We start from the raw sequence: 531,419 nt of genomic DNA, 5'->3' as shown, positions 1-531,419 counted from the left end.
CAAGTTTCGACCATAAAATATGATCAGGTTTTGGAACTTGTCCACTTTTGTGTCGGGATTGGCTGCAGACGGACTTGGCAGAGATGGCTGCCATCTTGTTTTTACATCCATCCATCCATCCATCCATCCATTTCCATTCGCTTATTCGGTGCCGGGTCGTGGGGGCAGCAGGCCGAGCAAAGCACCCCAGACGTCCCTCTCCCCAGCAGAACTTTCCAGCTCCTCCTGGGGGACCCCAAGGTGTTGAGATATGTAATCCCTCCAGTGTGTTCTGGGTCTGCCCGGGGCCTCCTACCAGTGGGACGTGCCCGGAACACTTAAAGTGAGAGGTGCCCAGGAGGATCCTGATCAGATGCCTGAACCACCTCAACTGACCCCTTTGGACATGAAGGAGCAGCAGCTCTACTCCGAGCTCCCTCCGGATGTCCAAGCTCCTCACCCAATCTCTAAGGCTGAGCCCAGCCACCCCACAGAGGAAACTCATTTCAGCCGCTTGTATCTGCGACCTCATTCTTTCGGTCACTACCCAGAGCTCATGACCATAGGTGAGGGTTGGGATGTAGATGGACTAGTAAATCAATAGCTCACCTTCCAGCTCAACTCCCTCTTCGGTGCAGCGCCCACATCACTGCACTGCTTTTTACATGTATTGTGTTGTGCTCTTACTACCACTAGATGGCACAAAAAAGTGCCCACAAACAAGGACAATAGGTCTCAGTTAAGTAGAGTGAAGTATGAGGCCCTGTTAACCCCAAATCTCCTCAGGAGGATATTTCCACTGATGGCCCAAACTGAAGTTGATTTATGGACATTCAGGAAGGATCGAATTGCTCTATGATGCACTTTGTTACAACTTGTATGTTCTCAGAAGCCCCAAACACCACAAGTGTAGTCAGACACAGGACACACACACACACACACACACGATGTATAGAGTGGTGTATAAGTATGGGACCCTGCATTATTGTTTAACTAAGGTCAGTACAGATCCTATCGCCCTACCCTTTGACCACGCTACAACACTGACAGCTTCTTTAAAGGACATGTGGTGGTGCAGCATCAAGCAGGTGAGTACATCTGTGAAGTGAAGTGAATCTTGCCAGTGACCCAGCATCATGTCATACCCACAGTATCCACTGGAGGACTCTGTGACCCAGTTCATGTAATCCTGAGTGTTGCCTCAGCAGAGTCCAAAGTTCAGGATCACATCTCAGACAGTTTGGCCTCTGGGCTTTTAATGACTTGCACAACGTGCACGTAAGTCCAACAGTATTATTGCTTCTGTCTTCTTATGTGAGAATAAAAGCAAGTTATGTGTGAAAACTGGGACTGGAAAGAAAGACCGTTACCACGGGCACTGCTCGGAACATGTTTCTAAAATCGTAAATTGAATTACTTGTATTTGGGTGAAAAGAAAACCTGTTATATATTTTCCTTAACTGCTAAAATGTTATGTTATGTAATGGTACGTCTTATGTTGGTTACTGATTGTGTCTGCAGGGTGTTCCAGTTTGTTTTCTTACTTATATGATTCATTTTTATTTATTTTGCATGTTCAAAAAAATCTAAACAATCCACTTAATTTAATATCAGGTGGTGATAAAATCCCAAATAGCTATAAATAACAAGCAAAACTACTGCACATCTTGCACATTTTAGTACTTAATTTAGTTCTCATCTTGGCCAGAGCTGGACAGTTGTTCATTTCAAACCCAGATAAAGATGAATACAATTTATTCTCACAAGGAGAAAACTCAAAACCTACTCAATAAATGTGAGGGAACAATTTGCATGTTAGATTTTATCTCATGTTTTGAATAAAGAGTACCTAAATTTAACTACTGTGACACACTAAAACTTATTGGGTAAAGAATACCTAACATTTTTTCAACACATTAAACAAGTTAAGTCTTTACCACCTTGCCGCTCATAGACTATACTGATCGTGTCAGTTTTTTAAATTGACCAACTGACTATACACAGTGCTCAGTTTATTAGTTTGTGTCTTCTGAGAAACAGCAGCCCAAGAGAAGTGCACATTGTTTGTCCTGTATCTTTCAGAATTGATTTTAAAGTTGCTTTACTTGTTTATAAAGCTTTAAATGACCTTGCCTCTCTATCATTTTATGTCCAGCCAATATCACTAAGGTCCACCCCTGCTTTACTTAAATGAGAGCGCTTTCTGTTTTTAAACTGTGGACTTCACTACCTCTGGATATTAGAATAGCAAACTCTCTCGGTATTTTTAAACATAAATTAAAGACCTATATTTTTTAATCTGGCTTTTAATGTGAAGTAACATTACAACCTTGATTTTTAAGTTTTAACTATTGATTTTTGCTATTTTTATTCTGTTTTATTTATTTATTTACTCTATTTTTATTCTTTGGAGTTTTCATTATCTTTTTGTTAGTTTTTTGCTGTTTTAGTCAATTTGGTTTTTTAATATTTCATTGTCTTGCCATGGGAGGCACTTTGGGCTGCATGTTAGTGTGAAAGTTAAGTTGAAAGCAGCTCAACACTCTCCAGCCCCACAAATGAACCTGACTCTGGCCTTGCTGCATGGGCACTGGCACACGGATTTTACAATAACTTGGAGTATATTTTATGATGTTTTTGCAGTTTTTACTGTTAACACACAGGTAGAATAGATCCAATGTACTCATTATTAATCATATCTACTAATATACTTAATTAAAATTTAAATAATATGATGAGCTGGCAAGGATAGCCTCTTTGGAGCAGCTTATCCACAAAGTTAATAACTGTGTAAAGGTTTTCAGAAGTATTTTTTTTAGGACCCTGTCTGGGGATGTTTGATGTAAAGATGATTAATAAAGTGATGATTAACTTTAAAGTGTTTATGCTAACTGGAAGAACATAACACGCAATATGATACAACACTACACTTCTTTTTTTAAGTTTAAGTCTGTTCTAATGCTGAGAAAGCAAATTAAAAAATAAATCATACAATTTTTTTTAAATAATATTTATGGGTTTGATTTACCACCCTGCAAAACCCAGAATCAAAAAGGCATAAAATATATAAAAGAAAGGGAATTTTAGGAATATAATGACATGTTTCATTACACTTTTTCAGCTTCCACATGTGGTTAAAAGTTAAAATGGTTGCCAGGTGGCAAATAATAAAACGGATTTTCTCCAATTGTAAATGAAACATCACAAAGCTTTTTTACAAAGTACTTTTATTCAGTGTGCAGTGTGTAAGATCCTTGTCACCTACTGTGCTGTGTGCACACATGATAACTACGTCATTATAAAGAAGTTGGTGCTTTCTGGTAACCATGACGTCATGTGTGTTCCCCCTCCTCCTAAAGGCTGTGGCTTTTACAGTATTTTTTTTTTATTCTTGATATTTCCTTTGCACTCCCCCTCCTCTCCTCTCTCCTCTCCTCTCACCACCCTTTCCTCTGCTTTCCTTTCCTCCTCCTCCTCTCCACCCCTCCGTCATTACGTGTTGACCGGTCAGACCTGCCTCCCTTCACCTCCCCTCCCCTCACCTCCCCTCCTTCTCTCCCTTGGTCTTTTTCTCTGGCTTTTTCCAGGCTTCATGTCATACCACGGCTAATTCCTGAAATTCCTGCCCTCCTCTCGCTTCAAACAAACGGCTCCAGGAAGGAGACGAGGCAGCACAAAACAAAAGGGGACAAAAACAAAAAAAGACAAACCTGACAGAGTTACTCTTCTTTTTTTTAAAATAATATATAATATTGCAGCAGCTGCCTGCCTGCGTGCCCGCTCAGAGTCCCGCCAGGTAAGCTCCTACAAGTGTTTTATAATATTTAAAGTCTTGCTGTCATGTTGAGATTCAAAGTGCGTCTTCAGTCCGAGTGTAACTTAGTTGGATATTGTGGATGTCCAGTCAGTGTTTGACACCGCTTTCTCTCTCTCACTGTCGGAGATAACATTCCTCAAATATCTCACATTTCTTCGCTCAAATTCCTCCATTTTTTTTCTTTTAATTCCAGCACTGGAGTGTGAGTGTGAGTGTGTGTGTGGGTGTGTGTGTGTGTGTGTGTGTGTGTGTGTGTGGACTTCCTGTGCCTGTGAACTTTTTCTTGTCTTTTGAGGGAATAACGTCACAGCCGTGCAGTCAAACATTAGCGTGTGTCTGGTGAAGTTTGACACCGGGAAACTCGCATCATTTAAACTGTGTATTTATTAACTCGCAGCTTTAATTCAGGAGGTTTGTTTCCCTCCTCTGTCAACAAGTGTGAGCACACTGAGGCGGGTTGTCGCAGCAAACAGCAGCGGTGTTGCCGCTCTGGTTGCCTTTATATTTCTCAATATGTGCCAGGATTGAATTGTCTTTTTAGGTCATTAAAGTCACCTGCGTTTCAGTAGTCAGATCCTTTACTTCAGTGTAAAATACCACCATGTGAAAACACTCTTGTGCTGTCAAACATGCACTCCAGTAAAAGTACACAGTGGTGGGAGAAGTGTTGAAGCTTTTAAACAATGACTGCATCATGACAATTTGCTGCATTTGATTTTTTATACACTTATCTTTTAGCGTTTAATGTTATTTATTTATTTATTTATTTATCTTTATGTGTTTCCTGTTGCTACTTTGGGTATATTGTCTATTGTCTCTTTACTATATGTTGTATGAGTGTAGAGCCCAAGACAAATTTCCAAGTTAATCTTGACTCTATTCAGGTCCTTTACTTAAATGAAAGTGAAGCAGTATCAGCAACATGTACTTTAGGCGTCAAAGGACTCACTATGCATGCAGATGGTCTATGTCAGAGTTGTATTATTATTATATTAGGCTATTTAATTATCATATTGGATGCATTAACATCCAAGCAGCGTTCTGATGTTGCAGCTCCCCAAGGTGGAGCTGATTCACGCTGTCTTTATCATGTATTAATTAAATTTTTTAAATTAACTTAAATTAAAAGTGTTCTTCACTCGTGTAACTCTAACTCCTTTCCTGACTAATTGTGTGTATGGAAGTGTATGTGTTTGCAGCCCCTTGTGTCTATGAATGTATGCTAACAGGTACATATGTGTATGCTCATGTTCTATTAGTATCACTTTTGTATTTTCTGCACCTTGGAAAGCATGTTGTGCGTACAGCTCAAAAAGTGCTTTACAAATTAAGTTATTATTATTATTATGTTGTAATATAGTGGGGTAGAAGTACACCGAAGCAGCAGGTAAAATATTAAAATATAAGTGCAAGCAGTTGGGAAGCGTAGCTGAAGATATAATGTGTGTCATCAGCAAAATAAAGCGTCAAAAGTAAAAGCACTCCTTCCTTAATGTTATGCATTCAATTAAGTGTAAGCAGCATTATCACATTTTGTAAATTGATCCCTCGATTTGTTTTCAATAATCTAAATCTGCAAAATAACTAACTGTCAAATAGTATATGTATAAATATTGCAGTGAAAACTTACATTTTATTGCATCTGTCAGTAAGTGCACTGAACTGAAATCGTGTTCAGGTGCTCAGAGGTTTTGTTTTGAATTTTTTCAGAGGTAACTGTGCAGTAGTGTTTTAATTTTATGGCACACCTCTCCACAACATGTCAGAGGGAAATATTATAGTTTTTACCTCACTGCATTTATTTGAGACCCATGGTGACAAGTTACTCTGCAGATAACGTATGACGTATGGGATCAGTTTATAAAATATGATTTGATGTTATCCATTAACACATCAAAATGATAGAAAGTAGTCAAAACTAGCACCTCAGCCAACGACATTATCAAGATTCTGCTTCAACAATAATCACTTTTTATATCGTACAGTAATGTAACACCGACTGGAGTCATTCTGCTGCGTAATGAGTACCTCTTATAACACGTCTGTGCTTTCACCTCAGTAAGATTCAGAAAGCAGGACTTAACTTGTGGCAGAGTATTTCTACTTTGTGTTGCTGCTACTTGTACTTTAATAAATAATGGAATTGAGACATATGTAATGATATAAGAAGTTCATGCACGTGTCTCCAAAAGCAGCATTAGAATTTAAGTAACGCCATGACTGCAAGAGTAATGTTTAAATGCTGCTTCATCCTGGTGATACACACGTGAATAAAACTTGTTAGTGAAGGTTTTCAGCTTTGATGAACCTGTTGGTAGTGCTTTAATTAAAATGAGCAACATCTCAAACGTCACTGTATTTCATAGCTCGCAGAGTGATGTGGTTAACCCGATGATCCACACACTCCTTTTAAATGAATTCACAATACCATCTTGTGCACTGGTCTATAAAATGTCAGGAAATAGTGAAAAAAATGGCCGTCACAAGCTCCAAACTCAAGGTGGTGTATTTAAATACCAGTTTTTGTACGACCATCTGTCCAGAATCCAAATATACTCAATTTATTATCATAGAAGACAAAGAAAAGCAGCAAACGTTCACATGTGAGAAGCTGAATCCAGTGGATTTTTGGCTTTTTTTCACTTAAGAAAATGACTTTTAGATCCTGTGATGGACTCGACATGTTATACTCAACTTGCGCTTCTCTAAATGAATTCAAAAATCCATCTCGTGCATTGTGTAGATACCGTACATCTGTGTGTGACAGTATCATACTACTGTGTACGACTGCGGAGCTGAAAAGGCAGTGTGTGAGTGAATATTTTCAGTCAGGGTCCGAGATGACTAACGCAGGGTTTGCCGGGTTGTGTGTTCGTGCATTGTGTGTGTTATGGTGTCCCACAGGGCAGCTGAGAAGAGTGTGTTTTCCAGAGGGGCAACAGGTGGATTGGAGCATGTTGACAGTGTGACGAGGGGAAGGGGGGAGGGGGGGGTAAAAAACACACCTGTCAAAGCCTCCTCTGAAGTGTCTGACAGCCAGAGGAGTTTGGGTTTTTTCCAGGCCTTGGCCCTTTTGTTTTCAAGGCTTTGTGCTCAGACAGATGAGTTATATGGTCATGTGAACTCTAAGGTTGCATTGCTTTCACTGCAGTAGCATTTGTGTGTGTGTGTGCATCTGTTTGTGTGTGGGTGGATGTGACTGGGCCTAGAGGTGAATGGGTATGTTTGTGTGGGTGAATGAGTGGAGCAAGCAAGAAGGGAGGTAAAATGAAAGTATGAAAAGGTGTGTGAGCAATGAGCTGGGCAATGAGCTGGGAAATTTTTGTGTGTGTTTGTGTGTGTGTCGTTGCCCTGAGACAGGTCCTCTCCACAGCGGAGGAGTTTTTTTTTTTTTTTTTTTTCTGCTGTGCTCATCCCACATAGCGATCATTCCTCCTCCGCTCGCACGAGAGAAACGAATAATGCCTCAGATATGAGCCTTGTAGAACAAAGACTTTCTGCACCCCCCCTCTCCTTCTCTACCAACAGCGCTCTGCACCCACAGCTCTGTGCAGAGTGTGTGACTGTGTTGTCCATTGATTCCAGCCTGTCTGATGGATCTTTCTGTTGGATTATCTGAGGCTGATCTGATGGACCCTCTGTCCTCTTTGGCTCCGACTCTTTTGTCAATGACATGTAGAGAGGGCAGAGGGTCAAGACTCGCCTGACACATTAGATGGGGAGTTGAAGCTGCAGTGGAATTACACAAATTGCAGCTTGTATCATTTTTAGAAGCTGCATTTTTGAACTGATTTTTTTGGCCACTTGGTGGCAGCAGAAACAAGCTGTAAAACCAACATGGCCATATTAACTTTACAAGGTGATAATATGTCAAACTTGTTAGCGCCATTTTACACATCCAGCAGGTACGGAGTAACATGAGCATCCATTTGAAGTTGTTTCTGGCCACCCAAAGAATGTGAGTCCAACATTCACTCTGCTTTTTAGCTCTGTTTTGGTCATCACCAATCCCTGAGAGAAATATCTGCCTCTTTAAATACTCCACTATGTTCACGAGTTGACTAGGGCTGCAACTAAGGATTATTTTCGTTATTGATTAATTTGCCAATCATTAATTGTTAAGTTGGGCGGTATGGTGATACACTGGTTAGCATTGTCGTCTCACAGCAAGAGGGTTCCCGATTCGAACCCTGTGGTACTCCGGCTTCCTCCCACAGTCCAAAGACATGCAGGTTAATTGGCGACTTTAAATTGCCCATAGGTGTGAATGTGAGTGTGAATGGTTGTCTGTCTCTATCAGGGCTGCCACTAACAAGTATTTTCATTGTCGACTAATCTGTCGATTATTTCTTCAATTAGTCGACTAATCATTTCATCAAAAAATGTGTTAAAATGTTGAAAAATGTCGGTCTGTCTCGCCCAAACCCCAAAATTACGTCATATAATGTCTTGTTTCATACTCACGCCAAAGGGTTTTAGTTCACTGTCACGGGAGAGTGTGTAAAGCTGCCAATATCTGAACATAAGCAGCTGCAGTAAGAGTATTTTGGGGTACTTTTATAGAACTTTTCTATGAAAAATGACTCAAATCGATTAGTCGACTACTAAAACAGTCACCGATTATTTTAATAGTTGATTAGTCATGGATTAGTCGACTAATCGTGGCAGCCCTAGTCTCTATGTGTCAGCCCTGTGATAGTCTGGTGACCTGTCCAGGGTGTACCTCGCCTCTCGCCCAGTGTTAGCTAGGATAGGCTCCAGCCCCCCGCGACCTCTAACAGGATAAGCAGTTACGGTAAATGATTCTTTGTCTGACCAACAGTTAAAAAACAGAGAACAGATATATTTTTACATTTCTGCTCAAAAAAAGGATTAATCGATCAACAAAATATTTGCTGATTGCCAGAAAAATAAGATATAAAAATAGAATATAGAAATCATCAATTAGCTAACTTTTGGTGCCGTTTGGTGCTGAGCATATTGTATGTTAATGCAAACCATGGATATGTTGGTGAAGATTCTCAGTCTCAGACCTGAAGAAGCCTTTTGAGAACTCAAGCAAGTATAAGCAAGTGCTGACGGTATAGCACTTAAGAAAACCATGTATATGTTACATTAACATTTCATACATGTATTACATATTTCTTTCCTCATAAACACTGTTTTAATAGCCTTGCACTTTCGCGATGCACATTTAATTATTCACTCTCAACATTTCATACATATGACATAGTTCAGACTACATGTACTGTGTATGAGCTCAGTGCTCTGATGGTGAGACAGCGAGACGGCTGCTAAACAGCAGGTTTGTGGCTTCCAACCCGTGTATTTTAAGCCAAACATGATGTTTTCCTGACCATATCCAAGTGGGGTTTGTGCCTAAACCTACCCAGGGATGTGACAACATGAAATTGAAAATCGAACAATAAAGAAACAAAAACTTTTAACATATCTGTGATTTGCAGAAATGAACGGCAACATTTATTCTGGTGATAGGGTTGTTTTTGGAGCTTTCTGGCTGAGAACAGCGCCCTGCTGCTGCCGAAAATGAGACTAATGAGAGTTAACCAAAACAGCTGGCATGATAAATGGAGGAGAAAAAGAAGTGGCAGCTCTTTTGATAATTGATTTAAATAAAATCAAGGTTCCCAGCTACTCTATGGTGATAACTCTCTGCTTTTCTTTTTCCCATATGATTATAAATTGAACGTCTTTCGGATTTGGACTGTTATTTGGACAAATCTAAGGAAACTCAGGAAAGTGTGATAGGAGTTAATTAATATTTTTAACATTTTATTGACCGATTATTGATAAAGTAGTTGTGCTGTAGTGTTTGTGTTTAATGTATAATATATATCAGAGTGTGCATGTGTGTGTTTTAAGGAGGTGTTTGCTCCCTGTATGTTCACATGAACATGAATCTGTAACATCTAAACTTTGTTGTATATGCGTATGGCGATGCATGTGTGTGTTAGTACATGCAGGGTGTGTGTGTGTGTAGTGTTCAGAGCTTGGAGACTCCCACTGGTGCAGCCCAGTGGGACTCGGTGCCAGAGAACATGTGCTCTCAGCAAAAACCCAACAAAACAAACCCGTTTGTCTCTGCCGGCTCTCACTGCGACTTTCCATGGCATAGCCTGATCCTCAGACTGTGTTTCCTGCCTTTACATTCCCGGCCTGATTAGTGGAGATTGTGACCAGTTGAGTACACACACACACACACACACACACACACCCACACTTACCAAACACACACAAACATACACCCAGACATACATGCAGACATGCAGTGCATGAGTGGGAGCAGAGTTCAGAGTTTTCTGGAGTTTTTGAACAAAAGCACAGACAAACACAAACTTATATAAATCATTCAGGTTTTGTTCACCCTTCAGTTTTTTATGTTCTTACTTTAATATTGATCTGCACTGTGTTATGCTCTGACCTTTGCACTCCTTCATATTGATTGGCGATGATGATTAAATACCAGCAAGACAAAGAGTTTACATTGCAGCCATACCAGCCAAACTTTGAGTCTATGTTAAGGCACTGTTGTGCTTTGAGCGAAGTCCTAATGTCAAGATGCTAACATTGTCCTAGTTATAATGCCAGCATAGCATAATATTCACCATTACCAAAGTCAATGTGACGCCATGAGATCGCCACCGTTTTTGTCTGGGGGAAAGGGGTGTGTATTCTCCAGTCTGTACACTGCAAATTTTTGCATGAGCTTCGTTTTTTCATTCTTCCTGGTTAATTTCAAAACCTTGAGTTACATTTTGATTGAAAAATAACGAAGCCAACATGGCATTCGACTATTTTGAAGTCATTTCTGGTGACTGTAAGGTGAGATATGAGAGAAAACTTGCTCTTGTCTGGTTTTACAGTACATGACACCAATATAGCTGAAATAGTAGCCTACAAGTATGAGTAAAGTACTTTAAATTTCCCAACTGGCCAATAATGACCGCCAAAATGTAAGACCAAACACACACAGGCTTACTTTTGCACCATTATTATGACTTATACGTGTGAGATTTCTTTAATATTCTCACCTGTTATGAAACAGTTAGAGCAGACATAAGTGTGATTTGACTTGGGGGACCGGGTGTGTACATGAGCCCTCTTAAAGGCCACCAGCCATTTCATCCTTCGTAAGTCCTCAACACCGGTGTAAAACTTAGACTTAGATTTCTAGTCTCGTTACTTGCACAACCAGTCACACAGCAGCTCTTCAGCGTGTTGGTGTGTTGATGTCAAGAAGAAAACAGCCTTAATTTGCTGCTTGAGCAGTTCTGAGCAGTTCCCTGCACTGCAACAAACTGAACTTGAAGTTATCTTTCCCCCGTAAAAGTATAATAATAACTACATACCAGACCCAAAGATGGCGCCTACCAGTTGCCTGGTACATATGGCGGGTTTACTTCTGCGGTATGCGGCTCACTGAATATGCACAGTAGCGTTTCTCCTGCTGGCCTCATCTGTAAGATCCCGCTCAGCTCATAGACGTTACATTGTGATGACATCACAGATTTCTAAATAGTTTTTCTTGACTTGAGGAAAGTTTTACAAATACAAAACATAATTTGAACAAAACAGATCGAGGTGTCCTCAACATCTCTTCTATAATGGTGGTCTGTGGGGAAAATGCTTTTTTCGCTGCAATACCATGACTGGCCACTGGGGAAAAATTGGAATCAAGGCTGAGGAGCTTTACTGGAGGCTTGGATCAACCACTTTTCCTTCAGTGCCATCAGCAGGTTCATATTTGAGATTCTGGGTGAAATGTTTCATAAACTGACTTACTGTTGGGCAGCATCACTTAATAAAATCGCCAGACTGCGTCAGTTTGTAATGCCAGCAGACAACATAGTGATTTAAGGATGTGAAGTGTCCTTATAGGGTGGGCGGGACAGGTGGTGGAGGGTCCAACAACACTGGACTTTCACCCAGGAGGCCGATGTTCACTTCCCTTGTGAATGTCAAGCCAACCCATGATGTTTTATTCTAAACCTAACCATGTGCATTTGTTGCACAATGAAATACATTTAAATATGCAGTGTTTTAACAATGTTGACGAAAGACTGGATGCATTTGCACGCCATCCCAGTACGCCAACAACAGATGCACCCAGGATACCTAGCGCGTAATATGTCGATGTGAAAGTCCGCTGTCTAAGCAGCGCTATGGGAGGAGTTGGGAGTGAGAATGCGTTGTGTTACTAGTACTCGTAGGCTACCTAGTTATTATTATACATCTATGGGTGGACCAAATGACCGGTCGTCATTGCTGTCCATAGGCCATGCTAAAAATACCAAAAAATATAAAATGCACTCAGTGCCCTCGTGTAGCTGAGCTGCCCTCCCACCTGGCTGGCAAGGGTCCAGGCTGAAGGTGAACAGAGGCTCAGCTACCTGCAGCGTCAGTGGTCTTTGGCTCTGTGTTGGTTTGTGTGTGTGTTGAGCTCAAGGCTTTATTGTTTGTTCGCCACAGTGTGTGTGTGTGTGTGTGTGTGTGTGTGTGTGTGTGTGATGTCTGTCAGCGTTGCATATGAACTGGATAGTTTCAGTGAGTGTGTGTTTAAGCATCTGTGACTCATGTCATGTGTGATGTGCATGTGTGGGCTCCTCTTTGTTCAAGTGTTGTTTTCCTCATAATTTGATGCCATGAGTGCGTTTGTCTCAATTGGTCAGTGTGTGCACATGTGTGTGTGCAGTTGTGTCAAGGGGTGGGGGGCAGTTTGGGGGGTTACGTGGCCCCCTGACCACAGCACCAGCTGGGGGATTATCCCGTTGAGCGGATCCAGGGAAGAGGGGCCTCGCTGTGGGTGGATGAGGGGAGGCAGAGGAGGGGTTGATGGTGGAGTAGGTGGAGGGGGGCTGTTTAAAGGCATGGCTTAGGTTAATTAACCTCCTGGACACTTTGACGGAGGCACAGAGCAGCACATTAATGGTTTATGGCCTCCACAGATCTCACAGTGACCTGCAGTGGCCCTGAGCTGGAGCTGCAGTTACAAAAAAATCAGTTAAAAAATCAGTGGAAATGTCAGATTTGAGTCATGGTTTATAATTTACTGCAGAGAATTTTGTTTTGTTGTTATTTTTAATGAAGGCACCGGCTTACAGTGGAGTGGCTGGTCGGCTCGTGATCAAGATTAGGGCTTATTGGATTGTGCAACAGAGAGATTAACTAATTTGAGTTTTTATGTTTGTGTTTTAATTCAGATTAGTTGTATTTATATTAGTTTAGCTCTGCTTTCATTACAGGTGAGAATCCCAGCCCTGACGTAGCTCTAATTGCAGGAATATCTCCTATTTAAATAATAATGATATATTTAGGGGGATATAAAATACACAGCAACAAATTAGCATAATGGGGAAAACTGTTAGATGTAGTCTTTATTTTAATTAGTCAGGTTGTGATTTAAGTCATTTGCTTTGGTTCTCTAATGAGCTTTTTTATGTCAGTGATTTTGTTGCGTTTCTTAAAGGCAGATGCCTCAGTATGCAAAAAACCTATTGAATATTTACAGTAACATTACAGTTGCTGCTGAAAGTTTTTCAACATAAGCTGTAAAAGCCGTCAGTTACTAAAATCTTCACAGCATCTCCAGAGTAGAACTGTTAACTAGTTCATTACGAACAATGTCACACTCACTTTAGTGGTGTCTGACTGTCAGTGCAGATTTTATTTTAGGGTTCCACTGAGTTCAAAGGTCAGACTGTTGTTTTCGTATTGTGTACCAGGTCATGGAAAATATTTCTGGGGCTGCAACTAGTGATTATTTTCATTTTTGATAAGTGTGTCAGTGTTTGAGAATACTGAAAAATGTCACAATTTCTCTGTTGAAAAGTCTTCAGTTCCACTGTTTTGTCTGAACCAATGGGCCAAGCAATACCCCATAAATATTTGGTTGTTGATCAACTGATTGATTACGTAATTAATCGTTCCAGGTCTTAATATTTTAATTTTGTAAAAGACTGAGAGTAGTGAGCTTCTTTAGTTAAGGGCCACAACTAAAAAATAGATCTGACAAACTCAACAGCAGTGTCTCTTTCTAGAAATCATGATCCGGTTAGTCAAGATAATCCACAGACCTTGTTGTGAACAATTAAATGTAGAACTATTTTCTTTGTCGTGAACTACACCCACCAACAACGTCACCACTCAGAAGGAAGTATGCATCTACACGCATGGACGAGAGGCTCCTGCTCCCGACAGCACGAGATGTAAACATTAATGGCGTCCTCCTTGGCTGAGCTGCAAAGTTAGCTAGCTTAGTGGTGCTAGGTGAGCTAGCAGTAGATGCACTCTTCCTTCTGCATGGTGATATGGTTGGTGGGTGTAATTTGGTGGAAAAAAAAGTTCCTAAAAATGGTCGATCATTCCTAGTTCCTAAAAGGGGTATCCTTAGAGGTATGAAATAGTTCCTCTGGTTCAAAAACACTTCTTGTTGTGAGCAGTTTCATGTAGGAACTGTTTTTCTTCTGACTGAACTACAACCACCAACTGTATCACTGTGCAGGAGGAAATGTGCATCTACTGCTAGCTCACCTGGTATGACTGCGCTAGCTAGCATTACAGCTCAGCCAAAGAGAACGCCACTTATATTGACATCTCGCACTGTCACAAGCACAAGCATATTGTCGATATCCGATCTCCAACACTCGGCAACTCATACCAAAACAACTTATAGCACAACAGGTAAGGAGAAAACTATTGATTTGGGGGTGAACTGTCCCTTTAATTTACAGTTATGTAAAACAAAAAAGCAGCAGATCCTCACATTTTGGGAAAATAAAACTAGCAAATATTTGGCCTGTGGATATTCTCATTCATCCAGGTCATAGTTATCTCAAGGCAATAGAATCGAACGCAACTGGAAAACCAAGTCCAGTTGCATTCGATTCAGTTGCCTTGAGATAGCAAATATTTGGCATTTTAGCTTGATGAAGAAGTGATTTATTGATCCATTTGTTGATCGACAAATGTTACTTGTTTCAGTCCAGTGATTGTTTACTATGAACACTGTTAGATGTGACTTGAATTCCCCCAACTTGTAGTAGTAACGACACTCAAAGTTATGGCTTGTGATAAAGTATTTAAACTAAATTTTCTGTTGAACTCCCTGACTCTTACCCTTTTCAACTGGACAGGAATACATTTCTGGGGGAAAACAGTTGAATTGAATTATGTATCAGCAGGGAATATATCATAAGACTGTCAAAAACAATTCTGTGTATATGTGTGTGAAGACTGTGCGGTCAATGCAGCTTTGAGTTTGTCCAGTCTGCTCTCCGAAAGTCTTTCTGAGTATTGGTGTTTTGTTTGTGTGGGCATGTGCTTATTTTATCACTGTGTGCTTCTGTGTCTACATCTGAATACAGTATGTGTGTGTGCGTGTTTGTGTGTGTGTGTGTGTCAGAGAGAGAGAAAGAGATGGGGAGAACGGCTGACTGGCCGGACGCTTTACAGGAAGCGTTGTGGAACATCAGGGGTCTCAGAGGAAGAGCAAGGAGGGAACAGAGCTGGCTGGAGAGTCTTACTCACTCCATACAACACACTGAGTCACTCACCAGATCGTTACGACTGTAGCCTCAGAGTTGTAGACCCCTGTGCTACCTTCACACGTAACACATGCACTCATGTTTGGGATTATAATTGACGTAGTGGTCACTGCTTTTCTTTTTGTTGCCCTAAAATGGACATGGAGGTCAAGCGGTTTCACAGTAGCAGGAAAATGACAAACACAAAGCTCTGCTTGTGTTGACTCATGAGTTTGGGTTCTTTTCTTCAACATGTCCGTCCATCCCGCATGTCCGCTGAGAGGAAGAGGTGGAGGCGACGTCTGTCTTATTCTCTCCTCCCAAATGTATAAGCACTGTGTGCACATCCTAAACAAAGTGGCGCGTAGAGAAAACAGGATGTGACTCTGCTGTTGGACATGTTGCAAGTCAAACGTTTCTGTCATAAGGAGCCAAAGGAATGTCAAGTTAATCCTTTTAATTAGTCAGCTGGTTATTGTAATACCCCCACACCCTAAACAACGCACAAACACATTGATTAGAATCTCCGCTGAGGATCTCTAAGTTTAATAATACAGTCCACTGCAGTACTGATGAAGAAATGAGCAACCCAAAAAGCCTCCTGGCCTTAATATCCTGGTATGATCCTCCATGGCATCTGTGTCTAAGTGTGTCTGAGGACGGTGATCCCACTTTAATGTGTCTCCTCATTTGTTGACTTTAGGCCCCTGCTGCACCCCCCCCTCCTTCTCCTCCTGCTGTTGTCTCAACACTAGGTGCCACTTTATTTGTTTTCACTAACCTGATTAATGATCTGAGGCGCTTCTTCCAAATCAGGGTGAACAGCTGTGGGGCTGATGTGATCATGTACTGTGTGATATGACTGCCTTAATGTATCAGCAGGGTGTCACCTGTTATCAGCAACATTTATTTAACCAACCATGTAGTGCTGACCAATATGGAGAAAATGAAATATCACGATACATTTGACCAAATACCTCAATATCAATATTGCATAATATTGCAGAGTTGAGTAAGTAAAAAAATGTTTAATTACTCCTCTATGATAGATAGGTTAACTGAATATCTTTCTCTCAGTAAACATTGGGAAATACAATCAAATTGCTTAGGTGAACCCGTATGAATATTACTTGTTTAAAAAATTAGGCTTCGAATAACATATCTCTCATGTGTTATGTTACGCAAGGTGTTTCACGGCACCTGAGGATAACACCACTTTATTCCGTTAAAACAATATTCACAACTTGGAATAATTTTTATAAATACACTTTTGATTCCTTTGATCGGTGGATCCTTACGGACTAAAGGAACATAAATAACTTATAAGGTATTGAGGAATGGACACATATTCTCTTAAGTCACCACTTTTTATTTGTCATGCTGGTAAATCTGAATGAATTACTGTTTATCTCTGGTGCTCATGGTTTTGGTAAAATGAAATAAACCGAGCTAAAGATATGTAGCATCTCTATATTGACAAAAGTTTAAAATATATTTTTACGTGCGATCTAAACCGCTAACTAATGTTAGCTCAAGTGGGTAGTCAACAATCTGCTTTTATATATCCAGACAACTTCTATAAAAATGAACTGCTTAACAACCAGAGCCGGCGTCTAATTGACCTATGGCTAAGCCACGCCCCCTCCACACACTCGGACAAACTATCAACATTCAGTGACCGGTGCTATGGCAGGTGTCACAGTACACGGCATTTCACAGGAGGAAACTGATGATTTTTGGGGACAGAACGATCAGATGTCATTGAGAAGTAACCAAAAGGGCCTAAACTACGCATTGGAGGGATATATTCATCATTTTATTGTTGAGAAGGTCGATGAAAAGCTTAAATTACAAGCCAAAATTTACAGGTCACAGTGTACGCTTGTGAACCGCATCTCGTTGCCGTCGCCATCAAAGACAACAAGTTAAAGTGCCACTGAAGTTAAGGTTTTTGGCTCAGAATATGAGAAAAGGATAACGGCCTTTTTACCATCTTTACCAAGAGTGTCTCTCCGTTAGTTTGGTGCTACAGTATTTACACTGAATCATTCAGCATAACGTTTGCCAACCTTTGTTATCTCTGCCATTACAGATAAGTTAATGAAGCTAAGCTCCAGAAGTTAACATTAGCTTAACTAGAGCCCTTTGGACAACAGCTAACAATGATGTACGATCACCAAAGTACAAAACTAGAACAAAATAGGCTAATGAACTCCCAGCAAACAAGGTGACATGATGAACAACGCAGCTAGGAGCTAATGTTAGCTAGGCTAACTTTAGCTAACGTTAGCTAGAGATGTTAAAGATAACTTTATATTTCTTTCCAGCAAAGTGACAATATGTTGCCTCAAACACGATGTTGACTTACCTTAAAACAGATGTAGACATCATTGTTAATCTTATTCACGTTGAGTTGATGTTGTGGTCTAACGTTACCACACAACTTTATCCAAAGGAGACACTTTTCTCAGTTGAGATGTGGTTTAAAGTGTAAAAAATACACTTCGTCACCCAGCCTCTCAGGATACCTTGTGTCAGAGTTGCATGTACCCCATGCACACCGTTTGACCATTTTTAAACTTCAAATCTCTGAAAAAGCTCATAAAACCGAACAAAACTGACTTTCTGTAATGCATTTCAATGGACGTCCAGGCAGAGAATGTCCGAGTGTATGGGAATGGCTATACGCACTGTGATTGGCTCATTGCGTTTGAGGGCGGGGCTTAGCCATAGGTCTAACTGTCAAGGCCTAGGCTTTTAACTGAAGTTTTACTGTAAATATAATGTCCAAGTGAGTAAAGGTAAATAATAGAGCAGCTAGACCAGTTCGGCAAGGTCAGAAAATTTCATCACTTCTTCTGTAACGCAGCCTTTAGAATAATGAAAAAACAAACACACAACACACTCAGATCGATTGATATATAGATCAAAACTAATTGTTGTTTATTGATTAATCATCTGAGGTTTCCAGCTTATTTATTGTGAGAATGTACTTCACTTCTGGTGTACGTTATTGTTAATTAAATGTCCTTGGGTTTTGGACTGTTGGTCACACAACACACGCAATTTGAAGACATCACCTCGGGTTTCAGGAAATTTTATAGCTTAAACAATTTATTGATTGATCAAAAATATGAAGAGATTAAGTGATAATGACCACTAAGTGTTAGTTGTAGTCTTCTTTATTACTTTAAAATGTTATGTGTTTGTGGTTTCTTTGTGTTGTAACTTTTGCTTTGTGAAAGTGTTGATGCTCAATACATCAGAGCATGAATTGCTATTCAAACTATAAATTACATTGAACATTTGCAAGCACATATGATATGCATTAGTAAGACAGAAAGTAGAACAAATATGTGGAGAAGAACCAATAACATAATTGTGGAACGTTCCCAGGATAAATCAGGAGTTTCTCTTTGAACAGCATTGTGTCAATTTCATCCTCCTTCTCTTGTCTTCCCAGGACTGCTCTGCCACATCCCAACCATCATCATCATCATCATCATCACCTCTGTGGATTCCATACAGGCAGTCCTGCTGGTCTCTCCCTTTATCCCATCATCTCCCCCCACCCAGACCCTCCACCCCCTGCTCCGTGGTCCCCTTCCCATCATCCCACCACGTCTGCAGAGTGGGTGCCGGCTCCCTCCCCAAGGGGTGGGAGTGAGGAGCTGGGGGACGGGCTCGACAAACCCCTGGAGAATGATGCGGAGGGCGTGTGGAGCCCCGATATCGAGCAGAGCTTCCAGGAGGCCCTGGCCATCTACCCACCCTGTGGCCGCAGGAAGATCATCCTCTCTGATGAGGGCAAGATGTACGGTACGCCCACCCCTATCGTCATACTATCATGAAACCTTTTTCCTCTCAAACAGGATGATAAACACAAAACCTGAATGGGACGACAACATGCAGAACAGTCAGCTAAGAAATTACAAATGATTGTAATTGTGTCACAGGTTCACTGATCATGTTGTTTTTTAATATTACAAAAATTAATGCATCTATTATTTACTACACTAACTTCTTTAAATGTTAAAATGGCATTACATTTGGTGTAGGGTGCATAATGGCTTGCCTGGAACACAATACACCAATTTTAGGACTTGGACTTAACTTGGGACAGACAATACGACTTGACTCACAATATAACAAGCAAAACTTGAGACTTACTTGTGATTTGGGAAACAATGAAGATGAAGGAATCTCCATGCTTCAGCTGTGGGCAGGATCTGGCGTGATGAAATCTTACAGTAGATTTGTTACAGTAATTGTTTTTTAATAAGCTCCAGGGGCCTGAACACACTGCAAAAAATAATTGCAAATTTTGTGGCGTAATAAATTCATTCAATAAATAATATTATTAACAACAGTTCTATCATGGAGGAAGCTGTCGTAGCTTATTAGCTTTTTTGCAACATTAACTTTTATTTAACCTCCTCTGATGGTGTGAAAACTGTTCCACAAAAGATCAGTAGTTTGCAGACAGTTATGATAAGACCACCACAGCCATACTATAATAAGAGCGTGTTAATAGACCCTTTTATGGCTGACATTATCTACAGTATGCACGCACATGTTGGTAGTGGAAGCAGTGTTGTCCCCCAGCCGTCCAGATGAGCTAGCAAGCTTTAAACATTGAATTAAAACTGTTACCAGCATCAAAATGTCTGGTTGTTGCATGTTCGGCAACTGTGCTTCGGTTTAATGAGTGACTGTGTTAACTGGTGATTGTTTGTATTGACAACAGCTGTTGAAAATATGAACATGACATTTAGGGGCCCCTGTAAAAACTTTCAATTTCCCTTTAATCAATTTTAAATACGTACTCATCCGTGTTTATTATCTACACCAAGCATGTCCAAAGTCTGGCCCGGGGGCCAATTGTGGCCCGCAGACCAATTTTAATTGGCCCTCGGCTTGACTTTCAAAATATATCATATGTGGCCCTTAACACAATAATGGTTAATCGAGCAAGATCACTTTGCATTTTTACCTTTCACCTCACAATGATAGGACTATCATACAGTTTGTAGACAGGCATCAAGTAGTAAAAAATCATTAAAAGATAAAAAATGGTTGCATTTGTCTCACTTTTTTTCTGGCCCCCATTCAAAAAAGTTTGGACAACCCTGATCTACAACAACTGTTTAGGTAAGGTACGATGAGCAACCATAGACGCATTTGGCTGAAAGTCACCAGTTAACACTGTGGTCACTCGTTACAACAAAACACTGGCTGCATTTATATTTTCAACTGTCCTAATTGGGATTTTTAAGGACAGATAATGTGTTACAAAGACAGCAATATGAATGCCACACAAAGGCAAGATAGAAAGTGGAAAAAAAAGCTCACCCCATGGCAACCAAAATGTCACAACAACGAGGATGTGATGCACCATGGATAGGCCCGAGTCACCTAACGTTAAGAACATAAGCTATGAGTCAATTCACTTCTGCTGTGTTGAAGACCATTTGTTGGGAAGTGTTTTCCAGATTTTCAGGAAGATGTTGACGAGTTTATATCAAAGGCCTTCCACATGAATCATGTCAGCTCCCTCAGCCATTGGTAGAAAGAGGGCTGGACACTGGCTGCATTTAAGATAATTAAGGTGTTGACTGTCACAGGACTGAGAACATGATGAAAAATTCTCGTGTAACAGTCAAACAGAAGCAGAGTGATGTTTGCATAACAACTTTATCATCGAGCTCTGAACTATGCTAGCTAGAGAGCCGACACAAAATTCAGGAACTATTCCCTGTTAGGATGAAACGTTAGTTTTCTGTTTCTTAAATTAAAACCTAAGTCTCACAGATAGGGTTGTGTCCTTGTCTTTCATTGGAAGGATTTTCTGATATCAAGACTAGGGCTGCAATGATGAGTCGACTAATCCATGACTAATCGACTATTAAAATAACCGGTGACTATTTTAGTAGTCGACTAATCGGTTTTAGTCATTTTTCATAGACAAGTACAATAAAAGTACCCCAAAATACTCTTACTGCAGCTTCTTACATTCAAATATTGGCAGCTTTACACACTCTCCCATGATGGTGAACTAAAACCCTTTGGCGTGAGTATGAAACAAGACATTAGATTAGTTTGGGAGAGACAGACCGACATTTTTCAACATTTCAACACATTTTTCGATAAAATGATTAGTCGACAATGAAAATAATCATTAGTTGCAGCCCTAATCAAGACACGAAACTCTAAGTCTGTGCGGGTATTTGACTCTCTGTACATGACCACAGATAACAAAATGTTAAGGCCCATTTATGCTCCCTTTACGTACGAAAATGTATACGTCCGTTTCAAACGATGTTACCATCACTGCCCACATACTTCCATGCGTCCTTTACGTTGGCATGGATGTTAACAAATATATCCACCAGGGGGCAGCCCAGCGTCAAAAGTTTATGACAAAAACAAACTCAAAAACAAACATGGCGACTGTGGAGGAGATATTGATAATGTACCTCTTGCATGAAAGACAAAAACAAAGGCAGCGTTGTAGGAGGCGGTGGTCGGTGAGGCCATTAAATACATCGCAACTGGAGGACGGAGAATTCCTTTCCTCAAAAAGTTCCGCCATTGTTATTTCTTCTTCGTGTCTCACTAGAGCTACGTATCGGGTAGTGACAGCAACACTGCCCCCACGGTTCCCGGTGGTACTGCTCCATTTGGCCTGTATCCGTAAGCTTTATGGAAACGTGCAGAAATACGGACGAAATGAACACAGAGCACGGACAGAAGGCTCCGTCCGTATCCGTATCCGTATTTAACGTTGAGCATAAATGGACCTTTAGCCATAAGCATCTAATGTTAGTGACTTGTATGCTTGAAATTTCTCACTGGTCTACAGACTAGGTTTAAATCTAAATCTAATTTTAGATTAAAAAGATCTTACTGAAACTGTACATTCCAGATGTCATCATTCCTGATTTTGCCAAACACTTACTTTTTCCAGCCTCAGGTATTTATGCCATTATCTCTTAGTCATTGTTTTCTCACTGTACTTGCTTTGCTGTAGAATAACATTAGTGAAATACTGAAGTTAGTGTCATCATTGGCAACAAAAAAAATATATTGTTTTACGCTTAACAGCTTAGTAAGCATGAAGAAATGGTGATAAATAGTCTTTCCTAAGCTGTTGTTAAATGTCTGTTAAGCTATTTCACTGACATTACAGTCACAGGCTGTAAAACACTACTGTACATAAACCCACAGTGCAACACACATCTGCAGCGTCGTGGGGCACGAACAGACAAATATTCGCTTCCACACAGTTCCCACTGTAAACTGCTCTTCATGTGGACGTACAATTTGTTTCACATGCTCTCTCCCACACACTCACCCGTTCACCACCACTCCTCGTGTTCATGTTTCACATCACTCCTGTTTCCTGCACAGCTGTCAGCTTCACTTGGTCCCATAGTGTACAGTATGATGGCATGATGTGTCAGAAACAGGCGCACACACTCAAACCACTCATTCTTCTACATGTGCGTACACAGCATGCCTCTTACGCAGACTTCAATTTCTTCATCTATCAGAAACCATGGTGTTTACAGTGAATAAAAATGATGACCTGACATATTCAGAAAAATGTTTTCTCCCAACAAAGCAAAGTTGCATTTCTATCCAAGCCTTCAGGATCTATAACAATGACAAATAAAGCATTAAAGTGTGATTGTCAGCCTCGTGAACACACACAGTTGTTTGGGCCAGACCTTTGTCTCATTGTATTTCTGGCAGTGATAGCTGAGAGCACTTTACAGTATTCCTGCTGCCAAAATTAGCTCCAAATCCCTAACCCCAAACGGGTTCAGAGGAACGGGGGATAATTTTCACTTCCTTCCCAGTTGTGATTACACGGCGTGGATGCTAACTTTGTGTGTTGTCGCCTCATGTAATCTATCAGATATTCTCCCGGGGATTTCCGCACTAAATTCAGCTTGATGAGATATCACATTGTTCATGGTGTTAAACCACAGATCACTGATTCTTTGTTGTTGTTTGTTGACCGCCCTGAGATATTTTCTTTCCTTTTACTCAACACTAAAAATGATTTGAGATTTGGAGCAGCAACATGACTTCACTGTAGGTCTTTCCTTGTTGAATCTTTGGCTAATGTCATTTCCAAACAGGTGTTGGGAAGGTGAGGTGACATTCCTCTGCGACATCTTGCTGAAAGATGTTTAGGAACAGATGGCTCAGCCATCGTGTGTCGTCCTGCCTGCCTGACTGTTTGATAGTGGATCTGCTCGGTGGAAAACGGGCGGACGGAGGTAGCGGCGCTATCAGACAGCCTCTGTCATCGCCTTGTTTTGTCATTGTGCCAGACAGCTCCTTTAACTGTTGGCTTTGCCTAGCCTAGCTTAGCCACCCATTGAGGTCATGGCCATCCTCTGATCAACGCTTAAATCCTTATAAAGCCTGTAATAATAGTTGGAGGGGGGCAGGGGAGAGCGGGGCAGGTGGCTCATTCTGTGTCACAGGGATGAGGGGGGCCATTGGATGGGGGAAAGGTGGTGATGGTGGGGTTTTTGGCAAGGCGGGCACTGAGGTGCCCCTTCCTCCCTGTGGAGGTCAGGGGCAGGTGATGCGCGCCAGGGAGTGCGTTGGCCCGCCAGGAATGGCATGTGCGCTTGGGAGCCCGGGGGTTCAAGGCAGCTCGGCTGTAACCCTAAACCAGAATAGACGTTTACCCTTTGAGCGCCTGGAGGGGAGGAGGACGGGTGGACAAATAAACACCAAGGTGGGCAGTGGTGTCTTGCATGGCCTCAGGGCCCGGCAGAACTCTCACACACCTGTCCCTCGTGTGTGTATGTGTGTTAGTGTGTGTGTATGTGTGTGTGTTTCGGAGTGAGAAAGGTAAAGGTTGTGCGTACCAGCTATTTCTGTGATTTACCTCCCTCATATCTCTTTGTTTCAGACACCATGTCTCTCTTTGTCCTTTGTGAACAACCTCTTCTCCCTCCTGTCAGTCTGTCAGTTGGTCCGTCTGCCTTTCAGTTCACCTCCAGCTGCTCTCTGAGTTCAACCTGACAGCCTTGCGGCAAATCCAGATTTATGACTTGAGAAATGAGGCAACAGCGAGCCCGTGCGTGGCCCACTGTGCCCCCATAACAGCCCCACCAGCCCATCCCTTACAGCCCCTGCAGCTCCCCTGTCCTCCCCTTTTATCACCATCCGCAGGGTCACAAGTGGCCAACAACTCAAGTCATTCAAGCAACCACAATCAATGCAAAGCCACTTTGAAGGTCTTTAGTGTTGTTAATGCTGTTAGAGCGCTGATAGGTGGTCTTAAATCAGGTAGCCAAATCAAATATCAGCTGAGAATATCTTTAAAGGCATACATGAAATGGTGAAGCGATGACTTGATGGTTTTTAGGTGTTACTTTGTCTTCTTGTATGGGCTAAATATGGACACATAGACAAAACAAACTTCCAGCAAAATAACTGAGTGCGCTGGCCGAGAGCGGCATACTCCGAATTTTAGGTTGAATTCCCCTCTGAGGAATGAATGCCATTCTCTGCTAAACAATATGATATTGAGTCTCCGAGCAGTGAAACAGAGGGAATGTGTGCTTCTATCCATTGTAAATTCCTCAATTGAATGGAATGTTTTTTAGCCCATATTCCGCGTACATTCATCACATTTCTTTCCCATAATGCCGTGCATAGCGCTGGCCCTCGCGCCCATTACTCAACAGACCTATTAGCTCGCTTATTAGGGACGGTGTCACGGATATTGTGGCGGTTATGTGCTCCAGCGGTAATTCGACATGCATCTGCCAAGGAAAACATTTCCTGCCTTGTGTGGCTCTCAGCGAGAGACGTGCCCTGTGGTCTGACCGAAGGCCTCATGCTGCAATAATGGAAAAACAGTCCCAAACTTGTAGTGCAGTGGAAACCAATGTGCTGACAGCTCTCACTAGAAGAATGTGGCACTGGAAATGTGATTATCTACCCTTTTTATTTACTGCCATATAACTGCTATATTAATTTATGTGCCGCTTTTGCAATTGCAATTTCATTTTATGATGTCTTCAGACTAATTTTTTTATTTGGCAGCATTAAATCTTGCATCACATGTTTTATGCAGCTGTTATGGTTTCGTCACACTTGATTTCCTAACATCTGTGAGAGGAGCACTTTTCTCACATTTTGATGGGCTCTGCTTCCTGTAAAAAACAATATTTATAACTTGTGTTAGTGCAGTGGATAAAGACAACAATGTTCCCCTCAGTAGTGGCATATTTTTCTGTCAGTGCAGAACAAAGAATACCCACACCATGAATCATGCGCCCACTGAGCTTTGCTTGTGCAATATTGTCGGTTTTTGTCGGGGCGACGGGGATATGTTTTCGTCTCAACTCATTCTCATTAAGAATGTGATGTAAAGGTCAGTGGAAAGTAACAGCGAGTCCTCACCCGGGCACAAGCTTTGGCAGTAAAGTGAGAGATTCACCAGTCACCTTGACCTGCTGACCTTTGAAGAAGCCTCTGGGGCATGTGTTTTCAAGTGGTTTCCCTTTATGACCATGCCTCAGTTCCCTGCTTGAAGAAATATACGTCTGCATTATGTGTAGCTAATGGAGGGCAGGGCTATGTGATGACATTAGTAGGGACAGAGGATTATAATGTTCAGTATGTCTTATAACTGTTTATTTGTGTATCGTAAAGTGGAATCAACACCTCTGTAAAACAGCTTCAACAAAAACTGAATATTATAACCTTCATGAAGGATTTACTGCTGGACTGTTGTGTTAAGGCCCAGTAACACCACACCGACTCCATATAACTAGTGCTGATGACCGCCAACTGTTGCGTTGCCTCACATCAGCTGTGTCTCGGCCAGAAAGTTGCACTTAAACACTCCAGTCAGTTTGAACATTCTGCACCTGCGTGAGAAGAAATAAATCCCCAGGGATGATGTTTTCTTGTGGGCTTGTAGACGTAGAAGTTAGTTGCCGAAAATAAAGTCTGCAGCAAACAAATGTTTATGATGCTTCAGCAAAATAATCCTCACAAATGAACACCACTTTTATGATTTTTGAAGAGTAAATGCAATTGCTGGAAGTAAAAAGCATCTGTAAACAAACTACACTGCAGTCTCATGACATAACGCCGCCACCGCAATGACGTTCTGTCGTCTCATTTGTTAGCAACCACCTTTTTTAAGACACCTAAAAGCATAAAACTTCATGAGAGGAGTATTTTCTGACGTATTTTATATGTTAGAACAAAATGTGGAAGTTTGTCAAGCTTGTGCTCCCCTCAGACTTTATTTCAGGTATCTAACAAAAAACAGACATTGATCTTGAAACAAGGGAGCTGAGAGCTAACTAGCTAGTTAGCTAAAATGCTAACTAATTTCCTGGTTTTAGGACTCATTCCTGCAGCTCTTCAAACGAGCAGGTGGTGATAGTTTGTATTTGTTGTTCAAAAAGGGACAACGGAAAACGGATGGGACAGATTCAGGACGCTAAGTTAGTCAGTTAGCACATTAGCAACACAACCTGATGTGTACTAGCGAACATTAAGGCAAACAGTTTTGAGCGATTCTGCTAAAGAGCCGAATGGCTGAAAAAAAATCCTCTGACCCTGAAAAATTAGTCTCAATTTTACGCCCTCTTGACTTAAGGTTTTTGTTTGGTTTCCTCACTTTAGTTTCTCTTCGCTTTCACTGAGCTGAACTGCTATAGACTAGCCTATTAGTTTTACCTTGGTGTACCAAATAAACTGGAAACTGAGTGTTTATTCTGCATTAGCTTGCTTCAACTCTTAATTGAAGCTCTATGATCTTTACTCATGAGGAAATGTTTAAACCATGGTTGTTATTGCTGCTCTATTCTGTCGGATGGAAATATTCTCGATGTCTTGTGCATCATTCTATACCCATGCTTTCGAGCATATCTTTTTTTTCATTGGCATGGCAGACAAGTGGTTTGTGTTACACTGGTGGGGGACACCCGAGCCTCACATGAACCGCAGGATGAACCTGAACCTCCAACCATTTAGTCCTGACGCTGACTTTCAGGCTCTCATGGGATTTGATGCTCTCCGGAGGGTATTCGAGGGAAACCCCCTGCTGACGGTGTCCTCCCGGGAATCTCCGCTCCCATGCTCCATCCATCTCACTCATTCTCTGTCTGTACCTCTCTTCTCTAAATCTCCCAGTGTAACCAATAGGACACGGTGAGCAGTGACAGCCATGTAACAGAGATGTCGCTGTCACTTTAGACAGACAGGACAGCAAGGTGAAAGGTAAAAGGATCCTAACGGGTCGTACATCTGTCGATCTGTCTATGAGATTAAAATACGTTGAGCCTCGCGCAAACTGCCTACACATAAATCTCTGTAATTGCACAGACACTCGTGGCTGGTTGTGTTAATATAACATGACATCTGTTAAATTTACTCCTCTGCTCGAAATATTATACTTTGTCAGAAATCAAGAGCAAACTTTTGGATTTGGCTCAGACAGCAGTGTAACTGGTTGCTATGCAGATGAGTGCAGGACCACAGCTGCTTCTCATACCGAGAAACCAGCTAATGAGACAAAATAGGTGAGGGAAACACTTAATGGTTTGAGTTCAGGGTCTGAGAAAGAATAGTATCAGTAACACTGTTAACACTGTGCTACATTACAGAGAAATACAAACCGTACTAATGAACCTTCATTAATATAGGCCTATATTTTATCTCCAAGTGCACGTCACACACTGAGCGAGCCGCCTGTTAATGACGCTGTGGGCTAATGGGCATGTAGCTACTTCCATGTTTCAGATGATACGTCACGTTTGTAGTCGACCAATGAAGATGAGTTTACATATCACCTTGGGTTCGTCCTTCACCTTCTCAAAATGATCCCACACTTTGGATTTCCTGCCCGACATGTTATTACCTAGCCTGTGGAATAACCGCAGGTACCAGCCCTGGAAATTAACCTGACTCCTGTCTGACTGCTGAGCGTGGCCTCTTCAAATTAAATTGCCATATGGTCCAGTCATATAGGTTTTGATTTATATTGACAAGGAGCAGCTCCTAACATATCTTGCCGACTAGTGAGTTTTCTAGTCGACTTAAGTGTGGTTGACATTAGGGGGCAGCCCTTGTAGATATGCTGAATTGTTTGCCTGTGGACAAATTTCACATTTTTATTATTATTTTATTATTTTTATCATTTATATTTTATTTTTCATTTTTATTTGTATTTTTCATTTTTATTTCAGCTGCTGTCTACTGACTAAAGCACTTGAGGACATGCTAACCATGCAGTTGAAATGAATTGATTACTTAATTGGTAGTGAACCAACTGAAAACTGTGTCTCCCAAATCGGATACTTCTTTCCAGAAAACTCAAAAAAAAATCTTAACAGATAACAGACCTGACTTCAAAAATACTTACATTTGTGGATATTAACTGGTCAATTATTGGTGAAGAGTTGGGTTAATGTTTGAGGGTTTTTGTTTCAAGGTTTTGGTTGGGGTAAAAATAACGTGCATAAGCTGCGCAGCGATGGGTCGGGTCCGTGCATTTTTAGGCAATTCGGAGCAACAAGCAGAAGACATTTAGCAACACAATCTGCCTTTTGCATCAGCTGAGGCTTGACCTCACAACATCTGAGACTAAGAATCAATTTCTATCTCACTGAGCTAATTAGTCAGTGACAATTCATGTGTAGCTTCACAAATTGACTAAGCCAGACGTGCAGGTTTAGCAGCCGTCCATGCATGGAAAAGCAGATTTCAAACCACTGTAAAAAATTCAGTTATCGAAACAAAAATCTGAAAATACACATATTGCATCTAGACAGCATGGAGATGTTGGTAATTTGTTTGTAACAATGATTGATTTGCTCCATAAGTGAAAAACTGATGTTTAAAATTGCCATTTTTACATTGACTCCAATTGTTCACATTAGAACAAAATTCAAAATGCTGTCAAAAATTCAGTTTTTGAGATAAAACTCTGAAATTTGCCACACATCATCTACCATGACTCTAGAATTTTGTCATTTTGTTTCATGAACATTGAAGATTTATTTAGCAAGAATTTGCATGTATATGTTTACAGTACCGTTTACAGTCAAACATTTTGATGTACTGTAGGCTCAATTTTCGATACATCAAAAATCTGAGAAACGTAGTTTTTGTAGGACAGTCTGAAGATGCTCTGTAGCAAGTTTGGTGTCAATTGATTAAAAATTGTGGGAGGAGATAGGTTTAAGAAGTTTTACAGTTTTTGAAAAAAAAACAGAGTGATGAACTTCATAATTTTTAATAAGTTTAAATGTACAAAAGTTTCTTCAGTATTGGGGCTACAGTTTGATGAAAGTTGTGAAGTTGTAGCACGTATGGTTGATTTGTTATGAATTTTCAAAGTTTTGAACTCCCCAAATGAAAGAATAGATATATAGAAGAGTATCGCTGGTGTTTGAGATGCATCTGCATCTTTTTGAGTCTCTCTGGCTTCAAACTGCTGCTTGTCTCTTATAATGTCTCCACACATCCTGTCATGATGAGGTAAAACATTTCCTTTTCACTGAAAAAAGCACCAAGCAGCAGCAAAGTGCGGCTCGCTGCAATGATACATTTTTCTGTGGCTGGGAGGCCTGTTCATGTGTTAGTGAAGATTCTCAGTCAACCAGGTCATGTTAATCTTAAGTGCAGGAATCGTAGGCAACTGGAGTTGCTTGAGTTTCTTGAAGACGTTTCATCTCTCATCTAAGAGACCTCTTCAGTTCATGTGTGTTAAGCGGGAAGAAATTCTTTGTAACATAGGTCAACATGTCACAGGAGTCACAGGACTCCACTTACTGATTGGCTGCGGGTATTTTCTGGCCACAATGAGCAACTAAATGTTAAACTGTCCTCAAATTTGTTGGCTATACTTCGGTGTGGAGTCAAACAGCCGCAGCATAGCAATTGCATGGCATCTTGCCGCAGGCCGCACCTCACCACAGCTTGGTGTTTTTTTTGGCGTTATTATAAAAGTTCCACATTATTATATTCACACAGTCATTGTGTGTTGTGTGCTTTTATTTGGCTTTATTAGATAGGACAGTCTAAGCTGAGAGAGAGGGGATGATGTGCAGCAAAAGGCTGTAGACTGGAAACGAACCTGTGGCCACTGCGGCAAGGACATTGCCTTCGTACATGGAGCGCCTGCTCTACCCACTAATTCACCAGGCGCCCCAATTGTGTGTTTAATATATTGAGAGAAGGGGAAGACTCTCTTTATTGATTTGTGAAAGAAAAAGAAAGCAATTCAATATACTACGACAAAACTATGATGAAATATATGCTCGGCTTTGATGCCAGTATCTAATTTTTGAGATATACCAGGTCTGCTTAGTGTCTCTTTTTATGCTGGAACAGCAAAGCTGTTGCATCACTGACTCTATACTGTCGTAGTTCTTGAGTTATTGCTGATATGGAGGCCTGATAGAGGTCTTTTCAGAGCTCAGTGGGCTCTTTCGGAGGGGAAATAACACCCAGCCAAGACATTCCTGCAGCCTAAATGTGACCTTTGTTTTCCAGAGCAGACACAGTGGGGCATATGTGCTGTTGAGGAAAAACGTATGGCTGGCAGATGTGTCTTCAGACAGGATGGCAGTTTGTACAGACATGCAGGCACAAATGTACACATGCACACAGTGGCCAAATTTTAATTATAGTTTAAACTGTGTAAACATTGTAGCTTAAATACAGCCACACACACACAAGGAGCAGGGTTGTTCTACAGAGATGGCTTTATGATTTAAGGTTTTAATTACTTTTGAGATTAATCATTTTAATATATAATAATAATTATTAAACAATTTAAGACTTCATTTTTTAAAGTATGGAATAGGGTGATAAACTGATGACTTCCTGTGATATATAGCAGTCCACAGGATGTGCTTATGTACGTAACGGGTGCTGTTGTACACACACACAAACAGGACATGGGCTGATGTCGGAGCAACAGATGCAGGACCCGCTGCGGACCAGTCAGTATATAGGAATGTCAGGAATGCACTGGGCTGAGATGGAGACACTGAAAAGACGAGAGAGGGAGAGAGAGAGAGAGATCAGACCAGGCCAGTGATGACCGCAGCCCCGTTGGGGAAGGGCAGATTTATGACCAGCCAGGCCCCAGGGTTGACTTTGGAAAGGATACTATAGAACGCCTTCACTAACCCCGTCCACCTCTCCCTGACCTTCACAAACAGGCCTGAGGAAGAGGAGGAAGAGAGGCAGAGGGAAAACTGGTGAAACAGTGTTTGTAAGGACATTTAGGATCATCACAACTCCAGGGATCAAAACTTTATTATGTTTTGACATTTTTGATTGCAGGATGCAGTATTCATTTGTGACCAAAGTAATTAGCAATGAAAAGTTGTTTTAATATGCAACAAAATTAATTTCTAGTCAATTCATTACTCTCAGAGGGTCTTTAAGGGACAGTTCAACTCAATGTCAAAAATACATATTGTTCCTCTTACCTGCAGTGCTGTTTATCAGTCTAGATTGTTTTGGTGTGAGTTGCTGTGTGTGGCGATATCGTCCATAGAGATGTCTGCCTTCTCTCAAATATGATGGAACTAGATGGCACTTGGCATGTGGTGCTCTAAGCACCAACAAATTACATATGAAAAACTCAACAGCAACATCTCTTTCCAGAGGTCATGACCCGGTTACTCAAGATAATCCACAGACCTTGTTGTGAGCAGTTTCATAGAGGAACTATTTTCTTTCTACAATCACCAACCTCATCACCGCTCAGAAGGAAGCGCACATCTACTGCTAGCTCACCTAGCATCACTGAGCTAGCTAACGTTATAGCTCACCCGAGAAGGACGCTATTAACCAGCACGAGCCTCTTGTTCATGAGTAGTGATACGGTTGGTGGAGTTCGGTAGAAAGACGTAATTCCTATGTGAAACTACTCAGAACAAAGTCTGTAGATTATCTTCAGTAACCAGGTCATGATGTCTGGAAAGAGATATTGCTGTTTGAGTTTTTAAAATTGTGAGCACCACAAGCCCAGTGCCATGTAGTTCCACTATATTTGAGAGGAGGCAGACCAATATCTCCAACACACTGCCACTCCCACCAAACGGGGGCGGCTGTGGCTTGAAGGTAGAGTGGGTCATCCACTAATCGGGTGATCAGTGGTCTACTGAACCCCAAATTGCTGCTGAAGGCTGCTCCATCAGTGTGTGAGTGCGTGTGAATGGTTACTGAGTAGCAGGTGGCACCATGTATGGTAGCCTCACCCACCTGTGTGTGAATGTGTGGGTGAATGGGTGAATGTGACATGTAGTATGAAAGTGTTTTAAGTGGTAGGAAGACCAGAAAGGCGCTCTACAGTCCATTTACTATTTACCAAAACATTCTAGATAGATAAACAGCACTACAGGTAAGAGGACAAAAATGTGCTGTCCCTTTAAAGGGAAATTTCGGTTTATTTCAACCTGTCTCCTGTCGTCCTAAATTTGTTTCAAGTGACTAATGACATAAAAATAATAGTTAGCATGTTAGCCGTTAGCCTAGATACAGCCGGGGCGCATAGTAGCGTCAGACCTGTTAAAACGTAAGTGAACGGGCATACTTCAAGTGCAAAGTTAGTCCACTAAACAAGCTTTTTTTCCACAAAGACTGCCTCATATCATTAGGATAAATGTCAGAGAACATATAGAAAACAACATGTAAACGTGTTGTCTTACCTTACCAGTGTGCTGCCATGTTTGTTTACCATTTAGCTCTGCTTTCCAAAGTGCAGCCAAAATATCGCGAGAACAAGCAGCGATCTCATACCGTGCCTGAAATCTCGCAAGCTCTAGATAAAGCCCAGCTGGATACTACTCCAGGTGGAGGTGTCTCGTCCTCGGTCACATCCAGACCTTGAAAATAAGGCTGCAACCAGTCCCATTCCTTGCAACAGAGGCATTCCTCTTCTGTGGGCACTGGGGCACAGCATCCACAGGTACACCACCAATCTCCAGAGCTACGCAGCCTTGCAGCAGCCATTCCTCCTCTCTCGTCCTCTACCTGTTGTGCCTCTCTCTCTCTCTCTCCTCCATTCTTCAATTTCACGAAGCTCTACGTCAGTGTGTTCTGGCTCAAATAAATAAGGGTGGCCATCAAACTCTGCAAAATCAAATTCCTCCTCCACAAAGTCGAAGTCTGGCAAAAAGTCAGCCATTATTCTATAAATCTTTCATAAAATAAATGAATGAACTTTTCAGGCTACTGTCCAGTTCTGCCTTCCAGCTGTTGCTGCTTGTTCTCGTGGGATTTCAGGCACGGTATGAGATCGCTGCTTGTTCTCGCGATATTTCGGCTGCACTTTGGAAAGCAGAGCTAAATGGTAAACAAACATGGCAGCACACCGGTAAGGTAAGACAACACGTTTACATGTCGTTTTCTATATGTTCTCTAACATTTATCCTAACGATATGAGGCGGTCTTTGTGGAAAAAAAGCTTGTTTAGTGGACTAACTTTGCACTTGAAGAATGCCCGTTCACTTACGTTTTAACAGGTCTGATGCTACTATGCGCCCTGGCTGTATCTAGGCTAACGGCTAACATGCTAACGATTATTTTTATGTCACTAGTCACTTGTGAACAAATTTAGGACGACAGGAGACAGGTTGAAATAAACTGAAATTTCCCTTTAAGGCTTGAACGTGTTCTGTATGTAAGCAAACATGCAGACACTTTTGTCATACCTATTTTGTATAATGTGAACATATTGAGTTCCAGTGTTTAGTTGTGAACTCCCCTCCCCAACAGGAAGTTTAAAAACCAATCAGTTTATTTGATGGGCAGGGCTGCACATGAGGGAGATGTGTGCTTCAGCTCCTTGGTTGCCCAAAATAAACTTCTCTACAGAGATCTGCAGAAACAATTATGTGCATCTTTACAGAAGTACACTGATGAAATTACTGGTCTGTGTTTGACCAATGGTTAATATTAAATAGCATTAAGTATTTCTTTGTATCTGACATTTCTCCATCAGTTTGCAGAGCCTGAAGGTTCCTGGTGTTACTGTTACAATGTTTTAGATGTGCATTTCAGTGGCTTTTTAAGCCCCGAGGAAGATTTGATGCCTTTTTCGAGGAGTCCTGTGACTTTATTAAATGGTGGCCTAAGACAAAATGCTTTTTGGGAAGTCCTGCTGTATGCCATTAGGATAAATTGCTGACCTGCAACAGAAATATTCCCTTTAAACTCCCCATAAACTAAAAATTAGAATGTTTTCTAAGTTGCACAATCCCGTGAACTCTGGCTCACTCCGACTTTGCTGCGGCTGCGGTAGGTCACTTTTCATGCCCTTAAGAAATGTTTCCAGAATCAGATTTCCCCAAGACAAGTCCGTGACTGCAGGCAGTGTGATAAACAACATCAAACTGTGGACCAGTGGGTGATGGTATAATGTTCCTACTGACTTTCCTGCAGCCTTGGCTGGCACTTGCTCCCCATCTGTGCTACTCCCATTGGATATCATGATCTCATCGCTGTGTGACTGAGTCCCCTCTCTGATCTCATGGGTGTGTTGGAGGGTATTTTTGCTGGGGCCCTTCCCCAGGCACTCGCACTAGGAGTGGCTGGGCATCTGATACAAGCACATGAAGCGAAGCCCCTTTGACAGCCCATTAATGAAGCTGTTTACATGCTTGCGATACATACCTGGCTAATTTTGAATGGGGATACCGTCCTATTGATAAAGCAGTGTGTCCTGTCCTTTGCTCTGTTGGTGGTATAAAACATTTCTCTAATCATCATTCCTGTTTCATTTTAATGTAGGAATCTATTAATCCTGTCCGACACGTGTGTTTGCATTTTCACAGAAGAATTTCACACCTTTCATTTCAGTGTATTTCCTGGTTTTACTTGACAAATACCTGGTTTTCGGGTTAATGAAGTTTGGGCCCAGGAAAGGCTTCAAAAGTTTTGACTGTCTGGCCACCGAAAGTGAAAAGATGGTCTGTTTTTTCTGAATTCATGAACGCTTTTATTCATCTGTAGAGACATGCTCACGCATCTGTGTCTGCTACTTTGAAAATCCCTATTAGATTGGATACACAATGTACATCTCACTGTACACTGAGTAAAGTTTCCCGCAGATAAATTGGTGGGAACTGGAAGAACTTGCCGCTGTAACGTGAGGAACTCGATAGAGGCAACTTAATGTTCATTTGAGGTCAAGTACTGTGAGGACTTTGACAAAGCTCTCTGTTCGTCTTTTCAAGAGTTTTGATTGCGAGGAAATGTGGAACACTTTCTTAATCCCTGGGGAATTAAAGAAATATGCATTTAGGGGCTCAAACAATCGGCCAGCGAGTGCACCTCCCGATAAACACTAAACGGTTGAGGAGTTACAGCCCTGAAAGGAAAATAAGATTGAGACGGAATGAATGCCGCGACTCGGGCTGAAGTGTGTGTGAGTTTATGTCTACGGTGTGTGTGCGACTGTGTGTATAAACTGGAGTAGACGGCATTTGAGAGAAGGGTTTAGTCCACAAAAGCCTCACACAAAGGCAGTTCTACAGCTGGGTAATATGTGCGTGTGTTTGTGTGTGTATGTGTGCGCATGTTTCTGTGTGTGTGCCTGGAACTTCACAATGACTTAGATCGACCACTTTCTCCCCTTCTGCTCTCCAAACCTGCTGCTTCATTCACTGATTCACAGATAAAATCACCTCACTGTGTACTGTAAGCATGTTTAATTTACCATATGTTGCTGACAGCACTCTGCGCATGACAGAGTCCAGTTTGGTCTTAGTTTGAGAGAGAGATACTCTGTGTGTACATGGTGGCAGGCATATGAAAACTAAATCCATTCATGCACTGCTGTCCCTTCCTGTCGTCATGTGCGTATGACGTTGCTTCCTGTGCGTACCATACTCGAACACACTTGAATCGTGTTTGTCGTAGGCCCACAGTACCTGAGGTTTCACACGGACTTGTCCGACTGTGAAGTCCAAAACTGAGTGCTTCTTCAAGGGCCTCCATGCTTGAAAATCCGCAATAAAACGCTTGTAAACAGATTATGATGAAATATCTACACACATATTTACTGCTGGTCTCTTCACACGGGATTACAGAAGGTAAAAGTCGCGGTAATCTTTACTGACATCGTGGGGTAATGGTTACTGACATGGCACATTTGGACGGGACTAAAATCTCTGGTAATTATTACTTTACCCCACGTACCTATGTAAAACTAATGCTGTCCGAATAGGGCTTAAGTCTGGGGCACGTCGTGTATTAATGATACTCGTTACCTGGAGAGGTTGGAAAAAGATATATGTTTCTTCCCTGTTCCAAAACTAAAATCAAACCCTTTAAAGTGTAGGGTTAGCTAGCTAGCTACTGAAGATATAGCCTACTGAATGTATACACATGCTGCTTTTGCTTTTTGATGATTATAACAGTGAAACAAAGAGCGACCCTGCTGTACAGGAACCAGTGAAGGGAAGCAGGGAAACTTTGCTGATATTCAACCAGCTGTGTGTCATCACAGTGTGTGCAAAAGAGCAGAACAGTGCTTGTTCCCCGACAGTCTGGCAGTGGAGGTCTGACCACTGGACAAACACCGTTCATCTGCACACACTGCGATGCCACACAGCTGGTTCAATATCAGCAAAGTTTCCCTTTATATTCATTGTCTTGTGTGGCGATCAGCAGTGATGTGGTGGTTCACTTTTACACTGTGATCTGTAGCCTATAGTTCGGCTTTAGCTTCTAACTATCTTTGTCTTTTTAACCTGTTGTTGCTGCTGAGTCAGTTTGACATCCTGGATATATCCTTCAAACGCAGACTGTAGACCCCTCTGTCTGCTTCTCTCTGGAATCACTCTTTCATTTTTCCAAAATATGATTATATTTCTTCAGGGAGTGCAGTTAGGTACAGTGTGGGCTCCACTCTGACAGCTTGTCAGACCATGACAAAGGGGCGGGGCTTAGCGAAGGGTCAATGTGTAGTTTGAGCAACAGCTCTAGAGCCAGCGAAGATCAATTTTTGCTGGCAGATGAGCAGGGAGATCTGGGAACTGGTAAGATGGAGGGAAATTTACCACAGTTCATTTACACATACTAGTCACATTGTTATGATGCAAAGCCGGTTGAAAATCAGCGAAGTATCCCTTTAAATGATCATGGTTTAATATTTTAGACATGGTGACCTTGAATAAGTTTAAAACCCCAGTGAAATCAGTTGAGTCCAGGCTGTCTGTGTGCAACTGTTTCATCTAATCATGTTACTGAAATCTGTGTGCTTTTATGTATATCTTATTTGTTATTGAGTATGAACATAATATGAAAGCAAAACTAATGTAATAAAGTTTTTTGAGACAGGAATGTCATCCACAACTCATGCCGATCAGCCTTAGTGCTTTCAATAATCACGTGCATTATATTTGGGAAACCCGTCTCTGTTTTTCTTATAGCCTTGAAAAGTTGTACCCAACATTTTATAGAGGCAGATGTCTGGCTGATAGACTTCCCCCCGCTGGGTACATGAGCTGACAGCCTGAGGCACTTCTCTAATGACTCAGCAACAAAACTCAAATGCTTTCAAAAAGCATTAAGTGGAAATTCATGTCTGAGCAAACTGCGGTGCATATGATCACCGGGAGGAGACGGTGTCTCGCATTCCACGCAAAATCTGATCACTTTTATTGGCTGATGAAATCTTCAGCCAAGCGTCAGGTTTCCTCATTTCACCATTTGGGGTCACTCGATTGGTTGGTTTATGAAGCAGTGTGAGGTCTGACCCAAGCGTCACTATGTAAGGGAAAATCTGACGGGTTTGTACCAGGTTGTGTGTCGTGACTGATGTGTGTGTTAATTCACATGGAGATGTGGTGCCAAGGGAAAAATGACCGTGTTTAAGAGGTGGTGCAAAGTCTAGCAAACTCTTGTATGACTGTGTGTGTGTTTGATGTGTGTGTGTGTGTGTGTGTGTGTGTGTGTGTGTGTGAGCATGAGAAATCTCCTTAGAGTGCAAGAGTTGAGTGTGATTCACTCTGTAACTGATCGTTTGCCTGCTTTTAAAGGTGCTGTTCTTTAGATAACAAGCAGCTATTCACATTATTGATAATCTATTATTATTTACTTTTTTATTTTGGACTCCTAAATGTCCAAAAAGTGTGAACAGGGTGGCTTTAAGTATCTTAAATTTAGATTTAATAGGTCTTAAATGTTTTCAGTCATATTTTCTGGGGTTTGCCCAACAGGCAACAGCATTTTAACAGATGGGAAACACTATTTGACGGGGGAACAAACTTTGACACAACACCCGTATGCATGCAGTACCTCTGTGTTTGCCCCCCTATGCATTTAGATCATGCAAAGAGTCTGCACCTTCAAGTACGGCCCTGCAAACCAGCCTGCTCCCCAGTTTATTTTTTCTGAGTGGTAAGCAAAGAGAGTATCATCAGTTTAATTTTACCTTACCATTCATTGTGTGACAAATGCCCACAACAATTTTCCTAGAGCACAGTGTGCTTGTTTTGTCCAAACAACAGTTAAATTCTCTCTGATCACTAATGAATTTATAATCAATCAGAATTATAGAGTGTTTATATATGCTGATGACACAGCCTTAGTTGGTCTTTTACAGAAGCTGCCTTCCTGGCCCACATTAAGGCCCTTCAAACATGGTGTTGCTTCAGCAAATTAGAAATAATTACGGCCAAGACTAAAGATTTGATTAATTGCACGAAACAAGGACTGAAGACGAGCCAGTTTCACTCCATGACCAACGTGTTGAAACAGTGTAAAGTTTTAAATACCTTGGTATGGTTCAGGACTCCCTCGTTAGCTTCTCTGGAAATACTGAGTATAGTGTCAAGAGATGCTCACAATGACTTTATCTTCGTAGGAAACTCAGCGGGCTTGGTGTTAGTCAGCAGGTTTTAGAATTAGTGTACGAAACTATGGTTGAGAGCGTTTTAACTTTTCACCTTCCTGTGTGGTAAGGTCAGGGCTGCCCCTGACCAAATTGGGGCCCTAAGCGAAATTTTATTTGGAGGCCCCCATCCCAAATGTATCATAGGTACAAAATGACCGTACAACAACTTGCCATTTAACTTGACAACCTTTACTGGCAATAACAAATGTACTGTAGACACAGTAGTTTGGCTGTATGAGTCAAATAAAATAAAAAAAATTCAAACTGAAATAAATAAATATTAAATAAAAATAACTTCAAACTGAAATAAATAAATAAACAAATCTGAGTCACAAATAGCCAACACTTACTCATCAAAAGAAAGTAACTGCCACCACCTCAATCCCCCACCCTTGATTAAACACTGAAAATAAAATAAAAGAGGGAGACATGTTTTTCCTATTTAATCTTATTTTGTTATATTTCTCCCTCTCCCCTCTCTGAAGGCGTCCGATCTCCCTCAGCCCTCCGCCTCTCCCACCTTAATTAAACATTGAAAACAGAAATAAAATACAGAGACATTCTTTTCTATTTTCATCTAATTTAACTATATTTCTCCCTCTCCCCTCTCTGGGAGCATCCGACCTCCCGGCCCCGCACATACCCCCGAGGCTCGGGTCTCCCCCTTCGCGGAGCCCGCCCTCCCTCCCAACCCCGCACATACTCCTGAGGCTCTTTTGGACGACATGTCGACAACTCTTCACCTGCTGCAGCTCTGCAAGTGCCTGCCAGCACACCCCTCTGATTGTTCAGATGTGGTTTGCTGTCAATCATTGCAGCAACGCATGGGCGGTCAGGTCTCTTCTCTCCTTCCTCGAGCTGATTCTACGCGCGCCTCACGGTAGCGCATGTGCGCATCCATTGCGCATATGCGCAAATGCGTCCTCTTGCGCAAAATGTGGCCCCCCATGGAAGATGAGGCCCTATGCACAGCACGTGTTCTGCGTTTAGGCAGCCCTGGGTAAGGTCACCCTAACTGTACATCAGAGAATAAAATCTCTAGGATTTTAACAATGGCATGTAAAACAGTTGAAAAGCCCTTGAGCCAACTCTTGGCAGGTAGCTCCCATCCTCTCTTCAACCAGTTTGAACTCTTGAGCTCCAGGCGATGCTATAGAGTCCCTCTGGCAACTAAAAATGTGTTTAAGAAGTCCTACATCCTAAGTGCCGTTAATATCCTTAACGCAACAAAGTAACTGATGAGTTTTAAACCACAGACAGACCATGAGCTGATTTAATCTATGTAAGTGTTTTGTAATGACTTTATATGCTTGTCTTATTGACTATTTGTCCACTTTTTACAATGTTGTCTTTTGTGTCTGGTGAGCCGCAGACAAATTCCAACCATGGTGAATAATAAAGCTATATTCTATTCTAAACCCAAAGATGTCCAAATGCTAATTATATAAAACGAAGAAAAACAGCAAAAAGCAGCTCTAGCTGCAACCAAGTCATTGTTTCGCAAGTCCCAATTAAGTCTTGCATTCAAGTCACAATGCCCTTTTTCAAAAAAATATAATGCCATTTTAACAGCAGCGTGTTAAGGTTAGCTTAGTCTCTACAGACTCTACATTCAGTGAATGTAGAGTCTGTAGGCAAACCCCGGAGATCTTGCTTCCGGAAGAAGAGTGGAAGAGCCCTGGTTTCCGGTTGTAGGCTGTTTGTAGTCCGTGTGATATTGACCAATCGCATTTGAGCCGGCTGCAGTTGTTGCCAGGTTAAATGGTCCGTGCGGTGAACTAATGAGGAACATAATCGCCGTCGCTGCAAACTCTGAATCCATCGCAGTGGTTCAGCATATTTACTTTACTATATAAACGGAAGTCGGAAACGGACATTCGCCTCCTCTGCCCAAATCAAAACGGAATGCTAAACAATCAGGGGTCTGCCCCCAGAGGCTGTATCGCCGTCTGCCGGAAGTCAGACACCGAATACAGCCGATGGGTTCAGAGAATGGCTAAGCAGTAGCTCACTATGTTAATATTAGCCTTGACTTTCCATTCTTTGTGCAATTTATAATTTCAAATGAAGTTGAAAGTTGTGTCTCCGTCTGTGATTTTTGAACCTCATGTTTTGCAAGCACAAGTGAAGTCACAAGTCATTGGTGCTAAAGTCCAAATCTCTCAAGTCTTTTTTGACTTTGTCATGTCGGTATGATGGTGCAGTGGTTATCATTGTCCTCTCACAGTAAGAGGATTCCTTCCCATTGGTAAACGATTTGGAAACCTATGGTGGGGGAGCCCTTCAGTGTTGAGTTTGCATGTTCCTTCCGTGTCAGCGTGGGTTTTTTCCGGGTACTCCGGCTTCCTCCCACAGTCCAAAGACATGCAGGTTTATTCGTGACTCTAAATGTGAGCGTGAATGGTTGTCTGTCTCTGTGTGTCAGCCCTGTGATAGTCTGGTGACCTGTCCAGGATGAACCCTGCCTCTCATCCAATGTCAGCTGGGATAGGCTCCAGCTCCCCCGCGACCTCCAACAGTATAAGCGATTACGGAAAATGAATGAATGAACGTTTTGCAAGCCCAAGTGAAGTCACAAGTCGGTGTTAAAGTTCACATTAAGTTGCAAGTCTTTAATGATTTTGTCAAGTTGAGTCTAAAATCATCAAATTTGTGACTCGAGACTGAGTCGACAGTGCAAAGACTTGCATGGCAGTAGTACAGAGCCCCCAAACCACGTTGTTTCCTCTCTACAACTACATTAACAACAGACACTTAAAATATCCTCCTGAATCACACTCCAACTTCTCCAAAAACTGTACCTCTGTAATTGAATCTATTTGTGAGTTTTTATTCAATCTTTCAACTGGAGGTTTAGTTTTGGAGAAGAGGGTGAAAGAAGCCACATGACCGTTGCCCTCCGCTGTAACCGGAGACTCTGGGTGGGGGGGGGGGGAACAAGCCCAAGATTTACTGCGGGCGTAAAGGCATATTCCATAAACATTGACACACACACCAGCTGCCTGGCTGCCTCACCAGACTGGGCCCCCTTTGGTCACTGGCCTGTAGTGGTGTCTGACCTGAGTCCGGTCTGAGGATCGCATGGCTGTAGCCTCCACCTGCTCTGCCAATGTGACCTGTCTGTCAGCAGCGGCAGCGCGCAGACACACGGTCACTGTAGAGATCTGAGCTCAGTGTACACTCAGGGGGTCAGACTGATGCAAGCTCTCACACAGACAGATGTATGTACTTAAGGATATACTTACACTTGCAGTTTTCAGCGTTGACACACTTGACAGCCTCGACTCTTGCTCTGGGCACGTGTGTTTGCATGTCATCTTTACGTGCATGCATGCGAACTCTCCCAGATATGTGCGCACACAGACATGAATAGCAGTTAATTTGCTTAATTATACGGCGTCTTCAGTGACTGCAGCACACAAGTATTTGGATAAATATGTGGACAGAAATATACAGTGCGTCTACATTTCCTCAGTCTGCCCTCAGACATGCGGAGCAGGCTCACTGATGATGAATTAATAGTCAGCTTCGGTAAACATTTTAATCCCTTCACACCAAGAACATGCTCCTCATTAGCCTCTCTATTTCAGTTCAACTTCAACAGACCAGACAATCAGACTTTATTATGTTTCTCCAGTTTTTGTTTTGTAATTTAGATTGTTTTTATGATTTATTTTAGGCGAGGGAGTGGGATGAAGCAGATAAAAGCAAACAGTATACAAATGTTATGCTAACAAAAAATGTTTCAAAGCATAGATACATATATTGATGTTCTAAAAACATTAGAGAAGCAAATTCAAAGATGCTCCACACAATATAAATGTTTAAAAAAAAATCAATTTTAGTCAAACTCAGTCACAAGGTAAGAGTAATTTGTGTACAAATACACAATATACAGTAATAATGCTTATTTTACTTCTTCAATGTGTACTTTTTCTGCTCCACATTAAAACTACTTGTCTTTTACTCAGTAACTGTCACTTTTTAACACTTACTGTAAATATCTATGTAACATAAGACAGGTGGAATCTACAGAATTGCACGTTGTGTAATTTTCTTCTCCTTTAACCTTTTAATTTTTGACAAATTACTGTTCTTGTGTCCCTAATTTTAAGGAAAACCTGCAGTACAAAAATGATACTAAATACTAAAACGATGTTTTCTCGTCCCTCACAGGACGAAACGAGTTAATTGCACGGTACATCAAACTCCGCACGGGGAAGACGCGGACCAGGAAGCAGGTGAGTTCCTCTGCGAATGCCATTTAAAGCAGCCCCTATTTTTGAACGCCTCCAGAAAAAGTCCTCCCTTGTTGAGTGATGCCCCAACACCATGGGTACACCCCCTCCCACCCCAACCCCTCAATTTCTCACTCCATCTCACTTGGGGGGGCTGGACATGACGATTGATTTAGGGCCAGGGCCCAATGCACAGATGCTATAGGATCATGTGTCGGTGTTGTTTCTTCACCACCTCATGGATCTGGTGCTTGTTAGAAGGGGAAAGAAGCTGGGGAATATGGTGATCTGGATGGGAGACTGAGGCGGGACGGGCGAGGGATTTGGAACTCTATCCTCACTACGGCATCTGATATGGAAGGACTGATGTATGGGCAGTGATGGATGTGGAGAGAAAGGGTCCCTGCTAAGTCATCTGGCAGACTCAGTGTGGGAATGACAAGAGATGAGTGGAGATGAGAGGAGGAAGGGTGGCGGGGGGGCAGCGAGGGATCAGAGATGGATGGTGGGACAGGTCGGAGGGATAGAGGGACACCTGCTGGTCCAACAGCAGTGAACTGGCAGACTGCTGTGTTGCAGTTCAGCTTCTTAAGAAAGTTTCTTTTACAGGAACAGAAAAGGTTACCGACAAAGACAGAGCAACAAAACCATTTCATGTATTTGTAATACATACTCAATCCACATCACAATATAGATTGTGAGATGGGACTAGGCAGACTGAAAATAACAACAGTGTTTCATAAAATAAAAACAGTTCAGCTAGTATAATATTTTAATTGTTATATCTCAAACCAGTGTATCAAAGGTGTGACCCACAAACAAAAATGGTGCTAAACAGGTGCTATGAGGCACATAGTTGCTATAGATTAGAATAGATAAACTTTATGTACATATAAAATGTTCGATAAAAAGGTTCAGAATCCTGGACTAAATGCGTACTGAGAAATACGTTACCTTTTCAGATCTGGAATATTTTTCTTTTTGAAAAAAACAACACTTGTTTAATGTGTTATCCTCTGGAAGAACACTTTTTGTATTTGTATTTGTTTATGCTTATTTATTTATTTATTTATTTAGGCTATTTGTAGGCTTTTCGTGTAACGTTTTCCATTCTTTTTCCTGGTAAACTAAACTAAGATAAGCTGAAGAACCAGCAAAAGGTTCTCTACTGGTTCTTTGGTTTGGTTTAGTTGAGTTGAGCTGAGCATAGCATAGCATAGCATAGCATAGCATAGCTTAGCATAGCTTAGCTTAGTTTAGTTTAGTTGAATTTACTGGGGAAAGAACCAGTAGAGAATCTCTTAAGAACCATAGATACCCCTTTTCCATCAAATTAGCTGGTTCTTGAACTGGTTTGTTCATGATTCCTGGAGCCTTGGTAGCCTGGAAATCCAGACCCAAATCTAGAAGGATTTAGGGTCTGGCTATGAGTAATGCAAATGGCCCGAGGGGCGACACCAAGCATGCATTTGTATATATCACTGCACGCAATTGGATAACACTACGACCAATCAGAACAATACACAGGGTGACATATCCAGAGCTTAGCTACCAGCGGAGCTAACTGGTAGATTAAACTCTTGCCGTATCCGGTCGGCAAAACAGCAAAAACGTCCTTCTTGCAAAGTAAAGATTTGAGCGTCGTCTTCTGTTCCTCTTTTAGAGAAAAAGCCAAGTCTAACTCGTTCATTGTAGTGGCCAAAGCCGTTTCAAACAGCTGGTGTTCATCCGTAGCCATCTTGCAATGTTTACTGACTGATTCCGGACCTCTTCGTCGCAGCGCTGTCGTCATCTGTTTAGCTTGCCTCTGGCCCGCCTATATCAGATACACCGATGTGATTGGTGCAGCTCGGCTCCAACAGCATGGGTAATGAGCATCATTACTGATTGCCACAGTGACTCGCTGAGCAAATTCAAATTGTGCTCTCGCGAGAACTCTGGATTTCCAGGGTAGAGCCTTGGTACTATCACCACCAGTTTTGATCAGCTTCATTATAATTAAGGACCTGTCGTCAATGGAGGGCGGGGCAAAACGCACAACAGAAGTAAACGATAGCAGCAAAATCGTGAATTACATTGTTTACCTGCGTACTTTTGTTCTCTTGGTACAGATATTTGTTTTTACCTAAAAACAGGCCTTTGATGATTTCTCACTTGACTTCTCCATCCTCTCTTTCCAACTAGTGGAATATGACATGCCCACTGATGTCTTCGCTGTTCACACTTTAGGTCAAGGAAAACCTGCTAATTTTTTTTGGTTCCAGCTGAGAACCAACTCTTTGGGTTCGGAACCAATTTATGTTTGACCAAAAGGCTCTGAAAGGTTCAAAATTAGGTGCGGGAGCTGAAATGGAACCGGGTTTATGATGGTAGAATAGGGGAAACAGAGGCTTAAAAGGTTTTCCACTGGTTCTTGAGTTGTGTTGAGTTGAGTTGAGTTGACAAACCATGTCATTGAAAAAAAAAATCTGTGTGCATATTGGCTGAAGTAGCTGCCTTAACCCAAAAGAAACCAAACTGTTCATTAAAAATGATTTGTGTTTTGTACAGATTTCAGACTGTATATTTTTTTGCTTAGTAAGGTTATTTCAAAAATGTTCTTCACCCTGTTTTATTCTCCCTGTAAAATGGAGAATTTCAAAAGTGAACTGCAGAATTGAAAATGTATACAGTTTACAAAAAGACATACCCATAAAACTTCAGTTAGTAGCCCAGGCTATTATTTGCTTAAATCACTGAAATCAACAGGCCTATATTTGGGACAGGCCTCTACATGGGACAGGCCTTTATACATCCGAAGAACTTCTATAAAAATAAACAAGAACTGCTTGGCAACAAGACCAGGTGTCTTACTGAGACAGGCCTTTATTTGTCTTAATGTGTAGCCACAGCGGGCTAGTAAAAAGGACTGGGCGTTTAATTGGGACTAGGCTTTTAATTGAAGTTTCTGGGTATTCTTTTATTTGGCTTTTATTGTATCGAGCCAAGCATAAAAGTTTTCGTCCTCCATCATCTGATAGAAGTGAATGGAATTTCGTTTCTGATTCTCAAAGCATTGAAAAGTAAGATTTCTTTCCAAATCCCGCTTTTGAGTTAAATTAATGCCCTGTGAGCATTCTTCAGTCCATTCTCTAAACCTGCTCATCCCCTGCACGTTCACTGGAGGCCAGTGTGCTCTGGTTGAGAGGCAGGTTACCCCGCAGTCAGGTTTTCACACAAACATATTCACACTCACACCTTAAGCCAATTAAAACTGTCAATTCACCTGCATGATTTTGAACTGTGGGAGGGAACGTGAATACACATGGTTAAAGGGTGGGTCAGGTTTGAACCCAGGACGTTGTCACTGTGAGGCAACAGCGTTAACCACCAAGTCATCCATTTTAGCTAACAGTACAGTCCAATTAATACAATGCTGTGTTGTCTGTTTTCTGTTTTTCAGGTATCTAGTCACATCCAGGTTCTCGCCCGACGGAAAGCCAGAGAGATCCAGGTGAAGCTGAAGGTACGCTACGTGAGTCAACCCCTTTCTGCTCTTTTATATTCACTAAATGTTTTTGAAAAATCCGTATGTGTTGCTCATTTTAATGCACATACGAGAAAACAAAGGAAAAAACAAGGAGATGTGGATTTAATCAGATCGATAATTGCAAATCTGCATGTGTCCTACTGCACAGATTCACCTGAGCGCACCACCAGAGAGGAAAATAGCCATAGATGTGTTAAGGGCGTGATTAGTATGTTGCATTTCTTTTTTATTTGAGTTTAATCAAGTTGAGCAGCAGCAGATGAAAAGAAGGTGAAAACATTATTACCCTATATTATTCTCTCTTATAATGAAGTTTCATGATTTGTTAAAGGTATGTCAACATCCATGGCTCCTGCGCTGCCATAAATTCACATCCCATCAACACAAAGGCACAAACGATTGGATATTTTAATTGCACCCTCTAATTGATGCTGGTTTTAAATGGGATGCTGACACATTTCGATGAAATGTGAACATATTTCAGGAGGCCTGAGGCTCAGTGTGCACGATTATGAGCAAGATGAACCAAACGCAATTGTCAGGAAACAAATTAATCCCTGCATTATTCCTTCCAGGTATTACATCAAGTGTACCTCAATAAAAGTTTTCCTGTGTGCTACGCTGAGAGCTTACACATCCCTGTCCCCCGAGTACTTTCTCAGTTTACATTTCTCATCCACGTACGCCCACATACTCGCAGCCGCAGCAGGCAACAGGACTCTTCCCTCACCTTGGACGGCAGCCATGAGGGTTCAGCTGGCAGGGCCCGGGAGCGGTCACAGGGTTGGCCCCTGTGACCGGCCCTTTTAAATGCGTCTTTGCTGTAACTGAGATCCCTACCACATGTACCCCCCATATTTCAGCTATGCCCTTGTGTTAGCCAGTTCTGGGAAGAAGAATGCACCGTGTGGCCTTGCCCATTAGGGCTGGGCGGCAAGTGCTTGTAGTCCTCTGTGGTTTGGAAACTGCTGAAGGAGTGGATTCAAAGACAAGAGGTGTATCACTTTTCAGTATAGGACAGGAAAGACAATTTGTTGCTATCTTGCTATTTTAAACTCAGTGGCATTAGCATTTAGCGGTTTCGATGCAGTTATTAGCATATTAGCTTGTTGCCTGGCCGGTCTTCCAGTATGACCTCCAACAGAAGCTGGTTGTCATCACTGGCTTGCCCGTGCCAAAGCAATAAACTTAACTCTTGACCCAAAGGTCCTTGACGGTAATATCGCCTTCTCTTCAGCTCTCTGCCTGGCAGGGATTCACCGATGATGCAAGCTGGCCTCAGCCCTTCATTTCCCTTTTTAGGGCCCTGCTTGTGTTACCAGTGAAGTGGGGCGCCGACTTAAATGGAGTCTGTTGAGTGCTCACCCTTTTGCGTTAACTGTCTGTTTGTCTCGCTCCTCTGTCCCTCTCCATAGGATCAGGCTGCCAAAGACAAGGCCCTGCAGAGTATGGCCACCATGTCCTCAGCCCAGATTATCTCACCCACGGCTTTCCAGAACAAGATGGCTCTCCAGGGTCTGTCTAGGCCAGCTTATCCCACTACTGGTGGGGTGAGTCACTGACATGTGTCCTCTATGCACTCTTATTCACATTAACCCAAAAGGCTGAGCAGTAGGATTTGGCAGCATCTAACTGTGAGTTTGCAGAACTTAAATTTTTCCTGTGTGTCAAGCGTGTAGGAGAATTACTGTATGGTGGATGACATGCATCAGCAAAAACAGGAATGGCCTGATTTAGAGTCACAGTTTGCTTTGTCCATTCTGGGCTACTGTGGAACAACATGGCGGACTCCTTGGAATAGGACCTGCTCTGTTTATGAATATAAATGGCTCATTCTAAGGTCATGAAAACACAACAATTCTCATTTTTAGATGATTATAAATTAATGAAAACACACCTATGTATGTTATGTACCAATAGATGCCTCTAATTCCTAAACACTGGACCTTTAAAGGTATACTACGCAGTAATTGTTGATTACTATTTATTAACAGTATCGCCAGCAAAAATGAAAGCTAACCCCAGATTCACTCGTGTCATGGAACGAGCTTAGTTCACTTGCTGTTTCGCCTTGGTATTTTTGCTTTTTTTTTTTTCAGCACTGCGTCTGTGATTTTTGTAGCTTCCTCTCGGATGTGTGCTGCTTACAGTTTGGCACCTGGTCGCCACCTTTTTATAAAGTCCCAACCTCACCTGTGCACTCTGCCCAGGAACGTCCCGAACACAGGAGAATAAGAGGAAAATAATAAAATACAAGCAGAGGGCAGGGTCTCTGCAGAAAAATACACTGCTGCACACTTATAAGTTATGATTGTGAGGGATTACTTTGGTTGTCTATAGATCTTTGAACTTGTTGTTTAGCCACGGATGATTTGACCTCTTTAGAACTTTTATGAAGTTAATTCAGAGTTAAATTAATTTTTCTTTTTCATCAGAAGTATTTCATTAATCATGTGTGTGTGTGTGTGTGTGTGTGTGTGTCTCAAAAATACGTTAAACTTTGAGAGCAATATTTTCGTCTTTTTGATTTGATATATTTGAGCTTGATGGTTGTGTTTTTACTAAGAAGCCCCTCTCAGCTCTGTGCCTCTATTTAAAAAAGCAGAATATTATGTAAGAATTAGTGTCAGCGTGGAACTGTGTAATATAGTTTGCACTCTTTTCTTCCCAGTTTTGGCACGGGGCACTTCCAGGTCAGCCAGGAGGCCATGAAGAGTGAGTAACTTTTATTTTTTTCCTGCTCTCTAGTGCCACATCAGTCATTCCTCATGTGATCAGCTTAATAACCATCAGATAAATTTCAGTCAGGGACTGAATCTTAGAACAAATTAAAACATATCAGTGCAATTATAAAGAAAAGTCTTCAGCTGTCTGACATTCAGCATACCACTCTGCCCCCTGCGTCTTTAGAGGTCACGTAGTCCAATTAGTACGTGAGATGGGGTCATAAAGGCCGGGACGGTGCATAACATGCCTCTCCCTCTCTTGTCTGTCTCGTCTCTCCAGCATTAAGCCCTTCTCCCAGCAGAGTTACGCCATGCAAGCGTCCGGCCCGACCCCTATAACAGGTGGGTGCTCTTTCTCCACCCTGCTGTGTTGACAGAGGGCTCTCATGCCGTCAAAGTGATGAGACAGCCCAGCTCGTGATGAAGTGCATGCACAAAGCTCAGAGAAATAGCTACAGTATCGCTGCATTTTCTTTGAAGGTTTTTAACATTGTCACACTTACACAGCACACTTAACGCACTCACTGCCCTCTCGTCTGCAGGTTATGAAAGCACAGCGGGACTGTCAATGTCTCCCGGTGCCCCCCCTTGGCAGGGTAGAAGTATTGCCAGCTCCAAGCTGCGAATGCTGGAGTTCTCCGCCTTCCTGGAGCAACCTCAGGACCCAGAGAATGTGAGTAGACAAGACAGGAGATAGCTTTGTCTCATCTATACTGCAAAAGGGTTTTTATTCCCCACACAAATTTTTGATTATCTATTTATTTGCTATTACTGCAAAGTATTTGCCCACCAGGAAGTTTAACTGACAGGGGCATCAGATTCCTTAGATATGGTGCTTTTTACTATCTTTTCGATAAATTATTCTATTTTCTCAAAACTGCTTTTTCACCTGCAAAAAAAAGATTTCCTTCAACACAAGTCTTTCATACGTGCTTGTATTAGTGTTTTGTTGTCCTCTATGGCTGATTAAAATTGTATATTTCCATTTATTGGTGTGGAAATATTTTACCATAGACTGCATAAAATAATGGACGTAACTACTGTGACATCACCCATTGGTTTGTGGTCGGGCATTCTGGTCACCATCTTGGTTTTTTGGAGTCAGAAGTGACCATATTTGAGCAAGAGGCTGGTGCTGTGGAGGAGCGAGGACACTGTCCACAGACAGCCTGTCACTCAAAGCAGCCCCACCCTTAATTATGCATACGATTAAGCCTTTATAAAAATATAAATGGGTGCGTTATATAAAAATACGCCCCCTCTACAGTTGTCATGAATGTCAAAATTAGCGATAAAGACCAAAATCATGTTTCATACCAGGCTGTAAACATGTTTATTTCTGCTGTAAAGTTGGGTCTTTCAACATGGGAGTCTTTCTCAAGAAAAGAAAGGTCTGACTGGGCCGACTCTCACTTTAAGATTGGAGAAAAAAACTCCCCGGCTGCTTGTATTTCTTTCAACCAATCACAATTGTTCTTGGCGGTGCCACAGCAACGGTGCGCTTGCAAAAGCATTGCTGGGGGGAAACAGGTTTTGGTGTAACACGCCCACAAAAATATCGCATGGCAGAAAAATGGCTACATCTCTGCAAGATCAAACACCGCAAAAGTTAGTAAAGGACGTGTTGAAAACGGTTGAAAACTGCTACACAACCAGAGGTGGTAGGGCGGGACTTCTGCGGATGGCTCGTTCCGCCCAATGAGAGGCTGATCTATGCAGTGAACTTCCACCCACTCAGACTAATGGGGGTAAACTTGCTCTTGGAGCCAGCCTCAAGTGGCCGCTCAAAGAACTGCAGTTTTCGGCACTTATGTGTTGGCATTATTTCTCAGCCCCAAAGGTTGCTGCTTTTCTTTTACACATGCTTTTCTAAACCCTCATTGCTGGATAGTCTTTTCAGGGAAAAACTACTCTGGCTCCGAGCTGTCTGAAATAAAACAGATGAAGAACCTAGTTAGCATGAGCGGTGATTCAGGTGCTAAAAATTTAGAGATTCAAAATTTTTTTCTAATACATGGAGAACAATTTGCACTACACAGTAGAGTAATGGCCAGCAACCATACAATCAAAAAATGACATTATTTAACTGAAAATAAACAAAAAAAGGACAAAGATGTCTTGGTGAAGACTGGATATTGTTGTTAAATACTTGGGTATTTTGGTGTGTCACGGTATGACAGCAACCCACAAAGACCACAAGATAATGTGTATTAACACATTAAGAAAATACACACCAGCACAACACATGATCATGAATGGTGCAAGCGGGAAGAAAAGGGTGGGACCTCTGAGACAGGTGATGGGACATTACAAAAAACATGACTCAGTGGAACAGCAGGCGCAGTGTGACAGATGTCCTGGAGCGCCTTACAGTGAATGCACTTGGCATTAATGGCAATTTAGCAAACTGGACACTTGTCATTTTTTGGCTCCGTTCATGTCCTGTTATGCACTTTTGTCTCTCCAGTTCAACAAGCACCTGTTTGTGCACATCGGCCAGTCCAACCCGAGCTACAGCGACGCCTATCTGGAGTCTGTGGACATCAGACAGATCTACGACAAGTTCCCGGAGAAGAAAGGAGGCCTGAAGGAGCTGTTCGACAAAGGGCCGCACAACGCTTTCTTTCTCGTCAAGTTCTGGGTAAAAACATTATCGTACTTTATTTAGAAAATCTTCCGTCAAGTTCCTCTAAATTCAGTTGAACCTTTTTTAAATAATTTCAACAGATAAATCACTAACTTCAACTAAAACCCACTTTTATTTAAGTTAAGCTCAGTCTAATACTCTGTCTTTCATACCTCAGAGCATATAAGCCTACTCAAGTCATGAAGGTGAAGTGAGAGTACAGTGAATACCCTCGTTAATGTTTTGTAGCACCTGTCGGCTGTTAATGGCCTAGCGGTGTTAACTGTGTTGAGATAGCTTAAGCATTGGAGTTAAAGGAACTTAAGTGCGATTGAAAGCCAGAATGAATGGAAAGTCATTGCTCCTGTGACCTGACTGCTGGTTTATATGCCGGCAAAGAAGGCATTGCCGTGCAGCAGGCATTAGGCGTGGGCGTATTTGTATATGTCTGTGATGTGTGTGTGTGTGTTTGTGTGTGTGATTGTGTGTGACAGCAGCCTTGGGGAGAGTGGCAGGCCTGATCTTTCACCAGGGGAAATGTGAGCCCAGCCACCTGTCTTGGCGCTATTAGACTGAGTCCAACCCTCATGCCCCCCCTCCCCTCCATATACTTATTTATAGATAAGCCCCCCAAAACACACACGCACACACACAGACAAACACACAACGCCCCCCAGCTCACCATTACCCACTGAGAGAGATGAGAGAGTTGAGCATGATCACAAAGTCGTCTTAAGCTGCAGGTCAAGGAATGAAGACAGGTGGAGGAGAATGTGTGATATCACTGAAAACAGGGGAAATATGCAAACTGACAAAAGAGATCAAAGACAGGAGGGGAGTACGAGAGTGTTATTGGGCACGTCCATTTTGTTCATTGCTGATCTGGCCACTTGCCTTATACCTCAGGACAAGACCTTTGGTATTTGACTCATGCACAACACGTCCACACTTTCAAAACCCACTCTGTTCTTTACCTCAGGGTACCTCGCTCCACACATACATTCACTATTTATTAAAGTGGATTTTAAAGGCCAGTTCTGCTACTTTTTATATTGTGGGCATGTTGGTTTTACAGCAGAGGACAGTAAGCGCGATAAAGGGAAGCGAAAGTACATGTACTTCAGAAACTCTTGTTAAAATCAGTGTGCTGTGATTGCACAGCAATGTTGTCACAATGAATGTCAGAGAAGCATTGAACTAACTGAAATTCATGCACCGACTCACTGTACAATTTTTTCAATGTTATGTATAAAGCCCAAGATCACAAAACACAATTTACCTCAGAGGGATTTACAGCATTTGACATTCCTCTGTCCTTGGACCCTCAAAGTGGATAAAGAAAAACTACCCCCCAAAAAATGATAGAAACCTCAGGATGAGCAGCTGAGGAGGGATCCCTCTTCCAGCACGGACAGACATGCAATAGATGTCGTGTGTGCAGAACAGATTAACATGATAAATATACAGTGATCCATGTGAGAAAATAATAATACATTAAGAGAAAGTGAGACAGAGAGAGATGCACTGCAAACATAGTAGCTAAAATAGCGATAGTATATGTATGTGACAATAATAATCATATGTGTATAATAATAATAATAGCAGTAGTAGTAGATCAGGCAGGCCCACGGCAGCAGTGCAACCTCGACCCACAATCCAAGCGTAGCAGCTTCTACTGTTAGAGAATTGCTTAAGGACTTCCTGTTATATGAAGAGCTGAGTTGGAGAATGTCTTATATGAACACCATATAAATACTTGATGGATAGCATCCTTAGTGATAGTCCCTTCACTCTACAATAAGGATACCAATAATAGAAAATACAAGGCAACAGATGTCACAGATGACTATTCATCACTAAAGGAGGAAAACAAAGGGCTGTTAATGAAAATAAAACCTGTGCGTACATTTTATTGAGCCAATGGAGGGAAAATATATTACTCACATTTTTGATTTTGTGGCCTGTACTTCAACAAATGCGTCCACAACCTTTTCTTGTGGTTTTAAAAAGTCTCATCTGTATTAAAGTAATAATGGCATTTCGTCATTCAAAATAAAAACATACGATTTAGATCTTTTCCACACCATCAAGACTTATAATTGAAAGATTAAAAAAAGTATTTAAAACACTCTGTTTAATTACATAAGCATAGATTTGGGTGATACCGATGTGTATTTCAAAATAACTAGTTTCTGCTTGTTAAATGTATACAGTCTCTTTCCAAAATAAATTTAGAATGCAGGTAAAAAAAACTTAGCCTCTAGGTTTCCTTCCTCAAGTTTAGACAACAAAAGCATGTGGTTAGGTTTAGGAAAAATGTAATGCCTTGGCTTAAAATAAGTACTTTAACTTGGTGGAACAATACGTCATATAGGTGTCATACGTCACTGGTGTAGTATGCAACACACACTAGCACACTACATTGCTGTTTTGATTTCATATTGGACGTCGTCCGTGGTCTGCCTGGATGAAAGTTTGGATTTTGTTTGATCCATCCATCTCGCCTCCCACACACCCTATGCAGACGATCTTGCTCTTTACACGACAGTTGTCTGGTGCGTCTCATACTGCGGCTACATAGTGCCTAGGTACATCGGTATCTGACTCTAAGGGCCACTGACAAAGCGTCACCAAGATATTTTCAGGGCTTTTTTGCCTTTAATCAATAGGACAGTTGTTTTAGCGTGAAGGGGTGAGAAAGAAGGGCTATGACACGCAGCAAAGGGCCATAAGCTAGAATCAAGCCCGCGGCCACTGTGGCATGGACAAAGCCTTTGTACACGTGGCACCTGCTCTACCAAGTGGGCTAATGGGCGCCCCTCACCTATGTTTCCTCTATTTATAAGCAATGTGGGCAGCAACAGCAAACAACATTTCACTCATGCTAAATTCATCCTGAGCACAGCCCTAGGGGAAAGGACCCAAACACATCCACCAGCAGGTAGAACTGGATGTCTTGGCAGAGTGTTGACTACAGCTCTGCTGCACAAATCTCCTCCGAATATGTTCCATTAAACAACCTGCCATATTTATTTCTGAGTGCACAGAAGGAGTCAACGCACAGTCTCTGGAACCATCTTATATGGGGACCTGCCAGCACACACACACGGGGCACAGTGTGAATTTTTCTTTAACATATGGGGGGAGGTTAGACTGCACCGACCTGAACGTAACTGAGCCTAAATAAACTCCCAATGTTTTGATCTATAAAGGACATGTGCGGTCACGAGAGCTGTGAGAGGTTGTGTTAGGTTAGGCATCATGCCTACCATGCTCTCGGTCTATGATAACCTCCCTCAATACTGGGTGCTGTTTCAGTGGCACCTGAATCATGTACGGCAGAGCTGCTGTGCATACCAGGTGACCCAAAAACATCCAGCCCAAGGGATGAGCTTTTGGCACCAGAGAAACCACAGGGAACAGTGTCTGTCTTCAGCATCAACATGCACCTGCCACAACAGAGTCTGATACACAACGCTGGGGAGCAGTCTCAACATATCCCATGAGGGATTACCTTTAGACTTGAACTCAGCCACAGTGTTTTGCGAGTCTTACATATATGGCGCCCTGAAGGAGAAGTTGTTTAGGTTCTCTGCAACCTTCAGAAGTTGCGTGGATCCTTTGTGGTTTGGTGCAAGTCTGGAGATGCTGATGGTGAAGGGCCTTGATGTCGCCTCAGTGCAGAATGTCCAACCATCATCACTACCAACACCACTATTAAGCGTGGTCAAACTTGATTGCCATCATCCTCTGATCCACTTTGTCAAAAATGTGGTGACTTGCAAAGCAGATGTGTAATATAACTTTTAACTACTGCGGTTCAGAGTGCCAAAGACTGAATGTCAAGTTCAAAGTGCCGCCTTGCAATCTCATGCCACCAGATGGCTTTGTATATATGACATTATCCTTCTCACATGTTTGACTGCCACGTTATTTATTGTGGACAGATAAAAGACATTGGTGAGTGACACCTTTTTGGAAGTAGTCTTCTCCGATCCTCGGAAAGAGCAGCTGGTCAAGCCGTGGCATTTGATTCAGGGCGGAGGGGAAGGAGGGGATGAGTAGCCCCGTCGTATATCATAAAGAAAAGGGGAGCAAGACAGTAATAAACGGAAACAGATAGAAATAGGGACACAAGAGATAGGGCTGGCAGGAGAAACAGCGGCTGCCATGTGAGCAACAAGTCATTCATCATTGAAATATTACTCTCTTGATTCATGTCACAGCCCCGTGGAGTCAACAGTTATGACATATGCAACTCCCCGCTAGAGGAAAACAAGCTCATAACACTGTCCCCTCTCAGTCTGTTCATCTTATTGTATCCCAAGGGGGTCCTCCAATTCTCAAGGCATCCATGACAAAACACAGAAATGCTACAAAACAGCTGGACATTTCAACGCCTGTACCGCGGAAAAAATGCTCTTGGCCATGAAAATAAGCAAAATGAAATCCTCAACACGTCTGAAAATACGATAACTTTATTTACGCTGTTGTAAAAGAGGGGAAGAGCCGATCTGATGTCGCCGCAGTGGTACAGCCACGTGGTAGGTCATGACTTGGGGGTGTGCTGAGGCGAAGGTTGGCATGGTGACGGTGACAGGCGGCTGGCCCACCTCCAAAGCTATGGCATTCTAGATTGAATTTCCAGCAAACCCCCCTGTCGGCCGCTGGCTGCCCTGCCCCGCTCCCCACCTTCCTCCTCACCCTCTCAGCGCCCGTGGCCCTGTCCTAACGGATTGTCTCACGCCTTTGAAGTGCCGAGGGAATCCGATTTGAGCTCGCTCTGCTAAATTGTTACACAGCCAGCCTGCCCACCATGATCTAATCAGCCAATTGCATGCTGCTGATTGTAATTGGATGAATTCCCTCGCAGGCTGTTAGGGAAGCAGGGAATGGCGGTTCGGGGAGGGTCACTAGGCCCCAGGGATGAAGACAAATAGAGGAATTACATGAGCCAGGGATGAAGATGAACGGGGCGATGAAGAGATGAGAGGAGGCTGAGCGGTGTCTCAATGGCCCATTAGGAGACAAGAGCCCGACAGGGGAAAAGGTAAAACAGCCCAGCTGTCTGACGGAGGAGACGACACCTCAGTCTGATCCAAAATCAGATTAGACTTGCCTCAATTCAGACTTGAACTAGTGGGAGGATCAGAGAAGGTGAATCTGCATCCACATGAGGATGAAGAAACTTGACTCGGCCGTTAAATTGAACTGTGAGGTCATATTTTTGCAAAGTTGAGTACATAAATGTTTGGCATTTGATTAGTTTTAGTTGTTGCTAGGCAACTGACAACAAAATAGATGTCGCCTTGTTTTCTTTTTGCAAAAATGGTAAAGAAACTTTCTTTTCTGTGTTTGAATATTAGGAAGTCATTTAGGAATTTGAATTTATTATATACGTGTAAAAAGTAATTTGGGCTCTTCTGAGTGTGAGCTCTCAGAATAATTTGGCCAAAGGGGAGCACAGTTGTTGGCCCCCTCTCATACAGCTAGCAAATTGTCTTTAGTTTTTTAATGGGTCCAGTGAGCTCCTCCAGAGTTAAAGTATAGTCAGGCTTCACCTTCAGGGTGTCGATTATCAAATTTTATTTGTCTTTTTTATCAAGACTTCTGTGATTGGTTTAAAGCAGTGGTTTTTAAATGGTGTGCCGTGATGCCAGTCCAGGTGTGCGTGGGACTCTGTGATAACCACATATTATTATTGCAATATTCAACTGGGCCTATACAAAAAGTTATGAATGAATTTTTAATTGACTGTATCAGTATGTGGTGCGCACTCATATCCTAATAAAGAGGCAAAAAATGTTATTTAATTGAATTGAATTGAATTTGATTTAATTTAATTTAATTTAATTGTAAAAACCTTCAGGGGAAACCGATTTGTCACTGTTTGCACATGGAAATTATAAGTGTGTGACACATCAAAAGCCCTGATTGGCAGCTAGATTGAGGGATGATAATTTAAAATGAGAAAGCCTTGAGTGGGACAATGGATCACTTTATTGTATGTAGCAAATTACAGCAAAGCACCATCGAAGACGACCTACCACTGAAAGAAAAGAAAGAAAGTAGACAGTTTTTTTTTTTGTCTTTTTTTTCTCTGTGTGTGTGTGTGTGGTGGGGGGGTGTTATTGGGTTCAACGACGAATCGCATTGGTGATTTATTGCATCACGGATATTGTAACGTGGACCCAGAATAGACTCCGCAGATATGAAGTTTGGTGTAGCCATAGCAACAGCCTTTATAAACAACAAGTAGTGATGTGACGTTTGCGAACGAGCCGAGTCTTTGAACCTGCTCTTTGAAGTGAACGGGTGAGCGGCTGCACTGTCTTTCTCCCTCACAAACTAGTCTCTCTCAACTTGTTCCGGATCAAATAATCTGAAATTAATGGATACAGAGTAAATTAAAGCAAAAAACAAAGAAATTAGGAACTGGCTCGTTCACTCTAAAGAGCCGGTTCAAAGACTCGGCTTGTTCGCGAACGTCACATCACTAATTTTTATTGTGATAAGAGTGATAACACATGTTACAGAAGCTATTGTGCACAGGTGTGCCATGAGATTCTGGCTTGATCAAAAACAAGCCAGACCATTTTTACCCCCTAAAGCTGAAACATAACCTGTGATTCAATTTTCTATCACTGACACAGTGCTGTGGAGAAAGGTCTTAACCTTGCAAGACTATGAATCGCCTAACATGCATGGATACATAACACATTAAAACAGGATTGTTGTGGAACGCAAAATGTTAACTGTGTCTGTATTGGTCTATCTACATCAGATAATAAGTAATTTTAAAAACCAAAGAATATCAGTATACGATTTCTTAACTCTACATATTGACAACGTTTTCAACTAGCCTATGTACTTGAACAGCTTAATGGAATTCCAGAAATTCAGTCATTGCTTTTGGTTTTCATGTGCCACCCCAAGATTTTCAGTGTCCCCATCTGGCCGCCCCTAAGAAAAAAGCACAACACTTGAATGCACCATAGGTCAAAGATCAAAATCTTCCACTGTATTATCGCCTTACAACAAAACAGACGCGCACACACACACACACAAAGAGATACACAGCACCTTGGGAATCTTGAGGCTGGATTTGACAGCGTTACACCGGGTCAACAAGGTTCTGGCCAGTGAATGCCTCTTGGCTTTACAGAGAGACACTGAGAAGCTTTGTTGAGCTGTAGCACCCTGGGTGATGTGTCTTTGTCAGACTGTCAAATGTGCTCCTTGAGATCTTTATCTGCGAGCAGGAAAGTAGACGTTGATATTGTGTTGTAGATTATGGATCTAGTGCTGTATATCCTCGAGGTTTTAGATGCTTAGTGTGGTGCAGTGTGTGGTGTAGCACACATGTGTCCTCATACATGCTCAAACACCACTGGGCTGTTTTTTCTTGGGTCTGACTGACAGGTGTGTTTTGATATTAGTTGATCCTGACATGTTATCTGTTTCCTCTTCTGTAGGCGGACCTGAGCATAAACCTGCAGGATGACAGCAGCTTCTTCTATGGTGTTTCCAGTCAGTATGAGAGCTCTGAGAACATGATTATCACCTCATCCACCAAAGTCTGCTCCTTTGGCAAGCAGGTGGTGGAGAAAGTGGAGGTAAGGATACCGAGGGTTATGATTAATATTGTATTTATAGGTAAACTTAATCTGGAGTATGCTGGTAGTCATACACTTGCTCATTAATTATGAAACATTACTCATTTTCCTGGAAGGTTACATGTATTTCAACACAGTTTCCCAGCTCTCCAGCTATTTCTCATAATTTCTGACACTGAAAAGGGAGCAAACCTTAAAATAATTAAGCAGTCTTACTTGTATTTGCAGCTAGTTCACAGTGGTTACAGTGGTCTATTCTGTGAAGTCATCATAATCCAGTGAAGCTTTAGATATGCTCATTCCTGTCACCTTGTTATTGTTTGTGCCATATATTCCCTGGGTTTTGCTTTTAAAGATTAACACTAGATTCTCCACTGGCAGAAAAGGCACTTTGATCTCTGTAGATTAAAAGATATTAATTAATTTAAGACTTTAAGACCTTTTAAGACTTGCTTGTTTGGACTGTATCATGAATATTTTAAGAGAACTGGTGTTCCATGATGGCGCCCTATTCACTCCAAGTTGCTTAACCAAAATTATTTTTTGTCTGGCTTTAGCAGGCCTCCACATTTTAGGGCACAAAAAGTTTTACAAAGGCCTGCACATCTAGACGATAGATACAAGGTGCTATCAGAAGGACGTGGAGGATGGAAAGACAGAGTCAGCACACTATTTAATGCTCCCTTTAATATTTTTTAAACTTAACCACTGAGGTGACATTTCAGAGGTCAAGCTTGAATATGTATTTACATGTATGTGTGTATTAGTCTTATGGGGGGCAGTAGGACCAGGTGAGGCATTTATGGGAGCATTAACTAGTGTGTGGACTCTTTTGTCCGTCTCCAAGTTTTGGGCCCCAGAGTAATTCATTTTTATTGAATGTAAAGGATCAAATTCCCATATTATGAGGAAGCCCCAAGACTTTTTGTGACACCCAGAAAAATGTTTCATTATGTTACAGTTGTCGAAATGATAATGTAAGAGTAAAGGTATTTTATCTGCAATTCTGACAGTGGCCATTGGGCCTCATTGGCCTCACAGCAGACAGGAAGCTCCGCAGATGCTACCCAGAATTATGAAAAATGTTCAATGTCCTCCTCTACATGTTTTTATACCTCCACAGTGATGATAGCCGAGGCCAGAGGCATCATCTTTTCAGGTTCTACATCTGTCCGTCCTATTATCTTGAATGCCTCAAGGGAATTTCTTCAAAATTTGGCACAAACGTCCAGTTGGACTCATCAATGACGTGCTTAGAATTTGGTGGTCAAAGGTCACTGTGACCTCACAAAACATGTTTTTGGCCAAAACTCAATAATTCATACACTAATTATGACAAAAATGACAGGATAAAATGATGACAATTAAAGGTGCCGTATATAAGAATGTGGCCAAAACGGTTACTGCACACAAATTCAAAATACTGCTGTGAGTCATGTCCGCCCCCCCTCCCCTACAGCGGCACGCTGGAGACTGATTTGTTTGCCCACGGGCAGCTGCCGTGGCAGGGCCGCATTGCCGCGTCCTTGATTTTCGGTTTTCCAGTGGACCATTCGAGCAAGTCCAGCTTCTCTGCCGGTAACGCTGCTGCCGGGATACAGCGGAGGAGGAGCCAGCTGCTAATGCTATGTACCAGTACACTGCTAATGCTGCTTGCCGTGCTGCTAACATTTGTTTCTCAAAAAAAATCATTCGGGTCGATGACCCACCTGCACATGGGCTACAATGTATGATCGAAAATGAATAACAGTTGAAAGTATTCGAAATGTCCATCCCCGTCTAGCTATGATGCTAGTTAGCCAACTTTGGCTAAAGCTTACCTGTCGAGGAGAAGAGTAGCCACTTCGACATCCGATTTCAAATTCTTCTCCGCTTTCAACCGTCTCCACCGTTCAAAAGCATCTCCTATACAGATCCTCACTTTGCCTTGAGTTTTGTCTTGGTGTTTTTGGGAAACATAACGAGGTCGTTTGGGTTTAGTCGCACCGGCGTCAGCCATTGTAGCTCAGTCGTAACTGTAACTGATGCTGAGACTCTACTGACTGCATGACTGGTAGGCGGTGGTGGGTGGCGCAACAGGCCAAAACACAAATTCAAAACATAAACATGATTTGCAGACTGTAATTTTTTTTAAAAATGTGAATATTCTGGCTGTACTATTGTTTTATTTTTTTTATATTATTCCTTAGTCTCTGTGACATATTAGGATGATTTTACGACTATTTGCTTTAGATTTCTTACATGCAGCTCCTTTAATATCCAAAAGGTCAAAGGTCAACTTCACTGTGACAACCCAGTGTTCTGCAAAAACACTTTTTTTTGGCCATTATTTAATGCCATATCTCAGTAACAGAAGGGGATACTGAATCGGGGACACTAATCTTGGATGTCCACCTTGAAACTGTGCTGATTGTATAGATCTGCTGTGCTGCCACGTTGAAGATGTGTGTGAAGCATTTCTTTTTTAGAGTACTTAGTTTCTTTGCACCAGCAAAGCAAGTTTCTGAAGCATTGTCAACTGTCATGGCTACATATGAGTCTGGACGTAAACTGCAATTTGACTGGTTTGCATGAGCATACAACAACAAGGCTGTAATTCTAGTTTTGGTAAAAAACATCTATTTTTGTTTAGTTAATAGTTTGTAACTGTAATATTATTCTGAAAAAAATTAAACTACAAAGCTATGGCAGTAACAGACTCTTGATACAAGGATTGATTTTTGCTTGGTTTTTTTTTGTGGTGTTAAATAAAAAGTTCAGTGGGATTAAGATATTATATTTACAGACATTTACACAGAATATCTTATTCTTTTATTAGACTATTGTTATTATTATTATTGAAGGCAGCGACCAAGTCCATTATAACGTGTTAGTTGCCTATAAATTCAGTAAATGGCTTTTTTTTAAATGTTTTTTTTCTTTGAAACCATGCCTTTGTGTGCTTCACATTTTAAGGAAAACCCCTAATTTCTGTAACAGCACAGTTCCTAGTGAACACAGTTCAAGAGGTTTGCATCACTGATTGCTCAATATCTTTGTGACATTTCAACATTAAGAGGTCAAAATCACTACTATCACCCAGAGGAGTGAATGACTGCTACTGGTGGAGATGGATTCCAGTCAATTACCACTGATCTGTGGTCAGGGAACTGACGTGATTAACAAATCTCCCCAGCATGACTAACTGTTATGCTTCCCGTTAACTAGACAGAATAGCTGCCCTGCCCCCACCTGCTGCTGATGGATTGTACAATATAAACACATACACACACACATCCCTAGGTAGAGCCATCTGCCTCAGTCGACCACATGATGATATTTAATGGCTTCATCATTTGATTACTGTTGTCACGAGAAATATGTTTATTGTCATATCTGGCATGCCATATGCTGCATTAGGTATATTATGTTACACATATTACAGCTTATCACATAGATGCTCACGTCTAATGCGTCCAATTGAGCTTCAGTGGAATATGTATCCCCATTGTTTTTACAATAGATTTCACATTTCATCCTTTAATATGTTTTAAATCCTCTTAACACAATGGTATATGTTCTCATATATTGAACCGTGTGCTTTTATTGTGTATCTGTTTTCCCTAGACGGAGTATGCACGTTTTGAGAATGGGCGCTACGTGTTTCGAATCCATCGTTCCCCTTTATGTGAATACATGATCAACTTCATCCACAAGCTTAAACACCTGCCGGAGAAGTACATGATGAACAGTGTACTGGAGAACTTCACTATCCTACAGGTAACCATAGCTATCAGAGATACACAGTACATGTGTGTAGAGGCTGGGGATTTCAGTGCTTCAGTCTGTTTGCGTGCATATTATACTTGTAGTATTGTAAAAGTCATTCAGGTATTAAATACTAAATATTAAAAAAAAGTGTGATAGTTTGGAAAAAATGCCTATTTTCATTGCTGAAAGTTAGAACTCAAGCAAAATATAAAGCTATAGTTGGTTACCTTAGCTTAACATAAAGGCTGGAAACAAGGGAAACAGCTAGCTTTGCCCTGTCGAAAGCAAAAAAAAAAAAAAAAATCCACCTACCAGCATCTCTGAGGTTCACCAGTACGTCATGTCATGTCACGTCACATTCAATATGTTGAATCCTTACAAAAACCAAAGGGGGCTTTGTGCCTGACAAGACACTTTTGAGCAGGGGCGGCCTTAAGCATCTGGGGGCCTGTTTCAAGAGCTAATGTGGGACTCTTACAGGACTGGCAGTCGCTCATTAAGACAGTGGCACTGGCATGGAGATTTTAGGGGTGACAGAAATAAATACTGTATATGCTGATTTAATCCCAAGCAATCACATATATCAATATTTGCTTGGAAATGCCCCACACTGAGCGTAGCGTTAGTTCAGGCAGAACACAGTGTCAAGCTCAGCTCACATCCCAGCTACACCAGCTGATCTCAAACAGCCCAGTAAACTGATGGAGCAGCTGACTGATGGAAGGGAGTCAGCTGATAGACCACATGATTCCTTTCTATGCAACAAATTGGTGAATCTCATTTAAACTGCTCTGGCCTGCCTACTGTTGCTGCTTCCTCTGCAAGCCGCTTTGCAACCTGCCTCCACCCCAGCTCCTCCTTTTCATGCTGTGTCTGACTTATCAATATCATTTCTGCTTGTCATTGATGCTGCTCTGTTCTGTTCCCGGGGGGTGTTTGCTGCTGCTCTCCCTGCCTTAGGCTCTCCACATAGGCATGCGAGTGCTGAGAGGTGTGCTCTCTCTGCCTTAGGCTTTCCACATAGGCGCGTGGAAGGGCGCCTTATGCTTTCCACGTAGGGGTGTGGAAGGGCAGAGAGGTGTGCTCTCTCTGCCTTAAAGCTTTCCACGTAGACACGTGGAAGGCTGGAAGGGTAATGAATGAATGTATTGAGGCATCAGATTGTGCCACAATGCATTGCAACCAGGTAGCCCTCAAATAACAGTGTTTTGTTCTGGCTTCTGATTGGCCAACATGGCTGTAGGGTCAGGATCATTTCATCACCTGCTGGTTTGGCGAGCTCTTCACAGCACCTCAGCTGTGTTTTGCGTTTTCATTTACTCAGATGTTTTTTAAAACCTTGCTTGTGTGACAGGATTTGTTTCAGATTAAAGGAGGAAAAACACTTTCTTCATGCACATTTGGACAAGACACTAAAATGAATTTGTCTGCAACACCTCCATGCATTGAAACACACTCATCGTCCTTCATCATTCATGTAGTTCCATTCATACCATTATAAAGTGATGAAGCATACAGGGCTATATGGAGGCTCAAAATGTGTACTTTCTTTGGGTTTCAACATGCCATAAAGGGTGTGAAACAGGAAACTGTTCCATCTCTAAATAAAAATGCTTCGACGTGATATTTTCTATGAACAACCTTGACAGACCATTAACAGCTGGTAGCAATTTTTCACTGGCAATGAACAGCATTTTTTATGGTTTCTTGCAGAGTTGAAACATTTCGTCCACTTTACAGTAAGTTGGACTTTTCTGAATGAGCCGGTGTGCTCCTCAGAGAGCAGACACAGAGAGGGGAGTGAATAGAGTAGAGTGTATCACCATAGCAACAAAGTGGTCCTCAACACCAGGGTTCAAAGACATTGGTGTCCCTTCCATTGGCGGCTGCATTCCTACTGGCCAAGAGACAATGACCATATTGAGCCCACACTGACGACTACATGGCAGCATGTCATTAGGTTTCTCAATGGGCTGATTTAGCTCGTATTAACCATGACCAGCTCCTAAACAGATGTGCACACGCACGGGCACAGATGTACACTCGCATATAGACAACAGATGGGTGCACTCACAGATTCCACGTTGCAAGGCTGAGCACAATGGATCGATATGTCTCATGTAACAAGTGCTGTGTTCAATGCAACACATAACCAGCTTATGAAGTTGTGTGCTTGTTGTGTGCTTGTTGCATTGTCACACTCCTCCCCGCTGTGTTTGCAGATATAGTTGAGTCTAACACATGGAATAACAACATTTTGACCAGAGAGATCATGTTTCATTTATATATTATTTATCATTATTTGTATTTGTTATGTAGTTTTCGAGACTAGACAATTCTGTCTACTGAATCACAGTTACTTTACTGTTAGTCATAGATTTCAGAAAGCCCAGTATGGTCATATACATATATGGTAAAGGAGGATGTCACAGTATGATCATAAAATTATTGTTTGCGATGCATGTTCTCCCCGTGTCAGCGTGGGTTTTCTCTGGGTGCTCCAGCTTCCTCCCACAATCCAAAGACATGCAGGTTGATTGGTGACTCTAAATTGTTCATAGGTGTGAATGCGAGCGTGAATGGTTGTCTGTCTCTATGTGTCAGCCCTGGTGACCTGTCCAGGGTGTACAGGAGCCTATCCCAGCTCCCTCGCGAGGCAGAAATGGAATATAATATAATGATTATATTTCCTGGAATCACCAAAAAATGAGAATTGCTGTGTTTCATTATCTTACAATCAGCCATTTATACCTACATAGAGAATGGGTCCCCATCCTCAGAGTTGTTGCCCTGCCACGTTTCTAGAGTAGCCCAGAAAGGACAAACTAAACACTGGCTGTAGATAGGGCCATTTGCATTTCCGTGTTGCCCATCATAGTTAGCAGCCCCACTGCAACCAATGAAAAAAATGTTGTTTTTTGTTGTTTTGGTTTTTTTTAAACTGCTTTTTTCAGTGTTTTTAACGGTTTAATTCACCTTTTCCATTTGTTTTGGAGAGGAAAAAACCTCTGCTTCTAGTATTGGGCTCCTGGTAAACACGTCCTCAATGTCTGGATCTTAAGTTATCAGAGACAAAAGGTGATCAAGCTTTAGCAGGTGCTGGGCTAGCAGCCTGTCTCCAACATGCCGGACAGCATAGAAAAAACACTGATTTGTAACGTGAAACTGCTTGAATGAAAGTAATGCGACTCCCAGTAAAAACCTCCTGAACAGTAAACACTTAAGAAATATTAACTAGGAGTTCATGCTTGGCACTTGGGAGAAGTTTCAGCTGGTTGCAATCTGCAGTCCTCACTGCTAGATGCCACTTAACTTTCACAATGCTCCTTTAAGGGGAAAAATGATCTTAATGGTAATGAATCATGCTGTAAAAGGTGACTGAATTTAAAGTGCTGCTTTTAAAGAAGTAGCTGAATTATGATTGAGAGCAAAGAAACTGAATCATATAATGTCAGTAAATTTTAATTAAATTTATATAATACATTTGCTTTATTCACATTGCTTTTTTTTTTTTTTTTTTTTTTACATTTGAATACAATTTAAAGGCATGTACAACATAGTGTATAAACAGGCGTCATAGTAAAAAAGGTTAAGAACTTTCACAGAAATTTTACACTTTGATACAATACTGGTTTTAAAAATAGATATTCATTATGTCTTCTGACATCATGACAAAAAGAAAAAAGTCCAAGGCTTTTGTTAACAGCCTGCACAAAGTGTTGGTACAGAAAAGGTCACTAAACACCTACCAACAGATTTATAATAATGTTTATAACAAATAAAGCTTGGGTTAAAAATTTGGGGCCGGTTGTACAAAACACCTCAAGTTAAGATTTTCGTTAAGTCCTAGGTAAGATTTCCTCAAAATAAAATTGGTTGCATAAAACACTCGTGAGTCTTCTTAAAAAATTTCCTTAAAATGTTGACTTAAGATTTTATGGTTTTTCTCCTTGTCTTGGTCTTATACTTAAGGAATCCCTAGACTGCACAAAAGATCTTAGCAACCAAAGCAAGGTAAAAAACACTTAAGGTACCTCTGACTCTGTCTCTGCAACATGACTGAGATTATGGTGAAAATAAAAACACTCTGAGAGGAGTGTTCTGCGACCAGGAGAACCAAATAGATACGCTTCTGATTTGACACTTTAGATTTGACTGAATTAATTTTCGTTGCAGTTTCTTCCTGCAATCATTTTCCTTTTTCTGGCATAAGGGGATCGAATTTACTTTGCAGTTTGTGCTTTCTATAATTGTATTCCTCCAGACGTATAATCTTTTCCTCCTCTGACCAATATGGTTTCCCTGTCTTCCTATCTTCTGCCATTTTTTCACTACCTAAATATTGGCCAACTTTGTGAGGCGAAAACAGGCATCGTGAGCCGGAGTCCAAGCAAACAAACAGTCTCCATGGAAACTTCTTCGCTGTTAAATCTCTTTCAATGCAGTAAATGAGTTAATATTTAGGAAATCTTTTAAGGGATTCTGTGCAACTGTAAAAGTCCCTCAGCTAAGGAGGAATTAAGCCCTAATGCCATACTTAAGGAGAAATCTTAAGGTGTTTTGTGCAGCCGGTCCCTGTTTTTTATAGCTTCTGTACTTTTAATACTATAGGATGTAAAATTAATGGAGATAGTGTTGATTTAAACATGTAGTATCAAAAGTATCGATATTCTCTTGTGTAGTCCTGTGAACTGCTTATTAACTAATTTAAATAAGTTAAAAAATCACCTTAATACAAACCAACATGTTGTGCTAATATTAGGATTTTAATTGATACCAGATATTGGTCAATCATGTCGTCCACTGCCTCTGTGATGGAGGTCAATTCTGGACAAGACCTATAGAAAAGTAGTATTGATTGTTTAGTGTATTCATTTTTTAAACTGTCAGTGGGTCCCACTTGAGTTTTTAAGGATTTTAATAGAGTTTTATAATTGATTGTATATTGTCAAAGGCTCCTCCGCTCTTCAAACGATTGCAAATTTCTCTCCAAACCGGACAAATGTTACTAGATTGAATATTAGCAGTAAAAACATGAGTAACTAAGGTTTAATTGGTTTTTAAATCCCACAGTTTGACTGATCAGGACCCTCTGTGTTTGTCCACAGGTGGTGACTAACAGGGACACACTGGAAACCCTCCTGTGCATAGCCTACGTCTTCGAGGTGTCCACCAGTGAGCACGGCGCACAGCATCATATTTACAGGCTAGTCAAAGACTGACACAGATGGAACTCACCTGCTCTAGACCCATTGTAGCACCTCAGTGAGCAACAACACTAAACAATGAACTACTTCCTCCGTAAGCTTAAAGCTGAAACCATACAACTCGGTCAGACGCCCAGAGAAAAGCTGGCTCTGTCAGCATGCCCAGGAACACTACTACTGCTGAGGAAGAGGTGGATTTGGGATTGTGGAAGCTGAAACAGCCTTTGTGTGAAAAGTGGCAAGGAAAAAAAAGAAGAAGAAGAGGACCATGATGCGCTGTGGTCTCTATACCAAAGGAGCCAAACCTAGCCAACAAGACCTGCATGAGAAAGTTGTAATTGGTGGTGTTTTTCATCTCATTTTACTAGTGCTTGTTTTTGATTTAGATTCTTTTACACACATGCATGTGCAGGGGATGTTTGAGGAGGAGTTTGACTGCCTCAGGGTGCCACCTAGTGACTTAAATATGAAATACAATGGGAAGAGATGATAATAAAAGTAGACTGAGAATCCCTCCTTTGCACATCCATAAAATATCACTGTTTTTGGTGCCAATCGTTTGTGTTATTTGAGTAATTATGTACAGTGCCACATCCATCTCCTCTACACAGAGTTACGAAGATAAAGAGGCTAAAATGATTTAAAAGAGCTATTGTATTCACTTTGTTTGATGTTTAATGTTAAATGTTTCTCGTATTGTCTCACTGTTTTTGATTGAAAATGATCTGACTACAACAAAAGGCACATAATAACACTGCTAACTTGAACCAGATTTAGATCTGTAAGCTGATTACAGAGGTTGACTGTAACCATAACTTGCCCTGAAGTGTCAGATGAAAATACAAGTGTTTTACATAACTCCTCTGTCGCTGAGTTTTTTTGCCATCTGTTCAACTGACTGCAATATGTAGCACACTTATAACAGTATGTACATGATGGGCAGGGTTAGATTTGTGTCTTTATTACATGCGAGAAAATAAATGATATGAGAGGAAAAAAAATATTTGAGAGAAAAAGTTTTCACACTGACAGCAAAAAAAAAAAATATTTGGCCAAACAAAATTTTTGAGATAAAGTATTTTGTCATAGAATATAAAAAAAATAATTTGAGATTTAAAAAATTATTTCTGAGAAAAAAACCTCTCTCAAAAACTTTTTTTACTCTCAAATATTATTTTTTGCTATCAGTGTGAAAATATTTTCTCTCAAAAAAATTGTTTCTCTCAAAACATTTTTCTTCTCTCTCTCAAAACCCAAGTCTTTGCTCTCGTGTCAGGATTTTACTTAATGTCATGGGCGGGGCCACGTTCCTATTGGCCAGTCTGAATCGAATTGACAGCTGGGTGAGGATCGTCTTGGGAGTCGAATTCAACTGAATCATTCATCATCTGTGTCATCATCTTACCCAAACATTGGAGTCTCCGCTCCCAAATAACGCAGCGCATCTATGCCGGTGAATCGACCATGGTGGATGAATGATTCAGTCGAATTCGACTCCCAAGATGATCCTCACTTAGCTGTCAATTCGATTGAAACTGGCCAATAGAAGAGAGCAAAGACTTGGGTTTTGAGAGAGAGAAGAAAAATGTTTTGAGAGAAACAATTTTTTTGAGAGAAAATGTTTTCACACTGATAGCAAAAAAATAATATTTGAGAGTAAAAAAAAGTTTTTTGAGAGAGTTTTTTTTCTCGGAAATCATTTTTTAAATCTCAAACCATTTTTTTTTTAATGCAAAAAAAAAAGTCAATTTATTTAGAACAACCATGCACGAAAAGAGGGGTGCTCAAAGTGCAGAAATTAATACAAAGTGATTAAAACAGCAGCAAATGTTGAAGTCCTTGACTATCATCAGTGCACTTTATATTGTATTGCTGTGTGGGTGTTTCCTCTGCTGTCCTTTCTTGGTTGTCCATCACACGGACACACCCAAAATAAACTTTTTTGTTGCCCTAAGTAGGCGCAGTTTAAGACTTTGCAGGGTTTTGTCATCAAATTGGATCATGTTAGCGCTGTCCTAATTTCACACTAGCTACATACTAATGGTAAGCAGGTTTTTTAAGAGGTGACAAAAGTAAATATATTTCAAGATTTCATTATGTATACTGAATCTGCTCAATTGTTGAGTGTGCTGTTGATTGTCCCACAATGCAATGCACACAAAGGAAGTGAAGGCTTCCAGCTGCAAGACATTAAATCTGATTGCAGATGGAGGCACTACAGCTCCAAGAAGATGTCAGAAAACAAAAAGGTAAGCATACAGAACTGCAACTTACAGTTATTTTCAGTATTAGTTGATGTGTTGATTAATCTTGTCAAATTGTTAGACTATACAATGTCAAAAAAATAGTAAAGAAATCCCAAGATCCCAGAGCTTAAGGAGATGTCTTTTGTTTGCTCATTTCGTTTGAACAAAGTTAAAGGTATTCCGGTATGAATAGCAAATCCTTAGAGAGTGGAGAAAGCTTTATAAATGACTGTTACGATTAATTGATACCATTAATGGAACAGTTGGTGAATCAGTTTCTGTCAGTCTCAGCTAAGCCTGTCAGAAAGTCCCTCTTTGTGATGTTTAATTGGCAGTATTGTTCCAGAGTTTGATATTATTATGTTAGCACAAAAATATATTGATATTTTGAATTGAATTTTAATGTGTGAAAAAAAAACCCCACTAAGTGTATGGTACATATTGTGAACTGTTAGTGGGACTCAGCTACTGTTTAATGGAGGTGAACACTGCCATCTGGTGGTGCTGAGACATTACTACTCTTTTCCTGTCGACATCAACTTTGCAATTTTGATGATGAAACTTTAGACTGGGTTGATGATGCGCTGATTCTCAGGCTGGTTACTTGAGTTTAACATTCATGACACTCTTTCTTTGAGGCCATGCTGGTATAATTCAATATAATATACAATCCACCAATGTTTGTTCCAAACCAAATGAGTTTTGGTGTAAGGTTTACACTGTCTTTACTCTTCAGTCTAAGTCACTATACTGATATTTGTGGGATGTGTCATCTTTTAGACATTTTTTGTTCATACAAATGAGAGAAAATCAAACTACCGAAAATATGGACTCTGATTAAAAGCATATCTGTCCATTTGAGTATGAATGATTTCTATTTGAATCTATTTCCACAGAATAGTTTACCCTTAAATCATATCCTACACACTCTTCACTCCATAAGCTGTTTACTCAGAAAGGTGCTTTCAGCTCCCAGGTGCAAACTGAGAACGTGGCACGGTGACGGAGAGACAGGCTCACAAAAGGTGAGACAAACAGCCTAACAGGTGTAACAAATCCCAAACCAAGGAGCTGAAGGCTTATTCTGATAATCCCAATTGAAAGAATTCAGTCAGATTGTTCCAGTTATGGCAATCCACTCTCAGGTGTCTGACCTCGCTGGAAACAGATTGTCTGTTTTTTCACAGAGAGAAGAGTTACAGCCTGGTTCCTGAGCGAGAATTACTTTACAGTGACTCACTGTGTGGTTCAGTAATACCTGCATCCAAACCCATTGACAGGAATATTCACAGGCCTAATGAAAGAGTGAGACTTTGTCCTACATGCTTCAGAGGGTCAGCAGTCTAGAGGTCTTGCCTTGTTATGCCCAAAATGCACACACACACAGGAGTGGACAGAATTACAGGAACATCTTCCTGTATTTTAATTTCACAACACCAAAACTCTTTTTCCAGAAAGAAGAGAGACAAGTCATTGAGGATGTTAACATTACACACCTCCTCCCTCCCCTGCCTTCAGATGTATGTGAGTTAGTTAGTGTGAGTGATTTGGGGAGTTCTTCCTTATCCACTGTGACGGTCCGAGGACAGAGGGATGTCATATACTGTAAAGCAAAGAATATACTGTATTGGGCTTTATAAATAAAATTGAATGAAGACATCACATTTTGGGTTTACATGACCTTATATGTCATTCTACTTCACTTAGACTTGTTGTCTTCGTTCGTGGACACTTTGTGCCGTCCAGTGGTAGCAAGAGCACAGCACACTAATACATGTAAAAACAAGATGGCAGCCATCTCTGCCAAGTCGGTCTGCACAAAACACAACAGCACTACACAAAAGTGGACAAAATGCGATCAGATTTTATGGTTTAATCTTGTTTATTTATGAGTGATAATGTTTGTAGTTTGACATGGCAACCAATTTGACCAATGTTAGCAACAGTAACAAGATAAGAAGCTGTTAATTAGGAAGTACTCCTTTTACATTAGGACTTAATTATCATCTCATTTGGGGACATTGGGACTTTATTGTTATCTCGTTTGAAGACACTGGGACTTAATTATCATTGACAATATTTAGTTTTTTATACTTATAAGGTCATACTGCTGCCAGATAGCTAGGAATCTCAAGGCAATTGAATCAAACGCAACTGGACTTAGTTTTGTCTTAGAAGACGTTTCACCTCTTATCCAAGAGGCTTCATCAGTTCATGCTTGTCTGACTAGGCTGGAACTAGTCTGACAAACTGGTGTGGAAGCACCCAGGTATTTAGCCTCTGAGGAGGTCTTCACAAGGCCAATGATGTCACTGGTTCGTCAGTGCTCCAATGGTGTGTCAACGACAGTCGTTGAAACTCCTGCTGCAACGGTGGTCGATGGAGTCGTTAGAGTCACATGAGGCCATTTGTGAACAACCATTGTTTTTAGAGGTTAAGCTGTTAAATCTCCTGGGCAAGGATGAAAGGACAGCATGATAGGTGGGGGATAGGTGGTGTCGCAGACCTCCTCCTCTATTGAGAGATGGTTTTTCCAATTTCAAAAAATCTGTCAAAAATGTGCACACTGCTGTCTTCAAAGGAGTGTACTTTCTCCTACACCACTCATCCAGGAGGTTCAACGACTGTCACTGACACAGCATTGGAGCACTAACGAACCAATGACATCATTGGCCTTGTGAAGACCTCCTCAGAGGTTAAATACCTGGGTGCTTCCACACCAGTTTGTCAGACTAGTTCCAGCCTAGTCAGACAAGTATGAACTGATGAAGCCTCTTGGATAAGAGGTGAAACGTCTTCTAAGACAAAACTAAGTCCAGTTGCATTTGATTCAGTTGCCTTGAGATAACTATGACCTGGATAAATGAGAATATCCACAGGCAAATAGCTAGGAATTTTAAAAATGCATACTTAACAAAAGTTCAGGTCTCAGGAGGGTATACAGGGGTGGAACACAAAACAGTAACACCTTTAGTAGGCTATAATAAAGTCAAACATCTGGAAGTTCATTCCTGACCTTATACAATTAAATTGTGTTTGAAAAATATGACAAATGTTAAAAAGCTAGTCTTTTTGTCGACTGATGTTTTCCAAGTCAAGAATGAACTTCCAGTCTCAGTTGTTAAGCCAACAAGGAAACAAGTCCTTATAGGGATAGTGCACCCAAAAATGAAAATTCAGCCAATATCTACTCACCCATATGCCGAGGGAGGCTCTGGTTAAGTTTCAGGGTCCTCACAACACATGCGGAGATCCCAGGGGAGAGTGGGTAGCAACACAACTCCACCTAATGGAGGCTGACGGCGTCCCAGATTCAAACGTCCAAAAACACATAACTGAAACCACAAAATATCTCCATACTGCTCGTCCGTAGTGATCCAAGTGTCCTGAAGCCCCGACATAAAAAGTTGTTTGGAAAGAGCTACAGGCTACAATGAGGCTAAAAACAGAGTTCAAATGACGTTTTTCCAAACAACTTTTTATGTCGGGGCTTCAGGACACTTGGATCACTACGGACGAGCAGTATGGAGATATTTTGTGGTTTCAGTTATGTGTTTTTGGACGTTTGAATCTGTGGTGCTGTCAGCCTCCATTAGGTGGAGTTGTGCTGCTACCCACTCTCCCCTGGGATCTCCGCAAGTGATGTGAGGACTCTAAAACTTCACCTGAGCCTCCATCGGCATATGGGTGAGTAGATAATGGCTGAATTTGCATTTTAGGGTGCACTATCCTTTTAAGTGCTCAGAATAAAATAAAAATGGAAAGTTTTCATGACAGGTCACTTCCACCTGCTGAGGACGATTGTGTGATATGATCAACTTCAGAAGGAGATTATATTCTGAGAGATATTTGACTTTATTATAGCCTACTAAAGGTGTTACCGTTTTGTGTCCCACCCATGTATAATCCTATGATAGTCCTACATTTGTATGATATGAGGCAGATTTGTTGTGCTGTTTGTTATAGACATAAAATTTGACTAATTATTAAACATCCTACAGTAGTTGGTGCCTTTCTGTCAGAGAGACAGCCTGATCTGTTGCCGTGGCTGAGCTTTACGCGCAACACCGGTCTCCTCCTCCTCCAGGTGCGTAGCTGTGACACACCTGAAGAGAGACTGGCACCAGTAAAACCAGACCACTTGCTCCACTTCATGCCTGTCACCTCCAAGCAATCAGCCCCACAGATATGTCGATGCTTTGCCCAGATTGTAATTTAACATGGTCTGATTTCCATCACGCGCGATGAATGTCACATGGGGTTTGCTGACGGTTTTGAGTCTGGTGTGCCACACTGAGTCGAGGTGCTCACCGACCTCGTATTATAAGAACTGCTGGATCCGACGCTTTCCCGGGATTTTCATCGATATCGAGGAGTCTCAGCGGAGAGGAGCTCAGCTTCTCAAGTATTACCAGGAGGAGACGGCGCTGAAATGCAGCCGCACCTGTTGCCTCACGAGGAACTGTGAGTCCTGCTTCTTTAATTAATCAGTCATAAATATTCAACTGTGTGGTATTCACTGTGACTTCTCTCCCAGTTTCCTGTAATCTGGCCATATTTCACTACGATACCACTCAAGAAAACGCCAACTGTTTCCACCTGCACTGCCCAACACTGGAGAGCTGCATTCTCAGCCACAGAGGAAACGTTGTTCTGTACAATGTCACAAAGGGTAAGTAAAGTACATGGTTTAATACTGAACGTTCCTCTTTGGCTATTTTAGTCTGCCTGTATGCATATAGACCACAACCAGGGCCTAGTACATTGTCAGAAAAATGTAAATGTTCTCAAGAGACATGATGCACCACTGCAACCACACCTATGAGTTATTAAAAGTAAGTTACACATTTACTCGAGTACTTAAGGTACATTTTTTTGTACTGTTTTTGCTCAAGTATTCCTATTTTCTGCCACTTTTTACTTCTTTTATGAGAAATATTGAACATATTTCTCCACTACATTTATCTGAAAGCACCAGTTACTGTGCAAATTCAAACTTATGCATAAAAAACATGTGATCCTCTCATAAAACAGTTGTTACTGTAATTCTAGCAGTTAAAATTATCACCACCTTGATGAGCTACAATGTGATAATCCTGGTTACACACAAGCATCAGTAATAATAAACCAGCATTCATAGGGACAGCTACTTTTACTTCTGATATATTAAGTACATTTTTCTACTAAGATAAATTAACCCCTCGAGACCCCTCAGATCACTACTGAACTTGGTAAATAAGCTTTTAGTTTTTTCGCACTAAATAAATGCAACAAGTTACAAGAGTTTTTAATTTAGACAGGTATGTGTTGATAGATCATATTAAGTGGTGTTTTACAGTGTTTGTGCTTTGGTTAGTTGAATGCGTCTTTAACAGACTCTTATTATTATTTAACTTTTTAATATTTTTACTGATTGTTTTTTTCATTGCTGTTTATAATACTTGATAGACATTGCTGCTACTTATTAGTTCTTATGGACTTTATTGTGATCACTATTATATATTTGTGTCCTGCTACCCCATTGAATGTGAACTCAGGGCATTGCTGTGAAAGACCTTAATGCTCAGTCCTGAATAAACAATGGTCGATTGATTGACTGATTGATTGATCCCACATGTTACAGCAGCACAAGAGTCAGAAGCAAAAGAAAAGAGAAAAATAATTTAAAAAGTGAGTGATTAATTATTAAAATAAAAATGAGCCAAGATTAAAAAAAAGACAAAAATACAAAAAAGATAGATAAAATAATTATTACAAAATAATGAATAATACCAAAACTAGTGCACTTTTACAAGTATTATTTGTATCAGTGAGACCTACTACTAATAATAATGGTAAAATGTATTATTTATTTATTAACCTTTATTTAACCAGGAAGAGATTAACATTGAGATTAACAACCTCTTTTTCAAGGAGACCTGGCCAAGATAGGCAGCAGCAAGTACGAAACACAGTTGCAAATTACACAGATAAAACACAAACAAATAAAAGAAAAAAGTATTGAATTTACAAGCAGATTATGAAAAACAAGTACATGTAGTGGAGTCGGCCTCAAGTATTCTTTGTTTGGATTTAAAGGCGCTCAAAGAAATTAACCCTGTTAGTGTCCAGTCATTTTGCGACAAATTCCATGCTGAAGGTGCAGAGTAGACAAAAGCCTTTTTACCCAATTCAGTACGGGCATATGGAACAGAAAGCGACAAGTAGTCTTGCGAACGAAAGGAGTAAGGACCAGCACTTGTCTGCGCATTTAAGGAACGAATGTAGGAAGGCAGTAGACCAAGTAATGCCTTATGTATAAAAGTATGCCAATGACTGAGCCTTCAGGTGGCCAGAGCAGCCCATCCAACCCAAGAGTATAACTCACAGTGGTGTGTCAATGGTTTACAATTAGTAATGAACCTCAGAGAAGTGTGATAGACAGTGTCAACCATATGAAGACATTTAGCAGACGCATTCATATATAAAAGATCTCCATAATCCAACACTGGTAAAAAGGTAGCAGCAATTAGTCGCTTTTTTGCATTAAAAGAAAAACATAGCTTATTTCAAAAGTAAAAACCCAGTTTTATCCTCAGCTTCTTCACTAGTTTCTCTATATGCGGCTTGAAAGTGAGGGAGACATCAATCAAAAGACCCAGGTATTTACACTCATGAACCACCTCTGTTTCATTTCCCTCGAGACTGGTCACTGGGGGGATAATTTGTGGCCTCTTCCTAGAATTTGAGAATAGCATAAGCTTAGTCTTGTCTGCATTGAGAACAAGTTTCAGCTGAAGTAATGCGTGCTGGACAGCAACAAAGGCTTTCTGCAGGGATTCAGTGGCCTGAACAAGAGCTGATCCACAGCAGTAAAGAACTGTGTCATCAACACAATACAGAAATACAAATTAGCATTTGTCACATTTATACCCAAATCATTGATATAAATAATCAGTAAGAGGGGACCAAATACAGAACCCTGCGGCACCCCCTTGTGGACAGTAACAATATCAGAACACAGGCCATCATATTTAATGCACTGAGTCCCATTACTGAGATCGTTGGTGAACCAAGTAACTGCTTGCTCCGGGAGTCCTGATTGCAAGAGTCTAAATGTTAAAATATCATGGTCAACTGTGTCAAATGCTTTTGACAAATCAATGAGAAGAGATGCACAATGTTGTTTCTTGTCAAGTGCAACATAAATGTCATTTATCACCTTCATTGCAGCTGTGATGGTACTATGTTTTTTCCTGAAGCCTGATTGTAAAATGTATTTTAATAAAGTAATTTAATTCTTTTATTTTATTTCATTTAACCTTTATTTAACCAGGAACTGAGATTGAAAATCTCTTTCACAAGAGAGACCTGGCTGAGGTAGCAGCCAATAAAAAACACATTTAACATGCAACAAATACAACATATAGTACAAAAATCCACAGTAAAACAACTATTCAAACACAGTGGCTTCTCAAGGAAAACAAGCACATGTCTGTATCAGCACATTCTTTATGATGCCCTTAAATTCATCAATGGACAGATTTTTTTTAAACATATATATATATATATATATATATATATATATATATATACAGTACAGGCCAAAAGTTTGGACACACCTTCTCATTCAATGCGTTTTCTTTATTTTCATGACTATTTACATTGTAGATTCTCACTGAAGGCATCAAAACTATGAATGAACACATGTGGAGTTATGTACTTAACAAAAAAAGGTGAAATAACTGAAAACATGTTTTATATTCTAGTTTCTTCAAAATAGCCACCCTTTGCTCTGATTACTGCTTTGCACACTCTTGGCATTCTCTCCATGAGCTTCAAGAGGTAGTCACCTGAAATGGTTTTCCAACAGTCTTGAAGGAGTTCCCAGAGGTGTTTAGCACTTGTTGGCCCCTTTGCCTTCACTCTGCGGTCCAGCTCACCCCAAACCATCTCGATTGGGTTCAGGTCCGGTGACTGTGGAGGCCAGGTCATCTGCCGCAGCACTCCATCACTCTCCTTCTTGGTCAAATAGCCCTTACACAGCCTGGAGGTGTGTTTGGGGTCATTGTCCTGTTGAAAAATAAATGATCGCCCAACTAAACGCAAACCGGATGGGATGGCATGTCGCTGCAGGATGCTGTGGTAGCCATGCTGGTTCAGTGTGCCTTCAATTTTGAATAAATCCCCAACAGTGTCACCAGCAAAACACCCCCCCACCATCACACCTCCTCCTCCATGCTTCACAGTGGGAACCAGGCATGTGGAATCCATCCGTTCACCTTTTCTGCGCCTCACAAAGACACGGCGGTTGGAACCAAAGATCTCAAATTTGGACTCATCAGACCAAAGCACAGATTTCCACTGGTCTAATGTCCATTCCTTGTGTTTCTTGGCCCAAACAAATCTCTTCTGCTTGTTGCCTCTCCTTAGCAGTGGTTTCCTAGCAGCTATTTGACCATGAAGGCCTGATTCGCAGTCTCCTCTTAACAGTTGTTCTAGAGATGGGTCTGCTGCTAGAACTCTGTGCGGCATTCATTTGGTCTCTGATCTGAGCTGCTGTTAACTTGCGATTTCTGAGGCTGGTGACTCGGATGAACTTATCCTCAGAAGCAGAGGTGACTCTTGGTCTTCCTTTCCTGGGTCGGTCCTCATGTGTGCCAGTTTCGTTGTAGCGCTTGATGGTTTTTGCGACTCCACTTGGGGACACATTTAAAGTTTTTGCAATTTTCCGGACTGACTGACCTTCATTTCTTAAAGTAATGATGGCCACTGGTTTTTCTTTAGTTAGCTGATTGGTTCTTGCCATAATATGAATTTTAACAGTTGTCCAATAGGGCTGTCGGCTGTGTATTAACCTGACTTCTGCACAACACAACTGATGGTCCCAACCCCATTGATAAAGCAAGAAATTCCACTAATTAACCCTGATAAGGCACACCTGTGAAGTGGAAACCATTTCAGGTGACTACCTCTTGAAGCTCATGGAGAGAATGCCAAGAGTGTGCAAAGCAGTAATCAGAGCAAAGGGTGGCTATTTTGAAGAAACTAGAATATAAAACATGTTTTCAGTTATTTCACCTTTTTTTGTTAAGTACATAACTCCACATGTGTTCATTCATAGTTTTGATGCCTTCAGTGAGAATCTACAATGTAAATAGTCATGAAAATAAAGAAAACGCATTGAATGAGAAGGTGTGTCCAAACTTTTGGCCTGTACTGTGTATGTGTGTATATATATATATATATATATATATATATATATATATATATATATATATATATATATATATATATATATATATATATATATATATATATATATATATATTACACACACAATATAAGACACCTTTTTAAAGATATTTTTGGGGCATTTTTAGCATTTATTTGATAGGACAGACAAGTGTGAAGGGGGGAGAGAGAGGGGGAGTGACATGCAGCAAAGGGCCACAAACTGGAGTCGAACCTGGGCCGCTACAGCAACAGCCCTACACATGGGGCGCCAGCTCCACAACCAAGCCACCGATGCACCTATAAGACACATTCTTAATCAATTATGTTGTTTGTCAGCAAAAAGTGTAAAACACAACAAAAAGCCTATAGATGAGTTGTGACAGCCATGTCTTTGTCTCCCAGGTGTGGATCCTGACCTGTTGGTGTTTGGAAAATACTTCACCTCCAACGTACGTGTGTTGCCCCACTACTACAGCAGAGGCAACGCCTCAGAGCCGCTGCCCTCAGACAAACGCCAGTTCATTCATCCACCTCCACCTGCTGCTCTGCCTCTGACTTCAGCACCCACAGTTAAACCCCTCACCACCACCACAACCACTACTGACACCAGTACCACTATGCTGCAGAGCACCAGTCAGCCTTCAACAGTTCCCACTGCTACAGATAACTTATCCTCCACTCCAGAGACTCCACAAGCTTCAGGGAGTGAAGCAGAAACAGCCCTGACCACCTCCACTATTTCTTTTGCACCCAGCTTTACTATGCCTCCTTCATCCACCCTCAGTGCTTACGATCCCCAGATGACTCCTGTCTTCTCTACCACAACTGCACAGCCCCCCACGTCTCCCACCCATCATCACGCCACCAGCCCTCCAACTTCAACAGCCTTTATAGGCATCATACAGAGCAGCCAGCAATATCCCAATGACACCAAGGGCAGCCTGGGGAGGAACCACACTGCAGGCAGTGAGGCAGGCCAGGGTGTCAGCGGGGAAGACACCCTCGGGAGTTTGGGACCTGGGTGGCACGTAGCTGCTCACACTTTGCTGGTAGCAGTGGCCATTTGTATCACAGTGCTGCTGAGCTGCTGTTGCTCTATTCTGCTGGTGGTGAGCTGGAGGGGTCAGAGGAAGAGGATGGGACGATACAGAACATCGTGGAGAGGGAAAAGAGGCTCCATGCGTCTGATTAAATATGTGCTGGTCAGAGAAAACACCTGAAAGTAGGGTCAAGAAAAAAAGAGGCTGGAACTGACTTTTCTTTTTTGTTTACAGCAAAGTTTATAATGAGGGAATCCAGGATGAAGACAGACATCTGACATACATTTCTAGTTATATTTTTGTAAAATAATACTGAATTATTTTAATAGCAAGGACACAGCTATGGCTTTACTTTGAGGAAATAGAGATGAAAATATGGTTACTGTCAACTGCTGCATTGAGGTTACAATTCTGTACATTGAAAGTGAACAAGCAAAGGTATTTTGTGGCTTAGATAAGATCACCAAACATGTAGTTACCATGATTTTGGTTTCACTTGTGAAGCAATGACTCAACAGAAGAGCCAAATTAGGCTCATGCATTTGGGCACTGCAATTTATCTGAAGAAAGACAACATGATGTCTATTTAGCTGACCAAAATGTTGATATACAATGAGTTTAAAGGGACAGTTCACCTGAAAACATAAACACACATTTTTCCTTTTACCTGTAGTACAGTTTACCAGTCTTGATTGTTTTGGTGTGGGAGATATCGGCCATAGAGATGTCTACCTTCTCTTGAATGTAATGGAAGTAGACGGCTCTCCATGACCACGAAATTACTTTTAAAAAACTCAACATTAATGTCTCTTTCTAGAAATCATGACCCGATTACACAAGATAATCCACAGATCTTGTTGTGAGCAGTTTCATTTAGCAACTTTTTTCTTTTTATTGATCTACACCCACCGAGCGTATCACAGCACAGAAGGAAGCGTGCATCTACTCATGGACCAGAGGCTTGTGCTCGTGTAAGCGCGAGATGTAAATATTAATGGTGTTCCCCTTGGTTGAGCTGTAACGTTAGCTAGCAGTCGATGCATGCTTCCTTCTGCACGGTGATATGAGCCCTTTTTACAAAGGAATTGTACAAATTTGCACCAAATCAGTCTTGGTTCAGCATTGGCAGTATAAAAACAAAATCGGGGAGTGCAGCAAAATGCCGCCTGCCTACTTTTGTTCATACACAATGTGCCTTTTTTGGGGCAATGGGGGGCGTGAGCAAGTAACAAAACGTGTAGCTGTGGCTGTGACGTAAACAGTGACGTACTCCGAGGGAAGCCGCGGCTGGTCAGTCCTTCAGTGATTCTCTCAAGTTGGCCTGTCCTTCACCGTCATTTGCCGGTTAATGGCCTCTTCGTTCGCGAGGGCAAGGAGGGTGTGCAATTCCTTGTCTCCCTAGTTGCTCATCTTTACAGTGTCTTTCAGGTTTGCCTTTCCCTCTTCCTACTAGTTGCTCATTCCTGCTATCAGCTGTTTCCTGTTAGTCCACCGCCAGTGGGTCGCATGTACAACATCATCAACAGCCAAAAAGGTTCTGCTAATATGTCTGCCCTACGAGGTGGAAAACTGGGCTCCAATCCGGCTCTGTGTGTCTAAACGCTCGCAGCTGGCCTGAAAACGGCCCAACATTCGCCGAAACAAGCTTGAGTGCCATCTAGTTCCATCATATTTGAAAGAAGGCAGAAATCTGTACGGCCAATATCTCCCACACTTGGTAACTCACACCAAAAAAATCTAGACTGACAAATAGCACTACAGGTGAGAGGAAGAATATGTATTTTTGATTTGGGGGTGAACTGTCCCTTTAAATGAACAGGCAAAGGTATTTTGTGGCTTTGAGATTACTGAATATGTAGTTGCCATGATTTCACTTGTGATGCAGTGACTTTCAAAAGAAGAGCTGAACTCGGCCAAATGCATTTTACCGCAGCGATTTCCCCCCAAGAAAGACGATATGATGTCCATGTGGCTGACCTACATTTTGACATGCAATGAGTTTAAATTTACGTAGATGCCAAACCTCAAGGACTTTGGCCAGCTGTCTACGCAGGTCTTAAGTGGGACTTGATGGGTGCTTCCAAGAGAAAAAGATGGACTGGGGTTTTTGCCCTGTGGCCTTCAGTGTTTAACCCTCCATCAGTCCAGCACGTCTCCTCAGTGCATTGGGTTTCCTCTGACCTAAAAGTGCACGGACCACAGACCAAAACTCCGTAAGAAGGGTGAGGTACGTTTCATCGACTTGCTGCTGAAAGCATCCTTTCACTGGGGGCGCCACTCCTCGACCTGACAGTGACGATAGTGGGATGGGAGCTGAAGCTGACTGAATGGGGCTTTCATTATATAAAAGCTTTCACCGTCATGCACACGAACTTCACACAACTTCAAAGACAGAACATTTAACAGCACACTTTTATTTTTGTATTAAAGACTGCATCATACACCTCTTTATGTTTTGGAAAATAAATACATTAGTTGAGACCCTTGAGGCTGTAATATCCTCATGTATATTGAACAGTAATCTACAGAAATCTTTTGTGTTACTGGAACGTAGATGGAGTCCAAAATGAGGCCACAAGTATTTAAAGATGCTTTTATGGACCCTGTTAGAGGTCCCTGCTGCTCTTGGTCGTCGTCTTCATGTAAATACATTTGTACATTAAGTTGCATTACAAGTTGAGTACTTTCTTGACAGCTTCTTTGTACTGCAGCATGGTGCTCTCACTCTCTCCTTCATTCTTCAACCTCGTGACACAGTCCTTATACTCCTGAACCTCTTGTCTTCCCAGCAGCTGCTCTCGCACCTCCTCGCCCTCTCCTTCCCCAGCCACTTTCATGCGTACTAGCATATTCAAGATGTTCTTTTGGGATGGGCTGTCCTCCCAGCTGTACTCCTCCATGTCTGCAACAGTCTTGTCAGCCTCCCAGGCCTCTGTTTTCTGGAGAATGAGAAAAACAGAACACAGTTGTTAACTTTAAGGGTACGGACACACCAAGCCAACGGTCGGCTGTTGGTCAATGTTTGTTGCCCTACAGATGCAAAATATGGGGGTCCTTGGTCCCCCCTCACCCTTTCTTTGATGCTCCTCTCACAGAGATAGTATTTCTCCATATGTAGCGCTCCATCCGCTGCCTGTCTAGCTGTCATCACATTCCCCCTGAGAACAATACAGCCCATTGTGTGGCGGCTTAAAGCAGGGCAGCGACGGAGACTCGGCTCTGCTGTTCTCCAGGTGTTTGAGGTTAATGACCATCATTACCGCTATACATATCTGATCCGCATAACATCCCGTCTGAAACAAGGCCAGGCCCAAGTGCGGAGGAGCACCAGATAGTTGGGAATAGATCAGTGGCTTCCTTTGAAATAACAAACGCCTACCAAACAGTAGTATTAGCTTTAGATCAGAACACTGTCTGCAGTTTGACTCGCTGCAACAACGAAGGATCTGCAGATTATCCTCACATGTTATGTGTTACTGGCAAATGTTAACCTTCTTCCAGATGTTTGTGTAGGTTTATACAATATGCAGAATTCATTTTAAGTGTTGATAGTGACACCGTGTTGGTCCTGGTGTCCATCACTGAGTGATTTGGTCACAATAACTTGCCAGAAGACAAAATGGCCACCTGTTTTTCTTATCAACTTCATGCACCTGCCAAATAACATTTAGACTTTCTGTTAGGGGAAACGACAGGTGCTGCGCATGAAGGCACAAATGGATATACTGCCTCTAGAGGTGAGCCTTGAGCAGTCAGCCCCAGCGCTGGCCTGGATTAGCACAAACTGGAATTAACAGGCAAGGTCCGTGTCTCTGAGTGGGGAGATAAAATCACCTCAGCGGCTGTTAACAATCGGCCTCTTTGTGGGCTAGCGTTACAACCTGAACGCTACGCCACTCTCACAGCTTCCACAAGCCTGCTGGACAAGCACTGTGCCTTCCATTGTGTGTCCAAAAGGGCAGAAGACAGTGTTCTGCTTCCTGGCTCGGACACCTTTCCCAGCGGAGAGATTTTTTTTTTTAAATGTGACTAAGCCATGACGGGAAAAGCTCCTGAACGCGAAGGTTGCACAATAAGGGGAGTCATTTTCTTTTCATGTGGCTGGCTGCAAATTCATGCGAACAGTGCCTGGGCTAATGACCCGGTGGCAGACTTCTCTGATGTGGCATGACTGGCTTAATGTGAATTAAGAGTATCAGGGTCAACACCTGATAGGCGAGCCTGTTTCCCCCCAATCTGTGGAGAAATGTCAACTGGACAATGCTGCTGTTTGCCATCCCTCTGCCCATTCAAGTCTGATACCTCCCTAATGGGCTCAGTTGCTCAGATCGCAGAGCAAGATGGACAAGAATTCCCCTGGTAAAAGCTACTGAGCCATGTCGCTAGCCATAGGTAGATATGCGTCACCAAAGACGCAAATGTAGAAATAAATATCTAAACACTTACTTAATCTTATTGCACACCATTGTGCATGTTTAATGCCTTTCCAGTGGCACTTCAGCTCAACACCAACCGATAAATTTAAGGCTTAAACCATTAAATTCAATCCAAATTTTGATCACCCCTGCAAGAGTAATTGTTTGCACCCAAATTAACAGATACACACAAAAAATAAGGGACAAAAATGTTTTATTAAAAAATAAAAACAGAGTCTATAAGCTTAAAAATGTGCAACTGGTAATAAATACATTAATAAATATAAATCTAAAAATACTAGAACCTGTGGGCACAAAACTAGTCTCCTTGCTAATTATACCACTGTTATAAATGTATGGTTTTGACTTCTTCATAAAACTTACATGTTTAGTTTAAGTATGTTGTATAATGTCTGTGAAAAGTGCTATTAAAATTTAATTTTACATCTGTAGTAACTTTTCTAACAGTAGCTTTATGCTGATTAATCATAACAACAATAATAATGTAAATACCTTACACTTACATAGCACTTTTTGGAGTCCACAACGATGCTTTACATAAAGTAGGATTTACAAAAGACTTCTTTATTCTTTATTAAAGTCGATAAAATAAAAGACTAAAATTGAGTAGAGTCAACTGGGGAAACTGGGGGGTATAGCCAGGGTTAGTAGTTCTGAAGAGGTGGGTTTTGAGGGCCTATTTGAAAGCTGACTATGTGGGGGCATTTTTTTATGTGGTATAGTAGTGAATGGGCTTCCTGTCACCCCAGGTGTGGCACTTGGTCCTGGGTATTTGAAGGAGGTTGGATATACCACAGAAATACATCAAGCGAGTGTCCTGCAGTTAATGCAGGCACTGTGAAACCCATGTACACTGCAAGTGAATCAGATCAGTTCTCAAAAGGGTAAACACACTGAAGTGACAGATGACAGTAGGTACAAGTGATGCCAGAGAGCAACCAGCCTTTAATCTTGTACTCCACCCCCATTTTGGAGCATAAACGGCTAAAAACACATACCCAAATTAAAATGACTGTAGCTTCTGAACCTCTCAGACTACATGCATGCATGAGGTCTTGCCAGAAAGAAAACTCTCTGAAGTTTCTTGTGAAAGTGTCAGAAACACTCTAGGTGATACAGAGACAGAGTAATGGGCCTCTGAAATCAGTAAAAAATTGAAGATTTTGCCTAAAAAAATAAAAAATGTGTTTCAGGATGAATAACTGTGGCTTCATCTGAGCAGGTAAATGACACTATGGGACTGTAGGCACACTATCAATGAACATTTGCGTCAAATTTGAAGAAGACTGCTCAAAGTATGACCATTCTACAGTGTTTTTTCCATGAAAAAATCCAGGCAGAGCTCCAAATGACAAGTCGGTCACTCGGCTTCAAAACAGTACTATCAGTGATCAAACAACACTCAGCCAGCTTCAAACATTGTACCTTATTGAAATCAGGTGTGATTATGATAGCTGATGTTGTTTATGACACAGAAACACCATAAAATATCACCAAATAAAGCCATATGAAACGTGAAAGTTATGATCCCACTTTCTAGATGGTATAGCTCAGCCAAAAATAGTGGTAGGAGTGAGACTCTTACTTTTATAAAACAGCTATGTGCCTGCTAACAGCTCCACATAAGATCACAAGTAATCCTTTAACTTTTCCCGTCAAAAAACGGCATGACATGACTTGTCACCACTCATCGTGATTTTGGATTTTGTGTGTTTAGGCTGCTCTGGTGCGAAATACATAATAAATAAAAGAAAAACAATGTTATTTTTGAAAAGTCGAGAGCTTCCTGAATCCGGCAATACCAAACATCACATGGTTTGATGACGTAGTGCGCCTGGGAGATACCATTTAACAGAGGAGGGGGGAAGCGAGGACGTCGGCGTCCTGGCAGAGTTAGAGAGGTTAAATGAATGGATACTTGTTCAAAGAAAAGATAAGGTCAGTAAACAAAAAGAGAGACTGAGAAAGAGACCACAGTCTCAGGGGACCTGTGACAAGAGCGGACAGGGGGAGGGCAAAAGTGTCTCAGCTAAGACCTGGAAGAGTTTTTTAGGAGTAAGGTACGGGCTGAGGACAGATCTTTGAATGGCATGGTTGAAACAAGCTGATTTTGTTCTGGGCAGTATTTTCCTCTTTGTAGTTACTGAGGCTGATGTGTCTGCCTGCTCAATGTCGTCTTCAGTCAATACTGAATTCGTTTCCTTGGACACAGCAGATAAGAGAAAAAAGAACAGGAAAAAGAATCAACTCACCCATGACTCGTGGTAAAGGACAGTCAGCAGGTACATGGCGTAGTCATAATTCTGCTGTCTCAATGGGCAGCTGATGGAGGGAGGACAAGATATAAAAAAAATAAAATAAGGGCATTTGTTTAATTTCCTCACTTTAATATCACGTATACTGAACCCTCTAGAAAGGTGTGTTCACCTATCAGTTGTGATGGTGAGGATGTCGGTGTCTTTGCAGTATCTCTCCCCGACAAGTTTGAGCATTTTCTTGCGAGCATGGTCGTCCAGATTCAGAGCGGACAGCTTTACCTGCGAGGGCAATGACACAATCAGATCACCACAAGAGAAACCGTAGTAGTTTTTCCACTGAAAGCTTTGCAATGTTGAGAGAATTACTTTGACAATAAGACCAGGGCAGATGTGATTTCATCACGTGCTACACTCCTGCATGAATCTCCTCTCGTTAGATAAAATAAAACCACAAACTGAGAACAATGTTTTAACCTATACAGACCTTTGACTGTATTGATTCAAATACCTTTTCACAAATGAAATCAGATCATTTATGCTCACGCTTAGAATAACCTCTAAGCTCCCTGCACAATGGATACATGGAAAACAGAGATTATTCCTTGATTACATTGTTTTTTATAGCTCGTCTGACTTATATCATTTGTAAAATACAACAAAAATGCATGCAGAGGTAATGCAAAGTACATGTGAACATGTATTTAGTGAACAAAACCTGGTGCACAGTCCCTGTGGTTAAGTTTGACTGTGGAACCGTGTGATTGGTCTGGATCAAACCCTGCCACAGATTTTGTTTCAGGATTTTCTTCCTTCATTGAAACAACTGAAGGCAACCCTGCTACAGAAGTTCGTCATTCAACGATTGAATGAATTGTTTCGACTGAAACTGTGTGAGATTTGCCCTCTAATCTATTTTTCGGCCTAATCCACCTGGATTAATGTCTGAATAATTCCCACCGTGCTGATATAATCTAAGGCAAAGTGTCAGTGGAGCAGATGGCTGGTGATTAATGGTAAAAATGACACATTTCCGCCTGGGGAAATTACAAATTTGTCAAAGGCAGTTTAAAGTGATGTAAGGCAGGATTTCATGCGACATGTTTTGGAGCGTATACGACATATTATTTTGTAGCCTCATGCAATGGAGCAAACTTTCTTTTGGTTTTGCTGAGCTGGACAGCTTCATTGTTCACATGTGGATATAAGCAGCAAAGAATAAAACAGAACTGATAAAAACAGCTTTATTTGGCATAGTGAAACTGGATGAGGGACTTTTCATCCACAAAAAAACCTTGTGTTCTGCCTTTTAATATTAACTTGTTAACTCAGGGTGTCTACAGATACAACCAAGGTAAATTTAAGACTCTTTAAGACCTTTTTAATACCACCTTATATGATATTTAAGACTGAACCTGCAATGGAAATGCACATTTTACCTACCTACATATCTACCTATCTCTGTCTGTATGACACATGTGTAAGTGCTCTTTCCAAGTAAACACACCGATGCCAGTTAAAAATGGACAGTAAGGAAAAATGACTCATTTAATCGGAAGGATAGCGCCAGATTCAAACGCCAAAAACACATAATTGAATTCATTAAATATCTTCCATACTGCCGTCTACCTGAGCCCGACATAAAAGTTGTTTGAAACGCCAATTTGAACTCTGCTTTAGTTCACTGTAGCCTGCAGCTCTAACTGCCTCTCTATGCACCGCACGCACACCAGCGAGAGCGCGTGAACACAAATGAACGCGGTGCCGATGTCTCACGGTCTCGTACAAGCGCACACATGTGAACGCAGTGTACACAGAGGCAGTTAGAGCTGCAGGCTACAGTGAGGCTAAAAACAGAGTTCAAATGACGTTTTTCCAAACAACTTTTTATGTCGGGGCTTCAGGACACTTGGATCACTACGGACGAGCAGTATGGAGATATTTTGTGCTTTCAATTATGTGTTTTTGGACGTTTGAATCTGGGGCGCCGTCAGCCTGCATTAGGTGGAGTTGTGTTGCTACCTCCTCTCCCCTTGGATCTCCGCAAGTGTTGTGAGGACTCTAAAACTTCACCAGAGCCTCCCTCGGCATATGGCTGAGTAGATAATGGCTGAATGGGGCGTTGGTGGCTTGGTGGTGGAGCGGGCGCCCCATGTGCAGTGCTGTTGCTGCAGCGGCCTGGGTTCGACTCCGGCCTGTGGCCCTTTGCTGCATGTCTCTCCCTCTCTCTCTCCCCCTTTCACACTTCACTGTCCTGTCGATTAAAGGCAAAAAATGCCCATAAAAATATCTTTAAAAAAAAAAAGATAATGGCTGAATTTTCATTTTTGGCCGCACTATCCCTTTAAGACCCATTGAATCTGAATTTAAGACAATTTAAGACTTTTTAAGGCCTTGTATTAAGGAAACCTAAGACATTTCAGGACTTTTTAGGGACCTGTAGACACCCTGTAACTGCAAAACAATGAGGCCAACACCTTCAAACAGAAGTAATGTGATTGTTAAAACTTGAAAATATTAGGTACATTATGCAAATGATTTGTTTTTGGTTATGACCCATGTGGAAAATGTCTGAATTTCAATTAGCTGAATCTGTTCTGCTGTTCTATATTAAAGTTTAACTTGTCGGTTTTATATTGTATTTCAATGTAAATCTTTTTCGTGGACAGGTCGTCATGTGTTTTTATATGTTTACATGTATGATTCTGGTCTGTGGGGAGGATTGCACATGGCTGGATTAGTGGTCAGGGGGATTAAGAGGAATATCAAAATGTCCCAATAAATATGTCACTGCTGCAATGTTTTGTTACTGTTTTCTGTAAAGTATGAAGATGGAAAAAACACAAAACAAAACAAAAATAAAATACGTTTTTGAAGAACTTAAACGTACACAAAACAACGGAACTGATGCCTAAATGTAAAATAACTATACGGGGCTGTAATCTCTCTGTAGACTTGATGGCATCATTTCTTAGGTTTGAGGTCACTGGACAATGAACGTCTCTCTGGATAAGTCACAGGGACATGATGTCAACTGGTGATTACGCATCCCTGCAAATCTCTAATCTCATTTTACATGTCAGGTTTCTCCACATGACTTTCTATACATCAATGAAACGGTTAAAGTAAAGGTCATCAGGTAAAAGTGTCAAAACCTTTTTTTATAAAAACTATGAAGTGTAAAACATCAGAACAGCCGGGAGACTCACTCTGAGATTAACAACCCGAGCTGAAGGGTTTCTGATGGACGGGCCGGCAGACACGTAGTCTGTGCTTTCTACTTTGATGGGGAAGTGCTCGTCACATTTGGCGTCAGTGTCCAAGGCGGAGGGCCACTCTGTGCAGAATGCTGAAAACGGAGAAAGACAGTTTTGCATACACTGAATAGGCTTTTATATTTGTATTAAAGTTGATAATGTGTTGCTGCTCCACAAAAATATAGCTTTACAATTAAACAAAGAAATTACGTTTCAGAGCTTCACAGTGTTTCTTGATGGCTGCCGGTGTCAAATGCAGAAAATTGGGTATCTGAAAGAGATTATGAGACTATTATTACAACTGTGTAACAAAGATGTCCTGCAGTCTTAAAGGTTCAGTGTGTAGAATTTAGGGGGAAATATTGGCAGAAGTGGAATATAATAAGTACATTTTCTTTACTCTACAATCACCTGAAAATAAGAACCGTGTTTTTGTTAATTTAGAATGAGTCTTAATCCACAGAGATCGCCGTGTTGAACCAACATGTTTCCAAGCAGGGCTAGGCCATACGGACAAAGACTTCATATCTCGGAATTTACAGGCTGACTGCTGCTGCATGATATATATCAATATTTTCTATAAAATGGGCGACATGTTTTCAGCTGCAAGTCAAAGCCACATTTGAGATGCCACAAGCACTATTATAAAAACAGCCTGTGATCATAATAAAATGCAAAGACAGGGATTTTATTCTCCTGTTTGAAAATAAACAGCTGCACAACGTGTCAATGAAAAATTATATAAAATAGATACCAGGGCTGTACATTGACATTTTTACACACAGCACTGGAGCTGCAGAGGTTTAAAGGTTTGCAGGACACAAAACTATAACATGAGTATAAAAGTATCAAGTAGGCCTGAATTCAGTGTAGTTTGAAAGAATCAAAAATGTTTGTGGGGGGAGTTAAGAGGTCGTTTTCCATGGCGTTTCAAATGAATCTAGCGCTGGAAAATGATTTAAATCTTTTATTTATTTAGGCTGTTAAAGAGGCAACAGATAGCATCTTTTTCTAAATATATCATTATGAAAATAATGTGGGTTGCACAGGGTAGTGGCCGCAGTAAAATCAGACTATCAGCGTTTACATAGGTTACTTAGTCACTTTGCAATAAGCTTCTGCCACCGGTGCCCAGATTTCGCGGAAAAAATCTGCTTTACGGCAGGAAACGCATCATGTATTGCAAAACTGGTCAGTCAGCCAATCAGGGACTGGAGCTGGTCCTTATGAGGAAGGACAGAGGAAGGAGCTCCTCTGTGTGAGGAGGCAAAGAAGAGCAAAAGGGAGAGTGATAAAAGAAGAGGAAAAACAAGAGTTCAGAGCTCAGTCAGGTGTTCAAGAGGTGGAGGGAGCTCCGTGACCAAAGAGGCTTCAAAACCCATGTCCAGCTAGCTTTCTTTCTAATGGATCAGTAAGTAACACGGCTAAATGTTAGCTAGACCAGAGAGGACTGTACTGTACTGGCTGCTAGTTCATTCCTACCCTGCTTCCAACCAGGGAGCGGGTAGCGAGTGTTGGTCGGCTGACATCCTGGTTGCCATTCTACGGCAGCCCTCGGACAGTGATGCCCCCCTCCCTTCCTTCTGTTCTCTTCTCACGGAGGCAGCTATCGACAGACATCGCCCAGCTAAGTTACGCCCAGCTAAGTGACCACTGAACTTTGTTTCCCATTCAATTTGAGCTCCAACCGGCCGCATCGTTTCCATACGGTAGCATTTATTCTAGAATGGGGACTGTTTACATGTGCATATTGGTATAATTCCACTGTGTCTACTGTTGTTTGTACTGATACTGTACATATTGGTATCATTTACTGTGAGTTGTTTGTACTGGTACTGTGCATTCTGCTATCATTATCTGCATTACTATTTGTTTTTTCTTCAGATGAATCTGATAATTGTTGCTCGGTCTCTTTACTCATTTATTTAGTAGAGTGTCCACACACCTTCTCATTCTACATATACATAGAGGTATACTGGTGGCTTTACAGCCTACATTTTATTGATTATCTCTGATCCCCATGGTCAATTTGGTCGTTGCGACAGTGCAACGCGAAACCACTGATGCTAGGTGGCACCAAGCTAAAAAACCCCGAATCCTATCTGTTGCCTCTTTAATCTTATTTATGCACAGAGCATCAACAGAGAGGCCGAGGAAGGCAAGGAGCAAGAGACACTTTGTCCGCGTTATATACGTCTCTTGTATATGAAACATCTGTGTTGTTGCTTCATTTTTTAAACACATCTGTTGCCTGTATCCAGGCGCTGTCTCAATGTCACCAAAAAGACTACAACTACCAAGAAGAACGGTGACGCTCTATGATCCACCTCACACACAAACCAAACACTGGCTCTAGATTGGGCCATTTGCATTTTTGTGTTGGCCACCATAGTTAGCAGCCCCTTCGTGATGAGCAGCGTCAGAAAAACACAGATTCTTTAACGTGAAACTGCTTTTCAGTGTTTTTACTGTTTTAAAACAACTCGTCTGTTTGTTTGGAGAGGAAGAGACCTCTGTGGGTAATACAGCTCCTGGTTTAAACCTCCTGAACAATGAGCACTAACCAGGAGATGTTTCCGCTGGTTGCAATCTGGAATCATCGCTGACTTTAGGCCACTAAATCCCCCTAAATCTTACACACTGCTCCTTTAATATCTACATCCCAGAAAGTCCCAATACATAATCACTGAATTTTTCCCTACCACACAGCCCAGTATCTATGAGTTATGATGAAAAAAAGTAAAAAAAAAAAAAAAAATCTCCAAGCATCAAGAGACACACAACAGCAGTTTAGCCCCTCGTGGCAGAGCGAGATAATGAAATCAATATCGTTAGGCTGAGCGGCAGAGTTCCAGCTGTGGCGGGGTGAAAGTAGTGGATCTGCAAGTGGCTCGAGTCCAGATGGAGCAGCTGGTGTCTGGACACAGCAGCTCAGTAATCCGGGCACAGAGGCAGAGCGAAAAGTGCTCCATCAGTACTGCCAGAGCTCCAGCCTGCTACAATTAACTCATCTCATCATAACGAACACTGGGAGCTGAGATATACAGACTGGATGCACACAGATACAGCCCAGTCAACTGTATGTGCTCACATTTTATCTGTAGAGGATTACAATCTTTTGATCCATATAAAAAATTAATGCTTTTCATTTTTTTGACTATCCACTATTGATGTCTGAGGAGATAAAACTGGAAGCACCCCGTTGAGTTAAACTGTATTCTCATGCTGTGGCTCCATGCCAGTAACAAGGTCTGACCTTGATCAGCTCCAAGTTGCCGTTCTTCTCTGGAGGAATGCCTCCCTTCACAGGGTAGCCCATCCTCACAGGCAGGGGGACGGCGCTCGGTCTGAAGGAGGCCGCTGCTGGATAAACTGCAGTCCAGTCCTGGTCCACCGCCATCTTTTCTGTCCTGGGCTCCCCTGTCTGACACAAAACACAAAAAGCTTTTTCAGAAGCAAACTGAGAAAATCCAAAACTGTTTATTGCAAGCAGCTTTCAAAATGTGTATCAAAATCATCATTACTTCTCTATTCAAAAAGAAATGTCATCAGGTTTGGTACTGGAGATATCATCTCATCTGAAATATGAGCATCTTGTTATATTCAGCCTCATAAAACAGACATAAAAGCTGCACACTTACAGGTCTCCTGGGTTTTCTGAGTCCTCTAGTGAGTCGATCAGGAAAGCCTGAAACACACATGCATAAACTTCTGTAATTCTTATATGTTAAATCTATATAACAGCATTTCATTTCATGCTGCTAACAATGTTATCTGCAGATAGAACTTTAACCACCCACCACACAAAACCCATCTCTCAAGTACAATTTTTGGAATCAATAATGTATAGATTGATATTTCTCTAAAATACTGTTTCTATTTAAAAAATCATTTACTTGGTTAAAAACCAGTTTTTCTAAAATCTTACTTAAATGTCGGTAATTATTAAAAATGTTGGGATCTAAATTACTCTTCTTCAGAAGGGGCTTCACCACCACCGTTTTGAAGGCAGCAGGGAAGACACCTGTCTGAAGAGAGTAATTTACTATATTTAAAATCTGTTTCTCAGAGAATCCATAAAATGTTTGTAAAAGTGATGTGGGAATCGGATCTAAAAGGCAGGTTGTTGAGTTTACCTGGGAGAAAACTCGACCAAGTGTCCTCGCATCAACCAGGGCAAAACTCTCCAGTGTTTCCTCAGGTAAAAGCAATGATCCAGGTGTGTTAAAAATTATATTCTGTTGAGATAACTCTGAGAGACTGGACCTGATATCAACCACTTTACTTCTGAAGTGGTCTGCAAAGTCCTCGCAGAGGGCATCTGTTGACATCTTGGATGGTTTATTAAAATTGGTGTTGGTTAAAAGATCAAAGGTGGAGAAAAGGAATTTGGGTTTTATGATCGGAAATGAGTTTTGAAAAGTGGGATATTCTTGCCTGTTTGACTGTTTTATTGTAGGACTTGAGCTGATCGCGTAATATTTCATAATAAACTGTCAGTTTGGTTTTTCTACACCTCCTCTCTGCACTCCTGCACTTTCTTTTCAACTTTTTGATGTTATCATTTCTCCACAGGAGTGCAGTGTTTGTTTTTGTGGTTTTGGTTAAACGTGGAGCCACTGAGTCAAGTGTTGACTTCAATTTACTGTTAACATTTTCCACAATAAAATCACAGGGTGCAGGTAAAATTTCAACAGGAGTGCTCTGTAAAATCTGGATAAAATTTGCAGCCATAACTGTGGAGGAAGTGAGACCTGATCAGAACACTCACTCTTGTGACTCTTATTCACATGGAGCTCACATCTACTGTGAAAATTTGGGGCGGCAGTAGCTCAGTCCGTAGGGACTTGGGTTGGGAACCGGAGGGTCGCCTCTTCAAGTCCCTGTCCGGGCCAAAAATATGGAGTGTGGACTGGTAGCTGGAGAGGTGCCAGTTCACCTCCTGAGCAAGGCACCGAACCGCCAACCGCTCGCAGCGCCTGTCATGGGCAGCCCACTCTGACATCTCTCCACTTAATGCATGTATAGGTCCAGTTTGTGCATGTGTGTGTTCGGACCTGTGTGTAACTGACAACAGAGTAAAAAATTGAATTTCCCCTTGGTGATTAATAAAGTATTAAAAAAAAAAAAAAAAGAAGTGAAAATAAACAATTCCCTATTTTTCTGGGGATCCTCTGGGACTCCTTTGAGGACCCCTGGAGGTCCCCGGACCCCTAGTTGAGAACCAACTCTCTCGACTACACATCTGTCCTTGTGGGTTTATGCACCATCTCATTTTCAATGATCTATTTTCTTGTCTTATTCTACTGCAGATAGATTATGATAGAAAAGGGTAAAACAGCATCAGGGTAGTGACACCATGATCCCATACAATATGACACCAGCCCCCACAAAGACCCTGATACTCTCCACACCCAGGACAAATTAGGCTAGTACGGTTAAAAATCGGTTTATCCGTGTTAATAGCTTCTCTCCGTTCAGTTTAGAAGTTTAGACACCCTAAGCGCTAAACTACAGCACTGTCAAAAGGACAGGAGACCCATTATCTTGGCCTTGGTAGCTGCATTTCAAGCAGTTGTCTTCGCTTGCGGCTCGAATTAGCATAAACTATTTTAGCAGCGACACAAACACTCACCTTTATTTCTGGCATTAGAATTTACAGACACATCCGTCACGTATGTGGCTCTGCTCACTGATTTCTGAAGTCCAAGACCATAAGCATTTATTCGACCTAGGGACAGAAACGTCTTGCATGTGTGTGAAGCCATGTTTTCTCAATGACTACGGGTAGCACCGAGGGACAAACAACGAGATTTGCGAAAGGTTTAACTGAGTGTTCAGTGCCTCCTACAGGTGGACGAAGGTGGAAACACGGCTCGTGATGTATGATGGGACATTATCCGGGCTGTAACACTTTAATAAAGAAGCTAGGAGAAATATTTTAGTTAAAATTAACGGCAAAAACCTCCCTTCGTTTGTATTTACACTGGTGCGTTGAATGTACGCGCGCGAGCAATGTGCACGTGCGACCAGCGGCTGCCTCTCCGCCAGCTGCTGCTTTTTGAAACACATGGGGCGTTCAAATACACCCGTTAAATCATCTTTCTGAGGTAGAAAGTCGTAAAATTAGCCCCGAGGCCACGCTCCAGCACAACACACCCACACTAACGTTTGAAGTGAGGCCTAGGAAAGTGTTGTGTTCGTTTGGACGCAGGTTAAAAACACTTCAGGCACTTAAAATATTAGGTTAACTGGGAGTTGATGGGCATACAGAGTTGACTTACATTGGAGGTGGTGGCAGGAACAGTATTTATAGTTAAAATGACATTGACCGGAAGAAGCTGCATGTCATGGATGTATAAAGCTGCATGTGGGGTAGGTTTGCAAAGAAGTTTGTCTTACTATATGTTTTTGTTGTTGCCCAGCTTGTGCACTTTAACTAGTTAGTTTCAGATGGGGATATGACTTGGTGTTGTTCACTTTCTGTAGCACTTTCCAAGACAACGTTTTTTGCTCTTTTAGTGAAAAACCAAGTTTATTTCATGGTGTTTATCCAGTTATATTAACTTCACTGAGGAAACAATGCTCAAGTGCATGGCCGGGTAAACTTGTTAGGGTGTCCAGGGACAAAAATGGTTGCCAGACCCCTTAAATTTCTTCTGTGGCCTGGCTCATGGTGTTTTAAGTATCAATAGCCACGTTTCCATTACCCTGTTTAGATGCACATCTAGAAGTATCGCATCGGAAAATTATGATGGCAACGCCAAAATTTGAATTAAAATCCCCTGATTCGCACAAACTAAAATACGCTCGCTTTAGCCGGGTTTTGGTTGATTTGAAAAAGTATTGATTCGCAAAACGGGGGATGGAAACAGTTATGTTCGAATTAAGTCTGACGTAGCGCACCTCTCTCCATGGTGATATCCACACTCCGGGTCGGAAAGGCGGTAATGCATTTACAAGCTGGTTGCCAACCGCCAGAAAATGTAGAAGAAGAATGTGAGACTTGTTTTGTTTCAGGTTCTGCAGAAAACTCGCGCAAGTTCGTAGTTTTCACCAAAGACCGTACATTTAATGGAAACACACAGAATTCAGATTTCTTTTAATGCACATTTCCCAATGATTCAAATCACTCTTGGATGGAAACATAGCTAAGGACTGCATGTTAATTTGATTAAACACAACTTTATTGAGGATTATGCAGCACAGAGATCACAGATAAGCCTAGATTTTGACACAGGGCCCCTCTACAAGATAGGGCCATAAGGTCACATGATAATGTATGACCCACCTTGTTTGATACAATACTTTATACATTTGTGAATATCTAAAGTATATAACACTGCCCATGTTGTACGGCTGATAATCCAAACTATTAGTGTTGTGTCGTTCACGAATGAATCGTTCAAAAGAACGAATCTGTTGAGTGAACGTACTAAACTGAATCACTTCCGGAACTGATTCGTTTACTTCTCAGTTCAGTTGAGCTCCGTGCGAACAATGAATCACTTGCGAATCATGAGGCAGCCAGGGTGCAGGGAGAAACTGCCTACTGCGTGACGAATCACTCTGTGAACGAATCACTCGGAGAACAATCAGTCGGAGAAAGAATCCCTCGGAGAACGAATCACTCCGTGAACAACGTACCCCCGATCCCTGAGTGATTCAAATCATTTCTTCTCAGCGATACACTTTCATCGGGACCGTTTTCTCTAAGATAACGGCTAATGTAGCCAGGAGTCAAGCCACATGAACACAATCACACACCTCCTCATTGTTTTAACAGACTTAGTTTCCAGATAAACAAACTAAAAATGTTAGGCTAGCCAGTAATGTGACTCAGCACTCCCGGAAGCCGTGAACTGAGCTGAATCATGAATCGTTCAGCCGTGTATCAGTTCAGTGAGTCGGACTACACAGTACACAGTCAGGGCTCCTCCCACCAAGCTCTGAACAATTCGGTGAACGAATCTTTTGAATGAACTGATTCTAGTGATTCAGTAACATCTAAAGAACTGCTTTGCCCATCACTGCAAACTATGCCAAAGTGATGCTGGACAGGGCCTAAAGGTTATAGGTTATATATATATATATATATATATATATATATATATATCAGCAGTGAGAAATCCACATTGGGTATTTCACTATCAGAGACCACACCACAACAATATGTTGTTTAAATGTTTAATTGTAATCCAGGAGGTGTTCGTTGTAAGAGGGATGTCTTCTGTTAGGTTGATCTTGGAGGATGTGCTGGAGATCGGGCAGAGGAAGACCTTCCACCCGAGCTGATTACAGGCCCCTCAGGACGTACCTAGAATGAGATATGGGAGAGGTATGCACCAGATTGAATGAGAAGAGATGAGGGGAGAAGGGAAGAGAGAATGAGGGAATGTAGGTAGGGATGATATAAGTTAGCAGGTAATCAGAGGTGTGGTTGAGGCGTGGCCCTGCTCCCAAACCTACATTAACAAATTAACTTCATATACTGATGTTTTAACTAGTGTTGGTTTTTAATTTACTAGTCACAAACTGTCTCAGTGAATGTGACAAGTAGGAAGTCCACATAAAACAAGCACAATTTATTAAATTAAACTAAAATGAACTTAAATAACCAATGGAGTGTGTAGGTCAGCAAAGTCAGTACTGAAAGCCATGCATGGGTGTGTGTCAGGTGTGCTATGGAGGTTTTGACGGTGCAAACCAAAAACAACGATGCCAGGTGGATGTCTGCTGCAGGAAGGGAGAGAGCAGATGAAAACAGGAGGCAGCTTTTATAGTCTGGAAGGCCAAGGCAAGCACCTTCAAGGTCACAACTTGACATAATTAATAACATAATTAACATTTTTATGGTAATTAATTCACCAAACAAACATTTGCCATGATGTATAGGCGTTATGGTGAGAAACGCTGAATGTAAACACATCATGTTTGCTTAAAAGAAAACCCCACAAGCAATGACCTTGAAGTTATTTATCAAGCATTTTATTATTTATTGCTGCTTCGGGCTGTTTGTTCTTGTTTTACATTATTGTAAATTGAATTTCTTTAAATTTAGGGCACAGACTGCATAAAGTAAAAGATTGATAAAATATTTAGGACTGTCAGATGGACAGTACAAGCAATTTTAAAGCATCAGTTTGCACCTTGGGGACGCGTGATGGGCATTTTTCTCTGTTTCATGACATGATTGAATAAAAATTTGATTAATTTGGAATTCAAATGAGTGATGCAGAAATCTGACAAAGAAAATCACTCTCTGGATCAATATGGTGGCAGCTGTGGCTAAGCTATCACAAATAATCAGAGGTGGGTAGAGTAGCCAAATATTGTACTCAAGTAAGAGTACTGATACTTTAGAACAATATTACTCAAGTAAAAGTAAAAAGTAGTCATCCAAATAATTACTTGAGTAAGAGTAAAAGAGTATTTGGTGAAAAAACTACTCAAGTACTGAGTAACTGTTGAGTAACGTCTGATTTATTTGTAAAATAAGAACATGAACGTAATCAATCAATCAAAAATAATAATCTGCAAATTCATGTATTTTAAACGATACCCCTTTAACTAAAACAAAAATAAATTAAATCTTTACAAACATAACATAAATCAAGGCACAAGAAACACAAATATATTCTTACATATACTGTACACACATATATGTATATATATATATATATATATATATGTATGTACAGTATTTATATATGTAATTATGTACTCAGAGGTGGGTAGAGTAGCCACATATTGTACTCAAGTAAGAGTATTGTTGCTTTAAAACAATATAACTCAAGTAAAAGTAAAAAGTATTTTGCATTAAAACTACTCTGAAAAGGGCGGCACGGTGGTGTGGTGGTTAGCACTCTCGCCTCACAGCAAGAGGGTTGCCGGTTCGATCCCGGGCATGGGAGCCCTTCTGTGTGGAGTTTGCATGTTCTCCCCGTGTCAGCGTGGGTTCTCTCCGGGCACTCTGGCTTCCCCCCACAGTCCAAAGACATGCAGATTGGGGACTAGGTTAATTGATAACTCTAAATTGTCCATAGGTGTGAATGTGAGCGTGAATGGTTGTTTGTCTCTATGTGTCAGCCCTGCGATAGTCTGGCGACCTGTCCAGGGTGTACCCTGCCTCTCGCCCGATGTAGCTGGGATAGGCTCCAGCCCCCCCGCGACCCTCAAGAGGATGAAGCGGTTAGAAGATGAATGAATGACTACTCTGAAAAGTACAATTTATCCAAAAAGTTACTCAAGTAAATGTAACTGAGTAAATGTAACTAGTTACTACCCACCTCTGCAAATAATAATCTAATATTGTACATCTTATTATAAAGGACATTTTTGCTATTGATTTTACCTCTTCTTAAAATCTGTAATACTGCCCAACCTCCCAACTTTGTACTCAGTTGTAACAGTGGATTAACAGGTTGCTCGCTATGTGTTGTGTTGCGATGTTTAGATTCTAGATTTTCCCACACCCCCTGAACGCCGCATGTGTTCAGCCACAAGCAGCGATGCACTTCAAAGAGAGGAGAGTCCCGCAGGCAGCAGCCGATGAAACACTTGTGCTTTCACTGTGTTTCCGATGTTAGGGTTTGTTTTTTAGCGCCAGAGGACAAGTTCTAACTTATTTAATTTAGTTATCTAACGACTGGATTGTGCTTTTGATTCAAAACCCCAAAAAACCCGAACTTGTTGCCAGGCTTCTGAGATCATTTTATATCATTTACCACCATTAAAACTTGTGTCCTCGGAGTTAAAGGTAAGATTTGACACGTATGTTCTCTGCTGTTCTCAGCTACTAACACTAGCCTGGAGCAATTGTTGCAAATATTGACTTAACATTTGCTTGATTATGCAGCATCATTTAACAGACCTCAACCTGTGCTTTGCGGCTGCTTCCAGGAGCTTAGTTAAGCAGAGGAAAAGTCATTTTTTTTAGGGATCAGATGCTTCATGTTGTTTAATTTATTCTAACTCACATGCTGTCATTTTAATTGTGTCAGATGCCCTCATGTAGGGGTTCAGTTTAATGGAAAGTCACACAATACTGTGTAACTGTAGAGTCCCACAGCAGCCTGAAACACGTCTGACAGTTCATTGTGAGCATCGTGACTGTGTAGTTTTAAAGCTAGAAACTCTATCTACAGGGAGACAGCAGCCATGTGGGTCCTGTCATCAGTTCATCCATAGCTGAGGACAGATATGGACGGGGGTGGCTGCCTCCAATTAGACTACCTCTCTTGTGCCATGACACTTTTTCCAATCCTTTTAGGCAACATCTGTCTGCCATCTATCACACTACCTGCTTCGGTGTCTTTCCAGAGAAGATACTGCACCATCTACTTACCCTTTGATACACTAATTAATTGCGCACACGTCAGCAGGGAGTAGGATTCGCTTTGACATGATGGAAAGTGGTTTTCTTGAGTTGACACGCTGCCCAGACTTAGTTACAGGTTAATTTGCAGACATAAAAAATTGATTTTGCGCACAATAATTAGGACCTGTTACTGATGTGCAGCTCTGCTCAGGAAACTACTTGCTTCTCTTTATATCCTGTTACTGTTGGTATAGATTTAATATTATGGCTAATACTTTATTGCACCTAAAGGCAGGTAGTGGACGTTTTCTCATGATAGTAACATGCAGTGTTGTGCTTAACGTGACTGCAACGAAGAAAGCGGAGTAAAAAGCTGCACAACAATCATTCACGTGGCTTTAATCAGTCTAATTTTCTTCTGCCTGCATGTTGATTAAGCTCCTGTGATGTCACATGTTCTGTGTAACTGTTTTGGAAGCTCACATTGTAGCCGTAGTGGCTTAAAAATGTTAGCAAAGTGCATGTTGTGCATTTGTTTTTACCTTCCCAGATGGGAAACAACGAGGCAGGTTTTGACATCCATCAAGGGCAATGCAACAGGTTTAACAGTTGTAAATCCTCAGAGAGAGCCGGAAATGGACTCGTGTGCTGACCTGACGCTGCCATATTACCTCATGCATGATATTGTTCCAGAGATATTACGTGCATGTTACTTTTGTATTATTTTGCACAGGTCAGGAGTCGCAGTGTAATAGCCTACCTGTAAAAACATTTGCAAAAGTTCATAGAAGTGTCACTGGGATTTCTTACTCACAAATGACAATCCCTTCTCTTATCCCTCTCTTTTTAACGTCACAAACATGGGATACCCATGGCGCTTTACACTGTCTCAGAGCAAGAAGTAGGACTGTTGCACAGTCAAAAGCCATAGTCTGCATTAGTGACCTATAAACATAACAGGTGGCTCAGATAACCACATATGTGGTTCAGAGAACTCACTGCCGGTGAGTTCTCAGTAGAAACATGCTGAGGGAAGTATAGTATTTTCCAGATTGTAATCTGATGGTGTTTTGGATTAAATGTATTTTTCTGCAATGCTTGAATGCCATCTGGTACAGTAGCAGATGTTTATGTACTGGATGCAAAGCAAGAGTTTAGTTTTTTCATTTCTGCATTAAGAGTACTGAAATAAAGATGTCCGAACTTTTAAATGTCCATTTTTGGCAGCCCTCACCCATTTGCTACTGGGTCAGTAAGCTTTAGAGTGTCCACGTCTTGTATTTTTCATGATGGATGAGTACTTAACAAGGCTCCTCCTATAGAGGGCAAGGCTTACTTACAGTCATACTATCTCCAGGACTTATGTCACTTCTTCCACTGCAGGTATGGACACACATGCAGTGCAGCAGAGAGAGCTCCTGTCTGCAGCCGGTAGCTAGCCATGCCTAGCGAGGTGTCTTATGCTGCTGGACTCCTTCTCTCTACCTGAATCGTGGTCATAACCTCCAGGACTTTCCAGGACTTTGAAGTCCTCCTCGGCCCTCTCTGAACTTGACCATGGGCGAAAGGCGTGCACACTCTTTTCACATGACGTGCCACGTACAACGCGACTATGGCAGCAGGATGGGGAGCTCCTTCATAAGTTGCAGACCCAACGGATACGCCAGCACAAGCCTCAGCCTCAGCCTGGACCAGGAGATGGACGCGGCCTCCATCGGCACTACAACTACCAGCTCTGCCCTACAGGCTCCTGCGCCCGACAGGAGCCACTACTCTCCTGTTTCACTGGAACTAGACCCCACAGCGGTGAATAATGGATCAGGCATTCCCTGCTGTCCGCCAGCAGACACAATGAAGCCAGCGCGGCAGACCATATGCAGCCAGCCCTCCATCACCTCTGGCCCTCCGCCTCTCCCTCGTTCGAGCTGGCTGCATCATCATCAAAAGGATTTCCAGAGCCCGTACATCAAGACTAGCATGCAGGGGGATGTTTACAACTTCCTAGAGAGACCTGCTGGATTGAAATGCTTCCTCTACCACTTCCTCGTGTGAGTACCTGTCTGGTTCTGTGTGTACCGACTTCAGCACAGACTGCAGGTCAGTTTGGCAGCAGTGCTGAATGAGTAGAGATAGTTACAGGTGACCATAGAGGTTGACAAGCATGTGTTAGTCTCAAAAGACAGACTTACGGTAAATAAACATTGTTAGGAGCATTTACAGAAAACAATCTCCCTTAACACAATGCAAAATTAAGTCTTTAGCATTCAATTAATAGAAGAACAAAAGCCTTCATGAGGTGTATCTGAAACTTTGGGAAACTTAATAACCCTAATCACAATACACCTTTATTACAAGCCATTACAAATTCAGTTAACAGTCTAGTTGAGGGTCTGACTTCAGGCCTGTGTGGTGTCTCCGGTCCCTCTCTCGTTAATTACATCTAGTGCTGCTCCCTCCAGTGTTAGGTTCTGGTTCCCAGTAACACAAGGAGAGGTGTGTGTGGCCTGCTGGCTGTCTGCGGTTGTTTTAAGATAGCCCAAGAGAAAGAGGTCAGCGTGATCTGGTCAACCAATCTGGTCTATTTCGCTCTGTCTTACAGTCAACAAATCAGCCACCTCATGCATGAAACATGGCGCTTCCTCCTTGATGCTGCTAACTTGACCTGCCAGGAGAACTCTCTGACCTACAGTGTAAAACACAGCTACATGAATCACTTTATTAACTGTGACTTAGGAACACTCTCCTCTCCTTTGATGGTGCTAATGTGCTTAGACTGATAAAGTCAGAGTGTTTTAGCATGTGTAATGACTGGAAAAGACCATGCTGAAGAATTTGGATTGTCACACACATAAGTTTTGGTATATACTGTCTTGTATTGACACTTTAATTTGGTTTCCATCTTTCATGTAACTCCATTCAAATATCCTGGAAACTAAGTCGGACATGTGGTGTAAATTAGGTAGAGGAAATAATACAAAAATCCATGGTAAAAACATAAAAACTTGCAAGCATCCTACAGATTAATTTGTATGTTCAAAAGCCTGTGCTAGTTTCGACCTCAAATGCACAGAATTCCAATATGTTCAGCACATTATATTCAAAGTGTAAAATTTCCCCTTTGTATCCAGCTAACATGATGTGACTAAAGGATCTTCCATGATCTCTAAAGTATCCCGCAATTTAGTCCCAGACATCATGGTAAGCCCTGAGCCCATGGATTTAGACCAGATTAGATGAAAATGTGAATGATAATAATAGAAGTTCAATTGAAAGGCATTTACTGAAGTCTTCTGCGCTCCGCTGAATCACACATTGAGTCAGATAAACAGATATTTTTATGAAAAGGTGGGGCTAATTTGGATTCCTGTTTGCGTGCAAATATGTGCAATTTTTTTTTTTTTTGCTCCTCTATCGCCACAGAGCACTATATCTTTTTCTTTAATTGTCCTCAAACAGGAGATGTAGTTTGGGTACAGTTAAAAGCATCCTGATCAGCGTGTTACCCACGCACTTTGAAAGAGTGTTAGGAGGATTAGTTGCTGCCGCTGCTATAGTTACACATGCATCCTGACCTGGGGCATTAATTGGCTAAAAGGCATCTGCAGTATACTATGCTGTGTCTTAAGTAGAGCAGGGCCCAGGAAGAGTAAACCAGAACGCAGTGCAATTAAAAGAAATGGTGCCCTGAGTGCCAAAGGACTCCCACACATTGGGTTTGGTTCCTTATTAAGCTCACACTGTAATGAGTGTTTTTAAGGACGTAGGTTTCGTTTTGCGTGTCCAGCACTCATCTTGTTCAAGATAATACAGGTGTGTTTTTTAATATGATATGAAAAATTCAAAGTGAGTACGTTTACATGGACAGTTTAATTCCCTTTTCATTCGGAATGAAAGTTCTCTCCTATTAAAAGTGATCTTGTAAACACTTAATTTGGAATGAAATTGGCCAATGCGATTGAAAATGTAAGGGGCTGGAATATTCTGTTTCTACTTCTGAATGAAAGAATTTCTCGCACTTGTATACTAGGGTTGGGTCGGTTCTTGGTAATACCAATTCCGTTCGGTACTCCGACCGGACTGCATACGTCATTTTACAGCCTGTGTCTGCCTCTTCGCCAAGCGCACAGCGAGCAGGAGAGAGAGGGGGGTGGGGTTGGGGCGGGGACTGAGCTAGGGAGTGCGAGTGCGCATGCGCCGAGGCCTCTACTGTAGCCTGGAGTTTGTTTAACAATGCCGGGGAGTCGATAATGGCGGACAGTTTAGTCTCGAAGAAATCAAAGAATGCACCACTATGGCAACACTTTGGCTTTGAGCCAGACGAAGGAGGCAACCCTTGTTTGCACTGATTGAGTAAGCTAAATCTGCAAATTTATTTGTAAGCATTTATGTTAAATGAGTCAATTGCGCCCCCAAGTAGCGAAAATCCGGTATTACCAACTTGATGCAGTTTTTCACAAAAACCTGACCTTTTTTTTTTCCTCATACCGACCCAACCCTATTGTATACACTCATTCCTCTTTAAGTTCATTCCGATCTTTCTGCGCATGCTCGTTTCCTTGCCCTTCTGGCGCGATGACGTATATAGCGCGCATAGCAACAGGCTGAGATAGAGCAGTTGGACTCGTTGCACTCACCGGTTTCCATTCACCACAGCACGGTCTTCTGTCTCCCTTCTTCGACCTTCTACCTCTCTTCTCCTCCTCAACAGATGAAGCATTAGCAGAACAAGGTTGTTGTCGTACTGCTGCTTCAAGAATATAAGCAAAACAAACCCGAAAAAGGCACTAAGAACGGCGTCGTCAAGCATCTTGTTATCCGGAGCGAGGACTACAGTGTTTTTTTCTGGTAAACGTAAACACGTAACATCCGCCCGGCCCCCTATCCAATCAGAAGCCTTCCCTGCTCCAAACCTTGCGCGGACCCGAATACAGGTGATTGAACTGATCTCCCGTGTAAACCCTCATTCAGAATGAATATTTCCCATGTGAACTACCTGGAAAGACTTTAATTCTGAATGATTTCATTCATATTTATTTCATTCTGAATGAGAAGCCATCATGTAACCGCACCCACTGTGATACTAGCCATATTTTGGCTTGTTGACATACTGATGTCATACTGTTACGTATGGCAACAACAAGCATGGCTGAAAGTGGAATTATGACTGATTTTGTGGTGGTTCCAAAAAGAGGAGCAGCTTCAGTAGTGTGGAATAAACTGTGGCGTCCTGAATGTTGTATGATCAGTCCCGGACTTGTCAGACTCTTTTAGTGACTTGCCGAACTCATTCGGCGGCTCCTCTGGCAGCAGCACAGCGTCTCTCCCTGTCCTCTCTCGATGTGCGCACACGTCATCAAGTGATTTTGTCATAAACATTTGGTAATGTCAACCTACATGACGCTCGCAGTTCGACAAAGAACACCATATATGTGAATGTGCGATAGATCTGGTATCATAACAGCCTGTCACAGGTTACAGCGTGATGATTAGAGGAGAAATGGCAGAGCATAAAGGTCCAGGTGGAAAAAAGCTTCTCAATCATTTAGGATTTTGCTAAAAGAAGGAAATCACCTGTTGATTTATATATATATAGATCCCAGGGAACATTTTGTATTTGGGAGCTGTTTAAATGTGTAATTTGTGTATCTGGCGTCCTTTTACATACAGGAGCACCTCCAACGTGGGCAAATGTGTGTAAAAAAACCTGCACATTTTCTCAAAAATTTTAATTAAGGATGAACCTTAAACCTTCAAAGCTTCTAACTTTTGGGTCATGACTCAGCTGTTAAGCAGCTCTGGCAAAGAATAACCATGAGTGTGTGGTTTGCTATGCAACTTCTGGCAACAACCTCAATGCCTGCACCTTCTAAAAGGTCCCGTTACTCCCAAATCATCCATTATCCAAACACATTCATCCCCCTCTACAGTGCTTTTGCTCAGTTGCCTTCAAATTACCTAATCATTTAAGCATAGGCGTAATGTTTAGTCATTAAAATTGGCAGGTACGCCTACCACTTTTCAGCTCTGTCTGTGTGAAATTGTGCTTGAAGAGAAGGAGAGTTAGTCTGTCTCATTAAGACGTCGCCTTTGTCAGTCAAAGATGAATGGAAACACTGCGGAGATTCCCCGTTGTCCTGTGTGTATGTGTGTTTTGTGTGCCCTGCCTTGATGATAATCTGCTCCAGCAGTAATTGGGACTCTAATGTCCTCCCCTCACAGAGGAGAGAGAACCCGAGCCTGTCCTTCATTTAATATTAAACCCTTCTGACTGATCCCTGCTGACACTCCTTTAAGTAACTCTTACTTGTCGATGGCTATCGCTGGTGGCCATCTATTCTCCTGGCCTCTTTAGAGATTGGCAATGGAGAGGGGAGGCATAAAGGGCCGTATGCAGCCCTCACGACAGCCCTAATAGGTCGGCTCTAATAGGCCTGCTCTACATTAGGATGACACCCACGCAGACAAACAACACACACACACACACACACGCACAGGTGGCTGCTCAATTCATCACTGCCTTTATCGTGCTGAGGCCCTGTTAAGCAACATTTCCACAACAGCCAGCAATTTAGCACACACAAACAGAGCACATGTTTGCATGCAGACACAGGCATGCATCTACCACAACACGCACACACAGATGCTTCACAGATGTGCAAATGTGGTTGGATTGCAGAGTACAGTGCAGCAAAATACATGAACATATTGGCTCACATATATAGGTCTGAAAATGCACTCATCAGCACTCCATCTGGCTGTTTCAGAACATCTGTCCAATCAACAGGTAGAGTAGTGGGATAACACACCGATCTATGGGGAGACATTTGACTCTCATTAATGCTTGCACAATATACACACGTGTGTTGATGTACATACATCCTTTAAATCACCCTTTTCTGTAACAGTTGATGGATTTGACCAGTTTGTTTTGTTCCTGAAAGCTGATATAAATCCCACTGATTTTAGACAAGAGGCTTTTATTTCTTTGTGAAATATTTCTGTGAGTGAGCGTGAGTTTGCAATGGAAAGAAAGAATTCCTTCATTAGCCCCTCAAGCTGGGGCGCCGAAAAGTGGGGAAAAGGAGAAGGATTCTAGGGGCCCATGATTAAGAGGGGCCCAGAGAGGCCCCTAATAAAATTATAATACTGACAAAAAATAATATGACACTAAGTTATTAACTAACTTATAATCACAAATATATTTTATTTACAATGCACTGGTAACAATAACTTAATTTGTTTTGGAAACATTAACGCCCCCCCTCTCTATTTACGTAAAATGGTTCAGTCCGACTGGATCAGCTGCAGTGCGCCGGTAATTTGTCACAGACAGCTGGTAAGGAGGCGGAGACTGCAAAAATCAGGTAGCCAAAAACGGAAAGAAAGGAAGCTAAGAGAGGAGAAAGAAGCAAAGGGTCGACAGTATGTCACCCAGTATTTCAAAAAGCAAGATGGGTTTGTTAGTGGTTCATGTGGTGGAAAGTTATGGAATATTAACTTTGTCCCTGGTCTATAAGCAGCTTATAGACCAGGGACAAAGTTAATATTCAGAAGAAGGTGATCCTTTTAGTTAGGGATGAGCAAGCAAACAACTTTTTTTTTTTTTTTGAGCGAAAACTAACTAATAACTTACAAATTATGGCGAAAAGGTAGTTTCTTGCAACCCTAGAATTAAGATAAAAAATATTCACAAATGAAAAAACACTTCTGGTTGCTGATAAGTAGTGTTTAACTTTTGATTTAACACTAAAAATTAAAACCCTCGGCGCGCACTGCAGCGCAAGCAGACAGATGCGCGACTCAGAGCAGCATGTGTCACTGACACCAGACTCAGAGCGCAGTGGACCGGTGGAAAATTATTTTACATCAATAAAATCTATTTTATCATTATTTTGGGTCACATTGTTGAAAGAATTTAGTCGTCTGTGTTCAAGCAGGATAATAGGTCTCCATTCATTGCACGTCGGGCTTTCTGTTTCCTTTTTGGAGATGGTGTTGTGTTCAAGGTCCCCCAGCAGCAACAACAGGTTAAAAAGACAAAGATAGTTAGAAGCTAAAGCCGAACTATAGGCTACAGATCACAGTGTAAAAGTGAACCAACGCATCACTGCTGATCGCCACACAAGACAATGAATATAAAGGGAAACTTTGCTGATATTGAACCAGCTGTGTGGCATCACAGTGTGTGCAGATGAACAGTGTTTGGCTTCGCTTCTTCTGGACCTCCACCACCAGATGGGCAGGGATCTCTGGGGGAAGTCGAACAACGTTCATCTGCACACACTGTGATGACAGACAGCTGGTTGAATATCAGCAAAGTTTCCCTGCTTCCCTTCACTGGTTCCTGTACAGCAGGGTCAGTCTTTGTTTCACTGTTATAATCATTAAAAAGCAAAAGCAGCATGTGTATACATTCAGTAGGCTATATCTTCAGTAGCTAGCTAGCTAACCCTACACTTTTCAGGGTTTGATTTTGGTTTTGGAACAGGGAAGAAACGTATATCTTTTTCCAGCCTCTCCAGGTAACGAGTATCATTAATACTCAACAAACATTTAGATCCAAATGCACAAAACCAGCCTGAAAATGAAGGAAATCGGAAACGATTGCATTAGAGTCAATGGAGCACAACTGTTGTTTTCGGACCCTGGTCTGAGCCGGCCTGATGCTACGTTTTGGTAGGCCAGTCTGCGTCCAGGGGCGGGACTTAGTGAAGGGTCAATTGCATCGACACATTTCCTCTCTTTGCCACTTGGGCTCATGAACAATCTGTCCATGAAATATTGGGCAGGTCTGTGAATATAGGCCACTCCCATGAATGCATAAACACACTTTACCTCCGTGTAAAATTTCAGTCTCCTAGGGCAAAAACTGTGGCCACCAAAGGGTGGGGAAACATTTGTGGACCGACCAACTGACAGAGTGAGCTATGGAGATGGTTGCTGCAGCGAAAAAATAATTTGAAACCCAAACAGATGATTTTTTTTCATATGGATTTACATTAACTTTGCACAATGAGAACTCCATTTGTTTGGAAGAGAGCAAAAAAAATCTGCATTTATTGTTTTATTTTTCACATTTTGTTTACTTTGTTATAAAGTAAGTGCTATAAAAAGCAATCATGAATATTGAATGAAGTATTCATAGCATAAAACTAATTAGAAAATGAATTATTCAATGAAATTTAAGTAGTAACAGTTGCAGACACTATTTAGGGGTCGTCAGGGACGATGTTCTTTCCTCTTGATGCTGAAAAATAATTAATAAATGATATTAATAATACATAACAAAAGGAATAAACAATATTAAATGTCATGCTTGTCCAACCACAGAGTACACACACCAAAACACTAAATATACACACACATGCCACGCTAATGATGACAGAGTAAGTCAGAGAGCGTAGAAATCCCTTGGACTGAGGACAGCATATGAGAAGAGTGCCCGAAAAGAGTCTTATGCAATGGCATGCAGACTCACCAGCAGCACACAGACAACCTGGGGCAATGATCCCCTTCACGTTTGGGCCACTCCCTCTGAGTCGTTTACATAACCAAAGGGAACGAACATGTACATCCTCATGATTCCTAAATGCCCTTCTCACTCAGGCTGCAAGCAGATTACAAACGTACATCTTGGTCTTCTTATCCACCGAATCTAAGAGTTCAGTTTCTTACAGCTGCTGCAGTGCAGAAGTAAAACGTGTAATTCATTTGAAAGAGACAGAAATTGAGCTAAAACAGTAGCTGAGCGAGGGATAAACTTACAGACTATTAAAAAAGAGTAGTGTTAGTGTTTTCATTTTGCAGTGGCTGTAATCAAAATATTATCTCATAAAGGTCATCTCTACTGTAACGTCATTATACCACAACCAGTTTGCAGTGGAAGAAGAATTGCACCTGTTTATCCTCGTGAAAATGCAGCTGGCCAGATGTTGTCTGGAATACTTGGTTCTGTTGTGTGTTTTTATATCTGGACAGATTATTGAAATGGCTATAGTGAATCCCCTCCATCTATGTGGAAAGGGCAGAAAGGAAACCTCTTGTTGGATATCTGCTTACAAGAGATTACTGACTGGATGAAGTGAACTGTATGGGTCACATCCATTTCTCCGTAGCAAGTTATGTACACTGGGAAATATTTCATAATGCTATTTTTTTTTTTTTGGTTTAAAATGTTGGCCCCAAAATTTGTTCAACATCGAGACTCTTTCTCTTTTGACTTACATACTTACTTAGGCCTTAAAATTCCCCGAGGAACATAGGCCATTGACGAAACTCCTCCATCCTCTTCGGTCTTGTGCCCTCTTAGTCAGTTGTCGCCATGACAGCCCTTCCGCCTTCATCTCCTCCTCTGTGATTCTTCTCCAGGTGGCTTTAGGTCTTCCTTGCTTCCTCTTGCCTTGCGGGTTCCATGTTAGTGCGTGTTTTATAATGGAGGTGTTTGGTCTTCTGAGTGTGTGGCCTGTCCAATTCCTTTTTCTCCTCTTGATTTGGCTCTCCAGCGGTTCTTGCTTAGTGAGATCCCACAAGTTCACATTTGAGATGGTGTTGGGCCAGTAGATTCCAAGGAGGCGTTGGAGGCAGCGGTTGAAGAATGTCTGGAGTTTGTTGCAGATGTTGGTGGTCATCTTCCAGGTTTCTGATCCGTAGGGTAGGGTGGATTTGACATTTGAGTTGAAGATTTGCAGTTTAGTCTTGAGTGATATGTTTTTTGCTTTCCAGATTTTATTTAAAATGTTGAATATTGTCCTTGTTTTTCCTATTCTGGCCACGACATCTTCATCTGCTCCCCCATCCACAGTAATTATGCTTCCAAGGTATGTAAAACTGGCTACCTCCTCTAACTGATTTTGATCCATGATTATTGGAGAGTTGTTCTTGTTGTTGATGCGCACTACCTTGGTTTTTGATGAGTTGATTTTGAGTTCGAGTGAAGCAGCAGATATCTCTAGATTGCGTGATTTTTCCTGCATCTGTTGGTAGGTATGTGTTGGTAGGTATGTGCTCTTTTGATGGATAGAGTTAATGGGCCCTATTTAGATGGTCTAAAACGCAAAGCGCCAGGCGTGCGGCACATGGGCGTGTCCCAGTCACTTGCTAGTTAGACAGCGCATTTTCAGACTGTGCGCCATGGCGGAGAGTCTGAAAGGGTTGGACTTACTCTGTGAATTAGTCATGGGTGTGTTTTGGGCGTATCATTCAATAAGCCAATCAGAGTGTCACCTCTCATTCCCTTTAAAAGAGGCGCGATTGGAGCACATGGCGGAGAGCTAGTTAGATGGCGGACCTACCGACTGGAAAGAGTGAGCGTTTTACAGCTGAGGAGATGGATCGTGCGGGAGGTGAAGGCCCGTCAGAACCAGATCTACGGGGACGGGCACCCATGCTCCCCGAGGTAAAGCAGGCGTGGGATCACTAATACAAGAAAGGTCTTACTAAATATCTGCGGAATATTATTCAAACTTGTTTTCATCATATAACAGAGCACAGCTGTCAGGACTGCCACGGAGCTCCCCAAGGTGCTGATCCTGCAGCTAGGACCTGTTCAGCGTTTTCTCCCCCACCCACGTTTGTTAATTGTTTTCACATGTTTCCTAGAGCTGTGTTCTGTCTCTTATTTGCATGTGTGTCCTCTCTACACTCAGATAACAATATAATAATATAATATATAATGTAGCCTCATATAACATGTTAAAATATATGCAATGTGTGGGCTTTGGTTTTCAATCAAAAAAAATGATTGATTGGTCAGATAATTTCACAGTTTCATTTGTTATTATTACTGATTATGATGATTATTACTGCGATTAGATCATTCTGATTAATGACTGACCATTAAGACGTGTTTCTGAGAAATATTTTAATGTGCACAATAATAACCTTTCACATTGTAATCATATTTTTATTTGTTATCTTTTGCATTTGTGTGGCTGCTCCGTGTGTGTCTGAGCAGAGTGCACGCGCATTGTGCACCCGCCTAGAGACGCATATTACTAACTTGTTTAACAGCGAAATACTGCGCCGTTGACTTTAGACCAGGTTTGTGTTGGTCACTGGCGCATTTGCTTTTTACGTCATCTAACTAGCAACGCGCCATGACTGCGCCTGACCACTCCTCATTTTTAGACCAACACACCCAGAGAAGTGCAAGTTCATTTGCTAGTTAGACGACGAGGGCGCAGGGTGTGAAAATGACAACTGCGCCTGCATCTAAATAGCAATGACACTTGCGACATGGATTATGCGCCCTCTGCCGTCTGCTTTAGACCATCTAAATAGGGCCCATTTTGTTGTTCCACTGTCTGCTGTTTCTTCTACTGGGCATAGTAACTGCCAGGGACTTACACTGATACTTTCTGGTAACTGTGGATAGCTACTAGGCTTGCTACAGTAGTTGGTGATACCGGTGTTACATGGTGTTTGGGCCAGCCGCCCTCATCATTGTTTTGCTTTATTTTTCTCAATACATAGTTGTACGGTGGATGCTACACCTATAAACTGAAAGTGTCTGCTGAGCTGCAGCACAGAGTAGAAGTCAGACTTCACTTATCATGTGATGAGAGTGCGGAGAGTTGACTGACAAGACGATGGTGGAGGATTCAGTTTCAAAGTGAAAAGCAAAAGTGCCTGTGCGATATATCTGATCCGCCTCCAACAAGTGCTGAAAATGACTGTTGTCTTGTTTTGTAGGCCCATGTTTGATGAACAGTACTGGTAGTGCTTTTCCCATTGACAAATACATTGCATCTCTGCGGACTATTTCATAATAAAAGTAGTCACCAGGAAATGTTTGGTTTGCATTAGCTGTAAGTTTATTCAGTGCTCTGAAGATATTTCAATCAGGAGAGACTCGTTCTGAGAGAAAAGAATATTTATTTACATGTGCACATAAGTATGAGAAATGTGAAAAGTTTTTGGTGATTAGACCCCATTGTGATGGCATCTATTAATTGTCTTTTTCCACTTTCAAACAACTGATGACACTTCTTAAAAGTAAAAACAACTGGACAGATACCAGAAAAATTAGATTTTCTTATTTCACACTTATTACGTATAAAAGGTGTAAATGACCAGTTACCTCCTGTTGCACTTTAACAGGTAAGCAACCCACAAAGCTGCACTGCAGCTGCTAAATTAAAAACATATTTTAAACCCTTTGAATGATTGATTTCCATTAATTTGCTGCCCGGATCCATTGTATTTCAACGTGGAATTCTATTACAAGATGAACAGCATACACAATGTACAGTTTAGGCTCTACATGTTGAATTCAAACCTCGAATTTAAGTAATATTTTTGGTAATGCCAATGTCTTGACAGTAAACGTGTTCCTGTTACCTCTAATGCCACCTAACCCTGCACGGTTTGTCCATCAGTTTTCAACCTGCCAAATAGTGTAAACTGTCAATGTTATTTTTTTTACTACAAATAAACTAACAAAATCTACATTTTGCAACCTTAGCATCACTTCTCCTTATCTTGGCCTTCCCTTGTGCTGTTTTGCTGTTGATAAAGATATTTAAACTTATGGTTTGACTTATTGTAACGTTATCTTAATAACTTACAGTGATGTGTAACTGTACAACTGAATTTTACCGAGAAGCTGAGGATATTAGCTTTTGGCCTTGTGTGCTGCTGATGCTGAGTGTGAAACACAGTTGGTGAAGTTACTGGTTATAAAGTCAGTTGTGTGATACCTCTCGTAACAGTTTCTCCTTTCATTCATCTTGCCCTCAAACCAGTAAGGAGATTTACATCTTTTTTTTTAAGTATTTGGTGGACAAGATGATAGCTAAGCCAGGGTGGAATATCCATGTTTGTGACTGGTGGCTGATGTGGTGTAATCCACCCTAAGCTCTTCCATGGACGGGGATGGGGACGAGGAGGGGGGCAGTAAAGAGGGTTGTGGAGGGCTGCTCTGTTTCTGACCATGCTTGCCAACAGTGATAGCCAGGACAGTTTGTGCGCTCTTTGCCTGAAGTTTGTACTTTTTTTAATGTAACAGGCTCTTTTTCACATCATGGACAAGAAGCAGCCTCAGAATGGAGAGGTGTTCAGCCCCAAAACAAATGTGTAAACCTTATGGAGGTTAAGTCAGCCAACTCACATGGAGCAGATTTATTATTGGGAGCACAAGTACCCAAGATTATGTCCAAAGTTTGGACTTGGATTTGACTAAGACCCTAGAGGTGCTGGGAAATAGGTTGGTCTAAAATGTTTTAGGAGCAGCAGTAACAGTGCTATCACCTGCAAACTGAGCAGTATTGTAGCATCATAGGCATAGCACTATTATGTTAAACAGACCATCTTATTACTGTATAAAACATTTTTCATGTATGAGATGTTTTAACAAACAGCTTTTTATACAAACTTGACAGGCAAGTGAAAGGTATTAATGGACAGTAGAGAAGGACAGATGCCAAGGAGGAAACTTGGCAGAAGGGTGTAGTATGGGCCAAGGAAGAACCTATCCAATTTTAGAGTGGATCTGAATCAGGGGGCAGGTACACAAATTATTTTTCATTTTTACACACAATAAAAAAATAGAAAAATAGTCCCTATCTGTTGAGTAGGAATTGAACCAGTTTAGTACTGTGCCAGAAAGTTGCACCCAGTTTTCGAGTTGTTCTAAATATGTTGTAGTCCACTGTGTCAAATGTGGCACTGAGATCCAGTCATACTAAGACTGAAATTCTGCCACTGTCTGTGTTTAAATGGATGTTGTTGAAAACCTTGACAAAATTGGCATTACGCGTCGCCGCTGAAACGATGACTTATAGCCTCTCTTTGGCATTTGAGCAGCTTTATAAAACTCGTGAACATGTAATGACTCCTTAATTAGCAAGTTGACTTTACATAGACGGCATATCTTTTCAATTTCTCCTGACATTGTGTTGTTTGGTTTGTTCACCGCTCCGCGACATGCGCGTTAAGGCCCGAACATACTTGGGTGGAACATACGCGGAACGGATTCCGTGGACGTCCGCAAGCCTTGTGCGCGCAAAGCTCAGATTTTACGGGATTTTTCATGGACATTTTTTCAGGAAACTACAACGCAGAAGTGTGCTTGACTATGAAAGCCCGAATGAATGTGGACATTCCTCGCGGAGTTCGCTCCGCTTATAGTATGCCCGAGTATGCTTGTGTCGAGCGGGCGGAGGCGTTGATCTCCATACCCTTTAACTGAATTTGCAGAGACCCTATAATTCCCCCATGAACAACCACTTGCCAACGGTGGTGAGAAAAAAACATAGAGTCATGGAGTCCCACAAGGTTCTGTGCTTGGACCAATACTTTTCTCCTTATATATATGCTGCCTTAAGGCAATATTATCAAGAAATACGCCATAAATTTTCATTGTTATGCAGACGATACCCAGTTAAATTCAGTTAAGAGGCCAGATTAAGCCAATCACTTAACTTAACGACGTAAAGACCTGCATTACCTATGATAAAAGTGATAAAAGAACCCCTATGAGAAAATTCATTGATACCTGATAATACGGGCTTGCTGTGAAACTGAATGGGGCTATGGCTTTCTATTTGAGGACGCAGCTTTCAACAGGCTGTAAAAAACATGGTAGTGCTGCTGAATGGCTGTGGCTGAGGAGAAAGTGAGTGGTTTGTGTAAAGGTTTTGTGTTCATATGGGTTTTGGAGATTCATGCATGCAAAGTGCTCCATGTAGGTGGCGTGAGTAGTGTTAATTTGGATGTTAATAGCCCTGTGAGGCCTGGTTGTTTTGAACGTGTGCTTGGTGATGAGTTGGGTATGTCTCCATTGTTTGATGGTGGAGGTAGTTTGCTTTGATGAGGAGTAAAGAAAGGCCTCTCAGGTTTCAAAGACTTGTTTGCCACACAGTCCTCATGGGGTTTGCTTTGGAGGGCAGTATTTTGTGTGTGGATGCAGGTAAAGAGGGTAGAGAGTAGTTGTTGAAAAGGTCCATTTGACAACCCCTCAACTTGCCCTCATTCATATGCTCATCTATATATCAGAATGGCTTTAGGCAAATGAAGGGATATGAAATGACTTACTTTGTATTCACTATGTCCTAGAAAGCTTTTGATACCACCTGTTCATGTTTTCAGTTGCGTTTTGTAGTGGATTTAGACAAACTGTGATAGCAGGACTGACCATGGCTCTCCAGTAAAAATATGTAAAAAATGTACAGTAGCTCAGCCTAAGCAGATACAATCCATCCATTTTCTAACCGCTTATCCTCTTGAGGGTCGCGGGGGGGCTGGAGCCTATCCCAACTGACATTGGGCGAGAGGCAGGGTTCACCCTGGACAGGTCACCAGATTATCACAGGGCTGACACATAGAGACAGACAACCATTCACACTCACATTCACACCTACCGACAATTTAGAGTCACCAATTAACCTGCATGTCTTTGGACTGTGGGAGGAAGCTGGAGTACCCGGAGAAAACCCACACTGACACAGGGAGAACATGCAAACTCCACACTGAAGGGCTCTGGGATTGAACCAGTAACACTGTGCTACATTACAGAGAAATACAAAACTGTACTAATGAACCTTCATTAATGTAGGCCTATATTTTATCTCCAAGTGCACGTCACACACTGAGCGAGCCGCCTGTTAATGACGCTGTGGGCTAATGGGCACGTAGCTACTTCCATGTTTCAGATGATACGTCATGTTTGTAGTCGACCAATGAAGATGAGTTTACATATCACCTTGGGTTCGTCCTTCACCTTCTCAAAATGATCCCACACTTTGGATTTCCTGCCCAACATGTTATTAACTACCCTGTGGAATAACCGCAGGTACCAGCCCTGGAAATTAGGGGCTGCACACATGCCGCATCTTTAGCCCAGCTTTCAAGAGCGCGGTGGCAGGTTGCGTCTTGTAGACTAATGACCTTTCTGGTCAACTAACGTTTGGTCGACTATTAGGGGGCAGCCCCAACATATCGGCATATTGGATATTGGCAAAAAATCCACTATTGTGCACCCCTACTGTAAACACTTGCAGGAGCGTGCCTGTACCAGATGAGCATATAAGTTTTTGTTCAGAATCAGCTACTTATCACAGGTCACTGATGAGACTTTCTTCTCATTCATTCCCGTAGCGTCACAGTGCATTAAACAGTGTTGAAGCTCAGCGTCCAAAGACTTCAATGGGGAAGCATAGAGTGGGTTGTTCCACTGCAGCGAAACTAGACAGTCATTGGATAAATGCTCGGTTTTGTCCCGCCCATTGGACGCTCAGCGTCTCTGGGGGTCTATGGGGCAGTGGGCTGACCTCGGCTGGCCTGGATGCTGGGCTTCTGCATGATGACTGGATGATCTGTCTGAGGCTGAATCCCTTTTTGATCGACAGCGAAATGAGCGAATCAGCGATCTTGAAATATAAACCACCACCGGAGCATTTTTCAAGTTTCATTCTGTTGTTCCGAGTTGATCTGGAAACTTTTCCAATCCTCTTAGTGACTTTTTCTTTGTTAAAAACGACTAGCGACAAATCTAGCATCTTTTTCTGGTGTTATTGGAGACTGCACTCGTGTTTGGAGACTCTGACTTCTGTCGCTCTGCAGTTACTGTCCCCAACGAGCAGCGGGTGCTGCTGTGAGCCCCTCCACCATCCCAAAGCACACACAGGCGGTCACACTAGCCTCACGCAGCAGCCCCAGAGGGTAGAATTTACGTATAAATAAACAGGCACATTTTATGATGTAGGCTGAAAATGAGCTTCCCCTCCTTGAAAGACCAGCAGCCGCCACTGAAGCATTGTAACATAATATATAGACAGTTTAAGGAGGAGCATAATGTGTCTGAAAGTGTAGAATTAGCATGGTATCACTACTGTTGGGTGGCTAACTCTATGTGTTTGCATACTCTATATGTTAATGTGCACGCACTAGTCTGCAACTGTGAACATGATTCCCCTTCTTGTCACTCGCACTGTTGAGATCACAGTGTCCCTGCTGTCTGTACTCAGTAAATGCTTCCTAAGCTTATGCTACCTTAGCTTCACAGTTGATTGAGTGGAGGGTTTGGTGTGGCTCTGTGCTGTACTTATTTTAGTGAAGCAGGACGGATCTGCAGTCAATAATACTCGCTAAAGCCCCAGCTGTTTTGTTTTAATCAGATCCCAGGGGTTTTGGCCTGGCTAAATAAGGTTGCCAAATGGTTGTGAGTGACCCAGTCCCGTCCGCAGCAAACACCTCCCCGCGGTGTCAATGCAGAAAGCTTTGGATATGATATTAAGAGAATGCTTGGTGTAGTTACTGTCTACTGACTGCTATATATACACGTGTCCTGACTAAATGTGCAGCCTGTCTCATGGCTTTAAGTGAGTTTTATTTAATCTTGGGAAGTTTTTATGTGTGAATAGAAATTGGTGGAAAATTCAAAGCCATGACAAGTTCAAGTATGAGAGGATTTATTATTAGAATATTGCATAATGTTGCAGACTGGTCTGTAATTTGTAAATTACATAAGTGATTACTATAGTCTACAATCTAATTTCCTTTAATTGTTTCTAAAAGATTATGATCTGGTGTCCTGTAGGGTTTTGTAAAGTGTTCATGGTGAGGGTTAGTGTAGATTTTTTGTGGCTGGAAGGTTTTCAACCAACCACGGCATTGTACCGCATAGTTGTGATACACCTGAGAAATGTCACTGAAATCGAATCAAAGCAACCCTGTTTTCTTTAAACCTCAAAGAAGCTCAAGAGTTTTGGCATTTATCCCTGTGCTTGTACAGTATGTGGAGTCCCATGGATATTACATTGCGCTGTTATCCCTCCACACAGAACAAATGCCACAGTGCCACGTGCTGAAGGAAAACACACAGATTACATGACCCTGTCAGTGGCCTACATGACTATAACATCATATTTATGCTTATCCTAATAAGATGATCTCATATCAGCAAAAGGGGAAATGGGTTTGACTGAGTTGACTTCACCTGCTCTGCCTGCTCTGACAATGCTATGCCTATGACATTGGGCAGTCGGGTGCAGCCCTATTGCCCAATGTACATTCACTGATCTGATGTGTGATGTGTTATAAACTGCTGTCAGGCATAGCATTGTCACTGTCAGCACTGAGGTTGGTTGGCTGTTTAATATGAAAATTCAGATTCAGTTTTTTGTTTCCCATATAAAGTTTTAAAGTTTGAATGGGTTCAGTGGGACGATCAATGTGTGACAGTGCATTCTCATAATATAACAAACAAGCTAAAGACGCCAATGCAGGATTGGAAATGTGCAACCACGTTACATACACTAGATATCAAGCAAAAGCCAGAGACTGTGTCATCATATTAAGTAGGGGTGAGTTTGTGTACAAAAATCTCTAAACGATTTTTTTTCCTGTAAACGTGTACACCAACGGTTATAGGCCGCCACTCCGAAATATCGCCATTCTGACGGTCCACCATCCCGAATTCTGGTCCCTGAGTCCTGACAGTAAGCTATGGCGAGCCTGTAGAAGCTGTATTTCCCATGCATGTCACTGATTTTCACCGGGGATGCACACAAGTAATTCAGACTGACATTACCTGTTTTTCAGCAAACTCCTCCGGTAATTTTATTAAAAAGCATGGCATATAGGTCCACAGTAACTTATTATTATTATTATTATTATTGGGTCTTATAAGAGTGGGCTACAGTGAGTACGGGGCCATCAAATCACAGCATCCGCGGTGAGAGGACACGGAATTGTGTATGCTTTTTACGCACGCGGGTCGAGGCGAGAACAGATATTTGATGTGGGAAAGATGTAGCCAGATGTATTACCTGTTTTTAAGCGGCACTGAGATATGTGGCTCGTCCGTCCGTCTGTCCGTAGCACGAGTCATGTTTGCCATTTCACCACCAACCCGTGTGTAAAAGCGCAAACAATTCCATGTCCTCACCGCGGATGCTGTGATTTGATGGCCCTGCACTCATTGTAGTCAACCGGTGAACGACCCCCCTTAACGTAGGCTACTGACCTGTTGCCAAACCCGGTCGCACACCACTTTTTGTCATATTCACAGTCTATCACAGCTAGTCAATTAGTACCCCAAATGTCCAAAATGTCCCCAGAAGTACACAAAAAAACCCCAAAACAACAGCGACTGCTCGACTGAGGGGTCTCTGACTGACAATCTCTGACTTTAAAGGGGCAGGCTCATTGGGTAATATTTCTATAGCAAAAAGCATGTGACAGTAGTTAAGGTTTCCAAATGAGATTCCCACTTTGTGAACTGTGGTCATATCTTCTCTCGATATATTTTTTTTCCACACAGTATTTATGGCGGATATAGGGATTTCATTGGCAATCTCTTTTTATACCTGAGGTGTTTGTTGTCTGTTTGCATTTGAACTTAAAATTGAACAATGAGACTGCTTACAGCCTTGTTTTTTTTAATGATTACTTTAATAGATGTGGCTCATTCCTTAAGTTCTTTTATTAGTTTTTAAGGCACTGCATGGGCTTGCACCAGACTATATCTCAGAGATGCTTTTATTTTATGAACCAGGAAGGCCCCTCAGATCCTCTGGCTCCTCTCTTTTAACTTCTACACAGAGTAGAACAAAAACATTTGGTGATGCTGCTTTCAGCCACTATGCTCCAAAACTGTGGAACAATCTGCCGGAGGATCTGAGAGGAGTCAGAAACACTGACACTTAAACGTAGGCTAAAAACCCATCTCTTTAGTCTGGCTTTTGTGTAGTGTCCTACGTTAGTTCTGTTGTTTTATAATTATTCTATTTATTGCTTTTTATCTGTATTTGTCTTAATGCTATTTCCCTGATTGTTTTTATATCTTATTTTATTCTATATTTTATCCTGCATTTTATTTTTATTTTTTACTTTTGTTTTTATTCAGTGGTCTTATCTGTATTTTCCTCTTTTTATTATTGCTGTTCTCCTGACTTTGATTTTATATTTTATCCTGCATGTTAATTTAAATATATACGTATATATATATATTTAGTAGCAGCACAGTAGTTTTTATCTTGTTTTTATCTTCTATTATTGTTTTAAATTATTATTGTATGACAGTGTGCATTAGTTTCCCAGTCCTTTTTCTGATTTTACTTTTTTATTCTCTGTCTCACATTTTTCAATCAAAATGTAAAGCACTTTGAATGACATTGATTTGCTTTGAAAGGTGCTATATAAATAAAATTTGATTGAGTGATTGATTTGATATTTACATAACCTATCCTGTTCTTAATTGACTTTACGTGGTGTCCTGGGTGCTGAATCATTTGTTTTTAGTCTGGGTTGAGTCTCTGTGCTTTACCTTGGTCACCTCAGTCAAAATTGAATATATATATATATATATATATATGACACTGTACCATATCAGAGGGGATAATGTCACCTCAGCTCACCCGCTCGCTGATGACTTGCTTCCCTATAGGTGCAGGGATACACTCAGGACATTATGCTCCCAAGTGTTTCCTGTGTGTGTGTGTGTGTGTGTGTGTGTGTGTGTGTGTGTGTGTGTGTGGTGAGCAGTAATCCTCACTCTCCCATCTGGCCAATGTGTCACAGTCTGTGTGTAAGGGGAATCCTCCTTTAGGAGTCTTACCCTCCATCACCCCATTGTCTTTTGCTCATTCTACCAACTGATGGAGCAGAAATGAGCCTGATCTTTTAAGGAAAACTCACCTTCTGTCTTGAACCGGTTTATACAGGTGTCTGAGACAGGTGTGGCTCACATGGATGTCTGATTTAGTAATGTACTTCTCTTTTGGGCATTCTCAGTTCAAAAAAGAAAAGAAAAAAAATCATGTCGACTGGATGGTGGCCTCGTGAATGCAACAATTTCCTAATCTTTCTCTTGTGTGGGAGTGTATATACGTGTCTGCATTATTTTCAAAGTTACATGGATAATAATAAACAACAGACACTTACATAACCTCACCAGCATATGGCATGTAATCCAGCCTGCGGTACACATAATGCACCCATCGCTGTGTGTTTTTAAAGTGAGCTCGATGATGATGATGATGATGATGATGATGGTGCATGACAACGCTCACACAGTATGTCATGTAAAAGCACTTAAAAGATGTGTTCCAAGGATTATTAATGGGATGGTGAAAATGCACACAACTGACTCAGCTCTTAATCCCGTAGGGTCAGGAGAGACCGAGCAAAGCCCCTCATGAGCCTCTTTAAAATTTAGAATGAATAAATGAACAGTGCCGTGGTTTAAGAAAAAATGCTGTTTTTAACTAAGATGGAAAATGTCTCACATGAAAGCTTTCGTCACTCATTGAAATACTAAACTGAATTAAAAGCTTCTTGTAGTAGTGTGAATGAACTGTGCCAAACTGTTTGAAAGAAATGCAAGTAACGCGTGATTTTAAAAAATGAAAACTTTTGAGATTTTTTTTAATCAGAAGTTAATGAATCCAGTGATTACATAAAATTCAACGAGAAATATTTTAGGCACTGTTTCATTGATCAAAAAAAGGTAACATTGGCTATGTTTCCATCCAAAAGTGATTCGAATCATTGGGAAATGTGCATTTAAAGAAATACGAATCCTGTGTGTTTCCATTAAATGTACGGACTTTGGTGAAAACTACGAACTTGCATGAGTTTTCCGCAGAACCGAAAACACAACAAGTCTCGCATTCTTCTTCTTCTACGTTTTCTGGTGGTTGGCAACCAGCTTGTAAATGCATTACCGCCTTCCCGACCCGGAGTGTGGACATCACCATGGAGAGACTGAATTCGAACATAACTGTTTCCATCTCCCGTTTTGCAAATCAATATTTTTTCGAATAAACCAAAACCTGGCTAAAGCCTGCGTATTTTAGTTTGTGCGAATCAGAGGATTTTAATTCAAATTTTGGCGTTCCATCCTGATTTTTAGATGCGATACTTGTAGATGCGCATCTAAACAGGCTGATGGAAACATGGCTGTTGTCTGTTATTAGCTTCTCCAACATTGTCACATCTATGATATAAAACTAAACATCTTTGGACTGTTGGTCAAGCTAATTTGATATGTCACATTGGGCTCTAGGAAGATATAAGGGGCATGTTTCACCTTTATCTAACATTTATTAGATAAATAAATGAATACATAAATGAGTAAATTGATAAATAATCAGCAGATGTATTGATAATGAAAATAACTGTCGCCACTCCTACCTTTCTCCCCCACTTCACTCTCACTTTAATCCAGTTTTTCTTCCTCTACCTTCCGTTAGGTGTGCAGGTAGTGGATGTTAAGTTGACAGGGCTGTATTTATAGACTATGAATATACACCGACAGATGGACAGTCTCGTCGGAATGTTTTACTGTTGCTAGGAGACGTGGAAACATCCTGTCAGCTGTTAATACAAGCAGATTGATGACAAAAAGAGAGCACCTTGACAACTGGCTTAATGATACACACTGAACAAAAATATAAATGCAACACTTTGTTTTGCTGCCCCCCTTTTTTCCATTGCAATCAGGAGAGATGTGTTTTTATGATAAAAGAATATTTATTAACATGTGAACGAATGAATAAGAATGTTGAAAGTCTTTGGCGATTAGACCCCGTAGAGATGGTGTGATTTAAGGAGAGTGATGAATCCATAGTCGAATAGGGAACCCCTGGTGGTGGTAGAGGTGGTGACGATGAGATGAGAGGAAGATGGAGAAGTGCCGATGATCTGGAGGAGTAGAGGAATGAGCCTGTGTTGAGTTTGTCCTGGACTCTGGATACGATGGCTGGAGGTGACCGGGGTGGAGGAGAGTGAAGATTCTGCCTAAAATGACGGCTGACAGCAGCAGAAGAGAGAGCAGATTTAAAATTTTGCAGTGGCATCCTGATTGGCTGAGAGATCGTGGCAAAGTGTGATTGGGTAACTAGAGGAGTGAACACCCATAGTCAGCTGATTAGAGGAGTAGTGAGTAGTGAGAGTGGGATGGAGAAAATGTGAAAGGGTGAGCACGAGAAAGGTCTTCCTGACTGAACTTACGCTGAGCTTCATTAGTTTAAATAAGAGATCTAAGACTGTTTCCATGCACACAAAAGGCTGATTTCCCTCTAATTTTGTTCACAAATTTATTAAAATCTGTTCTCGTGCATCCACCTGACAGGTGCAGGATATCAGGATGCTCATTAAACAGCATCATCACTACACAGGTGTGCCTCGGGATGCTCACAATAAAAGGCTGCTCCAAAATATGCAGTTTTATTTTGATTAAAGACATTTTAGCGCCACAGAAATGCATTTTTGGTTACAGATAGTGCCAAACATTGTAGTGAAACGAACATTCAGTTCACAGGCAACAGCGCTTATGGACATTCCTGCAGTCAGCATACCAATGTCACACTCCCCCAAAGCTTGTGACATGTGTGGCATTGTGCTGTGTGATTAAACTGAACATTTTAGAGTGGCCTTTTATTGTGACCATCCCAAGACACACCTGGGATGCTGTTTAATCAGCATCTTGATATGCCACACCTGTCAGGCGGATGGATCATCTTGGCAAATGAGAAGTACGTGAGAAATAAGTCTTCTGTGTGCACAGAAAAAAGTCTTAAATCTTTAATTTAAACTCTTGAAAAATGGGAGCAAAAACAAAAATGTTGTGTTTATATTTTCTTTCAGTTGTATGTTAGCATTCATCTCTCAAAGTGTTCAAATGTACTCAATAGGGTGGTTCATATCTGCGGCAAAATCACTGGTAATGTTAAACCCACAGAGTGTTATGAATATGAACACATGCATACTCTTTGAGCCCCTCTTCCATCTAACTTCCAATTAAACTCCATAAGAAAAAGCAGACTGAGCCCTTCTTATTCATTGTTTTAAATTGATTTAATGTGTAACCAATTACTGTTTGGGGACAAGTAAAGTGATTGATTCTTTTTGTTAACGTAATGAGGGTAAATTGGAGCTAATTATAGGGAAATACTTGAGTGAAGGTCAGATGTGTAAAACAATAATTCTTCTATTTTGTTACTTGGACAGTGACAACTAACAGGAAAACTGTTTTCTCTCCCTGCAGCTTCCTCATGGTCCTGGTGTGTCTAATCTTCAGTGTCCTGTCCACTATAGAGCAATATGCAGAGTTCGCCACGGGAACACTCTTCTGGATGGTGAGTACTCTCAGTGTGCTGATTTGGTACCAAACATAAAACTTTAACAACTCTGATACAACTCTGCAAATAGCCTAAATCCAAATCTTCACCATTCATTCATGTGGATTCTTTATTAAAGGTTGCATCAGTTATAAGAGACGCTCTTATTAAACATAACACTACAGAAACAATGGTAACAGGTTTATCAGTCACTGTCTTAAAGATTCTGTACACCCACATAGGTGTACTTTAACCATATAGGCCTGAACGGCGCATAGTGCGTCCAGATTCACACCTGTTCTTCTCTATGGATTTTTTCCACAACCGTGCGTCATAGTGAGAAGCCACGCATATCACGTGAAACAGCGGAACCGTAGCTTTCCAGCAAGTCCACTGGACTACTTGTTGGTAGTCCAGTGTTTTCACAGCAAAAAAAAAAAAGTTACACTAAAATTATGTATAACAAAGGTTTCATACAGCTCTGCACACACATTACTGTTGGATGGATTACTCACGAATGGAGGCTCGCACAGAAATGCTACGCATATCACATGAAAGCGCAGGACCACAGCTTTCCAGTGATACCACACACATCATTGTGCTGTCATCACATCACGCTATAAATCCAGATCAATTGTCTACAAAATAAAAACCTGACGAATTTCTTCACAATCCATTATACAGATCTTGTTATCAGTCACTTCATATAGTGAGGAATATCGTATCTTACCACGTCTTAGGCTTGTGTTTGTTTCTCCCTGTCTATCCACATTTGTAGTCCGGCTTTCAAGATGCAAATATCTCCATATTGTCCAGTTGACACTCCATCAAACTTTGTATGACAAGACCAGCCACTTCACCTTTGCGCACCCAGACAACTGAGGCCTAATTATGCATGCTGACAGGGCCGTAGTCACCATATACATTGACTAAAACGTATATTCGGCTCAACCCTGGTAGGTAGTGTGTGTAACTGAACTATGGTAAACGTCCCTCCATCTCACCAGTGCCTAGATATCACTCCACTCTAACGACTCCATCGACCACCGTTGCAGCAGGAGTTTCAACGACCGTCGTTGACACAACATTGGAGCATTAACAAACCCATGACATCATTGGCCTTGTGAAGACCTCCTCAGAGGTTAACTACCTGGGTTTCCACACCAGTTTGTCAGGCTAGTTCCAGCCTAGTTAGACAAGCATGAACTGATGAAGCCTCTTGGATAAGAGGTGAAACGTCTTCTAAGACAAAACTAAGTCCAGTTGCGTTCGATTCAGTTGCCTTGAGATAACTATGACCTGGATAAATGAGAATATCCACAGGCATGAACTTGAATAGGCTTTAAGGAACAATAAATGTAAGTGTCTGGAACCTGTATGCACCCTGACTGGTTTCAGCTTCTCAAATGTGACAGTTTGGTGCCTTTTTCTATTTTGTTTCCCTGTAAATTGTTTAATAAAGTTGGGTTTTGGACTGCTGTGGGCACAAAACAAACATGTTTAAGATGTCACATTGGACTCTGGGAACCTCTCATTTCCTCTGTTGTCTAAAATAAACAATTATGACAGATTAAATGGAAAGTTAAAACAACCATTGCAGCCTTCATAATGGCACATATATATCTGTTGATGATGGTGTTCCCACTACTATAGTGACAGAAAGGATTCAGTGATGCTTCCTTAACACCTAAGACCTCAATTTTCTTGTGTAACAAGCCTTTTTTCCCTAATTAAGTAAATAAATAAATATATATTTGTAGAGAGACTGAACTGAAGAGTGACAGATGGGTGTCTGAAGCTGTCACAGCTGCATTGCAGTACCCTCCTACAGCCACATGATGGAGATAGAAGATCTTGCCTGGGACGGATTCGCCATTTTACACCTCAGCCCAAAGATATTACAAAGCTCAAAAAGACTTATCACTTAAAGTTATTAGAAATACCACCACACAACGCCTGCCAGCTTATGTTGCATTCATCCACAAGCCCTTCACAGTAAGAAGCGTAGTGTACATTATTAGCATGGGAATAGGGAGCCACTGTTTTTAACCTACTGTGATGACACTAGTTATGCCGAATCATTTGGCTCCACACAGACTGTACTCGCTGATACTTGCTGGTAAATTGACTTTCTTTGTGGCTTATTAGGCCATTAAGGCTGCTAAGTGATGCAATAAATCCAGGGCTTACAACAGGTTCGAGAAAATTATGGCTACTGTTTGGAAACTCTACAAAGAGCTCGCATCATCTGTCTCTTGCCAGCACATCGTGAATATAAATACACACACGTAGCTCCTGCATACTCACGCACAGTTTACACAAAGGCTGCACACACATACACAGATGCAGATGCACACGCTCACAAAAAACACACACATGTACCACCTCCTGAGTCCCGAGGGCAAACAGAGGACAGAGTGGACACTGTGTTCTGTAAACTTTTGGCCAGTGTCCTTTGAAGACCTACTATCACGGTTATTCATTTATTTTTACCCAAGAAGAGCCAAATACTCTCTATCATTATCTCTAACTCTCTTCCTCTCCTTTTCTCTGTCTCTCTCCTCCCTCCACCCACCTTCCACTGTTATTCTGCTGCTTCGTTACTCAAGAGACCAGCAGTAATCAGCCCCATAAAGAAAGAGAGTGAAATTAATTCCTGCACACAATTAATCTTTTCTTTTGAAATCGTCAAACCCTGTTTATTTGCACACCTGGATCTGTGTATGTGTGTGTTTGTAATGCATGGTTTTGGTTCAATATTAATTGTGAGATAAGATAATCCCTTATCTGTATCTGCGTGTGTTTGAGGGGGTGGAGCCCTGTGAATGGTGTCATGGTGGCGTATAGTGGTGGTAGTAGCTAAACTTAGAAAGTTCAGGGTCAGCTGACATCAGTGAATCAGACGCTGCTTGTTTTGGATGGCAGAGGGGACATTAGTCCTTGAGGATATTTGGCCTTCAGGGCAGCTGCCAAAGTAAAGCTGGCCAAGCTGAGCAGGAGGCACAGAAGCATTCACACAGGACACACACGCATGTCACATGGATCTCTTCTTTATCTTCTCTTCTGCTCAGGTCTTTTTATTTTAATCTATATTTTAAAGTTTTGATATATATTACACAACCAGGGGCTCATATAAGGACACTGCAAGGCCCGTAGAGAGAGCAGACAGCCCATCAGCGTGTTGGCCAGAGAACAGGCTCTTGAAGGAGTCATGTAAAATTAAAAATGTTGGGCCAACTGCTATTTATGCAAACCAATCTCCATCATGGTTTCTTTTTTCTGTTTATTTTGTAAAAGAGTCAGTAGCAATCAATTCTACAGTAAAATTATTTATTTTATTTACTACTTTATACCTATTTTTGTTTACTTTACATAAACTTTAAAACTACAAATAAACTATAAAAAATATTTAATTTAATGAATTATTTCTTAATTTATTTGGTATTAATGTGATACACAGATTTGCACTGATGATTGCTGGGTAATATGTATGTTCAGCTTCACAATTTATTAGTTACACTAACATTTTGCTCCCTCTGTTGAAAGACTCAGGTGATATTTTCCAATGCATCTGCATCTAAAACAGTTGGATGTGCGAGCATTTACCTTAAAACAAAAGACAGTCTGATCTGGGACCTTGGATGGTACGATGTTCGGCCCTAATTATCTGGAAATGTTAGAGGTTTACAGATCTAATCTTGAGCATGCAAAGCTGCTTGCAGACTAATTGGGGTTGCCTTGGTAATTTCAAACATATATGATATTTAGGATGATAACGGTTATGATTACATCAGTATGGAGCAGCTGACGGTGTTGCTAGCACACTACTGTTGACAGATCTTTAAAACTGACAGTTAAAATCTTACCTCCAGTTGTCACTGAAACATAGACAACCAGTGTTCACCGCGTCTCCCCAACCATTTTTTCACCCAGACTTCTTAAACCGTCTGAAGCCTGGGCAAATTGGCTTGATTTCTTAAAAAAAAAAAAAAACATTGGAAGAGGCAATGAGCAATGAAAGAGGACATGACCCAAAAAATCAGCAAGAAATTAGTAACAAGAGAAAATTAAAAACAAGAAAATTAGTAAGAAAAAAAAGTTAAAAACAAACAAACAAGGAAATGACCTGGTAAAAGTGCCTGAAAATTATAATAATTCGTAACATGATTTCAAAATGTAATCATAATTATAGCTGCTGTGCAGCGATGGGTCGGGTCCAGGCATTTTTAGGCAATTCTGAGCAACAAGCAGAAGAATTGGAAGACATTTAGCAACACAATCTGCCTTTTGCATCAGCTGAGGCTTGAACTCACAACCGCTGAGACTAAGAATCAATTTCTATCTCACTGAGCTAATTAGTCAGTGACAATTCATGTGTAGCTTCACAAATTGACTAAGCCAGGCGTGCAGGTTTAGCAGCCGTCCATGCATGGAAAAGCAGATTTCAAAAAATTTAGTTATCGAAACAAAAATCTGAAAATACACATATTGCATCTAGACAGCATGGAGATGTTGGTAATTTGTTTGTAACAATGATTGATTTGCTCCATAAGTGAAAAACTGATGTTTAAAATTGCCATTTTTGCATTGACTCCAATTGTTCACATTAGAGCAAAATTCAAAATGCTGTCAAAAATTCAGTTTTTGAGATAAAATTCTGAAATTTGCCACACATCATCTACCATGACTCTAGAATTTTGTCTTTTTTTCATGAACATTGAAGATTTATTTAGCAAGAATTTGCATGTATATGTTTACAGTACCGTTTACAGTCAAACATTTTGATGCACTGTAGGCTCAATTTTCGATAAATCAAAAATCTGAGAAACGTAGTTTTTGTAGGACAGTCTGAAGATGCTCTGTAGCAAGTTTGGTGTCAATTGAGCAAAAATTGTGGGAGGAGATAGGTTTAAGAAGTTTTACAGTTTTTGAAAAAAAAACAGAGTGATGAACTTCATAATTTGCAATAGGTTTAAATGTACAAAAGTTTCTTCAGTATTGGGGCTACAGTTTGATGAAAGTTGTGAAGTTGTAGCACGTATGGTTGATTTGTTATGAATTTGCACCATCAGGACTATTGGCTTGAGTTTACAGCTGAGGATATCTGGCATGAGACTGGACCTTTGTGCAAAGTTTGGTGAGTTTTCACCCATTGGAAGTATGATTTCCTCGGAAGAAGAAAGAAGAATACCTCTTGCACTCCACCCCAATTTTGTAGCAAAAACGCCTAAAATGACACACCCAAATTAAAATGACTGTACCTTCTGAACCGCTCAGACTACATGCATGCATGAGGTCTTGCCAGAAAGAAAACTCCCTGAAGTTTCTTGTGAAAGTGTCAGAAACACTCTAGGTGATACAGAGACAGAGTAATGGGCCTCTGAAGTCAGTAAAAAATTGAAGATTTTGCCTAAAATGAAATAAAAATGTGTTTCAGGATGAATAACTGTCTGTGGCTTCATCTGAGCAGGCAAATGACACTGTTGGGCTGTAGGCACACTATCAATGAACATGTGTGTCAAATTTGAAGAAGACTGCTCAAAGTATGACCATTCTACAGTGTTTTTTCCATGAAAAGATTCAGGTGGAGCTCCAAATGACAAGTCGGTCACTCGGCTTCAAAACAGTACTATCAGTGATCAAACAACACTCAGCCAGCTTCAAACATTGTACCTTATTGAAATCAGGTGTGATTATGATAGCTGATGTTGTTTATGACACAGAAACACCATAAAATATCACCAAATAAAGCCATATGAAACATGAAAGTTATGATCCCACTTTCTAGACGGTATATCTCAGCCAAAAATAGTGGTAGTGGTGAGACTATTACCTTTTATAAAACAGCTACGTGCCTGCTAACAGCTCCACATAAGATCACGAGTAATCCTTTAACTTTTCCCGTCAAAAAACGGCATGACATGACTTGTCACCACTCATCGCGATTTTTGACTTTGTGTGTTTAGGCTGCTCTGGTGCGAAATCCATAATAAATAAAAGAAAAACAATGTTATTTTTGAAAAGTCAAGAGCTTCTTGAATCCGGCAATACCAAACATCACATGGTTTGATGACATAGTGCGCCTGGGAGATACCATTTAACAGAGAGGGGGGGACGTCGGAGTTAGAGGGGTTAAAAAATAATTTTCCACGTATATTTCCTTCTTCTTTTTTTTTTTTTTTTTTTTTTTTTTTGTTTGTTTGCAGTTTGTTGGACATTTCTTACTAAGTTGCTCACTGCCTTTTTTACATGCTTTTGAAAAAAAAAATAGCACTGCTTTGCATCTGAAAGCAGCACAAGAAAGGTGACGTCACTCCAGGTTTCAAAAAAGGGTTAAGAAGTAAGCCTTCTGCTATACTACAGCAAGTTGTCGCACTATGTCAGTCTGTTTTGTTTACATCTGCCTCCCCATGAGATCAGTTTGGCGGTACTTTCATGCCCCCTTTGTACAGTGATCTTAATAATATCCTGTAGTGTGTGATGTGCAATTATTTCGAATCTTGTAGTGTGTGAATGTTTGAGATCAGACAGAATGTCTGAAATTTCTCCTTATGTGCATGATACAACACAGTTTCAAAATTGGTCAGAAGTTTTGAAAATTTTGTCCATAAAAACTTGCGAACCCTGATTTTAAAACTCCTGTAGTCTGAGACTGGCTTTAGTTACAGGGTCCTAACAGCTGCAACTGTCTCCAAACTGAAAGGAAGTGGTTGATGAGTGTTGATTACTGAGATGTAAACATTTTGTCATGTGAGTTCATCACTGATTGATACAAATTATATGAAACCTTAAAACTTTAAATCTGCAATAGTCAAAAACTCACCTCTGAGAGAGCAGGTGCGTTTTAAATGGGGCTGACATTCATTCATTCATTCATCTTCTAACCGCTTCATCCTCTTGAGGGTCGCGGGGGGGCTGGAGCCTATCCCAGCTGACATCGGGCAAGAGGCAGGGTACACCCTGGACAGGTCGCCAGACTATCACAGGGTTGACACATAGAGACAGACAACCATTCACGCTCACATTCACACCTACGGACAATTTAGAGTCACCAATTAACCTGCATGTCTTTGGACTGTGGGAGGAAGCCGGAGTGCCCGGAGAGAACCCACGCTGACACGGGGAGAACATGCAAACTCCGCACAGAAGGGCTCCCACGCCTGGGATCGAACCGGCAACCCTCTTGCTGTAAGGCGAGAGTGCTAACCACCACACCACCGTGCCGCCGGGGCTGACATTATTACCAGGAATTCAACATTAATAACAAAGGCATTAGTTTGTCTTACGCACCATCCATAAGTTTCAGATGCTTTGTAAAGCCTAGGAGAGTCTGGATGTAATAAGAGACTGTCTGTACGAACGTGCACCTCTGTTGTCGTGGGGCGCACGGATGAAGCAATCTAATCACATTTTCATTTGATACCGTAATTCCCAAGCAGCTCTGTGAATGAGCTTCATCCTCGTCTGGCTTGATGAGATTAACAGGCGGCTGCTTTCAGTAAACACGTAGTTGCCAGTTTCTGATACACATACAAAAAACTCCCCAACATCTGGGTGACCCATTTTATGGAATTATGATGACTAATCCTTTCAAATTCCCCAAAATCATGCGTTCCTTTGACTTTCAAATGTCACCCAGATGTCATAATTACTAAACTCGATGAATTGGATTCTGTGGCCATTTTGTATCAGTGCTGATGTTTCGGTCTGACTGTGTGGCAAGTTTAGTGAATGCTAATTAATGTGTTTTATTTTCTAGAAAACATATCCACAATGACACTGACTATAACATCCTTTATCCTGATGCAGCTATCAGAGGTTCTCATCTTGTTTGTCAGTAATTAACTCAACTTTGCCCAGAATGCAAATAACTGTTTAATCACATGTGCATATAACCTCATCTTTTAGCAAAATGAACATCCTGCCTGCGGCCATAAACCTGTACAACTCCTCCCTCAGAGTGTCAGCCGCTCTGAGTCGGTAGACTGACATCTGGACTTTATTCACCTTCTTAATTTATTATTTATTATTATCTGTTGGGTGCAATTTTTCTGTGCAATATTTTTCAGCATACGACTTTATCATGCACATAACTGTACATATTTCTTATATTTACTTTATTCTATTCTTGTTTATTCTATTGATGTATATTGTAGTTAAATTTCACACTCACAACCTCAGCACAGTGCTAATATATATTTTATTTTTTAATAATTTTTATTATTACTATTACTATTACTAGTGTTTAATACTGTAACATAATGCATATTACTATTTTTTATTTTATTTTATTCTATATTATTTTATTGCTTTATATTAACATACTTTTATTTCATGCTCTTATTTTATTATATTTTATTTTATTTTATTCAATTAAATTTTGTTTTATTTTATTTTATGGCTTTACATTGACATACGTTTAATTCATGCTCTTATTTTATTTTATTTTAATTTATTTCATTTTATTTTATTTTATTTTTTCTTATTTTATTGCTTTATATTTACATAATTTTATTTCATGCTCTTATTTTATTCTATCCTAATTTATTTTATTTTATTCAATTTTATTTTATTGCTTTACATTGAAATACTTTTAATTCATGCTCTTATTTTATTTTAATTTATTTCATTTTATTTTATTTTTTATTTTATTTCATTGCTTTATATTTACATAATTTTATTTTGTGCTCTTATTTTATTCTATTCTAATCTATTTTATTTTATTCAATTTTATTTTATTGCTTTATATTTACGCACTTTAATTTCATGCTCTTATTTTATTTTGACTTATTTTATTTTGTTTTGTTTTATTTTATGGCTGTACATTGACATACTTTTAATTCATGCTCTTATTTTATTCTATTCTAATTTATTTTATTTTATTCAATTTTATTTATTTTATTTTATTTTATTTTATTTTATTGCTTCGTATTTACACACTTTTATTTCATGCTCTTATTTTATTTTGATTTATTTTATGGCTTTACATTGACATACGTTTAATTCATGCTCTTATTCTATCTTCTTATAATTCTCTATACTTTACATTGGAGCAACTTTAATGAATCACTTTATTTCTGATTCTGATAAAGTCCAAACTGTCCATGGATCATACAGTGTCATATCGACACAGTAGCAGGGACTTAGTCTGAAACATAGTCTGTTACTCTCCTACACAAACAATAAGGCCACGGCTGGCTGGTCAAGCTCAACAGAAATGGATGTTATAGGTATCTCGCTTCCAGACCTCTGAATGCCTGCCTCCGATTAGTTCAGCGATTCAAATCTGAATGAATAAAGTGAAACCAAATGGTAATTCAGTCTGATTATCAGGCTATGTTATAGAGATTCACTGAACCATTTCTGCCCGTTTCTGTCTTCGATTCTGCCTCTTTATCTTCTTCTCCCTTTGTCTTTAACTCAGTGACAGAAAATGAGCAATTCATGGGGATGAATACTGGGTATACGGATCCCAGGCCAGACGACTCAAGCGAGAAGCTGTAAACATGGTTAATTAATGAAAATAGGCAAACTGAAAATGTAGAGAACAGCAAAAGGGATCTGTCCATCTGCCTGCCCCATCACTGTTATAACCCGATGAAGGCCTTAGCTTAGTGTTCAATAAAACAAAGTGTTCTGTAGTATAGTAGTACACTTTTGCCAGCCAAAATAGTGTCTGGTTTGAGTGACGGGTCATTGTTTTGGGGCTCTGTGGTGCTGTGTTATTGCAGCAGGGCTCATGGTATTAAGTTTCATACGAGGGGTGGTCAGGGAGCAGCCAGTTCAAGCAATCAGCCAGATGACCACCCACATGGCCTTAGGTCTTAACAGACAGTATGGTGGCTAAATATTATGCATACACGGTGGCCAGGAAATCGATCTCTGCTGGATGGGCTTAATTAATTCACAGGGGCACACAGGTATGCACATGATAGAAAAATAAATGCACAATGGCACATATTGGAACACAATTCAAAGGGACGGTTCACCCCTAAAACCAAAAAATACACATTTGTCCTCTTACCTGTTGTCCTACTTATCAGCCTAGATTACTTTGGTGTGGGTTGCAGAGTGATATCAGCCGTAGAGATGTCTGCCTTCTCTCCAATATAATGGAACTACAGTAAATGGCCCTTGGCTTGTGGTGCTCAAAGTGCCAAAAGAATTTATTCAACAGCAATGTCTCTTTCCAGAAAAAATGACCTGGTTACTCAAGATAATCCACAGACCTTAGACCAAACAGTTCAGGGACTCCCTCAGTGGAACTGTCCACTGGGGAGCTCCCCCAAAAACTACATGAGCTGGAGGACTTTTTTCTGTTTACGTTCATTTTCGGCAATAGAAGTGTTGAAGTGATGCACTATAAACTGTCCGGCAGTTGATTTAGCGCTGTCACAAAATGGCGTTGTATTTCCAATGATGCACATATGCTCATTAAAGCCTGGACTTCACTGTTGGTCCAGTTATTCTTCTTTACTTCCAGTTTTTGATTTTATTACAAGTTGTTGATTGTGTTTTTGTGTTGTGTGCAATTCTGACTTATGTCACTCATGTTTCCTTTTGTTCTGAGAGAGTATTAGTTATGGGCAAAGCAGTTCTTTAGATGTTACTGAATCACTAGAATCAGTTCATTAAAAAGAGTCCTTCAAATGATTCGTTCACCGAACTGTGTATTACGTAGTCCGACTCACTGAACTGATACATGGCTGAGCTGCTGTGTCTGCCCTGCACTGGAGAGTCTCATTACTGGCCAGCCTAACATTTTAAGTTTGTTTATCTAGAAACTAAGTCTGTTAAAACAATGGGGAGGTGTGTGACTGTGTTAATGTGGCTTGACTCCTGGCTACATTAGCCACTAGCTTGGAGAAAACAGTCCCTATGAAAGTGTATCGCTGAGAAGAAAGGATTTGAATTACTCAGGGATCAGGGTGATGACGGTCACCAAGTGATTCGTTCACTGAGTGATTCGTTCACCGAGTGATTCGTCAGGCGGTAGGCAGTCCCTCCCTGCACCCTGGCTGCCTCACGACTCGTGAGTGATTCATCGTTTGCACTGACCGAATTGGCAGTTCTACTCTCGGCCTGTGTGCTCGCTGCTGAGCTCAACTGAACTGAGAAATGAACGAATCAGTTTCGGAAGTGATTCAGTTCTGTACATTCACTCAACAGATTTGTTCTTTTGAACGATTAATTCGCGAACGACAGAACACTAGAGAGTACCTACTCTGAAATCGGAGCTAAAAAAGTCCATCAAAATGATGTTCTAAAAACTACGATTGTTCCTATTTCTTACGGTACACAATAAAACGGGGGGTTCTAAGAACTATGAAGTTCCTCCGATCCGAAAACGCCTCTTATTGTGAGCGGTATTTTCTTCCTACCGAACTACAACCCTCAACTGTATCACTGTGCAGGAGGACGTTAGCATCTACTGCTAGCTCACCTAGCACCACTGAGCTAGCTAACGTTACAGCTCAGCTGAGGAGGCCATCAGTGTTTACATCTTGCGCCATCACAAGCACAAGCCTTTTATCCATGTGGTGATATGGTTGGCGGGTAGCCTGGAAATCCAGACCCAAATCTAGAAAAATTTAGGGTCTGGCTATGAGTAATGAAAATGGCCCAACTCGAGGGACGGCACCAAGCATGCATTTGAAAATATCACTGCATGCAATTGGATAACACTACAACCAATCAGAACAATACTTAGCGCTTAGCTAGCAGCGGAGCTAACTGGTAGATTAGACTCTCGCTGTATCCGGTCGGCAAAACAGCAAAAACGTCCTTCTTGCAAAGGAAAGACTCGAGCGCCGTCTTCTGTTCCTCTTTTAGAGAAAAAGCCAAGTCTAACTCGTTCATTGTAGCGGCCAAAGCCGTTTCAAACAGCTGGTGTTCATCCGTAGCCATCTTGCAATGTTTACTGACGGATTCCGGACTTCGTCGTCGCAGCGTTGTCGTCATCTGTTTAGCTCGCCTCTGGCCCGCCTATATCAGATACGCCGATGTGATTGGTGCAGCTCGGCTCCAACAGCATGGGTAATGAGCATCATTACTGATTGTCAGAGTGACTCGCTGAGCAAATTCAAATTGTGCTCTCGCGAGAACTCTGGATTTCCAGGATAGTTGGCGGGTGTAGTTGGGTAGAGAGAAAATAGTTCCTACATGAAACTGCTGTCAACAAGGTCTGGGGATTATCTTGAACCTTTTTTGTGTTTTGAGCACCACAAGCTATGTGCCATCGAGTTCTATTATATTGGGCAGAATTCAGACACTTTCACGACTTATACTTCCAAAGCTCAGCAGGTCACACCAAAACAATGTAGATAGATAAACAGCACCACAGGTGAGAGGAAAAATATGTATCTTTGACTTTGGAGTGAACTGTCGCTTTAAAGGCACCAACCTCATCTGATTTATAATCCAGCCCTCATTTATTACTCTTCTTTATTTGAAGTATTTTTACATGTTTAGACAAGACATAAACACCTTAGAGAACACTGTATGGGTGCACACCAGTTGAGTATCCATGAGTCAATGTGTTAAATATTCTTTTATTGTCCAGACATTCACTGTGAAGCTGTATCCATGTCTTCTGAAATAAAGACAGTCCAGTTCTCCCATTTTCGGAGGAATATTGGTCCTCTGGATCTCAGGGAAAAGTCATCTTTACCATTATAAAGATCTCCCTGATTATATTTATCCATAGATTTGTACCAGTTCTTCGAAATCACTTTCTTGCTGGCAATAAACAGTATTTCACACAGATACCAATCTTTTTGATTCACCACATCTTCCCTTATTGCACTGAAATACAGGACCTTGAAATCAATATATCATGTTTCATGATGAATATAAACCGCTTCTTCAAATGCTGCAGAAAGGTTTACATCTATATGAAGTTCTCAGTATCCAAGTTTATGTTTGTTAGGCTGCAGTGTGATAACATTTCATCCTGTGGCTTCAATCACTTAGCCATTGACCCTGTCTCAATATGAGCTGTCATCAGCCGTGTTATCAACCCCCATCTTTCCTGCCGGGTGACTGGGTGGTCTTAGTCCTGCCAGACCACCACAGTGTCTCTCTTTCTGTCTCACACACCTGTCATTACCTACTCGTATCATATCGTAAATCTTGGTGATTGATTATAATGGCTTGATTAATGCTTTTAGATTAGTCCTAATGCAATGCTTTTAGAAATGATACCTTATCTACTTCCACATCCACTTGATATGTGTGTGCTTCATAGTTATTGTTGCTGTACCCATGGATTAATGTAACCCTTGTTCTGTGTTTGCATTGTGCTCCACAGGAGATTGTGCTGGTGCTGTTCTTTGGCACAGAGTATGTGGTCCGGCTGTGGTCGGCAGGCTGTCGCAGCAAATATGCGGGCATCAAAGGACGCCTCCGCTTTATCAGGAAGCCCATATCAATCATAGGTGCACCTGGCATTTTCCTTTGCTCCCTTTTAATACAGCGGATGTCATGTATTGTTCTTGTAGATCAACAACTTAGATCATTCAAGCGTTGTAAGGCTTTACTTTAGTACAATGTTTCCTTACTCAAGTGATAATGTTATCTTAACTGTTTCTTTTTCACTGTCTCTCTATCTCTTTCCGACAGATTTGATAGTGGTCATTGCCTCAATCATTGTGCTCGGTGTAGGCTCCAATGGCCAAGTGTTTGCCACGTCTGCTATCAGGTAGAGTGACTATTTTCTGCTGCATTTTATTGACTCGTACATGTAGCTGGTGAGACATCAGAAGATAATGGGGTGTTTTTGTGTGTTACAGGGGCATCCGTTTCCTCCAAATCCTGCGCATGCTACATGTGGATCGACAGGGAGGAACGTGGAGGCTCCTGGGATCTGTAGTCTTTATTCACCGACAGGTAAGTTGAAAGTATTCAGGCCAATTCTGAAACAAACTAGAGGTGCAAAACAAGCCATTACTCTTGTTGCATCAGTTATGTCAACTAAATCATTTTAAAGGCTGTTAGTTTATGATTGTTAGTTTTTACTCGCACACTATAAGACTTTGCAAAGACTCAGGATCTTGCAGGGTCACAATTTGCAAGACTACAAGTAGATTGCTTTTGAGTTAGTTATTTCACATCCCGCTCCTGATGGAAAATGTTATGCTGAACTACCTTTAAGAAATATGACATATTAACAATTCATTAAGTGTCCCCAAAAACACAAAACTCTAGAAACACAAGATAAAAGGTGTCACATGTTGCATGCTGCACAGTGGTTCAGTGGCCAGCATTGTTGCCTCACAGCAAGAGGGTTCTATGGATGGGGGAGCCCTTCTGTGTGGAGTTTGCATGTTCACCCCATGTTTTCCATGTACTCCAGCTTCCTCCCGCAGTCCAGAGACGTGCAGGTGACTCTAAATTGTCCGTAGGTGTGAATGTGAGTGTGAATGGTTGTCTGTCTCTATGTGTCAGCCCTGTGATAGTCTGGTGACCTGTCCAGGGTGTACCCTGCCTCTCGCCCAGTGTCAGCTGGGATAGGCTCCAGCCCCCCTGTGACCGCTAACAGGATAAGCGGTTATGGACAATGAATGAATGAATGAATGAATGAATGAATGAACTTGCTACCTGCAAACCATTTCAAACATTCCAGTTTCTCACTAACATAAATGCTGCTTTGTAAATCAGGTACATGCTGAATTTAACACAGACTCTTGTTCCACAACTCCAACAGTTTCTCCTCCTTTTCCACAAGTTCAAGTTCTTGAGCCTCCTTGGAATCCCCTCCATGAGCGTAGCTATTGGTTGTCAACAATGTTTGCATTATTGAACTTTACTTTTTGCATGAGCCAAGTCATCAAGACTGACTTAAGACAGCTCAGACTAAGTTTTATGACCATCCTATGCCCAACAATTGAGATCATGGGAGTGCGCACCCTGCTTGTAAGGTCCAGAGGACTGAAATGTAGCTTCATTAAAAACCACTGCTGTGGAAGTGCAAGTCAGTCTGCGGGCAATCCTTCTTTCCATGTTATCCACTTTCTGCTGTGCCAACACACCTGATGACAGAAGCTGATTATCCTGGTGTGCTTCAATACAAAAGTGCACAACAGTTGACATGGAAAATTTATATGAGACAATGAAAATGCTTGAAAAGTTGTTTGGTGTGAGGCCGACATTAGATGCAATATCATCTATAGGGTGAGTTCACAGACTCATTAGAAATACATGCACACATGTGCACAAATAATCAGCAACAGACCTGGCTTTATAAGGAGAAGAACTCCTCAAGGTTGCCTTTATGTTTTTTTTTTTCACCCTACCCTGGTGCACTTCTTTTTGTAATTTTATTAGGCGGATACACAATGAAATCAGAGGATGCAATGTTCTTTTCTTAATCCCTGAAGTAGACCGTGTTCTTTGGTCACAGTCAAAGCTGACGCTCATGTCTCTTTGATGCATAAGAAGAAGAACTGATCAGTGAGGATTGCGTGCAAAGTTCAAGAAAATAAACGGAAGACGAGTCCAAGATGAGCCTAACGTGATTTGTTGCCATCTCCCTGTTGTCAGATGACCACTTTATCAAATGATGTGCTCTGTTTAGTGGAAATATATTGCCTTTAGCAGTGTCAATAAGTTGGTGGAAAGGAATAGACTTAACACGGTAGGAGGAGTGCTCAGAACAGTACTTGAGTACGGTAGTGGTTTCTGTATTTTACCAACCGACAAGACAGATATGGTTACACATTATATCTCTGGTTTTATTAGTCTTTTCACGTTAACTTTTGCATTCATGTACTTGACCAGTTGATGAGCTTATTCACAATATGGGGCTGTCCCTGTAAAAGACTAATACTCAGCCCATAAGCAATCGATGGAAAAGCAAATTGACTGTGTTCAGAGAGCTATGGTCCTGTTTCACGTGGGCTTAAAAGGCCTTTCTCCCTGCCATGACAGAATCATGAAAACATCAAATGTAAAAATGTACAACTGGTCATGTGTAACGTTGCACCTAACCTGACTGCTTTGGTTTAGGGTGGATTGGAAGTCAATGACCTGTGCCGCAAGCCTGACTGATTGTAGACCCTTAGAGTAGTCGGCTATAACAACCACCACACCCAGTTTATCCTTCCTGCTATGCTGAAGGTGGTGGGTGACTTAGCTGGCACAAGGCTGGTCTCAACAGTGCAAACACTATTAGTCCTTAAGTAAGGCCTGAGAGCACTCATTAATGTCAAGAAGATGTCAAGTCTAGCTCGTGCAAAAACACACTCGCCGCTCAAGCATAATGAAGCCACAAGCTACTCTCTTCACCACACACGGACATGGGTAAGACCCAGACAGCACAGTTATACAGTGATATACCCACCTGACACCGTCTACTATACAGAAGGAGATGGTTGGTGTCACTCAGCAGCAGCTTACAGCACGTCACTCACAAGTCATGTGAAACGTACGTGTGCACTGTCACCAGCCTGGCTCCATAACATTCTTTCATAACAACATTTTCATAGTATTGACTTTGGTCGACTCAAAGGAATACATCACCCACAAAATGCCCATTTGTATGTCAGTCACTCATCCCGTGTTATGTTGAATTCATTAGGAGGATGTTTATCTTGCATGCCTTTGCGGTGAACGTTTCCAAAACTAAAGAAAATTCTGGATGAATTGAAGTAAAAGCGGGCCACTTTAATCAAACTCAAAACAATATCAAACACAACTGTTGCAGTATAACCAGGTCTCATTTATCCAGTCGCTTGCTCAGTGCTTCCCAAACACATGCATTTCTGCTTAATCCTTACTATTTAAAACACCTGTGCACCTGGGAAAGCGCATGTGTTTCATCGCTGCTCGTGCTTTTTATTAAACAGAGTATAAATGCATACACTTGCCCAGGCACGCTGCTCGTCTGTGCGTGGGACAGAAGTGTTTCAAATAGTGGAAATGCATGAGTTTTGGAAGTACTGAGCAAGAGTTTGTAAAAAGATGTTATATCTCTCTGTTATGATACTCTTTTTTTTTTGGTTTCAAATCCTTTGGTTGCAATGGAGGCATGAAAGTTTTATGTATGAATTCAATGTAAAATGCAGTGAGTACTGTAAAGCTTAAATTAGTAGCCTGGGCTATTACTTGCTTAAATTACTGAACTTTACAGGCTTATATGTGGGACAGGTCTTTAACCTCTCTAACTCTGCCAGGACACCGACGTCGTGTTTGATCACTGATAGTACTGTTTTGAAGCGGAGTGACCGACTTGTCATCTGGAGCTCCGCCTGGATTTTTTCATGGAAAAAACACTGTAGAATGGTCACACTTTGAGCAGTCTTCTTCAAATTTGACACACATGTTCATTGATAGTGTGCCTACAGTCCCACGGTGTCATTTACCTGCTCAGATGAAGCCACAGACAGTTATTCATCCTGAAACACATTTTTTATTTTATTTTAGGCAAAATCTTCAATTTTTACTGACTTCAGAGGCCCATTACTCTGTCTCTGTATCACCTAGAGTGTTTCTGACACTTTAACAAGAAACTTCAGAGAGTTTTCTTTCTGGCAAGACCTCATGCATGCATGTAGTCAGAGCGGTTCAGAAGCTACAGTCATTTTAATTTGGGTATGTCATTTTAGGCGTTTTTGCTACAAAATGGGGGTGGAGTAATTCCTCTCACTCAAATTGTTGCACAGCAAAGACGAGAAATATGAGCAAATTGTTAATTTAAACCAGTGTGAATATTGCTTGTATAAAAAGTAGGCTTCAGATAACATATCAAATATGCCACTTGTTTTATGGCACCCGTCATACGGACACAACACAGCTTATTCATAACTTGGATTATTTCTCATGAAAGACTCTCTGATTCTTTTGATTGGTTGAACCTTACGGACTAGAGGAATATTAATAACTTAACGGGTAATGGAGGACTGAACACATATTCTGACTTTATGCGAGCTTCAGAAGAAGGGAGTTACCACTTGTTATTTCATCATGCCGGTAGATCTGAATTAATTATGGTCTTCTCCGGTGCTCTTGGTTTCCGTAAAATGAAATGAACCGAGCTAACGATGTGTAGCATCTCCATACTGACAAAAGTTTAAACGTTTATATCTGTATATGTGATCTAAACAGCTTTCTAACATTAGCTTAAGTGGGTAGTCAACAATCCAGTTTTATACATCCAAAGAGCTTCTATAAAATGAACTGCTCGGCAACCAGACCAGGCTTCTAATTGAGACTGGCCTTTATTTGTCTAAATATGTACCTACATCGGGACTGGGCTTTTATTTTGAAGTTTTACGGTAACTGATAATTTTGAGGGTGACATGTTTCTTTAATGTGTTTTCCAGGAGCTGATCACCACCCTGTACATCGGCTTCCTGGGTCTGATCTTCTCCTCCTACTTTGTTTACTTGGCGGAGAAGGACGCTGTGGATGAGGAGGGGAAGACGGGCTTCTCCAGCTACGCCGATGCCCTGTGGTGGGGCGTGGTAAGGCAGCTTAACTAGAAAATAGAAATACATTACAAGTCTGGCACTGATGTGTTTGTGTTCTTGTACTTTTTCCTAAAATTTGTTTTGTTGCAGTGCATATATTACTTGGATCTTGAATTTCAGAGCATAGCTTACACACTTGAAAGGCCACATCACATGAACATGAGAAAAGATTCTTCTCTCTAAAGAGCTGTGACAAATAATCTGCACAATGCACACTCAAGTGGAGTCTTAACTGGAAAATGGAAATGTCTGGCCACCCTGGTTAGACCAATTATTACCCCCCTTGTGTTTTTATTTTCCTCACTGGATCTGCGTGAAGCATGCATGCATCGCTGCAACACACATGCAGGTGTGGTGAAGTTTTTCGTGAGCAGAGCTGGTTTTGCTTATTTCCCTGTGTTCGGAGGCTCAGGTTTCCAGAGCAGTTAATTAAACATTTGAATTGAAAGCGCAGAGTAATGAGAAACCTATGGCAGCCTTGTGCAGGGGATCAGCGTGCCACAAAGACACGGTAATAAACCATTCACCTCTGGGCTCTTTGGCTCAAAGAACTTTTAGAGCACCAATATAAAGTGTCAGTTCCCTTAATTAAAACTTTAATTGTGGGATTACTACCTTTATGTAACGAGGGTTAGAGGGGTCACGGCGCTCCTCGGTGCTCTATGGAAAGTTGAAGAAAAGCTGTTATTTGTGTTGTTCTGTTCACAATGTTGAGAAAAGAATCACGGTCGGGGATTTGCACCTTTTTGTTTTTGCGAGACTGTAAACTTGAGAGTCGTGATATGCCATTACAATAGGTTTGGGCAGGTTTGTGAGTGTTTGTGTGTGTGTGCGCTCAGTGAAATGAGATCAGCGCTGATTGGAGAATGCTAAGCTCCTCCAGTGTGTATTCCTTCTCTTGGCACGATTTCCATATTCGGATGTGCAGGTGCAGGGCACAGCTGGAGGACAAGCCAGTGCCATGATTCATGTCCCCTCCTCCCTCCCTCCCTCCCTCCCTTACCTTCCCTGCCTCTCGTCATCCTTTGCCAGTTGCTGATGGTTAGGTAATCGCTGTTTAATTTTAACAACCTCTCTAACGTCAACCAGAACACAGTGTGAAAGAGAAAGTGGGGAAAATGAGAGCTGATTGTTCTAAACTTGCCATTTTGTAGTTGCTGAGCTTATGTAGTTAGATCATATAAACATATGCATACAGCATGCACATACACACTTAAACATATTCAAAGACCAGGTTTGTGACCTTTGTGTGGACCTGAGGAGGTGTTCACCACACACTCATACATTCTGAATAACAGGGGTGTTTTTTTGAGTAGGCCATTCCACTCTGATGGTCAGGAGGACATTGTTTAGTCATCGGATTTGTGGATGAGGGATTAAATCCCCCACCTCTCCACCAGCCCCCCAACATACACCCACCCACCCTTCCCGCCCTTGCTCCTTCTTTTTTTTACCCCCAAAGCCCTTTTAAGTATCTCACCTTACATCAGCCGCTTTGTGTTAGTGCACAACGGCAGCTCACGCGGCACTACTCCATAGACACCCACGGTAAGCCAAGTGTGTTCTGAATGTGTCAGAATTGGCTCGGCTTTCAGAGTGGGTGTACATGCAAATGCAAGAGGTATTTGTTTTCCTCCCCTCACCCCGGCAAATTCCTACACTCACTGAGGATTAGTGGTTGGGAATCTTATTCCCTTTGAGGAGCAAGAGCCTCAAATGCCCCGGCCATCGCTGACAGTTGTGGAGCAAGGCCAGAACGGCTGATGAACTTTCTCTTTATTGTCTAACTCCTGTTATAGACTACTGTGGTGTGGCGCTTTGAGAGCTCGGCACTGACTGACATTTTCATTACGTAAGAAGTTTGTTCCAAATGAGTGGGGATTTTAATATTTCTTTGAATGCTAAATTGTAGTGTTTAAGGGGGAATGATTTCATTTGTACTTCATTTGTATGAGTGAGGTTCACCTGGGATAAAGTAAAGGACAAAGCAGATTCAGCCTCGACCTGCAGTGGTGTAACTTTGATTTTGCTTAAATGTCTTTACCTTTTTTGCATGAGTGCTTTTCTTTCTGTCACATATATGTCTACAGTTAGCTTATAATCATCTTCACAGATTTAAGAGGAACTTTATCCACTCTCTGTCTTCAGGTGACCGTCACCACAATTGGCTATGGAGACAAAATTCCTCAGACGTGGATTGGCAAGGCCATCGCCTCCTGCTTCAGCGTCTTCGCCATCTCCTTCTTCGCTCTGCCTGCTGTAAATATGATTTAAATCAGAATCACATAAACTTATTAGCAGTAAGGAAAGATTTTAATTTTAGTTGTATTATTTCAGCAAGAACCGAATCACAATGTTTGTTTCTGAAACGTTCAGGTGGAAAATCCTCACGTCACGTACATGAGATGAAACGGCGTTGAGCAAACGCTGCCTCAATGGGTTAATGTTTAACCACTTAAGGTTGCCTACCCCTGACTTAGCAGAACACAGGAGTTGCTGGTCTACTGCTGCCTTGATCAGTTAGTGTGTGAGGTAAAGCAGAGAAAATATTCCAAATATAGTGTACACTTTAACTGATAGTGATTTTTTTTTGGGAGATAAAATCTGTTTTGCTGCGGCCCCGTCAACAACAGTACGTTGTTTAGCTTCCTTGCCGGCAGACTTGAGGTATAAAAGATGCTAGCAAAGCAACACAGTACGTAAAATAAGTACAACAGAAATGTCAAATAGGTCTGTAAATCTTTACACAACAGAAATAAACAATTGTGCATATTTTACGTATCTCAAAAATTCCAGTTGTCCACCCCGAAGCAACGTCACAACGTCACCTTTATTTTTGCGAGATTCTGTATCTACAGTCCTCATCTCTACACTACATCTTTAATATGATATATCTTCTTGTAACCTAACCCTCTCCAATCAGGGAATCCTTGGCTCAGGGTTTGCCCTGAAAGTCCAACAGAAGCAGAGACAGAAGCACTTCAACAGGCAGATCCCTGCTGCAGCCTGCCTCATCCAGGTACGTTTTAGTATCCATTCAAAGCATATGAGCCCCAGATAGTGTGGTGTACATTAAAAACCAAGTCAGACACAGTCCATGAGTGATTTAACATTTGACACATGGCCTCTATACCAGAGTTTGTATTGGACCCCAGTCATGGCTACCGAGTCTTGTCAATCTTATCCATATTTTTTCAAAGGTGCAAACGTGCACTTTCCAGATCTTGCAAGAGAAAGAAAACATTGGAAACTGAAAAGAGGAAAAAAAAGTAACAGTATTTGTTGTCTGCAAATTCCTACTGAGCCATGGAAAAGATGAGCTGTATCATGCTTGCCAAGAGTGAAATGGTAGAGCCGCTATGTTGTGCCAAAAGCTAACCATTACAAGGATAGCAATTACCCCGAACACACTGAGACGGTTTGAACACCTGTGACACAAAGACACTTACCTGCAGGGCACTGAATACATTCTGCAGATCTCCACTTCATTTAGGAAAAAATGTTTTTGTTTTACAATACCACAAACAGAGGAGAACTGCCAATATAAGAATAAAGTGCTGTTGAATATTACCAGTTAGTCAAACTAATAACAACGTAGCACACATATTAACAGTAAAATAACTGGAGACTAATGCAAGTATATAAAAAGAGATAAATCTATATTATATTTGTCTGACATGTAACAAATAAACAGTAGCAACAGAAATATAAAAGTGTTAAACCAAAAGCCACTAGTGTCACTGAATTTGTGGCTAATATAATATTGCTGCATCACTAATAAATGGTTTTACATTTTTACTGTGGAATCAGAGAAAAATAGGAAAATGATTACAGGTTATGTAGATCAACACGTTCACTGACACTAATTCGATGCTTTAATCTCTGCTCCTCAGACACTGTGGAGGTGCTACGCAGCAGAGAAACCAAACGGCTGTGCTGCTACATGGAAAATGTATGTCCTGACTCCAGAGGCCGTCACCACAGTGGAACATGACAACTTCAGCCCCAATGTCAGGAAACTGAACATATCGGTAATCATCCAGTTTAATTTAAAGGTCTAGTGTGTAGGATTTAGGGCGGGCATACTGGCAGAAGTGGAATAAATTGTAAATATGTTTTCTTTTGTCTATAATTACGTAAAAATTAGGATTGTCATGTTTTTGTTGCTTTAGAATGAGGCGTTTTTATTGACATATGGAGCGGGTTCTGGTCCACCGTGTCGGCCATGTTGCACCGCCATGTTTTGCACAGACAAACTAAACACTAGCTCTGGATGGGCTAATCGAATTTTCGTGTTTTCCTGTCAGCCCCCGTACTTAGCAGCCCCTGTGCAACGAACGGAGTAGAATTGGAGAAACGCAGATTTTTTAACATGAAACTGCTTTTTACTGGTTTAAATCTCCTGGTCCATTTGTTTTGGAGAGGAAGAGACCTCTGTAGATAATTCGGCTTCTGGTAAAAACCTCCTGAACACTAGAGAAAAAACGTGAGCACAGATATGTTGGTGCTGGGCTGGTGGGCCATCTCCAACATGCCAAATGGCATTAAAAAAACTCTGATTTGTAACATGAAACTGCTTTTTTTCAGTGGTTTTACTGGTTTTAATCACTTAGTCCGTTTACTTTGGAGAGGAAGAGAACTCTGCAGATAATTCGGCAACCAGTAAAAATCTCTTCAACAATGAACACTAAGGGAACAACACACTCTCACTCCGACCTTGTCACATATCGCCCTTTTTTTCATGTAATTTCCATGTCCAGATACAACATGAAAGGTACCCTGGGTGTGTTGGTTGTTGACATTCTGGGATGCCAGGTTAAGTCATGCCTGTTCCGGACATTGTCTTCTTTCAAAATACACATCTGTTTCTACAGGAAATTTACCGTTTGCATACAGTCTCTTTCAAAATAAACATACTACGTCAGTACAAGAACGTGAATTGAGGTTTTATTTCCTCCAACAACTAACGCACGTGGTTGGGTTTAGGAAAAAAGAACAGGGTTTGGCTTTAGAATCTAACCCCCAAATTCCACCAGATGCGTGTTGGTTGCGTCTGCGCTCCGGAACGGCAGCAGAGCTGATCCGTTTCAATTCCAGTCAGTGTGTGTGCTTCAACTGGCTGCGGCTGTGCTGCGTTCCGGCTCCGTCACAGCTGCAGCGCTCCGGAGCCCTCCGCAACAGATACGCAGGATTTCTATTTTTGCTGGACGCCGGAGCACAGAGCTGATTGTGCGGGGCAGGAAGTCGTGCACAGAAACAAAATTAAACATCATGCACACACATAACACAACACATAATTTTCAAAATAAAATACACAGTGTTCACGGCAGATCATATATTTCCCTGCACTACACCTTGAAAATGTCATAATGGGTGGAGGCCTGAAGTCAACAGGTCAGAGGTTTCCAGACGTCATTTCACCCCGTTGACACCATGGACCAGGACAAGTTAATCATGGAGGTGCACTGAGATGTCTTCCTACTACTCCTCTGGTTTTGTGGTTCTGTTTATAGAAACTACATCTTGGTATATCGTGCGATTATGCGTGAATTCGTGAGATCTCGTGGGTCCTCCTGACTCCCGCTGTTCGGCGGAGCTGCACCGATAACCAGCGCAGCCGTTCCGCAATTCCAGTGGAATTCCGGCGTTACAGGACGCCAGCACCGCTCCTCCGGGTGAAAGTCTTGGTCGGTGTTTGTTGGACCTGTTCACCACCCCTCTCACCCACTCAACTCAGACTTTCACCGCCTCACCCTCCGTTCTTGTCTGCATTTCCCCTTGACGCTGCATGCTGGTAAATTATGACAGCGACCAGCCGCTGACGTCGACGGCTTTTTTCGTCAGTGTCTGACGCTGCAAGTCACTGCCCAAGCACTGGATTTCGACGACTTTGGCGTGAGACCGGGTTGAAAGGAACTGGGAGTTCACGCTTGCGACATGGGAGCAGTTTCAGCCGGTTGCAATCTGCAGTCCTCACCACTAGAGGCCACTAAATCCTACACACTGCTCCTTTAAAGAACCAAGAGCCAAATGTGTAGTGTGGCTCATGTTTCATTTCAGATTGATTTACTTTCCTTAAAAGGAGAAGTCTTTCCTTTTAAAACCACTTTATATCCATAAAAGTATGTCTTTGATGCTGTGGGCCGAGGCACCAGCCTGTGACATCCTGGCTTTGAATCAACCTGGGACATTTTCTCACATCTATTTCTCTTTCACTGTTAATTGTGTCTCTTTGCTTTGATCTAACCAACAAAGGTGAAACCCCACCCAGATAAATAACAGCATTCCGTCTTTAGATTTAATGAGCATCTATTTTCTAATTTCTTGTTGTAGGTGTCTCATCTTGAAATTAAATTGTGGTGTGTGGTACATGTGGTAATTATCATGTATTATTTTCTTTTTTAAGTAGACATTTAAAAGAATGCTTTGAACTCAAGAAGCCTTACACAAGAGCGCTGTCAGGAAAAGCCGTGCGACTGTGATACTGCGGGGCGGATTTGCATACGTCTGGCCCACACCGTATTGTCTCCTTGTGCAGTTCACCTTTCACAACAATATTAGCTATGTTGTGCCTAGGCCATACAGCATAAAAGGGCAAGTTAAGTTCCCACAAACGTACACACACACGGAAGGACACACAAATACACGTATACGCAGAAGCCCCCCCCTCCTCCTCACCCCCACGGCCTGACTCTACCAGGATGACTCGAGGCCTTTGTCTCGGCCGGACAAAGACTCAGTCAGTTGAGATGATGTCACCGCCGCCTTTCTCATGGGAGTAAACCTTTGTCTAGTAGAACAACAACAAAAAAATCTTTGTGTAGCATTGAACCCACATGTATTGGGGAGAATGAAGGCTGCTTCCGCTCTTTTCTGTTCCAGCATGTGACTTTCTCCGTTGACTCTCCTCGCTCTCCCCTTTCTCTGTCTTTCAAGATTCCTCTCCTGTTTCTTCTGTGTTAAACAGACTTAATTTCACTCTTTCTTTTTCCTCCCTGCTCTTCCTGTCTCCTCTCTTTCTGTGCTTTTTCCTCCGCCTTGTCTGTTTCTGTCTCATTCTTGCTCACTGTGTTTTCCCCCCTCTCCTGTTTATATCCAACTCCATCAGTCTGTTTCTTTATCTTTCTCTCTTAAACTCAGTGTCTGTTACAGTTTCTCTATGCCCTTCCATCTTTCTTTCCCTTTTTTTTCCCCCCCTCTTTCAGCCTTACGACACCCACCACCACCTCCCTCTCCCGCTCTCTCAGCTAATGAGTCATTCAAACCTCGGGTATTTGGAGTGAACTGCTGGCCACTTGTCAATGCCAAAGTCTGATCCACTGAGTCCAAATAATTGAGTTTCCATAAAGGCCACGTCCATGACGTTGGTTTGGGTCAGTGGGTCTAAAGATTGGACTGGAGGCACTATTTAGGCCCTCAGAAACTCACTGACTCACACAGCACATAGCTATGATCTCAAAGAAACGGAGATTAAACATGTACCGCTGATGTCACCAGCGTGTAAGCCCAAAGTTTGGTAAGATGATGATGTATAACAACAGTGTGAACCATACAGGTACTAACAGAAAAAAGAGTGGCTTTTTAACACTTAACTACTGCTGAAATGGCCGTGTAAGTTCACTCATTGCTCAGAGAACAGGTTTCCTGGGCGATTTTGATCGTCTGAAATGCATCCAAGTGTGCTGTGTTGTTAACAGGCTTGCACTTTGATTGAAGTGATATGCAGCTGTAGTGTTACAATCTTGATATGCACGTTCAATGGAGTGTAAATGATTTACAGTTAGACTTACTATAATTCCTACATCCACTATTCGTCCGTTTAAGATGTAAGGCTGCATCTATCAGCCATAGGCTTTAATGGAATTTTGGCTTAGCGTCTACTGACACCGTACCATTTATTTAACAGTTATTTAAATAGATGGAAATAAAAAGAGCAGAAATAAAAGTCCTCAGAAATAAATGAAAGTAATCCCTTGAAAAATATGATTTTAAAGATATAAATCTATTTATGTGTTGAACGATATTGACTCTTATATATTTACATTTTTTTGTATATTCATTGCCTTGTTTATTCATTTTAGGATATGTGTGATAGTCATGGTGGGATTGTGGTGCAGTTGTTGGTATTGTCTCACAGCAAGAGGGTCGTGGTTCAAACCGGAGGGTGGGGTACGTGCGGGTGGAGTTTGCATGTTCTCCCCGTGTCAGCGTGGGTTTTCTCCGGGTGCTCCAGCTTCCTCCCACAGTCCAAAGACATGCAGGTTAACTGGTGACTCTAAATTGGCCGTAGGTGTGAATGTGAGTGTGAATGGTTGTCTGTCTCTATGTGTCAGCCCTGTGATAGTCTGGCGACCTGTCCAGGGTGAACCCCGCCTCTCGCCCAGTGTCAGCTGGGATAGGCTCCAGCCCCCCCATGACCCCTAACAGGATAAGAAGTTATGGAATGAATGAATGAATGAATGAATGTGTTATTTTATTTTATAGGCATATTGAATTATTTATATATTTGTTTTTTAATGTTGACTTAAAGAGGCAATAGATAGGATTAGGTTTTTTTTTTTTAGCTTGGTGCCACCTAGCGTCAGTGGTGCTGTGTCGCACTGTCGCAGTGACCAAATTGACCGTGGGGATCAGAGATAATCAATAAAATGTAGGCTGTAAAGCCACCAGTATACCTCTATGTATATGTAGAATGAGAAGGTGTGTGGACACTCTACTAAATAAATGAGTAAAGAGACCGAGCAACAATTATCAGGTTTATCTGAAGAAAAAACAAATAGTAATGCAGATAATGATAGCAGAATGCACAGTACCAGTACAAACAACTCACAGTAAATGATACCAATATGTACAGTATCAGTACAAACAACAGTAGACACAGTGGAATTATACCAATATGCACATGTAAACAGTCCCCATTCTAGAATAAACAGTACCGTATGGAAACAATGCGGCCGGTTGGAGCTCAAATTGAATGGGAAACAAAGTCCAGTGTTCACTTAGCTGAATTTAGCTGGGCGATGTCCGTCGATAGCTGCCTCCGTGAGAAGAGAACAGAAGGAAGGGAGGGGGGTATCACTGTCCGAGGGCTGCCGTAGAATGGCAACCAGGATGTCAGCCGACCAACACTCGCTACCCGCTCCCTGGTAGGAAGCAGGGTAGGAATGAACTAGCAGCCAGGACAGTACAGTCCTCTCTCGGCTAGCTAACATTTAGCCGTGTTACTTACTGATCCATTAGAAAGAAAGCTAGCTGGACATGGGTTTTGAAGCCTTTTTGGTCACGGAGCTCCCTCCATCTCTTGAACGCCTGACTGAGGTTTACTCTTGTTTTTCCTATTCTTCTATCACTCTCATTTTTGCTCTTCTTTGCCTCCTCACACAGAGGAGCTCCTTTTCTTTCGCTAGGCCGTTTTTCACTTGTCTCCAAACTTTGTCCGTCTGCCATTGTGCTTGTGACTCAATTATCTCATGTCCAACTCCTCATAAGGACCAGCTCCAGTCCCTGATTGGCTGACCGACCAGTTTGGCAATACATGATGCGTTTCCTGCCGTAAAGCAGATTTTTTTTTTTGCGAAATTTTGCACCGGTGGCAGAAGCTTATTGCAAAGATTGCACAGCCACTAAGTAACCTATGTAAACGCTGATAGTCTGATTTTACTGTGGCCACTACCCTGTGCAACCCACATTATTTTCATAATGATATATTTAGGAAAAGATGCTATCTGTTGCCTCTTTAAATCCAATTCAATAGTGGTGGCATTCAGACAATTCAAAAAATTAGTTCAGTTAAAAATAAAGGGGTTAGGGGAGTGCAGTATGAGGATGTGGGAATATACTTTAGAATTAATTATATGCAGTAATTAAATCAATGTGATGCGCTGAAGGCACAACAATTTCATCACCAGTGAATTTTTGGTTAGAAAAACCAACATTTGCCCAATTCAGCATGACTTGTGGCATAAACCATGCCCACTTTTGGTCTTGTATCTGATTACTCCAGGCCCCTAGGAAGTGTGCCAGGCTCTGAAGCCAATTTTGGTTGTGGCCAAACAGTGGAATTACACTGTCACGTGATGCTCTGTGGCTAAAAAACCTTTTCCCATTGACTTACATGGTGCAAGAGACGTGTATATCAGTACATAAAATTTTTTTCAAGGGTCACAATCCCTGCGAAATGACTCGTTTCAGTATCAGGTTTTGATCCATTTGGCTTGATAACATTTTGAAAGTCTAGGAGAGCTGCATGAACAAATAATTTTATCCCCATTAAACTGAAAGATAGCTGCTTGGCCGCTCCAAGTCTCCAGTGCACTTGCTCTGTGGAAGGCATGGTGCGGAAGTAGTGCCGATCATCCTTGGATCATCTCTTGGATCATTGAACCATTTTCACTTCATTCGCTATATCCTGTTCTCTTAATACATCCATGGATACAGATACAGAGATAAATACTGGTGTCTCGGTACACCTCTAGTGAAGAGAGCTGCTTTAGGTTACAAAAATGGCTGCTTTGTCTCCAGTCTATATTACTTGTAAAAGGTTTGCTGGTTGATTATACTATTGGCTGCAACTTCAGTTTGAACTTTTTGGTTTATGAGACGAAGACGCGGTCCAAATCTAATAAAATCTTTCTTGCCACAACAGTCTCATGCTGACATTCCTGTCTGCACAGATAATACAGAAAACACAGAAACACCAGGAAGAAACATTATAGACAAAGCTTAGTGCAAACTGCAGTGAATTGTTTTCTGGAAACATTACCAAAGGCCTTATAGATACTGTAGCATCACTGACAACCCACCCCTCCAAGAATCATCACGTTATTGCAGCAGAGGGATTTGCATGCTCCTTTTTTGTCAGCCTCCTAAAATAACTTTACGTCTGAGGCATGATAATAAAGAGTGATTCTAAGTCCTGACATGTTTGTCATGTTTATTAACTGGGTTGATGTTTCCTCTGTCTGTCAGAAAAAGGGACCCAAGAGGAGGTTGAAGTCCAGAGGAAATGGCGCCATGGGTGTGGGCTCAGAGAGAGCTGTATCGATCCCCCAGATCACCTACGACCACATTGACGACTCTGAGGAGAAGAAAGACGTCCCATTTTTCCTGGAGGAGCCGAGAGGAGCTGTTGAAGGTAATACAAAGAGCACTGCTGTCCTGTTGCTGTCATGCACAGTATCCAAACTGATATCAAGTAAATGCAAAGGGTCACTGCCGCTCATGTTTCAGTCTGAGGTTCATTAACTGCACTGCATGTTTTTCAAAGAAAATCATCTAACGTCTATGAATCTTTGAGTTGCCTTTCTTCCAACATCTCAGTCCCAGACAAGTCAACTCGCCAAGATTATACATGAAAGCACTGAGCCCTGTTTTATTACTGCTTGATTAAACTGACTTCATTTTGGACTTCTTAATAACAGAACTTTTATTCCTGAACTTGACACCTCAGAATGCTGTGTTCTGTGAAGCTGTTTTTTTAGGTGTTTTTGAATATCGTTGCGAAGCTATCTTTGCTGTTCTAATGCAGTTAAAGGCCAGCTGGCAACCAAGCCCGCCTGTGTCATGTGGAAGATGTTTTGACGAAGTGACTTACTGCAGTAATGAAACCAACCCCTTTTTTTTTTTCCCTGTTCCTCTTAATACACTTTTGTTTGATGAAATAATGTGTGTTGAGGGCCGTGAAATGATGTCATGCTGCCTTAAAGGCCTTGGAAATCCATTATTTCCGTAAAAGTTTGATGTGTTTTTGCATTCAGGGCATTGAAATGGCCAAAACAACTCCATGATAAATTACATTTTTATGGTACTTGCTTTAGAAATATTAGCTGTCAGCTTGTACTTTTGTGTTGACAAGTGTTTCTTCTTCTTATGTTTGGATGCCTGTGAAAATATATACTGTAGATAATTCTGTCGCAGCCTAACAAATCTAATAATGTACATATTGTTTTTACACATTTAGGCTAGTAGAGTCACCGCAGACATTTTTACTGTGTCACATAGGCGCTCACTCTACATTCTGTTGGGTGCCTACCTCTTTTTCTACGGCTGCATGGCGAGAGAAATCATAATAACTCATCTCATTAGTTCATTTTTTGTGGAGCTGTATATTGGTAAGACGTGATACATGTGTGAGCAAATCTGGCAGCAGCAGAAGGTAGTGATTATTTATGTATACTGCGTAGGCCAAACTCTCGATAGCCTGCCAAAAACTGGTGTGAGTACAAGCCCAAGCACAGCCTCTACAGAGTCGTTAGCATGGCTGGAGACTCATAATTAAAATTCTGTCGTTATTATTAGGGGTGGGGGGAAGATCGATATAGCATAATAATGCAAGAGACTCGTTTTTATAGTAAAAAGAATATTTATTAACGTGCACAGAAGAATGAAAAATGTGGAAAGTCTTTGGCGATTAGACCCCGTAGAGATGGTGTGATTTAAGGAGGGTGATGAATCCATAGTCGAATAGGGAACTCCTTCCCTCATGTCTAGACGCTGGTGGTGGTAGAGGTGGTGAAGATGAGATGAGAGGAAGATGGAGAAGTGCTGATGAGTGTTGAGCTTGTCCTGGACTCTGGATACGATGGCTGGAGGTGAACGAGGTGGAGGAAGGTGCAGCAGATCTGCCGACAATGACAGCTGACAGCAGAGGAGGGAGCAGATTTGAAGTTTTGCAGTGGCATCCTGATTGGCTGATAGAGATCGTGGCAAAGTGTGATTGGATAACTAGAGGAGTGAACACCCATAGTCAGCTGATCAGAGGGAGCAGTGGGAGTGGGAGGGAGAGAATTGTGAATGGATGAGCACAAAGAAAGTCTCTCTGATTGAACTTACACTGAGCTTCATATCAATACACAAGTGCCATTTTTTGGTATATGAATGATTAATATGGCAAATCCAAATTAAACTTTTGGTGGCCGACTAGAATAATAAAATCAGTTGCTTTTTTAGTCCACTACTGTAGAGCCATTTTGCTGCAGTAAAAAGAATAGAAGTGAGATGGACGGACCGAAAACTTCACCTTAATAGTTAAAGCAGATTAAAGTCTAGTGTCACAATAATATTGTATCATGACTCAAAGAAGTGTCACTTCAGGAAAGATGCTCTTTTCGTAAATCTGGGTTGTCTATGCAGTCGAGAGATGCAAATGCTGTTAAAATTGTTGCTACATGACCAGAGAAAACAGAGATAAAGGGCTGTGGCATTTGCTTTTGCTCAAGAGATAGAAAACCTACAACTACCAGAATGCACTGCACCACAGTAGCTCAGAGGTAGAGCGGGTCGTCCACCAATCAGAAGATCGGCAGCTCAGTCCCCGGCTCCTCCAGTCTGCATGTTGAAGCATCCTTGGTCAAGATACTTAACCCCACATTGCTCCCGAGGGCTGTTCCATTGGTGGGTGAGTGTGTGTGAGTGATTACTGAGTGGCAGGTGGCACCATGAGGCTGGGTATGAATGGGTGAATGTGACACGCAGGGTAAAAGGGCTTTGAGTGGTTGGAGGACTTGAAAAGTGCCGTAAAAGTGCAGCAAAGTTAAACACATTCCTGAAGATTTTTTTTTTTTTTTTTTTACAAAACAGGAAACAGTAGGGCCCCTTCTTCCTGTTCACAAGTCCCTCAGAAATTCTCATACTGCAGAAGTGCACGAAAATATGTTTCTGAAGACAATTTAGGTGAGACATTTTAAATACAGTGACAAAATCTTGGTTTATATTTGATCAGCACTGCTAAGTTTTACGATTTAATCTGAGTTTGGTGTGAGTTTGAGAGAGTTTGTGTCTGTGGTGGTGGACACACAAAAATATTGACATACAATCTGTAGTTTGAGCAACAGCCCTAGATCAGCAAAAATCTGCCATGGAGGACAGTTGGATGGAGATGGAGGGAAGTTTACCACAGTTAATTTACACATACTGCCTACACTGTCATGATACAAGGCTGGTTGAAAATCAGCAGGAAGTATCGTTACAATATGGTATCCTAGGGCCTCTGTAGCGTGGAAATCCAGACCGTATTCGGTCGGCAAAACAGCGAGAATGTCCTTCTTGCAAAGGAAAGACTCGAGCGCCGTCTTCTGTTCCTCTTTTAGAGAAAAAGCCAAGTCTAACTCGTTCATTGTAGCGGCCAAAGCCGTTTCAGACAACTGGTGTTCATCCGTAGCCATCTTGCAATGTTTACTGACGGGTTCTGGACTTCGTCGTCGCAGCACTGTCATCATCTGTTTAGCTCGCCTCTGGCCCGTCTATATCAGATACACCGATGTGATTGGTGCAGCTCGGCTCCAACGGCATGGGTAATGAGCATCATTACTGATTGCCAGAGTGCAACAAATTCAAATTGTGCTCTCGCGAGAACTCTGGATTTCCAGGGTAGGGCCTTTGGTGATTCCCACCCCTAATTATTATACTGCTGTTGATCTCACTTGAAGCACAGAGTGATTGCAGAATAGAGAACCTCTTTAATGTGGTTTTTAGAGCTAATCTCTCGTAAACGATTACAGTTTGGTTCCCTCAGTTCATATATACAGTGGAGACCCTTAAATGTTATAGGATGAGTTGTTATGTGCCGCTTTCTCATTTTCACACAGTAAACAGAGGCCCTATCCTGATCCCCTTAGACCCAAGATGGCTGCCAGGTGTCTTCAGTGGGCCAGATGGAAGCCATTACAGTCTCAGTGGTGATTAGAGGTCATGGTTACAAGCTCTTTACTGCTTCACTTGTCCCCCTTTGCCGGCCACAGACACACACTGCGCTTAAGTGGAAAAAGACTTTAAAATACGGGCTTGTCAAGGTTACAAGTGGGAATTTCTTGTTACTACTTGCAGATTACCAATATTGCTGCAGTCAGGCCAAAGCCAAGTTGTGTTTTCTTTTTGACATTTAACAAAAATGATGGCGTTGATTTTAGATAACTCAGTATCCAAATCCAAATTTTAATTGTTGCCAGCACTCATACATAACAGTAGAAACTATAGTTTAAAAAAATGCACGTCTATACACATAGTTCAGAATCAGTGGCTGGTTGGTTGAAGGGGTTGGCGGTTTAACTTCCTGTCTTAAAAGCCATCCCTGCCAAATGAATTGACCCAGACTCCAGGTTAATAAATGCGCTTTATGAGTTTTTCCTGTCAAAGCGTACCATCATAAAAGGAGCTGGAGTGACATAAACTTGACATAAAGGCAGACCATCACTAGAAGAGCAACCACTTATGAGGGGAAATGTTGTTTCGTTTCCTGCTTAATTGGGTGGATCTTAGATAACGAAGGAAAACACATGTCTTAAGTCCATGTGGAAAAAGCAATCAAATCAAACTTGATGTCAAACCAGTTAAGCAGCACAGTTTATCCAGTATTCATTCACATATTTACCAGCAACAAAACATAGTTTTAGATACTTTTTTGCTCATATAATCACTGAATAAACATAAACACACATGGTGAGACTGTGAAGTGGAAAAATGAATTGGCCGAGCTGCGTGACATGAAACCATGTGAGGAAGCCTGCAGCCTGCTGTCACTAATGATAATGTGCAGAGTTGAAACAGCGTGGGACTGTATGATCTCTGCTTCTGATCCAGCCATAAAACAGGCATCTGCAATGTCAACTGTCTGCACCAGAGCTGCTGCTTTTATATTTATTGTTTTAACCATCGCTGTTTTCAAAGAGTAATGGAAGTGTAACACGCATTCGATTTTTGTTTGTTTTATAAAATAGTACTTGTCTTAAATGGCAGACTGGTTTAATTTAGATTTTGCAGTTGGGGTTTAAGAGTCAGCCAATAAAAGCTGGCATGGTAATGCTGTTTGGTTGTTTGCAAACTAAGTACATCATTGCATTAAGGGAAAATGTGCATGACTAGAAATGTCATCTGTGCTTTATGCTTTTCCCAAACTGTCTTGAACGCTTTTTACTGCTGGTTATAGTCATGTATGTATTAAGATACCTGGATACAGCATTGGGGGCAGGCCCTTGTTCATTCCTGTGAGAGCTGCTCAATGATACAGGAGGTGAAAAAAGCTTTATATCTGTGGTATGAAATTACTCAGATGATTGGTGCTGCTTCTCCATCACTGGGCCCATAGAGCAGATATGTCAGAGACTTATGGCCGCCAACCTCAGATGATTGCGCCTGAGAGCAGTCCGCTAATGTGAATGGGGATAAAAAAAATGTAATCTTGCAGTGCAGCTCTTTTAGAGTTTCCAAATGTTATAGGATCGAACAGATTAAATCTTGATAGTGAAACGAGTCATTTTGCAGGGGTTGTGACATTCAAAAAATGTATCCACTGATTTACAGACGTCTCTTTCCCAATGTGAGTCTATGGGAACAGTCTATTTAGGCCCAATAGCATTACGTGACCAACCCTGGAAATTGTAATACCACTGTTTGGCCACTACGAAAATTGGCTTCAGGGCCTGGCGCACTTCCTGGGGGCCTGGTTATAGTGCTGTCACTTCCTCTTTGAACTTGCGGCCACTTGGGGGCAGCAGACTTTAGTTGATTTACTCAACTTGTTAGCAAACATTTGCTTATTTACACATCCAGCATTTATTTACGGAAGCAACTTTGGCATTCATTTGGTGACGTGTTTCTGTCCAGCTGGTGAATGTGAGGCTGATATTCACTCTCTTTTAGCTCTGTCTTTGGTCTTCACCAGCTCCTGAGGGAAATATCTGGCTCTTTAGCTGCTAAATGTTCCGCTATGTTAACCAGCTAGTCACAAACTGCATTTGTCTGCTTTTTGGTGCTAGGCAGATAGTGTGCATGGGTTTTTAGACTGAAAACAGCCCTCCGCTATGGCCAAAAATGACACTTTGAGAGCGGTCACAGTGAACCAAAAAAACGATGTTGTTGGCCGGACAGCTTAGCAATGAGCTGAGACTTGCGAAAAAACTTTGTAAAGCTGAGAGCCGCTGCAGATTCAGGTGATATTTTCTGTAGGTTTATCATCACAAGGAACCTCTTTACCATTTTATGTTGTTTTAACATGGACATGCTAAATCAAATCTGGAGCACCGAGAGGATCAAACTTGACTGTCTAGAGGAAGTAAATGTCATAACAAAGTTGCTGTAGGTGAAGATGAAGAAGGATCAATTGTCAATTGAGATATTGTTATAACAGTGAAAACCGCTTATATGGATCAAAAAGCTTAGGACAGAATCATTCCTATGCAAATGCTGTTTGCACAGGAATGTATGACAACATATTGAAAACCAATTTTAAATGATTATTCTTTTTTATCTTTACTGGTTATGGTAACCCGTCTGCTTCCAGTGGGCTAAGTCTGGGCCTAAGTCTGGTGCACATTGAAATCACGACGGGAAAAAGAAAGTCACTTTCTCTCAATTTGAAATATAGTCTCCTCGAAACTTACAACAGCAAGTCATGGCTGTTATGGAGACAGAACACAAATGCACATGGAGAAAGCACATGTGGTTGAAGTCACTCTCATCAGGTGTATCAATAATGCACCTGCAACTGTATAGCGCCTTTGTAGTCTTCTGACCATTCAAAGCGCTTTTCACACTTTGAGTCACATTCACCCATTCAGACGTGGCCGAGGCTAGTACAAGATGCTACCTGCTACTCAGCTTTAACTCTCAGTTTGAGATTCACCATCTTACTCAAGCATGTTTCGACATGCAGACTGGAGGAGCCGGGAATCTTCCCAGTGGTCGTCCACTCCACTCCTGCTTATGTAATAAAACATCTGTCCTGTGTTTTAAAACAGGCAATAAGATGTAGGAAATAGCAATGTCCATTTAATTACTTTATGTTCATGTAATTGATATACAATTGTCAATTTGATGGTAATTTGCATGAGAAATTAAGAAAACATAACAAATTCAAGGCAAGTACTTGGCAACAGACATCATATTTATTATTTCACGGTCAAAAAATGACAATTTGTACAGTTTCTGTTTGGGTACTATCAGCTCTGTTAAAAAAAAAATAATTTGGAGGCTTTTCTGGTGCAGAAATGGACATAAATTCAATCATATTCCAACTAAGAAGGAAATTATTGTGCAACAAAAATGCTGTTGTGTTGCCCACCGGAAGTGTTGTTGATTATATAAGTTGGAAGGAAGTGTCATTGTTGTGTTTCAGTCCCATATTAACGATATTTCCGCCTTTCTTTGCAGGAATCACCAGAATCTTCAGACAAACAGGTGAGTCCTTCTAACTCCATCACAGTCGTACTAAATGGGTTAAAGGGATAGTGCGCCCAAAAATGAAAATTCAGCCATTATCTACTCACCCATATGCCGAGGGAGGCTCAGGTGAAGTTTTAGAGTCCTCACATCTCTTGCAGAGATCCAAGGGGAGAGGGGGTAGCAGCATAACTAAAAGGCTAAAAATGACGTTTTCCAAACAACTTTTTATGTCAGACGAGCAGTATGGAGATATTTTGCGGTTTCAATTATGTGTTTTTGGACGTTTGAATCTGGGGCGCCGTCAGCCTGCATTAGGTGGAGTTGTGTTGCTACCTCCTCTCCCCTGGGATCTCCGTAAGGGATGTGAGGACTCTAAAACTTGACCTGAGCCTCCCTCGGCATATGGGTGAGTAGATAATGGCTGAATTTCCATTTTTGGGTGCACTATCCCTTTAAACAGGGATTGCAGGTTATGACGTTTTGTTACAGAAACAATGTCAACAAATAAAAGTTTCCACTCCATTGTCTTGCGTGTTAAAGCAAAATCCACGTGACAAGAAAACTGAGACTCTTTTATATCCCTGTTGTTCTTTGTGAAAACGGCAAACACAAAGAGTTAGTATGTAGTGCGTGTGATCACTGCACTGTCTAACCAGTCGCCCCTTCCCCTGGTTAAGTACTTCTTTTTCTCCTATTAAAAAGTCCTCTGTGTTAATCATTAGCTAGCCTGCCTTTTTAATGTGGCCCAGACAGTATTTTAATTAGACTCGCTGGCTGGCTGGGCCTTTGTCCCCAACCGGACCAAACCAGAGCCAAGCAGAGAGACTCAGACACTGGTCCTGGGTTGACCTGGCCTGTTTTCTTTACTGGGTGCCCTGCCAACACCACGGGTGAGGAATAGGGCTGCCCTGGCGAGGAATGGGCAGGACCGTGGGGACCTAGACTGGGACACTAAAGAGAGGGAGAGGGGGAGGGTGGGTGTGCGGAGTTGATAAGCGGCCATTGTGGAGCTCCAGTGGTCAGAAATAAACTGGGCATTGTTTGATTAAGTCAGTGTCCGGCTTATCGCTCCACTTATCTGTCTGGCCCGACCCACCTCCCTGTCTGTGAGAATCTCTCAATGGAGTGCCCTCTCTATCTCAGAGTCATGTATTCTTTCTCTCTCTGTCTCCTGACCTTGGCTCACTCTCTCCCAGCCAAACACGTTTGCACTGATGGGCCAGATAAAACTACATATTGTGAATAAACCCTTATCCTGTTTGTGTAGCCGATAAGCCGGTTCACGTCTCCGTCAGTGAGCTGATGTTGATGCTAAAGGTGGCTCTTGTTAGCTCTGGTTACCCTCCTCCCTTCTCTTTCTCTCCTTCCCCCTGCCCTCTCTTTCTCAATTACTTTCTACCCGCTTCCGGATTGGACAATGTTAAACAAACCCGATGATGGAATACAAGAGAGATTGAATGGATTTTTTCTTTTTGCTTGAATTGGACTGGTCATTCAAACACATTTGCCTCTCCATTCTTTATCACAATGGAGGCCTGGTGGTTTGTTGGAGAGACTTGTCAAAGTTAGACGCTGACAGTCTGACTGCAGGTCAAGACCTCGCTACACATGTTGTTCTTTGCTGTTGTTTTTAGTCGTGCCAGCAGCCGGCCAGCTGCACTGTGGAGCAGGAGCACGGCGAATTCTGTTTCCTCACGTAAACCATTCAGAAATATGTAACTTGAATACTTATTCCCAACTGATGAAGGATATTTCCTCCCTAAAATTACGTTTTGTATCCTTAAAGAAACTACATAGCACTTGTGCATCAAACTGTGTAAACCCATTGTTATAAAGGATGTCTGTTTCAGCTTTTTTTCCTGTCTTCTTTTCTTCCTTCTCCTTTCTTTCAATTACTCTTGCATGACATCAGGCCCTCCTCATCACTCTTGGTCGTCTTTCACTCTGAGCTGCCCTGCCTCTCCAGGTATCTTCCTGCTTCTTTGTGTCAGCTTTTGTGTCTCTCATACTCATAATTAAATATATCTGCACTTCTCAGCTTATTCTGCCTCGGACCATAACTTTGTCATTTGTCTTAAAATTTCAAACTATTATTCAACTTAAAGGGCCAATGTGTAAGATTTAGGGGGATTTAGTGGCAGCTAGCAGTGAGGATTACAGCTAAAGCTTCTCCGGTTAGAATTCCTTAAGTATTTAGGAGGTTTTAACCGGGAGCTGAATTATTCCCAGAGGTCTCTCCTTCTCCAAAGCACAATGGTTAAGTGATTATAAGAGGGAAAAACACTGAAGAAAGCAGTTTCACATTATAAGTCAGTGTTTCTCTGTTGCTGTTCAGCACGTCACTGATAATCGGATAACCTCATGTGTGCTTAACTTTCTTGCGATCCAGACGCTCAAGAGGTTTTTACCAAGAGCTGAATTATCCGTTGAGGACTCCACCTCTCTGAAACAAAGGGATCCAATGATTTAAACCTGAATAAATCAATTTAACGTAACAAACCAGTGTTTCTCCTACCCTATTTGGTTCGTCAGAGACAGTCCACAAGCCCAGCATCTGCTAATTTGTGCTCACCTTTTTTCTCTGATAACTTACATCCAGGATTTTATTGCGAGCTGAATTTTCCGCAGAGGTCTCTTTCTCTCCAAAACAAATGGACCTTGTGATTTAAAGCTACTCTTACCTTTCTTGCATTTCACACAGCAACATCCACAACTCCACCTCCCTCCAAAGTCCCATCCCCCTCCTCCTGCAACTCCACCTCCCCACAAAGGCCTACTGCCCCCTCCTCCATTACGTCCTCATTATGTCTATGATAGACGTAGGCATTGGCAAGGTAATGTTAGATACACGGAAGAGGAGGGTGAGTGTAGCGCTACAGCCAAGACAGTCAAACACAACCCCGGAATTTTAAAACTCACCCAGAGTCAGTGATGACTGATGAGTTTTAGAGTACGGTTACAGTGCTAATGTTAGATAGTAGCGTTAACGTTACTAGTAAGTGGAAACGCACAAGGAATGTTACGCGAGCGGTTACGTCAGTCGGAGGCAGGAGGGGAAGACAGACAGGATACTCGGCCAATTGCTTGCCAATTGGTCGGAGTTTTCTTAGAACCGCATAAGAATGGTACAATTATAAGTTTTTATCTCTGGTGGAATTCACTTACATTTTAGTGTGCCATTAGCTTATTAATAGCATTTTAACCTAAACAAAGATTTCCAGAAAGGTAAGTGTCGTTTTAAACTGGTAAAAATAATGAATAAATGTAAATAAATAATGTTAAAAAAATCAGTGTTTTTCCAATGTTGCTTGTCGTGGAGGGGCAGCTATCTACGGTGGCTGACACGAAAGCAGGTATGGCCCTATCTAGAGCCACTTTGTCCGTTCTGGGCTACTGCAGAAACATGGCGGTACAATATGGTGATCTCTGTGGATCAGGACCCGCTCCCTATGTCGATATAAATGGTTCATTCAAGGGTAACAACAATTCAACAAATCCTTTTTTCAGGTGATAATACACATCAAGAAAACATAATATGTCCTCCTAAATCTTATGCACTGGACCTTTAATACATGAAATTAATTCCTTTATGATGATTTTTTGCATAACTGGTAGTGTCAGAGCTCTGCAGTGCATTTTTTCTTTCCAATAAAAAAAAAAAAAAATCAGCAGATCTAAATTTGTATACGGTTTATCAGCCTGCAAATGTTATCTGTTGTCTCTGTCCTTTGCAGTAAGAAGGAGTCATGATCACAGCACCTCCATCGACATCTCCCGCGCCAACAGCTTAACAGACGAGCTGGACTACATGACTGAGGACATTCCCCTGCCTGTGGTGACAGCTCAGTAAGTCCCAGCAAACTTCCCCTCTGCTCTTCTCTGGAGCCCCCGTCTCCCTCCGATCCATCACCCTGTGCTGACCTCCATTCTTTGATACATATAATACTGATTTCCCTACTTGTCCTCGTACCTAAAGGCCTTTTGTCAGACCAGAGAGCCCCTCTGGCTGCTCTCTAAATGAAGTTGTTTTGTTGAACTCTCTTGAGGGTTAAAGAGACTCTCGAGGGCCAGGGCCATATCAGGTACAGAGAGTTATAAAGGGGATTATCCCTTTAGTCTCGAGGGAAATGTCAAAGAAATCCCTCTCAATAGGTTGTAGGACATGTTAAGGTACCGGATGGCTTGTCACCACATGCCCTCATAGGATTGAGAATTCACTGCTGTCGGTCGCTGTGTGAATGCGTGTTCCTTCCTCCCGCTGACCCGCTCATTCAAATGAGTTTCATTAATGTGAACCAAAATGTAAGTCTGGTGTAATTGGATTTTCTTGGCTTCCTGTGTCAACGTGTTGTAGCAGAGCATGTTAATGACTGCTGCACAAACACTTTACTCCCCATTATTTCCCCACTGTCTGCTGCTTTTTCACCAACAGACCAGTTCTCCCACTGCCGTGTTTTCACATGTTTACACTATCTACAGTCACTACAAGTGCTCACATAGAAGCGAAGTGGAAGGGCTTTGCACAGACAACATGTCAACACTATTGTTTGGCTTAATCCCAGCAGTGGGAGACTGCTGGAGTGCTTTTCCCACTGGGACCCAGTCATGTAGCTTCATTGCATACAGATTAGGTGATTACATACTGAGCAGGCAGGTATTACTAAGTCCAATGGGACTAAATGCAAAGGGTTAGATGCTTCAATAGAGTCTGGGCTTTAAAAAGCTTGAATGCTACACATGGCTGCTGTGTAGCTGATGTTGTGTGTATGGTTGTTGCCTTTCATTAATAATAGATGTGGTTAATCCATAAAGCCTCAGGTGACAGCTCAGGTGCACTGAAGACTTTGAGGTGCAGTATATTGCATTTACTCCTTTGTATGTACTTGTAGTGTAGGCCTACATACATTTATATATTTACCATGTTTTAGTTAATTTAGGTCAGCAGAGAGTTGGTTTTATTTCATGGTTTCCTCATGATGGATCACAGGTGTTTTTTTGGTCATAAACTTTTATTTACACTCCTTTATGTCCTTTTGTTGGTTCCATTTTCTGGGCCGATACCGGGTTCCGATTTGCAGATTTTTTCGATGGCCGATTCCGATTTTGGATGATTCCGATTTCATTTTTTTCAAACCACTTTACAGCACACAAGATATTGCAATATTTTCTATCTTTCCTTTATTAGAACATTTTAACCAGGATACAACCAGCTTTTCAATAATCATCTCTAACAAACAAACAAAAACAGTGACACAGGTTAAGAAACATTTTCCTTTTTGCTCAAATATAACTTTAGGTACAGTATTAAAATAACCAAGTAAAAAGGCATTCATAAATAAAAACAGATAAAGAAAATAATAATTCTTGGTGCATAGCATTTGTGGGTAATTTCTTGAATACACAAAAAAGTAAAAATATCTCCTGTGGAAATTCACACAGGTCTTTGGGATGCCCCGCCAGTAAGCGTGCGGACACGTGCATCTTCGGCATGCGGAAATGCGCCTCATCAGTTTCAAGCGGCACCGTGCAGCAGTGAGAGCTCCACAGTTCAGTTTAACACGGACAGTTAACAACTTTCTTCTTCTCTCTTTTGATGTGTGTGCGTGAATGATTAAGGTGAGAAGCCGCCCATGTTTCACTTTCTCACATCACCCAAGCTGTGAGTTGCACATGTGCGTGTGTGTGCACTACTGATGTTACACGATGTCAATCATGCGGCGCGGCGGAAATTTGACCGCCGTTTTAAATCGGCATATTTTAGACTGACCGGCCGGTCACAGGTCACGGCCGATCACGGCCGATCACGTGAAAACCGGCCCGATGCCGAGCACTGCCAATTAATTGGTGCAAGTCTAGTTACAACACACTGTATATAGGTTTTCAAAAAGACTGAATGTAGAAGCTACATGATAACTATGTTTACAGGCACATAATAGTCTGGTTTTTGCCAGTCCTACTAAGCTGTTTACATGGCTAATGAAAATGGATATTTCACTAATATTCCTGTTTACATGCAGCCGAACATCCTCTGATTGATGTGCCCTAACATGACTTTTATGATGTCAGAATAGGAAAAGTGGAAATGCTTGTGCTTGCTTGCTTTTGAAAAAGTTTTCCACTGGTGGTGGACACCTTCTTGAAAAACCTTTTGATATAAATGTATTTCATAATGTTTAAAAGTAGGTGTGTTTCTCTTTCGGAGCATATATATGGGATTTTCTTTTGGGTGCGCACCTCTGCCTCAGCCTTACTAACTGTTGACTAGTTGGTTCGTGTACAATGCACAGAGCTGACCATAAATGGGCAAGAGTGTGTCGCAAATGGCGGTAAAACCCCCGGGTCTAATTTGGAATTTCCAGTAATATGCTGTTTACGTGACCCGTATCAAAGTAAAATGAAATGACTGTGTGAAAATGAGACTAGCTCTCGATTCTTTTCAAGGTCGTTTAGTTATTCTCAGTGTGTTTATTCTCACACTGTAGATGTGTGTTAGTGGATGTTGTCATAACCGTATTTCTGCTGTTGGCTCTGCAAATCTACAGTCACCTCTGCCCCATTCACCTCCATCTCTGGCCTTTTAGCTTTTCTTATTCACTCTACATTCTCCACTCTGTGCCCTCTTGAAAACAAAAAGCTGGTAGCAACTTTTGTACAGAGGAACACAGAGTCATTACCATAAAGGGTGAAAACTTACCAAAGTTTTGTCTAAATTTCCAGTTCTAGTTCAAAATATCTAAAGTATGATAAAACTCTCTCCACCCACAAAGGATGGTGTTAATGTAAAACCATTAGCAGAACAAACTTTAACGTTAAAACCACAGTTATGAGCAGCAGAACTCGTCTCCTCTTTCTTGCAGTCTTTTGACCCGCTCTTTTGTGGCACAGGTCCAGGACTCTTTCTCCACACAGCACTTGAATTCCACAAGGCACTGTACTGGCTCTCCTGCTATTCTTCTTCCTCTCTTGTTTTCCCCCCTTTTCCCTCCACCTCTCCATCCTTCCATCCACCCTGATCTTATCTGCTAGGCAAAGGGAGACCATGGAAAATGTCATCCTTGACATACTATAGAAACCATGACCAGTCACGACCCAAACTCTGATTAATCATTTAGAATATGATATGAGCACCACTCCTGGAAAATGTGATTACAGTTTCTCATGTTTTATTTTAGGGGCTGTTTTTCTTTAACTAAATGGATCCCATTGTTTTTTATTATCAGTGCTGAAGAATAAGACTTGCTCATGCTTGGAACGTCTTATCATAACCAAACATTCATCCTCCCAGGTGTCTATACTGATTTAGTAAAGTATATTGGCCATCATTGTCTCAAAGAAGATAACTGAGACCTAATCCAGTAAGCTGACGTGTAAAGAAATGACTAAATCTAGTATCTAAAAAAAATCAAGTCCTATGATCGTGTGTTCTATGCCATTTTATTATGGACGGTCTCAGCCAGTGGTGGGGGAAGTATTCAGATCCTTTACTTGAGTAAAAGTGTTTATACTAAATGGTGAAAATACTATGTTAAAATAAAAGTACTGCTTGATTATGTAAAAGTATGTGAGTATTAACACTAAGTAACAGTATGAAAAGTACTCATTGTGCAGCAAAATGTTTCCTGTCAGTGTTTTACTATTATATGTGAGAGGTTTTTGGTTGAATATCACTGCTGCATTGATGTGTATGTTGCATTTTACAGCTGTAGATGTTTGAGGTTGTGCGCATTTGAACTTTTATACACAGTTAGGTAGTTTAATGTGTAACAGCGCATCATATTCCATAAAATCATCACATGTTTGTAGTGTGGCTGTCCTGTGAGAACAATGTGCCTCTTATAAGTCAACTTTTCATCGTGGCAGAAAAACAGCCCTGCTTTCAGCTTCATGACAATACATTTTCCAGCTGATTCAAGAGGTTTTTTAAAGAGTTATCTAAAGACGTAGGAGAATAAACTTATCCCGTTAAAGAACTAGTGCTGCCCCTTACTAAGAATTTTCCTAGTCGACCAATGGTCAACATTTAGGGCCATTAGTCGACTAGTCGCCTGCATGTTTATGATATTAATTTAATAATTAAAAGATATGTTTTGGGCGGGGCAACACAATGGTTTGAGTTGAAGGTGTGAGAAAGAATAGTATCAGTAACATTGTTAACACTGTGCTACATTACAGAGAAATACAAACCGTACTAATGAACCTTCATTAATATAGGCCTATATTTTATCTCCAAGTGCACGTCACACACTGAGCGAGCCGCCTGTTAATGACGCTGTGGGCTAATGGGCATGTAGCTACTTCCATGTTTCACATGATACGTCATGTTTGTAGTCGACCAATGAAGATGAGTTTACATATCACCTTGGGTTCGTCCTTCACCTTCTCAAAATGATCCCACACTTTGGATTTCCTGCCCGACATGTTATTAACTAGCCTGTGGAATAACTGCAGGTACCAGCCCTGGAAATTAACCTGACTCCTGTCTGACTGCTGAGTGTGGACACTTCCTGTGTCCTTTCAGATTAAATTCCCACATGGTCCAGTCATATAGGTTTTGATTTGGCGCAGCTCCTAATAGAGTTTTACGTTTGTTTTTTGGGTTTTTTTTTTTCTGCAACTAAGCAACCAATGAAATCTTGCTGACTAATGACCTTTCTGGTTGACTAACGTTTGGTCGACTATTAGGGGGCAGCCATAGAAAGAACACTCCTTCATTTTATCCTAAACAGCTGCTCTTTTCCAGTGTAGAGGCAACACAGTGTACCACAAAACAGCTCATAGCCTGTTGTTTTAGGGGCCTATTTGCTCATGACATTCATCACTATTATTAAAACAACATACAGTCAATTATACAGTGAACTATTTTATGACATCTCATGTTGGATCTAACACAGTTAATTACAGCATAAGCATGTTGTCAGACCTCCTGCCAATCGATTAATAATGAATGTTCCCTGAGCAGATGTATGAATCATCTGGACATTCTCAAAAATTACATCCTTTTTAAAAATTACTTTTCATGGTAATCTGTAAAGGAAAATTCAGCATGTGTCATCTCCTGGAGACAGCTGCATGTTTGAACATGTTTTTTTGATTATCGCTTTCTGCGTGTGTGTCTGACCATTTGAAGTGTGCATGTGGGTGTGGGACCTCTGGGTGTTAATGCCTGAGTGTGTAAGAGTGAGTCTTCCAGCTGCAGAGACATGCAGAAGAAGTTTTTGGACAGGATGAACTTTTTTTTTAATGGTTCTAAGAACCTCCTTCACTTCAAGAACTAAGAACGATTGTAGTTCTTATAGGACGTCATTGTAGAGGACTTTCTCAGCTCCTATTTCAGAGTAAGGCTGCAGCTTACTGCTATTTTCATTGTTGATTAATTTGTTGATTATTTTCTCGAGTAACTGATTGGTTGTCTGGTCTATAAATTGTCGAAAAAGTTGATCGGTGTTTCCCCAAAGCCCAAGATGATGTCCCCATATGTCTTGTTTCATCCACAACCCAAAGATATGTCATTTTACTGTCATAGAGGAGCAAAGAAACCAGAAAATATTCACATTAAGATGCTGGAATCAGAGAATTTTGACTTTTCTTCTTAAAAAATTACTTAAACCAATGAATCAATTATCAAACTAGTTAACAATTTAATAGTTGATAACTAATGGATTAATTGGTTGATCCTTGCTGCTCTATTTCAGAGCAGGTACTCTCCCAGCACAAGAGGAATCTTGAGTTTATGTAAGTGTACGGTGATTGGTCGAACACGTGAGCCAAAGCAGCACCGGCCACTGCCATATTTAAAAGCCAGTAGATGGGAGCAGTAGATTGTTGTTGTTGCATGTTGCACAAAAGTGACATTTTATGTCGTGTAGAATAGGTTGCAGCGATGTACTGGTTTCAAGGTGTACCATGATATAACAGTTGACAGTTACCATACCGTGTACATTTGCTTATTGATGATATTGGGGGGAAAAAGCAACAGAACGTTGACTCTCCCCTTTGTTTTAATTATTTTCTAAGAGGACAGTTTTTATACAAACTTCCATCAACAAAATGGCTTCAAGTCTCATTTGTAGTCATAAAATGTTTGTTCAACCAACAATAATCCTTCCATTTCCATTTATTTAAGGGTCATCTTGACTGATTAAAATCTAAATTATGTAATACTGTGAAGCCACAATATTTTATGAGATGGATGAAAATCTCATACTGTTGAAACCCCAGTCCAGAAGTGACATTGCTATACTGACCGCCAGCCAGCCTAAGTCACTTCAAAGTTCCTATTGGCTGTGCGAATGCAAACAGAAAAAAAGCCCTTGATGGTATCTATTTCTCGGGGAGCTTCCCAGTGGTCCAAAAACGTTCATTGTCAGTATCAGTTGCCGGGCTGCTGTGCCCATAACTCAACTGTGACAGCCAAGCTCAGATGTTGACAGCCTAGTCGCCAGAAGAAAATGTTGACATTGTACGTTTCTGAAAACCATGGAGCTGCAACAATTGACCTATGGCTAAGCCACGCCCCCCTCCACTCACTCGGACAAACTATCAACATTCAGTGACCGGCGCTATGGCAGGTGTCACAGTACACAGCGTTTCGCAGGAGGCAGTTGATGATTTTTGTGGAAATAACGATCAGATGTCATTGAGAAGTAACCAAAAGGGCCTAAACTACGCATTGGAGGGATATATTCATCATTTTATTGTTGAGAAGGTCGATGAAAAGCTTAAATTACAAGCCAAAATTTACAGGTCACAGTGTACGCTTGTGAACCGCATCTCGTTGCCGTCGCCATCAAAGACAACAAGTTAAAGTGCCACTGAAGTTAAGGTTTTTGGCTCAGAATATGAGAAAAGGATAACGGCCTTTTTACCATCTTTACCAAGAGTGTCTCTCCGTTAGTTTGGTGCTACAGTATTTACACTGAATCATTCAGTATAACGTTTGCCAACCTTTGTTATCTCTGCCATTACAGATAAGTTCATGAAGCTAAGCTCCAGAAGTTAACATTAGCTTAACTAGAGCCCTTTGGACAACAGCTAACAATGATGTACGATCACCAAAGTACAAAACTAGAACAAAATAGGCTAATGAACTCCCAGCAAACAAGGTGACATGATGAACAACACAGCTAGGAGCTAACGTTAGGCTAACTTTAGCTAACGTTAGCTAGAGATGTTAAAGATAACTTTATATTTCTTTCCAGCAAAGTGACAATATGTTGCCTCAAACACAATGTTGACTTACCTTAGAACAGATGTAGACATCATTGTTAATCTTATTCACGTTGAGTTGATGTTGTGGTCTAACGTTACCACACAACTTTATCCAAAGGAGACACTTTTCTCGGTTGAGATGTGGTTTAAAGTGTAAAAAATACACCTCGTCGCCCAGCCTCTCAGGATACCTTGTGTCAGAGTTGCTTTTTTTTTTTTTTTGCCTGTTTATGTTAAATTGCTTAATATGATTTTGAGTTCAGGGGTAATCCCTAGAAATTGGGTTATCGGCCTCATTGTCCCAATTTATAAGAAGATAGGGAATACCGAGGACTGTAACAACTATCGGAGTATTACACTCTTAAGTTGCTTTGGCAAGCTATTTACTAATATTCTTAATGCAAGGTTGTGCAAGTTTTGTGAGAATAATAATATCCTGAAAGAAAATCAGGCAGGTTTTCGAAATGGGTACTCCACAACTGACCATATTTTTGTCCTTAATGATCTTGAGGAATATTTAATTGTAAATGGATGTGAGCCGGCTCGATGTAGCGATGATATGATAGATAGTTACATTAAACTCATGGTACTTATGTACGCGGACGATACAATCACTATGGCTACAACATTTTTGTAAGACATGGAAATTAACTATAAATAGTAATAAAACTAAAGTTACAATATTTGGCCACCGTAAAGTTGATGTTGAAAAGTATCAGTTCCTCTGTAATGGCGAGGAGCTAGAAATTGTACATAGTTTTAAATATTTAGGAATTCTTTTCAACCACAACGGGTCTTTCAAATTTGCTATTGAGGATTTCTATAAACGGGCTTCAAGAGCTATGTTTTCTTTACTGTGCAAAAGTAGGAAGTTTGATTTACCAATAGATATTAGATTAGAGCTTTTTGATAGGCTGGTGATGCCAGTTATGCTGTATGCTTGCGAAGTATGGGGGTTCGAGAAGGTAGACATCTTAGAGAAATTACATTTGAAATTCCTCAAGTATATTTTGAAAGTTAAAATGTCCACTTGTAATAATATGGTTTATGGTGAACTTGGAAGATACCCTTTATGTGTTGATATCAAAAAAAGAATTATTGGTTATTGGGGGAGTTTAGTGATGGGGAAGGAAACAAAGATTAGCAGGGTGATGTATAACTGTCTATTTAATTTATATATTAATGAGCTATATGTATCACCATGGATTTCTTTTGTTAAGCAATATTGTGATAACATTAAATGATTGAAGATGGCAGTTGAGCAGAGGTTAAAAGATCAGTTTGTACAGAAGTGGCGCTATGAACTACAGAGCATGTCCTCATGTGATTTATATTGTGAATTTAAAGAGGATTTTACTTTTGAAAAATATTTACTTTGTGAAAACAAGAAGTATAGTCAGGCCATCTGTAATTTTCGAACTTCTAATAATAGACTTCGTAAAATAACAGGTAGATACAAGGGTCTGGAAAGGAATGAAAGGTTGTGTAATCTGTGTAACGACGGCCACCTGGGAGATGAATATCATGTTTTGTTTGAATGTAAAAATTTAACCATCTCTGAGAACAGAAACAAGTACTTGCCTAAATATTTTTTAAACCACCCATCTACGTTCAAATGTATAGCTTTAATGAAGACTGATCATTGAAGAACAATATGTAAACTGGGTGCTTTCTTGAATAAAGTTTTGCCACTTTTTAAATGAAATAATGTATGGCCGTGCTTGAGTGCAGGCTTGGTTTTCTTTTTGTTTACTCATTCTGACTGTTCATCATTTATTTTGTATTTTGTCTTGTTTGTACTCCATATCACAGTTGTGGTGAAGAGTTAATAAATATGACTATGAATATGACTATGGCATGTACCCCATGCACACCGTTTGACCATTTTTAAACTTCAAATCTCTGAAAAAGCTCATAAAACCGAACAAAACTGACTTTCTGTAATGCATTTCAATGGACGTCCGAGAGAATGTCCGAGTGTATGGGAATGGCTATACGCACTGTGATTGGCTCATTGCGTTTGAGGGCGGGACTTAGCCATAGGCCAATTATACGTTTCAGACATTTCTAGTTCTGATTACGTGTGTATAAGCTGACTTTGACACCTTTGACACACCAACAGACAACACAAAGTTTTTTTTTGTGGTAACCCTTTGCTGCATTTCTAGCAGCTTTTTATCACCAAAACCAGCTGTTTTTACCAAAAGATGCATTTTCTTGGGGATTGTGGCATCAAAAATTGTTCTTTAAGGGGTTTTCCTAACCATGAACAATAGTGTTTTTGTACCTAAACATAACCACATGTTAATACAGGATTGTTAAAGCGTGAAGAAATGTAGGCCTAAGTAAGAAATGTTTTAATGTATCCGCTACACAAAAACATAGAAATTTAACACATCCGTTGTTTCCAGAATTGTACAATGGCAACATGTATTCTGGCAGTTGTATTGGATTTGGGCCATGCTGGGCACATTCCCATAACTGGTTTGTTGTGCCCCTGCTGTCACGCTTCTAAGGACAGCACTGTCATTTGGGGTCCTTATCTGGATTTCTGCAGACAGCTACCAGATCCACCCAGACTGCCTGAGGTGATTTGCTCACACACACACACTGGATCAGTTTTCTGTTGTTTCATATCCAGGCATCAGAGTTTCTCCACACCTTCCTGCCACTAAATAAATTTAACACGAGCTGGCACTTCCCCTCGGTTTAGCTCGGTGCTTGTTCAAACAGCCTTTATTCTCCATCACTTTTATTTCTCTGCGACAGCGCCGGTCGGAGCGTTCCACTGTTTGTTTGGCTTTGCGGAAGCACACTACCCCCAAAATGAGTGTGTGTGTTTGTTCACATGGGTGAGAGGCATCAATACAGCTGGCTGTGACGTCTCTGGGCTTGTGAAGAGGAAGTGGAGCGGGGCAGCGTCCGCACGCAATCATGTCTTTTGGTCCTCTGAACCCAAAACATACACACACCTACGTAAACACACAGAAGCGTGCTTTATCCCCTCTTAGAAGATAAATCTTTGTTATTGGCTTGTTTGTTTGTTTAAAACCGGCATATGGCGATTTGTTGGATTTTTTGAAAATATCACAAATAGAAAAAAAAAACATGTTGCTCTACAGCTGTCAACATCCTATTTTCCTTTTTACTGTAAACACTTCCTTTACTATTTGTTTACTTGGGCCTGTGCAAATGAGGCTCGAGTTTGTTACGATTCAGTTTGAATGATAGTGTGTGTGTACAGCTGAACATTTTTAGGATGTATATTGTTGAGATTTTACTGGTTAACTGTCGAATGTTATCAGAACAACCCCTCGCCGGGCTGCCGATTCTAAATCCCCCAAAGCAGACTGATAAATAGCCACTTATAAACGAGCAGATGTTTCCAAATACTCTTTTAGGCCCCAAACCAAGGAAGGCCTTGTTTAGCTGATTGCAGTGATTGTGTCCTATCTCTGCCTCTCTGCTTGCTCTCTGCTGTAACACCCTTCCATGCACCCAAAATACACCCAAGAGAAGAGAGAAGATAACTCTTTTTCTCTGTCTAGCAGCACCAGATCAGCAATGCCTGTCATCTTGTGACCTGAGGCAGTCGGCCCTTCCTCCTGCTGGGTGTGTCCAGGTTCTGTGCTCCCCCTTCCCTCCCTCCTCCTCCTCCTCCTCCTCCTCCTCCTCCTCCTTCCCGTGTCCTCTCAGACCTGTAAAAGCCTGCATGGGCCACCTGCAGGCAGCTCTTAATTAGTTTCCCTCTTACAAGCTAGCCGGAGATAAACAATGAAAACCCACTGCAGCGCCACAGGAGGGATTGCAGGCAGAGACACATGCATCACGGCCTGTCCTCTTCAAGTAGGGGCCTCTCTCTGCTGAGCAACTGGCGTCTTTTGTGCAAAGCTCTGTACAAATTGACTTTTTGTCTGCGTGGCCTCTCTGTGCCTGTCTTGTACACTGTACTCTGATATTGATGGCACGGAGGGGTGTTTCAAACATATGGTGTTTAGTCAAGAGGAAAAATCTAAAATGCATTCATGGTTTCTGTCACAGGAGTCTTTTTAAAACCTTGAAAATTGTCACTTTGACAAATGTTTGTGATATAATCCGCCCTTACCAATGCACGCCCCCCCTTCTGCTCAACTTTGTGCTCCAAAACATGTGCTGACCAAGAAGTTATTTTATGGGGCTTTATGTAAGATTCAACAGTGAATCTAATGTGAAAATATCCAGTAAATCCTCTTAATATTTTTGGCTTTACTGCCAAGTATTAGAATGACAAACTGAACTAAGCGAGGGCCCCACTTTGGGCACATGCACAAGACACAAATGCACACACACATGCACACAGACAAACGGATGGGGTAAGATCTGTGGCCTCTTGCCCTGCAGCAAGAAAAGCTGCCCGGGTGCTGCTGGTTTATGAAAAGATAGAGGAAGAAACTAAGAAAGACGAGAACAAATTGTGCCCCAGTTTTCTGATTTTCTGCCAATATCTAAAGCATAAAAAAAGACAGAAAACGGTGCAGTAAAACAGCCACACACTGATTCATATTCTCTGGACAGCAGAGCTGTGCATGGAGGGATTCAGTAGTTAATCTCATTACACACTCTGAGCTTTTTATGCAGTTGCTGACCTCCACTCTACCTTTACTCACTTGGATGCATTAGAAATAGTTTAATTGCTCTCACTTTCCAAAGTACAACCAGCAGAAATGCTACAATTAAGCTGACAGCACAGTCAAAACTGAAATTTAGCTTGTTCTTACAGGCAGTATGTTGAGGGTTGGGTTTCTGCAGAGTGCACAGGCTTAATACAGACATTGATTGCTTGCACTGCACTGTGTCTGCAGTTGGTAAACAGTATCATGTGACTAGTTGAAACACATTATGTGTGGGCTTATGATGCATGTTTCTGGTTGACCTGTTACTGTTAGTATTATTTCTAATATTTCCATCCATCCATCCATTTTTATCCGCTTATACGGGGCCGGGTCGCGGGGCAGCAGGCAACGCAAAGCACCCCAGACGTCCCTCTCCTCCAGCTCCTCCTGTGGGACTCCAAGGCTTTCCCAGGCCAGATGGAATATGTAGTCCCATGTCCCAAGTCCCTCAGATACTGTATGTATGTAGTGTATATCCACAGGCACCTGGTATAGTAGCTACACATTCTTATACCCGCATGGTAATTTAGTAACCACAGAGGTACAACTAAATGCCACATTGTGACAGTTCAACAGATATATTACAAACAAAAAGCCTGCCTATGACCTCTTAAAGTTTTCAGCTTCATTGTTGACCCTAGCTAACTTGTGTACATATCACACAATTTCTGACACAGATTCCTTCCATTTTCCAAAATCTGGAGGTGATGTAGTCCTCCAGAATCTGAGGATCACTCGAGCAGCTGCGACGACCCCTACATTTATCACAGCAAGGTCATATTTTGATATATTCAGCAATTCTGTTTGGTCCTCTGTGGTTTACGTACCGTCATACCCAACCACTTCCCTGTGTGATCCACAGCTTTTCCCCAAAATGGGTTAATCAGTTTACATTCCCAGATTGCATATAGAAATGTTCCTGTTTCTGTCCGACATTTCCAACATAAATTATTAGCCAGTAGGCCCATCCTGTACGACTTAGGAGTAAAGTTAAACCTAATTTATACTGAGTGAATTTCCCCCTTGCCTCCAAGCACTGATAGTATTTTCAACCATTCCTCATTGCTTGATTCACACCCTAGGTCCTTCAGCAAAATGATCCTCAGATTTTTACAAATATCTTTTGGTTACCCACCAAAAATTCTGTAGAACATAGCTGCCCTGTGTGCTATACCATTTAACTCCCCAAAAAAATGAATACTGGGGTTTTATCTTGAATGAATTGACCTTGAGTGATCCAGCTTCTGATTTGTAAATACTTCCAAAAATTACCCTTATAGTCCAGATTGTATTTTTGCAGTTCTGAAAAAGACATAAACCGCCATGCTGGATTTATAGAATTCTAGAGTTACTTTCACATCACAGAGTGAAAGCCAAAGCATCATCTGTCATTAACTGGATGTTTTGACTTGCAGTTTGCAGTGCGTTTTAGCCACAAATGTTTACATGTACAGGTATGCTTGAAGCCCAGGGACCAACAGTGCAGCCAGAGGCTACTTCTGCTTCAGATTTTGCAAAGGAGGCCCTGGTGTCCAGTGCTACTGCGAAGTTGAGGTCTAACACTTAAATCTCTTTCTACATCATTCCAGGTCAAAAGTGACTTTTCTGGTATGATTTAACTTCCACATCCACAAGATGGAGAGTGTCCAGTGATACAACAATAAAAGTCATCTTTGAGTGTTATATAGATTACTTAAATGAGAGATATGCGATCTTAAGACATGGAAAAAAGTACCAGTAAAATTTAATACTACCTGCAAAACAAGTTCCTGATTGGATCAGAGCACACAAACCTAAATCACACAGCGTACGCTGCAGAGAAAAGATGATGCTGCGTATTTAAAAGTTTACTGTTCTTCCACAGAGAGAGATCATTGGCCACTGGAGCAAAGTCTTCTACAGGGGCCAAAAAGAATCAGCAAGCCATCTTTTATGACATATACGTGACACCCAGAGCTATAAAAGGCATTTCCACGAAGTACTTAATTAAAGAGTGCGTTTAGTTGGGCTCAACACCGGCCATCCTGCATTAATGAAGGCCCTCATGCTGCTGTTATAAGGGGTGAGAGTGTTTACTCCCCCTCAGTGGTGTTGGTGGTTCTGGGAGGGTTTTATGGCGAGGGACCATCAGTGACTGGGAGAATGGCCTGCTTTATGGCCTCTCACCGCCGGCTGGAAAATCCAGAGACTCAGCAAGTAAGCACCGCATAAATAAATCCTCCAGACCAAATAAAACGACACTCTCACCAACATGATCTCTATCTGCTGCGTCCAGATTATTGACTGGTCTGTGTGCAGCAGTTGGAAATGATATGAACTTCTTTTTGGCTCTATTAGCTCCACCTAAATCCTCGCGGATTGCACACGGTGGTGAATTGAATTGAGCTTGTCACGGCATGCTGGTTTGGTTAAGTGTCCTGGTGTGGTGCGGTGGATCGGGGTTCAGTCCAAAATCAGCATGAGTAAGTATGCATAAAGCGGGCCAGACGAAGTAGCATTCGCAGCTGCAGGGAGCCAAAAATAGGCAAACAAAAGTTCATAACCCATAGTGCAGCGTTTGTTTTTCTTTTACAACGCTGTAGACAGATGTGTTGTTGTTTTCCCTTTCTTTTTCCCTTAAGTCTGAAGTTCAAACAAGGCAGGGGTTGCTAGGGATGCTGGCAAGTTAGCAATTCATATGGACTATAGTCACTCTAACAATGAGGAGCATTCCTGTTAATATGATCAAAAATCATGACTGTCTACTCATGAAAAAAAAGGCATTGGAAAGATTTGTGTCTGAAGCAGAGACGAGCTGTATGTTTTTGCGTGTGGATGGTTTATGTGTATGTATGTATGGCCTCAGGGGTCCATTAAAAATCTGCAAAAACCTGGCAGACCTACCCAAACTTTCCCCCCGTGCCCTGCATCGCTTTGTCTTTGGCATCAGCGTCTCTCCACCACCACAAATGTAAGAAAAACCCAAACAGATAATGGAAAAGGAAAACTGACTCAGGAAATTGCTGTTTTCACAACATGACTCACTGAGCAGCTCTGTGATGTCATGGCCACTCTGGCTTTTATTCAGGGTAAGGGCGAGTTTAGAAAAAATTGAAAACCTATTTGTTATGATTAGACCTGAGTGCTGGTAACAATTACTCACTCAATGTTAATCAGAATTTGTGTTTTTGTCAGTTTCCTCCATAATAATTTAATCGTTCCATGCAGCTCTTTGTTCGGTTATTTGGAATGTTTTTATTTAATAATGTTTGTCCTAATGGATCGCAGCATTATAACATTGAGGTTAAATGTACAAATTAAACTAATGAACCAGCATAATAACACAAAATTAAGTTATTAGGAGCCCATTAATGGAAGTCCAGATAAGGTAGCTTGAGGATATTTATTTCCACACAGATGCAGCCAAACTGATGATAAACTCCAGATGATTAGGAAATGTTTTCCCTCTTCGTTAATTATTGCAAAATTGCATTAATTACAGAGGAAAAATTACGTGGTCTAAAAACAAAATTACATAAATCACTGAAGAGGTAGCCAAAAAAACTTTTTATTTCTGGGATAGAGACCATTGCAAATACATTTTTGTTAGTGATTATAAGTGACACTTAAATTATGCCAAAAAGTGTTTCACATTTTGAAAGAAATATGGTGGGAAAAAGGTGTATCTCATGACAGAAAGGGCACAATTGAACAGTAAGTTAAAACATAAAATGTTAAATTTGTTTTTTCCTTTGTAAAAAAAACCCCAATAATGACAAAAAACATCATAAACCCTATTTGGACGGGATTAGTTTAACATGGAGATGTGGGGTAAAGTAATTATTACCAGGGATTTTAGTCCCGTCTGAACGCGCCATGTCTGTAATCATTACGGATAATGAGTGGGTTTACATGGACAGTTTAATTCTCTTTTCATTTGGAATGAAAGTTCATTCCTATTAAAAGTGATCTTGTAAACACCTAATTCGGAATGAAAATGGCCAATGCGATTGAAAATTCAATCTGATGTAAGGGGCTGGAAGAATTCTGTTTCTAATTCTGAATGAAAGAATTTCTCACACTTGTACACACTCATTCCTCTTTAAGTTCATTCTAGTCTTTTTGAGCATGCTCGTTTCCTTGCCCTTCTGGTGTGATGACGTATATAGCGCGCATAGCAACGGGCTGAGATAGAGCAGTCAGACTCGTTGCACTCACTGGTTTCCCTTCGCCACAGCATGGTCTTCTATCTCCCTTCTTTGACCTTCTGCCTCCCTTCTCCTCCTCAACAGACGAAGCATTAGCAGAACAAGCTTGTTGTCGTACTGCTGCTTCAAGAATATAAGCAAAACAAGCCCGAAAAAGGCACTAAGAACGGCGTCGTCAAGCATCTTGTTATCCAGAGCGAGGACTACAGTGTTTTCTTCCGGTAAATGTAAACACGTAACATCCACCCCGCCCCCTATCCAATCAGAAACCTTCCCTGCCCCAAACCTTGCGCGGACCCGAATACAGGCAATTAAACTGATCTCCTTGTAAACCCTCATTCGGGATGAATATTTCTCATGTAAACTACCTGGAAAGACTTTAATTCCGAATGATTTCATTCAGATTTATCTATTCTGAATGAGAAGCCATCATGTAACCGTACCCAGTGTCAGTAAAAATAAAGGCGAATTTTTTAAAAAGGTTCGGAGAAAATATCTCAGGTAATATCAATCCCGTGCGAACGCGATCCTCTGTAAAAATGTATGTAAATATTTCGTCATGTCCTGTTTAAAACTATTTTTCCGCGTTTACAACTAGTTTTCCCCGTTTTTTTCTTATCCCGTGCAAATCGGACATTTATATTACGGACAACCTGTGGTAAACTGACATTAGTCCACATCCCTATGTAAAACTAATCCCGTCCAAATAGTACTTTACTTGACTTTACTTCTTTCAGCATAGACTGGACAAAATAATGGATGTAGCCACTGTGACGTGACCCATTGGTTGGTGGGCTTCAGTTTTAAAGCTATAAGTTTGGCATTTTGGCTGTCACCATATTGGATTTTGGGAGCCAGAAGTGACCATATTTGGACAAATGGGTGCCGCCAAGTCTTATGCTAGCTGCTAGCTTGTTTAGCAGTGTTCATTTGCAGCTGTGGTTAACTGGTGATAATGCTAATGCTAATTGCAGCGAAAAACAGGCTTAAAACCATTAAAACAAAATAAACTTACTGGAAAAACTGACTCCTTAGAGGGTTTTTAGTACAACCAAACGCTGAACTAGGGCTGTACCCGACTCAGAATAATGTCAGTCGAATCACATTTGGCCGTTTAATATGAATATTCAATTATTCAGGTTTTTTTTCCATATAAAGCTTTAAAGATTGAACAGTGCTCAGCGGGACGTTCAGTGTGACAACGGCATTTATGTAATATAGTAAACATGTTAATGGTGCTAAAGACGGGGTGAAAAAATGAGCAACAATTTTTTTGCCAACACTAAATATTAAACAAAAACCAGAAGCTGTCCCTTATTAAGTACCCGTGAGCTGTAAATTCACCATTTCCAAGCAGAAGAGAGAAGATAATTATAGTTATAGATAGTTATACCGGAGCATTACATTGCAAAGTTTGTTCTCCTCTGTGTCACTGCATTGCATCCAAACCTGTCTGTACCAAGAAGTAGCGTGAAAGTCAAGAGCACTCACTCCGCAGCAAAACCTGGGGACCAATACGTCCTCAGAAATACACTGCACAGCACACTGACTAGCCAAAAAACAAAACAAAAATGAACACTCGCTTGGAAGCAGCGTAATGATTCGAATCCCTGAATTTAAAAAAAAAATTAGCTATAGAGACCAAAAACCTTTTTTGTACCAGGCTGTAAACATGTTTAGTTCTGCAGTAAGGTTGGGCGTTTTAACACGAGGATCAATGGGAATTGACTCTTTTTGGAGCCAGCCTCAAGTGGCCATTTGAGAAACTGCAGTTTTTGGCACCTTCACGTTGGCTTCATTTTTCAGCCCTGGTGGTTGCCGCTTGAGAAGATGTAGTAATAATGGTAGTATGCCAGCAAAAGGAGGCAATATGGTTGTGCTTACATTTGTATATCAGTGTGTTTTCACGTCTTGCATGTATTTGTCTACACATCTAAGTTTAAAGCACATCAGCCATGATAAGCATGTGGCTGTGTGTTAAGATTGCCAGACTTCACAGTAGTCCGAGCTCCAATCCTGGCACCTCCTGCTCTGACTATAGAGAAATCAAAGTAAGGCCCAACCCAGTCCATACTTGGAGGACTCCCAGACTTGGTATAGATGCTTCCCTGTCTCTTAGAGGTGTGTCTCCCCTCCCATATCCAATATTAGAGGCACCTGTATAAATACACTCTATCGTCTTTTGTGTGTGTGTTTCTCTCCATGTTCTCCTCCTCCTCCTTCTCCTGTGCAGGGCTCAGTTTCTTCTTCACTCCTGTTAATGAAAACAGTAGTCTGCAGCAGCACCTGAGTGGCCTGTTTGTACAGCCAATCCTACAGCCTTCCACAACTCTCCTGGCCGCCTTTTTTCTCTCTCGCTCAGCTCTCTCAGCTCTCGTGCTCTCAGGTTTTCAAATAGACCAGCCGTGCCATTTGATGTGGGCCAGGGGGGTTTATTCAGGTGTGGCGACCAGCGCTGCCACCACCCAGCCTCTTGATGTTGCGTCCATCCGCAGCCAGGTGCCGGAGCTTCGTCAGAGAGCCCAGTGTTCCGGCCCTCGGAGATGAATAGAGAGCCTGTTGATGGAGCTCGTCTGTGGGGCCCTGTGGTTTCTCCCCTCTTACACGCAGAATCAGGGCTATACTACTGGCCAGGGCGTTTACCTGTCGGAGAGGAGAGGGGTTGCTTCAACACTCTGGCCCACGCTTTGACCACAGGGGAACTTATAATATGGTGCATGTATATGTGTGTGTCCATGTGTCCCCATGCGTACATGTGTTTTAAAGTGTGGCCGCCCCACCTGTCTGAATGAACACCACTCTGTGTGTTTGAACTAAGGCTGGGTTCGGGTCAGCAGAGGTTGAACTGGCTAAAATGGGCCGTCTGGCATCGCCTCAAGGATACAGCCTCAGATCCCATTATGAGGTGGGAGGGTTCAGGTGTGTTTTCTTTGGAGGTGTGATTGTTCTGAAATATCCCTTGCCTTTATTTTAGATAGAGAGAGGTGGGTTATTTATATAACATTGACAGGAAGGGATTTTTGTCGGCTGAAATTGCATTAAAATATGTTTCTAACACCCAATTTTGGAAGTGAAATGGAGACTACTTCAAGGCAGGTTTATATTAGGGTCACTGTAGAGGAATTTCAACACTTTTTGTTCACTTATTATATCTCCAGGGTGAAGAATATTAAAAAGTATTGAATTCAGTTCCCTCAAAAAAGCCTTAGAAGGTATCACAGGGGAACAGCGCCTGTTTTCAAAATCCATACAAGTTATTTCTATGGACTAAGACAGTCAAAACTAATAGCAAAGATGAACAAGTGCTTAAACTTAAATTTGTGATGTCATAGGGTATAAAGTCTGGAGCTGCTTCATAGGCACTGAATTAGGAAAGATGTTCTAGATCAGTGGCTCCCAACTGGTGGGTCGCACGTCCATTCTGAAGTTTGTAAAAAGCACTTTATGTTAAAGTGAATTTTTGGGACAAAGTTTTTATTTTGAAGCCCCATTTCCTGCAGTAGGGTGAGTGAATAATGGACAGCTACTTAATAGAGGCAGCAAACTAGCTCGACAACATGGCCCGATTGGCCGACACGGACCTTGAACTAATGACTAAGGAGAAATCTGGACCCCATGGCTGGACCAGTTGGGAAGCAATGCTCTAGATGACACTTAGTGCATTTACATGTACGTGAAAGACCCATATATGAGGCTTATCCAGGTTATTATTCAAGATATAGTGTTTACATGAGCACATAGAAATCAGGTTATTCATATTTGCCGTATACATTATAAATACTAGTATACTTTGGCCTGTCACTTTCACTGCCACAGTCTAGAACAGGGGAGCAGTGGATGAAGATCTGCAGCCATGACTGGTGGGATAGAGTGGTCATGATGGAGTTCACTGATTCTGAGTGGAGAGATTTCCATTACAGACTTGAATAGGTCAGTATTTCAATGCCTTTTCACATCCAAGTCACCCACTACATGTAACTCTTTAATTACAAGAACCCAACCTCTGTTGCTTTCACTGCCACCATTGCTGTCACCACTTAACCAAGGTTAACAGCTGGGCCTGCGCAGATAGTTGGCAGCCCTGAATAACCGTGATAAGGTGTGTATACATGCCACAGTATCCCGATTTCTTATGGAGCACACCACCTTGCATATTCGGGTTTCTCATAAACAATATAAAGTCTTATCTCAGTTTCTGTAAATGGGTGTTTACATGCTGTAACACATAAACCAGTTTCTCCAATAACCTGTTAATAATCAGGTTATTCATGTTCATGTAAATGCACTGACTGAGAGCATCCAGGGAAATGTTCAGAGTATATGAAAACATTTTCTATTTCAGAACTGCGAAGGCTACAACACAATAAAGCTCCTTTGCGTATTAAAAAAAGGAAACAAGGAAGGATTCTGTTTGTCCACAAAATCAGTCTCCCATTCATTGTCTGTGGAGCAGCTCCAGACTCTATACCCGGTGACATCACAAGTTTGACACTTACTTCTCTAATCTCTACCTTTAGGAGAGTCACTCATCCTCACAAATACTGATTGGACTTTCCCAGGTCATGGTAATAACATATTGGAATTAGTAATTTAGGGTGTGTTCCCCTTTAAAACGTTTTAAATTTCATTTACAAAGGTCTTGAATATTTGTCTTGCCTGCTGTAGACTGTGACAGTTATTCTAATTCTTTTTTAATGTGTGTGGTTGTGCAGGAAGCTGATTATGTTTAGTCTCAGTCAGGGCCTTAAGATCTGTAGGAAACACTGTTGCTACTGTTAGCCACAGAGTGAAGTCTCAATTTTAGCAAAAACATCAATGACCTAAGATCAGTGCTGCTTTTCTGAGTCCTACACTAGATAAATAGATCCTTTATTGTCACTAGCCATGTTTCCATCAGCCTGTTAGATGCCCATCTAGAAGTATGTCATCGGAAAATTAGGATGGAAACGCCAAAATTCGAATTAAACAAACTAAAATACGCATGCTTTAGCCAGGTTTTGGTTGATTAAAAAAAAATGTTGATTTGCAAAACGGGGGATGGAAACAGTTATGTTTGAATTAAGTCTGACGTAGCGCACCTCTCTCCATGGTGATATCCACGCTCCGGGTCGGGAAGACGGTAATGCATTTACAAGCTGGTTGCCAACCGCCAGAAAACGTAGAAGAATGTGAAACTTGTTTTGTTTCCGGTTCTGCAGAAAACTCGCGTGAGTTCATAGTTTTCACCAAAGTCCGTACATTTAATGGAAACACACAGGATTCGTATTTCTTTTAATGCGCATTTCCTAATGATTCGAATCACTTTTGGATGGAAACATAGCTATTGTATGTTATACAACAAAACCATATAAATGTTACACATGCACCAACACACACTCGCTCATCGCATCATTCTTATGGTCACATACGCACACATTCACATCTATGTTTTTTAAAATGCATGATAAATAGTAAGTAAGTAATTAAGTAAAATAAAAAAAACAGCCAAACTCAGATCATCAAGATGGCGGCACGAATAGTCGCAGCGATCTGGAGCTCTCTGCTTAAGCAGAATTGACCTATGGCTAAGCCACGCCCCCCTCCATTCACTGGACAAACTATCAACATTCAGTGACCGGCGCTATGGCAGGTGTCACAGTACACGGCATTTCACAGGAGGTAATTGATGATTTTTGGGGAAATAATGATCAGATGTCATTGAGAAGTAACCAAAAGGGCCTAAACTACGCATTGGAGGGATATATTCATCATTTTATTGTTGAGAAGGTCGATGAAAAGCTTAAATTACAAGCCAAAATTTACAGGTCACAGTGTACGCTTGTGAACCGCATCTCGTTGCCGTCACCATCAAAGACAACAAGTTAAAGTGCCACTGTAGTTAAGGTTTTTGGCTCAGAATATGAGAAAAGGATAACGGCCTTTTTACCATCTTTACCAAGAGTGTCTCTCTGTTAGTTTGGTGCTACAGTATTTACACTGAATCATTCAGCATAACGTTTGCCAACCTTTGTTATCTCTGCCATTACAGATAAGTTAATGAAGCTAAGCTCCAGAAGTTAACGTTAGCTTAACTAGAGCCCTTTGGACAACAGCTAACAATGATGTACGATCACCAAAGTACAAAACTAGAACAAAATAGGCTAATGAACTCCCAGCAAACAAGGTGACATGATGAACAACGCAGCTAGGAGCTAACGTTAGGCTAACTTTAGCTAACGTTAGCTAGAGATGTTAAAGATAACTTTATATTTCTTTCCAGCAAAGTGACAATATGTTGCCTCAAACACGATGTTGTCTTACCTTAGAACAGATGTAGACATCATTGTTAATCTTATTCACGTTGAGTTGATGTTGTGGTCTAACGTTACCACACAACTTTATCCAAAGGAGACACTTTTCTCAGTTGAGATGTGGTTTAAAGTGTAAAAAATACACCTGGTCGCCCAGCCTCTCAGGATACCTTGTGTCAGAGTTGCATGTACCCCATGCACACCGTTTGACCATTTTTAAACTTCAAATCTCAGAAAAAAGCTCATAAAACCGAACAAAACTGACTTTCTGTAATGCATTTCAATGGACGTCCAGGCAGAGAATGTCCGAGTGTATGGGAATGGCTATATGCACTGTGATTGGCTCATTGCGTTTGAGGGCGGGACTTAGCCATAGGTCAATTAGGGCTTATACACAAGCAGAAATTGTACACTAAGAAACTTTTCTATGACAAAAAGTATTTTTTAGTAACTGCCACTATATCCTGACAGTAGTACACGAGGTAGGAAGTCTGTGACGAAGATCATCCTCTCTGCCTTCTCATGGTGCATTTGCAGGAATCAGGAAAAAACTATCAGAGCTGAAAAGTCTCTGCTCGTGACCTTGTCTTGGAAAATAGTCAAACTAGGCAGCACTGATCGAATATGAATCAAGATTCTGTTACTGCATTGCTTATTTCTTGACTCAAATGTTATTAGAGACATGTTTTATTGCACTATTTGACTGTAAAATGGGAAAGTTTGCTAGGTTGTGCTTTGTTTTATTATATTCATCGTTTTAAACATGGTGGCCGGGTCACAAACTTTTTTATTTTAAAGTTGAACAGTACATTAAAATATGTTTCTGAAAACATTTGAGGTGAGAAATCAGCCATATAGTGACAGAATCTTGTTTCATATTTGATAAGAGCTGCCTAGTCTGACAGTTTAACCACAGGTCATGAGCAAAGATAGACATGATTGACAGCTGCTCTCTGAGATGACCTGTGACCAAGCAGAGGTGCAGACGTCTGGTGTTCAGCTCGAATTAAAATATGCTGAAGGTTTATTATGGGATTTTTGCCCAGTGGTGCCAAAATTAGACTTCTTGCCTGAGCTTTAATTGATTAAATATATTAAAATGAATGTGTAATGAGTAAAAAAATGTGACAAAAATTAATGTATTCAATAAATAGACCCTACTGTATTACTGTGAAAAATTGTATTAAATTTTATTCTACGTAGTTTTAAAAAGTCTTAACTGTACTGAGGTGTTCATTGCAGAAACACAGGTACAGTAGTTACTGCTGAATGGCTTAAATAAAACACTTCAAAGCTGCTGACCACGAGCCATGCATACAAATCAGCATTACTTTCTGAGAAGTGGCCTGCATCAGTAGCTCGCACTTCCTGGTAGTACCTGCCAGCAGAGTTTATTTGAACGTGTGTTCTCTGAAAAAAGTTTCAATGTTTTCAATTAAACCGTTTTCCTCAGAAGTTTTCTTTATCACTCTGACCAGTGTGAGAGACACCAGGGAGCTACAGTCGGTCTGCCTCGCGCCTCTATCACACCACCATCACCAGGCTTTGCACGAGTTTTATAGGCGACACCCCTCCACAGCCACACATTTGCAGCTTCACCACAGAGAGTACACTGGAATTTGCCACGCTCTTTGCTTCTTAGAGAAACGCAACCGCAGTGTTGCTGTGGTTGGATTTCTCATAGATGTGGCGCTGGAAGTTTATCTTGCATGTGACATCTTGGCAGTACGAAGAAAAAGATAAGCAGTGCGGAGGGTTAAAGGGAAGAGAGAAAAAAGACTTTTCTTGTTGCCCTGTATTCGCTGTGGTCGGAGATAAAGAGGCAGGTTATCAATCAAGACCTTAAACGCCTCTGCACCCAGATGTTGTAGAGCAGCGGAGCAAAAGAAAGGCTTTAAATCATGGCAGGGGAACAGGTAAGCTTTGGTCATATGTCTGTCACCTTCACTCCCCAAACTCACTCACACACACGCGCACACACACACACACACACACACACACACACACACACACACACACACACACAAACACAAACACACTTCTTTTTACTCTCCCAGTGTATTTTTTTCCACTGCTGTTAATAGCAGCCATATAGAGCACAGTTCATAATGAAAGACCCCCCAGGGGCCGTGGCAGGGACTAATAACCCTCTAAATAAGTCTCTTCTAGTGCTGAAAGGCCAGTCTCTTTATACTTCAAGTGTATATGTGCTGTAAAGTCCTTTCCAGCCTACTACTGTAATTTTACGGCCTTGTTTTATTCTTCTCTTCTAAAGCTTGTCAGATAAATTGGGAGGGAAGTCAGCGAGGGTGTCTGAGGATCAAAGTGCTGCAGGCCCTCCCAGTTTGAGGCTCTGGAAAGTTGTAAAAATGCATAAAATTACATCGGATATTTTGGATGTTTTATCTTTTAAGAGCTGAGTTATAACAAGTCATGGCTTTATATGAAGGGACGAGTGTCACGATGAAGAGTCATCAGCCGTAAAGTCACGCAACAAAATCAGAGTGACAGTAAAATTCAGGATTTCCGTGCTTTTGAATGAGAGCTTGTACGCAGTTGGGACAAATGGTGTTCATTGTGTGTTTGCATGTGAATAAGCTTGACTGGTAGTTCAGGGCCTCCGCAGGCTGTATGATGAAGAGCGGGTGGAAGTCATTCCAAATAACTGCACAATAAAATTAAAATCTAAATATAAAATCCTCAAAGTCCAATGTAGCTAGAGTCAAAAATAAAGAGGGCGGACTGTGATATTAAATCTTCCAAACCAAACCATGTGTTTCAGATTTGCATGGTGTGATACAGACACCACAATATTATCAACAATAACAGATCAATTAAACTGGAACACCAGAAATATCCACCCTATTAAAAGCTATCAAACAAACACAGACTAAATGAAAGAAGGCCTTCGAATGTTTAAAAAGGAGGACAACACTAAATTGGACAGAGTGATCTCATCTTAGATGTTTCGCTGGTTACAGAGGTGATAATAATGTTCCACAGTTAGCTCATAAAAACACTGTACAGTATACTATACCACATGCTGGAGTGTGTCAGAGCAGGGCAGGGTGGTTCATCCACAGTTAATGAAACGAGCTGAGTCAGAGGGTGGGGGTGGAACAAACTGTGAAACATCAAACAGCTTGATTTACACTGAGCAGATCTACAAGATAGAAGAAGTTCTCTTAAAATAATCAACATTGAAACGGCTGCAGTCAGGAGTTTTACTGATGCTGAATTAAAATGAATAGATTTTTTTAATTGATAAAATATATAAAAAATATATGACATAAATATATATATATATATATATATATATATATATAATAAAAAATTAGAAGAAGAAAATAATAGTAATAATTATTATAATAATGTTTGAGTCAGTGTATGAACACAATGAGAAGAAGTTAATGTGTGTGTGTATATGTAGGCATGTGTGTGTATGATGTGTAGAGAGGTGTAATACATTACACTTAAGTACTAATATACCCCAAAACAGTCACATTTATTGTTGTCATTATAAAATATATTATTTTATATTATTGAATTTCCCCTCAGGGAGATTAATAAAGTATATAAAAAATGAATACAAAAAATCATATTATATTTTAAATATTTTTCAAGTAAAATAGAATACTATTGTTGTTTTTCAGGGTATATTCTCTGTGTCTATCATTATTATTATTATTATTATTACTCTATAATAATGACAATAATAGTAATAAGCACAGACAATATAACCTGAAAAACAATGATATTATTTAAAAAAAAAAAAACAAACAACAAAAAAAACCTTTAATTACTAAAACTAGAATTTAATTAATAGGATGTCCTAGATTTTAGTTAAATTGTATTTAAGTGTATGCTGTGGTATGAATTTATCTTTATATTTTGTCTTTATTTTTACCCTACAGTGCACATTTGAGAAACTTTATACATGTATAGTAGAATTTAGAGAACATCGGGGTTGAGGTATGATCAATAGATGCAGGTGTATATGTTTGTCATAACAGTAGAGCCGTGTTACATGAGGTGTGATATTACTGAGACAAGGCCCGTCAGTTTTTGTTTCAGTTTCTGTTTATTTAACTGTCTGTCATTGTGTCAGTATTGACAGCAGTTATCGGTTAATGTATACCTGTAAGATGTGTCGAAAATAAAATTCAGCCAATAACTAAATAAATACATAAAAGAATTAAAAAAATTATGTTTAAGTACAGTCACCAAACTGCGAGGAATAAAAGTCTGATAGTGACATAGTAAATCCTCTTTTCTAATTTTTAAGGGGTCTTAAAATCGTCTGACTCAAAGTGACTAAGCCTGAAAATATTTAGAACAGCCTTTAAAAAACAGCATGTGTGTCCTCTAAGTGTAAAATGTAAAATACACTCTGGTTACTAATAAATAAAAATTCACAGAAAATATAACCACTGTTTTTTTTTATTACAACCCTGTTATCACTCCTGTTTTAAAATAGCTCAAAAAAAAAAAAAAAAAAAGTTTAGGTTGAACTCACTGTATAACGGAAAATAAGTGTAAAAAGTGAGCTGTGTGTCCAAAAGTGGGACAAATAATTTAACTGTAAAAATATAATAAATTTAAATGACTTTAAACAAAACCGCAAGAGGTCAAATGTGTTTCAACAAGAGGTTTAGTCTTTAAGCAACACACTAAAACACACCAAGTGTGTTTGGGAATTTTTTCAGAAGTGCAATAGAGCTAAGACGAGGAACACGATCATATGGTTTAATTTCGTCATGTGCAGATGTTTTTATTTATGCTTGTTTTGTTTGTGTCAAAGAGGCTACGCTGGACTAAAATGCAGAAATAACAGCAGCGTAAAAAAGCCAAACGTCAGCAGTCCTGCAGCGTGTGGAGGAGGGGAGCCGAGTGTGAGGAGGAAATAAACTCCCCTCTGTGACCAGCAGGCTGTGCTGTAGCAACATCACTCCTCCGCTCCCGTCACGTCTCCTCTCTGACAGACAGGCCACAATCACCGACCCCCTTTTTTTTCTGTTGTAGATGTTTTTAGTGTAGATTTAATAATTGTGCCTCTGCTGGATTTCCACACAGAGTAAGAAGGAAATGGTAAAGTGTAGGGTTGAGCTCAAGTGGAAATGTCCTTGCCCGGGTGTTTTCATGACTTTGGTGTCTTGCAGTCGGGTGTGCCCATTACCAAGACCATCAACACCACCGCTACCACCATCACCCGCTCAACATCCCCTGCCTGCAATTCATTATCACGTCTCAATGCCACTTTTCCATTCTGGAGCAAGGAGGGAAGAGAAAAGAAGAGATGCATGAAAATAATTGACAAAACCACACTTTCCCTCCTCTGTCAAAGCTGTGTTTTTCTTTTTGCGGTCCAACAGTGTTCAGGTTTGTGTGTGTGTGTGATTGTGCGCTGTTGTAGCTGTGAACAATAGCTGTGGTGTGCCAGTTCCAAAACAGTTGATAACGGGTCAGTTTGAGATTGTGAGCAGGCACTTTTATCTTCTGAATATAGAGCTATCTTGGTCGGAGCAGAGGACTGATCAAAAGCTACGAGTATGTGTGTGTGTGTTTGCAAGTGTGCACTGTGTGTTTCTCTGAATTTGCAAGCTCCATTTGGTGTGTCACTCCAGTATTTACAACATTTTTCCTGACTGTAGGTCAACTCACCCTCTCCCTCCTTCTGTCTGTCTCTTTCTCGTTTGCCCTGGCCTCAGTACAAGTCCTAGCAGTTGTCAGTTTCAGGAAATGCACTGCGCTCTGTTGGGAAGTGAGGTATCTGCCTCTGGGCCAGCCGTCCTTTTTTTTTTCTTTTTTTTTCTGTAATTTTTATCGGCTGCTTACGGGAAGCAGAGCTCCTCCGTGCACACGGGACTCAGCCCTCTCCTCTCCTGCTGTATGCAGAATGACACACACACTCTGGATGAGTGGATCGCTATTTAAATAAGTGGATAGCTGTGTGGATGGATGATCCCCTCCCCTCTTATTCTCTTATTACCGAGTGTGTGTGCATGCATGTAAGCCCTTATTGTACACACACACACTTCACACTCAAACCAAGCACTGCACTCTCAGTAATCCAAATGCTTTTACACTTTGTTTGACTTGTGATTGCTACAAGGGCCATATTGTAACTGTTGAGCAACAACGTCAGCCCACCGTCCACCCCGCCGCTCACACCCGACCTGTACACACTCTTCACACCCCTAAACAGTGTATCACGTTAAACGCCTGTAGGACCAGCCTCATATGATCTGCAGAGCAGTGTTGCAGACATGTGCGCAGAAAAGCAACGAAAACAAAGTGGTATGTTTTTGGCTGGGGGGCTGAGTGTGATGTATGAGTAGGGTAAGTGTGTGTGTGTGGGTGTGTGAGTCTGTGCGTGTGTGTGGGAGTAGGGAGAGCAGCTTGAGTCCAAACAGGATATTGTAGTACACGGGAGCACAAATTCTTCCTGCGGCAGTTTGGCTCTGTGGGTTCAGGAGAGGCTTCGACGACATGCAGGCAGCACCCCCTACGTTGTCACACACACACACACACACACACACACACACACACACACACTACAGAATCTCCCAGCCTCCTATCAGATAACTGACTCAATAGCCTGCCTCCCTTTCTTCGAGGGAAACAATATTATTGGACTCAGTGACAGTTTCCTGAGAAGACAGCAATAAGGTCCACAGACACAGACTCAAAACAATCACTTAGTTTACCATAAACCCGTTATCTGCTCTGCATTTTAGACTTTGTACTCGAATCACTTGACAAATGCAATTTAACATTTTGGGCATCATTTGCTCCCTCAGACATTCAACCTGCTTATTCTCAGTCTTGGCTCGGAGTAAATAACAAGTTGGCCTTGGACTTTCCCTTCAGGACGTTTTGCTCCGTGCAGATCCCGCCACAGTGGACTGGATGCAATCTGATCAATCTGTCATTCCCTAGAAACCATTTGTCAGACGTGTTTTTAAAAAGTAACACTTAAGGCAAGAAAACGTCAGCCGGAGAGCTGTTATTTAAAGAACAGATTCAGGGCAGTGCACTAGAATAACCTTGCAGCTCTTACTGTTGCATTTTCCACACTTGTTCCAAAGGAGTAAAGAGTTAGACGTCTCAGACTTTCTCCTTAAGATAGTTTGTCATTTGTGCACAAACTCCAGATTGGAGTGGAGAGGAGGGGGGGAGGCCAAGGAGAATCCACCCAGAGGGGGGGTTGGTGGAACGGATTCACCTCGTGTTTGAGGCTTGCGGAGGAGAGACGAGGGTGAGAGGAGCGCGGTGTGTGTTGGTGTAAGCAGGGGTTCATCTCGCGGGTTTGTCAGGAGCATTAAAACAAGCCGTTTGTCAAGCGCAAAAGCCGGCAGCACCCGTCCACTTGCTCTATCCTGGGTGCTGAGGCGGACTCACTGAGCGTGTGTGGGTTTTGTGTGCACAGAGGTAGCTGTATAGTTAGATAGAAAGATTTCTGTGCACCATATGGACGACATACAGGCAAAAAAAAGAGCAGAATATAAACACTGAAACAATTTAGGCAGAATGTGAGTCAAGGCTACCAAACTATTAGTTTTGGGTGAAGACCAACAATCCCCCTGTGTGTTGCCGTGTTCCCTGGTAGCTCTATAAAACATTGTTTGGACAAGAAAGCAGACATTGTTATTTGCCTAAATTTTTATTAGTAAATATGACTTTATGAGCTCCGAGTTTCCATCATTTTTGAGCCATTTGCATTCGGTCATTTGTGTGCTATGAAATCTAAATCAAGACCTCATTTGTTCCCCAACGCTAAGTATTTTGTACTGAAACAAAAGAGCCGTAATGTTGTTATTAAATATGTGTTTCCAGCAAAATTTGTTTATGAAACAATCAGTAATGATCATCAGTTTGTTTCGTGGAGTCTGGTTTTCATCCACAGATTTGTGTAAAGAAAAGTTGCCAAAAAAATTATAAGTTATTTAGTCAGACTAATAATGCATGCACACACTGTGGGAATGGTTTAAATTTATTCAGCCCATAAGGGACATTTATTTTTTTAATTGTTGCACTTTGATTTTCAGCCACTTTGTGCGGTTGTACATGTTTATAGATCTATAAAATGAAGATTTTTCTGTCTATTTCCACTGATTTATACGTCTAACTGTCAACATATACAGCCTGAAATGTTTTTTACTCCAAATAGAAATGAATTACAAACATCTCAGTGATACTAAATATGCATTAACCAACAAGGCCTCACTCGTAACCCACTTAAAAACAACCCATGACCTTTTTTCTCTTTTAATCTTGGGTCATTCCTCATGTGTGCTTACTTAATTGCCAAGGTTATGACTGATGAAAGATGAACCCATCCCTCTGCCTTCGCTGGGAGTCGACTCTTACTAACCCCCAAGCAGGGAAAAGCAATAGGAAGCCAAAGCAATAAAAGGCTTTGACATTGATGGGCCTGTTTCCCAAACACTTAGGACCTTAAGTCGTCTCCTCTCGAGTCTGGCTGGAGGGGCCGGGGCTCCACTTCTTATTGCTGTGTCTGACCAGAGTCGCCATGCCCCAGAGAGGGTCGACGTTTTGGTCTCGGCCCCTTAGTTCCTGTCTGACTGTCTCTGTCAGCCGCTGAACATGCTACAGGACTTGGCGTGGCGGTGGGGTAAGTGGGTGAGGAATTTCTGTGTGTGTCGAAAGCCTTCAGCAAACAGCCCTCACAGTGTGAAAGCAAATACAGAGACCTGTTCTCTCGTGCAAAAAAACCACTACGTCTGACGGTCTGCTGATTAGACACAAGTGGAAACAGGAACAAAGGGGAGGACTGGCAGTAATAACAAGAAAATGCAATATGTTTAAGCACAGTTTCTTTTGAATTTGCAGTAAATTTGTCACAAAAGATGATTTGAATTCTGTAGCATGTTGTAAACCTTGCACAGTTAAAAAAACATGGAGCGTAGCCACACAGAAATAACCATTTTCAGCCTAAGAGAAATGACTTGGCTTCATTTTCATGTTGCTTTGAAAGGATTAAAAGCCAACACCACCTCCTTTCTTTCACATTGCTGTTGAACAACTTCTTAACCCCCTCCGTCCGTCCATTTGGCTTCACTGACTGGATTAAGTTCATGCACAAGGCCCCTACTCATGCCAGTGGATTGCTTATGACAGGCCCTTATGCAGACACCTTGACTGCCATGAGCAATTACTTTAAATACACAGGAGAGGGCCAGAGCTGGGCTGACCTATGGGAGGGTGCGAGGGGAGGAGAGACAGAGGGAGAGAGGCACTTAAAGAGAGGGAGAGGTGAAATGGGAGGAAAGAGAAACACCCCGCGGCTAATTCTAGATTATGTAAAATTCAGTGCTTTTTTTCTTCTTCTGCGTAACACTTTGAGTGTCACAAGTGAAAGGTGTTAGTACTCGCGAGTTTAAGTGGTGTTTTCTTTCCTCCTGAAATGACATGTCGTTCTGTGGAACAGCTACAAAATCTTTAGCTGTCATTTGTAATCAGATCGCATTCACATCGCGTCCACGCAACTGAATGTGTCTCCTCCCCGTGGCTCTTACAACCTGTTGGGTTAGAGATACTTAAATCCATCCCTGTCTCTGTTCAGTGCTACAGTTCAGATAGACTTACCTGTCCGTGCGCCTGACAGTGTCAAATCCGACAGCAGTCCTGATCCCTCCCAGTCTCCCCCGAGCTCAGTCTGTCTGTCGATCAGGTTTCATACAGATCTGGACTAGCTCTGTTACACTACAGGCCTTGTCCCCGCTGCTGTGTTTTTGCTGGCTCTGCTCTGTTTCACCTAAAATTAGGGAGGGTCCTCAGACACTGACTGGGCACAACGAGTGCAAAGAGTTCATCTGGGTTTGTTGGTGTTGAGGTATAGTTTGCAATGTATATGAAAGGGAAGGGCTTGTTTTTTAAGTGGCTGTGAGAGGCAGCAGCGCTTCAAGTGTGTTGAAGTTTTGATCCCACATCCATCACTCTGGTAATCCAGGTTGTTGTTGTAAGGTTTTTGAAAAAGAAATGTTTGTGTAGAGAGAAATTATTATTTTATTTGACCCGTTTTTACAGTTTCTCCAGAAGTGCAGTTGCTGCACTAAAGTACCACTGGTGAAAGCATAGAGAGCAGATATTGTCCTCAGGCACATAGTACATATATTTCAGTGATTTTCAGTGCCTATTTGACATTAATTCAACCAGTCCTCCTCCACCTTTCATCATGTATATTGACAGCTTGATATCATAATCCCTGATTCCATCCCTACCACCCTGCCCACCCATCCATAGGATCACGGGTCACAAGATACATTCAGGTAAAGGAGGGAAGCTTGCTCTCTGTTGTCATGTAACATTTATAGGTACCACCCTTTTCTTCATCAAGGGGTTCCTGTAGTGAGTCAGTAAAGTCCAAAAAGGGACTCCATGTCTTAAAAACATCTCTGACCCAGTGAGAAAATGATAGGGAAGCGCGTTGCTTTCAATTTAGAAAGATCAAATGTGTTGGCAGGAGAGTTGTGAAAGCTATAAGTGCATGGGCTTAATTTGGTAAGATAGCAGGGGATTCCTTCAGAGTTCAACCAAAAACTGCACAGACTGGGTAGGGGTCCAGTTCGGTTTCAAACATCTCAAGAAGGCTTTAAAAATACTTATCCAGGTGGAGAGGTTTGGACATAACCAAAACAAGACCTCTACATTGAGGGCATAATGGCGCAACATTCGGATACATTTCTTTGCCAGTTTAGCATTAATAAGATGAGCTCTATGTACCACTTTCAGGTGTATTAATGGGATAGTGCACCCAAAAATGAAAATTCAGCCATTATCTACTCACCCATATGCCGAGGGAGGCTCAATGAAGATTTAGAGTCCTCACAACACTTGCGGAGATCCCAAGGGAGGGGGGGGTAGCAGCACAACTCCACCTAATGGAGGCTGATGGCGCCCCAGATTCAAACGTCCAAAAACACATAATTGAAACCACAAAATATCTCCATACTGCTCGTCTGTAGTGATCCAAGTGTCCTGAAGCCCCGACGTAAAAAGCTGTTTGGAAAAAAGTCATTTGAACTCTGTTTTAGCCTCATTGTAGCCTGTAGCTCTGACTGCCTCTGTGTACACTGCACTCACGTGTGTGAAGTTATGCTGCTACCCCTCTCCCCTTGGATCTCCGCAAGGGATGTGAGGACTCTAAAACTTCACCAGAGCCTCCCTCAGCATATGGGTGAGTAGATAATGGCTGAATTTTCATTTTTGGGTGCACTATCCCTTTAAGTTATGTTTAGCGGATGAGGAAGATACATGTATCAAGTCTAAGATGGAGTGCCATTGGTCATCTGTTAGAGCTATTCCAAGATCAGAGTGCCAGGCCATTTTTATATTGTCAAGGGAGTGTGAATTAATATTGTTAATGAGCTCGTATATAAGGGATATCAGTGCTCCATGATGTGAGTTCAATTCAAAGATACAGTCGATATGTGATTACAAAATGTCAGAAAATTGTGAAAAATGTCATTCAGTGTTCAAAGTCCACAGTGACGTCCTCAAATGTCTCGTCTTGTTCAAAACCCCAAAATATACAGTTTACTGATCTAGAGAAATAAAGAAACAAGAAAATATTCACATTTAAGAAGCTAGATTCAGAGATTTGTGACTTATTTTCTTAAAAAAATGACATTATTTAATCGATTGCGATATTAGTTGACGATTTATTTAACAGTTGACGTCTAATAGATCAATTGTTGCAGCTCTATTTGTGTAGTTTTGGCCATCAGCTAAAATAACATTGTAATCTTCAAGTGTGCTGTGGAGATCTCAGAACAGAAGGTGAGATACGAGACACGGGCAGTCCAACAATCAGTTTTAAACAATTATTTACTTGTTTTGAAGAGAAAATAAAGGCCCAAATTGTCTATTGTAAACATCCACCACAGTTTACAGACCAAGTTACTAGTTCAGCTTTGAATTGCCTTGCTTGCTTTTGTATTTTTTAGACATTTTGGGTGCACTCACTTTGAGTTTTTACTGTCAAACAAAGTGGCTAAACTGTTTGCTTGTTTACAACGTGTCAGATTGTCTGGCTGCTCATTTCCTGCTCCCAGACTTTGTTTTAGTGACGCAGCTCTGTTTGCAATCACTTTGATGTGTGCAATCTTGACTTAACCATAGACTGTATAAAAGTAATGGACGTAGCTACTGTGACGTCACCCATTGGTCTGTGGACTCCCCTTTTGAAGCGATTCCTTTGGCATTTCAGCCATCGCCATCTTGGATTATTGGAGCCAGAAGTGACCGCCTGTGAAAGCCTGTCTCTCAAGGAGGTCTGATGTTAATTGTACATATCTTCAAGCCTAAATAAAATTTAAATGGGTAAGTTAAAATATCACCCCCTGTGCAGTTGTCAAAATTTGCTACAGAGACCAAAACCGTTTTTGTACCAGGCTGTAAACATGTTTATTTGTGCTGTAAAGTTTGGCATTTTAATATGGATGTCTATGGGGACTGACTTGTTCTTGGAGTCAGACTCAAGTGGTCATTCGAGGAACTTCAGTTTCTGGCACTTCTGTGTTGGCTTCAGTTTACAGCCCTGGAGGTTTGCCAGTTGGACTTCACCAATAGTTATTACGGTGGAAACAACACAAATATAAAGTCATAAAAATGTGTTGTTCCTCAGAATTTTCATTTAACTCAGTTAAAGGGAGGAGTAGTTTTCTCTTTGTGTGTGAGTGAGGCTATATCTGTTGTGTGGACAGTGCTACAAGAGAGCTGCTGATGAGAGCGTTAGATATGTGAGAGAATGAAGAAGTGGTGAAGGCCAGAGTTTGTGTGAGGTGAACCAAAGCTTTTGCGCTTTGCACACGCTTTCCTTTGCTTCTTTCTCAGCAGACGTTTTTCTCTCAAACCCTCCTCTCCTCTTGACATACACACGCACGCACACACATGGTGTAATGACGAGAAGAGTGCGGAGCTGCTGAGCTGTTCCACATGTGTAGGGTGCGTCAGATCAAATTAGGCCTCGTTGACAAAGGGCCTTTTACACACAGGTGGATGATGGGGGAGAGCAGGGGCTGCAGTCAGCCAGTCAGTCCAAAAAGCCAGTCAGTCAGCAAACCAGCCAGTCAGTAAGTTAATCAGTCAACCTGCCACTCAGACGGCAACTTCAGCTGCACTGTGTGTGATGGTTGGACCGGTGGAGTGTGACCTGACAGCTTTTCCTTCCACTCAAATGGCTGCTCCAAAAGAATGCTTAGAGATGCCTGAGGATGTCTGGATTTTCTTAAAGTATCTCACTGTCATCATCATCATCATTATCATCTTGGACCCTTCGCACTATCATACCTCTCATACTCAGCCTTGTAAATTGCACTTTTTGTACAGAATATTAACAAGCTTGGCCTTGACACACACCCACACCTGAAATCACAACAGCATGTCAACTGGCTACATTTGTGAAAAAAGTCAATTTCCAAATGTTTGGGACTGTGTTTACCTCTCTTTCCCCAAGTTTATTACATTCTCTCTCCAAGTTGTCACTTTCCATATGTGAGCATAAATCCCCCTGTGGCACACACACATAGACAGACACACACCCAGCAACCCCCTGGGTGCCGGGGTAACCATAATGCAGCTGCGGCAGTGCAGGCTGAGTTATTACGTTTAATCCGTCTAATTGTTGAGTTTCATAGAATGGGACCCAGTCTGCCTTGGAACTAATTCTGTCTGGGCATTCTATTTAATTCGCCACACTGGGCCCTAAGCTCTTCTAAAGGCAAGCTGCTCCCTCCGTTCCCTCCACCCCACCCTTTAAGAATATAAACCCCTTATCTTCTCCTCTCCCTCCCTCGCTTGCATGGCAGAACACTGGGTGACTTGTGCTGGAGAGTGATTTCTCAACAGTCCATAAAACATTCTTCTGACATTTTGGACATCCACTCTAATGAGGCAGGATAATGGGAGCAGAGCTATCATGAGCAGCAGAAAGGCCCGGCAGCACTAGCCTTGCCAGCAGACACTTTTTAAACAACAACAATATGCAGGTTGCATGAAGACGTGGGGCAAGGCATGAAATGAATGGAAATTGAGATGCACGTCTTGGACGGCTAAAGAGAAGCGTATTGACAGCGTCACGTGCACGGACCCAAACCGCAGAAATACCCGTGTTATGACACAAAAGGTTGCTAAAAATAAACCTAAAATGAAAGCCAATCGCAGATGTTGCATGTGTGCGTGGACGTGTGTGCTCCAGCTGGTTTTTAATTGTTGCCACTGTACCGAAGTGAAACAATGAAGTCAGCGTAGCTTAGCTGACGTGGTTTGCAGTCTCACCCAAAAACAATGCTGCTTTAACTGGTCAGATTGGTGGGGGGTTGATTGGTTGGATGGTTGGTTGCGTGGCTGAACGGCGATAATCCGCACTTGCAAATCCCATGCGTTTAGTCAAATTATTCCAGGCCTTAAGGCTCCCATTGTGGCCGCTGGCTGGTGCGCTGCTGTCTGAGCCCCCCACAGGGACAACAATGCCACCATTCAAGGCCACTCGCTGCTACCGACGGGCAATTTCAGGTGTGAATTGGCTGTGTAGCCAGTGGCTTATATTAAATGACCTGAGACGTGACCTCTGAGGGTAAGAGAGGATAGAGAGGGGAGGGAGAGAAAGGAAGAAACAGAGTAAGCATTTGGAAAAGAAAGAGATTATAAGAAAGAGGGGGGCAGCGCCGCAAGTTGTGTCAAGTCCTGTCATCTTTTTGCTCTGATCGCCTTAAGAACTGGCAAGAGCTGCATTATTTTTGAAAAGAGATGAAGAACGAGGGGGAGAGTATGTGAGAAAGGTAAAGAATGATCCCTTCGGCCTGATATCCTGTCTTCTTTTCCCCTCCACTCCGCTCCTGCTAAACCTCTCCTCTGTCCTCCCTCCTTCCCCCAATAATGTGCTTTTAATCATATCTCCTTGGCTGGCTTGCTTGCGTGGGTGAGCGCTGCGTCCAGGCCCTTTGATGGGAATCTGCGATGCGCCCAAAAGTCTTTTGAAGTGGCCGGCTGGGGAGCTACAGGGGGGCTAGCTATGGGGCCGGGAGCTTTGATGTGCCAAGGTCTGGAGAGGCCGGCTGCACGCTGCCCTGCACCGATCTGTCAGTAGCACAGCTGCACTGCTCGCTGGGGAGCCCCTGACTCCAACCCTGACTGACTGTTTGGCTGGCTGACTGGCTGACTTACTCACCTAGTTGACTGTACACACTATGTACCTGCGGATGTAAGTGCCAGCACTAAGACAAGGGTTAACTTTAGTAGATGTTTTTGCAGAAGCTCTTTATCTGATGACACTGTGGGTCAACATCATACAAACACTGTAACTGCACCGTATATGTATTTATTAATATGTTGTTTTGAGTGAATAAATCCCCAGAGTTCACATCAATCCTGCTTCAGAGCGTAGTTTCATTTTTTCTCTGCTTCTCCTGCTATTTCCTTTATTTCCTGTCAAGCAGCTCACAGAGAAAAAATACGTAGTGGACGGCTGTTTTCTGCTCAAAGTCTATGTAAATGTGCCATTGGGAATTTTTCAGTTTGACCATTGCCAAATGGAATCTGTTTTCTCTGCAGCTGCACGAAACCATTAAAAAGAGACCATGTGTTCTAACCTGTTAGGTTTCAGTCGAGCTCAACCTTGGCTCAACTCTCCACCTGGAGGGGAGAGCAGTTTCCAAGGCCGAAGCTATTGACACTTAGCTCACTGCACAGCTTTTCTCTCTTTTACTGGGAGGATGCATTAATTGCCTGACTGCAACTGAGAACATTATTTAACGGCACGGATTGTTTTTACACGCAATACCGTCCCACATTTGTTTTTAATATGATCTATTGCAGTCTTCCATATCATGTTACGTGGTGATGAATGGTACAAAGAGCATAGCGCGACAGTTAGTTGTTTTTGAGTGGGGTTGTATGAGGCACTTAGCCATAGTCAGTGTCATACTGTAGATGTCAGTCAGCACTCCCCCAGTTTGGAGAAGCAAGCAGGAGTCCGACATGGAAGCTAAGCAGTGAACTGCTGTGGAAAACATATTTTAACCACCTAAAAAATTCACTATCACTCTAACTGTGCTCTATATTTAGAATGTTTTCACTGCTTTACCATGCTGTCAGACAGCAGTTTCCGACGGGGAAATTAAGTTGTCTTATCGCTCTCTTCAAAGCCAGACTCCATTAAGAAAAACACTGATTTAGCATTGCTGAAACAGAAGCTGCTGGTCTACCACTGCCTCGATGAGTTAGTTGGTTTTTGTTATAGTGGGCATTTAAAAGCGTTAGTCGGGGCTGACCAAAGTTGCACAATAACACAAACTAACTAACAGACAAAGCAGTGGTACCAGTAGCTTCAGTGTTAAGTGAGCTAAAATTACTGTTTACGTCAGTGGAGTCTGGTGGCTTTGACAAGAGCATAGATGTGGAACTAACGATGCTGTCAGAACGGGCTGTCTCATGGAAAGTGTGCGAAAGTCCCGTGGATGAAAAGGAGGCTGTCACTGTTGCTAGGCAGAATACAATGCAGCCCCTGCAGATTAGACCAGGAACCCCGCCTACTAATGCAGTGACACCTGTAGTCAGTTTTCTCATTTCTTTTTCCTTCTCTCCTTCATGGATGTTAGCTGGTCCACTGGTAACACCACTCATTCCACCATCAGTAAAAAGATGTTAACTGCATCAGACGCCTTGACCTGACTTATTTCCTCTCAACATAGGTGCTTAAAGTCTCCACCATACTCTCTAACCAGAGTGATATCTAAAGGGTTACTCAGCCAGCCGAAGTCATATCCAGGAGGTAATCTTCCCTCAGTCATAGCAAGGTAAAGCAGTACTTTACTGTGCATAAAGTGGAAACGTAAGCTGATATTGACTTTTCTAGGTGGCTAAAATAAGTTTTGCGGCTGCCCCTGTACACAACAGTACATTGCTTAGCTTCCGTGTCGGTACTCCTGCAGCTTCTTCATTCTGGGTTCGTGCCAACTGACATCTACTGAAGGTAATACACTGACTATGGATGAGTACCTCATGCAAGCCTACTTGAAAAAAGTCGGAACTATCCTATAAATCCTATGATGCATGGTAAATGATAAATGGACTGCACTTGTATATCGTCTTTCTAGTCTTTCGACCACTCAGAGTGCTTTTTACACTATGTCATATTCACCCATTCACACACTGGTGGCTGAGGCTACCATACATGGTGCCACCTGCTACTCAGTAACCATTCACAAGCTCTCACACACCGATGGAACAGCCACAGGGAGCAGGGGCGTAAATATAGACAGTGTAAGTAGTGCGGTTGCACCAGGGCCCATGAGGTGGGGGCTCTTCGACAGATTGGGCCCTCCAACAATGTGTTGGATGGAGAAGGGGCCCTTATGAGTGATTTCCACCTAGAAAATGTCAAAGTGTTGAAGGAAGAACTTACATTAAGTTAAAAGTGCCATTTGCTATATATAACCTTCCTACTCATACTCGTTGTCCTCCGAGGCGTCCCAGGCCAGCCGGGCGATGTAATCCCTCCAGCGTGTCCTGGGGCGGCCCCGTGGTATCCTCCCGTTTGGACATGCCCGAAACACCTCCCAAGGGAGGCGTCCGGGAAGCATCCTTACCAGATGCCCGAACCACCTCAACTGGCTCCTCTCGACTCCGAGTCCCTCCCAGATGTCCGAGCTCCTCACCCTATCTCTGAGGCTGAGCCCAGCCACCCTGCGGAAGAAACTCATTTCGGCCGCTTGTACTCGCGATCTTGTTCTTTCGGTCACTACCAAGAACTCGTGACCATAGGTGAGGGTTGGAACGTAGATCGACCAGTAAATCGAAAGCTTCGCTTTCTGGCTAAGCTCCCTCTTCACCACAACGGACTGGTTAAGCGCCTGCATCACTGCAGACGCCTCCCCAGTCTGCCTGTCAATCTCCCGCTCCATCCTACCCTCACTCGTGAACCTTGAAAAAGGCTAACCCAATAGTCAGTAGCAACTTAAATTCAATTAATAATTTCTTATTTTCACTGTTATATACAAATATTCAATGATGATTGCAGGGTAATATATGTTGATGTTATCCAGTGTCAAGTCTCTGATCATTTTACGGAGGATATGAGCACGATAGCGTGCACTGAGGCCCATTGTAACTACCTCACGCCACTGATTGGGAGCAATTTAGGGTTCAGTATCTTGCCTAAGAATACTTGATTACTCTGATTAGTGGACGACCCACTCTACCTCTGAAATAAAGGTCAACTCTCTAGATGCTCTGTATTTTTGCATTAACAGAAGATGAATATCAGTTATTATTTTCTCAGAGCAGTGCTGTCCAAAATCTGGTTTAGTCCACAGATGTAGCCATCACAGAGGCTTAGCTTTCAGATGTGTGTACTTCATGCAATGATGAGTTCAAGTTCAGCTCCTGCTCTGGCCTTTAGAGGAAATGTTAGGGAAACTATAATTTCTTTCCCATTTTTTAAAGATGCATGACCAGTATTTTTACACTCATACACACACACACACACACACACACACACACACACACACACATTCTCACACCTGGGAGTTGTCCAGCGTAACTGTATAGTGTGTCCTGTGCTGTTGGCCACTGCACATTTCCTCTGGATTAGCTGCTGGCTGTAGTGTCACAGTAGTTGCTGAGGTAGCGGAGAACACACTCTACTTTTTCTTTCAGGTTTTCCCAGCTAGTGAAGAATTCACACCTGCAGAAAAGTGGCCACGAGCCAGCTTCTGAGTTGGCTACATTTATTAAAAAAAAACAAACTTTAGCAACTGTGATAGTGATGGCATACGGACAGAAGCGTAGATACATGATGAGAGACTAATAGGAGTAGTACCCCGGTAGGAGTCATTACTTCTGAAGGATTAGCTCGACTGTAATGAAAAATGATGACGGTGAATGTCTCTCCAGTGGCAGTTTGTTTGTTGACATTGTCTCTGGATCCTTCCCTCCTCTGGAGGATCATCCTCAGTTAACCTCAGCTTCAGTGAACATCAGTTAGATTTATGGCTCTCCTCCTTTCACCTGTGCTCACACTCCTCTACAACAGAACAACAGACACTAAGCAGGCATGACAGACAAAATCTGTCAATCTGAGGGACTCATTAGAAATGTTATGTGCTGATTTTTAGATATTTTTAAAATGCATTCTCTTGCTGGGGTCTGTGTCACTTACTTGTTCTTATTTTTTCAGCCTCTTTAGTAGCTTTAAGGTTGGAAAAGTCATCTAACTTTTCACTGTCTGTCAATGTCATTTACTTTCTGTATTAGCTTGCTCCAGTTCTTTGTTGAAGTTATATGATGTTCATACAAGACCCCAGGCTTTTTATGGCTACACCACGACTTGTGATGACTTGTGCATCATTTTATACACATTTTCCCAAAATTCAGCCCAACATATTTGGTATTTTTGAAAACTTAAATCAAGACTTTAATGCCTCTGTCCCATCGACAGCCGTGGATGGAGGCATTATGTTTTAGGTTGTCCGCCTGTCCTGGTCTCGTCACTGCGATATCTGAAGGATGCCCTAAGGGAATTTCTTCAAAATTGGCACAAATGTCCACTTTGACTCAAAGATGAACTGATTAGATTTCGGTGGTCAAAGGTCAAAGGTCACCGTGACTTTTATTTGGCCATAACTCAAAATTTCATAGGCTAATCATTGCAAGATTTCTCACAGATGTCTAATAGGATATATGACGAAGTAATGATCCAAAGGTCAAAGGTCAACTTTACTGTGGTATCATAATATTCTGCAAAAATACATTTCTGTTCATTATTCAACGCCTCAACTGAACATCATCTAATGTTTGTATTTTATCAATAAATGTCTATGCTGTTGATCAGTGTCTGAGCCGCATTTTAACTTCACCACCACACTGCATCCCCATGTGCACCAGAAAGTTTAGTGTCAGCTAGGTAAGCTAAATAACGCAGGACCACAGCTACTAACAAAAACATATCATTGCCCTTTTGACTTTTGAAAATGAAAATGCCTGTTGCTGTGTTGAACACAACATAATCCTGGGCGTCCACCTTGAAACTGTGGTGATTTTTGGGGGGTTGAAGATGTGTGTGAAGCATCCATGTTTAAGAATATGTAGGTTATTTACAGCAACATCTGTATTATATTTGAAGCATTGTCTGTTGTCATGGCTACGCGTGAACAGGGGTTTGAACAGTGTGGCTCCACCAGTGGGTCAGTGAGGTTTATAAGGGGTTTCCACAGCTCCCTCAACCAGATTGGTTAGAAGAGAACAGAGCCTCCAAAATATTAATTTCAGTGTAATTTAAACTTGTAAGAGCCAACCAACTTTAGTCTATGGTTGTCTCAGATCTTTACAAAGTGTTCTGGCACTGCTCCCACCCACTTAAGGCTTAAGGCAGAATCTGAAACATGGACACAGCTCTTCACAGTTGTAAGTGAAAACTCAATTCTTCAGTGCCGGGCTCATCAGATGCCCTCAGCATGACCTGTGAGTGCAAACCCGCTATCTTCAACACATCTGTGCCTAGTTAAATGAAGGTTGTATTTTAGGCCTATTATAGTCAAGGAGACAACGCGGCCTGACTGCTAGTTTGACCACTCACCCCTATCTGACTTGCACATGTGGTCAGTCACTATGGCAACATGCTGAAAAGACTGCTTCCTGAGACTTTGTTGTGTTTGGGGCTTGGCAGGGCATTGTAACCTAGATATTATTTTTAGTCCGTCAGCGAAGGCCCAGTGTGTGTTGATTTAGGATGTGAGCTGACTGCCTCACACAACCTCTTGAGTACACAAATTCACAGACCTACAGCGGCTGACAATATCAGACATTTTTTAAGCTTTGCGATAGAGTTCTGCAAAATCATGCACTGATATTTTGCATGTCTGATGGCACAGACATCTGTCAGCCAATGTCAGGTCATTGAAGTCATCATCAGCAGTGATGGTATGTGAAAAGCTCTCTGTTTCTCTGTTCGTCAGCTGTGTTGTCCCACACCCATCTGTGGCCTTTTATTACTTTTCTCCCTCTCCCTCTTTCTTTCTCTGAGTCCGTCTTCTCTCTCCCTGTGGCAGGCAGCAATAAAGGTCTGACAGGCAGAGCGTGAAGGTCATGGTTATTAGATGGTAAAGGCGAGAGCCACAGCTGGGCTGGGCAGGCCTCCTCTCTGGCAAAAGTGATGAGTTGTGTGCGTTGGGATGGGAAGAGGGGGGGCTTTTATTTGACACAAAGTTTTTTTTCTTCTCTTACGGCCACCTGGTTTGGTGAGGGAAAAGCCCCGGGGTCTTTTGATAAAGCGCGAGGTGTGAGTGAGAAGAAGGGGTGGTGATTATGAGCAAGCCAGCAAGTTGAAATACTGTCCAAGTGATGTGTGTGTGTGTGTGTTTGTGTATGTGTATGTGAGCCCGTCTGACAGCCCCAGAGGCATTCACACCTGCTGCTTCTTCAGTTCTGTTTGAGCTTCTGTAGCCAAAGTTGCTCGAGCTAAGCCGTGACACATGTAGACGCATACGCACTTCAATCCCTTTTTGATGAGTGGGGGCTTTTTAAAACCCTTTGTGACTCAGATAACTAAAACAAAGCCTGTAGATCTGTAAGTTTCCTTAAATTCAGGGAAGTTCAGTTGAAATCGACATCTTCCAAAGAGGAAAAATTTTAAGTCTATAAGTAAGACATTGTCTCAGATAACACTGCGATTTAATATATTCAAATACAACATCTGTCATAATGCATTAAGCCGTTGCATTGCTTCTCTTCACAGCCACCAGACTCCGCTGACAAAAACAAAAACCTTGCTGACCTTGTGTGACTTCAGGGAATCCAAACTTATCCTTTAAAACTCCAACGTCACAAAATAACATGAACTAACTAATTGATCGATGCAGTGGGAGGCAAGCAACGTCCATGTTCAGTGAGCTTAAATGATAAAATGCTCTTTGAAAAGAGCAAAGATAAGTTTCACTTTCAGTTCAGGTCCCAGTTGGAAAGGGCTGTCCAAACAACTCGGTCTCACTCTGAAGTTGTTGAAATCTAGTGCTTGGGCACTGACTTGTGGCGTCAGACACTGATGAAAAAAGCCCTTCATAAACATCAGCATGATGCACCATTGGTTGCTGTTATAGTCTATTGGTGCCCAGCAATGTTGGGGGAAATGCGGTGGGACAAGAATGAAAAAAGGCGGCAAAAGTCCAAGTGGGGCGAGCGGGAGGTGTGGTGGATGGGTCCAACAAACACTGACTTTTACCCGGGAGACCAGTGTTGCATCCCCTTAGATTATAAAGCCAAATCCTGTTTGTTTTAAACCCAACCACGTGTTTTTTGTTGAAGGCAAAAAACTTCAGTTTGAGGTGTTGCACCGATGTAATGCGTTTATTTTGAACGAGACTGTATGTAAACAGTGTGGAAGTGTTTTTTGAAAGAAGACAATGCATGTCACAGACAGAAGTTTACACGGTGTTCCAGAACGTCAACAACCAATGCACCTAGGGTATCTTGCTTGTCGTATCTGAACATAGAAAGTCCATGACTGAATGGATGGAGTGGTGTGAGAATGTGTTGGACAGCAACATAAAGCAGTGAAAATATTTTAAATAGTGTACAATTAAACTGATATTGATTGTTTTTTTGGTGGCTAAAACTTTTTTTTTGCCACTGCCTCTGTCCACAGCAGTACATTGCTTAGCTTTTGTGCCGGTACTCCGTGCTGCTTCTCCAAACTTGATAAGACCTTTGGCCTTGCCGTGTTGGCATAATAGAAATTTGACTCCTGTGGGTACAGATGATATTAGCTTGAGTTTTAGGCCATCCCTTTGATGACCCAGCAAACCAAGAAGGAAATGTCTGCATATTTCTGAATTTTCTTGAAATATTGAGGCCTGTGGAATCAGTCTGCTTACTTATGAAGAATCATTGCCAAGCTGTGCTTTTTCATCTCACACAGGGGGATGCATAGTGTTCTTCAAGTTGGCTACCATTGCTACTGGATGCCTTGATTGCGTGTAAATAATAAAGAATGCAGTCACTACTCTGCAGTTGCACTCATCAAGTCGTGGTTTTAAATAGATGCATAAAATCTAAATATTTGCTGTACCACTGTTGTACAAACTTTGTAATTACTTCACTACACTTTTGCTTTAGCTGGTGTAATTTCATACAGTGTACACAGTCTGTGCTCTTGGATGCAACGTGATGTAAACTTTTAATGTTATTAATTAGGAAATGCTTGTTTTCCCACATTTGACCCATGAGCACATTGAGCTTGAGCAATCAAACAAGGAATATAAAACCACTGTGTTGAAAATTCTTCAAAATAGCAGGTTGTAGCTCCGCCTGAAAAATCTAAAACCTCTGTTTTCAGATTTTTGGAAGAGACTTTCTTGTTGATTTATCACAAAGCAAAACAAAAGCTATAACTTGATACCCGTATAAGTGGTCTTCACTTGGGAGCAAGAGCGCGGAGAATCAAACAGAAATGTAATAAGTATAGATGGTTTGTCTTATGTCCTCTTTTTATCAAAAATATTGTCTTTGGGTGACATCCAACTTTTCTCATAGCCACTGCCAAAATCTGACTCTTTCAAACCTCAAGTATTCTCAAGTGGGCTTAGAGCTGTTTTGGAAAAATAGTGCACGGAGAGAGCAAAGTGGAGTAGCTCCACTTTGTAATGATGCATTCAGCAGAGACTGAATCTGCCTGCTTTTCTCTACCGTGTACACAAATCCATCATCTCCCAAAGCGTTCTAGGATGAACTCCTCTCCAAGCTCATTTGCATTGATATGAAATTGGGACAAAAATCCGATAAAGGGGGGACACCCCTGGGTGATTACGGGGATCACTAGCCAACCATAAAGGAGAATCCCTACAAGCCGCCACCGCCACGGCCAAGAAAAGAAGCGCCGTGTCGGACGAAAACAGGACTCAGACTAGGGCTCATTGTGTCTGCTATCTGTCGCTACACAATGAGCCGTCTCATTCTTTGGGACGGGTGTCAGGAGTTCAGCCTTTATCGCCACGACCCGCGTTTGACCTCACAGGAGGGTAGAGATGCAGCTCAAGAGGCCTCGTCGAAGCTTTGGAGACAGAAACACACACCCCGGGGTGCTTCTATTAGGCTCATCACTCAGGAGGAGCTCGTAAAACAACAAGGACACACTCACACACTAAGACACACACAGAGCTAAATGCACACGCACAGACGGAATATCTAAAACATGTCAACCCACCCTGCTCTGCTGATGGCTTATGATAGGCAGATAGAGAGTTTAAGTAAACATCAAAAGCTACAGAGTGATGTGCAGCGATATAGGCCCCCTGATAATAATGTTTATTGTTTTCTGAAGAGATGAGAAGTGAGGGACAGGATCAAGAAGTTAGGAATGACAGGGTTTCCACCATATCTGCAGCTGGAGAGCAGGTTGGGCTGGAGGTTACTGACGTCTGAGGTCAAATGACTGTCATCTGAGTAGCAGACATCTGCACATACACTAACTAACACATAGGGGATGTTAGGCCTGGGTGATAATTTAATATATTTACACATGTACAGTAGCTTTGGTTTCATTTAATGTGGAACAGAGTGCATTACTTTGAACACCAGTTATGCACTTATTTGCCTTTTCATAATGGGTTATACTTATCAGTGGGACAGTTTTGTGGTGCATATGTTACCTGAGTACTATTATGCTTTTCTGTATTTTATGTTGTACATATAGTGTTACAATGAATGATTCATATGAGGCGTGGCCAAAGTTTCAAATAATGAGGTAAATGTATGTAAAAATAAATGGAAATGTACATGACGCCACATGCTAACATCAGGAAAACACGTAAACTTGGTTTCTAAGGCTGTTGATTTGTATTTTGAAACACATTTATGCTCAAACATGTCTGATTGCATTTAGAAGCTTTTATTTGTAATTTTTCGCGACAGAAAATGCCGCTATTCTCCATCACAGTCATTTCCCAACTGCAAGTATACTACTGACATAGCTGCGCTAACATCAGGGAAAGATTTAAACTTAGTTTCTACTGTTATTTCTCCTGTATTTTGGATTACATTTCTGCTGAACATGGTTGTGTATAGAATCTTTTATTGTTGGTTTTTCAGGACTGAAAGTGTCACTATTCCGTTACGGTCATTTTCTGGCTGCAAGTACACTGCTAATATATGTTTAGCTACATGCTAACATAAGGGAAACATGTAAACTTAGTTGCTAATGTTAATTTTTTCAGTATTTTTGATCATATTCCTGCTGCAACATGTCTGGTTGTGTTTAGAAGCTTTTACAGGTTATTTTTCAGGACTGAAAGTGTCACTATTTCCGTTACACTCATTTTCCAGCTGCAAGTACATTGCTAACGCATGTGCAGCCACATGCTAACGTAAGGGAAACATGCGGAAATGGATGCTAATGTTGCCATTTTCTCCTGTATTTGGATGATATGACTGTTGGAACATGTCATATTGTGTTAATAACCTTTTATTAGTGATTTTTCACACTAACTGTGCGTTCACACCAAACGCGATGGACGCGATGTCACAAATGTCAAATGTTTTGATTGTTTGTTTTGATTATCGCTTCATCGCTTCAATCGCGATGACGCAACCCTCCTCCCGCAATTTTCTTCACCTCCCGCTATTTTCTCGTCAACCATGGCTGAGTTAACTACCGTAGCTGCTCTTTATCTGTTGTGGACATCTGATTTGGATCGGAGGCCCAAACGCCGCCATGTCTGGGTTCACAATATCCTCCAGAAATGCACACAGCTGGGTGAATATCATTACCTCCTGCAAGAGCTGCGTCTGGACGACGGTCGTTTCCAGCGGTACTTCAGGCTGACGCTGGCCCAGTTTGAGGACCTGTTGGCCCATATCGGTGCGAGGATCTCCCGCCTGGACACCAACTACAGGCGCTCCATCCCAGCTGCGGAGCGCCTGTCCATCTGTCTCCGGTTAGTTGCTTATAATTTCTTTATGAATGGTTGGATATCAACGCTGATTGGATGTCGCGGCACAGCGTCACGCGATGTCGCTTGAAAAGTTCAAATTTTTCAACTTCAAGCAACACATGCAATGAGGCGATGGACGCGTCATCGCTTCATCGCTTCGCTCTTATCGCCTGAAACGCATTGCCCAAAGCGATTTTCCATTTTGAATGGAAACTTGTGGCGTTCATCGCGTCCATCGCGTTTGGTGTGAACGCACAGTAACAAATCCTGCTGATTTCCGATACAGTGATTCCCCAGCTGCAATGACGGTGTAGAGATGCTGACATCTGGAAGACCTGGACACGTTGACCAATCACAGCAGACAGGGCTTGTTTGGGAAGGGGGCAAGAGGGGCGCTAAAACCGAACCTTTTCAGACAGAGGGTGATAACAGGTGTTCCAGCACAGATAGTATGGGGAAAATAAATTGGTTTTGACCATTAAAGCATGTAAACATGTTCTGGTAGAAACTCTCAATACGAGAATGAGCCTTAAGATGAGCATAATAGGTGCTCTTTAAAGTTCTGCTAATCAAACTTTTATTAAAAATGTATCAAATAACAGAGATAACAGATAATTATCACCTGACTCTGCAGTGTCCCGTAGCTCTCTGGAGCATTTTTTTCCTGCTCCTTTTAGCGCGTTGTTTTTGTTTCCTGGCCCGCAAACAGTGTTCTCATCAAACTGTTTTTAGCAGCAGCAAACAGCTTTTTTCATGTAAACCAAATAATGTGTCAATGTTTATTTTTCAGCTTGTTTCATTGCCTCTAAGTGGCCCCCCAAAAAAAGAAAAAAATGCTGAATGCAGCTTTAAATGAAGAACTGTCTAATTAAGAAATAACTTGGTGTATAATTTCTCATCCAGTACTGCACGTACAGACAGCACAACCATGATCATAACCAACACAGTCATTATCATGCTCATCACTGTCGTCATTTTAACTGTCATCAGCTGAACCACTAATTTTTTTGTCAGTATGAATTACCATGATCCTAACCCTAACCCCAACATTATAAAGTGTTATTCTTCCATAGGCAAAATCCCCGCCCCACCCAGCTTACACACACACACACACACACACACACACACACACACACACATACACACACAAGTCCTCTACGAGGGAAACACTGTTGTTTGATTTCCACTGGTTTCGGAACAGATTAAGCATCAGTGCTTGGGTCTCGGGTCTGCACCACCGCTCATACTGTACAAACATTCCACATCCGTCTGAGGGCAGGGCGGACCTGCTGTCAGTCAGAGAGGGTGGAAAACATTTACAGTCACATCATTTGGGCGCCCAGCGGGAGCTTATGTCAGCTTCACCCTCAAACTCACACACATGTGCAGGGCCTCTGGATTTAAAGAAGACACGTGGATGGTTGCGGTGTCAGTGGTGGCGTTCTCATCACCTAACATGGACTCTAATTAGGCTTCCTTTGTGATCAGGTAGATTAGTGATTGGTGCATCGTTTGATGTTCTGCTAGCTGTCTCGTTCTTTTGATCAGCTCCTGTCTCGGGTTGTCAGGTGAAGGTGAGCCAGTGAGAGATGAAGTGTACCCAGCAGCCACTGACATCAACAGGTGGCTGTTTGCAGCTGTTTTAGTTTTACGCCCCAGCCTCTCATTGTTTCTCTGTCTTATTCTGATTTTCACTTTCTGGCTTTATTTCATCTTCTTGTTTTCTGCCTTCGCCTTTATCTGTCCTTTGTTTGTTTTTCCTCTCCTATTCACCTCACTTCACACCATATGTGAAAAAGACAGCTGTGTGTTGGATGTGGTTGCGTGTGGGTTTCTGTTTGTGTATGCGCATGTCTTGCTGTTCAGTCTTGGGTGAGACATGTGCTCAAAATCTGTGATGTGTATATAAGTTTCTGCATCTATATGTGTGTGTGTGTGTGTGTGTGTGTACAGAATATATGTCAGCCAGCTGTGGAGATAAGCAGGTTACAGCACCTTTGCAGACTTCTCTTACACAGGAAGTGGATAGCTGTGGTGGGGCTGAGTACCAGCATCAGAAACAATTTGCCACATGAAACAACCTTTGTTCTGCCAGTTGTACCATTTTATCTGTCAGGGGGTTTTAGAATTTGGAAAATCTGCTTGGCAATCAAAGAAATGTAAATCAAGTTTTTGTAAGTTTTTGGACCACATACTCAGGCAAAGCCAAGTCCACACTAAAGATTTGCGATGAACCACCCTGAAACTTGCAACTACTTGCAATGCGCCAGTCTGCAACGTTCTGCAAGCCAGCTGGTTTACACCAATGCGACTAGACGAGACTGTGTGTTGTCTCCATAGCAATAACTCTCTGTACCCTCCTGGTTTCCAGCTTTTCAGGCTTATTTTGTGGCTGAATATAATTTGTACCTTCTTAAAATATGAACGAGGATAGTGATAGTGAGTTACTGGCTACAGCTGCATTTCTAGTAGTGATGAAACAACAACTAAAGATTCTGATGGACTATATTCATAATAAATGAATATACATACACATATACAGCAAGCAGTAACAACGATCCACTGTCCGACACCGACACACCGTGACACCGTGTCCTAATTGGATGTGATGCAAGCAAGTGTAAGTGACTAAATCAGTTTGATTGCATTATTTTCTATTGGGCTGTCCTAACTGATTTGTTTTGATTATTATTAATGTTAGTATTATTATCATTATTATTATTATTGTTATCTCAATGTTATGAAATTTGTTTGGATGTTTTTTATTTTCACTTTGCTTTAGGCTCTTGTGTTGAATTGGTGATGTACTGTATTTAAGGAGTTGAGCCCCCATATAGGCCCATCTGGGTCTCTTGCCTCTGCTCAGCACCTTTATTTTGCGATGGCCAATTTTTTTTGTTTTTTTTTCTATTGTCTTGTGCAATGGTGCGAAATAAACAAATAAAAATAACTGCCCACGAGGGATGCATCGAGTTGCAACACAGTGTGTGGTTTTGACAACACTTGTCGGGTACCCCATTTCTATTTTTATTCCTGTTGCTCACGTTGAAGCGCTGCAGTCGATAAGGAACAGCTGATTCAAGAGGTTGAAATTAGGACTTACCTACAGGATACCTCCCTATGTCACTACAAAAACGTATAAGTTGGCACCTGGCTGGAGGGAGATGAACGTTCCCGGAAGGATTGAGTGGGATGCTCAGCAGAGCTAGCTTGATTTACAACATGGAGATGATGGTATCATATAGTATGGACGCTACAACAATATCTGTAAGTTACCTGCGATAGCATTGTTGTGAATATGAATAATAAGGAAGTACGTACTCACCCACCTTTTCAGTGGTTACCCTGAAACCATGTTTGTTTATCACGTTTGTTAACATATTTGTTTGTCATCATAAGTGCTATATAGGCAACTGGACTTGGTGTTTCTTAAAGACGTTTCGCGTCTCATCCAAGAGGCTTCTTCAGTTCTAACGGACTGGTGCGGAGTCACAGGCTTTAAACTCTGTGTGATTGTTAACCCTCACAGAGTCGTTAAGGTCACATGTGAGGCATTGACCCACCTGGCCATCATGTATGTTGTGAGGGTTAGATGGGTCCAGGTGAGAATGGGTGTTAAGTCGTCTGGGGAGGGATCCCAAGACTGCATTGTAAGGGTTCACACCCACACAGAGTTTAAAGCCTGCGACTCTGCACTAGTCCGTTAGAACTGGAGAAGCCTCTTGGATGAGAGGCAAAATGCCTTCAAGAAACTCAAGCATGACCTGGATGACTGATAATCTTCACCGACACGTTTGTTTACATGATGTTATGTAGTTCCATATTTAATGGATCAAGTGTAGACAGAGAGTGTTAGGACAGAGACCGACATACATATCAACAGCCATGGGGTTGTAAATGAGACAAACTCTGGCTCAGCATGGATGGAGGTCTGTTGTAGAAGCCATCACACTGTCTGCGGGCAGTTTGTAACAAACTTGGACAGTTGACTTTGCCATAAGCCAACTGGCTGTTGAAACAGGTGACGTGCTTTACATTCTAAAACCATCCGCTGTCGACAAGTTGGGAGCACACCATAGGCCTAGCCATTGAGTCAAGTTCTGACAGGCCAGTTCACACCGCTACAACTTTTCCCTGCAACGTTCTAAAATGGTTTTGTCTCATCGCCAATCCTTGGTCTGAACTGGTCTGAACGCTCACAATAAATAGAACCATGACTTGAATCCATGCATAGCTGTGAAAATGCAGGGCCCTCGTAACAGTTCCAGAAGGTGATATAAGTGTTGTTCCTGTCTGGTTTTCATTTTCTTGAGTTTTTAAAGATTTGTGTTTCCCAGTCATTTGCCCTGTCTTGCACTGTAAGTGTGGCATGATACGTCTTGGCTTGACAATGATATCGTCTTCATTGCATTCCCTGTTGACACAACAGCCATGCACCCCTCCATCACACTCCAGCTCTTGTCTCTTAGTGTAAAGTCGGGAGAGGAAAACCAACACACGGTCCCAACGCTGCCAATCCACTCCCCACCTCTCGTTTCGGCGTCGCTAGGCAGCCCTCTTTTTTTCAGCGGCCTCTTTCTCTTCCTCCTTTCGTGCATCTGAAAGGGGTCAATGCCTCTGCATGATGGAACCACAGGGCTAAAAGTCTTTGGGCCAGACACTGGAGGAGTCCACTACTAATTGCTCTCAGCGAATCCCCGACCATTGTCCTCCACTGGGTTTCAATTTGAATTTGAATGGAGGTAGCTAGCTGGTGCTGAGAGTGTAAGGTACACAAATGACTGTCACTGGGAATGGATAGCAGCGCTACAGGGATTGTGAACTTGTCCCCTAAATAAGCACTGTTGGCTTTTTGGCTCTGCATAAGTTACGGTGTGTTTGCACTAGCATAAGCGCCATATTGATGTACGCTTGGCTGAAGTAGTATTGGGATTGAATGGGAGATGTTTTGGGGTGGACATTTTGTCAAGAGGATTTCTTTTTGGCTTTGATGGAGAGGTGCTAAGTCATTCCTTGCCCTTTTGCAGCATCACAGTACATCATTAGAAACGGGAAAAAAAGAGAGTAGGCCAAACCTGTCTCACTTTATATCATACTTTTTTATTCTCAAATCTATTTGCCTTTCTCTTCATCTGCGAGGACACTGTAAGACAAGTTCAAGTTGCCCCTCAAGTGCAAAAGCTAAGTCAATACATCCAAAAGAAAGATGGAAAGACAGTGAGACAGACTGGCCAGGTCTGACCTGACAGACAGACAGACAGCTGAACAAATTGCCAGACCTCCCCCTCCCTGCAGTTCACTTGTTCCTTCTCTATAGAGGCGAGGGTCCTGGTCCGTGTCCCCCTCTTCTCCTGCCCCACTAGTGGTTAATTGAGCCCCTGCCAGGCCTCGCCCCTTTATTGCCTCCATTTGTCAAAGCCTGCAGACTTGAATGGTGCCAGAGACCTTATACAAATGAAGAGCCTCCTCGCCTCTCCATCTCTCTCCATCCCTCCATCCCTTTATCGCTCTCTCCATCCTGGAGAGCAAACAGGTCTGACCCGGGACAGCTCAGGGCAAACAGTGGCTCAACAAAGGCAGTGGCTCAGATTTGGGGTGTGGGCAGGTGGCTGATGCTCTCCGTGACACCTCCAAGGTCAGAGGCGCTAAATCTCACCATGGCAGATGTGATGAGCTTACCTTGTGGCGTCCGCATCTTCTGCTCTCCCAAACACTGACCCAGAAAGCCACAGATTGAAACACACGCATGCCAAAAGAGCATCATGGTTTTGTTGTGGATTAGTCCAGACCTTGTAGACCTCAAAGCGGGAGACAGGTGTACAGTGGGAGGTATTGTATGGCGTCAGTCCAGTGTGAGGCTGTCATCAGCACATGTGCTGCTGCCATCCTGTGGTCTGCATACTGCAGATAAGAGCAGCCATTCAGCCAAGAAGCCATTCACTATAGTCATCTTTGTTTGCCTAGGCCAGAGACAGACCTGTAACGTACAGAGAAAGACATGGGAGGGGGGCAGGAGCTCTTACAGGCAGAACAAAATACAAGGAAGAATTACAGAATGGAGGAAACGGAGAAAGAAAGAGAGTCGGTGCGGTGCCATATGGAATTGAAGAACACAGGAGACTGTTTGTCTGTGCTACGTGTGTCGGCTGCCACACGTAGCATATCAGATTAACGCAAAATTAGAATTAGAATTGAAGCCGGCCCAGACTTTCATAAAGCCATGCTGTGGCTGGCTGGTTCTCTGTGGATTTTCTCCTTGTCATAGACACAATTACTCTCTAAATGTGCCACTTTACTGATTTTTGATCCAAATCCTACTGTGCTGGTGTCAAGGAGGTGACATCTTAAATTCAGGCATACAGCATCACCACATTGTTTCCCTTAAGAACTGCACCTTTTAAGCTTTGGTATAACTCTATAGCCCGTGATGTAACAGGTGTCATCTGATTTCAAACTCAGAAAACCGAGAAATTTGTTTGCACACTAGAAGTTTGGGGAAATAGCTTAAAGTTAAGGGCTGATGACATACTGGATAAAAAGGGACAAAAACAGTTAGACCTTGTTCAGACTGCCAGCCCAGATTGTTTTTTGGCATATCCAAATTGTATCCAGATAAATTTTAGAATTACAGAATTACATTTGGAGGTGCTTTGAAATTCCAACTTGATTCCTACTACAAATGCTTCTCAGTCTGGATGCTCTGGCTGCTCAAATCGTATTTCAAAGTGTCCTTGAACGCAACACAAAAGACGACTTCAAATCCGGAGTGAGTGCCGAGCATATCCATATTGCCACTAGCAAAGTACTAAAGAGGACAACATGAGGAAGAACAGATACCCGAATAAATTGATTGAATGGTAAAATGATGGACTTCCATTTCTTATACATCACAAGTGTTGCTATGTAGTTACTGACACCTACGTAGTTACAACAGCAACCCATGATAGGTTGGTAATGTCTGGACACACATGTCCAATCTGATGACTTGTAAATAAAAGTGTGGACAGTCTTCAAGATCTGATATGAGAAACAAATCTAATTTGCCCACATTCTGAACATAGCCCTAGAAATTCAGGGCTACTTTTGTGTCTCCATGAAGGGTCCATCAAAACAATGAATTTCTCCATATCTGAAGATACAGTGATTTAAGTGTTAGCTTGTGTGGTGTCAGAGAGAAATCGTTTAAATGGATAGCAAATTTTAAACGTGTGAAAAAGAGTCCATGTTTTAGGCTGCTGCTGATAGTGCTGCAGTCAGCAGTTAACCTGGCTCACCAGCTTGGTATCAGGTGATAAGCTACTGACTGCTTTGCCGGGAACCATCGGGTACAGGTATGACTGGAAATATTTGCGCCCCAGGGCAACTGAAACTGAGTCACTATGGTGCTGTGTCACCATGACTGGAGTTTCATTCAGTTGCCCACATCAGTACAGAGGGAGTGGCATTGTTTTTTGATAATGAGGGGTTAGAACCTTTCTTCAAATGTAGTGATATGAAGTGCTTTGTTGGTCATTGAATGCTCTCTCCTCTAATTTAGTGTTGTATTTCTCATTTAATCATTATCCATAACCATTTATTTACCATTTATTTATTAACCATTCACATTTACATTCATACCTATGGACAATTTAAAGTCACCAATCAACCTAACCTGCATGTCTTTGGACTGTGGGAGAAAGCTGGAGAAAACCCTCAATGACACGGGAGAAGACTCCTCACAGAAGGGCCGCAGCCAGCTGGTAGTTTCGAACTTTAAACCTGTATTTCACTGGGAGGCGACTGCACCATTGTGCCACTCTAGTATTGTATTAATAGGAACACATTTTTGCAGGTTGCACAAAGACTTTCTCCTACACTTAAAGGGCCAGTGTGTAATATTTGGCATGGTTTATTGTCAATCTGAATCTGAATCTGAATATTCTACCCATTAATATGTTTATATAAGTGTATGATCGCTATAAAATAAAATTCATTTGGTTTTCGTAGCCTCATAATTATGCTTATATATATATATATATATATATATATATATACATATATATATAGCAAGGGCCTTGCTTTAGAGAGATCGCCATCTTGCGCCGCCATGTATGTACGGCAGACCGAGTGGACAATCCAGCCAGCCAGAGAACGCGTTTCGCGTGTACAAATGAACCAACGAAAACAGCGGAAGGAAGGAAGAAGGAGGAGGAAACAGCAAAGAGTGTTAGTAGTTCGTCGATAGAGAGTAGTGAAAAGTTTTTTTAGTTATAAAGTTTGCGAATGGACCACACTTACCACGCAACAGAAGAGAATGAACCCGAACCGTCATCTGCGAGGAAAAGAAGACGCAACTTCACTCCTTGTGATGCACTCTCTGCAGCACTTTTCCTCCTGATGATATATCTCCCCAACGATGGCAGCAGTAACACCGAATCCCATTCTGTGCATTCAGCCTCTCTTCTCACCCGCTCAGCATCAAACACATGGAGTTCCTCATCTGTATGCTCCGGCTCAAACAGGTATGGCTCTGGGTCTGTGTCCGCTACAAGAAACTCTTCAAAATCGCGTTCAAAGTCGTCCATTGCAGCTACTATAGTCCAGAGATATTGCTAGGCTAAATAAACAGCTGAGCTCTGTTTACAGGCTACGCTGTCAGTCAGTGTGCGGGCTGGAGATTGGCGGAGCAGAGAGGGGAGGGGGGTCCCCACTTAGTATGGTAAACGAGTATGTGTGTAAAGTTATGAAGTGTGTCTGTTACGCTAGAAGAGTCAGAGTTTGGGACGGAGTGGAGTGTTACCGGAGTTTCTGGAGTACTCAAATAAACGGGCCTTTTTCCCGAACGCTCCTCTGGCCTCCTGCTCGTGAGTGATTCATTACAATATCGTAACATGGTTTAGATTTCTAAATAAACATTCACCTTGTCGCTAGATAGACCTGCTCCTGAAAAACTCGTGCGCAAGGCTTTTTGTCCCTACGAAGCCACTGTCATTTACCCGACGGGAGGGGTGAGCGAGTGAGCCCTGCAATCTAGAATTTGACCACTGATGTCACTGTTTTCAACCCATTTTACAGACTGGCTGTTTAACCATTTTTTAATAAAGTAAAATATTGTCGATTCTTGTAACTTTTCTTTTTTCTTTGGCAAAAGTGGCATAGGTGCAGTAAATACTGGAATTGTATCAACAGTTGAAACAACGCATTACTTGACTCTCCATAGGAAAAGCTTTTCTTTGCCACTATTTGTTATATTTAAAATGCTTCTGTAAGTATGGTCACTACACAAGATTGACCTCACGTCTGTAATGATGGTAAAATATTCCCTTGGTTTCATTGCTGTCCCTTTATTTAACTACAGTGCCCAACAGCAACCCCAAATTGCCACATTTCCTCCAGCTAACTGTTGTATTCTAACACTCAACACGGTTCAGAGTCAGAGAAGATTAATTCAGTGGAAATGACAAAGTAATGTACCCTCTCTTGCCAGTACAATGGTGTTGAAACAGGGGGAAAAAAGCTGCTTCAACATTAAAGTGAGTGTCATCTGGCTTTCAGCTCACCACATTCTAGATTTAAGTTCATGCATCATCCATTGATGTTTGTTTTCCTAGATGGCCGGAGACATTGCGTCATATGCGCCTGTCTTTTCCATGGGTGACCCACCCTCAATGCCTTTGAAGTTCAAGTTCATCACCAGGATCTTGAAAAGTTCATGTCCAAGTTCACAAAACATCATGATGTTCTCGCGGTTGTAAAAAGCTCAAGTGCATTTGGAGTGTGAGGCACATTTATATGTGTGTGGATGAGATTGACGGGGTCACAAAAGATACATGGAATGTATAAAAATGTCTTGTACAGCATTAGAAATGTAAATAAATATTCTTGCAGTATGGACGCATTTGTTTACGGGACATTGTTTCTTTGTTTCCTAAAATTTTTAAGTCCTACCTTCATCCACAAACCTGCCAACATAATATATCTATATCTGGTTGTATTGTATATTGTTTGTGCAAGTGTGTTAGATGTGTGTGCGCACATGTGTTGTAGTATGTATTTGTATTCATGTGTGTTTGTGCTCCACCCTCCGGGGTGCCGTGCCCCGGTGCAAAAGTCTTTGTTGTGATGGCGGAGCCGTGAGTCAGGCCTGTGGGAACAAGCCCAGCTTCTCTCCTCTCTCTCCCACGCTTTCACACTCATCCCATCCTGTGCACCTCCGCTTCACCCCCGGTGATGGGGAGGTGGTGTGTAGTGAACACCGCCGTGGAAAAACTCACACAAACATGTGTAAGGGTCATCAGACCCTGAGAAAAAGAATGTGCACATGATTGTGTGTGTGTGTGTGTGTGTGTGTGTGTGTGTGCATCCGTGTGTGAGTTTTTTTCCTACTGACTCGTGGTGTGTTCTGGCTGTTGTTGTCTATTAATGACCCCTCCTAACATGATGAAGGCTGAGGCAGTGTTGATAATGGATTCAATATAGATAGAGATAAAGGGCTAAATGGAAAAAGACACAGAAATTAATAAGTTGCCCACATTCTCTCCATCTTGTGTTCACTTAATTATAGATCATCTCTGAACCAAAGTGAAACCCTCTCTGTTTATGTGACTAAGTTTGTATTGTTACTGATGGGAAGTTACATGCACAGTTTATAGTATATTTTAATATCTCTGCTGTCAGCTAGAGCTCTCTGTCTTCCTCTAGAATTCCATTCCTTATCATTTTAACACTTGAATTAAGTTCATTTTTTAATGCTCAAATTTAGCCTATAATTATCACCAGCCCAATTAATTACTAGGGAGGCAAAACCACAACATTAATCACAGTATTATTATTGTTATTGATCAGAGTGACTCCACTAATACACATGAAACATGGCTTTGGCATTAAGGTTACATTAAAATTAAGCTCCATAATAATTGCCAAGGTTCATAGACAAAACAATTAGTTAGCTAGCTAGTCACCATTATTAGCTTTTAACCAGTTGTCATCAAATCACCTGTCTCTCTTCTCCTGTGCCCCTTGTGTGTGAACAGGCAAAACCCCACTACTGCAAATCATTAATTTCTGTGGTGGATATTTGAAGTTATTTTTTGTATAAAATATAAAATGGCGTGGAGCAGAGATCGCCAGGGAGCTGAAAAACTTGTATTTTTTGTTTAAAAAGTGCAAATGTATAACAAGTTGCCTACTCACCCTTCTTTTAAGTAGGTCCTCAGTCTGATCTGGAGCGCACAGCTGATAGGTACATGGTTTATTTACATGATGTTACAGGAGTGCGGATTTAAGGGATTTATTGTGGACGGAGAGCTCTGATGTGACATGATGGGACGCTTACATGCTGTCAGGACACATTAAAAAAACCAACACATATTTGAGTAGTAATCTCAGAATTTAATTAGTATTCATTTATTAGCTGTTTAATTCATATTTGACTCCTGAAATTTGTTCCAACAGCCCAAGTGTGAACATCATGTAAATGATCAGAAATACCAAGTGTATAATGCTGATATCCACAAAGAGGAATGCATAGTATTGACAGCAGTTTAGTACGATCCTGGCCTTAACTGTGCCCTTCTATAAAGTATTTATTGTGTCACAAAATCATTATCATGTCACATTTGTTTTTACATTTTGTAATCAATAGAGAACCATCAAACTCAGGCGAAATGATCCAATGATCAAATCGTGCCCAAGTCAAAGGGTATAAAGTAGTGTGGTACCCTGGCTCCCATGAAGTCTTGCCAGTGTCGTATTTTTTTTCTCCCAGTCTCAATCTGGCACTACCCAGTGATCCCCATCCAGTGGGTGCCATCTGGCTGGCTGTGCCCCAATCAAAGAGCTCATTCGGGGGGTTAACTTAGCAGCAGCGGAGCGACGGGGGAGGGTGTGAGGGGCAGAACCAGGCAGCCAGGCCAGACCCAGGCCAGGGGGCTTTGAAGCCCCTCACCCTAGCCCACAGACAGGGGGTCTGGGCCAACCAGCCAGAGCCAGAGAGGGAGAGAGAGAGAGCGAGAGAAGGGCCTTTATCAGCAAGCCTGAGCACAATTGTGGTGTGTGGTGTGGGAGTTGGGGGAGTTAACTCTTTGTATAGATGAATGGATGAATGGGAGAGGAGGGCTGAAACACTAGCATCTCCCCCTCCTCACTAACCCACCCCTGCCATGCTGGATCTCTGTATGTTTTAGGTCGGCCATCTAGGGGCCCCAGGGCCCCTCTCCATGGACAGACCGACAGATACCATCAATTACCAAGGCCAGCCCCTGGCCACCATATGGCCGGTGGCTGTATAGGAAAGGAGCCTGTTCACTTCACAGCACCAGCCCTGCATATGCTGCAAGCCAACTAGCAGAGATGCTGTGTGTGTCTCGGTACATGTGTGTGTGTTATGTGCTGTGCTGGCATAGGTTTAGCTCATGTTACAGGGTGGCCTTCGTGTCAAGGGGTCAGGATTGCATTACAGGATTGAGTTATACCTGTGTGTATGTGTGTGTGTTTGTGTATTCACGTACTTCTATCTTTGTGGGGACCACACTGAGCTGTAGACCTTCAAAGTGAGGACGTGTAAGTAAAATAAGGGCATTTTGGTTCAATCTTCACTGCTTTAAAGGGCTGTTTGAGGGTTCAGATTCGGTTTCAGGGTACAGATTAGAATTAGGTTCAGGTAAGTAAATCCACCGTCTTTGTTACATCTAAAAGTGCCTTCTAAAGTTCAGGCAAAGCTCTTACGAAGGGCTCATCATTGTCCTTGCACCAAACCATGTGCCATAGTCTTAGCAGTTGTGAGCACATTGTCTGCAACAGTTAATGTGTACATAATTTGTGCGAGTTGCCCTCTTGTCCTTGCGTACTCAAGCATACAGGATGACTTGAAGCCTTGAAGTTGACAAATGCAGGAAAGGGTGCACATGATGTCTGGTAAAGCTTTTACATGGGCGATACTCCACCATTGTACAGCACGTGTTGTTTTTATGAGCCAACCATCAACAAGGAGCTGCACGCTCAGCGTTGTCTCAAACCGTGATGTTTCAGCTTTTGGGAGGCACGCACGTTAGGTTGTCCTTCGCAATTACATAATTGGTGCAATTGCAAGGTTAGCAGGTGCACGCAGTGACCTGTGCAAGAACCATGCAGGGGTCCTGAGCCAAAAAATCTTCCAAAATTACAGTCTTTTAGTGCAAATTTCCTCCTTGTGTTTCCCAGGGACAGTGTGTCCTTGCTCAGCCTGGGGGTACTCATATGTAGGTTTACTGTCAGGACACAAAATCAGCAATGAACAGATACACACACACACACACTCACACACTGCAAAGACGGCAAAGATTTGACTGTTGGATCTTCATATTAGCTTTGACCAAATTTAAGAATACATTTTTGCACAGAACTAGGACTGTGGATTTTGTCTATTATTTCTCCCAGTGTAGTCATCTTAGAAAACGATCACTTCAGGGCCGGTAAGACATTGAGTATAGTGTTAGTTCAGGCAGGACACAATGTCAAGCTCAGCTCACACCCCAGCTTCATCAGCTGTTCTCAAACAACCCAATCAACTGATGGAGCAGCTGAGCTGATTGATGGAAAGGAATCAGCTGATAGATTACATGATTCCTCTCTATGCCACCAACTGGCAAATTTAATTCAGGGCGCCCTATTTAAACTGCTCTGGCCTGTCTACTGTTGTTGCTTCCTCTGCCAGCCACTTTGCAACCTGCCTCCACCCCAGCTCCTCCTTTTCATGCTGTGTCTGACTTATCAATGTCATTTCTGTTTGTCATTGATGCTGCTTTGTTCTGTTCCCAGGGGGTCTTTGCTGCTGCTCTCTCTGCCTTAGGCTTTCCACGTAGGCGCGTGGAAGGGTGCCTTATGCTTTCCACGTAGGGGTGTGGAAGGGCAGAGAGGTGTGCTCTCCCTGCCTTAAGCTTTCCCTGAAGGCGCATGGAAGGGCAGGGAGGTGTGCTCTCTCTCAGCCTCACACTTTCCTCATTTGCACGTGGAAGGGCAGAGAGGTGTGCTCTCTCTGCCTTAGGCTTTCCATGTAGGAGCATGGAAGGGCGAAGAGGTGTGCCCTGTCCATCCGAGGCTTTCTGTGTGGGCCCAAGGAAAGACAGAGAGGCCCCAGAACAGAGCCATACCTTCAAATATAGTACTGCAAATGGAAACAAAGTTTTCTTTGACTTAAGTGTTCCTGACTGAACAGGACTAATGGTTCTAGCAACTAGCAACACTTTTAATGTACACATTGTGATGTAAGTATTCTTTAAGATGGTTAGGGGCTGGGGAATGCATGTCAATGTGGGAACAGAAGTCCAAATGTTTGTGCGTCTGTAACTGTGATTCATGTGTCAGCTGCCAAAACCATTATCATCACCTGACAGGCCATCAATACACATGATCAGACACCTGTGAACCCAACACTTGAAATTAGGGCATGTTTTTATTTTTTTCAAAACAAAAACTCGTGCAGTAAAGAAGTCAAGCTGTCTTTCTGCTCTGCACTTCAACGTCTTGAAAAGGACAAATCTTCCCAAATGCATTTGTAATTTAATTAAATGTGTCTGTTTGAAATCAAACTGCAAGTGGAAAAGAAATCCTACTCTCGCTGGTCCGCCCCCACTCACTACATGCCCATTAACAAAAAACACATTGCCTTATGGGTGAGGGAGGGAGGGAGGTTAAGAGAGAGCGAGAGAGAGAGATGTTTCTGTTTGATATATAATGTGAGAAAGAGCCAACAGCAAAACAAGGAAACATCTGGGTGATTAATCTTTTGGAAGGGAGGAAAACAGGGAGGCAAATAGTACCAGCTAGAATAGGCACACATACTTACACACACACACACACACACACACACTGAAATATGCACATGCATGCACGCACAAACAGCTGCGAGCCAGAGACAGTGATCCATGTGAGTCACGATCCTCATTTTTATGATATCAAAGCGTCTTTGATTAAGGCTCTGGTTGCATTAATTAGATGAAAAAAATAAAAGGGAACCTATCTATAACCAGTTTGGGACCCGCTTGTTACTTAAGAAGTCGTGTACTCAAGTTTTTGTAATGGTAGGTTTTAGTCTCTAATTCTGAAGAGAGTGTTGTTTTTCATTTTTAAACCTCTACCCAAGGCGCTTTTACTGGGAACATATGCTCTTCTCATTCAGTCAGTAACACACATTCACACTTAAGAAGCTGCCCAGTACAACCACAGCAGTTACACTTTCTGCCACTGTGCTTTACTCCACTGGAGCAGCTGCGGGCGAAGCACCTTGCCTAAAGGAGGGAAAGTGTTACTCATTCACTTTCCCCCACCCAAATTATGCCTTTCCTGGGGTTTCAACCACATACCTACTTATCACAAGCCAGCCTCTGTAACCTCTAGGCTACCGTTGTGTTACTAACTCAGCACGCAAGGTCAGAAAGGTTTTGTTTTTTTTTGGTGGGATGGCGTGACTTTGGAAAATCAGCTCTGCTATGCTTTTGCAAAAATGTGATGAGTGTGTGTGTTAATTTTTTTTTATCTAGATACAGTGCATGCTTTAGGTTAGGGGTCGTGGGATGTACAAAACAATTACATAGTAACATCATGTATAAATTGTCATGTCATTTTTTTTAGCCACCAGCATGAGACTGAAACACACACAAAAAGACTCACAAGCATGATACATCACCACTCTTCTGGGCATTAGTGTGTGAGGAGGCAAGGCATGTGTATTTATATCTGAGGGGCTCCAGAGGATCACCACTGCGACTAGCAAATATTATTAATGTATGAACTTGTACAGCTGTTAGTTTGTTTGAGTCTCACAGCGGATAAATCCTCAGGTTTAATGAAGCTGCTGTAAAGGTTTAACTTTCTGCTAACTGATAACAGCTAACTGTTGATCCAACACATTCTCACTCAGACCTTTGTCACATATTGAGGTTATTAGACTTTCCATGTCCAGATACGACGCGCAAGGTACCCTGGGTGTGCATTGGTTTTTGACGTTCTGGGACTCCATTTCAAGTTCTGCCAGTTACATGCATTCAAAATGCATAAAGTCTCTTTCAAAATAAACACACTACATCGGTATAACACAGTGAAATGACACACAACAAAAGCACGTGGTTGGGTTTAGGAAAAAAGAACAGGATTTGGCTTTATAATTGTACAGGACGTGAACACTCTCCTGGGTGAAAGTCCACCACCCCTCCTGCCAGCCCTACTCAGACTTTAGCCACCTTAACTTTCACTGTCAACTGTCACCAGGCACTGCTAAATTGTAACGGCAACCAGCCACGTATCATGCCAGTGTTTTTTGTTGGTGTCTGACACCACAAGTTACTGCCCGAGCACTGGATTTTGATGACGTGAGACCGAGTTAGGGCTCATTTATGCTCCACGTAAAAAACGGGTTCGGATACGGAGCCTTCTGTCCGTGCTCCGCGTTTATTTCGTCTGTATTTCTGCACGTTTCCTTAAAGCTTACGGATACGGGCCAAACGGAGCAGTACCACCGGGAACCGTGGGGGCAGTGTTGCTGTCACTACCCGATACGTAGCTCTAGTGAGACATGAAGAAGAAATAACAATTCAATTTCTTTCATCAGCAGTACTAGAGAAAAGAATTCTCCGTTCTCCAGTCGCGATGTATTTAATGGCCTCACCGACCACCGCCTCCTACAACGCTGCCTCTGTTTTTGTCTTTTATGCAAGAGGTACATTATCAGTATCTCCTCCACAGTCACCATGTTTGTTTTTGAGTTTGTTGCTGTCATAAACTTTTGACTCTGGGCTGCCCCCTGGTGGATATATTGGTTAACATCCATGCCAACGTAAAGTCCACATGGAAGTATGTGGGCAGTGACGGTAACGTCATTTGAAACGGACGTATGCATTTTCGTATGTAAAGGGAGCATAAATGAGCCCTTAGTTGATCAGGAGCTTCAAGTTCTGGTAAATCAAAAGTTTTGCCTTCTGGTTCAGCCCCCTCTTCACCACACCTGTCCGGCGATGCATCACTGTGGACACCACGCAAAACCGCCTCTCCATCTCATGCTCAATTTTACACTCAAGCTTTTTTTACACTGCCAGATTTTCCGCGAATGTTGGGCCGTTTTGCCGACAAGCTATGAGCTTTTAGACACACAGAGCCGGATTGGCGAGTTGATCCGAGGTGCCCAGTTTTCCGCCTCCTAGGGTAGTCATATGGGCAGAACCCTTTTAGTTTAAAAAGAGTGAGGCAGCCTTCCACCACGGGAGGGGCTGTTGAAGACTTGTGGGAGGAGCTTTTGATGACGCCGCACATGCACCCCACTGGCAGTGGATAAACAGGAAACAGCTGATAGCAGGAATTAGCAGCTAGTAGCAAGAGGGAAACGCAAACATGACAGACACTGTAAAGATGAGCAACTGAGGAGATAAGGAATTGCGTGCCCTCCTTGCCCTCGTAAACGAAGAGGCCATTAACCATCAGATGACGGGGACGGTGAAGGACGGGCCAACTTACGAGAGAATCGCCAAAGGCCTGACCAGCCACGGCTTCCCTCGGTGTACATCACTGTTTATGTCACACGCTGAGCTACACGTTTTGTTACTTGCTCACGCCCCCCATTGCCCCGAAAAAGGCACATTCTGTTTGAACAAAAGTAGGTAAGCGGCATTTTGCTGCACTCCCTGATTTTGTTTTTATACTGCCAATGCTGAAAGAAGACTGATTGGGCTTTCCTGCAAATTTGCACAGTTCCTATCTTGGAGCAGAGGGCTTCAGTCATGTACAAGACCTTGAGATACTTGAACTCCTTTGTAATAGTGCTTCATTTAACTTTATTTTAATGCACTCTGTACTTTATTTTACTCTGTAATAACAATGATAAAATTAGAGGAGATTTCAAAATATCAAGATATATATCCTGTTTTGCAACATAGCCTAAAAATATTGCCATATTATTTATAGGTCATATAAACCACTCTAGGTGTTTTTTAGTGCACAGTATGAGCTTAGCTTGCATCATTTCACTCCAGAGTACCGTAACACTGAATGTATTTTTTATTTTTGTTACTCAGAATATGAATCTTAAATGCATTCCATTTGTTGAGCATATGTTTACATTAATGACTGTATGTACTTAAATTTTATTACATTTCTTTACAGCACTGGTACATATAGTTTATTGCAACACATAGGCAGCTGCAATGTGCAGTTGTGTGATAGACTCTTTTTTATTCCCTCAGGCCCCGGGCTATGAATCCTCCAGGCAGGACGGGGCACTGCTGTTTACTTTAGCTGAAGCTGACTTACAGTAACAGTAACAGGCTGCAGCATAACAACCCAAGAGGGGATGAGTTGAAACTAGCACATTTTTTGCCGCCTCACAACCTGATGAGATGGACAGATAGACGGGGAACATCTGTTAAGCCAAGCATACGTGCACTCACAAGCACTCATACACCCACCAGGGCCCCAACAAGGGGTCTGATCCTATCATAGTCACTGCAGGTGTCCCGTGATAGGCACACACACACTGACAACACATGACCGGACCACACACACATGCAGTGTACATCAGTGATGTTAAAAGTCAAAGAGCACATCGCCCACCTCACGCACAGTTGGTACTGTGATATTGTGACAGCGCATATTGGCACCATCTGTTCAGAGGGGATTAATTGTACATGTAAATCACTGCCATTTAATCAGCTTCATGTCTGCAGCACTTATTAAATCCTAAAAGAGCAAGGGGTTCTGAAGTGTCAACAATTGCCATTCAGTTATTTTCTAATACACACTATTACACTTTATTTTATTTGCTCAACTGCCAGTCCACAGCGAATAGAAGCATCTTCTTTCAGTGTGCAGGAGAGATCAGCTAGATATACACATGCACACAGTCACAGACACAGACGTGCACTGACCCCTGATGTGATGCACCTATAGTATATCAGGCTGCTGTGACGGCCCCGGGGCCTCTGCCAGAACTTGTATATGTGTTTCAGTGTTGCAGGTTCCTGGTGGGTTGGAGCTGGAGGCCATCAAGTAACTGGAGGCAGGTTATATAAGATCCACCCCATCCCTCTCCCCTGGCACCACCTTGTCTTATGTAGTCATGCAGTTTATGTAGTATTGTCTTAGATAACCTAGCAGCATATTTCCCTGCCAGTCTCATTTGATAGCATTGACATTTTCTTACATTGGTTGAACAAAATAATCTTTTTTTTTGAATTAAATTAATTTCTTTTAGTTAATCCCACGTGTGGGATTCCCGTATTTGCTATGGTCTCAGAGCCGGGCAACAATATTTCATGTATTTATTAAATACAAATATACACAAAAAGAAATTTAAAGTTCCTCTCCTGGCATTGATGAAACCCCTACAAGCTCATCTCTGGTCATCAGAATTACATATAAAGGGAAATCATCCCTTTATACGCCGTACCCTGGCTGCACCGTACGCCGTAGCCTGATGTGCACCTCCACAGAAATGTAACTACATGTTGTGGCGACACATATCTCATGGCTAGTTTTGTAAGCTGAAACCATTTCCCTCAGTGGGAACAAAGCTTTTATTTACTTTAATTTATCACATAAGGAACAATAAATTGTGAAGACAGGAAAGCCCCCACAAAAAAGCATTTTATGTCTAGTGTGGGATTTATCTTGACTTTAAATGGGTAGAAGAAATCTCCCTTTGTCACTAGGCTAATTTATACAATGTAAAATGCCATAGGTGTGTGTGTGTGTGTTAGAGCGCGGCACAGGCCGCATATTTCTGTCCGAACCCGAACCGAGCCCGACATTATTTAATGACCAAAGCACTGAGTTTGTGTCACACAGTTGTTACGGTTACAGGCTATTTAACAGGCCGGGCGTGCTCAGCAGAGAGGGAGACCTCCGTGTTTGAGACGGGAGCGGGAGGCGGGAGGCCCGACACTTCCAGCGAGAGGAGACGGAGAAATAAAACAAAATAAGATAAAATAGGAAAAACCTGTCTCCCTCTTTTATTTTATTTTCTGCATTTAATCAAGGCGGAGGCGGGCAGCGGGAGGTCCGAGGCTTCCAGCGAGGGGAGAGCCAATGTGTATGTGTGTGTCTGTATGTGTTATGTTCAGGTGTTCTCACGTAACTAACAGTACCCAAGCAATAAACAGGAGAGACAACAGGATTTTATTTATTTTCACACTACATTTTCACTGAAAGCTGACCGAAGCCGACCCGAGCCTGAATACAATTTATAGCTACATTTTTGACCAAACCCGGCCCGACCTGTCGAGACCCGTCGGGCTCGGATCGCCACACTCTAGTGTGTGTGTCCCTATTGGGGCCTATCTGAATTTCTGTCTTTGAGAGATGTAATTTTGTAATATAACTGAATTTTCTATCCATACATACAAATTTTAAATATATTAAAATGATAAGGCATCTTTGAGTAAACTGCGAGCATCATTGAAGTAGGCTATGTCGTGGCCGGCTGAATGTCCTCTTTTTTGCAAATCAAAATATGGTCACCCTAATTTGTTTGGAAAACATGTTTAGTATAAGACAGTTGTTTTGTTGGTGAATCCTGTGAGTTGTAATGGCACCAAAATTGTGTCACCATTGTTAAATGTTGCTGTTGTCCCTGGTTTCATATGAGTAGAGAAAATGTCCGCTGGCCACTAAGCTAATTTATACAATGTAAAATGCCATAGGCTTGTGCTAAAACATTAGCATGTTGTATTTGTGGGGAAAGGTGCTTTGTCTGTGAATCCTGCGAGTCATAGTGAAGCTAATTTGTGTACTTGTGTATATGTTTAATGTGTGTTTTGGGTGTGTTTTGAATCAACTAAACTTTACAGCACTTCAGGTGTAACTGCACATACACACCACCGCACAAGTATAAATGCTCACAAAGGCGTAGGCCTCATGCGTAGTCTACGGCGTAGGGTTTGCACAGAGCTGATACACAAATATAAATCTGTCTTTAGTGGCTCACCTGCAGCTCGAGTGTACCTGCTCACCTTTAACTTTAACCTTTAACCTCACACAGACATTCAAAATGAATGAGCCTTTGACTTGACTGTGTTACCAAACATCTGAGAATGTGTTGCTAATGTTATATAAACCTTGTTCCTGATTGCCAACTCTAACAAGTAGAAGTGAAAGTAAAACTTAACGTGCAAAATACTGATATGTAGCTACACCTGGGCACTCCTCTTGTACCCTCATTTTGAGTTATAATGACATGGAGAGCCCCACTCTGCAAAAAGCTCCTTAGGTATGTGAGGAAATCCATGTTCTGGAGACTGTCACTGGTCACTGGTACTTGGCAGTTCCAAGGTGGAAATGCTCAGCCATGGCGTTGACTGTGTTGACTGCTCATTTCGCTTGTGATATGTCTGCAGCATATAGACACGTTACCAAGGTTCATTAAGTCTTCTACCATTGATTGACAGTGAGATCATTTTTTTTCTGTTGCACACACACCCACAAATGCGTGCACACACACACACACACACACATACACAATTACTCATTGCTCTGTTAGTGGTGGCGGATGGCCAGTCTGAAGTCCCAGCCCCATTGTACTGGGGTTTTCCACTCAGACACACTGGCATTGGTGGGCCCCGCCAGCCTCATGTGAACCCTCCTACAAAACCAGTATGCACACACAGACATGCGTTGATGCACAAAAACACATGCACACATGCACTGCACAATGTACTACAGAGGTTTACACAAAGTATAATTAGAAAAAGCACCTAACAAAACACATGCACAGAGGCAGGAAGTGCAGCCAGTGGCTCTTGGCTGCCAGTTCAAACCTCTCCTGTTCGTCATGAGACCAGATTCTTTATGAATGTCCTCGCTCCAAGTCAGTGGATTTAGAGTGACAGACAAGCTGCCCACTCCAGTGGAAGGGGCATCTGTAGTCCAGTGTGTGTTTTTGTCTGTGTGTGAAGCATAATCCAGGATGTGCCTCCTCTCCAAGGAGAAGTGCTCAAGAAGGAATGCTTATGGTTATAGTTTTTTCAGATCTTGCATCTAAATGCTTTGTAAAGCATTTTATTCATTTTTGTGTTACTTTTAATTAATTTATTTTTTTTATTAATGTTGTAATGTTTTGGAAAACAAAAAGTGCTGTGCCCTGCCATTTGTTGTAAAGATGATAAATGAGTGATATTTTTCCGTTTGTTTTGTGTGACGTCTTCAGGAGCTGGATAACCAGCTTTGTACTTGAGTTAGAGATGTCAACGTTTAACCATTATCTGGTTAACCACAGAGAATATTTTTAATCATGTCGGCCCATTGGTTAAGTTTTGCTACTCTTCAGTTTACTGCACTGTGCACCAATGGGGTCTGGTGGGAGACGGGCAGCTTGCTAGACGCATTAACATGCAGAAACATAATGCCCACTGCTGACTGGTTGGTAAGCCTTGGATGCTCTGTGGTGCACACTACGGGGGTGCTAGCTAGTGGTGCCACTCATTTGGCGATTAACGCTACCAGCACCTTCCAGACCCAACAGTGTTGCTGTGGAAACATTGTGCCCACTCTCCGGTCTCCACCCAGGTCACCCCAGTGAGTAATTTTGAGCCACAAACCTCCTTTAGCATCAGCCCCCACGAAAAGCTGCTTGGCCTTACAGCAAATTTTTCCCATTGGTCGCTCGCAGTATTGCAGCGAAAAAATCCACTGTGGCCCAAAAAGCATTTTCTTCATAGACTTAAAATCAATGCTTAAAATCTATGTTTAGCACTGGTAACTATGTTAGCTCTGTTTGCACTATTAGCAGTGTCAGCATGGCTAGTTATGCTAGCATAGGTAAAACTGCTGAAGGGGTTTTGTGGCTCAAAATGAAGCCACTTACTCACTGGGGTGACCTGTAGGGAGACTGGAAGGTGGCCACTATGTCTCCGCAGCAATGTCGTCCTTCCACCGGGATGGCGTTAGAGTGTTAATTATAATAGAGTTACTGTTAAGGCTGTTCAGGTGTCAGTAACCGCAGTCTTAATACGCTGCTTATTTTAACTCTGTCCTTCTTTGATGCTGTGCGCTTGGCCTTCATATTAAGTTAGTAACACATTGATGTGACAGCTCATTTTAACCCCAATTTGGCAGCAAGTCCTTCGCTAAGTCCCGCCCCTGGACGCAGACTGGCCAATCATAACGTAGCATCAGGCCAGCTCAGACCAGGGTCCAACAATGCAGCTGTGCTCCATTGACTCTAATGCAGTCGTTTCAGATTTCCTTCATTTTCAGGCTGGTGTTGTGGATTTGTGTCTGGGGCACGTCATGTATTAATGATACTCGTTACCTGGAGAGGTTGGAAAAAGATAAAAGTTTCTTCCCAGTTCCAAAACCAAACTCAAACCCTGAAAAGTGTAGGGTTAGCTAGCTAGCTACTGAAGATATAGCTTACTGAATGTATACACATGCTGCTTTTGCTTTTTAATGATTATAACAGTGAAACAAAGACCGACCCTGCTGTACAGGAACCAGTGAAGGGAAGCAGGGAGACTTTGCTGATATTCAACCAGCTGTGTGTCATCACAGTGTGTGCAGATGAACGTTGTTTGACTTCTTCCGCAGCCCCCCGACAGTCCAGCTGCCAGTCTGGGTGCTGGGAGCGGCACGGGGGTGAAGCTAAACACTGTTCATCTGCACACACTGTGTTACCTTGATTTCGTTGCTGTGTCAGTCTGACATCCTGAATATATCCTTCAAATGCATGTTGTAGAAACTGTAGAGTATTTAGTAGCTCTGAAACCGAAAGTTTGCCGGACTTAGCAACAGTAACTAAGGGGGTGGGGCTTAGCGAAGGGTCAATTGTGTGCAATGTTCTGAAAAACCATGGCAGGTCACCATGAACAGTCAGTGCTGGTTATTTTATTGTGTGCAATACAATTCGGGACTCAATTCTCACAGCCAGTTAAACATTTTTTTGATTTGTGTGTTTGGAGTTAGCACAATGTGAATGTGAGCCTTTTCTTTCAGCTGATTAATATTAGAATTTATTAGACTGTCATGGCCCATTTACAGCCTCTAATGCAATTGCTGGCAGTATAAACTTAACTTATATAAACTGCAGCATTATTTTGCATCTTCTTCCTCGTCATTATACTCATACCAATTATAATCGTCACTGTCAGTAGCCTCTATGCTGTCAATACTGCCACCAGTGCCTCCATTGTTATTGTATAAAATCCCTAACAAGTCTCAACCAGAGCTGATAGCAGCTCCAGTTAGTAGCTACAATAACTCTCCCACAGCCAGCGAGGTGGAAGCAGTGGATGTGGACCCGAAATCCCCACTTCCCCTTCTCATTCCCATACCGCTTTCCGTCCCATTCCTGTTGTGGGGACAAAAAGGAATCCATCCGGTCACACGCTGTACAAAACCACGCAGTTAGGTCAAGGGGATCGTTGCTGGCTGCGACCGTGCCGGATTGTTATCATTGGATAATCCCTTCTGCGAAGAGGCAATGACACACCGACCCTGTTAGTCTGTGACACTCCGGATGATCTTTTGACAATATGGCTACACATAACCTGCTAGATATTGTTCTTCTAGATTAGTTAAAGCACACATCAACTTAGACTCTATCCAGAAAAATTCTAAATGGTAAAGATGTCACAGTGTACTCCTCAGATCTGTGAGAAATGTAGTGCAGGAACATTAAGTCAATCCTAGTTTACATGTCAGTTTTTATACAAAATTCCTATGCAAAGTGGACACATTACAATAAATTAGTGACGTAGCATGGTAGCAAACATGCAAGTTGGTCTGATTTGATTAAGTAATGTAATTTCAAATATGAAAATTAAGCTTTGGTTCTCTGGCAGGACACTGAAAGCAGCTTCTCCACAGGTTGTACTCCTGGCTGTTGTTCTGGCTGTAGTCCTCCTGGCTGTGGTCCTGTCCTGCTAGGTTTGGATTCTTGGAGGGACATACCTTACAAAGACTGTCAGAATCATAAGCAGGTGCTAATCTGTCATCTAAGTCGCGGATTCGTAAGTCTGTTCAGAGTCAAACAGGCAAGTAACAACAGGAAGAAATCTGTGCTTTTCTTCCCAACTAGCACTTGTGCAGTTTTATATTTTATTGCAGGTTGTTAGTGATGAAGGAAAAGCCTGCTTTTGTCATTCTTGATACCTTGTTCTTCTTGTCTTAAGAAGTAAGTGGTTATCTGATACTCTAATAATAATAATAATGTAAAAATGCAATTCTGAACCATGGTAAACACAGTTTGATTACAAAAGTGACAGTTCTGCGCTAATAAATATATTACAAAAATAAAAATATTATCTTGATATTACCACATTACATCAATGGCTGTGCATGAGTGTTCAGCAATCTCAAATTATGTTTCAGGGTCTATGTCTGTACGTTTGAGTTTGGACAGACATGGATGTGAACTGCAACGTGACTGGTTGGCAAAGGCGTACAACCACGAGGCAGTGATTCTACTCTATAAACCCTTTTAGAGCTGACGTCACAATGATGTCATTTTATTAGCTGGAGGCAAAACACGACTCTCCCCCACAGGGCTGTAGGCTACATCGGTGTCTTAAAATGTCATCTTGTTGTGTTATTGGGAGCCAGAATAGAAGGAGTCGTGGCTCAAAACTTAAATTTTATCGCATACCAGCTGCCGTTGCCCGTCGTCAATTACAAAGATAACTATGGTTTAATGTGATGAGATGAAAGGACTGGACGGAGGCGATCATCAAAAATGCTCACATGTGCAGTGCTCCATAACGCTAACTTTTTAGCACATTAGCTAATGTAAGGAAACTGTTCAAGTGCCATCTTCCTTTGTAAGATTGGCATAGTCATCAACCACCATCAGCGACATCATCTATCCACTGAGTGAGAGCATACGAGTCGGCCAGTCTGGTCCCGTTGGTCAGTGTTTACTTTTTCAGGTAACACTCTTGGTCCTGGAGAGTGAATGTCCTGACATGATGGGTTCATAAATTCAGTCTGACGCTCTACAGTAAAATGAGATCCCTGTTGGTTGAAGAAGTGGAGCGTTGTATTTCTACGTGAATTAACCAGCAGTTAAGTAAATCACACATTGACTCTGCTTGGCACTCTGCTGCTCCGAGAGTTCGCTGCTTTGCATTATCGAACGGTACATTCTGACAGCGTTAAGAATGTACGAACGGTCCAAGTTGTGCTAGAGTGCGCTCCGGCACTTGGAATGAATATTTCTGAATGCAGCACTTGCATCATTGTCTTACATTGTCTAAAACAAGCCAACAGAACTTGCTAGCTAGCCCCGCCCACCCCCCAAAAAATCATATTGTTTACTAACAGTAAAAGGGTCTATTTATTTTGTACATATTTTTGTGCACAGTTGTATGGGCGATTGCATGAGTGTTGATGTATGTAAGATACCAACAAAGAAAGAGACAGAGTTGCTGTTGTGTTGGAAATAAGATGTGATAAACAGTCTCAGCAGGAGATGTGACACTGAGAGAAGTTTGTGCGCTGTGGGCCCCATAGCAACAGACGCAGAGAGAAGGATCCATATCATTGTCCATATCAACTGAGGCTCCCCTGGGCTTGTTGCTTTAAACAAATCCCTGCTCTTCCTATCTCAGTCACAACACTCCCACTGCTACAGAGCTGCAGCCCTGTGTGTGTGTGTGTGTGTGTGTGTGTGCATGTGTGTGGGAGAACATGTGAGCTGCCACCAACAGCAGACTTTGTTTGTGTGTGTGAAATCAATTTCTGTAGCGACAGAGAAAGACAAAGTGGGAGAGATGCACTTATGATTCAGGGTCTGTGTTTGTTTTAGAGCAGTTCAGAGTTCAGTTGGCCGAAGCCCAACGTCACATTACAGTCATGTGTGTATCTGTTGTGCGTGTTCTCATCAGAATTACAATGATGTGAAATTTCCTCAGCAATTAATATCATGTTTTTCACGACCCTTTTAATGATTGTCGTCTCATTGTCAAGCATTTATGAAGCATACATTTCTCTGAATACTCATCTTCTATAACAGTGCCTCTAAATCTACAAACCAAAGGGTGCTTATAATGTCTCGGCTAATTAGCATCAAACTAAACTAGCATGAACGCTTCAGTTCCAATGCAAATTCCCTTTCCTGGGTCTTGCCCTGGGAGATTGTACTACGTGGCCCGAGTGAGCGAACCAAAGTGGAGCCACATATGTCTTGCATTTGGACATTAAAGCCGACTATTATGAGATTAAATCAGGGACTTGTGATATTCGGTTCAAATCTCAGCTCCCACCAGCCCCAGTCACGCAGAGGGAACTTTCAAACTGATATTATGTTCGGTTGCTGCCAAAGCTTCACAATCAACCACAATGCAAAGGAAGTGAATAAAGGTGTTTTGTCTTGAATAAGATAGATTTGGACCATGGGGAAGATTTAGCTGATACTGTAAAAGCTTTTTAAACTGCAGGTTAAAAGGGTCGCAGGCCTAAACATAGAGCCTTTCCACTGCCATGCATTTGTATAGCACACACATGCAATTTTAAAAAATGCAGGTATCTTTCCTTCAGCACTAGCTGCAACTTTTCTCTCTCTCTCTCTCTCTCTCTCTCTCTCTCTCTCTCTCTCTCTCTCTCTCTCGTGGGGCTGTTACAGCTGACAGGGCAGCAAGGACTTGACTGGCAGGCAAATTAAACCGTTTAATTGTATTTAAAGCAGAAATCTGCCGTCATGTGTGATGAATTATCATAAAAAGGGGGCCCTGAGCAGCGTGGTGATATTGGATATTAACATTGTTCTTTGCACCCACTCCTTCCACTGATGAGCCCGGGCCCTGTAAAAAGCCTTTTTATTATGTGGCGAATACTGTTACATGTGCAATAAAAATCACAAGGATGGGACAGAAACCTGCAACATGTTAGTGCGCTTGAGACAGAGAGAAGAAATCTAAATGGACGAGTGTGCTTATGCATTATTAGTGTGTGTGTCTCATGTCTTATCCACGCATACATCTCGAGTTGCCTTCCTTCCTGTACCAAACCTCCTGGTGTCTTTCTCATTTAGTGGATAAAGCGTGTGTGTATGTGTGTGTGTTTGGCAGAGTGGAAGCTCCCCTGTCCCTGTCTTGTGGGCCTGTTAGGTGATGAATGACCTTCAGGCCCACTCGTGACAACTCGGCTCCTAATGACCAACTGGCTGACTGACTGGTCTTAATGGAGGGCCCGCAGAGCTCTGGGAAGACATGGCACACACAGTAGATTTCATGCGGGGTTCCTTCTGACATGTATCCTTGCATTAAGCAGAAGTCACACACAGAAACACACTATTATGGTACACATTACGCTTGCTGAAAGGGTGGGAATATTTTTTTCTCGTCTCTCCCTGGTGAAAAAAAACGCATGACAGAAGTTGTTCCTACAGTATTTATCACTGACACAGGGTATGATTGTATCATATTACTTAGGCCAAAGCCCTGATGTTTGGGAGGCAACAAGTCTTTTTTTTTTCCTCCTCAAGTCCATATTTTCCTTTCCAGCTCTGAGTGCTATTCCAAAGAAGCTGAAGCAGGAGACTGGGGTGGGGTGCAGGGGGGAAGGAAGAAGGAGAGAAGGACAGAGATGGATAGAGAGAGAAGGAAAAGGAGAAGCAGAAAGGAAAAGGGAAAGAAGTAAACTGAGAGCGAGAGAAACAGTCCCGTTACTGCCTTCAAGGCAGCCAACTGGGTTCGGTCCAGTTGCTAGGGGTTCTGGAAAAAGAAGTCATCATCTGTAAACCATCATTCAGTGTCCACACTTGGACCCGCTTTCAGCACCTGTCACCCGTCCCGTCAGTGTGACAAACTCAAATAAACATCCAAAATTAATCAGACCATTACCACTGAACCCGACCACTGTCCTCCTCCTGTAACATTCCGAAAAAAACCTAAAAATCATCCCCAGCAGAGCAGCTGTGGGATTTCTTTCCCTGTTTTTAAAACGTTTTCTTTCTTCCATTCCTTCATTTATATTTAATTGTTACGAGGCACATGTGTGTTCGTACGCAAAGCTGTCAAAAGTTTGGGTGCGGTTTACAAGCTATTTAGTCACGGTGCAGTGAGGGAGGGCAGCGTGGTAGGTCGTTCTTTTTTTTTTTTTTTTTTTTCGCTGGGTTTTCTCCCAAGGTCTTTTTACACTGTGATGCACTATATCAGCAAACTCATTCTCTTTATTGACAGCTGTCTGTGGGTGCACACATGCTACACGATTTAGTTGGAATTAATTAAAACCCGTCAACTGCCAAATTTACAAAAGTGGGCTGCTTGTAATAAGCGGAGGATGAGGCCAGCATGTTGCAGGGTGTGAATGTGAGCTAAACTCTGATAGTCAACACAGTGTCAGAGCTGTGGAAGCATCTTGTGTAGTAGGCGAGCATGAATTGCAGCTGTAATTTAAGTTCCAAAACAAGCTGAACTTATTCAGAAGTCACAGTGATAAAGTATCCCACTACATCATGATGTCTAACTATATTCAGTTCAATAATTTGCCCTCGTGCCTTTGTTGTTCCTGATGTGAAAGTACCTGTTTTGCAGAAAAAAAGATTTTTGGAACAAGACTGACTGATTCTCATTGCCCAGCCCTCACCTATGGTCACTAGCTATGGGTAGTGACCAAAAGAATGAAGTCATGGATACAAGTGGCCGAAATGAGTGTCCTCAGAAGGGTGGCTGGCTCAGCCTTAGATACAGGGTAAGGAGTTTGGACCTCCAGAGGGAGCTCAGAGTTGAGCCACTGCTCCTTCACGTCGAAAGTGATCAGTTGAGGTGGTTCGGCATCTGATCAGGATCCTCCTGGGCACCTCCCGTTAGAGGTGTAATGGGCACGTCCAAATGGTAGGAGGCCCCGGGGCAGACCCAGAACACGCTGGAGGGATTACATATCTCGTCTGACCTGGGAACGCCTCAGGGTGCCCCAGGAGGAGCTGGGAAGTGTTGCTGGGGAGAGAGATGTCTAGAATACTTTGGTCAGCCTTCAGATTAGCGTTTGAAAATGGATGGATGCATGAATCTCATTGATAGGGTTTCCTGTAATACAAGCCACTGGGATCAAAGGATGTCAGTGTCATTTGGCTGGTCGCCACTTTGATCCTGGCTGAAATATCTCAGAAAATCTATCGGATGGATTGTTATGACATTTCATACAGATTAGGGCTGTTGCTTTTTCAAAAGTCAGGTTTGAATGAATAAGGGCTTTTTATGCTGAGCGTTCCCAGAGCGGAAGTAGGCAAAGGTAGCTGAGACTTCCTTCCCGTTCCCTACTGCTATCACCCATCATCGAAAAATTAAGCTAAATAATGGCACAATCAAGTTGCTTGGATAGGAAGTAGGGAAGGTGCCATTTCCCACACACTTCATTTGCACTTAAATTGCAGATCGTTGTATCTCACCTGGAGTGATCCCATTGCACAAGGGTCTCTAGTGCTATCTTATCTGTGATGGCCTTTATGCAAGCTTTTGTCCCTGAGGATGAGTGCGGCTAAAGTAGGCAATCAAGGCTTCATTTCTTTCTGGTGCCACTGCTGCAACTTGGGTGGCGAGCCAGCAGGTGAGTCCTCAGATTACTGTTCTTGAAGAGTAAAGCAGCTGCTTTTAACAAGGTCAGCACCCTGATCTTTGTTTGTAATTTTGCCATCAGTGGTGTAGAACCCAAAATACTTCCACACACCGCTTCTTAGATGCTTTGGTGTTGTGGTTATCTGATCAGCATGGCTTTATGTATTAGCTTACACTGGATTCAAACTGGACGTGGAAGCACCCCGATTTGTTCATTGTTGGGCAGTTGCCTGTCAGCAATCGCCCGGCCATTCACACCAGAGGCACATTTCTCTGTGCTGGTCAGCAATTGATTCTGCTCTCTGCTCTGTCTCTGTGTGCTTGTCTTTCTGTGTGTGTCCACTCGTCTCTCTCACTCTGTTTAGACACAACTGACAAATATGTGGAAGCATGGGATGCATATTCTATCATTCACAATTGTCTGTCAGTGTGTTTTATTGCCAGATTTGCAGATTCCCTTGTGGGAAAAAATCTTAAAAAACCATCACTGCAGATCACGAGTCGGCCAGGGTGCTTGGCGCTCTGCATTGAATATCCCAATCGGTTAACATGGGTGCTGAAAGCAAGCAGGTCGCATTTCACAGAAAGTCAGCATGCTTTGTGGCACTTCTGCATCCAGCGTGAACTCGGCATTGATTTATTGATAATAATAGTGACATTTTAAACCCTCTGCTGGATTCAGATTTCACATTATATGTGGATAATTCTTTGAATTTTTTTGGCATTTTGGAGTTCTTTGGTTAGCGAGAGAAACAGGAAATTTGGGGGGAGAGGCGGGTATGACCTGCAGCAAAGGTCCGCTGCCAGGAAATAAACTATATACTTGTGGCCACCAGTATGCACCCCAACCACTATATGTCACTGGGTTGGCCTGAACTCCTCATGACTCTGTGATCCCCTGACTTTTTAGAACTACTTCAGTTTATGACCATTAATGACGGTTAATGAAATTCCCAACAGCCTCAACTGTACTTTGTGTTTAGTGCTATGTAGCAAATGTAAACACGCTACACACACTAAACAAAGGTGGTGAACAGTGCACCTGCCAAACATCAGCATGCTAGCATTGTCAGCATGTGGATGATAGCATGTAGCTCCACTGTGCCCAAATACAGAGGTGTGTAAAATGACCTGCGATAGCCATTACCTACAGGTGTGCTTACTGTTTTTGGTGGCCTGTAAAAAGTTAAGTCTACCCTCTAAAACACTTATGCCCTAAACTATAACCAGTGACAGCCCCGAAAGCAAACAGGATATTGAAAGACACACTAAAATCAAATTTGGAGGGCTTTCAGTGCGAGCTTCCCTCAGCCAGCTCTCCTGACATGAGGGAGCTGCTGGGAAGTGAGGTTAATGTCCTCTGCATTTTCTTCTACAAATAAAAGAAGACATTTTTACACCTTCCAACCTTATTTTGGCTGGCTTAGGTTTCACTGGACTCTTCCAGGTCTGACAAGACTGGATCTGTCTCATCCTTGACTGATAGCAAGAAATTCTCACACAAGAAGGGAAGAGAAAAGGAAATGAGCTGCTTCAATAACCATTCCACCTCCATTGAGTTAGAGCAGTCCTCCACGAGGACGAGTGCCAGCCCCAAAACTACAGTCCAGAATAAAGAAAACTCTGAGGTCAAGATTTCTTCTGGCAGGAGGAGCAGGGAGGCTGTGCAGCACTGCTGTGTGTTGACCAAATGCAGGCTACACATATAATTTTTAGGCCCATTTGTTGTTTTTAGTCATTGAAAACCAAAACAAAGTTACTTTTCTCTGCAGTATAGTCTATTATAGGCTGGAGCTTGTCTCTAGCAGACCATTGTGATCCTCTTTCTTATGTCCACAGAAAGATCTTCTTTTGTTTGACTTTAGAAAATGCATTTTTATACAAATTTTCATGGAAAAAAAGCACTTCAAAGCATGTCGTGCAGCCTAAATGTGGCTGAAGCGCCAAGTGTTTCTAGTCTTTGTGCAGACGTGTGGTCGTCTCTATTATATTTTATTCTATTGTGAAGTTTTTCCATGCGGGGTGTTTCCATGGTTTTACTGCGTTGCAGGTGTGTTTATGGTGCAGCAGGTGCTGCTGGCTGCCATGCTGCGCAGCGAGGGAGGGAGGGAGGGTGTCATGGCCAATATACGAGGGAAAGAACCTCTCACACATGGCACTGGTATTGTAGGCCTCTGGAAAATCCATTTAAACACTCGCACAGCCTGACACACGCTCACAGCGAGCACTAAGACATGCACACAAGTCACATAAATACACAAATGTACACATGAAGAGAAGACATATGTGGATACGAGGAGACAGACTTTTTTCTTTTTGCATGCACACACAGAGACTGTACCTCAGATACTGGCTTGTTTAATACATGAAAGTCACTTTTCTTTTAAAACTGTGGTGAGGATGATTCGAGGCATTCTATTTTCGAAAGGATGAAGAATGTGCGTTTTCTCCAAATATGCATGAAAATCAAAACAGCCTCCATCATCTGTTTAAATATAGAATAACTTCTGTTTGTACAGTCTGCCATGTCACGTTGCCCATCAGTGTTGGGCAGTAACATGTTACTAGTAACATATTACAGTAATAAAATTACTTTTTCCAGTAACGAGTAGTCTAACTGGAATTTCAGTAATAATATTACAGTTACCACAAAACCAAACAACTCGTTATGACGTTACTTTTGTCATCGCATCAATACTGACTCAAAATACAACATCACATCAGCGGACTCATTTAGTAAGCGCCATGCAAGCTAATTTGGAAGATAGAAACGCGTACCTTAGAGGCTGGAAATATTCTCATCACTTTGATTTTGTCGGGGGGAAAGATGATAAGAACACTGTTGCTGCAGGTAGTTGGACTAAAACTTTCTCCACTGTGAAAAACACGTCCTCAAACCTCAAACCTGAAACACCTCGGCTACTACGACCGACAGCACAACAACATGAAGCTCCAGGAAATACACTCTGCCAAAGGTGAGCCCTCTGCAGCCGTGGAGGTCAGCTGTAGCCCTACTCTGGCTAAACAACCAAAACTGGATATTCATCATGGACAGCTGCTGCTACAAAGACACAATGAAGCTTGTGACTGGATATGTAGTGGATGAAATGTTGCGCCATGAGTGACTCTGTCTTTCAGGAAAACCCAAAAACCCCCCGGTAAAAAAAATAAGCTGTCAGGGATTACCCTGACATTCACACAGAGGCACACATCTGAATTTTGGGGGGATATGCAGTCACCAACTTTATGATGTGTAACAGAAAAGTAATATAACAAGTAGTGTAACAAGTTACTGTTGGCAGGGAGTAATAAGTAAAATAATACTATGACTTTTGAAAAGAGTAACAAGTAAAGAGTAATATATTACATTTTTAGAGTAATTAGCCCAACACAGTTGCCCGTGTAATGTCAAAAAAAGATAAACCGTTTTGAAGTTATATGTGACACCTACTAACTCACACATATATATGTATTTAACTCTTGTTGGTATAGTAATATCCATCTGTCGTTGCATCAGACACAGGATGCTGCGCTCTTTCTGCCTTTTTCTGTGTATTTTTTTTCCCTCTGTCTCTTTCACTCAGTGTCAAGGTCACTGCCGTTAGAGTTTTCTGTCCTCTCTGTAGGGGGCACTCTCCCTCTTCTTCCCTCCCTCTGTTCCTCTGTCTTGTTTCTGTCAATTCATAACTCCCTGCTCTCTTCATATTTTTTATTTTCCCTCTCTTATTTTTCTACACCTCTCTCCATGTGCTTAAGTTTTCTGTTCCCCCCTTTTTTTTTTGCTGCCTCTCTGTGTGTCATTCACCAACACAGTTCAGCAGTGGTCACTGTACACAGTGTCAGACTGCACTGTGTAAACAGCGGAGGTGTTTGTGTCTGCATGGCCAGAGGCCTTTCTTTCTCACTGGCTGGAGCTAGGTTGCATTAGCAGACAGCGGGATGTATGAGCATGTCTCAGTGACATAAGGGTCACGGGGGTTGCCTGAAAATGGTAACAGTGAACTATACGCAACCCCTCCCCCTTTCCATTTACTCATACAAACACACTCACGCTTTCTTGAGTGTGAACCCGAGGCTGCTATGCTGAAGCAGTATTGTTGACCCGACTCTTGGCTGTTGTGTCTCCCACTCAAATAAATCCCCTGCTCGTTATCACGGAGCAACAAATATTTACGTCTACCCTAAAGCTCAGAGAAACATTCTCATGGCCTCCCTGATTGGTTATGTCATCCGCAGTCCTGCTGTGCCAGCACCAGTTCATTTTTAGTCATGAATCATTGTCCAGTAACAACCAATAAGGCTTCTTTACTGACTCCCCTTTGTGCCCATGACGCTCGTGGGTAATTACTATATTTACATCCTGGATGGAGCCAGGCTGGCGATCACCTGGGTAGCTACGCAGGTATTCCTGTCGTACTGTGTAATTTTCATTTTATACCAGGGGCAAGCTAAATATTTGCATTCCACCGCAGGACGGGCCTTCCCCCACAAAATGCGAACTCTCCCACCATATAAAACTTCCAGTGGCTCTTCTCCCAGACCTCTGAGAAATCTTGAGGTGTTTGTGGCCCCCAACCTGCCATTACACCATCGGGTGATATCATGACTAGGGTTTATGTGAGAAACAAAATAGCTCGGCGGTGGATTTGGACATGTACATGCGTGTGTTCCCATCATGTGTCAGGTGTAGTGGACAACTCCACACAGAGGAGGGGAAGAGAGTCACTTCCTCCTCAGACTTTGATGTCGAGACTCATTTCCTGTCGTCACAGTACTAGAAAGACCAGGGAAGGGGGAGAAAAAACATGTTCTTTTGAACGGGCTGCCTTTGTTTTGGCTAGAGGCCTTTCTCATTACATGCAGAATAGTGATTGCGCCAGTAGGGATTGTGTGAGCTTCAAACTCATCAAAGCTGGAGAGACTTCCACATTTCAGTAATGTTTTTCCAAGGTTAATTTTATGGATGACTACTGTGACATGGGAAAATATTGCGTTTCAGAACAAATGAGCGCTCATTCCACTCAATCTCGTCTCAGTATCATTTGTCAGACACACAGCTCTGGAGGACTCAAGGAAGACCAACTCTTACATTTATAACCCTCCTGTAACAAATATTGAGGCCGAGGATCTTTAACCGGCCCCCGGGGAACAAACCAGAACATTCTGTTATTGTTTTCAGAGAGGAAATAATCCGTTAACAGTAGGATGCGCTCCGCTGGCTGCCTTATTTATTTCTTTTCAGAAGCAATTAGGGTCTGTTAATTAAGCCCATAAAGCGCAGGCAGAAGTTGTGCTCCGGGCGTAGCCATGGCACTCAACCTGGCACGTTTCTAGGAAATGAAATGGTGAAGTTTAATCATTCATTGGAAATGGAAAAGGCGAGTCAGCAGGGGAGACCTGGTCTTAATCTGTGAGGGAAATGCATTTAGGTTGTGCTTTGACATAAAGGAAGGCTGCTTTGGTAACATTATTCATGCAGCAGATTACTCTAAATTGAAATGTGAAATGAAAACATGGAGGCCTACAGGGTAGATTTGGTTACCGTTTCCTGAGAGCCTTCATCAAGTCAAACATACCATATGTGACAGATGACACCACCTTGCCTATAGAGGGAAAAAAACTCTTTATGTGGGCATTAGGGGCCTCATTAGAACATGGAAAATATTCAACAAGGCTGTGTGGATTTTCTAGTGCAACAAGATTTGTTTTTAAGTTGACCCAACACCTACTAGTTAGAGTTGGATTGGTTTCTGGTTTTGTTGGTCCAGTTAAGTTAAACTGGTGTATTTTTTTCCAAACAGGCTGGATCTGCATTTTTCATTATGACAGTTGCCAGCAAATTAAAATGTAGCCTAAATCAGATACCTCTGCTGACAGCGTCATGGCGCTACATCCAGGCATATTGCATTAGTTATAAGCAATGTGACAATGTGGTTATCATAATATTGTGTCTATTCAGTCATTTTTTGCAACAAATGGAAATGCAGTTATACTTGGGCTTGGCTCTTAAGATGCTCCCTGGATCAAACAAGTAGCATGCTTAACCAATACAGGGAGTGCGATGCAGAAAACCCTCCTGGGTGTACAGGAGTGGGCCCAAAGCAAGACATAAAATACCCTTTTAATCTTTTTCCAGCAGCAGCAGCAGCAGCAGTGGTGTTTGGCAGCATTGGTGTCACAGGGGTCAGTGAATAGGAGGCCATATTTAAATAGACCGCCTTGTTTTGAGAATGAACTGTGATTGGTGTGTGACTGATTAGAAGCAATAATCGGCTGTCAGCTGGGTCGTATGACTTCTGTGTCCTGCATGAACTAACGCAAAGCTAAATTTTGTTTATAAACGGGCTAACGGAGTCACTTGTGCCTGACCAGCTGTGTGACTGAGCTCGGCAACATGAAGGGAATCACATTTTAGTAAAGGTGGGAGGGGGGAAGAGCGGCGCACGTTGTGTTTGTTTACTAGAAAGTTCATGTGTTTTTTGGGGTGACGAGACGAGGCAGAGTTAGTCTCAATATAGTCTCTATATACAGACAGTCAGTAGGCAAACCCTGGAGATCTTGCCTCCGGAAGAAGAGTGGAAGAGCCCTGGTTTCCGGTTGTAGGCTGTTTGTAGTCCGCGTGATATTGACCAATCACATTTGAGCCAGCTGCAGGTGATGCCAGTTTAAACGGTCCGTGGTGTAAACTAACAAGACAGAACATAATTGGTGTCACTACAAACTCTGCATCCATCGCAATGGTTCAGCATATTTACTTACATATAAACGGAAGTCGGAAATGGAAATTCGCCTCCTCCGCCCCGAGAATGGTCTCAATATGGCCACATTTTGAATTTGAAGCTAACAAAGGAAGTGTCCTAAGTCTAAGTAGTTGCAAGCAACACGATGCATGTTGCTGTTTATTCCCGTTGCTCATTTTTGAAATTGTTGCAATGGACAAGGAATGGCTGATTGATTACGGTTAAAATGATGAATGATCTATAAGATACCGCCTTATTTCATGACAAAAACCTAAATAAGGCGGCAGCTGGCTAAGGGGAGATCGCTAGGGAGCTGGACATTTCTGGTAAGGTAAATGACCATCGCTAATAACAAGCTAAGGTTAGGCTACTTGCTGTTGGCTATTTTTACCTCCGCCAAGGAGGTTATGTTTTCGCCAGCGTTTGTCTGTTTGTTTGTTTGTTTGTCTGCAAAATAATTTAAAAAGTTCTGAACGGATTTTGATGAAATTTTCAGAAAGGTTGATAATGGGACAAGGAACAGATGATAAAATTTTGGTGGTGATCGGTTGAAGTGAAGTGGATAAAATAATAAAATGGCGGGAAATCCGAGCTGCTTGGCAGAGGTCTGCGCTCTCTGAGTGCTTTTCTAGTGTGTGTAATGTTCCAACTTGAGTGGGCACCGTTTGAAATTTTCAAATTGTCATGCCTTCTTGTCACGCCGCCAGCTTTGTCTCCATTGAAGGTATCACAGCATACCTTTTGCAGTAAGTCAGTCACTTCCAATACAAAATGAATGGAAGCGAATTTCTGGGTCGCGTATAGCTGGCATGCACCATTGGAAGATGGCAAGTAGGCGACTTATCCATGTTTTCAGTGGTCACGTCTTCAGTCTCATCTCAAGTGCTCAGCTAATCACAACGTGGTTTGTTTACATGACGTAACAGCAATGCATATTCAATGGATCCAATGTGGACAGAGAGCTCTGATGTTGATACAACTTGATAGTCAGACACTCTTTTGCTGTTAGAACACAGTGTTATTGTGTTACGCCTGGCGAGTCAAGTGCGACTGGATCTGGTGGTTTGACTTAATATCAAACCAGTATGAAAACTTGTACACTGGCCCAACCCAACCAGTCATGTGTGATTAGTGCTTAAAGTCCAGCGGACCAGGCGACAGATGTTTATGCCTGTCTCTGATGGCCGACTCTTTACTAATGAACTGTCAGTGCTGCAGTTGTGACAGCCCTCAGCAAAACAACTCCAGAGGACCAACAGAGCTGCCGCCCCACTCCGAAATGTCAGTGTGTGCGTGTGTCCATATGTACTGTATGTCTACACTGCCTTTTTTCCTGCTGTATTGCTAACATATGTGTGCACGCATTAATAATGTCCTGTACATATGGAAGCATGTTTGAGTGTGCAGCCTTATGTGTTCGAGGAGGCATTTGTGTGTGTGTGTGTGTGTGTGTGTGTGTGTGTGTGTAGTTGTCTAGGGATCAGCACACCTGTAGGTGGGTGTTCATTACAGCAGGCCTGAGTGATGGCTTGGCCTATGGGAGGCCCTTGTTCATTGTCATCTCCCTTCACTTAATTAGCCCTCACTCACAGGTCAGAGACCACTGAAGGCCCCCTTGTGTGTTTGCTTGCGCGCACACATGCATATGTTTAGAATTGAGCTTTGTACTTGATATGGTGCCAGGGGGATACACAAGTGTGCGCACACCCACACACACACACACAGACACACACACTGTATCTACACCTCCTAACCTTATCAGCAAACCACCTGTGCATAATTTGAAGACAGATTAGACTGGCACAGGCTGGCCATTGTTTCGTTGATACGTTGAAATTACACCTCAGTAGTTGTTCAGAAACAGCAGCATGGAACCAAACATCTCTCTGTTTCCATCTCTATCAGGGACTTTCACTCCAGGAGATTAGAAGTTGACCCATTACTGGAAATGCTGTAAGCAGGCCTCATTGTTGGGAAATAACACTGAGCTCCGCTGCAAAAAATGCAAATGCTGAGGCCTATAGACTCTGCATGGGGAGCATTGTGTTTTTTTATTTTTTTTTATCACTGACAATTTAATGCATGACTCAGCAGTTTAGGTCTTGTGTTCTGCATTCATTTCTTCTTAATTAGCTGCTGTCATTGCACTAATGTAAAGATACACACACAGGTGTAAACAATCCGAACAGAAAAAAAAGTCTTGCTTGGACATTATTTGTAGTGTAGATGCCTGTGCAGGTCGCTCTCTGTGGCGTGTGTGCCGGAGTTAAGCTGCTTATTAAATGACATCGCTATACCCCACCTTGGGCCCAGACCCACTTGGCCTCCAGCGAGGAGAGAAAAAAGAGCGTGAGCGTGAAATAGGAGCAGCGGTGAAGAAAAGAGAGGGAAGAAAAGGTGTATGGTATTTCTTCTTTTTTTTTTCTTTTTGGAGGGAGAGGATGTCGAGAATAAAAACACTAACTGAGTATGCAGCTGAGAAAGTGTGGTTGAGGGCGTGTACGTTGTATTTTCAGTATGAGTGTTTGTGAGCATGACTGTGTGTAAGTGACTAATAGAGAAAAATAATCACACTCATTCAAGTCATGCTCAAATGTGACTGTTGAAAAATCTTTCGGAAAATCAGAATCAGAAATTACTGCGAAGCTGCAGTTTGATTACAGCACTGTTAAGCCCTGTTTCCACCAAACACTTTGGGTATAGTACCTTTGGAACCAACAGTAACCCTTCACACATGGTACCTAGACCCTAGTGTTTCCACTACAAACAGTCCTCTTAAATGTGGGTGGGGTTGTTGTCACTCACTGCTCCGTCCAGCACTCACTGCCGGTGACACAGATGGAAGTCTGCACCTCGTTTATCGTCCACAGAACGAGGTTGCACACAGATATTTTCAAAACAAAACAGGCTGCAGTGAGTCTCTCTCCATGGGATATTTAAAAATACCGGGTTTGTGCATTTAGTCCTTGTCAGGCAAGCTCAGGGGTTTAGTGTTGCCAGAGCCCACAGGAATGACACTCCATGACGCTTTCTTTTTCTCCGAGTGAGGATTAGAATATATGCAGTTGACGTAACCCGGTGGGAATTAATAAATATAAACACTTGAAGATCCACTCATTACTAAAAGTGTATGTCATTTAAAAACTAACGTGATGGTCAAAGTTGTCATATGGATTATTTAAGGTGAGTTGATTGATTCACGTCGTCAGCTCATCCATTGAGTAACATTACAAGTAAACGTTCCACCTCAAAAGTCGCTGGCAGTCGGCCCAGTGAAGTTAGTTTTTACTCCAGCTGCTGCAAGAGGCTGATAAAACTCTCCACAGTATGAACAGTGGTTACATGAGCCTCAAAACCAGCCACAACTCAGCCCTGAGCAGAGTGACCGTCCTCTACTGACCAATCAGACTGCAGTGTTCACAGCTCCACCTTTTAGTACCAGATCTGTGTGCTAGGTACCCCAACAGAGGGGGGACCAAATATGGGGACGGTACAGAACTGTTCCATTGGTACCATCCACAACTTTTCACAGTGGAAACAGAAAAAAAAAAGCATACTGTACCGTACTGATTCACTGAGTTAATAATCAATTCAATCAATGTGGAACAATCAACAAGAAAAGAATAATCTTTAATATATCTTCACAGCAACAGCTTAAGAAGATACAATTTATTATATAGTGTGTACAGTTTTTGTATTCACTTAACATAGTCTTCCTCATGTTTTGTAAAGTAAATAGATTTTACCCTGCAGACTTCCTCTGCAGGAGAGAAACAGAGATTTCAGAGGGAGTAGTTACTCTCAGCTAATAACATTTCATTTAGTGGAGTCAGTAGTATTTCTGCTCTTTGCTCCCTAACTTGCACCCATCCACTCCCTCCAACGCCGCTCACATGTGTTCTGGCATCGCTCCGGGGCCTGGGGGTGGTAGAAGACGGGGAGGAGGAAGAGTAGAAGAAGGAGGAGGAGGAGAGGGTGGGTATGTGGGGCGGGCAGGCGGACTCCTTTAGCTCCTCTTCCCTTCCCTCTTTCGGACCTGTCAGGCAGGCGGCCAGGGAGTAATGTGGAAATGTGGCTGGCTGGCGTCGACTTGATTAAGTCTGCGCACGTGTCTCTGCAGAGAGGAGACCCCAGGCTTAATCACCCCTAGCCCTGACACTCTCCTCCTCCTCCTCCTCCTCCTCTGCTGTCTTTCTCTCTTTTTCTCTCCATATCTTGTTTTTTCTTCCTCTCTGTCCTCCTTCTCCTCCGCTGCCTCCCCTTCTCACTCCTCCCACTGCGAGGCAAAGGCAGAATTTTTTTGTCCCTCCCTGCCCCCTTTTTTTCTCTTTTTTTTTTTGCTGATTTTCGTTTTTTTCAGTGCTTTTTTTCCCTGCCCTCCTCGCTCCCTGTGTGTAACTGACTTTCCTTTTGTTTGTGAAGCCCTTCTTTCACTCTCTTTATCTCGCACTCTTTCTCCCGCTGCCCTTTCTCTCGCTCTTTCCCTTTTCTTGCACCACTCCCCCCCTCCACCTCTCTCCCTCTCTGTTGTTTCTATGTGCATGTGTTCGAGGCCGTCTTTTTGTGTGTACGTGTATCGTTATCTGTGAGAGGAGCCTTGAATACACATATGAGCCTTTGTGTGTGTTGTATGTGAGGTTGTGTTTCCCATAGTGCAACAGTGTGCACCACGCAGGGGTGGACAAGAACCTCTCTTGACAGCTGCAGGCTACCTCACCTCCTGCATGGAGAGGATTTCATGTATGAAATGTCCTCCCTCCTGGGCTGGCTTTGTGCCAGCTGTAGCACATACAACCCTCTGCTTTAAGGTCCTACACACCCAGTCACACGCTGGGTCCTCCAGTGAGCGCTTACATTTACATATCAACATGATTAGTGTGTTGTTGTTTTAGGTTGAGATGAGTTCTTGTTTGTGATTGAATTGTAGGGCTCCAGCCTGATTGCACTTAAGTACCTAACTTTTTCATTTACATGCACAAGCATGTGATATAGATGTACCCCATGACTCTTGGCACTGCAACAATAAATTTTAAGCGTTACATTTTCAAGGTAATTTCTAAACTTGGGTTGTAGACCCACAGAAGCCACGGTTCAGTTCATATCCAGGTTTAGGAGTCACGGTTCAGTGTGAGGTCGGTACAGTGGGAAATAAATGCATAAGAATCCATTTGTCTTCACTTATTTTGAAGAGACAGTAGACAAACAGAATCCTTTTGCTCAGGCCCGCTCTGGGGGCATTTCTCCTGCTGGCAACATCAGTAAATTATTTTCATTATGTAAACAAGGAACAGTTCAAACATTTCTTTATTACACTGTATGAACACTGAACAAACACTTTCCCGAAAGGCAGCGAGTCAAAACAGGCTACTTAAAAAAAGAAGAGCTTATATAGTATGAAATTGAAAATACTAAATAAACAGAATAATAACAAATAAAACTTGTGCAGTAGGATGAGTGTTACATTTAGTTCCACCTTGGCTATATGCTGATGAACATGTCAGTTACTTCAGTATTTTTTTTATGCCTCCGCACCGGCAATAGCTGTGGCCGCAGGCATTATAACCATCACCCAGCAGCTGTATCTACAATCATCCTGTGGAGTAATACCAACGGAATCCTCACAGACAGCTTTACAGTAGAGACAGGAGTCTGACAGGGCTGCCTACTGTCCCCTTTTCTCTTCCTTTTGGCAGTCGACTGGATCGTGAAGGCAACCACAGCCGAACAAAACCTGGGCATTCAGTGGACGATGTGGTCCCGATTAGAAGATCTGGACTTTGCCGACGACATAGTCCTCTTGTCACACACAGAAACACAAATGCAGACCAAAATCACAAACCTTGCCACAATTGTAGCCACCACAGGACTTCACATTAACAAAACAAAAGGCAAGGTGATGACCATAAATCACAAAATAGATGATGCCATAAAACTGGATGGAGAGGCACTAGAAGAGGTGGACACATATACATACCTAGGAAGCGATGTCGGGAAGGATAGAGGCAGTGACAAAGACATACAAGCAAGAATAGGGAAGGCAAGAACAGCCTTTTTAATACTGAAGCCAGTATTGAACACAAACCACATCTCCACAAAAACTGAACTCCGCATCTTCAACTCCAACGTTAAATCAGTCTTACTATATGGGGCAGAAACATGGAGAACTACAAAAGCATCAAACAAGCTCCAAACATTCATTAACAGATGCTTACGACACATCCTGGGAATTTACTGGCCTAACACCATCGCAAACGAAGAGCTCTGGCAAACCACACAACAAGAACAAATTGAAACCCAAGTCAAACGCAGGAAATGGGGCTGGATCAGGCACACCTTGAGAAAACCATCCAACATGACCAGACAGGCCTTAACCTGGAACCCACAAGGGAAAAGAAAGCCAGGAAGACCAAGAAACAGCTGGAAAAGGTCTGTCGAGGCAGAACACAAGGAAACAAGAACATCCTGGAAGGAAGCAGAGAAGATCGCCCAACACCAAACTAGCTGGAGGAAGTTCATGAATGACCTATGCTCCCCAAAGAGCAAAAGGGTTTAAGTCAAGTAGGCATTATGTTTTCAGGTTGTCTGTCCATCCGTACAAATGTACGTCCCATCCCTATGAACATAATACCTCAAGGGAATTTCTTCAGATTTGAGACCTTGCATCTGCATTCTCGTGCACACAATATCTCAGGAACACCTTTTTTTAAAAAAAAATAAATAAATAAATAAAAAATTGGCACAAACATCCACTTGGACCGAAAATAAACTGATTCAAATTTTGCGGTCAAAGGCCAAGGTCACTGTGACCTCACAAAATATGTTTTTGGCCACAACCCAGTTCATATGCTAATTATGACAAAACACAAATGTCTAATAGGATAAAATAATGAGGTGATGGCATGTTATATCTGAAAGGTCAAAGGTCAACTTCACTGTGACATCATCACGTTCTGCATAAAACACTTAAATGTCATACTTCAGGAACAGAAGGGGACATATTTGGTCATACACTGAATTGGTGACCCACCTTGAAACTGTGCTGATTGTATAGATCTTCTGTGCTGTCGGGGGGAATATGTGTGTGAAGCATCCGTGTTTTCACAGACATGAATGTAAACTGTAAGAGAAACTTAACTGGTGCACGAAGGCAAACAACCACAGGGAGGTAATTCTAGTTTCTTTCTTAAATCCTGTTTTGTTTTTGTGTCTAAGGTTTCTTGAAAGCAGCGAGGGTAAGGAGTTAGGCTCTAGTGTGTCTTTTCCTTGTCCTGATGATTGGCACATCTGGGTGATGGCATCAAATGAATGTTAACATGCTAGATGTGTGTCCATTCACATCACCTACAACAGTGGAGCATCGGCACACTGTCCTCAACTTCCACACACGCCTCTCTCTTCATTGCTGTTGTAACTGTGAAGGAACCCACTAGTGGGTCTTCCACCTCAGCTGTTGCATTTGCACCCACCATAGTGTCACTTGCTCGCATGCCAGTGAGCTTTTTGAAGTAAGGCACTGACTTCCCCTGGCCGAGCTGCCTGCTTCTTGTTCAGCGCTCCAATAACTTGTGTGTGGGTAAAATGATTTAGTTGTCTTTAGTTGTTGATCAGTAATTTCATGGGTATTGTGAGGCTCAAAAAAATGTATCCACTGATTTACAGACATCTCTTTAATATGTAAAACAGTAGGAAAGTCTTTTTGGGCCTCGTAGCATCATGTGACCGACTCCGAAATGTTAATTCCACTGATCGGCCACTATGATAACTGGCTCCAACGCCTGGTACATTCAAAGTTTCCAGGCGGAACTCACGCTTGTGAACTCAGGTTGCACATTACGTGCATCAGTGTAATAAATGTCAGGTGCACCGTGCAACCAATGAAAATATTTAGTCACACTCAACAGATTTTTGGTCGCTCTGGAGGCTTGAAATGATCTGAACAGAATGACTTTCTATTCTTAAGGAAATATTGAATGTATTAGCTGCAGTTTCTGGAAGTGTTTCCCCCATTGTGCACATTTCACATCAATGTGCCTCAGAAATAGCAGCATAGAAAGCTCCTGGATAATGTAACAAGTTATGTTTGTCATTTCCAAAAACAAAAGCAAACCTTTTCTTCTAAGAAATTAAACATTTTTTTTCACTTTGCTATGACAAATGGCTGTAAATGCTGCAGAACCACTGGGCTTGCTTGCCTTTGTTGTGGTGAAGATGCCAGCCAAAGACACAAACAGAGCTGTGGCAAATTTAAAATACTTTGTTGTGAGCTGACTTCATTAAAAATTGAACATGGGACAGTTCCAAACTTTAGCTTGCCATGGTGGTGCATGCAACAGAATGTGAAGCTCAGTAATTGGGTGTTTTGTGTCTCCTTCAACTTGACTTTTTTGTTTTTCTTGTAACAACACAACACAGTGATCTTTTGTGCTCAACATTCAAACTGGAGATTTTCTTGACCATTCAGGCCTCAATTGCCGTTCACCTCATATTGTCTTTGCAGTGGAATTTTTCATTTCAGAACCCTGGCAGCTCGACATAACCCCTCTCATTTTGCTAACCTATAGGTATGAGTACACACACACACTTACACAGTATAAACTGTAGATGCTTACTATACTGCAGTAATGACAATGGCAGCATGCAACTTTTTAATTATTCCAGTTTTCTCTACAATCTCGAACTTTGAAGTGGCGATCCAGTATAGCATTCTGTGTCAACAAATGAGAAGCTTGAAATGATTACATTTCTAAACTTATTCTTATCCAAAGTATATTTCTTTTGCCTGTTTAAGTTTGGAAATTTGGAGGTCAGTGGCAAGCTGTGAGTGACGGTTTGTTTTTGGGAGTGGGGGAAGGCACACAAGGCGGTCCTAAGCCGAGATGGCACAGCGCAGCGGGCTTTTCCAAAAGCAACATGCCCAGTCATCATTTTACTCACACGCTCAGAGATAGACAAGGCTCTGTGCATTTTGCCAAGAGGGTCTTTGCCATGCTTATATACACACTTCACTGTCAGCACACACACATGCAAACACCCACATTCAGATGCGGAAATATACACACAGGCACACACAGACACAGATCCTGATGCCCGCAGCTTTAGCAGTGCTACCTGTCTCTGCGGTGACTCAGCAGAGCTAATGTGGCAGCAGAAGCAGCAGATGCAGGGCCTTTGCTCCATCCATCACATGCTGTCGTTATCCCAGTGTGCTAAATGATTCTATTAGCGCGTCACGCTGGCCCCTCAAAGCTCCCACTGTTCCCACCTCCACAATGTGGTTCCAGCAATCCAACCCATGCGTTGATAATTTGCCCTGAAAAATTGGCCGAGGACAAGCATCCAATTATGGCTTTGCACCCCGTTCCCAGCGCCTCATTTCGGATAACCGCTCTCATAACCGAGCTCTTTGAAAACACGATGAATCCGCACTTCTTCTTCTTCATCGTCATCATCGTTTCTCATTTTCTTATTTCTTTTTTTCTCTCTTATGTTTTGCTTCTCATCCCTTGTGGTCTCCCTGTTATTCTGCCTGATGTAAACACTGCTGACACACTCGCTCAGCGTTGTATCACACCGACTTTAAGTGAAGCATGTTGACAGTTATCAACTGATCTGAAGTTAGTTTACTATTATGACAAATAAAAGCCCCTGACTTCAGCCTGTCATTTAATGCGCCGGGCACTGAGCCAGCGTGTCTGTTTTCCCTGTCTGTCAGTGTGGAGTAGTGTTGGAAGTCATTTTTCATCATATTCATTACCCTGGCTCGCAGGCTGCGTTGTGTTATTAGGTCATTGCTGTTATATCACGGTAGTATTACATCAGTTACAAAAAATTGTGCATGTCCTTGCACGATTCTCTGTATCTGTCTCATGTTTGTGTGCTGGCATTTGGCCCTGAGCTAAGACCCAGTGACGTTTATATAATTTCTTAAATCTGCAGTATTGTTTGACATATTATTACTGTTAGTTATTATTCCAAAACAACAAATATATTCTTCAGCGTTTTGTTTGGATTTGGAGTTTGGTTTTATCTTCTGGCCTTATAAATTGTACACTCAGCTCACTGTGTTCTGTTTTGTAGTTTGGCAGCCGCTCCTATTTTCAACATTGTCCCGAATGTTCTGGCTATTGTTTGTTCTCCTGCTCAAATTAGATTTCATGTGTTTTGGAGCGCAATCTCAAGATCAGCAGATCTGGCTGCTCACTGGTGTGGAACTTGGAGAAATAGTACTGATATCAGTCAAACAGACTTTTTTGAACATTCAAACATGTTCAAGTGATGCAGCTTAAAAATGTGGTGTTTTTAACCTCATGTCAAGAGTTATAATACAGCCTACTACACATTTACATCATATTCACAACACTGAAAACAGTTAATAGAAAACATAATGACCCAGAATGCTGAAGTGACGTGGACAGGTTTTACTGCAAGATCACATTTTAGATATCAATACTGCTCAAGGGCCTCAACCACTATTCAAATGTTGTTGACACAGCTGCCCAATAGCATTTAAATAACACGCAGGACAGTCCTGGTACACCTAAGAAAGTGTTGAACCAAAAGCCTGTAATTTTTTGAGGAGCTTAAGAGCAGTGATACAGGCCCATAATTCACCCTGACGCACTCCCCTCTCACATCTCATCTCACCAGAGAACATTAGTAGGGTCAATTTGACCAATCGTAGACCCTGCTGCACCCCCGGAGCCCTCTGATCATCTTTCACCTCCTCCTGGGCCCGTGAACTCTCAGTGTACAGTCATCTGATCCCTCTATAGCAGCAAGCAAGAAGCGGTTCCTGACCTGGACTGCTTACACACTCAGAGAGGTGGGATCACAGCCTGTAGTCAGACTTTTAAATGTTACAGTGATCCTCATTTTGTTCATTTGATCTCTAGGAGCATTAACAAGAACTGATATGGACTGTCATTTGTTCCAATCACATGATAACCTGTGCTCAGCTTATCACAACAAAACTTAAAACTGACCCTTGGCTGTTTGATGATACAACCTTTACAATCCCTGAGGTGAACTTGGAGCCACCGGCCTGTTGTCATTTTAAAATCATCATATACCACCGCTTTAGCAGTGGTGGTATGATACACCACCGGGTGGCATTGGTTGGTAACATAGATGGATTGAACCTTTCACTATGTTATATGCCACCTGCCACAGCAGTTGTGATATGTGGACGGGCGGCATCAGCTCATGTGTGGCCTACATGACATGGTAAGATATGCTGCTGGATGGTGTCAGGTTGAACCGTTGCCGGTAAAGGCATAATATAAGTAGCAGCAAAGTCCACATGTGGGTGGGAGGGGTGCTGGATGGGTCCAACAAACCCCAGACTCTCACCCGGGAGGTCGGTGTTTGCTTCCCGTATGAATGTTAGAGCCATGCCATGATGTTTTTTTTCTAAACCTTAAAAACTTTCCAAGAGTTGGTTCGTGTTCTCACGGCAGCATTTACAAGCGGACCAGATAAAATGCCTTGTGTGAGAAAGCTGCTCTTGACTGGTCAGAATTTCCATGTGTGAAAGATCCAGGAAGTAAACAAAACGTTGAAGAAGAGTACACTTGCAAGATAAATGTGACACTTTCTAATGTCACAATGGAGGGACAACTACGCAGGTTGATTTTAGCGCTGCTCATCGTGGACTATATTGCTGTCATTGTTCATTTTAGTCAAAGCATACAGTTTGAAAACGAGGCGCGGCTCCAACTAGAAAACAATGTTTTGATGCATTGGATGTGCTGAATGTGCATATTAAGGCAGTACAGGAGGAGGTGCACATTAATAATCCTCCAGGACTGTAACATGCTCATGTTTAACCCAAACAATGTGACATGTGACTGCAGTTGGTTCAGATCCAGGTCAGAACACCTTCTCACCACAAACGAACCGCACCAGAGTTCGTTTGTAACCAGACTAAGACCACCTCTTCAAGAAGGTCTCGGTTCGGTTGTTTTGGTGCACACCTGAGTGTGATTGCTGTGTTCACACCTGCCCAAACGAACCGCACTGAGGGGGCAAACGAATTTGAGTTTCACTGGACCCAACCAAACAGGGCACCCTAAGTCTTTTGGTAGTAACGTCTTAAGTTAATCAAGTTTTACAAAAGTTGGGTCTTTCGGTCTTACTGTAGGTCTCAAGTCTGCAAGTGTGATGATAGAGATTCAAACCTGCTATGTTCTGGTTACATGACTGGATACGCTGAGCCCACCAATATTCTGAAAAAGCTTAGTGGAAAAACAAGAAAACTAAAAAATTTGATATGTATACCGTATAAGCAATAAATCAGTAGTGGAGAGTTAGGAAGCGCCAGTGATACGGCCCCATTCTCGGCTTTCCTGTGTGTCTGCTTGTGTGTTTGGACTGCTGCTGTAATTACCGTCCAGGCAGGGACAGGACAGACCTGTAGACAGAGGCAGTGTACTAATTGTACGGTGGACCTGGAACGGAAGCTATTAAAGCAAGTCTGCAAAGACGCTCTCAGCCTCATCTGCTGCCATAAATCCCTCCTCTCCACTACGACTGACTGCTGTTACAACTACCACTCCCTCCACCACTTCATCTCTCCCTCCATGTCATTATTTCTATCGCTCAGCTTCCCTTTCTCCCAGATTTAGTTTTTCATTATCGACTGAGCAGTTTGATAAGAGAAAGAAAAAAACTCAACTTTGAGCAAGTTTCAGCATGAGAGAAATAAGTTGGGGTTACAGAGGAATAGATTTACTGCTTAACTTAATTATTTTGTTTGTTTTTATAGCTTATCTTTTTCTTTGTGCAAATAAATGAAAACCAAACTAAAGCAGAGATAAACAGAGACTGATGCGGTTGTTCATTAGCCAACCCATTCCCACTAATTTCCTCTCCACATTTTAAAACAAGCTTGCAGCGTTGTGTTTGGCCAGAACTCTTAGTCATATGCCACATTTGAGATCCCTTCTCTCTTGACAAAGGGACTCAAAAAAGTGGTGATCTCATTGACTTCCTTTACACCTTGTATTAAAATGCATTTAGGATTATGAGATTGCAGTTGGATAGTGCCTGACCACATGAAAGCATAGGGGTAAATGCCCCCAAAACACACTGAGGATGGATTGTGATCTGATCTGCCAAACCACTTCCAGAGGTACATATTTTGACCACATTGAACACAAGTGTAAATGCAGTTGCATTTTCAGTTCACATACAACAACTACATGGGCAGAAATACATGATTGTATGTGACTGTTTGAAACCAGTGAGGTAGCAGCCATTAACCCATTAGCAAGCTAAGCTAATGGATGGATGGAGTCAAGACAAGAGCAGTCTACATTCAGTTTGGTCCAAAGAAAGTACACAAGCAAATGATGGAGACCAGCTACAACTGTTAAGTTTTAGAGATGGACAGAGTGATCTGGTCTAAGTTTGAGCTCACTGTGGACACTAGAGATGCATATTAAAGATCTAGTGTGTGGGGCGTCGGTGGCTTAGTGGTAGAGCAGGCGCCCCATGTACAAGGCTGTTGCCGCAGCGGCCCAGGTTCGAATCCAGCCTGTGGCCCTTTGCTGCATGTCACTCCCTCTCTCTCTCCCCCTTTCACACTTGTCTGTCCTATCAATTAAAGGCTTAAAAATGCCCAAAAAATATCTTTAAAAAAAAAAAAAAAAAGATCTAGTGTGTAGGATTTAGTGACATCTAGCGGTGAAGTTGCAGATTGCAACCAACTGAAATTTCACTTGCTCACTAAGATCATAGGAGAACTATGGTGGCTTATGGGAAAAAAAAAAAACAGGAAAAAACAGGAATGGCCCTATCTAGAGCCAGTGAATGGTGTGTGTTTGTTCTGGGCTTCTGTAGGAACAACATGGTGAAATCTGTGGAAGATGATCCTGTCTGTATGAAGATACAAACAGCTCATTCTAAGGTAATAAAAACACAACAATTCTTATTTTCAGGTGATTAAACACTAAAGAAAACATAGTGTGGGATCATTTTGAGAAGGTGAAGGACGAACCCAAGGTGATATGTAAACTCATCTTCATTGGTCGACTACAAACATGACGTATAATCTGAAACATGGAAGTAGCTACATGCCCATTAGCCCACAGCGTCATTAACAGGCGGCTCGCTAAGTGTGTGACGTGCACCCAAGTATATAACTTGATAATTTAATGAACATCGTAAACATGTGGGCGACTAGTAGACTAATGGCTCTACATGACGACTATTGGTCAACTAGGAAATTCTTCATCGTGGGCAGCCCTACTTTTTATATTACATTACATTTCCGCCAATATATCCCTTTAAATCTTACTATACCTTCAATATAAATGTAATCAGGTGAATCATATCTATATTCAATCTGGATACGAGACACATTTGCAAGGTATAAAGGGGTCATATTGAAACAGTTGTTTTTATATCCGTTTTCAAACTTTAAACTGTGAGCCTGGTGTTTATGGTAGATCCATGGCCTCTACCAGGCTTCTGAAGGATTGCACTGTCAACGTCAAGACTCTCATTTTATGTCTTTTGAGAATGAAAACAGTTACAGTTCAGTAAAGAAAGAATAAATTAAATGCATATCTGTCACACTCTCCATCTCTGTATTTCCAGTATGTGTCTCTGTCTGCCTCTCATGTACGACCACGTTTATCTTACAGGGTGACTGCTAACAGAAACAGAAGAGACCACTCAGTCGTTTTCTCTGGACTCTCACATTGTAAATCCATCATTCTTTCATTAATGACTATACTTACTAAAAACCACTGAACACACTGAGCTGGAAGCATTCAAATAGTTTAACAGGAATATATGCTTCCTTAGGATATCGAGGCTACACAACTTAACGGAGGATGAAAAATGCTGCCTCGTTCTTCTGCGTCTTCAGTTTCTCTGATACACAAACAGACACGCAGCAATCACCGTTGGCCATTAGGGAGGCCAACCAGGCCTCCCATAGCTGAGAGCAGGAACAAAAAGGCTGACCACTGTAGAAAGGCCTAATTAAACAGCGGTCTTTAATGTCAGACAGCCCCCCACTGTAGCCCCAACCACACATGAATGAAAGAATAATGCTCTTTTGAAAAGAAGTTCGGTTTTATAATCTAAACCCATTGGCTTATGAAAGGGAAGCCCCTAAGCTAAGCAGGCCCACAGGTCACCCTCCATCTCTTCCTTTCTCCCTCTCCTTCCTCGCTCTCTCTTCTCCTTCTCTTTCTCTGTTCTCCTGCTGGGTCCATAGCCAGGGTTAAGCCAGGCTGAACATGGGCAGGTCCGTGACCGCCACCTCCAGCAGGCCCTTGCTCCCCCAAGGTCGTGGTGGTGCTAATTGTCCCTGGACGCACACACAAAAAAACACATGAACAGCCATGTGTGTTGGCTTGACCAACCACTGGGCTCATGTGCTTGGATTATCAGAGCGCTATGAAAGAGAAACAGCCAATTGCGTCCAAAGATGGATGCTGTAGCAGGGCTAAGAGCTGAGAGGAGGAGGTGGGATTGGGTGCTCCGGTGGCTCAGTGCCAGGGGTTATCCCGGAAAATGATTGGGGAAAAAAAATCAAGCATCCAATGTGCAGCCCCCCCTCCGACCTCACCTCACCTCTCCACTGCCCACCCCCAAAAACCTCCCCACCCCACCCAGGCGAGGGGACCCCCCGACTGGCAGTAATAAATAGATTCTTTCTCTAACATGCCTAATCCTGCTAAACAGCAACAAATCCTATTAGGCCATGAATTATAAATCCTCCTTCACCACCTCACCCCCTCGTTCCCCCCACTGGAGAAACCCAATCGCACTCCTGTCCTCATAACGTGCACGCGCATACCCACACACATACAAACACTAGACCTCAAGAATGTTGGTCTAAACAGGGAGGAATTGTAAGTGTTGGATATCCATGCATTGGTATGTATGTCTATGTATGTGCCTGGCTGCTCGCTACCATTTCTACTTAATGCTGGTGGGATTTGCGTGTGTGGCCTCTTGCAAGGCTTACTTCTCCCTACTTCATGGTTAGCCCGCTTTTATACAGATATACAAACGTGTATGCAAGCAGGGATACTCTCATGCACACCAGGGTCATAAATAAAAATGCTGCCAGTAGCAGTTTGCAGTTATATCTTATTCCTGTTGTACAGTATTCCTTGTTCAAACATTGGTCCTCTTGATTGTAGTTGATCCGTGGGACACAGCTGGAAAAAGTAGGATGTGTTGGCAAAATAAAGAGCAACAGGAAAATGTCAAACTTCACTATGTCAGCAAGTATGACCTAAGTGGAATTATAAAATAAGAAGTTGCAGTCAGGTGCACTAGCTTTAATGCTGAGAGAGAATGTGCTAATATTGCTGTTGTTCAGGACAGTTGACACATGTTGACGCTAAGAGACAGAACAGTATATAGTCCACTATATAGTGACTTCACCATTTTGTAGTGCTGTCTGTATCAGTGGTGGCTGCTGGTGTTTCACACAGGGGAAGCTCACTTTAAGTTTACATCATAAAATTTGTCCTATTGTAGCGAGGCAGTAACTTATAAAAGGAACATTTAATTAAAGCCGTTTTTCAACCACACTCATGCCTTAGAACCACAGCAAAACACACCTTAAAGGCACTCTGTCAGAAGACTCCACTCACAAATATCCACATGGGACTGAGCTCAAAATGCAAAGCTCTGTCAGTCACAAAGGGGTTCAGCCTTTTAGACAGTTCCTCCAATCATCATGCATACACCGAGCGTTCTCTCCCGCCTACCGCTCCATTAGGTCCCAGGGAAGCTGAGCCTCCCTGGAAGTGACGATTTTGTCGCATTTATCCAATGACCGTCTCGCTTTGCTGCATGAAAAAAACCTGCTCAGCGCTGTCTCATAGGAATGCTTGGAGGCTCCGCGTCCACCGTGCTGACACGAGAATGTATGACAGGGAGGTCACGTTTGAAAATGATAAACAGCTGATGTTTGATCATAGTCATGATGTGAAACGCATCCTAGCGCACGTTTAATGCAATGTAAAATCTTATTTTAATGTAAATTCAATAATGCATGTTTGACCATTTCTTCTATGAAATTTTAGGGGAAGTTCAGCCTCCCTTGTTGTCTCAGAACAATCACCCCTGGTCTGAATGTATAGTGGTAATTATTATATCCTATATAGTGGACTCAAAGTATCCCAAAATGCATCGTGAAAAGTAGTGTACAACCGATGGTCACTCACCAAGCACTATACCCCATCATGCATTGCGCCAAAGGAGCGGACAGACACAGAGGAGGGCAAACACAGAGACAAGGGGAGAGAGAGCAACTCAATTACAAACTTTTGTACATGTTTAACTTTTAATGTCATGATGAAGTTTGTTTTACCAGTTTCTTAGTCATGTTATAATCAATTTGATGTAGAGTCGTCGGTCCCGAAAAGATAAAAATAAATCGGCAGCTGATTTTCTCTTGTGCTTAACAGTTACTGTACAGAGTAGGGCTAATAATGCTAGCTAATGTTAGCAAGCTGTGTTGCCGTGCTGGCATAATGAATAACATTATAAATTAAATTCAGAAATTATTACATGACTGACTGGTAAAACAAACTTTAAAGGCCCTGACACACCAAGCCAATGGTAGGCCGTCGACCAAAGTCAGACCATAGCTAGCTGGGAGTGGCTAGCGGAGCGTTAGCCGCAGCATGACCGGAGGAAAGCACAGCCAGTTAGCCTCCGCTAGTCTCTGAGCTAGCCCCGGCTCTCCGTTTGGATCCAACCGGAGCACCGAGCCCTGGTTCGTTATTCCAGTTAGAGTGGGAAGAAGCAGCGGGTTTATCGGGCAGCTGAGGGAAGTGGAGCCTGTGGAGGAAACACCAGGACCATCTGGATGTAATAGTCCATGGAGGTGCTGCAGTGCTTGGCTGCACAGATAGGAAACCCCTCGGCTGACAGGATGTACCACTCTCTCACTCTGCTCTCTAAGGTCTGGTTAGATTTAGGCACAAAAACCACTTGGTTAGGGTCAGGAAAAGATCATGGTGTGGGTTAAAATGAAAAAGAAAGTGGCAAACACATAAGCTGTGAGCCTGCTTCGCCTCAAGCCTTTCCCAGCTGACCCAGAGCCAGTCGCGGCGCACCATCAAGGCAGAAATATGCCCGCCAGGAGCCGTTCACCACCGCGGACCGTCGGACTAATGGGATGTCGGACCAATGGGCTGTCGGACCAACAACATGGACCCGGACGTACGTGCCACTTGGCCATCAGATGTAGTCTTTGTAGTGTGTTCAACTGCAACTGACACAGGGCAACGTGAGGCGATGTGAGGCGACGTGAGGCGACGTAGACGACGCAACAGTTGGCTTTGGTCGCCGCTAGTTCTTTGATGTCGGTTTGGTGTGTCCACACCTTAAAACAACAAAGGTTAAACAGAGAATTACTGACATTAGTAGGACAGGTTGATATGTGCTGCTCTCTCTCCTCTTGTCTGTCTGTCAGTGTAACATTATTAATAGGCCTGTTTTATGTGAGCAGACGGCCACAAAGTACTTTGTGACGTTATTTATTATACAAAACCTGCTTAAAAACCAGATATTCAGTATGAGGAAAATGTGCTCTGACCCTGCTACAATATGCATTCCCAAATTACTGACACACCTTAGCCTAAACATTTAGGCTAGACGAACGACTGGCACCAAAGAGGGGGGACATTAACCCCAAATCTTCCAACTCTCTAATTAGGCTCACTTTGAAGAACGCTTACAGCCACATCCTCCTCTTAAGGCTACACCTTAGGCCTGGATCATTAACCCCCAGAACCTGAATTACACTGGTCACATTTATGAGGTAGTCGTTGTCCCAAACTCTTTCTTTTTGTAACTGCTCACAGTCTGTAAATGATAGGAACTGCAGGAATTCATGGGTGTATCAAATGAATATCTTAAGTATATAGCCATATACAGAAAAAAGGGTCTGTATTTTATGTAAGAAACCATGGAAACTGTCCTTAAAATACAAACAATTAGATGTTTTGTCTTTGTTTTACAGATTAAAATCTTTGTTCCCTGTGGTCTTCACACCCCAGTACAAAGTGTTTTTCCCACGGCCTTTCCGTCTGTCTAACTGGAAACCTCCTCGCCCAAATCTTTAGTTAATTTGGCAGTTAGAGTCGTGTCAAAAAGAGTTCACCAGTCATTAGTCTACTTGTTAGAAGTGCGCTCCTCTCCAATCTTCTCTCAGTGCGGTGGGAAAGAGCGGTGTCTGTCTCTGTTCCCCTCAAATAATGACAGGTTGTGAGACTTGGCGTCATTAACATTAAACATGGGCGGGACTTTTTTTCCGAGGTCACCGGGATGTCGACCATCTCTCGAGAGGGGTTATTTTCATTGGTGGGATTCTTTCGCCAGCTTAAAGACGGGAGGTTTTCATTCACATGTACCTTCGGAGGTATGTGGTGACACATCAGACCACATAGGAATACTTTGCACAAGGGGCGTAGTATCTAGTGGTGGAAATCCCAAGTAGGCCTATATATCACCACAAAATTCCTTCTAACATTGTGTTTAAGTCGGGAACAAAAGATATTGTGGGCTACACTGTGAGGACAGGAATGTGTCAGAGAGATCGAAGCTCTGCATTTGTCTGCGTCTTTGTGTCTTTCACAGTATACAGTAGTGTCCCAGTGTGTTTGTGATAGAAATGCAGGAGTTTAGGGTGATGCCGAATCTACAGTATCTCCGGCCTGTCCCTTGTTTTCTCTCCCTCTGTGGCCACACACATCAAACATTGCTTGCTCGCTCTGCTCTCTCTTTGTCATCAGCTCTTAATGGGCACTGGGCTTTGATGTGGTTTGGGTGCTGCTATTGTCTCCAGCATGTCTTGATCAGTGTCCATTGATCTGGAGGGGGTGGCATGAAAGCAACTGGAGCAGACACACAGAGAGGAGGGGTACTGTTGTATCAGAAGCCATATTTAACTATCTGCATCCCGCTGCATGGAGTGCAGTGGAGTCTTGTGTCAAGTTTGAGAAATAAAGAGAGTCTGAGAAACACACAGTGAGAGGCAGAATGACAGAGGAAAGCAAAGAGCAAGGGAGTGAGTCCGGGTTAAATAACGATTCTATTGAATTGTCTGTCATCAGCATCACAGAGCCTGTTCACACCTGGTATTAACATGCGTTCCGGTGATCTGAACACAAGTGGACAGCTGAGACGCATCGTCACTGTTTACCCCTGTGTCTGTCATGCGTCTGCAGCTAACTGCTTGTGTTTAGATTTTGTGACTGCCCATGTCAGTTAAGCCCCGTTTCCACCGAGCAGTACGGTGCAGTTCAGTTCGGTACGCATTTTTTCTGTTTCCACTGTGAAAAGTTGTGGATGGTATCAATGGAACCGTTCTGTACCGACCCCATTTTTGGTCACTCTGTTAATGTTAATGCCAGGAATAAATGAGGCCATAATTACAATGTAAACCATGTATTGTGATTACTGTTATAATGATCGACTGCTTATATGCATAAAGTCTGGGACAGAATCATTCCTATGAAAATACTGTTTAAATAAAACAGATTGTAATCAAGTAGTCTGCCCACAGTGTTTTGAGTTGAGAATTTTGAGTCTTTTCATGTATGACAACATATGGAAAAAAAATCAAAACTAGTGTAATTCTATTGCTTTTAACTTTGCTCCCATGATACTTTGCCTTGCAGTAGCCTATCTGCTTTTAGCTGGCAGAATGACAGAGGAAAGCAAAGAGCAAGCTCTGCTGTGTGCACATTGAAATAATGATGGGAAAAAGAAAGTCCATCCATCCATTTTCTTCTGTTCTTCCATTCACACTCACATTCACACCTACGGACAATTTAGGCCCTGTTTAGACGACAACGGTTTCTCTAAAAATGGAAAAGTCTGTCCTTTGCGTTTTAAAAAACTTCTGCGTTTATATGACAACGTTATTGAAACGATCTCCGTTCACACGGAGCCGCAAAATCTGCTGGAAACGCTGTAGTATGCACGCCAAGCCAATGGCTGGCAGTGTGAATTTGCAAAGCAACACCACGGCATGACACCATGCTCCTTCCTCTACAACGCGGTGATTACAAACCAAAACAAAGAAGACACAATGGCGAAAGCATGCACAGATAACTTTGTCTGGATGGACAACAAGGTGGAGTTGCTACAGTAACAGATCTACACTACACTTCAAATCAACAGGGTGAGCAGCACAAACAGAGCTCGGCATTGTTGTTGTGATGGTCGGCTTGCCTAGTGACTGGAAGCGTAATGCGCGTGTGCGAAAAGTCTCCATTTTCAGAGGAACTGCATATTGCAAGTTTACATGTCAACGGAGACGCTGCCTTTTCCAAAAAGTTGCGCTCTGGAACCCGTTTTCGAATCATTGCATTTTCAGGCACTCAAAACGCCACTGTCGTGTAAACAATCGGCCAAAACACAACTAAAGTTTACCGTTTTCAGTTGAAATCGTTGTCGTATAAATGGGGCCTTAGAGTCACCAATTAACCTGCATGTCTTTGGACTGTGGGAGGAAGCCGGAGAAAACCCACACTGACACTGGGAGAATATGCAAACTCCGCACAGAAAGGCTCCCGCACCTGGGAACCCTCTGGCGTGCTAACAGTGCTAACCACCACACCTCCATGCCGCCAAAAAGAAAGCCATTTTCTCTAAATAAAAAAACTTCTCCTAAGTGCTACATCGTAGGCAATTTGGCCTGCTTGAGTTTCCTGAGGACGTTTCACCTCTCATCACCTCTCAGTTCTCTATATGCTGTTCTTCAGAACTGAAGGAGCCTCTTGAATGAGAGGCGAAATGTCTTCAAGAAACTCAAGCAAGTCCAGTTGCCTACGATATGGCACTAAGGATTACCATGACCTGGATGAATGAGAATCTTCACCAACAATTTCCTCAAAGAATATGGCTGCTGGTCACAGAGACAGAAGTTGAAGTAGTAGATGAAGTTGAAGCTGCACATGTGTGTGTCACAGCTTTACTCTATTTTGAAACATCAACAATAGTTCAATGTTAATCTGTATGAGGCATAAAGACAAAGAAAAAATTGGTTCACATACAGTTATCAAATTAAGCCTGACAGACGTGATCACAATAAGCAGTGTCCAGTGTATATGTAAATGAGAACAAATGAATTGTGAGTTCAGCTGTGTGGGAATGGAGGCACAAGAAGAGGACATTTAGCTGTTTACCCTTTATTTTAGTGTTGCACTGTAAACAAGCATCTCCACAAAAACACCCTGAGAATGCCAATGTGACAACACTGCATTTTCAAGAGTAATAAGCATCTTCAGATTTAGCTGGCTGGGTGCAGAGGTGGCCTGAGAAAGACAACGTTGAGTTTAACTTCTCACATGCAAACCACTCTCAGAGCTGGTTTAATTTCCCACGAGATGAACCCTTCGAAGAAAATTCACATGGGAGAATCTCTTGCGTTAGAAGCCCATTCATTTAAAACCCTCACTGAATGGAGAAACACTTAACAATTTAGTGTCACACTTATAATTCTTACCACGACACTCCCTGGCATGCCATCACTTTCAGATCAAACATTCCTCAAAGAATGCAGTCGTCTTATCCTGCCCAAGATATGATAAAGGGTTGTCTGTTTTTGAGGAGAACAGAGGAGCACATCTCTTTGATGGACCAAAGCACCAGTCATAAAGCTTATCTCACACACACACACACACGCACACACACAGGCCAGCAGTCTTGCTGGGCCTTGACCGTTAGTAGCACATTGATGTCTAAGGCTGCTCTCTCCTGACTGACTCCAAGGTTATTGCAGCGCACCATGGAAGCACAGGATATTTGACAGTCCCCTGCCAAATAAAGAGCCGAGGGGGGTGGGGGTGGTGTGGGGGCTGAGGGAGAGTTGCCATTGACAACTCGGAGACCATCAGAAAGTGAAAAAAGAGAAAACTTATTAAGAGAGAAGGGTCCAGGGGAAACTGCGGGGCTAAATCTGTCACAGCTTTTCAAGAGAGGGACGAGGCCAGAGCACGACTGCGGCAACTACAGCTTGTACACGACTTCTTCAGTCAGCCTAATTAAGAATAGCACGTCTGTTGAGAAGAGCCAGGAGTTTGGGTTTAATCCCTAAAAGAAAAGAAAACACAACCATCCTGCCCAATAGAGAGTGAATCATAGAGCGCAGCACAATGGAAAATATACTGAAGTCACCGTGGGCGAGATCTGAGCTTTGCTGACTCAAGAGGAGTCCCCAGGATACACTGTGTGTCATATCTTCTGCACAGATGAAAAATAAACACAACTAAGAGAAAAGGATGAGGGGGAGGCCCGAGGAGATGAGTAGGAGGCAGAGTCACAGCCGGCAAGTGTTTGAAGGGCAGCATCAGCAGAGGGATGTAGGAATTACCGTGCATTCCTTTAGTTTCTGTGTGCCAAATGTTTAATGGAGTGGAGGGAGGGGGGATCGGTGTTGGACATAAACTCCACCATGTTATTCTTAAGTCACATATCACACTTACTCAGTGAACATGTGCGCGCATTTGTGTCAAATGCAGGAAACGGGAGGAGGGCGAGGAAGGAGCGCAGTACAGTTGTCCAACGATCAGACCCGCACATGTTTTTTGTTTCCTACATGTGTTTTTTCCCCCAATTACGGTCAAACCTTCAAGTCACACAGTGAAGAGGAGACAAAAAAACACATCCTTCTCCTGATCGACGAGGTGGGGGCCTCATGCTCTTTATGTTTGTCATTGTTAGTGTGCATTTCCTCCTATAGGTTGGACAGGCCGTGCATGGAGGGCAGGAAAAGAGACAGCAGCCCGACAGCCTTTGATGTTCATGTTTTATGGTCCCATGTCAACGCATTGTCTGTTAAGTCCCTTTGTTGTCCCTCTGCCTAATTAAGACCTCAGAGCGACTTGTTGACTCCACAAAGACCCTTGTTTGGGGAGGGGGAGGGTGGTGTGTGTGTGTGTGTGTGTTTTTTGTGTGTCAAGGGTTGTGTGTGCATACGGGTGTGTCTCTTTTGACTTGGACCATGTTTGAGGGAAATGTTTGTCACCCACTACATACAAAAAAGTTGACTTTAACGTAAGAATGGAGTCATTCATTTTCTGTTTGTGTCCGTTTGTATCTCTAGCTGCAAAGTAACTGCGAAATGCACTGAACACACACACACAAACATGAGTACACATGCTACAGGCAAGTGTTTAAAGTGGCAGTGCTGTCCTTGCCATTGCTTTATATTGTTTTCCATTCCCTTTTTCATTCCTACCATCATCCAATGGATCTCTCCAGCAAGTCTGGTGGCGTCAATTTGCTGTTAATCTACCCCTCTCAGCAGATACACTGCCCCTACACACACACACACACACCGTCCCACAGCTTACCAGCTTAACTTTGATGTCTCTGATACCAACAGATGGCTGAAAGGTCACCTGTCTCTGAGACATAATGTCCATGAAATAGAAGACGGGAGCAAGTTCTGCTCACCAGCAGACAGGAGATGTTTTACTATATTGATCTGAGTGAATGCTCTGAAATAAGTATTTATACTATTTGAGCTTTATAAGGCTGTACATGACTTTTTTGGCCATTTAATACCAATTTTCAACGATTCAGGGTTTTTTGTTCCACATAAAGCTTTAAGGTTTGAAGCGGGCTCAGTGTGACATTCACTAGCTTCAGGCTGTAATTTCTCAAAATTCCCCCGGGCGTGAAACACGTCATTTCCTGGTGTTTTGTTTGTTTGTTTGTTCTGTTAAATGCAGATCCTACTGCCTGTGTAATGTCATGAATAATGCAAAGACTGTGTTGCTGTCAACCCATCCTGACTTCCTCCTCTCCTTTATTTGATTTCATTTGATGTTAATCTCTATTTAACCTCTTGTACTCCACCCCCATTTTGTAGCAAAAACGGCTAAAATGACACACCCAAATTAAAATGACTGTGGCTTCTGAACCGCTCTGACTACATGCATGCATGAGGTCTTGCCAGAAAGAAAATTGTGTCAGAAACACTCTAGGTGATACAGAGACAGCGTAATGGGCCTCTGAAGTCAGTAAAAAATTGAAGATTTTGCCTAAAATAAAATAAAAAATGTGTTTCAGGATGAATAACTGTCTGTGGCTTCATCTGAGCAGGTAAATAGCACTGTGGGGCTGTAGGCACACTATCAATGAACATTTGTTTCCAATTTGAAGAAGATTGCTCAAAGTATGACCATTCTACAGTGTTTTTTCTATGAAAAAAAGATCCAGGTGGAGCTCCAAATGACAAGTCGGTCACTCGGTTTCAAAACAGTACTATCAGTGATCAAACAACACTCAGCCAGCTTCAAACATTGTACCTTATTGAAATCAGGTGTGATTATGATAGCTGATGTTGTTTATGACACAGAAACACGCAAAAGTTATGATCCCGCTTTCTAGACAGTATATCTCAGCCAAAAATAGTGGTGTGAATGAGACTCTTACCTTTTATAAAAGAGCTACGTACCCGCTAACAGCTCCGCATAAGATCGCAAGTAATTCTTTAACTTTTCCCATCAAAAAACAGCATGACATGATTTGTCACCACGCATCGCGATTTTGGACTTTAGGCTGCTCTGGTGGGAAATCCATAATAAATAAAAGAAAAATGATGTTATTTTTGAATCCAGCAATACTACCAAACATCACATGGTTTGATGACGTAGTGCGCCTGGAGATACCATTTAACAGAGGCGAGGACGTCAGCATCCTGGTGAGTTAGAGAGGTTTTTAATATAAATGGCATATGACAGTTTTTGGGCTTTGCTGAACATTCAGCAGAAGAAAGCATATGTGCTGTCCTATGTTTCATAAATGTTTGTTACAGTACTGAAAAGACTTTGGTTGACTCTAGCTTGTCCCACTGTATATTTTTTACAGTGGGAATTTTGGGTTTGTAATCAGGTTCAGGCCTAAAACTGCTGGTTCACACTCAGATTGGGTTTGGTGGAAACTATGCAGGTTCATGTAATTGTCTGTCTAAAGATATAGTGGAGTAATGGCGTCCTGAGCAGAGAATGAAGTCACAATCCCTCTGTTTGTGATCCGAGCTTCTCTGTGGTTTGCTGTGTAAGCTAGTCTGGCCGCTTGTGCATGTTAGTGCATGTGAGTATCCCACTGGCTACCTCATTGCCGCTGCTTTGTACTGCGCTCATTTGGTGGTTACCATCAATATTGGAATGATGTCATCAAGGAAGCGTAGCACCCAACCTTTGGTTCCTCCCGGGTAACACCATTAGCTTCGTCGGCACTGTTTCCATTGTTTAGCGCTACTTATGGAGTAAGCAGTGTCAGCTGCTAGCCACTGGCTCAGCCACCTCCACTCATAGGCCAAATTCAAATGTCTGCATGCACCTTGCGGGTGTGTTCCTGGGAAGTTCGGGAGTGCTGAGGGCTGTCCGAATCCACACTTCATCCAGCCCACAAGGGGCCTCCAGTGGATTTGCAGACTTCCAGAGAGTCTGCTTGGGGAGCAGACTTAAGCGGACTTAACTGATTTAATAACCCACAATTCATTACATTACAGACATGACGTTGTGGGTTTATCAACTGCAGAAAAAAAACTTATGAATGTGTAAAATAGTTACTGATGCTACTTGACTTGTGTAGGCCAGAAATAATATTCAACCACATAATGATACAGGGATATGTTCAAGTACAGGCTGTAGAGGGGCTGAAAATACATTTTATTTTTATACAGCCATACACTCTGACTTTCACATAGAGCCCCTTTAAAAACCCAATGATGAACAGAATCAGTATTAAGAGAAATGAAGGGGTGAGGAGGGTTTTTATGCTCATTTTACACACTGAATGTCTCAACTTTGGGGCGGGGTAAACAGGTGGGGTCATCTGACATGCAGAATTTCTAAAAATCATATATTGGTATGTGATAAATTCCTGCTAGTATTTTTAGTTTAAGATAAATACTAGAGTGTCATTAATACATAATATCTGCCCTTGAAAATATAACACAGCATGCCTTCCTCAAATTTGCATGAAGATTCGACAACTCTTTACTACTGGGGTCTCTGTGAGTCCATCTGCGCCTGCACGCAGTATCTGTGTGTTTTCAATCACTGGGACCACTCCAATCCAGTCACTCAACACATTTTCAGTCCATGTTTTCTCATTATCTATTTCCACTCATAGCACGCATCATCCCAACATGCCGCTGTCACTTATCCAAGGACATGTTTCAGCGTTTTTCTGACAAATAAATCACACGAGCACCAGCGCGCGGCACACAGAGTGCCTCCTTGAAAAAACAAACACAAGTGCATGCCATGCAGACACTATGGTATGCAAGTATGACTTTGTGTGTGTGTGTTGTTTGCATCCAGCGGTTTCTGTTTCAGTGTTTAGCTCCATACCAGTGGGTTTTCTTTTGTGTTGACACAGATGTGCTTTGAGCCGAGGGACGTGTGTTTTGGGACTCCTCTTAATGCAAACTGAGTCTGGTTTCCTTCTGTTTCACTTTGCACCATGTTGCAGAATCACAGTTGTGACCGATAAGGCGATTTGCTGTTAGAGGGTGGCGGTTACTCTGTGTCGACACATAGAGTTAGAGGTTAAATGTGCTTTTTTGTTGTACATGAATGCAAACTTGTCCATGTGTAATAGTGTGTGTGCTCTCCTGTTCAGGCCTGCGTGTGTTGTCCATTGATTGTTGAATGCAACAAGAGCCAATTAAACTGGGCTTGCAGCCTTTCTTGTCTTTTTTTTTTGTCTTTTACAACTCAGCTTGTCCAAAACAAGCCACTTCACATTTAACAGCAAGAAAACATCTATAGACTTAACCAGCTGTGCTTTTCTTCGGGACTAAATCGGTCTTGTTTTCTGTCACAGGTTGTCCCATGCCCAGAGATCAGCTGTAAAAGTGCTCCGCAGAATGCAGTACTTTGTGGCCAGGAGGAAATTTCAGGTAAGAGAAAAAGAAATCTAGAGCAGGAGAGAGAAATTGTACTGCGTTAAGGGGAGCAAAAGAGGGGAGATACAGAGATAAAGAGAGAGACAGATTGAGAGTGAAAGAGGGAGTGAGAGAAGTGTGCGTGTGTGGTGTTTGTGCGGTTATACAGGATGAGCAGGGGGAGCCCCAAGGGCATATATCAGCTACAGCACCACTGTGCATGTGTACATGTGTGTGTACGTGTGTTTTTGTGTGTAAATGCCTGAAACTTGCACCTGCATGTCTTCTTTGTGCTCACTTCAGTTCAGGCGTAGTGTCAAGGGAAGTCTCCTAACCTGTCTCTGGGGCTACAGTAGGAATTCACTTACTGTACCGCACTTGCAAAAATACACTCACACACACACACACACACACACACACACACACACACACACACAGCGGGGCACGGCCTCACACAGCAGAATTATGTTAGAAAATTTTGTGCAGTAAATTATTTCAGTTTAAGAAAACATAATTGTGTTTGAGATATTCTGGCCATCATTTTCATGCTACACGCTGTCGTAGAATGGTTCCTATATTCGTACCATTTCCAAGTGCTCTATATGTTTTCAATTATGGCCTAAGTGGTCTCAGCTGCAGAGGCTATACTCTGTGTATACCAGGGATACCCTAAAGAGTTCACTGGGTTCTTTCTGATGCTGCTTGTATCCACGTCACACTAAACAAAACTGTGAAAGGACCTTAACACGATTGCTTTCTACATGGCCATGCACTTGTCAGTCCACGCATTCACACACACACACACACACACATACACACACACACACACACATATACACACACACAATGAGTTAACAATGAACCCTTTGCACCCAAGGGGGTTGGGGATGTTTTCGGGGACCGAGCAAAAGCGGCTATGGTTGACAATGGCTTTTGTGTCCCCCCCCTCTGTGTGTGTGTGTGTGTGTGTGTGTGTGTGTGTGTGTGTGTGTGTGTGTGTGTGTGATCCACAGCAAGCGCGGAAGCCCTATGATGTGCGAGACGTGATTGAGCAGTATTCCCAGGGTCACCTCAACATGATGGTCCGCATCAAGGAGCTGCAGAGAAGGTGGCGTCTTTGAACTTGATTCATGCTCTTTCTTCCTCGCTTTGTTTCTCTAACTTTTTTATCTTTTTTTTATATATATATTTCTGTCACCATTATGTTGGATACCACCTCATTCTTCTCCTTCACAGAAGAAGGAAGAAGTCAGAAAACAAAACACAGCTATCTTAAAATAAAGTTAAATCTTCAGTCCTCATGACCACGTTGTCTGACACCATATTTCCACAGTATGGCACACATTAGCTGTGAAGTGTCACATCATACCACGAATGAACATTGTGTTTCTGTTTGTCCTGCCCTTAAAGGAATACTTCACTCCCAAATGACTACTTGCATATTAATTTCTCACTTTGTCTCATGGTGAATTCATGAAGAAAACTTCTCACATGTCTATGGTAAATAAAAATAATCGAAAAGCCAAGAAATTTCTTGATAAATGGAAGTCATAGGTGATCTGCAGACCTGTATCAAGACATCCATTTTTAAACTCTGGCACAACTTGTGTAGTATAATCCAAGTCTCATTTATATGCTCAGTACTTCCCAAACACACTGAGTAGGTATAACTGCAGCTGGAGCAGCTACGTGACCCCCCTCTAGCTACATGACTTACCCACCGTACCTACATGTCAGTCCACCATCAGCCCCCTTCACTCCTTAGCCCAGATTTGGAAGTCCCAAACGCGCGAACTTAGCGACTTGCTAGCTATGAAGTATTAAGTTAAAAGAGAGGTGGTTAAGGTTAGCATGAGGGTAATGGGATACTACGTCTCGTCACTTGTGCCATTGCTAAGTTAGCGATGAGCCAGCTGTGAAGTATTATATTAAAAGAGAGTGGTTAAGGTTAGGGTAATGGGAAGGCTACATCTCGTTACTTATGCTAATGTTACATTAGCAACTAACAAACTTTAGCTATGATGTGTTAGTAAAAAGAGAGGTTTTTAAGGTAAGGGTAATGGAACGGTTACATCTCGTTACTTATGCTAATGCTAAATTAGAGATTAGCTAAATTTAGCTATAAAGTATCATGTTAAAGGAGAGGTGGTCAAGGTTAGGGTGAGGGTAATGGGGAGGCTAAATCTAGTTACTTTTTAAGTGAATTAAGTCTCCATGTAATCCTAATGATTGAATTGAATTGAATACCTCTATTGTCATTGTACTTTATAATACAACAAAATTAGGGGCACTACTCCACCATGGTGCATACAATACAGTACAGTAAATACAGTAAATACAACATAAAAAAGGTAACATAAATAAAACAATGGGTGAGTGTGTGTTTGTTTCAACCAAGCGCATTAAATTAAGCACCAACTCTATTTAGTTTTGCTAATTTGGTCTCATCTATCCACTACAGTGTAGCATGGTAAGGTTCGGATAGCCGTCGCATTGGTAGGTTTGTCTTGTGGTGTGCACAGTCTGTAGGGGCATGTAGTCTACGCTACAAACAGAATGTGTCTGCGGCTATACAGCCCTTTCCGACAGGGAACTGAACTAAAAGTGAAACTTATCAGTGCTCTCATCAAAGCCAGACTCCATTGACGAAAACAGTCAATTTACCTCACTGAACATGGGAGCTGCTGATCTACTGCTGCCTCAATCACTTTGTTAATTTGTGTTAACTACTGTGTGATCACACTGTGTTCAAGGGTTAGTTCACATTCACTAAAGTCACACACAAACAAACTCCTGAATGAGGCAGTGGTATATCGGCATCCAATTTTCCAATAGATTCTGCTCTGAAGAGAGCATAGGTACCGTTAACTTTTAGTTCATCTCCCTGTCAGAAAGGGCTGTCTGAGAAGTATTATGCATTAGACAAATAAGATTTGGATTATACTGCACGAGTTGTGTGAGTTTGTAAATGGATGTTTTGATATAGTTTTGCTCTGATTTTTATCAAGGATTTTCCACATTTTAGGATTCCTTGATATACAGATGGCTATCTTGGGGTGAAGTATTCCTTTATCTAGGCTATACTGACGTCACAGTCAACTGAACTGGGCCATGAAGACAACAGAAAGAGGGATAGCTCCATCATAATTTCTCTATTCAGCTTTCAGTAACTGCAGTACAGTTTGTTACTATTCTACTGCTCATCTGACAGATAAACTGGTCTCTGATTTGTTACACCTTGTTGTGTTTTGTTGAGCCGTAATTAAGTCCAGTCCTTACAGAAGCAAATCCTCTTTTCCTCTTCCTGCATATTTTCTTTGCTTTTTTTTTTTTACAACTCCCTCCCATGAAGGAGGTCGCTTAGGTAATAAATTAGGTCAAACTTATGTAAGTGCGTCACCTGGATCTTGTAACACCTTTAGCAGTAATTCAGCTGAACCATGGTAATGCGCTGTGAAATTTTGAAACCAGCGGAGCAGCATAACAGATCAGTAAATCAAGGACAGGCTGATTCTTTGATTATTTAATATAAACTAACTGCAGTGATGTAAATTTTCAACGCAGACTCACAGAGCCAAGACTCTTTTATATTCTACAGTGCCGCTCATAAAAACCTTAAGCTGTTGATTTTCTTTTTCTATTTTTGCAACCCAAAGAGAAAGACATCACAGTACTGGCCACATCTGACTCCTGCAAAAACACCACAATAATGCAGTGACCGCACTGCATCAAATGGGTCACCAGCATAAATAAAAAATAGTTAAAGACATGTGATTGCTCTGATTAAAATCCACCCTCAATTTGAGGTGATGAAAAGAAGAATGCTTTGCAGTGCATATTGAACTGCTTCTCCTGCTTCAGTGAAGTTATAGATGACTAACAGTCCACATGTGCAAGTCAACCTCCTGCTCATTGTTTATTTTGAAAGCTTGACATCTCACTAAGATCATGGCAATCATTTATTCATCCCTTTAAAACTTGCATGTGGGCTTTTTTCCCCGAAAGCAGTGATTATATAAATACCGTTCAAGCTGACGCCATTTGTTTAATTTTATTGGCTCTATAAATTGGCTTATATTATTTTACTGTTTTGTTCATGAGCTGGAATAAAGTGCTGTTTACTCAACTGAATCTCCTCTGTGTCTGGCCAGTGTTTTTACCTTTCTCAGTCTAATCACTTCTGTCTTTTCCCCCCAGGCTGGACGGCACACTGGGGAAGCCAGGAATGTTTCTTCCAGGTAAACACACAGGAAACACAACAGTCTGCATCTGATAGACAGCCATCACTCCTCACTCCATCCCTGTGTTTATCCCTCACACATACACAAGCTGTGCCAGACTAAATATGAGAGAGAAGTCCCTGGTGTGTGTGTGTGTGTGTGTGTGCGTGTGCGTGTGCGTGTGTCTCTGTTTGGATGTGGGTATGTTTACATGTGTGTCTTCATATTTGGGAGATATGTGAATTTATGCACCCTGCTTGTTGCACCATGCACATAGGCATGTTCTAGTAGACTTATGTGTGTTTGCATGTTCATGTGGTTGTGTGTAGATGTATTTTAGAAGATTGACACAGGTTTGGAATTTATAGTTAGGGTCCGTAATATATTAGGAATCAGTTTTTGTTAGAATTAGTTATTTATAGAATCATTACTTAAAAACCTCTTGTGCTCCACCCCCATTCTGTAGCAAAAACGCCTAAAATGACATACCCAAATTAAAATGACTGTAGCTTCTGAACCTCTCTGACTATATGCACACATGAGGTCTTGCCAGAAAGAAAACTCTCTGAAGTTTCTTGTGAAAGTGTCAGAAACACTCTAGGTGATACAGAGACAGAGTAATGGGCCTCTGAAGTCAGTAAAAAATTGAAGATTTTGCCTAAAATAAAATAAAAAATGTGTTTCAGGATGAATAACTGTCTGTGGCTTCATCTGAGCAGGTAAATGACACTGTGGGGCTGTAGGCACACTATCAATGAACACTCATTTCAAATGTGAAGAAGATTGCTCAAAGTATGATCATTCTACAGTGTTTTTTCCCTTTGTTAGCCTACACCGTAGCCTACACCATTGTGAGCATTTATAGCTGCGCGGTGGTGTGTCTGTGTCACTCTGACACAGACACACAGACACACAGACACTAAATGGTAAACAAACACGGCAGCACACCAGTAAGGTAAGACAACACGTTTACATGTCGTTTTCTATATGTTCTCTGGCATTTATCCTAATGATATGAGGTGGTCTTTGTGGAAAAACAGCTTGTTTAGTGGACTAACTTTGCACTTTAAGTGTGCCCGTTCACTTACGTTTTAATAGGTCTGACGCTACTATGCACCCTGGCTGTATCTAGGCTAACGGCTAACATGCTAAGTATTATTTTTATGTCACTAGTTACTTGAAACAAATTTAGGACGATAGGAGACAGGTTGAAATAAACTGAAATTTCCCTTTAAGTCCGCCAAACATCTCTCCGACCGTCTTTCCGACCATCCGCTTCGGCCTCAGACACTATAAAACAAAAAGTTGAGCCTAGCAAGACATTCTCAACACTATGCGCTTATACACCCACAGCAAATTTCGACGTAGTGGCACACCTGACAGTGAACATTAGTTCCACCATAGAAATACAGATAAGTAAACAATGAACCAATGCCATAGTAGCATTATACATCAAACAGCATGTAACAAGTGGGTCAGACAACACCCTGCATTAAGAAAACAGCTCTGGAGCCCTTTACACATCACTTTTGCATATTCTCCAGCACACATTTCACACACACATACACAGAAACAGTGTGAAAAAATGGTGATACTCAGATACTGAATCAGAGACATCTGTTAACTCACCGAGGTTTTACACCTGTGAGGGGAAAATATTGTGCACAGTGGAGGCTAAACCTGCCTAAACTCAGTTTACCCATCACACAGTCTGAGGAAAGGAGTTAACTCGTGTTTTTAAGGCTACATAACTCTCTCTGACATGCATTAACTGTTTACATTACAGCAGGGGGCTGTAAACTGCCACAGTGACCTGAACCCACAAGAAACAGTAGAAAATGAATGAATGGATGGTTTCATGAAGAATCATGAGCCTCTTAACTAACTTTTCTGCATTTGTTTGTGTTTCTGTGGGGATTCTGTCAATATTTCTGATAAGTGTGAATTTATTTTGAATAAATCTGTATGTGTGTATGTTTGATATTCTTTTTTCATTCGCCAGGAAAAGGAGAAGATAAAGAATACCCAACTATTGGAGCGCGACTGATCAGGCTAGAAGATAAGGTAGGCACACTCCTGCTGCTCAGTGTGTGTGTGTGTGTGTTATGTCTGTGAGTTTCAGAGATGATTAGCCTACCCTTGCTGCTCACGTATATGTGTGTGTGTCTCTGTTATCAGATGAATGCGTGCATGTGTAATCTTTTAATATGACGGTGTTATGGCTGTGCTTGGCCAATCTGCGCCGATGCCAAACATACGCCTACATTCTCCACTCTCCTCCTTATCAGCGTCTATTCAGTGCTGCGTTTATGCTTTACTGACGTTTGTGTTTTTATTTTCTTGACTCCCGTTCTGGGCTGGGTCATTTTGATGATTTTCCATGCCAGCCCTTCTTTTTTTTCCTGTGATCCCGAGGTACGCTGGGTGGTGACAATTCTTGGATGTTTGCGTTTCCATAAGTGAGTATTAGTGCAGTGGAAGAATTAGGGGAGCTGAAGAGAAAAGTCTTTATACAGTGAGGCACAGCCAATAGACAACAGCTGTGTTATGAAGCCCACGGGTGTAACTAGGCGTGTCCTCTCTCATAGTGGAACAGGCACAACGTGATGCCAGCGTGATGCCAACCCTGATGCCAGCGTGATGTCAAGATAGACATTTCCCCTCTGGTGATGGTTGTACCAGTTAGACTGGTGTGTGTGTATGCGTCTGCGTTCCTGTCTGTCCTTGTCTCTTTCCATCTTTCCATGCGCAAATCATAGGATATGAAATGTGTTTGTTAGATTTAGTGTGTGGCTACATCTGTTGTTTGTTTGTCTGACTGGTGGCATCACTAGAAAGTGAAGTTATGTTTGTGGATTTGGAAAAAGTTTGGAAAAGTGTTTGCGCGCTCAGGCATGTTTTTTTTTCATGTAACATTACCCTCTCACATCTTACAAATGAAAACAAGTCCTATACAATGGAACAATGCATTCTGTAGCCACTTCTTTTCTATTCAGGTCAGCCAGCTCAGGATTTCCCCCACTTTGCCTTAACATTTACCATCCCATCTCTGTGCGTTCATTGACACTGACGTTCTCTAATGCTTGCATGCGTTTGCTGTTCTTGGGCCGCTTTGTTTCAGAGAGAGGAGTAATGATCTTGAACCAATGTACGCTCTGAGACTGAAGACCTCCCTCGGTGATTGGGTTACGGCCCATTTGCTCTGGGCTACATGTTGTGATCGCAATCTCCTGATTGGAAACATAAACCTGTGTTGAGAAGTGCCTCCCTTTACCTATGACTCTCTTTTCTATTTTCTCTTTCAGCCTCTCTTTTCCCTTTTTCAGTTCTTCCCACTCGTCACTCTTCCTTCACATAAAAGCAAAATACAATTGAGAGGTGGATAATTGAGAAACAAATCAGTGGAAGCCTTCTGACGCAGGCTGCTTTCCCTCTTAAACAATGTGGAACCAATCACCATTATATGAGCTGCATTCACATGCATTGCTGTAACAAGCGTCCTCTCCATGTGAAGAGCAGCAGAGCCACCCAATCTTCATAATTACTGTTTTTGTCGCCTCAGCACATGCCTCCCTTCCCCTCTTTCATTTCCGGTCGTGTGAATTTCTTGTTTTGATGGTTTTGACGGGCCAGCACACCTGTTAAGGGGGGGGGGCTCCGTTTTCCCTCAGGCAGCAGGTGGATGAACCCGTCGACCTCTGTTAAATGGTTCATTCCCCCAACCTCCTCCAGATACGCCTGCACTGTTAAGCTCCAGTAGCACTTCACAGATATTATTGTCCACTCCAGATAAAATATCAGCTTTGTGTTTCTGGAATGCAGTGATTTGATAATTACACTTACAGTGCAATCCCAGTAATTGCATAAAATGACCTTTGTTGTGATTGAACACAGCATTTACTTTGTGCTACTGACCCATTTTCTCTTAAAGCTACACTTGGTAACTTTTTGTCATTCATTCATTTTCCTGTTGGGGGTGGAGCCTATCCCAGATGACATTGGGCGAGAGCAGGGGAACATCTTGGACAGGTCGCCAGACTATCACAGGGCTGACACATGATCCCTTTTTAAATATGAGTTGTGCAAGTAATGAGCAAGTAACAAAATGTGTAGCTCAGCGTGTGACGTAAACAGTGACGTACTCCAAGGGAAGCCGCAGCTAGTCAGTCCTTCGGCGATTCTCTCATAAGTCGGCCCATCCTTCACCGTCCCCGTCATCAACAGCTCCTTCCGTGGCGGAAGGGCGCCTCATTCTTTTTAAACCAAAAAGGTTCTGCCAATATGTCTACCCTACAAGGTGGAAGATCGGGCACCTCGGATCAACTCGCCAGTCCGGCTCTGTGTGTCTAAACGCTCGCAGCTTGCTGGCAAAACGGCCCAACATTCGCCGAAAATCTTGCAGCATAGAAGGGGCTTTAGAGACAGACAACCATTCACACTCACATTCACACCTACAGCCAGTTTAGAGTTGTCAGTTAACCTAGCCTGCATGTCTTTGGACTGTGGGAGGAAGCAGGAGTACCCAGAAAGAACCCACGCTGACACTGGGAGAACATGCAAACTCCGTAAAGAAGGGCTCTCCCACCCTGGGGTTCAAACAAGGAACCCTCTTGCCTCTTGTGAGGCAACAATGCCAATGTTGTCATATTTGCTGAAACTGTCACTATATTCTCAAAGTATCATATGTGACGGATCGTACCCCTCCTCTTTCCCCTACTGCCTGTAGTGGCATATGCCAGAATCTTCTGTGACTCATGAAAACAACCAATCAGAGTCGAGGAGTCGCTAACGCAGCTGTCAATCATGTCAATCTCTGCAGTCAAACTGTCAAAATATGCAGTGCTGATCAAATATGAATAAAGACTGTGTTACTGCAGTGTCTGTGTCTCCCCTCACGTTTCCAGAAACATACTGTATTTTAGTGTACTGTTTAGCTGTGAAATGAGAAAGTTTGTCACCCGGCCACGATGTTGGAAACAGTGAAGCTGAGACAGAGCACCGCCTTTCTCATCTTACAGCTAAACAGTACACTTAAACATGTTTAGATGCTGCCTAATTTGACGGTTTGACTGCAGTTCATGAGCAGTGATTGACATGATTGACAGCTGCATTAGACACTCATTCATTCATGTGCAGTAATGCCATTAGAAGCAACTCAAGGGGGCAGAGGAAAGTTATTTTTTGCACAGGTCATTTGTCTTATGTATTTCTGTGTGGATATAGTAACAGTTTCAAGAAATGAGACCAAAAATAATTTTTATAAAAGTTGCCAACTACAGCTTTAAATCTTTATTTTGTTAAACTCTGAGTTTTTCCACAAAACTTAGATTTTTGACACCTAACAAAATGTATTCCCTCCCAAAACAACATTTCAACACGAGGCCTGTGTTTCAGCAGCAACATAATGCCCCATCCAAACATAGCGCCTCAGCTAAATGAAAGTTTACAGGAGATGTAACGTGAGAAAAAGTACACAATGAATCAAGCTTGTTGTAACTTCTAATGGTCAGAGTGCCCTTGAGTTCAGTTGTTTGCAACAGAATCTCCAACGCCGACACTCTTGTTTGCCTCGCATCACTGCCTGCATTTCATAACGTTGTGTAACTTCTGAGTTGCGTCACCTCTCGCATGTTGCTCATAATAGTAAACCTAATCACACACAAAGCAAAACCCTGGTGTCACAGTTGAATCACCTCCGTCTAGGATCTTTCTCAACGGCCCTGAGGAATTATTCATCAACTCTGTGCCCTGGTGCTCGTGTGTATGCGTGAGGTTGTGTGTGCACAAGAGTGTGTTCCCATGCCTTTCTCAATACTCACTCTTGGTCGGACTCCAGCTTCTTTTTTTTTTCTTTTTTTTTTTTTTTTGACAAATTCCCACTTTCTGCTCCCCTTTCCCCCGTAAAACATGGACCACTCTGGCTGCCCTTCACGCTGCAGCTGAGTAAGGAGCACAGGATCATTTTCTTGTCCAGCCATTGTCAGCACATCACTTGTAGATGAATTTATCTTCAGTGGGCTGAAGGGGGCTCGGGCATTGTGTGTCCTGTACAGGGTTAGACAGTGATTTATCACACAAAGACAAAGACACATATAGGTCTACACACACACACGCACTCACACACACACATGAGCCCGGGGTCGATAAATCACCAGTGTGTCTAACCCCGCACACTCAAGATTGAATTCTCCAGGAGCGACTTGGAAACGAAGATGGATGGCACTCTGTGACAGTGTGTTATCTTTCTGTCAGACACACTCGATGAAAAATACCCAAACGACAAGCTCAAACAGTGGCCAGTGTCTCCGGGCTTCAGCGCAGCCTTTCAGAACGGGGCTTGCTGCGTGCTTTAGGATGAAGTCAGCCCTCTGTTTGTGGTAAATCTCTCCCGGTTTTATAGGAACGGGATTTTTTCTCATAGCAATAGACGGAAAAGGGCAGGGAAATTACAACAATATGCCCTCACATAGCCTGTAAATGTCTGTCTGAAAAACTGTTTTAGTCTGATCCAATTTATTTCAGAGATTTAACAATATTGTGAAGTGTTTTTTCGCGGCCCAAAACAACCCAGCAACTTAAAACTGAAATTAGTGTGTAGAGCTGAAGGCAGTCTTTAATTATGTAGGAAGAGAGATTTGTTTCGTTCTAGGGCAAATGTTTTCCACAAGGTCGAAAAGAATAAAGTCCACACCAAACTTTTAAATGTCTAATTTGTTATTTAATTGCATTGAATAATGTTTATTTAGTGATAAATTATTTTTTTAAATACAGTTTGAAACAGGGTTGCAGCGCACCACAATGACACTCCACCACTCCACAACTTTTTTTCATATAAATTGTTTGAGCAGTTGAGAATCCAGTCATCACTAAGGTGTATGTCATGCAAGAGAGCCAATAAAAACGAATGGAATGGTCAAAGCCCACGGGTGTTTTGGTTGCAGTGGCATAAGAAAGTTACGACAGGCCCCAGGCCTTAGTGCACGCCATCGTGCATGCATTGTCTTGACACAAATAGAGACCTGACATTAAACAACATCAACATACGTATTACCCAGCAGTCATCATTGCATATCTGACAAAAATATCAAAGACCTTTTAAAAATTTAATTATTTAATTGAGTAGTTTTATAGGATATTTATAGATTTAACAGCTTATTTAGAAAAAGCATATCATTTTGTTTTCAATTCAATTCAATAGAACTTGTGGTACAAAATACAGTAACCACAATTTTAATGATTCACAACTGGTACCAACCAGACAACCAGTGGGTTCACTCACTGGGCCCAGTTTTAAAACAATAGTGTATTAAATATCTGGCAAAATGTACAAATATACAAGATATAAGTGTTTTCAAGGATCAGGAGCAAAAACCAGTGCTGGATAGAGTATCAATAGGAGTTTTAGATAGCTGTTGAATATTTGAAAAAAATAAATAAATAAAAATAGAAAAAAGAAAACCATGACGCAGATAGGTCTGCCTTTTTGAGGACTTATATAGCAAATTAATAGGGTTATGTTTTTATCATTTATCTTTGAACACAGGCACTGTATATTTCAAAGGTGGTATCTGAATCACTTGCAAGGGCCAGCTCTCTCTGCAGGCCCCAGTGCAATTGCACTGCCTGCACTGTCTATATTTACAGCCTTATTTACTGCCGGGGTTGTCTTTGAACAGCACAGTGAATTAAAATTTTTCAGTTCATAGCTAGTTAACTATTAACTGGTAAAATGAAAAGGCAACAAACATCATTTTATTGTATAGTTATAGCTGAATAATGTATGTAAACCTGCCACTTTAGAAACAGTGGTTATAGAACTTACTATAACCTTCTGCATGCACGCAAGCATTATAGTTGTGTTTGAAATACTGATATGTTTATGAAAAAGAGGATTTATTTTATTTGATATCAATATTGCAAATACATTCGTGTTATCAGTTATCTACTAAAATTTAAAAAGTTCCAGAATCTGATTTAACCGTTGGATTCTGCTTAACTCCAAAGTAAGGGCTGCTTTTTCCTGATTCACTCAAATTAAAGTCCAATCATGTTTTTATTACCTCAGAAACATTGCTAAAGTAAGATCTATTTTACCTTTTAGAGAAACAGAAACCGTTGTACGTGCTTTCATCTCTTCGCATCTTTAATTATTGCAACAGCCTTTATTCCTGTCTAAATCAAAAAACCTTGCAAGGACTTCAGATTGTTCAGAACTCAGCTGCAAGGCTTTTAACCAAAACCAAGAAGCACGACCACATCACACCTCTTTTTTTAATCTTTTTACACTGGCTCCCTTTGTTTTTTTTAGGATTGACTTTAAAATCTTATTGATTACTTTTAAGGTTCTTCTTGGCTCCAGATTACATCTCAGACCTGTTAGTCCCCTCTGAACCTCTGCGTACTTTGAGGTCCTCTGCTTGTTCCAGAGTCCAGGCTGAAGACCAAAGGGGACAGAGCTTTTGCAATCAGGGCCCCGAGGCTCTGGAACGACTTGCCCGAGGATATAGGGCTGTCTGAGCCACTGGCTTCATTTAAGTCTTTAAATGAAAACGTACTTCCGTTGGAAAGCATATGCTGATTTTATCTGAGCTGTCTGTCTATTTTTATTGCTGTCTTATTGATTGAAGGGTCAGCACATGGGAAGAAAATAAATAAATAAAAATAGAAAGATAAAATAATGATAATAATGTTGATAGATAATGATAATGACAATGATAATAATAATAATAGATAAATAAATAAAAAATATAATAATAATAATAATAATAAAGAATAATAATGATGATAGATAATGATAATGACAATACTAATAATAATAATAGATAAATAAAAAAATATATAATAATAATAATAATAATAATAATAATAATAATAGATAAATAAATAAAAAATAGAATGTGCTTATATTTTAAATGTGTTTAGTTTTATTGTACAGCACTTTCTAACTGTGTTTTGAAAGGCTCTATAGTAAGTAAAGTTTATTATGTATTATTAGTGCATTTTAACCATATATGTTTATATTTATAATGTGCTGCATTATTGTTTAATTAATCTAGACTTAACATTGCATCAAAGATATAAAAACAAAAAAATCAAAAGTAAGTCAGTCATCGGATTTAACTTAATAAAAGCATGATGAAAATAATACTTTAGTCAGTGTGAGGGGAAACAAAACGAATTGTTATGCAGCAAGGGGGCAATCATTTAGTTTTCATTCGCATTCATAATTTAGTCCGTCATAATTTAGTCATCAAAGTGGTATTCAGTTGTATTTGGAAGCAGCGTTAGTCTTTGGTGGGTGTAAACCATCAGCAGTGTCTAGTGAGGAAAATACCCTGTAATGCGCCCTCCAGACCTGCGCAGACATGCCTCCGCTCAACACATCATTATTTGTGTTGCTCTAAGTACACTACATGGACCATACATCACACTCACTCTGTGGTTAACTTCACTCCGCTGTATTAGGGCAGATATACTGGGCCATGTATGTCACGCTTATATCATGTGCATTAGCACTAGGCGTACGCTTAAGAATGCGTGCCCTGACCGTAATAGCATCTCAATTAGGTAAGTATGCTGTAAATTACAGCAAGGCCAAATACTGGAAATACTTGAGGGCCGGGACAGAGTGTTGTGTTTGTTAGGAGTCCATCTGTAAGGCATTTAGGGCCCCTCGCCTTTAGAAGCACGGCTTTGAGGGGGGGCAGGAGTGTGTGTGTTTAGACTGGTCCGATCCAGACCAGTGGAGGGCTTTAGAGACGAGGGCCTGGTAAACACACACACACGCTCACATACTATATATATTTATACATTAGACCATATACAGTACAAAAATACAAGTGGATATCCAGGCACATAAATATACAAATACAGTCACACGCACACACACTGTTGTCCATCGAGCAGTGTCTCAGCTCGCAGCAGCAAACAGGAACAGCTTCATTATGTCTTCAGCCGCTGCAGGAGGGCTCTGAGACTAAACGCCTGGAGGGGAGAGCAGAGGATGAGCGGCATTTCACGCCTTAAGTCTATTAATAATTGTGCATCAATAAATCTATCATATCCAATGTAATTTTCCTCCGTTTTTAATATTGGCACTCAGAAAAAGCTACAGCCCACATCAAGAGGAGCTATTATCCTTTTTAGTGCCTGGGGTATTCTTTGTGGCTGTAGCTGTGATGTTATTTTCTCTAAAAAAAAAAAATCGTAAATTTTACGATCACAGCAGAATTAATGCACAGGAATCAAAGACTAGGGGAAATATTTATTCTTAACTGCAACCAAGTAATACTTCAATAAGCTGAACAGCATGTTTTGGACCACATACGGAGATGTAAAAGTTTTAAAGAGATTTTTAAACTCTTTGGACTTTAAAAGATGTTTCAGAGTTCAATGAGGTTCCCACTGTTCTTATGGCACGCTCAATTGGGTTTTAGAGGGAAAGGTTGTGTTTCAGCCTATTGAAGTTTGCTGAGAGATCAGAAGGGTTTAGAGCCACAGTAGGCATCTTCAGTCTTTTTTAGATGTTAAGAGGGGGAGGAATAAAGATGCAAAAAGTTGTTTGTGCATCAATTTGTTACCTTGTGTGCAGAAAACAAGTGTTTTATTTGGGTACAAAGCCCAACCTTCCTCTTAAACAGAGCCCCAACTTTTTTATTTAGGCTCAATCCAGATACACCCTTTACCCCTACCTCTTAGCCTTTTCCCCTCTGTTTTGCATGTTCACGTCGATACTTGTTTGGATAGAAGCGTAGGGTGAGGTGTTAATGCTACATGGCCCTCCAAAACCCACGTATGTATTTTCTTCATTAATAAAGATTTTAAAATTGCCCTAACCGTTGTTTATTTTAGTTTTATGTCATTCATTCATTCATTCATTCATTCATTCATTTTCCATAACTGCTTATCCTGTTAGGGGTCGTGGGGGAGCCGGAGCCTATCCCAGCTGACACTGGGTGAGAGGCAGGGTACACCCTGGACAGGTCGCCAGACTATCACAGGGCTGACACATAGAGACAGACAACCATTCACATTCACATTCACACCTACGGACAATTTAGCGTCACCAGTTAACCTGCATGTCTTTGGACTGTGGGAGGAAGCTGGAGTACCCAGAGAAAACCCACGCTAACACTGGGAGACAGTGCTAACCACTGCTTCATGCTGCCTAGTTTAATGTCATTTCAATGTCAAACGATCCTATGATCCAACTAGTAGTATGCTGATGTATCGGTAGCTAACCAGCTAGCTAATATTACATTGTTACAGCTGATTTGTGAAAGATAGTCCCATATTTTGCATTGCATTCCTCCTGTTTGATGGCGTATGACACCTGAAATTTAACTTAAGCCCAGCAGCAAAGATGCTGCACTTGTCGCTGCTCCTCGAATATCAGTGCAGACCCGCAGGATAGGGGTTGCAAACATTAGCCTACAGAGCAACGTTAGTGGCTTAATGAAGCTGTTTTCTTTTTTATTTGATGACTTGTCCATGTCCGTGCTTTTTATCTCCATCAGATAAACGGCAGATGTCACTGTGATAGTACCATTATTATCATGGTCGCGCCTCTTTGCTGATGACATATTAGAGTCTTGAAAGGTTGTCCCATTTCATAGGGGAGGATTCCAACCACTACGCCTTGTAACTCTGTTCCGAAGGGCAAAGGAGCACTTGAAAACAAAGGGCAGAGGTTTAAATAAGAAAAAGGATTGGGCCTTTTAAATATTGAGACAAATGCATTTGACTTAAAATTCTTGTCTACAGAGCAAATACTATTATAAACTCCTAAAATGATTAAATGCGTAGCCAGCAGCATCTCAGTGAGAGTGGTCACACTGTAGATTTTCCCTACTGCTTCCTCTCCTTTGTCGGGGTCATCGGTGTAGCTTTATTCATCTCTCCACTTTTCTGCATAGTCCTTAACCCTCTTCCTTTCCTCCTGTAATTAGAGTGATGGTCACAGTGACCCACTGTCTGTCCTTTTCCTGCCCTTCTGCTGGAAATGGTGAGAAAGAGTCTGCTGTCACCCCACCTCCCCTTGTTCAGCAGCCTCTATCTCTCTAGTTCTCTGTTCGTGCTTTCTTTCTGTTTTCCCGTACGGACACCTCTCTGTCATTTTTTTCCCCTTTGCTCCTATTCCCAGCACCCCTCGCCCTCAGAGCGCCCTGTCTGTTGTTGTGCTGTGTTTTGATATATGTGTGTATTTGGCCGCAGCGCGCTCAGCGGGGAGCCGGACTGACCAGGCCGATCTAAACAAAGAGAGGAAACTTGGCAAAGGAAGTGCGGGCGCACACACATACACACACAAATCCTGGAACACAGAGCTTCACTACAGCGGCCGAACTCTTACTACCCCGAGCTGCAGACAAGCTCACACAGAATCTCCCTGCATGTCTGGACTCGGCCCGTGATGGCTACAGCGCACAACAGCCTCGTTCCCTCTGTTTTTCTTCTCTGATTAAATCTCGTTCTCTGAATCATCTCCTGCACGGGCTTCTTTGTGCTGCCACTGAGTGTAAATGGATAGGAGATGTAGATCTGTGCAAATATGCTGGTGCTGCATTGTGTTCTCAGTGGAAAAATGTATTCATATTTAAAGGGAAATTTTCTTTTTCACCGTCCTCCTGCCACGGGGAGGTCAGAGGTCATCGTCCTCTGCAGAACCGGGGTGTCTTCTTGTTTTCTTGATTTAAGGCCTTAGTCTTAAATTGTCTTAAATTCAGATTTGATGGGTCTTAAATATTTACTGTGAAAATGTCTCCAGCCCGACAGACCCAATGACTGTTTACAATCATCAGACAGACCGAAATTACAATAATAAATAGCATTTATGACAAGAGATAAGATTTTGTTTTCTTTTTACATTAAACACATTCACTTAAACTGTTGTCATTTTTCCTTACTGTTCATTTTGAACTGAAATTAGTGTGTTTACTTGGAAAGTAAAGTACTTACACATGTGCGTCTCACACACCCACACACACATATATATGTAATTTTCGTCTTAAATTTCATATAAGGTGGTATTAAAAAGGTCTTAAAAAGTCTTAAATTTAACTTATCTGTAGACACCCTGAGAACAACACCCCCTGCAGCTGCAAAGCTCTGAGTATTTTGCTCATAGATATTTCAGGGACAGAATGCAATACTTCATGTTTGTGCCATAAACTATACAAAATAATGTGCAGTCGGGCTGCACGATTAATTGTAATAAAATCGTGATCTCGATTCATATGCATATGCGATCTAATTTTTCAATGACGGCGATTCTGCCGGCCCCGCCCGTGCCGGGAGTTGGGACATCATCTGCATGAAAACAAGCGCTCCCAACGACGCAGCGATATACCACGAGATGCAGAGCAACAGCCGGCCGGCAGTTTGGAAAGCAGCGAGAGCAGGACAGAACCAACAACATGAGGAGGACCCCTTACAAGTTAGCGTACTGACACTCCTCAGACAGACAGACACACACACACATGCACACGCACACCGGACAACCTCTCAGTCCTTAACCGCTAACGTTAGCTCATGTACAACACAAGTATCACACAGAAACTTTTACAGAGGGCCATAATGTGCTTCTAGTGACTGTCAAATTGCCAGCCAAAGTTGTTTACACTGCCTGCTCTCATGGGACAAAGATCCTCTGAGAAGAAAGACGGTTCACTCTGCATTGAACACTCATTAAAGAACATACAAGATTCTGTAGAGAATCAATACATATAATACAATACGATAAACATTGTCAAATTAAATGAAGGAAGAGGATTTTTTTTAAAGGCAAATAAAATATTGGGGATTTATGAAAAATATACATAAAGACATATAAATACTTATATAATTAAAGATATGTAGGCTATGTTAGGTGAATACTCCTGTCAAATGCATAGTGTTGAAACGTTTAATTTTGATCTTCCTTAGTCCATTTAGACTTTATTTTATCATAACAATAACAATGAATATTATGAATTGTTCACATTTTAATAACATTAATCACACAGCATTTTGTGGAAATGTCAAATGTTCAGTTTACAGTTTTAATAAACTCAGTACTGTTTTTCAACACATATATTGTTTTGTCTTCATTCAATGTAATTAGCACATTTTGTTACTGCGCCATTGGTTTTGGCCGTGATGCCCCAATAAATTTGTATTTATCAAAGGCCAACGTGGCCTTGTCCTAAAAATGACTTAATTCCAGACCTGGAATACCTACCTCAGAAAAATGTTGTTCAACATTGATATTATTGTTAAAATTGTTCAAAAGCTGTAAGAGAAGACAAGAGACTAAAGTTTATTGTTTTTACGGTCAGTGTCAGGCTGTCAGCTGTTGCATTTAAACTAAAAACAGGAGTATTCCCTCTCTGCTGACCAGACTTTATGTGCCTTGTGTCTCTTGTATCAGGCACAATCATAGGTTTTGTTATTTAATAATATGTTTTATTATTTATTTATAATTTTTGTTACTTTTCCTTTTGTATCAGGAAATAAGCACAATAAATCCTTATGTTGAAAACAATCATGAGAGAATAGTGATCTCAATTATAAGCCAAAAAATCGTGATTCTCATTTTTTCCATAATCGTGCAGCCCTAATGTGCAGTCACCCATTGGTTAATGGCTTTCGGATTTTGAAGCCTCTAGTTGTGGGTACAAAGGTGGAGATAATCCTAATCTTAGCTGCTAGCTAGGTTAGCATAGTGCGTCCACAGCTATTGTTAGCTGAAATCCTGCTAATGCTATCTCTTGCTAGCAAAAAACAGGCTTGAAACCATTGAAAAAAAATATTTCCCCAAAAAACGAAACATCTAACTACCAGTCTTTTAGTACAACCAAACACTAAACAAGACTTTTTTGAGGCAACCAAAACCATCAACAATCAACTTTCTTGAAATACCACTGAAATAGCGACAGCTACAGCTGTGCCTGTACTTTGTGAATCTTAACAGATAGCACTTTTCTGTCATTTGAAGCAGCCACACCCTTCATTATGTGTAATTGTAAGCCTTAATAACATTTAAATAGGTGAGTTATCATGTCATAAAGGGGGAACGTAGCTGTAGAGACCAAAACCAGTTTTTGTGCCAGGGTGTAAACATGTTTATTTCTACTGTAAAGTTGGACATTTTAACATGGGTGTCTAGGGGGGGATGACTTCCTTTTGCAGCCACTCTCAAATGGCCATTAGAGGAACAGCAGTTTCTGGCACATTCATATCAGCTTCATTTTTTAGCCCTGGACTGACATCAATGCTGCATCAAAATGGAGTTTTATTCATTTCAGTGATCCGATAATGCTACTGTTTACCTTGTGAGACAAAGGATAAAATGACAGTCAGTATAATAACTGTCCACAGCTGTAACATCCTTGTGTTGTCCTGTCCAACAACACAACCTCCAGATCTCCAGTACTGTATCCCATCTTCCATCTTCTGGTACCTGTGTCAGCACACACCAATAGGCTACAACCTTCTGTTTTTTTAACCCACAACTTTATTCTATTTTTGGCCTCTCTCCCTTTGACTCTTACACCACCCAAAGCTGCACCAAGCCCAACTGGTCTTTCTCACGTCGACACTTCCCACCGTTGATGTGGTATCTTTACAGCGTTGTGAACTCGATAGCATGCAACGAGTGGTGTGCTGCTGTGAGTTAGATAGCGCACCAGGAGCGGTGTGCTGTTTGTAGTGCAGTCCAGCAGTAAATCATGTTTCGGCAGTGCGCTGGGGATGCAGCCCCTGGCAGCTCCCAGACGGCCTTTGGCTCTGGCTCCCTTCTCTTAGCGCCACTCTCTAATTTCAGAGCCGGGACCCTGCCTACTACTGTGTCTTTACCGCATTCCCACAAACCAGAGACGGACAGTCTGCCTGCATGTCTGGCTGCTCGCTCTCCATCTCACAGGCTCACTCTTGCTTTCTATCTCTCTCTGCTTTTGTGCGTCTCTCTATCACTCTTTCACTCTCACTCCCGTTTTTTTTTTTTGCGTGCTGAGCTTGCCCCTTCTTCTTCTTTCCTCTCTGTCTCTGTCTGGTTCTGTGCCTTCAGGATTATAGGTCTGCAGTCTCACTCACAGCATCTAAATCATGTTGTACGCTGCCACTGTCTCTCGTCAGCTCTCTCCCCCTCTCTCTCTGCATCTTGGTAGCACCCACTGTGGGCTCGCTCGTTGGCTGTAAATACCCATGCTACATTTCCATTTTAATTGCCCAAGTTTCGCAGGGCTCTGGGATATATTTTCTGCACATATATTTTATTGTTTTGGCCAAATGCCCTCAAAGCTTTTGGGCTGAACCTGACCACTAATATACTCCTGCATGGACCAGTTCATTATCAGTGGGGAGGTGTGAGCTTATTTAAGAAGGTTATGACGGGGTCAATATGCAGTTCATGAAACAGGGGTCTGTGTTTTATTGGTAAATGTAGTCTCACTAATACACAGTGCTAAGTAGCCCTGGTGCCATCCTACCATTGAGTGCTATTAAATCAGTCTATGCTGCATGGAACAGTAAACTGGCTGTGAATAATGCCAAGCTGTGTAAATGACTCCTGAGACCATGAGTGTAAATGTCACTGCTATTAAGTCAAGCTGGTACCTGGGGGAGATGTAATTGGGAATATGTGCATATGTATAATACTTTATGTATGCCTGTATGTGTGTGTTTTATGTCAATGTCTCTGCAGTCTAACCAACATGCACATATAAAACTCCATGTATCTGTAAGGGCTGTGGCAAGCAAAACATTAATTTATCAGCTGTGATTCTTACCCATTGAGTCTGCTCCTGTAGCTTGTTTATTTCTCATCATGCCTGATTCTGGCAGATCTACTTCTCAGAAGTGGGTGCTGAAGACTTGTCCACACCCACGGCTGGCTATCAAATGCCAATACTTGTTGAGTACTGATAAAGTTGTGCCTTATGGCTCATTTATGCTCAACATTAGATGAGTATATGGACATGGATGGAGCCTGCTGTCCGTGCTCTGTGTTCATTTTGTCCGTATTTGCACACGTTTTCTAAAATGCGGCCGTAGGACACGATGAAGACATTTTAAAAATTGCCAAATGCAATGAATCGGTTATATGGTGAAAAGAAGTCCATCAAATTAAATTGAATTCAATTCAAATAGCTTTATTAGCATGGACAAAGATATGTTATTGCCAAAGCATTTTGTAAAAAAAAAAGTAAAACTACAAAGTGATCATGTTTTACATGTTACATACATTCATAAATTATATGTATTTAAAATACAGGTTCAGGTTCTATATCATACTGCTGCGGTCCATTTTTGATTACTGTACAATATAGTATAGTATACTGTATTTTATTTTATTCTATTTTATTTTTTACAATTGAATACATATTAGTTGTTAGTCCATCAGGCTGATACATATTTGGCTGTTGTCCCTTCACCCAGGGGAACTGCGAGTTTCTGTTGCATTGTTAATGTGATGAAGTTTGGGATTTTCTCGGCTGTTCCTCCAAAATGGAAATCTGTGACTGAGGAGAACTTGTCACAGGGGAGGAGGAAGTCTCCACATGTCACGATGTATCTAATGACCTCACAGACCAGCAAAGTCTACAACACTGCTGCCGTTAAGAGGGACATAATTGTGACCTCCTCCAGATTTGTAGAAGAACGTGTCTATAGGTGAAAAATTTAAATTGAGTATAATTTTAAGTGAAATTGGCATTATAAGGTTTACCATCTTACTTTAGGGTGTTAGCAGTAGGGCGGCAGTAGCTCAGTTCATAGGGACTTTGCCAGCTCAGGCCCCGTATATACCAAGTGTGGAGCATGCTTGCCAGTTTGCCTCCTGGGCACTGCCAAGGTGCCCCTGAGCGAGGCACTGAACCCCCAACTGCCTGACCATCACTCTGACATCTCTCCATTTAATGCATGTACATGTCCTGTTTGTGCATGTGTGTATTTTGGGCCTGTGTGTATATGACAACAGAGTAAAAAAAAATAATTTAAAAATAAAATAATAATCAATAAAGTATATCTTCTTCTAGTGTGCTGGCATTTGCTAGTTAGCACTAAACACAGTACAGTTAAGGGTGATCGAAGTGTCATTACTTTTGCAGGCATTTGGTCATAAACCAAAGTATTTGACAAATTGAAATTGTGACCTGATGATGGAGCTAGATGAAAAGTTAAGGGGTCACCAAAGTAATTAGTTATCACCCTCTGGGCCCTTATAAATATCTGTACCATATTTCATTGTAATGCATCCAGTAGTTGTAAGAGCATTATTAAAATCGATAGTCAATTAAAGTCGATTTATTTCTGCACAAAATTTCACGTCAGTCCATCCAATAGTTACTCAGATATTTCAGTGTGGGACAAAGTGGTGCACCAACCAACACAGGCCCGACTCTGCCATCTCATTAAACGGTAGCAGATTAAAAATAGAATAAGGTAAATTTTATTATTGCAGCAGGGTGTTGTGCCATAGCAGGCTAACGCCTTAGTTCATGGAATGATTTTAACTAGCTGTTACTACCAGTAAATCACGGCATTTCAGTAAATGACTAATGATTTTACGGGAGTATAATGGTGGGTGTTTTCTGCATATGACACTTGCTGAGGAATTTCCTTCCAGGAATCTTTCAACATGGCTAAAGTGGGAACAACATTCACAGTCTCAAAACACACACAGAAATGGTGTTACACTGATGGTTTTGAATAGCATGGTAGTCACAAGAGAAGTCTAGGGGTGCTTTCACACCAGTCCTGTTTGGTTTGGTTCAGTCTAACTCAGTTCATTTGCCCCCTAAGTGCAGCTCGTTTGGGCAGGTGTGAACACAGCAATCACATTTAACAAACGGACCAAGACCACCTCTTCAAGAAGGTCTCGGGACAAACCAACTGCAGTCACATGACACATTGTTTGGGTTAAACATGAGCATGTTACAGTCCTGGAGGATTATTAATGTGCACCTCCTCCTGTACTGCCTTAATATGCACATTCAGCACATCCAATGCATCAAAACATTGTTTTCTAGTTGGAGCCGCGCCTCGTTTTCAAACTGTATGGTTTGACTAAAATGAACAATGACAGCAATATAGTCCACGATGAGCAGCGCTAAAATCAACCTGCGTAGTTGTCCCTCCATTGTGACATTAGAAAGTGTCACATTTATCTTGCAAGTGTACTCTTCTTCAACACTTTGTTTACTTCCTGGATTTTTCCTGCATGGAAATTCTGACCAATCAAGAGCAGCTGGTCAAAAATGCTCCACTATATTCACCAGCCAGTCACTAACTTTGTCTGTCTGCTGTGGGTTTCTTAGAGATTTTTTGTTGTAAACAGCTGCCTGATGCAACCGAAAATTATGCTGATTTAAAGACACTGAAATGTTCCGTAGAACTGAGAGGAGCTACAAGCTGTGGGTTTGTCATTATGGGTGACGGTTTCACGTACAAGTAGTCATGAAATCTGTGGTGATCTAGAAATAAGCAAAAGACAGACAGCAAAACAGAAGTACACAAACACTTTCTTTGACATAAAAACAAGGTGGCAAATATTCAGATCAGCTCATACATCTGTTCACTCTTATTCCAGTGGTGCTTTAGGAATCGAGACAGAGACAGACAAGCAGATAGAGATAGAGCGAGAGACAGACATTAGTCTAGAGGTCTCAATATGTCTCCTCTGTGGCATACTGATGGGGAGGAGGGAAGCCAGGAGTGTCTGAGCTGAAGTCGGCCTGATAAGCAGAGCAGATAAAGGGTTGCAGTGAACCTCAGACGAGAGACAAAAACAAAACAGAAGGGCAAGCTGTCTCTGGATATGTTTCTTCCTTCACACACAAGGAGGAGTCTTTGGTCCAGTTGCTCCAGTCCTCTGTGGTCTTTTCCAAAGTCAGAGTGATAAGGAATAGATAAGATATTCTGCTGTGTCTTCTGTTCTCACAGATGCTGGACAGGAGTGTGATCAAGTAGTTTTAAGTAGTATTTATTACCCAGCAACGAGTCATCCAGAGATGTACAGCAAAGTAAGTTTTTATGCCACAGTGCAGCAGACAGCAGTGTCCAGAGCCATTATGTTTTTGGGTGTCCGTCTGTTCCATTCTCACGAACAGGATATCTCAAGACCACCTTTAGGAAGTTCCTTAAATTTGGCACAGACATCCACTTGGATTCAACAAGTGATTTTGGTTTTCAAAGGTCAAGGTCACTGTGACTTCACGTCCATCTGAGCGAGATATCTAAAGAGTGGCTGTAGGGAACAAATGTCCACTTGGACTCAGTGATGAACTGTTTGATTTTGGTAATGAAAGGTCAAAAGTCAAGGTCACTGTCACCTTTCGTCATCTCATTCTTGTGTACGTGATATCTCCTGAAGGTCTTGAGGGAATTTTCTTAAATTTGGCACACACGTCCACCTGGACTCAAGGATGTACTGATTAGAATTTCATAGTCAAAGGTCAAGGTCAATGGGACCTCACATCTGTCTCATTCTTGTGAACGTGTTCTCTCAAGAACGCCTTAAGGGAATTTCGTGTAATTGGGCAAAAATGGCCCCTTGAACTCTACAATGACCTGATTTTGGTGGTCATAAGTCAAGGTCATTTTCACCTTGCGCTGTCTAATTCTTGTGAAACTTGTGAATCTCAAGCACACCTGTAGGGAATTTTCTTAAATTTGGCACACATGTCCACCTGTACTTAAGGATGAACTGATTAGAATTTGGTGGTCAAAGGTGACCACAAAAAAACATGTTTTTGGCCATAACTCAAGAATTCATACACTAATGATGATAACATTTCACACAGATGTCGTAATGACATTTAATTTTCAAAAGGTCAGAGGTCACTGTGACATCATAATGTTATGCAAAAACACTTTTCTGGCCATTATTCAGTGTCATAACTCAGGAACAGAAGGGACACCCAAGATCAGTGACACTAATCTTGGGTGTCCACCTTGAAACTGCGGTGATTCTTTAGATCTTGTGCTGCCGAGTTGAAGATGTGTGTGAAGCATCCATGTTTTCGAATTTGTGGTTTCTTTGCAGCAACATCTATATATGAAACATTGTATGCTGTCATGGCTACATATGAGTCTGGACGGAGGCATCAATTCTAGTTGTTTTAGCTGACATATTTTTGCATCATTGAGTCAAATCACTTTTTGTGGTTAGCATCTCCACGCAAAGTCACTGCCATTTACTTGTGAAGCACCACTGATTTGCACACTCACAGACAAAAACACACATAGACACATCAAATGCGCTCACAGGCGGCTTGTGGTGAGAAGTGAACATCGAAAGGCCAAGAGGGTCATTCCCACCAGTCCACCGCTGGCCAAACAGCCTGTGTCTCGGGGTCAAAGGACATCTCAGCAGGGTTGGTAATTAGAGCACAATGGAGCCCATTCTGGCCGTCTGTGCAACTGTGTGTGTTGTGCTGTCAGTTTGTCTCAGCTGACAGAAGGTTGTGCACGGCTCCAGAGACAGAGAGAGGTGAAGAGGGAAGCAACAAAAGTTTCCTCTGGAGGGAAGAGAGCAAGGAGGCACGTGAGAGTAGAGAGATTGTGTGCATGAGAGTGTGTGTTTGCAGCATCTGAATGTTCACTATTGAATTTTGCAGGAAGGCGAGTGAGGAGTGTGTGTTTGTGCATGGGGCTATTTTTGACTTTGAATGGAGAGTAAGCCTCAGTGTGTGTTTGGAGCTCCGCACACAGCTCACTCAGCACCTTGACATTGGCACCGGGCCTCTGTGGAGATCTGCTGTCTCAGCTCGATCGCTCTCCTCCCTTTTCCTCTGACCCTTCTCCCCCTCCATCACTCACTCCCCCACTGCTGCTCTACTCCCACCTCCACTCCGGGCCCATCCAGCTTCCCTCACTCAGGGGAGACGAGCTTAAATCACTCCCTTCTCTCTGTCTCTCCGAGGGTTTCCTTCCCCCCTACACGCACTCACCCCGTCCCTCCCTCTCTGATAGTGTGGAGGAGGGGGATGGGCTGTGACTGTTGACTTGGACTACTGTGGGAATGCAGGTGCTTTGTGTGTGTGCGTGCATTGGTAGCCCCTCCTCGGGCTCGCCAGGCAGCTCGCTGTCTGTCGTCTGTCACACCAGCCGTTCAGAGAGTGCTGTCATTGGTATGACAGCATGCTACAGCAGATGGCTTCCAAAATATCAAAACAATCTCTGCTTAGCACTCACGCAACTGAGGTTTTAGTCAGAGGTAATTAGGTTCTACTTTTTCTCTTTAATTATTAGGTGTTAAACTAAGGATTATTGTCATTATCGATTCAGCTGACCGTGGCGATTAATTGCTTCGTTGCTTGGTCTTTAAAATGTTGCTTCTTTTGTCTGACCAGCATTCTAAAATGCAAAGATAGCACCAAATCCTCACATTTGCAAGGCTTGAACCATGTTTTCTGTTGGCATTTTTGCTCGATAAATGGCTTAAATGAGTAATTGACTAAAAAAATTATTGTTGATTAATTATCTAACAATTGATCAGTGGATTCATTGATGAACAAACTAATTGTGTTAGCACTATTATTCATATTTGTACACCCTTTGATACTTTTAAGGCTCTGGGTGTTTTATTTTGAAGGCTATGAATGCATAAAGACAAGATCTGCATGCAGCAACAATTGTATTACCATTCTAGACTAATAACAGGAACATGTGTCTACTATAACTTGAAATAAAAAAACTCACTGTATTTGTTTCTCAAGCTAACTTCTATAACTTAAAGCTGGGGTTGGCAGTTTTCATTAAGTCATACAGTGTTTCACATACATTGACTTATTTTTGTCTTATTTCATTGTGGAGCTGTGCCCAGTGCATTCGGTCAGCCCCTCCTTGCCCCACTTTCTTTCTGTTTATCAAACCACAAATGAAAGAAGATGTAGCTAGATAGTGCAACCTGTGGTCCCTTTGCCTCACTCCCCACCGCTAAAAGTCACATCTCCACCAAACGCTTTTGCTAAAGTACCTTTAGAACCAAAAGTAACCCTTCATACATGGTACCTAGTCCTCAGGTCTGTCAAGTGTTTCCACTGCAAACAGTACTCTTGGGTGCTTTCAGACCTAGAGTTGTCTTGCTTTGGTCTGAATCAGGGACTAATATTGTTAATTAGTTGCATAATTGCCTAGAGTTGATTCATGTTCTCACGGCAGCATTTACAAGAGGACCAGATAAAATGCCTTGCACGAGAAAGTTGCTCTTGATTGGTCAGAATTTTCATGCAGGAAGTAATAAAAACGTTGAAGAAGAGTACACTTGCAAGATAAATGTGACACTTTCTAATGTCACAATGGAGGGACAACTACGCAGGTTGATTTTAGCGCTGCTCATCGTGGACTATATTGCTGTCATTGTTCATTTTAGTCAAACCATACAGTTTGAAAACGAGGCGCGGCTCCAACTAGAAAACAATGTTTTGATGCATTGGATGTGCTGAATGTGTGCATATTAAGGCAGTACAGGAGGAGGTGCACATTAATAATCCTCCAGGACTGTAACATGCTCATGTTTAACCCAAACAATGTGTCATGTGACTGCAGTTGCTTCACATCCAGGTCGGAACACGTTCTCACCACAAACGAACCGCACCAGAGTTCATTTGTAACCAGACTGAGACCACCTCTTCAAGAAGGTCAGGGTCCGGTTGTTTTGGTGCACACCTGAGTGTGATTGCTGTGTTCACACCTGCCCAAACGAACCGTCCTTGGGAGGCAAATGAACTTGAGTTGGATTGAACCGAACCAAACAGGGCAAATTACGATATGCTGAAAGGTTATTATGGTATTTTCACCCAATGACACCAAAATAAACCTGCCTAGCCCAGCTTTAAGAAAGAAAAAACTAAATATATAGATACCTGATGTTTAAAAATACAGTGTACTGTTCCTTTAATTCAGTGTATTTGGCAGTGAAGGCATTTGTCAATGACAGCCTTGACAGTCTTTATAATCCTATCTCCACAGCTCAACAATGACAGATGGTATCTGCAGTCGTAAGCTGTCATGTCACCATGCACAATAAGTTCCCCTTCTCCATTCCACGTTCCCACTATGACTGTAAACAAAATGCACAGCAGGCGTGGCCGCAGCACCAGACGACTTTGTTTTTCACGAGTTTCTCGAGACCATCCCACCCACCCCCTTCAGCTTGTCTCTATATCTGTCTCCTCTCTCTTTTCTTTCACTTTTAATTTTTTTTCCATTGCGTCTTTTGTTCTGTCTTTCTTGTTCTCCTTCCCTCCCGCTCCCTCTCTTCTCTTGGCCGTTGAGGTTAACCACCACTTGTATTACACTGCATTACAACTCATCAACAATATGCCGGGCAGAAAGAAAAACAACCCACACTTGTTGTCCTCTCTCTGTTTCTCCCTTTCTCCCTCGCGCTCTTTTTTTCTCTCTTTAGCTAAATCACAAAACAACCCGGCCAAAAACAGTGAATTGCCTAGAAACCCAATATGGACTCCACCCTGGAGATTACACGGTCAACTCAGCCAGCCTGCACTAGAATAACAGCCTGGCCTGCTCCCACTGTCCTGTGCCCAGTGTGTGTGTTTGTGTGTGCGTACCTTACTCTCTCTGCGACCGTCTCAGCACGTGTGTGTGTATGCATGCAGACATACTTTTAAATATACATCAAAGGCCTCACTGTGTGTGGTTGAGTAGGTTTGTGTATTGGTGTCTATGTTTGTGAGTTTCTTTGTCTGTCACGTGGGCCTGAGTTTAACTCTGAGTTTCAGAGATGAGCCATTCCTCATTGTCTGTTAGACAGGTATGAGTTGTAGTACAACTATGTACAAATGTATTTGCTGTTGTCTGACACTATCTACACCTCATACCATTCCACACCTGATAATAACAATCATGTCACTCAGCACAGACAGCTGTCTCTGTCTGATCATTTCCCTTTGTAGCTTGTGTAAAATGTAACTCTAAATTTGTAATGTTATTTTTTCAAGGATCAAAATGTAATCAGTTGTGTAAAATACAAATTATTGTAAATCAGCTGTAGTGCCTGATCATTAAAAGGACTATTAAAGCCATGTCTGGATTATTAACAGGATACACTTTTAAAAGACCTGCATGTATGCAGATCTACTGCAAGTACAACTACAGACCAGTCTCAAAGCTCCCTTTTTTATCAAAGATTCTAGAAAAAACTGTATTCAAACAATTAATAAATCATCTATCAGTCAATAACCTATTTGAAAAATTCCAGTCCGGCTTTCGATCACTTCATAGCACAGAATCAGCTCTCCTTAAAGTTTGCAATGACCTCCTGTTGACTCAAGATGCCGGCGAGTGCTCCATTTTAGTTCTCTTGGACCTTAGCGCCGCATTTGACACAGTAGACCATGACATTTTAATTGACAGGTTAGAGAAGTGGGCAGGAATCACTGACGTGGCCCTGAATTGGTTCAGGTCTTACCTTTTTAACAGATACTTTTCAGTATCTATAGCTGGCTCTGTTTCTTCCCCCACTAATGTCTCCTGTGGTGTCCCCCAGGGGTTGATCCTGGGCCCTATTATCTTTTCCAATTACATGCTCCCTCTAGGTGACATCATCTGTAAATACAACGTCCATTTTCATTGTTATGCAGACGACACGCAGTTGTACATCCCAATCAAGCCTGGTGATCAGTCTAATATAGCAGCCCTCCACAACTGTATCACAGAAATAAAATACTAGATGTCAAACAGTTTTCTCCAACTCAGTCAGTCAAAATCCGATGTCATTGTTATAGGTCCATCCACAACAAGAAAACTAATTTTGGAAAGCCTTGGCGATTTAACACCTCTTGTAAAACCCTCAGCCAGAAACCTCGGCGTCATTTTTGACCAGGACTTGAACTTTGAACTTCATGTAAAAAAAGTGGTCCAGACATGTTTTTATCATTTGAGAAACATAGCCAAGTCATAGTCAGGTCTTCTATCTCAGCCACAGATTTGGAGAAGCTCATCCATGCTTTTATTTCTTCATGCCTTGACTACTGTAATAGCTTATATACCTGTCTCAGCCAGAAATCACTTCACCATCTACAGTTAGTACAAAATGCTGCAGCTCGGCTTTTAACTAGGTCTAAAAAATGTGACCACATCACCCCTGTTTTAGCATCCCTGCACTGGCTGCCTGTTCATTTTAGGATTGATTTTAAAATTCTTTTATTTGTTTTTAAGGCCAGACTTGGGCTAGCCCCTGCCTATATTTCAGACCTTTTATCCTCACACAAACCAGTTCGCAGTCTGAGATCCGCTGATAAGGCCCTGCTAGCTGTTCCAAGGTCTAGGCTGAAAACAAAAGGAGACAGAGTCTTTGCAATCAGGGCCCCTAGACTCTGGAACAATTTGCCTGAGGAAATCAGGTTTTCAGAGTCTGTTCCTCAAGACACACTTTTACAGGAAGGCTTTTATGATATAATGTTTAAGTTGATGTAATGTTTAATTTGTATGTATTTTGTGTTGATATTGAGTGTGTGCTGATATTTTATGCTGTAAAGCACTTTGTTATTTATATTGAAAAGTGCTATATAAAGAAATTTATTATTATTGTTATTATTATTATTAAGTATAATACGTAATTTCTGCAAGTTTAACCAGTGAATACCAGAATACTTTATCAAATAAGTTTACACAAAGCATGGTTTAGCAATATATTACACCAGTCACAGTGACAGCGTGGTAATAGAGAAAAAATGTAAGCCAGGAAATCATCAGGAAGTGATGTGCTGTGACCAAGAGTCGAAATATGGATTCATGTCATGTTTTCTTTATTCAGGGAAATAAAAGGAGAAAGAGAACGAGACACACAGGAATAGTTTAATAATAACAGACTGCGACAGCCACAGTGCAAGATTTATTTTGACAGCAGTCAGACTCTTTGACAAGACAACATAACATAATGCAGCATAATAACACTGTCGCTGTCTCTGTCTCCTTCACCCACCACTTATAACATGACAGCTACTTTGCACTATCGTTACCTCTTATTTATAAATATACTTACCCGCCACTTTATTAGGTACACCTTGCTAGTATCGGGTTGAACCGCCTTTTGCCTTCAGAACTGCCTTAATTCTTGGTGTCGATTCAACAAGCTGCTGGAAACATTCCTCTTTTGGTCCATATTGACATGAGCAGCAGATTTGTTGGCTGCACATCCATGATGAGAATCTCCTGTTCCACCACATCCCAAAGGTGCTCTGAGATCTGGTGACTGTGGAGGCCATTGGAGTAGAGTAAACTCATTTTCATGTTCAAGAAACCAGTTTGAGATGATGTGAGTTTTGTGACATGGTGCGTTATCCTGCTGGAAGTAGCCATCAGAAGATGGGTACACTGTGGTCATAAAGGGATGGACACGCTCAGCAACAATACTCAGGTAGGCTGTGGTGTTTAAACCATGCTCAGTTGGTACTAAGAAAATCTCCCCCACACCATTACACCACCAGCAGCAGCCTGAACCGTTGATACAAGGCAGGATGGATCCATGCTTTCATGTTGTTTACACCAAATTCTGACCCTACCATCTGAATGTGGCAGCAGAAGTCAAATATATATTTACAGTAAAAATATAAATATACTATACACTATGTGTGTATTACAGTTATCAGTTATACTGTGCACACTCTGTCATGGACATAAAATATGTGTATAAGTGAACGGTGTATATAGTGTATATAGATTTTACATTATCTTATATTTATTTGATCTAATTTGTGTTTTTGTCATATTTTTTACCCGTTTAGCACTCAGAAATCACTTTTTCCTTTTTTCTCACGCTTGTGACTCTTGAGCTGCTGCAGTGTATTAAATTTCCTGGTGTGGGAAGTCCTATCTATGATCTAATATTAATACATATGTTATAATAATAATCAAATTTAAAAAAAAAAAAAATCAAAGGTTAAACAAATAAGAAGCTGTATAGCTTAGAAAAAAATACAAATTCATTTCTAAATCAGTTAAAACTCAAAGTCAGATTTGCTGTAACATCAGAAGGAGACAGTGTTTACAGGTCCTTAAAAAGTCCTAAAATGTCTTACATTAAGTTTTCTTCATATAAAGCCTAAAAAAGTCTAAAATTGTCTTAAACTCAGATTCAAAGGGTCTTAAATATTTTCGGTCACATTACTGTGAACATTTTTCCAGCCTGACAGACCCAATAGATAGCATTTATGACAGCTTTGAGGTTTTGTTTTCTTTTTTCATAAAACACAATAAACTTAAACTCACCTAATGGTTGTCATTTTTCCTTACTGTTCATTTTGAACTGGAATCAATGTGTGATCTGTTATGCAGATGACATCCAACTATACCTGTTATTTAAACCAGATAACATAGATCATCAACATACTCCATGAATGTCTGTCTGCTATCAAGAGCTGGATGGCAAACAACTTCCTCCAACTAAACGCAGACAAGACAGAGGTTCTTATTACTGCGGATGACTCTACGGTCTCTAAGGTGATCGACCACATGGGGTTACTGGCACGTTACATCAGGTCTGACCTCAGGAACCTTGGGGTCATTTTTGACCAAACCATGCTGTTTGAAAAACATATTAATTCTCTGTCCCGCTCATGCTTCTTCCACCTCAGAAACCTTGCAAAACTCAGGTCCATCATCTCACACTCAGAACTGGAAATGGCCATCCATGCATTTTTTTCATCCTGGCTTGACTACTGCAAATCACTGTTCACCTGCCTCAGTAAAACATCTCTGGACCGTTTACAACTTGTCCAAAATGCCGCTGCCAGGTTGCTCACTCGGTCAAATAAGTCTTGCCATATCACCCCCATCCTGGCATCCCTGCACTGGCTCCCTGTTCACTTTAGATTCCAATTCAGGGTCCTGGTCCTAACATACAGAGCCCTCCACAAAGTAGCTCCTGCTTACATTTGTGAGCTCCTCAACCCTTACATCTCCAACCGGTCACTGAGGTCTTCTAACAAGGGGCTCCTGGTTGTGCCTTGGACAAGGCTGAAAACTTGAAGTGACCGAGCTTTTCAATCCGTGGCCCCAAAGCTTTGGAACTCCTTGAAGACTCACCTTTTTAGGCAGGCGTTTGGACAATTGTAAGTAATTATATAGATTGTATATAGATTGTGTTTCAGTTGCACTGTATTTTTTGCTGTTTGTACTTGCTGTGTTTTCTATTTATTTAACTGTTTGTATATTTATTGTGAAGCACTTTGTGACTTCGAGCTGTGAAGGGTGCTATATAATATATTTATGTAAGATTTACTTACTTACTTACTTAATGTGTTTAATTGGAAGGAATACTCACACTCATACTCCGTATATATATGTGTGTGTGTGTGTGTGTGTGTGTATTTATTTAATGTGTATTTCCATGGCAGATTTGGTCTTTAATCTCATATTAGATGGTCTTACAAAGTCTTAAATTTAATTTGGTTATATCTGCAGACACCCTGGGAGAGCATCATGTGAATTTACCTTATTCTTTTGTTGTGTGACCTCGAGGTTGAAAGCAGACAGGCGTGTCCAGAACAGACATGAAGTACATTACCGTGGCATTTAAGTTAAGCCTGTTCTCACACAACATGTCTGTCTCGCTGCATTTATATTAGATTTAGTGTAACTCGATTGTGAGATCAAAGTAAATCAGACATTTAACAACGGGCACCTGCACACATTCACTGTTAGACACAGTCACAGTGTAGAGAAGCTGCTAGTGAGGGGTTTAGATAGTTTGAAGTATAAAGCTGGGTACAAAAATCTTCTCCCAACCAATAGGAACAGATTTTGTGCTAGCAACAGTCCTGATATTGTCTGTGCTTTTAATCGGTTGCTAGCACACAAACTTTTTCCTTTGTCTTTTATGACATAGCAGTAGATTTGAAACAAGGTACTAGATTTTGCTTCATGTGAAATTCTGACAGGTTAACTTGACCTGGAAATGCATGTTGCAAGCAAAAGATTAAAATAATAATTTTAAAATGAATAAATACATCTACCACTGCATGACTGTGCACTTTATGCAGCCACGCTTTAATAACATTCACAAATCATCTTAATAATAATCTGTTAATGTTGGTTGACCTCACTTTTTCCAACTGTACCAAGCCTGAACTTGAAAGTCATATGTTGACAATATATGGCAATCAATAAATTTTTATGTGGAGGCATCCAGCATGTATGGTTGAAATGGGGGGGGGAAAAGGCTATTTTGATTTGGGTTTCTGAGATTGTGCTGCCCGTCGTTTGGAAAGCTGGATCCAATCTGAGGCCAGTCAGGCTGTGGTGATGGAGGCTTATCTAATGCTAGGTCTGTAGGTTTGCAACGCCTGACTCTGGCCTACAACTGGGGCAGAGTGGCTGATTGTTTCCAGCCATGATGGAGGTAATGAGGGGGTGGTGGTCATCACGATACACACTTAAACACAGATACACACACACACACACAGACTGACCCATAAGAGAATATGCATTCATGCGAGTGCGCGTGTGTGTTTTCAGCCACAGTACATTGGCTCTTTCCACAGACCACAGGGTCACTCCGCTATAGTCGCTCATTAGTGGTCACCTCTACTGGAGAACACACACACATGCTCGCACACACACACACACACACGTACATACAAACACTCACCACCGGCTTTGTACATGGAGATTTACCACACACACCTTAACGTAAATCCACTCATCCAGTTCACAGTGTTGTGTTTGATGCACGCCATGTTAGGAGCTTTAAAGTGAAACCACATGCAGCTCCATTCGAGCGGATCTGCTAAATCTCTGTCAAAAGGTGCCTGAGTCATGCCTGTATTGGGCGCGCGATCACGCACGTGTGGTTGCTGTATCACAAGATGCAGTGTGACAGGCCTCGGGGAAAACAGCTGACAAACACGGACACAAACATCCACTCTCACACTAATACACACACACACGCTCATGCAGACACACTTGATGTCACAATAGTCTGGAAACAGAAGCGTTTGGGGAAGTAAACCTCTTTACTAGAAAACAGCACATGTAAAGGATATGCATCTCTTACAGTAAACCAGACTTTCACAAGTGCAAATGACTAATACCAAAGAAAGCGTTTTACATGAAGTCACATTGTTCAAAGATTAGGGAAGTAGATATACTGGTGTCCCATTTCGTGATAAAAGCGGCCTTAAACGACTTCAAAGAATTACAGTGTGACGGTGAAAGTCCTTAGAAACTACATACTCACTGTACTACTCCTCAGTTTGTTCAAGCAGCACACTGCTTGTGAAACTGCACTGTTAAGATTTTAGAATAACACTTTTCATTCTGTCTTCAATGTTCAGTCTTTAATGGCAGATTTTAAGCTATCAGCAAAGCTTTATCACACTTTGTGACACTCAAAAGCACTGCCATGAAATTGAGGGTGAATGGTGTGCTAGCACAGGACTGCATTTTCCCACGCTTTAGTCGTTGTATGTTCAGGTTTTCCCATAGTTCAACCCATCCTTTCCCAGCCAAATGTCCCGACTCCAGTGTGGCAGGAAAAGCTTGCTCCTTACGCCTGTACGGTTACCGAGGGCCCGGACACACCAAGCGGACAGTTGAGTGTTAGTGGCTGACTGTTGGCCGTAGTTTTGGCTCTATGTTTTGCACCCTTTACGCTACTTGGTCCTTTTCAGCATTTACTGTCATTTAGACTGCGTACTTTTTGGACATTTTTGGCTTCATTTAATTGCAGCTGAAAGGGAGAAGAAAGTTGGGGGTTGTGGGGTCGATGGAAAATGGTTGTTGATGTATAAACTTTCCAGAGCACTAAAATCCTTGTTTTGACGTCTCACAATCTTTCAAACTCATGGATTTATTACTCAAACTGGACTTCCTGAGTGATGTTTCTCACCTAGGACTGAAGGAAGACATCCTCATTGACATAGCCCCTGCATTTCATCACTGCAGGGCTGTTTTTGGTCTGAATCACCACGAGAGGAGATGTGGCGAGAGAGAGGGGATAACATGTGGTGAAGGTCTCTAGCTGGATGTAAGGGTGTGACGATACATCTTTCTAGATTGATATATTGATTCAATGATCCAGTATAGACCCTTTTACTGTTAGTAAACAGTATGATGATTTTCAGTGGGTGGGGCTTAGCTGGAGGCAAAACAATTCTCCACAGACATTAGCGAGTGCTAGTTAGCAAGTTCTGTTGGCTTGTTTTATGGCCGGTATACACTGTGCGATTTTGGGCTGTCCCAGATGAAAGATGACCATCGTGGGAGAAACGTGGCGATATCTTTGGTCGTGGCTCTAAAACGGTGGTCTTCTGTCGCACTGTGAGACAGGTTCAAGGACGGCCATTGTCAACGTCTTGCAACCAAAGATAACCTGAGATAAAATTCTGATGGTGTCAGAAATTTAGGATGACTATCTCACAGTGTGACAGCTGCTACGACCTACGTCTACTAATCAACCAATAGAAGTGCAGCACGAAATGATGCAATGGTCACCGCGACACCGGCGCTAAACCCAAACAAATGATCGCCTGCCATGGAGATAAAGCAAACAAAAAGAAGTCTGTGGAACTCCCAGAAAGAGGAAAGTTTGGCAGAGCTGTGGCAGCAGAAGCCTTGTTTATTTGATGTTTCCTCCAGCTGCTATCATGACTGCGAGAAAAAAGACGCTGCATGGAAGGAATTTGCGGAGGAACTGCGACTTCCAGGTGAGCAAGCTACCTATGGTGGCGCAGATGGATGAGGTACGCTCATGCGGTGCACGCTGATGCATTGAGTGCACTCTGGGTACTCTGTCTGAGGAGACGGATGTGTGATTAACTTAGCTGTTTGTTAATGCATATAACAATATAACGCTCCGTTTCTTCAACCAACAGGGCTCTCATTTTAGCGTAGAGCGTCAGCCTGAATTTACGAACGCACCATGTCAGGTCACTCACTCTCCGGGACCTCAAGTGTTACTTGAAAAAGTAAACACTGACCAACAGGGCCAGGCTGGCCGACTCATATGCTCTTACTCAGTCCATGGACGATTTGACAGGACTGCTGATGGTGGCATGGCCGGCTTTGTGGTTGATTACTACGCCAATTAGGTAGCTAGTTAGTTAGCTAATGTGTTAAGAAGTTAGCGTTACAGAGAAATCCAATATTCCTCTTAATCCCTCCCCAGTTTCTGATGAAGTGGACATGATAACCTTTAATACACATAACATTATTCATCCCTACAACAGGAAATACATCTTTAAGAAACCCCTTTATTTTGAAATTTCCATGGCACGTCTGTGTGACTATTTCCGTCCAAACACACCTCCTTCATAAACATTTCAACAGTGCCCTAGTGCCAGGCAGACAATGGCAGGCAGCCAAGAAGAAGACAATGAGGATATTTATTGTTTTTGTATAATATCGATCACAGGCCCCTAAAGTGAATCAAATCAAAGTCGTATCATGGCAGACTTTGTGATATCACCAAATATTCTATTATTGTCCAAAGAGTTGTTATAATATTGTGTTGTTGTGTAGTGTATTGTATTATGAGGACGCTTGTGCTTTACACTCCTAGCTGGATGTTACGTGCAGGTATTAAACATTGTAGACCACTAAGCCACCAGAATACTCAGTGAATACCACTTAGTTTGTTGGTTTCCTGTTTTTCACATTTATCTATTTTTTATTTCTTTTCCGACCAAAGCAAAGTGACCGCTCATATCCTGTTATTCATCCAGGAACCTGTGTTCATGTTGGTGGTCAGCTGGTCTTCAGCTTTACTCATTACTATGTGTTCAAGTGCAACTTCTTTGCACAGGATGTGCATTAACACAAAGCCTTTGATCACTCAGCTTTTGTTAGCACTAGTACTTTGAGGTTGGCTTTGTGCATCAGGACCGCCAGACAGAGGGTTTGGACACAAACTCACAAAGCAGGTTCTCTTGTCCCTACAGCACTGGTCAAGCAGGTTACTCATTAACCAGCCACGCGAACAATTAGACTGCAACACCAGCTCCTGCTCCTCTGCTGTCGTGAGCAACATTTATTGCAGCATAATAACCCACTTCAGCGTGAGATGGCAGTGGAGGAAAGTTTAAAATATCATCCAATTTTAGTGCCTCAGGTAACATATTAAACAGCACAGGGCACTGAAACAGCTCAGTAGAGCTGCAAGTTATAAAGTAATTAAACTAATCATTAAAAGTAGGAAATAATGTCTTTAAGCACAACAAAGAATTTAGGAAAAACTAAGGCAAATAAAATGTGTCCCTTTAGAGCATAAATAGATTTCCTAATCTTATCTATTGTCTATGGTTATATTGCTTTCAGGCTGGATGACTGAGACTTTTATTGTGTTTTAACAACTGTTATTCATTGACTGTTGCTCGTTTCCAGGCGTTTCCAGTTCATGAAGAAGACAACAGCAGCCTAAAGAAAACACTGCGTGGGCTAATTATTAAAAGCACTACTCAAAACAAACAAATATGAAACAGCAATGTTTGTGGATTATGAATAATTGAGGATTAGGAGTATGAGTTATGAAACAAGGGAACATGATGATCCTGTGGTGAAGACACAACCACCACCTCAAACTGTCAGTGACCTGATCAAATATAAGATCTAAAACATTTTGATAACATTCTGCCCCTCTGTGCAGAGTTTGCATATTCTCCCTGGTCAGCGTGACCGCACGTCAGATTAACATAAAACATGCATGTCAGATTATAGTAGATGGTGACTCCAAATTGTCCGTAGGTGTGAATGTGACTGTGAATGGTTGCCTGTCTCTGTGTGTCAGCCCCGTGATAGTCTGGCGACCTGTCCAGGGTGTACACTGCCTCTCGCCCAGTGTCAGCTGGGATAGGCTCCAGCCCCCCTCAAAAATTAGGTTACCGAAAATGAATGAGTGAATACCAGTGTGTGTAGTGTAATCCAAATGTCTGTTTTTTGTTGTAAACTATTTGGCATCACATGCATGTGAGTCCCTCTCACTGCTGCTCAGCACTACATTTAAACTATTCTTATGGGCAGTTTCCGCCAATAACAGTCAGGCCATCGTTGCAAAACAACACCCTCTACTTTCCCCCTAGGAATGATACTGTTAGCTCTGTCAGCACCGTTGCCGTTAGCACTGTTCACCCTATTAGCATTGCAGCTGCTAGCCGGCTTAGCCACCTCCATGTAATGGTCAGATTAGGGCCTAAAACTAGGGAATCGGGAATCATTTGGAGCCCTAATTAATATTCAAAATCACTCAGATGTCTACACAAGGAGAAAAAGAAATTACAGAGAGGAGAATAATTTCTGAACAGCTCCATGACGGGAAAAAAAGCTGCTTACCTTAGCCTATTGGTTATATTCCAACAACACTGGAAAAACAATTATTCCAAGAATGAAGTGTCAACAATTTGTTCCACAAAACTCGCCCAGAAAAAAGAAAACATAATGCACCTGTCCTTCGGCACGCTCTCGACACAGATGAACTTGCTGATTCGGTCCCAGAATTAAAGGAAACCCTGCTGGCGGCCAAGGCTGTAGTGAAATATGTAAAGCAAGCATCTGACCTGGCGTGTCAGCTCCCCACCTCTCTCAAACCGATGGCAGACACCCGATTCAGTACGGTCTCCCTCACGCTGCAGTCAATCCCGTCAGTCTACACAGAGCTGCAGGAGCTGCTTGACAGTCGAGGAGAGAGCCACATATCGTGATTTCTCGTAGCCAAAAAGACGTCATAAGCCCCGCCCGGCCCCGCCTGTACTCTGAGCTGTTGGTAACTTTTGAGGTGCGCTCGGGCCCCCGAACGCACAGGCTTTCTGGCTGACCTTTACCTCCATGTTGAGAACCATGTGCAGACAATCCTGGCTCAGGCTCTGAATCATAAATAAGCTTTAAACCAGTGGCTCCCAAATGGTGCAGCCATGGGGTCATTAGGTCAAGGTCCACTAATACATTCAGCGTCATACTTGCGTTTTAGCTAGTTTGCTGTCTCTGTTAAGTAGCTGTCTGTTAGTCACTCACTCTACAGCAGGAAACGGCACTTCAAAATAAAATCTCTGTGTCAGAAATTGGCTGCACTTAAACATAAAAAGTAATTTATTTATTTTTTTACAAACTACACATTAGAAAGAACCTGCGACCCGCAAAGAGCTCCTTAAACAGTAAACAAGAATTGATATAACTTTTAGAATGTGAGGAATAATTGCTGACTTCAGTCCTTAAGAAACACGCTGGTGACAGTGTGATCAAGTACTTGATCACCTAATATCATATTGTTTACCAACTCATAGCTAATTGTCCTTTTAGTTATCTATTGTCCAAATGGGAAATATTGGAAAATACCATGCACATATGGAGCAAGCAGTAAAAACAGTATGATGGGAGAGGATCAAAGCCATAGTCCATGTGCCCTAAAAAACCCAAAGACTTGATTTGATTTGACTAACCTTAACCTAACCAGCCATCAGCCCTTTTCCCCGGGATGGAAAGCTCATTTGGGCCCTGTAGGAATGGCTGAAATTGCCAGTCCCACTGTGGTTGTGAGGGGAGAAGAGTGTGGAGCACCAGGATGTACCAGATGAGATGCTTTTCTGATATGTAAGCATTACGTAGCACCAGGGTGTGGTTTATAAGTACATGACTGTGGCTGCTGCTCAAAGTCTGCCGTATATATGGGTAAATCATTGGCATATTCTGTCAGTGGTGTAACCTCTTTGGTATTACCGGTGGTTTTTGAAGGATGGAGGAAGCGTACGAGTGACGTTATTAACCATGTGTATCAGTGACAAATGTCCTGCAGATTATAAAATATTTCCGACTCCCCTACATCTGGGACTTATCTCATTTTTCAGTGGTGTCGCCTGAAAATAGCAACCCTACAAATAATTTTGTGCTCCCTACGCAGACATTTGCATGGAGCCTGGCCTACGTTTGCTCACGTCCAACAGACTCAGTCCATATTTGCATGAAATTTGCAGTGTTTTTGCTCGTTCGTATTGATCTGCATTTCATATATGTTTGCATACCAACGCGTATATGCTTTGCATATCAATAGATAGCTTGTGTCTGCTAAACGTTCCCAGAAAGCACCAAGCAGCGCTAGCTGAGCAGGGCCTGCCCTGTGTATGAATAGCCAGTAATTGCAGCTTGATGGAAAACACTAATGCTGCTCGTAAAAACGGGACACTTAAGACTGGTACAATTACTCTTTCCAGCAGACAAAGCCAAGAAAACACACCATGCAGCGCTCTCTTCAAGTCATCAGGCTTCTGACCAACAAACAAGCAGCAATCAATCCAAACTACTGTTTGTTTTTGTTGCTTCTTAAAAGCTAAACTATGCTCCATTGTATTCAAATGACTTTAAAAAGCCACCACAAAAGGAAGAATTGTTCATAACTATAAATCTGTTTGACATGAAGACAGGGTATGGGTTGAATTATTAATGGCATTGCATTAGAATGCTTGTTTATACCCATAAAAATATCAATACGGCTGTAAGTCATCAAGACCGCGAAGAGACACAGAGGAAAGCCTGAGCCTCTGGGTATTTTGTCAGACTCATGCAAAGCAATCAGCAGAGCGTGCTGCAATCATAGCAGATAAGGTCGCGCTGCAAACACTGCGAGCCATTAACCATTTGTTGGCCAATAAATCATTAATCTTTGTACAGGATTTCTGCGGAGTTGTTCTGGCACAATGGCCCCCATTTTGAGAGAGATCCAATGTCACTGCTGAATTGAATTAGTCATGAGGTCACGGCAGACCCAAAACAGCTTCAGGCCCAATTTTCAGTGAACTTTCACCATCGTTGTTTGTTGAACAGTAAACTTAAGCTATGTCAATAAAACTGGAGGAGTTTGCAGAGAGACGTCTGGATGAATCACATCAAGCTAAATAGACCAGAACATGGAAAATATGGCTTGTTGCTGTATTTAGAGTGCTTTTATGTGGTAGTGACTTTTGGGCTGCTGTAAACATGTGTGTGCGCATCTGTGTTTGTGTGTGTGTGCATCTGTGTGTGTGTGTGTGTGTGTGTGTGTGCTGTGTGGAGGGAGCAGTATATGTGTGCATGCCTGCTTTGGCATCAGCACAGGTGTGTTTAATTGTGTTATTTGGTCATTTCAAACCCATATGAGTGTGCTTGTATTTCTGCTGTGTATGTGTGTGTGTGTGTGTGTGTGTGCTCGGCCAGTCATTCCCACCCATCTCTGAAGCATACTTTCTGCTCTCCCTGACTCACAGTTCCCATGGGCTTCATTCTGCTGACTCGTCTTCCCGCCACTTTTGCTCCCCTTCCTCCTTCTTTCACCAGTCGTGTCCTCCCCCCCCCCTCATTTTTTGTTTTGAATGATGGCAACACTTTTTTTTTACCCTCTTGTACTAATTATCCTCTGCGATGATGGTAATGAGTGTGCGTCACTTCGGGCAAAGCTTTGTAGGTTTCCCCACTCTCTCTGGTGTTGCTCTGTTTTTTTTTTCTTGCTGTGGTTTGTCCTCGAAGCAATTTGCGGGTGCAAAAAACAAAGAGGAGCTTGTTAGGAGCTCACAATCAATAGATTATAACTGTTGACTGACTGAGAAAGGAAGAGGGAGAGGGAGATATAACAAGAGAGCTAGAGGGAAGTAAAATTATATGTCACTGTGGTTTGTCATCTCGTATTTCTGTGCATGAATGGGTGTGTGTGTGTGTGTGTGTGTGTGTGTGTGTGTGTAGGCACGTTTGCTGATTTGTTAAAGAGATTTGTTGCAAGCGTGTACTTTCTAATTAATTGCATGTTATAAAAATGTATTTTATTGTTAAATTATAATAATTATTGTTATACCAGGAATCAGACTTAGCTTATTAAGGTATTACTGTATATAACACTTTTAATGTAACGTAGTTAGAGGGTATTAAGAGAGGTATTTATTTTTCTTTTTTTGGACTTTATTTGATAGAAGAGTGGTAGTGGTGTGAAAGGGTCAGAGAGAGAGAGGGGATGGCATGTAGCAAAGGGCCACAGGTCAGAACCCCTAGAGGTATTTATTTTTATTGTATTATATCAGTTATTTATTTTTAATGTCATCACTAAAATCATCATTTGTCTATTTCATCTTAAATTAACTACTTTTTAAATTAATTTATTGTCTCTTTTATTGATATAATTCTGACCCATCTTCACTTTAATTAAAAGCAGAAAATATTTAACATTTAAGAGGTTGTTACCCATTAATGTTTGCCATTTTTGTTTAAAAAGTGAGTGAAATGATAAATTGATTAGTGAAATTTTATTTTATTTCATTTCTTTATTTGTTTTTATTTATTCATGAATCAATAGTTATAGCATGATGAAGGAAATAGTTTTCTGGTTTTTACATAAATATATATATAGATAGATATAGATATATATTAGGGCTGTCAAATGATTAAAATAATTAATTAATCTAATTAATACATGCTCTGTCATTAATTAATCTAAATTAATTACATACATCAACTTTTGCTGTTAAAGTATTTCTAAAAATTTAATTCAAATGAATTTTGGCAGATGTGTTGTAGTAAAGCTGCTGGATTTTGGACATAATTGTCCCCCTGTCCTTTACCACCAAAACTGGTCTGCTGTCCATTGCAATCCATTTTGTGAGGGAGTTAGTTAGTCTATCACAGGTAGACTTACTCAGTTTGTGTGTGAACGCCTGGTCTAGTGTGGCTTGACATGGCTGACTGCTAGCGCTAGCATCAGAGGCCGTGCTAGCTCGGACCTCTGGGTTCGCTGCTAAATGCTTTGCGTTGAGGTGATATTTCGGGCTTCAAGTACTCTGATGGTGCAAAAATTCCTTACTGTGGAAACTGCAGAGGACGTGCTTCTATCAACAGTTCCATCTGGGTGTTTACTAAATGTAAATGTTGCATTCACGGGGCCAAGCAGCGTCGTTTCGTCAGCCTCATCATGTGACAAAGCCACTGTGATCTTTAGTGATGCACGGTGTCAAAGGGGTTAACCAGCGTTATTTTTTCTGTAATTAACAACATGCAGTTGTACATGTTTCGTAAGATCCTGCGTACAGCGTTTTCGTCCCACTAGGGGCCCTTACAAACTGTAAGGTTGGGTAGTCCATTGGTTAATCAGTTTTTTAGTCAGTCTGCCATTTAACACCAAAATGTCTTTAGAAGTACAGGATTGTAATTAAAACTTGGTTAAGATATTCATATGGTCCCCAGATACAGAAGCGTATTGCATTCACTTGACAAATTTATTCCAAGAATGTGAGTATTTTTTTCTGTTTATTGGAGTAATTTATTTATTTTTCTGTTTTTTGATGTATTTTTTTCTGAGTAATTTTTTCCCTATTGTTCCGAGTAATTTTTTGTGTTTTTCGTGGTAATTTTTTTTTCCTGAACGAAGAGACAAGATACTTCAAAATCTCGTGAGAAGCTCCCACCTGGCACCTGCAAGTGACCGGTGCCTGCGTTAAGTCGACAAACTAATGATAACACCATCTATATGACTTAAAGACAAAGAAAGAAAGCGGCTGTTGTTCTATTGCTCTCTTAACTCAGAAAAAAATACTCAGAAAAACAGAAAAAAATACCCCGAAAAACAAAAAAAATACCACGGAAAACAAAAAAAATACCACGGAAAACAGAAACAAAATTACACCAAAAAACAGAAAAAATTACTCAATAAAACAGATTTTTTTTTTTTAATGCAATGCGCTTCCGTACCCAGAGGTCCAAATGAGCTCATAGTAAATTCAGTGTCTTTAGTGTCATTTCACCTGATTCACCCAAAGACACAGTCTCTCCTGCTGTGGCTCACTGGGGAATGCCTCTGTAAATATTACACAAGGACTGTGGGGTGTAGAGATCTGGGTATTTTCCTTCCTTTCCTCATCCACTGTAACGGCTACAAGACCACAGAACAATTACCTGACAAGAGAAGAAAACAAGAAATGTATTTAATACATATTACAGTCCGTCTTGTTATATGTGTAACATGTGAAACAGTGTAAACCAACTGTGGATTTTCCCGTCCTCCCTCACTTTACCACCGTCCTGAGGCAGCCGGCCACCACATGCAATGTTTCTTCATTCCTATCCCCTGCAGTTCAGCTCTTGCAGCACAACCCAGCCCCGTATCACATTCCCGCTGTCCATCACTGGCACAAGGCCCCCGCTTAGCAGCAGAGAAAGTCCTCGGGGTCAGCTCATAATGGACCTAAATGCAGCTCATTATCCTGATAAGGCAGGGGCGGTGGCTGGGCAATGGCTGCCTGACTGGCTGGATGACAGCCACAGAGCTTTGACAGGTAGACAGAGCTAGACACAGCCATGGCGGCTATCTGATGGACCCGGCTGACAGATCCAGTTGCACCGGCCTGCTGCTCTGAGGCAATGGAAAGGGGTGGAAACTGGACGCCGCAGAGCCACACAATGATATCTGTAGTTCTGGCCCTCTGCTGTGTGATGGAGTGTTGTGAATGTGACTCCCTCTTCCCTCCGGATGTGTGCACTGCAAAACATATCGAGCTTAAAATGTCAATGTGCTGTCCTTATCGTTGTTCTCTCTTTTCTGCAACCGCTGAGTTGAAGGTGTGACACATATTTGGTGTTTGTGTTGATGATGCATTTGTAGGACTTTGATCATCATATACAAAGATCCACATATGCAAAGGGCCCAACTTCCTCTCATACATACGTCCGGAACAGACAGACTCTGTGGTGGTTTTGTGTCTCCTCGTGGTTGTTTGCGTGTCTTTCAGGTAATTGTTTGTCCTTTTTTTTTTTGGTTTGTGTCTCTTTGTAGATATTTTGTGTCTCCTTTTGGTTGTTTTTTGTCTTTGTAGTAATTTTGTATCTTTTAGGTCATTTTATAGTCATTTTGTGTCATCTTGTGATTATTTTCTGGCTGTTTTGAATGTTTTTGTAGTTATTTTGTGTCTCCTTGTGGTTGTTTTGCGTCTCTTTCAGGTAATTGTGTGTCATTTTTCGTCACCTTGTGTCTCTTTGTAGTTGTTTTGTGTGTCCCTCTGGTTGTGTCTTGTCTTTGGGTAGTAGTTTGAGTCTCTTTGAGGTAATTTTGCATCATTTTTGGCCATTCTTTGTCACTTCACAGTAATTTTGTGTCTTCTTATGGTTGTTTTCTGTCTGTTGTAGTCATTTTGTTTCTCTATCAGGTTGTTTTGCCCATTTCTGTAGTTATGTTGTGTCCTTCTTGTGGTTGTTTTACGTCTCTTTCAAGTAATTGTTTGTCTTTTTATGTCACTGTTTGTCTCTGTGGTCATTTTTGGTCACTTAAAGTCGTTTTGTGTCTCTTTCTGGTTGTTTTGCCCATTTATTGTAGTTATTTTGTGTGTGTCTCACTGCAGTTCCTTTGCTCCTCTTTATGGTCATTTTGACTCTCACCTCCAGGGCATGCCAGTTTGACATTTGTCATGATTTGCAAGCAAAGGCCAGGGGGCCTGTGATACTATGGGGCCCTGGGCCTGTGCACAGTTGGCCCGTTTATTTATTAATTCAACCATGAATACACCGCTTGACTTCACCAAACCACAGACTGTATAGGTCGTAGCTGCTGCTTGAGTTGAAGTGAAGAACACTTATGATGATTGTCTGCAAGCAAAACCATTTAAATAGTCTTCTTTTTATAGATCTGGGTAACACTTGGGTTTTTATTTTGATGGTACCTTGTGTGTGCATGATTTTCTCACTGACTGTGGTTTAGTCACAGTTGGAGGAAGGCCATATTGCCCCTTCGCTATCAGCCCTTGCCATCAAGCAGGAGGAGGCGCGGGGGGGGGGGGGGGGGACTGCCAACAGCCCCCAGGCCCCCGGGCATCTAAGTAGCCACAGATTCTCTTACAGCCAGATGTCAGCCATAACAGCGCCACACACTCTCACTCACCGATCAACTTCTCCGTGTCTCGCTCACCCATAACAGTATCCTCTCTGCCCTTAGGTGCATCAGTGTGGGTGTGTGCCTCCAGTTTCTCCTTGTGTACATCGCCTGTGTGCATCTGCATGCTTGTGTATGTGAGGGTGTGTGTCGGCCCCATGTTGATATGCCCGGTGGAGGCATGTTGGGCAGATGCCGACTTTCCGTCAGTGGGCGTTTGGCAGCCGTGGCGGAGAAGGATATGAGGGCCTGAGTGTCATTCAATGTACAAATCTGACTCCTCTCTCTCGCCTTTGGCACACACTGCTCTCGTATAGGGTGACGAGGTAAGAGATAGCCCCAACTGGTACGCTTTGGGCACTATGCACACAAAAACGCACTCTTCTGTTCAGACAGCACACGCAGGCATCAGGGGAAAAACACACGCACACAAGGTAAATGCACCAATAGAAAAAGACTGCACACACACACACACACATACCTGCTCATTTTACATGTTTTTATACTTAACGGTATAAACTATACCAAGCTTTCAAAAGGGGGAGGCCTTTTGAGGGTAATGAGGTATGTTACTTGATAAAAGAGTGGCTGGTGAATGGGTATCATGCTGCTCAGCATATTTTACCATAATCGCTCAGGGCCGTAATTTCGACAAAGCAGCCCTTGTGAAGTTAGCAGTTTGCCATCTCCAGTCTAAGCCCACATTATCCAGGTGCATATATGCTACCTGCGCGCCTTTTTTCACCAGGCTTACACTGCGCCTTAACAGATTAAGAAATGGTTTTTCTTCTTAGGCGGTGATCTTGCCGGCTTTTTCATTGTCTGCTGCAGACTTGCTCCCCTCCACACCTTCATAAGATGTAAAATACTTAATTACAGCTTTCTCTCAGACGTACAATTACAGCTGACTGCTTTTGGTCTCTTCGCACCCACCAACAAAGACGTGGAATATCACATAAAGTCTCCTCATCTGCTATTTGAACTTGAATGCAAGCCAAGCCACCAGTGACATTGACCGTGTCTGCTGTTTTATGTTAGCACTGAATAATGCTAATGAAGTCTAGCTGGGAGGACAGATGTGGGAAGGGATGTTCTGATGTGACAAAAGTGAGCTACGCTCGCTGTTTCTCACACACATACACACACATATATATATATATATATATATATATATACATACATACACACAGCACCCACCTCTGTTTCTCACATCACTCTGAAATAGCTCCTTGTTCACCTCTGATGAGAGAGGTGGGGGAGGTAGTGAGAAATGGCAAAAAAGAGACAGAGAAATGCGAGAAAGGGTGAGAGTTGACCTTTGGGTCCTGCTGAAGCAAGCTCTGTAAGTGAGGGGGCGGGTGGCTGAACTAAGTGGCTGATTCATTTCCCCAGGGACCCCCCCCCCCCCCGCCCCCAAGCCTGTGCACACACACACATACACGCTCTCCCCTGTGGATGGTTCCAGTGATCCAGGTGCTGGCCTCTGCAAGAGATGGCAATACGGCCTCTGTTGACCCCAAGGGAGCCCAGCTGGGGTGGAAGGTCATGGCAGAATCCTCCCACTGTCTGTCCGTGTGTGTTTTTGGCTGTGAAGACCACAGGCGGAGCCTCAGGAAATATGGCTGCCACTGGGCCCCGCCTGACCTCTTGTCATTTTTTCATCTTTTGACAACAGAGAGGAGCAGGACAAAAGGAAAGTCTGCAAAGTTCAGTTGAGTTCAGAAGTTTGGGTGAAAGTGCCCCAAGTGCCACAAGTCACAATTAAAATGGAGTTAAATTTTTTGGAATCAGTGTAACGAGGGGTTACTGAAGGTCTAAATAAGTTGCTCAGTCAGAGATATGTGCTAATCTTTATAGTGTTTGACCACAAAATGGTGCTGTAGTCTCTTTGTGGATTTGAATGTACCCCATGTCATTGACTATACCTCTCAACTAGGCAACATTTACATTTCTTCCCACCCTATCTCTGAGTACACTTCACTATCAACACTGTTTGTTCAAGACAAGGCCTCCAACATTCAGCATCACACTTATGAACTTGGCACGCAAATGAATTTGTTCTCCTCCCCCACCTCTCGCTCCCCCTCCCCCTCCCCCTCCCTCCCTGCTCCCTCCTCTCCATCCCTGCCTCGTCGGTGTTTCCTTTCAGCTTGATGCTAAGTCAAGCAGCTGTCTTGTTTTGGGTTACGGTGAGCGACGCTCAGGTAACAAAAGCTCAGCGCTGCCCCGTCAGCACTCTCCCCTCTGTCAGCAGACTGCTGAGGCAGATGCTAGCTGAGGCTGAGGCGGCAGTGCAATGCCCGGAACAGACAGCACTGAGGGCTTTATAAATTAGAAATGATCACTTTGTGAATAAGATAATGGCCATAAATTAGAGATGTCGACTGGGGGAAGCAAAACCAGCATCTGGTCTGTGTAATGAATGAAGGTTTTTGTTCTTTAATCACCAGTGTTCAAACATTTCTGGGTAAGGTTTTCCACTGACAGGCTATGCTCTCCTCACAATTGTGCTGGAATGAACTTTTATATTGAGTTTTCCATATTCCATATTTTCCATTTTCATACTTGTATCCTATTTTCCCTTTTTTGATGTCTATATGACTAATAGGAATAACAATTTTTTAAATTGGTCCAGGACTGAGCAAGACTTTTTATGTCCACTAATAGTGCTTGTTTTTGCCACTGACAGGCTCAGATTGTTATTTTAAGTGTCTGACAACTTCTGGAAAGGATCCCTACAGATATAGACTTTTTTGTTAAAGAGTAAAGCTGAAAAAAACACCAGCGCCACCGTGGTGCCACACAACAGCCCCTAATTAAAACTGATTTCTCACTTGAAGAGCCAATCTCCAGAGCTGTGACTCGCCAGGCAATATCTTTATGGTCACTGGGTGTGGTTACATGATGGCTTCTCATTTGGAATTAAATAAATCTGAATGAAATCATTCAGAATTAAAGTCTTTCCAGGTAGTTTACATGGGAAATATTCATTTGAATGAGGGTTTACACGGGAGATCAGTTTAATCGGCTTTATTCAGGTCCGCGCAAGGTTTGGGGCAGGGAAGGTTTCTGATTGGATAGGGGGCGAGGCGGATGTTACGTGTTTACGTTTACCGGAAGAAAACACTGTAGTCCTCGCTCCGGATAACAAGATGCTTGACGACGCAGTTCTTAGTGCCTTTTTCGGGCTTGTTTTGCTTATATTCTTGAAGCAGCAGTACGACAACAACCTTGTTCTGCTAATGCTTCGTCTGTTGAGGAGGAGAAGGGAGGTAGAAGGTCGAAGAAGGGAGATAGAAGACCGTGCTGTGGCGAATGGAAACCAGTGAGTGCAACGAGTCTGACTGCTCTATCTCAGCCCGTTGCTATGCACGCTATATACGTCATCGCGCCAGAAGGGCAAGGAAACGAGCATGCGCAGAAAGAGCAGAATGAACATAAAGAGGAATGAGTGTATACAAGTACGAGAAATTCTTTCATTCGGAATTAGAAACAGAATATTCCAGCCCCTTAGATCGTATTGAATTTTCAGTCGCATTGGCCATTTTCATTCCGAATTAGGTGTTTACAAGATCACTTTTAATAGGAATGAACTTTCATTCCGAATGAAAAGGGAATTAAACTGTCCATGTAAACGTACTCATTATCTCTATAATGACAAGACTGTTGTTCATTTAGCTCAGAATATTTCTCAGCCTCAACAGCGAGTCTCCCCTAGACCATTCTTTGTCACACACAAGACACAGCAACAACAACAGACTTCTCTTTGCTTCATTGGTGAGGAGAAGAGTCGAGCTGCTATAGGAGCAGAGAAAAAGAGTTGTTACAGGAGCTGGTATGTACAAGCAGAGAGTGATTGGGGGGGGTAAATGCATTTGATTCCTGGGGTGGCGCGGCTGGAAATGTGACAGTGGCGTGAAGTGTTGGTGGGGCTGGTCCAGGAGCACCGGCATGCACCTTGCCACTGCCAGTGTGGGGTTGTACATTGAAAATGATAGGGGCGTATTTTGCCTCTGGTGTGTGTTGGCCTTTGTGTTTTAACAGAAACAGCCCCGAAATTGCCATCACCAGTCTTACCAGACTCTAATTTAAATAAAGCATCATTGTTGTAAAACAGGCTTCATTCAGAGTCGACAGAAATTTGGTTGAAATAAACTAATAATTCACCCAGTTTGATGTAAAAATATAATGGCTCTATACACATTCAAATTACTGTTAAGATAAAGGAGTCTGGTGGAATTGGCGATGGTGATTTCAGGGCTGTTTTTGGTTAAACAAAAAGTTACTCTTTAACAAAAAGGTTGACCACTGTGGGGATACTTTCCATAAGTTGTGTTAAGTATTGGATGTAAATTGACAGTGCAAATGTGCCCTGAGTGGTTACACTGCAGCCTGTTTCACTGCTGCCGGCTGCAGCAATACTGGATCTGTTTAAAAAATGTTATTCCCATTCATCATTTAGACACAAAAATATGGGAAAATAGGGTCCAGGTTGGAAAATAGCAAAATTATCCTTAAAGGAGCTATTTGTATTTGTGCTGCTCGGAGGTACAGCAAATCTTTGTGAATCTACAGAAGAAAGGAGGTAAGAGCCATCTAAATTGCTTGGAGCTGACAACATAAATTGAAGAGCAAGGCAGAGTTTGAAATGATAGCCTATTTCTAAAGGGCTCTTTGTTGGATTTACTTTGGAGAAACTTCAATAATCAAACTGAAGTGTGCAGAAAAACATTATGCTGTTTTGTGTTTTATGAAGAGTGTTATCCAAGGGGGGGTCCTGGCGCCAAATTAACAAGTATAAAAACGGAGCAAGTGAATTCCCCATCTGTTAAATGTAATGGGCCTGCTGAGTGAAGACAGGCTGTGTAGATGTGGCGAAGCATCGTGAAAGTTGCACAGACATGATATAGACGGAGTTGCAAGCAGGAAACGGACGACAACAAACACACACGGAGCATCTGCAGACTGAATAATTACAGACTGAACAGAAACAAAGATGGTAAAGACGCGTGTGCGCACACACACACACACACACACACACACACGCTGCGCTCAGAGGACAGCGGGGGTTTTAAGGATAAAAAGGGATAGACTTTACACACTCAAGCTCACCCCCCTCCACTCTGTGGCGTTTCCAAACAGAGAACCGAAAGATACTCCTCACAAAGATGCTGAGTGGCAGGAAGAAAGGGAGAAAAGAGGCTCAAAGAGAAAGACGGAGTGGCACCTAGTAAAGGAAGAGACAGCGTGTCTTTACTACTTCCTGCTGCCTGGCAGCTGAAGCTGAGAGGAAGATCCTCGTCTCCTTTAGCCTCCTTTTAATTATGGCCAATTACAAGGCTAGCACGCCAGGACTTATTACACGGCAACCAAAGAGCCCCCCTTGAGTATGTTTGTGCGACAGAGGCGCATATTATGGCAGTTTAGCGTAGCGAAATTTCCAAGGCCGGGGCTCCGAGGGGCCTTTGCAGTTCTCTTTTTGTGGTTTTAATGAGAACTGAAAGCATGAAAATGCAGCCGTAGATGTAGGCCCCCGACTATAAATGAGCAACACTCTTCTCCAGTTCACCACAGGCCAGCTTTCGCGGGAGATGGGTGACAATGCTCCTACACATGTGTCACTCCTCAAACCGTGTTATGGTAGCTGGTAATGTCTTTATCATAATTGTGCATGATAGAGGGGTAAAGGGGCTGTGAGACAAAAGAGCTGAAATGGTGGTCCAAGAGATGTTGCATAATAGAAAGGGAATGAGATGAATAAGGTCTCCTATTATAGTCCCATACGCAGTGGTGGAATGTAGCTTAGTGCATTTACACAAGTACTGTACTTAACTATGATTCTGAGGTACTTGTACTATACTTAAGTATTTCAATTTTATGCTACTTTACTTCTACTCCACTACATCTCAAAGGCATGTACTGTACTTTTTAATACACTACAATTATTTGATAACTTTAGTTGCCATGAAGATTTAGATTATGTCTGTAAAACTTTAATTAATATTCCAGGCTTTTATTTGCCTGAATCACTGAAATCAACAGTTTATATTTACTATTTTTAACCTCTCTAACTCCGCCCAGGATGCCAACGTCCTCGCTCCCCCCCTCCTCTGTTAAATGGTATCTCCCAGGTGCACTACATCATCAAACCATGTGATGTTTGGTATTGCCGGACTCAGGAAGCTCTTGACTTATAACATAGTTTTTCTTTTATTTATTATGGATTTTGCACCAGAGCGGCCTAAACACACAAAGTCCAAAATCACGATGAGTGGTGGTTTTGGCTGAGATATACCGTCTAGAAAGTGGGATCATAACTTTCACGTTTCATATGGCTTTTTTTGGTGATATTTTATGGTGTTTCTGTGTCATAAACAACATCAGCTATCATAATCACACCTGAATTCAATAAGGTACAATGTTTGAAGCTGGCTGAGTGTTGTTTGATCACTGATAGTACTGTTTTGAAGCCGAGTGACCGACTTGTCATTTGGAGCTCCGCCTGGATCTTTTCATGGAAAAAACACTGTAGAATGGTCATACTTTGAGCAATCTTCTTCAAATTTGAAACAAATGTTCATTGATAGTGTGCCTACAGCCCCACAGTGTCATTTACCTGCTCAGATGAAGCCACAGACAGACAGCCACATTTTTATTTTATTTTAGGCAAAATCTTCAATTTTTGTACTGATTTCAGAGGCCCATTACTCTGTCTCTGTATCACCTAGAGTGTTTCTGACACATTCTCAAGAAACTTCAGAGAGTTTTCTTTCTGGCAAGATGTCATGCATGCATGTAGTCAGAGAGGTTCAGAAGCTACAGTCATTTTAATTTGGGTATGTCGTTTTAGGCATTTTTGCTACAAAATGGAAGAAATGATCATTAAGCTACCTGGAAGTAGTTCCCTTTCCACTTTCAAATCCCATCTGAAAACACTTTTTTAGCTTCAGTCTGATTTAATGGTAACACTCATATTGAGACTTGCACTGATGATGATTTTATAATAATGATATGTAATACCTAATATTCGTTTATGAACTTTTATTGTATGTTACTGAATTGTTTGATTTTATGATCTATGGGTGCATTGCTGCTTGTTTTTTTAACTGTGTCTTGTAACGTGTCCTTGAGTGCTCTGAAAGATGCCTATAAATAAAATGAATTATTATTATTATTGTTAGATATAAAGAAATTAAAATCAGCTTCATGTTTACCAGCTGATTGTTTACCAGAATGATGGACACATGAATGCATCCAAAATGACAATCCAGTAATGTAATATCATTCTGAGATCAGCCATGCATAATTAGTACTTTTACTTTTGATACTAATACCTTTATACATCTAAGTAACATTGTGAATCAGGGGTGTCTCAATATACCAGTATTTAACCTTGATATAAATATATATATATTGATATTTTGTGAATAATACACATAATACACGTGTTGTAAAAGCCTGTGTAAAGCAATGTCTTTGAATAGCGCAAATAAATTTTCCCCCCACATTTTAGAGAGACAAAACACACAATAAATAAAGTTAAAGATGATTTTGACTTATGGCATTATAATTTTTTTTCTTAGATTTTCCTTAGATATTGCAATAAAATCGTTACTACTAGTTATTTTGTTCTTTGTGTATCTATATGTCCGTCTTTTTTGTGTATTAAGTGGACGTAGACACCAGTAGAAAATATTTTTCTATACAGCATGCTTGGGTGATATTTTTCCCTGCACTGTTTGCAGGACACTAATGGATCTGTGATCTTTAGTAAGTGCCGTAAGACAACTACTCTATTCTTCATTTCTTCAGCTGTTTGTATACATAAGTGATATTTTAATTTTGTGGGACATCCAGTAAGTGATCAAATGAAGGCTGATGTCTTATCTTGTGTGACAGACAAAAGCAGAAGGCACGATAGTTGGGGAGATTGAACCTTTGACCTTTAAGAGTAATGAGATGTCATGTGGCAAATACCACAGATCTGTAATGTCTTGTGTTTGATGTTGACTGGGAGCTTCATTTCATGCCGTCCCCTCCTCTTCCATCTTCCCAAAGTCTAATAATGAGTAGTCTTTGTTGACAACCAGTTTCCACTTTGGACAAAGACTTAGTTGGAAGTAGAAAAGGGTTTGCATAGCTAGTACGGATCAAATAAGAGATGCAGCTCACAACATACCTAACAATAATGCATTCATTCCATAGCCTCCTCTATCAATAGTTTAATGTTGTCATATAGGAACATGGGAAAAGCAAACCTTGTGACATGTAGATACTAAAGAGTTTCACGGTCTTCTTTAGAAGCACACAAATCTATTTCTTGGCACGCATCATGTGCTACATCCCTCCTCCAGTTGGCTGGTGTTAATAGGGCTGATTAAGGCCTCTCTCCGCTCTTTTGTGGCTCTGAGTGTTCGGACACCTCCTTGGCATGAGGTGTGAGGGCATGGCTGCCGGGGAGTGCCAAGTTTGTGTGTCGGTGACACGGATTCAACAGAAGAGGGCTTGTCATGTGCCAGCGTGTGACAATACAGCGTGATGTCAGGTGGGTGGTCACTCCATTAGGCCACGTCATTCCCTCCACTCTGTAAGTTTATAGCGCCCGATGATGTGGTGACTTCACATCACCCATAAACACTGACCTAACTCAAAGAGTAGAGTTTTCCCCCCCTTGTTATGTCCTTAATGTCACGCACCTGTGGATGTCTCATCGATGTCCCTTTGACTCTGAAAATGTGGTTTGAAATTTACAACAAGTCCTTATAAAATTGTACCATTTTTAGAATATTATGTCTTGGCAATAAAGAACAAGAGTTCAACTACATTAGATCAAGAGTGGTAAATTGACAATATGAAATGTGGGTTTGCCCACAGCAGGCCTGATCATAAATTTCCACAACACTTTAACTTTTTTCTTCCCTTCCTTCCTTTCCTCCCTCTTCCAGCTGCAGGCTGGACTTAGCGTTGGCTCTCAGTGGTGCAGGGAGATGTCAGTGGCACAGGATGCTAAGACAGAGCACCCTCTGATATTAAATCACCTCATCTCCAGCTCACTGAGCCAGTCTTGGGGAGGAGGGTTTCCTAGACTTTGGAGGACATTTTCGAGCTTCTGATTTATACCCCAGTGCTGCATTAAACAGACCAATGCCTCACAATAAGAGGAACATTGTTAAGAGGGAGGAAAGCAGAAAGATAGAGAGAGGCAGAGTCGCTACAGTTTTAGTGGGTATTAGCTTATGTATGTGATGATAAGCAGGATTTGAACTGCTCAGTCATAGAGACGAAAAAGTGAATCAAATCATCTGCTCACAGAGATCATATCAAAGCATCCTTGTGTTTCTATTTTTAAAAAATGTATGTTGTCTCTGCGGTGCTCTTGGATGTTTTTTGTACACTCTTAGAAATAAAGGTGCTAACTAGAACCATATGGGCATCTTAAGCTGGTCCTCCTAGAAGAACCCCATTTGGTTCATGTTAGAACCTTTTATAAAGGATCCACCTGAAACCATTTCAGAAAGTTTTACCTAAAACCCAACATGACGGCTTTTATCTAGTACGATCTGTAAAAGCTTCCATCTGTAGACTGTAAAGAAATAATAGACATAGCTATTGTGATGTTACCCATTGGTTTGGGGACTCCAGTTTTGAAGCCTCGAGTTCGGCATTATGGCCATCTTGGCTTTTTTGGAGTCAGAGGTGACCATATTTGGGCAAGAAGCTGGTGCTACAGCAAAGCCAGGGGTGGATCTGACTGGGAAGCCAAGGACAATATTGGCAGACAGCCCAAAGGGCCCTTTTTTTGTACCAGGCTGTACAACTGTAAATTTGGGTACTTTAACATGGGGGTCAATGGGGATTGACTTGCTTCTGGAGCCAGCCTCAAGTGGCCATTTAGAGAACTGCAGTTTTTGGCACTTCCGTGTTGACTTCATCTTCATCTAGAACCCACACAGGGGGTTCTACTGACGTTTATATTCCAAGGGTTTTCCCTGTAACCTACCCAAAGGGGCTTTAAAAACAGTAACTGACATTACCAACAGATCACACTCCCACTAGGTATGGTTTTAGTTTAACAGGTTATCTTGGGGCCAAGGGAACACTTCCAGTTGTCTTGGGCTTTATGTGTCTCCTGAAGGGCTGGGGCTGGTGTGGTTCACAATCACATTTGTAGGGCTTGTGGATTTCGTGAAATCACCATTACTGGGGGTCCTTACTTACTGTTTTATTGGTGCATTAGGATCAGGAGCCGAAATCTTTCCAAATTAAAACCAAATACACAGTTCCAGGTACCAGGGCGGTATAAAACAGATTATAGAAGAAGAGATAAGACAAATTCGGCAGACCATGTGGAATTGTATGGCATGAAATGATGATGAAGATGTCAACTGTGTCAGAACACAAGTAAAATGAATTGATAAAGGGTATTTGAGATAAGTGGAACTCTTATCTTACAAAGATGAGACCCTTAGTCTTACAAAGATCGCTTTCAAAGAAAATTACTCTGGGTAGATCCTCAGCCCTTCAGAAGGAACCCTTTTGGCACCTTTATTTCTAAGAGTGTAAGAGCAGGAGCCTCCACTTTTTTTTAACAAACAAGTGACAAAATTAGGCTCCACCCACGCCCTCCCCGTAGTGTGGAAACCACTCCAACAGGAAGCTCACACCAAACATTAACGGGGCTCTGACGTCAGTTACCCATTACACATCCCGTGTGTCACCAAACTTCAGTCAGCTCCACTTGTTCTCTGTTTTCTCACTGTCACGTGCGTCAGATCCAACATGTTGCACTTCTTCTACTGAAGTTCCGTCACTCTGCATCTTTTTTTCTGCTTCCTTTCCTTAACCTATTTGTCTCTTTCCTCTCCTCTTCCCTGTCGCCCTCTCTATCATGTAAACACGCACAAATTCCCCAGGCTGAGCTCATCTAATCGGCATCTTATCAGCCATCTTGCGAGCGTGCCATTGTTATGACTAGAGTTGTTTCTATTCCCAGAACAGGGCTGACACTGAAATAGAACATTCCCATGTAGCCTCTCCATGTAGTTGTTCACAACATTCCTGTAAATACTAAATAGTTTCAGTAAATCATCATCATCTTCCACTCATCTCACCCCTGAGCTCATCCCTCCTGCGATGTTTTGCATCGCGAGCCGTGAGATTCTTGTGTGAAAAACAATGAGCTGTGCCAAGATGAGATTCCTATTAGGCTGAAAAACAGTGCATTCCTCAGATTTGTGCCACTTGAGTCATTTTTGTGTGGGATCTGTAAATGTTTAGCTTAATGTAAGTGCAGATGTTTTCAAACATTTGCAAGTGTATCATGTGCACTTGTCTCGGCATGAAATCAATCAGTTTGACAACTTCAGAGAGGCTTTGAGTTACTGCTTTGTGTCAATATTTTGTTTAGTAAAACTAAGAAAAGGAGAAAGACACAAGGAATCACAAGATAAAGTGAATGCTCCAATTTGGCACAAATGTCCACCTGAAGGTGAACTGATTAGAGCTTGGTGGTCAAAGGGCAAAGGTCAAGATCATTGTGACCTCATCTGTCTCATTCTCAGAAATGCGGTATCTCAAGAACAACTTGGGAATTTCTTCAAATTTGGCACAAACATCCACTCCGGGCATAAATATGTACTAATTAGAGTTTGTGGGTCAAGGTCAAGGTCACTATGACATTGCATCTGTCTCATTCTTATAAATGTGATATCTCAAGAATGCCTTGAGGGAATTTCTTCAACTTGGGCTTAAAAATGTACTGATTAGAATTTGTGGGTCAACGGTCAAGGTCACTATGACATTGCATCTGTCTCATTTTCATCAACACAATATCTCAAAAACATGTCTTATGGGAATTTCTTCAAATTTGGCACAAACATCCACTTTGAGTCAAGAATGAGGTGATTAGAATTTGGGGGTCAAAGGTCACTGTGACCTTTGTCAGTCTCGTTTTGTAAACATGATATTTCAAGAAGGCCTTAAAGATTTTCCTCAAATTTGAAGCCAATGCCCACTTGGACTAAGGAGTAAACTGTTTTGAATTTGGAAGTTAAAGGTCAAGGTCACTGTGACCTCACAAAACATGATTTTGGCCATAACCCAGAAATTCATTTGCTAAACAAAATTTCATGCAAATGTCTAATAGGATGTAATAATGAAGTGATGACATTTTATATCCAAAAGGTCAAAGGTCAACTTTTCAGCTTTTTAATTATTATTTTAACCCGAACCAGGATCTAGTGCATAAGATACCACTACCTTTGCAACACTGAGTGTGCCAAAGTCTCTCAAAGACAGTAATGTCAGCCTCTAATTATTTTTACCAGGGATGAAGGGGTTGATGACATGGCCCTCTTGGCCTCACCTTGGGGCCACCATGTGTTTGAAACTGTGACCATTAATGGTCATATAAGTTGTTTTTGTGTTGATCTTCTGCCAACAGTAGGGGTGCTACTTACTGTAACAGTCCTGTGGGTCGTATTAAAGGATAGGGACAAATGACCCTTGTTGTTGAATGGGTGGACTTGTTGATCCATTTGTGTAAGCGTTCCGCTCAGCAGTAGAGATGTGTTTGTTACAATCCCCATGTCTTTTATGGAAACTTACACAAAAGTAGATTTTCGTCACATTTCCTAATAAGCTTGTCGTCTCATGGGCTCACAGTTCGGTGTTCCTCCACTTTCCCCTACCCCTTCTCTTCTCCCCTTTCAAACCCACCTTTAACATGTGGCCTCTCACACACATTAATGCTCCCAGCTACTAGTGCGAGAGAAAAACAATGAGCTGGAGGTCCAAGCGCGTTCCCCTCTCCACCCAGTGGAGCCTTTGATGAGGCCAGGGGTAGCCAGTTGAGTGTGGAGCCTGGAGAGTCAAGGGGGGTTCGGGGGCCATTTCTCCCCTAAAACCCGTAACTCCATCTTGGGTCATGAGCTAGGGGATAGGCAGGCACGTGCCACAGGAGCGCCGGAGGCCCCCCCGGCCCCGCTGTTGCTTTTGGACGATGTGGCAGTGCTAGCCTGCTATTGAGCCGGACCCGGTGTCGAGTTCTTCATGGGGCCTCCGAGATGAGACGATGAGATTTTGTACAGGTGCTAGTGCCTAAACGCGCACACACACACAGACGTGATCCTCAGGAAGATTTGCACAGCTGCGTGAAGGGGACCCCTCCCTTGCCAAACGTAGCAGCGGCCCTCTGTGAAGTGCACTCCAACACACACAGATGAAGAGCGGCTGCTCCTCACCGGCACACTGCTCAACAGGCAGCACAGGAAAAATAAAGTTCAAGGGCCTGGCTCGCTCTGCTATTACATTAATTACTTTTATGTGTTTATTCTACTCACACTAAAAAGGAGTCTCTAGATACAGCTTGTTCATTTCCGTCTTCTCTTTCACGCTTTAGTGTGACATTTGGGTACTTCTGTGTAGTTTGTATCTGTGTCAGTATTTCCATATTTATGCCTGTAGTCTATAATATCTACGAGGTGCACATGACCGTTAGAAGGGATCAATCCTGTTTGTATTGAGGCAGCATCAGTCTCTTTGTGTAGACAGGTAATCAGCTCACAACACATGAAGTAAGTGGAAATTTCCTGCCCGTTTTTAAACAGATCTCTGGGAAATGATTCGTCATCGAGAGCTGCAGCTGCATGCCTCACTGCCACTCAGTGGGCAGAGCAGCAGCGCTGGAACATCTGTCTCTGTGTTTCTGTCCGTTCCTCTCTCCTTCACACTCCTGGCCCTCGCTCCTCTCTCTGCTTCTTCATCTGTTTCCTCTGATGTCTCTTACTCTGTTTTTTTTCCATTTTCTCTGCCCTCACTGTTTACTCTGTTGATTCTCTGCCCCTCTTTGTTTGTCAGTTCAATTATATTATTGAAATGACAGAAACTGAGCTGCCAAAAAAGTAGATGTTTAATACACAGTCTACAAACACCAGTTCATTTTTCATATCTGATTATTGTCAGTGGTGCATAATCAGTCACACCTTGTCAAGTAGATTTTTACTGTGGGCTCATCCATGTACAAGTGATGAGTGGCATGAAATTAAATTCCTCTAGGATCGTAGAGCAACAGTCAAAAACAGCAAACTACAAAACAGGAGTGTCGATTGAATTACATAAAGTACAGAATATGCAACAGTATAAAACAAATACAAAACAATAAATAAGTGCATTGCAATAGATTTGACTGGTATGCACATACATGCTTTTTCCCTCAAATGTTCATGGAAACATTCTCCACAGTGGTCTTTCTGTCTTCACCCCTCATACATACACAGGCACCCTCTCATCCACAAAAATGAAGAGATCAAAACCACAGCGCACACACATCATGCCACCCTCTGCACACAGACGCACACACTCTGTCTTTGCATTTTTTGCCGTTCACCACTCCGCACGCCCTCCCCTCCCGCCTGTCAGCCGGCTCCAGATGTGCGAGGACAGAGGGAGCCCAGTCATATTCAGTCAGTCAGTCACTTTCTTCCCAGAGTGAGAGTGAAACACCACCTGTGTGTCTGTCTGCATGCGTTTCAATAGCCAGAGCCGTAACCCTCTACCTCACCACAGAAAGCCTCGCTGATGGCTTCACAAGCTGGAGGACAGTGAGATGATGAAGAGGAAGGGACCTTTTTGTTTACCAGCGAATTTCAAAATTCTTATTTTCTTTGAACTGAATTGAATTTTATTAGCTCACCAGATGTTATTAAAAACAAGTTTATAAAAATAAACACGGGATTGTGCAGAAGTAAGAAAGCCAAAGATGCTTATTGCAAAAAACCTCCCCTCTAGAATTTCAAATCTATTCTATTACAAATAATACTTATTTCCTAAACATGAGAATATAACAGACAAAACAAGAAAATGTAATAATCATCAGGACAGTTGTTAATCTACGAATACACCTAAGAATTTTGCAGAATTAACTACTAATTTTTAGGATTATTGATGAACAGTTTAGCATCTTCCTTTGAATAACTTTTACTTTTGAAAATTAGAAAATTCAATTTTTTTGACATTTGGATAAAGTTTGTTTATTCTGAACTCTTTTCAGTACATGATAGGGTATAATTGGCTTCTCTGATCAAGGCACCAATGTTTGCATGTGATAAGACAATATTAGTATCATCAGCAAAGAGGATGGGTAATGCAGTACAGTACAAAGTCATTTATATAGATTAGAAATAAAAGAGGCCCAAGTATACAGCCTTGAGGCACTCCACAATATAGTGTAATTTTATTTGAAATACAACCATTTATAGGTACATATTGATCTCTGTTCCAAAGGTGATCACTAAGCCAGCTGATAACCACAACAATTAAAACAGTTAGGAAAATCTGCTTGAATTTAAACTAGTTTTTCAGTGGAAATCAATTTATTTTATACATGTTCTGCAATCAACTTTAATTTTTCTTGAGTCTTGTGCATCATCCGTCTTCTTTCAAAATACTGACACTCATTTCCACAAACTATGTGAAAAAATATTGGACACAGGTTGAAATGATTTTACTGCTCTGGTAGATTATTTCACCTGTTTGAAGAGAAAGGACTTTTTTAGCCTCATAATTGAAAGAAATTACTTGGTATGGTGGGGGTTTTTTTGCAGTGCATTCCTTTATGAGATTTAGAGTGAATTGTGTCCATTGTGTCCCATAAGATTCTAAAGCCAAACCCCTGTTCTTTTTTATTAAACCTAACCATGTGCTTTTGTCGCCTAAACCCAACCATGTGCGTTTGTTGTTGAAGGAAAAAAACATTAATTTGCGGTGTTGTACCGACGTAGTGTGTTTACTTTGAAAGAGACTGTATGCAAACGTTAAATTTCCTGTGAAAACGGAAGTGTATCTTGAAAGAAGAGAACTTGACACGATGTCCCAGAATGTCAACAACCAACGGACCCAGGGAACCTTGCACATCATATCTGGACGTGGAAAGTCCATGACCAAAACGTCAATATGTGACAAGGTTGGAGTGAGAATGTGTTGGTCTGTCAAATAGCTGTCCATTAGCCACTCAATCTACAGCAGGGAATGGCACATCAAAATAAAAGCTCTGTGCCAGAAATCCACTGCACTTAAAAATAAAGTGTTTCTTTTTATTTTTACAAACTTAACACGTTTGCGAGTCACTCACTGTCCATTCAGAATGGACCTACGACCCACTTTTGGACCGCAACCCACCAGTTGGGAACCACTGGCTTAGACAATTCTGGTTTTTTTTTTTAAAAAAAAAAGGATGAGGAATGAGAAAGAAACATGAGATAATGAAGTGAAAGAGTAGTGTGATGGAAAAAGAGTAAACTTGTGTCACTCAGCTTTGGCAACATTATGCTGAAGTGCAGCCGTGCCATTAAATGGAAAGAAAAACTGAACCAAACAGGAAATAATGAGAGACAAGTGAGCCAAGGGAATTCAAGACGAAAACAGTGTATTGCTTTAAAGAAAGATAATAGGGCTTTAAAAAAATCAGGGAGAGCCTTTTCAGGGAAGAGAAAAAGAAGTTTGCAAAGGTGAGAAGGAAGTGGAGGAAAAAAACAACACACTCCTGCAGCAGTCCCTCCGAGTATCCCTCCCTCTGCTCTCTACACTCAGCCCTCGCAGGCCCCAGCAGAGTGGTGATCCAACACCATGCTTTATAGCCCAGAGGGACCAGGCCTAAATCTGATACTGGGCCTCTTAACACACACATAAAGTCAGCACATCCCTCAGCCCGCTGAAAACAGTCAATATTCCTGCACCTTTACGACAATAGTGACTTATTCTGTGTGCCATTTGGATGAAGCTATCCCTGAGTCTGTCACTCAGAGTGTGTGTCTACTGTGAAGACTATTTTAATAACTCAGACGTAACTAAGAAAGCTGATGATGTAAAGTACAGTACTGAATGAGGTGAGAAGGAGCTACTTGGTCCAGAAGAGTAAAAGTCCAGAGGGAGAAAAGAGGATTCAGTAGTGCATGGACAGATTTGTTGTCTTTCACCGCCAGCGCTGCAAAGTACCAAATAATCATAAAAAGGTCACTGCAGAGAATCCATCTTGTGGTAAAACATATTAATGAATGCTCATTTAGACCTATTATTAATGATAGGCTTGGTTAGACCTAATAGGCTCTGTTATTTTCATTATAAGCATAGACTGTATAGATATGGATGTAGCTACCATGACGTCACCCACTGGTTTGTGGATTCCCATTTTGAAGCCTCACGTATCACATTTCACCCATCGCCATCTTGGTTTTTGGAGCAAGAAGTGACCAAATTTTGAGGGTGGAGCTGTGAAAAATTGAAGGGTGGATCTAACTCACAGACTGTAGCCACGCCTCACAGACAGCCTGTATCTTAAGTGGCCCCACCCTGAAATATGTATAACTTTAAACCTTAATAAAATATAAACGGATGAGTTACAAAAAATTCACCACCATACAAACCAAAACTGTTTTTTGTACCAGGCTGTAAACATGTTTATTTCTGCTGTAATGTTGGGCATTTTAACATGAGGGTCAACAAGGATTGACTCACTACTGGAGCCAGCCTCAAGTGGCCATTAGAGGAACTGCAGTTTTTGGCACTTCCATGTTGGTTTCATTTTTCAGCCCTGGAGGTTGCCACTTGATTATAAGTGCTCAAATATGTCTTTTTTTGGATATTGTTTTTGGTCAAAGATGGCTCTTTTGAATATAAAGGTTGCTGACCCCTGACCTTATGCTGTTTCACACTACACAACATTTTTGTCTGTTCCGACGGTCACAACGTAAGATTAGGCGATGTGAGGTCATAAAATTGTGCCTTGACTTGGCCGACAGACATGACAGACTAAACGTTGGTCCACGACCAATCATCGCTGGTTGCCTTTCACAACATGTGTGATGTCATCGAATATTCCTTTTTTTTTCTTTTTTTTTTAAGATATTTTTTTTTGGCTATTTTGCCTTTAATGGACAGGACAGATAAGAGTGAAGAGGGACAGAGAGAGAGAGGGGATGACATGCAGCAAAGGGCCACAGGCTGGATTCAAACCCGGGCTGCTGTGTCAACAGCCTTGTATATGGGGCACCTTCTCTACCACTAAGCCACCGACGTCCCGTCATCGAGTTATTCTTGTCCTATTTTTATTATTATTACTATTATTTCAGTCACTGTGTCTGTTCATGTCAGCAGAAATGTTATTGTAGTGATATAAAAAGTGCCACCAGATGGCAGGAGCTACGTTTGAAGCACTGCATGCAAACATGCAAGTCACTGAATCCTCCACAACAACTTCCTGCACATATTTCAAAATAAAAGCCTGTTTTGAAAATGAAGAGATTCTCTCAACCGACATTATACTGGGCTTTTAATTTTGTACAACTACAGTTGAGTTTGAACTGACGGGGGATGCATTAAATTTATCAAAGCAAACAGGAGCTGATCAAAAGTAAAAATATAAAAATATAGAGTAAATAATAAATAACAGCCCATTTATAATGTAGTCTGTTTCAAATGAAGCTGGTCGACTCAGCACTTGTGGTGAGTAAAAGCCCTGCCACTATTTTTTCATAATATCCTCCATTATGAAGAAGTAACATTCTTTGCTAGCTTGATGCTAATGGCAGTCCTACTCAGCGGGTTGCTAAAGTGCCTCTGCAGTTTCACGCCGGCATTTTTTCCTTTTCACTCTGTCGTGGTAATGTCCCCAGAGGAAATATCTAAAAGGCTGGGGTGTTGTTGCCATACTGTTGTCCGCAGTGGCAGATCATACTTTGTTCCTGTTAGTCAGGGTGACGGGAAAAGTCGGGAACGATAAAAAGAGAATCAAACATGCCAGACCTTCTGTCGGGATGTCGTGAGGTGTCCCAGACATGGAGTATTGTGTATGACACTCATTGTCCATCAAGATCCAAGTGGACAACGTACAGCACTGCATCAGGCTCAGCATTACACCATTTATCAACCTAAGCACTATGACTGTCAAATGTATGACAATTTGCTGATTTATTTTAGGTATAAAAGTTCTTGTGTGACAGAATAAATCAACATATTTTGATTTTGAAAAAGTAAAAGGGTTTGTTCAGGTTTGCAACACAGTGAAGGGGAATTTTTGGGCCTGTCCTGAAGAGATTCTTCCCCCTGAAACTCTTATGATACCTTTGACCTTGAAAATTAAATAACAGGAGTGATAGTCCAAAAGATAATTGCCATGCCAGAATTATCTCCATGCTTTAGATAAGTGACATACCTTCAGTAATGACCTAGAGTTAACAGTTCTCCTCTTATCACAGGCTATAGTTACTCTTTGCAGTTGTTCAGTGTTATCATGTTCAGGATTGTGCTGCAGTCAGCATGCTTTCTCCGACTTGCAGTAACTATGTGATGTACTGCTGTAGCCCCAAGCTCTCAGTATCAGCTCAAGGGAAGCTCTCTTTTCTTGCTGCTTCCAATCAGGGGAAGAAGAGGTAAGTAACCTCAATAGGTAGCAGGGTCAAAGCACGTCATCAACCATCACTCCATCACTGCTCTCTGCTAACTGCTGAGCTAACTCACTAACTCCACAACAAATCTCAGAGTTTGCTGCCACAAAGCTCAGGTCAAGAGGCCAGCGAGACAAACAAACCCATGTCTGTCTTTCTGTTTGGACAAGGATTTGTTCCGGAAAAGCCTTCACTCTGTCTTCCTTCCTGAGGTGTTTATTTGCGCTTGGGCTCCCACCAGCACCTCAGCTGTTTACAGTGTTTATTTGAATCATTTCTATTTTATTTTTACCAAAAAATAAACCCCCTGTTTGGACAATGCTGGTTTGTTTCTTGACCTATAAATATTTCTCGACAGGCAGCTGGATAGACATCCTTCCTGATTGGAGGTCAACCAATTAGCTGAAGGAAACCATTGGTCTAGTGGGTGTTTTTATTTGCATCATAGCCGTGTTTCTTTTGCTAATAGCTGTGGTTTCATGTCCGACCTCAGTGGGCAGGAGAAGTGAAAAATATTACAGCCACTTGTATTTTCCATGTAATAGACAAGTCCACAGATTACTTCCTCTTCTGTCCTGTATTTCTTGTAAGTGAGGGGAGATCAATTTAAGATTTTTTAAGCCTTCAGACAGCTGAGAAAACTGGTGTTGGATATCTATAATTCGCCTCAGTTTTGATGCTCTTGCATCTTGATTTAATAAAAAATCGCCTCTGGTCTTATCTTTTCTTTCTGCATTTTATTTTCCTAACACTTTAAAACAACTGCCATCGGCAATTATTGATTAATCTATTAAAGGTCTAGTGTGTAGGATTTAGGGGGATATATTGGCAGAAATGGAATATAATATTTACAACCATTTTTGTTAGTTTATAATCAACTGAAACTTAAGATTGTTGTGATTTCATTACCTTAGAATGAGCCGTTTAATATCTACATACAGAGCGGGTCCCCTTCCATGGTGTAAGGCATGTTGGTCCACAGAAATCAGCAGGAGGAGAGCTAGTTATTGTTACCTCCAAGCAGCCATTAACCTCCTCACAGAGGTTGTACTGTGAAATGTTCAAGCTCTATTCAGTATAAATGAGTATTTGGTGAAGGTAAATTATAACATTCTCATGATGTGTTAAATGTAATCTTGTAAAACGTGGCTTTTGCTGAGAAACTGGAATAAATACTGTTGATGTTTTCACAGCAATATAAAATAAGTATCAGAGAGCGAATCGTGATGTGTCATGTACCGTAAAAAGGCCTTTTGCGTATTTTTTTAAAAATGATGTTCGTGTGAAAGAAGGTTATGTTAAAGGTTGTTTCACAAATGTGCATCATTGAAGTTGTGCTTATTCTAAGGTAGTGTAGTGAAAGATTGGATGACTTTAAAACTGTTCATTTATTTTTTTATAGTGTAGATTTCTGTTTTCCTGGCACAAAAGAATAATAAATAACAACAAAAAACACCAATATAAAAACATCAGCTATTGGCAAAACTGTTATTTTAAACATTGGTATTAGTATCACTAATTAACTGATTAGTTTCTTCTGGCTTCATCGATAAATACAACTGTGTATCATCCGCATAACAATGGAAATTTACAGAGTGATTTCTAATGATGTTACCTAAAGTAAGCATATATAGAGTGAATAGGATTGGTCCGAGCACAGAACCTTGTGGAACTCCAAAACAAATTTTAATATGTAAGGATGATTCATTGTGAACATTAACAAACTGAAAACGATCAGATAAATAAGATTTAAACCAGCTTAGTGCAGAGCCTTTTAGGCCAATTAAATGTTCCAGTTTCTGTAGCAGAATTTGTGCAGAATTTTTTTGTGTCAAAAATTGAGTATCAGCCAATAATTTTAAAATCGGTACATCCCTAGTTCAATTAGAAAGTTACCTTGTACATTTTATTATTATTTTACAATGTCATATATTCATTTATTGCATGTGTATGTATTTATTGTAAATAAAGGTGCAGTACTTTGACTGTTGAACTACAGCAACTGACATGCTTTTTGGTGGTGGGGGGGGCTTAAATATGCTAGGGCCGCCACTGGCACAATGTACTGTTTACATGCAATATTTGTTATCCAGGCTTTAAGAAGTTTTTCTATTGTAATCATCAAAGTCCCCTGGCTCAGAGCTGGTCTAATTCCCTTTAATGAAATTGTGAATGAAGGAGAGGCTTTGGTGTTAAATGGGGGAGATTATTTCCCGCTAATTAGAATGACTCATCTCTGCCTGAATTAGCAGCTATGCTGATGAGCTCCGCAGTGATTTAAATCTTAGCTCGAAGCACTGTCCTCTCTGTTGTTTTCTTTTGTTCTTGATCAACTCATTTTTTCTTTAATCAAAAAGCAATTTCAGGGACACAGAAACATGATTATAGGTGTCTTGCAGTGTTGGCTGACCTTTGGTTTTAATTGTTAGCTAAATTTCCCAAATGTAAATGCTGATTTAGGTGTTATTTATTCCTTTGTCAGTGTTTTCCATTCTCATTCACACTATGATTGACTCAGAGAGTGACTGTGAGCGCTCTCCTATTCTGTGTGCACATCCACAGCCACCGTCGATCTTGTAGCATCCTCCCAGGTATTTGATTCAGTAGTGTGCTGGCAGGAGGGGTCCGGATGTTAGGGGTTGGCTCCAGAGGTTAATCAGGATCAGAGCTCAGAGCCTCCGGCCTTGTTCAGAACCAGCAAAGCATACAGCTCTCTGTTTTCACAATACGCCCTCGCTGCCATTAGTGCTGTGTCACCAGACAAGGCCTTGTTTATGTGTGTGTGACAGTATGTGTGTGTGAGCGAGAAGAGTTATATGTTTCAGGAATCAGGGACCTCCATACACACACCTTCATGCTTACGTATTCAGTCACATGAATTCACCCACACACATGTTTTGGAGGGATGAGTCTCATTAGCCACCTCCTGACTCAGGGTGTATTTTGAGGAAGTTGGGGCCAGCGAGTGGACCCCTGCTTACTCATGCTGGGAAGTGACAAAATGTAACTGGCCTCCTCAGACTTACAATAAAAGGCCATTATGTGACTATGATTCACCAAATGTAATCGCTGGCCTCCCCTCTTGAGACTTTTGGCCCTTTGGTCACCTCGAGAAAAAATTCGGCAAAGATTCTTTTATAGTGATGTATTGAGGGAACAAGGATGGGTTGTATGTAGAGTTGGGCACTGAACTGTACTTGTAAGGGTACTGACTGGATTACATCTGGACTACCGAAAACAGTTCCTGTTAAATCAATCGCTGCCAAATGAGAGCACATCTGGGTAAAAACGTCAGGTTGAGATGAGGCGGAAGTGCCACAAAGTCTGGCGGCCAGCCACGGAGCACTGAGGCTGCTTTGTCGGCTTCTCAGCCAGCCAAAACTATGCTGCAGCGCTGATCTACAGTGATAGTTTTGATGTCTACTTTCTGTTCTATGTTATTTTACTAATAGCCTAGTATCACTGCTAGATCAGCAGACACACACACACACACACGAGCAAACAGACAGACAGACAGACAGAAGATAAGCTAATAAGATAAGAAGAGCAGAATTTCTCCTTTGTCTGCTACGCCTCACCTACAGCTTGTTCAAAAATTACATCCTTGTTATTTAGTGCCAAAGTGCCAAAAAAGGTCCCATTGGGTACTGGTATGAAATTACAGGCACTGGTACCCAATGGTACCTTTTTGGGCACTTGACTTCCTGGTATCAGTTCATATGTGAACAGTGCCCTGCCCTAGTTGTATAATAATAAATGACAGTGGTACCCCGGTCCACCCACAGGGTCCAGATTTCTCCTTAGTCATTAGTTCAAGGTCCACACAGGTTAATATATTCAGCGTCATACTTGCATTTGGCCATGTCATCGAGCTAGTTGGCTGTCTCTGTTAAGTAGCTGTCCATTAGTCACTCACTCTACAGCTGGAAACGGCACAACTCTACTGGAAATTTACTGTACTTCAACTTTTGGACCACAAGCCACCAGTTGGGAACCACTGATATATGAAACTACAGAGATTAGTCACCCGTCTGTGCTATGCAGTTTGAACCATGGTTGTAATTTCTCCAGTATCTTTGGTTTGAAGGCAGTGTTGCAAATAATGAGCAAGGCTTCTTCATGGCAATATTGAATTGTCATCTCATGTGGATATTTTATATATACAAATATACATATGATTATGTATAACAGTGTCTCAATTTAAATTTCCAGAAAATGTATTACATCTGAAAAGTTTCAGATGATTGATGATCTATTTGTTGATTGTTGTGGGGCCCCATGTTGAGCATTTCAGTTTGATCTGAATTGAGTGCTGCTTTATTTTGCTGTATGTTACAGGTGATTTAAGACAATCATTTCCTGCTGCTCCTGTATCCCATTAAAAGCTGTCAATTGGCATATCACATGGATGCTTTTATTGTAAAGCAGCTACAGAACATGAGCTAATTAGAGTTTGGCATAATGTTAAAATTAAGTTTAGAATACAGAAAAACACAACATCTTCTGAATTACAGTTTCTCTCTTTCACTGAACTGAAACTAAATATATAAATATGCTGTCTCTGCTCTTGCTGTTGCTTTGCTTTGAGCAGAGAGTCTCATTCTGTCTTTAGAGGCAGACCATTAAATTAACAAAATAAAATGACAAAAATCAACCAACTTGATGTACTGATACATTCGTCTGATTGCCTGACCCTAGAGCCGATCAGTTATAAATATTGCAGGAAGAAATGATGAAAGAAGAAACAACCCTACTGTGGAATTTGGATGAAAAGCTGCAGGCGACAGGCTCGCTGCAACCAGCATACCTCCAACATGTGATACAAGTAAACCGTGCCTTTTACTGTGCCGTGCTGTTGGATGGAAAATCACTCATACTGTGCGTGCATCATAGAATCTGATAGTGGTTGTTCATGGCATGGCACAGTGTGGGTGTCCAAACCCTATATGGAAAAAGGCTATTATTACAGTACCTGTTGCCAGAGAGTTGTTCATTTTTTTTTGCATGCTGTGTATTGTAGCCACTGACATTTGAATTTGTGTCCCCCAGTATGGTTTAGGGAGGAGGTTAGGGTCTTTTATAGTCATATTTGTGGGAAAAAAGAAAGAGGCATCATTATTCTGCATTATGCCGTCATTTTGGGATTTATTTGAGCAGCAGATCTTGGCTAACATTGGAGAGATAAGCGATCTTTACTCGGAGGAGGCTGACGACTAACAAAACGGATTTCAAGTTTGCCCGAGTGTGCAGAAAAGCAGTGCAGACTCAACAAAAGCACGGTGAGGTGGGTCTGATCCAGCAAACATCACAGCGGAATACATCGGCCTCGCACTGCTGGCTCTGCCTGAGTCATGTTGCCTGGGGCGGCATGATAATGTGACCTCAAGTGGCGTGATGTGTGACACTGAGCTATTCCCTCTATTATAAACCACAATCTGTGAAGAGGAGTGGCATTCAGCCACCATTGCCCAACTTGGGTGGCTTCCCCTCCCTTCTCATTGCATGTGCTCACCCAGGAGAAAATTGCACAACATCAAATTAGTTGTCTTTTTTTTCCCACTCTTAAGTGACGAATGCTCAGCCATGGATGTGGAAGTTTAATTTTCCTCTTACCCTTTTCCTCGCATTTACCCGCAACCTCTTTTTTCCTCTATTTACTGAACCTAAAATAGACTCAGTTGGGGGCACAGAGGTATAACTCATGGCACACACACTGTATATTTCCAGCATGTCCTGTAGCAGCCGTGGCAGCAGCAGAACATGTCTCTTTATATCATTCACTCTCACAGTGGGCACAGTGTGCCACGGTGGTGCGCTTGTTAAAAATAGAAAGAGTTAATTCAGCAGAGCACTTGAAAAGATTTAGCTACCTGCAGACATTTCCTGAACAGGGCCACATTTCCTCCCCCCCTTTCTAGATCAACAGCCATCTAAATGAGGACTGTGATCTGTCCTGACTGCTTCCTTTGAGGGGGGCAGGACAGTGACGGAGGAGACCGTGCGGGATGGAGAAGCAGGAAAAACAGAGCATGAGAGAAGGGCAGGGGGCTGTGTTTGATGAAAGCCTGCCTCTCTGTTTACTACAAGCTAAAAATACTACCCAGCCTGGTTTGCAGCAGGCATAAGAAGGAGGGGAGGGTGTGTGTGTGTGTATATATGTGCGTCTGTCACCCCAAACCCAGCAGCTGGAGGCTGGAAGGCTGAGGGAGGGCTCCGCATCACTACAGGGGGAACAACAGGTGGACGAGAAGGCGTGTGGTTCAGTGTTTGTACTGTATATATGTCTGAGTGTATGTGTGTGTGTGTGCTGGTTTGAGGTTACGTGTGTGTACGATTAGGCTATTGGGGCAAGCGTGTGCAGAAATCTGGGCTTACCGATGCATACATGTACACGAGCCTTACACACCAGTTCCCCTCGCCAGTGTAACATAGAGCCTGTGTCTCTGGCTACACCCGAGCCTGAATTGTCTTATTCATGCTCTCTAATCTATTTAAATCCCGACTGAGGCAGCGCTATGAATCAAAATTAATGACTGTGTTGTTGATGCTGATGTTAAAGCTCTGGTATGAGTACTGTATTGGCCATTCACGGCAGCAGCTCGCTCACTAGGCCTCTATTTTTACATGTGTGTGTGTGTGCGTGTGTGTGTGTAGGGGAGCTAGCATGTGTGTCTCTCCCCACTACTCGCTTTTACCCTGATGACAAGAGGCAATTGGCCTTCTCAAATGACAGTGAGTAGGTACTGTGAGGGCAATTGTACCCAGGCAGCTGTGCATCTCTCTCTGGCTCTCACCCTCAGCCCCTCTCCATAGCTAAAATGAAAGTAGTTACTGATTCTGTGATTAAATACCTTCCTGTTTGTGCGGTGATGATCAGATAAGAGTTACCACGTAGGGAATGCGGGGGCTAAAAACAAGGTTAAACCGGCGGCAAACACACTTCCCCGGGTTATTATTGGCATCCCTGAGAAGCGTGAAACACACAGGATGGCTGCACTGAGATGGGAAATTGCGTATGGATGGCAACAAGTTAGCAGCAATGAATGTGTCACCAGAGGAATCACTTTCTTTTTTTTTTTTTAAAGTATGTGATTGTTTTTATGGTATTTTATAGTTTAGGTTTCCTCCACATCACTGTTTTTCATCATACTTAGGTTCCCTCTGAAGTTTTTGACCTCTAGTAGCACTATAAAGCTGTTTTTCTATGAACTGACGTGACAAAGAAGTCCAGCCAGTTGTTTCACACTATTCTACCAATCAGCTCGTGGTGGCGACATGTCAATACGTGCTGCAGTGTGCCAGCAAAGGAAGGGATGAAGACCTTTAGGATACACACAGTGTCTTTAGGAGTTAGTTACAGCTCTATATGCAACATGCCCATACGCTGCTTGGAGGGTGCTAGTGGGCGTCTGTGTAAAGTTGTGGACACACCAAACTGACATCAAAGAACTAGCGGCGACGAAAGCTAACTGTTGCATCGTCTACGTCGCCTCACGTCGCCCTGTGTCAGTTGCATTTGAACACACTACACAGACTACATCCGTCAGCCAAGTAGCACGTATGTTCTGCGCCTGTGTGAGAGAGAGCAGAGTGAGAGAGTGGTACATCCTGTCAGCCGAGGGGTTTCCTACCTGTGCAGCCGAGCACCGCAGCACCTCCACGGACTATTACATCCAGATGGTCCCGGTGTTTCCTCCGCAGGCTCCACTTCACTCAGCTGCCTGATAAACCCGCTGCTTCTTCTCACTTTAACCTGAATAACAAACCAGGGCTCGGTGCTCCGGTTGGATCCAAACGGAGAGCCGGGGCTTGCTCAGAGGCTAGCGGAGGCTAACTGGCTGTGCTTCCCTCCGGTCATGCTGCAGCTAACGCTCCGCTAGCTGCTCCCAGCTAGCTCCGGTTTGTTATTCAGGTTAAAGTGGGAAGAAGCAACGGGTCTGTGGGGCAGCTGAGTGAAGTGGAGCCTGAGGAGGAAACACCGGTTAGCCCCGGTTTCACTACAAGCAGATTCACTCGCTACAGGGGCGAGGAAATAAAACCTGAACAGCCAATCAGAGTGATCTCTCTCACCGACAAGCTCCGACGGCAATTCAACATGCTCAATCGGCCGAAAAGCCGCCAACGCCGAAGTGCTGACGGTGCGGGACACACCGCAAAAACTAGGGCAACAGACGCTCACCAGTGGCCCGACTTTGGTCGACAGCCGACCGTTGGCTTGGTGTGTCAGGGCCTTTAGACGTGTGGGGCTTTCCACCAACTCCAATTTAAACCCGTCCACGTCATTAGTGAACCCTCAGGACAGTGAACATAGTTTAAAAAGTGTGAAAGTACATTTAGGGTGGGCAGTAATGGGGGTGGATGGGTCCAACAAACACCAGACTTTTACCTGAGGGACCGATGTTTGAGACTATCAAACAACATGAGCATGATGGACGTGATGCAAATGACTCAAAGTACGCCATTGAAGCGAGTAGCACAATTTCGCGTCATATGCTTATTTGCGAGAGTTGAGAAATCTGAACTTTGGCAACCAATTCGCACCACGATAGCCAGTCAGCATTGAGATCCTCCAGGGACGTATAACACAGAGGATGAACCAGCAAACGTTCATTCATCAATTCAGCATTTTTACACTCATGTGACGTGAGTTATTTGGGCGTATAAAGTGAGTCAACACAAAATATTCTAGTGTTCAAACTCGTCCAAGTATCATGACACGAAAATTTGCATCGCATTTTGTGTGAACACTGTGATTGCTGTATATACATCCAGTGCAAACAGGAACCATTACTAGCTAACGCCCAGGCCACGTTGCCTGCATGAGCAGTGCATGTGCGTTGTGGAACCTCTTGTATTTTTTTTTTGGCATCCGTGTCAACAGGTTAGAGCAGACACACTGCCCACGTGAGCAGCACTGCTCAGGAGCATCTTGGCTGCTGCTCAGCTGCAGCACATCTAGAATTAAACTTTTGATAATCATGTTGACATGGTACCATCTTTCACTATAGTTTCACTGTCTTTATCTGTCATGAACTTATTAATTTTGAATTTTTTTTTAACTCTAGATTTCCTGTGTCTGTTTCAAAATAAAAGCCTTCTGACAATGTTTCTGTGGACTGAATCCCTGCATATGTAAACACAGTGCTTTTTCTTTTTTCAACACATGCAGCAGCTTGCACGACTCCATAAGCAGGTGAAGTACCGACTTTTAATTGTGGAAATACAGCAGTGACATGAGCAGGCAGCACCGCAGCAACAACGCTGTCTGTGTGAACACCACACGCGTGCGAGCCGCAGAAGTTCAGTGAAGTAGCCGCCACACATTGCTCACACAGGCAGAGTGGCCCAGGCGCAATCAGCATAACTTTTCATAGTGCAGACTTGTGAAAATGTAAAGAGGTACAAGCTGAAACATATGGCTAAGCTGACTGTGTTCACTGTCACTTTAAGCCAAATGAAAACCAATTAGGATGTTGTATTTTTAACTCTTAATTCAATCCTTATTCTAAGCAGTTTCAGTAACCCAGCACACGCTCACATACAGTAGCAGCTCCAGGGCAGAGGTAGTGAACAGAGGATATTAGGCAGGCCGCAGTGACTGGCCAAATGAGTGGAATAGTTTCATCTGGCCTTATCAGTTTCATGTCTTGTTTTGTCTGCCGAGCCTGGCAGGCCCAGTGTTGGTCTACAGGAAAGAATGTTGGGTCATCAAGCAGAGCTGATGGAGTTATGATGAAATTTGGCTCTGGAATAACACCAGGCATCCCTGTCCACTGTAAATGGGAAACAGTCAGTCCGGCTCTCATTCCAGCTGGATTTGGTAATGCCACAAGGAAGATGTTTCATTCACATTTTCGTACATTCTGCTCTTTACAATATATCGTTAAATGAGCCTGCTCCTGAGAGCTCCCTAGACCCGGTGACCTCTGCGCAGTCTCCCCGGACACTCTGACCAATAGCGTGTCTCTAAACACTGTCACCGGCCAACCAGACGTCTCCGGTCTGCGTAATCATCCTCCTTAGCTTCCCGCCGACATTTGCAGACGCCATCAAAACATCACTCCCCAAAAAGCCAAACAAACGTCTCTACCAAGCGAGGCTCCCAACCAACACTTCTCATGTCCACATCTTTGATGAGGAAAAACGGCACCATAACAAAAACAAGAGGCTGAGTGGGACGGGGGGCAAGATGCTATATTTGGAAACAGAGGGGTGGGCGACAAGACGTCTCTTCTCTTTCTTGTTCTGTCTCTCGCTGCTTTACTGCGCTGTCTCCTCCTCTCTGTCGGTCTGTGTGTGTGTGTGTGTGTGTGTGTGTGTGTGTGTGTGAGGCCAGCTGTGGTCATATAGTATAATGAGGCTCTCTATGTGAAATAATGGCTTTAATGCTGGTTAAAAGGGGAAAGGTGGTTGGTTGGGGTCAGGCTGACTCCTGCACCCGAGGATCAGCTGGCACAGCGTCGGGGCCATGGCACCAGGCACAGGGCCACTGTCTGGGCAGAACAGACAGCTGGCGGGGGGATGGGGCATGGGGGATACACTCTGTCTGGGATAAACACACACACACACATCAGCTTTGATTCCCTCCACTGTACCCAGACAACTCTTGTTTACATTGAGTGCGTTGTATCGTGTCTCTCTCATGTCTAAGTAGCTGTGTGGTTTAAAGTTTGGATCACTTTTCAGAAAATGACGCTTAACACCTGAGTGGGTGCTCGGTGTAGACACAACTGATGCTGTATGTTTTGTCTGTTAACTCTGCTTCTCAAAACCATAGACTGTGTAAAAATAATGAACGTAGCTACCATGATGTTACCCATTGGTTTGTGGACTCCCGTTTTGAAAACCTTGAGTTTGGCATTTTCTAATCTCTGTACACAAATATTTCATAATTATTTAGTAGAGGAATTTAATATCAGAAGTGTTGTGTTTTCTTTTTGTGGTCCATTTGACTAATCATATTTGAATGGCAGGTTAGACGTCTTTGTGGAGAAGTGAAACCCTTTGGCCTAATGCAGTCTCAGAGCCCATTGACTATCGTCTGACAAAACGTTAGCTTCATATTAGCTTTTTTTTTTTAATTTATCTGCATTCATATGCAGTTATCTATTTATAGAAATTAGTCAAAATGACTACCACACAGAAGAGGAAGTCTTGGCTCGGCTGGCTACACCCGATCAGCCCAAAAAATTGGCCTTTGCCCTCAGAGGCTTTGTCACTATCAGACCCAAAGCCGATGGGTTCCAAGACTGAGCATTTTGGCCATCGCCATGTTGGATTTTTGGAGCCAGAAGTGACCATGTCAGTGTCACTCAAAGCAGCCACACCCTTAATAATGCATAACTGTAAACATGTTTATTTCTAATGTTAAGTTGAGCATTTTAACATGGAGGTTGGGGAGGATTGACTCACCTTTGAAGCCAGCCTCAAGTGGCCATTAGAGGAACTACAGTTCTTGGCTACGTTTTTCAGCCCTGGAGGTCATCACTGGTTTTCAATGTGGGGCTCAAACCTGTAACTGTTTGTGATTATAAACAGTTTAAATATTTTCAGACATTAAACTATTTTATTTAGAAAACATTGGGATCTTTTTCTTTATTTCTCTTTGTAAAACAATTGACTGGAATGAAACCACAGTAAATGTTGTCTGTTTAAAGTTTAGGTTCTAGTTTCTCTGATGTGGGGATTTGGTGTTTTCTTCTTTTTTGTATGAATGTAAATTAACTGTTGGACAAACAAAACAACTACTTAAAGACTTGTGATGGGCCATTTTCCACTACTGACTGAATAATGATTGAAAAAACAAATAGTCAGATTGATGCATAATAAATAAAAAAAAATCATTGGCTGCAGCATTTCTTTGTTTATATACACCATATGTAAGTATTGTAGTTCCTCAGGAAATGGCACTGTCTGTGTTGTTGAGGGAAAGTATTTTCTGTGCATAAGCCGTGATGCCATTAGTATCCATTTCAATAGTCGCCCTGAACCTAGACCAAAGTGCTGGCACGCCCCTTGTCATTTATAATATCAGGCTGACTGGCCTATTGATGACGAGAACAAAGCCACAGTGTGGCCGACCTACAGCAGAGGCCGTAGTAACATGGCACCTCCCCGGTGACTGACGATGCCACGCTGGCTGCCACCACAGCCTGGCACAGGAGGGGGGGAGGTGGGGGAGTGTGTGTCTGTATGTGTGTGTGTTTGAGGGTTTGGGGGGCATTTGGTGGTTGTGGCAGCTGGCAGTGAGAAGACGAAGGCTGGGTGGGGGGTGGGGGGGTTCCTCCTTTTATAAAGACTCCCCTGTGTGAACCCCATGCGAGGCCACACCCTGGATGCAAAGTCAAAATCGCTTGCCGAGGTGCACGTACACATGCTCACACATTCATAAACACACAAAAATACACAGTAGCGGGGACAAGGCGACTCATAGATTGCCTTAAAACACACAAAAACCATGCTCTGCCGCCACTTGTGTCACTCTCCCTTTATATTTGTGGCGGGGCATATCAGTATTTTCCTTCTTACTGTATGAGTGTGAGTGATTCAAAGGCGCAGCAGTCTACAGTTTTGCCCTGTTGAGTCACTGCTGCCTCGCTGATGAATCGTCGAGTGGTGTCACGTCGCTGAGCTGTTTATTAGCTCTAAGGAGACACGGGAATGTAATCAAACTGTCCTGATTGAGTCATGTCACGGCGATTCATCTTCCCACATTAGGGCCCACGATGAAGAAATATTAGTGTTTGGCTTTGCTGGATGTGTTGAAATAGTTCCAAGACGAGGAGAGGCCTTAAATAACTAAATACATAAATATAACGCCAGCATACGCACACAAACACCCAAACAAAATATGTGAAACTCTGCGTGTGTGTTGTGTGTGTGTCTCCATTATATTTATATATTCATGTCTATGTGTGTGTTGAAACATGACAACAACTCTTAAGTGTCAGATTTTTTGTGTCGTTTACTGTTTATGTTCTGCTCTTTATGCGAACATAAATTAAAGTGCTAAAATGTGTTTGACGCCGTGTTCTGTCCTCATGAGGACACACTGGGGACCAGTTAGGAGCAGATCATGTCCAGCTGTCTCTGAGGACAAATGGTTCACCAGGCAACTGCTTTGTCCCTCCACCCTCTCCTCTCAGTCACCCCTCCACCCTGTCTCCTCCCGCCCCCCCAGTGTGTTTACTTGACTTTACGTGCTAAGAACCATTTTGAGTGCTTTTATCAATTTGGTGGCAGGAGCAGAATGGTTGTGTGTGGCGACAGCTTCCTGGAAATAGGTCAGAGGAGGCTGAAGTGTTTATGGGTAGATGGCGTTTTGTTTTATGGGTTTCATGTGGAGGGTATTGGACACTTGAGATTGTTTTTCTCAACTTCAGACTTAACTTGTGGCATATTGTGACAGAGAATTGAAGTTGCAAAATAATGGGACACAATCATACATTAAAGAAAAATTATTTTTTGATATATGCGATATTAAACATTTTTTTAATGAGAGGTGTGTAGGATTTAGTGGCATAAACCAGTTGAGGATTGCAGATTGCAACCAGCAGAAACTTCTCCATGTGCCTTGTGTGAACTCCCAGTTAGAATTCCTTTGGTGTTTATTGTTCAGGAGGTTTTCACCAGGAGCCAACTTATCCACAGAGGTCTCTTCCTCTCTAAAACAAACGGACCCGCCAATTAATTACACTCCACCCCCATTTTGTAGCAAAAACGCCTAAAATGACACACCCAAATTAAAATGACTGTAGCTTATGCACCTCTCTGACTACATGCATGCATGAGGTCTTGCCAGAAAGAAAACTCTCTGAAGTTTCTTGTGAAAGTGTCAGAAACACTCTAGGTGATACAGAGACAGAGTAATGGGCCTCTGAAGTCAGGACAAAAATTGAAGATTTTGCCTAAAATAAAATAAAAAATGTGTTTCAGGATGAATAACTGTCTGTGGCTTCATCTGAGCAGGTAAATGACACTGTTGGGCTGTAGGCACACTATCAATGAACATTTGTTTTAAATTTGAAGAAGATTGCTCAAAGTATGACCATTCTACAGTGTTTTTTCCATGAAAAGATCCAGGTGGAGCTCCAGATGACAAGTCGGTCACTCGGCTTCAAAACAGTACTATCAGTGATCAGACAACACTCAGCCAGCTTCAAACATTGTACCTTATTGAAATCAGGTGTGATTGTGATAGCTGATGTTGTTTATGACACAGAAACATAAAACATCACCAAATAAAGCCATATGAAACGTGATGAAGTTATGATCGCACTTTCTAGACGGTATATCTCAGCCAAAAATAGTGGTAGGAGTGAGACTCTTACCTTTTATAAAAGAGCTAAATCCCTTCTAACAGCTCCACATAAGATCACGAGTAATCCTTTAACTTTTCCCGTCGAAAAACGCCATGACATGACTTGTCACCACTCATTGCGATTTTGGACTTTGTGTGTTTAGGCTGCTCTGGTGCGAAATACATAAGAAATAAAAGAAAAACTATGTTATTTTTGAAAAGTCGAGAGCTTCCTGAATCCGGCAATACCAAACATCACATGGTTTGATGACGTAGTGCGCCTGGGAGATACCATTTAACAGAGGAGGGAGGGAGTGAGGACGTCGGCGTCCTGGCGGAGTTAGAGAGGTTAAAACCAGTAAAAACACTGAATAAAGCAGTTTCACGTTAGAAAATCAGCGTTTCTCCTATGTTGTTCAGCTTCTTGCAGACAGACTGCTAGCTGTGGTACAGCTAACAGCGCCAACGACGCATCAGAATTGTGAAATAACATTTTTTGCTGATGCTAGATATCAAACAAAAGCCAGAGACTGTGTCGTATTAAGTCTGTTAGCTGTAAATTTACCACTTCCAAGGACAAGAGAGAAGATAATGTCATCTCGAAGCCTTATGGTGAAAAGTTTGTCCACTTTTGCAAATGTTCTATCTAGAGCCAGTGTTTGGTTTGTCCATTCAGGGCTACTTTAGAAACATGTCGGTGCAACATGGCAGTCTCTGTGGACCCACTTAGTAGCTGTGTCTCAATTCAGGGGCTGCAGCCTTTGAAGGACGTGGCCTTCGTGGTAGACGTCGGCCAGGTCCTTTGAAGACCGCATCAGCCAAATGGGATGGTCTGATCTGCAGAGGATTTCTTGGTTGCATCACCAGCGGTTCTCACCACGACCTCTTGGCGTTCCTGTAACCGAGCAACCAGCTGCACTTGACGATAGAAGGGTTAAGCTACTATGTCAGTTAGCCCTAAATCATGGACCCAGAGACTGTTATTATATATATTTATTTTATTTAATACTTGAGGAGATGATTCATCACCCGAGACACCGCCGTTTGATACAATTCAGGCTGATGGAGGAACGTTTTCAGGTAAACTTATTGAGTCAAGATTGTTTAAGCTGTGTGCTTTTAGCTAATGTTAACAACAGTTAACCATTAACAACTGTTAGTTACCTTAGTATATAATTGTCACCGGTGTGCAATGCATCTTGGGATAGGCTGGGCCACAAATGATTCATCTGTTGCATCCTCCAAATCCCAGGAAAGAAGGCTGCATTTCTCCGCCGCACTTGAAGGAGCCTTAAAAATAGGACAGCATTCGTCGCGCCAATGTGATGCAATCATGTAGATATTATCAGTTCATTCTAAGGTAATGAAAACACAATGATTCTGATTTTCAAATGATTACACACTAAAGAGAACATCCTTATTATATTTCTGCAAATATATCCCCATAAATCCTAAATCACACTGGACCTTTAAGTGGGCTTTTTTATCTGTCTCAGGCTATTTAAATTCTCATGTTTTATATTTATGTTACATATTTTCATCATGTCTTGTTATGTAACTACAAACATATTCCAATTAACATTTTATGGTACTTAGTATTTGTTTCCAATACACAGTGGAGCGAAACCCAGAAACATTCCCTCACCCACTCGCATATTCCTCTGAGCTGACAGCAGCTTCATCTCTCTGCAGCCTTCTCGTAATTCATCTCTTTTGGCTTGTTTATGCTGCACATTTATTTTGTTTGCGGTAACATTTCCCCGACCCTCACATCTCTCAACGTGAAAAACGCTAATGCGCCTCCAACACGACATCAAAGCCTCTCCCGCGCCCAACGGCCTCTCTGGCTGTTTCAATTTATGGCCCTTTTTTTTTCTTCTTTTTTTTACCTTCGTACAACATGAAAGACCATCAGTGTTTCCCACACGTACGTATGGACACACACGGACATGCACTAACACACGGGGATGCACACATGCACGTACACTTTCTCTCCCTTGCAGTCATGTCCAAACAGAATGATCAGTAAATCAAATAAAACACCCACAGTGTTTGTGGGAGAAGGAGCGTGCTCTGAACAACAGAGAGATAAAAAGGGAAAGAAAAAGAGAAGTAGAGGAGGAGGGGAGGAGTGGACGCGGGGGATTGTACGTCCTCGTGAAAGTAGCCCTCAGAAACAAAAGCAGCTTTGAGTGCGCACCCACTCAGAGGAGAGATTAGCCGATACACACCCCCCCTCGACACACCACCACCATCACCGCCACCACCCCTGCAGAAAAGAGCTTTGGCTGCAGTTTAGCGGCACGTGGCGCAGCCCTTGATACTTATCATGTGCGTCAGGTGCTCTCGCTTGGTTTCCTGTTCTTTAAAACATAACCACCATTTCCCTCTTTCACTCCCTCCCTCTTCTCCTTCTCTCAGTCCAGAACCAATCCATCCACACCGCTGCCATCCAGCCTTACCCTTCACTTCTTCTTACTCTTTCTCCCTCTCTCTGTCCATCTCTTTCTCCTGCTTTTACAAATACAAAGAACATATTGTATCTGCCAGCGTTAAAGTGAATCCATTCTCCTTGGCAGCGGCCCGGCCCGTGGTGAATCTGAGCCGGGCTAGCTCTGTTTTCCAGCTGGCACCGAGGCCGCTGGTGGAGCGGGTTGGTTGCTCGTTGGGTTGGTGAATTTGAGTCCAGCTGACACGTTGGTTTAGGATCCATTCACGCAGTCTGTCGCTCTCGCTCTCCCTCTTTCTCGGTCTCAGTCGACTCTGCAAAGCGTGACCCCAGTTCACCTCATGAATGTACACTCTGAGGATGCTGGTTTACAGCGTTATTTACACACACTGTTACTTCATACAGGGATTTCTGTCAGATCACGAGCTTCTGAGAGGTGCACTCGAGAAAGGAGAATTCAAGGATGTTAATAAATTCTCTGGGGAAGTTTTACAAACGGGTCACATGAATACACCAGACTGACATTTTCACACATTCATTGCATTAGCCGGTGGTTTTTCAGCTGCTCTTCTCCATCTGTATGGAAACCAAACTGTTGAGCCCTTTAGAAACCGGAGAGGAAGAACATTTTAAGGTCATAGTCGTGCTTTTAGTTAGTTGTGGAAAGTCTTGGAAAGTCATGGAATTTTTCATCAGGGCCGCAGCAGGAAGCCTGAACTCAAACACACACACACACACGCACACACAAAGACTGAAATATACAAAGCCATGACTAACAACAACCCTTCAAATTAATGCAGTCTAGTCTCACAAACACAGACATAATACAAAAGGCATTAGCAACACGCTTTTCATGCAGGCTGCACAAAGTGACACAAACACATCAATAATGAGATGCTATCATGTTTCCTAATCATGATTCAGGCCCAGAAACTGAACGCAACCTCCTCCCCGCTCCTCACATATGAAAGAGCCCAGAAGATGAGTCAGCACACTCACAAGGCAGCAAAAACAAACTGTTAATAAAGGCCACCAGAGCCTTTTGAAGTTTGTCTGACACGTCCTCCTCTCATTTTTATCCTCCATCTGTCATCCTTCCTTCCATCCGTCCACCTCCGCCTCTGGCCTCTCGTAACCGCCGGCACATGCCTGTCGTAAAACAATCATACACCTCTTCTCTTCTGTTTGTGTTTCTCTTTCACGTTGTATATCTGTGTGGTTTCTTTTTTATATATTTGATTTTAGAGGGTTTCTTTGAACATTTGAGAGCAGTTTGGTCGGCTGTTTGTACGGCTGTGAGAAAAGACACAGAGCAAAATGTGGGCTCAGTTTGTGTGCCCTGTAGTTGTTACATACAGCATAGTGTGCATCTGTGCTCCCACCCTTGTCCGAAGATGATAATGAAGACTGTTTTAAAGCACAATATGACAGCTTTAGTTACATTAAATATTGTGTGGTATTTAGTGGTTTGTCTGTTAATATTCATGCAAAGTAATGAGGCACCAGAATCACAGGTGTTGGTCATTACACAGATCTTTTGGTCACAAGCTCCATACAGAATCAATGAAATTAGAAATTAAGAAACTTTAGCAGCTCAAGTTTAATAGTTGGAAATTCTTTATTAGGAATAACTCCCTGAGATGTCACATTTTGGAGAATGAGGTGCTCTTGAAGAAAAGGGTCAGCACATGGGAAGAAAAAAATGAACTTCAGACACAAATGCACTTGAATTAAAAATTAAAAACCCATTATTCAAAAGACATGTCTGCTTACATTAAAACATCGACCGGTTTTAACTCTAAGGTCTTCATCAGGGTGCAAAAGTGTGGACAGGAGTCAACATTTTATAAGCTCGGTAGCGGGTGTCACCCAGTCCTGATTAATGAGTGAATGTAGCTGGGTATGCAGACTTATACAGAGAGAAACTTTTTGATTTTTAGAGATGATGCATTGGTATACCCTGGTCTAAATGAGGAAATTGATTGCACACCCTTCCCTTAAATGTGCAGTATCACTCTATGACAAGTGATCTCTTCTTAGTGTTATTGTTGTGTAGTTATCATTCCAATAATAATAATAATTATTATTATTATTATTATTATTATTATTATTATTATTATTATTGTTATTATTATTATTTATTTATTTATTTTATTTAATTTAATTTAATTTAATTTTTTATTTTATTTCATTTCAATTCATTTTTATTTTCATTTTCATTTTTATTTATTTATTTTTCCTTGATCTCAAACAGATCAGTAACTCCTAAACATCATAGGACAGAGATTTTTTTCTTTTTTCTTTTTCTATTAAATGTTTCCTTTCAGATACAACTTAATAATTTAAGTAATGAATTGAAAATAATTTTTGTTTATCTGATGCAATTATGATGCGTGTTTAGTAATTTCTCATTTTAGTGCAGGACAATTTTTCTTTCAGCTAATTCGGTGCATTTACATTTGTTAAAATGTTAATTAATGCACACTGTCCCTTTTCTTAAATTAAAAAGAAAAGGCCTGTTATTGTGATCCACTGCTGTCACCCACCTGTATTCAGGTGTTGTTTGTTATAGTTTTGTTGCTTTTCTGTACTGCTTGTGTTGTATTGTACTGTCCTGTTGGTGTTATTGTTTCATTACTATGTATCGTAAAGTGACCTTGGGTTTCTTGAAATTAAAGTTATTATTATTATTCACTTATTAACCAGGAATGGGTGACACCCCTACCAAGACTGTAAAATATTTGCTTGAGTCCTGTCCACCCTTTTGCACCCTGATGAAGACCTTAGGGTGAAAACTGGTCGGTTTTTTTGAATAGAGGCTTTTTAACTTAATTCAAGTGCATTTGTTCCTGCTCCACACATGAGTGTCTGAAATTCATTTTTTCAACCCCTTGAGATGTACCATCTTGTTTCCAAGGGGGTCCTCAACAATAATAACACAACATAAGCATTATTAGACAAAACATTTGACAAGAAGTAACAATAAGATAATTACACTAGCAAATGATAATATGCAAATAATAGCAAATGTGACAAAAACAAACTATAAATATAAAACAAGACATACAAAATCAGGAGGTTATACTCAAAATAGAGCATGAAAATATATAATTTAGTCATAGATTATAGGAAAGCATTAATGTCTGTCCTAACAGAACCACAGATGTTGGGCATTACCCTGAGCTTTTGTTTGAAAGCTCCATGAAAAATCTCAAAAATTAGAAACTGAAAACCTGTAGCAGCTCTGAGTTAAATTGTGAATGATCAAATATGATGTGCTGGCAGAGTTTTGTAGGAGGATAAGAAAGTGTGGGCCCTTTTGTCGTCCTACATCGAGCAAATTCAGCTACTGATACAAGACCCTAATTTGTAAAATATACACTGAGCATCAACTGAGCTCTGCAGCTAAGTGGTAATGACGTGACTCACTGACGAGAGCCTTAAAAACATAAACAAGCTGCACTGAATGATGCAACTGCATTGCCTTTCCTTTCCCTTAAATTTATTTTAAAACTGTTGACAGTTTAAGAGACATGTAATACTGTTTCCAGGACAGCTGCCATGTTTTCTCAATTTAAAAGTCAGAGGCGAAGATGAGTGGAGTGAAGGGTTCATCTAATTAGCTGTGGGAATGGTCCATGTTGATGTGTCAGTGAAGGAGAGGCAGCCCACCTGAAATGATGCCCATCCCATACAAATTTATATCCAGCCATAGACTGTATAAAAATAATGGCTGTAGCCACCGTGCTGTCACCCATTGGTTTGTGGACGCCTGTTTTGAAACCTCGAGTTTGGCATTTTGGCCGTTGCCATTCTGGATTTTTGGAGATGTCACCATGTTTGGATGAGAGGGTATAGCTGTGGAGGAGCGAGGGGTGGATCTGCCTGAGAGCCCAAAGCCACAATCCACAGACACTGTCACTCAAAGCGGCCACGCAGTGACTGTATAACAACGCAGCTCCACTGTCTCCCACTGTACAAAATGAGGCAAAAATATCTGGGATACGGCCTCTGTCATCTTCACCGTTGATGTCATTTGGAGCCAGAGTTCAAACTAGTCAGAGAAATGAATGCTTAAACATACATCAGCACGATAAGAACTACCTGAAATGCCAGAAACCGTCTTTGGGAAAAATTTATTTGCCATGTATTTTGAGTTTTTGGTTGGGCCCATCGCCCATTCACCAACATAAAGGGGCAGGATTTATGACCTATACTGCAGCCAGCCACTAGAGGGCAATCGAAATGTTTTAGCTTCACATTTGGGGAGCTGTCATGTTATCCATTTTTATATACACTCTATAGAGACAGAGCCCAATGAGTCACACTCTGAAAACCACGTTCATCAGGGTTGGGGAAACAAATGGCGCCATAATATGCAATCGAGGGCTGAAACACTTATGCAGGATTTATACTTCTGCGTTCTGTGTTGACATACAGCCTACACCATACCCTATGCTGTTGTCTGACGTGCATCCACCTAGAAATGTAACTACGTGTCTCGGTGACGCAGACCTCCTATCTATTTTGTAAGTTGAAACCATTTCCCTCGGTGGAATTGAAGCTTTTATTTACTTTAATTTCACAGATAAGAAACAATAAATTTTAAAGACAATAAAGCCTCCACAAAATACCATTGTATGTCTTGTGTGTGATTTATCCTGGCTTCATATGAGCAGAAGAAATCTCTGCTCATTGCTAGGCTAATTTATACAATGTAAAATGCCATAGGCTTGTGCTAATAACGTTAGCGTGTTGTATTTGTTTGGAAAAAGTGTTTAGTATAAGACAGTTGTTTTGTTGGTGAACCCTGTAAGTTGTAATGAAGCTGAATTTTGTAACGTTACCTTAGTTAAATGTTGCTGTTGTCCCCGGCTTCATATGATTAGAGGATGTCCGCTAGTCGCTAGGCTACGTTATACAATGTAAAATGCCACTGGCTTGTGCTAATAACATTAGCATGTTGTGTTTGTGGGGAAAATGTGCTTTGCCTGTGTATGCTGCGAGTTATAGTGAAGCCAGTTTGTGTAATTATGTTGTGTCTCTTCAGCCATGTTTAATGTGTGTTTTGAATCAACTAAACTTTACGGCACTTCACAGAAACCTTGTTGCCAACCAGTGGTTTGGAGGTGTAACTGCAGAGTGACACAGACACACCACCAAACAAGTAATGCTCACAACGGAGTAGGCCACATGCGTGGGCTATGGCGTAGGCACTGCATAGAGCTGATGCACAAGTATAAATCCCGCTTAAGCCTTAAAAAAAAAATGTAAATGGGTGAGTTGTATAAAAAGTCACCACCGGTACAGTCGTTTTTGTACCAGGCTGTAAACATGTTTATTTCTGCATTTTAACATGAGGGTCTAGGGGGACTTTTGGAGCCAGCGTCAAGGGGGTTTAAAAAAAAGTATTTTATTATTTATTCTTTTGATGACATTTGCACGAGTGGCCTGATGACTTTCCTGGTTTAATGTGGTGTGTGTGTGTGTGTGTGTGGCTGCACGTCTGTGTGCGTGTGTCCCTGTGTGTTATTGTTAACCTCCTCCCCACGAGACAAAAGCCACCAGTGTCCTCTTTTTTTCCTGCTTTCACATTTCAAATTTATTTCCCTTTTGTTCTGGCTTTTTTAATTTTCCTCTTCCTTTACTCTCTCTTTCTGGCCTCTCCCTTCCTCCCCCTCCCTCCCCCTCATCCCTGATCTCCATTCTCCATTCATGCAGCCCTGTCACAGCGATGATAATGATGACCTCTGTGTAATACTAGCTTGTTATTGGCCCACCAGCGAGGCCAGTGTGTACAGCCTCTGTTGCTTTTTCTGCATTGACCATTGTGTTACGAGCGAAACGCTGGATCTCCTGTGTGTGTGTGTGTGTGTGTGTGTGTGTGTGTGTGTGTGTGTGTGTGTAGGTGAAACACAAAGAGCAGGCAGTCAGTCTGGGTGAGCCGCACAGGGGATCTATGGAGAGGCAGAGGAATTCACCTGAACTGACCCTTTGCTGTTGCTGTTGCTATTATACTGAAGGCTTTACGGGAACAGGGCTGGAAAATAAGTGGAAACAACAACTCTAATTTCTTTGTTTTACTGGATATTTACACATTAATACCTTATTTGTATGTGAATTATTTAAACATAATACCACATTTCCATACTACTATATAGTGCTTCCTGTTGCCAGTTGATATAATACAGCATTAACTTTAAGCTGTTGGCTAATCGAGGTACCAGCTGACTGACAGGAAATGAGAGCATCCGACAACTGAGTTGAATGAAATGCCATTACTTATTAGGAACAGCACTAATAGATTGTGTTGGTCTCCTGGGGGCAAGCACACAACACTGACATATTATCAGCTTAAAAAGAATACATGTCGAATGTGCAACTTCAACCTGGGCCGTTAGTCATGGCCTGGTCCCAGTTTTGGTGACTGGCGGCTGGTGTGAGGTGGGTTTATCAGAGGATTTTAAATGAAAACAGATGCCTGGTGTGGCTGGAAACTGGTTGATAAAAGTGGTGAGAGTGAAACAATAAAAGTGGGGCAGTAAATTAAAAACAAGGAGTTGAAAGACCGTAAAGATTTTCCGTAGAGCCAAGGTAGACCACAGAGTCAGATGATGATTCTCTGTGGGTTTTTAACTGCAAGAGACCACTTCAATATTACATATATTTGACCCACCGTTTATGATGATGAGTGCAGCTTTATTTGATGTTGATTCAGAGTGTTAGGATTTGACATAATGCAGGAAAAGACGATGTGAGGGTGTAATAATGGGCTATCTGTTAACAATAGATTTATTTAAGTGAAGGTACAGAGGTGTCAGATTTTTAAAAAATCACTGATGGTTTTATTTGTTTAGAAGTTTTAGCCGTATCCACCCATACACTAAACATAGAAGTTTTCTATCCATCCATTTTCGTCCACTTATTCTGGGCCCGGTTGCGGGGACAGCAGGCCGAGCAAAGCACCCCAGAAGTCCCTCTCCCCAGCAACGTTTTCTAGCTCCTCCAGGGGACCCCAAGGTGTTCCCAGGTCAGATGAGATATGTAATCCCTCCAGTGTGTTCTGGGTCTGCCCCGGGGCCTCCAGTGGGACATGCCCAACACCTCCAGCAGGAGGCACCCAGGAGGCATCCCGACCAGATGTTGGAACCACCTCAACTGACCCCTTTTGACGCAAAGGAGCAGCAGCTCTACTCCGAGCTCCCTCAGGATGTCCGAGCTCCTTACCCTTTCTCTAAGGCTGAGCCCAGATACCCCACGGAGTACATCTCACTTCGACCGCTTGTATCCATGATCTCATTCTTTCGGTCACTATCTTAGAGCTCTTGACAATAGGTGAGGGTTGGGACGTAGATGGACCAGTGAATTGAAAGCTTCGCAACTCGCCCGGTATGGGGACATCGCCCCCCGGAGCCAGCTCACCCGCGAACACCTGGTGGCCGGGCCTTGGGCTATGGGGCCGTCACCCTGTGGGCCCACCCCCCGCAGGGACAGAAATCAGGGTTAGGTGCATTGTGTGTTGGGTGACAGGCAGGGGCAGGGCCCTGGGCATGCTGATCTCTGGCTTTGCGGATTAGAGGAAACAGCTTTGGGGAAAAATACACCCACTAAACATAATGTAAACAATGGAGGTTCCAAAATATTCAAAAAACTGGCTTTGCAAATGATTAATTATGCAGAAAATGCATTCTACAGGTCTGCTAGGCCTCAAGGATAGACACAAGATAGTTTGGTATGAAATAGTTTATAAAAACATGCTTTAATTTGTTTATAAGGAAACTCCACAGGGTAACTTTAAGAACTGTTGTACTTAGAGTGAGCTGTTGTTTTCACTGTTGCTCTGGAAGTACTTTGTCTGAAGGAGTTTTGCCTTGTCTGGAGTAAATGTGGCAAACTAGACAGAAGCAGTGTGAGAGTAGATGGCTTCATATCAGACATGAAAAAAAGATTGCCGTTTTCTGCTGACTGAAAATGAAAGAAAATGAACTTCAGTAAGTTAAAAAACAAAACAAAACACCACAATGTCAGAGTGAAGAACACTAGATATTTTCTGTTTTCAGTCTTCCAGGATTTTAAATCCTTGCTTTGTCATCCAAAAGGCCTCAGTGGGATATTAAAAATCTCCTTTCCAGTTGGAATGGACGTTGTGTGAGTCATGCTAGTGCCATGTAAGTAGACACAGCCATAACAAAGAAAGAGTGACGCTGTGAGATCGTCTGGTGTTATGCAGGTTGGAGCACCAGGCCTTTTGAGGTCACAGTGGTGGGAAAGCACATTACACAATCACTACAGCATGCGAGGACGGTGACCTGTGCGATTGTTTCCCTCTCGTCTTATCTCTCTTTATGTCCCGGCTATGTCTCCATTGTCTCGTGCGATTGAGAGCATTTCAATGACAGGAATCTTGTTTTGTTGAATAGCACGGCCCGGTCGGACGCAGATGCCAAGACATTCCTGGAGGTGGTAGTCTTTCCTTTTGGCAGCCCGGCACCTCTGTCTCCAATACTCTAGCCTCCTTGTATTTTCTCTGTCTTCCCTCCTTTTCATGCCTTAGTCCTCCTCAAGGTGACTGTCAAAGAGAGAAAGAAAAGGAGCAAGAACGGGAGTTAGACATGTCTCTGTGAGTCATTGTGTTTTTGTTTGCCTACGTGCTCGGTGTCCGTGTATTGACTGCTCAAAGAAAGGCGATCTGCTCGTTAATCCAGCCAGTACTACACTATTCATTGTATATACCGGCCTTGTTTTCCCTGCTGAATAAGCCACACCACTTCACAACACCTAATTACCATTCATTACATGTCAAGGCTACCGCACAGCTCCCTCAGTCTATCTCATCCAGTATCTCATATCTCTCTCGCATGTCATGTCTCCATTTGTCAGTAATTATGCGATGGTGGAGTGTTGCATGAAATCAGAGAATGAAGCGATAGCAGCCCTGAGCTTCTCTCCAGGCTTTCAGACTCTCCAACAGATGGCAGTGTGAATCGCTCTATCGGCACAGGCCAGCTCGGGATGACTGTGTGTGAATTAATGACATTCATAAAGTAAAGCAGATGCCTCGCCTCTTTTCTCTTGAATTTCTGCTTGAGGGAGAGTCCGAATCAGAAAGATATTTAGTATTTCAAGCTGTATGAAAGTGAAAAATCAGTGTATTTTTTGTGTATACTCACTGAAACACATTATAATGATGCAGTTATGTGTTTCTCACTGTACACCCAGTGAAATATTCAGACCCAAGGCACTGAAGAGCTATATTCTGCATCCTTTATAAACATTTGGCATGCATCTCTGGAAACTTTTGCATCCTTAGCAGCATAAGAAATGAAGTTTAAACAATGTTTGGCTGCAGAATCTTTGCAGAGAGTCTCCAGTAAGGTTTAGAAAGCAAACACATGCCAAATCTGGATGTATGACGTAATGTGAGTCTGACATGTGCTGTTGTCTGGTCTTGTTTTTATACTTGATGCTTTTATTTCCCTTTGTGCTGCAGCTTTAGTGTCGAAGGGAAAAAAAGTGCCCTGCAGGGATAATAAAGTTAATCTCATCTCTCTCGTTTCATCTTATCTTACCGTGAATTTGGTTTGACTTGGTGTAACTGATATAACTTAACTGAAGCACCAGAAATACACCACACCAGCTGTTGCCATGATACATTTAGTTTACTTTGCAGAACAAATGGTGACAGTTAGGCTCATGGTGACTTTTACCCAGTGGTGTCACTTTGCTGTTTACTCATTTCAGCTCTTTATTAGTTTTCCTGTATTACTGTCTCCCCTACAGCGCTCTTTGGCTACAGTTAATGTCCTGACAGAAATGCTGTCCCTCATTACGCTCCTTGTTTATTTGTTCTTTGCTAGGTGACAGGCAGACTAGCACACTGTGTACACACTGTGTGCATGTTTGTTTGTCGGCTTGTATTTGTTGCAATGTACTAGATACTAGACAAACAGCCTCAGGGGAAGGCAGGAAGGTGGTCAGGAAGGGTGTTCCTGTGTGAACAGGAGCTGTGTGTCCTCCCCACTGTTGTCTCTGTACTTTATGTCTCCGCCAGTGACTGGAAGTAGATGACATACAGTTCAAAGATACTGTAGATAATGCACCTGTGTTGCTTATTAAAGTTTTCTCTGTGAATTTAATTTTTAATTTCATTAAGGACAAATTATACAATGAATTGATTAATAGTAATAAAAAAAGATTAATAACTACTGAATAAAATCATCAGTTGCATCCCTTTTTATTATGTATTTTTCTGGAGTCCAAGAGAGATTAGTCTTTCTTTAGTGAACAAAAACATTTGATTTTATTTTTATTTTATTTTTTTCAGTGAGCTCAGAGAAAAGAAAGTGATCTCCCACATAAACTAACTTTTTATTTATAAATAGTGTGTATGTCTAAATTGACTAAAGCGACTGTACTTAAAAGACACTTGTTGTCCGGTGCTTGTGACTGTGTCAGCCCTGCCTGTGACTGTCCCATGTGTTGTCTGTGGTCAGAGGGAGGGTCGTGGACAGCTGGAGCATCACCTGTCACTGGATCACATGCGTTTATATGACACAGCAGTGGTGACACCCAACTCTGGCATTTAAACACAACGCAGGATGAGTGAGATAACAAAACCCCCTTACCAATACAATACCCCTTCAGTAAATGCTAATTAAGAGAACCTCGTGTAAATTACACTAAAATTATGAAAGCAGCTCCACAAGTAAACCATATTTAATTAAATACATACTAGCAGCATTTGTCAACTTTATAGACTGCATAAAATTTTCGAATTTCGCAAAAAATGGAAAAAAAAACATTCAAAAAATGATCAAACAATAATTTGGCAGCTGTATCTCTGAGGGCCCCCTGGGGGAGGTAGGTAGGTAGGTAGGTAGGTAGGTTAGTTGGTTAGAAGACAGGTAGACTGGTGGGTTGGTTGGTTGGTTGGTTGGTTTGGTAGAAAGGTAGGTAGGTAGGTTGGTTGGTTGGTTGGTTGGCAGGTAAGTAGGTAGGTAGGTTTTGTTGGTAGGTAGGTAGCTAGGTCGACAGGTAGGTCTGGGTTGGTTGGTTGGCAGGTAAATAGGTAGGTAGGTTTGGTTTGGTTGGTTGGTAGTTAGGTAGGTAAGTGGGTAGGTTGGTTGGTTGGTTGGTTGGCTGGCAGTTAGCTAGGTGAGTCGGTAGGTAAGTACTTTTTTACATTTCATGCTTTACATTTGTGTTGAGTTGCTCATTTGTGGGGTAAAATTAAACGGGTACGTTTTAAAAAATGTCACACCCAGACAGTTGTCATGACGTGGAAATTACCTATAGTATTTTTTTGTGTGTGTGTGTGTGTGTGTGTGTGTGTGTGTGTGCGCGCACCAGGCTGTAAACATGTTTTTTTCTGCTGTAAAGTTTGCTTTTTCAACATGGGTGTCTGTGGGGATTAACTCACTCCTGGAGCCAGCCTCAAGTGGCCATTCAAGGAACTGCAGTTTTTGACTTTGCTTTATTTGTCAGCCTCGGAGGTTGCTGCTTAGTCAGTCTTAATTCCCATGTTATGCGTCATTTTCAGCTTTCAGAGGTGCCAAAAAGTAGCTGCAAGAATTGCTTGAGCATCAATAGTAAGCACAGCAACATTATGTAATGTGGCAAAAAGAAAAGTCTCACAAATTATGACAACACACAGTACAGTGTGTAAGAAAGTGTGTCAATAGGAACAGTGGTCACAAGTAGACTGTCACCAGTGTCACCAACACTGACTGACTCATAAAAGGATATTTGCATAACAGACCGTAGAAACAGCAGCCTTAGAAATAACCCAACTCAACTCAGATTGTCTTTCTTTCTCTCTTACTTGGCCCACTCTCACCTGCTTTTGCTCTTTGTCATGTGCAACCACACCATCTCTTTAACTTACATCCAGTCTTGGAAACACATACAAGGAAATGTACACTTGCAACAGCTTAAATCACCTTTGCATCTCTCACCCACATCCATCCCCAGAAGGCAAACACATATACACAATCACTGGCAATACATAAGTGGGGTGTGTTTTCAACACGCCTGTCTAATAATGTTTTTTTTTCCTCTGTGGGTCCCCTGGGCCATTCCTTTCAGAAAACACAGCAGGAGGAACTCCTGATCCATTTTAAGCTCCAACGAGAATGTTGATAAGTCTGTAGATTACTGCCCAACATGTTTATGATAGCCTATTATTCTCTAAGCTTTATCCGGGCCCAGCGCGTGCTTCGTCTACTTAGCACAACTATTTAGGTCATGGTACAATCTCAGAGGAAAGCAGTGTGGATGGTGAAATATCAGGAAACCTCAGCAATAAGTGTCAGAATGAAGCAATTCTTGCTCCATCGTACTGTATATCTCTGACCAAATAGTTATGTTATAGCACAGTTCACATGTAAGTAGTCAAGCCAGTGTACTACACATGACCTTACACATGACCTCAAGTTCACTATGTGTGTTATCTTTAACTGTAGATGCGCACGACACCAAAACATACATTTTGTAGTTATGACATCTAGAAACTTGACTCATCTAAAAAACTGAAACAGAGATTTTTGCTCGCAGAAAAAGCGAAACTCATTTATTCGTCTGGAATCTAACTTTTGACAGGCATTTTGACAGTGCTCCGTTATTTAGAAATTATGATTATTGGCATCCTGTGATGTGATTTCATACTTTTCCGCGACACAATCTGATTTATTCCTCCTATTATGGCTCATATTTCAACAACAATAATAGCTGCTAAATGTCCGGCTCTGCCATAAAAACGTCCGGGCCATCAGGCACACACACTAAAAGATGGGGAGAAACAGAGGCCGTACCCTTAAGCCTATGAAAATGCCATTGATGTTAACTATCTGACTGTGCCCTGCCAGAAATACCGCAGTTGTTTCGCTATCAGCATCTAGTAGAGACAGGAGTCTGAATCTGTCTGTTCTGCCCGGTGCGTGAGATGTTATGGCTCTTTGATGTGCTTTGCTGTTTAGGCTTTGATTTACAAAGCGCCATCTTTATCATTTTCCCCTGGTTTCTTGAAGCCGTTGGAGCCATCAGAGGATAGTGGTTTGTGTGTGTGCTGTGTAAGTACTTAAGGGGGGAAAATAAATAAGTTCAGAGGTAAAACTGAGGCCAAGGCTGTGAAGACAAGAAACCTCTTTGAAGTTCCACAAGTGTGCGCAGTCAGCCTGTGCGCCTACTTGTAAGCATGAACACGAGTGTGTCCTGGTGTGTACGTGTACCGATGTCCTCTCTGTATTTGAATGTCACCAGCCAGTCTCTTATCTGTTTACCTGTATCACTCAGATGTGGCCTTTTATCTGCATTCACACCATGGTTAAGCCGGCTGCGCCCTGTCGGCGATGTCTCTGTTGGGCGACACACCTGTGTTTACAGTTGGAAAAGCATGTAAACAACAGCAGCCTGTATGTATGTGTGTGTGTGAGTGTCTGTGCGCCCACTCCTGGATCATATGGCTCAGCAGCTTTTGTAATGAGTGGCTTTAGCAGGTAGACGGCGACTGGCAGACTACCATGTCATTATACCCTGCACTGCTCTGTCATTGGCGTTGCTACTATATTAAAGGCAGATGGATACGAAACAAAAACTCGCTGACCTTCTTTGTTTGTTTCATAACACAGGTCTACACTGTATTTAAGTTCAGCGTGTTTATCCTGGAGGCATTCAGCTGACCTAACCTGTTTGTCTTCTGTCATTGTGTTAAATTCAGGTGCATAAGATGGACGAGAAAGTGGACTCGGTCCTGCGGATCCTGACGGAGCAGTTTCCGCCGAAGCTGGAGCTGACGTCCAAGCCGTCCATCCGCAGGGTGACCATTCAGAAATGCATGGGTGCTAGCATCGACGAGGAGCTCTGATGTCGCAGCGATGGTCACGCCGGGTATGATGCTCTCATCACCAAGGAGAATTAAAGGACCAGGAGTTCACATAAACAGCCTAGCCCCACCCATGGGGGGCCAGCCTGCAAATAAAAAGGGGACTCAGTCTTCCAAACCCCCTCCCTCTCTTCCATATCCACATTTTCTCATTGACTTTTTACCACTGAGAAGAGAACAACTTTTAATTGTCGACTTGCTCTGGGACATGAGGGCAAGAGCACCACGGAGCACGGTGTGGAAAGGAGGCTGACTGAACTCTTCCTTCTGATGATTGTTGGCCCTGCTTGGGTCTTTTTGTTGTTGTTGTTGTTTTTGTTGTTGTCTAAATGTAGCTTTCTCTTCTGCACCAGCATTGTGGGCCCTCAGTCTTCCCCCTGCAGAACACAGTCATTCAAGCAGCGACACGCTACATGAATTTATTTCACTACATTAGCCTCATAATCACACTACTCAGATAATGTTAATTTATGTGTGGCCTGTCACTGAGCTGCATTCCTCCACTCCAAATATTATTCCAAAGCTAACTAACCCAGTAATGAAGTCGTAATGCAATCAAAGCACTCGAGTTCCCCAAAGACACAGAGAAAAACTGAGAGTCCAGCCATGGCAGAGGCATTCCTCAAATCCTTCTGATTATCTTGGCACCATCCACACCCAGTACACAACAGGCTTATTTCCATAGCCACATATCCATCTAGCCTAACTGTACTTAGGCTGCGGCGGGTGTTTGTTAGTAGTGATCGAATAACACGGGGAGGGAAGGGCGGATTATCTGTTGACTTTGCCCTGCGTTTCGAGACCGGAAGGCTGGAGTAAAAGAAACGGGACTAAAGAAATGTATCAGGGGTGGGTGGCTAACATGGTGCTGATTTATAGCTACACTGATGCTAACGAAAATAGCCGAACTGGGCTGAAGTCTCTCACTTTGCTCCAAGATTTTCACAGAGAGATTTCATGCGTATATCAATCTCAAACACTTTTAGCAGCACCACTACTCACACCACCACCAGGACCACACTTAAAACCCTCTATTCCCCTCTTCAGGGGGCTCACACTGCTGTGTGCAATTTGAAATAAATTTGCCCCATTAAAGCTCTGATTATTTTTTCTCTCCGGAGCTAATTAAGTGCTGAATTCCTGGTAAGGGGAGATTACTCACTGTGAGTGACTAATGAAAAGAAACACTGGAAAATGTGCAGAATTTAAACAGTAAGCTATGAGGAGCAGGCACACTAATTGTGTGTGAAAGCTTTGGAAATATCAGGCTACCACTGAGAGCGCACGTTTGAAATAAAAAAAAGACAATGCTCTCACTTTGTTCCCATACACGTAGTATTTATCTGACAGGACGCCGAGGCATGTAGGAAGTAGAAAATAGAAAATAACTCAACTATGTAGCTACTGTATGAAAGGCCTCTCATAATTATAGCATGCACGTTCCTGAAGAGACGGATGCACACACACACACACACACACACACACACACACACACACACAAAAGAGGGGTGAACAAGGGAAGGGGAAGGAGGAGAGGCCTTCTCTCTGCACTAGTATATATTTTCATATTTTTGCGGTGGTTAAAATAATAACTATTATTTATCTTACATTAAATAAAGTGGTTGTATTTTAAAGGCACTCTAATTTTGTGACAGACCTTGATACATATCCGCCTGTATTCTCCTGTACAGTTTTATAAGAGTTGTAAATAGAAACATTGCCTTATCGTACTGTATTTATTATCATGTGGAAAGATCAACCTGGAACATATCTGCGAGATGGAGCGATGAGAAGCACAGAGGGTAAGGCTCCTGTTGTACAGACGGATGGAAATGATTGTAAATGATATTCACGCACACCCTCTGCACTGTAGCGCTGCTGTAAATAATAAAACTCCATTTCATTATGCTCTGGCCTGCTCTCTTGGCTTGGGAGGAATTTGATTACCAGCTCATCTATTCCATAATTTGCTTTCGTTGGAGGATGAAACCTGTCTTACAGTTTTTCGGGGCCGTTTGTTCAAATCTCGAGCCGAGCCGGGTCAAGGTAAACCATTGGCCGGAGTTTCCATCCAAATAAAATCTCAATTCCTCATTTCACTAAATTCCTTTCACACTGCAATCACCACGAAGGGGGAAGAGAAAGAAAAAATAACACGTTCACCGCACCTACTTTGAACTTCAATATTCCATAACCCATTGAGCGAGGCATGCAGAGGAAAAGGAGAATATGTCTCATATTACCACTCAATTATATCTGCCTTCAAAGGCCAAAAAATACTGGGGATGTCCCAAGATCAGCACGGTCCAGCGCCGAGAGAGAGAGAGAGGGAGAGGGAAGGAAGGAGGGAGGGTCGTCCCTGGGGGAGGGGTGGACAGGCGGGGGAGTAAGAGAGAAAAGGAGGAGCGGCAGGAGGAGGACAGCAGGAGCATAAGTGAGCTGGAGAAGAGAGCAAAGCCATTTTCAATTAGCCAGAGAGACTGCATGGGCCGCAGGGCCGCGGTGCTCCGCTGCCTTTTGTCCTCCTCTGGTTTCTATCACTACTGGGGGATTTTGGCAGAGAGCGAGAGAGAGGGAAGAAAGAAAGAAAGAAAGAAAGAAAGAGAGACCCCATGGCTACCTCTGTCTGCAGAGGCCGCTCTGGGTCACCCCGTGCTCCTCTTTCATCTCAAGACGAGACAGAGAGAAGAGAGAGACTCCCACTTCAAAAGACAGTTTGATCTCAGAAGTACACGGGAGCACAACCTAAAAGAGGATCTGAGGAAGCAGTTAAAAGAGGAATATAAGGGACGCACTGTCACAGACGCTGGACAGTGAGATCTGGCAATCCCAGAGTCTGCGCGGAGGTGGAACTCATGCTAGGTCATGAAACGCTAGACTCTCTGAGCTTTGTCGATCGTCCATGTCTTCTTTGATCCTGCCACCTGAGCCACGCTCAGAATAGAACAGGACTTCATTATGCTACTGAAAACAGGGCAACACAGAAAACCTGTACAGTGGTGCTGATACATCTGACATGTAAAATAAAAAAAATATAATCAGCTGTAAAAATGATAACGTACCACAAAAGACATGGACTTTTAGTATTGGTTGTATTGCAGCTGAATCAAAGCAACATGTGCATTTCTGCCGAATCCTGTAAAATATAAATCTTCACTCCTGTTACAGCTCCTGAAACTCTACACTGTTCTTACCAGTCATTGTCAGACACAGCAGGCGGCTGAAATATCTCTGATGAAACCATTGTACACTTACTGACCAGCACTGCCAGACCTAGCAGACCTCCCCCACCCCCCACCATAACCATCAGTGCTTTAGCACAGGGGTGTCAAACATACGGCCCATGGGCCAGAGCCGGCCCACCAAAGGGTCCATTGCAGCCCACTAGATGACTAGAGTCAAGTTAAACAATGTGTTGCCTGCTTCAGAGGCTTCCCCACTCTGACTAGAATACTTACTGTGACCATGATGAAAGATATTGAACATTTTGCAAAATATTCTCAATCAGCAGCTTCAGATCAAAAGAATCTGTATCAGGAAATGTGTGGATAAATGCACATGTAATGACAGTGAGAAGTAGACTGACTGAACGTGGATGAACTGAGACATACTTTTGAAATCACACTTATTTTTCTTAAGACATCTCAGGCTGTTCATCTGTTATGTAAAAGGAAGAACATCTACAGAATGTACTTGTAATTATTTAAAACATTGGAGCTAGGTTACTACTAGGTTATTGTGCGATGGTTTTATTGGTTCGACCCATCTGAGATTAAATTGGGCTTGTGTTCTGACTGTGGAGTCGGTAGAGACCAAAACAAAGCTACAACTAGAGTGAACATCAGACTTGTCAACTGTACACAAGCACTCCAAATGAATGCTAATGTTGCTCTGTGTCTGTTCTAGGGCTGCCCCCTTAATAGTCGACCAAACGTTAGTCAACCAGAAAGGTCATTAGTTGGCAAGATTTCATTGGTTGCTTAGTCGCAGGAAAAAAAACAACAACATGAAACTCTATTAGGAGCTGTGTCTTGTCAAAATAAATCTAAACCTACATGACTGGATCATGTGGGAATTTAATCTGAAAGGACAGACACAGGAAGTGTCCACGCTCAGCAGTCAGACAGGAGTCAGGTTAATCTCCAGGGCTGGTACCTGCGGTTATTCCACAGGCTAGTTAATAACATGTCGGGCAGGAAATCCAAAGTGTGGGATCATTTTGAGAAGGTGAAGGATGAACCCAGGGTGATATGTAAACTCATCTTCATTGGTCGACTACAAACATGACGTATCATCTGAAACATGGAAGTAGCTACATGCCCATTAGCCCACAGCGTCATTAACAGGCGGCTCGCTCAGTGTGTGACGTGCACTTGGAGATAAAATATAGGCCTATATTAATGAAGGTTCATTAGTACGGTTTGTATTTCTCTGTAATGTAGCACAGTGTTAACAATGTTACTGATACTATTCTTTCTCACACCTTCAACTCAAACCATAAACGGAACAAATGATTGTTGCCGTAAAGAATGTGTGTTTTTTAACTGGTGGATATCTAATTTTTGAATAAAACATTTTGAATATCAAGTCATGAAAAGAAGACAAATCGGGGGAGTTGTGTTGAGATGAGACTAACAAAGCCATCTGTGGCTGGTGATTCAGGAGACCAATAATTCTTGCTTCTCCTACAAGAAAAGTTGCATGTAAAAAAAGCAGCCAAACAGGCTCAGCTGGGAGGTCGCGGCTGGTGAGCGGGTGGTGGTTGTCAGGCTGTGAGGCCGTGCCTGCCCACCATGGGGGTGTTTGGAGGGCCACCTGTCTAGAAAGGCCCAGGCATGTAGAGGCCCAGCAGTGCTATATGAAAGCAGATATGGGTCAACAGGTGTGTGCGCATGTGCGTGTGTGTGTGTGTGTACTGCATCAACTAAGATTGTGACAAACAATGTCAGCAGCAGCTGATGCCAGCCACTCTGTCAGGAGTTGTCCCTAAATAGCTGAGGCCAGCAGTTGTCTGGAGGACAGTTGTTGCAGCTCCTCGCACTCCCCCGCACCTCTTTACCGTAGAATATTTGACATTCCCATTTTTGGTCTTTAAGCGTAAAATAGACTGTTCCACTTTATTCTGATTGGCTTAGTCCGGCTCAAACCATCATAAAACACCTAATAAACACACACCTGTGATCCCACTAGAGTCAAGTAATAATGTGCTACCAAAAAAAACTCATACAGGAATCGAAAGGGAGTTGCTTGGAAGGATTACATTCAGTTTGTGTCATAGAATTATTGTTGGCTTATGAAAAAAGGATTTACATGATTTTTGTGATTGTTGTGTGTAGGCAGTTTGGTATGAACGCAGGTCTGCTAAGGTCAGAGTAACAACAGCTATTCATGTTGAAAGTCACTGCTAAGCCCTCTCATTACTTAAGTATTGATTTGGTTTCCATGGCTTCCTGGTGGGAAATGCAGCAGTGATAAAAGTCCTCATCTTAAATGACCACACAGTAGTCTGGGCTCTGTTTTCAGGGTCCTCTGCATCCCCTTATCCCCAACTCAGAAAACGTGTTTTCTACGCTGCCTTTCACAACAGCAACAGATACAGTACGCCCTTTGACCCCTTCTCTGTTTGGTCCGATCAAGGCGACATCACCCCATGGGATAATAAATCAACCAGAGGCCAGGAGGTTAGATTGACCCCTTGTGACCTTTGGCCTTTACGAGATTTCCCTCAGCCATATGTCTGTGGCTCACCGTGCCCCCATCCCTCCCCGCAGCCAGAGGAAAGCTCAGCGTCCAAGAGCAACAGCGCGAACCGGCACCGTTCAGATCCAAAGATACGTTTCACTGCTCAGTTTCACATCCTGGGACCAGCCAGCCATAGAAACCCCACCCAGGGCTGGCTATGCTAAGTGAGACTGCTGCTAATGCGTTGTTACGGCTCCTGCAGATTTTAGCAGAGGTCCGGGCACGCTTTGAGGAGGGGTACGAGGTGCTGTAGAGCTGGCAAAGGAAAGCTGGGGGCTTCTTATATAGGTCAAATTATTGGGGACTTTTCCCCCAGACAGGGAGAGAATTCCTGGCTAGGAACTGGAAAGACTTCAGTGGTGCGCTGGGGTTTGGCCCGCCGAGGCAGAATGTTAGGCATGGTGGACAGCTGCACCACGGAGCTACTGTAACACAGAGAGGGGGGCTGTTATTTCAAAACAACACAGAAGTGATATACTGTACACGCTTTGAATGTCAGTCTGGTGTTATGTTTAGATTTCTATAAGTATTTTTAATAAGAAAAGGGAAGTGAAAACAGAACATGAACGTAAGGCCTAAGGATTACTAGAAAAACTTGTCATGCAGTTCTGCGCAGTTTCACTATTACACACAACACAAATTCTCAGAAGTGAAGGAAGAATGGGGTTTTAGGTATGATGAGGAGATATAGCAGGCGCTGATTTCTAGCAACCATCAACTGCTATCGATATCTTGATCAATCTCTGTCTCGTCTGTTATTTACAGTAGTGTGTTATTGACTGAATGAGGAGAGTAATAGGTCCTATGTGTGTGAAGCAAATAAGTGTCTTTAGATTTTATACCTACAAAAAAAACAAAATCCCCAAAACAGCAACACCGTCATTTGCAGTGAGTGAAAATTGAAAACAGAGTGAAAAATTGAATATTGGGAACCCAATGGACCACATCCACGGCTGTCCAGAGGCAGAGGTAGGTTTCATATGGTGAAGAGTCTGCTTTTCTCATCAAGCCCTGTGTTGGAGAACATGTTCACTCATTCTTATGGCAGGAATCTTTTCAACACCAGAACTGACTACCCTGCAGCGCGGAGGCCCCGGGAGCCTCCTGATGAGGGCAGCAGAAGCAGGACAAAAAAAAACAAAACAAAAAGACAAGTTAGAGAGATGTCTGGGTATATTCCTATGAATTGTGGACTGCTTTATTGCTCATGAAAAGTGGAAAATTGATGCATCTCTGGTACTGATTTCCATTCAGTGTCGTTTTAACTGACAGTGTTCCCCTGTCATTGGTTAACACAGGGGGTCCTCAAAGTTTTGATGACTGAGTACCAGTTTCAGGAGCCAGTATGTGATTGAGGGCTGCACACACATAAAACAAAATATCTTTTTCATCACATTTCCACATTTCTGCTAACAGCACTAACATTGATGACAAGACGTAAATCCCAACACTTATGAGGTGCCACTAGTTGCTATGTACTGTACTTTTTATGACATTTTTTATGGCCAACTATAGTATGACTTTTTTTTCTACATTTTTATCATACTGTATTATGATTTTTATCAATCATGAAATTAATTTAAATAAAATTACTAAGGCGGACAATACTACACAATGATGTTTTTTATTACATTTTTATGGCAAACTATACTGTGACTTTTTTGTGACATTTTCAATATACTATAAGATATTTATGAATTATTTCTGTGGCATACTATATTATGACTTCTTATGGCATTCTTTAGTATAACATTTGTATGGCAAACTATACCATACATTTTTTTATAACATTTTCACGGTATACTAAGCTGCACTGTCCATAGCATTTTACAGCACACTATATAATTACATTACATTTTTCAGCTTTTGTTTTATGGTATACTGTAAATTACATTATGTAATCTTTTACATCATGCTATACTATGACATTTTTATTACATTTTTTTTTATCACAATAGCCATAATTAGAATTATAATATTAATATTTCATTAATGTTGTTGTAAGCTACTGTCATTACCGTCTGTCCTGCACCTCTCTCTGTCACTCTGTCAATGTCTCTCATTGTGTCATACGGATTACTGTTAATTTGTTATGCTGATCTGTTCTGTAAGACATCTATTGCACGTCTGTCCGTCCTGGAAGAGGGATCCCTCCTCAGTTGCTCTTCCTGAGGTTTCTACCGTTTTTTCCCCCCGTTAAAGGGTTTTTTTGGGGAGTTTTTCCTTATCTGCTGTGAGGGTCCTAAGGACAGAGGGATGTCGTATGCTGTAAAGCCCTGTGAGGCAAATTGTGATTTGTGATATACTATGACATTTTTTCATGATTTTAGATACTATGACGTTTTTTCATGATTTTTGACGACATACTATACTATGACATTTTTGCAGGATTTTTAATGACATACTACTATGATGTTTTTTTCATGACTTTTGATGACATACTATACTATAACATTTTTTTATGTTTTTTGACGACATACTATACTATGACGTTTTTTCATGATTTTTGACGACATACTATACTATGACTTTTTTCATGATTTTTGACGACATACTATACTATGACGTTTTTTCATCATTTTTGATGACATACTATACTATGACATTTTTTTTTAGTTTTTTGACGACATACTATACTATGATGTTTATTTCATGATTTTTGACGACATACTATACTATGACATTGTTTTTATGTTTTTGACGACATACTATACTATGACTTTTTTCATGATTTTTAATGACATACTATACCATGACATTTTTTCCATGTTTTTTGACGACTTACTATACTATGATGTTTTTTTCATGTTTTTTGATGAGATACTATACACGACATACTATACCATGACATTTTTTCCATGTTTTTGACGATTTACTATACTATGACATTTTTTCATGATTTTTGATGACATGCTATACTATGACGTTTTTTCATGATTTTTAATGAAATACTATGTTGTGACTTTTTTTCATGATTTTTGATGACATACTATACTATGACATTTTTTTCATGATTTTTGACGACATACTATACTATGACTTTTTTTCATGATTTTTGACGACATACTATACTATGACTTTTTTTCATGATTTTTGACGACATACTATACTATGACTTTTTTTCATGATTTTTGACGACATACTATACTATGACATTTTTTATGATATTTTGATGACATACTATACTATGACATTTTTTCATGATTTTTGATGACATATTATACTATGACTTTTTTTCATGATATTTTGACGACATACTATACTATGACATTTTTTATGATTTTTTACAACATACTATACTATGACGTTTTTTCATGATTTTTGACGACATACTATACTATGACATTTTTTCATGATTTTTGACGACATACTATACTATGACGTTTTTTCATTATTTTTGACGACATACTATACTATGACGTTTTTTCATTATTTTTGACGACATACTATACTATGACGTTTTTTATGATATTTGGATGACATACTATACTATGACGTTTTTTCATGATTTTTGATGACATGCTATACTATGACGTTTTTGCAGGATTTTTAATGAAATACTATGTTGTGACTTTTTTTCATGATTTTTGATGACATACTATACTATGACATTTTTGCAGGATTTTTGACGACATACTATACTATGACATTTTTTCATGATTTTTGATGACATACTATACTGTGACATTTTTGCAGGATTTTTGACGACATACTATACTATGATGTTTATTTTATGATTTTTGATGACATATTGTACTATGACATTTTTGCAGGATTTTTGATGACATACTATACTATGACATTTTTTCATGATTTTTAATGACATATTGTACTATGATATTGTTTCATGATTTTTAATGACATACTATACTATGACATTTTTTCATGATTTTTAATGACATATTGTACTATGATATTGTTTCATGATTTTTAATGACATACTATACTATGACATTTTTTCATGATTTTTAATGACATATTGTACTATGATATTGTTTCATGATTTTTAATGACATACTATGTCGTGACCTTTTTTTTCATGATTTTTGACGACATACTATACTATGACGTTTTTTCATGATTTTTGATGACATACTATACTATGACATTTTTTTTTAGTTTTTTGACGACATACTATACTATGATGTTTATTTCATGATTTTTGATGACATACTATACTATGACATTGTTTTTATGTTTTTGACGACATACTATACTATGATGTTTATTTCATGATTTTTGATGACATACTATACTATGACGTTTTTTCATGATTTTTGATGACATACTTTCCTATGACATTTTTTTAATGTTTTTTGACGACATACTATACTATGACGTTTTTTCATGATTTTTGATGACATACTATACTATGACTTTTTTCATGATTTTTAATGACATACTATACCATGACATTTTTTCCATGTTTTTTGACGACTTACTATACTATGATGTTTTTTTCATGTTTTTTGATGAGATACTATACACGACATACTATACCATGACATTTTTTCCATGTTTTTTGACGATTTACTATACTATGACATTTTTTCATGATTTTTGATGACATGCTATACTATGACGTTTTTTCATGATTTTTAATGAAATACTATGTTGTGACTTTTTTTCATGATTTTTGATGACATACTATACTATGACATTTTTTTCATGATTTTTGACGACATACTATACTATGACATTTTTTCATGATTTTTGACGACATACTATACTGTGACATTTTTTCATGATTTTTGACGACATACTATACTGTGACATTTTTTCATGATTTTTGACGACATACTATACTGTGACATTTTTTCATGATTTTTGATGACATACTATACTATGACATTTTTTTCATGATTTTTGATGACATACTATACTGTGACATTTTTACAGGATTTTTGACGACATACTATACTATGACATTTTTGCAGGATTTTTGACGACATACTATACTATGATGTTTTTGCAGGATTTTTGACGACATACTATACTATGACATTTTTTTCATGATTTTTGACGACATACTATACTGTGACATTTTTTCATGATTTTTGACGACATACTATACTATGACGTTTTTTCATGATTTTTGACGACATACTATACTATGACGTTTTTTCATGATTTTTGACGACATACTATACTATGACGTTTTTTCATGATTTTTGATGACATACTATACTGTGACTTTTTTTCATGATTTTTGACGACATACTATACTATGACGTTTTTTTCATGATTTTTGATGACATACTATACTGTGACATTTTTTCATGATTTTTGACGACATACTATACTGTGACATTTTTTCATGATTTTTGACGACATACTATACTATGACGTTTTTTTCATGATTTTTGACGACATACTATACTGTGACATTTTTTCATGATTTTTGACGACATACTATACTATGACGTTTTTTTCATGATTTTTGATGACATACTATACTGTGACTTTTTTTCATGATTTTTGACGACATACTATACTATGACATTTTTTCATGATTTCTGACGCCATACTATAGTGTGACATTTTTTCATGATTTTTAATGAAATACTATGTTGTGACTTTTTTTCATGATTTTTGACGACATACTATACTATGACATTTTTTTCATGATTTTTGATGACATACTATACTGTGACATTTTTGCAGGATTTTTGATGACATACTATACTATGATGTTTTTTAAAGATTTTTGAGGGCATACTATATTATAATGGTTTTTTCATGATTTTTGAGGACATACTATACTTTGACATTTTTATCATTTTTTTTTATAATGGCATACTAGACATGTCATGTCATGCCACTTAATGGCATAGTATAATATGAAATTTTTAATGGCACACTATATTATTACTTTTTTTTAATGGCATAGTATTGTAAGACATTAGTTTTTCTATTTTACGTTTTTATAGTTTACGGCATACTATACTTTGACATTTCTATCAAATAAATACACTAGCCTTTTTTTTAATGCATATTTTTTGTGTCTTTTTACGGAATGCAACACTATGACATTTTCTTTGCAAACTATACTATGTCACTTTGTTATTGAGTTTATTGGCTTTCTCTACTATGACATGCTTCTTACCATTTTTAGACATACTATACTATGACATTTTATAGAATATTACTTTGACATTTTTATGAATTTTTTATTTTTAATTTATTTTACATTTGCCATTCTAACGCATGTTATAATGTGACCATTTTGTGCTTAATTTAGCGATACAATTTTTACGACATTTTACAACACATTATTCTATGCCATTTTTTGACATACTATGAATACTGGCATATATTTTCATGACATCATTATGGCATACTATGACATGATTTTATGACCTTTCTATGAAATACTATACTATGACATCTTCCTGGCATTTTTCATGACGTTTTATATTATGACATGTTTTTATGGGATTCTTTATTACATACTACACTAATAATTTATTAGTGACATTTTTATGGCATACTATACCATGACACTTTTAGGGTTCCTTTCCAAATTCAGGGGTTTCACAAAATGTTTTTGAGGGCCACTATTTGCCCGGGGGCTGCACTTTGAGAAACTATGGTTTTGACATTATGGCTGGCCGGCTTGGTTGATGGGATGTAATTTGATGTACACTGTGGTCAGTCTTGTAAAATGTATTTTGACTGAATGGAATTATTGCCACATACACTTCTGCAAATGGTACAAAAAGTTGCATCATATGGAAATATTTAGTTTCTCATCAAATTCACATCACATCCTGACACACCCGTTCTGTCAAGATTATTTGTGTGGAAAAGCTCTTCTGCCAGTTTACACACAGTCACAGTACATTATGCATAAGGTTGTATTACACAAATTATGTTAGAGAAGAAGCACATGTGGTCATACATTAGTTAAAATGGATATTCCGTGGTGTGCAGATATAAGTTTCCACAGGACTTAAACACAACACACTTACAAACACAATTTGACTTGAATTTAAGCCCTCTCTCCACCACAGTGAACTGCTATGTATTGCTACTGTTACACACACGCATGTGCACACAAAATCCTCCCTTGCCAATGAAATTATTTATCCAGTGACTTCTTCCACTCTTCTCCCATGATTATATGTCAGAGCCTTGCCTTAACAGGTCCGATTATTCAGGGTATGTATTTATTCATTTATTTCAATGCTGAAAGTAATGGTCAATCCTTTAGCCTGCCAACAAAAACTTAATTCACGAAAGTGATGCTATTTAATTAATTAAGTCATTTATTATGCAGATTTCAAACATAGGCTGATTCCAGCTTCACAAATGTGCAGATTTTCTGCTTTTCTCAGTTTTACACCATCGTACGAGACCTTTGAGTTTTGTCTGACAAGAGTAGCACTTACAAGATGTCACCTTGAGCCATGGGAACTTGTGATAGGCAACAGTTTTGGATGTTTTATTGACTAAATGCCTAATTAGGAAAAAGAAATGAGTAAAAACATTCTTAATCTATAGTGAAAAATCATTATTTGCAGCTATTATCTATGGATTATGACTCTTTATTTAAATTAGTAGTCTCACTGAGATCAAAATCCCCTTTTCAAGAGAGCCCTTTGCATTGGAGAACATATAAGCAGCAATAAACACAATTTACACACACAGAGTAGTGTTTACATGACACTAGTGGTTCCCAACTGGTGGGTCACGGTCCAAAAGTGGGTTGTGGGGCCATTCTGAATGGACCGCAAGTGACTCAAGTTTTTAGAAAAATCACTTAATTTCTAAGTACAGTACATTTCCAGCACAGAGCTTTCATTCTGAAATGCCGTTTTCAGCTGTAGAGTGAGTGATTAACAGACAGCTGCTCAACACAGACAGCAAACTAGCTTAACAACATGGCCAAATGCAAGCATGACACTGAATGTATTAAACTGTGTGACCTCGAATGAATGACTAAGGAGAAATCTGGACCCTGTGGCTGAACCAGTTGGGACCCACTGCTCTACACTACATTACACACAGCAATAACAAGCGGCATTCAAAGCGTTTGAGTATGGTGTTTTAAAATCTTCAAAAGAAATGAGAGATTTTAATCTCAGAACTTTTTGGACTCACTCCATTTATGAGGAGCAGTATTTGAATCCAGCTTTGTTTGAAGACGCAGTACAGACAAAGTTCAATTATATGTGACCTAATATTGCAGTGACCTTATTTAGATGTGATCAGAGAGCAGAGATAGTTGAGCAAGTTTTGCAGGACAGCTTTATAGATAAATAACATACAGTGCAATGCCCTTCTGTAAAGTAAAGATGATTATTTCTTTGTGACATTTAATGAAAGAGAATATCACAGTGAGACTGACAATACACCAAGAAACTAAGAGGTCTATCTGCTCTCCACAGATGTTTCAGCTGGAAGCTCTGCCTCTATTTCTCGGCCAAATGCATCCATGAGCATTCCTGATGGGATTACTGGGCCAGGTACCATCCGCTGGTCAGGAGAGATAAAGAGAGAATGAGTCGGAGTGAGCGTGCAGCACAGCCTGCTTGTTTTCACGTCTCGCACTGCGTGCTTGAGCAGATTTGCCTTGATAAAAGATAAAGGCTCTTTGATAGGCTGCAGGTGCGCTGCTTTAATGAGCATTACCACCCCCAGCCCCCCCGAGCCCCCCTCTTCTTTCTTCCCTGCGAAAACGCACCACATCTGCACATCTGTCATTTGATGCTCTGCAGCATCTCCCTAACCTCTCCTCCCCCCTCCTCCCTGCCTGTCACTCATCCCCAGACTCTCTCACACGCTCCGCACAACGCACACATTTGAGGAACCAGAGTGATGTCAGAGATCGGACGCTCAATGAAATACTTTTCGCGTATTGATACAGCTTTCCTGGCTCGCTGTATCCAATTGAGCTGTCCAAAAAAACATCCAAACCCCACCCACTCGGGGCATTCCAGGCAGGCTAAAACAAACGAAACAGAGAAATGGGGGAAAAAAAATACAGTAACTCAGATGTAATTTAGTCTCCTCAAAGCCTGTAAGAAGGAAAGAAACACAGGGAGAGAGACACAGACAGAGAGAGGGATGTTAGGTGTTTGTTTGTGGGCACTTGCTTTCCCCTCATTCACTGCCTGAGGTGCCAAGGGAATATCTCGATGACGTGGGTTGCGGCCTGGGCAGGAAACATGGGGAGGAACTTGTGACTTTATATTAAGTGCTGGGGCGGTTAACAGGAAAAGATAACCTGTTTCTGTTGATATAGCGAGGAAGTGTGATTCTTGGCACATGCGAGATGTCGCAGAGAGAAACAGGCCCACGGTGCCTTCCACGTCCCTGATTGACTGGCTCACTGGAATTTCCTCAAGTCCACTGTGGTTTTGTTTGGGTGGCTGCAATGGAGTATGGGAGTGTTACAGGAATCCTTTCAGGGGGCGTTCGTTGCTGTAATAGAAGAGGTGTTTCTCGTGCAAGGAGAGACAATGTTGCATCACAGCGGCCGGCCACACAGTGTGGTCTTATCAATGAATAACTGACCTTGTTATCTGCAGGCATGGCTGTGATGCTCGCAAATAAACAGTCTAGTTTGAGCAGACATACTCGAAAGGGAGTTCAGCAATGAGTCAGTGCAGGTGAACATAACATGGGATGATAAGGTATTATCTGTAGAGGGGTTGCAGGACAGAAACTGACAAGCAAGCTCAAAACTTCCATTTAAATTCAGTTCAAATGATGTTTCTTTTTAAGTATATGTAACTCATAAAGATTTTTTCACACTGTGTGTATTTCCTACATCAGTGCTGTGACATTAAACCTCCCACTGCCTGAAGAAATAAGAAAACGTCCATGTTTTACATGAGCAATAACAGGTTGCTGACACCACTCACATTACTCACATTGCCTGTGCCCACTGTGCTGCACAAATAAAAAATATGGCTTTGATAAAATGCTGCAACAACTGCAGGGGATTGCGCTCTGCAGCCACTCAGTCACACACACACACACACACACACACACACACACACACACACACACACTTTCCCACTTACTGCAACCACAATATGTCTCAATTTAATTTTTGTTTTCTAAATATCTTTAATTTGGTTGTAAAAAATCACAATAATTGTTATAATTAAATTAAAAAATACTACATTTAAAAGCAAAGTTGCAAGTATGTTTTTATCATTAGAAAAAAAAATTAGAAAATTATTTCGACATAGTTAACACTGCATTATACTGAGTATCACAGACTGTCTGAAACACACACTTCCTCCTTGTCTGGCTCTGTCAAATCAATCAGTCAACCAAACAGACACCCAGTCAACCATTCAATCAGTAAGTCAGCCAGTGAGACACCTAGTCAAGCAGTCAGTCAGTCAGTCAGTCAGTCAGACACCCAGTCAGTCAGTCTGCTGTTTGGGCAGGGTGGAGGCTCGTAGACGGGCTCTTTGTCTGAGCAGAGAAGCCCCAGACACAACAGTGGCCGGCCCCGGCCCCTCACAATGGCCCTCCACACAAAAGCCCACACACTGGGACAATGGGCAGGGCTCAGGGTGGGGGTGGATGGCTGAGCTGAGGTTACCCACCTGCACACTTCAGGACCGGACCCCCCCTGTCCCCACCACCAGCACCACCCCACCCTCCTCCTCTTCCTCCACCTCATCTTCCCCTCTCCCCACCCATCCAGCTTTACAGAGCTGCTGCAGGTGTCTTCCTGTGTTGGTGTGACAGGGAGGAAGCAGGGAGATGCCGTGTGGTGAAAGCATTAATTTGGGTTTTTACAGCAGAAGATGTGCCGTGACAGAAACCGAGACATGTGTAGTGAAGTTACTTCAGGTCAAAGAGCGTCTAGCTGCTGTTGTCACACATCACTCACAGTGACAAGAATTCTTTATGACAGAAAATAAAAATTATAAAAAAAAATATTACGTTTTCCATTAGAGGAAATATGGATTTGTTTTGAAGCAACTGAGGTATTGTTTCTATTTTCTTTTCAGTTTTAAATTATATATAACAAAATGTAAATATTAGAAAAAAATGTTGGAAAAAAATATTTAAAAAATATTAGTGAAAAATTATATAAAATATCTAAAATCAATGATATAAGAAGATATTTTTAATTCATAATTTGCCATTTTTAAATTTAAATAGGAGGTAAAAAATACACTTCCTAAACTGAGTGCAGTGTCACCACTTAACACTGCACAATTTATAATATTTTTTCCCCCAAATATCTAACATTAAATATAAAACCTGTTTTAGTAGCAGGAAGAATTTAAGATGAAAAGATAATTGAAAACACACCACACAAGACTCATAAGTGAAAGCACAGTCACTCTTGCTCTTCTCCCACACACTCACATGCTTACACACACTCATATCCACACACACACACTCAAACTGAAACACAGAAGCTACTGAGGCCAGTCAAATAGTAAAAAAAAATAAAATTACAATTTAAGTTGCCGTATTTTACCTTATAGCTGAGGATCGTACTGTGAGCTCAAAGCGCTTATTTTTTTCCATGAAAGCCATTCCCATGATAAGTTAGTGAACGTTACTGGCTGCAACAAGTGGTCTGCTTCCCCCACTCTGCGTTTCATTGGATGACCAGAGTGTCAATCATCAACCGGCTCAGGACGCTGGTGGATTCATATTGGGAGTGTCACTGCATTGTATCAGGATGGGTGCATGCACAGAGATACACTCACACAGCTGCTGCAAACACTGCACCTCCACAAGTGTGTTTTGGATTTTTATAGACACAGAAAAATTTGCAGTTATCTTTTTTAGGGTTATTTTTGGCAAATGTGAAGGTTTATAAGATAAAACTGAGCAATGTGTGTATGTGTGTGTGTGTGTGTGTGTGTATGTGTGTGATGGTGAAATTACACCAAGAGTAAAAAAAAAAAAAGAGCAACCACAAGTCAAGTAAGATTTGATTTTCTCTTTTAATTGATTGCAACACATTTTATAACCACACATTACAAAATGCACATCAAATATTTTATCAGGCTCAGTTTGCAACCTTATTGATAAGAAAAAAAAAAAACTACCAAAAAATATGCTTTTACAAAATAAGACAATTATAATAAAGTAAATGCCACTTTGGATAACCGTAATCAAAAAAACCCATTTTTTTATTCTACATAAAAAAAAAAATTGACATAAATAAGTTAGTATAATTTCTCAGTGTTTTTACAAAATTATGTACAAAAGGTACATTGCAAAGATTTACACAAATACACAGGCATGGTGACTGCATTTCTGAGACTAGCTGTTCTCGCTCTCCATCCAGGTGTACACTGGTCTCTTTGAATATAACCCACACTTTAGGGCCAATACAGGGAAGCTTTTAGATGCTCACATTTTGCATCCTCAGCAGGCTAACAACATTGGTGAAACAAGTACAAACATAAATGGAAATTTAAAGTCTAGGTTATCACAAGAAAATGTGAAGTCAATTAAGGAGCGCAGGCGGTGCTGGCAACCATACTGAAGCAACCATGTATTTGGTATTGTAGGACATTCAACCCCCTTTCAGAAAAAACCTCTGTGAGGAGCGTTGAGGCTGATGAAACAAAAAGGAAAATAGATGACTTTACAACACGACCTGTGCAGTTTGTATGGTCTTTGTCCTTCAATATCTGAGTACCTCACAACTCCAAATCTAAACACACCTTTACAATGTGGCTGAGGTGTGCAGGAGAACTTGAGAAAAAAAATACAAATCATATTCCAGGATTCAGCTGATGCTAAAAGCACCTATCACAAAATAAATATCTGGTGATGTAACGGAAGTCCTAAGAGAAATATTACATTTATTTTTTCCTGTGTTGATTTCCTGCAAAAATGGATCTTATAGGAGAACCTGCACTTGGTGACACAGAGGAAGGTTAAAAAAAAAAAAACATAAACAGATGAGCTACATTTGTACCGTTCTTCACTGCAGAGTTAGGAAGATGACGGAGTGAAGATACACTGTTAAGAAACTCTAAGGAGCCATGATTTTTGTTTTAAATGTAGCAATTAGGGACCGTGTCAAAGTCACACTGCTTTTCAGAAAATAAAATAATAAAAAAAAAAAAGGAAAAGAACAGCATTTTGGAAACATGTATCAAACTACACTGCAATTCTTCAAGTCAAATCAAAATTCACACTTTTTTACATAAAAGGATTTGTGTTCAAATCATAATGTTTTCTTATGTGCTACATATGGAGAGAAATATAATATAATATGTATATTTATTTACACACAGGTAGTAAAAAAAAAAGGAGCAAAAAAGGAAATCAAACCTAATTGCACACTGCTACATCGACTGCTTTTAGAGGCAGTAACTTTTTTTTTTTTTTTTTTTTTTTTTTTTTAAAATTGAGTGCCACAACTTTAGTGTTTCTATTCAGTGCTTCAACAGCGTCCTCCCCCGTCTTCAGGAGAGCTGATATGTTTCTGATGCTGTGTAGTTCCTCTTCCAAAAATAAAAAATAAAAAAAATCGGCCAACACTGAGGTTTCCCACGTAAAAGGGGAAATACATCTTCGATTCTGTGAGGAGGAAAATTAGATGAAAGGAGAGAGAGAAAAAAAACAAAATAAGAGGCTGAATGTTTGAGACGAACTTATGACACTGAGCTTCATGCATCACTTGCAGGACAGTTTTGCTGTGCAGAGTTTTTAGTTAAAAACAGAAAATATGTCCTCTTGCACCCTCACAAAGAGAGGGAGGGTTAACTTGAATGCACAAAGTATTTATGGACAGTGTGAAAAACATAAATGCACTGCAATTTCCACTGTTATTGAGCTGCTGCAAGAATTGTTTGCTCGCTCATTTTTAAAGCTGTGCAAAATGTTAAAGGTGCAAAAATAGCAGAAGGTGTGATTTTACATCAGTGCTCGATCTAGCATGATTTTCACACTTGTAATAATTTATAGAAATTTTTAGAAGGTGGCTACCACAGGGAAACATCAACAACAAGCATGCATGCAAACAAAATGTGATATTTGTCACAGAAATATAAATTCAGGTTTCTTCCTCGTCAAAAAACACAATGTTTTGCACATGTAGTTCCCTGAACTGACTTCACCCTTTTCCACAAATTAAAAAATACACTAAAAAGTCAGGTTTTAGGTAAGTTTAAGTGTCTTTCTTCTTCTGCAGCTTTGACAGTTCACATCCTGCCACGACAATGCAGATTTCATGCCTATTCTCCCTCGGCCGTGGCCAACAAGCGCACTTGATTTCAGAGCTGCACGGCTCCTCTGCACACTCTCCGCCGGCAGAGACAGATGTGTGTGTTGTAACATTAGTGTGCAAAGTGTGTGCAGCACTCACGCACTCTCACTCACACTCACACACACACACACACACACACACACACACAGAGGGAGAGAGACCAGCCCCTTCCCGTCCCTGCTCTGCTCTGCTGTGCTGTGAGGGCAGTGGCTGCTGACGTGTTACTACTACACTGTTGTTCAGCACACTTGTTGTTTACAGTTTAGTCGGAAACTCGGGCTCACCGTGGCAGGCAGGCAGGAGGCGGTTGTAGTACAAAAAAAAAAAAGGTGCAAATGTGCAGCCACGTTTTTGTCTGGGGTTACTCACAAGTGCTCTCGCGATCGATCACAGTGGATCGAAACAGGTTTGGGTGCAAAAGCACGGCTGAAAGCTTGGGTGCAGTCACCCTGCTGCGGTGAGCACTTTTACTCACTATTACTCTCTATTACTACTAAATGAATGAAGCCTGACAGACAGCACTGAGGACGTGCACACACAAAGGGGAGTGTTTTGCTTGTCAAAGCTGCACAGCTGTTTGAAATCCGAATTAAAATGTGTTTGCGCTGCAAAATGGATTGCATTACGGATACTAGTATAGCAACACAATAAAATTTGCTTTTAAAAATAGCATTGTTGTTTTATTCAGGTGTCTTTTGCGGGTGAACAACAGCTGGAAGAGGTCTGACTCCTCTACACTGACCCTCACTGTGCAGAAGCCCATTTACAAAATATAATTTCTAAAAAGTTGCATGCACGTTTTTTAATCTTACCGTTTCACGTTTGCCTCTTGGGACTGGTCTTTCTGGGTGTGTGTTCTGTGGAGTGGCCCAGGCTTGGACGAGTAACCTCCTCTGAGCTGGTGTGTGACCTCTTATTTTGGGCCGAGGGGTCTGCAAAGGCAAAGTGGAGCAGCAGTCAGTAAAAACCACTGAGAAGTAGATATATAAGTAGGTTTAATGAACTGCAGTGCATGTGTGCACACCCTTTAAGATGCACTGTTTTATTATAATCCGATTTTAGATGTTAAGAATTATTTGCAGTGCACTTGGGTGTTATAAGCACACCAGCAGTGTGCTGACTGTGGATGCCTGCTGCACAGAAACACCAGCGGAGTTACAATTATTCAGTTGCAGATGTAGTACCGTGACATGCAGGTCTTTTCCTCAGCCCGGTGCACTGCTCCGTGCACTCCATCTGCCCGTCCGCCCTGTCGGTGTCTTCGCTCGCAGCCACAACAACACAATTATGATTCCCATTTAGATCCACATTGTTATTCCCAGCGGAGCAGACGCCCTTCTCCCTCCGCGGCTGCCTGTTGTAGAAGCTCGGGACGTTTCTACAATCCACTAATTCCCACTCCAGCCTGCCGTGAGCCAGCGGCGTGTGACTGGCGAAGTCGAAGTCCCACTTGGCGGAGGCAGCCTCTTCCATCTCCCGCAAGTGTCCCTTTAAATCCCTCTTTAACTCTTCGTGGTCCACCGAGCCGAAGAGGTTCCTGCAAGCTGACGGCTTCGGGTGCTCCGACACCCGGGAGTCCGTCCGCTCCAGAGTCGGGCTCCCGTTTGATAGTCGAACATCTGACATTTTCCCCCCGAAGAAAGGCGAGAATTTTTCAAACAGCCGGCAGCGTCCAGTTTTCTACGAGAAAAAACACACCGCTCAAAAACAACGGGTATCTCCTCGTCGCTGAGCTAAGATCCAAAACAAGCGCAACAACGACTTATGCCATGCAGGCGTCGGGCTGGAGACGGTAACGGCCGCGGTGTCGTGAAGATGGAGGTCGTCTCCGCGGATCATGAAAACAAAGTGCCCGGGAAGTGAAGCCGCTCTGTCAGTCTGGTCCCGTAGTGAGAGCAACGGCGGACAAACCTTCTCAGTACCCAATATGGCGATTGAGAGATGTACTTGGGATTGAGAGTAGAGCCTGACTACGGGGGGAGGAAAAAATGATTGACACACAGAGCTATTTAAATGTGGAGGAGCGCGCTGATTGGTCGAAGCGCTTGAGCCCGCCTACTTCTCTTAAGGTGGACCGGAGGAGTTGCAGCAGGCTTGCAACATCCAGCACGTCTGCACCCAAAACCTCAAATTCTTCAAATTTAAGACTATTTTGACAAGGAAAATATTAAAAATCAAAATCATAACTGTAATTTGCATGCCCTCAAATTAATTTAAACACATTGTAACTATTTGTCTTTTTAAAATAAACACAAATGCTGCATTGTAATTTTTGTTCCCATGATTTAGATGTTTTTTAGATTTATTTTATTTATAAGGACAACTCACATTAATTAAGACTTATGTAAATGTGTCATTTGTTAGCCATTTTCAACTGCAGCCCCATGCCAAGATGCTTTGAAATCAATAAAAGGATTAAAAAAAAAAAAAATCACAGGACAATTCCCAGGACGCTGCCTCGTTAATTTCTTTACATGTGTTTTACATTTTAGCTACCAAATTACAAAAAAAAAAAAAGATTACTGTGCATTAAAATCTAAATATTAAATGGTAGGCATGTCTACTGCACTTTTAAAACATGCATCTTAATATCAAAAACTACACAAAACCCTAGGGTAGAGTTTGAGATGGTTTTGAATTTAAATCACCTATTTACCTTTCATATATTTAATTAAAAAAAAATCTGAGCCACATACACCTTCAACACATACACAAATAAAAAATACATATTTGTGTGCAAAATAACATTAATAAAACAAATAAGCAGATGCCAAAACAACATGCAGTAAGATTTGGAAAAAATAATCTGTGGGGGAAATTTACAATTATCTGTTAAAAGTGAAATTGCTTGTAAACATTCCACCTTAAAAGAGATAACATTTCTGAAAATACATAGGCTAATGCTTCAAGGTGTGGACCCTCTGTAAAAGTAGGCATATAACCCCCTCCATCTAACTATGGCCAAAACATAAAAAAAATAAATTGTACATTGAGTACATGTGTGTCCTTATGACATGGTATTTCCACCAATTCTCTGGAGCTGAGAGGGGTAAGTCGAGGTCAGCACACCCCAGACCCTGTCCTCATCTCCACCGTCCCCCAGGAGAAAAAGAGAGGAACAGATGTACGAGGACGAGAGAGCTACGCACATCTCCACGCTCAGAAGTCTGTACGTGCAAAAAACAAAAAGCCAAAAAGAAAGAAACCAACAGTGACAGGCAGAGGCCCTGCATGCTGAGAGTTAAATATAGTTATTTACACCACAGTGAAAACTTTGTGCTGGAGGGGAAAATCTAAAGCTAATCTTGAATAAATGTTCCCCTAATGGAAACACCAAATTTATAGAATCTAAAAATAAACTAAAAGCAAGATAAGTCGATGCTGGAGTTGATCCAAAGCTTGTTCCTTTCTCCCTGGTACACTTTACACCTTCCACAGCTGAGGCAGAAACAACAGCCTCATTAGGACACATGTCGGCCTCGTGTTCACGTCAAATTGGAAAAACATGATCTGCTTAAAATAGAACTATAACCTGTTTGCGAGAAATGATGCAATTTAATTTTACAGGGAGCAATTATTTACCTATGGGGTCACAGCGGGGTGTGTGGTGCAGCTGTGGCGGCCTGCAGCACTGCAGCTATGACTGGGACAATGCTTCCCCCTAGTGTCCACTGTCCGACATCTCCGGGTACAAAGTCAGCAGGAAACAATCTTTATATTAAACTCTGTTTAATACCATAGCTTTACATAAACGTCACATCTGTACATATACATATTTATGTGACAACTACAGGTAACCATTAAGGGTTTAGGCCACGCTCACAACCCAGTGTGTTCCAAAATATCAGTCCATCCTCGTCTCCTCACTGATCTGCTGAGGTGTAGTCGCCTACCTTCCCACTTTGTCCGTTATAGCTCGAACTGGTGAGAGCAGGCAGCCTCAGAGGCTGAGCCACTTGATGATGTAGAAGTTCCTCTTTCCCACTCTGAGCAAGGTGAGTCCATTCGATAGGATGTGGAGTTTGGGGATCAGAACCTGCTCTGGTTTGTCTGTCCGACTGTGGTTGATCCACACGGCTCCCTTCGAAACCATCTGATACCTGCACACAAACATTTTAAGTTAGTTTAGTACAAGGTTTCCTTCATTACCTGTCTGAAATAGCAGTTAAAGGATTAAGTGTACCGATCGAATTATGTCAGTATTACTGAGCACTAACTCATGTTAAATCATTCTGTGCCAAATTTCAGTGCCAGAGAGTGAGTGAGAACGTCAGGTTTGGACAGGAGTGCCCTGAAGGCAGCCATAGAACTGTGTTGGCTTCCCAGCGAGCCGAAACTATCGCTTCAGCGCCGACAGTTTCACCATCTGGTCTATTTTCCTCATAACTGCTACTTGTTATTGTGTTTTTCAAATTACATATTCATTCTACATATTTATCTGCTGTAACACACAGACACACAAGCAGATAGGTAGACAGAGACTTAGCTCTACATGTGATCAGAAAAGAGCAGATGAGCAGAATACAAGACAACGTCACTCCTGACGAAATAAAGAAATATAGAATTGTTGGTCCAACAAATCAAGCAATTTGAAAACATCACTCTGGGTATCTGGAACTTTGTGTGAAGGAGTTCTTTTAATTTGTCTGATGTTTTATTGAAGAAATAGTTAATCTAAAAACAACTTACATAAATTAATAATGAAAGCAATCATCAGTCGCAGCTCTACACGAACATGCACTGAAAAGTTTTGTGTGTGTGTGTGTGTGTGCGTGTTTTTGCCCAGATTAGTGCCACTGCTCCAATCCCTGGTTAAAGGGACTGTGCACCCAAAAATGAAAATTCAGCCATTATCTACTCACCCTCATGCCGAGGGAGGCTCTGGTGAAGTTTCAGAGTCCTCACATCCCTTGTGGAGATCCAAGGGGAGAGGGGGTAGCAACACAACTCCAGCTAATGGAGGCTGACGGCGCCCCAGATTCAAACGTCCAAAAACACAGAATTGAAACCACAGAATATCTCCATACTGCTCATCCGTAGTGATCCAAGTGTCCTGAAGCCCCGACATAAAAAGTTGTTTGGAAAAACGTCATTTGAACTCTGTTTTTAGCCTCATTGTGGCCTGTAGCCAGGACACTTGGATCACTACGGACGAGCAGTATGGAGATATTTTGTGGTTTCAATTATGTGTTTTTGGACGTTTGAATCTGGGGCGCCGTCAGCCTCCATTAGGTGGAGTTGTGTTGCTACCCCCTCTCTTGTGGGATCTCCGCAAGTGATGTGAGGACTCTAAAACTTCACCAGAGCCTCCCTCGACATATGGGTGAGTAGATAATGGCTGAATATTCATTTTTGGGTGCACTATCCCATTAATACACCTGATGGTAAGGGGAAAATCTGTTTTCTTAGTTTGAGTGGACTGGCCCTTTAATGTTCATATAAGCACTCTCGGGTAATGTAGTTTAATTTCTTGTCAAATATTGGTGATGTTTACCCTGGAGGAAGAATCCAGCCAGAGGCACAAATCAGAGTTTGTGCAGCAAATTCAAAACGCTTTGCTGCTGCAGCTGTGAACAAAGCGCTGTGCTGCATGTTGTAGAATTCAACCAAAATCACCCCAAAATTAAAACTGAATTGATTTAAGACGACGTTTTCTCAACAGCACAATCTTTGGCTTCCATCCACAGTTAGCAGCGTATCCTCTAATGCAGATGTTAACCTTACTGACTGATGACATAACCAGGAGGACCTACCCTCTGGGACCCTCTGGGATGGCGTTGGCTTTGCGGCAGGCGTCTATCACAGTGGTACCTGGCTCCAACAGCAGCTCGTGGAAGGGGGCCTCTCTGAAGAGCTCCTGAAGCTCCTCATCACTCATTTCCTCCAAGGCGTGCACGCTGCTGTTGTACAGCGCGTTGGTACATCTGCAACAGTAATATATGATATGACTCTTCTTATCTGAGAAGGTTGATTATCCTTGCTACAAGGAGGTGAGAGGTTACTACGGAACAGTGACCAGTGGAGTTCCTTTCTCAGTTACACTCATTTATTCTTGAACTGATTTAATTCCTGCTGCCTTTAACCCAAAAAACATAACACGTAAAGACTGTTATTATATTTAATAAAGGAGCATTAGATACAGTATGAGTACAGTACATACAGTGCATACAGTATGAAGACATGCAGGATGTTCTGACCTCTTTGCAGTCTCCAGGCCGTCTTTTCCGTGCACCAGTTTGGTCACCTCCGCAGCCAGTCGTTTATGTGCGAGGCGTTTACTTGGATCTGCTCTCTGCTGCTCCATCAGACTCTCCACCTCCGCCAGAGGCAGGAAGGTGAACAGCTTCAGGTACCTGTGAAAAGACCACACAATATACCTCAGCCTCCTACAGCGCACAGAATACCTACATCAAGAGCCAGATGAGGCAATGCGTGAACAAGCAACCATTTATGAGATGCTTTCAGATGTTTTCACTGTTCATCACTTCTTTATAATCAGAACCGATCATCAGGCTTCATCTTCACGTACCCTTCTATGCTGGAGTCAGGCTGCCTGAGGAAGAACTGGTAGAGTTCAAAGGGAGACGTCTTGTCTCTGTTGAGCCACACTGCGTTGCCTGCTGTCTTCCCCAGCTTGTCCCCGACAGAGCTGGTCACCAGCGGGATGGTCAGGCCGTACACCTCCTCACCGCTCACTCTGCAGAGGAATCAGGTTTAATTAACCACGTGCTGCATGTCTGGAGTAGGTATCTTAAAACCTGTGAGTGGAATGCTCCACCACACTAGCGCTTTTTTACATGCTTAGCCTAACCATAAGGTGTGGCAATAATTTAACATTCAGTGGACTCAAATGGGGATGATATAATCGTAATGGGGAACCAAGCCCATTTACAAAATTCATTCCTTATTCTTATGGTGTACGACAATCCGACAATATTCATCCATGTATCTCATGAACGACTCTATCCAAAATCCAAAAACTAAGGTGCTAAAAGTCAAATCTGTGATGTCATCAATCAAGTATAAAGTCTGAAGCCATCCGTAAACAATGGATTAGGAAATATGTAACAGATGACACTGAGAGCACCAAGGAGGATGTTTGGGTCTGAATGACTGAAATATTAAACATCATGCTAACAACAATCATACAGGTAGACAACTGGCAAGTGATTTGAATTATGGACATATTGTCATTCAGCCATAACTGTAACATTTAAAGATGTATAGTTAAACAAGGTTGAGATAATGGCCTTAGTTCCTCTTCGGGAGGTGCTGTCTGACGGTAAGGTAAAGCAGTGAAAATATTCTAAATGTAGTTTGTGCATACACTGATATTGATTTTTAAGGTTGGGCCTGTTTTTAGGTGGCTTAAAATTAACCACCTGAGGCAGCGTTTGCACAGCGCCGTTTCATTTTATGTTTGTGACACAGAGTTTTCTACTCGGAAGTTCATGTAAACAAACATTACGATTTGGTTTATATGGTATATTTTCTGTTTCAGAACTGAGAACACGACAATAGAATAAAGCTCACAAGAACCAGTTGCACAAAACACCTTAAGTTTTCTCCTTAAGTAGACACTTATGGCTTAATTTCTCCTTAGCCGAGGGACTTCCACAGCTGCCCAGAATCCCTTAAAAGATTTCCTAAATATTAACTCATTTACTGCGTTGAAAGAGATCTCACAGTGGTAAAAGTTTCCATGGAGACTGTTTGTTTACTTGGACTCACTCGTGATGCCTGTTTTCGCCTCACAAAGAACATATGGCAGAAGAAAAGAAGACATGAAAACCATATTGGTCAGAGAAGGAAGAGATTATAGTTCTGGAGGAATATAATCACAGAAAGCACAAACTACAGATTCAATTTGATCCCAGAATACCAGAAAACAGAAAATGTTTTTAAGAAGAAAGTGAAATCTAAAGTGTAAAATCAAAAGCATATCCATCTGGTTCTTCTCAGGGTGTGTTAGTGTTTTTCATTTTCACCATAAACTCAATCATGTTGCAGTTAAGATGGAGTCAGAGGTACCTTAGGTTTTTTTTGTTTTTATTTAATCTTGCTTTGGTTGTTAAGGTCCTTTGTGCAACGGTCTCGGGATTCATTAAGTTTAAGACCAAGCCAAGGAGAAAATACTTAATTCAACATTTTAAGGAAACCTTAAGGAGAAAACTTAAAAAGTGTTTTGTGCAACCCATTTTATTTTGAGGAAACTTTAAGGTAAATCTTAACTTAAGATGTTTTGTGCAACCAGCTGTGAGAAAGAGTGGCTCATGTTCACTAATATTAATTGAACTTCCCTAGGCCATGAAAATAACATGCTGGACTGTTTCATTTAGGAGGCGTTTCCTACAGAAGTGTATTGCATTCACTTGACAAATAAAAACAGCCCTGTTTTTCTGAGTAATTTTTTCTGTTGTTCTGAGTCATTTATTTATTTTTCTGTTTTTTGTGTATTTTTTTCTGTTTTTCTGAGTGATTCATTTATTTTTCTGTTTTTTTGGTGTATTTTTTCTGTTTTTTGGTGTATTTTTTTATGTTTTTCTGAGTATTTTTTCCACTGTTTTTCGAGGGTTTTTTCTGTTTTTCAAGGTTTTTTTTCTGTTTTTCTGAGTGATTCATTTATTTTTCTGTTTTTTTGGTGTATTTTTTCTGTTTTTTGGTGTATTTTTTTCTGTTTTTCTGAGTATTTTTTCCTCTGTTTTTCGAGGGTTTTTTCTGTTTTTCAAAGTTTTTTTTCTGTTTTTCAAGGTTTTTTTTCTGTTTTTCTGAGTGATTCATTTATTTTTCTGTTTTTTTGGTGTATTTTTTTTCTGGGTTTTTTTTTGGTGTATTTTTTCTGGTTTTCGGGGTATTTTTTCTGTTTTTCAAGGGTTTTTTTCTGTTTTTCTGAGTGATTCATTTATTTTTCTGTTTTTTGTGTATTTTTTTCTGTTTTTTGGTGGGTTTTTTTCTGTTTTTTGGTGTATTTTTTTCTGTTTTTCTGAGTAATTTTTTCTCTGTTTTTTGAGGTTTTTTTCTGTTTTTCAAGGGTTTTTTACTTCTGTTTTTCGAGGGGTTTTTTTCTGTTTTTTTGGTGTGTGTGTGTGTGTGTGTGTGTGGTATTTTTTTTTTGTGGTAATTTTTTTTCCTGAACAAGGAGACGAGATACTTCAGCATCTCTTTGTGGTTTGTTTGTCTCTTTGTAGTCATAATATGTCTCCTTGTGGTTGTTTTTTGTCTGTTTGTAGTCAAATTGTGTGTCTTTGTGGGTTTTTTTTTTATCTCCTTGAGTCATTTTGTGTCTCTTTGTAGTTGTTTTTGTCTCTTTGTGGTTGATTTGTGTCTCTTTGAGTCATTTTGTGTCTCTTTTTTGTCATAATATGTCTTTTTGTGGTTGATTTGTGTCTCTCTGAGTCATTTTGTGTCCCTTTGTGGTTGTTTTTGTCTCTTTGTCATCATAATATGTCTCTTTGTGGTTGATTTGTGTCTCTGAGTCATTTTGTGTCTCTTTGTCGTCATAATATGTCTCTTTGTGGTTGATTTGTGTCTCTTTGACTCATTTTGTGTCTCTTTGTGGTTGTTTTTTGTCTCTGTAGTTATAATATGTCTCTTTGTAGTCAAATTGTGTCTCTATGGCTGTTTTTTCTCTCTATGTAGCCATTTTGTGTCTCTTTGTAGTGGTTTTGCACGTTTTTGTCAATATTTTTTGTCTCTTTGCAGACTTTTGTACCTCTTTGTAGTCATTTTGTGTCTCTTTGTGATCATTTTTTATAAGGCCTAAAATGGTGTCTTCTTGGTGGCTAGAATTTGACAGGTGTCTACAAAGGAGGAATCGATGTGCGTTTGCCAACTGTTGACATGTGTTTAAAAAGGAAGAATAAAAGTTTGGCAGGTTGGTGTGTATGCCGAATTGAAGAGTGGCTTCTGAGAATTCAAACACAATCTTTGGTTATATTTGTTGGTGTGTACAAAATCACCAAGGATCACTTATATGTTAAATTGACAGATTTGTCATTGGGGTTCGGAACAATGCTCTCTGATGATACTAAACAGGAGACACTGCTGCTGTAATAACCTGCTGAACTGCATATAAACAGGATGGACATTTACTTGTGAATGTAATCATGGCCAGACATCAAATTGCCCAGCTGGTCGGTGCCCCCGAGCTGAATCTTGCAGCCGTATATTTGGTTGAGGTGGTGGAAGTCATAAGCTTGGAACACCTGGTAGGTGAACTCTGTCAGGCTCATACCGTCTGCGCTCCTCAGCCTGGACTGCACGCTGTGGCGGCTGAGCATGGTGCCCATCCTGAAGTGCCTTCCGGCCTCCGACAGAAACGCCACCACGCCCCAGTCCTTGTACCAGCTCAGGTTGTTCAGTACCGTCACGGTGCCCAGCTTCCTGGAGCTGTCGTGAAACAGCAGCTCGTGGTTGGTGAAAATCCTCTGGATGCTCTCCTGGATGCTGCGGGTGTTTGCCTCCACGGCGTCCGCGGACATCCGCTCCCTCTCGTGTGTTTTGCCGCTCGGGTCTCCGATCTGCGCCGTGGCCCCTCCGAGTACAGCCAGGACATGGTGCCCGGCGCTTCGGAAGTGCAGCAGGCCGATGAGGGCGAGCAGGTTGCCCACATGGAGGCTGTCGGCCGTGGGGTCAAAGCCGCAGTACACAGTCTGAGCACCGGACTGGAGCAGCTTGGGGAGCCGGTCCTGCGCTGCGTTCTCTGGGAAAGAGTCCTTCAGAATACCGCGTTTATTGAGAGAAAACAGCAGTCCGCTATGTGCAGAGGAGGAACAGTGAAAGTTAGACCTGAGTGTGAGGTAAAGACCCGGTCGCCTGAGCACAACACAGGATACATAGCGGCAGGACCTCACCATGGAGGCAGCCATGTTGGACAATGTGACAAGAACACGGAGGAGGAGGAGCTGAGGAAACCGGGGAGTTTGTAGGAGTATAGCGCCCCTAGTGCACTGGTTCCCAAGCACAGATTAAAAAGGAGGGATGGTCAAAGAGGTCACCTGCCCTGGGACCCCAGCTCCAAAAGCTCCAGGCTTACTGTATTAGCCACACGGAACCCCCCTGGGCACCCTGCACAACCATTTTGTCTGTGCACTGTACAAATAAATAATGGGGCGCCTGCTCTATCCACTAAGCCACCGATGCCCCAAAGTTCTTTCTAAAGAGAGAAGTAGATGATTCTCATTCAAAAAGTCACATTCAAAAATTTCCTTCCTTCCTTCCAAATCAAAATACATATTTTTACTCTTACCTGTAGCTATGTATAAATCTACATTGATTTTGTGCGAGTTGCTGAGTGTTGGAGGTATCAGCCGTAGAGATGTCCGCCTCCTCTCCAATATAATGGCAACTGTCCCTTTAATAGTTCATTCAGTGGTACAAATGCAATATACTGAAGTTACAGGTTTGACTGCACACCAATAGGTGGCGAACTAGCATCAGGCCCAGCTGACCAGCCCAGAGTTAAAGGGATAGTGCACCCAAAAATGAAAATTCAGCCATTATCTTCTCACCCCTATGTCGAGGGAGGCTCTGGTGAAGTTTTAGAGTCCTCACATCACTTGTGGAGATCCCAGGGGAGAGGGGGTAGCAACACAACTCCACCTAATGGAGGCTGACGGCGCCCCAGATTCAAACGTCCAAAAACACATAATTGTACGCAGTGTACAGAGAGGCAGTTAGAGCTACAGGCTACAGTGAGGCTAAAAACAGAGTTCAAATGACGTTTTTCCAAACAACTTTTTATGTCGGGGCTTCAGGACACTTGGATCACTACGGACGAGCAGTATGGAGATATTTTGTGGTTTCAATTATGTGTTTTTGGACGTTTGAATCTGGGGCGCTGTCAGCCTGTCAGTGGTGTTGTGTTGCTACCCACTCTCCCCTGGGATCTCTGCAAGTGATGTGAGGACTCTGAAACTTCACCAGAGCCTCCCTCGACATATGGGTGAGTAGATAATGGCTGAATTTGCATTTTTGGGTGCACTGTCCCTTTAAAGCCGTACACTGAGGTTACAACCTAAAGATGATCAGGCGTTCTAATATGTGTGTGTCTGCTTATTTCATCCAGCAAAGACACAGCATTACTATAGAAACCCAGTTAAGGTTTTTAAAAGGTAAAGAGGGTGAATGTCATCAATAATTAAAATGAAGTTATGATAACTTTTAAAGTAAAACACATATAAATGCAAAATGTGGTGGATTTAAAAATCATTTTATTTTGAAATCCATTCAAAGTCAACTTGTTCCATTGTTTAAATGACTAGATATACATTCATCAAACATTTACAGCATTGTTACCAAGCCACAGTACACATTAACAACACATCCAAAGACAGTCTCTGTTGTCTCTTTGCATGACACTATAACCACAAAAACTCCATGAAATCCAGGAAGAAAAAAAACAAAACAAAAATAAATCAAATTCCTAATTCCTATGACTGCTGCCCCCCGGTAACATTTTTCTGTCAGTTTTGAAAAAATAAAAAGGTCATATCATTATTAATCAAGATTGTTGGTGTGTGTGTGTGTGTGTGTGTGTGTGTGTGCGCGCTGTAAGGCAGAGCACTAATAAACGTCTTCCAGACAGAATAAAAGAGAGACAGAGATAAAGAAGGAAGAACAGTATCTTTCTAGGTCCTGAGCTAGTTCAACAAAGGAAGACTAGGTTTCCCTGATACAAGTTAAAACGTCCCTTGTCAATTCAACACAAAACAGACATTCCTAAGGGTAAGCAGACATCACAAATTTACACAACATCTCCTCCGGGGCTCTAGTGTGTCAAACATTGTGTGTTTAGTTTCAAACGTCCGTCCTTTTTTAAGCAATTCCTTCATTGTTGCTATTCTGTACCGGCTTCAATAGCACATTTGAGCCTCTGTCTTGCTGTACATAGGTTTCCTAAATCTGCTGTGACATCATTTCCTGTCTGCGCGGCCCTGTTGTGTCAGCTGATTCCAGCCGACGACACAAACAGTTTTAAAGTGTGTGCACCAGTCAAGTCTTCTTTATGAATCTCTGGTGTTTTATGGCATGGGCACACGCTAAGGCACAGATTGTTTGTGGTTAATCCCGGCGCGTACCCGGGAACTACAAAGTCCCAGGAATCTCACGAAAGGGAAAAAACCCGAGCTGCGCTGAATGAGTTCTGCATGTGGGACTGACATTCTGTGAGAAGATATATTAAGTAAGTAGAGGCAGCTTGAAGGTCAGTAATCTACTCATGGCATAATGTTTGGTGAGTTAGTACAATATAGCAGCGAGTGAGGAGAGAAAAGTCGAGACAAAAAAGCGCGACACAAACAGGATTATAAAACAGTACATACTGCATTTTCATTACTGCATCTTCTTGACTGTAATAGCACGTGATGTGATGCAAATCATGAGAGCACTCAGTTTCTCTATCGTTTCAACAGCAACAGAAAAACAAGCGTGTTTGTTCAACAACAGGAGCTAATTATGGATGATTTCTGATAATAATGATGAAATTCTGTGCATATATTACCCAACTTGTTAAAAATATGCAACCTGAGAACAGAGTATAAAAAGAGGAGACTGATATTGTGTGATCAGTGCTGGGCTGTAGCTTGATTTTTTGCAACTGATAAAAGGTCACGGGAGGTCAGGTTTGAAATCAACCACCCAAAGCTGTGGGCGAATGCAGCCCTGCACGGCCCACATATGCTTTCACTTTAAATCATAAGTGTTTAATTTAACAAAACAAAGAAGCACAGTTGAAATGAGCTGAATGCACGCTGCAGCATTGATGGTTCTCGATCTAAAAATAGCAATAAACAAAAAAGGAATGTCCCCGACGGGAATTCAGATCTATGGATACTCAGATTACCAGTTGCCCTGTTACCCTTAAGTCTATTTACACTGCACTCATCAGTCGTGCCATTTCAAATACACAATTATCTGATTTAGTCATATATATATACTTTAGTATGAAAATATGATCCAATTCAATTATAACACAAGTGTGTGGCATTTAAGTAAAAAGAACATACAGTACATAACTACATTTACTGTAAAAGTATTTAACAAACGGAGGGATACCAAAGTTGATTGCCATTAGTATCTTGTATACCTTGTGGGGTTAAAAGTCAGGGCGAGCAGTCGGTGTGATCGTTTCAGCTATGTACATACTCTGTTTATACAATGGGATGTAATTATAAACACAAGGTCCATTTCTTGTCATCGATTTGTGATGATTTTAGGAGATTTTGGTTGGATAAGTAAATGTGGGGCATTTACATTTCTATCATCCAAACTATCAGCCATGCATGACTTCACTGTCGCATGTTCATTTACTACAAAAGGCAGTGTTATAACAAAACACAGGAGTGGCCTCTTCACATGCAACGTACCGTAAAACTTCAATTAAAAGCCTAGTCCCAATTAAACACCCATGCTGTGTCTCAAATCACGTACTTCTGTACTTATTAATATTTTGAGTGCATAAGTGCGTTCACACTGAGAAGTATGGAAAAATGCAGTGCACTATGAGCACCCGGATGGTGCGCTCAAAAAAAAAAACGGTCAAGAAGTTGAGTGTGGAACTATGGACACTTCTCGCCCTCAGTGGTCGCCATCTTGGCTACGTAGAGGAAGGGGAGGGACCACTTTTCAAAGTGGAAATGGCGGCCGAGGACTGTGCGACCGTGAACGGCGCTGCATTGTACAAACGTGGTTTTTTTGCACTAAACACCACTATACTGTTGTCGGGTATGAGCCAGCAGTATGTTTATTGGGTTCATTTAGCAGTCTGTAATGATTTGCTACTGCGAATGCTAATGCTAGTTTGCTAACTAGCTAATTTGCGGTCGTCATTTCCGGTGAGTGCACAACGGTCGTGTTTGGTGTGAGACAATACTACCCTGTCGAAATTCGCGCACTACGGCAATAAGAACATAGTGAACACAGTATACTAACGGAAGAACGCGATTTGAGACACAGCACCAGTCTCTTTTACTAAGAAAGGCCTGTCTCAATTAGAGGCCTGGTCTGGTTGCCAAGCAGTTCATGGGTTGTTGGCTACCTCAGATTATGTGTCTATTCCTCGATTACCCTGTAAGTTATTCATATTCCTTTAGTCCGTAAGGTCCTCAGATCAGAAGAATCAAAAGGGTTTTTCATAAAAATGAATCCAAGTTGTGAGCATTGTTTTAACAAGATAAAGTGGTGTTGTGTTGGTATGTCAGGTGCCGAAATCCTCGAGTGCTGTAGCTCTCACTCTGATGTGCTGAAGCCTAATTCTTAAATAAGTAATATTCATACTGGTTTAAATCAACAATTTGATTGTATATCCCATCTTTACTGATTAACAGTTTTGTGTGAAGGGAATTAAAAGCCTGTCTCAAATATAAGTTGATTTCAGTGATTTAAGCAAATAATAGCCCGGGCTACTAATTGAAGTTTTACGGTAATCGTCATGATAGAGGACAAAACCATCTTGTGGAAATGCATTTGGTCTTCATCCGTCACCAGACACTTGTCTAATTGTTAGAAAAAGCTATTCTTTAAATGTCTAAAAAGACTGAAAGGGATTTATCTTACTAAGACTAAAGTAAGTGCAGATGGCCACATGCTTGTTTTTGCCTTGTCTTTTGATTTTGCCAAAAATGGCCAGGAAATTTTAGAGAAACTACAAGAGCAAAACAGAACACTTTTCTGTGACAACAAAAATAACTGTTAACGAGGAGGCAATCACATTGTGATTTCCCTCTAGGAAAATCATTTGCCATCGTATAAAAAATCTGCACGTAAGACCCCTGAATCTTAATCAACTGCATGTGTTATGAGGAGCAAACAGCCAGTGAAATACAATAGAAGGCAGAAACACTGACAGGAGAAGGAGGAGAGACACAACATGACTAACTGAGAGGAGAAAAATATATATAATGACATGTATTTTTATAGGAACAGGGCTTCACCGGGTGAGACATTAAGAAACAGATTAATTCATTTCTGGCAAATCCACGTTAAGTCTGCCTGTATTAAGGTTGTAATGCGGTTTATCTTGGTGTTAGCCCTTAAACACCGGGACTGAAAACAGGATGGAGTGCCAAATGTCTTTGCACTGTGAACAAGGCATTTAACAGAGTATAAAACAGTATCATATTAACATATCGCAGGCGTGTTCGTGCTTCAGATGTGCATTGCGGTGCCTGTATAGAGTGAATCTGTGCCTGTGATCACTTCAGTCTTGAAAAACCTCAACACTTCTTACAAACTTAAGTTTTGCGTTCTTATTCTGAAGCGTAAAAATACTATTGCCTGTGCAGTTTGTGGACACGTTGAGTGACAAGTGATGATGATCCATCCCAAGTCTTGATGACGACTCACTAGGAAGAGAGAAGAATATGAAAGACGTTGATTTCCAGTATCATTACAAACACAGTATGGCTTAGAAGACTTACAGTACAAATAAATGATTATGTTCGGGAGCCTGGTGGCACCGCAGCTGTGTCTCTGCGTACAAAAAGGTGAAGAATCACACTGGGAGGTGCTGTGCTTGATAACCATCACCACCCATCACTGACAGCCATTTTGTCAAAAGCTGCCCTGCTTGAAAATGATATCGTTACCGTCTTAATGCTGCTGCCAACTGACATCATTTGGGTGTTTTTTCGTTATGAAGGTATATATGGCTCTTTGCTCTTTGACATCACTCTAAAAATCTACTTTCAAGCATAATGCTGGAGTGGTGACTATCAAGTTCAATTTCTTTCCTCATTTTAGGGTTCATTTAGGGTCGGACAGGGATAAGCATGGAGATCACCTCAGATACTTCAAATTAGTGTTTGGTCAGACATTGCATACACTGGTATCTAGATAGGGGCTCTATCAGCTGCACATCATGTCTGCACACATGACTGTTCTGCCAATGAAGGTCCATACAATGGAGTGAAGAGCACTGTGTCAGACCATGAGAATCATCAGCCTCTTGCCAGGGCCTTAACGGGACCTCCTGTGCCAACCAGAAGCCAAAGCTAACTCTTGCTGCATTATTAAGTGGTTCGACCTAGCTTATGGAGGACTCTACTTCTTCTTCTGTCCCTGAAAATGAGGAGATGATTTGTAGAGTGCCTCTTCTGGTTATTCCTCCACAACCCCCCTCAGTACATGTCTCTGTAGATCTCCTGCAGGAGAGGGTGCAGTGAGGTGTCCTCTGTCTTTTTGATCTCCTGCACCAGCTGTGCGTGCTCAGTGACCAGCTGCCGGAGGTCAGCCAGTTTCTGCAGCAGCTTGGGGAAGAGGAAAGAGTCGTCCGGGTGGTTGGCCAGCAGATGGAGCTGTAGCACCTGCACAATGCTCTCCTGCATCCGCTCGATGTGTGCAACGTTCACCAGGCCTGGGCGGTCTAATCACAGAGGAAGAGAAATAAACTTGAGTGAGGCTTCTTGACTATAATCTACTGTTGGAGTAATAATAATGTTCAACAGCAAGGTAGTACTAGAATGCCTTCACATATTCTGTGATACAGATTTGCTTTGAGTCCAATTAAAAGTTCCCAAAGAGCAAAAGGAGACATAACATACTAAATCCCACACAGAAATTAATAGATTAATTATAAAGGTTGTGTTTTTTAAGGTCGTGCACAGAGCTCATCTGTCCAAGCCTTGTACAAATATTGGTTGGACGATTTCCAAACCTTATCCTCAACCCTCAACTTAGACCTGCAACCTAACCCCCTGGTCACCCTCTTTGGTACCACCGGAGAAGATGATGTAAACCTTACTCCAATTCAACGCCGTACACTGTCCTTTGCCTCTCTGCTGGCCAGACGGGCAGTTCTAATCAGAGGGAGGGATGCTGCCCAGCCCACCCATGCCCAGTGGCTGGGGGACATTATTTCATGCCTTAATCTTGAAAAGATACGCTACTCAATTTGTAATACAGACAAAATTTGGAAAAGGTTTAGGGCCCCTTTTCTGAAATACTTCCAGAGTTCTCTCCTAATATTGGGCCTGACTTTGAGCTCATCTGTCTTTTTTTTTTGTAGTATTCAGAAGATGAAGAACCATCCCATAGATGATATTCCGGCTGCTATTTGGGGTTAGTAGAATGGGGAGGATTGGGCTTGGATTTCATGCTTTGTTCCTGGTTTGATACCTGCAGTGACTATGCATTATGTAAACCTGCTAAAGTTGAATAAAAATATTCTTGATAAACATTTTTCCTGCATCCTCACCTCCGCAGCAGATGATAGCAGCCACAAACAGAGCCAGGTCACTGTCGTCCAGCTCCAGCGTGTTAAACTTCATCGCAAACTGGAACTTTGGCTCCATCATGTCACTGAACGGCCGCCGCAGGCTCTTGAGGAATTCCCGGGTGATGAAGCCTGAGCCGTATGCTACAAGAAGCCCGTCCTTGTTCATACTGGAGGCGAGCATGGCGAAGAGGGCCTCGTACACGCCGTATTTCAAAAGAGTCACCTGATCGTTGAGGTCCAGGCTCGAGAACCCGGGGACGGACTTTGCGAACTCTGTGAGCTCGGTGACGGTTTCCACCGACGTGCACTGGCAGCAGTGGAAAATCCGAACTTCTGCCTCCCTGTCCTTCAGTGATCCCACTGAGCCCACCATCTTCGCCACCAGCGTCTGCTCTGCCAGCTGGAGGGTCTCCATGTCGTGGATGACGAAAGGCTGTGGACAGTCGAGAACAACAAACTCTTAGCTATACGTGTAGAGGATGTTTGAAAATTGGTTTCCAATTGAAAGGCAACACAGTCGGTGCTGTGTGTACTGTGATTTTGGCCTACATAAATAAACCTGACTCCATAAATATGGAAAAGCTGAGTCAGCAAAACTCTGTGTAAAACAAGTGTAGTGAATGTGGTGTTTACCCATAATTCTTACTCAAAAGAGAGGCAAAGCCCAGAGCCCTTATTGACTCTTGAATGTTTCCACGATGACATACTCTCCTTGACCCTACACCTACATAATTATGGATGTCACTCTTGGCGCTCAAAAGAGGTTTGAGATGCAAATAATTCCCCTGGAAACATAAACACAGCGAATGTTGAAAGGTAAGCAATGTAAGGGCAAAGAGGGTAAACCACCATTTCTGTTTAAACTAAAGTCCAGTTGACAAATTCTCATATGAAAAAGATGTACACACAATCCTAATTATGTCATTTAGGGTACCGGCATGTAAATGTAAGTAGCTGTTTAAGCCCTAGCTAGCAGTGATGCCCTCGATGCCCTCGTAGGTGTTTTTAGCTGTGTCACTGTTCCCACAGCGTCTGATGAGCAGCTACACCTGCTGCCACACATCAGACCCGATGAGCTCTAGCTCACGAGTGCTGTGCTAAATGTGGGTGAGAGTAGCAAGGAAAGGCATGAAGGGACGTGACTCCGAGTGGTTTGACTTAACACAACACTTCAGACACAACAGATCATTTACAATAAGACAAGTTGTTATAACAAACACAATGTACTTCTGAACGAGGTGTTTGTACATTTTTATAATGCTAATTCATGCATTTCAGAATGCCCCAAAACTTTGTGTGCACGGACGTTGTACACAGTAAATATCTTGCCTCTGTTTGTGTTCACTGTTTGATTTGATGCTGTGTGATTCTGCAGCAGCAAAGTAGTAAAATTGTCATCTTGTTGTCAACATAACCTCAGGCGCTGGTACTTCAGTGAAATGAGGAAAGTTCAAAGCCCACAGCTCTTGTTGACTCTTAAGATTTCCATGACGACATAATTACACTCCTTGACCCTGCAGCTACAACCTTATGGATGCTCAAAGGGGTTTGTAGACCTTTTTTCATACATATTCATCAGTTTATACTGCAAGCAGAGCCAAGGGTGCTACACTGATAGTACTACAAATTGCCTGGCTGACTGCAGTGTGCAGCAGTTTAGTCTTATCATGCTCCAGAAGCTGTTTAATGTGAAAACACTGCAATGTCTCAACAAGACTATAGCGCTTTGACGAGCTTTCATGACACACAGGAAGCTAAAAAAATAACCTCTATCAACTGATATCTGCATGTGTAGGCAGATATCTGTAGGCAGTGGGAGAAGATTTTGGTATCGCTGCTCTGGTTTCCGTCTGTAGTCTGAGTAGTGTTGACCAATAACATTTTAGCGGCCGGTAAACAGTTCATGTGGAGAAGCGGAGTGCATTGGCTGAAGTGCAATCTTAGAACCCATTCGCTTTATATTTAGCTTCATATCAGCTTTTTTTTGGTTTCAATATCTTCTCTCATATGCAGATATCTGTTTCCAGAGATTAGCTGAAATGACTGGCGCACAGAAGAGAAAATCTTGGCCCGCATGCACCCAATGGCTACACCAGATCTCCTGAGGTATTGGCCGTTGCCCCCAGGCGAATTAATTTTTCCTAGGATGATGAAGGCATGACCTGCCCTACTCTGCCTCTGATTAGCTTTCTGCGATATTCTTACCCTTACAAATCTCACTCTTCTTGCTTAAACCTGACCAATCCAACCAACAAAGGCAACAAGTACTAGCCAAAGGAAAAGGGCACACCATGATTTCGCCATCCTACGAGAAGAAAATTTGCCTCTCCCAGAGGCTTATCATTGTCAGACCGGTAGCTGATGGACGACAAGTGTCTACAGCAATGCTAGTGGCTCTGTGAGGCTGTACATAAAGGCATAGTGCACCCAAAATGAAAATTCAGCCATTATCTACTCACCCATATGCCGAGGGAGGTGAAGTGAAGTTTTAGAGTCCTCACATCCCTTACGGAGATCCGAGGGGAGAGGGGGTAGCAACACAACTGCACACCTAATGGCTGACGGCGACTCAGATTCAAACGTCCAAAAACACATAATTGAAACCACAAAATATCTCCATACTGCTCGTCCGTAGTGATCCAAGTGTCCTGAAGCCCCGACATAAAAAGTTATTTAGAAAAACGTCATTTGAACTCTGTTTTTAGCCTCATTGTAGCCTGTAGCTCTGACTGCCTCTCTGTACACTGCGCTCACGTGTGTGCGCTTGTGCTTGGAGACCATGAGACATGAGCACCACCTTCATGTGTGTTCACGTGCTTTTGCTGGTCTCGTGCGCAAGCTTTTTATGTCAGGGCTTCAGGACACTTGGATCACTACAGATGAGCAGTATGGAGATATTTTGTGGTTTCAATTCTGTGTTCTTGGACGTTTTAATCTGAGTCGCCGTCAGCCATTAGGTGTGCAGTTGTGCTGCTACCCTCTCTCCACTTGGATCTCTGTAAGAATGGCTGAATTTTCATTTTTGGGTGCACTATGCCTTTAAGCACAATGATGCTTTGAGCTAAATGCTAACTTGAGCATAACAACATGCTGATCTTTAGTAGGTATAATATTAGCAATGTTCACTGTCTTTGTGAAGCATGTTAGCCTGCTAGCATTGGCACAAATAACAGTTGGTGATGGAAATGTATTTATTGCTGCAGGTTTCTGGTCATAAACCAAACGTATAAGACGTATCATCATTTTGACCTGATGATGGCACTAGATGAAAAGTCAGAAGATCACCAATGCTGGCTTCATCCTCTGGGGACGATGAATTTCTGATCAAAATACCACATCAATCCATCTTATACTTGTTGCTGAAGTGGTGGACCAACGAAACATGTCATAGCCTTCCTCGGTTATGTTTGCTACACTGAACCTTCTCATAGAACTCAATAGATATTATCATTTCTAAAACGGCAATCTCACTCTTGTATTTCCCAATAAATTCTCAGGTATATCCATATCCAGTCTACAGTGTACCCAAGAGCAGCAGCAGCGACAACAGCTTGACATTTGTGTAGCTGCTTGTTTCCTCAGGGCTTAAGTCATCCAGTCAAGACGATACTGTTTAGATGAATCACTGAATTGTGCCTCAGCGAAACCAGTCAAATCAGACAGCAAAACTAATATTGGTGGCACATGAATCTGAGCCAACAGAGACACAATTATAGCTCAGTATTCCTCCCAGACGTTGAGACTGATGAGTCAAACCTGACTGAAATTTTCTGGCTCAGTTACAGATGCAAGTAAGGTGTTGATGGAGGATCCAGCTTTTCTGCAGGGGTGATTAATCATTCAACACAATAATTAAGTTTAAAGCTGTCTGTATCGACTGCCGTCTTGCAGCAGTATCTTCGATAGCAGTTATCTGTTTACTTAAAATGATGCGAGATGCAACATTTGAAAGGTCTTTTATACTCTGACGTTCACAGTCTCAGAATCAAAATGACACAACATGTCAGCATTTGTACACGGGGCTGTAACAAACGGTACGATATGACTTTCATGAGGAGCTCCATGAATGCATGAATGAACACTCAAATCAAAGGGTGGATCAAACAATACGTGCATTTCCAACTGACTGCTTTCAAATGACCACAGAGACTGCCTCTGAAATCTCAATGGTCACTTATCCATCTAGACGCTTTGATCTCCAGGAGCGGTGGGGGAGGTCTGTGTTTGAACACGGATGTGCGCTTGGACTGACCTGTCCCTCTTGACCTATTTCACACCTACACACATTCGTGCACGAGATTCACAACAACTCTGGGCTGCAGTCCCCGACCCTCCCCTCGTCGGCCCCTCTTCTCCGATGAAAAGAGAATGAAAGAACCGACGCTGCGAGGGAATGTTTTCAGCGAGATTGGAGATGATGAAAAGAGTGCAGGCATGGAGGGAGACGTGATGGGCCCATGCACTGGCTCTTTATACAGATACAGATGTTTCCTTGTCCAGCTTGTGTGTTGGCTTGCACTACCGATTGAGCAAGTTATTTCTGTCATTGGCTGGCTACACATAATCTCTGAGGGGCAGGCTGCCAGGTCATATTGAGACATTAGTTTGATTGCAAATTTTGCTCAGAATGAAGATGAAATCACTCCAACGGGGAACAAATACTTTAAAAGTTGCGAGACAGTATAACCTTAATGACCTGTGAGGAAACTGTGGTAATGAGAAGAGCCATGAACCAAAGTCCGCACATGCAACACCATTCACTCACCAACCCACTACTATTGATCAACGTACAGGGGTGCTGGTCTTGCCGGTGAGAATGGTTCGAGCCTTGGCCTTGTTCATGTTGAAGTTCTTGAGGTAGGCCTCGTAAATCTGCCGTGCCAGCGTCTTCTGGTCGGCTACCTGGGGGTCTTCCACATCCCTGTCCCCCGTTACCATCTCCGCCTTCAGCTTTAGCTTCTCTGATTGGGGCATCCGACCAAAACGGATGGCTGTAAGCAAAGCAGACAGAAAAGTCACACTAAGATTACAGACCTTACGCCAGTATAAATCTGTCAGATCACAAATTAAATTTACAGTGAAACAGATACAGCAGAAAATGCAATAAATGCAATGTAAATGAGAGATTAAATATTATTACTATAAACAGAGAAAAGTGCTGTATGAGAACAAAGAGAGGACACAGGGTGCTTTAAAACAAACCCAGTTTTGGAAAATGTAAAATAGCTTCAGCTCCATAAAACCACAATAATGACTTATTCAAAACGCTGACATCTGGAGGAATCATTTTCAAAATCTGTTTAAAGACACCCCACTGAGTGAAATGAATCCAAGCCAACCTATCAGCAGGGAAAAACATTTAATGTATCCAGAAAATATTAAACTTGTGCAAACAAAGCTTGTGGAGCAGTAGCTATGAAATGTTCAAAAATAGCTTCACTGAAAACATAGAAAGCAGAACTGTGCTTGCTGTTTTCATGACATCTGGTGCCAAAGCCGTACTTCTCCAAATCTATGCATCTGAGGACAGTTTTTGTTGTTGTTTCTAAACAAGACAATCTTACTTTTTCTTCACAAACATCCTGTCATAATCAGCAAAGTCTAACTGGCTTGGTTTAAATTTAAACCCTCGACCACAGACAGACCACTGACCGAGACTTGATGTCCACCACCGTTGCTACTTGAATCTGGCATTTGTTAACGTCAATAAAAAATAAATGACCATTACAGTTGGACCAAAGTGCACCCCCAGGCTTTCATTTCAAAGTCAGAGAAGTTACATCCTTTTTTTCTAAAGATTACTAATTTATTTTGTCTCTAAAACAAAGACCGCAGCAGCAACTAGACCTACAAACACAGCCAGCACCAGAGACGCACACACACTAACTCCTGTATAAACTATCTTCCAAAGAAAGAGCAAAAGGTCAGGAAAATACAGACCAGTTTGCCATAGAAGGTGCTTTTCAAAGACAGAAACATCACCTGACTGCTTCAGTTTCACACATGCAGGCAGTCTCATCCTGGCAGTGAATGCATACAAAATTACTTCCAGGAGTGCAATAAAAACAACACTTGGCGGAGCCGGGAGGTGGCCTGAGGTGACCGTGGCCACCTCGGGCTAAAGTCAGCGGGTTGCTTATTTTGCTGTCAGTCCTGCCCTGACACAACTTGTGCACTGCAGACAAATATGTGGAAGTTGTTTTTTTTTCTGGAAAAGGGCAGGAATTTCATGAGGCTGCAGGCACTGAGACCAGAGAGTGTTGGGTGTTTGTGTTTTTAAGGCAATGAGCGTCTTTGCTTCATGATGAACAGTTAGACGAATATGGACAGCAGAGATTATGCCTGAATTCTGCTCAGCAGTGTTGATGAAATAAAAGGAATTATTGTTTTTAATGAATAATAAATGCCTTTAAACCTTACTTGGAAGAAGGAAAAACCAACAAACAAACAAAAAACGTCCCTTAGCGGTTTTCTTTCGATACACATAAGTGCCTCACCACACAGAAAGACCAAACAAGATATTTATCTCTACTGGCCTCAGCCTGTCCAGCTCTATGAAAACTATCTGGCTCCGTCACTGTTTATGAGATACAAATTCTGACTAAATCTGGGTCCAAATATTCCCTTTAATTAAATCAAATAGTGGTGTAGTATTTCTGGTCTCTGAAAGACGATCTGTTCCTTAGCTGAAGCAACTGTGGATACTAATAAGTGACATGAAATCCAAAATATGCGGTCCACTCAGTCACCTCATTTAAACTGGACGAGACAAGAGAAATCATTATATGCAGAATTCTTTTGCAATGCACACACGTACCAAAAATGAAGACCATGAAAATTGGATTAACACCCACAAACATGTACTGAATTTTTGGCCCCATAAAAGTTCTCTACTTCAAAGGTAGATACACTTTGTCTTTATGCTGTGGGGGAGAATTTTTTAATGCAGGTTTCATGCCAATAAAAGACAATAAGAATGGAAACAGGACTTAATAGAAAAATGTTATTATCATGAATGAGCATAACAGGTTACTACTTATTACAAGCTGTGTGTGAACTGTGCTTCAACACTATACCGGAGTTGTTTTTCTACGAGGGGAAGCCAACATCTCTCAGACGGCCTGATCCCATTTGACTAATGAGATTAGAGGTGAACTGTTTTTAACCCCTCCTCGCCATTTAAATGGGCACAAGCTGATGCACACACACACACACACACTGCTCTCTGAGAATCCACCACCCAACTGAACCTGCCGGCTGTATTTACGAGACCATAAAAGCATAAAAAGGAGATCTGATTTCCCTGTTTTCCAACGAGCCGCCCAATGCTGAAATAAATCCAGGCCAACTTGAGCAGGACTGAGCCGGGATGAGATACCGAGCTCGCAGACAGCATGAGGGCCCATTAGATTACTGCTCGCAAAGTGGATGGATCATCTGAAGCTGGTAAAGCTCCACAGCGGGCGCATGGGCAGGAGCCAAGTCTAATTAAGATGAGAGGAAGTGAGTGATGTTAAGCTCGGCATAAGTCCATTTCCTAAGATCCAGCGTGAGGCGATGAGTCTGTGACTGGAACAGGGAGGGGGCTAAAGGTGGGAGGTGGACAGGCTGTCATACCATTAAATCATCTGTTCCAACGGCTCATTTATGGAAGACTCCAGCCATTAAACACCTCCGTCACCACGCTGAAACTAATCATTGTTCTGGAACTTTTATTGTCTCACAAACTGCCAGAACGTTCATGGATGTCTTTATTACAGTTCATCCTGTTAGTACATGAGCTCTGAGGTATTATTGAGTTGCTGGATTCATGAAACATGCAATTACTCGTGTGGTGTGTGCTATTAAAAGCACTTTGCTGGGATGTTGCTGATACGGCAAACTCCAGGAAAGAAGCCAGTAGTTCCTGACCTTTTCATGAAGGGACCCCTTTTCTGTAATAGAGTAAACTCATGACCCCTGATTTAGTGACATATTTCATGGCTTTTTTATTATATATTCAAAGCATAACAATAACAGTACATAGCAGCTGAGAAACAGTATAATTAACCCAAATTGTGAACAAAAACCCTGCACGAAGTTTGCGAAAAACGAGTGATTTGGATGAATTTTGAGCCGATTATTTCCTGTTAAACTTTTTATATGATTCTCTGACTGTGTTATGTTTTTTAATTTCAAAAAACAATCACACATACGTAACAGCAGTGTAACGCTCCATTGATCTGGATCGATTTATCGATTAAATGATCAACAGCCCAGTGTTTTCGATGCAAAGTGAAAACATCGATCCATATGGCCATCTTTAGGATACGCTTTTATTTTGAAAGTCTGTGTCACCGTCAAACAGCGGCAGGCAGATGGTAAGCAGCCGAGAGACAGACGATGAGGATAACGTCATTTACTTGGGAATAAATCAGCAGTGGAGTGGAAATATGCAGTATGTACTTCTCACTACAGCAACATTAGCTGCTCTGTTTTAACAATGTTCGGCTAAAAAAACTTGCGTGCAGACTGAAATTCAACCGTGTTGTTTTGTCGGGAGATACAGCGACTTAAACCCACGGTAAGTAAGAAAAATAATAACATTACATGTAATCTGTTAAGCTACAAGTAGAGGAAAAAGTCTGCTAGCGGCTAGGCCAATTTATGCAGGGTTAACATGCTAAAGCTAATGAGCTGAATTTGATACTTTTGTTAAATGAAGTTGTTGTTTCATGGCTGTTGGGAGAAGTTTGCCTTCAGGGTTTTACACCAGATGGACTTGAAGTTTTATGAAAAACATGATGGTTTTGGTTAAAATGAAAAGATTCCTTTCTAGCCAGGAAACCCTGAAGGTTAACTTATCCCATGTGCTGTGTTATCAACACATGTTGGACAGATATATCGGATTCTATGTTCATGAATAAAACAGAGCAACCTGTTATAATTAATGTTACAAAAATGAATGCCAATAACTCACCGTGCTTCATTATAAACCACATAATTGACCCATGGCTAAGTCCCGCCCTCAAACGCAATAAACCAATCACAGTGCGTATAGCCATTCCCATACACTCAGACATTCTCTGCCTGGACGTCCATTGAAATGCATTACAGAAAGTCAGTTTTGTTCGGTTTTATGAGATTTTTCGGAGATTTGAAGTTTAAAAATGGTCAAACGGTGTCAGAGTTGCATGTACCCCATGCAGCTCTGACACAAGGTATCCTGAGAGGCTGGGCGACAAGGTTATCCTGTCGCCCAGCAACATGTGGTTGAGATGTGGTTTAAAGTGTTTAAATACACTTTAAACCACATCTCAACCGAGAAAAGTGTCTCCTTTGGATAAAGTTGTGTGGTAACGTTAGACCACAACATCAACTTAACGTGAATAAGATTAACAATGATGTCTACATCTGTTCTAAGGTAAGTCAACATTGTGTTTGAGGCAACATATTGTCACTTTGCTGGAAAGAAATATAAAGTTATCTTTAACATCTCTAGCTAACGTTAGCTAAAGTTAGCCTAACGTTAGCTCCTAGCTGCGTTGTTCATCATGTCACCTTGTTTGCTGGGAGTTCATTAGCCTATTTTGTTCTAGTTTTGTACTTTGGTGATCGAACATCATTGTTAGCTGTTGTCCAAAGGGCTCTAGTTAAGCTAACGTTAACTTCTGGAGCTTAGCTTCATTAACTTATCTGTAATGGCAGAGATAACAAAGGTTGGCAAACGTTATGCTGAATGATTCAGTGTAAATACTGTAGCACCAAACTAACGGAGAGACACTCTTGGTAAAGATGGTAAAAAGGCCGTTATCCTTTTCTCATATTCTGAGCCAAAAACCTTAACTTCAGTGGCACTTTAACTTGTTGTCTTTGATGGTGACGGCAACAAGATGCGGTTCACAAGCGTACACTGTGACCTGTAAATTTTGGCTTGTAATTTAAGCTTTTCATCGACCTTCTCAACAATAAAATGATGAATATATCACTCCAATGCATAGTTTAGGCCCTTTTGGTTACTTCTCAATGACATCTGATCGTTACGTCCCCAAAAATCATCAATTGCCTCCTGCGAAATGCCATGTACTGTGACACCTGCCATAGCACCGGTCACTGAATGTTGATAGTTTGTCTGGCTTAGCCATAGGTCAATTTTGATGAGTGAACAAAACTTTCTATGTCTTACCTTTTCTAAAGATATCTGAATGTTTATTCAAAGTTAAAACTACCAGTTGGATTGGTTGTTATCGGGGAAAACTCATAGGCTCTGAGCATTTTTGCTTTTGTATGCTTTTTAAAAAAAAAAGATGCAGAAAATGCAATAAAGAGATTTTTTTTTGGTGAAAAAAGTTTAAAGTGCTGAACCACTTTAGTAAGAATATCAAGTATCTTCAGATCCAACGGTAAAATCAATTGTCAATCGATACTAACAGAGCAACAAAGCTCCAAAATTAGCAGTGCAGTCGTCTTCAGACCACCAGACCCTAAAAGATCAGGTTGCGCTGGTCTCAAATCACCTTCCTCCCCTTCTACGGTTACATTTAAGCTCATGAAACTCTATACACATACACCATAAGAGGAAGTGAACCTGACAGAAATACTACTGCTGTAAGGCACTACCATGTCATCAAAATCTGGGCTATGCCTTAAGGACGGCTCTTAAGTCACTAACCCCACGGGACAGAATAAAGACGCACAGTTCAGCCTCTGCATCCTCAAGTTCATCGCCAGCAGTATGGAATATCTGCACAGTTTGCAGTGTCTATAAGTAACCACACAGATCGCACTGACATTTTTTATCCTTCTACTAAAAATACACCTCTCACGTCATTTCCAAAATCTATTTTAGTGCTTGTTTCCTGATCAGGACTTTGACCTTGAGCAAAGGTCAGCGAGCTGTGCTGTATGTTAGTGAACAACTTTCACCAGAATCACTAACACTGACCTCAATAATCCTGTACTCCAAACACAGATAAGCAGTGCAAAGGTGAAAATCGGATGTGAGGCTTCTAAGGCAGGCGTTGTTGTGTACAGATGTTGCATGTGCAGGTGTTTTCTCTGGTAAAGTCAAAACCCAGACTGAGATTTTAAAAATAAACTCAATAGATTTTGAAAATACTGCAAGGTTTCTGGAATATAGTCGCAGTTATAAAAGTGTCACAATACGGGGTTCCCACACATTTTCATGGACAAAACTTTAAAACTTTTCCATGCCTTTTCAAGGACCCATAGTAAAATTTTCATTCTGGAAAAGCATGCACCTCATTGTCTGCTGCACTTGCCGGTCTGGTTACAGTACTCTTCTACACACGCTCACATGCAAGAGAGTCTCACTTCCCATAACAAACACCGTCACACTACGTCATACATACATGTAACATCTAAAAGTAGAAGGCTTAGCTGGTATAAGTCATGGAAAATGAAACGTGCAAGTTTTCCATTCGTATCAAGCATCAAATTAGATGTTTGAGTTCAGTTGCCTGACTTGACACTGCACATCCTTTGATGCAACTATAGCTGATCGCAGTGTCGATGCTGAAACCATATATCGTGCAGCCTTAAGAGCTGCATTATGTTAACGGCTAACTTACAGAAAATAAATGTGCAGTTATATTACGTGGACGGTTACCCCCGGAAGATTACTGTAACAATCAATTTCATTACAAACAACAGAATTCCATGACTTTTCCAAAACTTTCCATGACTTTTCCAGGCCTAGAAAATGAGATTGTGACCATGACCATGGGAACCCTGACAATATTAGCGCAATCACCTCTATTACACATTTCAAACACACATATAAACTATTTGATGGAAGGACATACCTGCAACCACTGATTTAAATCCCATGTCCCATTTTACTCACTCCACTTCAGTCCTCTACTCTGCATTGTCTGTGTAGCTGCCCACGTTTTCATTCTGTATTGTAATGTGTTTTTGTTGCATAACATGAACCTGCTGAAAATCATTTTTTCAACTGAGTGGGGCCAGTTTTAACTTTAACACGATGATACTTTTAATTCCTTTCCTGTATAAATAAATGAATGAAAATGAAATGAAAAATACTAAAAACACAGTTTCTCAAAACAAAAGTAATTATGAGAGTATTTCTTTAATTTTAAAGCATTTGATCAGCAAGAGCCCACCATCAGGAGAGGCAAACCAGGAACATGTTTGGAGCCCCTTCAAAAAAACTGGGGATAAGAGCCCCCTGACTATAAACCTCCCATAAAGGAACTATACAGTGCACTGCCACTGCCCCAAAAACCTCCTAAGTAGAGACCTTTCTTGCTCCAGTATTACAGCTGGATGTTCAAATGTAGAGATGTGTGTATGCACATGGTGGTATTTATTATTCTCTAAAAGAATAACTGGAATTTGAGCAAGCAAAATTTACCAATTCACTGAATTTACTGAATGCATTTTTATGGGGGCTTGGGGGGGCTCAATGGCCTCCTTGCCCAGAGCCCCCCAAAGTCTAGGATCGCCACTGTTGACAGAAAACAAATTAATTCTCTACTTCATTCTACAGCTTCCTCCCACAGTCCAAAGACATGCAGGTTAATTAGTGACTCTAAATTGTCCGTAGGTGTGAATGTGAATGTGAATGGTTGTCTGTCTCTATGTGTCAGCCCTGTGATAGTCTGGTGACCTGTCCAGGGTGTACCCTGCTTCTTGCCCAATGTCAGCTGGGATAGGCTCCAGCCCCCCATGACCCTCAAGAGGATGAAGCGGTTATGAACATGAATACATGAATACATTTTGTACGTATTATTTTTCTCTCAAAATAAAACTGACTGACTTAAAATATAAGAAATGTGTTTTTTAAATCTCAGATTTCACGTAGAAACACAAATATACACCATAAATAACAAAGAGGAAAAGTATTACTGCTGTAAAATACAGTGCAGGCTCTTTTCCAGTGACAAAATAAATACAAATACAACACGCTTTAAGTTATTGGATGACAAAGTTTTCTATCATGAGATAAATTAGACATTTTGGATTTTTAAAAATGTGCTTTGTTGATTTTCTGTCTGTGCAGCAAAGTCGACTGCTAGTGTGCCACGAGGGTTTTTGTGTGTCACATAATCAGGTGCATAGACTGACTTGGTCATGTGACCTCCCTACTCGTTCGCATATCTGCAGCTAAGAGGGTTCAGAGGGTTCAGCTATGACAAAAATGACACGACTCCAGCACGGCAAAGGGTGCAGCAGACCATGAAACTGCACATGAATGAGTTGTAGAACTGGGTGGTATGTTTCTGAATGCGGGGAAACAGAGATAGTCCAGATGTTTTAACGGGTACAAGTTAAAGACTGGTAAGATGAGTCTTCAGTTGGAGACTTGCCTTAACATGCAACTTAACACTCAGCTGTGGTGTTAGATTTTTTATTCCTTCTAATTATGTGTGTACGTGCCTGTTCAATCTTTCTTGGCATCTACTGTGTGTTTACAAGTAACAAAAACCATACATGTGTATGTGTATGTGTGCTGGGCTTGAAGCACTGCCCAGACCTGCCCTGCAGGACTTACCGTTGTGGGACATGCCCACCGACAGGCACTTCTGGAAGCGGCAGTATTGGCACTTGTTGCGGTTCTTTTTTTGGATCTTGCAGCGGCGCTCGCACTTGTCATACTCCAGCTTCAGACGGATGGTCCGCCGAAAAAAACCCTGAAGGAGAAGAGGGAAAACATTTAATTACACTTAATACTTAGACAGTTATTTTCATAATTGAGACATGAACACTGCCAACCAGTTCAGTCAGACAAAGAGTGAAGCATTCCTGGGAAAAATGCAACAGCAAATAAAACCTGAAATGTAGCAGAGGCAAGTAGATTACCTTTTAATAAACTCTGCTGTTATGAAACACAAAGATTATTTTTAGAAAGGCAGTTATTTATTCCCATATGAGCGCCGCGTGACAATACCAGACCCACAGTTTCACCATCAGTTTCTTCTCGCTTACACAACCTTGACAAAAAGAAACATCTAACTTTGGTGAGGAACAGATGAAGCAAGTGGCGTGTCTGCGGTTGGCTGCAGAGTGGAGAATGGCCTGGGGAATTGCTTAATAACATATTTAGCCATACTTAATAGGAAATTGCAATTTTATTCAAAACTGTCACCCAGTGTGCCAAAGTACCCACACACCCACAGTCATTCAATACAAGATCACACTGACACGCTTCAACCACGTGAGCGCATGTTAAGTAACTCTGACCGACTCGTACCTGCTAACCTTAAACCTCACGTGCGAACACATATATACGCTCGTAAAACAACAGTGACAGGAACTTCAGGCCACATGGGCTTCATGAGACGCTGCCTGCGTCCACGGTCATAAAGAACAGGTGTACAGTATCTCTGTGCGACACAGAGCTGTTCCACGACTAAGTAACAGGGGGATACAATGCATGAGGTGCATATGTGTGTCTTTTAAAATGGCTGACATATTTTTTCTTTGTGCTCTTGTCAATGGATTGTAGTGAGCCAGGTTCTGTCATGCACCATTTGAAATGCCATGAGAGTCCTAATAAGGCATGTAAGCAGGGTTTTTGAGCATTTAATAATAATAACAATTATGTTTTTCTCCAGCTCTAATCTACTGGCAATGGAAAAGGAATCTATCGCCTATATTTAATGGGTTTTCCTGTGTTTAAAAATCCTGTATATCTGCACTAATTTTGGTGGAAAAGAGGTGTTTGATTGTTTCTTATTTAGTAATGAATAGGTGACACAATGGTGTAGTGGTTAGCATTGTCGCCTCACAGCAAGAGGATTCCTGGGAGGTTCGAACCCCAGGATGGGGGAGTCCTCCTGTGCAGACTTTGCATGTTCTCCCTGTGTCAGCGTGGGTTTTTTACTCCAGCTTCCTCCGACAGTCCAAAGACATGCAGGTTAATTGGTGTCTTTAAATTGTCCGTAGGTGTGAATGTGTGAGTGTGGTTGTCTGTCTCTATGTGTCAGCCCTGTGATAGTCTGGTGACCTGTCCAGGGTGTACCCCTCCTCTCGCCCATGTCAGCTGATATAGGCTCCAGCCCTCCTGCGACCCCTAACAGAATGAGCGGTTATGGAAAATGAATGAAGGAATGAATATTTAATGTTGCACAGAAATAACCATGTTTTCAAGGTTCTTTAAAGCCCCTACAAGGAACTTTCATTTTGAGTTGATTTTGGCGACTCTGTGGTCAAAAGCGGTAGTGTTTTGCCAGAACGAAGCCTACATTTCCCATGAGCTCTAGCGTGTATTGTCGCTTACCTGGCTCATGCATGTGTTTGTTTTGGGGATGAATGAAACAACAAGATGGGAAAACTTTACCCCCGCTCCTATCGCTAGATCGCTAGCGAACAAAACATTTATCCTGAAGGATTTCCTGACTTCCCGAGGATTGGATTTTCTCTGTGTGACTGAGACGTGGCTGACTGTCGGTGAGTCCAGTGCTTTCACAGAACTTTTACCCAATGATTGCTGCTATTTTAACTCCCCGCGGACGTCGGGTCGAGGAGGAGGAATAGCGACTATTTATAAGTGTCACTAAATGTAAGCAGCTAGGTAAGATGACGTGTGCCGTCTGAGTGCCGTAAATCGCTTCATCCTGGAAGAGACCTGGTGCGGACCCGGAGACAGTTTCCTAAAGGTATGGATATACACTATATAGAAATAGCTTATCTTCACACCGATGGTCTCATTTGCTGTTGTAGGTCACGCACAGACATCAGCAGAAACGAGAGACTTTTGCATATCCAGTTAAAAGTTCCTTGTAGCGGCTTTAAAGGATCCGTTTGAACCAAACACCTGGTCGATACAGGTGATCACACAGTCATGTGATATTTTCAGTCTTCAAGAGTCACAGAAAAAACCTTTAACACTACATTAAAATACTTACAAGCACACAGCAGCTTTACTGGATACTGAGAGCTGAAGAGGACACAACAGGTGCATCCACAGAATTCTGGCCAAAGAGCACTGCTCTGGAGCGCTGTAGAGGCTTGAATGTTAAAGCGCATACCACTACCTGTGACTAACTATCCTGGTTCACTTTAAAGTGGGAGGCCTGCGTAGCTTTTCTCCTGTCTCTCTCCTCCTTTCCCATCACCTCGATTCTGTCAACCTTGACATAAAAGATGGCCGCTGCAATTCTGGAGTAGCCGTTGAAATGTGACAAGCCTTGCTGGCCCATTTTGACACGTATCCAGCTAATGTTGCAAGAAGGGGCTTCACCATTACCCTCTGGCACTTCACAGGTCACTTCTGATACATGCACTTTTATTGACTACCTCCCAAAGGTCGAAGAAGCTAAACAAATTTGCCTTGACTTCTGTGATAACCTGTTGTTTTACAGCTCTGCGTGCACAGGTCGGATAGCTTTGACATTGACCTGTGGACCCACCAAGGCCTTTGTCCAGTGTAGATATTTATTTTTTTATTGATGCATTGGACGCACAATCACATACATACAATATGTCCATGGCTGCATTATCACTGAGACATAATCACTTTCCTACTGCACACACAGATACACTTCAGTGAGCGCCTGCCTGAATGTGAATGTTTATGTAACAGCATGTTGACATGATGGAGTTGCTGAGTTTATGTATCACTTCCTGACATTCATACTCCCACTGCTGTCTTGGCTGATACATTTAGCCGCACTGAGTGGATTTGCAGTGCGGAGGTGTAGAAAATTCTCTCACTTCAGCTTCTTTCCCTTCAGGGAGTGATAGAAGATACGAATATTATATAAAATAATACAGATACACGACATAGGCTCAACAACACACACACACACACACACACACACACACACACACACACACACCTCAAGTTGCACTATCTTTGTCCTTCGGTGCCTCTTCACTTTAACAGCCCTGGGTTGTTCTTCAACATGATTGGTAAACAGTTAACTCAAAGATTATTGAGCGACCACGTGTAAAGGGGCTTTTAGAAGTTGTCATTAGTCACAAGACACATTGAAGAAAGTAGGCCAGACATCCAGAGGCAGTTTCCTGAAATTGGTTACTGTGGATTCAGAAGGCTGTTTGTGATTCTCAGCTTGTCTGTGCTTGTGTGTGGCTGACTTTGGGAGGAAGCGATTGATGGATATTGACAGAAATATTGACTGAGGGAGAGAAAGCTGTAGTAAGTAGAACAGAGATTCAGTCCTCACAATAACAAGACCCAGCTACTCAATTACTGATCCTTACGTCAGTCTAATCTTCACAATGTCTAATGTGAAATATCAGGAATAAAAACATAAAGAATCACTTGTTTGACTGCATAATTGTGAGTAACATTCGTCTCACCTTGCAGCCCTCGCAGGCGTGGACTCCATAGTGGTAGCCCGAGGCTCGGTCAGCACAAACCCGACACTCCAGATTGAGCGACGAGGAGGCAGATGAGAAGTCCTCCTGGCCCGCCGCCATCCCATAAACAACCGATGACGGGCTGGATGCTGGCGTCAGGGCATCTACGAAACACAAGCACATGGGTTATTAAACGTGTCATCGCGTGACTGCCACTGATTAATACACACATTTTAACCACTGCACTGACAGCCAACTAAAGGATAACTGGTGATGTTATGTAATTGTTCTCATCGTCAACAAGTCCCATTAAAAGACCAAAACCAGCAATGAAGTGATTCTTCTTCCATTCTTGTTTAATCAAAAACACAACGATGAGCCACATTGTGGCAACGGATGGCATATTTCGTCACCATGACTAACGTGCCCCATGTAGTTTATTTTGAGTCAATCTCAAATACCCCATCCTACTGTTGGTAATACTGAAAATAATCCCCTGATAGATGCACTATATACTCCTGTAAATTCAAAGCATTGCCCACCTTATCTGTTCAAATGTTTTTAAGTTTTTATAAAGGGTAGATTTTTGCCATTTTTGCAAAGAAAACCACAAATAAATCAACATTTTTTCCTGCTGTGCACAAGACAGATCCAGTGGTGAAACAGCATCTTACGCAAGAGCACCTTAAAAGGATAGTGCACCCAAAAATGAAAATTCAGCCATTATCTGCTCACCCATATGCCGAGGGAGGCTCAGGTGAAGTTTTAGAGTCCTCACATCCCTTGCGGAGATCCAAGGGGAGAGGGGGTAGCAACACAACTCCACCTAATGGAGGCTTACAGCGCCCCAGATTAAAACGTCCAAAAAACACATAATTGAAACCACAAAATATCTCCATACTGCTTGTCCGTAGTGATCCAAGTGTCCTGAAGCCCCGACATAAAAAGTTGTTTAGCAAAACGTCATTTGAACTCTGTTTTTAGCCTCATTGTAGCCTGTAGCTCTGACTGCCTCTCTGTGCACATTTCAATTATGTGTTTTTGGACGTTTGAATCTGGGGTGCCGTCAGCCTGCATTATGTGGAGTTGTGTTGCTACCCACTCTCCCCTGGGATCTCCACAAGCGTTATGAGGACTCTAAAACTTCACCTGAGCCTCCCTCGGTATATGGGTGAGTAGATAATGGCTGAATTTTCATTTTTGGGTGCAATATCCCTTTAACAGTTGTTTTTGAGGTTTTTGTGCAGTGCTGGCCCCTCTGACAGTACCACATGGTACAATCACATCTTATATATATGTATATATAAAATATATATATTGTGACTGGACGCTGGCCTCCACATGGACTACAACCATCAGGGTGCCTCAAAGAAGTGGTTATCGGAACATTAAACAGCAACTAAAACCCTGTCCCCTGATACTGTTCTAATGTTTGAATATGGGGAGCTGCCATCCACAACTGTTGTAGCTCTATGGATTTGAAACCAACAAGCATGGCCATTACACAGTGACTGGCCAGGTGTGTGTGAAGCTACTTGCCAACCTTAAAACTTCAAAAATAGGGAGGATTTCAAAACCAAAGCTGGGGATCTAGGAGTTCCTTCCCCAGAAAACTTTGTTTCCAGCACTTCCTGCTACTTCTGAAGAGCGAAAATAGCAAAATAATAAGTACATTGGAAAAGTATTTCTATGTAAAACATTCTAATAATTCTTAGGGAAGAATCACGAATTATTCGTCCCTCTTGCGTGAATCCATGAAGTAATAATCATCAGTTATCATTAATGAATTAATTCTTTCACTCGTTCTTTTAATTGCACCAAGCCAGCCCCATGCTTGACAGAAAAATCATTGCAGCTGTTTAATGCATGCCCCTTTCCTTTAAAATGTTCGAAACAATGAGAGTTCTTCTTTCCTAGATATATGAAATTTGCTTGAGTATTTCTTTCTCTTAAACCCCTTTTCCACTGCACAAACTACCTGCTAACATCTGGCTTTTTAGTGTGATGGGAAAGGTTACAATCAGCTTTCACACCCAGGTCAAAGGACTCTGCAGTAGTCATGAGTATTTATTGGCTTTAGCTCTGATCGGCATTGATAAAAACACTACGTGAAGGCGAACGCATTGTTTTTAGCCCCTCAATGCAGCACCACAAAATACTGTCTGTCTCCGCCCAAGCAGCATTTAAACATCGATCCAAATTAGTCTGCACTGAGTTTGAAAAAGAGACCGAATAAGCAGGAGATATATAAAAGAAGTAATTGCTGTGAAGTTTTGAAAGGCCTCCATGCTGCTTTCTAAAACACACACACACACACACAGAAAGGTATACAGAGCCATGTACACACCTCTGATCTACTGGCATCATGGGAAAGGAGTCTACAGCCTGTTTTAACGGGTTTACTCGTGTTGAAAAAACCCCCCAAACAAACCTGCATACATGCACTATTTTTGTTGGAAAAGGTATATTCGTACTCTCCTATTCTCTCTCCGTCTCTCACTCACTGAGGCGGACGAGGCCAGGAAGTAACATTTGGTGTAGCTGTTTTGGCGTCCTGGAGGAAACGTTAGACCTTTAGCGTCATAGGACTTGGCTTATAAACGCTGTACAGTGCCAGAAACAGGTTGTGATAACAAACAGGAATAAAACGGTGTGAAAGTTCATCATGAATCGGGAGAAATACGGATGAACTGTGACCCCGGGTAGAAACTGTGAGAGGGCAGTAACAAACCGGAGTCTCCTGTGAAGGTGAGAAACTAACGTGAACCTGCCGAGCTTGTGTAGCCAGTACATAGGATACAGGTTGATCTATAGCTTGACCTCCTTGTACTGACAAAGACAGTCTGTTCCTTCACAACTATTTATTCAGAGATAATAGCATGTCGTCCGTGGTGTGTTGCCTGTCATAAGCATAACAACGCTGGAGAAATGTTACTCATCCTTCTCATGGATGACAGGTCATGGGGGTTGTCAACAGTTTTCTATTTTCGCCTTATGAAGGCAACATGGATGGCAGATCTCACTTGGTACACAAATAGCGAACACGAAAAGGTACAAAACAGTGGCACTAAGTCAAGCCACATGAGTTGATGGACGGACGCCAGAACTGGGATAAGCAGCATTTGGCAGCCGACCCTGAGCTGTGTTCCTGCCTGGTGCAAGTGCACATGTTTCAACTGACTGTGGACAAGGGAATCATGTCAGTGTTTCTTCTGTCTCTCACTCCTAAACACCCATAAACCCGAAACACCCTCTCACTGGCTTTTCCATGACATCATCAAATGATTCCGTGATGCCTTCCCCCCACATTTCTCCCTTCATTCCTTCTCCCTCACTCATACCCTCTATTCACCCACTAAATGTTTATCTTTCTGGACTATTCACAGCCTCTTTGCTTGTTGCATAATTCGGTAGTTGCATAAATTTCCCAGATGTCCATGTGACTTTTATTCAGGAGGAAACCCAGCAGCAAAATGGATGTTTCCTGAGAGGTGGTGCATGGTGGCTGAGGAATGTGTGAATTCCTCATTGGATATGGGGCGAGGAGAAGGGCTGCAGGATGACAAAGAGGTACAACAACAGCGCAGAAAATAAGAAGCAGATAAGGAGAAAGACAGGAGGGGAGAAAAGGGTAGAAACAAGGAAAGTAACTGGCAGGAAATGCATCGACTCACTCAGGAAATCAGAGACAAGGACAAACCGGTTAAGATCAAGGGACTGTTGGGTGGGTGAATCAGACAATCTGAGTACACAAAGGGCAGTCGAAGGATTGCAGCGCAGCTTTGTTGTAGGTCAACAAAGAGGTTAAATTAGCCAAAGTGTACAGTATGTTCTTACTGAACATTCAGATGGAGCAAATAAGGGATTAAGGATGGTAAACTGAGAGACAACAACAATGGCAAGGAGATTACGCTGAGCTGCAGGGGACACTTTGTAAACTGCAGGATAACAGTATGGGAGCAAACCCAACATTTTTCATGTCACCATATTCTCAGTAATCTCAATTTCAACCCAATGATCATTTGACTTCACCTAGAACAGTGGAACCTTCAGAGCCATTGCTGGACGACTGGTATTCGGGGACATCAAAGGAGCTGAGGGCGTCATTGTCGATGGACTGGGAGATGTCTTGGAGCTCCTCCATGCCGCCCATGAAGTCGTCATCGGCGCACAGGGGGCTGCCCAGCACTGAGTCCTCCAGGGGCGAGGGGGGATGGTAGTGGCTCTCCATGTCGACCATCGTGGTGGAGGAGCAGGCTGCCAGCACTCTCACTCATCAGACTGGAGACAGAAGACAAGGAGGGTGGAGGGGGAAAGACAAGGAGCTCAAAGGGTGATATGGAAACGCAGACAGGCAGGAAGACGAGATGATAATTCATTTCTAAGGTCACCTCTGTCTGAATTTGTAGCGTCAGCTTGCTAACATGCTGATGTTTAGCAGGTGTAGCATTTACCATGTTCACCATCTTACTTTAGTGTGTTAGCATGCTAATATTTGCTAGTGATAAACGATGATGATCTGAACTAAAACTTTTACCTAATGATGGTGCAAGACCTAAAGTCAGGCAATCACAAGTGAGCACAATTCATCCTCAGGGGAGCGTGAATGCTTGCACCAAATGTCATGGCAATAGTTGTTATGACATTTCATTCAAAACCACAAATGACAACTTGATTGTGGCACTAGAGGAAAAGTAGAAAGATCTACACACAGTCATTAGGATACATCATCTGGGAACCATGAATGTTTGTCCCAATTTCTTTGCCGACCGTGCTGTGGCGAATGGAAACCAGTGAGTGCAACGAGTCCGACTGCTCTATCTCAGCCCGTCGCTATGCGCGCTATATACGTCATTGCGCCAGAAGGGCAAGGAAACGAGCATGCGCAGAAAGATCGGAATGAACTTAAAGAGGAATGAGTGTATACAAGTGCGAGAAATTCTTTCATTCGGACTTAGAAAAGGAATATTCCAGCCCCTTACATTGGATTGAATTTTCAATCGCATTGGCCATTTTCATTCCGAATTAGGTGTTTACAAGATCAATTTTAATAGGAATGAACTTTCATTCCGAATGAAAAGGCAATTAAACTGTCCGTGTAAACCCACTCAGTTTCACACTTTTTTCAACAGCGTTTGTACACCATCGATTTCTCCCAGTATTTTGTACATTTTCCACCTCAAGTCTTAAAATAAAAGTAAATATTCCCATACAGTAAATTTCATTTATAATCCCCAGCCATTGGGCCAATGTTGGAGGATCAACTTGCAACCATTTGCAAGTTATGGCTTTCTTGCTACTTGCCAAAAGTATCTTTTAATATTCATCTTTGTGTGGGACTATGTATATTTTCTAAGTATAATGTGACAAATGAATAGACTAAATCCATCCCAATTATCTTATGAATCCCAGCTGCAATCTCTTGCCCAATACGGCTGTATCTTGGGGAATGCCCAGAAACATGACAATGATTTGCCAGTCAGGTTCCACATTGCCTCCAACAAAAGTCCTGGCTCTGTAGGCCTGTTCGCAGTGCTGTTAGTCAAGGGGTGGTAAAGAATCACAAAAGGTTTTTCCAACCAAACTCCCTCAGGGACCTTGAGGAAAAATTTAAGATGGTGAGCTATTGTCCTAGATTCTCATATATAGTGCTGGTGGCATGACAGGAGAAGACAGGGAATCACCAAAGTTGTTAGGATCCATCCTTTGGGTACCATGAATGTATGTACACAGCATTAACACTCATCCAGTAGCTGTTGAGATGTTTCAGTTTCTGGATCAAATTGTTGGACCGACTAAGCTACACACATTGCCATCCATAAAGTCAGGCCACTAAAAACTGATAACATCATTATCAGCATCAACACCTCTGAGTAGTATTTCATTATCTTCCAGTGCACAAGATTCAACACTGCATACATGATACACAGCCTACCCAGGACAGGCCTAATGACTGGTGTTGATGCAACATGTGGCCTTCCACACTAACAGGTGCTGCATGTTTCTATAGTAGGTCAGCAGGCAGTTAGGTAATGAACGACGCGGAGTATCTTATGACATAACACAGGCCCCTCCGCTCACTCCAAATACAGTAACCTTATCCTTGTAAACCTCATAGTGCGGCAGAAAGAGAAAGACAGAGGACAGAGAGACAGAGAGGAAAGCATGTGGAGGGATGAATGTAGGTCACTAGGCCCGCTTAGGCTGCGCTCTGATAGGCTAGGGTCCGGGGTTGGCTCGAAGAGGCATGACAGACTGGCTTGTACAGTAGATGGATGACACTTTGCTGAGTAGCACAGTGGGAACTGGGAGGAGCTTGTTGGTTAAGCTTAAAGCTAGCAGAGGGACTGGACTTTATGTCACATATTAGAAGTTTATATCTGCATGTAAACTGGGTCAATCTTCAGTAAGCCCTTTCCATCAGGCCCCGCTAAGAACATCAAATGAGGGGGAGGTGGGCGGTGGCTATACGGCTATAAGATAGCAGCTGCTGGTTGTTCTCAGCCATTCAACACCTTTACACATGACTGCCTTTAGTTTTAACCTTAACTTGCCCCGTCACTGTGCAAGGTGCTGTAGACTGATTGAGAAGAGAGACTGAAACGTATATGCCCTCAGTGCCCCCTGTAAGTCTATTTAAAAGAATGACAGATGAGAACGATGATAGCCTGACATTGCCAAACCCAATCGCAATGCGAGTTATTAAAATATGAGCTTGCAGATTCGTCAGGTACCCAGAATAGAACGGTATTCCATTGAAGCAGCAACTGAAAGTAACGATCAGCTGCATACGGTTTCGCCATAGGCAAAAAAGACAAATAAAATAGATGAAGTAAACGTGATTGTAAGTGTTATGTGGCTGTTCTCTCTCTTTAGTGACATTTCAATCCTTCAAGTACGAGAAAGAATTGTAGGTACATACTACTTCCAGGGCTGGTAGGTCACTGACTGACACATAGACAAATAATGGAACATGAATGGATGTGGATATGGATAAGCAGTAAGCTAGTCTTTAAAATCAAAGACCACAACTCTGGTGTTCAGAAGCACAAGCACAGTCCATTTACCATTTACATAATCTCACATATCTGTATATGTATGCAGAGTCTGCAGGCAACAGGACAAGATTTGGATACTGGAAGAGTTCTGGTTTCCATTTGTAGTCTGTTTATAGTCAAAGTACTATCGACCAATCACATCTGAGCGGCAGTTAGGCTGCATTCACACCAAATCAGGTGTTGCGTGGTGGTGGTCCATGTGTCAGGGAGCGGAGGATGGAGACCAACTACTGTACAAGAAAGCCTGTCTCCCCATCTCAGCAACTTGGTATTTGCTTTCAATAAGTTTGTTTGTTGGCTTAAAAGATCTGTAGAATTCTTTTTCATCGTCATTTCTGCGGGATCTTTACTGCCACAAAAGACAACACACAATCAAAGTGAGTGCTCTCCTTTGTAAGACAGTACACACAAGCTGCTAATGCATACTTTATGTCTTTAACATTTAATATTTAACAACAAAAAGAGACTTGGTCCTGTGGACTGCAGGCGTCTTTCCAGTCAAATCGCCGGTTATGTGACTGACCATGGCAACTTGACATTAGGTTGCATTTCAACAAAAGTTGAATCTGTTTCCAAATTCGGTGTGAATGCAGCCTCAAACAGTCTGTGTGGAGAGGTGAAACGTATTGGCCGAAATGCAGTCTTGGACCTATCGGCTATGCTCTGACGACAATTTAGCTTTATATTAGCTTTCTTTTTATTTATCTGTTTTCATAAGCAAATATCTGCTTCTACAGATTAGCCAATGGAAAGGCACACACAAGAGGAAGTCTTGGCCCTGATATTTGCTGGCTACACCGGATCCCACGAAATATTGGCCCCAAAGCAGGGGTCAGCAACCTGTACTATCAAAAAAGCCATTTTTGATCAAAATAATTAAAAAAAAAAATCTATCTGGGGCCAGGAAGGTAACACAGCCTATTAAGTCTAAATCAACCAATCAACATTATTAATAGGTATAAATTAGCATTCATTAATGTGTTTTACCACAAGGTGTCTACTCTGCAGTGGGCTCTTAATGATTATTCGGTACTTTAACCTTGCAGCGTTGGTGGTACAAGCAAACAAACCTGTCCACACTCTACTGAATACTTCATTTTCCTCCAAGACTTTTCCTTGTTTGGGTTTGGAATCCCGAGCTAGCTTTGCTAGGAAGACTTGAGACTAGCTACTGCTACTGAGGTTTGCCAAAATTTAGATGAAAAGGTGCAAGACCATAGATGTATGATGCACATTTTAGTTGATGAAAAGGTAAAAAAAAAAATCTTATTTGATGCATAGGCTACACGTCTTTACATTTGGAGAGTGTAAGAACTTCTTGAGGTTTACAAAGATGAAAACTGAAGTGTTAACAGTTATTCATTTACATTACATTAACATTTACAAGCCACTGGCAAGGGGCAAAAGAGCCGCATGTGGCTCTGGAGCTGCAAGTTGTCCACCCCTGCCCCAGAGGCTTATCGTCCTCAGACCAATAGCTGACGGGTTATGAGGTTGACATTAATGTGACAGAGATGGAAACAATCAGCCTAGCTGCTCCTGTACTGAAAACAAATGCCTCAGCACCGTCAGCATCTGCCAACAGATTAATGAGTGAATCTGATCGTAACCTGGAATGCATGTTCTGGAACATGGAGGTTAGAAATTTGGGGTACATGACGTCCGTATGTCTATTAAAAACATTGGTATGTAATGATTACTTGTGTGCTGGCAAATGGATAAAACTTGATACCAACACTTCAAGGGCTGGAGCCTTTGGGAAAGACAGCACAACAGTCAACTAAGTGAAATTTCTCCATGAGTTTCCAGGTTTGAGCACAAAACAAGTGATGAACTAAATTGATCATCAAAGTCCACAGCCCACAGGAACTCAACTGAATCCAAAAGTAGAAACCCCTGAAGATTCCCAAAACACTACTCTACATGAAAAGAAGCCTGGCATGTGAGCGGGCCGCTTTACTGGGCTAGTCTCTTCAATACACTTGTAATTCTGAATGGAGCCAGTGTTAGCTCTGCTAGGATAAAGCAAACCTCTTTAGCATTCAGCCTCTAGCTCCTGACCCTCAGGCCTTCCTTTAGAGGACATCCTGTTTCATACACTCACTTCACTCAGCACTGTCTCATCATAACACTGCTTCAAGGGGAAAAATACAGACGCTTCTTGGCTAAAGTTTAAAAAACCTTCATGCTGTCTATTTTGACTACAGTCCATTAACTCAGGCAAGTTGTTGTCAAGTGGTAGGTTGAAGTAAATCTGAACTAACAGACTATCGTAAAAATATTTTATGTGTCAACAAACACCCACTGCACGCATGACTTTCTATTCAAATAACATACATGTGTCCTTTTCTGAACTCATGCCTACCAGCAGCCATTAAGTGGACCATGCTAACCTTGTGTTGCCAGAAACATACAGCATAACAATGTAAACACACAGAGCCGCTTAGCTGCAGACATCTTGTGGATTTAGACAGAAGAGAGACACAGAGGGGAGGACGGGGGGGCAGGAATGTCAGTTAAGCTACATTACAAGGTCTTTATCAGCAACGTGCGAGACAGAGTGAGCAAGTGAGGGAGGCAGAGAGGGAAAGAAAACAGCGGTTCCTACGGTAACAGCAGGCCTTTGTCATTTAGGTCAAGACCTCTCTTGTGCTCACTCAGCCAAGCTTGCTGAGGGCAACGCGCACACTGAGAGGAAGATGAGCAAGGTCATACATGTTTGTGTGGGTTAGGGTTGGAGTTGGGGTCCAAAAGGGGAGGGGGGAGGGGTTACACTGACAATAGACCAGCAACCCAGAGCCTCTGAGGTCGCCATGACGATGCCACGACAATGCCAGTGCGTTGATCATGCTCTGAAATCAGCAGCGCTGGGTGGGCAGCAGGCATGTGTTATATCATACTACCACCGGAGTTCAATCTCGCATCATTAAAATCAGTAAATCCCATTACAGTCTTGTGCATTATTGAGTCTGCAGCAGGGATCACAGCAGGGCCGGATGTATGAGTGGAGCATAAATAATCCATACTGTCCGATGGATTCCTGCACAGTTGCTTAGCGTGTTCGCCCAGCCCCCCATGTTATGCTCATCCATCGCAGTAAAGACCCACATTAGACAGACAGGCCACGAAGCTGTTAGTAAGCCCCGAATGAGGCAGATAGACACGCTCTGAATGAGACCCAGGCATGCAGGCGGCCTCCTACTCTCCCAACAGGAAAGGACATAGAACAGCGTGAAGTTAGTTTACACAGCCGTCTGAGATCTTTAAGGAAAACGGTCTGTAAATCACCTGCACTGTTGAGCCGACAGCCTCAGTAGAGATATCCATCACTCACGAAGAAGTGCACTTAAAGCTGATCATGTTATCTAATCCCGTGGCATCTCTACATCCACTCAGATCCACACAGGCTACAGCTGATAACTGAAAACTATATATCACACAGTCTCCTAGCTATTCTCTCTGGGGCATCCAATAAAGCTCTGTGCCTTCCAGATCTATCAACGATGAGGGCAACAAACAGCAAAGGGTGAGATGACAAGGAGACACAGATAGAGCTGGCAGCAGACCAAGACATTAGAGGTGTGTATGGGCTTGTCTGCCAAGGCGTGGAAAAGAAAACATCACTGAAAACTCTGTAGTCCTTCCAACTAGGAGAACATACCTTGGCATTGAGAGAGGACAGAACAGGGATGAGTTGTTCACGCTGCTATCAGTCTATAAAACGACGTGCTTTTCCAAAGACTGTTGGTCATAGTACAATTTATAGAATATAAAAAAAACAATAATAACTTAAGTAAACAAACTGCCCTACCTTCCTCATCCAAAAACCTGGAGTCTTCCATGCAACTTTGGTCCCTGACAACATCACATCCAGCTCTGTTTGAATAATCATTCAATGTGTGTGTGTATGTGTGTGTGTGAGAGAGAGAGAGCAGACTACAGGTTAATGTTTAATCCACCTATCCTGTGGTGTGAGTGCTAACAGGCCTGTCAGATGAAGGGCCCCAGGGGGCATAACGGTGGTCTTAGAGCATGAATATGGGCTGATGGGGCTGACCCACCAGCTCCGCCTGTCCATTTGTTTGAAGAGTTCACTCCATGAGCTAAGTCTGGACCGTGCCCGCAGTGTAAACACTCAAGCTAACCCTTATCACTAAGGGCCGATATTGCTGGCCGGCGCCCTCTTTATCGTTATGGAGATGGACCAAAGTACAGGGGAACTGATTGACATTGGACTTTAGCTGGAGTCTGCGACAGATGAGCCGTATGATAGTTACCAGTTCAATCGTTCTGTTATCAGGTCACGTACCTTGGCGTTTCAGGGTCAGCGACCTTTAAATGAACAGCACACTGTCTGCCATTTTAAGACCTGAAAGGTCCAAACTACTGTGTTTGCTAATTTGAGTTCCTAAATATAAAACCATGCAGACTTTACATGTTTATGGCTGTTTTAAGAGGCTAATGCCAAAAAGGTGTATATATTTTTGGATGTATTATTCTCACATTTCCAGACATCTATTTGTTTCTATTCATTTTTGTACATTATCAAAATCTATTAGCAAATATGATTGAGTTGCTTAATCCATCACCATAAACATTAAGCCTGCATTAGCCATGGACAGTATTATATTAGTGCTATGAGGTAATGCAGTTTATGTGCAGATTGACTTGAAACTTCTGCACTGTATTACCTTGCAATAGAAATCTTATGTTGACAAAAATAATTAGGAGTATAGGAAATTATCAATACACTGTGTCATTTTTTTTAATTAGTAGTTTTCTGTCTGAAAAATGTCCCATTTCTCCAACAACCCATTCCTCCAAAGTCCTTTTTCTCTGAAAATACACATTCCCTGCAGTTACACAACCTAATGGCCAGAAAAAATGTTGGCATTGTTCATGTCCGTCAACCATGGATATGTTACATTTGACAACAATCCTGTGGTGAAAGTGTGGCTGGTTTTAGGCACAAAACCACTCGGTTATGGTTAGGAAAAATCATGTTCTGGGTTTAAAAAAAAATCATATTTGGTGGCACAAAAGGTGTTGGAAAAGCAGGGATAGGTCTGTGAAAACATCCGGGATCGGTGGCTCAAATGTCACTGGGAAATGCAGCGAAGGGTTTGTGAAACACCCGCAATTGATGACCCATATGCCAATGAAAAATGTCACAAAGGATTGATAAAATAACCTGAGAATGGTGGCTCAAATTCTGTAAAAACAACTGGGATCAGCGGCTCAAACTCCACTGAGAAACGCCGTGCATGGTTTGTACAAACACCTGAGGTCAGTGGCTCTGACGCCACTGAGAAATGCCACAAAGGTTGGGTATAAACACCCAGGATCGGTGGCTCAAACGCTGCTGAGAAACGCAGTGAAGGGTCAGTAAAAACACCCAAGATCAGTGGCTAAAACATCGCTGAAAAACACCGCAAAAGGCTTGTAAACACATCCGGGACAGGTGGCTCAAACACCAGTAGAAAACTGAAGCTAACTACAGGAAGTGTAGCCTGGTTCCAGACCATAGACCCCGCCCACTCAACTGAGTAGGCTTGCATCTCTGGTCTGGCATACCGCAATGAATTTGCGATTTATCTAGTCCAAACGATGGAAGGGCCAATGAACACCGGGGGTCTAGTGATTAGCCAATCAGCGCCACGCTGATGTCAAGCTGTACGCTGGTGGGTAACTGGTGAGGATAGCAACAATGGCGACCGCTACAGATCCTACAGACCACATTAACGATGCTATGGAGGTATTTCGCCACTACTCGCATTAATGGAGGACCAAATTAAGGAAGCTGCTAAACTGGATTTAACGGCGATGCAGCTGGGCGTGCATGACGACGGAGACATTTTAAACGGGCAATGCTCGCTTGTTTTCGGCACCCCCGAGGCATGGATACTAATGACGTCAGATTCTGGGTGAGTCATTGATCTCTACTGATTGGTTAGGGAAAAATCAAATTCCCTCCCCCTTGTAAATCGCCTTCACTGGAGGCGATGTCAGCCTGAAGGTTCTGGGAGCTTCAGTCTGACACTCAGGCTACAGGAAGTGTGTTTTTTCGGGAAAGAAGGACTTCAGCAGTGGTTGTTCACTTTTCGGACAACAGGCTGTCAGAGACATGGGCTGTCAGTCCAATGGGACGTTTTTCAGACCAGTGGGGCTTTGAAACAATGGCATGGCATCTAACATATCGCTACACACACAAGAAACACAGGTTTATGAAACTGACAGAGCCAATAAGGGGCGCATCACTAGCGCTAACAGTTTTCCTGAATTAGATTTAAAACTATTGTAATATATCGCCTTGCTTACAGTGTCCCAATATGTAAAGGATTACACAACTCTAGCAAGTTTTACTGGTTTGCTCACAGAGTTTCATAGTATATGGAAATGAATGGAAACAATGGCTGCATAGCACTGGAGGCTTTATGTATTCAACTACCGTACAAGTTGTCTATTCCACTGATGAAGGAAACCTGCATGAACTCAATTTTTCTACAAACTGGACAGGAATTGGGATTTTTATGAGGACAAGTGTTTCTCAAGATGAGCTCTTCTTTCTCTGGCTGTGAGCATAATTCGCTCACCCGTTGCTGCACCCAGTTGAGAAATAAAACAGCAAGTTACATAAGCCCCAGTGGACTCTGACCTCGGCAGTGACAGCGTGTTCAGTGTCAAAATAATAATTAAATGCTCACACATGGTCACAAGACAGAGCCCATACAATATGACCATAAAACACTGCCAAAGGTGCAATGTGACAGTGTATCACGTTACCTCAAAGACCTACGCTGACCTGACCCTTCATGCCGGCCGTTTATAGCACGTCACTGCGTGGTGGAAAGTGTGCATGTGAGTGTGTTGTGGACTCAATACAAGCACGTGAAAAATTATGGTGACATTTACACTGACATTACATATGGTGAAAAAAAAATATTACCTCAGTTTGGGGGAAACAGGTGGCAACATAGAAAATGTCCACAATCTGAATGTAGACACATGGACGTGGGTGTGTTGTTGTTTGTTGCCTGCATGCCACACTGACTCACTGTTGTCATGACCTCCAATAAAACGAGACGTTTCACGGAAATTGTTTCATCATCAGTGTTTTGGTTTGAACAAGTTAAAGAGATAGTTCGGATCTTTTGAAGTGGGGTTGTGTGAGGCACTTATCTATAATCAATGTATCACAGCGAGGTCAGTCGGCATGCCCCCAGTTTGGAGAAGCAGGCTGGAGTCCAACATGGACGCTAAGCAAAGTACTGCTGTTGAGGCGTCTGCAATAAAATGTATTTTAACTACAACAAAAAGGTCTCACCTGAAAAAAATCTATATCACTGTAAGTATACACCATATTTTACTGCTTTACGTTACTGTTAGACAGATATTTCCAACAGGAAAATTAAGTCGTTATGTGGCTTTCTTCAAAGCCAGACTCCATTAAGAAAACCAGTGATTTAACATTGCTTATCACAGGAGCCTCTGGTGTACTGCTGCCTTGATCAGTTACTTTCTTTGTATTGCTGTGTGACTTTGGGTCTTTAAAAGGTTAGTTTGGATTCACCCAACTCACACAATAACACAAACTAACTAACTGATCAAGGCAGCGGTACACCAGCAGCTCCCGTATTCAGCGGGCTAAAATGACTGCTTTTGTTAATGGAGTCTGGTGGCTTTGATAAGAGCACAGATGGGGAACTGAACAAGCAGTTTAACATAAAGTTAAAGCAGCACAGACATCAACTGTATGTACTACACTGACTATGGATAAACACCACATACACCCCCCACAAAAAATCCGAACAATCCCTTTAAATATTGTTAGATACTTGCAGATCTTTGCATACGTCTGAAGTATGTTTGATTTGACCAGCTGCCATCATCTCCAGCTGTTTTGTTTCTCACAAGGCTGCAATAGATGAGTCATTTTTGGCTGTTTACTTGGCTGATATATCAAGCATTTTATATCATAAGTATTAAATAAATATTAGTTTCCAATAAGCTGTTACACACAAAGGGGCAATAAGGTTGCATACTGAAGCACTGAGCCATCAATGTATGGAGCAGCTGTATTTAAAAGCAAGTGATTGACAGTAAATCTAACTGCATGGGACATGTTTGTCTGGGTGGACATGATATACTGGTAGTTGTTAATAAGAATATAGTCTGTGTTTTCTGCTTTGAGTCTAATGTTCCAGCAACACTGAGGTCATACGGAGAAAAAGACAAAGCTGCTGTGCAACCTTGACTTGCAGTATAGCCGCAGCCTAACCAGCTACCCCAGTGTGTTGGATGTATTTGCAGCTGAACGAATGGAAGGCTCCACCCTCACTGTTCCCAGCTGCTAAAATCAACAATCACTGACAACGCTGTCCTTAAGCAACACCTCCATTCGGTGCCAAACGCTGGCTCCTGGCTGCCACTTTGCACTTATTTCCAAATCAGTCACAAGGATCAAGCAGGCCACCATTACAAAACCTCCCTGCAGTACATCCAAACTGTAAATTTCAGAGGGGGGGAAACTGCCACAATTTGTTCCAGCTGCTTTTATCACTTGACAGATGTAGGGCCGGGGTAACGAGACAGCAAGCGGCGCTTGAATGTGTTAAAGGGGGCCAACAACACCATAAAGTGCCTTTATGAGTCACGTGTATTGCCTGTAAGTCACCTTAACTTCACCTTTTTTATGATCTACGCCATCATCGCTCAGGGTTTGTAGTGTTTATTAAATCTGACTGATTTTCTTACCATTGCATACTCTTAATGACAAACAGCAACTGTGCTGGATGGCAGAACAACAGAACCGTTAAAATATTGTATAAAAATATTAGAAGATTGCAGTATTTAGCATTTTCTGCTGATGCAGTACATGTGGATATTCTTTGTCTCCATTACTGACATGCAAGTGCTTGTAAACAATTTTAGAGCAGTGGAAATTCTTTGAATATCGAGACAGACAAGTTTGATTTATATGCACTGGTGTGCTCTATACATCAGTAGAGACCGTGCACAAGTCCCCTACATAAATAAAAGTATCACACATGATCAGCACAATGTATATGTCAAGGCTTTAGTGCCGATGAGAAGGGAATGTTCAAGTGAGTGTGCACTTTGCACCAGTTGCTCCTGAGACTCTGCCAAGATGCAACACCTTCATGCCTGGGTAACACCAGGACAGCAGACACAGCTCTCAGTCTGTAGCTGTGTACGTTGACAGACCACCTGAGCAGTGCTGCCAAGATAAATATAACATTTAACATGCTGTGATTTAAGAGGACAGCTCACGTGCTACAGCATTACAGGGGGTATTTAGATTCTTAGCATGATGCTAGCAACACATTCTCACTCTTGTCAAATAGAGAAGCCTGGTCAGTGGCACTATGCTTCAAAGTATGGTGCTCTAGGTACCTGTCTGGCGTTAGTTTTGGACCTGTCAGTTAAGTGTTAATTTCCGCTCATGCAGTGGTTTCTTTTAAAATTAACTTCTGTCTCAATGAAAATGTAGGTTTCGCCACCAAAAACTGAGCATAGTGTTAGTTCAGGCAGGACACGATGTCAAGCTCAGCTCACATCCCAGCTATAGCAGCTGATCTCAAACAGCTCAATCAACTCATGGAGCAGCTGATTGATGGAAGGGAGTCAGCTGATAGATCACATGATTCATTTCTATGCAACAAATTGTTGAATCTCATTCAGGGCGCTCTATTTAAACTGCTCTGGCCTGCCTACTGTTGCTGCTTCCTCTGCAAGCCGCTTTGCAACCTGCCTCCACCCCAGCTCCTCCTTTTCATGCTGTGTCTGACTTATCAATGTCATTTCTGCTTGTCATTGATGCTGCTCTGTTCTGTTCCTGGGGGGTCTTTGCTGCTGCTCTCTCTAACTTAGGCTCTCTATGTAGGCACATGGAAGGGCAGAGAGGTGTGCTCTCTCTGCCTTAAGGCTTTCCATGTAAGTGTGGAAAAGGCTTTCTGTGTAGGTCCAAGGAAAGGCAGAGAGACTCCAGAACAGAGTCATTCAGCCAAATATAATACTGCAAATGGAAATAACGTTTGCTTTGACTAGAATTTTCCTGACTGAACTACATTAAGTTTAGGCAACAAAACTTCTTGGTTGGTTTAGAAAAACGATTGTGGTTTGGGTTAAAGTTACAGTAACTTAATGAGTATGTCAAATGACAACAACTCCACATGAGCTACACCAGTATCTACTAGGGGTGGGCAACATATATCGTTAACGATAATATCGTCATTGTTGTTTTAACGATGTGCAAATTTACGTTATCGAGTGTGCAAATGACTTCACAAAAACAACTGAAAACACACGTTGAAAGGTTGAAATCCCACACATTCACTGAACAAGAGTTACGTAACTTGCGTGCAGCAGCACGCCGCAGTACGCCGAGGTGGTCACATGATCTCTCACTGGCACCTTCCCGGCAGGTCAGCCTGCTGCTAAACAAACATTAGCGAGACAACATAGCAACACCGCCCACGGATGCTCCAGCAGCTTCGGAAGACGTGGGTCAACTGTAGTGATAGGTCCCAGCCTGTCAGGCTTAAGTTCGCAGTACCGGAAGACTGTCTACGGAGCTACCTAGCCTAGCCACAGTTAGCTGAACGAAACGGCAACATGGCACAGTTTCAAGTCTCCCCGCCAGAAAAGTTCACCTTCAAGGCTGAAGACTGGCCTAAATGGATTAAACGCTTTGACAGATTCCGCATTGCTTCTGGATTGGAGACGCAAGCAGAAGAGAATCGTAGGAATGTGATCTTTGAGAGAGTAAAGTTTAATCAGCGGCTTCAAGAAACGGGCGAGACAGCCAACAGTTTGATTACGGCACTGCCTGGCGGAGCACTGCAGTTACGGGGCTCTACGGTCTATGGTGAGGGACAGGCTTGTGGTGAGTCTGCGGGACAAACGGCTATCTGAACAGTTGCAAATGGACCCGGAATTGACGCTACAAAAGGCCGTCACCAGAAATGTTAAGAACATTTTTCCATTAATATCATCCATGAGAAACAATTAATGAGCTATAACTCAGGCTGTTAAAAACACATATTTAAAAGAATATCGTCTAATTATCGTTATCTTCAAAATCCCCCAAAATATCGAGATATTATTTTTTGTCCATATCGCACACCCCTAGTATCTACTTTACATGAAAAAACTCAAATTGACTTTGGGTTCACACAAGGTACGGAAACCAAGTGCTTTTTGTGTTTGACGCGCCCACCACCACTTCTTCCCACCTTTTTCGAACTGTCTCACTCTTTCTATCATGTTATCGCAGCAGATGGGATAACACAACAAATTATGCCTTTGACTGGTCCTTTATTGGATAATATTAAACCTGCTGCAAGAAAATCTTGGAGTCTGGTTTTGAGCAGCATCTCACGCAGCTTGTGCAATCATGTTTTCATCATCTTAGACATATTCAAAAAATACGATCCTAAAGACACTTAAAGACACTGAGACAATTTTACATGCCTTCATCTCTTCACACGTGGATTACTGCAACAGTCTCTTTTATTGCCTGAATCAAAAATCTATTAATCGATTCCACACTAGAATTCAGCTGCCAGGCTTTTAACCAGAATCAAGAGACGTTATCACATCACTCCAGTGTTAGCCTCTTTACACCGGCTCCCTGTATGTTTTAATAGATTATAAAATTTCACTGCTAACTTTCATGGCTCTCCATGGTCTCTCTCTCTCCCAGTTATATCTCCGACCTTTTAGTGTCATACAAGTCAGGGCGTACTTTGGAGTCCTTGGGCAGAGGACTTTTGTCTGTTCCAGAGGCCTTTCTGAAAACTTCTTAAAACATACAATCTCTCCTTTTATTGAAGAGCCTTTCCTGATTTTGCTTGAGTTTTAAGTTCATTTAGACGGTCTTTTATTTCCTCAGTTTTTGTACACTGAAGTCTTTTTCTCAGTTCTTTTAAAAGTTGCTGTTTTCACGTCTTGCCTGTTTTAATTATTGACATGTAAAGCACTTTGTCACACGTTGTAAATAAAGATTATTATTATCATTAGCATTACATTATTATAACACTTCTTCTTTTTCTGGCCTATGTCCTTAGACCTTCAGCTCCACTGAGGCAAGCGAGTCCAGTGTTTCATCGTCCAGGTCAATTAGACCAGGATCGCCATTCGGTGGCCGGTGTTTGGGGCAGCTGGTTATTATGTATTCCACAGTTTGCAGTGGGCATTGTCCTTGAGACCCCATTTTTGCATTGCTGCCCAAAAGTGTCTTTTACCTGTCCTCAGGCAGTTGAGGGTTGTCTATTGCTTTCACGGCAGGTGCTGGCTGGCAACATTATAACATTGGAGTTAGCTGAAAGCCCGGTACATCTCATACAGATGCTTTAAGCCAAGTGCCGCTGACCAGGCTGCCGTATTTGATACCCTGAGAATGAGAAGTGATTGTTGCTGGATCACTCTGGGAGGAATCTTCGCACTCTGGTAAATAAGATATTTAGGTTTTGGACTGTTGTGTGGACAAAACAAGCAGTTTAAAGATGTCATTTTAAAATCTGGCAACTTGTTGGGTGTCGGTGGCTTAGTGGTAGAGCAGGCGCCCCATGTACAAGGCTGTTGCCGCAGCAGCCCGGGTTCGATTCCAGCCTGTGGCCCTTTGGTGCATGTCATCCCCCCCCCCCACTTAACTTTCCTATCAATTAAAGGCAAAACTGCCCAAAAAAATATCTAAAAAAAAAAAAAACTTGTGATAAGCATTTTTCTCTATTTTCTGAAATGTTAAAGGCTAAACAATTGATCATAAAAATAATCTACAGATTCATCAACCCCAAAAATAATCACCAAAAAGGTATCCAAAAAGGTGGTCTTCAATCTTCCCAATCTCCCATGCTACCTTCATCTTATCCCAAAACAATCTCTGCGCTGAGGCGTGATCAAGAACTTTCCAAAAAATGTTTTAAGGGAGTTTCTGCATTACTGGAACAACAATATAACGGGGAGCGCCAGAGTGGATAAATCACCAACACTGAGATGAGAACAACATGACGTTGGAAGCATTTCTCTCTGCTCAGACAGCTGTGTGTATCTTATTACATTTTCCAGCATGACACTGGAGTCCTGAGTTCCCCCTTTCTGGCTGCCAAACCAGCCTACGTGTTTGTGGGGAGGCATGCAGCACACAGGCCTGGTGACAGAACAACACTAATGTGCTACTGTAGTGGGATCACAAAGGCCCAGAATGTTCTTTGAGCCTTCCTACTTGCAACAAACTGTAATCAACAAATCTTGAAAACAGTTACATATTCACACACTCCGCCATCACCTCATAAAAGATATCAAATACTTCACTAAAAGCGTACATCTAAGCTTCACAGCTGCCACACAGCATGGTTATGTTGCTTCATATAGCAGTACTGCCCCTAAACTTCTTAGCCGTGTCATCTTAATAAGCACTGTAAGTTTCCATGCTGGTGTCAAAGACCTCTGTTACACCAACATAAACAACACTGACATTAGTTGAATACAGAAGAGGCCTGGAGTTAAATGAGGTTAAAGCTGATGAATATGTCTCTGTCTGAGCTTATGAGTGGACCTGAAAGAGAGTGGGCTTCGTCAGTAATAGAATTAGAGTGCGAGAGTAGATCAGACCGGGGATAGGTGATTGATGAGGATTTCTCCAGGCCGACGCTCACGAGGATGAGGATCAGACCCCATTGCCTCGATTTCAAGTTGACAAGAAAGTGAGTGAATCTTCCAGCCATGGTGTTGGGCTTAGACGAACAGGATGTTGAAGAGATGTGACTCTTACATAAGCACACCAGAAACATTAGGACTGGGAGAGACAAAGAGGTTGTTGTGAGAAAGACATTAATTTCAACAGACCTGTCAAATCCTCCTTTCCCGTCCCCTTGTGGGTGAACATAAAACAGCATCCCTCCCCAGTCAATCTCCCGTCCAGAGCTGCTTAACTGTAAGTCTGGCTGGAGGTCCTCAATCCTATTCAACCCAGAGGGGCTTTACCATAAGGGAGGCTCAAAGGGGAATAGAGCTGACTCAGGTGAAGGTCAAACCTGAGCGATAGAGGACACAAGTTGCAAGACAAACATCCACAAAGACCACGCTTGGACTGGAAAAAGCAATGCAGAAAAACTGTGTTGGTGCAGGTGTGTTGCAGATACCAACAAAGAGGGTGAAATGTGATCCAAGAAGTCTGGTTTAAATAACACATCCAAGAGTTTGAAGGCTTATCAGACATCAAAACACTGGTCAGCTGAGGGATTTTCTGCAAAGTTATTTTATCCTCCTTCTCGATGACTGAAGTAAACAGTAGAATTTAACTTCTTCCATTATTAAGTAATCTACAAATGTGTGTTTGCCAGATGTTGTCGCAGTGCGCTGCGGCATCCATGACCCCCACTGTGCTTATTCAGTGGCCTCCATAAGTGAACAGGAAGGTGGCGCTTTGTGAGTGCTATTGCGCAAGCGAAATGCTTCTCTGTCCTGTTTGGTTCAGTTCAATTGAACTCAAGTTTGTTTGCCCCCTAAGTGCAGTTCGTCTGGGCAGGTGTGAACTCATCAGCAATCGCACTCGGGTGCCCAACAAAACAACTGGACAGCGACCTTCTTGAAGAGGTGGTCTCGGTCCGGTTACAATAGAACTCTGGTGCAATCGAAAGATGTGTACACGGCAATCAAGGTGGCAGAAAGATAGATAGTGGAGATGCTGCAATGCAAAGGGGTGGCATATCAGAGTCGTACCATGACCATTATCTGTCACCAGAGGAAGCCAAGGCAATAAGAAAGGAGTAACCACACAACAAGGATGAAATCATAAAAAGGCATGTCGACCTAGCAATCATGTTTTGACTTCACACTTTGTGACTGATAAGACCCAATAAGGAAGTGAACGTGGGTATCTGCATCAATGTTTTCAAAAGTAGTCCAAACTAAAACACAACTCTTAAGTTTTCAAATTTAAACAGGGTCAGCAGCATTTTCAAAGGTATTTGTTTTAGGGGTTCCAAAAGGCCGAAGCAATGTGGACACAGCTCTTCAAACAGTGCCCGAAATGCCTCCCTCCACACCTTACCATTGTGCTCGAATCACTGCAACCTCATGAATTTCTTCGAGGACAGATTGCCCAAAAGAGATCCCTGTTACTCCCATCTGAATGATTATCACATGTTGCCTCCTGCTGCTGTGTATAGGCTTTTCAATCCACTACTGAGTGTAGCCATCTGGAAAAGCTATACTCATGTTTGCCTTTAAATGTGGTTGGAAGACACTTGGTGAAACCTGGAGACTCTTATTTCTTTGGGGTTGCTCTGACAGATGAGATATACCAGAAGCACCCTTGAACCTGAACAGCTAGTTACAAGGCGGTGGTAGAACTGGTCTTGCCAATGATTATCTACAAGCAAAACAAAAACTACTTTTAATTCACACAAAACAAATGTTGGATGTTGGGATCTAATACAGTGACTTGTCCTCAGATCACATGCTCTCAAATCTATGCCCAACACTAACATTTTTTCCACCGTTCTTTGGCCAGCAGTTATGCAGGAACTTGGAAAATAGGTCAGTGGAACTAGATTCTTGTTGCTAAACATACTTACAATACATCTCTTTATGAACCCACAACTATGACAAATGATGAAGGCTTGAGACTGCGCACTTGAGAGCAGAACCTGAAAGTCCTGTTTGAGGAGCCAAGAGGAGAAAACTCTGCCTTTCACTTGCATATTGTTTCTACATCTACAACTCTGTCACTCCGGGCTGTTAATGCAACCAGGCAGAAGCTGATTACAGGTCTCAGGTTCCCGGAGACAAAACTGTCAAAGTTTTTCAGCACAGCTGGACAGAAACTAACTATGGAAAAAACATTGGCAAGGAAAGTTCCCTTAAGCCTGAGTCAAAGAAACACAAACACTTGTTTGAGCATGGGCAGGTCGGACAGTTTGTTTCTTAAGACATTCATGTATTGTGCATGAGAGATAAGGGTATCTTAAATGCTTTGTGTCCCTCTGATTACAATAGTGAAGTCTTAAGATGAATAAGAAGTGCTGACAGACTAACCACACCTTTAGAAAAGAGAAAAAAAGATGCCCACTTGCTAGTGCAATCAAACTTCTGCAGACAGTGAGACACACGTCCTCCTGCACCACAGTGTCTACTGAAATCTACCATCTGAATCTGAAATCTTTACACCTCTACATTCTTAAATGATGCCTTGACGCAGTAACTCAAAAAAGTTATCTGCTCTTACTACTTCCTCAAGGCTTGGTATGCAGATTTTGATATCATCACTTGGAACATTTTTAGCCCATGAACTGATTTATTCTTATCAGTCTAAGGGGGAAAAAATACTCAACTTGATGTTTTCAATTTACTTTAACGGGTCAACACAAACAAAAAACACTGTCACTTTCAGGCTGCGTCAAACGTTGCGTGATTATTAATGGATTTCTGACCACACACCAGAATGATGAGGTGGTTCTGAGTGAAGACCTTTGATCCCAAGGTAAATGCCACGTCGATGTGGAGACTGGCCTTAAGGGTTAGCAAATAAAGGGGGGGTTCATGTAAAAGCCTGGTACACAGAGGACTGAGTTGTATCTCAGTGTGTTTAGAAGTGGACTGCAGAATGGAGCATCTGTCTTCAGATCACCTCCAAAGTCTCACTTTTGGGAAACATGTCAGCAAAGAGCCAGACCTCCAGATACAGCTTTCCAATCGTTAATAAAAACTGAAGTCTCTTCTAACCATGAGCATTTAAAATCATTAACAAATTAAGGTTGGAAAACATATGTATATTCTAATAATATCGTGATATGAGACAAGATATCGTCCTTGATTTTGGATATCGTAAGTGGTGTCTTTTCCTGGACTGTTCTTTGCCAGACTGTTCTAGCTGCCTTTACCCACTTAGTCACTATATCCACATTACTGATGAATATCTAGCAATATCTCATTGTGTAAATATTTTGCGAAAGCACCAATAGTCAACCCTTCAATATCACCGCAATGTTCTCCATATCGGCCAGTCCTAAAACAAACCTTCAACCACCACATATCAGTCAGGAGTCACTGTGATATCCAGTCAGCCCTAATGTCATCTTACAATTAATGCAACAGTTAAAATAAATCAAGGTTTCAGCAAACTGAGAAGTTGGACCGTTGAGGGCTTTAAAGGAATACTCCACCCACAAAATGACCATCTGTATTTCAGTTAGTCTCACCATGTTACCTCCACTTTGTTAAGAAAACTTTGTTTTTCCCGCATGCCTTCAAGGAAAACGGCACACAAGTTGATTTTTTGACTGCCTGGGGGCCATTTTTAACAACAGCAAAACCACATCAAGACTAGGGCTGAGAGAATAAACAATTATGATAATCATCTTGATATAATTTTCCTCAATAGATCCAATAAATCCTCCATACAATTAAACTACACATAAGCCCACAGAGAGGGGGGCAGTAGCCATTAACCAGAAGAAGAAGAAGGAGCAGTAGCAGTGGTAGAAGAAGAAGATGAGACTGGCCACTAATGGTTAAGGTAAAATTATAATTAGGTTTGCAATGGTAAGAGATTTTCATGGTATGATAACAGTCTCAGAAAATATTGTGGTTTCATGATATCAGGATATTACAGACTTCATATTATTATCAGTCAGAATGAGCCTTAAAGGAATGAAAATGGAAGGGTTATTGTTGGCTGAACAAACATTTTATTACTGTAACTGAATAAGTAATATTAATTTAATACATTTCCTTGTCCGTAAACATGATTTCTGTCTGAGTCATTTTGCTTTGGTTTACATTGTCAGCTAAAACACTTCTTAGATGTTTTCACCCGCCTGTACAAAGAGTTTGACATGCTCCTGACCAGAATTAAGATTTCTTTATCTATCCATCCTTTGATTAGAATTGCTTTGACTCTACCACAGATTTATGAAATGTTCTGCTGTTTGGCAAATATTTGTCTGGTTCTGACAATAACCATCTAGTATCTTCAACTGTCACTAAGCAGCAGCAAAAAAATCAGCCATTTAACTTGAAATAAATCATAATCTTGACTTTTTTCTTGATAATTATAAGTATTGAGTATCGCTCAGCCCTAATCAAAACATCCATTTACAAACTCTCACACAACTCCTGCTGTATAATCTAAGTCTCATTTATGTAGTCGTAAGCTCAGTACCTCCCAAACACATGAATTTTCGCTAAAATTTCAATTAATATTCCGGGCTATTGTTTGCTTAAATCACTGAAATCAACAGGCCCATATTTGGGACAGGCCTTTGATTCCTTTTACACAAAAGATCAGGACATACAAACAACTGATTAATTGTTTAAATAAACCAGTATGAATATTACTCTTTAAAAATAAGGCTTCAGATCACATATCAATTATGAATCATTCTTTTGATCTAACTCCAACAGACAGGGCGTCAGAGAGAGTTAGGCACTTGAGCATACCAACACAACCTCACTTTATCCTGTTAAAACAACACTCACAACTTGGATTATGGACTAAAGGAATATGAATAACTTACAGAGTAATCGAGGAATGGACACATAATTTGAGGTAGCCAACAACCCGCTTTTACACATCCGAAAAACTTCTATCAAAAAAAATGAACTGCTTGGCAACCAGACCAGGCTTCTAATTGAGACAGGCCGTTATTTGTCAAAATGTGAAGCCACACCGGGCTAATAAGAGGGACTGGGTGTTTAAAAATGGGACTAGGCTTTAAATTGAAGTTTAATGGTATTTAAAACTGAACTGAAAGTGAAACTAATCTATGCTCTTTTCAAAGCCAGGCTCCAATACTAAGGGTTTTTTATGAAAAGGGTTGTGTCTAGGAAATACTGAGCATCTGATCAGTTAAGTAAGACTTGGATTGTACTGCATGAGTTGTGTGAGAGTTTGTAAACAGACGTTTAGATAGAGTCAATCGATCAATAAATCAGTATGTTCCATGAAGGCATGTAAGAAAAGTTAACATGACATTACTAATTGTTATGGTCATTTTGTGGGTGAAGTATTTAACTTTGGACACCCTTTGAACATTTTAACCTTGAGAAAAGAAGATCCCACACACTGTTTTTGCTCTGCATCTCAACTTATTTGTCAATTAGCATTTTAGTCCCTCCAGACTTTTGTCAAGCGCATTTCAACTGACAGCAAACAAGAAAGGGACAGTTAAAAGAGTAAACAACTGTAATTACACACAGGACCCTGCCCCCTGTGGGAAAAAAAGGCAACATTGCTCAGGGGGAGCAGGACAGGTACAGCAGGATTTAGCTCAAATTTCCCTTTCACAGGGCAAAAGTGTTCTTAAGAAATGAGCACTGTGAGGCGGTCAGTGAGCTCACCTGTAGATGAACTAACTCCATGCAAAACTGTGGAGTTTGATAACTCTTCAATCACGACCATCACATGAAAAACAACTCCTGTTCCACCTTTGAGAGGCATTCAGCGGTGAATAATTATGTAACAGAGCGGTTGTGACACACTTCTGTTAACTCCGAATGTTCACACACACAGAGAAGAGTCACAGAGAGGTGGCTCAGGGTTATTTTAACAGTTACTTTAACAGCACCTGCAGCTACACATTAACCACCGCTTCACCCGTTCCTCCATTTGACTCTTCACAGTTTGCGCTACAGAAACACTGATTAACAGCCATAAGCAATCCTAAAAATGTATGGTTTCCAGGCAGGATTTCAAGCCTGTCCTGGGAGGCTGGTTCAAGGCCAGTGCCTGTCTGACACCTCTCATCAGCTGTCACATTTCCTCTGTATACTGTGTCATAGAGCCAAAAAATAAAAGTTCCTAGTGAGAATCAAAAACTTAATTTTCTAATATGAAGCTCACTGCAAACAATATTTACACTTCTGAAGGTGCATGCTGGTGTTAAGCAGGTGCTTCTTGCAATGTCTCCACTGCTTTGCACCTGCCTGAAGCTGCATATGCATCAGCTCTTCACATTTACTGTGCTTAATTTGACCCTTTGATATTAATGCCACAATCACCGGTGCATCAAACATGCACCGGTGACAAACAACAGCCTTATGAGCAATCCACAACTCCTTCACAGCCTCTATCAGAGCAACAGGGCGTACCAACACGCCAATAAACAGCCTTTGTGTTGACTGCATGGTTTAGTAATTAATAGAGATGTTGCCTTTTGATGAGCAAGCGCTACTTTAGCTGCGCAGGCGTGCAAACTGAAATCAGATTAGTCTGTCCCCCCCATGCAATAACAATGCTCCTATAATCCTAGAAGAATTTATTATTGTGCCCCAGCAGCCTGTAAATAACCGTGTGCAGGTCTGAGGCTGTCTCAAGCTGGAGACCATGCGCTGCAACCATCTCTGTGCATGAAAGCAAATTCCCTCACAGACAGTCTCAGCTGCAGCAGCAGCAGCAGCAGCAGGGCGCATTTCTTGGATAAAAGGCCAAATGAAGACATGTACCTTACACCAGACAGCCCGATCCGAAGCCGCCATATCCTCGGGAAATCTCGCAGGCTTGAGAAGCGGCTCGGGGTGTGTGAGATCGAGAGAGGAGCGAGGAGGGAAAAAATAGTTCCCCCCCTCTCGCTCCTGAACCACGTCCTTGTTTGTTTCCCAGCAGCGCTGCCGCTGTCAAAAATCCCCCACCATGTCCATACAAAGCAGAGCCATGGAGCTCACACCCGCAGGAAGTGACCTCATGAGTGACAGCTGGAGGAGCGAAGGCGCACACCCCCTGACACACCTATGGTTTCAGCGAATGGAGAGCGCGCAGCGGTTTCTCTTGAGACGGACGCCCCCTAACCATGGTGACAGCAACAGGGACCGGAACACAGAAACCTCTTCCTCTTAACGTGATCTGCACGAGCTCAGGGCTCAAACTAACACTGAGCTAATAGCCTCAGAGGAAGTGAGTGCACAAACAGAGTCAGGGTGTAGGGCCGATAATGCTCATCATGCTGAACTGAAGGACTACAGGGTGGCGACATTTGCATACACTGTCCTCATATGACCCCCCCCCCAACTGCTTCCCTCCCTGCTGCTCTCTGCTCCCTGCAGTCTGTTCAGCTCAATAAATCTTTGAAGGGATAAAGCTCTGATCACATGTTTCCAAGCATGAACATAAAAAGTAAAAATGCTTCAACTAATGCATAAAAAGTTGTGATATTCAATTCAGTGTAATCTTATTTATAAAGCCCAATATCACAAATCACAATTTGCCTCAGAGGGCTTTACAGCATCCATCATCCTTCTGTCCTTTGGACCCTCGCAGTGGATTTATGTATTTATTTATTTATTCATTTATTTACTGATTTAACAGGGACAGTGCACGGCTACTTAGCTGCACCCAGGGGCGATTCTAGGATCAGAGCTGCCCGGTTATTTTAACGCAATTTCATTCCCACATTTGTGAAAGAAAAACACTTTTTGGGAAAGTCTGTGACTAAACCATCAAATCTGATAAAGGTTATTTAAATGCTGAGCCACAGCAAAAGAGGAATGGATTGGAATCATAAAAGAAACATATCGTAACCCTAATTTCTGGGGGAGGATAACTCATTTTGATACAGCAGCTCCTCAACACACACATAAACAGTATGTATGTTTCTGGAGTAAACCAGCCCCCTATAGGGAGTACCAAAAATACCAAAAATGGACCTTGGGCTTATTTTTTGGACTTTTATTCAAAATGCAATGCACAACATGTAACATTAACACATTAACAGTTATTGCCTTTTTCAATGTCTGTCTCTGCCTTTTTCCTTCTTGTCACAATAGGAGTTATAATGTTAATGGATATCCAGTCAGTTAGCTAGTCAGTAGCACCTTGGCTTTAATATTAACACATGCACATGACGCAACAGCTAGCTTCTCTCATTCCAGTTCAAACAGAGGACAGTGGTACTGACCACCTGTAACGTTTCCTAGCTAGAAAAAACGTCAGCTAACTCCTAACAACATAAACAGTGACCTACGATTAAATGCAGCAAAAATGAGGACTGGTAATGATAATAATGCGTTGGTATTGAGTGGTAGAAGTTAAGAAATGTCCTATATATCCTGGTTTAAGCCAGGTACTTACACCACTACTGCATATCGCCCACTCTGGAAGGCAGCGCATTGCTCTGTGCAGATAGAGCGCTCAGAGCCCGAGTCAGGGAAAGGTGGAAGGTGTATTTTTGTTAAAATATTACGTTTCAACCAAGTACTGTATGGTTTTGACACTGTTCTAGCTTGTTAAAAAAGGACATACAGTGAAAAAAAATAAAAAATAAAAATCTCTCAAATTTTAAGTGTGCTGGGATTCAATTTAGGGGCGCTTCAGCACCCCCAAAAATGGGCTAGAAACGCCTATGGCTGCACCAGAGTTAGCTATAAACTAATTTTCATCTGTAGTCCCTGGGCAGGAAACAGAGAGTAATTTCTCTGCTTAAAGACATAACCTGCCAGACAGTGGAGCACAAAGGCTCCGGAGAAGAAGCTGAGTTAGTGACATGCAGAAATAGGACTTAAATGTTAGCAAATGAAGAATAACCAACTTTTTAGAAACTAAGGAGAGAGAAAGAAGGAGAGAGGGTGCCCGGTGTATTATAGGAGGTCCCCCAGTAGACTAGGCCTGAGTCAGCCTAACTAGGGGCTGGTCCAAGGCAAGCCTGAGCCAGCCCTAACTATTAGCTATGTCAAAGAGGAAAGCCTTAAGTCTAGTCTTAAATGTGGAGCCGTGATCTGCCACCCAGACTGAAACAGGAAGATGATTCCACAGGAGAGACAAGAAGTTATATAAGAATCAGTATAAACCCCAGTGCTGGCCCTCTGCCCGGTGGATCAGATTCGGCCTAGTCGAGACCACATTATCATGCTGCTGAAGAATTATATATCATATGTTTACATTAATTTTCCTGTCATTACTATTGCAATCAAAATAAGTATTAACTTCTAATATTATAACTTTATATTTCCTGAACTTTTACAGTCACCCACCTCTGTACATACTATTTAATGCACATCTGTGTGTATGTGTATGATTGTGGGTTTGTGTCAGCATGTGTTTGCTTGTTTTATGTATTACATCATTTATGGAGATGTGTGTGTGTGTGTGTGTGTGTGTGTGTGTAGCTCTCATACACATGTACAGACACATACACAAATGGACACACAAGTTAAATCACTTGATAATTTATCACTCTATTTTTCATTATACATCCATTTTTAACAATCTGTTTTTCAGCTCACACACATTTGATCTTATTTATTTTATTCTATTTTATTTTATTTTTTATTTTATTGTATTATATTGTATTTTATTTTATTATTGTATTTTATTTTATTTTATTATTGTATTGCATTTTATTATTTTATTGTATTTTATTTTATTTATTATTGTATTGTATTGTATTGTATTATATTTATTATTTTATTGTATTGTATTTTATTTTATTATTTTATTGTTTTGTATTTTATTATTGTATTGTATTGTATTGTATTTCATTTCATAGGGACAATGCAAGTTAATATAGTTCCAATACAGTGTATGAGACTGGTGTGTGAGTTTTTAGCTGTTGCTAGTTTTCAGCTCTTGTCCCTAGTTGGTCTTTTACATGTAGGTCTACAATGTCATTAAAAATCTACAGTGTAAAACATTGTGAAACCACAATACACTATGAAGATGGAAGGCACAATAAAATTCATAAACCACAATACACATACCACAGTACACCAAAACACTAACACCAATACCCCTTAAAAGTTTGAGCACATTCAGCTAAGAGTGGGTACAGCTCTGGTTTGCTTTCAGTCAGCACCTGACCTTTGTTGTGAACGATTTTAAATCTATAATCAGTCTAATTTCAGTTAGTAATGTGTTCCAGAGATGACAGCCCTTTATGGAAAATTTTTGTCCAAATTTAGATTTCCGATATGGTATTTTACAGTTGCCATTCACGCTGATCCTTGTTGCTCTATCACTGTCTTGTCTTTGATGAAGCATGCCTCTGTTTTCATCACATCATGACTGTTTCAATCAAATCGACTTAAAATGAATCAAATTACTCCATAATTCATCACCTGATGTTTTTACCACTCCATTTTTCATTTCACATGCATTTTCATCACCTTCATTTTTCTGTTAATCTTAGCTCCTTCCACACCTCATACACACACACACCTGCAGCTTCTTCTCTGCTGCAGCTGCTGATTTATCTCATTTCTTTTGTTACATTCTCACACAGTTTATCAAGACTGATTCATGGGACTTTTGTTTTTGAATGAACTATGATACTTGTAATAAAAAGTAATTACGTAGAAATAAAATTTTCTGATTTTAAAAAATATGCAAAAAAGTCCAAGTACACAAGAAGTACTTTGTTACAGTAATGAGATTACATGTAATTTGTTACCTCCATCCCTGCAAACAGCTGCAAAGTATCAAGAGTAAAAGTACTACGTTCAGGGGCATAAACATAGACTGTACAGGCAGTGCTGTTGCACTGGGGCCCGTGGGGTTGAGGGGCCCTTGCAAGTGATTCAGATTGCCACCTTGGAAATATAACTGTGTTCAAAGAGGAATCATTAAAGAAGAATGTTACTGTGCCATTTGCTATATGTCCTCGAAAAGGCAAACCCATCTGTGTTATGGTTTTCTTTTTCTTTTTTTAAATGGTAGCTATCCAAAACAAACAATAAAATCTATGAATGAACTACAAAATCTTTCAATTGACCTATGGCTAAGTCCCGCCCTCAAACGCGATAAGCCAATCACAGTGCGTATAGCCATTCCCATACATTAGTCTGGGGCCGTTAGTGGCCGTTTTGGTAAGGAACCGGAACCAGGGCGAGTGAGACAGGATGCGGAATTCGATGGATGCGCCTTTCCGTCAAAATAAAAGCACCAAGCTAATAAAAATACGGTGAAACTTTAATTTAAAGAATATAATTTACAAGAAAAGCCCCAAGCCATTAAGTTAATTGATTTTCTTACACCCCTCATCACCCCAAATCAATGGTGCGCCAGAATTTAAAGTTTTACTTTGGTGAACACTTTTACTTTGGTGAATTTGGTGAATTCCGCATCCGCTCTCTAGACTGGAACCAGAATCCAGAAAAAATTCAGAGTGAATAGAAACTAGGAAGTGAAGAGCCTGGTGACACGAGGCTACCATACACTCGGACATTCTCTGCCTGGACGTCCATTGAAATGCATTACAGAAAGTCAGTTTTGTTCAGTTTTATGAGCTTTTTCAGAGATTTGAAGTTTAAAAATGGTCAAACGGTGTGCATGGGGTACATGCAACTCCGACACAAGGTATCCTGAGAGGCTGGGCGACGAGGTGTATTTTTTACACTTTAAACCACATCTCAACCAAGAAAAGTGTCTCCTTTGGATAAAGTTGTGTGGTAACGTTAGACCACAACATCAACTCAATGTGAATAAGATTAACAATGATGTCTACATCTGTTTTAAAGTAAGTCAACATTGTGTTTGAGGCAACATATTGTCACTTTGCTGGAAAGAAATATAAAGTTATCTTTAACATCTCTAGCTAACGTTAGCTAAAGTTAGCCTAACGTTAGCTCCTAGCTGCGTTGTTCATCATGTCACCTTGTTTGCTGGGAGTTCATTAGCCTATTTTGTTCTAGTTTTGTACTTTGGTGATCGAACATCATTGTTAGCTGTTGTCCAAAGGGCTCTAGTTAAGCTAACGTTAACTTCTGGAGCTTAGCTTCATTAACTTATCTGTAATGGCAGAGATAACAAAGGTTGGCAAACGTTATGCTGATTGATTCAGTGTAAATACTGTAGCACCAAACTAACGGAGAGACACTCTTGGTAAAGATGGTAAAAAGGCCGTTATCCTTTTCTCATATTCTGAGCCAAAAACCTTAACTTCAGTGGCACTTTAACTTGTTGTCTTTGATGGCGACGGCAACGAGATGCGGTTCACAAGCGTACACTGGGACGTGACATTTTGGCTTGTAATTTAAGCTTTTCATCGACCTTCTCAACAATAAAATGATGAATATATCCCTCCAATGTGTAGTTTAGGCCCTTTCGGTTACTTCTCAATGACACCTGATTGTTATGTCCCCCAAAATCATCAATTGCTTCCTGCGAAATGCCGTGTACTGTGACACCTGCCATAGCGCCGGTCACTGAATGTTGATAGTTTGTCCGAGTGAGTGGAGGGGGCGTGGCTTAGAGTGTGCCAGGGCTGACATCAAAACCCGGAAGTTTAGCATCGCATTTTTGCATTGCGTTTTGGATTATGTCAGAAAATAAGCTCTGTGGCTAACACAAGTTTATGATACTTACAGGTTTTGTTCAGCGAGATAATCTTCACATATGAACACCTTTCATTCCGCATTTGAAGCTTAAATGCGATCAGCAGAAGTAAAAAGCTAACGTTAGGCTTTAACGGACTACATGACTACTCCACGGTCGCATGACTCTTGACGTCACCGCCACTAAGCTTTCAACTGATTTTGGCCGCTTTATTTTAAAAACATTGTATAATGGGGAAATCAGACTGTTTAAGCTACATAAGAAGCTGTAATGGTGGACTGCCAGCACTCTCGCGGGGGTGATGACGTTTAATGTCCCCGACAGGGTTTGTAGTCGTATTGAGCAACTTGTTAGCAACCACCTTTTTTACGACACGTAAAAGCTTCAAAATTCACAAGTAGGGTATTTACTGATGTGTTTTATGTCGTAGAACAAAACCTGAAACTCGCTTAAGCTGTTGTTAACAACAGACCTTATTTGAGGCATTTTACCAAAATCCCATTCAAAAAACGTATTGACTTTTAGACGAGAGAACTAGAAGTGCTAAAAGCGCTAACGGAGTTCCGGGTTTACTGGCACACTCTATTAAATGATTAATTTCTTGTCCTGTCGTAACTTCCTTATGCCATTGACTGCATTACATCATTATATCATCAGGTCATTATTATTGATTCAATAACATGTTAGCGATACATTAACACTGCAGCTAGTTGAGGTGGATTTTATTTCAATGGCTTCTGATACGAGCAGGTAGTTTATTCTACGACAATGCATCATGTTTTATCAACTGATTATGTTTTAAATGTAAAATCTTTATCTGAAAAGTAACTGATTACTTTAGCTGGTGAACTGTAATGACAGTACAATATTTCTCTCTAAGATGTGGAGTAGAGGGATGACGTAGCCTGGAGAGGAAAGTAAGAGTATCCTAAATTTATACTTAAGTTTGCAGCATTTGAATTAATGTAATTAGTCAATTTACACCACTCAGTGAAAAGAATGCTGTTACTCTTTGCTGTAATAAGGTACTCTTTATTCTGAGGTTATTGATGGACACAGTATGTCTCCACTCTGCTTCGACTAACTTTTGACCAACTTTTTTCTTCTGCATGAACAGGAGAGTTGAAATGAGCAGTTCTTTTCAATTTCAGTTTCATTTATAAATCCCAATATCACAAGTTACAGTTTGCCTCAGAGGGCTTTACAGCATACAACATCCCTCTGTCCTTGGACCCTCACAGTGGATCAGGAAAAACTCCCCCAAATAAACCGTTTAAAGGGGTTGCTAATGAACAACCATCAACAATTTATTAAAGATCCTCTCTTTACATGTTTTAAGACATTTGAAATTTTTATTAGCTAAATCCATACAGTTATTGATTTTCTTTCTCACCAGGAAATGCAGTATGAATATGTGCATATCTTTAGTTGCAGAGCTGCTGGACGCCAGATGTCTTCTGCTTCACTGACAAGTCTATTGTCAGTATTTGCACACTAGAGGCTTCAACTTTCTACTTCACACTTATGACTGGCTATCAAACCAGTGGTAATGTCACAAAGTCATGTTCGTAAATGGACATCTTAGACTGAGATTTAAAGTGGGCACTGTGAAAAACCCTTCTAGTGTCAAAGTCTGCACAAACATCCAACATACTGTGTGTTTGAATGTAGGGGGACGGTAACATTTACAGAACTGAAGGAGCCTGACAAGAGTTTTGTCGATCACACAGTTCACTCACATCAGACCAAAAGGACCACGTCTCTACATTCCCAGATGCCTTGGCAGCATGGGACGTTGACCAGCGCATGGTTCCGCTAATTTTGCACAAGAAAACTTATGCACGTTTCAGTGAAACGACATGGCAGCTGGAGAAAACATTGTGTCGCACGCTGACACCATGCCAACTCGTGAGGGTTTCCAGTCAAACTGTTGCAATAAACTGCCCATTAATGAAGCAGCTCTGTTTTCTCAGCGCACGCCAGATGCTGAGTGTGCGACCCCGCTTGCAGATTGCATCTCTCTGCTCTCTTGTTTCCCCATCCAGTGAGGTCCCCGTCCCAGCTCCCCCTCACATTCTGTCCACGAATTTGGCAGAGCGATGTGGGCGTCACTCTGCAGCCTGGCCCAAGGCCTGGAAGCAGATACTGGCTGTTCTGTAAGAGTCCTGGGACCCCAGTGGACCTCTCATGACCTCTAGGCACACTCAGCACTTACAGACAGAGTGTTGGAAGAAGTATTCAGACACTTTTCTTATGTTGAAAAATAAAAAAATGTTCATTTCAATGGCTGAAGAGAAAAATCTCCTATCTGAAAAATGCACTTTTTTGAGTAAACTAAAAAAAACTTGTTTCTTGCAGAATGCTATTTGTTAAGGATATCCAATACATAATACACTATTTTTGGACTATATTACTATATAATGTGTTAACAATACCGACTAGGTATTAGTGCCTTGCAAAGTGCAGATTGGATGGTTTTGCACTTTGGCCATTGCCTCATCTGATGCCTCATCATGTGAGCACCACTAACAGGAGTTGGTAGTTGGTCGTAAAGTAAAGCACGCTCAATCTTAGATTTTTCCAACTGTACTGAAGAACGGTATTTACTTATTTTTTATTTCTTTATTAAAATATGCTGTAAAATACACCATTCTACTGATAGCTACAAAGTAATAGGGAACTAAAACTATTTACATTTAAGATCAATTAAATTCCACATGTTCAATCAACTTCTTGACAACCAGTTAATCGATCACTGATTCATCAGTATTATTCCTAGTACAGGTGCAACTTAGATTAAGTTTACTAAACCTCTCTATGTTCTGCAATAAGTGTGCAACAAGTCAATGTCTCCAGGCAGTGTCGTAACCAAAAAAGAAAAGAAAAGAAAAAACAATTATGACGACAATGGGTTTGCATTTTTGAGGGCATACAGCCCGTAGCACATGGCACCATTTTTTATTCAATCTGACTTATTTCTTGAACACAGGTGACGTTCCAATGTGGCAATCTGAATCATTCGCAAAGGTCCCCCAACCCCACTGTTACTGCCTGCAACCACACTGTCTATATTTGCGCCCCTGTCTCCATGTGACAAAGACACGAAGAATAGTTAGTTTTAGTTGAGTAGTGAAAGTATCAATAAAAGTATTGACACCAAGCAGAAATACTTATCATGTAGTAAAATGTCTCCTGTAAGTGTCGTAAATGAAAAGCTTAGCTACTTTATGTAAACATGAAAGTTAATTCTTGACCCTGGAAAGAGTAAAACACAGGGGTGGAGCCAGATGTTGTAAGCAACTCAGGGGTCCGGGAGCATGCTCCAGCAATTAAATGCACTATTTTTCAAGCCATTTGAGATAATATAACGCCTAACAAACTGTACATCATTTATGAAAAACATGATAGATGCCAGGGGAAATGTAATCCTGCAGAGACTACATCATATTTTGTATCCAGAAGTTTTTCACTCTCTTCACTCCTGCCACCTAAAAAGAGGCAAAAATGGTCAGATGTTATAATTCTTAGTTAGAGTAGGAATTTGACAGGAACGGCATTACTATACATGCTGGAGTCAGGCTGTTCACATGCATTGTCATGCACCAAAATTTGTACATATGCCACATAATCATGAGCCAGTTATTCATGTATAATCCACATATTTGGGAAGGCTGCAATCACGTGACCAGTGCACTGACAGGAGTCAAGAGAGAAAGGGTCCCATGAAGAGGCAGGTTGGGGTGGTTCATTGGATTTTCCCAAAGAGACTGGTGTTAGGAACCAAGTGAACTCTGAGTAATTTTAAGGTACGTCATCACCATGTGTCTTTTCCTAATCCCCTAACCTCTTTAACTTTTGGTTAAGTATGTAGCCAACACATTCTCACTCTGACCTCGTCACATATCGCCCAGGTGCATCTACAGATGCCATTCTGGGACGCAGTGTCAACTTCAGCCTGTTACATGCATTGTGCCTTTCTAATATATACTTCCATTTTCACAGGAAATGTACATTTTGCATATTGTCTCTTTCAAAATAAATGCACTATGTTGGTACAACACCACCACATGAGTTTTTTTTCCCTTCAACAACAAACGCACGTGGTTATGTTTAGCCAACACCCGCATGTGGTTAGGTTTAAGCAACAAATACGTGTGGTTAGGGTGACTTTTTTCATCACTATCTGATGTGGAAGTCACAGCCGTAGCGCTGGTACACAACTATTTCTGAAGGAGATTGGGTTCACATAATGTCACTCATGGGGCAGTAATCTGTAGGATATTATACGAACTGCTGTATGAGGATATGTTGCTGGAGTAAAGTTGACAGAATGAATGTTCATCTGATAAATCTGCTACATTTAAATCAATGTCATAATAATCTGGGCAGCTTTAAGGATCCCACACAATGCCAATGAATGTGGCCTTTATTACTCTGAATTGAATATCAGGCCAACAGAAGAACATTTACTCAAATATATTACATTTTAGGGATACTTGACATTGGAATTTTTTGCTGATACATAACAACTTATTTGATCAGTAACCGACATCAATATATCCACTTTTTTCCCCATCTAATTTTAGTGATCATCAAGTCTCTTCTGTAGTGGAATTAACACCATATTATGTGAGCATACTCTTATCATGAAGGCCCAGCAGCAGATGGAGACATGAAACTGAATGCTTTTCAATGTATGTAATATTCATTCACTGTGCAAATTTAGAAAAAGCATCTTGGCTGATTGTAGTTCATTTTAAAGCCAATATTGGCAAAATGATGTACTGATATTATCAGCATGTTGGTCGATGATTCCGATAATTCATTTTAAATACAATACAAGATGCCCAAATTTAAAGTGAATTGTTTTAAAAATGTATTTGTGCCAACCTTAATTAAGAATTTAAATATTGTCACTTGGGGTTTTCGGGGTTGTGCTTGGCATTACTTGTGCAGCTCCTGAGTCCAAGATGAATTTCCCATTGGGGGCAATAAAGTATATTGTATCGCACTGCATCAAACTGTATCGCCAATCGACTGATATACAGATGACGTGCCGATATTATAGTACATCCCTATTAAATTTCTTTAGGAAATTTGGGGCTTTCGAGAAAACATTCAGGGCTGGAGCCCCAGAGGCCTCCACCTGCTCCACCCCTGGTAAAACAATCTTTAGTCAACGTCCACTCTGGAGCTTTCAGCCATGTCCCACGATTTTCATCAGCGGATGGAGTTTGCCCAATTGTCATGACAATGGATCTGTTGACATTAAAGCTGATTTCATCTACAGCACTTTTAGGACTTCTGACTTGGAATTGGTCTGTTAAACTTAACAAGCTGATTGCTGATATGTTATATTTTATAGGCTGAGTGTATGTTTTATATCTGAACTGTTAGATTGCAGAGTAGACGTAAATTAGGGAGGACATTAAAACACAGGACTGCACGGGCGTCGGTAGCTTAGTGGATAGAGCCGACGCCCCATGTATAGAGGCGATACCTTGCTGCAGCGGTCGCGAGTTCGACTTCGGCTTGCAACCCTTTGCTACATGCCGCCCCCCCACTCTTTCTCTCTCCCCACCTCACAGTCTTCACTCTGTCCTGTCCATTAAAGGCATAAAAGCCAGAGTTCCTTAAAACTGTTCTTGAGTAATTTGACTAACTGAACTTAGTAGCCAACCACCACCAGTAGAGCTATTTGAAACTGGTACCAGGGCATCAGACAGAAACAGCTCTGCATTAAATATAAAGTCAGTCGATGCAAAATCTTGTCTAAATGGATGAATCTCAAACACACCCACACAGATGTCAGCTGCAGTGCACCGAGTTCCTCCACGGCCGCTGGTGATTTCTCCATGTGAGGAGGACGTGGAGAAACATTAGACTCAGAAGCTACGGCTCGTTGCAACACGACTCAAGAGAGCAGACAGAAACAGAGTCCGCAGTAATGGGCTACGGTCAAGACTTTCTGTCTGGACAACAGCTGGTTTCCCAATTAAGGGGAGACTCAGAATGCTTTCCACATCTAGATAATATAATGACAACTGCCCCGTTCGCTTACAACATGTCTGTCCCTGAGCTGAACCTGGCCGTAATAAAACAGACCATGAAGACGCAAAAACTTGATGAAGTAATTTATGGTTATAAAATGGCACCCAGACTTAGAATTACAGCTGAGGGAAGACTTACTGCTCCGCTGTCCAGCTTAACAAGATGGATTTGCCTGCTTTTTAAGCTATTGCTTCAAACCGAATCAAACCATAAAATGTGGATTTTTGCAAATAGGATAATGGCTGTGTATGTAGTAGTTTTCCGTCTAATCCTCTGGAAACATTTCGACCTGACAAAGATCCAAGTACCATCGAAATGTTGTCTTGATTCCACTTTTGTGGCATGGGGTAAGCATGCATTACTTTCTTCCTTCATGTACAGTTTCTCGAGGACCTTGCACCTATGTGTATTCAACCCTACAGTTTAGCCATAATGGGTAAAATCAAACATTTGGGCCACATGACCTTGACAATCTGTTTTCATATAATGTTGTCACATTTTAAAGAATACATCTGAGGCACTTGGGGAGCCAGTGTGCACTTCTTTAGACACTGGTTAATACAATGACCCACTGAAGTCCAGTAAGTAGGTCACTGTTGAGATTTAACTCCGGCCAGATCTCTGCTGCCACCTGCTGCCAACAACTTGCACGTGACAGCCACTTCACTGGCACATTCTTGATCCAGTTTTTAGACACACTACAAATTTTTAAGATTTTTATTTAAGTAGCTAACAGCCTAATGGAACAATTTAGTTAACTGCCTACAACAGACGGATGTGTGATCCAATAATATTATTTATTTTTATTTGTAAACATTTATAGCCTGAGCTGATCTGTAATACCCGTTCCTGGCTGGGCCTCAAGATACAAAAGGCTCAGCATCAAAAATACAAGTACAGTGCAAAGTATGCAGACAGAAAAATACAAGACACAAACTGCAATACATAATTAGCACCATTGAATATGAAGCACCAAATTATTCATGACTTTATAACTGATTCAGAAATTGTTCCAGTTTGGGTTTAAAGTCTAAATCAGGATCCAGTTCTGTAAGTAAAGAACATTTTGAGTTATGTCTACTCCTCACTTTTTTTTTAAAATCTATCTATTATTTAACTTTATTTTCACTTAGAGCAAAATCACAAATTTGTCCCGAATGGTTTCATAGCAACCTCTTTCCACAGGCTGCTGACTTTTTTTTATTTATTTATTTTTCAATAAGTAAAAACCTCCAGAGAAGCATCCAAGGTGGGACCCCTTCTCCAGGATGATGGACAGACAATTACTGTTGGAAGTGGTACCACGCCATTGTGTCGCAAGTCACAAGTAAGTCTCAAGTCCTAGCACTTAAATCCCAAGTCAAGTCCCAGGCAAGTTGCATCAAGTCAACGCTGACAAGTTCCAAGCCCTGAACTTTTAGCTCTGAGTCCCTGAGTGATCATTATGCGCTCTTCACCAACAGTAATGCTGAGTACATTGCTGGTGTGGATGTACCTTGAAGTGAATCATACACTTATTGAGTGTCTTAGAGTTTATCTGCTCCCTGTAGATCAGAGAAGAGTATAGTGCATATTAATGTAGAAATATTTTTTCTCCTTTTATTTTTTATAAAGCATTACTTATGCATTTTTACATTATTATGTTATGTAGTAATTGTTTTTTATTTATTTTTTTCCCTCGTGTGTATGTACATATATTTGATTTATTATGCTCAGCGACACTGTGTATGTTAGAAAAAAAAAAATCATGAATGCTTTTAAAAATTTGTAGAGAATTGTATAACTTTGGTGTCATTTTCTCTACTGCCACTCAGAAAGTTAACGTTAGTTCTTCAGTGTTTTCTCCTGCAACGTGACTGTGTGCTGTTAGACTGGTTCAAACAAAGTGGATCATTTGAGGAATCAAGTGTTGACCTGCTGGGAATGAGTAGCAGTAAAGTTAGTTATTTCAGGAAATGATTTGTGGCTCACTTCTTAAATAACATACTTTTTCCTCTTTGGGTTTGAATGAAGGTATCAAGTGTTTTTAAGTCAAAAGACTCAAGTCCAGGTGAAGTCACGAGTCATTGGTGTTGAAGTCCAAGTTGAGTTGCAAGCCTGTGTCATGTAGCTCAAGGCCACACCTCTGATTACTGTCATAAATCATTAATCAATTTGTTGATGACAGACAATGAATATGCAGCTACTTTAAACCATTTAGTTAACGTTCACAAATGTAAGAATTTACTGCTTTACATATTCTGGAACTATAGAAAACTGAAAATCTTTGGATTTTGGACAGTTAATTAAGATATTTGATGACATCACACTGGTGTGCAGGTAATTATGATGGACATTTGTCACTGTTTTTGGTGATTTATGGGACAAACAACCAATCAAGGTAACAATCAATAATGAAAAATGTTGTTTGCAACCCTAGAACTGGACAGAAGTAACAACAGAACAACAGTAAAATTAAATGTAGAGAAAGAAAATTACACCACTGAGACAAGATACTGTGAAGAATGCTGAATGAGCATCCAGTAGGTGGCGCTTTTGCCACATCTATGAGTGACGAAGGCCTGCAGTGATTGAAGTTATATTGGTGATTAACTATATTAAAATGGTTGCAGAAAATCAGAGTATGAATTTGGATAAATTATTGCATCAGAGACAAATTATTTAATTTCCTTGCCCCACATTTCAGACTGAATAATACATTTTATAATCACCATGGCGCAGATTAATGTGGCTGCATCTATTTAGACACGGGCTCAGCTTTTCTTCATTTCAGCCAATGCACTCTGCTCGGTGGTTTATTTGAGGGGCCTGCCCACACAGAGCCTTCAATCCTATCCACTTACATTCGATCAATAACACTATTCCATTTATACAGCTATGACATCATATGAAGGCTTAGAAAAGCCATGCTGCGAGTGTTATTCTTGTCAAATTCCTGGCAACTTTGATAAAACAACAGTATATTATTGAATTCTGACTCACGGGTTTCAGACTGAGTCTCAGAAGCTTTTCATTAGTGCCTTTTTGCATGGGAGAATAACATCCCAAGGTGCAAGTCAAAGCTTTTTGCAATGTTTTCGGTGAAGCGGGAGGAGATGAAGGATGGAGCATGGCCTTTAGAGATGCAACCCCAGAGACAGGATGCACACAGAGCCATTGTCTCATCAGGCTTAGTATTCAGCTCACTTTGCTCTATCACCAGGGCCAAAGCTCAAATCAATTCAATATGGTGGCTGGCGGGGGACAGCTACGTGGTGGGTGCAGCCCACATACAAACACATCCAACACTAGTCTAGACACATAGGATGCAGCACAGTGGTAGTTATTCCTTCCCATGTTGCAATGTTGCCGCTCTGCGCTGTGCTACTCCAGCAATGTGCTGTCACATAATCCCTTTCACTGTGTCTGAGACATTTGGTGAATGTGTAACTAGCTCAGCACGTTTGGTATGAGTGATTTATGTGAAACCATGACATGCAAAATGAGGCGCAAAATATGTGCAAACTGAGGCGGTACAAGTGTGTACAGTAGAATCATAATGCATCTGTATATAAGTTACCTGTGTGACAAAGTTAGTCTCTGGTTGTGTGACCATAGAGTGAAGATACAGGAGTGAGTGAGGGCTCTCGCTGTGAATGACAACCCGCGAGTCTGACCTTGATGTGAGATACAGAGCTGCACTCTCAGACAGTGAGGCATGAGGCCCAAGTTGGCCTGATATCGGCTGGCACTCACCTCGTCATCTCGCTGTGTGTGTGTGTATATGTGTGTGTGTTTGTGTATTTATGTGTGCTGCTGGCCAGAGAGAGATGGAATACTGTAACCATCATCTGTTGCCATATGAATCATGCTGTAGCCCAGGAGGTGAGACCGTGCCACGGCTCTTCTTTCCATCTGCTCTGCTCTGAGCTGCGGGCTGATCCCAGGGAAGGATGAAGGTGGTCAAGTCAGGGCTTTTCACAGATACTTTCCAAAATTCAATGATATGATGAGAGTTGGCAAACTCATCGCCACCAACAGAGGATTTACTAGAATTTGGTACTTGATAAGTTGGTGTTAAAGGGACAGTTCACACAAAAATCCAAAACATATTTTTCCTCTTACCTGTAGTGCTGTTTATCAATCTAGACAGTTTTGGTGTGAGTTGCCAAGTGTTGGAGATATCGGCCGTAGAGATGTCTGCCTCCTCTCAAATGTAATGGAACTAAATGGTACTTGGTTTTTTGGTGCTCAAAGTGCCAATAAATAAATAAATAAATAAATAAATAAATAAATAAATAAACATTTGAAAAACTCAACAGCAATGTCTCTGACTTCCAGAAATCATGACCCAGTTACTCAAAATTTTTTATTCTATTCTATTTTTAGAAGGAATACTCAAATGTCATTTTTGAGCAATTTTGACAGCCCTACATCTACTGCTAGCACACCTAGCACCACTGAGCTAGCTGATGTTACAGCTCAGCCGAGGAGGACGCCATCAATGTTTACACCTCGCACTACCATGAGCCTCTTGTCCATGAGAAGATGTACACTTCCTTCTACATGGATACGCTTGACAGGCACAGTTCGGCAAAAAGAAAATAGTTCCTACATGAAAGTGCCAAAAAAATACATTTGAAAAACACTTTCAGAAATCATAACCTGGTGACTTAAGATAATCCAGTCCTTTCTACTGGACTGCACCAACCCATCACCTCGCAGGAGGAAGTGTGCATCTACTCATGGACGAGAGGCTCCTGCTCACGACAGTGCGAGATGTAAACGTCCTCCTCGACTGAGCTGTAACATTCGCTAGCTCAGTGGTGCTAGATGAAAAAAATCTGTTCACAACAACGTCAGAGTTATCATGATTAACAGAGTCCTAACCTCTGGAGAGAGACATTGCTGTTGAGTTTTTCAAATATATGTTGAGCACTACGAGCTGAGTGCCATCTAGTTACATTATATTTGAGAGAAGGCAGACATCTCTACGGCCGATATCTAACACTAGACTAATAAAAAGCACAACAGGTAGGAGGAAAAATACGTATTTTTGATTTTGTTGTAAAAGGTCCATTTAAGATGTGGCTTCCACCAGAAAAGAGCGAAAACTACTACAATATATTACATGTATACTTCATCATGATAGAATGACAGTGCTTTGAAACCATTTGGCACCACGCAGTCATTCAACTACAAATAGCTTCAAAGTCACCAACATTTAAATTGACCTTTACAAGATGTGAGAACAAGTAAGAGAACACAAATAAATGCCCAAGACAAACTGATTCATCATCTACTTTTTTATTGATGTTTGAAGCAGAAGAAAAACAAACAAAACCAAATCAAAGACAAATCCCACAGTGAACAGACTTTACCTGCTGGTCCTCTGCTGTTATGATTGGCCATGGACGCCTACGTTCCAGGTGAGAAGCGGATTGGTGACTCAGGGCCAGACGGTTCAACTGGTTTGGTTTGTTGATTTTGGGAGTTTTTCTGATGCTGTGAGAGAGACGCTCCCTGTTGCCTGCATGGTGAAGTATTGCTGCCCTTCAGGGAAGGCAGTAGGTTGTATAGTTATCTCCTGATTGGGCAAAATCACTACCCTGAAACCACACAACCTACTACCTCACCCCGTTCGAACATCAGAAGGGTCGTACAGGTTGGCGAGCACTGGTGTGCTGGAGAGCATTAAAGTAGCGTGACGAAAAAGACACTGAGTACATAAAAACATCTTATCACATTTTAAAGACTAACACATTTTATTTCTAGAGAAATTTGTAACACAAAAAACACTGAAAATGGTTAAAGCAAATATTTTATTTACCAAAAAAAATGCAACCATGAAAATCACAAGACAGAAAACTACCTACAGCAACAACCCTAAATGACCTACAACGCTGCAAATGAGTTCTTAGCTGTCAGCAGGTAAACATGCACACTCCAGTGTCGATCCAGATCCAAAAGCTCCAACATTGGCATCTGATGACATTACAGCCACTTCAGGAAAGACAGTAAGTTGTATAGTTATCTGACAGGAAGGGTATGACCCTAAAACTATACAACCTACTACCTCACCCCAAAGGACAGTCTTTAAAAACAAAGTCATTTCAGGTCCCCCGTTCATGCAGGTAATCCGCTTTGACACACCTCGATGAATGCAAAACAGCAGTTATGATTCACTGAAACACAAACACACATGCCACTCTCCTCTGGGACGCCTCACCGGTGTGACCAGAGTGTGTGTGTGTTCAGAACACAACGTGACAACCTGGTCACCCGGTTCATGGCTCCAGCTCGGGGGGAATTCAAATGATCCAACAAGGTGCATATGTCCCAAACAAATTTTATGGCCAAGGTTTTTCCATATTCAAATGTGACCAGCAAATAACTTAAGGGGTAGTGTACACTCAAAATAATGGATGATAGTTTAACCTCAAACTATTACACGCAATGTTATATTCAAAACATACTGTCTCAAGAGGTCAAGTGATGATTAGAAAGACAAAAACTATATTTTTCTACCCCACATTATCTTTAATCTTTGCTTTTTTATTGTGAACCGTATGAAAGTTTTCCTCTTCAAGCCTTAATATTACAATATGTGACTGAAAATCCCTCTTTGGTTGAACTGCTTGCAACTTGTTGCAACAAAATGCCAATGAGGTTGCAAGTAGAAAATGCTTTAAAGGAAGAGTGTGTAAGATTTAAGGGGATTTAGAGGCAGTTAGCGGTGAGGATTGCCGATAACTTCTCCTGGTTATAATTCCTTCAGCGTTCACTGTTTAGAAGGTTTTTACTGGGAGCTGAATTTTCCACAGAGGTCTCTTCCTCTCCTAAACAAACCGACCTGAGGTCTTGTTCATAGGATCCATACTAAAAGTGTACGTGTGGACAACAGCAGGAAATGGCATGCAGCAAAAAATATTTGTGCCCACGCCTGACAGTGTGCAATTTCCTTTTCTAAATCCCAAATCAACTTGGAATTGTCTGCACATGGATCAGCTTTATATTACGCCCTCTAAACGCCCACATTCAACTATAAATGATGTATGCAAAGCCCCTCGTGAATGCTGATGCACAGAAATGAGCCTGCTGATGAGTGTCTTTATGGGTGAATCACGGCAACAACTGAGTGTCAGTGCAGTGTTTATATGTGTACAGCATTTAGACTGATTGTTTCACACCATGCCAAAAGGATTGTGACAGTCAGTGTGTCCCTGACCCTGGGATATTATAATTTATCTATCTATTTAAGTTTGTTATAATAATTGTGTGAGAGCCATCACTGGCGTTATTTCTAGACTTCAGTAATTTACATAATCTATACATGCAGGTGGTGAAGATGTATGTAAGGTGAGTGGAGCGGGAGCATGTATGGCAACACTGTGACGTCCCAAGTGCATAGTCGTGCTCATCTCAGTGATTTTTTACATACAAACACTATATGAAAACTAAAGTCGTACTTGGTGACACGTGCTAACAGTATTGGAAGATATTATTGAAAACTGTTGACGCTCTGTTTTGCAATTATCTAATGCTATTTGATGTGCGCTCCACAGCTGACCATGACCGTCAGCAGCACACAGTCTACCCCTCTCCTCTGCGCTCTGGATTTGGGAATGTGATGGTGAGACCGAGCTGATGAAATATTGAGCTGAGAGGTGCTTATGGAAAAAGTATGGCTCACGAGCATGAGCAAAAATAAAGTGGGTGGATTAAATGTTTATGATAAAGCGGATCTAAAAGTACCGTGTGATATGAGGCGAATTTAAACGTGTGAGAGACATTATTATACAATTCCTCGCACATTTAATTTCTACAATCTGGCGTCAATTCACCACCTCACCATCTGCGTCTTCAAAAGTGTTTGCAGAGGGGCTGCGAACTCAGACATGGGAAAGGCCTTATCTAGAGCCAGTGTTTGTCTGTTCTTGGCCACTGCAGAAACATGGCAGTGCAACACGCTGATCTCCGTAGTCGGGGACCTGCTCCCTATGTAGAAATAAATGGCTTCTTCTAAGGTAACAAAAACACAATTCTTTTTTTCCCAGTGATTATACAATAAAGAAAACACTTTATTTATATTTTATTTCTGCCACTATGTCCCCCTAAATCCTACACACTGGACCTTTAAAGAGTCACACATCAAAACGATTGGGAACCACTGTCCTAAAGTTAAGCATGACAGCTCCCATTGCAATAAACTGTAAATACTGATTCCACCATGCCTTCCCTTTCTTTCCTCAGTACTGATTTTGTGCTTCAGAGAGGAGAGTGTTAACAATAGTGACCAGTGTTGACAGTGGGCGAGCTCATGCTAGCTCATATCCTGGCCCACATGTGCGCAGCAGAGGGCCGCAGCTGCTGCCGTTTTTAATGTTTCTCACCTGGCTCTGTAGCGATTTCAGCAACATGTCAGGTAGCCTTCGTCTGAAAATCCCCGAGCGAAAATCTGCTACTTCTGCAACAAAGGAAATGGAGAAATACTTCAACACAGTGACTTTTACATTTGCCTTCTGTAGGATCAATCGCAAACATCCCAGCGGCTGACAGCATTTACAAGAGTGTTTAAGATTCTCGGGTGAAAACATATTGTCTGAGTTTGCTCGCAATTTGTGTATGCGGTTATGTGTATTTACAACATGCTCGTATGGAATTTTGTATGGCTCATAGCTCTGTGAGGGAAACCACAACATCCTGCATGTTTAACTGTCACACAATCTGCTGTAACAGAGTCATATCGGGGTAATCTTTGCTGGCATGTACCTCCACGGTAATATTATTCTGTCTGTGAAGGCACAAGTGTACAGCACAGCATAATACAGAACGGTATGTCTTGAGCTGAGAGGCCCCATGGTGTCTGCTCAGTGGTGAGTCTGAGGCTCTTTGCATTATTCAACACTGCCGTACTTACACCATAGCTCTGGATGAGTGGAGTGTAAGTATGCGCAAGCACACACCCTTAAAGGGTAACAGACACACACGAGGAGCACACAGACACTTTGCAGACAGAGGGAAGGATACAGTATGGCACCTACACATGTGCGTGTACACACATACACTAACGACAGAGGGACTTAAAGGGACAGTTCACCCAAAAATGAAACATACATATAGTTTGCCTTAACCGTAGTTCTATTAGTAAGTCTGGATTGTTTTGGTGTGAGTTGCCAAGTGTTGGGGATATCGGCCATAGAGATGTCTGCCTTCTCTTCAGTGTAATAAAGCTAGATGGCACTCAGCTTGTGGTGCTCAAAGTGCCAGAAAATACATTTAAAAAACTCAACAGTGATGTCACTTTACGAAATGATGACGCGGTTACTCCAGATAATCCACAGACCTTGTTGTGAGCAGTTTCATAGAGGGACTATTTTCTTTCTGTAGAACAGTGGTTCCCAACTGGTCCAGCCGCAGGGTAAAGATTTCTCCTTAGTCATTAGTTCAACGTCCACACAGTTGAAAATATTCAGCATCACACTTGAATTGGCCATGTTGTTGAGCTAATTTGCTGTCTCTCTCATGTACCTGGCAGTTAATCACCCACTCTACAGCAGAAAATGGCACTTCATAATAAAAGCTAACCAGCAAACCACTGTTATAAAACTACACCTACCCACTGCATCACCATGCAGAGGGAAGCGTGCATCTACTCATATACGAGAGGCTGGTTGGTGGGTGTAGTTCGGTAGACAGAAAATAGCTCCTACATGAAACTGCTCACAACAATGATGTGGATTATCTTGAGTAACCGGGTCATGAATTCCTGGAAAGAGACATCGCTGTTGAGTTTTTCAAATGTATTTTTTTTGTTGCTTTGAGCACCACAAGCCGAGTGCCATTTAGTTCCATTATATTTAAGAGAAGGCAGACATCTCTACAGCTGATATCTCCAACACCTGGCAACTCACATCAAAACAATTACCACTACAGGTAAAAGGGAAAATACATGTTATTGGTTTTGAGGTGAACTGTCCCTTTAATTAGCCTATTATGGATTTAAGCTCAAGCTAATTATGTTCAGTAAGAAAACAAATAAACTAATTTACTGTTTGCATTGTGAAGCTAAAAGAATGGAAGCATTTGATTACTGTTTTACAGAAAACTTCAATCACAAATGAAGCTGCACATTAAAGAACTTCTTCATCATATTCAAATCAGCAGTGTTTCAGCTTCACTCCTGATTTTAAATGCTTGAAAAGTAACTACATGTAGAAAACTGTCTGCTAATCGTGGCTCATATCTCCATTCATATCACAGTCTATTCTCATTGTGAAGCCTTGCGAAACGCTCAGCGGTGTGGGAGCCAGACTTCATAAGGTAAGGTCAGGGCATGGTGTCCTGTCAGTCTGCTGACTGGACATACTTCAATCTAATATAGTAGATGGCTCTGGGGTCCTGACCAACAGAGTGCATGTCCAGGAAAGCTATTGCTTTCAAGTGAAGCCAGTTGCCATCATCCAGTGACAGGATAATATTCACACTCGCACCCACACACACATACACACGTACCGCGGAGGACCAATATGCAACGCAAGCAGGCGTACACCCAGAGACATGTAGCCTTGTGCACGCTTGTTTAAGGCTCTTTACACAGTTACGTAATACAATCTAAAAACATCTCCTTTACTAAGAGCTCGTCCACCTGAAAATTCAGCCTTCTTAAAAGTGTGCAAACTCAGCAAGCACTCCTTCACTTGAAAGCACAGCATCTGTAACTGATACTCTGCTTCGGCCTTGCACCTCCATTAGCTGTTTAGAAGGGCTGGGGTGCAAAGTCCTGCTTTCCACACCTCATCGTCTCATAATGTCACAACAACACGTCCTCTCCTCGCGCTGCGGGACATGCACACATGAATGCATAAACAAATACACACACGAGGACGCAGTTTCGAATACACACGTTCACACAAACATGGAAAAATAGCCTTTGGAGGGGGAAAAAAAGCAAAACATGATATTCATTTACCTCATCGCATTTTCACACAGCGTTTTCACACAGCGACGGCACACACTGCTTAAAAAGCCACTTTAATTCAATCACACTTCAGTCTAAAGTGCTACAGTGCCTATCAATCAATACTGAAGCTGACTTTCACTGCAGCGAGAGTAAGATGGAGTGCTGTAACCTTGTAAACTGATCTGGTGGTTTGTGGTCAGTCAGTGCGGCGGGTAATTCGGAAAAATTAGCCGGACATTTACACAATATGTGTTCACAATCTTTATCATTTTCTATCAATTTCTACTCATTCACCAGGATTTTATTAAAGACAATATGGCTCAGTAATTTGTTTAGTGTATGCAGCCCAACTCGTCCATGTTCTTTATTCTTGACCTGTGTTTTAGTGTTGTGGACTTTTACACATTTAACATTTTTTTAATTTAATCTTTATTTAACCACAAAACAGATCAGGACATCACATTTTTTAAGAAAGTTCTGGCCACAATGGCTCCACTATTATGTTTTGTGCCTTCTAGTCAAGTGGAAGACTCCTAAATTGAGCGTTGTGTCAAATCTCAGTACCTTTTAGTTTAACAGAAATGTGTTTGTAGCAGTGTACTCATAAATATCAATTTATAGATGCTTGATTCTGAATATTTAAAGCGGTTTCAAAACTTGTTATCCACAGTATTGATACACTGGTACAACCTGCTCTTTCTTGCTCTATATCATTGTTGACATTTATTGCAGTCATTCTAGTGTCCTCTGCTACTAACCAGGAAAAGATGAGTCGTTGTTGTCATATTATATTTATTTTTTATAAAAAAAAAAAAATTTCCCCCCTTAATGTCAATTTTTTCCCACATGGTATCGGACATTGACACTTTTCAAGGTATTGTATGGAAGTTAGAAATTCCAGTATCGTGACTGTAAGAGCCCCTTAAGCACATATTTATATTTGGCACATAATATATATCGCTATTATTTAAGTTTACACAACATTTTCTGTATATTTTAAATAGTGTATAGCAATGGGCTATACTGAGGGTATGTTTATATTAGGGCTGTCAAAATAGCGCGCCAATTTTGATTAATCAATTACAGAAAAAATAATGCATTCAAAAATTTACGCCGATTAATCGCTTTCCATGGTGCCCTTTGACCTGATGCGTCATTGAAGGCCACAGTGGCTTTGTCACATGATGGAGGCAGACGAGACGACGCTGCTTGGTCTCGTGAATGCAACATTTACATTTAAAAAACAGCCAGATGGAACTGTTGATAGGAGCACTGCTCTCTGCAATTTCTGCAGTAAGTAATTTTTGTACTATCAAAGCACTTCAAGCCCGAAATATTACCGCAACGCAAAGCTATTAGCAGCCAACCAAAAGGTCCGAGCTAGCGCAGCCTCTGATGCTAACGCTAGCGGCCAGCCTCGTCAAGCCACACTAGACCAGGCGTTCAGATGCAAACTGAGCAAGTCTACCTGTGACAGACTCACTAACTCCCTCACAAAATGGACTGCAATAGACGGCAGACTAGTTTCGGTGGTAGAGGACAGGGGGACAATTGTGTCTAAAATCCAGCAGCTTTACTACGACACATCTACCAAAATTCATTTGAATTGACATTTTTAAAATACTTTAACAGCAAAAGCTGATGTATGTAATTAATGTAGATTAATCGATAAAAGAGCATGTAATTAATTAGATTCATTTTTTAATTGCTTGGCAGCCCTAGTTTATAGTTATTTATTTGTTAGAATACAGGCACAAGTTATTTTCACCAGGTATGGTGCTGTAAAGCAGATTAGTGGGCATGACAAAACGAGATTGTGGATAACGTTGTGCATAAAGACAACGTGAGGTTCGCGCTGGTTTGGATCATAGTAATTTCAAGTCAAAACCGAGACACCTCACAAACTAAGTGGCCTAGTAACTTTGGAATGTTGAAGCGGCCACTTCCATGACAACACTTAAGTGCCAAAATGAGCTCTCTAGCGCCACCTAGGCACACTAAAATGGCCGCTGCAGCCCATAGGAATGTCATAGAAAGATCACAAAACTGGCTTGTTCGTCTCATCTAGACCTACAAATCACCCCTGACCTAAATCCAACAGGAAGTGAGCTATTTGCCCTTTCAAAGTATCGTGTCGTTTTTCAAAAATTCTCTTTCTCAAAAAGTATTTCCTCCTACACCATTTATCCTATCGGCTTCAAACTCGCACACATGACAGCTCAACCCATGCTGAATATAACTGCTGAATCACTTTGTCATTACTCGAATGGCTTGGATTTTATAAGCGCTCAAGGTGATGTGACACAAAACCTCATGACGATGGGGCCAACACATCTTTAACTTGTGACTAAGATCGCATTTTTGACTCCACAAACATAAAAACTATATGTCTGCGTTCGGGGCGAGTGTATCTCTCTGCTGGTATGATCAGATTGACGATTGGACCCACGATTTGGGAATTCAAGGGAGGGGTTTGAGAGATTTTAATCCCATGTTAAAGTGCTTGGGCTGTCACCTTGTCTCTCTCTCAACTGCATGCAGCTCATTACTCAGCATAACAATGGCTTCACTCTGACAGACATAAGCCTGTCTGTGTGTGTGTGTGTGTGTGTGTGTGTGTGTGTGTGTGTGTGTGTGTGTGGTAACAATCTTTAATGGACAGATTACAGCAGCATTGATCAAACTGACCAGCTCATGTGGCTCATTCCTACAACTTCCTAAATATTTGCCTGATAGCAAAAACATGTAAATACAAGATTTCCAGGTCAAATTCTTTTGCCTCATTTAGAATTTGAATCAAATCTGTAGCTACAACTGTGCTGCAGCAGTACATGATCAAATACATGTAGTCCTGCTCAGTTTCTCCACTGACATTAACTAATATATATTTGTGTCTGCCTGCTGTTACTTATATCCTCACAGCAGCCAGTACACATCAATCAAGCTTTCACTAGGTCACATGATTTCAAATGAATATGGATGTGTCGTTTGATCATCACACATGTCAAAGTTTCATTAGGTCACATGGCTTATGTCTACAACTTTCAAAATATAAGTTCACACCACCTTCATAAGAACCCTTTACTTTTTTAAAAATGAACTTGAAAATGAGCGCATTCATTTGTCTTCAACAGGTCAAGAGGTTTTAAATTATTTTAAAACTGACCTTAAAAGTATTTCCATTTATTTTCATTAATGTTATTTCTCTGAACCCAACTGAATGACCTGGAGGGTTACAACAAATTACCTCATTTTAAGTACAAGTCCATAACAGAGTGTTACAAACATCAGGAAAGTATACACATCTTTGAGGAAATGTTACACTCCAAAATTACAAGCTCCTTTGTTCAATCACCACTTTAGTCTTTGTAAAAATTGTTTTCTTTTATGATTTACTCTCCTTTATAATTCATGTTTTATCCATGTTAATGTTTGGTATCCTGTTAAAATGTATATTATGTATTTATATATTCATGTGCTCGCATCACAATGTGTTACACAACAAAGCAAGGTCACCACAGACCTTTGTTTTTTACAGTACACGGGGAACACTTTAATTCTCAACAGTATGACAGACGCCATTTTGTTAACATTACATAAGTTATTTATTATTACATTTCATTTCAATGTGGATGTTTTGAAGAAGACATTTTGTTTCCATAGCTGACATATCACAGGTACATTTTAGTTAATACATCAGTTGAAAATTAAATACATATTGTAACATACTGTAATATAAAGTCCCTCTATTGCCAAATATGACCTTGCGTTCTCTTGACATTGCTTGTTTTATCGACATTTCGACTCTTATGAATAATTCGCACTGCCTACATGAGCTGGAGGCCGAAACAGCAATACTCCAAGGTCCCGCCCAACACTGCTAACAGCTTTATTTATTATTATTACAGAAACATGTTTATATTCCTCAAGGTATTGTAAGGCAGCTTGAATTAAATAGAGCTACAACGACTAGTCGATACATTGCTTAGTCAATCAGAAACAACAAAAAAAGATTTTACATATTTTTTTATAATCGGTTCATCATTTTCAGCACTTATTCAAGCAAAACTGTCAAATCTTTAATGCAAGAATTGTCAGCTTTTCTTTTTCATTTATGATAGTAAATGAAGTGTTTTTGGATTTTGGACAGTTGCTTGGACAAAAGAAGCAAACTGAAGATGTCACTTTGAATTCTGGGAAAATTTGATGAGCACTTTTTTCATATTTTTTTGACATCTTATAAACTAAACAATAATTTGTGACAATAAAATGATAAAACGTCTCCTCACTGTAGCTCACTCTTCATCTTTTAAGCACTTAACTGCACTCTTCTTCAGACTCTTCCTCGGTTCTACCCTCCTCAGTCTGGATGCCTTTTGGCACCACAAGATTATATGAGTGCTCATGCTTGAGTTGCAAATATGTCTGTGTACAGTATTTGTGCTCATTAGTCCTTGTGTTTATACATATGTGGCTTCCCTTCCATCGGGGATGTGGTCAGGAATAACTAGACTCCTGTGTGCATGTACTTCTCCCTCGTCTGTATACATCTATATGTGCGCCCCTGGTACAAGTGAAGTGGTGTCTGGGCGCAGACAGGAGGAATCCAGATAGACACGGTGGAGCATTTATAAAGGGAAGCATGGCTTCTGTGCCCCCCAACAGCCCCCTCTGGGTAGCACAGCAGGCATGACCCATCTATTTATACCAGGGCCGGGGGGGAGGCAGCGGGAGGAGGGGGGAAGGACAGGAGCGGGGGGAAGAGGAGAGGCTGCATGGGCAGGTCCTGTTACACATGCCAGGGGGGATGGCTGGGGCAAGCCACAGGGGGATTCTGCTCAAAGTCAGACAGGCTAACCTCCCCGTCACCTCTGCATGAGGCCGATTGAGCTAGCAAACCTTGTGCGAGTGTGTGTGAGGAGAGGGGAAGAAGAAGGGTGTGTATGAAGGTGTCTAATTGTAGACAGTGTGTCTATGGGTGTGTGAAGCTACAGGCATGCATCAGTGCACGCATACTGTATGCTTTGTGTTTGTGTGATCTACATATGTACATGTGTGACAGAGTGTGTATGTACTCGCGCCTATGTGCATAATGTGTGTCTGCCTGTCAGGCTGTGAGATGAACCGGCCCCAGTGACTTACCCCCCTCCCATCCACCCCTCCAGCCCCCAGCACAGCCATAAACATGCCAGGTGAAGAGGGCTGGCTTAGGCAGAGTTAGCTGATCCCAGTGCAGCCCCTCGGCCCCATCTTTAGAGGTAAAAAACGACCCCAATCATTGTAATGACAGGGCACGCAGCAGGGGTCGCCCAGACCACTCAGTCCAAACCTTGCCAGCTGCTTCTCATCTCTCACACACAGTATACAGTCACATGTACATAGAGAAACATACACACACTTGCACGCACGTGTGTGCACACATACACGCTACGGCTGCAGGATGCACAGCAGGGCGCAGGCCTATAGAAAGGTCTACGGGGAAAACTACTTGTTTATGAAGGCTTGGCAGGTGTCTGTTACGATTGCATATCAAAATACAGATGCCTTTTAACAGTTTCCATCGTTGTGCTACTTAGTGCGCATGATAGTGAAGCCTATATTAGACTGTAAAGACAAAAAACACTGATGCTTTGTGCTACATTAATAACTTAAACTGATGATTAAAGCAAGAGCACTTACCATATTAATTATTAGATGTTTAAATACAGAATGAATCTTTTGTCTTTCATAAGTGGTATAAGTGCAAAAATGCGTTTTCAGGCGTTCTTTGCCTTCATTTTATCCATTATTTTCTTATATCAGTAGATCTTTGCACATGCTTGAATGGCTCTCCATGCTGTAACCACAGGCAGAAAAACAAATCTATGTCTTGATCAAATTTGTACAGTGGAAGCGGCGTACAGCCTATGGCTGCTGCAGCAGCGCCGGTCCTACTTTAGGGTTATAAGGTTAATGGCCTGTAGAAGGTTATGATCAAATTGATATTTCACATTAATCAAATTCAAGGACACATAAGCACTAAAACTACCATGAAGTCTATTAGGAGGCGATGTTTTCCTGCCAAAAGCAACAAACTCCAGCTGTTCTGGCTGAATGATTTGGGATATTTTCCCACAATGCACTACGGCTAAACACATCTAATAAAAATACATTGAATATTGTATTGTTTTTTTGCTCATGTAAAGATCCAGAGGCTCAGTCTTTGTGACTCCACACTAATGGAAGCTGGTGAAACGTGCATTGCCATGTGGCTGCTGATGACCTGTAGGGCCCCCATCTATTAGGACAAGTCTTTAGTCCTGACACGTCTGCATGCCCAGCTCTGCTCTGGCCTGCCTGCAGGGCCCCTTTCAGCTTGGGCAGTGCCCCATCGAGCTGCATCTGTCGCCAGCTATATTTAGAGGGTGGGACAAATACCTTTCTCCCTGGATATGAACTTCAGCTGACAGACATCGGGCCGGAGTAGGCAGACAGGGATCTGTGCAGTTTGTAACCTTGAAGAGCTCGTTACCCCCAGGCTACAGCTGGCTGTAGTCAGACTCACTTCAGTGGTTAGCAGTTACAGCTAAAAGCTAAGGCTGTAAATACAGCACAGTTAACCACAGTTAGCATTGAAAAGCTTGATTTGGCAGCAGTTATTACCGCCAGTGCCTATAGTTCCAGGACTGCTGCCAGCACGAAGGAGAAAATATAGCAATGTACTCTGATAAAGAGATTTAATACTTCTCCCACTGTGAGTTATAAAAGAATAATGAATGAATTTCTGTGGATTTGAATCCCCTTCAAATACTCCTACATTTCTGCCTATAAGCATTTGTGTGTGTGGCAGTGCCAGCGCGGCAGCCAGTGTGTGATATGTGACCATGTTGCATGGCCATCTGCTCTATATAACCATAAACAAACGCAGGCAGGCCAGCTTCACAGTATCATTTCCAAGAGGTCTAGGCCGGGTAAATGTATTCATGCTTTGGTCTCTGGGTAGATGCTGTAGAGATATGCCCCAGAAACAGACCACAGTTATGCAATAGCATTCATAATTCATTCCACAAACACAATATGGAGGCCACTCTGTCCCATATGCAAACACATGGCCAGATTAAGGACTGGGGAGCCAAAGGGGACAGAGTGCATTCTGAACTGTTAGCAAAAGCCATTGACTGTGTGTCTGTCTCAATGAGAGCTTGTCAGTGACAGGCCTAAATAGGCCAGGTCTTACTGCTGGAGGGACCTCTGCTATATTTTGCACCTAGAGTCTAAATCAGATACATGCCAGCAAAGATACACACTGATACAGTGAGAGACTTTATACAGCATCGCTCCGAGCCATAAACCGATATGGTACACAGATATACACTCCTGTGCTCTTTTCCTGTGTGTTCTGTCAATATGTTCTGCCCCACTGACGACAAGGTTTTCTGTGCATACACATATAACATACACATGTTGCTGCTTTTACATTCCTCAGAGGTCCAGTGTGTAGGATTTAGGGGGATATATTGGCAGGAATGGAATATAATATAATATGTTTATTTTCTTTAGGGTACAATCACCTGTGTTTTTGTTACCTTAGCATGAGCTGTTTATAGCTACATAGGGAGCAGGTCTTTGCCAATGGAGTCTGCCAAGTTGCACTGCCATGTTTCTACAGTAGCCCAGAACGGACACCGAACTTAGCAGCCCCTCTACTACAAGCCAAACACTGGCTTTTTCGTGTTTTAGTGTCACCCATTCTGCAACGAGCCAAACGGCATTGGAAAGACACTGATTTTTAACGTGAAACTGCTTTATTCAGTGATTTTACTGGTTTAAATCAGTTTATTTTGGAGAGGAAGAGACCTCTGCGGACAGTTTGCCTCCCTGTAAAACCCTCCTGAAAAATGAAAACTGAAGGCATACATGTTGACGTCTTCTACATTCTTTAAAGGTCTAGTGTGGAGGATTTAGGGGGATATATTTGCAGAGACTGAATATAATATACATTCTTCTATAGTGTATGATCATCTGAAAATAAGAATCGCTGTGTTTTTGTTGCCTTAGAATGAGCCATTTATAGCTACATAAGGAGCAGGTCCTTGTCCACACAGTCTGCCGAGTTACACCACCATGTTTCTACAGTAGCCCAGAACGGACACCGAATTTAGCAGCCCCTCTACTACAAGCCAAACAGCATTGGAAAAAACTCTGATTTTTAACATGAAACTGCTTTATTCATTGTTTTTACCTGTTTAAATCACCTGGCCTGTTTGTTTTGGAGAGGAAGAGACCTCTGCGGACAATTCGGCTCCCTGTAAAAACCTCCTGAATAATAAAAACTGAAGGAATCCTAACAAGAAGTTCGCTTGGCGCAATCTGCAATCCTAGTTGCTAGATTCCACTGAATCCTACACACTGGAAGTTGACACACTGGTCAGCTTACCTGTTAAGTTACAAAAAATAGTTAACAAATCGTGTGTGTGTCCCTGTTTAGGATGCTTCCATGAGCTAAGTTTAGTGACAGCAAGCAAGAAAAAATATTTTAAAAGAGAGAAAAATAGGAACTGTTTAATACGTAGAGGCAAATGCCATTACCTGTGAGTGTGGTGGGTTATGTAATAAGTGTGCAACAGATGAATGTTGGGTTTTTAAACTGAAACAGTCCCAAAAGTAAAGTGGGCTTCATCTCTCATGTTGAGATAACGCTTTCATTTTTATGGAAGCCAAAAGACAAAAATCACAAATGACAAAAGCAACTCCTGACACATCAATTTTCTTTCCCTCTATGACACAACGTAGTATTAGCTAAAATGATTCAGTGTGAGTTTCTCAGGTAAGTTAAGCAACAGGCTGATCAAAAGAAAAGCAGCAGCAGACACCTACTGAAGGCTTGATATAGTATCTGTGGTCTTGGGATCAGATGAGAGGAGGATTTTAATAACATCTGCACATGTAATCAAATGCCTGGCACATACAGGATTCCAGAGCCGCAGGCAGCTAGCTATAGTAGCTAGAGGTTGTAGGGTGGGGCCCGGGGTTACTGAGTGCATATGATACATGCACAGTTTAAGGTTGAAGCTCCAGCTAACATTGCGCTGCGGTTAGGGTGGAGGCAGGTACATAAGCAGAGGTTAAAGCTGCACTCGGGATCTGTAGCACCATAAGCAGGCAGGTTGTGTTACTGTGGGGGCCTGGCTGCTGGGGACTCTGGAGGAGAAAGAGGGAGGACTGATGGAGGGTGGAAGGGGGTCATGCAGCTGTGGGCCCTGCCAGCACATTTGCCCCAATGGAAAAGAACCGTTTGTGGCGTCCACCCAAGGTCAGCCCTTTGAGAGGAAGAGCTGGGAAGGGTCCAGAGCGGAGGCTGCTTGTTTGCATGCAGTCAGTCGGCAACAATTAAAAACCCCTCTCCATCAGTAAACGACATATGAAGTGTTCTATCAGTTCACATTTGGAGCAACTCTTTCCTCCAACTCCTGCCACTCCTCTCTGTTTATTTTAATTCGCTCCTCGACCCAGCATCCAGTTGCACCCACTTTTTCTCCCCCACTTTGCTCTGTCCCTCTCATCCTGCTACCTGACTACTTTGGCAGCGATACACAAAATGGCGGCGGGGAGCTGAGAGCTGGAAGGCAGAGAGTGGAAGCCATTTTCTAACAGATCCAGGCCCCAGCACAGAAAGAGTCAAGACTTCCTATGCCTAGTGGACAACTAAGATTACACCCCAAGTGTTTTTCTGTGCATGTGCACTAAAGATTATGTTTGTTTTTGTTTTTTTAAATCGACTGCGCTAACAAGCCATTGGGACCACTTGGCCTTTCAAATGGGATAAAGGCACAATACACAGCCATTATGATTTAATCTAATGCAGGCTCACATTGTAATACGTCTCAGGAAGAGAAAGAAAATAAATGTAGGCAGAGTGGTTCATGCCACGCATATGACAAATGAAACTTACGCAGCATCTAATTACAGCCTTCATCTCATTAAATGAAACGCAAGACAATACAACCGCATTACAATACATCATTAAATAACAACATATTCAATTTACAATACATTATGGTACTTACAATGCTGCTGCGATCGCCAGTCTGTCTGTACGTGATTTCACTTGTTGGCCAAATTGTTTGTGCCTGTGGCTGGAGTCAAAACCCATCTCACTGCCTACAAGAGAGACACAGAGAGACAGACAGAGAGTGAGGACTGTAGAGTCGGAGGCAGAGACAATTTACAGAGAGGAAGAGAAAACAATGGAGAGAAGCAGAAACAGAGAGAGTGATCGGTTGGAGAAGCCAGCAGCAGCCACAGCAGCCAGCAGCAGCCACAGCAGCAGCAGAGGGCTGTAGGGGCTCCTCTCTGTAGCCTGTTTACTAATAAGCTCGCCCCACAGTCTTGCCTGGCCAAGGAAACTCATTAGTGGAACATGTAACACACCGCACCCTCTCTGCTGGCCTGTGCACCGGCCAACTCTCACTGCCGCATGCTCACCCAACACCAACACACGAGCTCCACCGTGGCCTTGGCCTTGCCCACTCGCACCCACTCGCTGCATACGTGCACACACACTTTGGCATGCTGCATTACTGAAAGCCCACAGTGTCATGTGCGTGGGTGAAGTGGTGCGTTATGCGTGTACTTGTGAGCATAATAAGCGATTTTCTGCACATGCAGCACAGTATGTTCACGTTCACACATGAGGGCATGTGCAGACTGCGCGGCGTTAATGTACGAGGCAGCTTTTGACATGTGCACGCGTTATCCTGCACGTACGTGGGCGTGCGGTGCCGGGTACCATCGTGTGGAGGTGAAATGGGACAAAGGAAAAACAGAGGTATTTAGTCATCATTAGTCAAATCTCAGATTGCGTGAGGGTTGTCCTCTAGCAGACCAAGGAGGACACTGCCAATTAAGGGCCTCCGCTCAGTGTGGTGGCGGCTGCTGAAGGGTGATAATTCTGTACAAGGACGCTAATTGCAGCGCAGGACACGGCCTTGCCAGGGAAGGGTATTTTATATATTGTTTCTAACGTTTGTAATTACAGTGCAGTGCCTTGGACCGCCGCCAGCACATGTTTATGGGCTCATGAGTAACCCAACTCCTCCAGCCCATGGAGGGAGATTCATGCCCGAGCTGTGCACTCACTGCACTCTGTGTGCAAGTGTGTGTGTGTGTTGTTTGTGTGTATATGCATGTTGATGACTCATGAAGCCTGGGCGAGTATGTGCAGAGGGGATAGTCTACAGTATATTGGTCTCTGCCACATGGACGGCTGCAGGAAAACACAATACAGTATACTGTATGCATTCTTTAAACTGATCTCTGTTACAAAATATTTTCTTTTGTTAATTTAAACGGACATTTTGAAGCTCTCTGTTAGAAAGGGTGACTCGTGTAGTCTTTGATTCTGAACCCTGAAGTTTTTTGTCACTCTACCATTACACAGCAGTGTAAACAAGGAAACCTGAATACATAAACATGAGCGGAGTGCAGAGTTACACGGCAGAAATCAGCACCACAGCTGTAGAAACTGCAGTCAGGTCAGTAAAAGACATATCAAAGCACATGGATACTCAATATCAATTTTTCTGTCCCAGAATAGGCAACACAAAGATAGCCCAAGCCAATGGATTCGTACTTATCACCAAACGCAGCCAACATAATTCAGCTCGGCTCTGACGAACAGTAAGAAAGTGATGAAGTGGAGGTGAGGTGAGGGAAGGGATTTACAGTATTTTGATAGTCTGAGAGTTGCAGGCGAGGCCTTTCAACACTTCCAACTCTACCTCCAAGTGGAACAATTTTGCTGATTCTGCACTTTTTCGCTGACTAAATTGCCTTGGCGACAGCGGAGGCCAAAAGCTGAAGAAATATATGAGCGCTGGAAAAGAAAAGTTGAGTGGGCGCAGCTCAGCGTTATCTGGAATATCGCTTTGCCTGGCAGGTACATAAAACAAGGATCTATCCCGACAATGTGTGCAGAGAGACACGTGACGCTGTAGACTAGAGTCTCTCAAACACACACTGAACACACTGAGTGGCCAGAGGGAAAGAAAGCACTGAGTTTTTATTTGAATGATTCTATATATTCCATCTGCTTTAATGATATGAATCGCTCTGCCTTGAAGGAAGTTGTTTTAAGAGCGTGTACGAAAATCGCCCTTGTGTAAATAAATTGTGGAAAATAAAAACCCACAACACTTTGACATCAGCCAAAGGGCCCATGATGTAAAGGTGAAAGTTGCACAGGTCTCATTTCAGAACGTCTGGAGGAAAAGAGGGGGAGGAACAGGGGGAGGAAAATCTACATCATCTGTCACCCCCCGAAACTCTCCCCCAGTCCAATATTATGTCATTATGACTGTGCTCACCGTCTCTGCGGAGTTGCTGTGGTTTTGTGGATAAATTACATGTGACACTCCCAGCTGACATCCTGATTAACACAGGGAGAATAAAATGGCCCCCAATCCTCAGTAGTCAACAGGGTAATGGACTAATGGCTTCCATGTATGGCGAGAGAAACCAGGAAAAGCAGGTTTTAGAGACTTTGGTGTGTGTGTGCACGAGTGTGACATGTGTGTGTGTGCATCAGCATATGGGTGTGTAATTACTTGGATTGCTGAGCCTTGACATTTGTGCTTTTGTGCAATAATTTTGGAACTTGCAACCTTGGAAATGTACCGTATATGTGTGTGTGTGTGTGTGTGTGTGTGTGTGTGTGTGTGTGTGTGTGTGTGTGTGCGTATCGGGGTCTCGGGCCTCTTCGTCCAGCCTCTCTCTTCTCTTTTCAGGCCTGGCCTACTTCCTACTGTACTGTAGTGCTTATGCTGTGTGAGTGCGCCACAGCCTGTAGTGGCCACTGTAGATCCACTCATCTGCTCTCCCACATTCACAGTACAGGAGGGCAACAGGGAGACTGGCCAGCTCCTACCACTGAGACTCGATCTGACTACACCGTCGCTCACCTCGGGGAGATTTGAACAGCTTCGTCCTCTGACTGACAACTGCTAAATAAAAGCCCGAAGCAGACGTTACTGTGACTGACACAAGCACTGTAAAATCTAAGCGATTGTCTCACAGGTTTTTTTTTTTTTTGCAGAATGCACTGTGACCTCTGAAGTGTGAGGCTGCCAAAGTGGGAAATTCAAATCCACAAGCAGTGACCTGCTGGTGCTAACCTGCTGCACAGCGCTTTGCACCACTGCTTTGAATGTGTCAGTGAGAATACTGGACCTAAATCTGAGTCGACATATTCAATATGAACAGATTTTCAACCAGATTTTCAATGTCACGTCGAATTTTATTTTATGCATCCTTCATTTCCTGAATAAGTAAATGCAGGGAGCATCTATGCACTTGAACTTGAAAATTGAAAAATTAGAAAATGTGTCTGCTTCTGCTGCGGCAAGATTTCCACAATAAATAGTACATTTCTGGCCTCGTGGGTCATGTAAAAATAATGTCCGGTGATCAGAAAAAGCTCATTCTTTAACTTGAAAATATCAATAAAATATCTAAAAAATTTAATTTAAATATATCAGATATTTAACAATGAATACACGCTGTATCATTGTCCTGTGATTCAAACTATAAAGAATAAAATTCAATTTAATTGTTAAAGACATCAAAATCCCCTCACAGGACTACACATATGCATTTTTAGCCCAAGCAGCCCAGGCAGCACTGCATGTCAATCAAATCCCTGAGCCTGACAGTCCTCCACAGAGCTCAGACATACAATATAACTTTAATTACACTGGGCTTTTCAGTTTTATTGTACTTAAAACAGCACACTGAAACCCGTTTTAGCGGGAGAAATAAAAGAGGCTCCATTATTATGGCAGAAAAAATATATTTACAGTGAGTGCTCACTTGGCCCCCATTCACCACTCCAATCTGGATTTCATATTAGCCAGGAGGAAATTGGATGGAATTCACAACATCACAGCAAGCTCATAAATGAAACAAAATCACATAATCTTAAATACCAATTTATCCACTTAACAAATGAAGCAGTGTATTGGTGGCTTATTGCCGTGTTGTACTGGTAAATGACTCATTTTCGCTGTGTGTTGCACTAGTGTGAATACACTGAGCACTGGCACATGATCTAAACCACATACTCAACACTTCAAAACGTATCTGGCAGGATTACTCAGATCTGGAGACGTACAGTAGTCTTTACAGTGCTGCTACACCACATGACCATTACAAGCTATGACAGGAAACATCTCATTCAAAGAGTCACCTACAGATCAAAACCATCTTTCAAGTACACAACTAAATGATAATATTAGAGCGCTGAATTGTATTGTTCTCGTCTGTTAATCCTGTGTGTTAATGTTCTGTGAAATAAGATATCTAATATTAGGTAAGTCAGATGTGGGAAAATGTCAGGATGGCAGTTTGTGAGATGAGGTTGCTCTTTTTTCTTATCTGCACTGACACAGCTTTTATGCTTGTAACAGTGTGACGAATAATGCTAATTTTGGAGCAGTTGGGATCGTACAAAATTAAATTACTAAAGTAAAAATGCATTGGCATACTTTTTTCTACACTAGTCTAAAGGCATAACTAGATATGTGTTAGAAAAACACTAAATACTGGGAATTGCAGTTTTAAATAAATAAATAAATACATAAAAAAAGTTTATGGTGCCCCTTCAGAAGTCATAATGAGAAGAATAATAATGAGATACCTGTTGGATTTGTGGTTTTGCTATCACAGATGAAAAAAGGTCAACCATTTTTTAATAATCTGAATATTATTAGAAAAAAAATCATCAATATTTTCAAATCAATAGCGATTTACAAAAATCACCAGCAAGTGATCGAATAAAAAAAGTGGAGGACACATGCACGAGCGCACACATGCGTACATGCATTCTCTCTCTCTCTCTCACACACACACACACACACACACACACACACACTGAGCAAAATATGCTGATGCTGTGTATTCATGCAGCATTATTATATCCTCTACACTAAAACATTCATCGTATCATACACTCTTACTTTTATTTCACGCTTTATATTTTCCTCTATATATTAGACACATGTTATATAAAGTATAGAAAGTATTCCCCCTTCCTTCTTCGGACAAAACTTTTAAACTTTTAAAATACTTCATTCTATACGGAAAAAATAAGGGAGTACATTATTTTGCAGCATTAAATCCTTTCCTCTCTTTATATACTACATAATATTTTAAAGTGAAACACACGTCCAGTAACAAATTAAAAAAACACACAGAGGTCAAGCATAAATGAAAAATTGTTTATGTATTTTTTTTAAAACCTAAATTACATATAAAACTAACTACTTGCAAATATTATATACACTGTAGAACAGTAATTCTACACAATATATAATCCATTTCCAGAGTGCTCATTTAGGCTCTTTTTTTAGTTCATACCTACATGCATTAAAAAGTTATTAAGTATTGTCAGTTAAAAGCTTCTAGCATCTTTAAAAAAAACAAACTTACACTACTTTGCAGCGAGTAGTATATAAATGCGGAAAATACTGTTTTAAAACGCATTTAATGAAAAAAAAAATCAAGAATTTCTCATTCAAGTTCAAGGCCACAGTCAAGTTCAAGTTTGGGAACTTGTTGTTCTAGCTGTGGCCTGTTTTTCCTTTAGCTCCTCTTTTGCAGTGTATTCATTAAACACTCGCACTCGCGTATTTGAAATATATGTATTCACAAAAATGTTTGAAAATATGTGAAATATATTGACTGATTACGTCTATTAAAAAGACATGTTTGGTTGTTATATAGATTTAAAAGAATCTACCCTTTCATAGAGGTGTTTCATAAAGCCGAAGAACACACAATTTAAAAGTGAAAACTGACAAGAGTGTAAAAATGTGTTCACTGTCGAACCACAAGTATTAATATCTGACAGTGTACACAAAGATTATTAAATTAAACACACGAATATGTTCGTTTGGTTGTGTTCTTGTATTTGCGTGTGTGTGTGTGTGTGTGTGTGTGTGTCCCATCCAGCCTTGCTGTGTTTGCTGTGTAGCTGCAGTAAAGCTGAAGTTTGCCTCAGTGCACAGAATGCCTCATTGTGGCCTGCACCAGGCTGTTGGGTTGGTCAGGTATACTTTTACAGAGAGCGAAAATACTGCAAACCCTCACCACCCTGCCATCTGCCTCTCAACATGCAACCTTCCCCTGGACTCCTGCCATCCACTGCCAAAAAGGCCTCAGGGGTGGAGTAGTGTGATACTCTGCCAGCCAAAAACCATGTGTCCACTGCTAGTTAAGTAGAGCTTATATCCATATGAATGAACATAATCACCTATGTATGGAAAAAGCTGTACCTGAATCACCTGAAAGCTCTGAGAAACATTGGGTCGACTTTGCCCTTCAGAAAGTGTCCTTTCACATAAAGCCTGATGAGCATCTGAGCAGACATGAGGAAACCAAAGCACGAAGAATTAAAGACTTTTGTGAATCAGCTGCTAATAAATGTCAGGTTTAAAAAAATGAAATTCCAAAACAGTGATTATTATGTGTACGGTTGGTTCCCCTTGCAGGCAATACTACAAATTAAATGTTATGAATAGACCTGGGGATTGTAAATTGCCTTATAAATGTCTCATTCACTAATGAAACCTGCATTTTCCATTCATTTGACAAAATTAACTACCAAGGATCTGAAAAAGAGCCAAAGAAGCCAAATTAAATTAATTTTTGATCCAAAGTAAGTTATCTGAAGTGAAATTCGTCACCTCACAGTCATTTTGTGGGATTGTTCTGTGACGCATACACAGGTTTATTGCTCAGGTTTTTTTCCTCCTTCAAACGAAAACAAGGGGACGTTTTCATACGCATCAATATAATAAGACAAGCATTTCGACAGGAGTCTTTCTACACATTTGCCACAAAATATTACTATGCAAATCATAAATCGTGTGTTCAAAGAAGCGCAGATGCACAGATAACTCAGGAAACGATGTGATCAATATTAAAATTAGGTGTGTAAAGGCAAATATCCTGCAAATGGCGAAGCGACGGACTATTTTATATTTATTCTCTTTTCTGTCTCCTAAAACGAAATACAAGCTCGGCAAATGCTGCCCGCAAAACTTCAAATTCGGAGAAATGCAGGGTGTTCTCGTTGAAATTTAGCTGACAATCGAGCTTTTGAGAACATTAAAGCGATCAAAACGATCAGTACACCACGTACTTCTCTTCATACAGTACATACTAAGCCCGGACCACATCACTCATACGAAATACCTCCACAACCGTGGCCTTCCGCTCATCCGCTGATTACCACGACGTGGGATTATCCTGGCAGCAATCACAGTGCTATCAATGACTTCTGTTTTTGCATTACTAAATTACACCTCAGTTCTATGGAGGGCAGGGAAAAGTTATAAGAAAGCATTATTAAAGTTAAAGGAATGGCGGTGTCGCTCGTATATGTGCTATTGTATATGTTCCCAAACTACATGAGCATGTAGGATTTTACAGTCAGACGTATTAATGCGCACTCAATAAAAAGAAACTTTGTGCACAAATGTTTATTTGCACAGTGTGCCTGTTAAACATCGAAAGCCTTAGATGTAAACACACGGATAAACTTGCATCGAAACCATGCAAGCACACACACATTAAATCAGATATTACTCACCGATTTTCAGAGCAAAGATGGTAAATGTCCGGACAGGATGCGAAATTTGGCAGCTCTTCCCGCTTTTGATCCACATCTCTGTCAAGAAGAGGAGAAAGCCATAAGCTCCCGTTTGGTGGTTCTTGCTAGACCCAGCGATTTCCCTCAGACTGTCTCTTTTCACAGCCGTGCCTCAGCCCCTGCTCCAGCCTGAGCCCCAGCCTCAATCTCAGCTACAGCCTCACTCCCTCTTCCAGCCACACAGTCTGAGCCCCAAGCTCAGGGCTGCACGGCTCGCCTGCCACTGGCTGGGTCCAGGCCTGGTGAGAGGCCTGAAACAATAGGAGGCCATGAGGCTGTCTGCAAGGCTCCAGCTAAGCCCGTCTGCTAGTTAACAAGTCTTTGAATGAGGAATGTTAGCAAACAGACAAACAGCATGTCTGATGCATGCAAATAGCACAACCAGTCCAGTCACAGCCTTGGCTGGGCACATGAATAATTCAGCAGTCTATATGCTGCTCTCCCACATTACTCCCTCCCTCTTCCCGAATGAAATGCCTTCACTAGAATAAGTGTGGCAAAGTATTCAAACCTCTGCTTTACCAGCAGCCTTGCTCACGAAAATCAGTTTTTATACCATACACAAACATGTAATAATATCGCAAAGTCGCCATGTAGAAACACGACATGCAGGCCTACTTCTGACATTTCACTGCAACAATTTGAAATTTCGCAATTACTACATTTTTTTCTCTTATTGCCTTTTAATGTCTTTTGTTTGCAGTTGGCACCTGTCCCAGAAAGAGATCCGGCTCAGCACACCACTCATTCTCCTGTTAGGAGAGCAAGTCGGTGTGAAAGAGAGAGAACAAGGGGGGGAGCGAGAGACAGACACACACACACAGAGGGAGTGAGAGGACATGGGAAGGAAATAGAAGGAGAGACAGAGAGTAAAGACGAAGGAGGTGAGGTACTTCACAGCAGTCGTTGATGAAGGACATGTCTTTTTAAACACAGATGTGTACCGTGCTCAGATACTGGTCACATTCTCTGCTTGACATCCACAGTGGTCATCCAGACCACAAGCCCACCCTGAGTAGGTTACCCGTCAGAAATGGCGCCCCGACACTCCAGGTGGAACAAGGCCCATCACATGGCGAAACACCACCTTGACGAATTTCCATCCAAAAAGGGAGAAACTAAATAAATACTACTAAAAACCCATCAGCGGAGGAAAAAAATATCAAGATGCGGCACATTTTTAGGAAACAAAATACAAAAGAATGGAAAAAACAGCGGCCAAATCCAAAGTGGTGCAAAAATCAATGCGCCAAAAGTGCGAAAAGGCCCCTAAAAGCAACTTGTTGCCAGGTTTTGCAGAGCTGCTGTGCAGCTAGTTGGAGGCAGAGGGTTAAAATCCAGCTAGTAGTGAGTGAAAAAAAAAGCTCCGTCTATGGAAGGGCGGGCTGTGGGGAGGCCCTGACTGTAGAAATAGCAGCAGACTTTTTTTTTTTCCCCTCGCAGAGCTTAAGTCTCCCCCTTGCGTGTGGCTGGAGCAGAAAGAGGGGAGCAGGCGAAACAGAGAGAGAAAAAGAAGAGAGGTAGAGAGAGAGAGAGGAAGAGAGGAGGAGACAGCGAGCGCACAGTGAAGGGGAGAAATGCTCCGCTGATGATGAAATAGGAGGTGCGGCGGAGCGCGCGAACCAGTCACTTTTTCATCACATGTCCAACACGGCAAGGAACTGTATTTGCACCGGAGACAGGGGGGAGAAGGAGGGAGGGAGCATAAGATGGGTGGGAGACGGAGACACAGAAGGAAAGAGAGAGAGAGAGAGAGGGAGAGTGGGAGGGTGGAAAGCACTAAATGTGGGAGGGGTGGAGGAGGAAGAATGACACAGAAATCCACTCCTCCAGCAGTGCGCAGACGCAGTGCACACACTTACACGCCATACTGGGATACACTATACAGTACCTCAGCTACTATATCAACTAGTGAAAAGAAAAGCGAAGAAAAAGAGAATCCACAGTCATTCACAACGGACCGCTCTGCTGAAGGATCCTTGAAATATGCAACACTTTTGAGAGCCGGTTGAATTATTAACCTTATCTCTTACTGTAGTGGGGGCTCTTGTCGCTGCAACAGTCTTGGGAGCACACTCTGAAAAGGAGCACACACTCACGGAGTGCATTAACTCTTTAGCATGCCACAATGACTGGCGTGAATGCACAGAATAGACCAGTCGCACACACGCACACACACACACACATACACACAGGAAAAAGATAAGCTTCCCCAGTGTTTATTTCAGTAACATGTGGCAAAGAACGCTGGGCTAGGACCCTCCTCCTTGCCCCGGCTCTGTCACAAAGCGAGCTGAACGCTGCAGCTGAACCCTTGCAGCTATTTTGGCACAAAGTCAAAAGGCTGATAAGCATTTTTGGGTGAGACTTCGCTGCTTTTCCTCGAGGAAAAACAGCTGCCACTTGCCTGGTAAAATGCATTCAACAGTTCGGAGGAAATTTCGAGAACCCCCCACCCCCACCCCACCCCACCCCACCCCACCCCAGAGATGCCGATTCCTCCTGTTTAAAACAGAGGAGGGATAAAACAGAAAATAAGATGGTCTAAACAGTTTGTCCTAACCGAATCCGTGCACTGATTCACACGAAGCGAGCTGGAGAGTTAACCAGAGGGAGAGACCCAAACAGCATGGCTGTTTCCACCATCTTAGATTGTATTGATTATTCTTTGCTGTAACGTCTGTCTCTCTCACACACGCTAGCTCTCTTTCTCTCCCTTTCTGTCCCTCCCTCCCTCCCTCTTTCTGCCTCTGTTCTGCCACCTTCTCTACTCGGCGATCAGCATTTGGCTTTTTCCATTTGTGGCAGATTACTGTAACGCTATTGTACAACAACTTCCTGCCTCTTTTGGCTCTGGTTCTAAAAACTGCAAAAGCAGAGCTCGTGGCTTCAACTTTTTCCCCTCGGCCTTGAACTACAGGAGCTCTATAAGGAAAGAAAAGGAGGAAGGAGATATGTAAAGTGTGTCTGTTACTGAGGAACTATTCTGATTGCATTTCTGCTTTATAAACTGCTGAGAGTTAAAGAGGGCAAGAGGGGACTACATGCCTAGCAGAGACAATGAGAGAGAAAAAAGGTGGGGGTGAAACTTTTCTTACTTTTACTCTGTGAAAACTTTCTGTTGGTTTTGGAGGGCACTGCGTTATTAGTGGGGCTCAAGCTCACGCAGATTTGTCTAACATGGCTGCTACTGCTGCAGGCTGCACACTTTGTGAGGGCTGCTTTCATAGCACGGCCACCACCCCGTTCCTCGCCGGCTCTCTTCCTCACTACAGCAGCACAGAGGCTGGATTCTCCACACAAACTATCCTCCCGTCTGCACTTCTCCTCGCTCCACAGGTTTCAGTAAAAACACAGGTGGATGTGCAGACAGAAAATGAGAGCGTTATTTACTCTAACTTTGTGCAGAGAGGGCTGAACTGCAATTTACTGGCTCTCCGTGCCCCGTCCCTAAATGAGATACGAGCTTGGTTCAGGCATCTACATTGGCACGAGCTATAGAATCCTATTAGAAGGAGTGCAGCTGTACGTCACATCTCGCCATGCGTTTGGACCAATTGAGAAACCCATGACTTCATTATGGTCTCGATGTATAAAGCTGTAATGTGCATATGTTGAGAGACTGTATTGGATCATAAAGCAGGACATGTTAGAGCTCTGAGCATTAGCTGTTTTAGAGTGGCACACACTTTGTGTTTTTATGCTTAGTGTGCAAAACTGCACTTTGCATGGCATAAAGTTCATTCGAGGATACAGCTCTGGTGTTGGGTCACCTCCCAGCTCTCAGCACTGTGCTGCATGCTCGACACTGTGCCTCTGTTGCATTTTGAAATTACTGATCATATTTTAATTTCGCAGTCATAATTAACAACATTTTAGCAACTGTTGCAGACTTTTCTAACAGATTATAATAAACCTGTTTCTTAAGAAATGCACTGTGCAGACCTTTGTTCTTTTTACGTCTTTTTACACTTCTATTTTTTTCTGATTAAATTATTAAGTAAAACCAACCTTTTTAGAATCTTAACCCTGACGCAAAATTGTCACAGCTCTTTGATTTACGTACATTAAAGCAGAGAGAAGCAACAGCTTTTCGTGTGGAGTGCATGGCTGCAACATCTGTGTGATTCAGAATCAGTCAATCAGGCCAATTGATGACACGATGTGAAACAAAATGGCAGACGGCGCCATGTTATGGACTCTGCCCGACACCATTTGACGAACATTTTAGAGACAAAAACGTGCTCTGTAAAGTGCTAATTTTTTTGGTTGATTCTGTATTAAGCATCAGATGACTACTGAACTTTATAACATTAAAATTTCTCTGTTTTGTATCTTATAAAAACACACACAAAAAAGACAGTATTACACAGTGGAATAAAGGTGTCTAAAATCATCAAAATTAAAGGGCAATATAAATGTTGTGCATTTGTATCCAGCTTCTGTAAAATAATACTTTTTAGATTTATTTTGATTCCCAAATTGATCATTTAGGTGTCAGGGCCTTGAGTGAACTCACAGCCTCACACTGATTCAGCCTCACACAGAATGAATGCTGCAGTCACGAACACGTCGAACACACATTTAAGTGTCAGTCATGGGCAAACACTTGCACTTTACAAAATAAAAGTTCAGATAAAGGGACAGCACGAGGACACACAATAAAAGATGCTTTTTTTCTAGAGCTTTCTTTCTGTGTCTGCAGGAAACAGTGAGGAGAGCTGGGGGAACATGAAATTGCAGTGGGCAGGGGATCTGCAAAGACAAACAATATTTGCACTTAGTCATTTACAAACATCAAGGAGGCATTAGGAGGTTGGGTGGGGGCGAGAAGGGGGGGCGGTTCTGTGCTTGGTCAGCAACCACCACTGCGTCAACACACTAGACATGATATGTGGCACATAAAACACATATATATTCTAATGGACTTATTCAAGTGGGATGAAAGCTAACCACAAAAGTGTGCCTACACTACGAGGGAAGACTTTATACTCTCCAGGAGCAGGAGCAGAGTCTATGAGGTGGTCTTGCTTAAGCCCCGCACGTGTCTAAACAACTTCTCTATTACACCCGAGACCTTTGAGGGCACTCCCCATCGAGCGGGGAACAAAGGCCATGACCCCTAGGTCAAAAGCGTTACATGGGAGGCCAAGCGGGCCCATTGAATGCTGCACTGCTGTTTGCTTTAAGAAGGTAAAGATTACTAACACATTAACTAATGCCGATTAGGGGGTTATCCCTCATGGGACTGAGGTCCCAGGGCAGCACATCAAGTCTTATTAACACAACCCGGCCTTTGACCCCAGCAGTCACCTCAGGCAGCCGACTGTGACCACCACTTTCTGCTCTCTGTCTGACACGCAGACGAGGAATGAGGAGTATCACAGCAAGGTGCAGCACAGCTTGAAAAAATAATTGTTGTCTGGACAAACATGAATAAATGATCACTCCTGGCCATGACAAATTTGATTTGCATTAGCAGGATGTGCATCATCTGTGGATCTGAAAATAATCTGAGTAATAATTTCAATGAGAGGAACTTCCTAATTAAACAGGATCAATCAAAAAAACAACAACAACAACAAAAAAAGATTTCAAGGCCTCAGACTTTAAAGCATGTGTTCTGCTCAAGTTCATAAAATGGGAGCATGTGCAATAAAGTTCTCATCACAAAATGGTGGACGCAAGACATGCGCAGTATTGATGTTCCAGATGATCATATGATGAAAAGCAAGAACAGGACAATTTCATCACAAACTCTCTCTGCTGTGCTGCTCAAACATTACTTTTGCACCAGCAGAGAGGTAAAAGTGAAATTTCGTGCAGAGCTGACTTGAACATTCCCTGTCGAGGTAAAGCGAGCCAATAATGCTTCATAATGAGACGTGATTGACGCTCGCCATCAACGAAATTACTGCTTGTGATCAGGTCATTTGCGATTGTCTCTCCTTTAAATAAATACTGTGGGAATATCAATTTAATAGAACCAGACGAAAATATGGAGTGGTTGTTTTTTTCTGGAGTGTTTTCCTAAAGGTCAAGTCCATGTCTGTGCAGGGAATATACACATTTAATTTAATTATAAAACTTTGTTCAATAAGTTGACTGGTGATGTAAAAAATGTACTTTTTAAAAATAAACTTTTTTTTTAACAGTTGAGCAGTTTTTCGACAGTACTCAATTTAATTGATTTGTTTTAAAAAATATTTAAAAAGAAAAAATGTATGCATTACGGCATTAATTAATTTAGTTTATCTTCTAAAATATATTCCTTTTTAATTTGCAAAGGGTTTAAAAAGCTGATTATTGAGACAACAAACTGCAGTGTGTTTGCTCTCTGTAGGTGCTGCCTTTAATATAATAAAAAGAATCTGACTAAAGCCAGTGTTAAATAATAATTTATTACGAGTATATGATGAGGAAGGAATTATGCAAAAATGTTAAATATTTGTGTTTAATTAACATTTGAAAAATACATATTCTTTTCTTTTTCTTTATGTTTGCTTTGCTGTAAGGTTTAAGAGGGAATTTATGATCAAAGAACAAAAATATCAAGCATACAGATTTTGTTTTGGCAAATATTCAATCACGTATGAAATGTACGGGTTTAATGTATAAAATCCGTCCACCTTTATAGTCTTAATTTAATTTGTTTCTGAAAAAAAACAAAAAAACAAAAAACAAACGAACACCATAGTACATTTAGTCTAATAAAGCTATATTTCTCTGTTCCCTGGGCAGAGATACACTTTTAATTTTGAAATTTGCACTTTACAAAAAGGTATTCATATTGAGTGTCTAAAGTTTGCTGTTATGTGAATACAGCACTACATTAACACATGTTCATTTCCAAAAGATAATCATCTGGGTAAATTACATGTTTGCATCTGTAATATAATGTTTAGTATTCTGATTTGGATTTAAATAAATGCAGTTTGTTATAATGATTATAAATCTAATAACTGAAGGCAACACTTCCCCCCTAAAGGAACAGATCACATTTTAATACACTGCATATTTTAAAACTGATTGCTTGTAAATGCATGAATTATTGCATTTGTTTTGTGTAATTTTATTGGAATTTAGCTCAATTGACTTTGCCTGAAATATTTCACAACGTGCCCTGCTGCTGTACTCCTCTGTTCTCCAAATGCAAAGCAAAGCATTGATTTTTTGTACACCAGTTAGCTTTTAATCAGCTGCCTGCAACAAATCGAAAAATACAAAATCAGACGAAATCTTAACTCATGGGTGTTTTGCATAATTTCAAAAACATTTCCTAAACAAACTACATTTGCAGAAAGATCATGCGCACCGCACGGTTTCATCTGAGCAGTATAAAAAGGCATTTTCTAGCAGGAATGAACTCACCTTGCTGTTTCTCACAGGGTTCAGAAAGGAGAAGAAGAGGAGGAAAGGAGACACAGAGGGGAAAAAGAGCAAGAGAGACTTTCTCCTGGGAACAAGCTGGAAATTATGGACCTATTCGATATCAGACCTCAGAGTGGACAACCTATCCAAAGAGGGACGCGCCCTAACTGTAACTAACAACTACTTCTGGCAGCCCTTCAACAGCCAAACATATTGTCCTGGATCAGGGCAGCCTTCGTATGGTAGCATCGAACTGGGGCAGTTTATAGGCAAGAAATCCACCAAACTACAGCATCAATAACGATATTTAAGACATTAATAACAATGCATTAAATGTAAATGAATGTGTGTTTTTTTAACAAGACACAGATTAAGCTGTAAACTATGGTACATTCAAGATTGTTTAAACATGTTAAGGTGATACACACGATTGGAAAAAGACAGATTAAAGTAAGTTTTCCACACGTTGAGACATCTGAGACAAAACGGGGGGCGATCCTGACAGTTAGTGCACATCTATTTATTTAATTATTAAACATTATTCATGCTTTTCATTATGTGTTACAACTTTTTTTTCATTCTGTGATATAACAAGAATAAATCCTGATATTCAGATTTAATTGTCAGAGTTTAAAATCTGTTTTCTCAGTTCAAACTATATGACAAAACTACATTTTAACAGAGGTTAGCACAACCATACTGTACATTAACATATGAGATGAGACTGGTTATAATATATAAAGATAATTAATTTGTCTTCATATTAACTGAAAAACTCAAATTAACAGAGTTACTATTAATCAGTTGTAATACTAATGTTATTACACTGGGAGATAATACATAATTTAAAGCAACATAAATAATGAGCATTAAGTGGTGTTTCCTAAACTTCTCTCTACAAACACTGATCTCCCACACTGCGTTAACGGAGCTACTGGGACAAATTCTCAAAAGTCAATGAGGCGCAATAATAAAAAAGCAAATTCTCCTTCTCTGTCCACCTGACCAGCCTGCACCGGGCTTCATACCTGAGCTCTCCCTTTGCAGTTTTCCCCCCGAGGGCTGCTAATACCTACTTTAAACAACCTTGGCCATTTCATTTTATTCTTCCTCCACACACAGAGCCAGGAGTGAACAGGGCCTGGCATTTCAGGGGCCACGTCACAACGCCTGTGTCTGCGCCGCAGGGCTGCAAGGAGTCCAACAGCCGAGCCATACGCGCTCAGCGGCTCCCTGCCTCGACAAACACTGTTTTGTTATCTCACGCACCCTCTCTAGCATCCTTGCTCTACTGAGAACAGCAAAACATGCACCTAATGTGCTTTATCCGTTTCATAAACACGCTCTCGTCCAGGTGCCTCCTCCGACACTGCAGCCCGTGGATCACTTCACAGCACTTTCTGTTCTGATCACTGTAAAGTTACAAAATACACCGATAGATCGAGTTCCCACTCCAGCAATGCAATTTAATGAGCTTGATAACTGCTTCAAACTTTCTGCACAGTAAAACAAAAAAAATCCGTGGCATGCTTTAAAAGGGGGCCACAGCACTGATATTGATTTAAAAGTGACAAAGATTAAAACACTGATTAGGTACAATAAATCCCACTTTAAGCTGACAGACTGTAATTGATGTGCATAATGTTATTAGCAGAACGATATCTATCTACAACAGCGCTTCATAGCACAGCTGCATAAACAGAGCTTTTATTACTCTGTAGGCTATTCCTGCAAATTTAGTGGCTCTTTCAATTCAAGTAAAATATTATTTCTACGAAGAGCAAAACATGTGGCACCATATTGGTTTTCTTTTTAAATGCGAGGCCACTGTACGTGTCTAAAACTGTACATTGCACTTATTTTTTTTATTATATTTTTAACTTCTGCCCTGTATTTTGCTTTGTGTGGTTGTCCGTGTTTTAGAGTATGTAGGCATTAAAAGTAACGGCTGTAAAGACACACTACAGTAAATATGAGCCCTTATGGTGCAGCACATAGAGGCTGTTACTGCTTTTTGGGATAATAACTAGACAACTTGTCTTTAAAGAGACAAAATAGTTTGTAGAGATACAGCGAGTTGTTGTATTAGTTTATATTTGCGCACATCCGACAAGCAAGTGCAGGCACTGATGAGCTTGGTCATATGAGGACATGCACATTCCACACTGGGGTTGTTTAAGTAAATCTAAATCTTTAGGGTATAAAAGCATTTTTTGTTTTCCTGTGTGTTTCATACAAAAGTTTTCTCCACAGTACAGCTGTTCCCGCAGGGTATTCTAGATACAATATGTTGCTGGGTACAGAAAATGAATATTTAGTGTAATTTATCTTCATATTTTAAGGCGTCTGCTCTCTTTCTTATGCAAATGTGAAATAACTTTTTGCCTGTGAATGTTTTAAGTTGTCCATATTTCATATAAAGCCATTCAAGTTACCTGGGGGTATGGAGAGAATCAAATATCAAAATATTTTTGGCCTGACGTGTAGACTGTCGGTGTTTTCACACAATATTTACACGATGAGGTTTTGATAATCGTCAGTAATGTCGAGTTAATGATGATGAAGTGGTATAAAGTTATGAAGTGGGTAAAGGCAAATATCATAATGGCTAGAAAAATTACATCGTTTATTGTTGCACAGCCTTTAAAACCAGGAAACGACAACATTTGCAATATTATGATATCCAAAATCTAACATGATATCTTATATATAGACGAGATACATTACCCAGCCATAACTATTATCATTATATATCATTATTTCTCATGTTATTATAATATTTTCATGGGAGGAAGCTGCCTTGTTCGTCATGATTATGGCTACACACACCCAGAGTTAACTCTGCAGTTCACTGGTGCTCTCTTCATTCTTCCTTCCTCCCTGTGTGTATATCATATGCACTCCTCAAGCTAAATTGGACTGGCTGGATGATGTGTAATAACCCTCTCATCTGCCCATCACCATCATCGTCACCACCAGGGTAAAGGTGTGGACAGCACGTGGGAAGCTGCGATATGACGGCCCCTGACCTCTCACACCAGCTTAGAGAGGCAGAGGGTCACACAGAGGACATGGCGGTGGAGGGAGAAGTCAATCTTATCCTTCCGTTCCGCCACAGGCCTGTGTGCAGCGACAGCAAGATGAGCTACAGGGCTTTCCAAAATCCACACTCGTTTGGCTGGGAGCAAGGCATCAGGGCCGTGTGTATTTCAAAGGAAACGCTGAGGAAAGCGCTTTTTGTGGCAGCAACCGTGCACTTGACAGTGCGTATTAGCCTGCCTCTGTGTCTTTGCTCCATCCCCACCCTTACTCAATATCCCTCAACACCAATATCTGTCATCTTTAGTAGCCAAAGTGGCATGCAGCCCATTTGTCTCACAACGGTGGAGAACTCTCCCTTGTCTCATCTTGACATGGTTCTCGTGCATACGTGTATTTTTTTGTCATCGTCCCCTACACATTACGAGCACGTCCAGTTCTAGGCAGCGTAGGGGCCGAGAGGTTAAAAGGCAGGAGGCACCGAAATGAGAGGGAGAGAAAAGCATCGGCTCTCGGACTGCTGTCAATCGAGCCCGTGCCTCTGTAATGGGGGTTGATAACCTGGCACAGAACCAACCACTAATGCCCCTTAAATGTCAGAGACTGCAGCAGAAAGGAAGGGAGACTGCAAAAACGAGAGCACATTCATATTTCATATTATGGCAGATGCTATAATGCGTTGATGCCTCACACTGAGTGCACACAAGGACACCAGGAGAAAGAAAAAGAGAAGGCAGACATGAAAAAGGGGAAATGAAAAAGGGGAAAAAAGGGGGCTTTGCAGTGGTGATGGAAGCAGCCCCATCTGATGGTTGTCTCTATTCGACAAAGTTGAGAGTGGATCTGTCTCACTCACTCTCTCCCTCTCTCTCTCTGCAGACGAAAATCTGGCAGGGTGGGGGTCGGGGGGACGGGGTTGAGTCTGGTGTTGGGGGTGGGGTTGGATTGCTGGAGAGAGTGATCTTTTTTTCCAGCGGGGTGAAAGGCGGACGGTCATGTGTGCAGAGCTCATGACAAAAGGCCCTTTTATGTGCAGCGTATGCAGATAGAGGAGGCTCCTTTGTGCACAGATGGAGATCCCATGCCTGGGTCTGCCTGCGGCGGAGAGGGAAGGGAGGGAGGAGAGGAGAGAAGAGTGTTGGTGAAGGGAAGGGAGGGGTGTCTCTGGCACTGAGTGCCATCACTGTGTCTGGTGGGGGGAGGGGGCACGGAAAAGGAGAACCAAGCCGCCCTGGTCCTGCCAGGTTCATACATTAGGGAGGAGGGGCCACGAGGCTTGCTGAGCGGATATCAAAACTGGTAACCCCATAGTGGGATCACAGAGAGAGTCGCATCTACTGTCTAACAAGTGGGCCGGGGTCAAATATTATTTGCAAATAATCCGTAGTGTTTGTTTTAACTAGCATATATAGTGCCAGAGAGTTTAGATAATTGCAGGAAATCATGTCAAACTTATCTGATACTGAGGATTATTGGATTATTAGAGAAGCTTAACCTACTTTTTACTGCCAAATATCACATGCTAACAGGTTAAACTAAAAAACATAAGCATCATCCAGCCACCACTGTGCTTTTTCAAAAGTATTTTTATGGCTTTTTTACCTTCATTAGAAAGGACAGGATGAGATTGAAAGGGGAAATGAGAGAGGACACCATGCAGCAATGGGCCACACATCAGAATCAAACCCACAGCCGCTATGCCTTTGCACATGGGGTGCCCGCTCTATCAGGTGAGCTACTGGGCGCCCCACCACTGCGCTTTTGACCAGATAAAAATGTAGCACAGGCAGTCCTGATGTGAATGATCAAGGTGAAAGCGTGACACCCAATGTCAAGTTCAGCTTCAAATTTACTCCCTGATACTGTAGATGACTCTGCCACTGTCTGCTACACTATTATCTCTGTGCCGGCGCTTCGACCCTCGTGCAGTCTCTGTTATGCCTATAATCCATCAATCTCAGGATAAGACAGTCAGCTAAATATTGAAAGCGTCTCCTCTAACCTGGTGCCACCCTTCCCCCTGAGAGACGAGGTGACTCCCACTGACATCCCGTCTGCCGAGAAGACGTCACATCCTTTAAGCGGCCTCCTCCCACTGACCAGGACATCTTAACACTACAGCCAGACAGATTCCTATCCTGCCAGAGCACCAAGTCATATGGCCCTTTTCACCAGTGGACAGATGGACAACACCCCCTCACACACACACTGACAGTCACGTTAACCCCTTCACATGAGGCTGAAGCTGCTGATACACTTGCACTGAGCTGAGACTTGTCAACGTTACAGAGATCTGCCTGGAGACGAATTAACTAACATGCTTGAAAGCTAATGAGTTAATGTTATAAAGCCAGTGAGGTCATTATCTCATTATAATAAGCTCGCTAGCTTAAGATGGTGCTTGGACAGTTGTCTTTAAATGAAACTCATGAGTTTGTGGTTTTTGACATTGGTGGTCAATTGAAAGAGGTTTAAGACAGTGGCGTAAGGTTGTTATGAGGGGCCACTGTAAACACAACTAGCAATTGTGTCTTCACATAACCAGTTAGAGAGTTGGAATTAGACAATTTCAATATACATATTATCCAGCACTCATTATTGTATATCTGACAAGTATGCAAAAGAAAATAAGAAATTATTCATTTAATTAAATATTGACTTTATAGTTTTTATAGTTTCTGTAGAATAAGCACATCATTTTGTTATGGATTGCTACTATTTTACACACAAAAAAAGACATGACAGAGATAATGTGACCTTTTCAAGGACATATATGGCAGATGGCACAATTTTTAATTTAACACGAGTTATTGAATGCAGGCATATTTCTGAGTTGGCAATCTAAATCACTTGTAAGAGACTGTTCTCTGCCGCTCCCTCTATGGGCCCCACCAGCCCACAGGCCCCAGTGCATCTGCATTTACGCCCCTGCTTCAAGGTCAAACTCATGAGATCACCATGCCAAGCCAAGGAACACAAAAACAGCAGAGGACAAATGATGTGGGCCTTCAAGCTGCGGCAGTTCTGCAATGTCAGTAATTAACTTTTTGGGATTGCCATCCAACTAGACATCCAACTTGGCGACTAGATTTTACAGCCGCAACGTTTCCACTTTCCAAAACAGTTTTCTTGACATACACCTGATTATGAACCTCTGTGTAAATAAATGAGCTGTACTAAATAATGAATCTTAAACAGTGCGTTTCTTCAAACTGCAACAGAACTGGAGTGCACACAAACCTATGTACAAAATAAAGAGAGAGAGAAAGCAACCATATGGTTCATCTAATTATATATTTTTTTAGATTTGTACACCATGCTTCCTTCGGGGTACACTGCAGTTATTTTAGCTAGCAGAGAAAATTGTAGCTGCAGGTTCTGTGATTCTTTTGGAGCCAGAAAGACATTTAGCCAAACAAAAAATTACAAAAGTACAAGGAGAACTCCCTGAACAGCACTTTTTTATTATTATTACATTTTGAACAATAGGCTACATCAATTGTACAGTCAGAGCCACCAGCAGCCATATTGAGATAGCTTTGTCCCTAAACTGTGTTTAGCTGGTTAACATAACCTGGGAAATATGGTGGTTACTACATGTTTTCTTCTTGGTACAATAAATAAATAGGGGAGGGGGAGGTAGGGAGGGCTACATGTACTTAGACTAGTAGTTCAGCTACATTGATATCTGCATGACTCAAATAGTTAATTCTTTTTTTTGAAATTTTGTGTGGTTAACTACAAACTATTTTGGGCACTAAACACTTAATTTCCTGCAACCTGTTGATTTTTTTTAAGCACCAGTTAGAGCATTTTCTGCATCGACTTATGGTGTAAAGGTTTTTAATTTTGTTGAAATAAAAGTCCACTGCTACTTTCATGTTTTTACTGAGAGGGAACAATTGCACGTGTTCAAAATAATAATGATAATAATAAAAAGCAAGCATTATAATCTACTGGTCTACATGTGGTAAGTCCACAACAGTAGTCCTGTTTAAGGATTAGCTTAATGCTAATTAGCTAAGCTACCAGTAAGCTACCAACAATGTTAGCCCTCTACCTAACTAACACTAACCTAAATATTATGTTAAGAAGTTGTTGCCAGTGTTGCTAATGGTGTGCTCATTTTGCCTGTTGTCAAAGTAAAAAAAACCACAAACAAAAAAACCCACTTAGCTTTAATGTTATTACTAGCCTTTTTATCATTAAGGAATATTCTAGACATTAACATTTAATCACTTGACTCTTGCTATGTAAAAAGGTCGCTAGTAGTTTTTTCCTGAGAATATTAATGCTCAGTTCTGCAGCTTCGGGCTTTTTTTTTTTTTCAGCCAGTTTTTCGTACGCTAAAATTAGCCAAACTGTCATAAACGATAAAGGAGCTAACGCAAGCTAACTGTAGGCAAACATTAGTTTACCTGCCCAACAGGTATTAATGACATGGAGGTCAGCCAAAGTAAATGTTTGGTGAACAAAGCCAAATATTTAGAAAACTAACGAGACAAAATTGTAGACCTCTGGAGCCACTGAAGTCCTGAAAGTCATACATTTTAATCTTGTGCATACACGTTAATTATCCTGTGTAAACAGTGTTGATTATCACTATCATTATCACAATTATCACTAATTATTTAGGATAGTTAGCCTTTTATCTTGTGTGCACACTGCAGGCCTATTATCTTGTGCGCACAAGATAAAAAAAATTCACCTTACTGGCCTTAAGGGGCTCCGTGTAAACCAATCAAACAGAGCTTAAACACCAGTGAATAATGGCGTTAAATTCAACAGGTGGCCAAAGCAGTTTCCAAAGTGATTCCCACATTGCGTTGTTATGCCAGCTATGTAAATTAGCAGTATTTTGCTAACCTGTTAGCCACAACATGCTAGCCGTGACAACATATCACCATAGCTAAATTGCTGGGAGTTTGTTTTCAGGCACTTCTACCACCTAGTGGTCAAAAAACAATAATTCAGCCTTACAAGCTTTCAAACAAATATCTAACCATGGTAGTTACATTTTTATCAAGCAAGGTTTTATAACTTTATCTGTAATGCTCTTGATGAAGTTTCCATATTTGTTGGCAGGTGTAGACCATTATACACTCCTATATCTGTCTTACAATACAGTATAAGTTTTTTTTTACTTTTTGCTTGAGAGATTTTTTGTTCGTATATAACCTCACAAACTACTACCAGTAATTCATGTAGTAAAATATCTCGAAAAAGCCATATTGTAAAGTTTGAACCATTACAAAGAGTTAAGACTCAGATTTTAACTCAACAACCTGACACTGGACTTGAATGTGCATTTTATGCCTTGTTAGTTAGCATCTCTACTACCCTGTCTCCCTTTCTCACTTAGACACTCACACACACAAGCAAGCAAAACTGATGGCGAGCCCAACAAGATAGGCTTAGGCTAATTAAAGTGATTAGGTGTTTTTGTCTGAGTACTGTCTTGGTTTGCTGGCTCTGGCCTAACCCATGTCCGCCCCGCCTGCAGTCTGCCTGCCAGGAGGCCAGGAATGAAAAGCTGGCACTTACCCTTCTCTCCTCTATCTGATCCCCTGTTGCTACCCTAGATGCCAACAAAGGTATTTCTGCCCCTAATCAACAGACAGGGAGAGGGGGAGAGATATGCAGGCATGCTTGTCTGCGATAGAAATAAAGCAACAGGGCTTAAATTCACAACAGTATGAAGCATTAGGCTACTTTTCTAACATTAAATTGCATCATTTTGAGCCAAATCAGTGCAGATAGTGCTGATACACTGCATTTCAGTAAATCTAGACTGGTGACACACTATAGGGAAATTTTGGGGAAAAAGACTGTGTGAAACAAACAAAGAGGAGGGGATGATGAAGAGGAAAACTCTTTGGCATGTTCGATATCCTCTTGTCTCAATTGACCTGTAAAATCTTCGAGACTGGAACAAATGCAAATAGCGCTGACTTGCTCTCACCAAAAAATCCTGAAGGCTTTTCAAATGAACTCACTCTCACAATGGTGGGGTGCCCAGAGCAGGGTGAATATACGGTCTGGGCTCTGAATGGCACAATGTGTGAGAGCCAAACAGGGAGCTGTGAAGTGAAGGCTCAGGACCCTCCAGGCTGCCTGCCTCTGTTGAGCTGAGCCTCGGCTGCTTCAGAGCAGCACAAAGCTGACCACCACCGCTACAGTCCTCTGCCTGGCAATGCCCGGTTAACACTGCAATACAGGCCTCAGCTCAACACTAAATTCACAATGGAAATCTACAAAAGAAACGACAAATACTAACATTTTTAATGCGGACATAGCCATGATCACGGCACAAATCTGAAAACTTTAAAATGTAGGGTGCATTATCAGGCTACAGTGAGATCTCAAAGAAGCACTACGAGGCAGAATAAATGATTTTTCTGATTTTCCACGTTATCTGTCTCATGTGCGACTGTGTGGATATAGTAACAATTTCAGCAAATATGGCAAAAATGTATTTTTATTAAAGTTTCCAACTACAGCTTCAATGCAATAAAAAAAGAGCAAGTGTTGCAGTGCAATCTGTACTGGACAAATTACTGAACTTAAACTGTGTAAAGAACTACTTAGTTTATCTTAAAACTATAAAGGTTTAGTTGCCACCTCCTTTAACCTTTGTCTTGTTGGTTCACAGCAAATCTGACGTCTAAGACATAAATATCTTAATTCCTCATTAGACATTGGTATTAGGTTGAATTTAGGTTGTGATGTCAACTTCAGTGTCAGGACATCTAATACCAATGTCAATTTGACGAAGGATACTGACGGCAGATAATGTTGATATTTGAACACATTTCAAAGAATATTGACATCTCGTCAGGAGACGGCATGGAGGACAAAAACCAACGTTTGCTAACGTCATAATGTAAACATCCACACAACATTGATGTCATTGAAAATATCTTCCCGAGAATCTGTAAACCGCTTCTCGACAAATAGTCTCCAACCCAGCACAGATGAACTGACTCATATCTTATGTACTTGACGTCAGGTGACGACCACGGATCCATGGTGCATCACTTCCAAATATTTGTGACAACTGTGTTGCCAAGGTGTTTTTTCCTCTCCTAAAGACTAATTGTAACTACTGTTGTTTCAAAGTGTATGTTTTGTTTTATCCCTTCCCTTTTTTGAATTATTTGTTGCTTTTTTCCCCTCTCTATTATTTGTCTCAACTGGACGTTACTTTATCTTGTCTCTATGTTGGACACAGATTGCTGCCTTTGCAATGTGGATATAATCTGTCCTTAAAAACCCAATAAAGAGACTTTTAAAATATCATCAACCCTATTTTTATTCCAACTAAAACTGAACATCTGTCAGACATCAGAGTCCAACATCTATCTGATGTCATACTCATGTCCGGTGCCAGCTGGGTTGCATCAGCAAATATCAATCATTAGCCATGCAACACGTTACCCTTAAGCAAGCCGCTGAAGCTCCTTTCGGCTCTCTAATATCTAGACATACTAAATGAAAACAGGAGATTGTAATACTTCTGTTCTTTGAAGTTTGTGTAATAATAAGTAAAAGTTTTTTTCCTTTTAGTTATGACACAAAATTCAAGAAACATGGATTGATTCCCTTCTCTATTTCATCAGTATAAAGTGCACCTGTCACCACTGTACTGTTTTCTGGTGTTTTTATTCTTGTACTTTTCTGCCACAGCACAACAGAAGAATGGTTTAACTGCACAATCTTGAAAATAATGATAAAAACAATTGGTATTTTATAAGCGTTCATGTGCTGCAGTCATTAGGAAGCTGCTTCTCCAAATCTCTAAAGTTAAAACTGAATAAAAATGTAATTACCGTAAATTGGTATTCATATTTTTTTGATTATAAAAGCTGAGCAAACAAACTTGTGAAATGCATTTCTTATAAGCATCTCGTTTCTCTCTGGTTATTGTGAGTATCGATGCTACAGCATATTTACATTTGTCAAAACGCTGCGACTGATACAGCAAAAGTGAGACATTTAGTCAAATTAGTCCACACCAACTTTTTAAAATCTGTATCTGGTTATTATTTAAAAGTAGTTTTAAAAAAAAGAGAGATCTGTTTGTTGCTGTACAGTTGGTTGAAACAGCACTTCACTGTACAGCCGCAGCTCCATGTCCATGACTGAGGAATGTTTTGGTAATATCTCTTTAAGAGAAGGCTGAGCCTACAGCTGTGAGAGCTCTCTGCTTTGTTGCTCCTCTTATTTCTACTTTCAAACTTCATTTTCAGCCCTTGCAAAGATATTCAGAGCCACACTCTGGACGTTGGCAGGCGATTTCACCAGCGGCCAAACTTCCCAGCGTGCCTTGCGGCGGGGCTGGCTTTGTTCGCAAAGTTAACTGTGAAGTTGCTCTGCTCGACATGAGATACAGTACAGACCCGGCTTCACTCTTACCCGTGCAGGATTACATGAGAAACTTAATATATTGTCAGGAGGATGAAGTTTTCACATGCATACGGATATTTACAGCTCTTAATTTTGCACCGTCTTTCATTACACCACTGAATATTCCTTCAAGAATCTCTTACAACTTTTGATGCATGACTATAATTTGAAAGCTGCGGTTGAAACTGACTTCCAAACAGTGGTTATAACTGACACATCATAATGTTTTATATCAAATGTTTTCTTTTATCATCTCTCAAAATACTTGAATTGAACCACTGAATTAAAGACATGTCTTCAATCACACTGCCCTCAGTCCACTTTCTCTAACAGATGCGTCATCAAAAGCTACTTAATAGCCCAAAATGGGACCTATTTTCTATGATGCACAACTAAATTACATTTAATCCTAATGCCACGGAAAGAGTTCCAACTCTTTGCTCCGCAGTGGATAGTACATCTCCACTGGATGACATGCAAGGGACAGCACAGGCTGCCTGCAGCATCTGGTGGACACCTGTAAGACTGCAAGTCACTGGAGTGAATAAGAGAGGCCTTTGTGATTCTGCTAAATCACCAAAAATCTGGGCCAGAGTATACTGACCCTCAGTGCTCCAGCCAACTCCACAGCCTTCAGCACAGCGGCCATGTGGGGGATTTAATCTGAGCGTTCGATCACGGAATCAAAGGCAACATAAATAACAATGAACAGTCGGCGAACGGCAATAAAAATATCAGCACCAATCTGGTCAGCCAGACGAGGCTGGGTTCTTAGGGTGGGCAGGAAATCACTCTCTGCCAACATTTTCGGTTGTTTCCAAGGTCACTGACAAAGCAAGAACAAGCCAGGGCACTTCGTGTTTAATCTTTTTCAGAGTAGTTCAAGTGCGATCTGCAACTTCTTGGAATGAAGTATAAAGGGAGATTGATTCAGAGCTGCCTCTGCGTTTTACTCAGGTCTTAAAAACGTTTACACAGTCAAGCGTCTTTCATATGTGTTCAGTTAGAGACGTGTTACACAGCAGATTTGTAACGCAGACACACATATAAACAGTGGACACATTAAAGTAACATCTGTGAAATATAATGCAGTCAAACTGAATATATCTGCAATAATTGATCATGTTTTTTAACTTGAGACCATAGTTTGTGTGTTTTTGCCGTTCATTGCATTATATTGTAATTTTATAACATTGTTATTATTATACCAATATAGTGCCTCTGTTATTTTGTCCACTGTAATCCAATCCTTAAATCACACATGAGTAAATTACCAAAGAGTTGAAAAGCTCTACAATAACGTACATTACAAAAACTAGCATGGATTGTATGATGTTATATTCTACAGATGTTCACCTCGTTGTGTTCACCTTTTGTATATACAGAATACTCACAGTGATCGGTTGATTCAGGGCCTTTGTTCTCTCCTCATTCATTGATCTGTTGGGCAAACAGACAGAAACGACACTGTCAGTACCGTACAGTTTTAAAAATGTACAACTGCACCTGGTGACAAAACCTTCAGCTCTCAGAGACAAAGAAAATGGTTCAACATGTGTTTTAGCTCAAGCACTTCAGACCTGTATCCAGTGTGCGCCGTTAGCTCTTTCATTTATGAGAGCTAATCACTACAAGTGAACCAGATCACAAAGGGACAGTCACTGACACCAGAGCAATTACGCTGTACAGGTCTAATCCCTTACACAGCACTTAGGACAGTTTTAAAGGCCACCAGGGCACACTGAGGAGCTCTCTTAACTCTTAGGGTGCAGTTTGGTCCATTTTACAGCCACTGGGGCACAGGCCTGATTGTTAAGACCAGGGAAAGTAATCCCTGGAGTCAGGCCACTAAACCTGCTCTGTCCCTGTAACCATGGCAGCAGACAGGTAGTGTCTGGGTCACAGGGCAAACATGGCCGGGCTTCAGCACTGGCCGCCGGTTAATAAAAAACTAGCCTGGTGTGAACACGCACATACAGGCGAACGCACGTGTGCATTTACACAAATGCACGTGTGTGTGTGTATATGCACACACACACACACACACACACACACACACACACACACACACACACATACACACACAGAGGTTCAGGTGAAAGTTGACCTGAGAACTGATACGACCACAGAGCGGTGCTGGGTTTCAGTTAATCAACAGTGGCACTGGATATTCAAGATGGCTAAAACACTATCACCACGTACTAAACACAATGACTCACAGTGACAGGTGAAAGGTAAAAGAAATTTTTACGTAGCTAAATCTTTAAACAGTAACATGCAGGGTCTGAATTTAACATTTTTTACCTCCTGCCATTGTGACAGAACTAACTCAGAAATTATATCTGCCACTTTCAAAATCCATGCACTACATGAAAGAACAACATTTAGATTCCTTAAATATGATTTAATGTGAAGAATGCTGCCACTGGGGCGTCGGTGGCTTAGTGGATAGAGCAGGCGCCCCATGTACAAGGCTGTTGCCGTAGCGGCCCGGGTTCGACTCCAGCCTGTGGCCCTTTCCTGCCTTTCTCTCTCTCTCTCTCTCTGTCTCCCCCTTTCACACTTCACTATCCTGTCAATTAAAGGCAAAAATGCCCTAAAAAATATCTTTTTTTAAAAAAAAAAGAATGCTGCCATTAAATGTATGATATACACACAAACACAGTGGGCCTACATGCATGCTAAATTCACAGTGTTCAAATTACTCCGTAGCTTTCAGGGGAAACCTATTTTTCTGGATAATGTACACATGCAGCACATTCATAAGCGTGCCCGCCTGTGTGCAAAAAATATACAATACCAGGGGTGTCAAACATGCGGCCCGTGGGCCAGAACCGGCCCGCCAAAAGGGTCCAATCCGGCCCACTTGATGGCTACACTAAGAGGTTCCAGGTTTCAAGAGTGAGTTAAATAATCTGTTGCCTGCTTAGGCAGAATTCTCCTTCAGAGGCTTCTCCACCCTGACTAGAATACAGCCCTCTGACACAACAATGAATACTTACTGTGACCATGTTTAAAGATATTGAACATTGTGCAAAATATTGTCAATCAGCAGCTTCAGATCAAAAGAATCTGTATCAGGAAATGTGTGGATAAATTCACATGTAATAGCAGTGAGAAATCGACTGGCTGAACGTGGAAAAACTGCACTTGTTTTTCTTAAGACATCGCAGCCTGTATGTCTGTTTTGTAAAAGCATGAACGTCTACAGAATGTACTTGTAATTATTTACACAAAAAAAGGGAATACATTGGAGCTAATGTTACTCATAGGTTATCATGCGATGGTTTTATTGGTCTGGCCCATCTGAGATCAAACTGGGCTGTATGTGGCCCATGAACTAAAATGATTTTGACACCCCTGTACACTACTATCAATACATTCCAGTTCATACAGCGAATATATTTAGCCCAGGCCAACAAAGAAAACATTTTTTAATTGATGGTTATTGGTTAGGGTTTGGTGAACTTTGACTCTTAATCATAATAAATACAATTCTATGGTCAATAGTGTTGCTGCCATATAGCAGATGCAAGCAACTTTCACATGTGTAGCTCCATCCAATGTCATGCTAGCCTTACTGTGTTTATGTTGTGTGTTTTACATGACTGTCTGATGATGATTTTACCTGCCATTGCCAACAATTTACCCACATCAGGCAGGTGGCTGGTGCTAATTTCAGACCCTGGTAACATGTTTAGAAAGCAGTTAATTGCTTTGCATTTAGTCTCAGACATGTAAAAATTTTTAATCCCTATATTTCCACGTCACCAGAGGAGCAGATGGAACAGGACACTTACGGTAAAACACATCTTTTAAAAAAGAGATTTTTTTTGACAACACATGCCGCTATCCCAGGCCCTAAAACGCAGTCATATGAAGTAAGGGTAGTTGGTGATGATGCGCTAGGTACAAGAAGAACCGTCCAGTTGATTATTCCTCTTCACAAAATGCCCAAACGATGGCCTGGTCCGTCTTGCCCTTTTGAAAGAAACACATGATCTCCCCTGGCCTTTTCTCCATTTACCAGCTCTCCCTCTCTCTTTTCAGTTGCTATGAGACACTCCAGCTGAAGCCAAGGCTTCCACAATTCATTACTGGAGGAACAAAAGCCAAAGCACTGGACAAAGCAGGGCAGACCAACTCAAACCAGCTCCCACTTAACACACACATCACACCTCTGAGTGCTCTGCTGACATACAAATGGCCAATTCAAGACCTCTTCTTTTCCCTTTTTTATTTATTTTTTTTACAATGCCAGGAGGGTAGATGATGAAAACGCTCAACGTACACATTAAGAAGTCAACAGGTTGAAGATTTGACACATTTAGAGATCAGTTAAGGTTTCCTATATTCTTCACAAGATGTTCTTACCGGCATCAAAAGCGATTTCAAGGAGTGTTTCCACTCGGATAGCGAATATAACGTTTAATATGTTATGTTATTAACGCAGCTTTTTTGAATTTTGTGCCACAAACTGAATAGGCTACAATGCACCATCAGTGCAACATCACCTGTCTCTGGCTTTCCACCAGCTCTGCCTCGCCAAATCATGAAACATCTCTTTTCCCCTCCAACCAATCAGATCTCAATCTCCGGCTGTTCTCATGCAAAGAAAGAGAGGGGAAGGCCAATGAGAAATAGCCCTCCTCCTTCCCCTCGTATCCTACACACACGACAATCACCGTCTGAGAAATGCCAACGGACGGGCAATCAGTCATTGTAATTAGGCTGGCTGCCATTACCGAGCCTTCATAATTCAGGCTGGAGCTGGAGGACATAGGTAGTGAGAGCCCAGCTGCCGGCTGCCACAGCCCACCCCTGGCTCACCCAAACCTCAACACAGGCCATTCCCTCTTTCCCCGCTCCCCTCTCCTCTCCCTCTGATGGGGGGACCAGCAGAATTATAACGGGGGCTGGTTGACTGCAAAATTAAAAACTCCCCCCCCCTTCCATCTCCCTCCCTTCCTCCTTGTCTACATCCCAAAACCGCTCCCACTCACACTTTCTTTTCACTGCACTGCAGAGTTTTGTTCTCCAAACTGCATGAGCGCGACAGCAGATACCTTGAGCTGAGAAAACAGCCTTTAAAAAGAGTAAGGGTCTTAATCTAAACATATAAAACGTCTCTATAAAAAGTGGGCTAGTGTCATTTTCCCCCCGTACAATTTTATTTGAAGGTTAAATCCTGCAGATGGGTATTGTCCACGCTGTTTCTAGGTGTAGGGAACACTGGATTTACAGTACAGACATGGCTCGCTCTTTTCTCCTTGGAATTCACAGCTAAACAGGAAGCTATGGCAGTATCCTGCTGAGATTTATTTTATTTGCTTAAAGGCTGCGGTTCGGTTGACTCAGAAACTGACTTTGCCTGTTGTATAGGACCTGAAGTTTTCTTGGCAGTGAAATGAAGAACTGCAAGTTCAGCCAAAATAGACAATAAAGCAGAAAGGAGAAACATGCCAAATTGCTGGGGCAATTCAGTCCAGAGGCTCATTTTTCCAAAATGATTCACACTGGAAAGAAAAGCATTTCCCTGTCCTTAGATGAACTTAGTGTGCTCTCTGTCGGCTTTTACTAGGAAGCAGTGGGGGAGGGAGGGGAAACGTGTGCGCACTCAATCACACGCGTACGTGCGTGGTGTGCGCACACGTACACATGACCACACAGCCGTTGCTGCAGATTCTTTGCTCGCTGTGGAATTAGGTCATGCACATAAAAGCAGCAAAACACAGACACACATATAAACATGCACTACTTTAAAAAGACATTTTCAAAGTCACGGGGGAAAACCACATACATGGAATCTTTGCAAGAATAACCCAAACAAGAGCAGCCGAGCAGGGTGAGTGCCATCGTACATGTACTGTACTCTGTACTGTACGCTCACAGCTTGTGCCATAACTACGGGACAAACTGTGTTTTCTAGCATGTGCTCGGTTTTCAGTGCAGCAGCAGCATGGTTGAGGAATGAGGGAGGACTAAAGGCAAGTTTTGCATCAGTCAGCAGTGTCCTGAGGCTGGTTTATTGGCTTGTCTGGCTCAGCTGCTTGACAGTGTTCACCTGCTCCCTCTTCCCACTGCAGGATGACAGTCAACAGTCTGCTGCAGCACAGCGAGAACAGGAAGCTTAAACTGAGTCGTCATTATTTGTTCATCACCGACAAAGGCTGCCTTTGAAAAGCAGATGCTGTAAATCAATACACAGAAAGCTGTAGCCTCGTATCGAGAAATGCCACAAAACATAAGCACACATTTCTGAGGGGTTTTAGAGCATGTGCATTGTCCCCCCACTTTAAACCTTTTACCTTGACATAATTAAATATGTTTACAGACTAAACTGATGCAGAAAAGGAAGAAATTGCTACATAAAAACAAGCACCAGAATAGAGAAACTTTTTGGCGAAGGATCCCCAAACCCTCAGCTTTGTATGTCTCCCCAAAATACTGAAACGAAACCTACGTCTTTGCCACAAAATAATAAAACCTTTTTACAACAAAATGACACGGCTTAAAAAATGTATCCTGCTTCCGTATTCCAGCATAACATCTAATATCTAAAGCTTGTGACGGAGAGGTGCGGCTCGCTTTGTAAATATCCACTCACTAAGTCTCACGGTTAAATTAGATCTCGCACTAAGCAAACACTAAGCATTAGGTTATATAGAAAAGATAAAAGCCCTTTGTATGGTTATGCCAGGAGCTTTTATGCACTCATAACTATGCTGCTACTAATGACAGTAAATATTTGTGCAGCTGCTTTGCAGTGCATCAGCGATATGCGACAGATATAATATTAGATCAAAAGAACGACCAGTGAAAAAAGCAGAAGCACATCGAGGACCGATGTATTCGACACAACCTGCTGCGTGGAAGTTATCACGCTGTTAGTTATTTCGCTGTCAGGCTAAACCATTAGCGTCTCACTGTCAGTGTGGAGACCTTGCTTACTCATCAGATTATGCTCAAAAATCTTTAACAGCAGCTGTAATATAATTATGATTCATCCTCCACACAGCTATTAACTGATGAGCTCTACAGGCAATAAAGAAGCGAAAAACAGAGCGCAGAAACATTAAGAGATATGCACACACACACACACACACACACACATCTGGACAGAGGTATGAATGTGTTTGTTTGACGGTGGGGAGGTTGGAAGTGAGAATAAGCAGGCCACGTTGTGTTATATAACCTCACGTTGCTGCAGACAACACAAAATCCTCGATTTACACAAAATAGGTAAATACATAAAGATCTGGAGGGCGATCAGTCACATCTCTTTAGAGCTCATTTTAAAAAGGTAACATGAAGAGTGAGCGTTGATGGCTGCCAAAATTGTTTTTGGCAGTGAGGGTTCTATACGAGCATATGACACAAAGCAGGAGTTTATTTCAGCTTTTTTAAAAAGGGGGTTTTCTAAATGTTGCGCCAGACGTTCTGCAACTGCAAATAAAGAAAAGCAGCATTTCCTCTCAAGGAACGGCAAGTGAGGCTGAAGCTGAACTGCATGAGCTGCTGAAGGGTCTCTGAGCGAGGCACTCAATCTGTGACCTTTGACCACGGTGGCGGGAATAAGCAAAGAAAATGTCCTTATGAGGAACAACAGGGGCTTAAGAGTTCTTATCATCAGTTATAATGTGTGGTTTTACAGAAGTGTTTGAGTTTGGTGTTCAGTGTTTGTAAGAAACTACGACTCTGACAAACACTCCTCACTCATCCTCAAATATCTGACATAAAAGATGCTGTCGTGATGATATTAAAAATTTCCAGTCCACAGATACTGTGAAATCCATGCAGCCTGGTTACGGACACTTGTCAGCGACAATGTCATTACATTACAGTAGACTGATTTCACTGCTGGTGAGACGCAGGGCTTCTTTTTGCCTCCTCGACTAGAGCCACAGAAACAACAACTGACATCTGATACAGAACAATTCAAGCTGCAGAGAAGTTACAATTTCATTTTACAACTCCACAACTCATGTCTGATTTTTTTTGTGCCCAAGACACCTTGTAAATATATGTACTATATTTCAGATTTTATTAAACCACCTGATCCCCTCTAGATAAAGCATCTTGCGGCACACATGTATTACTGGGACATGCATTTAAGTAACTTTAATGTGTACTGCCTGCTGTATTTTGACAATTATCACCAACATGTTTTATGTTTTAAATAATTTCTTACCGGGAGCTCTCCCTCTATAGGTCCATCTGACCCAGTAGTCTCATTTAAATTCAGTAAGATATGTGTCTAGTCTTTGGACCAGACCTCTCAGAGGGAGTTTAAAACTTTTAAATCTCACACAAACTGCTCAGCTGAAATACTGAACTGATATTTTCTGCGCTTCCTCGACTCTGCAGCATCTCTCATCGTAGTATTTTCAATATCACCGCAAAACTTTTACAAGATTTTTTAAGAGCAACCAAACGTGTGCTGCATGAATGTCATCCCTCTGTGCTTTAGTTTTGTCAGTGTTTGCACTCACCAGCTGCATAAATAAAACTGCTGAGTGACTGAGTGACACATTTAACTAAAGCTTTATGTTTTTTTTTGTTTTTTTGTAAATTTCCTTCCCATGACAGTGAACCTGAAACCACATGACACCCACGACAAGTGTGCAAATACAGGAAATAAACTAAAAAGAGGAGAACCACAACAGGAACAAAGTTTAAACCACAGTGCTGGTGCAAAATCTAGTTTAAAATACTGGAATAAAATTAGAAAATGTCATGTAATAGTTATTATAATGATCATTTAAAATTGTTTTTGGAGTGCAACAGAGGACTTTAACTGGAAAGTAATTTTAATACTTGAAAAAAAAAATACCTTAAAGAGAAAGTCAGTGTTACGTCTGTGCACAAAGGACACACAAGTCCCACTTTAAATATTTCATTAATATTTGTGATGCTTTTTTCCACATTCAGCTCCTGTTGTGTATTTTTTTTGCCTACGTTATTTATTTATTTTTATTTTATTTTTTAAGATTTTCTGACTAAGTCAAAACATGTCAAACACGCTGAAGGACAAAGAAAGCTTGCAGTGGACTCACCATAATAAGGCACCATGTGCTTGTTGCTTGTCAGCTGCAAGTCTCCTCCTAGCGCGTCCACAGTGCAACAGGCATGAGTGGAAACCGTGGAAAAAAAAGCGGCACATTGAGGCATTCTCTCCGGCTGCTGCTCCTGCTGCTGCTGCTGCTGCAGCTGCGTGTTGTTTTGGTGCTTCACAAATAGTCATGAGGAAGAGGGCAGTTTGACAAAGTGTGCGTGTCACCGCCGCTCTTCGTGGAACTCAAATAGCCCAGAAAAGTGATCCTCAGCCGAGTTATAATCTACGAGGTGGTCTGACGACTGTCGTGAGGACAGGATTATACACATCCCCGGCAAAAGCTTTTCATCTGTTTCATCCGCTGCGCAGGCTGTCCCCAATATCTCCGCACGGCTGCATGGCGAATCTGACTCACTCCACTGTGCGTTACAGGCTGGACTGCGAGTTATTATCACAGCCAACAGGGGATTGACTAGTACCGTTTGTGGGAAGCAAAATATTTATTTGGCCTCGCTTGGTCTTTGATAATTGTTGCTGTGTAGGATTCAAGTCCTGCAGTGGCTTTTCTGGTGGGAGAACAATGAGTGCAGAGTTGGAGGTTCATATCGTGGAGTCATTGTGCCCACACAGTGCGTGTCATATGATTTGATATGCATTCTGGCTGCAGGACGAATGAAAGTTAATATTAGGTGCCAGGGGACTGATCAATACCACACATCTGCTGCTGTGGCAAGACGTTAGGAGCTGACCTACTGTACATTGCGTGCTTTATGAGCAGATCTGTGTGAGGAGGGCACCGAGTTCATTTGCTCTGACATGTAGGGTTAATCCAGGTTAACTGTCATTATCATCACACTGAATATAGCACTCAAAATGTATGACATACCGTTAAGATAAAATGTACAAATATATGTTAATACACACTTGGTTTTCATAACAGGAATTCAAAATTCAAACATGAAATAAAAGTTTTTACTCATACAAAATCACCTTGTGAACTAATGCACTTGATCCATTTAACTTCAGTCTTTGTCAATGCAAAGTGCAGGCACATGGAAACATAATTATTGTGGCCACCAATTCTCTGCTTTAAATCATTATATTTTCAGATTTTCAAATATTTTGGGAGATAAATCATGTCAGAAATACCGGAACAATCCTTTTTTTTTTTTTT

The 531,419-nt window shown here is 41.7% G+C and overlaps 7 protein-coding genes and 2 long non-coding RNA genes across 11 annotated transcripts; 4 read left to right on the top strand and 5 right to left on the bottom strand.

The window, feature by feature from the left end:
• The first annotated feature begins 19,029 nt into the window (after nt 1–19,029).
• Nucleotides 19,030–69,806, top strand: LOC125887498 (transcriptional enhancer factor TEF-3-like). The gene is made up of 11 exons (XM_049574362.1): nt 19,030–19,153; nt 43,433–43,497; nt 46,937–46,999; nt 48,439–48,573; nt 49,695–49,738; nt 50,030–50,091; nt 50,292–50,422; nt 52,217–52,390; nt 59,851–59,991; nt 63,598–63,750; nt 68,850–69,806. The coding sequence occupies exons 4-11, from the start codon at nt 48,472–48,474 to the stop codon at nt 68,961–68,963; spliced, it is 921 nt and encodes a 306-aa protein (XP_049430319.1). The 5' UTR covers nt 19,030–19,153; nt 43,433–43,497; nt 46,937–46,999; nt 48,439–48,471; the 3' UTR covers nt 68,964–69,806.
• Nucleotides 69,807–75,438: 5,632 nt separating this feature from the next.
• On the top strand, nt 75,439–82,972 carry LOC125887496 (MANSC domain-containing protein 4-like). The gene is made up of 3 exons (XM_049574359.1): nt 75,439–75,658; nt 75,732–75,866; nt 80,813–82,972. Exons 1-3 carry the CDS (start codon nt 75,439–75,441, stop codon nt 81,628–81,630), a joined length of 1,173 nt encoding a protein of 390 aa, XP_049430316.1. The 3' UTR covers nt 81,631–82,972.
• An 872-nt stretch (nt 82,973–83,844) lies between these two features.
• On the bottom strand, nt 83,845–97,200 carry mrps35 (mitochondrial ribosomal protein S35). Its single transcript, XM_049574360.1, has 8 exons — nt 97,034–97,200; nt 95,040–95,086; nt 94,655–94,822; nt 91,609–91,669; nt 91,351–91,490; nt 88,314–88,423; nt 88,139–88,208; nt 83,845–84,389 (listed from the first exon to the last, which is right to left on the bottom strand). Exons 1-8 carry the CDS (start codon nt 97,164–97,166, stop codon nt 84,120–84,122), a joined length of 999 nt encoding a protein of 332 aa, XP_049430317.1. The 5' UTR covers nt 97,167–97,200; the 3' UTR covers nt 83,845–84,119.
• Nucleotides 97,201–101,942: 4,742 nt separating this feature from the next.
• On the top strand, nt 101,943–380,738 carry kcnq1.2 (potassium voltage-gated channel, KQT-like subfamily, member 1.2). Its single transcript, XM_049574355.1, has 18 exons — nt 101,943–102,157; nt 104,102–104,766; nt 127,707–127,797; nt 141,089–141,215; nt 141,400–141,478; nt 141,570–141,666; nt 146,100–146,240; nt 148,395–148,505; nt 149,170–149,265; nt 150,140–150,277; nt 157,215–157,380; nt 164,391–164,417; nt 168,137–168,248; nt 281,742–281,817; nt 282,816–282,910; nt 286,000–286,040; nt 288,025–288,086; nt 378,726–380,738. The coding sequence occupies exons 2-18, from the start codon at nt 104,276–104,278 to the stop codon at nt 378,870–378,872; spliced, it is 2,097 nt and encodes a 698-aa protein (XP_049430312.1). The 5' UTR covers nt 101,943–102,157; nt 104,102–104,275; the 3' UTR covers nt 378,873–380,738.
• A 15,808-nt stretch (nt 380,739–396,546) lies between these two features.
• On the bottom strand, nt 396,547–400,812 carry cdkn1bb (cyclin-dependent kinase inhibitor 1Bb). Its single transcript, XM_049574363.1, has 3 exons — nt 400,032–400,812; nt 399,660–399,779; nt 396,547–398,159 (listed from the first exon to the last, which is right to left on the bottom strand). The coding sequence occupies exons 1-2, from the start codon at nt 400,471–400,473 to the stop codon at nt 399,664–399,666; spliced, it is 558 nt and encodes a 185-aa protein (XP_049430320.1). The 5' UTR covers nt 400,474–400,812; the 3' UTR covers nt 396,547–398,159; nt 399,660–399,663.
• A 363-nt stretch (nt 400,813–401,175) lies between these two features.
• yars2 (tyrosyl-tRNA synthetase 2, mitochondrial) lies at nt 401,176–409,726 on the bottom strand. Its single transcript, XM_049574357.1, has 5 exons — nt 408,940–409,726; nt 405,377–405,544; nt 405,045–405,200; nt 404,601–404,771; nt 401,176–402,947 (listed from the first exon to the last, which is right to left on the bottom strand). Exons 1-5 carry the CDS (start codon nt 409,713–409,715, stop codon nt 402,788–402,790), a joined length of 1,431 nt encoding a protein of 476 aa, XP_049430314.1. The 5' UTR covers nt 409,716–409,726; the 3' UTR covers nt 401,176–402,787.
• A 1,630-nt stretch (nt 409,727–411,356) lies between these two features.
• Nucleotides 411,357–462,157, bottom strand: pparab (peroxisome proliferator-activated receptor alpha b). The gene is made up of 7 exons (XM_049574358.1): nt 461,878–462,157; nt 438,383–438,631; nt 434,351–434,514; nt 430,578–430,716; nt 421,853–422,052; nt 417,041–417,494; nt 411,357–416,209 (listed from the first exon to the last, which is right to left on the bottom strand). Exons 2-7 carry the CDS (start codon nt 438,588–438,590, stop codon nt 415,965–415,967), a joined length of 1,410 nt encoding a protein of 469 aa, XP_049430315.1. The 5' UTR covers nt 438,591–438,631; nt 461,878–462,157; the 3' UTR covers nt 411,357–415,964.
• An 11,699-nt stretch (nt 462,158–473,856) lies between these two features.
• Nucleotides 473,857–498,133, top strand: LOC125887629 (uncharacterized). The gene is made up of 3 exons (XR_007449192.1): nt 473,857–474,093; nt 474,970–475,073; nt 497,761–498,133. It is a non-coding gene; the product is annotated as an uncharacterized LOC125887629 (long non-coding RNA).
• On the bottom strand, nt 479,024–530,961 carry LOC125887628 (uncharacterized). 3 transcript variants are annotated; one of them, XR_007449189.1, is made up of 5 exons: nt 530,247–530,961; nt 522,585–522,630; nt 502,315–502,392; nt 494,735–494,828; nt 479,024–482,192 (listed from the first exon to the last, which is right to left on the bottom strand). It is a non-coding gene; the product is annotated as an uncharacterized LOC125887628 (long non-coding RNA). The 3 variants fall into 3 exon arrangements; XR_007449191.1 differs by lacking the exons at nt 522,585–522,630; nt 530,247–530,961 and adding an exon at nt 509,746–509,834; XR_007449190.1 differs by lacking the exons at nt 522,585–522,630; nt 530,247–530,961 and adding an exon at nt 503,319–504,004.
• Nucleotides 530,962–531,419: the final 458 nt, after the last annotated feature.

The sequence above is a fragment of the Epinephelus fuscoguttatus genome, linkage group LG4 (genome assembly GCF_011397635.1).
Source record: "Epinephelus fuscoguttatus linkage group LG4, E.fuscoguttatus.final_Chr_v1".
Lineage (NCBI taxonomy): Eukaryota > Metazoa > Chordata > Actinopteri > Perciformes > Serranidae > Epinephelus > Epinephelus fuscoguttatus.
The sequence above is the reverse complement of the archived record's forward strand: the minus strand, read 5'-3'. Positions and strand labels throughout refer to the sequence as shown.

Excerpts from the sequence above, each read along its gene's own strand:
- yars2 (XM_049574357.1), bottom strand. The coding sequence starts at position 409,715 with ATGGCTGCCTCCATGGTGAGGTCCTGCCGCTATGTATCCTGTGTTGTG. Across the intron at positions 405,201-405,376 it reads CCTGACTCCAGCATAGAAGG|GTACCTGAAGCTGTTCACCT; the intron begins GTACGTGAAGAT and ends GTCTTTTCACAG. Across the intron at positions 404,772-405,044 it reads GGCCTGGAGACTGCAAAGAG|ATGTACCAACGCGCTGTACA; the intron begins GTCAGAACATCC and ends TTACTGTTGCAG.
- kcnq1.2 (XM_049574355.1), top strand. The coding sequence starts at position 104,276 with ATGGGCGAAAGGCGTGCACACTCTTTTCACATGACGTGCCACGTACAA. Across the intron at positions 104,767-127,706 it reads TTCCTCTACCACTTCCTCGT|CTTCCTCATGGTCCTGGTGT; the intron begins GTGAGTACCTGT and ends CTCTCCCTGCAG. Across the intron at positions 149,266-150,139 it reads CTGCAGCCTGCCTCATCCAG|ACACTGTGGAGGTGCTACGC; the intron begins GTACGTTTTAGT and ends TCTGCTCCTCAG.
- cdkn1bb (XM_049574363.1), bottom strand. The coding sequence starts at position 400,473 with ATGTCAGATGTTCGACTATCAAACGGGAGCCCGACTCTGGAGCGGACG. Across the intron at positions 399,780-400,031 it reads GAAAAGACCTGCATGTCACG|ACCCCTCGGCCCAAAATAAG; the intron begins GTACTACATCTG and ends TTGCCTTTGCAG.
- LOC125887496 (XM_049574359.1), top strand. The coding sequence starts at position 75,439 with ATGAATGTCACATGGGGTTTGCTGACGGTTTTGAGTCTGGTGTGCCAC. Across the intron at positions 75,659-75,731 it reads CTGTTGCCTCACGAGGAACT|TTTCCTGTAATCTGGCCATA; the intron begins GTGAGTCCTGCT and ends CTTCTCTCCCAG. Across the intron at positions 75,867-80,812 it reads TCTGTACAATGTCACAAAGG|GTGTGGATCCTGACCTGTTG; the intron begins GTAAGTAAAGTA and ends TTTGTCTCCCAG.
- mrps35 (XM_049574360.1), bottom strand. The coding sequence starts at position 97,166 with ATGGCTTCACACACATGCAAGACGTTTCTGTCCCTAGGTCGAATAAAT. Across the intron at positions 94,823-95,039 it reads TCAGAAAACCCAGGAGACCT|ACAGGGGAGCCCAGGACAGA; the intron begins GTAAGTGTGCAG and ends GTTTTGTGTCAG. Across the intron at positions 91,491-91,608 it reads ACACTGTGAAGCTCTGAAAC|CATTCTGCACAGAGTGGCCC; the intron begins GTAATTTCTTTG and ends CTCCGTTTTCAG.
- LOC125887498 (XM_049574362.1), top strand. The coding sequence starts at position 48,472 with ATGGCCACCATGTCCTCAGCCCAGATTATCTCACCCACGGCTTTCCAG. Across the intron at positions 52,391-59,850 it reads TCTTTCTCGTCAAGTTCTGG|GCGGACCTGAGCATAAACCT; the intron begins GTAAAAACATTA and ends CCTCTTCTGTAG. Across the intron at positions 59,992-63,597 it reads AGGTGGTGGAGAAAGTGGAG|ACGGAGTATGCACGTTTTGA; the intron begins GTAAGGATACCG and ends TGTTTTCCCTAG.
- pparab (XM_049574358.1), bottom strand. The coding sequence starts at position 438,590 with ATGGTCGACATGGAGAGCCACTACCATCCCCCCTCGCCCCTGGAGGAC. Across the intron at positions 422,053-430,577 it reads GGTGGGCATGTCCCACAACG|CCATCCGTTTTGGTCGGATG; the intron begins GTAAGTCCTGCA and ends CTTTGCTTACAG. Across the intron at positions 416,210-417,040 it reads TGCTATCATCTGCTGCGGAG|ACCGCCCAGGCCTGGTGAAC; the intron begins GTGAGGATGCAG and ends CTCTGTGATTAG.